Raw genomic sequence first — 576,716 nt, 5'->3', positions numbered from 1 at the left:
ATTAACAGTGCTTCTGCACAAGCCCTGATCCCAAACCATCCTGTTGTGCCTTGCTGGTTGGACAACAGTGTATATTGGCAGATTACCTACAAGGACAGAGGTAATGGGAGAAAATGAGAGAAAAATGCTGAAAGAAATGTTTTTTTTTATTCGTTTTATGGGATGTGGGCGTCGCTGGTGAGGCCAGCATTTATTGCCCATCCCTAATTGCCTTTGTTGAATACAAGTATTCATTAGTGTTGGAAGTGAGATCCTACAGATCTGACAGGCATTGATTTTCCAGTACTATATGGTGAAACAAGAGATAAATTAGGATTAGTAAAACCTGATATGGTTACAGGAGCTGCACTCAGCAGTTCTATAGTCAAACACTGTGACCCTAGGGCTTTACCTAATCTCATATTTACTTTAAACATGTTCTAATTGCTATCAGGCAAAGACTTGAGTGCATTGTAATACAGCACTGAACTAATAAACAGTGTCAGCAATACACGATGAACACATCAAACATGCAGAATCAAATTAGCATGAAAATGGCGATTGGCCAGAAAGTGGAAGAAAGCAACACTCCTAATTTCAGAGGGTCAGTTTGGTCTGAATTGACCTGACCCTGCCTATTGCAGAATCCACACAAACTATTTCTTTTTTGACATAATTTCAGTTCCACTTGGTAAGATAATTTTCCTCTTGTGCCTCCCATCCATGGATCTCTAAGTAGCTGTGAAGTTCTGCACTTTTGGAGATATTCTCCTAAAAACGAGAGCTCTGGTGAGCTGGCGACCAGAGCTCCGACCTTTAAATACTGGTTTGTCATCCAGCAGAGTTCTCACGTCTGATGGGAGTGGCATGACGACCCTTCCCCATCGCCCCCCATTACATCTAGCCCGGTCATCCTAGTAGGGAGCTATGAGTCAGGCTAATGCCCTGTCCACATACAAAGGTGTGGAGATGCCGGTGATGGACTGGGGTTGACAAATGTAAGGAATCTTACAACACCAGGTTATAGTCCAACTGTTTTATTTGAAAATCAAACTTTCAAATCCAAATTTTCACGGTAGCATAGTGGTTATGTTACTGGGCTAGTAATCCAAAGGCCTGGACTAAAATCCAGAGTCATGAGTTCAAATCCCGCCACGGCAGCTGGCGAATTTAAATTCAATTAATTAATTAAATTCAATTAATTAAATAAAAATCTGGAATTAAAATACTAGTATCAGTGATGATGGCCATGAAACTACCGGATTGTCGTAAAAACCCATCTGGTTCACTAATGTCCTTTAGGGAAGGAAACCTGCCGTCCTTACCCGGTCTGGCCTATATGTGACTCCAGACCCACAGCAATGTGGTTGATTCTTAATTGCCCTCTGAAATGGCCTAGCAAGCCACTCAGTTGTAAAATCTCGCGACGAAAAGTCATAATAAGAATAAAACCGGACGGACCACCCGGCATCGGACCACTAGGCACCGGACACGACAACGGCAAAACACCAAGCCCAGTCGACCCTGCAAGGTCCTCCTTACTAACATCTGGGGACTTGTGCCAAAATTGGGAGAGCTGTCCCACAGACGAGTCAAGCAACAGCCTGACATAGCCATACTCACAGAATCATATCTTTCAGCCAACGTCCCAGACTCTTCCATCACCATCCCTGGGTATGTCCTGTCCCACCGGCAGGACAGACCCACCAGAGGTGGCGGTACAGTGATATACAGTCAGGAGGGAGTGGCCCTGGGAGTCCTCAACATTGACTCTGGACCCCATGAAATCTCATGGCATCAGGTCAAACATGGGCAAGGAAACCTCCTGCTGATTACCACCACCGACAACATCCAGGCTTGGGCTGATAAGTGGCAAGTAACATTCGCGCCAGATAAGTGCCAGGCAATGACCATCTCCAACAAGAGAAAGTCTAACCACCTCCCCTTGACATTCAACGGCATTACCATCGCCGAATCCCCCACCATCAACATCCTGGGGGTCACCATTGACCAGAAACTGAACTGGACCAGCCATATAAATACTGTGGCTACGAGAGCAGGTCAGAGGCTGGGTGTTCTGCGGCGAGTGACTCACCTCCTGACTCCCCAAAGCCTTTCCACCATCTACAAGGCACAAGTCAGGAGTGTGATGGAATACTTTCCACTTGCCTGGATGAGTGCAGCTCCAACAACACTCAAGAAGCTCGACACCATCCAAGATAAAGCAGCCAGCTTGATTGGCACCCCATCCATCACCCTAAACATTCACTCCCTTCACCACCGGCGCACAGTGGCTGCAGTGTGTACCATCCACAGGATGCACTGCAGCAACTCGCCAAGGCTTCTTCGACAGCACCTCCCAAACCCGCGACCTCTACCACCTAGAAGGACAAGGGCAGCAGGCACATGGGAACAACACCACCTGCATGTTCCCCTCCAAGTCACACACCATCCCGACTTGGAAATATATCGCCGTTCCTTCATCGTCGCTGGGTCAAAATCCTGGCACTCCCTTCCTAACAGCACTGTGGGAGAACCGTCACCACACGGACTGCAGCGGTTCAAGAAGGCAGCTCACCACCACCTTCTCAAGGGCAATTAGGGATGGGCAATAAATGCTGGCCTAGCCAGCGACGCCCACATCCCGTGAACGAATAAAAAAAAAACATACAAAGGGACTTTGTTACGGTAACAACCCAGAGCACAATCTGCTAGATGTAAAGCAGTGGAAATGGGGTAGCCTCATGTGCCATTTGGCACAGAAGAGAGGAGAAGGAAGAAAGACGAAAAAAACAATTAGAAAGATTTTGGAGTTTGAGTGTCCGGCTTTGTGAGTCCAAGGGTTAGATTATGAGAATTACATAAACTAGGCTTGTATTCACTGAAATATAGAAGGTTGGGGGTGATTTGATTGAGGTTTTTAGGATTTTGAAAGGAATTGATAGGGTAGATAGAGAGAAACTTTTTCTGCTGGTGGGGGAGTCTAGGACAATGGAACATAACCTTAAAATCAGAACCAGGCCGTTCAGGAGAGAAGTTAGGAAACACTTCTTCATGCAAAGGGTGGTAGAAGTGTGGAGCTCTCTCCCACAAAGAGCAGTAGATGCTCGCTCAATTAATAATTTTAAATCTGAGATCGATAGATTTTTGCTAGCCAAGGGTATTAAGAGATATGGAGCCAAGGCAGGTGGATGGAGTTAGGATACAGGTCAGCCATGATCTCATTGAATGGCAGAACAGGCTCAAGGGGCTGAATGGCCTATTCCTGTTCCTATGTTCCGATGTACCCAATCCGCTACGGAAGGTAGTACTATCAATAAAATATTTAGTAGGAGGAGCAATTTTCCTGGGTCCCCCAATTTAGACAACACGCAAACAATTCATGCAAACCTCCTACTCATTTTTCTATTTATGCAATACAATCAAGAAAGAATCTTCAGCAACCATGAGAGAGCCTAAGCCTATCCTCGGGGGAATAGAGAGTCCCACATCAGAATTATATACGTTGTGAGCAAAGGATGATCAAACTGAAATGCGTCTGTACACAAGTGGAAAACTTTGCGTATGAAGATGGACAAAAGCAAGGTTAGAGCATAGAGAGGAGGAAAAGGCAGAGATAGAGTGTTGAGATTTGAGGCAGATTGTCCAAATCCTTCTCAGGAGAGGATGGTCATGGATATAAATAAAAATTGAGATAAAAAGGCGGTTAAATGGATTACTAATGGATTTGTGGCACTCTGCCCCTTATAGATCTGTGTAGATGGGAGAGGGGAGGCAGTTAATCCAAAGTACATCGTGAATTGCATCCTGAAGACGCCTTGTTACCAGAAGTGCTGGTAGTTGGCTCTCATCCACTGCCAGTCAGAATCTCCCCAAGAACCTGCAACAAAAGGGCAACGGCACTTGGGGGCCTAAGAACAGTGGAGGAATTCAAAACGATCCTTTTAGGTGCATTATATTATACGTTGTGCATTGACTGTGGTATAAAGTGTGAATAGTGGGGAGGGAAGATGAGTGGTCTGTCAGCACCCTACATCAGGGGTACTGACTCACTGTCTCACCAAGCGCACAGGAACCGTTATGTGTCTGTGAATCATTCACAATATTAATATCAGCCAGTCCCCCGTGAGGGATTGAGGGGAGAGGTGTTCTTATTCCATTTGGAGCCTGAGGGTGGGAGATACTTTGGAAGATACATCCATCCGAGTTGTCACCTAGTTCCCAGCAATTCAGAGGTCAGAGTGCTTTTCCTATAATGTACTGAAACAATACCTTCTGGAATTTTCATTTCACTACCCTGTCGGTCTTTATTTAACCTTTTATTTGTTATTTTGTAATGTTCTACATTGTGATATAGTTGGTTTTACAGTATTTAATTGTCACATGGTGCATTACTTTATCAATGTACATTAATATTGAGAGTTAGCCTTGGCTCACTGGTAGCTCTCTTGCCTCTGGGTCAGAAGGCAAGCCTCATTCTAGGACTCAAGCACACACTCCAATGCAGTACCAAGGAAGTGCTGCACTGTCGGAGGTGCCGTCTTTAAATGAGACGTTAAACCAAGGTCTCGTCTGCCCTATCAGATAGATGGAAAAGATCCCATGGCACAATCTGAAGAAGAGCAGGGGAGTTCTCCCCATGTCCTGGCCAATATTTATCCCGCAACGAACACCACTAAAAACAGATAAACTGGTTTTTCACCTCATTGCTGTTTGTGGGACCTTGCTGTGCACAAATTGGCTGCCCCGTTAGCCTACAAAACAACCGTGACTCCACTTCAAAAGTACTTCATTGGGTGTGAAGCACTTTGGAACATCGTAAGGATGTGAAAGTTTCTATATAAATGCAAGTTCTTTCTTCTTTCTTTACTTGTCAATAGTGAGATTAATGGGAAGGATCACTTTAGATGTATCAGGGTATGAGTGACTGGATCTTAGTATTGGTAACAGAGTATGGCAGGGGAGGACGAGGCAGAGAATGAAATCAGAGAAAGGAGGTAAATGGAATCAAAAGAATTGGGTGCGTTTTATTTGCCTTGTTGGAGTTTTCTATATCCATAACATACCAAATTGCAATGTAGTGCACACTCCTTATTTGGGCATTGCTATTCTCTGATACACAGTCACACCTGCTGATGCACACTCTTACCACTAGTTGGAGCTTCAGTAGCCCTGCAAGCTGCCGATCCCCATATCTCTACCTACAGCATCACAAATGCACTCTCAGGGGATTCACTTTATCCTGACTTTCAGTAGGAGTTAGTAATTGCAATTGATGTTGAATATTGTGGTGCTTAATATAGAAGTCAACACACTCCATTCGCAACCCCTCAGATAATGAAGCAGTCCGCGCCCGCCTGCAGCAAGACCTGGACAACATCCAGGCTTGGGCTCATAAGTGGCAAGTAACATTTGTGCCAGACAAGTGCCAGGCAATGACCATCTCCAACAAGAGAGAGTCTAACCACCTCCCCTTGACAGTCAACGGCATTACCATCGCCGAATCCCCCACCATCAACATCCTGGGGGTCACCATTGACCAGAAACTTAACTGGACCAGCCATATAAATACTGTGGCTACAAGAGCAGGTCAGAGGCTGGGTATTCTGCGGCGAGTGACTCACCTCCTGACTCCCCAAAGCTTTTCCACCATCTACAAGGCACAAGTCAGGAGTGTGATGGAATACTCTCCACTTGCCTGGATGAGTGCAGCTCCAACAACACTCAAGAAGCTCGACAGCATCCAGGACCCATCCATCTCACACACCATCCTGACTTGGAAATATATCGTCGTTCCTTCATCGTCGCTGGGTCAAAATCCTGGAACTCCCGACCTAACAGCACCATGGTTCAAAAAGGCAGCTCACCACCACCTTCTCAAGGGCAATTAGGGATGGGCAATAAATGCCGGCCTCTTCAGCGACGCCCACATCCCATGAAAATTTTTTTTAAAACTATAACATAAGAAGGGGGTTAAGCATATCAGTGTGTGTATTTTACTGTATTTTGTATTCATACTCTTTCAATTATAAGCAAAAATGTATTAAATTGTTCAGGGATCCCATTCACTATCGCACAGTATTAATGAGCTCTCATTCTCTATCACACAATATTAGTGAGACCTCATTCACTATCACACAGTATTAGTGAGTCCTCATTCACTATCGCACAGTATTAGTGAGCTCCCATTCACTATCACACTGTATTACTGAGTCCTCATTCACTATCGCACAGTATTAGTGAGCTCCCATTCACTATAACACTGTATTAGTGAGTCCTCATTCACTATCGCACAGTGTTAGTGAGCTCCCATTCACTATCACACTGTATTAGTGAGTCCTCATTCACTATCGCACAGTATTAGTGAGCCCTCATTCACTATCGCACAGTATTAGTGAGCCCTCATTCACTATCACACAGTATTAGTGAGCCCTCATTCTCTGTCACACAGTATTAGTGAGCCCTCGTTCACTATCATACAGTATTTGTGAGCCCTCATTCTCTATCACACAGTATTAATGAGTTCTCATTCACCATCACTCACATTTTAGTTCTTATTCACTAACACTATTATTGAGCCTTCATTCATTATTACTCACAGTATTAGTCCTCATTCATTATTACTCACAGTAGTAGTCCTCATTCACTATTACTCACAGTATTTCTGAGTTCTCCTTCAGCAACAAGAACAACAACTTTATATAAAGTAGAAAGCCGTCCGAAGGTGCTTCACAGGAGTGTAATCAGATGAAAATTGACACCAAGCTAAATAAGGAGATATTAGTAAGACTGACTAAAGCTTGGTCATAGAGGTAGGTTTTTAGGAGGGTTTTAAAGGAGGAAACAGATTCAATAATAACTTTCAAAAGGGAATTAGATAAATACTTGAAGGGAAAAGATTTACAGGGCTATGGGGAAAGAGCAGGGGAATGGGACTTATTGGATAGCTCTTTCAAAGAGCCAGCACAGGCACGATGGGCTGAACGGTCTCCTCCTGTGCTGTACCTACTATGATATTATGATTTAAACAGGGTCTCTACGCACTACAGCAAACAGTCTATTTACCCAGCAGAGTCTATTTAGACAGAGTCTCTGTGCACTACAGCAAACAGAATCTATTTACTCAGCAAACAGAATCTATTTAAAAAGAGTCTCTATGAACTGCAACAAACAGAACTCAAGACCGAAACGACAGAAAAGTCTCCCGATAAAAGCAGGATTATTTCTCCAGCAAAATGCAGTGAGTGGAGGATAGTTACATAATACAAATTATATGGAAGGATTTTCGGATGGAGTTATGTTTAAGTGTTGTGTTTTAAAACAAAGTGAATTTGCACAAGTTTAAAAAGGAAAGGCCACAGGCTGTTGGGATTTGGAAACTGTGGCCCTGAAACTCCGCGGGATGTTTTGCTGGTCTCCCACTGTTACTTTGACAGGAGACCGGTGGAACCCCCTCAGAAATGGTGCAGATCCAGTTACACCAGGTCTCCGCTGTCTCTGGGAGCTTTTCTGATTGCCTTGTAAGAGGAGCCAATGATGAGCTGAAGACAGGGCCTGGGGTAGGGCTCCCTAAAGTGGAGTTCCTGTTCTCGGCCTCAGTTTGGACTCTGGTATGTCCAGTCCAATGAGGTGTCCTGGCCTACACAAGGGTGCATGTTGGCCCCATTGGTCAGTGTCCAGGCCTAGCAAGCAGCCAGGACATCCGAATTATAACAATAATCAGCCACCTTACTCAGGGGCTGACTGCAGCAGCTATGGTGTTAGAACATATGAACATAAGAAATAGGAGCAGGAGTAGGCCATCCGGCTCCTCGAGCCTGCTCCGCCATTCAACAAGATCATGGCTGATCGTCTACCTCAACGCCATTTTCCTGCACCATCCCCATATCCCTTGATGCCTTTAATATCTAGAAATCTATCGATCTCTGTTTTGAATGTACTCAATGACTGAGCCTCCACAGCCCACTGCGGTAGAGAATTCCAAAGATTCGCCACCCTCTGAGTGAAGAAATTTCTCCTCATCTCACCCCTAAATGGCCTACCCCTTATTCTGAGACTGTGATCCCTGGTTCTAGATTCCCCAGCCAGGGGAAACATTCTCCCTGCATCTACCCTGTCGAGCCCTGTAAGAATTTTGTATGTTTCAATGAGATCACCTCTCATTCTTCTAAACTCTAGAGAATACAGGCCTAGTCTAAATGGTAAAAAGTTAAAAACAGTGGATGTCCAAAGGGACTTAGGGGTTCAGGTACATAGATCATTGAAGTGTCATGAACAGGTGCAGAAAATAATCAAGACGGCTAATGGAATGCTGGCCTTTATATCTAGAGGACTAGAGTACAAGGGGGCAGAAGTTATGCTGCAGCTATACAAAACCCTGGTTAGACCGCACCTGGAGTATTGTGAGCAGTTCTGGGCACCGCACTTTCGGAAGGACATATTGGCCTTGGAGGGAGTGCAGCGTAGGTTTACTGGAATGATACCCAGACTTCAAGGGTTAAGTTACGAGGAGAGGTTACACAAATTGGGGTTGTATTCTCTAGAGTTTCGAAGGTTAAGGGGTGATCTGATCGAAGTTTATAAGATATTAAGGGGAACAGATAGGGTGGATAGAGAGAAACTATTTCTGCTGGTTGGGGATTTTAGGAGTAGGGGGCACAGTCTAAAAATTAGAGCCAGACCTTTCAGGAGCGAGATTAGAAAACATTTCTACACACAAAGGGTGGTAGAAGTTTGGAACTCTCTTCCGCAAACGGCAATTGATACTTGCTCAATTGCTAAATTTAAATCTGAGATAGATAGCTTTTTGGCAACCAAAGGTATTAAGGGATATGGGCCAAAGGCAGGTATATGGAGTTAGATCACAGATCAGCCATGATCTCATCAAATAGCGGAGCAGGCACAAGGGGCTGAATGGCCTACTGCTGTTCCTATGTTCCTAGTCTACTCAATCTCTCCTCATACGACAATCCCGCCATTCCAGGAATCAGTCTGGTGAACCTTTGTTGCACTCCATCTATGGCAAGTATATCCTTTCTTAGGTAAGGAGACCAAAATTGCACACAATACTCCAGGTGTAGTCTCACCTAGGCCCTATATAATTGCAGTAAGACATCTTTACTCCTGTACTCAAATCCTCTTGTAATAAAGGCCAACATACCACTTGCCTTCCTAATTGCTTGCTGCACCTGCATGTTAGCTTTCAGTGACTCATGTACAAGGACACCCAGGTCCCTTTGAAAATCAACATTTCCCAATCTCTTACCATTTAAAAAATACACTGCATTTCTGTTTTTCCTACCAAAGTGGATAACTTCACATTTTTCCACATTATATTCCATCTGCCATGTTCTTGCTCATTCACTTAGCCTGTTTATATTCCCTTGAAGCCTCTTTGCATCCTCCTCACAACTCTCATTCCCACCCAGTTTTGTGTCATCAGCAAACTTGGAAATATTACATTTGGTCCCCTCATCCAAATCATTGATATAGATTGTGAATAGCTGGGGCCCAAGCACCGATCCCTGCGATACCCCACTAGTCACAGTCTGCCAACCGAAAAAGACCCGTTTATTCCTACTCTCTGATTTCTGTCTATTAACCAATTCTCAATCCATGCCAGTATATTACTCCCAATTCCACGTGCTCTAACTTTGTTCACCAACCTCCTGTGTGGGACCTTATCGAAAGCCTTCTGAAAATCCAAATACACCACATCCACTGGTTCCCCCTTATCTATTCTACTAGTTACATCCTCAAAGAACTCCAATAGGTTTGTCAAACATGATTTTCTTTTCATAAATCCATGTTGACTCTGCCAAATCCTATTATTATTTTCTAAGTGTCCTGTTATCACATCCTTTATAATAGATTCTAGCATTTTCCCTACTGCTGATGTCAGGCTAACAGGTCTGTAGTTCCCTCTTTTCTCTCTCCCTCCTTTCTTAAATAGTGGGGTTACATTTGCTACCCTCCAATCTGCAGGAACCATTCCAGAATCTATAGAATTTTGGTCGATGACAACCAATGCATCCACTATCTCTATAGCCACCTCTTTCAAAACCCTGGGATGTAGATCATCAGGTCCTTGGGATTTATCGACTTTCAGTCCCATTAATTTCACTAGTACTATTTTTTTACTAATACTAATTTCTTTCAGTTCCTCATTCTCGCCAGACCCTTGGTTCTCTAATATTTCTGGGAGGTTTTTTGCGTCTTCTTCCGTGAAGACAGACACAAAGTATTTGTTAGATTGGGAGGGGGGGGGTGGGGTAGCTGCTGGGGCTGGGCGGGTGGGCAGGCGGCTGAATTTCTGATGAGATGGGGCACATGGGTGCCAGAGGTGAGCCCAAAGTGGCACTTCTGCCCACCTGCCTCATGCAAATGTGGCACCCTATAGTGGGGTCAGTGCTGGAGGGCACAGTTGGGCATGATCCTCCCATAGCTGCTGGGATCACCATCCATGGAATTTCAAAGCCTGTGTTATTAAAGCCAGATATGGAAGATATTACCCATAGTGGTAGGGGACAATAGGAGAGTCGTTCTCCCATCGCAGGCCCTCCCAGCAAACATTCACACCTTCTGGGGTTGGAACATCCTTTCCTGTTGCACTTTGCATGAAGCTAGTTTCAAGGGGGAAGTGTGGGTAACAGGCTTTGATTAGCAGCTCTTTTGGCCAACCCCTAGATAGGGGGAGGGGTCAGGAGCCAAACCCTGGCTCCCTGTGGGACAAGAAACTGGAGAACAAAGATCCACAGGTCCAGAGGTCAGACTGTCAGGTCTGGAAAAGGCACTGGTAAAAAAATCTCAGGACTCCATGCAATAGACTGACACTCCAGTGCAGTACTGAGGGAGTGCTGCGCTGTTGGAGGTGCCATGTTTTGGATGAGACGTTAAACCGAGGCCCCGTCTGCCCTCTCAGGTAAAAGATCCCATGGCACTATTCGAAGAGCAGGGGAATTCTCCCCAGTGTCCTGGCCAATATTTAGCTCTCAACCAACATCACTAAAAAACAGATTATCTGATCATTTATCACATTGCTGTTTGTGGGATCTTGCTGTGCACAAAATTGGCTGCCGCGTTTCCTACATAACAACAGTGACTGCACTTCAAAAGTACTTCATTGGTTGTAAGATGCTTTGGGACGTCCTGATGTCGTGACAGGCGCTATATAAATGTAAGTTTTTTATTTATTGGCCTTGGTCTTGTCACATTAAGATATTGAACTTTCAAAATCCTAAAGGCTTGAAGAAAGCCAATCATTTCCGGTTGGTCTTCCCCACACTGAGGAGGAGCCAGTGATATAAAAACTAGGGAATATCGACCTGGACCTCAGGATATGCCTGTTTAAGGCAATTGGAAACTGTGGCCTTAAAGGAAGGGGCGAAGTTACGTACAGCTCCCCCTTAGCAGCAGAATACTATATTGGCAGGGCACCTGTCCATATTAAACTGCTCGTCCTGCCACTTACCACGAGCAACGCCACGGGGGGGGGGGGTCAGCTTGGTCCTAGACGGGCCGAGTAACCCCTCCAGATCAATGTTTACTAACCGTGGGCCGGCCTCACATGCCCTCCCCCCTAGGGTTAAGTTCCATGCAGATTGGTTGAAGTACTCTCCGCGCATCTGGAGCCTGGTGCAGTGTATTCTTGGCAATGGACCTCACAGCTGTAGCACTGGGGACAGATGTGTTGAGTTACCCGGCAGTGGAGGAGTTTAGATCCTTCCTTCTATTGACAGGGATGACGCTGGGGTTATTACAGAGCGCCGTGGCTATAACTCCTGGGCGCTCCCAGCATCGGCACTCGCTACAGTCCAGCCCCAAGATCTGACCAGGGCTGCAGAGGGAAGAGAAATTAACAGGAGCTGAAACTGACACCTCCGTGAAATTGACCAACTCCGGGACACCGAGGGAGACGGGAGCCAAGGAAAGGGCTCAGGTGTTAGAGGGAAACAGAGTCGGGATGAAGGGAATTGGATGGAACCTCGCGTGTGTTGAGTTTTAAAGCGAAACTTCAACTGTGCTGGAGCCTGTGAAAGAGACCCCCCCCCCTCACTACTTGAGCCTGTGAAAGAGACTCCCCCCCCCACTACTTGGAGCCTGTGAAAGAGACCCCCCCCTCCCACTACTTGGAGCCTGTGAAAGAGACTCCCCCCCCCTCCCACTACTTGAGCCTGTGAAAGAGACCCCCCCTCCCACTACTTGAGCCTGTGAAAGAGACCCCCCCCCCCCACTACTTGGAGCCTGTGAAAGAGACCCCCCCCTCCCACTACTTGAGCCTGTGAAAGAGACCCCCCCCCTCCCACTACTTGGAGCCCGTGAAAGAGACTCCCCCCCCCCCCCACTTGGAGCCGCTCCTGAACATGACTTTTACCCGGTGATGGCTCCTGTCATCCCGTGTGGTTTAATCTTCAGACTGCTGCTGCCTCTCTGTCTCCTGACGGGTAAGAGTTAATCTTTTTCTGAATCCAAAAGCAAGAATGCAGCCAGTATAGAGTGAAACTTACACATTTCAATGTCCGAGAATTAATCGCTCGGTTAAATCCCTGAGACCAAAGTTAGACCGTTAATATTTTGAGTGACTTGTTGCTAGCTTTCTCTGCCTCCTCCTTGGATATGTCCTGAAGCAGAGGCTGAGATGAGCTCCATGATGGGTGTGAGCATACCGCGGGTTTGGGCAATCGGGTACAGCAAGGGTGCTCGACCCCTGAACCCTGGCAGTCCAGCCCATGAGCCCAGGCGTCTCCATCTTATTTATGTTTGTAATTGTTATTCGCCGGTTTGTCCTGTTTGTATTTAATGGACCTGGAGGTTTGGAAAGGGGCTGGTCATTGGTGGATAAACCTTCTTGAACCGCTGCAGTCCGTGTGGTGACGGTTCTCCCACTGTGCTGTTGGGAAGGGAGTTCCAGGATTTTGACCCAGCGACGATGAAGGAACGGCGATATATTTCCAAGTTGGGATGGTGTGTAACTTGGAGGGGAACGTGCAGGTGGTGTTGTTCCCATGTATCCGCTGGCCTTGTCCTTCTAGGTAGTGGAGGTCACGGGTTTGGGAGGTGCTGTCGAAGAAGCCTCGAAGAAAAAAGGGTGAAGGTGTGCTGTTTGACTAATGTTGCTGAATGGCTTTGGTGGCCTGAAGTAGCACGCACTATGAGCTTGATAAATATTAACACCTGTGATGTATTTGTATATTTGTTATCTTTAATATAAGATTAGAAGGGGAATTGAATGGAACCTTGCCTGTGTTGAGTTTTAAAGTGAAACTTCAACTGTGCTGGAGCCTGTGAAAGAGACTCCCCCACCTCCGCTTACTGCTGCAGTGCAGAGTGAGAAAAGGCCATTCAGCGGATGAAGCCCATTGATCCACAGCCCATGTACGATTACTCTAACGTGGGCTTACCCCCACTTCATTCTGCATCCTTGAGAGCATGTTGGGCTCTGGTCTTTTGATTTTTTTGCAAGCAAATGCTGGAAACAGTATTGTATGACATTAAACACGACAGAAAAGACACCCAGCAGCTCTGGCTCTTCTCGCTCCCTAAACCGATAGGAAAGGTTTACCAAAGACTCGTTTGTGAAGACTGTTGGTTGGCAGAAGGCCCAAGTCTATTTGGGTGGCAATCAGGGACACTAAGGAAATGAATTAATTGGGAATTAGAAGGGCCAAAGTGGCAGAATTAGTCTCCTCTTCCTCCCCCCCCCCCCAACCAAAAATGGTTTTGGTAAACACTTCCTGATGAAGATAATACCCCTTTTTCTGATCACTCTGTTATCAAAGTTCCTCCTTCCTCCTCCTTAGAGACTTTAGCTTTGTGCTGGGGTACGGTTGAGACCAGTGCCAGATGCCCTTGTCCCAAATGGCCATTTCCCCTGTATAAGCCTAGACAGGGAACACTGGTGGGCTGTTCAACAGCTGAGCCTGATCCTCATCTCACTTGACGTCCAAACCTATCTCTTTGACCTTGCCTATGGTCACTTCTCCTACCTTTCCTTCAATGAACGCTCGCCATCAGTTTTTATCTCTCCTGTGAGCCATTTTCTATGTTGAAAGTGCTGCACAAAGGCAATTTCTTTATTGGTGGGATCGCCACGCCGTCAGAATCAAAGTGGAATTATTTGAACCGATGAAGAGTGATTTAGGAAAAGTTGGGGTTTGGGGGGGCAACAATTTATGGGTGAGTTTAATTACCGGGTGGCGTGATAGTGGTCATCTTTCAAAAGGATGCGCTACATTTCTGGAGTTATTACACAAGCTGTTAAGAGTGACCACAGAAGAGGCCTTACTTGGCCTCGTATCTATTAGTAAGTCTGGACTGGCAGAGAATTTGGACCCAGAGGGACAATGGAGTACCAGTGAGCGTAATGTCACTGGAGCCGATATTACGAAGAAAGAGATTAAAAATGGAATGTCCCCAGAACACAGGAACACCGAACCGAAGGCCATGAGGGTACAAAGGGAAGTAAAGAAATATTGCTGGAGGAGAAACCGTGAATAAGCAATGGTTTTCAGGATGTGCTGGTGATTTGCACCACATTGCAATAGAATTACTCATACCTAAACACTAAATGGGAAGTTTAATGGCCCAGTGATACTGGAGTTTTTGGGTTGAGGTGACATAGTTATCATGTTGCATCAATGCAAAAACTGTGGTGAATTAAGGAGTGAAGGTGTCTCTACAGCCTGCACATTTCACTTTGGTAAGTAGTATGAAAATAGCTCGAGGAGATTTCACACCAGCTGCAACCAGACAGAAGAGAACAGTTTTAAACTCCATTTACCACAAGCAAAGAATTGAGCGTGAGGTCAGCTTTTTGTTGAGGCTGAAGATTTAAACAACATTTGAACGTCATCTGAGCTATGTGTGTCTGTGTGTCTCGGTAGGGGAGCTGTTCTTCTATGTGCCTGTGTGCCTTTTACACGGATGATACCAGAACTGAGGGATTTTAATTATCAGGAATGACTGAGCAGGTTGGGGCTCTTTTCTCTAGAAAAGAGAAGGCTGAGGGGTGACCTGATAGATGTCTTTAAAATTCTGTAGGGGTCTGGTAGGGTAGACGTAGAGAAGATGTTTCCACTTGTGGGGGAGACCAGAATTAGGGGCCATAAATATAAGATAGTCACTAATAAATCCAATAGGGAATTCAGGAGAAACTTCTTTACCCAGAGAGTGGTGAGAATGTGGAACTCGCTACCACAAGGAATAGTTGAGGCAAATAACATAGCTGAATTTAAGGGGAAACTAGATAAACACATGAGGGAGAAAGGAAAAGAAGGATAGGGTTAGATGAAGAGGGGTGGGAGGAAGTTTGTGTGGAGCGTAAATGCCAGCACAGACCAGTTGGGCCGAATGACCTGTTTCTGTGTTGTAGACTCTATGTAACAAAATCCAATGGCCTATTTTTAATGCACACTGAAGTGAGTGCCTTGCAGAAACCTTGAAGTATTTTCATGCTTTTCTTATTTTCAGTGTTACAATGTTAAATTTTCATCTGATATAATTTGGTCACTCGTTGGGGACCAGTATCGGTATAATGGGCCTTTTTCACTAAATAGGTTGTGATGAGTCTCTCTTAATCTGGTTACTAGCTACAGGAATGATGCCCTGATCTTTCTCCATGGTTCTATCTTTCTTTTAAACCTAATCTACTGGGACCTGCCTTGTTCAGCTGCTTCAGGTCTGTGGCTTGTTTCAGGTTATTGACTCTCTGTGAGTGTTAATTTACAAAGCACAATACTCCAAGTGTGGTCTAGCCAAGGTTCTACACGTTTAACATAGCTTCTCTGATTTTCAATTCTAGCCCTCTAGAACTGAACCCCAGTGCTTGATTTACTTTTTCATGGCTTTATTAACCTGTGTTGCTACTTTTAGTGATTTGTGTATCTGTACCCCCAGATCCCTTTGTTCCTCTACCCCATTTCGACGTTTATTGTCCAAGCAATATCTGGCCTCCTTATTCTTCCTACCAAAATGCACCACCTCACACTTATCTATATTGAAATTCATTTGCCAATTACACGCCCATTCTGCAAGTTTATTAATGTCTTCTTGCATTTTGATGCATTCTTCCTTTGTATTAACAACACTCCCAATTTGGTGTCGTTCGCAAATTTTGAAATTGTACTTCTGATTCCCAAATCCAAATTGTTAATGTAAATTGTGAACAACGGTGGTCCCAGCACTGATCCCTGTGGAACACCACTTCCCACCTTTTGCCAGTCTGAGTAACTACCTTTAACCCCTACTCTCTGTTTTGTGTTTTGTAGCCAGCTTGCTATCCATTCTGCTACCTGTCCCCTGACTCCACATGCTCTGACCTTGGTCATGAGTCTACAATGTGGTACCTTATCGAAGGCCTTTTCAAAATCCGAATATATTATGTCTAATGCATTACCCTTGTCTACTCTTTCCCTTCTGAAATCCGTGTTGACTACTCTTTATTATATTTTCATTTTCTAGATGTTTTTCTGTTACATCTTTGAGTAAAGATTCCATTCTCTTTCCTACCACCAATGTTAAGCTAACTGGTATATAGTTCCCTGGACTTGTTTTATCTCCTTTTAAAATATTGGAATCACGTCAGCTGGCGGCCAGTCCTCTGGCACTATTCCCTTTTCTAATGAATTTTTCTATATATGTAATAGTGCCTCTGCTACCTCCTCCCTAATTTATTTTAATATTCGGGGACGCAATCCATCTGGACCAGAGGTTTTATCCTCTCTAAGTTTGATTAGTTTATCAATTATCTCCCCCCTTTCTATCTTCAGTGTTTTTATATCTTTTTCCATCTCTTTTTCTAATGTCATGCCCACCTTGATAGTTTCTCTGGTAAATACTGAGGCAAAGTAATTATTCAATATTTCTGCCATTTGGCTGTCATTACCTGTAAGTTTATCGTGTGTATCCCTTAGTGGCCCTATCCCTATCCTGATTTTTCTTGTGTAATTTATGTGTCTGTAGAATACTTTATTATTTCTTTTTATATTCCTTGATAATTTAATTTCAGAGCTCCTCTTTGCTTTCCTAATTGTTTTTTTTTACTTCTTTCCTAACCTCTTCGTATTCCCTTTTGTCATCCTCTCCTTTATTGTCCATGTACTTAGAGTATGCCTTTTTCTTTACTTTTAATTTTACCCTTATCTCTTTATTCATCCATGGTGTTTCATTATTGGCTAGTCTGTTCTTGTTTTTTAGAGGAATATATTTCTCCTGAACTCTGTTGATCACCGTTTTAAATATTTCCCACTGCTGTTCTATCTCTTTGTCTGTTAAAGTTTTTTCCCAGTTTACCTTCCCTAGTTCCATTCTTATCCCCTCAAAGTTAGCTTTTTTCCAATCTATTGCTTTGGTCTTTGTCTTATGTTTTTCTCAATCATTATTTTAAACCTTATTATGTTATGATCACTATTGCCTTGATGTTCCCCTACACTTCTCTTATCTGAACTGGTTAATTTGCCATTACTGGATCCACCAGTGATTCCTCTCTTGTTGGGCTTCTCACATACAGGGTGAGAAAGGAGTCCTGCACACACTGTAAAACTCCATTCCCTTTTCTCCTTTCCCTACCTCCTCTTGCCAGTTTATTTGAAATCTCCCATGATTATTATTCGATGTTTTTTACTCATTTCATAAATTTGCCTACATATTTTATCCTCCACTTCCCTTCCACTATTAGGTGGTCTGTGGAATATCCCTATTAATATGATTGATCACTTCTTATTCTTGTCTCAATCCATGTGGATTCTGTTTCTATGTTAATGTTACTTATGTCCCTTTTTTCTATTCCTTACCTTGGTCTGACCTTTACTCTCATTTCCGATTACTCTTTTCTTCAGACTTATATTATTTTCACCAAATCCCTCCCCCCATCTTACTAGTTTAAAGTCCTATCCACAGCCCTATTTATCCTTTCCACTCGGACTCTGGTCCCATTCCGGTTCAGGTGGAGCCCATCCCAGCGGTACAGCTCCTTCCTGTCCCAGTACTACTGCCAGTGTCCCATGAAATGGAACCCCTCCTTCCCACACCAGTCTTTCAGCCACACATTCACCTGTTTATTGGGTAGTAATCCCGAGATTACCACCCATGAGATCCTGTTTCTTAATTTAGTTTTTAACTTCTGATGTTCTCTTAGCAGGACCTCCTCCCTTTTCTTCCCTATGTCATTGGACCACAACAATTGGATCTTACCCCCTCCTTTTCCAAGTTCCTCTCCAGTTGCTCCGAGATATCCTTTACCCTTGCATCAGGTAGGCAACACACCCTCCTGGACTCTCGACTGCGACTGCAGAGGTCGCGATCTATCCCTCTAATTATCAAATCTCCTATGATTACAACCTTTCTATTCTGCTCATCCTCCCACCACCGCCACCCCTGGACTGCCTCCTGCTCCACGAGGCCATGGTTCGCATTTTAACTGTCCTCCCTGCAGCCTTCATCCTTATCCTTGCAGATAGCAAGCACATTGTACCTGTTGGACAGGACCAGTGTTTGCGGGACCTCCTTCTCGACCCCGCCTTGGTTCTCCTTACCCCACTGAGCTGTGTGTCGGAGTGTCTCTAACTCGCACTCCACCTCAAAGACTCTGAGCCGGAGTGTCTCAAGGCAGAAACATTTACTGCAGCTGTGGCAATCCAGGACAGTCTCGCTGTCCACAAACTCCCATACAGTGCACACCTGACACACAACCTGCACGGCTATTTCTAGATTTTATATATTTATTTATTTGTTTGTATTAATTTAATTCTAGAACTAATAGAAACACTTAAGGTCCAGATTGTATTTAGTAGATGGATTTTAGCTTAATTTTAAATTAATTAGAAATTAATTATTCTGAATATTTATTTATTTAACTATTTACTTATGTTTTATAGTTTAAAGTAGAGCGTGTAAAGTAAATTAAAGATTTAATTTCCTCGGGTTTTGCCGCTCCCCCCTCTGTGCTGACTATGATGTCACCTTTTGAGATTTTTCCCTGGGTTTGTTTAACTGCTTCAGTTTCCCCTCTTTAACAGTTTGTTTAGCTTTAAGGCTTTTCAACAGTTCAGCTAACACTAACACACTAACTACTAAAAATACTAACCACAAAAACAATATCTACTAAAAACACAAACCAATAAACTAAATACTTACACTGACCAACCCTCGGCACTCCTCTGTGACGTCATTTTTAAACATTTTTCTGATTTTTTTGATTCCTCTCTCACCGCTCTCACTCTATGTTCTGTGTCTCCTCTCTCACCGCTCTCACTCTGTGTTCTGTGTCCCCTCTCTCACCGCTCTCACTCTGTGTTCTGTGTCTCCTCTCTCACCGCTCTCACTCTGTGTTCTGTGTCCCCTCTCTCACCGCTCTCACTCTGTGTTCTGTGTCTCCTCTCTCACCGCTCTCACTCTGTGTTCCGTGTGTCTCCTCTCTCACCGCTCTCACTCTGTGTTCCGTGTGTCCTCTCTCACCGCTCTCACTCTGTGTTCTGTGTCTCCTCTCTCACCGCTCTCACTCTGTGTTCTGTGTCTCCTCTCTCACCGCTCTCACTCTGTGTTCTGTGTCTCCTCTCTCACCGCTCTCACTCTGTGTTCTGTGTCTCCTCTCTCACCGCTCCCACTCTGTGTCCTGTGTCTCCTCTCTCACCGCCCTCACTCTAAGTTCTGTGTCTCCTCTCTCACCGCTCTCACTCTGTGTTCTGTGTCTCCTCTCTCACCGCTCTCACTCTGTGTTCTGTGTCTCCTCTCTCACCGCTCTCACTCAATGTTCTGTGTCTCCTCTCTCACCGCTCTCACTCTGTGTTCTGTGTCTCCTCTCTCACCGCTCTCACTCTGTGTTCTGTGTCTCCTCCCTCACCGCTCCCACTCTGTGTTCTGTGTCTCCTCTCTCACCGCTCTCACTCTGTGTTCTGTGTCCCCTCTCTCACCGCTCTCACTCTGTGGTCTCCTCTCTCACCGCTCTCACTCTATGTTCTGTGTCTCCTCTCTCACCGCTCTCACTCTGTGTTCTGTGTCCCCTCTCTCACCGATCTCACTCTATGTTCTGTGTCTCCTCTCTCACCGCTCTCACTCTATGTTCTGTGTCTCCTCTCTCACCGCTCTCACTCGATGTTCTGTGTCTCCTCTCTCACCGCTCTCACTCTATGTTCTGTGCCCCCTCTCTCTCCGCTCTCACTCTGTGTTCTGTGTCTCCTCTCTCACCGCTCTCACTCTGTGTTCTGTGTCTCCTCTCTCACCGCTCTCACTCTATGTTCTGTGTCTCCTCTCTCACCGCTCTCACTCTATGTTCTGTGTCTCCTCTCTCACCGCTCTCACTCTATGTTCTGTGTCTCCTCTCTCACCGCTCTCACTCTGTGTTCTGTGTCTCCTCTCTCACTGCTCTCACTCTTTGTTCTGTGTCTCCTCTCTCACCGCTCTCACTCTATGTTCTGTGTCTCCTCTCTCACCGCTCTCACTCTGTGTTCTGTGTCCCCTCTCTCACCGCTCTCACTCTATGTTCTGTGTCTCCTCTCTCACCGCTCCCACTCTGTGTTCTGTGTCCCCTCTCTCACCGCTCTCACTCTATGTTCTGTGCCCCCTCTCTCTCCGCTCTCACTCTGTGTTCTGTGTCTCCTCTCTCACCGCTCCTGCTCTGTGTTCTGTGTCTCCTCTCTCACCGCTCTCACTCTGTGGTCTCCTCTCTCACCGCTCTCACTCTATGTTCTGTGTCTCCTCTCTCACCGCTCTCACTCTGTGTTCTGTGTCTCCTCTCTCACCGCTCTCACTCTATGTTCTGTGTCTCCTCTCTCACCGCTCTCACTCTGTGTTCTGTGTCCCCTCTCTCACCGCTCTCACTCTGTGTCCTGTGTCTCCTCTCTCACCGCTCTCACTCTGTGTTCTGTGTCCCCTCTCTCACCGCTCTCACTCTGTGTCCTGTGTCTCCTCTCTCACCGCTCTCACTCTGTGTCCTGTGTCTCCTCTCTCACTGCTCTCACTCTGTGTTCTGTGTCTCCTCTCTCACCGCTCTCACTCTATGTTCTGTGTCTCCTCTCTCACCGCTCTCACTCTATGTTCTGTGTCTCCTCTCTCACCGCTCTCACTCTGTGTCCTGTGTCTCCTCTCTCACCGCTCTCACTCTGTGTTCTGTGTCTCCTCTCTCACCGCTCTCACTCTGTGTTCTGTGTCTCCTCTGTCACCGCTCTCACTCTGTGTCCTGTGTCTCCTCTCTCACCGCTCTCACTCTGTGTTCTGTGTCTCCTCTCTCACCGCTCCCACTCTGTGTCCTGTGTCTCCTCTCTCACCGCTCTCACTCTGTGGTCTCCTCTCTCACCGCTCTCACTCTGTGTTCTGTGTCTCCTCTCTCACCGCTCTCACTCTGTGGTCTCCTCTCTCACCGCTCTCACTCTATGTTCTGTGTCTCCTCTCTCACCGCTCTCACTCTATGTTCTGTGTCTCCTCTCTCACCGCTCTCACTCTATGTTCTGTGTCTCCTCTCTCACCGCTCTCGCTCTGTGTTCTGTGTCCCCTCTCTCACCGCTCTCACTCTGTGTTCTGTGTCTCCTCTCTCACCGCTCTCACTCTATGTTCTGTGTCTCCTCTCTCACCGCTCTCGCTCTATGTTCTGTGTCTCCTCTCTCACCGCTCTCACTCTGTGTTCTGTGTCCCCTCTCTCACCGCTCTCACTCTGTGTTCTGTGTCCCCTCTCTCACCGCTCTCACTCTATGTTCTGTGTCCCCTCTCTCACCGCTCTCACTCTGTGTTCTGTGTCCCCTCTCTCACCGCTCTCACTCTATGTTCTGTGTCCCCTCTCTCACCGCTCTCACTCTATGTTCTGTGTCTCCTCTCTCACCGCTCTCACTCTATGTTCTGTGTCTCCTCTCTCACCGCTCTCACTCTATGTTCTGTGTCTCCTCTCTCACCGCTCTCGCTCTGTGTTCTGTGTCCCCTCTCTCACCGCTCTCACTCTATGTTCTGTGTCCCCTCTCTCACCGCTCCTATTTCCTGGCCCAAAATCTTAGAATTCCCTACCTAGCACCATCAGCACACGGACTGCAGCGATTCAAGAAGACGGCCCACCACCACCTTCTCAGGGAAACTAGGGATCAGCAATAAATGCAGCTTTCTCAGCGTTGCTCACTCCCCAAGAACAAATAAGTATCTTTCCTATCCTAATTTTAGTTAATTTTTAAAACAAAAGTTGAATTTTGCAGCAAGCAGAAAGCTTTTAATTATCTCACCTGTGTTTTGTTAACAGAAACTAAAAAACATTCCAATTACTGACTCCTATGAAACAGAGAGGGGGGCAGAGTGTCCTTTCACATCCAAATTTGATTTATTTCTTACAAATGCAAGTAAGTTGAATTTTGAAAGCAAAAGCAAACCTCATTGAGGAAAATGGATAGAAGGAGAATGTTGGAGGGGAATGGGAGGAGAGAAATTGGTTGAGGGAGATTGTGTGGGATATGCAGCTTCTCACCACCAGGGAAGAGACTGGGAATGGACGTAAGGTTAAAGGTGAGATGCGATGGTGGGGAAGGGGTGGAAACAGGGATTGATTGAGTATTTCAAAGTGGAAGGGGTAGGATGTGGAGGGGGTCGTGGAACGGTGAAAGGGTTGGGGAGGCAATGTGAGTGAGGGGTTCACTGAAAGCATGAGTGATGAGAGAAGGGATGAGAAGTGAGCTACATTTTCCCTCCGACCCTCTATGGGACAATAACGGATTGTTATATTGCCTCAGAGCTCCCGGAAAACATCCACACCTAATATTGTTGGGATGATCCCATTGATTTGAGCACAGTTGTGAGGTTAATCATTCAACGTAGTCTGCTGATAGAAAGGCCAAGGAAGTTTACTGTAAGACTAGTGCTGACCAAGCCCGTGTCAGTCTTGGTCTGTTTCAATACTAAGATGGACTAAAGACAAGTGTCTTCACCCCACTAACTGAGGCAAGGTTTATGACTTTTCGTTGAATTTTGCAAAACTGAAACTCAGACAAAGGACCTATACATCCTGATATTACCAGAAGGCTTGCATGGAGCTCATTGCTTGCACAGCTGAGTCTAGACAATACCTCTGAGTAATGCGCTATGGGTCTTGCTAGAAGAAGACTAATGAGCAGGAAGATCCTTGAACAGCAATTGGAGCCGGGTGCCCAGTGAGTACATCATGACCACAGTGTTCTGGACATGACCTGAGCATTTGGAGTCCCAAACTAATTAACATCTGGCAATCATAGTTTCCGATGGAAGACTGCCCAATTGAATAACACTTGGAGAGAGTCCATTTGACAACAACAACAGCAACTTGCATTTATATACAAACTTTAACGTAGAAAAATATCTGAAGATGCTTCACCCAGAGGCACAATCAAACAAATTGACGCAGAGCCAAAGAAGGAAATATTAGGAGGGTGACCAAAAGCTTGATCAAAGAGGTGAGTTTTAAGGAGGGCCTTAAAGCAGCAGAGGGAGGTGGAGAGGCAGAGGGGTTTAGGGAGGGAATTCCAGAATATGGGGCTTAAATGTCTGAAGGTATGACTGCCAATGATGAAGTAAAGGGAGGGGGATACACACGAGGCCTGAGTCAGAGAAAGAGTTCGGAGAATGGATTGTAGGAGGTTAGAGAGATAGGGAGGGTCAAGGCCAGAACGGGATTTAAACACAAGAATGAACATTTTATATTGGAGGCGTTTGAGGACCTGGAGCCAACGTAGGTCAGTGAAGAAAGGGGATGTGGGTGAGCGGGACTTGATGCGGGATAGGATGTGGGCAGCACAGTTTTTGAATGAGCTGAAGTTTACAGAGGATGGACAATGGGAGGCCAGCCAGGGGAGCATTAGGATTAGTTGAGTCTGAAGGTGACAAAGAAATGGATGAAGGTTTCAGCATCAGATGGGCTGATGCGGGCAATCTCACAAAGGTGGAAGTGGGCAGTCTTTGTGATGGAGAGCATACAGGGTTGCAAACTCAGCTCAGGGTCAAATAGGACGCTGAGGTTAGGAACAGCCTGGTTCAGCCTGAGACAGTGGCTGGGGAGGGGGATGGAATCAGTGGCGGTGAGTTCGGAGTTTGTGGCGAGGGCCAAAGGCGCAATGGCATTGTTTATCTGGAGGAAATGGTAGCCTATTTTTCTTTCTTTCTCTCCTCTCTCTCTCTCTCTCTCTCTCTTTCCTTCCCCTTCCCCCTTTCCTTCCCCTTCCCCCTTTCCTTCCCCTTCCCCTTTTCCTTCCCCTTCCCCCTTTCCTTCCCCTTCCCCCTTTCCTTCCCCTTCCTCCTTTCCTTCCCCTTCCCCCTTTCCTTCCCCTTTCCCCTTTCCTTCCCCTTCCCCCTTTCCTTCCCCTTCCCCCTTTCCTTCCCCTTCCCCCTTTCCTTCCCCTTCCCCCTTTCCTTCCCCTTTCCCCTTTCCTCCCTCTTTCCCCTTTCACTCCCCTTTCCTTCCCCTCTTCCCTCCCCTTTCCTCCCCCTCCCCCCTCCTCCCTCTGCACTGAACATTGATGTTAATAACTTTCCTCTATTATGCATTTTCCTCTTTACAGATTGATTGACTTTTGGGCTCTAGATGCTCTATTAGAGCACAATGTGGGCAGGTGGTCCTGTACACATGGCGTTTACCTGTTTTGCTCTTTTCTCTTGACGGACCCACTCTGCTTTACCAGGATTTTTTAATTTTATCTCACACTTGTTGCATTTGCAGGTATTTTTCTCACCATTTGACTTTGCGTGGTGTCCTCTCCCATATCTTATCACCTTCTTAACCATTTGCTTTTTCTCTTTATGTCTCCCCCTCACTTCTCCGATCTTTTATGACATTAACGTTCTCGTGCTAAGCAATTTTCAAGTCATTCAACATTATTAAATTCTCTCAGTGATTGGCTACTTGTTGATTCTCTCCAGATTTCCCTCCGCTCGATTTCTCTCTCTCTTTCTCTTTCATATCTTCAGTTAACTATTCTTCTCTCCTAAGAGGCAGAATTATGCTACAGTGTATTTTCAGCATTTCCTGTTCATGTATTATTTAATGTTTATGAAGGGGTTTGGATGCATCCTCCTTGTTCATAAGCACCTTTTTTCTTGTTCTGATGGTAAGCCATCTAAAATCAGACTTGGGTTAATCTTTAAATGGACAAAGCTATTAGGCCCATACAGCGGAAAGGATACTGATACCCTTAGTTCAGGGTTGCTGACAGGCTTCTTAATTCTCAGTCCCTTTAATATTGATTTTCCTTAGCTCTTTAAATGGAATGTTTTTGTTGGAAGTGTAATAGCCGATCTCCTGTGGAGTCACTCGCAGGTAGCCTGGCGTCTGGAGTATGGGTGTGATATTTAGCTGCTAACCAGGCCTGTCCCTTTATACCTGCTGCTCAATTACTACCCGTGTGAATGCGGGTAATTGTAGCTGCTTGTGAATTACGAATCAGTAAATTTCTTGTAAATTTAAGGCTCCCGGTCAACGATTGGCTTCCTTTTTTTAAAAATACTGTTTCACATCTTTAACTTCCTGTCCTGCAAAGCATTAAATTTAAAATCTTCCACCTCATCTTTAAATCACTGCACCTACCCTATCTCTGCAATCTCCTCCAGCCGTATACTCCCCCCGAACATTCTGTTCCCATGACTCCCACCATTAGTACAAAGCCTTCAGCTGCTTCTTCCCTGCTCTGTGGAACTCCATTCTTAAGTCTCTCTGCCTCTCCACCCCCTTCCACTTGAATAACCTCCTCAAACCCCATCTCTAAAACCAAGCCATCAGTCGCGCCTCCAAATCTCTCCATTCCTGGATCCATCTCCGTTTTTGTTCCGTATTTCTGTGAAGCGCCCTGCGATTTACATTAAAGGCTCTATATAAATTCAAGTTATTGTGATATCTGGGGCATGATTTTAGCCTTGAAAAACGGGTGGTTTGGGGGCTGGGGGGCAGTAAGAATTGCAAAAATCTAAAACCGGCCCCCATCCCGCCCATTTCCGGTTTGAACGGAGGTGGGACGAGAGGTGGGCGACCAACCCGCTCTTAGGAGGCGGGTCAGTCATTAAAAGCTTTCAAGGAGGCTGCAGGCCACCTTTTTAACAGATTTTTTGATTTAAGCCCCTGGGATCTGGGATTCCCAGGCCTTCTCCTTCACACCACATGCAGGGAGGTGAGAAGGCCCGAAACTGCAGGTAAGTGCCTTTATAGCAGAGCTCGTGGGCCCGGAGGAGCAGGAGTGCTTCCCCCAGGCCCAACAAGCCTACCCGCAGCGACTCCCACCTCCCTCCACCACCCCCCGACGACCCCTGACCGCCCTCCACGATCTCTGACCTCTGACCGCGCCCCCACGATCTCTGACCTCTGACCGCCCCCCCACGATCTCTGACCTCTGACCGCCCCCCCACGATCTCTGACCTCTGACCGCCCCCACACGATCTCTGACCTCTGACCGCCCCCACGATCTCTGACCTCTGACCGCCCCCCACGATCTCTGACCTCTGACCGCCCCCCCACGATCTCTGACCTCTGACTGCCCCCACGATATCTGACCTCTGACCGCCCCCCCACGATCTCTGACCTCTGACCGCCCCCCACGATCTCTGACCTCTGACCGCCCCCCACGATCTCTGACCTTTGACCGCCCCCCCACGATCTCTGACCTCTGACCCCCCCACGATCTCTGACCTCTGACCGCCCCCCACGATCTCTGACCTCTAACCGCCCCCACGATCTCTGACCTCTGACCGCCCCCATGATCTCTGACCTCTGACCGCCCCCGATCTCTGACCTCTGACCGCCCCCCCACTATCTCTGACCTCTAACCGCCCCCCCACTATCTCTGACCTCTGACCGCCCCCCCACGATCTCTGACCTCTGACCGCCCCCCCACGATCTCTGACCTCTGACGGCCCCCCCACGATCTCTGACCTCTGACGGCCCCCCACGATCTCTGACCTCTGACCGCCCCCATGATCTCTGACCTCTGACCGCCCCCACCATCTCTGACCTCTGACCGCCCCCCACGATCTCTGACCTCTGACCGCCCCCCACGATCTCTGACCTCTGACGGCCCCCCCACGATCTCTGACCTCTGACCGCCCCCTAAGTTCTCCGACCTCCCCCAACCCGCCACGGTCTCCGACCTCGCCCCCCCACCCATCCGCCACGGTCTCTGACCTCCCCCCCCCCCCCCCCACGGTCTCTGACCTCCCCCCCCCACGATCTCTGACCTCCCCTCCCCCCCACGATCTCCGACCTCCCCCCCCACGATCTCCGACCTCCCACCCCCCCCCCCAACCCCCAGCCATGATCTCCGACCTCCTCCCCCCGCCACGATCTCCGACCTGGCCCCCGGTGACCCTCGATTTCCCACCCCTCCCCAATCACTCCCTATCCCGACTCCTGACCCCGACCCCACTCTGGCGATCGCCAACACCCCCCTGATTGACAGGCTGGTCTGTCAGGCGGGAAACCATCAAAAAAAATAAAAGATGTCCTTGCATCAAAATTGTAATGATGTCCAGGAAACCCACACTTCCTGGTCTCCCGTCAAGAAATCCCCCCCACCCGCCGTATTCCCGGTTCGGAGTTAAAATTTAGGCCCTGGAGTATGACAGACATGAATTAGGCGCGGGCGTGTGTCTGTGTCTGTGTGTCTGTGTCTGTGTGTCTGTGTCTGTGTGTCTGTGTCTGTGTCTGTGTGTCTGTGTGTGTCTGTGTGTCTGTGTGTGTGTCTGTGTGTCTGTGTCTGTGTGTGTGTCTGTGTGTCTGTGTCTGTGTGTGTCTGTGTCTGTGTGTGTGTGTGTGTGTGTGTGTGTAAAACGTTTTGTGTAAGGCATTTCCTCTAAGTTCTACACTTCTGGTAACAATTTTTCATTCATGCTATTTCTGTCACATTAATGCTTGTTATTGATGTTACTTATCTCTAAGTCCTCCACATTTACTCTCCAAGGTCGGTGGCACTGTTGCCTGCTTACCTTTTGGGGTCTCATATATGCATCAGCTACCCGAGGAATTTGAAATCAAGTCCTCATTGGGTGCACAAGGATTGAGTGTCCACTCATCTCCTGTATTTCCAGTGAACTTGGACTAAAGGAAATGAAAACAATGGCGGTGTCAATAACGAGTGGCCAATCACAATGGGCAGCAAGTTGAAAATCTGCTCCTTGTGTCTCCACTTTCTCTGAGTTGCTGTGTCGCAGAACTTGAAATGGGTGTTGTACGATTTGCTACTATTAATAAGTGGAGAAGGTATGACCAAGTTGGAATTATTAATAACTCAGTTTGATTTGCATTGTATCTGTGACAGATATGACTGGACTGGACAGATTCTTTGCACATCATCCATTACCTGGAACAAGTCTGACTGACTTGCAGTGTGTACTCGTGTGGTACAGTATCAGTGATAATGAGAGTAACCAAATTGCACCTATGCCTCCTACTAAAATACTGAATCGCTGTATATCTATTCCCATAATAAACAGAATTAATTGCTACTTGTTAAGTTAGTCAGCTTGTTACAAGCCTAACACAAAGTTACTGCTGTAGTCACTTGCATTTTCTGTGTATCTTTGACTTGTTATGTAGCCAAACTTGTAATGATGAGTAACTCACCGTCTCTCTTGCATAAGGCTGATCTAAAGAAAGAACTTGCATTTATATAGCACCTTTCACCACCCCAGACAATGAAGTATTTTTGAAGTGTAGTCACTGTTGTACTGTAGGAAACGTGGCAGCCAATTTGCACACAGCAAGGTCCCACAAACAGCGATGTGGTAATGACCAGATAATCTGTTTTAATGATGTTGGTTGAGGGATAAATATTGGCCAGGACACCGGGGAGAACTCCCCTGCTCTTCTTCCAATAGTGTCATCCGATCTTTTACATCCACCTGAGAGGGCAGTTGAGTCCTTGGTTTAATGTCTAATCCCAAAGACGGCACCTCCGGCAGTGCAGCATTCCCTCTGTGCTGTACTAGAGTATCAGCCTAGATTTTAGTGCTCACAATAGTTTGCCCACAAAAAGGGGTCCTGGAACCATACCTGAAAACTGCAGATCCAATAGCCTGGTCTCAATAATTGAAAAACTAATGAAGTCAATAATTAGATATAAAATGAATGAGTAGCTGTATCAAAATAGCCTAATAAACAGCGGTCAATGTGGCTTTAAATAGAGTCAATCTCGCCTGACTAAACCCCCACCCCCCCCCCAGACTTTTTTTGAAGATGTGACATCCCAAATTGCCAGAGGGAGCCATGTAACATAGTAAAGCGCATCTTCCACGACCACTTCACCTGATTAGGACTCGATGTGGGGCTGGTGCAGATAGAAAACTGGGGGGCAGAGCCCATCAACCAGCTGTTCACCAGCGCTAGGAAATTTTCCAGTGGATGTGATGGTGGCCGTTGACTACATCTGCCCAAATACGGGCGGGTGTATTCAAAGTAAGCAGTAATGATGGGAATATGTCATACGTTGTATTTTCCATCATTATCGCTAGAGCAACATTGGATGCATGGGACACCAGACTGTTACTGTCTTCCAGCATTGCCATAGCGACTTATCCTGAGACTATGCCCCCTAGTTCTAGACTCTCTAGCCAGGGGAAACAGCCTCTCAGCATCTACCCTGTCAAATGGAGTTGAGGTGCAGATCAGCCATGATCTAATTGAATGGCAGAACAAGCTCGAGGGGCTGAATGGCCTACTGTTCCTTGTGTCCCAATGAATACAACAAGTTAGAACCAATTTGAAGCAACACTTTGATTTGCAGTGCTGGAATAAGAAGGCCTTGGAGCAGTGGAGAGCTCCTTCAGCCTGGTGAATGTGAGCGCACCTCGCAGTTCATTCTGAATAAACACGCAGTCACACAGAAATAGAAATGTTTGCAAGACAAATTGGTGAAAGAATTTATCATTCGCTGCACCTTTTCCTCCTATAATTGTTTTCTTCCCTCCTATATTTTCAGCTATTTCCTTCCGGTACAATGGACTCTCGGTGGCCTATCTCATCTTCCTCCTCCTCTTGCCGTTATTCTCTGAGCCTACGACCATCACAATGCAAGGTAAGAGTCCCTCATGATGCTATTGTTGATCTAGAGAGCTGGACCTGTTTCTGGCTGGGGCCAGCTGGAGATCACCTCATACGAGAGTTAGCTGCTACACGACATTAATCAGGACCAGAGTGATCTCCTGGACTAGTTTCGATCACCTCAGGGAGGAATTTTCCAGATTTTTTTTTCCCAAATTGGCCTGGGTTTTTATCTGGTTTTTCGCCCCTCCCTCCAGGAGATCACATGGCTTTCGGGTGGGGTGGGGAGTGTATATATTGTGATACACAAGGCATCGCAGATGTGTGGGACAGGCTGGATGGATCAGAGGGTCTTTTCCTGTCTGTCATTATTCTTATGTTGATGATCTCTCTCCCTTTGCTCATTTTCAATGGACTTTTGGCAGCAGAATTGTTCATTGTGATCATTGAGTCAATGATTGAGGAGAGATTTGTCTGTTCAAATCAAGTCAGATCTCTCTCAATCACTGACTGCATGATCACATATGGACTGGCATTTCTCTGTGTTCCATTCCAACCAAATGTCTTAACATCAGCTGCCTGTTTTGACTGTGCTGAAGCTCTCGGTGTGACACTGAATCCCTGCGTCAGCCTCAATATGTTAAACTTATGCTGGGGTTTGTTATTTGTGACCCATTTGATGACTGTTACTAAGTGTGGAAGTGATGGCAGTGATGGCTGGCCTTGCTTGGACACCTCCATGGACCTTAACCCCAATCACCTAAGAGTGCTGCACCATTGTGACACTTTGCCTTTCCCACACCAGCGAATTCACAGCATAAAACTTCCTTTCATTTGGCACAAATTGGTAATCCCACTCAATTTTTTTTTGCCAGGAAATATGTGACCTTCTGATAGGATGGGAAAGCAGGTCATTCATAAAGTTGAACATTAGGAGTAATTCTGTGACCCCACACTCCCAATGGGGAGCTGCATGTGCAGGGAGCATGGGTTAGAAAGTCTGGACTAGGGTTTTGCAGCCTTGTCTCTAACCTTCGCTGTCCACTGAGATCGCGGGGTCACACAGCTGGCCCTATTGTGTTCCTTGGGCACTGTGACCATCTAGTCTGTAACCAAAGCCTCCATGATAACATGCAAGGCCACAGATTTATTGTCTTCATAGGAAAAATGAGCAGAATTGGGCAATCATAAATCCACAAAGCACCAATAAGCCAATTACAGCATTCTCTGTAATAAAATGGAATATGAGTTATTAGGGACAATTTAACCAAACAGTGCTCCAGGTGGGGGAGCCTCGCCAGTTGGGAGCACCTAGTGGGAATTAAGGTGCATTCAGTCAGAATATCGTGGGAAGCAGCCCTTCCCCCCCGCCTTAGCCCCCACACAGTCTGCCCCCCTGGTGTGTGAGCCTGCAATGTGATTTTGTAAAATCTCCCTGATTCAGTTACGACAAAACCCTAATTATAGGTGGATGGAGTCATGGAATTCCATCCCCAAAAAACACCGGAAGGAAAACTCTGAATCCCATTCCACAGGAACAGAATTTGATTCATTCAGTCGCCCTCAATCAGTGGCCCTCATGGGTCTCCTGCTTCTCCATCAGAACTTCCGCACAAACCCCGGAAAATCAGCGTAACCAACCCCGCAGAAGTTCACTCCCATGAGAAATAACGCCGTCTTAACCACACACGCCGTTATTAATGCGCAAATCGGTCAGCAGGGTCAGGGGATGAAGAGATACGTTGTGAATCTCCAGAATTTGGGGGTCGATTTACGCTGTTCCACCGTTTGCTTCCCACAAACGGCATCTCGCCCTCAACCTCCCCGTTACTTTTAAGAACTTTCTGGATTTGCACATTAATTGCCCATTAAACTCGCTGTAGAGAGTTAAGGCTGGTGATTAAGAACATAAGTATCCTTTAAACGACATTACAATTGTTAGTTCAATGCCAATCAACCTCTCTGGCCCACAAAGGGAACAGTTTAAACTGTGGAATCTCATTCCTTCAGGTGGTAAATTGTTCTTGGAGATTTTAAACATTTTAAATTTAAATTTTTTTTTCTTTTTTCTCTTTCTCTTAATCCAATCTTTCTTTGCCCTCTTTATTTTTCTTTCTGTACCTGATTTGACTCTAATTCATCCCTTTTCGCCGTCATTCCTCTGTTTCTTTCTCAATCCTTAAATCTAATTGGTTAAGGAGGTAGACTGTTGGTCCCACCGTTCACTAAGGTTCCAGGTCCCCGTTGCTCTCACTGTTCACTAAGGTTCCAGGTCCCCGTTGCTCTCACTGTTCACTAAGGTTCCAGGTCCCCGTTGCTCTCACCGTTCACTAAGGTTCCAGGTCCCCGTTGCTCTCACTGTTCACTAAGGTTCCAGGTCCCCGTTGCTCTCACTGTTCACTAAGGTTCCAGGTCCCCGTTGCTCTCACTGTTCACTAAGGTTCCAGGTCCCCGTTGCTCTCACTGTTCACTAAGGTTCCAGGTCCCCGTTGCTCTCACTGTTCACTAAGGTTCCAGGTCCCCGTTGCTCTCACTGTTCACTAAGGTTCCAGGTCCCCGTTGCTCTCACTGTTCGCTAAGGTTCCAGGTCCCCGTTGCTCTCACTGTTCCCTTATCAGCTCGCACTTCCAGCAAGTTATGGCTCAAAACATTTTGGGCTGGAGGGTGCAGGAAAAAGTGTAACAAACGGCCTATGCCACGAGATGCCCCCCCCAGCAAGATTTTGCCCATTATTTTTGTATCGTTACTGTACGATGATTTACTGGAGTCCAGTAGTATAGCAGCTTGATAGTGATGTTTTGTTACCCAGTGTATAAAATTAATAGCGGTGCCTTGTGACACAGGGAAACGTTTATGAACTGATTATTGACGTCTTGAATAAAATATTTCTTATTATTCCAACAACCTTTTTATTAAAGGCATATTATTTATTTATAGAGGGACGTTGTCCATGTTATTAAGAGACGAAGCAATTAGACTTGATCTGTTACAGGTTTATTAAACTGTTTATTACATTTTACAGTGACATGCTATATCAATTAATATCACTCCAGTTGCTCAAGGATCTTGTCAAACTCCTGAAGGACTGGAGGAGCGCTCTCTGTGCAATGTATTCCTTTACACGTTGAATTTGGAAGCAAAGAACCTGATGCTTTCTTTGCTTTAGATGCGCTTCCCCTCCCAAGGAGACCTGTTCCTGTGGATCTCTGCTCAGGCCCGCCATTGACTCAGTGAGACGGTTCAGGAGGGTCATTGAGGAAGACCAATACCTGCTGATTCATGCAGAAATAGAAATGAATGAAGCATTCTGAAGTGTGTGTCAGCTACCCCAGGACCACACTGTCAGAGCAGTTTTGGGTGACACTGCCAACTGATGCATCCCATCTGAGTCTTACCTTTGTGTTTGTCTGTTGTATGTTGGTGTGTCTGCTCTCTATGGGAAAGGTTTCCTCTCTCTACTAGGTGTAGTGAAATTGTAAGCATGTTTATAAAGATTTCACTAATCCCAGGGTATGGAGGAAATCTTCCCCTTGTATCATATTTCTACTTTTCCTTCTGCTGAGTATCTGTCTCCATTTCTTAACCTTCCATATCCACCTCCTTTCTGTGCTAGCTATTGTCCCTCTCCGTGTGTCTCTCTCCTTTCTGTACTGGCTCTGTGTTCTCCACTCTCTGGCTGCCATTAGAGATTTTTTAAATGTTAGTGGATCTCCCATAGAGCTGCTCATAGTATGTCCGAGTATATGTTGTTTTATAAGAACAGCATTGGACTATGTACTACAGAATGTATTATCCTGCTGCTAAAGTGCAGCTGTGTGTAAGTTGTTGTCTCTAGGGCGACAAGGCGCCATTGCTGTGCCTTCCTTGGGTCAGTTAGAGGATAATTGCTGTTTAGCAGATCATCAGACCAAATAGTGACCAGCCTGATGGTCTTTCCATTTTAGATGTCACGCTTAAAGTTGATTCGGAGTCAAATAGACCGTGTTCTGGGGACGTTTTTCTGTAGATTGGATGTGGTCAGCTCTCTTTCTCTTTTTTTTCTTATCTTTTTAAAAAATAAATGTGACTGGGAAGTTTTCATCTTTGATACCTGAAGTGTACAGGGCATTTCATATAAAATTGCATTTTTTAAAACATTGTTTAAAGAAAACATTTAAATTATGAAGTTTTTATATATTTTTTTAAAAATCTAAAATAAAATATTATAAAATTACGAAGAAGTATTAGAAAAAAAATGTAGCCCATCATATAGAATTACATTGAAATTACAACATGGACAACATGGAACCCGGCCGTTTGGCCCAACCATTAACCTCCACATGACCCTAATCCCATGTTCCCTTTTTCCTTCAACCACCTGACTAACCTATTCTTTAAATGTTGACGTGGGTTGGGAATTTCCTGGGAGCCGCTCCCACTCCACCGGTGTAACTTGGCTGGAAGTGCGACAGAGACCCCGTTTACCTACAATGAGCGAGCTTTTTGCTGCACTTCTGGCAAAGTAACAGCAGTGGAGTGGGAGCAGCTCCGAGAGCATTCCACAGCCAAGGTCTCTGCTTCAATCACTAACTCCGGTGGTACATTCCACACCCTCGCAACCCCCGTGCAAAGTTTCTCCTGTTCTCTGTCCTAAATCTCTTACACTTAAGATCTTATCTCTATGCCCTCTCGTGTTTGACTCCTCAACCACTGGAAAAAGTCTGTTTCCATCTACTCTGTCCCATCCCCTTATAATTTTAAACACTAATCAGAAATCCCAGAATCTCTTCTGTTCTAATTGAAACCATCCCAATTTCTCCTCTTTCTTCCTGTTTCTTCATTGATGTCAGCCGTGATTCAGTGGTAGCACTGTCGCTTCTGAGTCAGAAGGACTGTGGGTCCATTTCCCACTCCAGAGATTTGACCACAAAATCTAGGCTGACACTCCAGTGCAGTACTGAGGGAGTGCTGCACTGTCGGAGGTGCCGTCTTTCAGATGAGACGTAAAACCAAGGCCCCATCTGCCCTCTCAGGTAGTTGGAAAAGATCTCATGGCACTATTCGAAGAAGAGCAGGGGAGTTCTCCCCGGTGTCCTGGCCAATATTTATCCCTTAACCAACATCACTGAAAACAGATTATCTGGTCATTAGCTCATTGCTGTTTGTGGGATCTTGCTGTGCACAAATTGGCTGCCACATTTTCCTTCATTACAACAGTGACTACACTTCATTGCACTTTATTGTCTGTAAAGTGCTTTAGGAGGTCCTGAGGAGGTGAAAGGCACTATATAAATGCAAATCTGCCTTTCTTTGTCCAAATGTAGTGATTGTGCACAAAGTCCATAATAATACATAAATGACAATTCAACATCCAATTAATTACTCTGCTTATTTCTTCATAATGTATCACCTGTATTTCTCACAGAGGGAGGAGGAGCCAATCACCCTCCAAGTAAATCTGATGAACAGTATTGTCCTCTGGATTATGAGTCCAGTAATACAACCGTACCATAAAAGGGGAGGACTGGAGAAACCTATGGAGCCCCATTTAAACGCAGCAATTATTCTTTTGTGACGGCCGTTAATAAATTATTGGGGGTTTCATTGCCTCTAACACTTGCCTACTTGCATGTCATAGCGGAAAACTAATATTCCCGAATCTTTTCTACAGCGTGTATAACTAAAATAAGCATTTTGAATGTTAAAAAAGAAACTTTTAGTATTTATTCGATATTTAACATTTAAGAGCTTTCTGGAAATGGGATTTCCTGGGGCCTCACTCAGTCAGGCTGTTTTTTGTTATGTCACTCAATAGAAGCTTAAATCTGCTCTAAGAATATTGCTGATTGTTCAAAGGTTGCTTGTTTTCAGATACTGAGCTTTAAAGGACTTACTGAGCAGTGAATCATACAAATAAATTGATCTTTAATCCACATTGAACACTGGGCCGAAACTGGTTTCAGGTGGGTAGAAGCATCGGGCCAGATTTCTGAGCTTGGAAGCCAGTAATTTCAGGAACCAGACAAGGTTGAATTTGGAGACAGGCCTGTTAGTTAGCTCACACTATTTGACGCATACATGTCAACCAAGAGTGTTCCCCACTGATAGAGACTTGGTCCGACTGTATCTGGAGACTGTGTTCAGTTTTGGGCACCGCATCTCAGGAAGGATATATTGGCCTTGGAGGGGGTGCAGCGCAGATTCACCAGACTGATACCAGGGCTAAAAGGGTTAAATTCTGAGGACAGGTTACATAGACTAGGCTTGTATTCCCTTGAGTTCAGAAGATTGAGGGGTGATCTGATCAAGGTCTTTAAAATGTTAAAAGGATTCGATAGGGTACTTATAAAATCATAGAAGGTTACAGCACAGAAGGAGGCCTTTCGGCCCATCGAGTCCGCACCGGCTCTGTGCATGAGCAATCCAGCTAGTCCCACAGCCCCGCCCAATCCCCGTAACTTAAAGAAAATCTATTTCCTCTGGTGGGGGAATCAAGAACGAGGGGCTATAATCTTAAAATTAGAACTCGGCCATTTAGGAGAGAAATCAGGAAGCACTCTTTCATACACAGGGTACTAGAAATCTAGAACTCTTTCCCCCCAAAAAGGCTGTAGATGCTGGGGGTGAATTGAAGTTTACCAGACTGAGGTTGATAGATATTTGTTAGGTATGGGTATCAAGGGATATGCAGCAAAGGCCGATAAATGGAGTTGAGATACAGATCAGCCATGATCTAATTGAATGGTGGAACAGGCTCGAGGTGCATACTTCTGAACCGATGCTGTTATGGGGAGTGCTTTGGGGGCCCAGTCAGCATCTCAATGTTTGTTGACAGAAATCACTGCAGCCAGGACCCCATCACCCGAGTCACATTCCTCCTGAGTCTGGTGGATAATGCACTGGAACAGATCCCCATCTCCGAGTGCCACGCCCAACACGAATGGATAGAATTGCAGCCTCTGTATACTGCAACTGGGAACGACTGTTGTTGTGAGCTCCTGTCCACAGTACCCGGGCCGTATTCCCAGCCACTAGCACTGAGAGCAGCGGGGAAATGCACAAGGGAGCAATGCTAGTGCATTAGCCACGGAACTCTGGTGGGGAGGAGATTGGATGGCAGTGAAACGGGGGTATGACAGAGAGAGGGGGGAGTGAATGGCAATGAAAAGGGGAATTTGATGGCAATCAAGGTAAATCGATACCAATAGAAGGAAGAATGAAGGGGAGAGGAAAGGGGACAGAAGCTGGGAACAGCGCTTTGGTGTGGGGCTGGAAGGAGAGTGCCAGCATTTGCTGAGAAGGGGTGGGGGGCGGTCAGAGAGAGTACAATCCTGAGCTGGTGGGGAGGGTGCAAAGAATATCAGCCTGAGTTGTTGGGGAGGGGTGGAGGTGGGGGGAGGCGGTGGGGGAGGGTGCGGAGAAACTCTGTATGAGCTCTGGGGGAGGGAAGAGTGCAAGGTTCAATAGGTGGAGTTAGACAAATTCCAGTTAAGCAGGTTGGAGGGAGAAAAGAGTTACCAATATGAACTGGGAAGGTTTAAAGAGGAGAGTGTCTCTGTGAAAGAGTGGGGAGATGGATGGGGTACAGTGTGTGTGAAAGAGTGGGGAGAGGGATGGGGTACAGTGTGTGTGAAAGAGTGGGGAGAGGGATGGGGTACAGTGTCTGTAAAAGAGTGGGGAGATGGATGGGGTACAGTGTGTGTAAAAGAGTGGGGAGATGGATGGGGTACAGTGTGTGTGAAAGAGTGGGGAGATTGATGGGGTACAGTGTGTGTGAAAGAGTGGGGAGATGGATGGGGTACAGTGTCTCTGTGAAAGAGTGGGGAGATGGATGGGGTACAGTGTGTGTGAAAGAGTGGGGAGATGGATGGGGTACAGTGTGTGTGAAAGAGTGGGGAGATTGATGGGGTACAGTGTGTGTGAAAGAGTGGGGAGATGGATGGGGTACAGTGTCTCTGTGAAAGAGTGGGGAGATGGATGGGGTACAGTGTCTGTAAAAGAGTGGGGAGATGGATGGGGTACAGTGTGTGTAAAAGAGTGGGGAGATGGATGGGGTACAGTGTGTGTGAAAGAGTGGGGAGATGGATGGGGTACAGTGTGTGTGAAAGAGTGGGGAGATTGATGGGGTACAGTGTGTGTGAAAGAGTGGGGAGATTGATGGGGTACAGTGTGTGTGAAAGAGTGGGGAGATGGATGGGGGACAGTGTGTGTGAAAGAGTGGGGAGATTGATGGGGTACAGTGTGTGTGAAAGAGTGGGGAGATGGATGGGGTACAGTGTGTGTGAAAGAGTGGGGAGATGGATGGGGTACAGTGTGTGAAAGAGTGGGGAGATTGATGGGGTACAGTGTGTGTGAAAGGGTGGGGAGATGGATGGGGGACAGTGTGTGTGAAAGGGTGGGGAGATGGATGGGGTACAGTGTGTGTGAAAGGGTGGGGAGATGGATGGGGTACAGTGTGTGTGAAAGAGTGGGGAGATGGATGGGGTACAGTGTGTGTGAAAGAGTGGGGAGATGGATGGGGTACAGCGTGTGTGTGAAAGAGTGGGGAGATGGATGGGGTACAGTGTGTGTGAAAGAGTGGGGAGATGGATGGGGTACAGTGTGTGTGAAAGAGTGGGGAGATGGATGGGGTACAGTGTGTGTGTGAAAGAGTGGGGAGATTGATGGGGTACAGTGTGTGTGAAAGAGTGGGGAGATTGATGGGGTACAGTGTGTGTAAAAGAGTGGGGAGATGGATGGGGTACAGTGTGTGTGAAAGAGTGGGGAGATGGATGGGGTACAGTGTGTAAAAGAGTGGGGAGATTGATGGGGTACAGTGTGTGTGAAAGAGTGGGGAGATTGATGGGGTACAGTGTGTGTGAAAGAGTGGGGAGATGGATGGGGTACAGTGTCTGTAAAAGAGTGGGGAGATGGATGGGGTACAGTGTGTGTAAAAGAGTGGGGAGATGGATGGGGGACAGTGTGTGTGAAAGAGTGGGGAGATGGATGGGGTACAGTGTGTGTGAAAGAGTGGGGAGATGGATGGGGTACAGTGTGTGTGAAAGAGTGGGGAGATGGATGGGGGACAGTGTGTGTGAAAGAGTGGGGAGATTGATGGGGTACAGTGTGTGTGAAAGAGTGGGGAGATGGATGGGGTACAGTGTGTGTGAAAGAGTGGGGAGATGGATGGGGTACAGTGTGTGTGAAAGAGTGGGGAGATGGATGGGGTACAGTGTGTGTGAAAGAGTGGGGAGATGGATGGGGTACAGTGTGTGTGAAAGGGTGGGGAGATGGATGGGGTACAGTGTGTGTGAAAGAGTGGGGAGATGGATGGGGAACAGTGTGTGTGAAAGAGTGGGGAGATGGATGGGGTACAGTGTGTGTGAAAGGGTGGGGAGATGGATGGGGTACAGTGCGTGTGAAAGGGTGGGGAGATGGATGGGGTACAGTGTGTGTGAAAGAGTGGGGAGATGGATGGGGTACAGTGTGTGTGAAAGGGTGGGAGATGGATGGGGTACAGTGTGTGTGAAAGGGTGGGGAGATGGATGGGGTACAGTGTGTGTGAAAGGGTGGGGAGATGGATGGGGTACAGTGCGTGTGAAAGGGTGGGGAGATGGATGGGGTACAGTGTGTGTGAAAGGGTGGGGAGATGGATGGGGTACAGTGCGTGTGAAAGAGTGGGGAGATGGATGGGGTACAGTGTGTGTGAAAGAGTGGGGAGATGGATGGGGGACAGTGTGTGTGAAAGAGTGGGGAGATGGATGGGGTACAGTGCGTGTATGAAAGAGTGGGGAGATGGATGGGGGACAGTGTGTGTGAAAGAGTGGGGAGATGGATGGGGTACAGTGTGTGTGAAAGAGTGGGGAGATGGATGGGGTACAGTGCGTGTGAAAGAGTGGGGAGATGGATGGGGTACAGTGTGTGTGAATGAGTGGGGAGATGGATGGGTACAGTGTGTGTGAAAGAGTGGGGAGATGGATGGGGTACAGTGTGTGTGAAAGAGTGGGGAGATGGATGGGGTACAGTGTGTGTGAAAGAGTGGGGAGATGGATGGGGTACAGTGTGTGTGAAAGAGTGGGGAGATGGATGGGGTACAGTGTGTGTGTGAAAGAGTGGGGAGATGGATGGGGTACAGTGCGTGTGAAAGAGTGGGGAGATGGATGGGGTTCAGTGTGTGTGAAAGAGTGGGGAGATGGATGGGTACAGTGTGTGTGAAAGAGTGGGGAGATGGATGGGGTACAGTGTGTGTGAAAGAGTGGGGAGATGGATGGGGTACAGTGTGTGTGTGAAAGAGTGGGGAGATGGATGGGGTACAGTGCGTGTGAAAGAGTGGGGAGATGGATGGGGTACAGTGTGTGTGAAAGAGTGGGGAGATGGATGGGCACAGTGTGTGTGAAAGAGTGGGGAGATGGATGGGGTACAGTGCGTGTGAAAGAGTGGGGAGATGGATGGGGTACAGTGTGTGTGTGAAAGAGTGGGGAGATGGATGGGGTACAGTGTGTGTGAAAGAGTGGGGAGATGGATGGGGACAGTGTGTGTGAAAGAGTGGGGAGATGGATGGGGTACAGTGCGTGTGAAAGAGTGGGGAGATGGATGGGGTACAGTGTGTGTGAAAGAGTGGGGAGATGGATGGGATACAGTGTGTGTGAAAGAGTGGGGAGATGGATGGGGGACAGTGTGTGTGAAAGAGTGGGGAGATGGATGGGGGACAGTGTGTGTGAAAGAGTGGGGAGATGGATGGGATACAGTGTGTGTGAAAGAGTGGGGAGATGGATGGGGGACAGTGTGTGTGAAAGAGTGGGGAGATGGATGGGGGACAGTGTGTGTGAAAGAGTGGGGAGTTGGATGGGGGACAGTGTGTGTGAAAGAGTGGGGAGATGGATGGGGGACAGTGTGTGTGAAAGAGTGGGGAGATGGATGGGGTACAGTGTGTGTGAAAGAGTGGGGAGATGGATGGGGTACAGTGTGTGTGAAAGGGTGGGGAGATGGATGGGGTACAGTGTGTGTGAAAGGGTGGGGAGATGGATGGGGTACAGTGTGTGTGAAAGGGTGGGGAGATCGATGTGGTACAGTGTGTGTGAAAGAGTGGGGAGATCGATGGGGTACAGTGTGTGTGAAAGAGTGGGGAGATGGATGGGGTACAGTGTGTGTGAAAGAGTGGGGAGATGGATGGGGTACAGTGTGTGTGAAAGAGTGGGGAGATGGATGTGGTACAGTGTGTGTGAAAGAGTGGGGAGATCGATGGGGTACAGTGTGTGTGAAAGAGTGGGGAGATGGATGGGGTACAGTGTGTGTGAAAGAGTGGGGAGATGGATGGGGTACAGTGTGTGTGAAAGAGTGGGGAGATGGATGGGGTACAGTGTGTGTGAAAGGGTGGGGAGATGGATGGGGTACAGTGTGTGTGAAAGAGTGGGGAGATGGATGGGGTACAGTGTGTGTGAAAGAGTGGGGAGATGGATGGGGTACAGTGTGTGTGAAAGGGTGGGGAGATCGATGTGGTACAGTGTGTGTGAAAGAGTGGGGAGATGGATGTGGTACAGTGTGTGTGAAAGAGTGGGGAGATGGATGGGGTACAGTGTGTGTGAAAGAGTGGGGAGATGGATGGGGTACAGTGTGTGTATGAAAGAATGGGGAGATGGATGGGGTACAGTGTGTGTGAAAGAGTGGGGAGATGGATGGGGTACAGTGTGTGTGAAAGAGTGGGGAGATGGATGGGGTACAGTGTGTGTGAAAGGGTGGGGAGATCGATGTGGTACAGTGTGTGTGAAAGAGTGGGGAGATGGATGTGGTACAGTGTGTGTGAAAGAGTGGGGAGATGGATGGGGTACAGTGTGTGTAAAAGAGTGGGGAGATGAATGGGGTACAGTGTGTGTAAAAGAGTGGGGAGATGGATGGGGTACAGTGTGTGTATGAAAGAGTGGGGAGATGGATGGGGTACAGTGTGTGTGAAAGGGTGGGGAGATGGATGGGGTACAGTGTGTGTGAAAGAGTGGGGAGTTGGATGGGGTACAGTGTCTGTAAGAAAGAGTGGGGAGTTGGATGGGGTACAGTGTCTGTAAGAAAGAGTGGGGAGTTGGATGGGGTACAGTGTCTGTAAGAAAGAGTGGGGAGATGGATGGGGTACAGTGTCTGTAAGAAAGAGTGGGGAGATTGATGGGGTACAGTATGTGTGAAAGAGTGGGGAGATGGATGGGGTAGAGTGCGTGTGAAAGAGTGGGGAGATGGAAGGGGTACAGTGCGTGTGAAAGAGTGGGGAGATGGAAGGGGTACAGTGCGTGTGAAAGAGTGGGGAGATGGATGGGGTACAGTGTGTGTGAAAGAGTGGGGAGATGGAAGGGGTACAGTGCGTGTGAAAGAGTGGGGAGATGGATGGGGTACAGTGTGTGTGAAAGGGTGGGGAGATGGAAGGGGTACAGTGCGTGTGAAAGAGTGGGGAGATGGATGGGGTACAGTGTGTGTGAAAGGGTGGGGAGATGGATGGGGTACAGTGTGTGTGAAAGGGTGGGGAGATGGAAGGGGTACAGTCTGTATGAAAGAATGGGGTGATGGATGGGGTACATTGTCTGTAAGAAGGAGTGGGGAGATTGTTGGGGTACAGTATGTCTGAAAGAGTGGGGAGATGGATGGGGTACAGTGTGTGTGAAAGAGTGGGGAGATGGATGGGGTACAGTGCGTGCATGAAAGAGTGGGGAGATGGATGGGGTACAGTGTGTGTGAAACAGTGGGGAGATGGATGGGGTACAGTGCGTGTGAAAGAGTGGGGAGATGGATGGGGTACAGTGCATGTGAAAGAGTGGCGAGATGGATGGGGTACAGTGCATGTAAAAGAGTGGGGAGATGGATGGGGTACAGTGTCTGTGTGAAAGAGTGGGGAGATGGATGGGGTACAGTGTGTGTGAAAGAGTGGGGAGATGGATGGGGTACAGTGCGTGTGAAAGAGTGGGGAGATGGATGGGGTACAGTGTGTGTGAAAGAGTGGGGAGATGGATGGGGTACAGTGTGTGTGAAAGAGTGGGGAGATGGATGGGGTACAGTGCGTGCATGAAAGAGTGGGGATATGGATGGGGTACAGTGTGTGCAAAAGAGTGGGGAGATGGATGGGGTACAGTGTGTGTGAAAGAGTGGGGAGATGGATGGGGTACAGTGTGTGTGAAAGAGTGGGGAGATGGATGGGGTAAAGTGTGTGTGAATGAGTGGGGAGATGGATGGGGTACAGTGCGTGTGAAAGAGTGGGGAGATGGATGGGGTACAGTGTGTATGAAAGAATGGGGAGATGGATGGGGTACAGTGTGTGTGAAACAGTGGGTAGATGGATGGGGTACAGTGTGTATGAAAGAGTGGGGAGATTGTTGGGGTACAGTGTGTGTGAAAGAGTGGGGAGATGGATGGGGTACAGTGCGTGTATGAAAGAGTGGGGAGATTGTTGGGGTACAGTGTGTGTGAAAGAGTGGGGAGATGGATGGGGTACAGTGTGTGTGAAAGAGTGGGGAGATGGATGGGGTACAGTGTGTGTGAAAGAGTGGGGAGATGGATGGGGTACAGTGTGTGTGAATGAGTGGGGAGATGGATGGGGTACAGTGCGTGTGAAAGAGTGGGGAGATGGATGGGGTACAGTGTGTATGAAAGAATGGGGAGATGGATGGGGTACAGTGTGTGTGAAACAGTGGGGAGATGGATGGGGTACAGTGCGTGTATGAAAGAGTGGGGAGATTGTTGGGGTACAGTGTGTGTGAAAGAGTGGGGAGATGGATGGGGTACAGTGTGTGTGAAACAGTGGGGAGATGGATGGGGTACAGTGTGTATGAAAGAGTGGGGAGATGGATGGGGTACAGTGTGTGTGAAAGAGTGGGGAGATGGATGGGGTACAGTGTGTGTAAAAGAGTGGGGAGATGGATGGGGTACAGTGTGTATGAAAGAATGGGGATATGGATGGGGTACAGTGCGTGTATGAAAGAGTGGGGAGATGGATGGGGTACAGTGCGTGTGAAAGAGTGGGGATATGGATGGGGTACAGTGTGTGTAAAAGAGTGGGGAGATGGATGGGGTACAGTGTGTATGAAAGAATGGGGATATGGATGGGGTACAGTGCGTGTATGAAAGAGTGGGGAGATGGATGGGGTACAGTGTGTGTGAAAGAGTGGGGAGATGGATGGGGTACAGTGCGTGTGAAAGAGTGGGGAGATGGATGGGGTACAGTGTCTCTGTGAAAGAGTGGGGAGATGGATGGGGTACAGTGTCTCTGTGAAAGAGTGGGGAGATGGATGGGGTACAGTGTGTGTGAAAGAGTGGGGAGATGGATGGGGTACAGTGTGTGTGAAAGAGTGGGGAGATGGATGGGGTACAGTGCGTGCATGAAAGAGTGGGGATATGGATGGGGTACAGTGTGTGCAAAAGAGTGGGGAGATGGATGGGGTACAGTGTGTGTGAAAGAGTGGGGAGATGGATGGTGTACAGTGTGTGTGAAAGAGTGGGGAGATGGATGGGGTACAGTGTGTGTGTGAAAGAGTGGGGAGATGGATGGGGTACAGTGTGTATGAAAGGGTGGGGAGATGGATGGGGTACAGTGTGTGTGAAAGGGTGGGGAGATGGATGGTGTACAGTGTGTGTGAAGGGGTGGGGAGATGGATGGGGTACAGTGTGTGTGAAAGGGTGGGGAGATGGATGGGGTACAGAGTGTATGAAAGGGTGGGGAGATGGATGGGGTACAGTGTGTGTGAAAGGGTGGGGAGATGGATGGGGTACAGTGTGTGTGAAAGAGTGGGGAGATGGATGGGGTACAGTGTGTGTGAAAGGGTGGGGAGATGGATGGGGTACAGTGTGTGTGAAAGGGTGGGGAGATGGATGGGGTACAGTGTGTGTGAAGGGGTGGGGAGATGGATGGGGTACAGTGTGTGTGAAAGGGTGGGGAGATGGATGGGGTACAGTGTGTATGAAAGGGTGGGGAGTTGGATGGGGTACAGTGTGTGTATGAAAGAGTGGGGAGTTGGATGGGGTACAGTGCGTGTGAAAGGGTGGGGAGATTGATGGGGTACAGTGCGTGTGAAAGGGTGGGGAGATTGATGGGATACAGTGCGTGTGAAAGGGTGGGGAGATGGATGGGGTACAGTGTGTGTGAAAGAGTGGGGAGATGGATGGGGTACAGTGTGTGTGAAAGAGTGGGGAGATGGATGGGGTACAGTGTGTGTGAAAGAGTGGGGAGATGGATGGGGTACAGTGTGTGTGAAAGAGTGGGGAGATGGATGGGGTACAGTGTGTGTGAAAGAGTGGGGAGATGGATGGGGTACAGTGTGTGTGAAAGAGTGGGGAGATGGATGGGGTACAGTGCGTGTGAAAGAGTGGGGAGATGGATGTGGTACAGTGTGTGTGTGAAAGAGTGGGGAGATGGATGGGGTACAGTGCGTGTGAAAGGGTGGGGAGATGGATGGGGTACAGTGTGTGTGAAAGAGTGGGGAGATGGATGGGGTACAGTGTGTGTGAAAGAGTGGGGAGATGGATGGGGTACAGTGTGTGTGAAAGAGTGGGGAGATGGATGGGGTACAGTGTGTGTGAAAGAGTGGGGAGATGGATGGGGTACAGTGTGTGTGAAAGAGTGGGGAGATGGATGGGGTACAGTGTGTGTGAAAGAGTGGGGAGATGGATGGGGGACAGTGCGTGTGAAAGAGTGGGGAGATGGATGGGTACAGTGTGTGTGAAAGAGTGGGGAGATGGATGGGGTACAGTGTGTGTGTGAAAGAGTGGGGAGATGGATGGGGTACAGTGTGTGTGAAAGAGTGGGGAGATGGATGGGGTACAGTGCGTGTGAAAGAGTGGGGAGATGGATGGGGTACAGTGCGTGTGAAAGAGTGGGGAAATGGATGGGGTACAGTGCGTGTGAAAGAGTGGGGAGATGGATGGGGTACAGTGCGTGTGAAAGAGTGGGGAGATGGATGGGGTACAGTGCGTGTGAAAGAGTGGGGAGATGGATGGGGTACAGTGTGTGTGAAAGAGTGGGGAGATGGATGGGGTACAGTGTGTGTGAAAGAGTGGGGAGATGGATGGGGTACAGTGTGTGTGAAAGAGTGGGGAGATGGATGGGGTACAGTGTGTGTGAAAGAGTGGGGAGATGGATGGGGTACAGTGTGTGTGAAAGAGTGGGGAGATGGATGGGGTACAGTGTGTGTGAAAGAGTGGGGAGATGGATGGGGTACAGTGTGTGTGAAAGAGTGGGGAGATGGATGGGGTACAGTGTGTGTGAAAGGGTGGGGAGATGGATGGGGTACAGTGTGTGTGAAAGAGTGGGGAGATGGATGGGGTACAGTTTGTGTGAAAGAGTGGAGAGATGGATGCGGTACAGTGTGTGAGAAAGAGTGGGGAGATAGATGGGGTACAGTGTGTGTGAAAGAGTGGGGAGATGGATGGGGTACAGTGTGTGTGAAAGAGTGGGGAGATGGATGGGGGTACAGTGTGTGTGAAAGAGTGGGGAGATGGATGGGGTACAGTGCGTGTGAAAGGGTGGGGAGATGGATGGGGTACAGTGCGTGTGAAAGGGTGGGGAGATGGATGGGGAACAGTGTGTGTGAAAGGGTGGGGAGATGGATGGGGTACAGTGCGTGTGAAAGGGTGGGGAGATGGATGGGGTACAGTGTGTGTGAAAGGGTGGGGAGATGGATGGGGTACAGTGTGTGTGAAAGGGTGGGGAGATTGATGGGGTACAGTGTGTGTGAAAGAGTGGGGAGATTGATGGGGTACAGTGTGTGTGAAAGAGTGGGGAGATTGATGGGGTACAGTGCGTGTGAAAGGGTGGGGAGATGGATGGGGTACAGTGTGTGTGAAAGAGTGGGGAGATTGATGGGGTACAGTGCGTGTGAAAGGGTGGGGAGATGGATGGGGTACAGTGTGTGTGAAAGGGTGGGGAGATGGATGGGGTACAGTGTGTGTGAAAGAGTGGGGAGATGGATGGGGTACAGTGTGTGTGAAAGGGTGGGGAGATGGATGGGGTACAGTGTGTGTGAAAGAGTGGGGAGATGGATGGGGTACAGTGTGTGTGAAAGAGTGGGGAGATTGATGGGGTACAGTGCGTGTGAAAGGGTGGGGAGAGGGATGGGGTACAGTGTGTGTGTGAAAGTGTGGGGATATGGATGGGGTACAGTGCGTGTGAAAGGGTGGGGAGATGGATGGGGTACAGTGCGTGTAAAAGGGTGGGGAGATGGATGGGGTACACTGTGTGTGAAAGAGTGGGGAGATTGATGGAGTACAGTGTGTGTGAAAGAGTGGGGAGATGGATGGGGTACAGTGTGTGTGAAAGAGTGGGGAGATGGATGGGGTACAGTGTGTGTGAAAGGGTGGGGAGATGAATGGGGTACAGTGTGTGTGAAAGAGTGGGGAGATGGATGGGGTACAGTGCGTGTATGAAAGAGTGGGGAGATGGATGGGGTACAGTGTGTGTGAAAGGGTGGGGAGATGGATGGGGTACAGTGTGTGTGAAAGAGTGGGGAGGTTGATGGGGTACAGTGTGTGTGAAAGAGTGGGGAGATGGATGGGGTACAGTGCGTGTGAAAGGGTGGGGAGATGGATGGGGTACAGTGCGTGTAAAAGGGTGGGGAGATGGATGGGGTACACTGTGTGTGAAAGAGTGGGGAGATTGATGGAGTACAGTGTGTGTGAAAGAGTGGGGAGATGGATGGGGTACAGTGTGTGTGAAAGAGTGGGGAGATGGATGGGGTACAGTGTGTGTGAAAGGGTGGGGAGATGAATGGGGTACAGTGTGTGTGAAAGAGTCGGGAGATGGATGGGGTACAGTGCGTGTATGAAAGAGTGGGGAGATGGATGGGGTACAGTGTGTGTGAAAGGGTGGGGAGATGGATGGGGTACAGTGTGTGTGAAAGAGTGGGGAGATTGATGGGGTACAGTGTGTGTGAAAGAGTGGGGAGATGGATGGGGTACAGTGTGTGTGAAAGGGTGGGGAGATGGAAGGGGTACAGTGCGTGTGAAAGAGTGGGGAGATTGATGGGGTACAGTGTGTGTGAAAGAGTGGGGAGATGGATGGGGTACAGTGTCTGTAAGAAAGAGTGGGGAGTTGGATGGGGTACAGTGTCTGTAAGAAAGAGTGGGGAGATTGATGGTGTACAGTATGTGTGAAAGAGTGGGGAGTTGGATGGGGTACAGTGTCTGTAAGAAAGAGTGGGGAGATGGATGGGGTACAGTGCGTGTGAAAGAGTGGGGAGATGGATGGGGTACAGTGTGTGAGAAAGAGTGGGGAGATTGATGGTGTACAGTGCGTGTATGAAAGAGTGGGGAGATGGATGGGGGACAGTGCGTGTGAAAGAGTGGGGAGATGGATGGGGTACAGTGTGTGTGAAAGGGTGGGGAGATGGAAGGGGTACAGTGCGTGTGAAAGAGTGGGGAGATGGATGGGGTACAGTGTGTTTGAAAGGGTGGGGAGATGGAAGGGGTACAGTGTGTGTGAAAGGGTGGGGAGATGGAAGGGGTACAGTGTGTGTGAATGAGCGGGGAGATGGATGGGGTACAGTGTGTATGAAAGAATGGGGTGATGGATGGGGTACATTGTCTGTAAGAAGGAGTGGGGAGATTGTTGGGGTACAGTATGTCTGAAAGAGTGGGGAGATGGATGGGGTACAGTGTGTGTGAAACAGTGGGGAGATGGATGGGGTACAGTGCGTGTGAAAGAGTGGGGAGATGGATGGGGTACAGTGCGTGTGAAAGAGTGGGGAGATGGATGGGGTACAGTGCGTGTGAAAGAGTGGGGAGATGGATGGGGTACAGTGCGTGTGAAAGAGTGGGGAGATGGATGGGGTACAGTGTGTGTGAAAGAGTGGGGAGATGGATGGGGTACAGTGCGTGTGAAAGAGTGGGGAGATTGATGGGGTACAGTGCGTGTGAAAGAGTGGGGAGATGGATGGGGTACAGTGTGTGTGAAAGAGTGGGGAGATGGATGGGGTACAGTGTGTGTGAAAGAGTGGGGAGATGGATGGGGTACAGTGCGTGCATGAAAGAGTGGGGAGATGGATGGGGTACAGTGCATGTGAAAGAGTGGGGATATGGATGGGGTACAGTGTGTGTAAAAGAGTGGGGAGATGGATGGGGTACAGTGTGTGTAAAAGAGTGGGGAGATGGATGGGGTACAGTGTGTATGAAAGAGTGGGGAGATGGATGGGGTACAGTGTCTCTGTGAAAGAGTGGGGAGATGGATGGGGTACAGTGTGTGTGAAAGAGTGGGGAGATGGATGGGGTACAGTGTGTGTGAAAGAGTGGGGAGATGGATGGGGTACAGTGTGTGTGAAAGAGTGGGGAGATGGATGGGGTACAGTGTGTGTGAAAGAGTGGGGAGATAGATGGGGTACAGTGTGTGTGAAAGAGTGGGGAGATGGATGGGGTAAAGTGTGTGTGAATGAGTGGGGAGATGGATGGGGTACAGTGTGTATGAAAGAATGGGGAGATGGATGGGGTACAGTGTCTGTAAGAAAGAGTGGGGAGATTGTTGGGGTACAGTATGTCTGAAAGAGTGGGGAGATGGATGGGGTACAGTGTGTGTGAAAGAGTGGGGAGATGGATGGGGTACAGTGTGTGTATGAAAGAGTGGGGAGATGGATGGGGTACAGTGTGTGTGAAAGAGTGGGGAGATGGATGGGGTACAGTGTGTGTGAAACAGTGGGGAGTAGATGGGGTACAGTGTGTGTATGAAAGAGTGGGGAGATGGATGGGGTACAGTGTGTGTGAAAGAGTGGGGAGATGGATGGGGTACAGTGCGTGTGAAAGAGTGGGGAGATGGAAGGGTTACAGTGTCTCTGTGAAAGGGTGCGGAGATGGATGGGGTACAGTGCGTGTGAAAGAGTGGGGAGATGGAAGGGTTACAGTGCGTGTGAAAGAGTGGGGAGATGGATGGGGTACAGTGCGTGTGAAAGAGTGGGGAGATGGATGGGGTACAGTGCGTGTGAAAGAGTGGGGAGATGGATGGGGTACAGTGCGTGTGAAAGAGTGGGGAGATGGATGGGGTACAGTGCGTGTGAAAGAGTGGGGAGATGGATGGGGTACAGTGTGTGTGAAAGAGTGGGGAGATGGATGGGGTACAGTGCGTGTATGAAAGAGTGGGGAGATGGATGGGGTACAGTGCGTGTATGAAAGAGTGGGGAGATGGATGGGGTACAGTGTGTATGAAAGAGTGGGGAGATGGATGGGGTACAGTGTGTGTGAAAGAGTGGGGAGATGGATGGGGTACAGTGCGTGTGTGAAAGAGTGGGGAGATGGATGGGGTACTGTGTGTGTGAAAGGGTGGGGAGATGGATGGGGTACAGTGTGTGTGAAAGAGTGGGGAGATGGATGGGGTACAGTGTGTGTGAAAGAGTGGGGAGATGGATGGGGTACAGTGTGTGTGAAAGAGTGGGGAGATGGATGGGGTACAGTGTGTGTGAAAGAGTGGGGAGATGGATGGGGTACAGTGTGTGAGAAAGAGTGGGGAGATGGATGGGGTACAGTGCGTGTATGAAAGAGTGGGGAGATTGATGGGGTACAGTGTGTGTGAAAGAATGGGGAGATGGATGGGGTACAGTGTCTGTAAGAAAGAGTGGGGAGATGGATGGGGTACAGTGCGTGTGAAAGAGTGGGGAGATAGATGGGGTACAGTGTGTGTGTGAATGAGTGGGGAGAAGGATGGGGTACAGTGTCTCTGTGAAAGAGTGGGGAGATGGATGGGGTACAGTGTGTGTGAAAGAGTGGGGAGATGGATGGGGTACAGTGTGTGTGAAAGAATGGGGAGATGGATGGGGTACAGTGTGTGTGAAAGAATGGGGAGATGGATGGGGTACAGTGTGTGTGAAAGAGTGGGGAGATAGATGGGGTACAGTGTGTGTGTGAATGAGTGGGGAGATGGATGGGGTACAGTGCGTGTGAAAGAGTGGGGAGATAGATGGGGTACAGTGCGTGTGAAAGAGTGGGGAGATGGATGGGGTACAGTGTGTGTGAAAGAGTGGGGAGATGGATGGGGTACAGTGCGTGTGAAAGGGTGGGGAGATGGATGGGGTACAGTGTCTGTAAGAAAGAGTGGGGAGATTGATGGGGAACAGTGTGTGTGAAAGAGTGGGGAGATGGATGGGGTACAGTGCGTGTGAAAGAGTGGGGAGATGGATGGGGTACAGTGTGTGTATGAAAGAGTGGGGAGATGGATGGGGTACAGTGCGTGTATGAAAGAGTGGGGAGATGGATGGGGTACAGTGTGTGTGAAAGAGTGGGGAGATGGATGGGGTACAGTGCGTGTGAAAGAGTGGGGAGATGGATGGGGTACAGTGTGTGTATGAAAGAGTGGGGAGATGGATGGGGTACAGTGCGTGTATGAAAGAGTGGGGAGATGGATGGGGTACAGTGTGTGTGAAAGAGTGGGGAGATGGATGGGGTGCAGTGTGTGTGAAAGAGTGGGGAGATGGATGGGGTACAGTGCGTGTATGAAAGAGTGGGGTGATGGATGGGGTACAGTGTGTGTGAAAGAGTGGGGAGATGGATGGGGGACAGTGTGTGTGAAAGGGTGTGGAGATGGATGGGGTGCAGTGTGTGTGAAAGAGTGGGGAGATGGATGGGGTACAGTGTGTGTGAAAGGGTGTGGAGATGGATGGGGTACAGTGTGTGTGAAAGGGTGGGGAGATGGATGGGGTACAGTGTGTGTGAAAGGGTGTGGAGATGGATGGGGTACAGTGTGTGTGAAAGAGTGGGGAGATGGATGGGGTACAGTGTGTGTGAAAGGGTGTGGAGATGGATGGGGTACAGTGTGTGTGAAAGAGTGGGGAGATGGATGGGGTACAGTGTGTGTGAAAGGGTGTGGAGATGGATGGGGTACAGTGTGTGTGAAAGGGTGGGGAGATGGATGGGGTACAGTGTGTGTGAAAGGGTGTGGAGATGGATGGGGTACAGTGTGTGTGAAAGAGTGGGGAGATGGATGGGGTACAGTGTGTATGAAAGAGTGGGGAGATGGATGGGGTACAGTGCGTGTGAAAGAGTGGGGAGATTGATGGGGTACAGTGTGTGTGAAAGAGTGGGGAGATGGATGGGGTACAGTGTGTGTGAAAGAGTGGGGAGATGGATGGGGTACAGCGTGTATGAAAGAGTGGGGAGATGGATGGGGTACAGTGTGTGTGAAAGGGTGTGGAGATGGATGGGGTACAGTGTGTGTGAAAGAGTGGGGAGATGGATGGGGTACAGTGTGTGTGAAAGAGTGGGGAGATGGATGGGGTACAGTGTGTGTGTGAATGAGTGGGGAGATGGATGGGGTACAGTGTGTGTGAAAGAGTGGGGAGATGGATGGGGTACAGTGTGTGTGAAAGAGTGGGGAGATGGATGGGGTACAGTGTGTGTGTGAATGAGTGGGGAGATGGATGGGGTACAGTGTGTGTGAAAGAGTGGGGAGAGGGATGGGGTACAGTGTGTGTGTGAATGAGTGGGGAGATGGATGGGGTACAGTGTGTGTGAAAGAGTGGGGAGATGGATGGGGTCCAGTGTGTGTGAAAGAGTGGGGAGATGGATGGGGTACAGTGTGTGTGAAAGAGTGGGGAGATGGATGGGGTACAGTGTGTGTGTGAAAGAGTGGGGAGATGGATGGGGTACAGTGTGTGTGAAAGAGTGGGGAGATGGATGGGGTCCAGTGTGTGTGAAAGAGTGGGGAGATGGATGGGGTACAGTGTGTGTGAAAGAGTGGGGAGATGGATGGGGTACAGTGTGTGTGTGAAAGAGTGGGGAGATGGATGGGGTACAGTGTGTGTGAAAGAGTGGGGAGATGGATGGGGTACAGTGCGTGTGAAAGAGTGGGGAGATGGATGGGGTACAGTGTGTGTGAAAGAGTGGGGAGATGGATGGGGTACAGTGCGTGTATGAAAGAGTGGGGAGATGGATGGGGTACAGTGTGTGTGAAAGGGTGGGGAGATGGATGGGGTACAGTGCGTGTGAAAGAGTGGGGAGATGGATGGGGTACAGTGCGTGTATGAAAGAGTGGGGAGATGGATGGGGTACAGTGTGTGTGAAAGGGTGGGGAGATGGATGGGGTACAGTGTCTGTAAGAAAGAGTGGGGAGATGGATGGGGTAAAGTGTGTATGAAAGAATGGGGAGATGGATGGGGTACAGTGTCTGTAAGAAAGAGGAGGGAGATTGTTGGGGTACAGTATGTCTGAAAGAGTGGGGAGATGGATGGGGTACAGTGTGTGTGAAAGAGTGGGGAGATGGATGGGGTACAGTGTGTGTGAAAGAGTGGGGAGATGGATGGGGTACAGTGCGTGTATGAAAGAGTGGGGAGATGGATGGGGTACAGTGTGTGAGAAAGAGTGGGGAGATGGATGGGGTACAGTGTGTGTGAAACAGTGGGGAGATGGATGGGCTACAGTGTGTGTGTGAAAGAGTGGGGAGATGGATGGGGTACATTGTGTGTATGAAAGAGTGGGGAGATGGATGGGGTACAGTGTGTGTGAAAGGGTGGGGAGATGGATGGGGTACAGTGTGTGTGAAAGGGTGGGGAGATGGATGGGGTACAGTGTGTGTGAAAGAGTGGGGAGATGGATGGTGTACAGTGTGTGTGAAAGAGTGGGGAGATGGATGGGGTACAGTGCGTGTATGAAAGAGTGGGGAGATGGATGGGGTACAGTGTTTGTGAAACAGTGGGGAGATGGATGGGCTACAGTGTGTGTGTGAAAGAGTGGGGAGATGGATGGGGTACAGTGTGTGTGAAAGGGTGGGGAGATGGATGGGGTACAGTGTGTGTGAAAGGGTGGGGAGATGGATGGGGTGCAGTGTGTGTGAAAGAGTGGGGAGATGGATGGGGTACAGTGTGTGTGAAAGAGTGGGGAGATGGATGGGGTACAGTGTGTGTGAAAGAGTGGGGAGATGGATGGGGTACAGTGTGTGTGTAAGAGTGGGGAGATGGATGGGGTACAGTGCGTGTGAAAGAGTGGGGAGATGGATGGGGTACAGTGTGTGTGAAAGAGTGGGGAGATGGATGGGGTACAGTGTGTGTGAAAGGGTGGGGAGATGGATGGGGTACAGTGTGTGTGAAGGGGTGGGGAGATGGATGGGGTACAGTGTGTGTGAAGGGGTGGGGAGATGGATGGGGTACAGTGCGTGTGAAAGAGTGGGGAGATGGATGGGGTACAGTGTGTGTGAAAGAGTGGGGAGATGGATGGGGTACAGTGTGTGTGAAAGAGTGGGGAGATGGATGGGGTACAGTGTGTGTGAAAGAGTGGGGAGATGGATGGGGTACAGTGTGTGTGAAAGAGTGGGGAGATGGATGGGGTACAGTGCGTGTGAAAGAGTGGGGAGATGGATGGGGTACAGTGTGTGTGAAAGAGTGGGGAGATGGATGGGGTACAGTGTGTGTGAAAGAGTGGGGAGATGGATGGGGTACAGTGTGTGTGAAAGAGTGGGGAGATGGATGGGGTACAGTGCGTGTGAAAGAGTGGGGAGATGGATGGGGTACAGTGTGTGTGAAAGAGTGGGGAGATGGATGGGGTACAGTGTGTGTGAAAGAGTGGGGAGATGGATGGGGTACAGTGCATGTGAAAGAGTGGGGAGATGGATGGGGTACAGTGTGTGTGAAAGAGTGGGGAGATGGGTGGGGTACAGTGTGTGTGAAAGGGTGGGGAGATGGATGGGGTACAGTGTGTGTGAAGGGGTGGGGAGATGGATGGGGTACAGTGTGTGTGAAAGAGTGGGGAGATGGATGGGGTACAGTGCGTGTATGAAAGAGTGGGGAGTTGGATGGGGTACAGTGTGTGTGTAAGATTGGGGAGGTGGATGGGGTACAGTGTCTGTAAGAAATAGTGGGGAGATGGATGGGGTACAGTGTGTGTGCAAGATTGGGGAGATGGATGGGGTACAGTGTCTGTAAGAAAGAGTGGGGAGATTGATGGGGTACAGTGCGTGTATGAAAGAGTGGGGAGATGGATGGGGTACAGTATGTCTGAAAGAGTGGGGAGTTGGATGGGGTGCAGTGTGTGTGAAAGAGTGGGGAGATGGATGGTGTGCAGTGTATGAGAAAGAGTCGGGAGATGGATGGGGTACAGTGTGTTTGAAAGAGTGGGGAGATGGATGGGGTACAGTGTGTTTGAAAGAGTGGGGAGATGGATGGGGTACAGTGTGTGAGAAAGAGTGGGGAGATGGATGGTGTGCAGTGTATGAGAAAGAGTGGGGAGATGGATGGGGTACAGTGTGTTTGAAAGAGTGGGGAGATGGATGGGGTACAGTGCGTGTGAAAGAGTGGGGAGATGGATGGGGTACAGTGTGTGTGAAAGAGTGGGGAGATGGATGGGGTACAGTGTCTGTAAGAAAGAGTGGGGTGATGGATGGGGTACAGTGCGTGTGAAAGAGTGGGGAGATGGATGGGGTACAGTGTGTGTGAAAGAGTGGGGAGATGGGGGGGGTACAGTGTGTGTGAAAGGGTGGGGAGATGGATGGGGTACACTGTGTGTGAAAGGGTGGGGAGATTGATGGGGTACAGTATGTGTGAAAGAGTGGGGAGTTGGATGGGGTACAGTGTGTGTGAAAAGGTGGGGAGATCGATGGGGTACAGTGCGTGTATGAAAGAGTGGGGAGATGGATGGGGTACAGTGCGTGTATGAAAGAGTGGGGAGATGGATGGGGTACAGTGTGTGTGAAGGGGTGGGGAGATGGATGGGGTACAGTGTCTCTGTGAAAGAGTGGGGAGATGGATGGGGTACAGTGTCTGTAAGAAAGAGTGGGGAGATGGATGGGGTACAGTGCGTGTATGAAAGAGTGGGGAGATGGATGGGGTACAGTGTCTGTAAGAAAGAGTGGGGAGATGGATGGGGTACAGTGTGTGTGAAAGAGTGGGGAGATGGATGGGGTACAGTCCGTGTATGAAAGAGTGGGGAGATGGATGGGGTACAGTGTCTGTAAGAAAGAGTGGGGAGATGGATGGGGTACAGTGTGTGTGAAAGAGTGGGGAGATGGATGGGGTACAGTGTGTGTGAAAGAGTGGGGAGATGGATGGGGTACAGTGCGTGTATGAAAGAGTGGGGAGATGGATGGGGTACAGTGTGTGTGAAAGAGTGGGGAGATGGATGGGGTACAGTGCGTGTGAAAGAGTGGGGAGATGGATGGGGTACAGTGTGTGTGAAAGAGTGGGGAGATGGATGGGGTACAGTGTGTGTGAAAGAGTGGGGAGATGGATGGGGTACAGTGCGTGTATGAAAGAGTGGGGAGATGGATGGGGTACAGTGTGTGTGAAAGGGTGTGGAGATGGATGGGGTACAGTGTGTTTGAAAGAGTGGGGAGATGGATGGGGTACAGTGTGTGTGAAAGGGTGTGGAGATGGATGGGGTACAGTGTGTGTGAAAGAGTGGGGAGATGGATGGGGTACAGTGTGTGTGAAAGGGTGTGGAGATGGATGGGGTACAGTGTGTGTGAAAGGGTGGGGAGATGGATGGGGTACAGTGTGTGTGAAAGGGTGTGGAGATGGATGGGGTACAGTGTGTGTGAAAGAGTGGGGAGATGGATGGGGTACAGTGTGTGTGAAAGGGTGTGGAGATGGATGGGGTACAGTGTGTGTGAAAGAGTGGGGAGATGGATGGGGTACAGTGTGTGTGAAAGGGTGTGGAGATGGATGGGGTACAGTGTGTGTGAAAGGGTGGGGAGATGGATGGGGTACAGTGTGTGTGAAAGGGTGTGGAGATGGATGGGGTACAGTGTGTGTGAAAGAGTGGGGAGATGGATGGGGTACAGTGTGTATGAAAGAGTGGGGAGATGGATGGGGTACAGTGCGTGTGAAAGAGTGGGGAGATTGATGGGGTACAGTGTGTGTGAAAGAGTGGGGAGATGGATGGGGTACAGTGTGTGTGAAAGAGTGGGGAGATGGATGGGGTACAGCGTGTATGAAAGAGTGGGGAGATGGATGGGGTACAGTGTGTGTGAAAGGGTGTGGAGATGGATGGGGTACAGTGCGTGTGAAAGAGTGGGGAGATGGATGGGTTACAGTGTGTGTGTGAAAGAGTGGGGAGATGGATGGGGTACAGTGTGTGTGTGAAAGAGTGGGGAGATGGATGGGGTACAGTGCGTGTGAAAGAGTGGGGAGATGGATGGGGTACAGTGCGTGTGAAAGAGTGGGGAGATGGATGGGGTACAGTGCGTGTATGAAAGAGTGGGGAGATGGATGGGGTACAGTGTGTGTGAAAGAGTGGGGAGATGGATGGGTTACAGTGTCTGTAAGAAAGAGTGGGGAGATGGATGGGGTACAGTGTCTGTAAGAAAGAGGAGGGAGATTGTTGGGGTACAGTATGTCTGAAAGAGTGGGGAGATGGATGGGGTACAGTGTGTGTGAAAGAGTGGGGAGATGGATGGGGTACAGTGTGTGTGAAAGAGTGGGGAGATGGATGGGGTACAGTGCGTGTATGAAAGAGTGGGGAGATGGATGGGGTACAGTGTGTGTGAAAGGGTGTGGAGATGGATGGGGTACAGTGTGTTTGAAAGAGTGGGGAGATGGATGGGGTACAGTGTGTGTGAAAGGGTGTGGAGATGGATGGGGTACAGTGTGTGTGAAAGAGTGGGGAGATGGATGGGGTACAGTGTGTGTGAAAGGGTGTGGAGATGGATGGGGTACAGTGTGTGTGAAAGGGTGGGGAGATGGATGGGGTACAGTGTGTGTGAAAGGGTGTGGAGATGGATGGGGTACAGTGTGTGTGAAAGAGTGGGGAGATGGATGGGGTACAGTGTGTGTGAAAGGGTGTGGAGATGGATGGGGTACAGTGTGTGTGAAAGAGTGGGGAGATGGATGGGGTACAGTGTGTGTGAAAGGGTGTGGAGATGGATGGGGTACAGTGTGTGTGAAAGGGTGGGGAGATGGATGGGGTACAGTGTGTGTGAAAGGGTGTGGAGATGGATGGGGTACAGTGTGTGTGAAAGAGTGGGGAGATGGATGGGGTACAGTGTGTATGAAAGAGTGGGGAGATGGATGGGGTACAGTGCGTGTGAAAGAGTGGGGAGATTGATGGGGTACAGTGTGTGTGAAATAGTGGGGAGATGGATGGGGTACAGTGTGTGTGAAAGAGTGGGGAGATGGATGGGGTACAGCGTGTATGAAAGAGTGGGGAGATGGATGGGGTACAGTGTGCGTGAAAGGGTGTGGAGATGGATGGGGTACAGTGCGTGTGAAAGAGTGGGGAGATGGATGGGTTACAGTGTGTGTGTGAATGAGTGGGGAGATGGATGGGGTACAGTGTGTGTGAAAGAGTGGGGAGATGGATGGGGTACAGTGTGTGTGAAAGAGTGGGGAGATGGATGGGGTACAGTGTGTGTGAAAGAGTGGGGAGATGGATGGGGTACAGTGTGTGTGAAAGAGTGGGGAGATGGATGGGGTACAGTGTGTGAGAAAGAGTGGGGAGATGGATGGGGTACAGTGTGTGTGAAAGAGTGGGGAGATGGATGGGTTACAGTGTGTGTGTGAATGAGTGGGGAGATGGATGGGGTACAGTGTGTGTGAAAGAGTGGGGAGATGGATGGGGTCCAGTGTGTGTGAAAGAGTGGGGAGATGGATGGGGTACAGTGTGTGTGTGAAAGAGTGGGGAGATGGATGGGGTACAGTGTGTGTGAAAGAGTGGGGAGATGGATGGGGTACAGTGTGTGTGAAAGAGTGGGGAGATGGATGGGGTACAGTGTGTGTGTGAAAGAGTGGGGAGATGGATGGGGTACAGTGCGTGTGAAAGAGTGGGGAGATGGATGGGGTACAGTGCGTGTGAAAGAGTGGGGAGATGGATGGGGTACAGTGCGTGTATGAAAGAGTGGGGAGATGGATGGGGTACAGTGTGTGTGAAAGAGTGGGGAGATGGATGGGTTACAGTGTCTGTAAGAAAGAGTGGGGAGATGGATGGGGTAAAGTGTGTATGAAAGAATGGGGAGATGGATGGGGTACAGTGTCTGTAAGAAAGAGGAGGGAGATTGTTGGGGGACAGTATGTCTGAAAGAGTGGGGAGATGGATGGGGTACAGTGTGTGTGAAAGAGTGGGGAGATGGATGGGGTACAGTGTGTGTGAAAGAGTGGGGAGATGGATGGGGTACAGTGCGTGTATGAAAGACTGGGGAGATGGATGGGGTACAGTGTGTGAGAAAGAGTGGGGAGATGGATGGGGTACAGTGTGTGTGAAACAGTGGGGAGATGGATGGGCTACAGTGTGTGTGTGAAAGAGTGGGGAGATGGATGGGGTACAGTGCGTGTATGAAAGAGTGGGGAGATGGATGGGGTACAGTGTGTGTGAAACAGTGGGGAGATGGATGGGCTACAGTGTGTGTGTGAAAGAGTGGGGAGATGGATGGGCTACAGTGCGTGTATGAAAGAGTGGGGAGATGGATGCGGTACAGTGTGTGTGAAACAGTGGGGAGATGGATGGGCTACAGTGTGTGTGTGAAAGAGTGGGGAGATGGATGGGGTACAGTGTGTGTATGAAAGAGTGGGGAGATGGATGGGGTACAGTGTGTGTGAAAGGGTGGGGAGATGGATGGGGTACAGTGTGTGTGAAAGAGTGGGGAGATGGATGGGGTACAGTGTGTGTGAAAGAGTGGGGAGATGGATGGGGTACAGTGTGTGTGTAAGAGTGGGGAGATGGATGGGGTACAGTGCGTGTGAAAGAGTGGGGAGATGGATGGGGTACAGTGTGTGTGAAAGAGTGGGGAGATGGATGGGGTACAGTGTGTGTGAAAGAGTGGGGAGATGGATGGGGTACAGTGTGTGTGAAAGAGTGGGGAGATGGATGGGGTACAGTGTGTGTGTAAGAGTGGGGAGATGGATGGGGTACAGTGCGTGTGAAAGAGTGGGGAGATGGATGGGGTACAGTGTGTGTGAAAGAGTGGGGAGATGGATGGGGTACAGTGTGTGTGAAAGGGTGGGGAGATGGATGGGGTACAGTGTGTGTGAAGGGGTGGGGAGATGGATGGGGTACAGTGTGTGTGAAGGGGTGGGGAGATGGATGGGGTACAGTGCGTGTGAAAGAGTGGGGAGATGGATGGGGTACAGTGCGTGTGAAAGAGTGGGGAGATGGATGGGGTACAGTGTGTGTGAAAGAGTGGGGAGATGGATGGGGTACAGTGTGTGTGAAAGAGTGGGGAGATGGATGGGGTACATTGTGTGTGAAAGAGTGGGGAGATGGATGGGGTACAGTGTGTGTGAAAGAGTGGGGAGATGGATGGGGTACAGTGCGTGTGAAAGAGTGGGGAGATGGATGGGGTACAGTGTGTGTGAAAGAGTGGGGAGATGGATGGGGTACAGTGTGTGTGAAAGAGTGGGGAGATGGATGGGGTACAGTGTGTGTGAAAGAGTGGGGAGATGGATGGGGTACAGTGCGTGTGAAAGAGTGGGGAGATGGATGGGGGACAGTGTGTGTGAAAGAGTGGGGAGATGGATGGGGTACAGTGTGTGTGAAAGAGTGGGGAGATGGATGGGGTACAGTGCATGTGAAAGAGTGGGGAGATGGATGGGGTACAGTGTGTGTGAAAGAGTGGGGAGATGGGTGGGGTACAGTGTGTGTGAAAGGGTGGGGAGATGGATGGGGTACAGTGTGTGTGAAGGGGTGGGGAGATGGATGGGGTACAGTGTGTGTGAAAGAGTGGGGAGATGGATGGGGTACAGTGCGTGTATGAAAGAGTGGGGAGTTGGATGGGGTACAGTGTGTGTGTAAGATTGGGGAGGTGGATGGGGTACAGTGTCTGTAAGAAATAGTGGGGAGATGGATGGGGTACAGTGTGTGTGTAAGATTGGGGAGATGGATGGGGTACAGTGTCTGTAAGAAAGAGTGGGGAGATTGATGGGGTACAGTGCGTGTATGAAAGAGTGGGGAGATGGATGGGGTACAGTATGTCTGAAAGAGTGGGGAGTTGGATGGGGTACAGTGTGTTTGAAAGAGTGGGGAGATGGATGGGGTACAGTGCGTGTGAAAGAGTGGGGAGATGGATGGGGTACAGTGTGTGTGAAAGAGTGGGTAGATGGATGGGGTACAGTGTGTGAGAAAGAGTGGGGAGATGGATGGTGTGCAGTGTATGAGAAAGAGTGGGGAGATGGATGGGGTACAGTGTGTTTGAAAGAGTGGGGAGATGGATGGGGTACAGTGCGTGTGAAAGAGTGGGGAGATGGATGGGTTACAGTGTCTGTAAGAAAGAGTGGGGAGATGAATGGGGTAAAGTGTGTATGAAAGAATGGGGAGATGGATGGGGTACAGTGTCTGTAAGAAAGAGGAGGGAGATTGTTGGGGTACAGTATGTCTGAAAGAGTGGGGAGATGGATGGGGTACAGTGTGTGTGAAAGAGTGGGGAGATGGATGGGGTACAGTGTGTGTGAAAGAGTGGGGAGATGGATGGGGTACAGTGCGTGTATGAAAGAGTGGGGAGATGGATGGGGTACAGTGTGTGAGAAAGAGTGGGGAGATGGATTGGGTACAGTGTGTGTGAAACAGTGGGGAGATGGATGGGCTACAGTGTGTGTGTGAAAGAGTGGGGAGATGGATGGGGTACAGTGCGTGTATGAAAGAGTGGGGAGATGGATGGGGTACAGTGTGTGTGAAACAGTGGGGAGATGGATGGGCTACAGTGTGTGTGTGAAAGAGTGGGGAGATGGATGGGCTACAGTGCGTGTATGAAAGAGTGGGGAGATGGATGGGGTACAGTGTGTGTGAAAGGGTGTGGAGATGGATGGGGTACAGTGTGTGTGAAAGAGTGGGGAGATGGATGGGGTACAGTGTGTGTGAAAGGGTGTGGAGATGGATGGGGTACAGTGTGTGTGAAAGGGTGGGGAGATGGATGGGGTACAGTGTGTGTGAAAGAGTGGGGAGATGGATGGGGTACAGTGTGTGTGAAAGAGTGGGGAGATGGATGGGGTACAGTGTGTGTGAAAGGGTGTGGAGATGGATGGGGTACAGTGTGTGTGAAAGAGTGGGGAGATGGATGGGGTACAGTGTGTGTGAAAGGGTGTGGAGATGGATGGGGTGCAGTGTGTGTGAAAGGGTGGGGAGATGGATGGGGTACAGTGTGTGTGAAAGGGTGTGGAGATGGATGGGGTACAGTGTGTGTGAAAGAGTGGGGAGATGGATGGGGTACAGTGTGTATGAAAGAGTGGGGAGATGGATGGGGTACAGTGCGTGTGAAAGAGTGGGGAGATTGATGGGGTACAGTGTGTGTGAAAGAGTGGGGAGATGGATGGGGTACAGTGTGTGTGAAAGAGTGGGGAGATGGATGGGGTACAGCGTGTATGAAAGAGTGGGGAGATGGATGGGGTACAGTGTGTGTGAAAGGGTGTGGAGATGGATGGGGTACAGTGCGTGTGAAAGAGTGGGGAGATGGATGGGTTACAGTGTGTGTGTGAATGAGTGGGGAGATGGATGGGGTACAGTGTGTGTGAAAGAGTGGGGAGATGGATGGGCTACAGTGTGTGTGAAAGAGTGGGGAGATGGATGGGGTACAGTGTGTGTGAAAGGGTGGGGAGATGGATGGGGTACAGTGTGTGTGTGAAAGAGTGGGGAGATGGATGGGGTCCAGTGTGTGTGAAAGAGTGGGGAGATGGATGGGGTACAGTGTGTGTGTGAAAGAGTGGGGAGATGGATGGGGTACAGTGTGTGTGAAAGAGTGGGGAGATGGATGGGGTACAGTGTGTGTGAAAGAGTGGGGAGATGGATGGGGTACAGTGTGTGTGTGAAAGAGTGGGGAGATGGATGGGGGACAGTGCGTGTGAAAGAGTGGGGAGATGGATGGGGTACAGTGCATGTGAAAGAGTGGGGAGATGGATGGGGTACAGTGCGTGTATGAAAGAGTGGGGAGATGGATGGGGTACAGTGTGTGTGAAAGAGTGGGGAGATGGATGGGTTACAGTGTCTGTAAGAAAGAGTGGGGAGATGGATGGGGTACAGTGTCTGTAAGAAAGAGGAGGGAGATTGTTGGGGTACAGTATGTCTGAAAGAGTGGGGAGATGGATGGGGTACAGTGTCTGTAAGAAAGAGTGGGGAGATGGATGGGGTACAGTGTCTGTAAGAAAGAGGAGGGAGATTGTTGGGGTACAGTATGTCTGAAAGAGTGGGGAGATGGATGGGGTACAGTGCGTGTATGAAAGAGTGGGGAGATGGATGGGGTACAGTGTGTGAGAAAGAGTGGGGAGATGGATGGGGTACAGTGTGTGTGAAACAGTGGGGAGATGGATGGGCTACAGTGTGTGTGTGAAAGAGTGGGGAGATGGATGGGGTACAGTGCGTGTATGAAAGAGTGGGGAGATGGATGGGGTACAGTGTGTGTGAAACAGTGGGGAGATGGATGGGCTACAGTGTGTGTGTGAAAGAGTGGGGAGATGGATGGGCTACAGTGCGTGTATGAAAGAGTGGGGAGATGGATGCGGTACAGTGTGTGTGAAACAGTGGGGAGATGGATGGGCTACAGTGTGTGTGTGAAAGAGTGGGGAGATGGATGGGGTACAGTGTGTGTATGAAAGAGTGGGGAGATGGATGGGGTACAGTGTGTGTGAAAGGGTGGGGAGATGGATGGGGTACAGTGTGTGTGAAAGAGTGGGGAGATGGATGGGGTACAGTGTGTGTGAAAGAGTGGGGAGATGGATGGGGTACAGTGTGTGTGTAAGAGTGGGGAGATAGATGGGGTACAGTGCGTGTGAAAGAGTGGGGAGATGGATGGGGTACAGTGTGTGTGAAAGAGTGGGGAGATGGATGGGGTACAGTGTGTGTGAAAGAGTGGGGAGATGGATGGGGTACAGTGTGTGTGAAAGAGTGGGGAGATGGATGGGGTACAGTGTGTGTGTAAGAGTGGGGAGATGGATGGGGTACAGTGCGTGTGAAAGAGTGGGGAGATGGATGGGGTACAGTGTGTGTGAAAGAGTGGGGAGATGGATGGGGTACAGTGTGTGTGAAAGGGTGGGGAGATGGATGGGGTACAGTGTGTGTGAAGGGGTGGGGAGATGGATGGGGTACAGTGTGTGTGAAGGGGTGGGGAGATGGATGGGGTACAGTGCGTGTGAAAGAGTGGGGAGATGGATGGGGTACAGTGCGTGTGAAAGAGTGGGGAGATGGATGGGGTACAGTGTGTGTGAAAGAGTGGGGAGATGGATGGGGTACAGTGTGTGTGAAAGAGTGGGGAGATGGATGGGGTACAGTGTGTGTGAAAGAGTGGGGAGATGGATGGGGTACAGTGTGTGTGAAAGAGTGGGGAGATGGATGGGGTACAGTGCGTGTGAAAGAGTGGGGAGATGGATGGGGTACAGTGTGTGTGAAAGAGTGGGGAGATGGATGGGGTACAGTGTGTGTGAAAGAGTGGGGAGATGGATGGGGTACAGTGTGTGTGAAAGAGTGGGGAGATGGATGGGGTACAGTGCGTGTGAAAGAGTGGGGAGATGGATGGGGGACAGTGTGTGTGAAAGAGTGGGGAGATGGATGGGGTACAGTGTGTGTGAAAGAGTGGGGAGATGGATGGGGTACAGTGCATGTGAAAGAGTGGGGAGATGGATGGGGTACAGTGTGTGTGAAAGAGTGGGGAGATGGGTGGGGTACAGTGTGTGTGAAAGGGTGGGGAGATGGATGGGGTACAGTGTGTGTGAAGGGGTGGGGAGATGGATGGGGTACAGTGTGTGTGAAAGAGTGGGGAGATGGATGGGGTACAGTGCGTGTATGAAAGAGTGGGGAGTTGGATGGGGTACAGTGTGTGTGTAAGATTGGGGAGGTGGATGGGGTACAGTGTCTGTAAGAAATAGTGGGGAGATGGATGGGGTACAGTGTGTGTGTAAGATTGGGGAGATGGATGGGGTATAGTGTCTGTAAGAAAGAGTGGGGAGATTGATGGGGTACAGTGCGTGTATGAAAGAGTGGGGAGATGGATGGGGTACAGTATGTCTGAAAGAGTGGGGAGTTGGATGGGGTGCAGTGTGTGTGAAAGAGTGGGGGGATGGATGGGGTACAGTGTGTGTGAAAGAGTGGGGAGATGGATGGGGTACAGTGCGTGTGAAAGAGTGGGGAGATGGATGGTGTGCAGTGTATGAGAAAGAGTGGGGAGATGGATGGGGTACAGTGTGTTTGAAAGAGTGGGGAGATGGATGGGGTACAGTGCGTGTGAAAGAGTGGGGAGATGGATGGGTTACAGTGTCTGTAAGAAAGAGTGGGGAGATGGATGGGGTAAAGTGTGTATGAAAGAATGGGGAGATGGATGGGGTACAGTGTCTGTAAGAAAGAGGAGGGAGATTGTTGGGGTACAGTATGTCTGAAAGAGTGGGGAGATGGATGGGGTACAGTGTGTGTGAAAGAGTGGGGAGATGGATGGGGTACAGTGTGTGTGAAAGAGTGGGGAGATGGATGGGGTACAGTGCATGTATGAAAGAGTGGGGAGATGGATGGGGTACAGTGTGTGAGAAAGAGTGGGGAGATGGATGGGGTACAGTGTGTGTGAAACAGTGGGGAGATGGATGGGCTACAGTGTGTGTGTGAAAGAGTGGGGAGATGGATGGGGTACAGTGCGTGTATGAAAGAGTGGGGAGATGGATGGGGTACAGTGTGTGTGAAACAGTGGGGAGATGGATGGGCTACAGTGTGTGTGTGAAAGAGTGGGGAGATGGATGGGCTACAGTGCGTGTATGAAAGAGTGGGGAGATGGATGGGGTACAGTGTGTGTGAAACAGTGGGGAGATGGATGGGCTACAGTGTGTGTGTGAAAGAGTGGGGAGATGGATGGGGTACAGTGTGTGTATGAAAGAGTGGGGAGATGGATGGGGTACAGTGTGTGTGAAAGGGTGGGGAGATGGATGGGGTACAGTGTGTGTGAAAGAGTGGGGAGATGGATGGGGTACAGTGTGTGTGAAAGAGTGGGGAGATGGATGGGGTACAGTGTGTGTGTAAGAGTGGGGAGATGGATGGGGTACAGTGCGTGTGAAAGAGTGGGGAGATGGATGGGGTACAGTGTGTGTGAAAGAGTGGGGAGATGGATGGGGTACAGTGTGTGTGAAAGAGTGGGGAGATGGATGGGGTACAGTGTGTGTGAAAGAGTGGGGAGATGGATGGGGTACAGTGTGTGTGTAAGAGTGGGGAGATGGATGGGGTACAGTGCGTGTGAAAGAGTGGGGAGATGGATGGGGTACAGTGTGTGTGAAAGAGTGGGGAGATGGATGGGGTACAGTGTGTGTGAAAGGGTGGGGAGATGGATGGGGTACAGTGTGTGTGAAGGGGTGGGGAGATGGATGGGGTACAGTGTGTGTGAAGGGGTGGGGAGATGGATGGGGTACAGTGCGTGTGAAAGAGTGGGGAGATGGATGGGGTACAGTGCGTGTGAAAGAGTGGGGAGATGGATGGGGTACAGTGTGTGTGAAAGAGTGGGGAGATGGATGGGGTACAGTGTGTGTGAAAGAGTGGGGAGATGGATGGGGTACAGTGTGTGTGAAAGAGTGGGGAGATGGATGGGGTACAGTGTGTGTGAAAGAGTGGGGAGATGGATGGGGTACAGTGCGTGTGAAAGAGTGGGGAGATGGATGGGGTACAGTGTGTGTGAAAGAGTGGGGAGATGGATGGGGTACAGTGTGTGTGAAAGAGTGGGGAGATGGATGGGGTACAGTGTGTGTGAAAGAGTGGGGAGATGGATGGGGTACAGTGCGTGTGAAAGAGTGGGGAGATGGATGGGGTACAGTGTGTGTGAAAGAGTGGGGAGATGGATGGGGTACAGTGTGTGTGAAAGAGTGGGGAGATGGATGGGGTACAGTGCATGTGAAAGAGTGGGGAGATGGATGGGGTACAGTGTGTGTGAAAGAGTGGGGAGATGGGTGGGGTACAGTGTGTGTGAAGGGGTGGGGAGATGGATGGGGTACAGTGTGTGTGAAGGGGTGGGGAGATGGATGGGGTACAGTGTGTGGGAAAGAGTGGGGAGATGGATGGGGTACAGTGCGTGTATGAAAGAGTGGGGAGTTGGATGGGGTACAGTGTGTGTGTAAGATTGGGGAGGTGGATGGGGTACAGTGTCTGTAAGAAATAGTGGGGAGATGGATGGGGTACAGTGTGTGTGTAAGATTGGGGAGATGGATGGGGTACAGTGTCTGTAAGAAAGAGTGGGGAGATTGATGGGATACAGTGTGTGTATGAAAGAGTGGGGAGATGGATGGGGTACAGTATGTCTGAAAGAGTGGGGAGTTGGATGGGGTGCAGTGTGTGTGAAAGAGTGGGGGGATGGATGGGGTACAGTGTGTGTGAAAGAGTGGGGAGATGGATGGTGTGCAGTGTATGAGAAAGAGTGGGGAGATGGATGGGGTACAGTGCGTGTGAAAGAGTGGGGAGATGGATGGGGTACAGTGTGTGTGAAAGAGTGGGGAGATGGATGGGGTACAGTGCGTGTGAAAGAGTGGGGAGATGGATGGGGTACAGTGTGTGTGAAAGAGTGGGGAGATGGATGGGGTACAGTGTATTTGAAAGAGTGGGGAGATGGATGGGGTACAGTGCGTGTGAAAGAGTGGGGAGATGGATGGGGTACAGTGTGTGTGAAAGAGTGGGGAGATGGATGGGGTACAGTGTGTGAGAAAGAGTGGGGAGATGGATGGTGTGCAGTGTATGAGAAAGAGTGGGGAGATGGATGGGGTACAGTGTGTTTGAAAGAGTGGGGAGATGGATGGGGTACAGTGCGTGTGAAAGAGTGGGGAGATGGATGGGGTACAGTGTGTGTGAAAGAGTGGGGAGATGGATGGGGTACAGTGTCTGTAAGAAAGAGTGGGGTGATGGATGGGGTACAGTGTGTGTGAAGGGGTGGGGAGATGGGGGGGTACAGTGTGTGTGAAAGGGTGGGGAGATTGATGGGGTACAGTATGTGTGAAAGAGTGGGGAGTTGGATGGGGTACAGTGTGTGTGAAAAGGTGGGGAGATCGATGGGGTACAGTGCGTGTATGAAAGAGTGGGGAGATGGATGGGGTACAGTGCGTGTATGAAAGAGTGGGGAGATGGATGGGGTACAGTGTGTGTGAAGGGGTGGGGAGATGGATGGGGTACAGTGTCTCTGTGAAAGAGTGGGGAGATGGATGGGGTACAGTGTCTGTAAGAAAGAGTGGGGAGATGGATGGGGTACAGTGCGTGTCTGAAAGAGTGGGGAGATGGATGGGGTAAAGTGTGTGAGAAAGAGTGGGGAGATGGATGGGGTACAGTGCGTGTATGAAAGAGTGGGGAGATGGATGGGGTACAGTGTCTGTAAGAAAGAGTGGGGAGATGGATGGGGTACAGTGTGTGTGAAAGAGTGGGGAGATGGATGGGGTACAGTGTGTGTGAAAGAGTGGGGAGATGGATGGGGTACAGTGTGTGTGAAAGAGTGGGGAGATGGATGGGGTACAGTGTGTGAGAAAGAGTGGGGAGATGGATGGGGTACAGTGCGTGTGAAAGAGTGGGGAGATGGATGGGGTACAGTGCGTGTGAAAGAGTGGGGAGATGGATGGGGTACAGTGCGTGTGAAAGAGTGGGGAGATGGATGGGGTACAGTGTGTGTGAAAGAGTGGGGAGATGGATGGGGTACAGTGCGTTTGAAAGAGTGGGGAGATGGATGGGGTACAGTGCGTGTATGAAAGAGTGGGGAGATGGATGGGGTACAGTGCGTGTATGAAAGAGTGGGGAGATGGATGGGGTACAGTGTCTGTAAGAAAGAGTGGGGAGATGGATGGGGTACAGTGTGTATGAAAGAGTGGGGAGATGGATGGGGTGCAGTGTGTGAGAAAGAGTGGGGAGATGGATGGGGTACAGTGTGTGTGAAAGAGTGGGGAGATGGATGGGGTTCAGTGCGTGTGAAAGAGTGGGGAGATGGATGGGGTACAGTGTGTGTGAAAGAGTGGGGAGATGGATGGGGTACAGTGCGTTTGAAAGAGTGGGGAGATGGATGGGGTACAGTGTGTGTGAAAGAGTGGGGAGATGGATGGGGTACAGTGCGTTTGAAAGAGTGGGGAGATGGATGGGGTACAGTGTGTGTGAAAGAGTGGGGAGATGGATGGTGTACAGTGTGTGTGAAAGAGTGGGGAGATGGATGGGGTACAGTGTGTGTGAAAGAGTGGGGAGATGGATGGGGTACAGTGCGTTTGAAAGAGTGGGGAGATGGATGGGGTACAGTGCGTGTATGAAAGAGTGGGGAGATGGATGGGGTACAGTGCGTGTATGAAAGAGTGGGGAGATGGATGGGGTACAGTGTGTGTGAAAGAGTGGGGAGATGGATGGGGTACAGTGTGTGTGAAAGAGTGGGGAGATGGATGGGGTACAGTGCGTGTGTGAAAGAGTGGGGAGATGGATGGGGTACAGTGCGTGTGAAAGAGTGGGGAGATGGATGGGGTACAGTGTGTGTGAAAGAGTGGGGAGATGGATGGGGTACAGTGCGTGTGAAAGAGTGGGGAGATGGATGGGGTACAGTGCGTGTGAAAGAGTGGGGAGATGGATGGGGTACAGTGTGTGTAAAAGAGTGGGGAGATGGATGGGGTACAGTGCGTTTGAAAGAGTGGGGAGATGGATGGGGTACAGTGCTTGTCTGAATGAGTGGGGAGATGGATGGGGTACAGTGTGTGTGTGAAAGAGTGGGGAGATGGATGGGGTACAGTGTGTGTGAAAGAGTGGAGAGATGGATGGGGTACAGTGTGTGTGAAAGAGTGGGGAGATGGATGGGGTACAGTGCGTGTGAAAGAGTGGAGAGATGGATGGGGTACATTGTGTGTGAAAGAGTGGGGAGATGGATGGGGTACAGTGTGTGTGAAAGAGTGGAGAGATGGATGGGGTACAGTGTGTGTGAAAGAGTGGGGAGATGGATGGGGTACAGTGCGTGTGAAAGAGTGGAGAGATGGATGGGGTACAGTGTGTGTGAAAGAGTGGGGAGATGGATGTGGTACAGTGTGTGTGAAAGAGTGGAGAGATGGATGGGGTACAGTGTGTGTGAAAGAGTGGAGAGATGGATGGGGTACAGTGTGTGTGAAAGAGTGGGGAGATGGATGGGGTACAGTGCGTGTGAAAGAGTGGAGAGATGGATGGGGTACAGTGCGTGTGAAAGAGTGGGGAGATGGATGGGGTACAGTGCGTGTGAAAGAGTGGGGAGACGGATGGGGTACAGTGTGTTTGAAAGAGTGGGGAGATGGATGGGGTACAGTGCGTGTGAAAGAGTGGGGAGATGGATGGGGTACAGTGTGTGTGAAAGAGTGGGGAGATGGATGGGGTACAGTATGTGTGAAAGAGTGGGGAGATGCATCGGGTACAGTGTGTGTGAAAGAGTGGGGAGATGGATGGGGTACAGTGTGTGTGAAAGAGTGGGGAGATGGATGGGGTACAGTGTGTGTGAAAGGGTGGGGAGATGGATGGGGTAAAGTGCGTGTATGAAAGAGTGGGGAGATGGTTGGGGTACAGTGTCTCTGTGAAAGAGTGGGGAGATGGATGGGTACAGTGTGTGTGTAAGATTGGGGAGATGGATGGGGTACAGTGTCTGTAAGAAAGAGTGGGGAGATGGATGGGGTACAGTGCGTGTATGAAAGAGAGGGGAGATGGATGGTGTACAGTGCGTGTATGAAAGAGTGGGGAGATGGATGGGGTACAGTGTGTGTGAAGGGGTGGGGAGATGGATGGGGTACAGTGTGTGTGAAAGAGTGGGGAGATGGATGGGGTACAGTGTCTCTGTGAAAGAGTGGGGAGATGGATGGGTACAGTGTGTGTGTAAGATTGGGGAGATGGATGGGGTACAGTGTCTGTAAGAAAGAGTGGGGAGATGGATGGGGTACAGTGTCTTTAAGAAAGAGTGGGGAGATTGATGGGGTACATTGTGTGAAAGAGTGGGGAGATGGATGGGGTACAGTGTGTGTGAAAGAGTGGGGAGATGGATGGGGTACAGTGTGTGTGAAAGAGTGGGGAGATGGATGGGGTACAGTGTGTGTGAAAGAGTGGGGAGATGGATGGGGTACAGTGTGTGTGAAAGAGTGGGGAGATGGATGGGGTACAGTGTCTGTAAGAAAGAGTGGGGAGATGGATGGGGTACAGTGTGTGTGAAAGAGCAGGGAGATGGATGGGGTACAGTGTGTGTGAAAGGGTGGGGAGATGGATGGGGTACAGTGTGTGTGAAAGAGTGGGGAGATGGATGGGGTACAGTGTGTGTGAAAGAGTGGGGAGATGGATGGGGTACACTGTGTGTGAAAGGGTGGGGAGATTGATGGGGTACAGTTTGTGTGAAAGAGTGGGGAGTTGGATGGGGTGCAGTGTGTGTGAAAGGGTGGGGAGTTGGATGGGGTACAGTGTGTGTGAAAGGGTGGGGAGATGGATGGGGTACAGTGTGTGTGAAAAGGTGGGGAGATGGATGGGGTACAGTGCGTGTGAGAGTGGGGAGATGGATGGGGTACAGTGTGTGTGAAGGGGTGGGGAGATTGATGGGGTACAGTATGTGTGAAAGAGTGGGGAGTTGGATGGGGTACAGTGTGTGTGAAAGAGTGGGGAGATGGATGGGGTACAGTGCGTGTGAAAGAGTGGGGAGATGGATGGGGTACAGTGTGTGTGAAAAGGTTGGGAGATGGATGGGGTACAGTGCGTGTGAAAGAGTGGGGAGATGGATGGGGTACAGTGTGTGTGAAAGGGTGGGGAGATGGATGGGGTACAATGTGTGAAAAGGTGGGGAGATGGATGGGGTACAGTGCGTGTGAAAGAGTGGGGAGATGGATGGGGTACAGTGTGTGTGAAGGGATGGGGAGATTGATGGGGTACAGTATGTGTGAAAGAGTGGGGAGATGGATGGGGTACAGTGTGTGTGAAAGAGTGGGGAGATGGATGGGGTACAGTGTGTGAAAAGGTGGGGAGATGGATGGGGTACAGTGCGTGTGAAAGAGTGGGGAGATGGATGGGGTACAGTGTGTGTGAAGGGATGGGGAGATTGATGGGGTACAGTATGTGTGAAAGAGTGGGGAGATGGATGGGGTACAGTGTGTGTGAAAGAGTGGGGAGATGGATGGGGTACAGTGTGTGTAAGAAAGAGTGGGGAGATGGATGGGGTACAGTATGTGTGAAAGAGTGGGGAGTTGGATGGGGTACAGTGTGTGTGAAAGAGTGGGGAGATGGATGGGGTACAGTGTGTGTGAAAGAGTGGGGAGATGGATGGGGTACAGTGTGTGTGAAAGAGTGGGGAGATGGATGGGGTACAGTGTGTGTGAAAGGGTGGGGAGATGGATGGGGTACAGTGTCTGTAAGAAAGAGTGGGGAGATGGATGGGGTACAGTGTGTGTGAAAGGGTGGGGAGATGGATGGGGTACAGTGTGTGTGAAAGAGTGGGGAGATGGATGGGGTACAGTGTGTGTGAAAGGGTGGGGAGATGGATGGGGTACAGTGTGTGTGAAAGAGTGGGGAGATGGATGGGGTACAGTGTGTGTGAAAGAGTGGGGAGATGGATGGGGTACACTGTGTGTGAAAGGGTGGGGAGATTGATGGGGTACAGTATGTGTGAAAGAGTGGGGAGTTGGATGGGGTACAGTGTGTGTGAAGGGGTGGGGAGATTGATGGGGTACAGTGTCTCTGAAAGAGTGGGGAGATTTTTTTTTATTCGTTCATGGGATGTGGGCGTCGCTGGCGAGGCCGGCATATATTGCCCATCCCTAATTGCCCTTGAGAAGGTGGTGGTGAGCCGCCTTCTTGAACCGCTGCAGTCCGTGTGGTGACGGTTCTCCCACAGTGCTGTTAGGAAGGGAGTTCCAGGATTTTGACCCAGCGACGATGAAGGAACGACGATATATTTCCAAGTCGGGATGGTGTGTGACTTGGAGGGAAACGTGCAGGTGGTGTTGTTCCCACGTGCCTGCTGGTCTTCTCCTTCTAGGTGGTAGAGGTCGCGGGTTTCGGAGGTGCTGTCGAAGCAGCCTTGGCGAGTTGCTGCAGTGCATCCTGTGGATGGTACACACTGCAGCCACAGTGCGCCGATGGTGAAGGGAGTGAATGTTTAGGGTGGTGGATGGGGTGCCAATCAAGCGGGCTGCTTTATCCTGGATGGTGTTGAGCTTCTTGAGTGTTGTTGGAGCTGCACTCATCCAGGCAAGTGGAGAGTATTCCATCACACTCCAGACTTGTGCCTTGTCGATGGTGGAAAGGCTTTGGGGAGTCTGGAGGTTAGTCACTCGCCGCAGAATACCCAGCCTCTGACCTGCTCTTGTCGCCACAGTATTTATGGATGGGATACAGTTGTCTGTATGAAAGAGTGGGGAGATGCATGAGGTACAGTGTCTCTATGAAAGGGTGGGGAGAAGGATGGGTTCCAGTGTCTCTGTGAAAGAGTGGGGAGATGGATGGGGTACAGTGCGTGTGAAAGAGTGGGTAGATGAATGGGGTACAGTGTGTGTGAAAGAGTGGGGAGATGGATGGAGTACAGTGTGTGTGAAAGGGTGGGGAGATGGATGGGGTACAGTGTGTATGAAAGAGTGGGGAGATGGATGGGGTACAGTGCGTGTGAAAGAGTGGGGAGATGGATGGGGTACAGTATGTGTGAAAGGGTGGGGAGATGGATGGGGTACAGTGTGTGTGAAAGAGTGGGGAGATGGATGGGGTACAGTGTGTGTGAAAGGGTGTGGAGATGGATGGAGTACAGTGTGTGTGAAAGGGTGGGGAGATGGATGGGGTACAGTGTGTGTGAAAGGGTGGGGAGATGGATGGGGTACAGTGTGTGTGAAAGGGTGGGGAGATGGATGGGGTACAGTGTGTGTGAAAGGGTGTGGAGATGGATGGAGTACAGTGTGTGTGAAAGGGTGGGGAGATGGATGGAGTACAGTGTGTGTGAAAGAGTGGGGAGATGGATGGGGTACAGTGTGTGTGAAAGAGTGGGGAGATGGATGGGGTACAGTGTGTGTGAAAGAGTGGGGAGATGGATGGGGTACAGTGTGTGTGAAAGAGTGGGGAGATGGATGGAGTACAGTGTGTGTGAAAGAGTGGGGAGATGGATGGGGTACAGTGTGTGTGAAAGAGTGGGGAGATGGATGGGGTACAGTGTGTGTGAAAGGGTGGGGAGATGGATGGGGTACAGTGTGTGTGAAAGGGTGTGGAGATGGATGGAGTACAGTGTGTGTGAAAGGGTGTGGAGATGGATGGAGTACAGTGTGTGTGAAAGGGTGTGGAGATGGATGGAGTACAGTGTGTATGAAAGAGTGGGGAGATGGATGGGGTACAGTGTGTGTGAAAGGGTGGGGAGATGGATGGGGTACAGTGTGTGTGAAAGAGTGGGGAGATGGATGGGGTACAGTGTGTGTGAAAGAGTGGGGAGATGGATGGGGTACAGTGTGTGTGAAAGAGTGGGTAGATGGATCGGTTGTGTTTGTTGGACGGGATCCAGTGTCTCCATTAACTCGAGCGGTGAGAGTTGGATGTTGGAGATTGACTTTGCGTAAGGAGTGAGCTGTTGAAAATCCAGTTCTTACTTTGCTTTTTCCTTTTTTTAATATTAAAAATCTATTAAATATGAAGTAAAAATCGCTCACAATGAACCAGAATGCATCATTTTTGATGTAATTCAAATGTTTCGAGGAGCCCATACCCCAGGTCCCCGCTAGAAGTCAATCACCAGTTTTGTTCCCTCTGCGATTTGCTTTCCCTTTCGGCCTTTCATGTGCTGTTTTATTATCTCCAATATGAGTAAAGAAATGATGTGTATTCCCCGACTTAAACTACACAGCCCTTTTTCATTCATCGGGACCACTCTTGATTTGTCAGCATTAGTTTTTGGTGCCATTGATCAAGTTTTGCTGGTTTTCTGGGCCGGGATGTATGTTGACAGCTGTTTCAAAGTGAGTTTCTTTTTCCTTTTATGCTCAATAGTTAGGAGCACTGCCCAGTGTAAAAGAGACTCGCATTTCTATAGCGCCTTTCATGTCCTCAGGACGTCCCAAAGCGCTTCGCAGCCAATGAAATAATTTTGAAGTGTAGTAACTCTTATAATGAAGGGAAACACGGCAGCCATTTTCTGCACTGCAAATTCCCACAAACAGCAGTGTGAAAATGACCAGATCAACTATTTCCTTGATGTTGGTTGAGGGATAAATATTGGCCAGGACATAGGAGAACTCCCCTTACTCTTCTTCAAATAGTTCCATGGGATCTTTTACATCCACCTGAGAGTGCAGACAGAGCCTCAGTTTAACATCTCATCCAAAAGACACCACCTCCAACTGTGCAGCACTCCCTCTATAGTTCACTGGGGGTGCCAGCTTGCATTATGAACTCAAGTCTCTGGAGTGGGGGTGGAACCCACAACCTTCTGACTCCAAGGCAACTGAGCCAAGGCTAGAACCTAAGATCTCACCCCAGTAATACCAGGTCCTGAATCCCTGGCCCCATTCCCAAAGCTCTTAGGTCCTAGGGCAACCCCCAATGCTGATGTCCGTCCCCGCTTAATACTATAAGGCATAACACTCCCTAAAAAACCTCTAGGCCCATGAGAAATGACACGAGAGATCTGCTAGCCATTAATACCAATCTTGCGTTAGCATGTGTCTGCTTTAGGTGTAACAGTTGATATGTCGTACTCTAGACTTTACATGCCAGATCACACTTCATTACAGATGCAAAAATAACCTCAAGAAGAAATCCAATCATTGACCTGGTGCCTGGAATTTACAAGTTGTTACAACTACGCCCTGACTGACCGCAGCAATTTATAAGGAGCTTCAATTGCCTGGATTGGCTTATTTAGAGCAATGGCCTCAAAGGCAAAGGCCAGATTAGCGTTAAGCATCATAGTGTGGTCCAGACCCCTGATTGCCCTTGAGCAACGTCACAGGAGATCTGCTAATATGTGATCGGGTTTTAACTATAAGATACTGATGGATCAACTGAGAATTCATGTTGGCAAATGGAAGGAAGTGTTGAACGTTTTGATATATCAAAAGAGCAAAAGAAACCAACCTTTTTTAAAAAAATGTTCCTCACACCAAAAGTTTTTAATAATTTATTGGGGGGGAGGCTTTGGTGTGTGGACTCATGCAGCTAACTCTTCATCTTCATCTTGGGACTGTGAATAAAGAGCATTTGCTGATCAGACAGAGGCTGGGATTTCCTCCTTTATCTGTACTGGTGTTAAGGTGGCCATTGGCGGCATGGAGGTTTGCACACGCAGAAAAGCCATTTTCCTGATATGAACCCCACTCCACGAATCACCATCTCCACGACAGGCGCTGCCTCATTATGGCGAGCAGAATGAGGGCGAGATGGTCTTTCTGTAAGAAACTCCTTCCTCATCACCCAGCCTCCTGATGGAGTGACTGGCTTCAAGCTGCCAGGCCATCTTTAGTGCGAGGTCAACTGTTTTAGATGTGGGATGGGAAGGTGTGTGACAAATGACCACAACTGGGGACTCAGGAACAACCCTCCAAGTAGCTGCAGCTGAAGAGTCCACACATCTACTTACATAGAATGTACAGCACAGAAACAGGCCATTCGGCCCAACAGGTCCTGGTCGATGTTTATGCTCCACACAAGCCTCCTCCCTCCCTACTTTATCTAACCCTATCAGCATATCCTCCTAATCCATTCTCCCTCATGTGTTTATCAAGCTTCCTCTTAAATGCATCTATACTAGTCACCTCAACTACTCCATAAGAACATAAGAAATAGGAGCAGGAGTGGGCCATACGGACCCTTGAACCTGCTCCGCCATTCAATAAGATCATGGCTGATCTTCAACCTCAACTCCACTTTCCTGCCCAATCCCCATATCCCTGGATTCCCTTAGAGTCCAAAAATCTATCGATCTCAGCCTTGAATATACTCAACGACTGAGCATCCACAGCCCTCTGGGGTAGAGAATTCCAAAGATTCATATCCCTCTGAGTGAAGAAATTTCTCCTCATCTCGATCTTAAATGGCTGACCCCATATCCTGAGACTATGTCCTCTAGTTCTAGACTCTCCAGCCAGGGGAAACAGCAAATCAGCATCTACCCTGTGAAGCCCTCTCAGAATCTTATATATTTCAATGAGAACACCTCTCATTCTTCTAAACTTCAGAGAGTGTAGGCCCATCTACTCCATCTCTCCTCATAGGACAACTCTCTCATCCCAGGAATCAATCTAGTAAACCTTCATTGCACCGCCTCTAAGGCAAGTATATCCTTCCGTAGATAAGTAGACCAAAACTGTACACAGTACTCCAGGTGAGGGCTCACCAAAGCCCTGTACAGTTGCAGCGAGACTTCCTTACTCTTGTACTCCAACCGCTTCCTTATTGCTTGTCGTACCTGCATGTTAACTTTCTGTGTGTCTTGTACAAGGACACCCAAATCCCTCTGCACACCAACATTTAATAGTTTCTCACCATTTAAGAAATATTCTGTTTTTCTATTTTTCCTAGTAGCAAGTTCCACACTCTCTGGGTAAAGAAGTTTCTCCTGAATTCCCTATTGGATTTATTAGTGGCTATCTTATATTTACCGCCCTTAGCTCTGGTCCGCCCTGCAAATGGAAACATCTTCTCTAAGTCGACCCTATCAAACCCTTTCATAATCTTAAAGGCCTCTATCAGGTCACCTCTCAGTCTTCTCTTTTCCACAGAAAAAAGCCCCAGCCGGCTCAATCTTTCCTGATAGGTAGAACCTCTTAGTTCTGGTATCATCCTAATAACTCTTTTTTGCACCTTCTCCAGTGCCTCTATATCCTTTTTATAATATGGAGACCAGAACTGTTCACAGTACTCCAAGTATGGTCTAACCAAGGATCCATACAAGTTTAACATAACTTCTCTGCTTTTCAATTTTATCCGTTTAGAAATTATCCTCAGTACTTGGTTTGCTTTTTTTTATGGCCTTGTTAACCTCAGCTCCTCCACTCTTTTAGGCTCTTATTATCCAAGAAGTATGTGGCCCCCTTATTCTTCCTATCAAAATGTAATACATCACACTTACCTATATTGAAATTCATTTGCTAATTACATGCCAATTCTGCAAGTTTTCCTGTATTTTGTCGCAGTACTCCTCAGTATTGACTACACCCCCAAATTTGGTGTCATCCACAAATTTTGAAATTGTACTTCTGATTCCCAAGTCCAAATTGTTAATGTAAATAGTGAACAACAGTGGTCCCAGCACTGATCCTTGTGGAACATCGCTTCCCACCTTTTGCTAGTCTGAGTAACTACCTTTAATCCCTACTCTCCACTTACTGTTTTGTAGCCAACTTGCTATCCAGTCTGCTATTTGTCACCTGACTCCACATGCTCTGACCTTAGTCATGAGTCTACTATGCTGTACCTTGTTGAAGGTCTTTTGAAAATCCAAATATATTACATCTACTACATTACCCTTGTTTACTCTTTCTGTTACTTCTTCAAAGAATTCAATAAGGTTGGTCAAGCATGACCTTCCCTTTTGAAATCCATGTTGACCATTCTTTGTTATATTTTTGGTTTCCAAATGTTTTTCTATTACATCTTTGAGTAAGGATTCCATTATCTTTCCTACCACCAACGTTAAGTTAATTGGCCTATAGTTCCCTGGACTTCTTCTATCTCCCATTTTTAAATACAGGAATCACATTAGCTGTCCGCCAGTCCTCTGGCACTATTCCCTTTTCTAATGATTTTTTATATATATGTAATAGTGCCTCTGCTCTCTCTTCCCTAACTTCTTTTAATAAGAAGCAATGCGGAAGCATTCCATCCAGACCAGGGGTTTTATCCTCTCTAAGTTTGATTAGTTTATCAATTATCTCCCCCCTTTCTACCTTAAATGTCTTTATATCTTTCTTGGTTGCATCTTCTGATGCCATGCCCACCATATTAGTCTCCCTGGTAAATACTGAGGCAAAGTAATTATTTAATATTTCTGCTATTTCGCTGTCATTACCTGTGAGTTTATCTTGTGTATCCCTTAGTGACCCTATCCTTATCCCGATTTTCTTTCGTTATTTATGTGTCTGTAGAATACTTTACTATTTCTTTTTATATTCCTTGATAATTTAATTTTGTAGTTCCTCTTTACCTTCCTAATTGTTTATTTAACTTCTTTCCTAAATTTTTCATATTCCCTTTTGTCATCCTTTCCTTTATTGTCTTTGTACTTAAAGTATGCCTTTTCCTTTAGTTTCAATTTTGCCCTTATATTTTTTTTATCTATCCAAGGTGTATGGCGTATCGTAGTTTGTTCTTGCTTTTTAGTGCAATATATTTCTCCTGGGCATTATTGATCATTGTTTTAAATGTTTCTCACTGCTGTCCTATTTCTTTGTTTGTCAGTAAATTTTTCCAGCTTCTTTTCCCTAGTTCCATTCTCATCCCCTGAAAATCAGCTTTTTTCCAATTTACTACTTTGGTCTTTATCTTACTTATGTCCTTCTCAATAAGATCTTAAACCTTATTATATTATGATCGCTATTGCCTAGATGTTCCCCAATGCTTACTTCTCTTACCTGTTCTGGATCATTTCCCATTACTAGATCCAGCAGTGCTTCCTCTCTTGGGCTTTTTACCTCTTGGGTAAGAGAAGAGTCCTACACACCTTGTAAAATCTCCAGTCCCTGTACCCCTTTATCTATCTCTTCTTACCAGTTTATTTGGGGATAGTTAAAATCTCCCATGATTATTATTCCATGTCCTTTACTCATGTCACATACTTGCTTACATATTTTTTCCTCCACCTCCTTTCCACTATTAGGTGGTCTGTAGTATACCCCTATTAGTGATCGATCCCTTCTCATCTTTTATTTCAATCCATATGGAATCTGTTTCTATCCTTTTCTTAGTTATGTCCCCTTTTTCTACTGCCATTGTGTTATCTCTAATTAGTACAGCTACTCCACCCCCTTCCTTCCCTATCCTTTCTGATTATATTATAACCTGCAATATTTAATTGCCAGTCCTGTTCTTTATATAGTCATGTTTCAGTTATTCCAACTACATCCTCGCTACAGATTATTGCCTCCAGTCACCCTGTTTTATTTTGGACACTGTGTACGTTGCTGTACAGGCATTTTAATTCATCTTTAATCATTCCTTTTACTTTATTTTTAACAGTCCTTTTATACTTCTGTTTCATAACTGTATTTTTTCCTTGACCTGGTCTGATCTTTACACTCATCTCCTGCTTCTTTTATCTTTAAGCTTTCGTTATTGCTACCAGATCTCTCCCCGCATCTTACTAGTTTAAAGCTTTGTTCACAGCCCTATTTATCCTTTCTGCTAGGACTCTGGTCCCATTTCAGATCAGGTGGAGCCCATCCCAGCGGTACAGCTCCTTCCTGTCCCTGTACTGGTGCCAGTGTCCCATGAAATGGAACCCCTCCTTCCCACACCATTCTTTCAGCCACGCATTCACCGTCCTGATCTGCCTATCCCTTTGTCAATTAGCACGTTGCTCGGGGAGTAAACCTGAGACTAACACCCATGAGGTCCTGATTTTTAACTTTGTTCCTAGCTTCTGATATTCCCTTGGCAGGACCTCCTCCTTGTTATTCCTTATGTCATTGGTGCCAACATTGACCATGACAACTGGATCGTCCCCCTCCCTTTCCAAGTTCCTCTCTAATTGCTCTAAGATGTCCTTTACCCTTGGACCAGATAGGCAACACACCCTCCTGGACTCATGGTCGCAACTGCAGAGGACGCTGTCTATTCTCCTAATTATCGAATCCCCTATGACTACAACCTTTGTATTCTGATCTCCCCCCCAACCTTGGACTGCCTCATGCTCCACGTGCCATGGTTAGCATTCTGGGCATCTTCCCTGAAGCCTTCACCCTTATCCTCACAGGCATTTAGTACTTCGAACCTGTTGGATAGGACCAGTGTCTGCGGGACCTCCTTCTCTACCTCCCCCTGCCTTATGTGTCGGAGTGTCTCTAACTCATACTCCAGCACAAAGATTCTTAGCTGGAGTGTCTCGAGCCAGAGACATTTACAGCAGATGTGGCAATCTGGGACAGTCTCACTGTCCACAAACTCCCATATATTACAGTCCCAACACACAGCCTGTACTGCCATTTCTAGTTTTTTTAAATTTAATCAGTAGTTTACTTTTAGGACTAATAGAATCACTTGAGATCTAGATTATAATTAGTAAATGGATTTAGTTTGATTTCAAAATAAATAGTAATTACATAATCTTTAAAATTTTATGTATTTTTTATTTAAGTCTTAAAAGTTTTATAAGTTGATAGATTAGTTTGCAATCCCTTGGTTTAAATTGCTTAGCACCTCCTTCCCCCTCTGCACCTAATTCCCACACTCACCACAATTCCCAGTTGAAAGTCGTCATTCTGTTAGCACATCACTGGGTTAGAGGTTCACTCGCAGTCTTTACCAACCTCTGTGCTGAAGCTCATTGGCAAATGGCTGCTGATTTCATGCTGGTCTACTATGAGGACTCAATGCTGACCCAAGGCTACTGAATGACTGAATCGTGTGTGATGTCTACCTAAGCCCCATGACACTTCAGACATTTTTAACATTTTTGACATACAGGGCTCAATTTTAAAAGCCAAGTCCGGGTACGTTGGGGGCAGGGGGGGGGGCGGGGGCAAAGAAAATCGGAGCAATCTGGAGCAGGAACGAATCGTGGCTCCAACCTGTCGACTTCCGCACTTGACCCAGAGTCAGGCCGGTGGGACGATATTTAAAGCAGCAAATGTACTGCATTGAGTTACTTACAGTAGTTTATTTTTTGCCTTTTGGGCAGTTAAAACGATTTTGAACTTACCTGGGCAGCTTTCCCACAGCTTTCGATTCATGCCTGGTGAAACCAGGGCTGGATTGGTGAAAAATAGACTAAATAAATAAAATAAAATTACATTCACATTGTAAAAAAAACAAATAAACATACCTTCCAAAGATGTCACCTGCACCCTCCTCAGATGTCCAATGTCTTACCCCCCCTCCGATCTTTGTCTCTCCCCCTCCAATGACCGATTTCTCCCCTCTCCCCTCCGATCTTTGTCTCTCCCCACGATCTCTCTCCCAACAGCCTGTTGGCTCGGGACTGCAGTAACCTGAGATTCCCCAGCTGCTGATACACACAGGCAGGAACGACTTTTGAACTAAAGTAACCTGAGCTCAGTCCTGGCCTCAGCTGCCTGGAACCGGTTTGAATTAAACCAAGTTTTGTGAAAGACAAAGGAAATGTGATAAGACACAAGTCCTTATTTAGGAAAGGAGTAATGAGGTAATGCTACCTAAGTCCTTGGGACAGAGCCAATGAGAAGAAGACCCAAGCAAAAGCGATTAGGCCTAAACCAAAGGGAGAGAGACAGCACAGCCTGAAGAGATAAGATTCGGAATAAGAATGAAGGATCTGGGGCGTGGAGCCAGAGCAAAGACTCCGGAGACCAACCATCGCAGAAGTGGAAGACCCTACGTCAGGGACGTAGAGACGACGTCGAAAGAGAGGGAGAACGGAACGCCTGGCCAGCGTCAGCTCTCCTTTTCGGGTATTATCCTTTATATTCTGTGACCACTCAGGGAATGTCAGAGAAACCTAGTGGGTGTGCGTTTAGATCTTAGTTTGGGTATAAGACTGTATAACCTGGTGTAAACTGCATGTCTATATCTAACCAGACGTATAAGCTATATGTATATGATCTAACGGCGTGAATAAAGTGAATTGAGAGTTAAGAGAGAATTGACTCTTCTCCTCTGTGTACTAAGCCAGTAACCATAACCGGTGACCTCCGGTCAACAGGCCAATGAGATCTCTCTCTCTCTCTCTCTCTTCTCCCACCGCCCCCCCCCCCCCTCCCACCCCAGGATGTGCAGCTTCTGTTGGCAGCTAGCTTGTCAATCAGGCTGGCTGCTGAGTGCCAAACCCGGAAGAGGCTTTAATTGGCCTCATTAGGGTTGCAATCATCACAACCACCTACTTCCCTTCTGGGTTTGGCGCCTGCAAATCACCCCCCCGCCTGCCTTTCAAAATTGAGCCCGTAGTTTATCTCCTTACTTTATAGTTTTGTATTTTGAATGTTCCCCCCCCCAGTCTTTATTGTACGACTTGTGCACTTATAAATAAATAAATCATCCTCTTCTTACTCACTGGTAAGGCATTCGCCCGCTGTAACCTGAATGGCATCGATAGCACCCTCTTCTCACTCTGCATCACTCACTCTGACCGGCTTTTTGTGGTCCCATTCCCCAACAGCCAGGCTGGGTTTCCCTCCTCTTACAATGTGAAGGCTTTTAAACCCGAGCTTGGCATCGCCAAGCCACCACTCCTTGATTTATCTCATCTTTTCTTCGACTCTTTGCATCCTTGGTCCTTCACCTGGGGTTCTCAATCAATTCCACTTCTTGGTGCGGGGGGGGGGGGGGTAATTTTAATCTAATCTGCCCGGTGGGAAGCTGAGGGTCACAACAATCTCTTGCTGAGAGGGTTCGGTTAAAATGGCCCCCTTCCCCCCACTGCCCTTATTTCCACTCCAGGTTATGGAGCAGTTTTCAGTGTTCTCTTTCCTGAAGCCAATCTCGGTGCCGTTCCTGAAGAGGTTCTCCAAGCCGGTTTCACCCTCGCCTCTCCGCCTGTGAGTCAGAAGGCCATGGGTCCCACTCCACAATCTTGCACACAAAATCTAGGCTGGCACTTCAGTGTAGTGACGAGGGAGAGCTGCACTGATGGAGGTACCGTCTTTCGGATGAGAAGTTAAACCGAGGCTCCGTCTGCCCCCCTAGGTAGATATAAATGATCCCATGGCACTATTTTGAAGGAGAGCAGGGGAGTTCTCCCTGGTGTCCTGGCCAATTTTTATCCTTCAACCAACATCACTAAAAACAGATTATCTGGTCATTATCGCATTTCTTTTTGTGGGATCTTGCTGTGCACAAATTGGCTGCCGCATTTCCTACATTACAACAGTGACTACACTTCAAAAGTACTTCATTGGCTGCAAAGTGTTTTGGGACATCCTGAGGTCATGAAAGGCATGATATAAATACAAGTTCTTGCTTTCCTTCCTTCCTTGCAGTTCAATGTCTGAAACCCCAGTCAGCGTCACTCCCCCGTTGGATCGTCAGATAGAGAACACCCGAAACGACACCTCACTGATGATGTTCCTTCTGTTTCAGGGCACACTGGGCGTCTACTCAAAGCCTTGTCTGTCACCAGCTTCATCTTCTTGCTGCTGCAGCTGGGATTTCAAGTGGCATTCTATTACGTACAGAACAACGGTAAGACAGTCATGTGCTGTTGCAGTGACACAGGCTGAAGCAGTCTTGTTTATACGTAGGAGTTACAGCACAGAAAAAGGCCATTCGGCCCAACCAGTCCGTGTTGGCGTTTACCCTTCACGTGAGCAAATAGTTCTAATCACATTCACCCGCCCCGTTCCCTGTCACATCAACCCCTTTTCCTTCATCCACCTCTCCAATCTCATCTTCAATGTTGACACAGTTTCTGCCTCAACCACTAACCCTGGAAGTGAATTCCACAGCCTCACAACTCTCTGTGTGAAGAAGTATCTCCTGCCCTCAGTTCTAAATCTCTTACATTTAATCTTGTATCTATGGCCCCTCGCTCTAGACCCTCAACAGCTGTAAACAGTTTGCTTCTATCTCCCCTGTCCCATCCTGTCATAATTTTAAACACTTATCTCAGATCTCCATGTTCTAATGAAATAAGTCCCAATGTTTCAAATCTTTCTTTGTATTTATATTTCCCCAAACCAGGCAGCATCCTCGTGAATCTGCGTTGTCCCCTCCCTAAAGCTTCAATAACCTACAGTGTGGAGCCCAAACTGCACACAGCACACTAACGGAGGTCTGATTAAGATTTTATATAGATTCATCGTTCTATACCTTGTGATAAAACTTGGCATTGCATTCACTTTTTTTCAAAGTCTTATCAACCTGAGGTGTTGCCTTTAATGACCTGTGAACTTATACTCCCAAGTTAAGGGAGTCACATTGTCGCAGAGACACAGGCTAAGACAGTCACATAGGCCCCAATATTTAGGGGAGGCAGGAAGGGTGCGAGTGAGGCCGGAAACGGCCGAGAAACCCGGCAAGGCCGGGGATGCAGAGGTCCTGCCGAATTTAATGGCAAGACCTCATTATCATTCATTTCTTCCGTTTCCTGCCTGGCAGCCAGCCAGATTGACAGCCTGGGAAAACCAGGAGGCCGCAGCCGGTGATCCTTGGGTATGGTCGCCGGCAATTGGGAAGAAGGAGGATCGGCATTCAGGCTCCTGGGGGGGAGATAGGTTGGCCATGATCGCAGCAGGAGGGAGAGAGGTCAGTCATGATCGAGGCATGGGGGAGAGAGGTTGGCTGTGATCGCGGTGGGGGGAGAGAGGTCGAGCCGTGATCGCGGTGGGGGGAGAGAGGTCGGGCCGTGATCGCGGTGGGGGGAGAGAGGTCGGGCCGTGATCAAGGCATGGGGGAGAGAGGTCGAGCCGTGATCGCGGGGGGGGGGGAGAGAGAGGTAGGGCCGTGATCGCGGTGGGGGGAGAGAGGTCAGCCGTGATCGAGGCATGGGGGAGAGAGGTCAGTCATGATTGAGGCATGGGGGAGAGAGGTCAGTCATGATTGAGGCATGGGGGAGAGAGGTCAGTTATGATCGAGGCATGGGGGAGAGAGGTTGGCTGTGATCGCGGTGGGGGGAGAGAGGTCGGGCCGTGATCGCGGTGGGGGGAGAGAGGTCGGCCGTGATCGCGGTGGGGGGAGAGAGGTCGGGCCGTGATCGCGGTGGGGGGAGAGAGGTCGGCCGTGATCGCGGTGGTGGGGGAGAGGTCGGGCCGTGATCGCGGTGGGGGGAGAGAGGTCGGCCGTGATCGCGGTGGTGGGGGAGAGGTCGGGCCGTGATCGCGGTGGGGGGGGAGAGAGGTCGGGCCGTGATCGCGGTGGGGGGGGAGAGAGGTCGGGCCGTGATCGTGGTGGGGGGAGAGAGGTCGGGCTGTGATCGCGGTGGGGGGAGAGAGGTCGGCCGTGATCGCGGTGGTGGGGGAGAGGTCGGGCCGTGATCGCGGTGGGGGGGGAGAGAGGTCGGGCCGTGATCGCGGTGGGGGGAGAGAGGTTGGCTGTGATCGCGGTGGGGGGGGAGAGGTCGGGCCGTGATCGCGGTGGGGGGGGAGAGGTCGGGCCGTGATCGCGGTGGGGGGAGAGAGGTCGGGCCGTGATCGCGGTGGGGGGAGAGAGGTCGGGCCGTGATCGCGGTGGGGGGAGAGAGGTCGGGCCGTGATCGCGGTGGGGGGGGAGAGGTCGGGCCGTGATCGCGGTGGGGGGGGAGAGAGGTCGGGCCGTGATCGCGGTGGGGGGAGAGAGGTTGGCTGTGATCGCGGTGGGGGGGGAGAGGTCGGGCCGTGATCGCGGTGGGGGGGGAGAGGTCGGGCCGTGATCGCGGGGGGGGGGGAGAGAGGTCGGGCTCTGATCGTGGTGGGGGGGAGAGAGGTCGGGCCGTGATCGCGGTGGGGGGAGAGAGGTCGGGCCGTGATCGCGGGGGGGGGGGAGAGAGGTCGGGCCGTGATCGCGGTGGGGGGAGAGAGGTCGGGCCCTGATCGCGGGGGGGGGGGAGAGAGGTCGGGCCGTGATCGCGGGGGGGGGGAGAGAGGTCGGGCCGTGATCGCGGCGGGGGGAGAGAGGTCGGCCCTGATTGCGGGGTGGGAGAGAGGTCGGGCCGTGATCGCGGTGGGGGGAGAGAGGTCGGGCTCTGATCGCGGTGGGGGGAGAGAGGTCAGCTGTGATCGCGGTGGGGGGAGAGAGGTCGGGCTCTGATCGCGGTGGGGGGGGAGAGGTCAGCTCTGATCGCGGTGGGGGGAGAGAGGTCGGCCCTGATCGCGGTGGGGGGAGAGAGGTCGGGCCGTGATCGCGGTGGGGGGAGAGAGGTCGGGCTCTGATCGCGGCGGGGGGAGAGAGGTCGGCCCTGATCGCGGTGGGGGGAGAGAGGTCGGGCTCTGATCGCGGCGGGGGGAGAGAGGTCGGCCGTGATCGCGGTGGGGGGAGAGAGGTCGGGCTCTGATCGCGGTGGGGGGAGAGAGGTCAGCTGTGATCGCGGTGGGGGGAGAGAGGTCGGCCCTGATCGCGGGGGGGGGGAGAGAGGTCGGGCCGTGATCGCGGGGGGGGGGAGAGAGGTCGGCCCTGATCGCGGGGGGGGGGAGAGAGGTCAGCCGTGATCGCGGCGGGGGGAGAGAGGTCGGCCCTGATTGCGGGGTGGGAGAGAGGTCGGGCCCTGATCGCGGCGGGGGGAGAGAGGTCGGCCGTGATCGCGGTGTGGGGAGAGAGGTCGGCCCTGATCGCGGTGGGGGGAGAGAGGTCGGGCCGTGATCGCGGGGGGGGGGAGAGAGGTCGGGCTCTGATCGCGGTGGGGGGGGAGAGGTCGGCCCTGATCGCGGTGGGGGGAGAGAGGTCGGCTCTGATCGCGGTGGGGGAGAGAGGTCGGGCCGTGATCGCGGGGGGGGGGAGAGAGGTCGGGCCGTGATCGCGGGGGGGGGGAGAGAGGTCGGCTCTGATCGCGGTGGGGGGAGAGAGGTCGGGCCGTGATCGCGGTGGGGGGAGAGAGGTCGGGCCGTGATCGCGGTGGGGGGAGAGAGGTCGGCTCTGATCGCGGGGGGGGGGAGAGAGGTCGGGCCGTGATCGCGGTGGGGGGAGAGAGGTCGGGCCGTGATCGCGGTGGGGGGAGAGAGGTCGGGCCGTGATCGCGGGGGGGGGGAGAGAGGTCGGGCCGTGATCGCGGTGGGGGGAGAGAGGTCGGCCCTGATCGCGGTGGGGGGAGAGAGGTCGGGCCGTGATCGCGGGGGGGGGGAGAGAGGTCGGGCCGTGATCGCGGTGGGGGGAGAGAGGTCGGGCCGTGATCGCGGTGGGGGGAGAGAGGTCGGGCCGTGATCGCGGGGGGGGGGGAGAGGTCGGGCCCTGATCGCGGTGGTGGGGGGGAGAGGTCGGGCCGTGATCGCGGTGGGGGGAGAGAGGTCGGGCCGTGATCGCGGTGGGGGGAGAGAGGTCGGGCCGTGATCGCGGGGGGGGGGAGAGAGGTCGGGCCGTGATCGCGGTGGGGGGAGAGAGGTCGGGCCGTGATCGCGGTGGGGGGAGAGAGGTCGGCCCTGATCGCGGTGGGGGGAGAGAGGTCGGGCCGTGATCGCGGTGGGGGGAGAGAGGTCGGGCCGTGATCGCGGTGGGGGGGGAGAGGTCGGCCCTGATCGCGGTGGGGGGAGAGAGGTCGGGCTCTGATCGCGGTGGGGGGGGAGAGGTCGGGCTCTGATCGCGGTGGGGGGGGAGAGGTCGGGCTCTGATCGCGGTGGGGGAGAGAGGTCGGGCCGTGATCGCGGTGGGGGGAGAGAGGTCGGGCTCTGATCGCGGTGGGGGGGGAGAGGTCGGGCTCTGATCGCGGTGGGGGGGGAGAGGTCGGCCCTGATCGCGGTGGGGGAGAGAGGTCGGGCCGTGATCGCGGTGGGGGAGAGAGGTCGGGCCGTGATCGCGGTGGGGGAGAGAGGTCGGCTCTGATCGCGGTGGGGGGAGAGAGGTCGGGCCGTGATCGCGGTGGGGGGAGAGAGGTCGGGCTCTGATCGTGGTGGGGGGGAGAGAGGTCGGCCCTGATCGCGGTGGGGGGAGAGAGGTCGGGCCGTGATCGCGGTGGGGGGAGAGAGGTCGGGCCCTGATCGCGGTGGGGGGAGAGAGGTCGGGCCGTGATCGCGGTGGGGGGAGAGAGGTCGGGCCCTGATCGCGGTGGGGGGAGAGAGGTCGGGCCGTGATCGCGGTGGGGGGGGAGAGGTCGGGCCGTGATCGCGGTGGGGGGAGAGAGGTCGGGCCGTGATCGCGGTGGGGGGAGAGAGGTCGGGCCGTGATCGTGGTGGGGGGAGAGAGGTCGGGCCGTGATCGCGGTGGGGGGAGAGAGGTCGGCCCTGATCGCGGTGGGGGGAGAGAGGTCGGGCCGTGATCGCGGTGGGGGGAGAGAGGTCGGCTCTGATCGCGGTGGGGGGAGAGAGGTCGGGCTCTGATCGCGGTGGGGGGAGAGAGGTCGGGCTCTGATCGCGGCGGGGGGAGAGAGGTCGGGCCGTGATCGCGGTGGGGGGAGAGAGGTCGGCCCTGATCGCGGTGGGGGGAGAGAGGTCGGGCCGTGATCGCGGTGGGGGGAGAGAGGTCGGGCCCTGATCGCGACGGGGGGAGAGAGGTCGGCTCTGATCGCGGTGGGGGGAGAGAGGTCGGCTCTGATCGCGGTGGGGGGAGAGAGGTCGGGCCGTGATCGCGACGGGGGGAGAGAGGTCGGCCCTGATCGTGGTGGGGGGAGAGAGGTCGGGCCCTGATCGCGGTGGGGGGAGAGAGGTCGGGCCGTGATCGCGGTGGGGGGAGAGAGGTCGGGCCCTGATCGCGGGGGGGGGAGAGAGGTCGGGCCCTGATCGCGGTGGGGGGAGAGAGGTCGGCCGTGATCGCGGTGGGGGGAGAGAGGTCGGGCCGTGATCGTGGTGGGGGGAGAGAGGTCGGCCCTGATCGCGGTGGTGGGGGAGAGAGGTCGGGCCGTGATCGCGGTGGGGGGAGAGAGGTCGGGCCTTCATTGCAGTGGGGGGGCAACCCACCTGTGGGAGCCCGATTTAAATATGTTAATGGAATGTCCCGCCTCTCCACGGCGGGTCACTCAGACGCCATGAAACCCGCTGTCGTTAAAAACAGCAACGGGCGTGCACGAGGCAGGTTGGGGTTGCATTCCCCGTTTTTCCATCTTAAACCTCTCCTGCCCATTGTGGGGGCGGGGGGTTAATATCAAGGCCATAGTGTTTCAGGGGCTCTGGGTAAGGCAGTCACATGCAACGTCCAAGGGTAAGGCAAGTGCTGTCAGTGATACAGAGTCATAGTATTGCCAGATCTCACCGAGAACTTGCTCCTCGTTCGAGGTTTACTCCTGGATAGGAATCCAATGCAGAGAACGCCCTGTTGTAGAATGTGTACCCCCTTTTACCATCTTCACACTGGTGTAGCCCAGATTGGTGTTTGCTTCCTGTTCTACATGTTGACTTCTCATGTACAACATGCAGTGATAGAGGGCAGCAGCTGATGTGGTTTCTGAAGATTGTCTGAACCACTTGGTGGAATTCCTGTAAAGTACTCATTGTGCAGAGCAATGGCCTTGCCCTTGGTCACTGCCTGTTGTTGACGTACCCGGTATAGTTTGTTCAGTATTATCACTCCTGGCTCAGTGTGTCTGGTTGTATTTATGCTCTCCTTGTTTCAAGTCTGATCCTTAGTCCCCAAAATCAAACCTTGCTTCAAGTTAGACCTGCAGGACTGACTAACAGGAAAAGGAGTCGCGCGGTGAGCCTGAAACCTCAACCTTATCCGAAGGATCTGGAAATCACAGCTTCATGATACGGGATTCAAAGCTGTCATTCTTCATGCTCAGGTTGTGTTTGGTAATCAGCAGAACGGAGTTATAAAACCACTGACCGTTAAACAATTTGCTGTCGTCTTCCTACAGGCACAGATTGGGAGAGTGCGCTCTGGCACATAGGAATAGTCAGGTAAGTGGTGGCAGTGAGTTGGGAAATTAGAACTTGTGATGCAGAATTAATGGTTCTTTCATTATACAGCCGTAAATGTGCCTCATGGGACCATCCTATGCTCTGTTGAACGTCCAGAATTCACACAGTGACCTTGTGAACACTATTTGATATTGCTACATATTGCAACACCATTGTGGAAACCAAACATTAATGTGTGTTTGATATGATAATTATTATTGCCCATCCACCATCTCTACCTCCCCCCCTTACCACAATTATATTTTCTCAATTAGTCACAAACTGAATTAAAATTTGATATAACTAATGACTTATATCAGCCCTCAGTCCCATCCTAATGCTGTGAATAACTGTGACATATACTAAGACCCACTGTTAGCCCAGTGCAGTGAATAACAGGTACACTCCCATCTCTACTGCCATCATCGCTGGGTCAAAATCCTGGAACTCCCTACCTAACAGCACAGTGGGAGAACCTTCACCACACGGACTGCAGCGGTTCAAGAAGGCAGCTCACCACCACCTTCTCAAGGGCAATTAGGGATGGGCAATAAATGCCAGCCTTGCCAGCGACGCCCACATCCAATGAACGAATAAAAAAAAGTCTGGGGCAGTAACAGACACTCCATCACCCACTGCCAGTCTGGGACAGTAACTGTGAGACACTCCATCACCCACTGCCAGTCTGGGACAGTAACTGTGAGACACTCCATCACCCACTGCCAGTCTGGGGCAGTAACAGACACTCCATCACCCACTGCCAGTCTGGGACAGTAACTGTGAGACACTCCATCACCCACTGCCAGTCTGGGACAGTAACTGTGAGACACTCCATCACCCACTGCCAGTCTGGGACAGTAACTGTGAGACACTCCATCACCCACTGCCAGTCTGGGACAGTAACTGTGAGACACTCCATCACCCACTGCCAGTCTGGGACAGTAACTGTGAGACACTCCATCACCCACTGCCAGTCTGGGACAGTAACTGTGAGACACTCCATCACCCACTGCCAGTCTGGGACAGTAACTGTGAGACACTCCATCACCCACTGCCAGTCTGGGACAGTAACTGTGAGACACTCCATCACCCACTGCCAGTCTGGGACAGTAACTGTGAGACACTCCATCACCCACTGCCAGTCTGGGACAGTAACTGTGAGACACTCCATCACCCACTGCCAGTCTGGGACAGTAACTGTGAGACACTCCATCACCCACTGCCAGTCTGGGACAGTAACTGTGAGACACTCCATCACCCACTGCCAGTCTGGGACAGTAACTGTGAGACACTCCATCACCCACTGCCAGTCTGGGACAGTAACTGTGAGACACTCCATCACCCACTGCCAGTCTGGGACAGTAACTGTGAGACACTCCATCACCCACTGCCAGTCTGGGACAGTAACTGTGAGACACTCCATCACCCACTGCCAGTCTGGGGCAGTAACAGACACTCCATCACCCACTGCCAGTCTGGGACAGTAACTGTGAGACACTCCATCACCCACTGCCAGTCTAGGGCAGGAATTTGTTCATATCCATTTGCAATTTTTAAAAGTAATTTTCGGGTTCTCTATTTCTTTCAGGTTGAATGAAGCCGATGTTGGAAATGCCATTCGGCTGGTTTTCCCAGATGTGGGAATGTTCATTGGAAGCTTGGCTGCTTTCATCATATGTAGGAAACTGGTGATCGATGCAGGTACACACAAGGCAGCCCAGGATCGTGCATGGAATGTGACTCAGAACGAGGGAGAGGTAAGGAGGAAACCTGCTTCTCACAATCTTCAGTCTAACTGTCTTAAAGTCACGGCCCATCATTGGCAGATAGTGGTAGTGTGCAGAAGATCAGTGTAGGTGGAGGCAGAGAGCTAGGTGCAAACGCTAAATCTAAACCTTTTTTGATACCAGTTGACCTGTGGTTTGTTTTTAAATGAAAATTGATTGGCCGTATCAGTTGACACCTCTACCCCTTACTAATTAGCCTCCATTAATCGGTATAAATGCATGGGCTGCTTTTAAGTCTAGCCCCAGGCTTGTGGGGGCCTAGTCATTAGACTTCCCTATGGTTGAGTGTTAGTTGAACATATATATTTTCATAGTTGAGTTCACTTCAACTTTCAGATAAAACTTATAAACTTTGAGAGCTCACTTCACTTTTCAATAGGAACAGGAGTAGGCTGTTCAGCCCCTCGGGCCTGTTCCGCCAATCAATGGCTGATCTGTACCTCAACTCCATTTACCCGCCTTTGCTCTATATCCCTTTATGCTCTTACCTGATTTCACTCCTAAATGACCTGGCTCTAATTTTAAAATTCTACCCTCTTGTTCTGGATTCCCCCACCAGAGGAAATAGTTTCTCCGTATCTACCCTATTGAATCCCTTTATCATTTTAAACATCTCAATTGGATCAACAAAAAGAGCTTGCATTTATATAGCTCCTTTAACATAGTAAAACATCCCAAGGCACTTCATAGGAGCATTATCAGACAAAATTTGACACCGAGCCACATAGATATTAGGATAGGTCAAAGCTTGGTTGAAGAGGTAGGTTTTATGGAGCGTCTTAACGGAGGAGATAGGTAGAGAGGTCGAGAGGTTTAGGGATGGAATTTCAAAACTTAGGGTTTGAACACAAGAATGAGAATTTTAAATTCAAGGCATTGCCGGACTGGGAGCCAATGTAGGTCAGCGAGCACAGGGGTGATGGGTGAACGAGACTTGGTGTGAGTTAGGATACGGGCAGCAGAGTTCCAATGACCTGAAGTTTACAGAGGGTGGAAGTTGGGAGGCCGGGCAGGAGAGCATTGGAATAGTCGAGTCTGGAGGTAACAAAGGCATCACCCCTCAACCTTCTAAACCCAAGAGAATACAAGACAAGTTTATGCCACCTGTTCTCATAAGTTAACCCTTTAAGCCCTGATATCATTCTGGTGAATCTGTGCTGTACCTGTTCAATTAAGTTGGAAAATTCCAACAAGATCATGTTTATCCATGAAATAGCTTCTTACCAGCATGTTTAACTTTGACCTTCTCCGCTACTCAGGAAGAGGTTGAAGAAACAGAGTCTGAAGAAGAATCCGACTGCGAGTCGGACTCTGAGGAAGAGGAGGAAGAAGCATCGCCAGAAGATAAAGCAGAAAATGAAAAAAGCTTCGCTCAGAAACTGGCTTTATTGATGGTGGGAATTAAAGAGACGGTTGGAGATCTGATCATGATGGCGGGGAAAGCCGTTGTAACTATTCTGCTATGTTTTGCAGGTCTGTATCTTTCAGTTACTGAATACACACACACTTCTGAAATATATTTAAAAAGAATGGTTACCATTCCAAAAGCAACATTAAAAACAAAAACACAATGTGGTGAGAGTGCTGCGAGTCCCTGCTCTTAATTTTTGCACTTTTCTAGTGTGTGCTGTGTCTTCATGCTCTGGGTTCTCACTTCAAAGAAAAAAAGAAAGCCTTGCATTTATATAGCACCTTTCACGACCTTGGGACATCCCAAAGCACTTTACAGCGAATTAAATATTTTTGAAGTGTAGTCACTGTTGTAATGTAGGAAACGCAGCTGCCAATTTCAGCACAGCAAGGTCCCACAAACAGCAATGTGATAATGATCAATTCATCTGTTTTAGTGATGTTGATTGAGAGATTGGCCAGGACACCGGGGAGAATTCTCCTGCTTTTCTTAGAAACAGTGCCATGGGATCTTTTACGTCCACCTGAGAGCGTAGACTTGGTGTAATATCTCATCTGAAAGACGGCACTTGCCGACAGTGCTGCTCTCCCTCAGTACTGCATTGCAGTGTTGGTCTAAATTATGTGCTCAAGCCCCTAGAGTGGGGCTTGAACCAACAATCTTCTAGTCTCAGAGGCAAGAGTGCTACTGTTGAGCCACAGTTGACAACCCTTGCTTAATGTGTGTCCGTAGAGGGTAGATTGCCATGTGCCAGGGTGTTTCATCAAAAACCAGTGTAACTCGAGGAAAATCTTCCTTACTGATTCATCTACATAATAGCGAAGGATAGCCAGGGCCTGCAGAAGTGGTGTGTCTGGCCAGTTAGGCAACAATGTGCAGAATATGTGCTCAAGTCTCTGGAGCTGGGCTTGAACATACAACCTTCTAACTCTGAAGCAAGAGGGCTACCCACTGAGCCAAGGCTGACACTTAAATGCAAGCCCTCACTTTACCATTCAGGGCCCTTTTAAGTGATCTCCTGCCTGAGCTGTCCACCCCTAGCAACCGGGGATGCCATGTTTCTTGGGCATGGATTAGACTTGGCGTCCTGCGTTCCTGCTCACCGGGAAATTGCATGCAGAATGTCCCTACCCCCATTGTAATCGTCAAATGAAGCTCCTTCCTGCTTTAGACAGGAGTTTCCACTGCCCGCCTCAGGCCTGGCTGGGAAATTGAGCAGAGTTCCGCCCAATTTTGAGGTCAGTTATGACCCATCTGCATCCACTTTCAGGGTGCAACAGGCATCAAAATTGCCCCCACTGTCTTGCGGTGAAGAAATGAGTCAGGGTCTAGAACTAAGTGTCCACTAAATAGATGGTGTTTGGAAGTTCCTTTGAAAGTATGAGAACTGACTGCGTGCGAGTCCTGTAGTTCCTTCCAGCTGTCTGACGGACTCTGTCCTCCAGGTATTGTGCACCCATCCCTCATCTCTGCGGTCTACTTCTTCACGTTCCTGGGGTTATGCTCCTGGTGGGCCTGTGGTCGAGTCTTCAGCCTGCTCTTCTTCAAACGTTTGTGTCTATTGATGGCTTTCTTCAGTGGAGGACATCTGACTGTGATCTATCTCTATCAGTTACCTCTCTTCCAGGGGCTGCTTCCACCTGATGATATTTGTATGAGGTAGGGTTGCAATATTTGGAGAGAAAATTCTTCCCCATTGATTCTGTTAAGTGTTTCGTAATAACCATGCAACAAAAAGAAACTTTTACCAGTTGATGTGTGAGGAGAAAGAGGCCTGTATTTGGGTTTTGGATGGATCCTAAGTTGCCTAGAATGTTCAAGAGTTTTTTCTCAAGTGTGTTCATTGTGAGCCTGCGGTGGGCTAGTGTGTGGAGCTCTACAACTCCCTTCAGACTGTCCCTAGTTTAGGGCAGGCTTTTCCCCTTTTGTTACCAAGTTTGGATGTAGGGATGGCATATGTCACTGCTGTATTGTAGGGAAATGCAGCAGCCAAATTGCCCACAGCACAATCTTGAACCCACAACCTTCTGACTCAGAGGTAAGAGTGATACTTAGATGCCAGCGATCATTATGAGAGACTGACTAATGCTGGAAAGGTCCCAGTAGATTGGAATCAAGCTAACGTAATACCCATATTCAAGAAAAAAGACAAACCTAATCTGGGAACTGCAGACCCATTGGTCTAACAACAATACTTGGTAAAATAATAGCATCTTGAGGGGCACCTGTATTAAAATAATTCAATCAATAACAGCCATCATAGCTGCAGAAGGGCAATATCACGCTGAAGGAGACCCTTAACTTTTTTGAGGAAATGGAATCCATAATGGGCATTGGAAAAACCATGGGGTGTGGTGAACTTAGATTTCCAAGAGGCTTTTGATAAAGTTCCCCATGAAAGGCTGTTACTGAAACTGAAAGCAGTGGGAATTCGAGGCAAAACCTGAATAAAGTGTTGGCCAAAGGAAAGAAAATGGTGGGTATTTGTTAGGGGAGTGATGTCAACATGGGGCAACATCACAGGGATCAGTGCTGGGGCTCACACTACCTCAGGGATCAGTGCTGGGCCCCCCACTATCACTGGGATCAGTGCTGGGCCCCCCACTATCACTGGGATCAGTGCTGGGCCCCCCACTATCACAGGGATCAGTGCTGGGCCCCCCACTATCACAGGGATCAGTGCTGGGCCCCCCACTATCACAGGGATCAGTGCTGGGCCCCCCACTATCACAGGGATCAGTGCTGGGCCCCCCACTATCACGGGGATCAGTGCTGGGCCCCCCACTATCACGGGGATCAGTGCTGGGCCCCCCACTATCACGGGGATCAGTGCTGGGCCCCCCACTATCACGGGGATCAGTGCTGGGCCCCCCACTATCACGGGGATCAGTGCTGGGCCCCCCACTATCACGGGGATCAGTGCTGGGCCCCCCACTATCACGGGGATCAGTGCTGGGCCCCCCACTATCACGGGGATCAATGCTGGGCCCCCCACTATCACGGGGGTCAGTGCTGGGCCCCCCACTATCACGGGGATCAGTGCTGGGCCCCCCACTATCACGGGGATCAGTGCTGGGCCCCCCACTATCACGGGGATCAGTGCTGGGCCCCCCACTATCACGGGGATCAGTGCTGGGCCCCCCACTATCACGGGGATCAGTGCTGGGCCCCCCACTATCACGGGGATCAGTGCTGGGCCCCCCACTATCACAGGGATCAGTGCTGGGCCCCACACTGTCCCTAATCTATTTTTGATAACTTGGATTAACCATCCCAATGCAAGATAGTCAGATATTAAACCAGATATCAGGCAAGTCGTAAGAAGTGACCAGGGATGGAGAAAAGTAGTTAGATACAATCTGCAGTCGAGCAAATGAAATTTGGGACAGATAAGTACAAATGGAAAAATAGAAGTCATGGCTGTTCTTTCAATGGTTTATAAATAGTTACAGTGAAGTCAAAAGGGAACTAGGGGTGATGGTAGAGTTGACATTTCATGGGATCGATTTCATCTCCACCGAATGGGTCCACCTGCACTTTACAGAACCGGCCCTGTTTCCATTTCTTGGAAATCAGTGGAATGAAAATGGGACAGGTTCTGTAAAGGGCGGGCGATCCGCTCCTCTAGGTGACTGCCCGGGTGGTGAATATTAAAATGTAACCTACATGTCAAATGCAGCAATAAACAGTGAACCAATTGCTGAATTAAATTGCTAGGTCTGTTGAGCATAAGTTGGAAGATATCAAGTTAAAGCTGTGCAGTGCCGGGTCAGACTGCACCTGGACTATGGTGTGTAGTTTTGGTCAACGATACACAAGGGAAACGTTCAAACCCAGGAGGCCATGCAGAGAAGAGCCTCGGATGGGTTTGGATGGGTACATGGGACTGGGATGTTATAGCTATTACTGAAACATGGCTAAGGGAGGGGCAGGACTGGCAGCTCAATGTTCCAGGGTACAGATGCTATAGGAAAGATAGAGCAGGAGGTAAGAGAGGAGGGGGAGTTGCGTTCTTGATTAGGGAGAACATCACGGCAGTAGTGAGAGGGGATATATCCGAGGGTTCGCCCACTGAGTCTATATGGGTAGAACTGAAAAATAAGAAGGGAGAGATCACTTTGATAGGATTGTACTACAGACCCCCAAATAGTCAACGGGAAATTGAGGAGCAAATATGTAAGGAGATTACAGACAGCTGCAAGAAAAATAGGGTGGTAATAGTAGGGGACTTTAACTTTCCCAACATTGACTGGGACAGCCATAGCATTAGGGGCTTGGATGGAGAGAAATTTGTTGAGTGTATTCAGGAGGAATTTCTCATTCAGTACGTGGATGGCCCGACTAGAGAGGGGGCAAAACTTGACCTCCTCTTGGGAAATAAGGAAGGGCAGGTGACAGAAGTGTTAGTGAGGGATCACTTTGGGACCAGTGATCATAATTCCATTAGTTTTAAGATAGCTATGGAGAATGATAGGTCTGGCCCAAAAGTTAAAATTCTAAATTGGGGAAAGGCCAATTTTGATGGTATTAGACAGGAACTTTCAGAAGTTGATTGGGAGAGTCTGTTGGCAGGCAAAGGTACGTCTGGTAAGTGGGAGGCTTTCAAAAGTGTGTTAACCAGGGTTCAGGGTAAGCACGTTCCTTATAAAGTGAAGGGCAAGGCTGGTAGAAGTAGGGAACCTTGGATGACTCGGGAGATTGTGGCCCTAGTCAAAAAGAAGAAGGAGGCATATGACATGCATAGACTGCTGGGATCAAGTGGATCCCTTGAAGAGTATAGAGATTGCCGGAGTAGAGTTAAGAGAGAAATCAGGAGGGCAAAAAGGGGACATGAGATTGCTTTGGCAGATAAGGCAAAGGAGAATCCAAAGAGCTTCTACAAATACATAAAGGGCAAAAGAGTAACTAGGGAGAGAGTAGGGCCTCTTAAAGATCAACAAGGTCATCTATGTGCGGAACCACAAGAGATGGGTGAGATCCTAAATGAATATTTCACATCGGTATTTACGGTTGAGAAAGGCATGGATGTTAGGGAACTTGGGGAAATAAATAGTGATGTCTTGAGGAGTGTACATATTACAGAGAGGGAGGTGCTGGAAGTCTTAATGCACATCAAGGTAGATAAATCTCCGGGACCTGATGAAATGTATCCCAGGACGTTATGGGAGGTTAGGGAGGAAATTGCGGGTCCCCTAGCAGAGATATTTGAATCATCGACAGCTACAGGTGAGGTGCCTGAAGATTGGAGGGTAGCAAATGTTGTGCCTTTGTTTAAGAAGGGCGGCAGGGAAAAGCCTGGGAACTACAGACCGGTGAGCCTGACATCTGTAGTGGGTAAGTTGTTAGAGGGTATTCTGAGAGACAGGATCTACAGGCATTTGGAGAGGCAGGGACTGATTAGGAACAGTCAGCATGGTATTGTGAGAGGAAAATCATGTCTCACGAATTTGATTGAGTTTTTTGAAGGGGTAACCAAGAAGATAGATGAGGGCTGTGCAGTAGACGTGGTCTACATGGACTTTAGCAAAGCCTTTGACAGGGTACCGCATGGTAGGTTGTTACATAAGGTTAAATCTCACGGGATCCAAGGTGAGGTAGCCAATTGGATACAAAATTGGATTGACGACAGAAGACAGAGGGTGGTTGTAGAGGGTTGTTTTTCAAACTGGAGGCCTGTGACCAGCGGTGTGCCTCAGGGATCGGTGCTGGGTCCGCTGTTATTTGTTATTTATATTAATGATTTGGATGAGAATTTAGGAGGCATGGTTAGTAAGTTTGCAGATGACACCAAGATTGGTGGCATTGTGGACAGTGAAGAAGGTCATCTAGGATTGCAACGGGATCTTGATAAATTGGGCCAGTGGGCCGATGAATGGCAGATGGAGTTTAATTTAGATAAATGTGAGGTGATGCATTTTGGTAGATCGAATCGGGCCAGGACCTACTCTGTTAATGGTAGGGCGTTGGGGAGAGTTATAGAACAAAGAGATCTTGGAGTACAGGTTCATAGCTCCTTGAAAGTGGAGTCACAGGTGGATAGGGTGGTGAAGAAGGCATTCAGCATGCTTGGTTTCATTGGTCAGAACATTGAATACAGGAGTTGGGATGTCTTGTTGAAGTTGTACAAGACATTAGTAAGGCCACACTTGGAATACTGTGTACAGTTCTGGTCACCCTATTATAGAAAGGATATTATTAAACTAGAAAGAGTGCAGAAAAGATTTACTAGGATGCTACCGGGACTTGATGGTTTGACTTATAGGGAGAGGTTGGATAGACTGAGACTTTTTTCCCTGGAGAGTAGGATGTTTAGGGGTGATCTTCTAGAAGTCTATAAAATAATGAGGGGCATAGATAAGGTAGATAGTCAAAATCTTTTCCCAAAGGTAGGGGAGTCTATAACGAGGGGGCATAGATTTAAGGGGAGAGATACAAAAGGGTCCAGAGGGGCAATTTTTTCACTCAAAGGGTGGTGAGTGTCTGGAACGAGCTGCCAGAGGCAGTAGTAGAGGCGGGTACAATTTTGTCTTTTAAAAAGCATTTGGACAGTTACATGGGTAAGATGGGTATAAAGGGATATGGGCCAAGTGCAGGCAATTGGGACTAGCTTAGTGGTATAAACTGGGCGACATGGACATGTTGGGCCGAAGAGCCTGTTTCCATGTTGTAAACTTCTATGATTCTATGATTCCATGAAGTTGATCCCTGACATCAAAGGATTGACTGGAGAAACTGGATCTCTTCGACCTTGAAAGGCGGTGACTTCCAGAAATATACAAGACATTAAAGAGGTTAGATGAGGTTAACCCTGGACACTAGAGCAAGGGAGCACAGGTTAAGAACAGTGAAAGATGTCAAGTGGAATTTGTCATGCAAAGAGTGATCAACATTTGGAATGGGAGGTGAAAACATCTCAAGAGGCTCCTCATTTTATGTAACTTTCTGCTTGGTTTGCCCAGGCAGCTGAGTATTCAGAAGGTTGAGGGGTAATCTAATCGAGGTCTTTAAAATGATTAAGGAATTCGATAGGGTAGATAGAGAGAAACTATTTCCTCTAGTGGGAGAATCCAAAACAAGGAAGGTATACAGTGGTGTCCCCAGGGGTTGGTACTCGGACCGTTGCTTTTTTTGATATATATTAATGACTTGGACTTGGGTGTACAGGGCACAATTTCAAAATTTGCAGATGACACAAAACTTGGAAGTGTAGTAAACAGTGAGGAAGATAGCGATAGACTTCAAGAGGACATAAACAGGCTGGTGACACATGGCAGATGAAATTTAATGCAGAGAATTGCAAAGTGATACATTTTGGCAGGAAGAACGAGGACAGGGAATATAAACTAAATGGTACAATCCTAAAGGACATGCAGAAACAGAGAGACCTAAGGGTATATGTGCACAAATCTTTGCAGGTTGAGAAAACAGTTTTAAAAAAGCATACGGGATCCTGGGCTTTATAAATAGAGGCTTACAGTACAAAAGCAAGGAAGTTATGTTGAACCTTTATAAAACACTGGTTCGGCCACATCTTTAGTATTGTGTCTAATTCTGGGCACCGCACTTTAGGAAGGATGTGAAGGCCTTAGAGAGGGTGCAGAAAAGATTTACTAGAATGGTTCCAGGGTGAGGGACTTCAGTTACATGGAGAGACTGGAGAAGCTGGAGTTGTTCCTCTTAGAGCAGAGAAGGTTAAGAGGAGATTTGATAGAAGTGTTCAAAATCATGAAGGGTTTAGATAAAGTAAATAAAAAGAAACTCTTCCCATTGGTGGAAGGGTCAAGACCAGAGGACACCAATTTAAGGTGATTGGCAAAAGAACCAAAGGCGACATGAGGGGAAACTTTTTTACGCAGCAAGTAGTTATGATCTGGAATGCGCTGCCTGAAAGGGTGGTGGAAGCAGATTCAATCGTGGCTTTCAAAAAGGAATTGGATAAATACTTGAAGGGAAAAAATTTGCAGGGCAACAGGGAAAGAGTGGGGGAATGGGACTAACTGGATTGCTCTTACAAAGAGCCGGCATGGGCTCGATGGGCCAAATAGCCTCCTTCTGTGCTGTAACCATTCCATGATTCAAGGATCTTAAAATTAGAGCCAGGCCGTTCAGGAGCAAAATCAGGGCAGTGGAAATCTGTGGATGGGGGTGGGGGGGGGGGGAGGGGTCAGTTGGAGCTTTCAAGACTGAAATTGATGGATTTTCATTGGGTGAGGGTATCAAGGGATATGGAGCAAAAGGCGGATAAATGGAGTTGAGGGACAGATCAGCCATGTTCTAAGAATGGCGGAATGGGCTCGAGGGGCTGAATGGCTTCCTCCTGTTCCTATATTGAAAGGGTTCTAGTGAATGGTCAATTAATGTAATTAATTTCCCCTTTTTCTTGACCCAGGTTGGTTGGTATGACGGCAGTGATCAACACCAACATGACGGAACCATGGCAACTGCTGACCCACCATGGGCTGCACTGGCCCGTCCTTCTGAACCCCATCGTGCTCCTTGTTCTGTACTACACCGTAGCAACATTAATTCGACAGCTGCTCCTCAGCGAGTCAGGGGTAAGGGCAACCGCAGTGCTTCGTGATTTCGGCCATGCCGTTGATGTAACACGCCCCCTCTCCCTGGCTGTGTGAGTTTATTTATTTTAACGGATGGTACTTTTCATCCATTTATTGGGACACAGAATTGAGCCGTGTGCATCACGATGCTCAAAATGGCGGTGCTGTTGACATAATGGGCATGATTTTATCCCCGAGCCGGGAACCCAGCCCGTCCCTAGATACTCGCATGGGGAACCCAGAAGCCAAATGAGTGCGTCGCAATCTGCCATCGCAACTCAACTGAAGGTGAGTATTTGTGGTTCCGGCTTTCCCATGTGCCAGGCGGCCAGATTGACAGGCTGGCTGCCTGTCAGGAGGGAAAGGAGCCACGAGTCGGAGAGGGGGGCGGGAGAGAGAGATCGTGGGCTCTGGAACAAATCAGGGAGGTGGGAGAAGGTGGACCACATTGGGTGGGCCTTGGAGACGATCGGGGGGGGCCCAGAATCCGGGATGGGGGGAGGGGGACAGGGGTTCCAGCATTGGGGGGGGTCATTAGCTGATCCCAGGGGCCCTGTCGCACCAGGTGAGCTTGTTGGGCCTGGATGAAGCACCCCTGCTCCTCCGGGCCCACAAGCAGTGCAATAAAGGCACTCACCTCATGGACCCGGCCCTTCCTGCCTACTTTCACCTGACAGGAATCAGAAGCAATGGGAAAGCTGAACAGGGAAGGTTAAATTCATTTGACATTTCTAATACACAAAGAAATAAGTGCCTCAACTATTGCAATGAGATACATTGCCCCCTTTAAGTATCGGCCCGCCGGCTTTTAGTGGGGACGGGACTTCTAGGTTTCCGTTGCGCGGGCGCATCCTAACATGCCTGGGTTAAACCCAGAAGTGAGACGTCGGAGCCAGTTTGTGGTCCCACCCCAAAAATCAACTATTTTTACTGCCCACCCACCCCCAACCCACCCGTTCTTGGGGGTTAAAATTGCCCCCAATGAGAGCGCAGTAATTTTTGTTCCAATGTAGTTGCCACAGTTACGGTGACTGTTCTGAGTTATGTAGGAAATTTGGTTCAACATCTCTAATAGCAATTTATGGGTCTCTTTTCCCAATTTGCTGCTCTCTCTTTTTCCAGAAAGAGTTGGGTCTTCCTGTGGCTTTGAGGAGTAATTTAACTCGAGCGCACCCTCACCACAGGACTTTGCAGAACGGATATCAGGGATTCGGGATTCAGACAATTCCCAGTCTGGATGATTTTCCACTCACTGAAAGTCCCACGATGGGAGGGCAAACTTGGACAATTACTCCGTGCTTCCTTGGGCCACCCTCCCCCCACCCCAATTTCTCAACCAATTGGACATTCATCATGTATCAACTTAGACAATGAGCGCCCAGAAGGGGTAATCAGTGGCAGGAGGGGTGGCTGAATTCCCACCGCCGCACCAAGCCCAGGGGTTGTAATTGTACTACTCCCTTGCTGAGATTGACTTTCCCAACACAGACTCAACGCAAGGGTTAAACTTGGGACCTTCCCGTCTCTATGGCGCTGTACCACACTAGGCAGTGTAATTACCAACTGGGCCAAGAAAGACCAGTGATTTTAGTGCCTTTTCAAATTATAATTTCACAAGGAAAGTTTCTTTAAGTCTTCCAAAGTAATATTCACACCAGAAGACTATTGTTGACTCCTTTATATAACAGTTCAGATTAGACACAGTAAATACATGTTTATTTATAATACGGAAGGTTTTCTGTGTAAATGTCCTATTGTCTAACAGGCTGATCTTCCAAAGATGGAACTTGACTCCGTGGAAAACTTGTCCGAACATATCGACGACGAAGCAAACTTACAGATTGTCGAAAGTGACAGGAAAAAGGTCGAAGCAAAACAGCAATGTCCAAATGTAAATCATTCAGTTAACCTGGAATTTTAATAGTGACCAAAAGCAAATGGACTTCATCCCTCTGTATTGATCTGAAATTTTTCAGAGCTATAGGGGACTAGCAAGACAACAATCTTCACCCACTGCTGTCCCAGGGACATTTATATATTGTGACTAGTAACACACTGGGATTAGGGTCTCTATATATTGGGCTGCACAGCGCCCATTTTGTAGGCATTACGCAGCCTCCTAAGGACCCACAATGGCGTCCTAAATGTGCGCGTACACTTCTAGTGTGATGTGCTCTGGACGCCATCTTGGTAAAGGCGTTCATGCATGCACAGATAGTGAATGCCGGCAGCATGTAAAGTAGGGAGATTATGCGGTAGATCAGTGTACAACACTGATTTAAAGGGACAGATGTGATTTTAGAACTCAACGCTCCAGCCAACGCGCTGTCTTAACCTCGCACAGCTGAACAGGTCATAAACAGCATGGAGGACCCCCCCACCAGCGCTATAGAAAGGGATCATGCAGGAGTTACAGGTTAGTTGCTGGATTATTGCTTCTGGCTGCTGATGCATTTGTACCTATTTTTGGAGGTCTCCTATACTTGAATACTAGGACGAGGGGACATAACCTAAAAATTAGAGCCAGGACTTGCAGGAGTGAAGTTAGGAAACACTTCTACGTGTAGAGGGTGGTAGAGTTTTGGAACTCTCTTCTGCAAATAGCAGCTGATGCTAGCTCAATTGTTAATTTTAAATTATGAGTTTGATAGATTTTTGTTAACCAAAGGTATTAAGGGATATGGGGCTAAGGCGGGTATATGGAGTTAGGTCACAGATCAACCATTGAATGGCGGAACAGGCTCGAGGGGTTAAGTGGCCTAATCCTATATTCCTATAATAAAGTTTCAGGACTCTACAGGGAGTGGGCTGACTAGCTGACAGGCAACAGCAAGGGCACTGGCAGAGTGACAGGGTGGGACAGGAATGCAGTCACCCAGAGAGAGGACAGCAGGTTAATGTTCCATGGAGCCACTGTCACTTGCTGCCTCCTGTTATGCGCCACCTTCTCCTGCAAGAAAGTGGGATGTGTGTCGGTGAGTGTCCTGCAAGATGTTTGGGTGATGTGCCTGCCATGGTTGAATAGCTGTCAGTGTGTGTGACCTGTGAATTGTGGTGTGTGGCTTGCAACAGTGGCAACGTGTGAGGGTGAGAGGAAGCATCTGATTGGAAGAGTTGAGTACTGATTGAAAGAGTTTATTGGTATGTGGGTGATGCGGGGTGTAGTGCATGGAGCAGTTGGTAGGAGATGCCACTTGACAGTTGACCTCACTCACCTTGACCACTCGTGTCAAAGCATTGAACTTCTTCCTGCACTGCATCCATGTTCGTGGTGCTATGCGCCTGGCATTGACTTCATCCCCCACTGCCTCCCACTGCCTTTTGGCCGTATGTCTGGAGGGCCTCTTGCCACCCTCCCCCCTGCAGATATAAGATGCCCCTCCTTCTGTCCACCTCTTGCACCAAGGCCTCTAGTGCATCATCAGAGAACCTTGATGCACGCACTCTCGCAGGCCAGGTACAAACTCGAACTGGCAGATTGTGAGGTCTGGCCTGCAGATTGGAGGTTGTGGGATTTAGCGGTGCGCAACCTTTATTCAATGTTTTAAAATAACTCAACAGTTTGTAAACATAGGGACAGAACATGCATCTGTGTTTTACGTGTGCGATGTCTGGTCTCCGTTCAGACTCCGTGCGGACCCTATCTTATATTTTGCAAAGAAGAGGTGCAGGCTGCCTTTAAGCGGTGCGAGCCACTCGCGTTATCGGGGCCCCCTGCTGGTGAGTAGCTACTCAACAGCGTAGATAGACCTGGCTGGTCGCAGCAATCAGGTAAATCCCCAGACAGCACGAATGTTACGTACTGCCTGCATGTCAACGTCCCAGTGAGGGTTAATCACACACCATGCACCCAGTTTCGGGGGTATCCAATAGAACACCCATTGCGACTAGTAACACACTAGGATTAGGGTCTCTGTATAGTGTGACTAGTAACATACAGGGATTTGGGTCTCTATATACTGTGACCAGTAACAGACTGGGATTTTTTTTATTCATTCATGGGATGTGGGCGTCTCTGGCAAGGCCAGCATTTATTGCCCATCCCTAATTGCCCTTGAGAAGGTGGTGGTGAGCCGCCTTCTTGAACCACTGCAGTCCGTGTGGTGAAGGTTCTCCCACAGAGCTGTTAGGAAGGGAGTTCCAGGATTTTGATCCAGCGACGATGAAGGAACGGCGATATATTTCCAAGTCGGGATGGTGTGTAACTTGGAGGGGAACGTGCAGGTGGTGTTGTTCCCATGTGCCTGCTGCTCTTGTCCTTCCAGGTGGCAGAGGTCACGGGTTTGGGAGGTGCTGTTGAAGAAGCCTTGGTGAGTTGCTGCGGTGCATCCTGTGGATGGTACACACTGCAGCCACAGTGCGCTGGTGGTGAAGGGAGAGAATGTTTAGGGTTGTGGATGGGATGCCAATCAAGTGGGCTGCTTTGTCCTGGATGGTGTCGAGCTTCTTGAGTGTTGTTGGAGTTGCACTCATCCAGGAAAGTGGAGAGTATTCCATCACACTCCTGGCTTGTGCCTTGTAGATGGTGGAAAGGCTTTGGGGAGTCAGGAGGTGAGTCATTCGCTGCAGAATACCCTCTGACCTGCTCTTGTAGCCACAGTATTTATGTGGCTGGTTCAGTTAAGTTTCTGGTCAATGGTGACCCCCAGGATGTTGATGGTGGGGGATTCGGCGATGGTACTGCCGTTGAATGTCAAGGGGAGGTGATTAGACTCTCTCTTGTTGGAGATGGTCATTGCCTGGCACCTCATTTTTAGGTACGCCTGGTGCTGCTCCTGGCATGCTCTTCTACACTCCTCATTGAACCAGGGTTGATCCCCTGGCTTGTTGGTAATGGTAGAGTGAGGAATATGCTGGGCCATGAGGTTACAGATTGTGCTGGAATATAATTCTGCTGCTGCTGATGGCCCACAGCGCCTCATGGGTGCCCAGTTTTGAGCTGCTAGATCTGTTCTGAATCTATCCCATTTAGCACGGTGATAGTGCCACACAACACGTTGGATGGTGTCCTCAGTGCGAAGAAGGGACTTCGTCTCCACGAGGACTGTGCGGTGGTCACTCCTACCAATACTGTCATGGACAGATGCATCTGCGACAGGTAGATTCGTGAGGACGAGGTCAAGTAGGTTTTTCCCTCGAGTTGGTTCACTCACCACCTGCAGCAGGCCCAGTCTAGCAGCTATGTCCTTCAGGACTCGGTCAGTTCGGTCAGTAGTGGTGCTCCCGAGCCACTCTTGGTCTCTGTATATTGTGACTAGTAACACACAGGGTTTAAGGTCTCTGTACATTGTGACTAGTAACAGGTATATTGTGCTCTGTAATACACAGGGATGTTGTTTCAGTGCATTGTTCCTTGACTTTAATATTTTCCCTGATTGCAGCAGCCATTGATTTACCCAGTAAGCGACCATACAATGGAGTTGGCTGTTCCTTTCTATAAGCCCCAGGGGAACAATAACTGTCTGCCAGCACAGATGTACCGCTCCCCAGTGTACACTCAGCACTCCTCCGACTCTGGTAAGATTCCTAATACTACATAAAATGTGGGTAAGTGGCAGGAAATGTATTGGGAAATAGTGCAGTAATGGTTATTGCTGTGTTGTACTGGTACTCCCAGCCCCTCCTCTGGTCCGTGAGCTGTTTGTGAACGGTGGAACAGATCTCGCAGCTCACCGGGAACATGGAATGAGGCCTGGCCTTGAAAGTGGCTCTGGCCTCACGCCAAGGACCTTGGGCACCGCGTGCCTCCCGGCCATTGCCCGTGGGTTAAAATCGACCCTCATTACTCTTGGGTCTCAATTTGCTTTCAATACAATTAATGACATTGTTGGAGGAGGCAGTGATATAAAGGGCAACTGAATGCTTGAAGTCTGAAATAAAAACCGAACATGCTGGAAATTATCAGCAGGGTCCTCGGTGTCTGAGAGGAGTCACAATTTAACGTTTCGGGGAGACTACCAGACCCGTTACCAATCCACCTGAAACGTTTCATCTGTCCTCCCCTTTCAGATACTGACTGACCCACTGTACATTTCCAGCATTTTTATCGAAGTAATTTTTCCCCAAGAGAAGTTGGTGATAAGAAAAGGACTTTTGTCTCAACAAATCTCATCTTTCTGCTACATTAACTCTCCCATCGAAGCCCCTCCCTCTGGTACATTAACTCTCCCATCAAAGCCCCTCCCTCTGGTACATTAACTCTCCCATCAAAGCCCCTCCCTCTGGTACATTAACTCTCCCATTGAAGCCCCTCCCTCTGGTACATTAACTCTCCCATTGAAGCCCCTCCCTCTGGTACATTAACTCTCCCATTGAAGCCCCTCCCTCTGCTACATTAACTCTCCCATTGAAGCCCCTCCCTCTGCTACATTAACTCTCCCATTGAAGCCCCTCCCTCTGGTACATTAACTCTCCCATTGAAGCCCCTCCCTCTGGTACATTAACTCTCCCATTGAAGCCCCTCCCTCTGGTACATTAACTCTCCCATTGAAGCCCCTCACTCTGCTACATTAACTCTCCCATTGAAGCCCCTCCCTCTGCTACATTAACTCGCCCATTGAAGCCCCTCCCTCTGGTACATTAACTCTCCCATCAAAGCCCCTCCCTCTGGTACATTAACTCTCCCATTGAAGCCCCTCCCTCTGCTACATTAACTCTCCCATCAAAGCCCCTCCCTCTGTACATTAACTCTCCCATCAAAGCCCCTCCCTCTGCTACATTAACTCTCCCATTGAAGCCCCTCCCTCTGTACATTAACTCTCCCATCAAAGCCCCTCCCTCTGGTACATTAACTCTCCCATTGAAGCCCCTCCCTCTGGTACATTAACTCTCCCATTGAAGCCCCTCCCTCTGTTACATTAACTCTCCCATTGAAGCCCCTCCCTCTGGTACATTAACCCTCCCATCAAAGCCCCTCCCTCTGGTACATTAACTCTCCCATTGAAGCCCCTCCCTCTGCTACATTAACTCTCCCATTGAAGCCCCTCCCTCTGGTACATTAACTCTCCCATTGAAGCCCCTCCCTCTGTACATTAACTCTCTCATTGAAGCCCCTCCCTCTGTACATTAACTCTCCCATTGAAGCCCCTCCCTCTGTACATTAACTCTCCCATTGAAGCCCCTCCCTCTGTACATTAACTCGCCCATTGAAGCCCCTCCCTCTGGTACATTAACTCTCCCATCGAAGCCCCTCCCTCTGGTACATTAACTCTCCCATTGAAGCCCCTCCCTCTGTACATTAACTCTCCCATTGAAGCCCCTCCCTCTGGTACATTAACTCTCCCATTGAAGCCCCTCCCTCTGGTACATTAACTCTCCCATTGAAGCCCCTCCCTCTGGTACATTAACTCTCCCATTGAAGCCCCTCCCTCTGCTACATTAACTCTCCCATTGAAGCCCCTCCCTCTGGTACATTAACTCTCCCATCATGGCATCTAACTGTACTTTGATTATTTATACTATTTGCCTCTTTTACCTGCCTGACAGATTATGTCAAACATTTCTCACTCTGAATAAATAAGATTGTCCTGATAACCTGTTTGAAATTTGCCTTCACTAATTTAAATTCATGTCCTCTGGTTTACTTTGAAGTGATATTCTAGGTCTACTGGATATGTACCTCAGCCAAGTGTCGATTATTTAAATACTTTGATGAAGGCCTTCCTTTACTGCCTTTTCCTGTACCGTACAGCTTAAATTTATCTGACCTTTCCGCATTGCTTAATCCCGTGACACTTGGGGTCAGTCCTATTGCTCTTCCCTACACCCTCTCAATGCTCCCTGCCTTGTTTCAGGACAGTAGTCATCTCTCTTTTGTTCCTTCCCCTGCAGAAGCATACACGGAGCCGGAGCCTATGGAGGGAGATACTGGGAAACCGCCCAGCAGCCTGGCAATCATTGGCCACTTCATCATGCAGCAGAGCTATGCCAGTGCACTCATATTCATGATGGTAAGGGTGAAGGCGGAACTTCCTTTTAGCTCTTTGCTGGTGCTACTTGTATTATCTCACTGAGACCTCCAGAATAAATCTCAGTGAGACATCTGCGCATCACATCACAAGGAAACTCTCAATTTATTGCCACAATTTGGGAAACAAACTCTATGTCATGGAAACCACACACATCACCGTGAAATGTCCTGGCAATAGCAGGAACATCTTCATTAAAACAGTTGTGTGGTTGGTACAAGGTATCAGTATCGATAAACTCGATATCCCGGCAAGGACACGATGGGCCAAATGGCCTCCTTCTGTGCCGTAACTTTCTATGATTCTGTGATTCAAGCTAATGGACTGTTTTTGTCACATAGCCTGAATACTAATGTCACTTTAGCATCTTTTTTTAACATCTGAAAGATTCTTAAAATTTTGTTGAAAGATTGTTGGAGTTTCAAAATTGTGAGATGTGACCTCAATGCACGTTGTGAGATTGAATATCTCTGTGGAAAGAACGTAAAGATTGTTAGAATAGGAGACAATCATTAGGCACACCCTTTGTCACAAATCAATCCCACCTGCCCACCTTCCTGATATATCCCTCAATCCCACCTTCTCACTATATCCCTCTGCCCACTTGTCCACCTTCTCGCTATATCCCTCTACCCCACCTGCCCACCTTCTCACTATATCCCTCTACCCCACCTGCCCACCTTCTCACTATATCCCTCTACCCCACCTGCCCACCTTCTCACTATATCCCTCTACCCCACCTGCCCACCTTCTCACTATATTACTCTACCCCACCTGCCCACCTTCTCACTATATCCCTCTACCCCACCTGCCCACCTTCTCACTATATCCCTCTACCCCACCTGCCCACCTTCTCACTATATCCCTCTACCCCACCTGCCCACCTTCTCACTATATCCCTCTACCCCACCTGCCCACCTTCTCACTATATCCCTCTACCCCACCTGCCCACCTTCTCACTATATTACTCTACCCCACCCACCCATCTTCTCACTATATCCTTCTACCCACTTGTCCACCTTCTCACTATATTACTCTACCCCACTTGTCCAGCTTCTCACTATATCCCTCTACCCCACTTGTCCACCTTCTCACTATATCCCTCTACCCCACCCACCCATCTTCTCACTATATCCCTCTACCCCACTTGTCCACCTTCTCACTATATCCCTCTACCCCACCTGTCCACCTTCTCACTATATCCCTCTACCCCACCTGTCCACCTTCTCACTATATCCCTCTACCCCACTTGTCCACCTTCTCACTATATCCCTCTGCCCACTTGTCCACCTTCTCGCTATATCCCTCTACCCCACCTGCCCACCTTCTCACTATATCCCTCTACCCCACCTGCCCACCTTCTCACTATATCCCTCTACCCCACCTGCCCACCTTCTCACTATATCCCTCTACCCCACCTGCCCACCTTCTCACTATATTACTCTACCCCACCTGCCCACCTTCTCACTATATCCCTCTACCCCACCTGCCCACCTTCTCACTATATCCCTCTACCCCACCTGCCCACCTTCTCACTATATCCCTCTACCCCACCTGCCCACCTTCTCACTATATTACTCTACCCCACCTGCCCACCTTCTCACTATATCCCTCTACCCCACCTGCCCACCTTCTCACTATATCCCTCTACCCCACCTGCCCACCTTCTCACTATATCCCTCTACCCCACCCACCCACCTTCTCACTATATCCTTCTACCCACTTGTCCACCTTCTCACTATATCCCTCTACCCCACCTGCCCACCTTCTCACTATATTACTCTACCCCACCTGCCCACCTTCTCACTATATCCCTCTACCCCACCTGCCCACCTTCTCACTATATCCCTCTACCCCACCTGCCCACCTTCTCACTATATCCCTCTACCCCACCCACCCACCTTCTCACTATATCCTTCTACCCACTTGTCCACCTTCTCACTATATTACTCTACCCCACTTGTCCAGCTTCTCACTATATCCCTCTACCCCACTTGTCCACCTTCTCACTATATCCCTCTACCCCACCCACTCATCTTCTCACTATATCCCTCTACCCCACTTGTCCACCTTCTCACTATATCCTTCTACCCACTTGTCCACCTTCTCGCTATATCCCTCTACCCCACCTGTCCACCTTCTCACTATATCCCTCTACCCCACTTGTCCACCTTCTCACTATATCCCTCTACCCCACCTGCCCACCTTCTCACTATATCCCTCTACCCCACCCACCCACCTTCTCACTATATCCCTCTACCCCACCTGCCCACCTTCTCACTATATCCCTCTACCCCACCTGTCCACCTTCTCACTATATCCCTCTACCCCACCTGCCCACCTTCTCACTATATCCCTCTACCCCACCTGTCCACCTTCTCACTATATCCCTCTACCCCACTTGTCCACCTTCTCACTATATCCCTCTACCCCACCTGTCCACCTTCTCACTATATCCCTCTACCCCACTTGTCCAGCTTCTCACTATATCCCTCTACCCCACTTGTCCAGCTTCTCACTATATCCCTCTACCCCACCCACCCACCTTCTCACTATATCCTTCTACCCACTTGTCCACCTTCTCACTATATTACTCTACCCCACTTGTCCAGCTTCTCACTATATCCCTCTACCCCACTTGTCCACCTTCTCACTATATCCCTCTACCCCACCTACCCACCTTCTCACTATATCCCTCTACCCCACCCGCCCACCTTCTCACTATATCCCTCTACCCCACCTGCCCACCTTCTCACTATATCCCTCTACCCCACCCGCCCACCTTCTCACTATATCCCTCTACCCCACCTGCCCACCTTCTCACTATATCCCTCTACCCCACCCGCCCACCTTCTCACTATATCCCTCTACCCCACCCACCCACCTTCTCACTATATCCCTCTACCCCACCTGCCCACCTTCTCACTATATCCCTCTACCCCACCCGCCCACCTTCTCACTATATCCCTCTACCCCACCCACCCACCTTCTCACTATATCCCTCTACCCCACCTGCCCACCTTCTCACTATATCCCTCTACCCCACCTACCCACCTTCTCACTATATCCCTCTACCCCACCCACCTACCTTCTCACTATATTACTCTACCCCACTTGTCCAGCTTCTCACTATATCCCTCTACCCCACTTGTCCACCTTCTCACTATATCCCTCTACCCCACCTACCCACCTTCTCACTATATCCCTCTACCCCACCCACCCACCTTCTCACTATATCCCTCTACCCCACTTGTCCACCTTCTCACTATATCCCTCTACCCCACCTGTCCACCTTCTCACTATATCCCTCTACCCCACTTGTCCAGCTTCTCACTATATCCCTCTACCCCACTTGTCCACCTTCTCACTATATTACTCTACCCCACTTGTCCAGCTTCTCACTATATCCCTCTACCCCACTTGTCCACCTTCTCACTATATCCCTCTACCCCACCTACCCACCTTCTCACTATATCCCTCTACCCCACCCGCCCACCTTCTCACTATATCCCTCTACCCCACCTGCCCACCTTCTCACTATATCCCTCTACCCCACCCGCCCACCTTCTCACTATATCCCTCTACCCCACCTGCCCACCTTCTCACTATATCCCTCTACCCCACCCGCCCACCTTCTCACTATATCCCTCTACCCCACCTGCCCACCTTCTCACTATATCCCTCTACCCCACCCGCCCACCTTCTCACTATATCCCTCTACCCCACCCACCCACCTTCTCACTATATCCTTCTACCCACTTGTCCACCTTCTCACTATATCCCTCTACCCCACCCGCCCACCTTCTCACTATATCCCTCTACCCCACCTGCCCACCTTCTCACTATATCCCTCTACCCCACTTGTCCAGCTTCTCACTATATCCCTCTACCCCACTTGTCCACCTTCTCACTATATCCCTCTACCCCACCTACCCACCTTCTCACTATATCCCTCTACCCCACCCACCTACCTTCTCACTATATTACTCTACCCCACTTGTCCAGCTTCTCACTATATCCCTCTACCCCACTTGTCCACCTTCTCACTATATCCCTCTACCCCACCTACCCACCTTCTCACTATATCCCTCTACCCCACCTACCCACCTTCTCACTATATCCTTCTACCCACTTGTCCACCTTCTCACTATATTACTCTACCCCACTTGTCCAGCTTCTCACTATATCCCTCTACCCCACTTGTCCACCTTCTCACTATATCCCTCTACCCCACCCGCCCACCTTCTCACTATATCCCTCTACCCCACCCACCTACCTTCTTACTATATCCCTCTACCCCACCCACCTACCTTCTTACTATATCCCTCAATCATTTCTCTCTCCAACAATGTATCCAATAGGTCTCTTGACCACTTTTATACTGTTGGCTTCAATACCTTTCCTTAATAATTTAATTCACAAATCTGTTACCCTTTGGTTAAAAAAATCCCACTTGACTTTTTCCTTCTAACCTCTTCATTTTTTAACTTGTGTCCCTCGTGTTTGAATCCTTCACCACTTTGAACACTTTAGTTAGATTAATTTTGCTAATTGCCTTCATAGTCTTGAAACCTCATTATATCACCTTCAGTCACCTTAGAACCTCCTCTTTTTCCAAAGAGAACAAGCCCAGCTTCATGAACCTTTCCTCAAAACTTAAATCTCTGATTCCTGGGATCATTTTGTTGCTTTACTAAGGCAGCGATAAAATAGATGTTTTGGTCCTCTGCTAGAGGCCCCTTGATGTAGAGGGGGCTTTGCCACTTATCGATAATTCTCCTTCTCCTCCTCAGGTCTGGAGCATTACTTACAACAGCTGGCTGACCTTTGCCCTTTTGATCTGGTCCTGCGTGATTTGGATGCTGCGTGACCGCCAGCGGTGGGCAAAGCTGAGCTCTCCCTTTCTGGTGGTTTATGGCAACTTGCTGATAACCCAACAGTTCTTTACAGGCCTGCAGCTCAGTGAGGCTGAGCTCTTCCCTGGAGTGTCCAACGCTGTGCTGATCGATTTTGACCTGAAGCGTTCAAACACAGCGTGCGTGCATCTGGTTGCCAAGGTTTGCATGGAGCATGGCGAACAATAACCTTGTTAATCATTGAATTCATTGTAACAGCATGCGTGATCAAAGTTGAATAATGCAAGTCAGAGGTTCCCAAACTGGGAGGGGCGCAACAATGTTATTGGAGGGTGGTGGGGGTTGGTGGTGTGGAGGGGCATGTGGAGAATGCTGGGCGTAATGGGCAGAAAACAGAGAGTATATGATTAATGGATGTTTTTTGGACTGGAGGGCTGTAAACGATGGTGACCCCCACGAGTCAATGTTGGGACCATTGCTCTTCTCAATGTTTATAAATGATCTGGACTTTGGTATAGGGATACAATATCAGGATCTACAGACAACACAAAAGTATGGAGCATAATTAACAGTGAAGAGGTCCAAAAGTCCTCTTTTTGGGATACAGAATATGAGTAATTTGAGACATGATCATGTGGTAAATGTAACGAGCTTGGGAGGAACAGGTTCTAATGATGTGATTGGGCTTCATTTTAAAATCCAAAAATGTAAGGGAGCAGCTTTAAAACAGTGACAAAACTGTTGAAGTATTCAAGGTCACCGATAATTTCCACGGCAACATTAATTATGCGAAAATACTGTTTCTTAGAACGAGGGGAGCGTGCATGGGACATAAAGCTCAGGAAAAAATAGTTTGTCAATCCCCGATTCAAAGTGGAAGAGAGTCCAAGAGAGTCTGACCAGACGCTTCCAATCCCTGCCTGGGAAAGAAAGGTTAAAGGGCATCGGTTGTTTGGGTGGAAATGCTTGTAATACAGATCCTCGTCAACAATCTCACTACATCTTTCCCATTCAGCCTCACACGCACCAATAACCGTCAGTTTTGAGTAAGAGCCTTGCCTTTGCTTAGCGACGTGTTCTGCTTATTACAGTTGGGGTAGGGAATCGTCCATTGACATCATCAGTTGGTTGGCTTGTAGTCTTGATTGGCAGCCCTCATTCTCTTCTGAATCCAATCACTGCCCAGTTTTACTGTGTTGCCTGGAAACTGAACATTTCCCTTTCAAGGATCCAAAATGGGCCCAAATCATTTTTAAAAAATACAGGATGGAGTGAGAAGGTGGTGGATTGGGATTGTGCTGGATTTGACTGTGGGCTTAAATTGCTGATATTTGGAGTGCACAGGTACATATTCCATGTTACAGATTATCTACACGTTCACCTTCTGGCTCTTACTACGTCAGCACTTGACCGAGAAAGAGGAAATGAGAAAACGGCCGCAGGTGTCGCTCAGTGAGGTCAGCGTTCAGGGGACAGGTAAGAAAGCCTCGTCCCTCACCAATGTGGCCAGACACGTGGTCAATGTTAGCTCATAAATTCTTTCAGTGCTGCTACTTCTCTCTTTCCTCTGTTTGTGTTTGTCGATGCTGGGGTATCTAGAATAAAAGCGGACATGTGACTCTGCTGCAGTCATCACTTTAGTAAAATTATCCATATCAGTTGCATCTTTTAATCTAATTAGAATCATAGACTCTTACAGCACAGAAGGAGGCCATCGTGCCTGTGCCGACTCTTTGAAAGAGCTGTCCAATTAGTCCCACTCCTCTGCTCTTTCCCCATAGCTCTGTAAATTTTCCCTTTTCAAGTATTTGTCCAATTCCCTGTTGAAAATTATTATTGAATCTGCTTCCACCACCCTTTCAGGCAGAGCATTCCAGATCATAACAACTCGCTGCGTTAAAAAAAGTTCTCCTCATCTCCCCTGCCCCCCGGTTCTTTTGCTAGTTATCATAAATATGTGCCCTCTGGTTAACAATCCACCCAGCACTGGAAATAATTTCACCTTATTTACTCTATCAAAACGTCTCATAATTTTGAACACCTCTATTAAATCTTCCCTTAACCTTCTCTGCTCTAAGGAGAACAATCCCAGCTTCTCCAGTCTCTCCATACAACTGAAGTCCCACATCCCTGGTACCATTCTAGTAGATCTCCTCTGCGCCCTCTCCAAGGCCTAAGTTTATCATAGACCTTTTTTTAAAGTCTCGTTTTAATTTTACTTTCTCTGCTCATCCAAGGAACTCCAGCTTTTGCTGCAACCCCTTAACTTCCTGTGGGAAGTAACGGAACATTTAGATAAGCATAATTTAATAGGACAAAGTCAGCATGGCTTTATGAAGGGGAAGTCATGTCTGACAAATTTGCTTGAGTTCTTCGAGGATATAACGTATAGGGTGGATAAAGGGGAACCAGTGGACATAGTGTATTTAGACTTCCAGAAGGCATTCGACAAGGTGCCACATAAAAGATTATTACTTAAGATAAAAAATCACGGGATTGGGGGTAATATTCTGGCATGGGTGGAGGATTGGTTATCGAACAGGAAGCAGAGAGTTGGGATAAATGGTTCATTTTCGGACTGGCAACCAGTAACCAGTGGTGTTCCACAGGGGTCGGTGCTGGGTCCCCAACTCTTCACAATCTATATTAACGATTTGGAGGAGGGGACCGAGTGCAACATATCAAAATTTGCAGATGATACAAAGATGGGAGGGAAAGTAGAGAGTGAGGAGGACATAAAAAACCTGCAAGGGGATATAGACAGGCTGGGTGAGTGGGCGGAGATTTGGCAGATGCAATATAATATTGGAAAATGTGAGGTTATGCACTTTGGCAGGAAAAATCAGAGAGCAAGTTATTTTCTTAATGGCGAGAGACTGGAAAGTACTGCAGTACAAAGGGATCTGGGGGTCCTAGTGCAAGAAAATCAAAAAGTTGGTATGCAGGTGCAGCAGGTGATCAAGAAAGCCAACGGAATGTTGGCTTTTATTGCTAGGGGGATAGAATATAAAAACAAGGAGGTATTGCTGCAGTTATATAAGGTATTGGTGAGACCGCACCTGGAATACTGCATACAGTTTTGGTCTCCATACTTAAGAAAAGACATACTTGCTCTCGAGGCAGTACAAAGAAGGTTCACTCGGTTAATCCCGGGGATGAGGGGGCGGACATATGAGGAGAGGTTGAGTAGATTGGGACTCTACTCATTGGAGTTCAGAAGAATGAGAGGCGATCTTATTGAAACATATAAGATTGTGAAGGGTCTTGATCGGGTGGATGCAGTAAGGATGTTCCCAAAGATGGGTGAAACTAGAACTAGGGGGCATAATCTTAGAATAAGGGGCTGCTCTTTCAAAACTGAGATGAGGAGAAACTTCTTCACTCAGAGGGTGGTAGGTCTGTGGAATTTGCTGCCCCAGGAAGCTGTGGAAGCTACATCATTAGATAAATTTAAAACAGAAATAGACAGTTTCCTAGAAGTAAAGGGAATTAGGGGTTATGGGGAGCGGGCAGGAAATTGGACATGAAGCTGAGTTCGGATCGGTCAATGCCCTGTGGGTGGCGGAGAGGGCCCAGGGGCTATGTGGCCGGGTCCTGCTCCGACTTCTTGTGTTCTTTAGATTTGTGGTTGGGATCAGATCAGCCATGATCTTATTGAATGGCGGAGCAGGCTCGAGGGGCCGATTGGCCTACTCCTGCTCCAATTTCTTATGTTCTTATGTTCTTATGTTTGGCCTGTATCCTAATCGTCTCCTCTTTGAACGTTGTTTATGCATTGTCTTACTTGCCAGTTTTTTCTTTCCAGTTTAACTGGGTTAGTTCCCTTCCTCGTTCACTGAAATGTGACACTTTCCCTGTACCTTTATCGTTCACTGTTCCTCGTCCCGTTCAATTATTATAGCGACAGACGCTAAGCTGGGATAAGACTCACGGAGACATGTAACATGTTGGCTCGTTAGGCTGCATTCAATAGCCAAGTATCTTCAATCAATTAGTTACCATGTTCTCGAAGTTATAATCACCCACTCCCCTGCAACCAGTGGTCAAGGTGGATTGGGCTAAAGCTGAGAGCTGTAGAAAACTGAATCCCAAACCCCCATTGCCTGTCTCCTGATTCCAGGAGTTGCCATCTTCAGGAAAGAAGAGAAAATTGAAGGAGAGAAAAATAAAAATCATAGAATCATAGACAGGTTACAGCACGGAAGGAGGTTATTCGGCCCATCGAGTCCGTGCTGGCTGTAGCAATCCAGCTAGTCCCACTCCCCCACCTTATCCCCGTAGCCCTGCAAATTTTCTCCTTTCGAATACTTATCCTGTTCCCTTTTGAAGGCCATGATAATCTGCCTCCACCACCCCCTCTGGCAGTGCATTCCAGATCCTAACCACTCGCTGTGGAAAGAAGTTTTTCCTCATGTCACCTTTTGGTTTTTTTGACAATCACCTTAAATCTGTCCTCTGGTTCTTGACCCTTCCGCCATTGGGAACAGTTTCTCTCTATCTAATCTGTCTGGACCCCTCATGATTTTGAATACCTCTATCAAATCTCCTCGTAATAGTCTCTGTTCCAAGGAGAACAACGCCAGCTTCTCCAGTCTATCCACGTAACTAAGGTCCCTCATCCCTGGAATCATTCTAGTAAATCTCTTCTGCACTTTCTCTTAGGCCTTCATATCTTTCCTAAAGTATGCTGCCCTGAACTGGACACAATACTCCAGTTGTGGCCGAATCAGTGTTTTAAAAAGGTTCAACATGACTTTCTTGCTTTTACAAACATAGAAAATAGGAGCAGGAGTAGGCCATTCAGCCCTTCGAGCCTGCTCCGCCATTCAATATGATCATGGCTGATCATCTATCTCAATACCATATTCCCGCTCTCTCCCCATACCCATTGATGCCTTTTGTGTCTAGAAATCTATCGAGCTCCTTCTTAAATCTATTCAGTGACTTGGCCTCCACAGCCTTCTGTGGTTGGGAATTCCACAGGTTCACCACCCTCTGAGTGAAGAAATTTCTCCTCATCTCAATCCTAAATGTCCTACCCCATATCCTGAGACTCTGACCCCTCATTCTAGACCCCCCCCCCCACCAGCCAGGGTAAACATCCTCCCTGCATCCAGTCTGACTAGCCCTGTCTAACCCTTTTGTACTCTATGTCTCTATTTATAAAGCCCAGGATCCCGTACGCTTTTTTAACCCCTTTCTCAATCTGCCCTGCCACCTTCAATGATTTGTGCACATATACCCCCAGGTCTCTATGTTCATGTACCCCTTTTAAAATTGTGCCCTCTAGTTTATATTGCCTCTCCTCATTCTTCCTACCGAAATGTATCACCTCGCATATTTCAGCATTAAATTTCACCTACCATGTGCCTGTCCATTCCACCAGCCTGGGGATGAGGGGGCGGACATATGAGGAGAGGTTGAGTAGATTGGGACTCTACTCATTGGAGTTCAGAAGAATGAGAGGCGATCTTATTGAAACATATAAGATTGTGAAGGGTCTTGATCGGGTGGATGCAGTAAGGATGTTCCCAAAGATGGGTGAAACTAGAACTAGGGGGCATAATCTTAGAATAAGGGGCTGCTCTTTCAAAACTGAGATGAGGAGAAACTTCTTCACTCAGAGGGTGGTAGGTCTGTGGAATTTGCTGCCCCAGGAAGCTGTGGAAGCTACATCATTAGATAAATTTAAAACAGAAATAGACAGTTTCCTAGAAGTAAAGGGAATTAGGGGTTATGGGGAGCGGGCAGGAAATTGGACATGAAGCTGAGTTCGGATCGGTCAATGCCCTGTGGGTGGCGGAGAGGGCCCAGGGGCTATGTGGCCGGGTCCTGCTCCGACTTCTTGTGTTCTTTAGATTTGTGGTTGGGATCAGATCAGCCATGATCTTATTGAATGGCGGAGCAGGCTCGAGGGGCCGATTGGCCTACTCCTGCTCCAATTTCTTATGTTCTTATGTTCTTATGTTCTATATTCTCTTGAAATCTATCACTATCCTCCTCCTGTTCACTACACTTTCAAGTTTTGTGTCATCTGCAAATTTTGAAATTGTGCCCTGTACACCCAAGTCCAAGCCATTAACATATATCAAGAAAAGCAATGTCCCAGCACTGACCCCTAGGGAACACCTCTGTACGCCTCCCTCCAGTCCGAAAACAACCGTTCACCACTACTCTCTGTTTCCTGTTACTTAGCCAATTCTGTATCCATGCCACTACTGCCCCTTGTATTCCATGGGCTTCAATCTTGATGACAAGCCTAATATGTGGCACTTTATCAAACGCCTTTTGAAAATCCATATACACCACATTAATTGCATTGCCCTCATCGACTCTCTCTGTTACCTCATCAAAAAACTCTATCAAGTTAGTTAAACACGATTTGCATTTAACAAATCCATGCTGGCTTTCCCTAATCAATCCACACTTGTCCAAGTAACTGCTAATTCCGTCCCGGATTATCATTTCTAAAAGTTTCCCCACCACCGAGGTTAAACTGACTGGCCAATAGCTGCTGGATTTATCCTTACACCCTTTTTTGAATAAGGGTGTAACATTTGCAATTCTCCAGTCCTCTGGCACCACCTTCATATCTAAGCAACAGCACACATGTAAAGAAACAGAGGGGTTGATGTAGGAACGTTAAGAACAGGAGGAGACCATTCAGCCCCTTGGGCCTGCTCCACCATTTAGTTAGATTATGGTTGATCTGTATATCAACTCCTCTTGCCTTTCCTCCACACCCCTTGATACCTTTACCTAACAAAACTCTATCGATCTCTGTCCTGAAAGCTCCAATTGACCCCCAGCATCCACAGCCTTTTGGGGCGCGAGTGTTTGAGATTTCTGCTACCCTTTGTGTGAAAATTTCAGTATTGAAGTGAAGCAAAACCGCTGACAGTTAACACGCCATCTTTCTGTTTGTCTTTCTCCTTGTGTCTACAGAGGGTGCACAGAAGGAAGGGGAACTGATGACAATGATTGGCTGTGTTGTTAAGGGATTATTGATAAAATACTGGATCTATTTCTGCGCAGCCATGTTTTTCATCGTTAGTTTCAATGGCAGAGTCGTGATCTATAAAATTCTCTACATCATGCTGTTTCTCTTCTGTGTGGCACTCTATCAGGTAGGTACACGCTCTGTATGTGTACTGAGCATGCACAGGACAAGGATAACAACTCACCCCAGTCACTATGTTGGTGGCATGAGACATAGGGACTATTCCCAGCTCAGTCATTATACCCAATAGGATCAAACACAGGGCTCATTCCTAGCCCAGTTACTGTACCTATTGGGATCAGTAGAGATACAGTCAGTAACACAGGGCGCTGGGAGAGGAGGGATTACTGAGGGAGTGTGAGGGAGCTGGATTAACATCAGTAGAGATACAGTCAGTAACACAGGGTGCTGGGGGAGAGGGGTTACTGAGGGACAGTGTGAGGGAGCTGGATTAACATTAGTAGAGATAATGTCAGTTACACAGGGCGCTGGGAGAGGAGGGGTTACTGAGTGAAGGAAAGGATTAACATCAGTAGAGATACAGTCAGTAACACAGGACGCTGGGAGAGGGTTTACTGAGGGACAGTGTGAGGGAGCTGGATTAACATCAGTAGAGATACAGTCAGTAACACAGGGCACTGGGGGTGGGGTTACTTGAGCCCTGTGAGAAGTGACTCTGAAATCCCCACTCAACACTCGCTGCAGTTTATTCCCTCTTGTGTTTACAGGTACATTACGACTGGTGGCGCCAAATCCTGAGGTATTTCTGGATCACTGTTGTGTCCTATTCAATGCTGGTGCTCATTGCTATCTACACCTATCAATTTAAGACAGTCTCTGGGCTCTTTCAGCAGATAATGGGAATGTCCGAGGACAGGTACAGTGCTGACCCACCTTTTCCCACTTTGCACCTATTTCCCCTTTTCCTACAATTGTAGTTTCCCTCGAACAAGTGCTTAGGAATAACCACTTGTATTCTACTTAGTATCTTACACACCTCTAAAGGTTCCCACCCCTCTCACTTATCTCCTCTCAAGGCTAATGGGTCCGAGTTTTTCTAACCTTTCATCATAACTTACTCCCCATCCCTGCACAGTCTCCAGGCTTCGGAGGTGCCTTGGTGGCCAGTACTGAATCAATCACTCAAGGTGCAGCCTGACCAACACCAGGGGAGTGTCGCGGTTATACTATCGGGGTAGGTCTTTCTCTTCACCGCCTGGGTGATAATCCGCTGGATTTCCTGTCCGTCACAGAACCCGCCCAATACACGTCCCATTGATTTCATCGGGTGGGTTTTACGAGCGGGCGATTCACTCTCTCAAATTACCACCCAGGAGATGGAGACAAAAATCTACCCCATTCTATTCATGATTGTGGGAGGTCTAGTTTATTACGTGGAAAGAACAAGTGTTTATATAGTGCCTTTCACAAACTCAGGGCATCCCAAAACACTTTACAGCCAATGAGGTACTTTTGAAGTGTGGTCACTGGGAACTTACCGTTCTGTTCTGTGTTTCTAGTTTGAAAGACCTGGGCCTGGAGCAGTACGACACTGCGGAGCTGTTTGCTCGAATCTTGCTCCCTTCGTCCTTCCTCCTGGCCTGCATCCTCCAGCTCCATTACTTCCACCATCATTTCCTCAGCCTTACTGATTGGAGGCAAGTCACTCCCAGGCAAGATAGCCTCATCTACAGGTACTACATCCCTTCAGACCTTGAAATGTTCATAGAATCAGAGAATGATACATCACAGAAGGAGGTCATTCAGCCCATCGTGCCTGTGCTGGCTCTTTGAAAGAGCTATCCTATTAGTCCCATTCCCCGCCCTTTCCCCATAGTCTTTCAAATTTTTTCTAATTCCCTTTTGAAAGTTATTATTGAGTCTGCTTCCACCACCTTTTCAGGCAGCGCATTCCAGGTCATAACAACTCGCAGCATAAAAACATTTTTCCTCATCTCCCCTCTGATTCTTTTGCCAATTACCTTGATTCTTTGTCCTCTGGTTACCGACCCTTCTGCAACTGGAAGATGTTTCTCCTTATTTACTCTATCAAAACCCTTCATGATTTTAAACACCTCTATTAAATCTCCCCTTAACCTTCTCTGCTCCAAGGAGAACAATCCCAGCTTCTCCAGTCTCTCCACATAACTGAAGTCCCTCATCCCTGGTGTTGTAGAAGGTGAACAATTGGAAATCCAATACTTGACGTTAAGTAATATGTAAAGGTGGTTGGAGTGGTTAAGAAGCAGCAGTGTGGGTGTCAAAGGAGCTGGGACATGTGTGTTAAAAAAATATTTTCACTTCACAGTCAAAATGATCAACGGGTCACAGCCCATTTCATGGAGCTGCACTAACACAATGCACCAAGTCTACTGATTTGTTGGGGGGGGAATGTGTGTGTTACTTATGGGTTTATCCATATGCTTGTTTCATACTTTTCCTTGTCTATTGTTGATTTGGTGTCTCTACTCTCCTCTTGCAGTGGTCTCAAAGTAGAAGGCCGTGTTACTGTGCTCTCCCACAGGTCAGTGCATCGATCTGTTGCTGCAATCTGGTTTTATTTTCTCCTTGTTCTACGGCCACGTCATGATGTTCCGCTGGGTTGGGTCACCATTCTGGATCAGGTGATGCTGGTGAGAGAATTCACCCACCCCTCCCCGCCACAAACATAATCCAAGCCAGAGTGAGTGATGTTCAGCCTCCGCCTAAGGGTGGGAAAAGTAACCCGCAGTCTACATGCCCTTCCTGGAGGCTTATCGATCGCTGCAAACTTCACCCTTTCACTGAAGATTTAAGGAACTAATATATTAGCACTTCAAAGCTATTACAGTGAAGCTCACTTAAATCCGTCCCCCTCAAATTCTCAGTGGTCTCCCACTCCATCTGCTCCCCCTGCTGTAATAGCTTCCTCCGCATCCTCTAACCAGCAAATCATAAGCTCGATGGTACTTGGCGATCACCCAGCCTGGCTGCGCACAGTCAGATCTGGCTGTACCATCTCAAGCTGTGCTGTTGCTCCGACTCTTTGCCCAAAACCATTTACCACACCAAGGTCATCCTGGAGAAACCACACCAAATAACAATCCATCTACTCAGTCCTCTGTCCCCCACACCCCTCAGCCTCACATCGGACTCAATACGAGGAGCTCATGGACTCCATCGTGTCCAAAAGATCTGCATAGATCTCTGGCTCCTCAACTCCCGCCTTTTCCTTCGTTTCCCAGCTCTCCCTCCTGCCCTTCACTTGACCAATCCCCCACCCACCCAGCCATTTCTCCTTGTCTCCCTTTCAACCCTCAACATCCTCATCTCATCCATGAAGCCTACCACTTGCTCCCTTGATACTATCCCATCCCAACCACCCAATGTCACATCCTCAACCCCCTCACATCATCAGTCTTGCTGACCCATCATCAACCTGTGTCTTTCCGCTGGCATTTTCCCCACCTCCTTCATGACCACTATTATCATTCACTTCTCCATTCTCTCCAATCACTGCCCTAGCTCCAATCTTCCTTTTCTTTACAAAGACTTGGGTTGCATTGTTTCCTTCCAACTGCACTCCAGCCTCTCCCCGCACTCTTTTTTTTTTGTTTGAGGCTTTCCAATCTGATTTCTGCCACACACAGCAGAGACTGCACTGGTCAAAGTCACCGACTGAGGTTCTCTGTCTCTCCTCATCCGTTTCAGTCTCTCTGTTGCTTTCGATACTGTTGACCATTCTCTCCTCCTCCAATGTGTGTCCTTTGCAGTCCTGGTCCTTGTAACTACGCTGTTCTGGTTCTGCTGAGACATGTCACAACGCAGTCACTACTTCACCTCCAGCTGCTTCTCCACTTCCTGTCCACAAGATCACCTTCCATCTCCCTCAGTGATCCATTCTTAATTATATAGCATCTATAGCGCAGTAAAAGGCCATTCGGCCCAACTGGCCTGTGCCGGTGTTTATACACCAGCCTCCTCCCACTCTAAATACCACCCCCACCCTGCTCCTGGAATCCCTCTATTCCCTTCTTCCTCATGTATGCATTAAGCCTCTCTTTAAATGTGTTAGTGCTTCAACCTGTCCATGTAGCAGCAAGTTCCCCATTCTCACACCTCTCTGTGTAAAAAGGTTCCTTCCACTTTTCCTCCTAGTCAGAGGGGAGAGCCCTGATTTTAACCTGGGGCGAGAGTTGAGCGTGCGACTTGCCGCTAATCCTCAGCGTGAGGCCCGGGGGCCATTCTACATCCCGGTCCTTGTTCACATAGTCCGGGCCCGACCCCTGCCTGAACCTGGTGGGAATGACGCCGGTTAGCCGGATGGGAGTGGGGCGAGAGAGGCAGGAGGCCGCCACCAGGGACCCACAAGAACAGTTCCCAGCAGCCAGGTAAGCGGACCGGGAGGGCTTGCGGTCGAGGGGGAGGCCCGGGGCGGGAGAGGCCTGGAGTTCCCTTACCTGGGCTTCGTTTAACCATGGATCCACTTCGCGGCAGCTTCCACAGGTTCGGTCAGCACTGTGCGTGACCCCACACGGCCTGGGGTTAAAATCGAGTCACGGTCCGAATGACCTCATCAGACCCCCCGACTTTTACGTTGTAATGAGGCCCTCGTCTGCCGAGGGCGAGGGCCTCACAAACTGACCGAAACCTGCCTGATAAAATGTCGGGGAGCGAGAATTCGGCGTGTACATAGTGAGTACTACATTGCCCTGATTTAACCCCCTGCTCACCCCATTCATTCTGGGCGCAGTGGGGCAGGGTGTAAAATCAGGCCTGAGACATTCAGGATGTCTAGTGACTACTGGATGGGGCTTTGTAGCAGTGAGTTTCTTCCTCCTCAGCGTTAATGCATTTAACCTTTTTAACAGTATTGTTTGGGGTGCCTTTTTTTCCTTTCTCACTAATGAAACTAAATAAATCAATAGTACTCTGGCCATTAACCTTCAACTGAAAGCAGTTTTCATACAGTGTTGAAGACAACCATTTTGTGCACAGGAGGATCCCAAAAGTAGCAATAAGATTATTCATTATTGTATTTTTGAGTGGTATTGGTCCTAGCTCCTCTTCAAATAGTACCCAGTATCCACATAGTATCCACATTCACATAAGCAGACTCCTCATTTAAGATCTCATCCAGAGGACAGCATCTTTGACAATGCTGCACTCCCTCAGAACATCTCTAAACCTTAAATTATCTCAAGGCCCCGGAGGAGGTCTCATACCCACAATCTCCTGCCTCACCGATACTGACTCAGACAAACTGACACCAGCAACAACAAACACTGAATTTAAATGTTAATCTGTCATTTTTTATTTTACAGCATTAAAGTTGGTATTGAGAAGCTGTGCAGGAGGTGAGTTCTATTAACACACTGCTGTGTTATTATGAAATATGCATTTTTTATGTTATTACAATAGAAACCAATAGATGTCAGGCTGAGGAAAAAAATGTCAAATGAAACTGTTTTGAATGATTTGATTGATTCACTCTCTCCTTACCGGCCATTTCAGATTGGTTGTCTTCATAATTGTCGGAGTCTAATTGAAACTATTTATTTGTTCTTCATTAGCACCAATCAAGTCCTTTTAATCTTATCAGTATTAGCCCCGAAAATCTATTTCTCAATACTGGAGATGCCATTCACCTTTTAAGCTGTCAGCCGTGGCTCAGTGGGTAGGGTGCTCACCTCTGAGTCAGAAGATTGTGGGTCCATAGTCTCACTCCAGAGACTTGAGCCGATGATCCAGGCTGATACTCAGTGCAGTATTGAAGGCAATAAGACATAAAACCAAGACCCCACCTGCCCTCTTGGGTGGACATAAAAGATCCCAAGGCACTTCTTGAACATTGATGAAGGTATTCAGAGACAATTCTATAAAGTGTTATTATGAAATATGCATTTTTTATGTTATTACATTAGAAACCAGTAGATGTCAGGCTGAGGAAAAAAATGTCAAATGAAACTATTTTGAATGATTTGATTGATTCACTCTCTCATTACTGGCCATTTCGGATTGGTTGTCTTCATAATTCCTTAGTTTCTCATTGGTAGTTTTCTTGCCACTTTGCTTTGCTTCTGATTGATATTGTTCTGATTTGTTGCCATTTTTGAAACCTTAAAATAAGAACATAAGAAATAGGAGCAGGAGTGGGCCATTCGGCCCCTCGAACCTGCTCCTCCATTCAGTAAGATCATGGCTGATCTTCGACCTCAACTCCACTTTCACGCCCGATCCCCATATCCCTTGATTCACTTAGAGTTCAAAAATCTATCGATCTCAGTCTTGAATATACTCAATGACTTAGCACCCACAGTCCTCTGGGGTAGAGAATTCCAAAGATTCACAACCCTCTGAGTGAAGAAATTCCTCCTCATCTCAGTCATAAATGGCCGACCCGTTATCCTGCGACTATGCCCCCTAGTTCTAGACTCTCCAGCCATGGGAAACAGCCTCTCAGCATCTACCCCATCAAGCCCCCTCAGAATCTTATATGCTTCAATGAGATCACCTCTCACTCTTCTACACTTCAGAGAGTATAGGCCCATTTAATCAATCTCATCATAGGTCAGCCCTCTCATTCCTGGGATCAATCTAGTTTGGCGGACATAAAATGAGTGCGGACGTACCAATTCTATAATATTAGTAAATAGATAGAAATTACATTTGCATCCTGCAGAAGACGCTGGTCCTGGAGATGAATTCTGTCACTAATTTGGTAAACTCCAGGCTGAGGTCAACAAGTTAGAACATGTGTTGCTTAAACAGTGATGTGAACAGGAATAACGGTAGGCCCCGTGGCCTGGTAAAGGAGTGGTAACTTCTCAATTTTATTGGAACCCAACTCAAGACACACACAAGCTGTTTTGTTTTGACAGATCGAGTAAACACAGTGATAAGGTTAGAAGCAGCAGCACTGACACCTTAGAGAAGCTCAACTTTGAAGACAAGGAGCCATGTTTGGAGCAGGAGGAGGAGCCTGATATGAAAGGTAATGCTCAGCTCCCTGCGATTGGCAAATATGACCTGGACATTGCAGTCAAATCTAGACAAACTTCCACCTTCTCTTTCATTGCTGCCGCTGTTATAGGAAACTAGGTGACTGGGATTGCATTACAAGGTTGCAACGTAACAAGGGATTCTGATGAATTCTTGAACGAGACAGGGCCCTGGGTTTAACGTCTTCGAAAGGTGGCACCTCCGACACTGCTGCACTCCCTCAGTATTGCACTGGAGTGTCAGCTTGGATTATGTGCTCAAGACTCTGGAGCAGGATTTGAACTCATGACCGTCTGACTCAGATGCGCGAGTGCTGCCCACTGAGCCGAGGCCGACACCGAAAAATCAGCCAGGATCCCTATTCCTGATCACTATCCAGTGATTCCTGCTAGAAAGTGCAGATGTGTGTGAGCACAGGAATGGGCTTGGCTATGATGTTTCCCACAATTGATTAGCCTGCCAGCACCGACTGACTGATCTCGAGGAGAATGGGAGAAAAATGGACGAAGAAAAAGGATGATATGGGTTTCAGAAAATAGGGAGGTATGGAGAGCAGTGGTAGGTGGGAATGTAAGAAAGGAAAGGTTAAGGAAGCTGGGCTTCTTTCCTTTTGGGGGTGCGGGGGGGTGCGGGGAAAGGAATCCTTGAGGTGACCTAATTGAAGCTTTAAGATTATGAAGGGGACTGATGACGTTAATCCGGGTAAATTGTTCACTGCCAGGAGATATGTTAAGAAGACGGGAATACAAAGGGAAGTGGGTAGAACTCTTTTACACAGAGTAATAGACTTGTAAAATAAGTTAACAAAGAAGGACACTGAAGTGAACGGTGTAATTGGGTTCTACAGACAATTAGGCATGTTTTTAAATAGAAGGGATTGAGGGATATAATGAAAGGTGAGAGGGGATTGAGGGATATAATGAATGGTGAGAGGGGATTAAGGGATATAGTGAATGGTGAGAGGGGATTGAGGGATATAGTGAATGGTGAGAGGGGATTGAGGGATATAGTGAATGGTGAGAAGGGATTGAGGGATATAATGAATGGTGGGAGGGGATTGGGGGATATAATGAATGGTGAGAGGGGATTGAGGGATATATTGAATGGTGAGAGGGGATTGAGGGATATAGTGAATGGTGAGAGGGGATTGAGGGATATAGTGAATGGTGAGAGGGGATTGAGGGATATAATGAATGGTGGGAGGGGATTGAGGGATATCGTGAATGGTGAGAGGGGATTGAGGGATATAGTGAATGGTGAGAGGGGATTGAGGGATATAATGAATGGTGAGAGGGGATTGAGGGATATAATGAATGGTGAGAGGGGATTGAGGGATATAATGAATGGTGGGAGGGGATTGAGGGAAATAATGAATGGTGAGAAGGGATTGAGGGATATAGTGAATGGTGAGAAGGGATTGAGGGATATAGTGACTGGTGAGAAGGGATTGAGGGATATAATGAATGGTGAGAAGGGATTGAGGGATATCGTGAATGGTGAGAAGGGATTGAGGGATATAATGAATGGTGAGAGGGGATTGTGGGAAATAATGAATGGTGAGAAGGGATTGAGGGATATAGTGACTGGTGAGAAGGGATTGAGGGATATAATGAATGGTGAGAGGGGATTGAGGGATATAATGAATGGTGAGAGGGGATTGAGGGATATAGTGAATGGTGAGAAGGGATTGAGGGATATAATGAATGATGAGAGGGGATTGAGGGATATAATGAATGGTGAGAAGGGATTGAGGGATATAATGAATGGTGAGAAGGGATTGAGGGATATAGTGAATGGTGAGAAGGGATTGAGGGATATAGTGAATGGTGAGTGGGGATTGAGGGATATAGTGAATGGTGAGAGGGGATTGAGGGATATAGTGAATGGTGAGAGGGGATTGAGGGATATAGTGAATGGTGAGAGGGGATTGAGGGATATAATGAATGGTGGGAGGGGATTGGGGGATATAATGAATGGTGAGAGGGGATTGAGGGATATAGTGAATGGTGAGAGGGGATTGAGGGATAGAGTGAATGGTGAGAGGGGATTGAGGGATATAGTGAATGGTGAGAGGAGATTGAGGGATATAATGAATGGTGGGAGGGGATTGAGGGATATCGTGAATGGTGAGAGGGGATTGAGGGATATAGTGAATGGTGAGAGGGGATTGAGGGATATAATGAATGGTGAGAGGGGATTGAGGGATATAATGAATGGTGAGAGGGGATTGAGGGATATAATGAATGGTGAGAGGGGATTGAGGGATATAATGAATGGTGGGAGGGGATTGAGGGAAATAATGAATGGTGAGAGGGGATTGAGGGATATAGTGAATGGTGAGAAGGGATTGAGGGATATAGTGACTGGTGAGAAGGGATTGAGGGATATAATGAATGGTGAGAAGGGATTGAGGGATATCGTGAATGGTGAGAGGGGATTGAGGGATATAATGAATGGTGAGAGGGGATTGTGGGAAATAATGAATGGTGAGAAGGGATTGAGGGATATAGTGACTGGTGAGAAGGGATTGAGGGATATAATGAATGGTGAGAGGGGATTGAGGGATATAATGAATGGTGAGAGGGGATTGTGGGAAATAATGAATGGTGAGAGGGGATTGAGGGATATAGTGAATGGTGAGAAGGGATTGAGGGATATAGTGAATGGTGAGAGGGGATTGAGGGATATAATGAATGGTGAGAGGGGATTGAGGGATATAGTGAATGGTGAGAAGGGATTGAGGGATATCGTGAATGGTGAGAGGGGATTGAGGGATATAATGAATGGTGAGACGGGATTGAGGGATATAATGAATGGTGAGACGGGATTGAGGGATATAATGAATGGTGAGAGGGGATTGAGGGATATAGTGAATGGTGAGAGGGGATTGAGGGATATAGTGAATGGTGAGAGGGGATTGAGGGATATAGTGAATGGTGAGAGGGGATTGAGGGATATAATGAATGGTGGGAGGGGATTGGGGGATATAGTGAATGGTGAGAGGGGATTGAGGGATATAGTGAATGGTGAGAAGGGATTGAGGGATATAGTGAATGGTGAGAAGGGATTGAGGGATATAATGAATGGTGAGAAGGGATTGAGGGATATAATGAATGGTGAGAGGGGATTGAGGGATATAATGAATGATGAGAGGGGATTGAGGGATATAGTGAATGGTGAGAAGGGATTGAGGGATACCTTGAATGGTGAGATGGGTTTGAGGGATATAGTGAATGGTGAGAGGGAATTGAGGGATATAGTGAATGGTGAGAGGGGATTGAGGGATATAGTGAATGGTGAGAAGGGATTGAGGGATATAGTGAATGGTGAGAGGGAATTGAGGGATATAGTGAATGGTGAGAGGGGATTGAGGGATATAGTGAATGGTGAGAATGGATTGAGGGATATAATGAATGGTGAGAGGGAATTGGGGGATATAATGAATGGTGAGAGGGGATTGAGGGATATAATGAATGGTGAGAGGGGATTGGGGGATATAATGAATGGTGAGAGGGGATTGAGGGATATAATGAATGGTGAGAGGGGATTGGGGGATATAATGAATGGTGAGAGGGGATTGAGGGATATAGTGAATGGTGAGAGGGGATTGAGGGATATAATGAATGGTGAGAGGGGATTGAGGGATATAGTGAATGGTGAGAGGGGATTGGGGGATATAATGAATGGTGAGAGGGGATTGAGGGATATAGTGAATGGTGAGAGGGGATTGAGGGATATGGTGAATGGTGAGAGGGGATTGAGGGATATGGTGAATGGTGAGAGGGGATTGAGGGATATAATGAATGGTGAGAGGGGATTGAGGGATATAGTGAATGGTGAGAAGGGATTGAGGGATATAATTAATGGTGAGAGGGGATTGAGGGATATAATGAATGGTGAGAAGGGATTGAGGGATATAATGAATGGTGAGTAGGGATTGAGGGATATAGTGAATGGTGAGAAGGGATTGAGGGATATAGTGAATGGTGGGAGTGGATTGAGGGATATAATGAATGGTGAGAAGGGATTGAGGGATATAGTGAATGGTGAGAAGGGATTGAGGGATATAGTGAATGGTGAGAAGGGATTGAGGGATATAGTGAATGGTGAGAAGGGATTGAGGGATATAGTGAATGGTGAGAAGCGATTGAGGGATATAGTGAATGGTGAGAAGGGATTGAGGGATATAATGAATGGTGAGAAGGGATTGAGGGATATAATTAATGGTGAGAGGGGATTGAGGGATATAATGAATGGTGAGAAGGGATTGAGGGATATAATGAATGGTGAGTAGGGATTGAGGGATATAGTGAATGGTGAGAAGGGATTGAGGGATATAGTGAATGGTGAGAAGGGATTGAGGGATATAATTAATGGTGAGAGGGGATTGAGGGATATAATGAATGGTGAGAAGGGATTGAGGGATATAATGAATGGTGAGTAGGGATTGAGGGATATAGTGAATGGTGAGAAGGGATTGAGGGATATAGTGAATGGTGGGAGTGGATTGAGGGATATAGTGAATGGTGAGAAGGGATTGAGGGATATAGTGAATGGTGAGAAGGGATTGAGGGATATAGTGAATGGTGAGAAGGGATTGAGGGATATAGTGAATGGTGAGAAGGGATTGAGGGATATAGTGAATGGTGAGAAGGGATTGAGGGATATAGTGAATGGTGAGAAGGGATTGAGGGATATAGTGAATGGTGAGAAGGGATTGAGGGATATAATGAATGGTGAGAAGGGATTGGGGAATATCGTGAGGCCTCAACAGTTTGAGTTCAGATTAATCGAAAAGGAATGGGCTTGTCGAATCAAATGGTCTTTTGTTAAAAATGCCTGTATTATTTTTTATATACACCTACATGTATCTATCTCACTCTCCCCTTGCCTCTATGTATATATTTCTGACTCCATGCCCATTTCAGCTGATCAGCTGGGGGCAGGTTGTCGGCAGGAGGAGGTTGACATGTACCCTGGACCGTGTAGTGGATGGAGTATATGGTTGGAGAGGGGATTAGGACAGCTCACTGTCTTGTCGTTAGTCCCTGGCCTAGTGGATGGTGTGGTACTTGGCCATACAGATCAGAGCGTGCCACATTCGGTCCCTGGTCTGCACTGACTGAGCTGATCTCATTAGAGGCACTACTACAACTGGCCTCAATGCTCTGTGTGAGGGAGAGGAAATATCAGTCAGGGCCCCTGCCCCCGATCACTCTCCAGTGGTTCCGACTGGAAAATGCACCTGTGCGGACGTTGGGTGAGTCTCGGCCGTGACATGGAGGAACAGTCTGCCAATTATCACTGCCTAAGCTCACACAAGAAGAATGGCCAATCGGGGGAGGTAATGGCAAGATCCCTGTAGGACCAGATCCCAGCATTTTAGTCGGCACCTTCAGGAGAGACGAGGGAAAGGAGGCACATAGTGCTGTTCACCTGGGAAATTCTGAGAATTTTCTGCTGTTCCCTTTCACTGCAGGATATCCGAGTCCCTGGAGCATGGTGGTTGACAGATTGACTGCCCTTTTCTTGCGGTTCCTGGATATGACTCATCGAGCCCAAGTCTTGGTTTGGAGACTCCTGGAACTGCACATCATCAAGATAGTCTCTTCCTTCATTATCTGGATCACGCTAAAAGAGGTGAGAATCTTAACGCATACAAGTGCTACATATAGGAAGGAAAAATAGACGACACACATACTCCCATGAATGGTATTGAAATAGGTTGGAGCTGAAAGAGATATAGGAATCTTAGCAGACTCAACACCAAACATGTCCAACCAATACAGAGCAGCAATCAACAAAGCCAATAGAATGTTGAACTACAATAGCCAAAACAGTAGAAGATAAGTCGGAGGAAGTAACAATCAAACTGTACAGGGCTCGGGTCAGACTGCACCTTGACTACTGCACCCATTTCTGGTTGCCAAGAAATAATAGAGACATTTAAGTGCTGGAGGCCGTGCAAGGAACCACGAATTGATCCCCCCCCCAGTGCCAGGGGCCTGAGGAATGAGGAAAGACTGGAGAAACTTGAGCTCTTCAGGCCTGAAGGGAGGCTGAGGTGATCTTAGAGGTTTATAAAGTTGATAAGGGTTGAGAAGAAGTTAATCCGGAATATTAATTTAAATTAAATTGCAGGAGTAGAACACAGGTTCAAACTAGTAAAAGGCCATTTTAGGACCGATAGCAGGAAATTCTTCTTCACACACAGAGTGATCAACACGTGGAATAAGCTTCCAGATAGAGCAATGGAAGCAAAAACCCTGGAATCATTTAAGAAACAATTGGATGCTACAATGGGAGGGATAGTAGCATCTCTCTGGATGAATCGAGATGGGCCGAATGGCTTTCCTCGTCTATAATTATTTTGTGAGGCGACCAGTGATAGAGCTGGCTGAGGAACAGTTGCACCAGAGAAGGATTTAGGAACATAGGAAAAGGAGATGGCCATTTAGCCCCTCAAGCCTGTTCTACCATTCAATGAGATCATGTCTGATTTGTGACCTAACTCCATATACCGCCTTAGCCCCATATCTCTTAATACCTTTGGTTAACAAAAATTTATCAATTTTAGATTTAAAATTAACAATTGAGCTAGCATCAACTGCCTTTTGTTCCAAACAAAAACGAGTTCCAAACTTCTACCACCCTTTGCTTGTAGAAGTGTTTTCTAACTTCACTGCTAAAAGTCCTGGCTCTAATTTTTAGGCTATGTCCCCTAGTCCTAGACTCTCCAACCAGCGGAAGTCGTTTCTCTCTATCTACCCTATCAGTTCCCCTTAATATCTTGAAAACTTCAATCAAATCACCCCGTAATCTTCTAAATTCCAGGGAATACAACCCTAGTTTGTGTAATCTCTGCTCGTAATTTAACCCTTGGAGTCCAGGTATCATTCTAGTAAATCTGCGCTGCACTCCCTCCAAGGCCAATATATCCCTCCTAAGCTGTAGTGCCCAGAATCGAACACAGTACTCCAGGTGTGGTCTAACCAGGGCTTTGTATAGCTATAGCATAACTTCTACCCCTTGTATTCTAGTCCTCTAGATATAAAGGCCAGCATTCCATTCACCTTTTTGATTATTTTCTGTACCTGTCCATGACATTTTAGTGATTTAGATACGTGGACCCCTAAGTCTCTTTGGACCGCCACTGTTTTGAGCTTTTCACTATTTAGATAGCACTCTGATCTAACCTTTTTAGTTCTAAAATGGATGTTCTCACACTTGCCTACATTGAAATCTATTTGCCACCGTTTTGCTACTTAATTTATTAATATCTCTCTGTAATTTTATGCTTCCGTCTAATTCTTCAGTGAGGAACCCGTTTATTGGAACATCAACATGTAAACCTGTCTGTCCAGCCTGTGTATCCAGGCCGGAGAGCAGGATATAAAAAGTGTGGAGTAGAATTTCCGCATGGATTCCCCAATCTCCCACCATAACCTCGGCGGAAACCCTGGAGAAATGGGATACATGACCATCGGGGGGGGGGTTTCTGTTGATCTCCCGCTGGAGTTATAGTGGGAGATCGGGGAACTTCTGCAGGAAATTCCAGGCGTCCGTATTCTGACAACTGGAGGCCAGAGTGGATCGAAGATCTGAAATTTAATCTGTAACTGGCAATGATTGACAGCTCCTGAATCAAAACCTCTCCAGGTAGAGCAAATTGTAAAGACCTGTTGGGCTTTGGGCTGCTCCACACCATTCTCCATCCATCTCTATATATTAAAAACCTTACATCTGCACATATTTCCTGTCCACATTTATATTGGAAATTGCCGCACTGTAATTACACCCTCTTCCCAGTGGAGGCACTGAGTGTAGTTACTGAGTGAGAAGTTTACTGAGGCAGTTTCCATTATAGGTTTGGACACAGGAATTTATAGTGGAAATATTAAAATAAGAATGTATGACTTTATGCATGCTCTGATCTCGTTAACCCCTGCCTCTAACATAAGTACATTGGATCTTGACTCCCCACTTGCAATGTCATGGGAAAGCAACTAGTGAAAGTTAAGAACACTGCATCAACTGAAAACTACTTTACGAAATCCCGTTAAAATAGATGCTAGACTTGGACCAAAGATGTTCTTTGGTACGCCTAGTTCTATTTCATTTAATCTTCTATGATTAATTTTGCATGTTGTCTCGGGATGTGGTCTGATACTCAATACATGCTATAATACAAGGCTCAGCTCTTACAAGTACATACAATGAGGCTAATATTCAGTGTTATACATTGGTGTGGGGTGCTCAATAACAGGACAAGCACCATTACAAGGACATCCTCCTCGCACATTTTAGCCCTCTGGTTCCAGTCCGCCACTGAAGCCATGACTGGTCTATCTATCCCTCCCAATCCCAACACCGTGCATATTTGGCCTGCTGCTGTCAAGGCAAGACCCCGGCCACTCACAGGCCTGCACAGGCCTTGACCGTGGCAGTAAGAAGCTGCATTCCCATTGTTGTAGGAATATATGAGCAGGAGGAGGCCATTCAGCCCCTCGGGCCTGTTCCAACGTTCAGTTAGATCATGGCTGATCTGTACCTCAACTCCATTTACCCGCCTTTGCTCCATATCCCTTGATATCCTTACCCAACAAAAATCTATCGATCTCAGCCTTGAAAGCTTCAGTTGACCCCCAACATCCACGGCCTTTTGGGGAGAGAGTTCCAGATTTCTACTACCCTTTGTGTGAAAAAGTGCTTCCTGATTTCTCTCCTAAATGGCCTGGCTCTAATTTTAAGATTATATCCCCTTGTTCTGGATTTCCCCACTAGAGGAAATAGTTTCTTTGTATCTACGCTATCGAATCCATTTAACAATTTAAACCCCTCAATCAGATAACCCCTCAATCTTATATACTCAAGGGAATACAAGACAAGTTTAAGTAACATGTCCTCATAATTTAACTCTCATTCTGGTGAATCCACACTGCACCCCCTCCAAGGCCAATATATCCTTCCTGAGGTGTTGTGACCAAGACTGAACGCAGTACTCTAAATAGGGTCTGACCGAAGGTCTATAAAACTGAAATGGCTGTGGCCAGACCCAACACCTCTTCACTATAAACATAGAGTCAAATCATATTTGGGATGTTTGCCAGTTGGAGCAGGTAATGTAAAAGCTACTATGGAATACACTAGGAGATATGGAGCCCCTCCTTATGACCCAATCTCCCAATTACCCAATCCCCCACATTTAGACTGCCCTAGGGATGGCTGCTGAAGAGACAGGCCTGTCTACGCCTTACAAGGACATCTGGTTTGATACAAAATCACATACATTTAGGGATTAGGGCCTCAGATATTCAACTGTTTCCCAATAAGTGACCAAAAACATTTAGTTCATTGTGGACTACCTGCTGAAGTTAAGTGTGCCTGAATCTTTTGCAGGTCTCTTTGATGAATTACGTTTTCCTCATCCTCTGGGTGTTTGCACTGCCCTATTCCTCATTCCGTCCATTGGCATCTAGCATTTCTACAGTGTGGGCCTGTGTCATGATTGTCTGTAAAATGATGTACCAACTAAAGGTTGTCAAGTTATCCAAGTATTCTGCAAACTGCACTCTGGTAAGCAGTGGCGTGGTCCTGTGTTCCTCTGCTGAGGTCCTGTGTTCCTCTGCTGAGGTCCTGTATTCCTCTGCTGTGGTCCTGTGTTCCTCTTAGTACTGTATTCCCACGTATCTCTCTATGTTGTAGTCCTGTGTTTCTCTCTGTGTTGTCGTCCTGTGTTTCTCTCTGTGTTGTCGTCCTGTGTTTCTCTCTGTGTTGTCATCAACAACCGTTTGCATTTTTGTAGTACCTTTAATGTAATAAATTGTCCACAGTGGTGGGGCAGACAATAAAACAAGTTGAGAGAGTTGACCAAGCACTCAGTCAAAAAGGTAAGTTTTGAGCAGGTCTCTTAAGGACAGGAAGGGGTAGTGAGATGGAGGGATTTAGGGTGGGAGGTACAGAAAGTAGGGCAAGATTGCACCAATGATGAACAAGTGGAGGACTGAAGGATACAGCCTGAGGTATGGGGCTGGAGAAGGTTCCAGAGCTAGAAAGGGATGAGGCAATGTAAGGAATTTGAATTTGGTGCTTTGGGGGACAGGGAGCAAAAGGAGGTTGACAAGGAAGGGAGGGCAGGACTAAGGGAGGGACAGGAAGTGGGCAGAGTATTGGCCAAGTTGGAATTTGTGTAAAGTGGAGCTGGGGAGGCCCGTGAGGAGGCATTGGAAATATTGTATCTTGTGTTAATGATGTTAGAATGGCTTCATTCATTCAAGCCCCGTATCAGGTGGCTTAACTGAGCAGCCAATGTAGCTGCAAGAGAACCCACATCCAGGTAGCAGGTGTGATTGGCAGCTCAGCTAACCAATCACTGACATGGGGAGCTGGGGGTTGGTCAGAGGCAGAGTCTTTGCTTCTTGTCTGGTTGGAAAAGCAGTTAGTCTGAAGCAAGTTTGGATTGGAAAAGTCAAGGGAACAGAGAACACTCTCTTCCTAAGATTAGACCGTGAATTTGGTAAATACTGACTTGTAAAGTGAAGCTAGGCATATATCAGGAGCTGAATTTGAATAATTTAACATTTTTGATGTTGTGAGAAACAATAGTAATCAAATTGAATTTAATTAAAACTATATTCTGTTCCTTCATATTTAAAATAAATCGATTTGCTGGTTTAAAGTTGTTCTCGAGTGTTTATCAGTCCACCTTCTAGATGATGAAAGAAATGCACTTGGGGATATGTGCAAGATTATAGTATCCAGTTCACATGACGAGGATTTCATTGTTACAGCCCTATGTCACACTATTGTATAACTAGATATTGGGTGGTAAAAGTAAACTCCTGGTCATAGAGGACACTGGGTCCACTTATTGGAGTGACTGTGCTGCTGAATCTGAGAGAAAATTCGGAGCCTACTTGAAATTTGTAACGGACACTAATGGTCAATGGCAAATGAAGAAAAGGAGGAGAACAAGGATGGAACCATGGGGGGCTCTGAAGTAGTCATGCAAGGGTGGGAAGAGAAGGTGTTGCTGGAGATGTGATGCTTATATTGAGATAGATAGGAGTGCATCCAGGTGAGGGCAGTTCACTCGCATATAACCCCTTGCATCTCAACCCTCCCTCCCATCTGACCTTTTCCTCCAATTTCATCCTTTCCTCCCTCCCACTCATCTCATACATTCCTCCCTCCTTCCCTCCCTCCCAACTCACTCTTCCCTCCCATCTCACTCTTCCCTCCCTCTCTGCCACCTCATCTTTCTTTTCCCTCCCCTTTCCTTCGATTCCTTCCCTCCCCTTTCCTCCAACCCCTCCCCTCCCATTCCATCTAACCCCCTCCATCAGCACTCCCTCACCTCTAAGCCCCACCCCTCCCCTCATATTTAACATAATGAAGTGTTCTATTTCCAATCCTGTCATCCCACACACTAACTGTGTATTTCAATATTTGTGTTCTATTTTATTCGCCTCTCAGAATGGAACCGAGGAGCTGGCGTCCTCATCCATCCTGTACGCTGGGCCCATTGACCCTGCGTATTGGTATGGAGCATTGAAAAAGTGTGAAGATGATGTCTTGCCCTGTCTGAAGGTACAATACCTCATCATTTTTAAAAGGCGCAGGGAACGTGTAGGGGGAGTATTTAGGGGTCAAAATACTCCCCCATTGTATATATTGGAATCAACACATTCCCATGGATAATATTCATTCTCCTCATCTTCTGATTGCTCTGTGGAGTCACCAATAGGAAGAGTCCTTCTAATGACTTCCAGTGAAAAGAAATGTGGCCATCTCTTCAGGCTGAACTGTCAACCCGTACCTTCCGAGCCCCAGCAGACATGCCACCGGTGGGGTGTGAGGTATGTCTACCAGATGCCGTTGTCTGCCTGAGAGAACAGATGTGGAACCTGCTCAAGCTTCTACCACCACTGGCCACCAGGAGGTGCCTGGGAGAAGTTTGGGAGGCCCCTCTGATTCTCCCTCCAAAAGTGGCAACTTGCTGGGGAATCTCTGGCTCAAACCAGCATCCTTGTACTCCACACCATACCCTACAGCATGGTAATAGCCAAACCCTCGCTCTCAGACAAGCAATGGTGTGCAACCTAGCAGGGTTGAGACTGTGTGCGTGTAACTCTAAAACAAGTTTTTAAAAAAAGAAATAATTATGAAATTAGGGGGAAAAGGATTTTATTTTTCAGGGTAGCTGCACTGAACATATCTTTAGAACTAGTAGACTCCCGTGTTCAGTAGGTCAGATAATGTACTATTTATAAAAACAAAGAACTTGCATTTATATAGCATCTTTCACAACCTCAGGACATCCCAAAGTGCTTAACAGCCGAAGACATACTTTTGAAGTGTAGTCACTGTTGTAATGTAGGAAACGCAGCAGCCAAATTGCACACAGCAATGAGATAATGACCAGATGTTGATTGAGGGATAAATATTGGTCAGGACACCAGGAGAAATCCCCTGCTCTTCTTCAAAATAGTGCCATGGGGTCTTTTACATCCACCTAAGAAGGCAGATGGAGCCTCGGTTTAAAGTCTCATATGAATGATGGCATTCATATGAGACTTTATATGAAGCACTCCCTCAGTACTGCACTGGAGTGTCGGGCTATATTTTGTGCTCAAGTCTCTGGAGTGAGACTTGAACCCACAACCTTCTGACTCTGACTGCTATTACTGAGCCACGGCTGACACTTAACACAGGTGTGTTATACCATCTAAGGCGGAACGTATTATTCTGCTGCTAAGGTGGGGCAGTGTCCTTCTAATGCCACAAACCGGCAAACCCTGAGGTCAGTTAGAAGGTTTTATTTCTCAGTAGATTGGCAGATGCTGGTAAATCCCCAGCTCCTGGGAATTAAATATGCCAGGGTATTTAACAATCAGGAAGGACAGGCAGGAAGGAAGGGGAGGTGGGGTGACTATGTTAATAAAGGAAGGAATCACTGTAATACAGAGAAATGATATTAGGACAAAGGATCAGGATAATGAAACAGTTTGGGTAGAGATAAGGGGAAAAAAACACTGGTGGGTGTAATATATAGGCCTCCTAATAGTTGCAACTCTGCTGGAAGAAGTATTAATCAGGAAATTATGGGGGATTTTAACTATCATATTAACTGGACAAATCAAATTAGGCAGGGCAGCCTTGAGGAAGAGTTTATTGAGTGTATTAGGGATGGATATCTTGAGCAGTATGTAACTGATGCTACAAGGGGGCAAGCAACCTTGGACCTGGTCCTGTGTAATGAGCCAGGATTAATTAATAATGTCCTAGTTAAGGATCCCCTTGGAATGAGTGACCATAACATGGTTACATTCCATATCCAATTAGAGGGTGAGAAGGTTGGTTCTCAAACAAGCATACTGAGCTTGAATAAAGGAGACTATGATGGTATGAGAGCGGAATTGATTAAAGTGGACTGGGAAAATAGATTAAAGGGTAAGACGGTACATGAGCAGTGGTGTTCATTTAAGGAGTTATTTTACAACTTTCAAAAAAAATATTTTCCACTGAGGAAAAAAGGGTGTAAAAGAAATGACAGCCATCCGTGGCTATGTAAAGAAATTAAGGATAGTATCCGACTAAAAACAAGGATATATAAGGTAGCCAAACTTAGTGGGAGGATAGAAGATTGGGAAGTCTTCAAAAGACAGCAAAAAGTAACTAAAGGATTGATTAAGAAAGGGAAGATAGATTATGAAAATAAATTAGCAAAAAATATAAAAACAGATAGCAAGGGTTTCTACAGTTATATAAAAAGAAAAAGGGTGGCTAAGGCAAACATAGGTCCCTTAGAGGATGAGACCGGGAAATTAATGGTGGGAAACATGGAGATGGCAAAAATGCTGAACAAATATTTAGTTTCAGTCTTTACGGTAGAGGACACTAAGAATATCCCAACACTGGACAAACAGGGGGCTCTAGGGGGGAGGAGCTAAATATGATTAAAATCACTAAGGAATTGGTACTCAGTGAATTAATGGGACTCAAGGCGGATAAATCCCCTGGACCTGATGGCTTACATCCTAGGGTCTTGAGGGAAGTGGCAGTAGGGATTGTGGATGCTTTGGTAATAATTTTCCAAAATTCTCTGGACTCGGCAAAGGTCCCGGCAGATTGGAAAACTGCTAATATAACATCCTTATTTAAAAAGGGTAGTAGGCAGAAGGCTGGAAATTATAGACTAGTTAGCCTAACATCTGTGGTGGGTAAAATTTTGGAGTCTATTATTAAGGAGACAGTAGCGGAACATTTGGATAAACATAATTTAATAGGACAAAGTCAGCATGGTTTTATGAAGGGGAAGTCATGTCTGACAAATTTGCTTGAGTTCTTTGAGGACATAACGTACAGGGTGGATAAAGGGGAACCAGTGGACGTAGTGTATTTAGACTTCCAGAAGGCATTCGACAAGGTGCCACATAAAAGATTATTGCTCAAGATAAAGAATCACTGGATTGGGGGTAATATTCTGGCATGGGTGGAGGATTGGTTATCTAACAGGAAGCAGGGAGCAAGTTATTATCTTAGTGGCGAGAAACTGGAAAGTACTGCAGTACAAAGGGATCTGGGGGTCCTAGTGCAAGAAAATCAAAAAGTTAGTATGCAGGTGCAGCAGGTGATCAAGAAGGCCAACGGAATGTTGGTATTTATTGCTAGGGGGATATAATATAAAAACAGGGAGGTATTGCTGCAGTTATATAAGGTATTGGTGAGACCGCACCTGGAATACTGCAAACAGTTTTGGTGTCCATACTTAAGAAAAGACATACTTGCTCTCGGGGCAGTACAAAGAAGGTTCACTCGGTTAATCCCGGGGATGAGGGGGCGGACATATGAGGAGAGGTTGAGTAGATTGGGACTCTACTCATTGGAGTTCAGAAGAATGAGAGGCGATCTTATTGAAACATATAAGATTGTGAAGGGGCTTGATCGGGTGGATGCGGTAAGGATGTTCCCAAGGATGGGTGAAACTAGAACTAGGGGGCATAATCTTAGAATAAGGAGCTGCTCTTTCAAAACTGAGATGAGGAGAAACTTCTTCACTCAGAGGGTGGTAGGTCTGTGGAATTTGCTGCCCCAGGAAGCTGTGGAAGCTACATCATTAAATAAATTTAAAACAGAAATAGACAGTTTCCGAGAAGTAAAGGGAATTAGGGGTTACGGGGAGTGGGCAGGAAATTGGACATGAATTTAGATTTGAGGTTAGGATCAGATCAGCCATGATCTTATTGAATGGTGGAGCAGGCTCGAGGGGCCGATTGGCCTACTCCTGCTCCTGCTCCTATTTCTTATGTTCTTATGTTCCTCTCCAAGGACAGAAAAACTAGCAGGAAACGATTGGCTTTCTTCCTCTTTTTACATTTTTTTTTAAAGGTGGCTTTGCATCACTGACAACTTATGAAGCCTGGAATGTGATGGCCTTAAAACTTTTATCTCTGTGTATGCAAAATCACAAGTCCAGTGATTCCGTCACACTCCAGGCGGGCGAACTTCTGCTGTGGTTCTTCTAGTCGTCTGTGTAATTTTGATGGCAGGGCTATGAAAACTTCAGGAACAACGGCATCTTTGTGGGATTTCAGCTGCTCTTCCATCAAAGTCGAAGCAGGAGAATCCCTGGGGAAATTGCCCCCACCCTCCCAGGTCTACACTGCTACAGCAGGTTGGCCGTAGAAAGAATACACATGTATGACTAAAATGCCAATTGCAGCTCTTGGAAGTACGGCGATCATGTCACGCACCGCTATGGATGCAAAAAGCCAGTGTTTGACGATTGGGCTGATTGAATTCCCTCCACTGTTGTCGGCTCTGAACTAGCCTGGCCGCTTTAGGCATCTGTATCCCTTTCTGTGACAAGTCACTCTTGACATTGTCTATCCAAGGCTTCCCTGGTCTCTCTGCTCCTTGTTCCGTGCATCTCTGTGTGCAGGGCCAAGAAAGGTGTTCTAGACATTTCCATTCTTGAAATGTGCCCAAACCATCCCAGTCGTCTTTCTTGGGTCTTCTGTATAAGTGTTGTTTCTTGTCCAAGCCGTGTTCTTATTATATCAATTGTAAACAATTTTACAACACCAAGTTATAGTCCAGCAATTTTATTTTAAATTCACAAGCTTTCGGAGGCTTCCTCCTTCCTCAGGTGAACGTTTGTTGGAACATCGTTCACCTGAGGAAGGAGGAAGCCTCCGAAAGCTTGTGAATTTAAAATAAAATTGCTGGACTATAACTTGGTGTTGTAAAATTGTTTACAATTGTCAACCCCAGTCCATCACCGGCATCTCCACATCCTTATTATATCACTCTTTGAATCCTGGAAACTCCCAGTATTCCTCTCAGTCAACTCATCTCTGCTGTTAGTATTAACTAGATGGAAATAGTTTTGTAATTAATGCTATGTACTATGATGTAGAGACTATCTCAGAGAAGAGCTGATGAGCAAAACAACCTTTTATCTATAAACCTCCATTAAACGCATTGCATTTTGTTCTGTGTAGAGCCATCTTATCATCCTGGGTTTGCTGGCATTCGAAGTGACTGTTTATCGCCACCAACAGTATTACAGACTTCACAATGGGCTCAAGACGCCTTTAACAGGAACCCTGCTTGACAACATCACACGGCAGCATTTCGACGATGGACTGCTGAACTGTATCAAATACTTCATCAACTTCTTCTTCTACAAGTTTGGGCTGGAGGTACAGTTAACTTGTGAGAGGACTTCATTTCCTGAAGATTCCGTTCCTCTTTATTTGACGTCGTTAGAGAATTTAGATCAACGTGTTTTCCATTTGTTGCCATATTATATCAATTGCACTGACACAAAGTCAAGAAAAAATATACAGTAGCGTAATAGTTTTGTTACTGGACGAGTAATCCAGAGAACTGGAGTTCAAATCCAACCTGGTGGTTTCAGAATTTGAAATCAGTTTTAAAAAAATCTGGAAATCAAAAGCTGGTCTCAGTAAAAGTGACCATGAGGCTGTCGGATTGTCTTAAAAACCCAACTGGTTCACTAACATCCTTTAGGGAAGGAAACCTGCTGTCCTTACCCGGTCTGGCCTAGATGTGACTCCAGTTTCTCACCAACGTGGATGACTCTTGACTGAAGTGGTCTAGCGATCCACTCAGTTGTATCAAACAGCTACTGTGGTTCAAGAAGAAGGCCCACCACCACCTTCTCACGGCACCCAGGGATGGCCAATAAATGCCGACTTTGCCAGCGACACCCACATCCCAGAGTTGCAAAATCTAGTCGAAGTTTGTGACAGATGTGGTGAGAGAGAGTTAAATAAGTTTCCACCGGATAATCAGCAGTCACAAGAATATTCAGCATGAAAGTGGGTGTTGGGGAAATCTTTACTGGCCGAACACCTTCAGCGAGAGGTTGGGAGGGAATTCTCCTCAGTGATCCCACCCGAAATCGGCCAGGACCACGGTGGAGAATGAGGGAAAATTTGGGCAGGGAGGCTGACCATCGCCTCAATACCCTGACCGGGATATCCCTCCCCCACCCCCTCTGGGACCGCAGCTGGTCACACCTTTCCTGCCCACCCATATGCAAATGGCGGTGGCGGACAGGGCCAAGCTCCCCAGCTGATTTCCCTCCTGTCTGCCCACTTATGGTCACTTTTTGGAGCTGCCTTGAGGAAATAAAGAAAGAACTTGCATTTATTTATTGCCTTTCACAACCTCAGGATGACCCAAAGCGCTTTACAGCCAATTAAGTGTTTTTGAAGCGTAGTCACTGTTGTAATGTAGGAAACGCAGCAGACAATTTTCACACAGCAAGGTCCCACAAACAGCAACGTGATATTGACCAGATAATCTGTTTCACTAAGTGTTGGTTGAGGCATCAGTGGATACTGGGAGAACTCCCTTGCTCATCTAATAGTGCCATTGAATCTTTCACATCCACCCGAGAGGACAGACAGGGCCTTGGTCTAATGCCTCAACTGAACTATGGCACCTCTGACAGTGCAGCACTCCCTCAGTGCTGCACTGGAGCGTCAGCCTGGATTATGGTGCTCAAGTCTCAGGAGTGGGGCTTGAATCTATGAGTTTCTGACTGGAGGTGAGATTGATACCACTGAGCAACGGTGGTGATTGGCCCCAGGAAGTGATGGCAAAGGCCCTGAGCTACCCAGCTGTAAGGATAGGGCCTTATAGCAGTTTCCACCTCCTCCATTTCTGGCCCAAAAGTTGCTTGCTGAATACTTGGATCTTCGGCAAGGCTTTCAGTGGGAGCCTTGATTCCAATCTCCAACATGTGAGCCCCTTTAAGGCCCCTCGGCACCTCTTCTGGTGCTGCAGCACCATCCCTGTCATTTTCCAACATCACACTGGCAGGCTCCCTCTTGATGGCGGGAATCCCACCAGGAGCCTACTGTGCATATGGAATGAACCTCCACCCAGGAAAATGGCATGCCATACCAGAACTCTGTAAAGAGATAATATCAGCAATTACTGTGGCAAATTTCTTCAAGATGTTGAGGTACTTCCTCATCTGGGAGGATGATCTCCTAAGCACTCGACACAGTATTCTCCTGCTCTGTCACCTCTTCTCCATGGAGTAGTTTGGGCATATACTATACCAGCTGTATGTGGCTAATTGGAAATCCAGATGTGGCTAATTGCATTTCTGATTAGTAAATAAAACGGTATAATAGACACTATCATTGGGCGTGTGATCTCAATACTCATTCACACGATGTATGCAAATGAACTTTAACCTTTTTGTACCTTTGTTAGTGAAATGGTAAAATAAAAGGCAGAATGTGTGAGTGTTTTTTGATTGGAGAGTGATATTTCCTCGGTTACTGAATGGTGGTAGATGTTTGTTAATTAAATATACACTCCTGAAGTACATTTACCTGGATTGTGTGTTCCCTGTTCTACGGGATAGATTAAGCAGATGTTATGGCGTAGGTTGGGCAGATGTTATGGCGTAGGTTGGGCAGCTGTTATGGCGTAGGTTGGGCAGCTGTTATGGCGTAGGTTGGGCAGCTGTTATGGCGTAGGTTGGGCAGCTGTTATGGTGTAGGTTGGGCAGATGTTATGGTGTAGGTTGGGCAGCTGTTATGGTGTAGGTTGGGCAGATGTTATGGTGTAGGTTGGGCATATATTATGGGATAGATTGAACATTTGCTGTCGGATAGGTTGGGCATATATTATGGGATAGATTGGGCAGGTGCTACGGTGTAGATTGGACAGGAATTATTGGGTAGATGCAGTGGGGTGGATTGGGCAGATTGGTTGCTTTGTAGAATGCATATAAAGCAGCACAAGGTGGATTGGTGGGACAGTATTGAAAATGTGATCGGCTGAAAGGTGGATGTGGAGCCAAGGAGTGGATAGAGGTAACATTCCGTCTCCAGTTTTTACAGCCAACTATATAAATCAGCACTGGCATGTAACCCTTATTGAGATGGGTTTGGTCTTAAAAAAAAGCATGAATTAGTGCCAGACTTAGAGTCCAATGAAACCTCAGCTTGATGGTACAAGCAGATCAAAGGCGATGAACAATACATCAGAATCCAGCGTGATACTGACAGCATATCCTGGGAGCCAATTTTTTTAATAAGTCTCAGGAATCTACATCAATGAGAATAATTTGACAGCAAATGCTGATAGGGTTAGATGAAGTAGGGTGGGAGGAGGCTCGTGTGGAGTATAAACACCGGCATAGACCTGTTGGGCCGAATGGCCTGTTTCTGTGCTGTACATTCTATGTAAGGATGTTACAGGTCAATGCAAAACGCAGTGCCAACATGTGAAAGGCCTCAGGATGTTAACAATTTGTTCCTTGTTTCTCAGGTCTGCTTCATGGCGGCCATCAACCTCATTGGTCAGCGTATGGACTTGTACTCAGCGATCCACGCCTTGTGGCTGACGGGCGTTCTCTACCGACGCCGGAGAAAGGCTATCGCTGAGATCTGGCCCAAATATTGCTGCTCGATCGCCTGTATGATTCCGTTCCAGTACTTGCTATGTATCGGGATCCCTCCTTCTCTCTGCAAAGGTGCGTTCTCAAACTGCCCGAGTAAACCTGCTGTAAATTGACAAATTATTTAGACATCACTGGGGAACTTCTCTCCAGTCACTGTGTGTAGGGAGATTGGAAAGAAATTGTAAATTAATTCAATGCCAATGCTCCCTGCCGTGCATCCTGTTCACATTTACGTTCCTGTTTAACTCTGTGGAGCTGATATTGCGAAGGCCACTCCTGTTGTGCTGAAGTGCACTGGGCACTGGCTCCTCATGTTATGGGATGCAGAGGCCTGAGGCCTATCATGCACCCAGTGTGCCCCTCGTACAGCCTGAGGTGGTGCCAGCACTAACTGTGTGCAAAGCCCACAGAGGGCCCCAGATGTATTCAGATGAGGTCTGAGTCACATGGTACCTGCTAATAATAGCTCTGTTCTTACAATAGGGCACACCACCTAACCAACCTTCTGTTCCACCTCTGGGCCCCAAAAGGCTGATTCTTTCCATGCTCCTCGTACCAAAATCTCACCCCTGCAAACTCAGTGCCTTCCCAGCACATCCCTTGCTATGTGCTGGGAGCAACATTTTAATATTATAATGAGATAACTTTGCACTCGAGCACACATGCACCAGTGGTAATCCCAGCATTGTGCAGTCAGGAACCTATTATTAGCTCCAGTCTTACAATATTCAACGGTCTGCTTTTGAAAACAGTCTGAGAGCGGCATCCTTCCTTCATGTGTGATATCCTTTACAGATTATCCTTGGAGGTCCAGCGTCGGTCTGAGCTCCAATCTCATTAAGTGGCTCTATCTGCCAGACTTCATAAAGAGACCCAATCCAATGTTCCTGATCTGTAAGTAATCAATTCACAACAGAAAGAGTCTAATATAGTCAGACAGCAGTTAGGCTCAAACATATTGGGATTTGTAATTCTGACAAGATATCGAAATTCACATTTCTCATCTTCAAATCGCAAACTAGGTTCAAAGGTGAGTTTGAGGGTCAAATTACAATTTTGATCCTGATTAGGATTCAAATCCAGATTCATGGTTGGGTTTTAAAGTCAGATTCTTGTTGAGATTTGGATTCAGATTCCATTTGGGATTTGAGTTGGGGTTTTGGTTGGGATTTGGTTCAGAATGTGTGGAAATTGGGTTCACATTCTGGTTGGGATTTAGGTTCAGTTTTGGTTGGAATTCCTTTGCATTCCAGTTGATAAGTGGATTATGATTTCTGGAATTCCCTTCCTAAATTCCATTCACCTCTCCACTTCCCACTCCTCCTTTAAGACCCTCCTTAAAACTCTATCTTTGGCTTGGCATCCATATTTTTCTGATTATTTCTCGGGACATTCTTCTACATTAAAAGTGCTATATAAATGAAAGTTGTTGAGTGCTTGTTGATAGAATGTAAGTTTGGACAACGTTTTGTAGTTGGGTTCCGAATCTGACTGAGGTTTGGGATTGAATTCCAGAATTGGACTCAGAATATGGTTCGGAATTAGGTTCAGATTCTGTTTGGAATTTGCATTGGATTCTGATTGAGGTTTGCATTAATTTTCTAGTTGGGATTTGGTTTTGTGTTCGGGTTTGGGGTTAGATCCCAATTGGGATTTGGCTCAGATTCTGGTTGAGATTTAGTCCAAAAGTAGTTGAGATTTGATTTTAGATGTTGGTTGAGGATTGGATTTAGATTCCAGTTGGGATTTAGATTCAGGTTTCGGTTGGGATTTTTGTTTGTATTCCATTTGGATTTATATTCAGATTCTTGTTGTTTTAGGTTAAGATTCTGGTTGAGATTTGAGTTCAGATTTCATTTGAAACCTGGATTCAGATTCCAGTTGGATTTTATTTTTGGTTGCTTGGAATTTGGAATTCCAATTGGGTTTTGGGTTCAGATTCCTGTTGGGATGTAGTTTGAGATTTTGTTTGATATTTGAATTCAGATTCTAGTTGGTATTTGATTCAGAATGTGGTTGAGGTTTGGATTTCAATTCCAACTGTCATTTGGATTCAGATTCCAGTTGAAATTGGGTTTGGAATTTAAATTCAAATTCTGGTTTAATTTGGGTTCAGATTTGGATTATGATTTAGTTTCATATTTTGGTTGGGATTCATTCTGGTTGCAGTATTGGTTTAAAATCCTGGCCGAGATTTGTGTTGGGATTCCGGTTTGGATTCCGGTTTGGATTCTGGTTGGAATTTAGGTTCGGATTCCGGTTGGGATTTGGATTCAGTTTCTGGTTCGGATTTGTGCAACTTTCTGGTTGCAATTTGTGTTTGGGTTGAAGTAATCTAGGCTGACACTCCAGTGCAGCACTGAGGGAGTGCTGCACTGTCAGAGGTATCGTCTTTTGGATGAGATGTTAAACCTCTCGGGGGCATAAAAGATCCCATGGCACTTTTCAAAGAGCAGGGGAGTTCTCCCTGATGTCCTGGCCAATAATTATCCGTGAACTAACATCACTAAACAGATGATCTGGTCATTATTTCATTGCTGTTTGTGTGAGCTTGCCATGTGCAAATTGACTGCTGTGTTTCCTACATTATAACAGTGACTAAACTGAAAAAGCATTTAATTGGGTGTAAAGCGCTTTGGGACGTCCTGAGATCGTGAGAGGCGCTATATAAATGCAAGTTCTTTCTTACCCTCAAATTTCCTGTTAATTGTCCAAGATGCTTCCTCTGAAGACTGAGCCCAGCCCCTTATAATGGTCATCAGTTCAGTTCCTGTATAATCATTGCATTGAGAATGACAGTGTCATTCCCTTGGCAAGTACGTCATTGAGTTTTTTTCCTGATTTACTCCCAGATGACTTCATGTTGCTGTTGTATGCATCGATGCAGTGGCAAGTGTTTGAAGATGAGAACAAGGCAGCAATACGGATGATTGCGGGAGACAACGTTGAAATCAGCCGCAGCCTTGATTCAGCCACCATTAGTCAGTATATTCCTGTGCCCAACTTCCTTCACTGCAGGTGAGTTATTCCCCCAAAGCCTCCGACACTTCCATTAGTCATTCCAGTCTAAACTAGAGAATCGGGACTGCCAACTGACCCAAGGTTACCAGCGGAAATTTAATTGCTTCTGCTTAAAGTAGTACAGTACCAGACACCCCAGTACTGGACTTGGTGCAATTCTACCCCAGTTACAATTCCACTCCCCTCCCCTCCCTTTGGTACACCACACTGCCCACAAGCTCTCAGATGTAAGGTCACTCAGAATATCTCCTCCATGAATGGAAATCTGTGTTTTGTGAAGAGAACAGCAGCTAACTGGGGAACAATTATCAAGAGTCTTCCACCCAAGGAGGACTCATTTGGGTGACATGCCCATTGTGTCAACCCGGCTGCCGGCCAATGTGATAATTATATGGGCTGTGAGAATGTTTTCCCCTCTGTGAAGATTTTCACGTGGTATCTCACACTAGTGCAGAACAGGAATTGTGGATTTGCATCAGTAAGGGAGTGCTGGTGGCATATATGTGTGGATTGTATTTTCTTGTTGTTTCTCTGATTTATTACAGTTTAACTATCTTTTGTGGATTTGTTTTTCTTCCAGGTCTTACTTAGACATGTTGAAAGTGGTTGTTTTCAGCTACTTGTTCTGGTTTGTGCTTTGTCTCATCTTCATCACTGGGACAAGCAGGATCAACATCTTCTGCATGGGTTACCTGGTGGCCTGTTTCTACTTCCTGCTCTTCGGAGGACAGCTACTCCTGAAATCTGTCAAGCTCATCCTCAGGCACTGGGACTGCCTGATCGGCTACACTATACTGGTGATTGTGACAAAGAATGTATTCTCGGTATGTCCATTCGCTCTACGTGACCTTACCATCCCGGCATGGACCAACCCTGACCCAAGAGGCACTGACTATATTCAGGAGACAACCCATCTTGAGTCGGTTATCTTGAGGCACTGGTCCAATTTTTAAAAATTAATTCTCGGGATGTGGGCGTCGCTGGCATGATCGGCATTTATCGCCCATCCCTAATTGCCCTTGGGAAGGTGGTGGTGAGCCGCCTTCTTGAACCCCTGCAGTCCGTGTGGTGATGGTGCTCCCACAGTGCTGTTAGGGAGGGAGTTCCAGGATTTTGGCCCAGTGTTGATGAAGGAACGGCGATATATGCCCACGTGAGGGCGGTGTGTGACTTAGAGGAGAACGTGCAGGTGGTGTTGTTCCCGTGCACCTGCTGCCTTTGTCCTTCTAAGTGGTAGAGGTTGCGGGTTTGAGAGGTCAGAGTCAAATGATATCATAGGGTAAATTTCTGCCTTCACCACATGGGCAGTAATTGGCAGAGCGGATCACCCGCCCAGTGTAGAACTCTCACAATTTTCATCCCATTGATTTCTCTGCCAGATTACTGCCCGGGCAGTGAAGATGAAAATTTACCCCCATGAGTCCCACAATTGGACCGTTGTCTTGTAACTCTCAATACTTTCCTGTTATTGGTTCCAATCTGTCAAAGGTTCCAAATTTCCTTCTAGTAATTCCAGAGGCTTTGAGGTCAGGGAACTTTCCCTCAGGAGACTAAATGGATGACAGTCGATAACATGGTAGATTGTACGTAGACTATGGAAGACTGTGGACTTGCAAAGTCTCTAACAGTGTAGATTGCACATGGTGTGTGGAAGGAGATAAATGAGTGGGGCAGAATCCATTTCCAATCTAAATGTAGCGAGCGCCTCTCCAGCAATGATTTCTCTTCCCCTCCCTGCACTGACACCTCCAGAGTCCCCCGAGGATCTATCCCTGACCATCCCCCCATCATCTTCCTCATTAACATCATCTGGTGGTAAAGGGTGAGCTTTCACGTTTATGCCGATGATGTCAGCTGTACCTCTCCAGAACCTCCCTTAACTGCCCAAGCACTTTCAGTCAGCTTGTCCTGTATCCAGTCTTGGATGAGTTACAACCTTTCCAGCTCAACATCAGGAAGATCAAAGCCATCGTATTCAGCCCCAACGATAAACTCCATTACCTTGCCTACCTCCTCCTCCTCAACCCCCCAGGAAATAGTGAATAACAATGCAGAAGCGAAACAAGATAGGGGAGTGGGCGGATTGGTGACAAGTTCCGGTCAATGTAAATAAATGTGAAGTAGCTCACTTTGGGCAGTAAAATGGAAATACCCTAAACGGGGATCGTAGGGCGTGGTGAAAAGATCTTTGAGAGAATGGTTACAAGTGGAAAAACCTATAACCAGGGCAAATGTGACTCTGGGTTTAATAAGGGGGCATTGAAACACAAGGAAGTGATGATGAGTCTGTACAGGGTATTGGTTGGGCTACAGTTTTGTGCAGGACTGTGTGCAGTTTTGAGCACTCTGTTATAGAAAGAGGCATGGAACAGGTGGAATGTAGATTTAGGATGAGGGGGGTATGGTTATGATAAGAAAGCTTAAAAAAACAAGAACTGTATTCACTGGAGCAGCGAGGGTTAAGGTTTTAAAAGGGATTCAGAGGGTGAGTAGTGAAAGGCTATTTTCACTGGCTAGTGAACCAGTAACAAGGGGGCATAGTTTTAGGATTAGCACTCTGCGCACAGCTCTGGTCTCCATATTACAAAAAGGATCTGGAGGCACTGGAGAAGGTGCAAAAAAGATTTCCAAGGATGATACCAGAACTGAGAGGTTATACCTATCAGCAAAGACTGAACAAGCTGGGGCTCTTTTCTACTGAAAAGAGAAGACTGAGGGGTGACCTGATAGAGGTCTTTAAGATTATGAAAGGGTTTGATAGGGTAGACAGAGAGAAGATGTTTCCACTTGTGGGGGAGACCAAAACTAGGAACCATAAATATAAGATGGTCACTAATATAGAGGCACTGGAGAAGGTACAAAAAAGATTTACAAGGATGATGCTAACATTTTCTATGTTTCTAACTGCGAGGTTATACCCATCAGGAAAGATTGAACGGGCTAGGGCTCTTTTCTCTAGAAAAAGAAGGCTGAGGGGGTGACCCAATAGAGGTCTTTAAGATTATGAAAGGATTATGAAAGAGAAGATGTTTCCACTTGTGGGGGAGACCAGAATTAGGGGCCATAAATATAAGATAGTCACTAATAAATCTGATAGGGAATTCAGGAAAAACTTCTTTACCCAGAGAGTGGTTAGAATGTGGAACATGAGATGAGATTTAAGGAGGAATTAAATACTTACATAAGAAAAAAATAAAACTTGTGTGAAAGATTGGGGCAATGCAATTAGAATAGATTTCTCACATCTGGAGCTGGCACTGGTACTGGCACCGTGGGGCGAATGGCCTCCATCTATCATGAATTTTCTATAATGAGCAGGTCACATTCACATGACAGGCTGTATAATTAACCAAGAGCATTTGCTGAACCAGGTGAATCAAGAATGTACACTTAACCTTAACCAACAATGTACACTTTATCTTAACCAAGAATGTACACTTAACCAACAATGTACACTTTATCTTAACCAAGAATGTACACTTAACTAACAATGTACACTTAACCTTAACCAAGAATGTACACTTAACCAACAATGTACACTTAATCTTAACCAAGAATGCACTCTCAACCAAGAATGTACACTTAACCAGTAGTATACACTTAACCAGCAGTATATGCATAATATGGAGTGTCCCCTGAACTAGTTGTATACATTTAACCAGCAGTATATGCTTCATGTGGAGTGTCCCCTGAACCAGTTGTATACATTTAACCAGCAGTATATGCTTCATGTGGAGTGTCCCCTGAACCAGTTGTACACATTTAACCAGCAGTATATGCTTCATGTGGAGTGTCCCCTGAACCAGTTGTACACATTTAACCAGCGGTATATGCTTCATGTGGAGTGTCCCCTGAACCCGTTGTACACATTTAACCAGCAGTAGTATGCATGTATTTCTGTTTGCTGCCTCCTGGGCGCTGGTTCTCACGTTGTTGACTTGCTGTTTTTGTACGAGAGGGAAGAAGCCTCAGGGTGACATTCAACAAAGAGCAGTAAGCACTGGGGTGCTGTTTCTGACACTCTCATCCAGTGCAAGGAATGGCTGTTACTGTTGCAACTTTGATGACAAATTAACCAGTGTTGTAATTGCTCCCCGACAGATCGGCTCCTGTGTCTACCTGAAGAGATTACTCGAGAAGAACTGCTGGGTGGTGCAGACGTTCGGCATGGCCTGTACCATCATGGAGTACGACCTGCGTGAGTAGATAACTGTTTGATCCATCACTCTGAAAAGTTAGAAATAAGGAGATTCCCAGTGTAGGGATGCAGGAAGAACCCCTCCACTGCCTCTGATTTGTCACACTGCTTGTCCAACATCCAGTATTGGATGATCAGAAATTTCCTTCAATTAAATATTGGGAAGACCTAAGTCATTGTCTTCGGTCCCTGCCACAAATTCCGTTCCCTAGCTACTGACTCCATCCCTCTCCCTGGCCACTGCCTGAAGCTGAACCAGACCGTTCGCAACCTCAGAGTCCTATTTGACCCTGAGCTGAGCTTCCAACCCCATATCCTCTCCATCACCTAGATCGCCTACTTCCACCTCCGTAACATTGTCCGTCTCTGCCCCTGCCTTAGCTCATCTGTTGAAACCCTTGTCCATGCCTTTGTTACCTCCAGACTCAACTATTCCAATGCTCTTCTGGCTGGCCTTCCACCTTGCACCCTCCGTAAACTTGAACTCATCCAAAACTCTGCTGCCCGTATCCTAACTTGCACCAAGTCCCGTTCACCCATCACCCCTGTGCTCGTTGACCTACATTGGCTTCCAGTCTGGCAATGCCTTCATTTTAAAATTCTCATTCTTGTTTTCAAATCCCTCCATGGCCTTGCCCCTCCCTATCTGTGTAACCTCCTCCAACCCTACAACCCTCCGGGAACTCTGCGCTCCTCCAATTCTGGCCTCTTGCGTACTCCCGATTTTAATTGCTCCACCATTGGCGGCCGTGCCTTCAGCTTCCTAGGTCCTAAGCTCTGGAATTCCCTCCTTAACCTCTCCACCTCTCTCTCCTCCTTTAAGATGCTCCTTAAAACCTACCTCTTTGACCAAGCTTTTGGTCACCTGTCCTAATATCTCCTTATGTGGCTTGGTGTCAAATTTTCTTTGATAATTGCTCCTGGAGGCCCCAGGTTCCACCCTTAGTCTGTACTGAGTTAGCTAACAGGAGAGATTGTAGAATTGGCCTCAGCATCCCTTGGGCTGAGGAAAATGAGCCAAGTTTCTTGCTCTTGATCGCTATCCAGAGACCTCCACTGGAAAGTCCAGGCACGTGGACATCAGGGGAGGGCAGGATTGGATTAACTGTGATGCCTTCACAGTCAAATAGGGTGGCAAGATTCACTGTGGGGTACAGGAGGGCATCTGGGATCTGTGGAACTGTAGCCCAACAAGAGTTGAGGCCTTCAGGAGAGGAGAGAAGTAAAATAAAGTAATTGAATGTATTAAATTGACCTGGGAAGTCATTAATTTTTGTCAATTCAATCATGGGTCACAGTGATTGGATAATATCCATCATGATAGACAGACACCTCACCAGTCCTTGTTGGATCCAAGACAGCAAGATATTTATAGAGCATATAGCACCTTTTGGAGATTTAAACTACACAAATGATGGGAAAACTATGAATCGGTTGCTTGGCTTTGCCCTATGTCTTTGTTTCTGTTTGATCCCTGGACTTACACACATTATCGAGATATTAGGTGGGTAAAGGCATAAGGTGGGCAAGTGACTTGGGGATCAGTCGAAAAGGGTGCAGACTTGTTGGGCCTATTGGCTGGTTCTAAAATGTCCCGGGTTCCTCGGTTTGGTAAATAGTTGGCTACAAATGCCTTCAACCTCCCCGACCTAGGGAGGGGAAAATAAAATCACCCCAGGACCGTGCTCCTGATCACTATCCAGTGATTCCTGCTAGAAAGTGTAAGTGTGTGATGCCCACCTTGTTAAATAGCCTGCCAGCTCACACTGTCGAGGCGCACTCATGGAAAAATGGCCAACTGACAAGGCATTGGAAGGTGGGCGGTGCCCATTGAACCTAGGGTTTCCAACTCTGGTTCGACACATCCCAGAAGGTGTCATCACCTCCCGCCTCCAACCGCCCCACCCCCCACACTCCTGCCATTGGTCGCCCAACACGTCCATCCTTGCAGAGCCCCGCCCCATACTCCTACCATTGGTCGCCCAACATGTCCATCCTCGCAGAGCCCCGCCCCATACTCCTACCATTGGTCGCCCAACATGTCCATCCTCGCGGAGCACTGCCTTTCCATGGCCAATTGGAAAGCGAATAGACTTTTCATTATCTGATTGGATGATTCTTGACTGTCGGTCAAACAGCCTTTTTTTCCCCATGTCCAATATTTTTATAACTGGTAAACACAATTTTTTCATGCCCCTACGATTTTTCCCCTGGGTTTGCTTGCAGCAGATTCCTGGAGATTAGTCTTTGCAACCCCAGTTGAACCACACCCAGCACAAGGGAGCCCCTTCAGGTGAGGAGGGTAGAAAACTGGCAGGAAGAAAACGTAATTAAAACGCTGCTGGCCAGCACTCAACTGTTGCGCTCAGATTCCTAATAAAGTTTTACCAAGTTTCCGTCTGTGTTTTCAGCAAATACTGACCACCTGCATGAAAGCTGCGAGGTCCCGAATAAGCAGGCAGGCATTATGTGGGACAGCACCTGCTTCCTCTTCCTGATAGCCCAGAGGAGAGTCTTTCTGAGTTACTACTTCCTGTATGTAGTGGCTGATCTGAAGGCTTCAAAACTGCTGGCAGCAAGGTAAGAATGGGTCCTTCGAGCTGAAAACCCATTAACATTGATTCTAGCTAATCCATTTCATCATGGCATCCTGCATGCGCTTTCGCACTGTGGGAATCTCACTGTTCAGCTCCCACAGTGGTGCAGTTGGTGAACTTGCTCTCGAGTGTGCTGTTAAGCCACACAGATTAGGAGCATCCCAGTTTCAATTCCTGCTCTGTGCTGAGTTAGGTGGTCTTAGTTGGGGTGGCAGCTAGTGTTCTACAATTGGTCTCAGTGCCCCTGCTGAGGGGTGGGGGGTTAATCATCCAGGGTTGGATCTCCTGAGCAGCTTCGTGTAGCGTTTGCTAGAAAGTCCATGAGTGTTTATATTGGGTGAGGTGAGGAATGGACTCAACTACTCTTTGAATACTGCCATGAGATCTTAAACATCCACACAAACACACAATTTAATGTTTAAGTAGAAGGCCGGCAACTCCGACAGTGCAGCGCTCCCTCAGTACTGACCCTCCGACAGTGCAGCGCTCCCTCAGTACTGCACTGGAGTGTCAGCCTGGATTATGTACTCAAGTCCTGGGTTGGGCTTGAACCCACGACCTGCTGACTCAAGGCAAACTACGCCAAATGGGGTTTAATTAGACATTAAACTTTCTGTCCCGGTGGATTCTTTAGGATTACATGACACAATTCGATGAAGATCAGGAAACTCTCCCAATGTCCTCGTCAGCATTCCTCCCTAAACCAGCAACATCAAAAACAGAATAATGGTTATTCATAGAATCATAGAAAGTTACGGCACAGAAGGAGGCCATTCAGCCCATCATGCCCATGCCGGCCGAAAAAGAGTTATCCAGCTTAATCCCACTTTCCAGCACTTGGTCCGTAGCCCTGTAGGTTACGGCACTTCAGGTGCACATCCAAGTACTTTTTAAATGAGTTGAGGGTTTCTGCCTCTACCACCCTTTCAGGCAGTGAGTTCCAGACCCCCACCACCCTCTGGGTGAAAATATTTCTCCTCAGCTCCCCTCGAAACCTTCCATCAATTACTTTAAATCTATGCCCCCTGGTCACTGACCCCTCTGCTAAGGAAATAGGTCCTCTCTATCCACTCTATCTAGTCCCGTCATAATTGTATACACCTCAATTAAATCTCCCCTCAGCCTCCTTTGTTCCAAAGAAAACAACCCCAGCCTATCCAATCTTTTCTCGTAGCTAAAATTCTCCAGCCCTGGCAACATCCTCATAAATCTCCTCTGTATCGTCTCTAATGCAATCACATCTTTTCTGTAATGTGGTGACCAGAACTGTACGCAGTACTCAAGCTGTGGCCTAACCAATGTTTTATACAGTTCTAGCATAACTTCCCTGCTCTTATATTCTATGCCTCGGCTAATAAAGGAAAGTATCCCATATGCCTTTTTAACCACCTTATCTACCTGTCCTGCTACCTTCAGGGATCTGTGGACATGCACTCCAAGGTCCCTTTGTTCCTCTACACCTCTCAGTATCCTCCCATTTATTGTGTATTCCCTTGCCTTGTTTGCCCTCCCCAAATGCATTACCTCACAATTCTCTGGATTAAATTCCATTTGCCACTTTTCTGCCCACCTGATCAGTCCATTGATATCTTCCTGCAGTCTACAGCTTTCCTCCTCACTATCAACCACACGGCCAATTTTTGTATCATCTGCAAACTTCTTGATCAAACCCCCCACATTCAAGTCCAAATCATTGCTATATACCACAAAAAGCAAGGATGCAAGTACTGAACCCTGTGAAACCCCACTGGAAACAGCCTTCCAGTCACAAAAACACCCGTCAACCATTACCCTTTGCTTCCTGCCACTGACCCAATTTTGGACACAACTAGCCACTTTCCCTTGAATCCCATAAGCTTTTACTTTTTTGACTAGTCTGCCATGTGGGACCTTGTCAAAAGCCTTGCTAAAATCCATGTACACTATATCAAATGCGATACCCTCCTAAACCCTCCTTGTTACCATCTCAAAAAATTCAATCAAGTTAGTCAAACACTACTGTCCTTGATTAACCCGTGCTTTCTAAATGACGATTTATGATGTCTCTCAGAATCGATTCCAATAATTTGCCCACCACCGAGGGCCTGACTGGCCTATAATTACTCAGTCTATCTCTTTCTCCCTTTTCAAACAATGGTACAACGTTAGCAGTCTTCCAATCCTCCGGCAGCATGCCTGTGGCCAGGGAGGGTCAGAAAATGATGCTCAGAGCCTCCATCAGTTCCTCCCTTGCTTCTCTTAACAGCCTGGGATACATTTCATCCGGGCCTGGCGATTTATCTACTTTCAAAGATGCTAATCCCCTTAATACTTCCTCTCTCACGATGTTTATCCCATCCAATATTTCACACTCCTCTTCCTTAACTACAATCTCTGCATCATCCCCTCTTTTTTGTGAAGACAGATGCAAAGTATTCATTAAGAACCATACCCACATCTTCCGCCTCCACACATAGGTTACCTTTTTGGTCTCTAATAGGCCCTACACTTATCCTCTTACTCTTTAAATATTTATAAAACATTTTTGGGTTTTCTTTAATTTTACTTGCCAGTATTTTTTCATGCCCTCTTTGCTTTCCTAATTTCTCTTTTAATTTCACCCCTGCACTTTCTATGCTCCTCTAGGCTTTCTGTAGTATTGAGCTCTTGGTGTCTGACATAAGCTTCCCTCTTTTGCCTTATCTTACCCTGTATGCTCCTTGTCATCCGGGGGGCTCTAGATTTGTCAGTCCCACCCTTATTCTTTGTGGGAACATGTTTACTCTGAACCCCTTGAATCTCCCCCTTGAACGCCTCCCACTGCTCTGACACTGATTTACCTTCAAGTAACTGTTTCCAGTCCACTTTTGCTAAATCACTTCTCAGCTTAGTAAAATTGGGCTTTCCCCAATTGTGAACTTTTACTCCTGTTCTATCTTTGTCCTTTTCCACAACTATGCTAAATCTAACTGAATTATGATCACTACTACCAAAATACTCTCCCACTGATGCTCCTTCCACCTGCCCAACTTCATTCCCTAAAACTAAATCCAGAACTGCCCCCTCTCTTGTTGGGCTTGCTATGTACTGGCTAAAAAAGTTCTCCTGTATGCAATTTAAGAATCCTGCGCCCTCTATACCTTTTACACTGTTTGTATCCCAGTTAATATTAGGGTAGTTGAAATCCCCTACTATTACTGTCGTATTGTTTTTGCACTTCTCAGAAATTTGCCTACATATTTGCTCTTCTATCTCCCTCTGACTGTTTGGGGGTCTATAGTACACTCCCAGCAGTGGGACTGCCCTTTTTTGTTCTCATCATTCGTCTCATCATTGTTTGTGGGATCTTCCTGTGCACAATAAAAATGTCATGTTTCCCCCAATAAGAACAGATCAAATAAAGCCCTGAGAGATATGATTGGGTGATATATAAATGTGAAGCACTGAGAAAAGTGATGATAAAATCATAGAATCTTACAGCGCAGAAGGAGGCCATTTGGCCCATCATGCCTATGCCGGCTTTTTGAAAGAGCTGTCCAATTTAGTCCTATATCCCAATTTTTTCTCCATCATCCTGCACATTATTTTTCTTCAAGTACGTGTCTAATTACCTTTTGAAAGTTCCTATGGAATCTGCTTCCACCACCCTTTCAGGTAGTGCGTTCCGGATCTTAACAACCCTCTGTGTGATAAAATTTCTTTTGCCAGTTATCTTAACTCAATCACCTCTTGTTACTGACCCACTTTCCAGAGGAAACAGTTTCTCCCTATTTGTTCTATCAAAACCCCTCATTATTTTGAATACCTCTATAAGGTCTCTCCTTAACCTTCTCTGCTCTAAGGAGAACAACCCCAGCTTCTCCAATCTCTCCACATAACTGAAGTCCCTTATCCCTGGTATCATCCTGGCAAACCTCCTCTGTACCCTTTCCAAGGCCTTGACATCCTTCCTAAAGTAAGGTGCCCAGAATTGTACACAATACTCCAGCTGAGGCCTAACCAGTGATTTGTAAAGGTTTAGTATGGCTTCCTTGTTTTTGTATTCAATGCCCCTATTTACAAAGCCAAGTATCCCATACACTTTCTTAACCGCCTTATCAACTTGCCCTGTCACCTTCAAAGATTTGTGAATATGCACCCCAGGTCCCTCTGCTCTTGCACCCCCTCAAAATAGCACCATTTAGATTATACTGCCCCTCCATGTTGTTCCTCCCAAAATGCATCACTTCACACTTATCCACATTAAATTGCATCTGCCATGTTTCTGCCCATTTCCCCAGTCTGTCTATGTCCTCCTGAAGTCTCCTACAATCCTCCTCACTACTTACTACGTTGCCAAGTTTTGTATCAACTGGAAACTTCAAAACTGTACTCCCTATACACAAGTCCAGATCATTTATTTATAACAAGAAAAGCAATGGTCGTAATACCGACCCCTGGGGGACCCCACTGCATATTTCTCTCCAGTCAGAAAAACATCTGTTCACCACTACTCTCTGCCTCCTGTCCCTTAGCCAATTACGTACCCAAGTTACCACCGTCCCTTTAACACCATCTGCTTCTATTTTCTGAATAAGTCTGTTATGTGGCACTTTATCAAATGCCTTTTGGAAGTCCATATATACAACATCTACTGCATTACTCTCATCAACCCTCTCCGTTACTTCATTAAAGAACTCAATCAGGTTAGTCAGACACGATTTGCCTTTAACAAATCCATGCTGGCTGTCCCTTATTAACCCATGCTTCTCCAAGTGAGAATTAATTTTGTCCTTGACAATGGGCTCTAGTAATTTTTCCACCAATGACGTTAGGCTGATTGGCAGGTTAGTTACTAGTTTTATCCCTCTCCCCTTTTTTGAACAGGGGTGTAACATTTGCAATCCTTCAGTCCTCTGGCACCACTCCCATATCCAAGGAGGATTGAAAGATTGCGGTCAGAGCTTCTGCTATCTCCACCCTTGCTTCCCTCAGCAACCTATGATGCCTCCCATCTGGACCAGGTGGCTTGTTAACTTTGAGTGATACCAACCTATTTAGCACCTCCTTTCTATCTATTTTTATCCTATCCAATATCTCTACTACCTTCTCCTCTATAATGAAATTAACTTCATCCTCTTTTTTTGTGAAGACAGATGCAAAGTCCTCATTCAGTACCTCAGTCATGCCCTCTGCCTCCACAAGATTTCCTTTTTTGTCCCTAATCGGCCCCACTATTCCTTTAACTATCCTTTTTTTTATGTTTATAAAAGTTTTTTGGGTTCCTTTTTATGTTACCAGTTAATCTTTTCTCATACGCTGTCTTTACCCTTCTTATATCCCTCTTCAATATCTCCCTGCACTCTCTGTATTCTGCCTGGTTTTCTACAGTATTCTGTACCTAACGTTTGTTATAAACCTCCTTTTTCTGTTTTATTTTAACCTCTATTTCCTTTGTCATCCAGGGAGCTCTATCTTTGGATGCCCTTTCTTTCCTCTGCATGGGAATATGCTTGGTCTGTACCTGAACTATCTCTGCCTTGAAGGCCTGCCATTGCTCATTTACTGTTTTCCTGGCCAATCTTTGTTTTCAGCCCACCAGTAATAGATCCCTTCTCAAATCATTGAAATTGACTCTCTTCCAGTTGGGTATTTTCACCTTTTGATTTTTTTTATCCCTTTCCATAACTACTTTAAACCTAATTAGATTATGATCACTATTACCCAGATGTTCTCCCACTGAAACATACTCCACTAGCCCTACTTCATTCCCAGGACAAAGCAGCCCGCTTGATTGGCACCCCATCCACCACCCTAAACATTCACTCCCTTCACCACCGGTGCACAGTGGCTGCAGTGTGTGCCATCCACAGGATGCACTGCAGCAACTCACCAAGGCTTCTTCGACAGCACCTCCCACGACCTCTACCACCTAGAAGGACAAGGGCAGCAGGCACATGGGAACAACACCACCTGCACGTTCCCCTCCAAGTCACACACCATCCCGACTTGGAAATATATCGCCGTTCCTTCATTGTCGCTGGGTCAAAATCCTGGAACTCCCTTCCTAACAGCACTGTGGGAGAACCGTCACCACACGGACTGCAGCGGTTCAAGAAGGCGGCTCACCACCACCTTCTCAAGGGCAATTAGGGATGGGCAATAAATGCCGGCCTTACTAGCAATGCCCACATCCCATGAACATTTTTTTTAAAAATCCTTCCTCATTGGTCTAGAAACATACTGATTTTTTAAAAAGTCCGCCTGTACACATTTTAGGAATTCTTCACCTTTACACTTTTTTCCCCAGTCTATATTCGGGTAATTGAAGTCCCCTACTATTACTGGTCTATTATTTATGCATTTCACTGATCAGGTGATCTATAAATGTGAAGCGCTGAGATGTGATCAGGTGATCTATAAATATGATTCTTTTGTTTGCACAGAGGAGCTGAGTTATTTGAAGCTAAAATTAAGAAGGGAGTCACGGCGAGACTGGAGAAAGAGAGGCTATCCATGGAGATGCTGAAGAAACAGTAAGTTTAATATTTCCAATGTAGGCTGTACTCACACCAAGGGGAAATGGTCAATGCACCTAAAATTCTACAGTTCCGTACTCCTAAAGATTCAACCCAAATTTCCCTACAGAGCAAGTTCCCAATGTTACTAATGATTCCCCACAGAATTATTTACCAATGATAACCATGCTGTCAGGCAAAGCTACCCAGTAGACGCTATACTGATGGAATGAAGCCAAACAGGAGGATAGGCCCTTGGGCTTATTTCCTGCACATCCTGCCCAGTACCATTAAGAGTCATCTGGGGGGAAGATACCTGGGAACTTGTAGAAATAAACAGGTACCTGGGAGTGTGCAGAGAATGTCATGTACCTGGGAGTGTGCAGACAATGTCATGTACCTGGGAGTGTGCAGACAATGTCATGTACCTGGGAGTGTTCAGACAATGTCATGTACCTGGGAGTGTTCAGACAATGTCATGTACCTGGGAGTGTGCAGACAATGTCATGTACCTGGGAGTGTGCAGACAATGTCATGTACCTGGGAGTGTGCAGACAATGTTCATGTACCTGGGAGTGTGCAGACAATGTTCATGTACCTGGGAGTGTGCAGACAATGTTCATGTACCTGGGAGTGTGCAGACAATGTTCATGTACCTGGGAGTGTGCAGACAATGTTCATGTACCTGGGAGTGTGCAGACAATGTTCATGTACCTGGGAGTGTGCAGACAATGTTCATGTATCTGGGAGTGTGCAGACAATGCTCATGTATCTGGGAGTGTGTGCAGACTGTGGGGTACGTGGGGGTGTGTTATACTCATTTTTTTCTGATAGTAACACAGTTTGCGGAGCTGATGGTTTGATGAACAGTTTGTTGGTTCCCGTTCTGCTCGTACTTGTAGAAATGAGAAGGCTGAGGCGTGACCTAATAGACGTCTTTCAAATTCTGAATGAGTTTGATAGGGTAGACATTGAGAAGATTTTTCCACTTGTGGTGGAGACCAATATTAGGGGCAATAAATATAAGATAGTCTCTAATAAATCCAATAGGCAATTCAGGAGAAACTTCTTCACTCAAATAGTGGTAAGAATGTGGAACTCGCTACCATAAAGAGTAGTTGAGGCAAATAGCATAGATGCATTTAAGGGGAAGCTGGAGGGAGAAAGGAATAGAAAGAGATGCTGATAGGGTTTGATGAAGAGGGGTGGGAGGAAACTTGGGTGGAGCATAAACGCCAGCATAGACCAGTTGGGCTGAATGGCCTGTTTCTGTGCTGTAGATTCTATGACATTCTATGTAAAAGAGTTGCTCTGATTCTAAGTGCTGCTTTGCCCTCACTTATTGACTGGGGTATCTGTGCAGTTTCAATTTTATTGCTGCAGCTACAGTGAGATGGGAGATGGCCCCTGTATATAACTTGGAGATCAGGAGCTCAGACTGAAGTGACCTCTGGCAGGGGAGAGTTACTCACAGATTAGCATACTCCACCCTACAAAAAAGGAGAGGGAATTTTTTCCTATTTTCTCTGAATTTTTTTTTCTTTTTGTTTTCCCCCTCAACATAAGGATGGAACGGATCAGGGCTAAACAGGAGAAATACAAACGATCAGAAACACCCGTGCCACGCACAATCAATCAGTTAAAACCAGAGAATCAGGGAGAGCATTCAGGTATGTTTTGTTTCTTATGAAGAGTATTTCAAGGCAAGCAGTCGACTGTCAGTGGTTACAGATGGTACCAGCTCCTCCCCTCCCGATATGGAAACTACTCTGGCCTGTCTGGAGGAGTCGGCCTGTCACCAGAGGCTGGGATTCTTCCCGCTTGGCTCCAAATAACCTTGAGAGCCAATGAAGCGGGTGATGCTGCTGGAGAAACAGCGGGAGGGTCTGTTTCTGGTAGGCTCTGAGGTATTAAACTCCAGCAGTACCCCTGCACAAACCTAGGATTCCCTTCACCTTGGCCCTTGCCAACTCCATCCCAAACTCTCTGGACCAGTAAAAGAAAGACTTGCATTTATATAGTGCCTTTCATGACCTCAGGACGTCCGAAAGCACTTTACAGCCAACAAAGTACTTTTTGAAGTGTAGTCACTGTCGTAATGTAGGAAACACAGCAGCCAATTTGCGCACAGCAAGATCCCACAAACAGCAATATAATGACCAGATAATCTATTTTTAGGTGTTTGTTAAGGGCTAAATATTGGTCAAGACACCAGGGAGAACTCCCCTGCTCTTCAAAAGAGTAATGTGGAATCTTTTACGTCCACCTGAGAGAGTAGACGGAGCCTCAGTTTAATGCCTCATCCAAAAGGCAGCACCTCCAACACTGACTCAGTGCTGCACTGGAGTGTTGGTATAGATTATGTGCTCAAGTCTCTGGAGTGGGGCTTGAACTCATGACCTTCTGACTCAGAGGTGGGAGTGCTACCAACTGAGCCACAGCGGATACTTTAAGTGAGAGAGTGCATGCACGGCATATTTGGTAGACAGAAACTCTACCTTGTTGCAATTTATCAGTAGCTTTCTTTTGCTGTGATGACTTTCCCAAGTGTTTCGGTCATCAGGCTTGTTGAAAACCGAAAGAAGGATGAAAACATTTTTTTCCGGAAAGTGAAAGATCAGTGCTGGCTAGGAGTTGTGTTCATCAAGGCCCTGGCGACTCTAGAAAGTGTGATGAATGGTTGTTGGGAATTGGAAGGGGCTGATTTTTCTCTCCCACCCCCAGTCAGCAGAGTGGTGAGCCCTGTCTGCTGAGGGAAGGCTGCAGCCTAATTTCCCGGCTTGGGCCATTATCACCGCCTAGGCAACTGTCCTGATACGGGGCTGTCCTCTGGCTGGGCCTTGTGCCTGGGAGACTGGTGGAAACAGGGGGGCAGCTGCAGTCCTCTCCTGCATCGGGGTGTTCCAGAAGGCCCGAAGGCTTAAAGCTCATCCTGTTGTAAGACTCGTCCTTCGGGCATGTTTCTGGGACCCCCTCCTCCGCCAGCTTCTTGGGGCACCCCACTTTTGGTGGGCCCACAGATGCACACAGAGGAAAGTGAGGCACAGGGCCTGGGAATGCCCCATATTTAAATGCCATTACTGGACCTGTTGCTATTGTAGGGTAGACCCAGTAAGGCCCAGTGAGCAAATGGTCAGAAGTTCTGGGTCATTTTGATGGTAGGGCGCATTGTGGCATGAGTGGATGGGGGAAGAAAGTTTTTGGAGCCTAATTTGTGAGTCGATTTTCTGAATTATTTAATAGTGTTTTGTTTAATGTTTATTTGTAGCGGAATGGAGGTAGAACCGATGGGGCTTCTCAAAGGAGTTTGGAGAAACAATTTCAAAGCATTTGATTGGTTTTTTTTAAGACTGGGGATTTTTGGAGAAATAGTCACGCAAGTGATTACTTTAATTGGTTGGCTCAAATTTCACAGCAATCAGCATTTTTTGACATCTTCCTAGATGTAAAAAAAATAGATTTATATGTGAGGCAATCTAGATTAAAAGCTGACGGGCAGAGCATTGATTGATCAAGCCTACCCAGAGTTTGATAAGCAGTTCAAACAGAGTTCATCAATATCATTGAAATCTTGTATCTGACACACTTCAAGCAGTCAAAAGTATTGAGGAAAAAGGGGGGTGGGGTGAAGCCAGTCATTTCCTGCTGGTTTCTTCTGACCTTGATGACCTGCTCTCTTTCCAAGAGCAGGAGCTAAGGAATTTACAAGCATATCTTCCAGTCTACAGAAGCTTCCCTCAATGATTACCCTCTTGCTGACCTCAGGATATGCCCTATTTAGACCACTTCCCCACAAGGGGAGTAGCCTTAAAGGGACAGGCCAGGTTACACACTGCTCCATCTTTTCAAAAAATTAATTCTCAGGATGTGAGCGTCGCTGACAAGACCAACATTTATTGCCCATCTCTAGTTGCCCTTGAGAAGGTGGTGAGCCGCCTTCTTCTTGAACCGCTGCAGTCCGTGAAGGTGCTCCCACAATGCTATTCGGTAGGGAGTCCCAGGATTTTGACTCAGCGACAATGAAGGACTGGCCGATATATGTCCAAGTCGGGATGGTGTGTGACTTGGAAGGGGAACTTGGAGGTGGTGTTGTTCCCATGGCCTGCTGCCCTTGTCCTTCTGGGTGGTGGAGGTCATGGATTTGTGGCAACTAAACATCACAACCATGCTCCAGATCCCAGACTAATGTCATGGGAGCTCAGCCAGTATAACTCGTACAATTGTTGGGGGTGAGGGGGGGACTCTAATGACACTCTGCATTAAATTGTTAATCCATGTGTTTCTGGAATGTAATTCTCCACAGGCGATGACAAAGGCGAAGATGACAAGAAGAAGTGGTGGCAGCCCTGGGTAACTCATTCCACAAGTAGGTTCTGTTGGTTCTAGGGAGAAAGGGTCCGTCCTTTAATCCAACCAACTGGATATTAAACTTTCACACCACAAATGTATCTTCGCAGAATATGCATCCTGTTTGGCCAACCTCTGTATGTACAAGGATCTCGTAGGATGCTTAACACCCATGTATCAATGCAATCAGCGGCAATGGATGGTGTTTGTTTCTGATTTAGAAACTGTAAAGGACCAGGAAGCTCTTGTTCTTGGCTTGGACAATGGAAGAAACTATAACTGAACCGTAATAATAGGCCCTGCAATAAAATTGAGGGAATTAAGAATGGCTGGCCAACTGAAGACTCAACCTACGGTCTTGTTCTGGTGGCTGACTCCAATATGGAGCCAGCATCAACATAGGTGTGATGGGCCAAATGGCCTCCCTCCATTCTGAAGCTTTTATCATTTTATAAATCACATGGGTTAGGGCCTGGGAATGGCAGATAATACTAATCATTATTCTCAGTCTTAGGTGCATGTATAATAGTTCCTGTTCAGTACGCCCTGTGATACCTGTAGCTGAGCTCTGTTAGCAGTTCTAGCTGTTAGGTTGATATTTACACATTGACCGTGTACCGTACAAACCACTCAAGCCCTGTGTTTTCTTTCCTGTGCAGTGGTTCGCAGTGGGAATTACTACCTATTCGACACTGACAGTGAGGATGACACTAAAGAGGAAACTGAATTAGTTAAAGATGAAACGAAAAAATCCTCAGCATTCCAGGTGTGTAAGGATGAGGGGGCGGACCTATGAGGAGAGGTTGAGTAGATTGGGACTCTACTCATTGGAGTTCAGAAAAATGAGAGGTGATCTTATTGAAACATATAAGATTGTGAAGGGGCTTGATCGGGTGGATGCAGTGAGGATGTTCCCAAGGATGGGTGAAACTAGAACTAGGGGGCATAATCTTAGAATAAGGGGCTGCTCTTTCAAAACTGAGATGAGGAGAAACTTCTTCACTCAGAGGGTGGTAGGTCTGTGGAATTTGCTGCCCCAAGAAGCTGTGGAAGCTACATCATTAAATAAATTTAAAACAGAAATAGACAGTTTCCTAGAAGTAAAGGGAATTAGGGGTTACGGGGAACGGGCAGGAAATTGGACATGAATTCAGATTTGAGGTTAGGATCAGATCAGCCATGATCTTATTGAATGGCGGAGCAGGCTCGAAGGGCCGATTGGCCTACTCCTGCTCCTATTTCTTATGTTCTTATGTAAGTAATGAAAGCCACAAGCTGACACCCCATTCCTACTGCTCTAGCACTGCATTCCTGATAACTACAGATCCATTACTGTTCACAGACCCAATGATAGCTATAGATTCATTACAGTACACTGACCCACTGATAACTACAGATCCGTTACAGTACACTGACCCACTGATCACTACAGATCCATTACAATACACTGACTCACTGATCGCTACAGATCCATTACAGTACACTGACCCACTGATCACTACAGATCCATTACAGTACACTGACTCACTGATCACTACAGATCCATTACAGTACACTGACTCACTGATCACTACAGATCCATTACAATACACTGACTCACTGGTCGCTACAGATTAGTTACAGTACACTGACCCACTGATCACTACAGATCCATTACAATACACTGACTCACTGATCGCTACAGATCCATTACAGTACACTGACCCACTGATAGCTACAGATCCATTACAGTACAATGACCCACTGATAGAGACAGAGCCATTACAGTAGAGATTGGAAGGTTTTAGAAATCAGCAGTCGATGACCAAGAAATTGATAGAGGGAGAAAATAGAACATGAGAGTAAATAGCAAGAAATATAAAAACAGATTGTAAGAGCTTCTACAAGTATGTTAAAAAGGAAGAGAGTAGCGAAAGTAAACATGAGTCCCTTAGAGGCAGAGACAGGAGAAATTTTAATGGGGAATAAGGAAATGGCAGAGACAGAAAACAAATATTTTGTATCTGTCTTCACAGTAGAAGACACAAAAAACATTCCTGAAATAATGAGGAACAAAGGGTCGAATGAGAATTAAGATTAGTTTTTTTAAAAAGTACTGGAGAAATTATTGGGATTAAAAGCCAACAAACCCTTGGACCTGAAGGACTACGTCCTAGGGTTTTAAAAAAGGTGGATGCTTTGGTTTTGTTCTTCAAGAATTCCCTAGATTCTAGAACGGTCCCCGTGGATTGGAAGGTAACAAATGTAATCCCGCAATTCAAGAAAGGGAGAGAAAAAACACAACTACAGGTCAGTTAATCTGACATCAGTAATAGGGAAAATTGTGAAATCTATTATGAAGGAAGTGGTAATAGGGCACTTAGAAAATCATAATATGATTAGGCAGAGTCAACACAGAAGGGAAATCATGTCTGACAAATCTATTAGAGTTTTTTGAGGGTGTAACTGGCAGGGTAGACAAGGGGAACCAGTGGATGTAGTATATTTGTATTTTCAAAAGCCATTCGATAAGGTGCCACATAAGAGGTTGTTACACAAGATTAGGGCTCATGTGACTAGGGGTAATATAGTAGCATGGATTGGAGTTTGGTTAACGGACAGAAAACAGGGAGTAGGAATAAACGGGTCATTTTCGGGTTGGAGGCTAACTAGTGGGGTGCCGCAAGGATCAGTGCTTGGGCCTCAGCCGTTCAGAGACTATATCAATGACTTAGATGAGGGGACCGGTGTAATGTATCCAAGTTTGCTGACAATACAAAACTAGATGGGAAAGTAAGCTGTGAATAGGACACAGTGTCTGTAAAGGGATATTAACAGGTTAAGCGAGTGGGCAAGAGGTGGCAGATGGAGTATAATGTGGGGAAATGTGAGGTTATTCACTTTGGTAGGAAGAATAGAAAAGCAGAATATTTTTTTAAAAAGTGAGAGACTAAGAAATGCTGGTATTCAGAGAAATTTGGGTGTCCTTGTACACGCATCACAGAAAGTTAACATGCAGGTACAGCAAGCAATTGGGAAGGCAAATGGTATGTTAGCCTTTATTGCAAGGGGGATGGAGTATAAGAGTAAGGAGGTCTTGCTGCAAATATATAGGACTCTGGTGAGACCGCACCTGGAGTACTGTGTACAGTTTTGGTCTTCCTAACTAAGGAAGGATATACTTGCCTTAGAGGGAATGCAACGAAGGTTCACTAGATTTCTGGAATGGGAGGATTGTCCTATGAAGAGAAGTTGAGTAGAATGGGCTGAAATTCTCTGGAGTTGAGAAGAGAGGAAACCTCATTGAAATGTATAACAGACTAGTCAAGCAACAGCCTGACATAGCCATACTCACAGAATCATACCTTCAGCCAACGTCCCAGACTCTTCCATCACCATCCCTGGGTATGTCCTGTCCCACCGGCAGGACAGACCCACCAGAGGTAGCGGTACAGTGATATACAGTCAGGAGGGAGTGGCCCTGGGAGTCCTCAACATTGACTCTGGACCCCATGAAATCTCATGGCATCAGGTCAAACATGGGCAAGGAAACCTCCTGCTGATTACCACCTACCGTCCTCCTTCAGCTGATGAATCAGTCCTCCTCCATGTTGAACACCACTTGGAGGAAGCACTGAGGGTAGCAAGGGCACAGAATATACTCTTGGTGGGGGACTTCAATGTCCATCACCAAGAGTGGCTCAGTAGCCACTCTTGGTGAGGGGCACAGATAGGATGGATACTAAGGAGCTTTTTCTCTTCGTTGAGGGTTCTATAACAAGGGGACATAGATTCAAGGTAAAAGGCAGGAGGTTTAGAGGGGATTTGAGAAAGAACTTTTTCACCCAGAGGGTGGTTGGAGTCTGGAACTCACTGCCTGAAAGGGTTGTGGAGGCAGGAACCCTCACAACATTCAAGAAGCATTTGGATGAGCACTTGAAATGCCATAGCATACAAGGCTACGGACCAAATGCTGGAATATGGGATTAGAGTAGACAGGGCTGATGGCCGGCGCGGACACGATGGGCCGAAGGGCCTCTATCCGTGCTGTATGACTCTATGACTCTATAACTGACCGAGCTGGCCAAGTCCTGAAGGACATAGCTGCCAGACTGGGCCTGCAGCAGGTGGTGAGCGAAGCAACACGAGGGAAAAACTTACTTGACCTCGTCCTCACCAATCTACCTATCGCAAATGCATCTGTCCATGACAATATTGGTAGGAGTGACCACCGCACAGTCCTCGTGGAGATGAAGTCCCGTCTTCGCACTGAGGACACCATCCAACGTGTTGTGTGGCACTATCACCGTACTAAATGGGACAGATTCAGAATAGGTCTAGCAGCACAAAACTGGGCATCCATGAGGCACTGTGGGCCATCAGCAGCAGCAGAATTGTATTCCAGCACAATCTGTAACCTCATAGCCTGGCATATTCCTCACTCTACCATTACCAACAAGCCAGGGGATCAACCCTGGTTCAATGAGGAGTGTAGAAGAGCATGCCAGGAGTAGCACCAGGCATACCTAAAAATAAGGTGCCAACCTGGTGAAGCTACAACTCAGGACTACATGCATGCTAAACAGCGGAAGCAACATGCTATAGACAGAGCTAAGCGATTCCACAACCAACGGATCAGATCAAAGCTCTGCAGTCCTGCCACATCCAGTCGTGAATGGTGGTGGACAATTAAACAACTAACGGGAGGAGGAGGTTCTATAAACATCCCCATCCTCAATGATGGCGGAGTCCAGCACGTGATTGCAAAAGACAAGGCTGAAGCGTTTGCAACCATCTTCAGCCAGAAGTGCCGAGTGGATGATCCATCTCGGCCTCCTCCCGATATCCCCACCATCACAGAAGCCAGTCTTCAGCCAATTCGATTCACTCCACGTGATATCAAGAAACAGCTGAGTGCACTGGATACAGCAAAGGCTATGGGCCCTGACAACATCCCGGCTGTAGTGCTGAAGACTTGTGCTCCAGAACTAGCTGCGTCTCTAGCCAAGCTGTTCCAGTACAGCTACAACACTGGCATCTACTCGACACTGTGGAAAATTACCCAGGTATGTCCTGTCCACAAAAAGCAGGACAAATCTATTCCGGCCAATTACCGCCCCATCAGTGTATTCTCAATCATCAGCAAAGTGATGGAAGGTGTCGTCGGCAATGCTATCAAGCGGCATTTACTCACCAATAACCTGCTCACCGATGCTCAGTTTGGGTTCTGCCAGGACCACTCGGCTCCAGACCTCATTACAGCCTTGTTCCAAACATGGACAAAAGAGCTGAATTCCAGAGGTGAGGTGAGAGTGACTGCCCTTGACATCAAAGCAGCATTTGACCAAGTGTGGCACCAAGGAGCCCTAGTAAAATTGAAGTAATTGGGAATCAGGGGGAAAACTCTCCAGTGGCTGGAGTCATACCTAGCACAAAGGAAGATGTAAGTGGTTGTTGAAGGCCAATCATCTCCGCCCCAGGACATTGCTGCAGGAGTTCCTCAGGACAGTGTTCTAGGCCCAACCATCTTCAGCTGCTTCATCAATGACCTTCCCTCCATCATAAGGTCAGAAATGGGGATGTTCGCCGATGATTGCACAGTGTTCAGTTCCATTCACAACCCCTCAGATAATGAAGCAGTCCATGCCCTCATGCAGCAAGACCTGGACAACATCCAGGCTTGGGCAGATAAGTGGCAAGTAACATTCGCGCCAGACAAGTGCCAGGCAATGATCATCTCCAACAAGAGAGAGTCTAACCACCTCCCCTTGACATTCAACGGCATTACCATTGCCGAATCCCCCACCATCAACATCCTGGGGGTCACCATTGACCAGAAACTTAACTGGACCAGCCATATAAATACTGTGGCTGAAAGAGCAGGTCAGAGGCTGGGTATTCTGCGGCGAGTGACTCACCTCCTGACTCCCCAAAGCCTTTCCACCATCTACAAGGCACAAGTCAGGAGTGTGATGGAATACTCTCCACTTGCCTGGATGAGTGCAGCTCCAACAACACTCAAGAAGCTCGACACCATCCAGGACAAAGCAGCCCGCTTGATTGGCACCCCATCCACTAAACATTCACTCCCTTCACCATCGGCACACTGTGGCTGCAGTGTGTACCAGCCACAGGATGCATTGCAGCAACTCGCCAAGGCTTCTTCAACAGCACCTCCCAAACCCATGACCTCTACCACCTAGAAGGACAAGGGCAGCAGGCACATGGGAACAACACCACCTGCACGTTTCCCTCCAAGTCACACACCATCCCGACTTGGAAATATATCGCCGTTCCTTCATCGTCACTGGGTCAAAATCCTGGAACTCCCTTCCTAACAGCACTGTGGGAGAACCTTCACCACACGGTCTGCAGCGGTTCAAGAAGGCGGCTCACCACCACCTTCTCAAGGGCAATTCGGGATGGGCAATAAATGCTGGCCTCGCCAGCGACGCCCACATGCCATGAATGAATAATAATAAAAGAAGATTCTGAGGGGGCTTGATAGGGTAGGTGCTGAGAGGCTGTTTCCCCTGACTGGAGAGTCTAGAACTAGGGTTCATAGTCTCAAGATAAGGAGTCGGCCTTTTAGGACCGAGATGAGAAAAAATTACTTCACTCAGAGGGTTGTGAATCTTTGGAATTCCCTTCCCCATAGGGCTGTGGATGCTCAGTTGAGTATATTCAAGTTTAAGATCAATAGATTTATGGACAGTAAGGGAATCAAGGGATTTGGGGATGGGACGGGAAAGTGGAGTTGAGGTAGAAGATCAGCCATGATCGGATTGAATGGTGGAGCAGGCTCGAGGAGCCGTATGGCCCACTCCTGCTCCTATTCCTATTTCTTATGTTCTTAATACACTGACCCACTGATCACTACAGATCCATTACAGTACACTGACCCACCGATCACTACAGATCCATTACAGTACACTGACCCACCGATCACTACAGATCCATTACAGTACACTGACCCACCGATCACTACAGATCCATTACAGTACACTGACCCACTGATCACTACAGATCCATTACAGTACACTGACCCACTGATCACTACAGATTCATTACAGTACACTGACCCACTGATCACTACAGATCTATTATAGTACACTGACCCACTGAATGATACAGATGCATTACAGTACACTGACCCACTGATTGCTACAGATCCATTACAGTAAACTGACCCATGGACAGATACAGATTCTTTCAGGAAGCCTTCAAAACAGAATCAAAGTCCGAGTGTGAGTTAATCTGAACACTGATCTGCACATAGCTCCGAACTGCCCCAATGTTGCACTTAACTTGTTCATCTCACAATCAACCCCAGGACAAAGAAAAGGCAAGGAACCCAGGACTGAAATTGGGGATGATCACAATGCCCCGTTCTATGCTCTCAGCCCAGACACCGTAGAATCTACATAAAGTGAGTCCCATCTGAAATCACCTGGAGGAACTGCAACCCAATGATCTTGTGTAAAGTATGGTCTGTGTAGCTTGCATGTGGTTTATAGAAGGAGCAGATTTAATGGGCCAAATGGCCTCTTCCTGTTTCTGCCTGCTCATGTTCTTGATCCCTGAACGGGCCAGGAATAACCTGTCTGATTAACCGTTTCCTTCCAGTTTGCTTACATGGCCTTAGTTAAAGACTCAAAAGCAGCGGTGAAGGGAAGACACAAGGAGCTGAGGCAGGTAAAGAAAGCACAGAGAAAAAAGGAAAAGATGAAGCAAAGGATGCAGCAAGGTAATCGTTCCTTTGGAACTACTCCAGTTACACTGGGGCCCTGAGGGTAGTGGGCACTGTTCAATTACCAGGAACAGTTAATACACCAAATCCCAACCGAGATATCAACACCTGCGTTGAGAATTAACACAGTGCACGCTTCTGGGGTGACAACTATTAGAGGAGAGGTAAATGTATGTGTTCTCACTGAAAATTTACTCTTCAAATCAATAGAGTTCACAACTGAATGTCAGAGATTTATTGAGTGTACAGAAATTAAACATACATTTAACAGCAGTACTTACGATAAAAGCCTAGCGGATTTAGTCAGAGGACACCTTACAGTTCCAAGCTCAGTTTACAGGCTGCAGACCCTCCAATCTCAAGTATCTGTTCCAACACCCACTTTTTATACCTTTCTCTTACCCCTTCTACATGACGATCCACGTGTTTCTGTATTACATAATACAACTCCATATAAGGTGAATTTTAATGAGCTTCGCCCCTTATCAATAACTTCAATTTTAACGAGATATTTTTCCGTAGACCGGTACAACTCCTCTGCTTTGTTATCTTATCGATAGTAGAATAAAACAAGAGTGAAACTAAGTGAAACTCCTAATTATAAATCTGTACCATTTCATGCCAATCTCCTGCTTCTGACAAGGATGATGTAGTCGCAGATGTCGTCTTAAGCAGAATTTTTTTAATTTCAAAATATACTTTTTCATAAAGTTTAAAGATACATACAGTTCGATGTAAAAAAAAACCAAAATTCCAAGCAATACAGTTCAGACCATTACAATGCAGATCGTACACACAGTGATCCCATTAATACAATTCAAAACACAGTACATATCTCCTAATACAGTCTGTACAATACAAGGTGGGATGGCCTTACATGGTGGCCTTTTCCCATAGAGCCTTTCCATAGGTCTAACCTTGCTTCAGTGTGTCCCGCAGCACGTACCCCTGGACCTTGGAATGTGCCAGTCGGCAACTCTCGGTTGTGGACAGCTCCTTCAGCTGGAAGACCAGCAGGTTTCGGGCAGACCAAAGGGCTTCCTTCACCGAGTCGATGGTCTTGTTATCAACTAATTAAAGTTCTCTGCAGTATGTCTTTTAATTAGGTTTATTGTCTAAACTGACCATTGCTTTAAGGTCAGTCTTAGTTCTACAGTTCAATGGTCACTGCATTTATACTTCCTAACTTAACAAGCAAAAGCTAAAGGTTACTATTACTACAATATAAAGAGAAACCAATAGTAGTATATCATTAGCGGACTTCAGGACAGTCTGATTAACCCTTTCCTTACACCCTTATTTACATCACAACTCTGCCTCCTCATTTACATTATGGTAATGATTTCTCATTGATATTACAGCACTGGCTATTCATTTACATTCCAGTATCTCCCCTTATTTACATCAAAGCACTCCTTATTTATGTTACTGTACTGCCTACACACTTACATTACAACATTGCCCACACAGTTACATCAATGCAGAGTTATTTACATTACAACACTGTTTCCTCAGTCACAATCCCCTTAACGCTGCCCTCTGTCCCCGACAACACGGGTCTCGAGAGCACATTGTTTGTACTGTAGCTGTTCATACTTGTCTCTTCCAGTGAGGTACCAGGCAGTGTCTGCACAATACAGCCCCTCAACCATTCATTTCAAACAAATTCTGTTTTCTCCCCTTCTATCCTGGACTGTTCTCTTAACTTACCAAATGGCTAATCTTCATGAGCGAGTCTTAGACAGTGAATGTTAGCAGACTATTCGACCATGGAAAACTTCGCAACCGAGCCTGACCCTGATCCTTTCCTCACCTGTCATCTGCGCAACACATTTTCCAGCAGGGCTCACTGGATTGTGATGGCGAGCAGGCTCCCCGGCTGATTTGTTATTTACATTCCCTAGCCCAGGGCACAGACATCAACTGTAGCCCTGCTCCCACTACCCCATTACTGAGATCAGCAACACGGCATTGGATCCAAGATCAAACCTGGCACGTTACCAGCCGGTGGCGCTCAGTCCCACACCTGGAGGTGCTTTTCGCATTGAGCCACTGAGGAAACTGTGCTGTAACGTAAATCAGGAGACCGTGCACCAATGCAAGTGAGCAGGCAGTACAGTAACAAATATAAGGAGGCAGAATTGTGATGTATTTGAAGGAGTAGTGCTTTGATGTAAATTATGGGGAATTTTCTTTTGAATAACTTTGCACGTATGTTTTAAATAAGAGAGCTGATCAAATGATCTGAAAAGACCAGAGGCTGTCACAGTATTTCTGAATTTCAGACGTTAGCAGAGCTGACTCCAGTGAAGATGAACAGGAGGCCTCGATTGATCAGGAAGGTGGTCCCCAGGAGCTAGGTCAGTGACACCCATTTGTCAATTTCACATCACGCAGAACTTAACAAATAAAGATTTCTTACTAAAATATCATAAAGCCCTAAACAAATATAGCACACATTTATCAATCAGCAGAACTTGTAAATACTTTTAGAAAACTAACACTGATGCAGGTGGAAGACAACCTGTTTAATGGGACAATAGACATACTCACACTCCCAGATCTTGTTTAATGAGACAATAGACAGACTCTCACTCCCAGCCCCTGTTTAATGGGACCAATCGACAGACTCTCACTCCCAGCCCCTGTTTAATGGGACCAATCGACAGACTCTCACTCCCAGCCCCTGTTTAATGGGACCAATCGACAGACTCTCACTCCCAGCCCCTGTTTAATGGGACCAATCGACAGACTCTCACTCCCAGCCCCTGTTTAATGGGACGACGATGGACAGACTCTCACTCCCAGCCCCTGTTCAATGGGACTACGATAGACAGACTCTCACTCCCAGCCCCTGTTTAATGGGACCAATAGATGGACTCTCACTCCCAGCCCCTGTTTAATGGGACCAATCGACAGACTCTCACTCCCAGCCCTTGTTTAATGGGACCAATAGACAGACTCTCACTCCCAGCCCCTGTTTAATGGGACCAATCGACAGACTCTCACTCCCAGCCCCTGTTTAATGGGACTATGATGGACAGACTCTCACTCCCAGCCCCTGTTTAATGGGACTACAATGGACAGACTCTCACTCCCAGCCCCTGTTTAATGGGACTACGATGGACAGACTCTTACTCCCAGCCCCTGATTAATGGGACTACAATGGACAGACTCTCACTCCCAGCGCCTGATTAATGGGACTACAATGGACAGACTCTCACTCCCAGCCCCTGTTTAATGGGACTACAATGGGAAGGCAGCAGAACAAAATCCAGGCCCCACTGAACATATGAAGTGGGTGAAGGGCGTTTAATTATCAACTGTAAAAGGTGGTGCTGCCTGTGCATGGAATGGGTTCAATTGCCTGCTCTCCACAGCATTGGTGTATCATACGTGTGAGCCTCACACACGTGTTGGAGCAGCGGGCGGGGTTAAAGTCGCTCTGTCCTCTTGCAAAGCAACTTCCCGAATTTGGAAAGAGTAACAATCTCATTACGACACCCAGTGATGACTTTGCACAAAAATAATGGGTCCCAGAATCCCAAAGCGAAAGACAAAGCCGTTTAATCTATCGAATATTGGGCTTCGTATGTTAATGAGATAGTTGGATAACTGAACTGGTTTCAGTCTTGGAATCCTAGAACCATACAGCACAAAAAGAGGCCATTTAGCCCATCGTGCCTGCGCTGCCTCTTTGAAAGAGCTATCCAATTAGTCCCACTCCACCATAGCCCTGCAATTTTTTCCTTTTCAAGTATATACCCAATTCCCTTTTGAAAGTTACTATTGAATCTGCTTCCACCACCCTTTCAGGCAGTGCATTCCAGATCATAATAACTTGCTGTGTAAAAATATTTCTCCTCATCTCTACCCTGGTTCTTTTGCCAATTATCTTAATCTGTGTCCTTTGGTTACCAACCCTTCTGCCAGTGGAAATGGTTTCTCCTTATTTACTCTATCAAAGCCCATCATGATTTTGAACACCTCTATTAAATCTTCCCTTAACCTTCTCTGCTGTAAGGAGAACAACCCCAGCTTCTCCAGTCTCTCCACATAACTTAAGCCTTTCATCCTGGTGCCATTCTAGTAAATCACCTCTACACCCTCTTCGAGGCTTTGATATCCTTCCTAAAGTGTGGCGCCCTGAATTGGACATAATACTCCAGCTGAGGCCTAACAAGTGTTTTATAAATGTTTAGCATAACTTCCTTGCTTTTGTACTCTGTGCCTCTACTTATAAAGCCCAGGATGTTGTCTGCCTTTTTAACAGCCTTATCAACTTGTCCTGCCACCTTCAAAGATTTGTGTATCTGAATCCCCAGATTTCTCTGTTCCTGCACCCCCTTTAAAATTGTACCATTTAGTTTATATTGCTTCTCCTCATTCTTCCTTCTAAAATGCATCACTTCACACCTCTCTGCATTAAATTTTATCTGCCATGTGTCCATTTCACCAGTCTGTCTATGTTCTCCTGAACTCTATTACTATCCTCCTCTACGTTTCCAAGTTTTGTGCCATTTGAAATTATGCCCCCGTATCCAAGTCCGGGTTATTAATATATATTACAGCCTTGAGGGGGCACTGTGAGACTCCCAGCGATACCTCTGCTCCGCTACCGAGATTTCCTCGTTTCTCACACGTTACTGTCTCTTCTCTTCCTGTGCAGATAATCTCATCAAGCGAGGTGTCAATATCCTGATCTTCACCTGGATGTTTGTCCAAGCACTGCTCGATGGGCTGATTGAGGTGCTTAACTCCATCTCCAAAGATTACATCGACATCTCCACTGTGCTGAGGATTGAGAAGTCCATTTTAAGAAGAGAATCAAAGCAGGTGTTCAGATTCATTCACTTTCAATGTGTCTATCTTAACATCAGCAAACCCTTTTAGATTTAAGGCGGTTAGGTATCTATTCAGTAATATCTGTCGCCAGGACAGGATGGCCTTTTGTTTTGTATATGTGACCCAGGTCTGCACTTTGGTTCAAAAGGGGAACACTTGATTTGTTTGGGGAACAAAACAATCCAAGTGAACACTGCTCTTTAATAAGAGGGGTCTTTCAAGCCAACCTACCTGATAATTATTGGTAACATTGAATTGTAACTACCCAGCTGGTAATTATCAGCAGCCATTGAGTCACACTGAAACAATACAGAGACGGCATGTCCTCCAAATGTGAATCACCATTCAAATCCCAATTTGCATTAATGGTAAACACCTGCCTCAACACTGTCACAAGATCCTGCCCAATGTGTCTAAAGTTACTCTGGTAATGTCGTGACTGTTACTGGACTACTAATCCAGATAACATGGGCGTCATTTTACCACCCGCTATCGGGTGCGTTCCTGGCGGGGGGGGGCACCGAAAATCGGAGAATCCCGGCGCAGTACCGGAGCCCGCCCCCAACCCGCCCACTTCCGGGTTCCCCACTGACGTGCCGGCGTGCGCGCGCAGCCCCCGCTGGTGGGAATCCCACAGGCAATTAAAGCCAGCGGGGTTCCACTTGAAGGTATTTATTTAGGTATTTCAGGTCATTAACTGACCTGATTAAAGGATTATGTGGGATTTTAGAGCAAACTGGGACTGTTTCCCACACTGGGGGAAACACTCCCAGGTCAAAGGGACATGTTGCAGCTATCAGCCTGTGGCAGCTGCAAAGGTCCATTTGACAGGTTGGGGGGGAGACCCTCACCCATTGCAGGAGGCCACTCTGTCACTTGGGACAAAGTTTGGCCTCCACCACCCTCCTCCTGACAGTCAAAGTCACCAACTTGCACACTTACCCCGGGGTCCAGAGACATGTACCTACCTTGCGGACCCCCTCAGATGTATATCTTGCGGATGGGGGCCGCCGTAGCTGCAGTCATGACCACCTCAGAGGGCGAACAGCATCACCAGCCTCGCCGGCCACGCCGTCCACCTCTGACACGTGGAGCTCCACAACACAATGCTGTGACACATCCACCTGTACAGCAGGAGGGAGGGCTACCGCAGAGAGAGATGCGTCGCAGAGGGCACTACCCTCGCCACAGGGTCCACAGACCGAGGCTCAGCTTCCTGGTCCTCTCTGAGCAGCAGTGTACACGGAGGCTCAGAGTCACTCGACATGTAGTCGTGGATATCTGCAGCCTCCTTCATGCCGAGCTGCTCCTGGTTGGCCCGAGCACCATCCTCTTACCTGTCGCTGTCAAAGTCACCACTGCCCTCAACAACTTCTCCTCCGCATCCTTCCAGGGTGCCACCGGGGACATCGCCGATGTCTCTCGGTCATCTACTCAAAAGAGCCCTGCAAATACACCTACACCCACTCTGCAGTGACACAATGGGTGGCATCAGTTGTGGGTCTTCATTGTGATCCTCAGGAGCGGGCATTATTGCACAAACCGGACAGGATTCGCGAAGACATGGCAGTAGTGGTGCCAATATAATATGTAATGTGCGTTGGTCAGAAATTCAATATAAGTAACACCCATGACAAACCCTCAAACACCCTTGTGCATCCCCTTCATGCTCACGACACGTTTGTCTTACGCTGCCTACTGCACATATGTGATGCAGGCCCTGTGGCTGCAGCACAGGTAGTGGCAGGTTGAGTGAGGCTGGCCGTGAAAGAGATGCATGAGAGGGTGAGTATGAGATAGAGCCATGAGATTGTATGAGGATTGGGTTGAGTGGTAGTGGCGGGATGAATACTGGCGAGGTGAGTAAGTGCAGGTAAGATGAGGATGAGGTTTGAGTGGGTGTGAGGGGTGATGTGACAGAGTAGTGTTGGTAGTGCTGAAGGAGATGTGGGGTGGGGGCAGTGATGTGGCAGACGGAGTGTAGGGGAATGAGTACGTGTACTCACTTTGGCTGACCTACTGAGGTCATTGGAGCACCTCCTGCACTGTATGCAGGTGCGCGATATGTTGGTGGTGCAGGTGACCTCCTCTGCCACCTCGAGCCAGGCCTTCCTGGAGGCAGAGGCAGGCCGCTTCCTCCCGCCCGCCGGGGGGAAGATCTCTGTCCTCCCCCTCCTCCTCACCCCATGTATTGATACCTGGAGTGAGGCATCATTAAACTGGGAGCAGCCTTCCCCCTGGGCTGCTCCATGCTGTAATTTTTGCTATTTGTTGCAGCATCTGTCAGTGGAGGACTGCCCCTTTAAATAGAGCGCCTCCAGCTGACAGATCTTACTGCGCATGCGCAGCCCGCCCGACGCACAGATCAGCAGTGGGGAACCCGGAGGAGCAGGTAAGTGGATCCAATTAGTGGATTGGATGCTACAATCGCGCGGGAAACTGACTAATTTCACCAGGCGCGTTACCCACGCGCCCGATAGCCCCCCCGCCGAGAACCCGCAGCTCTGCTAACATCGGGCCCATAGAGTACGAATCCATGGCAGTTTGAGAATTTGAATTTAGTTTTAAAAATCTGGGGGAAAAAAAGCTGGTCTCAGTAAAAGTGACCATGAAGCTGTGTCGGATTGTCGTAAAAACCCAACTGGTTCATCAATGTCCTTTAAGGAACTGCTGTCCTTACCTGGTTTGGCCTAGCCTACACTACAACAGTGACTACACTTCAAAAGTACTTCATTGATTGTAAAGCGCTTAGGGACATCCTGAGATCATGAGAGGCGCTATATAAATGGAAGTCCTTTCTTTCTTTCATATGTGACTCCAGTCCCAAACCAACGTGAAGGACTCTTTTCCGCGACCGGTGGGCACCGCAGGGGCTGGAGTACATCCTGGACCGACATAATAAAATTTTAATTTGACACTTATTTTTGGTTTTTTGGTTTTTCTGCACATGAACACACCCTAAACCCCCCTCCCCACCACCGCCACATACACTTCTTATAAAAGGGGGGCCTAAAACACAAGGAAAAAAAGGGGAAAAAAAGTGAAAAAAAATGTGAAGGACTCTTAACTGCCCTCTGAAGTTGCCTAGCAAGCCACTCAGTTGTCTCAAACAGGACAACTAAGAATGGGCAATAATAGCTGGCCCTGCCAGCAATGCCCACAACCCACGAATGAACAAAAAGATAGTTGTCACATCTGCAGGCAGAACATATTAGGAGGGGTGACCAAAAGCTTGATCGAAGAAGTGGATTTTAAGGATGATCTTAAAGGAGAAGAGGGGAAGGGGTTATTGTAGTATATAAAACACTGGACATTCATGGATTTTCAAAGTATTTTTTCTACACAATGTAATCAAATCTCTCCTTTTCACTTAGGGAAAGCTTCCAGACCAGGATAGCATCTATCGTTTTTACAACGCCAAACTGAAAAGTCAAGCTTCCTGCAGCTCTGATGGAGATGTAATGAAAGATGGGGCAACAGAAGGAAAGAGAGCAACAGGGTCGGGCTTCCAAAAAATGGCCAGTGCTGACTCCATGTTGTCCAGAGACAGCAGTGTGTCCAGGTAATACACTTAATGTGGTAGAAATTAAACGTAGTCCAATGTTGGACTTCTGGGTTGCAGCAGACAGACGTTGCTGCATAAATTCTGATCTGCCCTTCATCGCTATGTTAAATATGATGTGTGGTATTTACTGAACAAACCAGCAGTACAACATTAGCTTAGGCTGCACTGATTCCTATCTTTATTGTATTGACGGCTTGTCCAGCCTGGACACCTGTGGGACCCGATTGGAATCTGAACTGATGGTTGGTCACCTGAACACACCTACACAACACATTATGTAGAGGTCGGGTTGGGTGTGGTAAATGTGACAAACATGGGAATTTCTGTCTCTATTTTATTGGGTTTTAGATAGTGAAAGTCAAAGTAAATCCAATGTTAAATAATATATATCAGCTGTGTCTCTGAGATGCAAATTCTTGTTGGGCTACCCACAATATACTCATCCAAAACTCCATATTCTGACTTGCAACAAGTCCCGTTCACCCATCACCCCTGTGCTCGTTGCATTGGTTTCCGACTCACCAAGACCTCGCATTTAAAATTCTCATCCTTGTGTTCAAATCCCTCAATTGCCTCGCCCTTCCCTATCTTTTTTTTAATCGTTCATGGGATGTGGGCGTCGCTGGCGAGGCCGGCATTCATTGCCCATCCTCAATTGCCCTTGAGAAGGTGGTGGTGAGCTGCCTTCTTGAACCGCTGCAGTCCGTGTGGTGAAGGTTCTCCCACAGTGCTGTTAGGAAGGGAGTTCCAGGATTTTGACCCAGCGACGATGAAGGAACGGCGATATATTTCCAAGTCAGGATGGTGTGTGACTTGGAGGGGAACGTGCAGGTGGTGTTGTTCCCATGTACCTACTGCTCTTGTCCTTCTAGGTGGTAGAGGTCGTGGGTTTGGGAGGTGCTGTCGAAGAAGCCTTGGCGAGTTGCTGCAATGCATCCTGTGGATGGTACACACTGCAGCCACTGTGCGCCAGTGGTGAAAGGAGTGAATGTTTAGGGTGGTGGATGGGGTGCCAATCAAGCGGGTTGCTTTGTCCTGGATGGTGTCGAGCTTCTTGAGTGTTGTTGGGGCTGCACTCATCCAGGCAAGTGGAGAGTAATCCATCACACTCCTGACTTGTGCCTTGTAGATGGTGGAAAGGCTTTGGGGAATCAGGAGCTGAGTCACTCTCCGCAGAATGCCCAGCCTCAGACCTGCTCTTGTAGCCACGGTATTTATATGGCTGGTCCAGTTAAATTTCTGGTCAATGGTGGCCCCCAGGATGTTGATGGTGGAGGATTCGGCGATGGTAATGCCGTTGAATGTCAAGGGGAGGTGGTTAGACTCTCTCTTGTTGGAGATGGTCATTGCCTGGCACTTGCCTAGCTCGAATGCTACTTGCCACTTTTGAGCCCAAGCCTGGATCTTGTCCAGGTCTTGCTGCATGCGGGCTCGGACTGCTTCATTATCTGAGGAGTTGCGAATGGAACTGAACACTGCAATCATCTGCGAACATCCCCATTTCTGACCTTATGATGGAGGGAAGGTCATTGATGAAGGAGCAGAAGATTGTTGGGCCTAGGACACTGCCTTGAGGAACTCCTGCAGCAATGTCCTGGGGCTGAGATGATTGGCGTCCAACAACCACTACCATCTTCCTTTGTGCTAGGTACGACTCCAGCCACTGGAGAGTTTTCCCCCTGCTTCCCATTGACTTCAATTTTACTAGGGCTCCTTGGTGCCACACTCGGTCAAATGCTGCCTTGATGTCAAGGGCAGTCACTCTCACCTCACCTCTGGAATTCAGCTCTTTTGTCCAGGTTTGGACCAAGGCTGTAATGAGATCTGGAGCCGAGTGGTCCTGGCGGAACCCAAACTGAGCATCGGTGAGCAGGTTATTGGTGAGTAAGTGCCGCTTGATAGCACTGTCGACGACACCTTCCATCACTTTGCTGATGATTGAGAGTAGACTTATGGGGTGGTAACTGGCCGGATTGGATTTGTCTTGTAACCTCCTCCAAACCTACAACCCTCCGCGATCTTTATGCTCCTCCAATTCTAGCCTCTAGTGCATCTCCCACTTCCTTCACCCCACCATTGGCGGTCGTGCCGTCAGCTGTCTAGGCCCTAAGCTCAGGAATCCCCTCTCTAAACCTTTCTTTCTCTCCACCCCTCTCTTCCTTTAATGCACTCCTTAAAACCTACCTCTTTGACCAAGCTTTAGTCTCCTTCTTTGGCTCGGTGTCAATTTATATCTGATTTTGCTCCTGTGAAGCGCCTTGGGACGTTTTACTACATTAAAGGCACTATATAAATGCAAGTGGTTGTTTGTTTTCATGAGCCCTTTATAAGAATTCCTTCTGCTGGTAGTCCTCTGTTGTTAGGTGTCAAGAGCCAGTCGATCTCGATGAACGTGGAGACCGGTGGGAGGAGACCTGATTCCCAAACCATCAACTCATTGGGCTAGCTGTATGTTAGACTTTCCCTTGTCCATAGACTTTCTATGAGGTTTCACACAGCAAGTTGCTGTCAATCAAACATCCATTCAGCACGGCCCCCTCTACAGGGCATCAGGGACCAATGTGAACAGGGTAAGCAATCGTGTGTCTCCTTAACCAATCAGATTGAAGAATTGTTATTGAGCAGCCCAGTCTGAACCAGGAAGTGTAAGTTAGAATAGTGAATTCAATATCAAATCAGGTACAGAAAGTGAAATAAAGAGAGGGAAAGAAAGATTGAATTAAGAGAGAGAAATAAAAGAGGCAGAAAGAAAAAGTTTTAAAAAATGTATTTAATTTTTAAAAAAATCTCCAACAATAATTAAAAGCTGAAAGAATGAGACTCTTTGCTTGTAAAAGTTAATTTTCAATGCCAGAGAGGTTGTTTGGCAGTAATTAAGATTTACCACGCTGTTAAAAAGGTGTTTAGACTGAAATGGAGAAGCTCTAACTTTTTGTGATGCGTTTAGTCCGTCTGTATGATGTCAGTGCAGGAATTTCAAATTGATTCGTTCCATTCATTTGAACAGGGAGCCAGGCGGTGAGATGCTGTTTGCACGGAGCTTACGGAGGAGCAAAGTATCAAAGACAGCAACTTCTGGATTTTTGCATTTAGCTGTGCATGTGCACTCGCTGCCCGATTTGTGCAAGTAACGGTGAGCACTGTTAGCCTCACCGTTATCTTTACAGAAAAATCCAGCCCATTGTATGCTGTGATGCAAGTCTGCTCAGATCCTGTTTGTTAATGGCAATCTTCAAAGAGTCTACTTCGACTTATAACCCACGGACCCTCTCAAAGTCTCCAGCCCTCTATTCGCCTCTGTATCTGAAAAGCACGATGGGAACAGGAGTAGGCCATTCAGCCCCTCGAGCCTGCTCCATCATTCAGTTAGATCATGGCTGATCTGTACCTAAACTCCATTTACCTGCCTTTGCTCCATATCCCTTGATACCCTCATCTAACAAAAATATATCGATCTCAGTCTTGAAAGCTCCAATTGTTCCCCTGGATCCACAGCCTTTTAGGGGGAGAGAGTTCCAAATTTCTACTTCCCTTTGTGTGAAAAAGTGCTTCTTGATTTCCCTAAATTGCCTAGCTCTAATTTTAAGATTGTGTCCCCTCATTCTTGATTCACCCGCCAGAGGAAATAGTTTCTCTATCTACCCCATCAAATCCTTTCAACATTTTAAACACCTATAAAGTATTTATTACACATGGACCCTCAGAGTCTTCAGTCTCTGATCTGAAAGGTTCAATGGAGACTCCATAAGAAATAAGCTTCCATATTTACCGTCAGAGACAGTTGGGTTGATGATGCAACTCGGGGCACCCGCAGCACTGCTGTATATTGGGTACCAGTGCCCCACGTTAAGGGGGCTTAGCTTTGCTAATCACCCAGTGTGCCCATAATAGGGTAATAGGTGTTCACGTCAGTTACTTATAGGAAGATGTTGCTGTTATTTTTTGATTTTGATCTGTGGATTTTCCCTTTGTGTTTCCCCAGTTGTAGCACTGAAGTCACCATATTGTACTCAGGACAGATGACCATCGACTATGTAGATGTTGAGGAGCCTGCCTCTGTGATTCCAAAGCCCATCAATCGCATTAAGTGGAGACTGCGTAAGATGCCCAACACTGACATGTCCTCCTCACTGGAGAGTGAGCTTTCAAGGTAAAAAGTACAGTGCTCTACCACGTGATGGAGCTCTCTTGGTATGGCAGTGTTTGTGCTGTGGTTAGTGGCTGGTCAGTTATTGTTGTACCTCATTTTGTTTTGCATGTTTTTTGTAGCTTTCTAACACAACAATTTGTAAAGCTGGATGGAAAGTTGCTGTTCATACCAATTCATTAGTGTTCATTCTAGAATAACAGAGAAACCCATCAATTCGTTAGTGCCCATTCTAGAATAATAGTGAAATACACCAATTCATTGGTGCCCATTCTAGAATAATAGTGAAATACACCAATTCATTGGTGCCCGTTCTAGAATAATAGTGAATACACCAATTCATTGGTGCCCATTCTAGAATAATGGTGAAATACACCAATTCATTGCTGCCCATTCTAGAATAATGGTGAAATACACCAATTCATTGCTGCCCATTCTAGAATAATGGTGAAATACACCAATTCATTGGTGCCCATTCTAGAATAATGGTGAAATACACCAATTCATTGGTGCCCATTCTAGAATAATGGTGAAATACACCAATTCATTGCTGCCCATTCTAGAATAATGGTGAAATACACCATTCATTGGTGCCCATTCTAGAATAATGGTGAAATACACCAATTCATTGGTGCCCATTCTAGTATAATAGTGAAATACACCAATTCATTGGTGCCCATTCTAGAATAATGGTGAAATACACCAATTCATTGGTGCCCATTCTAGAATAATGGTGAAATACACCAATTCATTGGTGCCCATTCTAGTATAATAGTGAATACACCAATTCATTGGTGCCCATTCTAGAATAATGGTGAAATACACCAATTCATTGGTGCCCATTCTAGTATAATAGTGAAATACACCAATTCATTGGTGCCCATTCTAGAATAATGGTGAAATACACCAATTCATTGGTGCCCATTCTAGTATAATAGTGAAATACACCAATTCATTGGTGCCCATTCTAGAATAATGGTGAAATACACCAATTCATTGGTGCCCATTCTAGAATAATGGTGAAATACACCAATTCATTGGTGCCCATTCTAGAATAACAATGATGCATAACAACACATGGGTGCCCGTTCTAGAGCAGTGATGCTCATTCACGATCTCTACATTTTAAAACAGAGCATAAAGCACTAAAATATTGCGACTCAAAGGGAAGGGATACCCTGGGGACAAATACATTTTACAGTGAAAAACATGCTGGCAAAAATCCAATTTGACGGATTTTCAAAAGCCACAGTTTTAATTGCACAGAGCTCCGGCAGATTGGGCCCCCTCAGTGCCCGGCTGCTCCATGACGTCACTGGCATGGGAACGTTCCAGAATGGCTCCACTGGAGACAATGGCTGTTACAACTTTGAACCCTCTTACCACCAACCCTGGGATATCACACCGATCTCTGCCCATTCTGTGTCCCCAGATGATCGCAGTAGGGTTTTCTCAGTTATTGCAGCTGGCACTGTGTCTGCTGGTGTTGTTTTGGGAGGAGGGAGGGGGGGCAAACACCATGACAACCTGATGCAGTCCAGCAGGGTGGGAGAAGAGACCTCAGAAATCCCCATCCAAGGTAAGGAAATTGGCTTTGCTGTCTTCTTTTCACCATAAAAGGGCAGAACCTATAAAAATGTCATCCAACAGTAAGACTTCAATGCAAAAGAAAGAAACGACTCGCATTTCTATAGCGCCTTTCACAACCTCAGGATGTTCCAAAGCGCTTTACAGCCAATGAAGTACTTTTGAAGTGTAGTCACTGTTGTAATGTAGGAAACGCGGCGACCAATTTGTGCACAGCAAGATCCCACAAACAGAAATGTGTTAATGAGCAGATAATCTGATTTAGTGATGTTAGTTGAGGGATAAATATTGGCCAGGACAATGTGGGATCTTTTGTAGGGTTTAATTGAGCAACAGTTGGGTTCAGACAAATGCCTTTAAAACACTCGGGAGAGATCCTCCTCAGGTCCTCTTTGTAGACCAGAAGTGACAGCAGACGGTCAGTACATCCGCCCAAACGTGAATGGGTAATACAGAAGTGAGGTACGCGTGACATATACCCCATTATTTGCACCAAACCAACACTGATTTTAACTTGGTCCGCCGGACATAAACGAGGTGGTAGTGGTTCTAAAATTGGAGTGCTGCACTAACCGCCCTGTTCCTGCACCAATCCCATTCGCCAGGCTGCCATTTTGCCTGGGGCCTTTACAAGGCTGGAGCCTCATTAAATTCTGCAAATCACGGTTCTTTGACGTACGTAGAACCCCAATTTTGAGGTTCAAACAGCCGTGCACACGCCGGTATTTTTGTACTGGGCGGTGAGCAGCCTAACCAGTGTTCCTTAAAGGGACCGCTAGAGGCCCCTCACAAATCAGCCCAGGGCAATTTTTTTTTTGATGTGGGACAGGAGGAGCAGCAAAGCTACAAAAAACTACAAAACAATTCCGGGACGCTGCCAGCCAGTCCAAGGCACCACCCCACCGGGATCACCCACCTCAGTGTGGGAGCCCGCCGATCTCACCACCCCCCTCCCCTCCCAGAACCGCTGAACTGCAGCTGGAACACAAGTGGAATGGAAGTAGGCCCAGATTGCCTGGGGATCAGTCAGCCAGGCTATCCCGTTATAGGTGCTTGAGGCCATCGCAGCGATTCCCCCCCTTCCCCTAGTGATTTCTTCTTCCCCGACCCGACCCCCCCCCCCCCCGATCTCTCCTGAGATGGACTCCCTAATACAGGTGGGAATCCCACCAGGAGTCACCAAAATTCTTTTAATGAGCCTGACCCCGGGAAAGCAGCCAGGTCAGGGGTGCAAGTTCAGGGTGAGCAGAAACCCCACCCCATTAATGTTGCACTGCCTCAGGGCCAGGGCCGGGGAGGGGGATGGCCAGGGCCGGGGCCCTGAGCTTTGTAATGTTAGAGTGAACACTTCAGAAAATAATTAGTAAATAATTCTAGTTGTCCACTTCCTGTTCAATTATTGCACCACTTTTAATCTTTAGTCTTCTAGTTCCCTTCTCATCACTTTTACTGAGACAATGTTTCAGGATTGTGCTTGATCTTCTTTGGTACATTCATCTCGAGAAAAAAATAACAAAGAATTTGCATTTATATAGCGCCTTTCACAACCTCAGGACATCCCAAAGGCTTCATAGCCAATTAAGTGCTTTTGAAGTGTCATCACTGTTGTAACGTAAGAAATGCGGCAGCCAATTTGTGCGCTGCAAGGTTCCACAAACAGCAATGTGATAATGCCCAGATCATCTGTTTTAGTGATGTTGGTTGAGGGATAAATATTGGCCAGGACACCGGGGAGAACTCCCCTGTTTTTCTTCTATAGTGTTATGGGATTTTTATATCCACCTGAGAGGTTTAACGCCTCATCCAAAAGACGGGCACCTCCAACGTGTTCCCTCCGTGCTGCACTGAAGTGTCAGTCTGGATTATGTGCTCAAGTCCTGGAGTGGGACTTGAACCCACAACCTGCTGACAGAGGCAGGAATGCCACCCACTGAACCAAGGCTGACATCAAGGGCTCCCTTTGCACTTCTAATCCCCTTTATAGCCTATTTCAGTACCTTCCCTTTTTCCCCCCTACAGGATTTGATTGTATCTTTAATGGAATAGGCAGTTGTCTGACTCTTTCATAAAACCTGTTCCTGTTTCTAGTACACCGACCCAGTGTACCATGTTAAGTTCATGGTCAGGAACAACGGAAACCATAGAGGAAGATGAAGAGGTTGCTGAAGACATTATAACGCCACAATCCCAAAAATCTGACCACCCACCTGCCTACAATACAGTAACAGACAGCTACAATGGTGTAAGCCTCTCCATGGAGGACCTGTACATGGAACCTAATGAGCAGATGTCGAAGACTGACCAGTTAACTCCTCTCACCTGTGAGAGTCGTCTCCTAACAGCAAGTGATTTACTCCTCAACAAGTGAGAAACAGCTCTCTTATCGATTACTAGTCGATCTCCCACGGGGCGCCACGGCCACACCAAGTGGAGTTAAGGGGCAGGGGGATAATTGGACCTACGCAGGTGAGGGGTTATAGGGAGGGGTTTGAAGGCAGATGGGAGGGGAGAGATTAGAGAGATGGGGAAGAGGAAGCGAGGGGAAGAAGATAATGGAGGGGTAGGTGTTGGGTAAGAGGAGAAGGATGGGGTTAATGGATGGAGAAGAGGAGGAAGATGGGGTGAGGGAAGGGGAAGAGGAAGAAGAGCAGTGGGAGACATTCAAAGGGGTGATTCAAGGGGTTCAGGGTAAACATGTTCCCACAAAGAAAAAGGAAGGGGCTGCCAAATCTAGAGCCCCCTGGATGTCAAGAAGCACTCAGGGTAAGATAAGGCAGAAAAAGAAAGCCTATGATAGACACCGGGAACTCAATACTATGGAAAGCCTCGAGGAGTATACAAAGTGCAGGGGTGAAGTTAAAAAGAAAATTGGGAAAGCAAAGAGAGGGCATGAAAAAATATCAGCAGGTAAAATCAAAGAAAACCCAAAGATGTTTTATAAATACATTAAGAGCAAGAGGATAACTAAGGAAAGAGTAGGGCCTATTAGAGACCAAAAAGGTAAACTATGTGTGGAGGTGGACGATGTGAGTATGGTTTTTAATGAATACTTTGCATCTGTCTTCACAAAGGAGAGGGATGATACAGGGATTGAAGTTAAGGAGGAGGAGTGTGAAATATTGGATGGGATAAACATAGTGAGGGAGGAAGTATTAAGGGGATTAGCATCTTTGACACTGGATAAATCACCAGGGCCAGATGAAATGTATCCCAGGCTGTTAAAAGAAGCCAGGGAAGAAATAGCGGAGGCTTTAACAATCATTTTCCAAACTTCACTGGATACAGGTGTGGTGCCAAAGGATTCGAGGACTGCTAACGTTGTACCATTGTTTAAAAAGGGAGCGAAGGATAGACCGAGTAATTACAGGCCAGTCAGCCTAACCTCGGTGGTGGGCAAATTATTTGAATCAATTCTGAGGGACAGGATAAACTGTCACTTAGAAAGGCATGGACTAATCAAGGACAGTCAGCATGGATTTGTTAAGGGGAGATCATGTCTGACTAACTTGATTGAATTTTTCGAGGCGGTGACAAGGAGGATCGATGAGGGTAACGCAATTGATGTAGTCTACATGGATTTTAGCAAGGCTTTTGACAAGGTCCCACATGGCAGTTGGTCAAAAAAGTAAAGAACCATGGGATCCAAGGGAATGTGGCAAATTGGACCCAAAATTGGCTCAGTGGCAGGAAGCAAAGGGTAATGGTTGACGGGTGTTTTGCGACTGGAAGGCTGTTTCCAGTGGAGTGCCTCAGGGCTCGGTACTAGGTCCTTTGCTTTTTGTGGTATACATTAACGATTTGGACTTAAACGTAGGGGGCATGATTAAGAAATTTGCGGTTGACACAAAGATAGGTCATGTGGTTGATAGTGAGGGGGAAAGCTGTAGACTGCAGGAAGATATCAATGGACTGATCAGATGGGCAGAAAAGTGGCAAATGGAGTTCAATCCGGAGAAGTGTGAGGTAATGCATTTGGGGAGAGCAAACAAGGCAAGGGAATACAGAATAAATGGGAGGATACTGAGAGGTGTAGAAGAAGTGAGGAACAGTGTGGTTACCTATATATGAATCACTTGGTAGGTGCCAAATACATTGTCTGCATAGCTGTATAATAAGCCATATATTTAAACAACAAGGGTGCTAATCCTGGTTGTTGACACAAGACTTTGTCTAATTATTAAGTGTCTCTTTCAGGGAAATATTTGTATTTATAACTTGATTTCAGTTTTATATCTCCAAAATCTCATGTCCATAGATCCCTGAAGGTAGCAGGACAGGTAGATAAGGTGGTTAAGAAGGCATATGGAATGCTTTCCTTTATTAGCCGAGGCATAGAATATAAAAGCAGGGATGTTACGCTGGAACTGTATAAAACACTAGTTAGGCCGCAGCTTGAGTACTGCGCACAGTTCTGGTCACCACATTACAGGAAGGAAGTAATTGAATTAGAGAGGGTGCAGAGGAGATTTACGAGGATGTTGCCAGGACTGGAGAATTTTAGCTATGATGACAGATTGGATAGGCCGGGGTTGTTTTCCTTGGAACAGAGGAGGCTGAGGGGTGATTTGATTGAGGTGTACAAAATTATGAGGGGCCTAGATAGAGTGGATAGGACGGACCTATTTCCATTAGCGGAGGGATCAATAACCAGAGGGCATAGATTTAAAGTGATTGGTAGAAGGATTAGAGCGGAAATGAGGAAAAGTGTTTTCACCCAGAGGGTGATGGGGGTCTGGAACTCACTGCCTGAGAGGGTGGGAGAGGCAGAAACCTTCAACTCATTTAAAAAAAATACCTGGATGTGCACCTGAAGAGCCGTGACCTACAGGGCTACAGACCAAATGCGGGAAAGTGGGATTAGGCTGGGTGGCTCGTTTCTCAGCGGGCACGAACACGATGGGCTGAATGGGCTCCTTCTGTGCCGTAAATTTTCTATGATTCTATGATTCTAAGATGGGGATAGGGAAGAGGAGGAAGGTGGGGTAGGGGATGGGGAAGAGTAGGGCGTTTTAGGATAGGTTTTAGTAAGTTTGTGATGTATTTTGAATGACAATTACACTGCAGACATATTTTCATCTTGTGGAGTTATGCATGGGACTGATTGCTGAAGTCCTCATGTCAGATCTGCCAGTCAGTCATCAACTTCATCTTCCCCATTGAAAAGAGGCTCCATCAGCCTGGGTCATGAATCATGCTGTTCTAACTAAAGAGGGCTGGGATTCACATCATGTTCTGAAGCACTGATCTTTTAGATATGGTGAGTGAACATCCAAGCCAGCCTATTTTGACCACACATCCTCACTCCCTGTCCAGAAGCAGATAATATATACAGGAGTATAATTAAAAATATCACTTCAGTTCCCGCTTCCTGTCAACTTTTCCACTATAAATTCTCATGTCCACGCTTACAATGGAAACTGCTTCTGTAAACTTGTCATGTTGTAATTACCCTGGAGGTGCTAGAGTGCCATCATTGGCAGAAGGGTGTAATTCCAGTGTGACATATTTACAGAGGCAGTTCCCATTGTAAATGTGGATATAGGAATTTACAGTGGAAATATAAATATAAGGGCAGAATGGATGTCTAAGTTAGCTCTGTGCTCTCTGGGTGATTTATGTCCCATCCTTTGACCTCACTCTTTAACCCCACTTCACTTGAAGACTATACTTGGCCTGTACAACCTGTGTGCAATGGAGATTGACCAGGGTTTGATATGGATAATTACACTGAATGACATCCAAATAGATGTCCTGTATTTTACTCATACCCAAGTCAGTAAGTCCAACATCTTTTGTTGCTAAACTAACTTCCTATCCTGTTTCAGGATGTTTTATGACACTGAACTGGAGGAGTCGGACAGATTCTACAGTAGTTTGCCTCACCTGCTGAAGCTGCTGTTTGCCTTGTACACCACCATGATGTCCCAGTCGGACATGTTGTGCTACTTTGTGATGATCCTCAACCACATGATCTCCGCCTCGGTGCTGACCTTGGTACTGCCCATTCTTGTCTTCCTCTGGGCAATGCTTTCGGTGCCAAGGCCCAAGAAGCGGTTCTGGATGTTGGCTATCCTGTACACTGAGGTATGTCCGCACAGGAGAGAGCGAGCAAACACTTGAAACATTGGGCACTTCTTTAGTTTATTTGCTGTACATGTGTTCACTAATGGAGAGAGCCTCACTGTTGTGTAGTGTAGCAGAAGATCCAGACCTACGAGCAGATTTACTGCCTATCAAAATGTGTGTTGAAGCATGCCAAAAATCAAAACAGACAGTGCGCAGTATTTACTTGGCAAGTGCAATCCAAAACAGTGCAATCGGTAGAGTGGGAACACAGACAACCCTTTCATGGGCATTGAACATCCTAATGTAAGATTATTGTACCCATGTACTTTGCACCCATCACAATGCTAACATGTGCGTGCAGGTATATGCCAAATGGACTGCCCGAGTGTTAAGTGCCTTCTTGCACGGCTAGCAATCCTTTCAATCAGTATGAGCCTCCCCACAATCCCCACTTAAGTTGCAGCAACAGTATTTCATTGCCCAGAAGCTCCCTCAGGCTCTGCAGTTTTAACCAACCTCCATCCGTTCGATACCCAACAAGGTCTCTAATCAGCGAACACTTTGGGTGAGGATAGAAATAACATTTAAGCCAACAAGATTTTTGTTGGATAATGGTATGGAGCAAAGACGGGTAAATGGAATTGATTTTGGAGTTCAGCCATGAATGGCGGATCTAACTCAGGGCGACCAAAGGGGGCTGAAGGTCTACTCCTGTGTCTATTTTGGCCAACCCCAAACCATAGTTTCCCCTTTCCGATGTCCTTTCCACAGTTTCCCACACCCATTTGTGCATTGTCCAGGTTCCACAGACACACATTTATCATTCACTGTCTGGCTGACGCTGCAGGGCAACCAGGCATGCAGATTGGATATTTCACTGGATAACCCTGTTGAAGTGAGCTGGAGAGCTGAAATGGCTCTTTTATCTGCGAGAATGGGCTAATTGCACCTGTTTTTTCCTCACATCCCTTCTTCCCTAACGGGAATCCAAGAGACGAGATCTCTTCACCACACATGGCTTCTTTTCATCACGGGCCTAATCCTCTTAGCACCCCCTACAGACTGTCTACCCCAGGCCCTCTCCATGGGTCATTTGGTGGAGCTTTATTTGACAGTACCTATCCAATTGGTGAGTGGTGTTCAATGTTATTCGAGTGTGCAGTCGTGCTCTGGTTCCTATGACTCCACTCTGCACTACCAATTCCATGTTCCTCCACAATCTGGCTAACATTCCACATCATCATTTTTCAAACAATAAATGGTGTCATTCTTGGATCCATGCCTGATTTGTCCAATAAGGATTCTACCGCGGTTCCTCATGGGTACAAAAACCTCCAGCCCTATCCGTGTCGGTAACCCTTCATTCTGCCCGGGTGTACCAATTTCCTTCAATTGTTTACTCTCCAGAGCTTAATTTTAACTGTTCAAATCAAATACTCAACAGGTTTTACTTGCTCCAATGCCTGCCCTCTTTGCCCAAGTTAATCATAAGGGTATCAAGGGCTATGGAGCAGAGGCAGGTTAATGGAGTTGAGGTCAAAATCCTGGAACTCCCTTCCTACCAGCACTGTGGGAGAACCTTCACCACACGGACTGCAGCGGTTCAAGAAGGCGGCTCACCACCACCTTCTCAAGGGCAATTAGGGATGGGCAATAAATGCCGGCCTCGCCAGCGATGCCCACATCCCATGAACGAATAAAAAAAGGTACAGATCAGCCATGATCTAATTGAATGGCGGAACAGGCTCAAGGGGCTGAATGGCCTAGTCTGTTCCTAATGTTTCTATATGCAGACAATGCATGATGGGATAGCACCTCTGAGACCTGGGTTGGAATTCAGCTCAACCCAATAAGATTTAAGCCTGCTCTCCCTGACTGCTGTGACGATGGCAGCACAAAAGTCCCCATTGCAGTCGCACAAATGGGCAATTTCACTTAGGCAGGCAATAGGAATGGCTGGTGAAGGAAACAGAAATGTGACACCAGTGCAGTGGAAGGCACTCTTCTGAAGTTGGGGTCAAGGTTACTTTGCTGGGGCAAATTGGTGCCAACTGTACAGTGTATGTGGCCAGGCTCTACTTGATCCAACGGGTTGACATATTGATGACATCCATAAAGAGTCCATGCCACCCATTGTACATTTGTGTATTTCATGAAGCTAAACATGAGGTAAACCTGCCTCTACCAATATCCTTCCCCATTGATATACTGACCTCTTCGCACCAGTATGCTGAAAATGCCAACCCAGCAACAATACGCCAGGTGTGTAATGTAACTCTGGCATTGTCTCACATTGATTCCTTTACCCTTGCTGCTATTTTTATTGACTGACTGTTACGTATATGGAGAGAGTTAATGTCATTTATTATTGTATAGAGTGTGTTATTGCCCCATACTCTTATATACAATACATCACTCTTCCTCACTACATCACTCTTCCTCACTACTATGTAGAGAGTGCTACTGTCCTTTACTCTTAACCATAGTCTGTCACTGACCATTACCCCTGTACAGAGTGTGTTACTGACCATTACCCCTGTACAGAGTGTGTAACTGACCATTACCCCTGTGCAGAGTGTGTAACTAACCATTACCCCTGTACAGAGCGTGTAACTGACCATTACCCCTGTGCAGAGTGTGTAACTGACCATTACCCCTGTGCAGAGTGTGTAACTGACCATTACCCCTGTGCAGAGTGTGTAACTGACCATTACCCCTGTGCAGTGTGTAACTGACCATTACCCCTGTGCAGTCTGTAACTGACCATTACCCCTGTGCAGTGTGTGTAACTGACCATTACCCCTGTACAGAGCGTGTAACTGACCATTACCCCTGTGCAGTGTGTAACTGACCATTACCCCTGTGCAGTCTGTAACTGACCATTACCCCTGTGCAGAGCATGTAACTGACCATTACCCTTGTATAGAGCGTGTAACTGACCATTACCCCTGTGCAGAGTGTGTAACTAACCATTACCCCTGTGCAGAGTGTGTAACTAACCATTACCCCTGTGCAGTGTGTAACTGACCATTACCCCTGTGCAGTCTGTCACTGACCATTACCCCGTGCAGAGCATGTAACTGACCATTACCCTTGTATAGAGCATGTTACTGACCATTACCCCTGTGCAGAGTGTGTAACTGACCATTACCCCTGTGCAGAGTGTGTAACTGACCATTACCCCGTGCAGAGCATGTAACTGACCATTACCCCTGTACAGAGCGTGTTACTGACCATTACCCCTGTGCAGAGTGCGTAACTGACCATTACCCCTGTGCAGAGTGTGTAACTGACCATTACCCCGTGCAGAGCATGTAACTGACCATTACCCCTGTACAGAGCGTGTTACTGACCATTACCCCTGTACAGAGCGTGTTACTGACCATTACCCCTGTGCAGAGTGTGTAACTGACCATTACCCCTGTGCAGAGTGTGTAACTGACCATTACCCCTGTGCAGAGTGTGTAACTGACCATTACCCCTGTGCAGAGTGTGTAACTGACCATTACCCCTGTGCAGAGTGTGTAACTGACCATTACCCCTGTGCAGAGTGTGTAACTGACCATTACCCCTGTGCAGAGTGTGTAACTGACCATTACCCCTGTGCAGAGTGTGTAACTGACCATTACCCCTGTGCAGAGTGTGTAACTGACCATTACCCCGTGCAGAGCATGTAACTGACCATTACCCCTGTACAGAGCGTGTTACTGACCATTACCCCTGTACAGAGCGTGTTACTGACCATTACCCCTGTGCAGAGTGTGTAACTGACCATTACCCCTGTGCAGAGTGTGTAACTGACCATTACCCCTGTGCAGAGTGTGTAACTGACCATTACCCCTGTGCAGAGTGTGTAACTGACCATTACCCCTGTGCAGAGTGTGTAACTGACCATTACCCCTGTGCAGAGTGTGTAACTGACCATTACCCCTGTGCAGAGTGTGTAACTGACCATTACCCCTGTGCAGAGTGTGTAACTGACCATTACCCCTGTGCAGAGTGTGTAACTGACCATTACCCCTGTGCAGAGTGTGTAACTGACCATTACCCCTGTGCAGAGTGTGTAACTGACCATTACCCCTGTGCAGTGTGTAACTGACCATTACTCCGTGCAGAGCATGTAACTGACCATTACCCCTGTACAGAGCGTGTTACTGGCCCGTTGCCCCTGTGCAGAGTGCGTAACTGACCATTACCCCTGTGCAGAGTGCGTAACTGACCATTACCCCTGTGCAGAGTGTGTAACTGACCATTACCCCTGTGCAGAGTGTGTAACTGACCATTACCCCTGTACAGAGCGTGTAACTGACCATTACCCCTGTGCAGAGCGTGTAACTGACCATTACCCCTGTGCAGAGTGTGTAACTGACCATTACCCCTGTGCAGAGTGTGTAACTGACCATTACCCCTGTGCAGAGTGTGTAACTGACCATTACCCCTGTGCAGAGTGTGTAACTGACCATTACCCCTGTGCAGAGTGTGTAACTGACCATTACCCCTGTGCAGTGTGTAACTGACCATTACCCCGTGCAGAGCGTGTAACTGACCATTACCCCTGTGCAGAGTGTGTAACTGACCATTACTCCGTGCAGAGCATGTAACTGACCATTACCCCTGTACAGAGCGTGTTACTGGCCCGTTGCCCCTGTGCAGAGTGCGTAACTGACCATTACCCCTGTGCAGAGTGCGTAACTGACCATTACCCCTGTGCAGAGTGTGTAACTGACCATTACCCCTGTGCAGAGTGTGTAACTGACCATTACCCCTGTACAGAGCGTGTAACTGACCATTACCCCTGTGCAGAGCGTGTAACTGACCATTACCCCTGTGCAGAGTGTGTAACTGACCATTACCCCTGTGCAGAGTGTGTAACTGACCATTACCCCTGTGCAGAGTGTGTAACTGACCATTACCCCTGTGCAGAGTGTGTAACTGACCATTACCCCTGTGCAGTGTGTAACTGACCATTACCCCGTGCAGAGCGTGTAACTGACCATTACCCCTGTGCAGAGTGTGTAACTGACCATTACCCCGTGCAGAGCATGTAACTGACCATTACCCCTGTGCAGAGCGTGTTACTGGCCCGTTGCCCCTGTGCAGAGCGTGTTACTGGCCCGTTGCCCCTGTGCAGAGCGTATTACTGGCCCGTTGCCCCTGTGCAGAGCGTGTTACTGGCCCGTTGCTCCTGTACAGAGCGTGTTACTGGCCCTCCCTTGAGTATTTCACTGTTCCTTACTCCTGTTCCCATACAGATCACTGTTGTCGTGAAGTACTGCTTTCAATTTGGATTCTTCCCTTGGACCAGCACCTCCTATCGAGTGTTTTATTTCGATCGGCCTTTCTATCTTCCCAACATCATTGGCATTGAGAAAAAGGATGGCTATGTGCACTATGATCTTATCCAGTTGCTGGCTCTGTTCCTGCACAGGTCAGTCCTGAAGGTAATTGTGCAGGACCATTGAATCTATTCATTTATTGGAACATCGATTTAACTATTATCTAAAAGTCTTGTAACTTGCACACCTCTGTCACAATCGAAGTATCACATTTGTCGTGTCGCACTCTGCCACACTCGAAGGTCGCACTCTGCCACACTCGAAGGTCACACTCTATCACATGTACAAGGCAAATCTCCGTGAACCCTGCCCGAGGTCCCAGATTCCAAGATCACAAGGGTCTTGATGAAGGAGGGGACTTTCCCAGACACTCTGTGCCGCCCGATACGGGCTGACGCCTCTGACATTGGTGGCTATGACAGGAGATAGGCTTTTTATTCCATCGTGCCTGTGCGGCTCTTTGAAAGAGCTGTCCAATTACTCCCACTCCCTCTCTGTTTCCCCATAGCCCTGCAAATCCCCATAGTCTTCGTGCTGTGGCTTCCAGGCTTTTCTGGAAAGTGCTTGTGTTTGGAGACCAGGATGGACTCTAGTTGTGCTGACCCCCTGTGCTTGAATAGACTGTTGACACTCAGTATCAAGGCTCGCACGTGAAGAATGGCCATTTAGGTAAGGTACCTCAGCAAGAGCCAACACTTTCTGGGGTGACGAGGATGGGAATAGATAAACGGGAAAGTACAGAGAAAAGATTCCTAGTCAGTAGGAAATTTCTGATCATACCCGGTAAGACGGACTGTTACCAAGGACAGGATGGTCTTTCTCTCCATTTGTTGATGTTTGATTAACATTGCTTCCAAATCTCCCACGTCCTGTGACAGTGCCACGGCCTGTGGGATTCCCACGATGCGGAGGAGAGGCATTTTGAGAAGGAGCAGAAACAAAGCAAGGATCAGAAACTGGGCGAGGCGAAGGAGGACAATGCCCACACCTACACGGAGATCATGCAAACCATCAACTTACAGGGCACGGCACAGTCTCCTGGGGGGAAGCAAGTTTGCAGACGATCCTCAGGACGGCTGGTTAGAAAAGGTAAGAGAATGAGAGTGGGTAAAAGGAGTGAAGAATCAAACCAGGAACGCTCAGCAAATTCAATTTTATACTGGACTCACACTGACACAGCTATACACTGACAATACACCCAGATACATCAAACATACGCACACACCCAGACCTGTGCATACAGCCCCGTGCCCCCAGACACAGCCCCGCGCCCCCAGACACAGCCCCGCGCCCCCAGACACAGCCCCGCGCCCCCAGACACAGCCCCGCGCCCCCAGACACAGCCCACAAGATGGAGCATGGTGCTCCCCCAGTGTCCTGGCCAACATTCATCCCTCAACCAACACCATATAAACAAATTCACTGGTCACTTATCGCAATTGCTATCTGTGGGATCTTGCTGTACGCAAATCGGCTACCGCATTTCCCTACATTACAACAGTAACTACATTTCAAAAGCAATTCAGTAGCTGTGACTTTTTTTGGGATGTCCTGATGATGTCAAAAGGCACTAAATAAAACACGTTCCGTCTCCCATTCTTTCTTTACCCACTTTATCCCTGTGTGCTGATTGTTCCAGGATTTGTTCACTCACTGCTTCCTCGGGGTGGGGGAGGCGGTCACGGGGTGGGGTGCACAGACAGGGCACCAGTGGACAAGAAGATTTTGGTGGGGTGAGGAGTAGCTTTTGTTTAAACAAAAACACTTTCCCGAGCCGCCTGCAGCGGTCCTTTTAAGGATCACCGGGTAGGCCACTCAACGCCAGGTACCAATAGGTGGGTCGTACACGGCACACGCTCTGCCCACTGGCACTGACAAATTACGTCAGTGTCTTATACCCATCGTAGGACCCCAATTAGCATATTGGAATGAGGCGTCCGCCCGACACAGGCAGCTGATGGGCCACCCGTGTGGAGGCCTGTAGAAAATGGCGGTGGGTTGGAATGGAGTGGTAATTACATCACCGCGGTTTCCGAGCACTTCCGGCTCTCTCCCCGTCCAGCGGAGCGACTTAAAACCAGCCTCATCTGTCGGGTGGTATTGTCAAGAAAGGGCTATTTTCATTTTCTTTTTTGAATAAGCAATGTTTTTAGTTTCGTACTTGCTGAAGAATGCTGTTAGTCCATCACACTTGGCGATGAAGCTCGGGTCCAGCACTGTACTATGGCTTATCTGGAGGTAGATGAGGGGAAACGGCCACGAGCCCCCTTGGCAGCTGCTGATATCTTTCACCTGGGCCTCTCCTGAGCCACAAACCACCTGTTTCCCTATCACAGGGTATGAATCTCCCCTCCCCTTGATCGAACACCTGCTCCATTCCACCTCCAATAAAAAGGGAAGACTCCCGGTTAATCCAGCACCACCTCCTATTCCTGCGGCATCACTCTTTATACCCTTTCTTGTCTTCCTCCACCTACTGCTTGGCACCGTTATGCCACCCTCTCAACCATCTCCCTCTGAGGCAGGCAGCAGAGCAGCCCACACTGTTGCTTGGGGCACTACTGCCATCCCAGCCATGGCACGGCAGCACAAATTCATTCACCGAAGATGGGAGCTTTAAGTAAACATGAAGACCACCACTATGCAAGTCACAGGAACATAAGAACAGGAGTAGGCCATTCAGCCCTTTGAGCCTATTTTGTCATTCAATTAGATCATGGGTGACTTGTATCTTAATTCCATCCACCTGCCTTACAATCATAGAATCATAAAATGGTTGCAGCACAGAAGGAGGCCATTCGGCTCATCGAGCCCATGCCGGCTCTTTGTCAGAGCAATCCAATTAGTCCCATTTCCCCCCTCTTTCCCTGTAGCCCTGCAATTTTTTTCCCTTCAAGTATTTATCCAATTTTTTTTTGAAAGCCACAATTGAATCTGCTTCCAGCACCCTTTCAGGCAGCGCATTCCAGATCATTAGAACATAAGAAATAGATGCAGGAGTCGGCCATTCGGCCCCTCGAGCCTGATCCGCCAATCAATAAGATAATGGCTGATCTTTGACCTCAACTCCACTTCCCGCACTATCCCCACATCCCTTGATTTCCCTAGAGTCCAAAAATCTCTTGATCTCAGCCTTGAATATACTCAATGACTGAGCATCCTCAGCCCTCTGGTAGAGAATTCCAAAGATTCACAACCCTCTGAGTGAAGACATTTCTCCTCATCTCAGTCTTAAATGGTCGACCCCTTACCCTGAGGCTATGATCCCTAGTTCTAGACTGTACAGCCAGGGGAAACAACCTCTCAGCATCTACCCTGTCAAGCCCCCTCAGAATCTTGTATGTTTCAATGTGATCACCTCTCATTCTTCTAAACTCCAGAGAGTATAGGTCCATTGTACTCAATCTCTTGTCGGACAGCCCTCTGATCCCAGGAATCAATCTAGTGAACCTTTGTTGTACCGCCTCTAAGGCAAATATATCTTTCCTTAGATAAGGAGACCAAAACTGTACATAGTACTCTCACCAAAGCCCTGTACAATTGTAGCAATACTTCCTTCCCATTGTACTCCAACCCCCATGCAATAAAGGCCAATATGCCATTTGCCTTCCTAATTGATTGCTCTACTTGCATGCTAACTTTCTGTGTTTCTTGTACGAGGACACCCAAATCACTTTGATCACCAATATTTAATAGTTTATCCCTACTCTCTGTTTTCTGTCCGTTAACCAATCCTCTATCTATGCTAATATATTACCCCCAACCCCATGAGTCCTTATCTTGTGTATCAACCTTTAATGTGACACCTTATCGAATGCCTTTTGAAAATCCAAATATACTACATCCACTGGTTCCCCTTTATCTACCCTGCTAGTTACACCCTCAAAAAACTAACACATTTGTCAAACACGACTCGCTGTGTAAAAATGTTTTTCCTCATGTCGCCTTTGGTTCTTTTGCCAATCACCTTAAATCTATGATTTCTGGTTCTCGACCCTTCCGCCAATGGGAACAGTTTCTCGTTATTTACTTTATCTAAACCCTTCATGGTTTTGAACATATCTATTAAATCTTCTCTCAACCTTCTCTGCTCTGAGGAGAACAATCCCAACTTCTCCAGTCTATCCGCGTAACTGAAGTCCTTCATCCCTGGAACCATTCTAGTAAACCTTTTCTGCACCCTCTCTAAGGCCTTGACATCCTTCCTAAAGTGCGGTGCCCAGAATTGGACACAATACTCCAGTTGTGGCCGAACCAGTGTTTTATAAAGGTTCAATATAACTTCCTTGCTTTTGTACTCTATGCCTCTATTTATAAAGCCCAGGATCCTGTATGCTTTTTTAACCACTTTCTCAACCTGTCCTGCTACTTTTAAAGATTTGTGTACATATACCCCCAGGTCTCTCTGTTCCTGCAACCCCTTTAGAATTGTACCATTTAATTTATATTGTCTTTCCTCATTCTTCCTGCCAAAACATATCACTTCACACTTCTCTGCCTTGGTTTTGTAACCCCTAATACCGATGCCTATTAAAAATCTATCAATCTCAGTTTTGAAAATTTTAATTGACCCCCAGCCTCAACAGCTTTTGGGGTAGAGAGTTCCAGATTTCCACTCCCCTTTGTGTGAAGAAGTGCTTCCTGACATCACCCCTGAACAGCCTGGCTCTAATTTTAAGATTATGCCCCCTTGTTCTGGACTCTCCCACCAGAGGAAATAGTTTTTCTATCTACCCCATCATATCCTTTAATTGTCTTAAACACCTCAATTAGATCACCCCTTAATCTTCTATACTCCAGAGAATACAGAGAAGGCTAGTCCGTGCAACTAATTCACAGCTTCTAGCACACATACATTAATTTAAGAACTTACCATTCATCTTCAGCAGGTGTCCAGATTGAAATCCTGCCCCATTATCTTAAAAAAAAATCAAATTCCTTTTGGCTGTCCCATGTGGCTTTAACTGCACCTGCCCCTTTAATAGTGCTGGTGCCTTTAAGACCTAGGCAGCTCCCAGACTTTTTTTTTCCTGACTGGTCCTACACCCATTTGTGCTCCCAGTGTACGCTTACTCCACTGTAGGGTTCCAGAGGAAGTATGGATACCAAAGTTGTCAGTGTAACAGAGCACACTTCTGGTGTGCTCCCGACTGACTCCCGGACAACACGTGCGGAGGAGGAAAGGTCTTGTTAACTCAGGGTTTCTACAGTGAGGAGCATGCTGTAGAGAGTGGGCTTGATATGGGTTCTCTATTGGCGATGTGTAATATTAGATGCTTAATATTAATGAGGAGTGCAGTCTTTCACAGTGCTGTGATATGAGGCGCAGTAGTGTTATAGTGAGACAGAGCTATATCAGACCATGCTAGTGAGCAGGGTGGGATGTGAGAGGGTTAAACTAAGGCATGTGTTACATCAGAGAGCAATCGCACTGAGGATGTGGTCAGACCCCATCTAGGGTAGTGCATTCTGTTCTGGGCACTGCACCTCAGGAATGATGTATTGGCCTTGGAGGGGGTGCAGTGCAGATTTACCAGAATGATGCCAGGGTTTAAAGGGTTAAATTATGAGACCAGGTTGCATAATCTTGGCTTGTATTCCCTTGCGTTTAGAAGATTGAGGGTTGACCTTATGGAGGTACTTAAAATGTAAAATGGATTTGATAGGGTAGATATTATTTCCTCTGGTGGGAGAATGCAGAACAAGGCAACAGAATCTTAAAATTAGAGTTAGGCCTTTTAGGAGGGAAATCAGGAAGCACTTTTTCCACACAAAGGGTAGTAGAAATTTGGCTGTAGATGCTGGGACAGTTGGAGCTTTCAAGACTGAGACTGATAGATTTTTGTTGGGTAAAGGATTCAAGGGATATGGAGGTAAATGGAGGTAAATGGAGTTGAGGAACAGATCAGCCATGATCTAATTGAATGGAGGAACAGGCTCGAGGGGCTGAATGGCCTCCTCCTGTTGCTATGTTTCTATGTGGAATGGGAGAGTGGTGGTGAACAAATTTTCGGAGTATTAATTTCTGGCTCTTGTGGAATGGAATCACTCTGACTGTCTGTTGCCTTTCTCTTCAGACACAAAAAAAGCTTCAAAGAGAGCCAAAAAGAAGAAAAGGGAATCACCAAAGGCCAACAAGCGATTAAAAGAGACCATCAAGGAGCAGCTAAAGGAGAAGACAAGCACAGCGAGAAGATACATCACTGTCCTGTAAGGAGCTCCCGCCTTTCTCCAACGTGAAGTGTAGTTGGACACCCTGCACTTCTATCTATAGCTCCAAATATTCTTACACCCTTGGGCTAACGGGTGGGAGGTCTTTTCAACACAAGGAAACCAGAACATTACCAAGAAACTTGGGGCTGAGTTTTAATAAAGTGTTTTTATTTATTTGTTAAGTGGAGTTCTCCCCTGATCAAGGCAGTCTGAGGGTTTAATGTCCTCTGGCCACTGTTTCTGGCACACCAGATAAGGCACTTAAATAAATTCCTGTTTCAACAATGTTTAAAATAGAAACAGCACACAGAATAAATGAAACCCACGGATCTCTCAGATAGCAACAGTTTATAAATATTTCTCAACCAGGTGTTCTCTCTTTGTGGGGGGTGGGGTGGGAGGATGATAACATGATGATTTGGGCCAGCATGGTGATAGGAGACAATATAGTGACTGAAGAAAATTACTTTGGAGACAACATGACATTAAGAGCAACTTGGCAATTTTGGGGGGTGGTGGGGGGGGGATCAAGCCAATGGGGGAGTAACAAGGCAATGGGGGGAGTAACATGGTGATTGGGGGAGAGTAATAAGACAATGGGGGGAGTAATATGGCGATGGGGAGAGTAACATGGTGATTGAGAGGAGAGTAACAAGACAATGGGGGAGTAACAAGACAATGGGGGGAGTAACAAGACAATGGGGGGAGTAACATGGTGATTGGGGGAGAGTAATAAGACAATGGGGGGAGTAATATGGCGATGGGGAGAGTAACATGGTGATTGGGGGAGAGTAATAAGACAATGGGGGAGTAACAAGACAATGGGGGGAGTAACATGGTGATTGGGGGAGAGTAACAAGACAATGGGGGAGTAACAAGACAATGGGGGGAGTAACATGGTGATTGGGGGAGAGTAATAAGACAATGGGGGGAGTAATATGGTGATGGGGAGAGTAATATGGCGATGGGGGGAGTAACAAGACAATGGGGGGAGTTACATGGTGATTGGGGGAGAGTAATAAGACAATGGGGGGAGTAACATGGCGATGGGGGGAGTAACATGGTGATGGCAGACAGTATTACGTGAGGAAATCACTCAGCCTGTGTCGACAGTCCTTGTTTCCAATGACCCTCTAAAACACAATAAGTGCAGACAGAAAGTACAAATTATTTTACGGAGAAAATATTAACATCTGCAACCTAATTGAGATGCACAGGTTGTTGTAGTGAAGAATTATTACTTTGATAAAACAGGAGGGTTGGAATCTTGCCACTTTTGTCTGTTTATCATGGGGGTTAAAAAGTGAAAGTTTTTGAGTTTGGATTATCAAGTGATTATTGATGTGACTAAATTGAACTGAATTCTCAATGATACCAAAGGCTTTTGTTGCTCAATAAAAACATTTATTAAAATTGAGAATCCCGGGTGAATGATAACGATTTAAAGGTGAAAGAAAGAAAAAGATGAGATAATTCAGGGAGCAGTCAATAGACAGACTGGGCTTGGGTTTTCAAAGCTTGTAGATTGTAAGATGAGGAGCAGCGTGAGAGAGCTGAGGAGTTCTCCAGTTTTGAGGACCTGGGAACGAATGAGTAAAGAGTAGAAGACAAGAGCGATGAGACTTGATTTTGGAATAAGTTGGCAGCTCGTACAGTCGTGCTGATTCACTATAAATGTTGAAAAGGGAGCTGGACGTGTTCCTGGAGGAGGCTGATATAGCTGTGAACAAAAGGTAAGTGGCATGTTGGGTTTTGTAACTTATGGTCACTTGGCATCTCCTGGAGCTCGTTTTTAATCACCTTCGGAGATCGGAGAGGAATTTCCCACAGTTTGTCTCGGGTTTTCTTAATCTGTTTCTTTTTGCCTCTCCCAGGACATTACACGGCTGGGTGGGGGTACTGAGGGTTATGATGCTTGGTCGCAGCGTGACTGTGTGGGAAAGGCTCGATGGACCAGCTGGCCTTTTTCTGTCCTTCCTTTTCATATTTTGATATGTAACACTGTGTGGGTTCAGGGAGGAGTAAGTGTGTGCAGGGCAGTGTATTTGCAGCTTAGGACGAACAAAGGATCGCTGATCTTAGTGGCATTAGTAAAATGGACATCGGTACAACCTCTCTCAAAGGATTGGCATTTATGTGAAACATTCATTGCAATGTCTTGTTTTCTTGTGTCCTACAGAGCTCTTCAGATCTATCTGCCTATTCGGCAATTCTTCTACAACATCATCCATCCCGAGTATAATGCAGTGTGTGATGTCTACGCACTAATGTTCCTGATCGACGTCATTAACTTTATCGTCATCATATTTGGATATTGGGCATTTGGAGTAAGTGAAGGACTCTGCTCTTACAGCTGAACTTATTGGCTCAAATCTGCAGTCACAGAGAGAGCAGCATTGATGTCTTTGGGACACATTTGAGCTGTGTACTGGGGACTGGAGTTACGTGGGGTACTGCATCCAACCCAATCGTGGCCCAAAGTGACCTTTAATTCAAGCAGTTTCAGTTTCTTCACGGAATGGAACACTGCTCCTTTGGGTTCACGTTGAAGGTAACGGTTAAACGAGTGACTCCGATCTGTGACTGAACCCAGGAAAAGGATCAGTATTTTTTTAAACAATTAATTAGTCTTCATCACTACCTCCTCCGTGAAGCCCTGGAGATCTCCTCCACAGATCATCTGTGGGGGATGGATGACGGGGGAAGAGGGAGGGGTAACACCATGTCTGTGTCACAAAATGGAGACCCCTCTTTGCTAATGTTGTACAGACCAGACGTGGCTGGGTTGTCCGATTTGGCAGTTCTCTGGTGAACTAATATTCCACTGAGGATTCCTGGAAATGAAGATTTTAAAAAAGTATCAGATCATGGAGGGATTCCCCCCATGAGTAATAGTACTTACTATCGAGTTATCGACCCCTCTAATTACCCATCAGGTGCCAATCTAGGAACATAGGAACAGAAGTAGGCCATTCAGCCCCTCGAGCCTGTACTGCCATTCAATCATGGCTGATCTGTACCTCAACTCCATTTACCTGCCTTTGGTCAATATCCCTTTATACCCTTGCCCAACAAAAGTCCAGTTTATTTTGCTCAATAAATTTGTTAATTAATTAATCTAAATCAAGTTTGTGATGCTCTGCCATAGAATCAATCCAATTTACAGAAAGGTTTTCTGTTTGTTATCGGACTCACTATCCGAAGTTTACCTAGACTTCGGGGCTAATGAAGAGACTCTTGAGACCATAAGGAACTAAGAATCACTTATGAGAGGGATTCGAAATACAGAGTATCTAGAATATGGAAAAATATTCAATCACATTCACAGGCCATGGAATAAATATTGTACCAGGTTAGGACCCCGATGTGCTTTCTATTGTGTCTGGATGAATATGTGCACCATGTCATTCACAGAAACCTTCACCACTTGTGTCCGTTAATTATGGTCAGACATCATGAATGGGATGAAAATAACCCTGATCTAGTTGTTGGGTTTAAAGAACAGTCATGTGTCCTTTCCCTAATATAAGCTCGAGGACCAGGAAACACTGAAATGCCTGATTAATACCTTTATTGATCAAGATGTGGAGATGCCGGTGATGGACTGGGGTGGACAAATGTAAGGAATCTTACAACACCAGGTTATAGTCCAACAAATTTATTTTAAAATCACAAGCTTTCAGAGATTATCTCCTTCGTCAGATGAATGAATGAAAAGGTTCTCAAATCGCATATCTTATACTATGTTGGGACAGCATCACACCAATCAAAAGGTGTCGTTGTTATTCAAACAGGCCAGTCACGGAGAACAGCACGTCCCAGTACACTAGATATACATTGTGTCTATTACACAGGCAGGCAGAAAGAAACTCAAAATGGCAGAGAGAGAGAGAGAGAGAATTTTTAAAAACATATAATTTTTTTCCCCCTTTTTGCTGGTGGGGTTACGTGTGGCGTGACATGAACCCAAGATCCCGGTTGAGGCCGTCCTCATGGGTGCGGAACTTGGCTATCAACTTCTGCTCGACGATTTTGCGTTGTCGTGTGTCTCGAAGGCCGCCTTGGAGAACGCTTACCCGAAGATCGGTGGCTGAATGTCCTTGGCTGCTAAAGTGTTCCCCGACTGGGAGGGAACCCTCCTGTTTGGCGATTGTTGCGCGGTGTCCATTCATCCGTTGTCGCAGCGTCTGCATGGTCTCGCCAATGTACCATGCTCCGGGGCATCCTTTCCTGCAACGTATGAGGTAAACAACGTTGGCCGAGTCACAGGAGTATGAACCATGTACCTGGTGGGTGGTGTCCTCTCGTGTGATGGTGGTATCCGTGTCGATGATCTGGCATGTCTTGCAGAGGTTGCCGTGGCAGGGTTGTGTGGTGTCGTGGACGCTGTTCTCCTGAAAACTGGGTAACTTGCTGCGAACGATGGTCTGTTTGAGGTTGGGTGGCTGTTTAAAGGCGAGCAGTGGAGGCGTGGGGATGGCCTTAGCGAGGTGTTCGTCGTCATCGATGACATGTTGAAGGCTGCAGAGAACATGGTGTAGTTTCTCCGCTCCAGGGAAGTACTGGACGACGAAGGGTACTCTGTTGGTTGCGTCCCGTGTTTGTCTTCTGAGGAGGTCTATGCGATTCTTTGCTGTGGCCCGTCGGAACTGTCGATCGACAAGTCGAGCGTCATATCCCGTTCTTACGAGGGCGTCTTTCAGCGTCTGTAGGTGTCCATCGCGTTCCTCCTCGTCTGAGCAGATCCTGTGTATTCGTAGGGCCTGTCCATAGGGGATGGCCTCTTTGACGTGGTTGGGGTGGAAGCTGGAAAAGTGGAGCATCGTGAGGTTGTCCATGGGCTTGCGGTAGAGTGAGGTGCTGAGGTGCCCGTCTTTGATGGAGATTTGTGTGTCCAAGAAAGAAACCGATTCTGAGGAGTAGTCCATGGTGAGTTTGATGGTGGGATGGAACTTGTTGATGTTATCGTGTAGTCTCTTCAGTGATTCTTCGCCGTGGGTCCATAGGAAGAAAATGTCGTCGATGTATCTGGTGTATAGCGTTGGTTGGAGGTCCTGTGCAGTGAAGAAGTCCTGCTCGAACTTGTGCATGAAAATGTTGGCGTATTGGGGTGCGAATTTGGTCCCCATGGCTGTTCCGTGTGTTTGGGTAAAGAACTGGTTATCGAAGGTGAAGACATTGTGATCCAGGATGAAGCGGATGAGTTGTAGGATGATCCAGAACAGCAGACAGAGGGATCCACGGTACAGCAACCGAAGAGGAAAGAGTCAAACTGGACTCCTCCGGAGGGTCGCTACCCTCAGCTTGACATGTATGCCCAAGCTGTCAGGAAATCCGTCAATGCCAGATTCATCAGGCGCACTCAGAAGACAGTCCAGAATGTCACCCGAGCACAACGCAACGCCATCAACGCTCTCAAGACCAACCGCAACATCGTCATCAAACCAGCGGACAAAGGAGGAGCCATTGTCATACAGAACAGAACGGACTATTGCAAAGAAGCATACCGACAACTGGACAACCAGGAACACTACAGACGGTTACCCGCAGATCCGACCAAAGAACACACCCACCAGCTCAACAAACTGATCAAGACCTTCGATCCAGACCTTCAAAGCATCCTACGCACTCTCATCCCACGTACTCCCCGCGTGGGAGACTTCTACTGCCTCCCAAAGATACACAAAGCCAACACACCCGGACGTCCTATCGTATCAGGCAACGGAACCCTGTGTGAGAACCTCTCTGGATACGTCGAGGGCATCCTGAAACCCATCGTACAGGGAACCCCCAGCTTCTGTCGCGACACTACAGACTTCCTACAAAAACTCAGCACCCACGGACGAGTTGAACCAGGAACACTTCTCACCACGATGGACGTCTCGGCACTCTACACCAGTATCCCCCACGATGACGGCATCGCTGCAACAGCCTCAGTACTCAACACCAACAACAGCCAATCTCCAGACGCCATCCTACAACTCATCCGCTTCATCCTGGATCACAATGTCTTCACCTTCGATAACCAGTTCTTTACCCAAACACACGGAACAGCCATGGGGACCAAATTCGCACCCCAATACGCCAACATTTTCATGCACAAGTTCGAGCAGGACTTCTTCACTGCACAGGACCTCCAACCAACGCTATACACCAGATACATCGACGACATTTTCTTCCTATGGACCCACGGCGAAGAATCACTGAAGAGACTACACGATAACATCAACAAGTTCCATCCCACCATCAAACTCACCATGGACTACTCCTCAGAATCGGTTTCTTTCTTGGACACACAAATCTCCATCAAAGACGGGCACCTCAGCACCTCACTCTACCGCAAGCCCACGGACAACCTCACGATGCTCCACTTTTCCAGCTTCCACCCCAACCACGTCAAAGAGGCCATCCCCTATGGACAGGCCCTACGAATACACAGGATCTGCTCAGACGAGGAGGAACGCGATGGACACCTACAGACGCTGAAAGACGCCCTCGTAAGAACGGGATATGACGCTCGACTTGTCGATCGACAGTTCCGACGGGCCACAGCAAAGAATCGCATAGACCTCCTCAGAAGACAAACACGGGACGCAACCAACAGAGTACCCTTCGTCGTCCAGTACTTCCCTGGAGCGGAGAAACTACACCATGTTCTCTGCAGCCTTCAACATGTCATCGATGACGACGAACACCTCGCTAAGGCCATCCCCACGCCTCCACTGCTCGCCTTTAAACAGCCACCCAACCTCAAACAGACCATCGTTCGCAGCAAGTTACCCAGTTTTCAGGAGAACAGCGTCCACGACACCACACAACCCTGCCACGGCAACCTCTGCAAGACATGCCAGATCATCGACACGGATACCACCATCACACGAGAGGACACCACCCACCAGGTACATGGTTCATACTCCTGTGACTCGGCCAACGTTGTTTACCTCATACGTTGCAGGAAAGGATGCCCCGGAGCATGGTACATTGGCGAGACCATGCAGACGCTGCGACAACGGATGAACGGACACCGCGCAACAATCGCCAAACAGGAGGGTTCCCTCCCAGTCGGGGAACACTTTAGCAGTCAAGGACATTCAGCCACCGATCTTCGGGTAAGCGTTCTCCAAGGCGGCCTTCGAGACACACGACAACGCAAAATCGTCGAGCAGAAGTTGATAGCCAAGTTCCGCACCCATGAGGATGGTCTCAACCGGGATCTTGGGTTCATGTCACGCTACACGTAACCCCACCAGCAAAAAGGGGGAAAAAAATTATATGTTTTTTAAAATTCTCTCTCTCTCTCTCTCTGCCATTTTGAGTTTCTTTCTGCCTGCCTGTGTAATAGACACAATGTATATCTAGTGTACTGGGACGTGCTGTTCTCCGTGACTGGCCCGTTTCAATAACAACGACACCTTTTGATTGGTGTGATGCTGTCCCAACATAGTATAAGATATGCGATTTGAGAACCTTTTCATTCATTCATCTGACGAAGGAGATAATCTCTGAAAGCTTGTGATTTTAAAATAAATTTGTTGGACTATAACCTGGTGTTGTAAGATTCCTTACATTTATTGATCAAAACATTGATATAATCCATTACATGCAGTGTCCATGAGATTGGTACTGAGAAATACTCACGAGCAACAAACTCACTGGGTCCTGTAAGCATGTTGTCTTGACTGCTCATGCTAGGCTAAGCAGACTAGCTAAAAGTCCCTAAGGGCTCTGGTGCACTGTACCTTTATAGGATTAATTATGTCTCCCAAACGTGACATTACTATGTAAGCATGTTCCATCTATGTGCAGTTAGTATGAGTGCATTTGCCTGATCCATCACTACTCCAAGTGATGTTACTATTCCCTTCCCCCAAGTGCAAATGCGTAAAGCTACTATCCTCTGTTCATTCTTCTCTCTGCAGAAGTGACCACAGCAGTCAGACATGGCATTTATTTACCTATCATAGAATCTTACAGCACAGGAGGCCATTTGGCCCATCATGCGTGTGCTGGCTCTTTAAAAGAGCTGTCCAATTTAGTCCCATCTTTTTCCCCATAACCCTGCAAATTAGTCCTCTTCAGGTACATGTCCAATTGCCTTTTGAAATTTCCTATGGAATCTGCGTCCACCACACTTTCAGGTAGTGCGTTCCAGATATTAACAACCTTCTAGGACCATAGGAACATAGAAACAGGAGTAGGCCATTCAGCCCCTCGTGTCTGCTCCGCCATTTGATAAGATCATGGCTGATCTGTGATCTAACTCCATATACCTGCCTTTGGCCCATATCCTTTAATACCTTTGGTTGCCAAAAAGCTATCTATCAGATTTAAATTTAGCAATTGAGCTAGCATCAATTCTGTGTGAAAAAATTTCTCCTCATATCCCCTCTGGTTCTTTTGCCAATTATTTTAAATTTATGACCTTTGGTTACCAACCCACTTGCCAGAGGAAACAGTTTTTCCCTATTTGCCCTATCAAAACCCCTCATTATTTTGAATACCTCTATAAGGTCTCCCCTTAACCTTCTCTGCTCTAAGGAGAACAATCCCAGCTTCTCCAATCTCTCCACATAACTGAAGTCCCTTATCCCTGGTATCATCCTGGCAAACCTCCTCTGTACCCTTTCCAAGGCCTTGACATCCTTCCTAAAGTAAGGTGCCCAGAATTGTACACAATACTCCAGCTGAGGCCTAACCAGTGATTTATAAAGGTTTAGTATGACTTCCTTATTTTTGTATTCAATGCCCCTATTTACAAAGCCAAGTATCCCATACACTTTCTTAACCACCTTATCAACTATCTCCCTTCTATGTTTATTACAGGGAAATCTATTCATCCTTCTGCACCCAGACTAGCTGGCACCATTCCTGCTCGTTAATATTCCTTTCTCACACCTTCCCCCCCAGTCCGGTACTGAACCCTACTTTCCTCAGCACTCAGTGTCCTTCTCATTAACCCTTACAACTTGCGGCTATTCTACCGAGTATATCTATTCTTCCACTAGTGGGTTCTGTCCGCGGGTCGGGAGGATTGATAAGATCACCATCCCTCAGCTTTAACTGTTGTGCCGATTTCTTTGCTTCTACAGAAACACACGGCTGCGGCCGACATCACAGAATCCATCTCTGAGGACCAGGTGCCCCAGGCGTTCCTTGTGATGCTCCTGATTCAATTTGCCACCATGGTGGTTGACCGTGCCCTCTACCTCAGGAAGACCGTCTTGGGGAAGGTTGTCTTTCAGGTTGTCCTGGTGCTCGGGATCCATTTCTGGATGTTCTTTATCCTCCCTGGGGTGACTGAGAGGTGACGTAGACCTTTACAAGGCACTGTAAAGACCTGCTCCGTTGTAATTGGTTAAAGAGAGGCGTGTTTTTCCTTGTATGCATCTACACTAACTGACTGCCGTACATACGTTTGGTCACTTGTGGAATGGTAAAAGGAGTTGTCATTGAATGGTCAGCCTCAAGCTGCACAGGGCATGCTCCAACTCCGAGTGATAGGATGTGGAGACATGAAGTCTCATTCTCAGCCCGGCTGCCTAAGTGAGACCTGAGCAGAGGTCGAGAGCTGGAAGGGAAAGAGTCAACGCAGACTGTTCTCCTGCGGCAGGTCTGACCACTCAGTTTTCTGTTCAGTCTGGGAATGACATGTAACGTAGGAGGACTCAAAGAAAGTGCTCTTGTTTAGTGTTGTAGTCCTTTCACACAACAGCTCAAGGGAGACGTCCCTTTTCCCACCACCCGCTTAGGAATGTTGATGCTAATTTGGTAACTGTTCATCTGAGAAGGTTTCTTTAGTTCTCTTTCTTTACTTTCTTTACTCACTATGTTAGCCTCTGATTTACTCCTTGTTTAATCTCTCCCCTCTCTGATCAACCTGGAACACCCTTCTTGTGGTTCAGAGGGCAGCAGATCTGTTTCCAGCTCACATACAAGCAGGCACCAGAGTGATCCAATGGTGGCCTGACCTCCGGTGGAGGTCCAGCGGTGACCTGACCTCTGGCGGAGATCCAGGGGTGATCTGACCTCTGGCAGAGGTCTTGGGGAGACCTGTCCTCTGGCGGAGCTCCAAGGAGACCTGACCTCTGGCGGAGGTCCAGCGGTGACCTGACCTCTGGCGGAGGTCCAGCAGTGACCTGACCTCTGGCGGAGGTCCGAGGAGACCTGACCTCTGGCGGAGGTCCAGCGGTGACCTGACCTCTGGCGGAGGTCCGAGGTGACCTGACCTCTGGCGGAGATCCAGGGGTGATCTGACCTCTGGCAGAGGTCTTGGGGAGACCTGACCTCTGGCGGAGCTCCGAGGAGACCTGACCTCTGGCGGAGGTCCAGCGGTGACCTGACCTCTGGCGGAGGTCCAGCGGTGACCTGACCTCTGGCGGAGGTCCAGCGGTGACCTGACCTCTGGCGGAGGTCCGAGGAGACCTGACCTCTGGCGGAGGTCCAGCGGTGACCTGACCTCTGGCGGAGGTCCAGCGGTGACCTGACCTCTGGCGGAGGTCCAGCGGTGACCTGACCTCTGGCGGAGGTCCGAGGAGACCTGACCTCTGGCAGAGGTCCAGCGGTGACCTGACCTCTGGCAGAGGTCCAGCGGTGACCTGACCTCTGGCGGAGGTCCGAGGAGACCTGACCTCTGGCGGAGGTCCAGCAGAGATCTGATCTCTGGTGGAGGTCCAGGGGTGACCTGATCTCTGGCGGAGATCCAGGGGTGATCTGACCTCTGTCGGAGGTCCAACGGCGACTTGACTTCGCACTTCATGCTTTATGCTCTAAGTATTTGTTCATTTAGATACTTTCCCTGTACAAGGAAATTTCAGGCTAAATGTATAAGATGTGAAGGGAGGTTTTTGAGTGTGTATTGGGTATGAGATAGATACCCACTGCTTTACACTTTCTAAAAGCCTCTCTAATTTCTAATTGCAGGAGGTTTAACCAAAACCCAGTTGCTCAGCTTTGGTACTTCGTTAAGTGTGTTTACTTCGGCCTGTCGGCATATCAGATCAAATGTGGCTACCCAAACAGAGTGCTCGGCAACTTCCTAACAAAGAGCTACAACTACCTCAACCTCTTCCTCTTTCAAGGGTAAGTAAAGGACCAGAGCTGTGGTACAGATGAGGCAGGAAGAGAGTAATAATGGACTTATTTTAACAGATGTGAGGGATCATTGTAATACAAACTAAAGCTGAATGTCAAAACAAACCCTGGATTACTAGTCCAGTAATGTAACCGCTACACTACCGTACCCTAGGTGATTAGCATACTTATTGAGTGTGCCAATCACTCTGCACACACAATGATGCTCGTTGATGAAGATTATACTGCAAGATTGTATAGAAATACAGAAAATACTTTGCCAAAACAGCAGATCAGATTGAATGGTAATAATGAATGACCACTGCATCATATTGGATAACTGAAAAAAGCAAACTGAAGGAGTCAAATCAGTGCCCATGATTTCCTTGATCACAAAAGGAGGCTGAAAAATCCAGTCACCCATCAAACACTTTGCCCTGGCATGGGACCTTCACCTGGCACCATTGATGTGAGCCACTGACACTATAGATGGCATAATAATGTTCTGGAAACCTGGTCTGCTCTTTGTTCCTGGCTGAAAGGGCCCTAGCTAGAGATCATGTTTGACATAAGGATAGAGCAGTGGGCCACCTGGACCCAGAGACTGGCTTAGGAAGTTATAATGTTATCTAAGTCACAATATAGATTCAGCCATATGGGTATCAAATGCTTGTTAACTAGATCAGCGTGACACAGCACACCAGACAGTTATCTCAACTCTGTGTCCTATGGGCATCCCATTGTCCAAACAGAAACTGGCTCATTCACTAGTTGGCTGCTTTGATCAGGAGATCATCCACATTGTGTTGTGCCTACTATTTCACCAGCCTTGGATAAGAGCCTTCGATATCGGCAAGGCAGAGACTTGGAGATCCACAGAATCAAACCCACCAACAGGAGGGGGCCATTAATAGTGATGGAGGCAGGAACCCTACCTGATGTTGTCATCCCCTAATCTAGTGGCACCAAGACCAATTGTATTAGACCCCCAACACCACCCCAGATAACATCAACGAACTCAGCACAGATCAAAGCTGGGTCTGATGCCTCAGTATCGCACCACAGTGTGTTTACCCACTGAGTCATCAACATTTACTGTTAATATCAAAAATCATATAAGATTTAACTATTGGTCATAAGTATGTAATTTCAATATGAGGTACTTTCTGTAGAAGAATGAAATGATGTTTGCAAGTACTGCTAGTGTTACAGATGAATGCAGGTGAGTACAGATAGGTAACACTGAATCAAGGGCTTCAGTTTAAGTGTGTGATTGAGACAGACAAAAGCATAAAGGTGGAGGTTTTGTTCTAGTAACGATTATTTCAGTCCAGTTTCTGGATGTTCTGCAACTTGTACAAGCTGAAAGGACGTGCCCTCTACAAACATCTGTACCACTTAAATAGGGGCGTTTCTGAACCCGACCTGACATACTCCAGAGTCTAGGTATTAACCATCTTCCTTGGATGGTTACAGATTCCGTTTGGTTCCCTTTCTGATGGAGTTGAGAGCAGTGATGGACTGGGTTTGGACAGACACCACACTCAGCATCTCCAGCTGGATTTGTTTAGAGGACATTTACGCCAACATCTTCATCCTGAAATGCTGGAATGAGTCGGAGAAGGTGAGCAGCAGGTTGCCTGATGTTGGGAAAAGACTACCTAGTTTTCAGATTCTCTCATTTTATTTGAGTTTGGAATGATTTACAATGAAGTCCAGTCCCTTTTCAGTGCTTAAATTGACACTTCTCTATTCCTCTTTAGAAAAGATCACAGGACAGTGATATTGCAGGGAGTGAGGGTGTAGAGATCGGCCAATTGGGAATAGGCTGGAAACAACTGGTAGACAGTAACATAGAAGTTACAACACAGAAATAGGTAATTCAGCCCAACCAGTCCATGTCCGTGTTTAACCTCCACACGAACAAATAGTTCCAATCACATTCACCCGCCCTGTTCCCATATCACATCAACCCTTTTTCCTTCATCCACCTCTCCAAACTCATCTTGATAGTTTCTGCCTAAACCACTAACCCTGGAAGTGAATTCCACAGCCTCATAACTCTGTGTGAAGAAGTATCTCCTGCTCTCTGTCCTAAATCTACTACATTTAATCTTGTATCTATGGCCCCTTGCTCTAGACCCTCAACTACTGGAAACACTCTCTATCTTCCCTGTTCTTAGATATTTTGTCAAAATTCTATTAGATAAAGAATGTTTCTCCTCTTCCTTCACTGTATCTCCCACTGTTGTACCGTGGTCTCCTGTTTAGGTCCCAGTGTCTGTCTCACTGTGTTGTACCGTGGTCTCCTGTTTAGGTCCCAGTGTCTGTCTCACTGTGTTGTACCGTGTCTCCTGTTTAGGTCCCAGTGTCTGTCTCACTGTGTTGTATTGTGTCTCCTGTTTAGGTCCCAGTGTCTGTCTCACTGTGTTGTATTGTGTCTCCTGTTTAGGTCCCAGTGTCTGTCTCACTGTGTTGTATTGTGTCTCCTGTTTAGGTCCCAGTGTCTGTCTCACTGTGTTGTATTGTGTCTCCTGTTTAGGTCCCAGTGTCTGTCTCACTGTGTTGTATTGTGTCTCCTGTTTAGGTCCCAGTGTCTGTCTCACTGTGTTGTACTGTGTCTCCTGTTTAGGTCCCAGTGTCTGTCTCACTGTGTTGTACCGTGTCTCCTGTTTAGGTCCCAGTGTCTGTCTCACTGTGTTGTACTGTGTCTCCTGTTTAGGTCCCAGAGTGGAAGCCCAGTTTCTGTCCCACTGTGTTTCCATTAATCAGAGCTCAGATCCTGAATATGAAATGCTCTTCTAGTTTTGGGACTGAGAGTGGTGATTCTCACAGCTGAATGTGTGACAACCCAGAAGATATCAGAAGTCGAGCGTCACTTACGTCAGGCATTTGAGTTCAGTCCTGCCCAGACACCTGTAACGCTGCTGCTTGTTTAGTTCATATTCTGGGAGACCAGTCCCTGAACTTAGACTACTAAATCCCAGTCTCTCATCCCAGTGTCAGAACCCTAAGGCCTGATTTTAACCTAACCCGCCCTGCATCCAACCTGATTCCGTCAGTTTCCCACTGGGTGGGTTCATTTAAAATGACCTCCCTCGTTTCTACGATTCTCTCGCTGGGTTAAGAGTTCAACGGTGTGAACACTGGATACTGACTCGTGTGCGTCAGTCTGGTAATGAGCGATGGGAGAAGATGGAGCTCTGCGATGGGTACAGTTGTAAGTTTTACAACTTAGTGCTTCCATCCCCCGGCAGAGCTTCACGCGACGAGAGCGCACGTTGGGAATTTGAGCACGGAGGTAAGCATGCTCGGTCCTCTGCTGTAGGATCTTCCATCCGCGAATTAACAAGCTGTGAATGGACCTCGCTGACCTCCAGGCCTGAATTCCCGATTTGTGCTCCCATTGCGAGTTCTGAGAATGGGGGAAGAAAGTCTTAACTCCTGAATCCATCCCAGAGAGCAAAGTCCGCGTTACAGTTAAATTCTGCAGTCTGGGTTTGAAGACAACTTCAAAAAACCAGGGTTCAGATCTCCCCCCTTCATCCCCCAGCATTAGATTGGGGCTCCTGTGGGTCACCACACAAAAACTCTCTCTTACACAGGCTGCTCGTATGTAAACACCCTCCTAAAGGTGCCCGTGGTTCTTCCCCTCAGAGATACCCTCAGGCGGCCGGCCAGAAGAAGAACATGTTGGTGAAGTATGGGATAGGAGGTCTCATCATCTTCACATTGATCTGTATCGTATGGTTCCCGCTGCTCTTCATGTCATTGGTCAAATCTGTAGGCGGAGTGACCAATCAGCCCTTGGACGTCTCCATCAAGCTCAGTATTGGTGGATATGAGGTAAAAAGCAACTCAACGTGGACTTGTATAGAACCTTTGAAATAATAAAGAAAGAAAGACTCGCATTTATCCAGCGCCTTTCACAACCTCAGGACGTCCCAAAGCGCTTTACAGCTAATGAAGTACTTTTTGAAGAGCAGTCACTGTCGTAATGTAGGAATCGCGGCAGCCAATTTGCGTACAGCAAGATCCCAGAAACAGCAATGTGATAATGACCAAATAATCTGTTCCAGTGATGTTAGTTGAGGGATAAATATTGGCCAGGACACCAGGGAGAACTCCCATGCTCTTCTTCGAAATGGTGCCATGGGATCTTTTACTTCCACCTGAGAGGGCAGACGGGGCCTCGGTTTAACATCTCATCCAAAAGACGGCACCTCTGACAGTGCAGCACTCGAGTGTCAGCCTAGATTATGTGCTCAAGTCTGAATGGGTGCCCCAATGTGTTTCACACACACAGTGTGGAAACCGAGTGGGAACTGGCAGCAGACTTTGGGAAGAGGACTGTTCTGTGGGGGGACAAATATGGCCAAGTCAGAGGGTTTTGGGATGTGATGGCTTATGACTGTATCACCACTGAAGGAACAGGCGGAGAGGAAGGTGCAGAGTAGACCAGAGAAGAGCAAGGAGCTAGGGCTGGAGGCAGAGGTGGAGGTAGAGGCCTCAGAGGTAAGGGTGAGGATTTAGAGTGAATGCACTGGGAGATGAGGAAGTTGAAGGTGGCAAAAAGAGGTGTGATGGGTGTGCAGGACTTGGTCAGGATCAGTCACAGGCTGTGGGGTTCTGGTTAGTAGGTTGGAGTGCAGTAAAGTGTGTGTTAAGAGGAGTTGAGCTTGGAGCTGACAAATGTATGGATACAAATTAATCGATATCTTCCAGGCTGATAGTTCAGGTGCCACACTGAGAAATTCAACAAGGTCACAAGAGGAGGTTTGAATGAAAATGACCCTTCAGCCCATTTGATATCCCTATCAGGGAAACCATTGGTAATAACATACGTTGGAAAGCCCATTAATAAGATCTAACGGCTGTAGAGCACAGTGGCACTGCCGGAGCTGAGATCATTGATCAGTGTGTTCTGCCTTTAAGGAATTCAAGTGAGATGAGAGCTGTCGTGTACCACTAGTGAAGATCGCAGGTGCAGGGACTTGGAGCCCTGATGTGGGGTCAATAAGATTCGTGACCACGTGCACAGATACTCACTCGCACGTCTCACACACACACACACACACACACACATCAGCAAGGACACACGTTCAAAAGCACACACACACACACACACACACACACACACACGGAAGTGCACCTGCACACTTACATCCACACACACTTGCACACACTTATGTCCACATCCACACACTCTCACACATGTCCACATACACACATGTCCACACATCCACACACTTGCGTACACACATACATATACACACTGGTACACACGTACACAGACACACAAATCCCCCCAACCCTTGCCAATCTCAGTCGTACCATTCTGGGGAGGCACTCAACACAGCCATTTGCCACAGGGCGTCACTCGTACAGTCCTGGCAGCCAGTTTGAGGCACTGCCGCACTGGTGACGAATTGCCCCCTCTCCTCGTCAGTAAAGGGGTGTAGTCTGGGTGAACTTTGAGAGATAGTGAAGGGGACTTCAAAATAAACAGTCTCCCCTTCATAAAAATTTGAATTAAAGTTACTCCTTCTTTGACCAGAGCCTGATTATTCAAAAATAACTGTTTTCTATTGGAAAATTAGCTAAAATATATTCTTTCTGACCCTATTTGATGCTGCTTAGCCGCATTGCCCCTGACGGTTTGTGTTGTATTTTTGAGGAGTTGGATGGGGGAGCATGGGACATTTTTATCACATATTAAAATGATAGGTGGCCTAGACAATTGCCTGAAAAATGTAGATTATAAAATAGACAGCCTCTTTCTTTAACGTTTTTAAAATTCCCCTCCTTGTTTTCAAATCCCTCCATGGCCTCGCCCCTCCCTATCTCTGTAACAACCTCCAGCCCTACAACCCTCCGAGATCTCTGCGCTCCTCCAGTACAGCCTCTTGTACATCCCTGATTTTCATCGCTCCACCATTGGCGGCCGTGCCTTCAGCTGCCTAGGCCCTAAACTCTGGAATTCCCTCCCTAAACCCCTCCGCCTCTCTACCTCTCTCTCCTCCTTTAAGGCGCTCCTTAAAACCTACCTCTTTGACCGAGCTTTTGGTCACCTGTCCTAAAATCTCCTTATTTGACTCGGTGTCAAATTTTGTTTGATAATCGCTCCTATGAAGTGCTTTGGGATGTTTTACTACGTTAAAGGCGCTATATAAATGCAAGTTGATGTTATTACAACGTGTATTTTCTAAAATCTTGATTTTTATTCGTGCAGCCCTTGTTTACAATGAGCGCGCAGCAGCAGAACCTCAGGCCATTTTCCACCGCGGCGTACAACGATCTCACCAGTCAGTACACCTTCTATCCGGTGAGTCCCACAGGGTCACCTGGCAATTGGCTCCTATGTGAAAACGGAACCAGTGTGGAACCCACTCCGAACAATTGGAGAAAGGCAGGGGGTGGAATGGGTGAAGGAGGCAGAGAACGGGAATGTGATGGGTGAAGGAGGCAGAGAACGGGAATGTGATGGGTGAGGGAGATAGAGAACGGGAATGTGATGGGTGAAGGAGGCAGAGAACGGGAATGTGATGGGTGAAGGAGGCAGAGAACGGGAATGTGATGGGTGAGAGAGATAGAGAACGGGAATGTGATGGGTGAAGGAGGCAGAGAACGGGAATGGGATGGGTGAGGGAGATAGAGATCGGGAATGGGATGGGTGAAGGAGGCAGAGAACGGGAATGTGATGGGTGAGGGAGATAGAGAACGGGAATGGGATGGGTGAAGGAGGCAGAGAACGGGAATGTGATGGGTGAGGGAGATAGAGAACGGGAATGTGATGGGTGAGGGAGATAGAGAACGGGAATGGGATGGGTGAAGGAGGCAGAGAACGGGAATGTGATGGGTGAGGGAGATAGAGAACGGGAATGTGATGGGTGAGGGAGATAGAGAACGGGAATGTGATGGGTGAGGGAGATAGAGAACGGGAATGGGATGGGTGAGGGAGACAGAGAATGGGAATGGGATGGGTGAGGGAGATAGAGAACAGGAATGGGATGGGTGAAGGAGGCAGAGAACGGGAATGGGATGGGTGAAGGAGGCAGAGAACGGGAATGTGATGGGTGAGGGAGATAGAGAACGGGAATGTGATGGGTGAGGGAGATAGAGAACGGGAATGGGATGGGTGAAGGAGGCAGAGAACGGGAATGGGATGGGTGAGGGAGACAGAGAATGGGAATGGGATGGGTGAGGGAGATAGAGAACGGGAATGTGATGGGTGAGGGAGATAGAGAACGGGAATGGGATGGGTGAAGGAGGCAGAGAACGGGAATGTGATGGGTGAGGGAGATAGAGAACGGGAATGTGATGGGTGAGGGAGATAGAGAACGGGAATGTGATGGGTGAGGGAGATAGAGAACGGGAATGGGATGGGTGAGGGAGACAGAGAATGGGAATGGGATGGGTGAGGGAGATAGAGAACGGGAATGGGATGGGTGAAGGAGGCAGAGAACGGGAATGGGATGGGTGAAGGAGGCAGAGAACGGGAATGTGATGGGTGAGGGAGATAGAGAACGGGAATGTGATGGGTGAGGGAGACAGAGAACGGGAATGGGATGGGTGAAGGAGGCAGAGAACGGGAATGTGATGGGTGAGGGAGATAGAGAACGGGAATGTGATGGGTGAGGGAGATAGAGAACGGGAATGTGATGGGTGAGGGAGATAGAGAACGGGAATGTGATGGGTGAGGGAGATAGAGAACGGAAATGGGATGGGTGAGGGAGACAGAGAATGGGAATGGGATGGGTGAGGGAGATAGAGAACGGGAATTGGATGGGTGAGGGAGACAGAGAATGGGATGGGTGAGGGAGACAGAGAATGGGAATGGGATGGGTGAAGGAGGCAGAGAACGGGAATGTGATGGGTGAGGGAGATAGAGAACGGGAATGGGATGGGTGAGGGAGACAGAGAATGGGATGGGTGAGGGAGACAGAGAATGGGAATGGGATGGGTGAGGGAGACAGAGAACGGGAATGTGATGGGTGAGGGAGATAGAGAACGGGAATGGGATGGGTGAGGGAGATAGAGAACGGGAATGGGATGGGTGAAGGAGGCAGAGAACGGGAATGTGATGGGTGAGGGAGATAGAGAACGGGAATGGGATGGGTGAGGGAGACAGAGAATGGGATGGGTGAGGGAGACAGGGAACGGGAATGGGATGGGTGAGGGAGACAGAGAATGGGAATGGGATGGGTGAGAGAGACAGGGAACGGGAATGGGATGGGTGAGGGAGACAGAGAACGGGAATGGGATGGGTGAGGGAGATAGAGAACGGGAATGGGATGAGTGAGGGAGATAGAGAACGGGAATGGGATGGGTGAAGGAGGCAGAGAACGGGAATGTGATGGGTGAGGGAGATAGAGAACGGGAATGGGATGGGTGAGGGAGACAGAGAATGGGATGGGTGAGGGAGACAGAGAATGGGAATGGGATGGGTGAGGGAGACAGAGAACGGGAATGTGATGGGTGAGGGAGATAGACAACGGAAATGGGATGGGTGAGGGAGATAGAGAACGGGAATGGGATGGGTGAAGGAGGCAGAGAATGGGAATGTGATGGGTGAGGGAGATAGAGAACGGGAATGGGATGGGTGAGGGAGACAGAGAATGGGATGGGTGAGGGAGACAGGGAACGGGAATGGGATGGGTGAGGGAGACAGAGAATGGGAATGGGATGGGTGAGAGAGACAGGGAACGGGAATGGGATGGGTGAGGGAGATAGAGAACGGGAATGGGATGGGTGAGGGAGACAGAGAATGGGATGGGTGAGGGAGACAGAGAACGGGAATGGGATAGGTGAGGGAGACAGAGAATGGGAATGGGATGGGTGAGGGAGACAGAGAATGGAAATGGGATGGGTGAGGGAGACAGGGAACGGGAATGGGATGGGTGAGGGAGACAGAGAACGGGAATGGGATGGGTGAGAGAGACAGGGAACGGGAATGGGATGGGTGAGGGAGACAGAGAACGGGAATGGGATGGGTGAGGGAGACAGAGAATGGGATGGGTGAGGGAGACAGGGAACGGGAATGGGATGGGTGAGGGAGACAGAGAACGGGAATGGGATGGGTGAGGGAGACAGAGAATGGGATGGGTGAGGGAGACAGGGAACGGGAATGGGATGGGTGAGGGAGACAGAGAATGGGATGGGTGAGGGAGATAGAGAATGGGATGGGTGAGGGAGACAGAGAATGTGATGGGTGAGGGAGATAGAGAACGGGAATGTGATGGGTGAGGGAGACAGAGAATGGGATGGGTGAGGGAGACAGAGAATGGGATGGGTGAGGGAGACAGAGAACGGGAATGTGATGGGTGAGGGAGATAGAGAACGGGAATGGGATGGGTGAGGGAGATAGAGAACGGGAATGGGATGGGTGAAGGAGGCAGAGAACGGGAATGTGATGGGTGAGGGAGATAGAGAACGGGAATGGGATGGGTGAGGGAGACAGAGAATGGGATGGGTGAGGGAGACAGGGAACGGGAATGGGATGGGTGAGGGAGACAGAGAATGGGAATGGGATGGGTGAGAGAGACAGGGAACGGGAATGGGATGGGTGAGGGAGACAGAGAACAGGAATGGGATGGGTGAGGGAGATAGAGAACGGGAATGGGATGGGTGAGGGAGACAGAGAATGGGATGGGTGAGGGAGACCGAGAACGGGAATGGGATAGGTGAGGGAGACAGAGAATGGGAATGGGATGGGTGAGGGAGACAGAGAATGGAAATGGGATGGGTGAGGGAGACAGGGAACGGGAATGGGATGGGTGAGGGAGACAGAGAATGGGAATGGGATAGGTGAGGGAGACAGAGAATGGGAATGGGATGGGTGAGGGAGACAGAGAATGGAAATGGGATGGGTGAGGGAGACAGGGAATGGGAATGGGATGGGTGAGGGAGACAGAGAACGGGAATGGGATGGGTGAGAGAGACAGGGAACGGGAATGGGATGGGTGAGGGAGACAGAGAACGGGAATGGGATGGGTGAGGGAGACAGAGAATGGGATGGGTGTGGGAGACTGGGAACGGGAATGGGATGGGTGAGGGAGACAGGGAACGGGAATGGGATGGGTGAGGGAGACAGAGAATGGGAATGGGATGGGTGAGAGAGACAGGGAACGGGAATGGGATGGGTGACGGAGACAGAGAATGGGAATGGGATGGGTGAGGGAGACAGAGAACGGGAATGTGATGGGTGAGGGAGATAGAGAACGGGAATGGGATGGGTGAGGGAGACAGAGAATGGGATGGGTGAGGGAGACAGAGAACGGGAATGGGATAGGTGAGGGAGACAGAGAATGGGAATGGGATGGGTGAGGGAGACAGAGAATAGAAATGGGATGGGTGAGGGAGACAGGGAACGGGAATGGGATGGGTGAGGGAGACAGAGAACGGGAATGGGATGGGTGAGAGAGACAGGGAACGGGAATGGGATGGGTGAGGGAGGCAGAGAACGGGAATGGGATGGGTGAGGGAGACAGAGAATGGGATGGGTGAGGGAGACAGGGAACGGGAATGGGATGGGTGAGGGAGACAGAGAACGGGAATGGGATGGGTGAGGGAGACAGAGAATGGGATGGGTGAGGGAGACAGGGAACGGGAATGGGATGGGTGAGGGAGACAGAGAATGGGAATGGGATGGGTGAGAGAGACAGGGAACGGGAATGGGATGGGTGAGGGAGACAGAGAACGGGAATGGGATGGGTGAGGGAGACAGAGAACGGGAATGGGATGGGTGAGGGAGACAGAGAACGGGAATGTGATGGGTGAGGGAGATAGAGAACGGGAATGGGATGGGTGAGGGAGACAGAGAATGGGATGGGTGAGGGAGACAGAGAACGGGAATGGGATAGGTGAGGGAGACAGAGAATGGGATGGGTGAGGGAGACAGGGAACGGGAATGGGATGGGTGAGGGAGACAGAGAATGGGAATGGGATGGGTGAGAGAGACAGGGAACGGGAATGGGATGGGTGAGGGAGACAGAGAACGGGAATGGGATGGGTGAGGGAGACAGAGAACGGGAATGGGATGGGTGAGGGAGACAGAGAACGGGAATGTGATGGGTGAGGGAGACAGAGAATGGGAATGGGATGGGTGAGGGAGACAGAGAACGGGAATGGGATGGGTGAGGGAGACAGAGAATGGGATGGGTGAGGGAGATAGGGAACGGGAATGGGATGGGTGAGGGAGACAGAGAATGGGAATGGGATGGGTGAGGGAGACAGAGAACGGGAATGGGATGGGTGAGGGAGACAGAGAACGGGAATGGGATGGGTGAGGGAGACAGAGAACGGGAATGGGATGGATGTGGTAAGCAGCTTGTTAATTCCTTAGTTGCTCTGCGTCAATACGATAAAGTCTGATGTCAATGCGTGTGGTACCATACTGATTACGGTATTGGACCAGCAATCCATAGGTTGCGAGTTCAAATCCCAACATGGCAAGTTATGAAATGTCATTCAATAAATCTGGTAATTTGTGGGACTGGCACCCAAAATAAATGAAAAAAAGACTTACATTTATACAGCGCCTTTCATGACCTCAGGACTTCTCAAAGCGCTTTACAGCCAATGAAGTACTTTTGAAGTGTAGTCACTGTTGTAATGTAGGAAACACAGCAACCAATTTGCTCACAGCAAGATCCCACAAACAACAATGTGATAATGATCAGATAATATGTTTTAGTGATATTGATTAGCATTAAATATTGGTCAGTCCAGTTCTGGGCATTGCACTTTAGGAAAGATGTGAAGGCCTTAGAGAGGGTGCAGAAGAGATTTACTAGAATGATTCCAGTGATGAGGAACTTTAGTTGCGTGGATAGACTGGAGAAGCTGGGGTTGTTTTCCTTGGACAGAGAAGGTTGCGAGGAGATTTGATAGAGATATTCAAAATCATGAAAGGTCTAGACAGAGTAGATAGAGAGAAACTTCCCATTGGCGGAAGGGTCAAGAACCAGAGGACATAGATTTAAGGTGATTGGCAAAAGAACCAAAGGTGACATGAGGAAAAATTATTTTATACAGCGAGTGGTTAGGATCTGGAATGCACTGCCCGAGGGGGTGGAGGAAGCAGATTCAATCATGGCCTTGAAAAGGAAACTGAATAAGTACTTGAAAGGAAAAAATTTTCAGGGCTACAGAGATAGGGCAGGGGAATGGGACTGGCTAGATTGCTCTCACATAGAACGATACCAGAACCCCACTCCAACGTATTGCAGCCATCATCTCCCACCACAGCCTCACGGTGACTATTTTATATAACGTATAACATTTCTGCATCGAGGAGCTGTTTGATGACCCTACCACCAGTGAAACTAAATGTCAGTTGGGTTGCCAACTCAGGTTGGACGTATTCCTGGAGATTTCATCACATGACCTCCAACAGCCTTTTTCCCCTCTCCAATACTTTTATAACAAACAAATGAAAGTGTTCAAGGAAAATGAAACAAACACACAATTTGTTTAAATCCCACTGTGATTTTTCTCCTGGGTTGCTCGCAGCAGTGTCCAGGAGATTAATCTTCAATTCCTGGAGGGTCGCCAACCCCAAATGTCAACCCAATGGGAACGGTATCTAAAGGAAAAAAAGCCAGTCTCCCTGTATATTGGAAAAGGTTACAGGGATGCTGACTATATATCCTGGCCTGCTACTCAATGTGCCATTGTAGAGGGGAAACATGAAACAGGTGGCAACAACCTACAGTGAAGCCCCTGCTCCTACAGGGCCTACAGGAAGCAAGTTTAACACTGAGCCCAGCTCAACAGCAGTGGTAATTATAAATTCTGAGGGGTCTGGGTGGTGCTGTGGGTCAGCAGACTGACCATCCACCTCTGGACATGGCTTTGAATCTACACCAGGCTGACCTTACCATCTCACGTAGCCTCTCCACTCCCATTGTGTCAATCACAGATAAGGCCATCTCTGATCACTTCCCACATCGCCCTTCCTGCTCCCAACTTCACTTCCTTCTGTGTCCACCCTGGAAAAAACTCTCCCCTAGGTCACTTACAACGGCACCTTCAGTTCCCAACTGATTAACCTTTGGCCCTCCGTTCACCACAACATTTCTGCATCTGTTCAGTCACACCCTCACCTCCGCCGTTGATGCCCTTGTCCCCATTAAAACCATTACTCTCTCTCATCTTGGTATGGCCCTCATCTCTGCTCCCTTAAATCCAATTCAAATCAAGATTTGAACATTTGTGGCGGACAACTGGTTTAGCCATTCATCGCCAGATCTGGCTGGACTACATAAAGCACTATCGGGTCCTCCTCTCCTCTGCCAAAACTGCTCACTATTCCAGGTTCATCCTGGAATGCAAAGGTAAACCTCGGCTTCTCTTCTCCACTACAAACCATCTTCTTGAACCCCTCTCCCTGCCCCCTCCACTCTTCCCTCCAACAAGTGTGAGCTCATGGAATTCTTTGTTACTAAGATTGAGACCATTCATTCAGCTGCCTCAGCCGCTTCCCAAAGATTCCCCTAAGGTTCCCCCTGCCCTAGTCCTGAACTCGCATCTTTCTCTCGTTTCTCTCCTATTTCCCCTCATGCCCTCTCCGAGCTCATCTTGACCATTAGACCCACCTCCTGCTCCCTCGACCTTATTCCCACTAAACTGCTGACCTCCCAACTTCCCTCCCTGGCCCCCATGTTAGCTGATATTGTTAACGGTTCCCTCTCCTCAGGCACTGTCCCACTTTCCTTCAAATCTGCTGTCATCACCCCCTCCTTGAAAAACTCACCCTTGACCCCTCTGTCTTTGCAAACTACCACCCCATCTCCAACCTCCCTTTCCTCTCCAAAGTCCTTGAACATGTCGCCTCCCAAATCCGTGCCCATCTTTCCTGCAACACCACTTTTGAATCCCTCCAATCAGGTTTCCGCCCCTGCCACAGTACTGAAACGGGCCTTATCAAAATCACAAATGACACCCTATGTTACTGTGATTGTGGTAAACTCTCCCTCCTCATCCTTCTCGACCTGTCTGCAGCCCTTTGACACGGTTGATCACACCATCCTCCTCCATCGTCCAGCTGGGTGGGACTGCGCTCGCCTGGTTCCATTCTTATCTATCCAGTCGGAGCCAGAGAATCTCCTGAAATGGCTTCTCTTCCCCCTCCCACGCTGTTACCTCTGCAGTCCCCCAAGGATCTATCCTTGGCCCCCTCCTATTTCTCATCTACATGCTGCCCCTCGGCGACTTCATGCGAAAACACGACGTCAGGTTCCACATGTTCACTGACGACACCCAGCTCTACCTCACCACCACCTCCCTCGACCCCTCCACTGTCTCTCATTTGTCACGCTGATTGTCCAACATTGAGTATTGGGATGAGCAGAAATTTCCTCCAACTAAATGTTGGAAAGACCGAAGCCATTGTCTTCGGTCCCCGCCACAAACCCCATTCCCTCGCCACCGACTCCATCCCTCTCCCTGGCCACTGTCTGAGGCTGAACCAGACTGTTTGCACCTTGGCATCACATTTGACCCTGAGCTGAGCTTCTGCCCCCATATCCGCTCCATCACCAAGACCACCTACTTCCAGCTCCGTAACATCACCCGTCTCCGCTTGTGTCAGCTCATCTGCTAATGAAACCCTCATCCATGCCTTTGTTACCTCTAGACTCGACTATTCCAATGCTCTCCTGGCCAGCCTCCCATCTCCCACCCTCCATAAACTTGAGCTCATCCAAAACTCTACTGCCCTTATCCTAACTTGCACTAAGTCCCGTTCACCCATCACCCCTGTGCTCGTTGACCTACATTGGCTCCCGGTCCGGGAACACCTCAATTTTAAAATTCTTATCCTTTTTTCAAATCTCTCCATGGCTTTGCCCCTCCCTATCTCTATAACCTCCTCCAGCCCTACAACCCTCCAAGAGGATATGGGCCAAAGGCAGGTATATGGAGTTAGATCACAGATCAGCCATGATCTTATCAAATGGCAGAGCAGACACGAGGGGCTGAATGGCCTACTCCTGTTCCTATGTTCCTATGAGATCTCTGCACTCCTCCAATTCTGGCCTGTTGTGCAGCCCCAATTTTCTTCGCTCTACCATTGGCGGCCTTGCCTTCAGCTGCCTAGGCCCTTAACCTCTCCACCTCTCTAACTCTCTCTACTTCTTTAAGACACTCCTTAAAACCTACCTCTTTGACCAAGCTTTCGGTCACCTGTCCTAATATCTCCTTATGTGGCTCGGTGTCAAATTTTGTTTCATAATCGCTCCTGTGTGAAGCACCTTGGGACGTTTTACTATGTTAAAAAAGCAAACCAAGCACTGGGGTTAATTTCTAGAGGGATAGAATTGAAAAGCAGAGAAGTTATGTTAAACTTGTATAGAACCTTAGTTTGACCACACTTGGAGTACTGTGAACAGTTCTGGTCTTCATATTATAAAAATGATATAGAGGCACTGGAGAAGGCGCAAAAAAGATTCACAAGGATGATACCAGAACTGAGAGGTTATATCTATCAGGAAGGATTGAACAGGCTGGGGCTCTTCTCTCTAGAAAACAGAAGACTGATGGGTGACCTGATAGAGGTCTTTAAGATTATGAAAGGGTTTGATGGGGTAGATGTAGAGAAAATGTTTCCACTTGCCGGGGAGACCAGGACTAGGGGCCATAAATATAAGATAGCCACTAATAAATCCAATAGGGAATTCAGGAGAAACTTCTTTACCCAGAGAGTGGTTAGAATGTGGAGCTCACTACCACAAGGAGTAGTTGGGGCGACTAGCATAGATACATTTAGGGGGAAGCTGGATAAACACATGAGGGAGAAAGGAATAGAAGGATATGTTGATAGGGTTAGATGAAGAGGGCTGGGTGCAGCCGGTGTGGAGTATAAACAATGGCATGGACCTGTTGGGCCGAATGGCCTGTTTTGTGCTGTACATTCTATATAATTCTATGTAAAGGTGCTATATAAATGTAAGTTGTTATTAATAGCAGAATTCATTAGGGGGCAGTGTAGAAGGAATTTTACTTATTGATAGGCCTTAATGCTCAGCTCGACAGCCCCATTGGAGGATGCCTGTTAGGAAATAGGAATTGGCGGGGGGGAGGGGGTTGGTGTGATGACAGATGGACATAATGGAGCTGGACGAGATCAATTTTTGAAGGTATTATAAAATCATTCCGAGTTTAACACAGTTTTCCATTTCCATAGTCTGCTATGCAATTTTTAGTTAACTACATGCCCGAAGACATAATGGTGGCTCACATAAAGAGTGACGCTAACTTGCTGTGGAGCATCAGTCCGGCCAGTCTCAAGGCGATGAAGGAGGAAATCACCAACTCTTCACGGATTCACATACATCTCCACTGGACTATCCTGAGGTACAGCGTGTAACACGGAGCAAACGTCACACGGGAATGTCGGGTGAAGGTTGCACCACAGGCACTGCCACACACTGGCATCTGATTCCAGCAAAACAGAACGAGTCATCAAAATGAACTTCTGAAGGGAAAGAAAATAAATTGTCCGACCCCTTGTTTGTGATTTAACCCCCTTCCCGTAGTGAAGGGAAATAAGAGGAGTCACCCTGGACCACTGTTACTTAAAGACCAGTTACAGAGCAGCATTTGCTGACAGTGGGAACAAGGTCACCCCCTGGACACAAAAATGCCAACAAGTTTGCACTAAATCTTCCTCACCAAGGCCACAGAATGGCCGGTTTAGGAAACAGAAACCCAGTGCAGTAGGGGGCGCTCTTCTGAGGTTGCAGCTGAAAAGGGAGCTTAACTCTGTATCTAACCTGTGCTGCACCTAACCCATGCTGGAGTGTTTGATGGGACAGTGTAGAGGGAGCTTTACTCTGTATCTAACCCCTGCTGCACCTAACCCATGCTGGAGTGTTTGATGGGACAGTGTAGAGGGAGCTTTACTCTGTATCTAACCCCTGCTGCACCTAACCCATGCTGGAGTGTTTGATGGGACAGTGTAGAGGCAGCTTTACTCTGTATCTAACCTGTGCTGCACCTAACCCATGCTGGAGTGTTTGATGGGACAGTGTAGAGGGAGCTTTACTCTGTATCTAACCCCTGCTGCACCTAACCCATGCTGGAGTGTTTGATGGGACAGTGTAGAGGCAGCTTTACTCTGTATCTAATCCCTGCTGCACCTAACCCATGCTGGAGTGTTTGATGGGACAGTGTAGAGGGAGCTTTACTCTGTATCTAACCCCTGCTGCACCTAACCCATGCTGGAGTGTTTGATGGGACAGTGTAGAGGCAGCTTTACTCTGTATCTAATCCCTGCTGCACCTAACCCATGCTGGAGCGTTTGATGGGACAGTGTAGAGGGAGCTTTATTCTGTATCTAACCTGTGCTATACCTGCCCTGGGGGTATTTGATGGGACAGTGTAGAGGCAGCTTTACTCTGTATCTAACCCCTGCTGCACCTAATCTATGCTGGAGTGTTTGATGGGACAGTGTAGAGGGAGCTTTACTCTGTATCTAACCCGTCCTTGGAGTGTTTGATGGGACAGTGTAGAGGGAGCTTTACTCTGTATCTAACCCGTCCTTGGAGTGTTTGATGGGACAGTGTAGAGGGAGCTTTACTCTGTATCTAACCCGTCCTTGGAGTGTTTGATGGGACAGTGTAGAGGGAGCTTTACTCTGTATCTAACCCATCCTTGGAGTGTTTGGGATAGTATAGAGTGAGGTATGTTCTGTGTCTAACTCATGCTTTTCCTATATAAGGATATCCAGTAAATACACAGAGCACAGATAAAGGATAGCTCATCACAAATCATAACTAGATATTTGTTCTTCCTGTATTTACCTTGTGTATACAATTTTTGTGATTTCAAACACAGAACTATAACGCATGTGGACAGTACGATTTCCGTTGTGTTTGCTCAGGATGTGGAACTCCACAACTGAGTGGCCCCATGTAGTAGGAATTGTTTCTGATTGGTTTGCCTTAGTGCCCGGTTGACATTGCCCTTGCAAATCCGTTCGCTCCTGATTCCTGGTTCTCATGCTCCTGCAGGAATGCTTCTCTGTTGGTGAATCCCGAAACTTTCGGTAAACACACAGTGATCTGCACAGACAAAGAAGTCAGAAAGGAACTGGTTCAGCTGTTGGAAGGGACTCGTGTGAGGCCGGTGTATGTTGCATGTGTTTTTTTGCCCCAGTCACTATAATGTTTTCATGGCAAACCCATCTCAAAGTAAATTATTTCTGTTCTGTCTGTGTTTTTCTCTCTCTCTCTTTCTTTCCCCTCCCTCTCTGTCTCCTTTTGTCTCTGTCTCCCTCTATCTGTCACTACATGTCTTCTGTCTCTTTTCTGTCTTTCTGTCTCTCCCTCTCTGTCTCTCTGACTCACTCTCTTTCTCACTCCCTTTCTCTCTGTCTCTCACGCCTTTTCCATCTGTCTCTCTCTCCCTTTCTCTCTCTCTCTCCCTTCCTGACTGTCTGTCTCACTCCCTTTCCGTCTCTCACTCCCTTTCCGTCTCTCGCTCCCTTTCTATCTCTCCCTCTCTCTCTTTCTATCTGTCTCTCTCCATTTCTGTATCTCTCTCACTCTCTTTCTGTCTCTCTCTCACACTTTCTATCTGTCTCTCTCTCTCATTTGCTGTCTGTCTCTCTCTCTCTTCCCCCTTTGTCTCTCTCCCTTTCTGTCTGACTCTCACTCTCTCCCTTTCTTATCTCATTGAAACATAAAATTCTGACAGGGCTAGACAGATTGGATGTAGGGAGGATGTTTCCCCTGGCTGGGGGGGTCCAAAACGAGGGGTCACAGTCTCAGGATACAGGGTAGGACATTTAGGACTGAGATGAGGAGAAATTTCTTCACTCAGAGGGTGGTGAACCTGTGGAATTCTCTACCACAGAAGGCTGTGGAGGCCAAGTCTCTGAATATATTTAAGAAGGAGCTAGATAGATTTCTAGACGCAAAAGGCATCAAGGGGTACGGGGAGAGAGCAGGAATATGGTATTGAGATAGAGGATCAGCCATGATCATACTGAATGGCGGAGCAGGCTTGAAGGGCCGAATGGCCTACTCCTGCTCCTATTTTCTACGTTTCTATGTTTCTGTCTCTCTCTCCCTTTTTCTATCTCTCTCCCTGTCTGCCTCTCCCACGCCCTGTGTCTCTATCACACCAGGCAAGGACCATCTCCAACAAGAGAGAGTTTAACCACCTCCCCTTGACATTCAACGGCATTACCATCGCCGAATCCCCCACCATCAACATCTTGGGGGTCACCATTGAGACTTAACTGGACCAGCCACATAAATACTGTGGCTACAAGAGCAGGTCAGAGGGTGGGTATTCTGCGGCAAGTGACTCACCTCCTGACTCCCCAAAGCCTTTCCACCATTTATGAGGCACAAGTCAGGAGTGTGATGGAATACTCTCCACTTGCCTGGATGAGTGCAGCTCCAACAACACTCAAGAAGCTCAACACCATCCAGGACAAAGCAGCCCGCTTGATTGGCACCCCATCCACCACCCTAAACATTCACTCCCTTCACCACCGGCGCACTGTGGCTGCAGTGTGTACCATCCACAGGATGCACTGCAGCAACTCACCAAGGCTTCTTCGACAGCATCTCCCAAACCCACGACCTCTACCACCTAGAAGGACAAGGGCAGCAGGCACATGGGAACAACGCCACCTGCAAGTTCCCCTCCAAGTCACACACCATCCCAACTTGGAAATATATCGCCGTTCCTTCATCGTCGCTGGGTCAAAATCCTGGAACTCCCTCCCTAAAAGCACTGTGGGAGAACCTTCACCACACGGACTGCAGCAGTTCAAGAAGGCGGCTCACCACCAACTTCTCAAGGGCAATTAAGGATGGGCAATAAATGCTGGCCTCACCAGCGACGCCCACATCCCATGAACGAATTTTTAAAAAGTGCCCTGTGTGTCTCTCCCACTCCCGGTCTGTTGCTCTCTCTCACTCCCTGTCTGTCTGTCGCTCTCTCTCACTCCCCGTCTTTCTGTCTGTCTCTCTCTCTCCCCATCTGACTCTCTCGCTCGCTCCCCGTCTATCTCTCTCTTTCTCTCGCTCCCCATCTGTCTCTCTCTCTCTCACACTCCCCGTCTGTTTGTCTGTCTTTCTCTCACTCCCCATCTGTCTCTCTCTCTCTCTCTCTCTCTCAGTCCCTGCCTGCCTGTCTCTCTCTCTCTCTTTCTCTTTGTGTTTCTCTATCCTAAGGATATTTCAGTGCACTCTGTGCTCTCTCTAGGATGTTATGATGGACTTGGAGCTCAATTTCCAATAGCTAAGCAGAATTTTTGCACATTAAATCAGCTACCAGTATTGCCTGACTTGGTTTTATGTATCTGATGGGCTTCCACTCACTGAAACCCCCGAGGGCAGGAGATTGGGTGGGATCAAGGTTCAAGTACAGAGGTTGGTTTTACTGATGTTGAAAGCTCACAAACATCTCCAACAATATGATCACAAAACATTGAACAAATTTCCAGACCCGTTTGGGGTCCAAAACTGGACTAGTGCCACCATTGCCGGCTAATTTTCAGACTGCTTTTTAACCAGCTCCTTGAGCCCTAGGCCGAGCCTGAGGCCTACACTTTTTAGTTTTGCCACAATCCTCGTTTTATTCTTCTTCAAAAAACCGACATTGATTATTAGGAATGACAAACATTCTCTCTCATTTTAGGGTAATTGAGGGATTGTACCCAAAATACATTCGAGCAACACATGGGCCTGAAGCCAAGCCAGCTTCTCGGCTGCGAGTAGGTGAGTAAAGATACCCGACAGTTAACTCGGGATCCTCCCCAGTGAACTCTAAGCCTATTGCGGGTGGGGGGGTGTGTAGGGGATGGTCGAGGAGTCCAGATTATACACAGATGAACCTGCCCGCTGCGGCACTGCCCGGCCAGTCGTTGCACTGTGGCCACTTCCCAGGGTGCAGCTCACCAAGTGTGAAGCACTTTTGAAACCCTCTTCCACTCGCCAATGCATATTACAGGTTCCCCCACTTCATGTTAGACCCCCACTCCCCTCGCCCCACCATTGGTGGCCGTGCCTTCAGCTGCCTAGGCCCTAAGCTCTGGAATTCCCTCCCTAAACCTCTCCACCTCTCTACCTCTCTCTCCTCCTTTAAGACGCTCCTTAAAACCTACCTCCTTGACCAAACTTTAGGTCACCTGTCCGAATATCTCATGTGGCTCGGTGTCAATTTTTGTCTGATAATTGCTCCTGTGAAGTGCCTTGGGATGTTCCTTAGCTAAAGGTGCTATATAAATGCAAGTTGTTGTTACATTTTAAAACCATTTTTATGCTCAGTTGTTAAATATTTTTAACTGTACCATCTCCCCAGTTCATCCTGGTTGATATCTTTATTTTTGCTCGATACGTTCCCCCCACCCACCCCTACTCCTCCCCAGTGGGAGTGACAGGCTGTGCACCCTCATGATTTGTACTGAATCATTCTCATGGACATAGAGGTAATTAAGGACTGAACAGGAACTTCAAAAATTGGAAAGATAGAGGAGACTCAGGTTCAAATCCAGGCCAGACTGAGGGGAAGGAAATTCTCTGCTCTTTGCTGGTTGTAAGGGCCCTATACAACATGAATTTGGGTATCAATGCCATGCAAATCTGCTGCTAACTTGGCACTAAATTCACATGAACGCAAGGGATGGCCAGTGTAAGAAATGGAACAACTCCTATGCCAGTGCAGTAGGAGGCGCTCTTGTGAGGATGGAGCTGAGCTGTGTTGTTAGGTCAGTGTAGAGGGATCTCAACCAGGCACCAGGTCCCTGAAATGGAAAGTGTTCCTTTATTCATCACTAACCTAAATGAGCAAAGACACAGATTGCTGTTTAAAAAAAACTTGCATTTATATAGCACCTTTCATGACCTCAAGATGTCCTAAAGTGCTTTACAGCCAATTATGTACCTTTTGAAGTACAGTCACTGTTGTAATTTAGGAAACACAACAGCCAATTTGTGCACAGCAAGATCTCACAAACAGCAATGAGATAATGACCAGATAATATGTTTTAATGATGTTGGTTGAGGTATAAATATTGGCCAGGTCACCGTGGAGAACTCCCCTGCTCTTCTTTGAAATATTGCTGGGGGATCTTTTGCATCCACCTGAGAGGGCAGTCAAGGCCTCGGTTTAACGTCTCATCTGAAAAAACGGCACCTCTGACAGTGCAGCACTCCCTCAGTACTGTACTGAGTGTCAGCCTGGATTATGTGTTCAAGTCTCTGGAGTGGAGCTTGAGCCCACAACCTTCATGATTTAGAGGCGAGAGTGCTACCCACTGAGCGACAGATAACATTAAAGAGAACATGTTGACATGCAGGAGTTGCGCCAACAAGCAGTCCCGCACTGGTTAAAGATGGAGAAGTGTGTGAGTGTCGTCTTGCATGTGTTTTGCTTCCACAACAGATACAGATGTTTCCAAAAGTGACAAGGGCAGCCTGGCCTTCTACAGGAACATCTCGCTACAGCTGGAGGAGGAACCAGGGCTGGGCATCACATCACACGGCAAGGTCAAGTGGTGGAACGTCAAGGAGTGGAACCCCCAGTGTGCCAGCCCGAGCTGCAACAACGTAGAGCTCATCATCTTCAATGACAAAGTCAGCCCCTCAAGTCTGGGATTCCTCACTGGATATGGGTAAAGATGTCTTCTGTTATATACCTGTAATTCTACACTCGCGGGGTGATTCCGGGAGCCATGTTCCTGGGCAGTGCGGGTCTGCGATAACTGCCCGGTTCCACAAGCCGCAGCTGAGCATGGAATCACCCGTTATTTATTACAGAACAGAGCAGACAATACACAAGGGGCATTTAATTCTGATGTAAAGCAATTTGGTTTGAATGTCCAGATGTCGGGGGGAGGGGTAGGGTGCAGGGAAGGAGCGGAGGCAAAAACTCACCTTCCCTTCCCTTCCACCTTCCACTCTCTGTCCCGCAGTGAGTACCCTATCTCAGTCAGGTTGTCTGGGGAAGATGCGCAGTAGCAAATGCTTCACTGTCCCTTGCTGATCCCACAGAACTGCTGGAAGCCATTTAGATGGTGCTAGGGAGTCTGAGGCACAACACAGGGGAATGTAGCAGGGTGGGAGACCACCTGAAACTAAAGAATGAATCCGCAGCCTGTCAAACGCAGCCCGAATGGAACAACTCATTGTCTCCAATCCTTCCATGGTGATCAGACAGTAACATGATTATGTTGCACTGCCTGTCTCTCTGCTTGTGCTGTACCTGGATATTAGTGCAACATAGGAATTAGCTCACTGCCATCGATGAAGCCTACAGGTGCCAGTGAATTGTTAGGCCTTTACTGAGTGGTGCAAGACTGTATTTGCACCATCATCATGAACAGATACCGGTTGCCTTTAAAACACTAGTGGATCTCCTGCTCACGGGTAGTGTGGAAAATGGTTGTGGTGTTTTGTTGCTAACCTAGACTCTTCCTTTAAAACCCCGGTCTCACGGGAATCCAGGTCAATTAGGGGTCTGCAAATTTCAGCCTCGAGGTTAATGACTGACTTTCTTTTCCTTTTTTTTTAAATGACTGTGCCTCTGGTGTGTGATAGATGCACGCTACATGCAAGATTTTTGTTTAATACTAGCAAATCTCCTGTGGCAATGCTCACGGCGAGTTAAAGGATACAGTATCAATAACACTTCCTGTGTTACACTTACTTCCTGTAACAACTCCCCTATCACACTTGGTGTTCGCACCAAATATGTGACAGGAAGTGGGTGTGACACAGGAAGTGCATACCATGTGCAAAACTTTTAATATGTTACCAGCAAATGTCCCATTGTGTTGTCAGGGTGAGTTAGAGGATTTGTTGTGTTTTAACAATAGAGGCGCTTATCATTCATCAGGGCCATTGAATTAAACTGACTGAATAATTCAAATTATTAAGTGGTGTTCTGGAATTTTTACAAGTGCTTCGAGGATTGAATTCCATGACTGTCGAACACTCTGAAAACTGTGAACGGGAGGCCTTTATTACATAGCTTCCTTTAATTAAGATGAAACACTGGAAGGTATGTAAGATGTACCAGCTGGCAGTTGGTATTTAGCAGTACTGAGGATGGTGATAGGGTCTAACTGCATGAGGGTGCGATCCTGTAACACGGAGAGGGGAATGACAGATCCCTTGCTGATCCCACAGTGAAGGCAGAAACCCGACACATCAGCAGTTCGGGGGGGGTGCTAGAAAATGGGGTGGAACCCAGTTCCACTGGAAGTCCGCCCCATTTCTTCAGCTTAGCCATTTTTGGGTAGGGGAAGGAGAGGCTATGTTATCCCCCACGCCCTATGGCAAGGGGTGGGGGGGGGGGGGCGGTGAGTGGGATGTCTCGAGACCACCCTGGATATTCTGCCCTTGAAAGGCCTCGGGGAACTCTCACCAGCAGTGGCAGGGAGTGTAATTAGAGTGTGGCGAATTTACAGAGGCAAGTTCCATGAGATGTGGACATAGGAATTTATAATGGTAAAAAAGTGACAGGAAATGCAGGCAGACATAACATTTGTGATGTAGTAGATGCTCAATAACGCTGCCAATGACTGTCTTGAGAAGTTGTGAACAACATTCCCAACAATGTTACAGATACGGTCAGTAACACAGGGTCTGACAAGGAAGCTGGATTATCCTCAGTAGAGATTCAGTTGGTAACGGCACTGCCCACTCTGTAACTGAGATTTGCGGATTTAATAATGTCCCAGAGTTGGTCTTTGTTGAAGTTTAATATTGTGATTTTTCTCTTTGCTCCCCCTCCCTCACACACTCTCCGCCTCCCTGTCTCCCACTCGCTCTCCCCCCTCCCTCTCCCTCTCCCAGTATCGTTGGCCTGTACCTGTCTGTAGTGCTGGTCATCGGGAAGTTTGTTCGCGAGTTCTTCAACGGCATCTCTCGCTCCATCATGTTCGAGGAGCTGCCCAACCCCGATCGAATCTTGAAGCTGTGCACCGATATCTTCCTGGTGCGTGAGACGGGGGAGCTGGAACTGGAAGAGCAGCTCTTTGCCAAACTCATCTTCCTTTACCGGTCTCCTGAGACCATGATCAAGTGGACTCGCGAGAAGCAGGAGTGACTGATCCAGGTCGGAACCCTATTATTGGGAAACAAAACTTTCTTTTCATACAGAAACGGACCTCTCCCTTCAACATTAACCTCAGACAGCCCCGGGATCATTAACCTCAGACAGCCCCGGGATCATTAACCTCAGACAGCCCCGGGATCATTAACCTCAGACAGCCCCGGGATCCTTCAAGCTCTTTTTTTACAGCACCCTTAACGAGAAAGAAAATATGCATGTTTATTAGTTCGATTGCATTGGATTTAAACTTTCTACTCAAGTATGTACCTCAGTGGGCCAATGCCTTGTACTAAATGGGCAGAAACTAGCCCCAGAATTAATGGTCAACTCACTCATCGCTGAAAAGTCAGTAACTGGAGGAGGAATGCAGAGTAACTCCTCGCTCCCTCCCCCTGATGTGCGGGCTCTCAGTTGGCTCACTAACATCCGCTTCCAGTATCTAACGCCGCTCAGAAATAAAATCAGGAAACGTTGCAAACGCACAAATCCCTGAGCAGCTGCTGAGATTAATGGTTTGGGGGCAGATCGGGTACCACTTCCAGCATTTTAATCTTCCCTCCTACATTCAAGAATCTAAGATTTATGAGCAACTGGAGCATTCGCTATAGGTCACTCGAGCCTCGTTACTACCCAACACTGGCACCTTGCGATTTGTGGTGTGTTGAATGTAAAATCGTAGGAACACAGCAAGTGTCAGTGAAGGAAAAGCTCGACCTTCTTTGGCAAAGGAGCTTGACAATTGCTCTCCCTGCCCCTCCCCACCGAGTCACGGGTTCAAATACTCCCAACTTCTCTGGGAGAAACTGAGTTTTGCTCACGTTATATTTGGTGGATAATAACACCATGGGGAAGGGCGGCTGAATTGCTGCAGGAGTTCCCGCAAATCGCCCGCCATAACTTTGGCAGAAGGTCCGTAGAAACAAGACTTTCCTGTCATAACTGAGCACATTTAAAGTAACGGCCAATGCGCTGTGGAGATCTGCAATAGCTGTCCTCTCACCAGTGGCAGCCGGAGACACTATGATTCTTTCCCCTTACTAGTGTCTGTCCAGAGAGCCTGCCCAACACCAGTGGTTTGTCCTGGAGGTGTGTCCCAGTCTTTCAGGCTAGTCAAAGGACAGCTGACGTTCAACCACCTGCCGCTTTTACAGACTTGCCACCTTGTACTCCCAACAGAAAAATGGACTGTGTGCTTTTTGTTTTACAGAGGATAAAGTTAGAAACACTATCAGCACCCACTTGTATTTCTGTGAACTGAATAAATCGGGCACGTTACGTGACTCATTTTAATGCTGGGTTCGGTGTCATCTTCTGTGCTGTGCTTACTGCAGGATCTTTGACTTTCCACAGACTGTTAGAAAGAGCAATGTGGGGATGGGATGAGTCCTGAGTGGGCACGGTCCACAGCACTAAACTTCCTTTAATGTGCCCATATCGTGCCAGTCTTGGAGAAATCTCAGGATGGCTGGTGTTGGAAAGGGGAAAATATCAGTGTGACAAGAGGTACATAGTTGGTATAGTGTAGAGGGAGTTTTACTCTGTATCTAACCCGTGCTGTACCTGCCCTGGGAGTGTTTGATGGGACAGTGTAGAGGGAGTTTTACTCTGTATCTAACCCGTGCTGTACCTGCCCTGGGAGTGTTTGAGTGACTGTACCTTGCTTTAAGGCACAGGTAATATCAAGCTAATTTCCTTGCATCTATTTATTGATTGCTATGGTAACCAGGCTGTTCCACATTCCAGAAAATGTGACGTAGGGTTTTTTTTGGAGGGTTAATGGGGATACTCTTAGTAACAATGATACACACCAAACACAGAATAAAATGGGCAGGTTGACAATGGGAACTTGTGCAAAATGGTTTTAATAAGATCAGCCATTTCAATCTGCTCAATACATTCAGTCAAACGGAGAATGTCCTATAAAACAATGAAATCATTTGGTACAGCAATTCTCAGCTTCATTGCAGTGTAGGGTCTCGGTACAACAGTGGCTGTGTCCCCACTCTCCTGGTTCTTTGATGGCAATGTTCCTCCAAATAGATTTCACTCTACTATTATTATTTTATTTTAAATGCTGACAAAAAGGGGGCAGTGTTTATGCAAATTAAATACACTTTGGACAGACTTGGCCTCACACGATGTATTAAAACTTGTATCTGATGTAACGGCAGGACTTCAGTGATACTTCAGCATGAGGATTGAGCCTCCAGCCAATGCCACTTACAAGCTACAGGTTCCCTCACGGTGACAAGCCAACAGTCCCTCGAGGAGAGTGGGGCACACACTGAGGCATGAGACCCATTATACCTGGATTGTTCGACTGTCGATTGATTGATTCATTACATCAGTGACGTGACCGTGCGCACAGCTTCGCTCCTCCTTACACCAGCCGCCTCCGCTTGGACAGGCTCCCGTCACCTTTGCTCGGCTCTTGATGAGGGTCCGCGCCGGCGCCCAGCGGAGACACCAGCTTCAGCATGGTGTCTTTGGAAGCACGGCCGAACAGAGCCAGCAGGAAGGCCACGCCAAACCCAGTCGCTCGCTCGCCCTAAACACAGAAAATAATCAGGTAGTCAATCCTCTACACCAGTTACAATTCAATAATTGGCCAGCGACATATCTCAGGATTTTAACAACCTTTGCAGCTTCACATTTCCTTAACTAAGAATTAGCCCCACAGCATCAGGCAACAATAGAAATTATGGAGCTTGAAATGTTGCAGGATTTAAAGTGGACAGGATAGCACAGTGACTGGACACTGGACCTATCATCTCCAGAATCTGGTTTGAATCCATCCGCACTGATGGATCGAAGTCTCCATTCCCCGTTGGCTTTAGGACCCTACGTAAAATGAGGGCACATGCTACTTTTAATGTGCCAATTTCATCCCAGTCTCACTGAGAAATCTCAGGGTGGCTGGTCTAAGAAAGGGAAAAACGTCGCACTGATAAAGCATGGGTTGGGACAGTGTAGAGGGAGCTTTACTCTGTATCTAACCCATGCTGTACCTGCCCTGGGAGTGTTTGATGGGACAGTGTAGAGGGAGCTTTACTCTGTATCTAACCCATGCTGTACCTGCCCTGAGAGTGTTTGATGGGACAGTGTAGAGGGAGCTTTACTCTGTATCTAACCTGTGCTGTACCTGCCCTGGGAGTGTTTGATGGGACAGTGTAGAGGGAGCTTTACTCTGTATCTAACCCGTGCTGTACCTGCCCTGGGAGTGTTTGATGGGACAGTGTAGAGGGAGCTTTACTCTGTATCTAACCCATGCTGTACCTGCCCTGGGAGTGTTTGATGGGACAGTGTAGAGGGAGCTTTACTCTGTATCTAACCCATGCTGTACCTGCCCTGGGAGTGTTTGATGGGACAGTGTAGAGGGAGCTTTACTCTGTATCTAACCTGTGCTGTACCTGCCCTGGGAGTGTTTGATGGGACAGTGTAGAGGGAGCTTTACTCTGTATCTAACCCGTGCTGTACCTGCCCTGGGAGTGTTTGATGGGACAGTGTAGAGGGAGCTTTACTCTGTATCTAACCCGTGCTGTACCTGCCCTGGGAGTGTTTGATGGGACAGTGTAGAGGGAGCTTTACTCTGTATCTAACCCGTGCTGTACCTGCCCTGGGAGTGTTTGATGGGACAGTGTAGAGGGAGCTTTACTCTGTATCTAACCCGTGCTGTACCTGCCCTGGGAGTGTTTGATGGGACAGTGTAGAGGGAGCTTTACTCTGTATCTAACCCGTGCTGTACCTGCCCTGGGAGTGTTTGATGGGACAGTGTAGAGGGAGCTTTACTCTGTATCTAACCCGTGCTGTACCTGCCCTGGGAGTGTTTGATGGGACAGTGTAGAGGGAGCTTTACTCTGTATCTAACCCGTGCTGTACCTGCCCTGGGAGTGTTTGATGGGACAGTGTAGAGGGAGCTTTACTCTGTATCTAACCCGTGCTGTACCTGCCCTTGGAGTGTTTGATGGGACAGTGTTGAGGGAGCTTTACTCTGTATCTAACCCGTGCTGTACCTGCCCTGGGAGTGTTTGATGGGACAGTGTAGAGGGAGCTTTACTCTGTATCTAACCCGTGCTGTACCTGCCCTGGGAGTGTTTGATGGGGCAGAGTAGAGGGAGCTTTACTCTGTATCTAACCCGTGCTGTACCTGCCCTGGGAGTGTTTGATGGGACAGTGTAGAGGGAGCTTTACTCTGTATCTAACCCGTGCTGTACCTGCCCTGGGAGTGTTTGATGGGACAGTGTAGAGGGAGCTTTACAACGTATCTAACCCGTGCTGTACCTGCCCTGGGAGTGTTTGATGCTGTCACTGGATTCCAAAAATGGAACATGTTCCACTCCCAACAAAACCCCTCACCTTGACAGACACAAAGATTTACAGGAATGAATAAACACCCTTTTCACAGAAGTTTGATTTTAGAAGTCAAGTGGGCAGTGAGTCAGAGGGAAAGAGGGAAAGAAAACAAGCAGCCTACATGCACACAGAGAGAAAGCAAGATAGTGAACGAGACGCAGAAACCAAGTAGGAGACAGAGAGAACAAAAAGATGCAAACATGACATGGAAAAGGAGCAAAATACTAAATAATTTACAGAGAAAGAGCACTGATTATGAAGATAAATTGCTGCATGGGCATGATTTAAAACAGCAAGAAATATTTATGTTTGCAAATCATAGTGAGAACAACAGTGCTGAAAACAAGAACTAAATCGGTCAGAGGAAACACATCACATTCCCAGCAGGTAGGTTATTAGTTGTATTAATTATAGAAATTAAAAAGCACCAAATTGTTTTAGTTCCATCACTCTCCCACTGACCTACAAACAAAGACCATTAATATTGGGAGAGGTGGTGGGCTGTAGACTAACACAGCGCTCACCCACTCTCCATTCAGCAGCTTCTGTGTTCATGTCCCAGGACTCATAGTAGAACATTAACTAACTAAACTCCCTGGTTAAACTTCACCTGGTTAATCTCCACGAGCTATTTTTACTGAGCAGGTGATGCTGTTAGCGATTTGCCGCTGGTTCATACGTTAAATTATTTGCTAATTACAAATCTAGACAGAGTAGATAGAGAGAAACTGTTCCCATTGGCGGAAGGGTCAAGGACCAGAGGACATAGATTTAAGGTGATTGGCAAAAGAACCAAAGGTGACACGAGGAAAAACTTATTTTTTTACACAGTGAGTGGTTAGGATCTGGAATGCACTGCCTGAGGGGGTAGTGGAGGCAGATTCAATCTGGATAAGTACTTGAAAGGAAAAAAATTGCAGGACTATGGGGATAGGGCAGGGGAGTGGGACTAGCTGGATTGCTCTTGCATAGAGCTGATGTGTGGACTCGATGGGCCGAACGGCCTCCTTCCATGCTGTAACTTTTCTATGATTCTACAAACAGTAGAGTCTTCAGCCCCCTCCCCCCCATCTTCCCTCAAGTTCCCCCATCTTCACGCACAGCCTCAAATTCTTCCCTCCCCCCCATACTCACTGTCTGCTTCCCCCCTCCCCACAAATACAACTCTCCCCACTCCACTCCCACACATTCAAACTTCCCCCATTCCTGAAATGCATAAATTCTCCTCCTACCCCACCCTCTCCCCTACACACAAACCTTCCCCACCTCACCCTCTACTCTACCCCACCCCATCCCATCCTCTCCCCTAAACACACATTCTCCCCATCCCTTCCCACACACACCCAAACTCCCCCCACTCTTAACACTAAGTGTAACTAAAGCTGTCTCATGTACTCACTGCATGTACGGGGGAAGCAATGTCCACATGGACCCACACTCCAGGCCAATCGAATCCAATGTGGGCACCGACAAAGAGACCGGCACAGGAACTTTGAGCATTGTCACGATCCTGAAAAAGAGAGAGAGTAAAATGAACTCAAAACCCAGGGACAGAGTCCATCACTCTGCCTTTTCTCCCCTTACTGCTTAGTGCCAGCACCCGACTCCCTCTGGCCAGGAGAATGGGGCAGCCTGATCCATCTCCCCCAAATTTCTCCACAAGCACACAGTGTAAATTCAAGTCAACAGTGCATCCGCCTTGATGCCGCCTCTCATCAAAGAGGTTCAGGTAAGTGGGACTGAATGTTTGGAGACCAATGCTCGGACTGCAGATGAAGCCAGCTTCAATCCACACACCAGTTCCAATCAGACCGGCAGGAAATCATTGGCTGTCGGGTTTCCCACATTACAATAGTGACTACACTTCAAAAGAACTTCACTGGCTGTAAAGCATTTTGGGACATTCTGAGGTAGTGAAAGGCACTAAATAAATACAAGTTCTTTCCTTTCTCTTTTTTTAAGGCCCAGCGCAGAGCACTTCCCTCAAACATCTGACATCAGAAGTAACACCGAGGGGGAATGAAGAGCCCAATCCCACTGTCTCCCACTCAGTGAGCACACAGTCCCGACCAGCCCGTTAAACCGAGGGGGAATGAGGCGCCTGATCCCACTGCCTTCCACTCAGTGAGCACACAGTCCCCACTAGCCCGTTAAACCGAGGGGGAATGAGGCGCCTGATCCCACTGCCTTCCACTCAGTGAGCACACAGTCCCCACTAGCCCGTTAAACCGAGGGGGAATGAGGAGCCCGATCCCACTGCCTCCCACTCAGTGAGCACACAGTCCCCACTAGCCCGTTAAACCGAGGGGGAATGAGGAGCCCGATCCCACTGCCTCCCACTCAGTGAGCACACAGTCCCGACCAGCCCGTTAAACCGAGGGGGAATGAGGAGCCCGATCCCACTGCCTTCCACTCAGTGAGCACACAGTCCCGACCAGCCCGTTAAACCGAGGGGGAATGAGGAGCCCGATCCCACTGCCTCCCACTCAGTGAGCACACAGTCCCGACCAGCCCGTTATACCGAGGGGGAATGAGGAGCCCGATCCCACTGCCTCCCACTCAGTGAGCACACAGTCCCCACTAGCCCGTTAAACCGAGGGGGAATGAGGCGCCTGATCCCACTGCCTCCCACTCAGTGAGCACACAGTCCCGACCAGCCCGTTAAACCGAGGGGGAATTAGGAGCCCGATCCCACTGCCTTCCACTCAGTGAGCACACAGTCCCCACTAGCCCGTTAAACCGAGGGGGAATGAGGAGCCCGATCCCACTGCCTCCCACTCAGTGAGCACACAGTCCCCACCAGCCTGTTAAACCGAGGGGGAATGAGGAGCCCGATCCCACTGCCTCCCACTCAGTGAGCACACAGTCCCCACCAGCCCATTACACCGAGGGGGAATGAGGAGCCCGATCCCACTGCCTCCCACTAGGTGAGCACACAGTCCCCACCAGCCCATTACACCGAGGGGGAACGAGGAGCCCGATCCCACTGCCTCCCACTCAGTGAGCACACAGTCCCCACCAGCCCATTACACCGAGGGGGAATTAGGAGCCCGATCCCACTGCCTCCCACTAGGTGAGCACACTGTCTCCACCAGCCCATTATTTACTTACAGCAACGGAGTTCTTCATATCAGCCATGGCGGAGGTGAACTCACTGAAGTGGAGTTCAGGGCAGTAGACAAGAGGATGGACGAGGTCTCCACTACTCCGACCAGCCTTAACACAGGCCATCTCCCACTCTTCAGTGTTGCACAAGACGGCAGCATGGTATTTCCCTGTACATATACCCTGCATGGAAAGGAGGAATTCCCATTACACCAAAACAGACAGCACCAGTCCCCAGTACATCAAATATCCTGACTCTGCCACTATCTAATATACCACAGGCATCATCTCCTGAACACAGCACACGTACCATCTCAATGGGAGGAGTTTTTTGATCAACTTCAATTAGACAGCAGACAACTCAAATAAAACAATTGAACTTAAATTATTTATTTTCTAAAAGCCTCCATCACTTCCACACATATCATAGGGTGCTGCACTGCATCAGAACACAATCCTGAACAATTACATTTCAACAAATTGTTCCCCAATGGGTATGTGTACTGTGTGGAACTGCACTGGTCACACAGGGGTGGGGGTGGCTGAGTGGAGGTGGGTGGGTGGGTGAGTGGGTGGGGGTGGGTGGAGGTGAGTGAGTGAGTGGGTGGGGGTGGGTGGAGGTGAGTGGGTGGGTGGGGGTGGGTGGAGGTGAGTGAGTGAGTGAGTGGGTGGGGGTGGGTGGAGGTGAGTGAGTGGGTGGGGGTGGGTGGGGGTGGGTGGAGGTGAGTGAGTGAGTGGGTGGGGGTGGGTGGAGGTGAGTGAGTGGGTGGGGGTGGGTGGAGGTGAGTGAGTGAGTGAGTGAGTGAGTGAGTGAGTGGAGGTGAGTGAGTGAGTGAGTGAGTGAGTGAGTGAGTGAGTGAGTGAGTGAGTGAGTGAGTGAGTGAGTGAGTGAGTGAGTGAGTGAGTGAGGGGAACAGTACTGGATCACACAGACTAGAAGGTCACCAATTTGTTCCCTGGTCTGCGGTGAGTTAGCTAAACTCCAGCAGACAGTGTTGAGACCCCTCCACTGTGTGCAGCATCTCTGGGCTTGGAAGGGACAAAAAAAAAACTGGCCAGGGTTCCCATGCCTGATCCCCATGCACTATGCTGAAAGTGGGTGGGCATGGCCAGACTCGGCAGTGACACTCCCCACATTCGAACAGCCCAACAATACGCACTCCCCTGGTTGATGTACAAAGAATAGAAGTTGCACAAAGAACTGTGGAACTGTACCCTAGCAAGCGTCACTGTTCTCACGAGGGACAGGGACTGGAGAGAATTTGAGGGAAAACTGGGGGATGGGGGGGTGGCAAGAGGGGACGAGAAACTTTTTCAGTCTCCACGAGTTACATCCATTGTCACTGCCAGATAACTGCTAAGAACAACCAGGGACAAGGGTCTCTGGGCTCTACCGGTGAAATCAGGATCCTGAGGCAAACAAACCTCCTATCCATATCCCCCCCTCCTCTTTCCCCCTCCCCAGCCATGCACCCACTAGTTTGTGTATACCTGGGCTCCAGTCAGTGTAGCCATATCGAGGATGATGTCTGCCCCCAGATCCTTAGAGGCGTAAGCTACGCCATCTGCCAGCACCAAGCGGCCCTCAGCATCAGTATTATTAATCTCAACTGTCCTGTAAGAAGAGAACACAATCAATTAACAAAACACAGTATGAGAGGGCTCATTAGATATAGTATTAGAATGGTTCAGGTGAGAAGTGTGCCCACATTACAGGTGAGCAGTACATACAGCAGTACAGGTGAGAGGTGCATCCATATTATAGATGAGGAATACACTCACATTACAGCTGAGCGGTGCACCCATATTACAGGCGAGAGGTACACACAGCATTACAGGTGAGAGGTGCACCCATATTACAGGCGAGAGGTACACACAGCATTACAGGTAAGCGGTGCAGCCGCAATACAAGTGATTGTTGCGCCCACAATACAGGTGAATAGTACATGCAGCATTACTGGTAGGCACTCTTTACAGGTCAGCAATACAGCTGGAGACACAGCGTGATAAACTCTTCAACTTGCTTGAACAAAAACCCACTCTGCACACTAGGCTGTACCACAGCAAGCACCAATCACACTAAAACTACTGTGCACACAACTGCCACCTGACTCCGCCTGTAAAGTAACAATATAAGCGCACCATTTGTTGCAGTAATGACATGCATGTGACATTTTCCTGCAGCCGTCCTGCAGGGATTGTCCCCTCCCCTCCCCTCCCCTCGGCCCTGGGTCTCCAGTGAAATGTAATGGTGGGTGGATGGATAAAATTATAGGTCCTGTCTGTCCAAACCTGGGTTGTATCCAGAGGAGAGATAGGGAGACCTACAATTAGGTAGCATCTTTCATAGGCTCAGGACATCCCAAAGCGCTTCACAGCCAATCAGTACTGTTTTATAAGCAAACACAGCAAGATCCCACAAATAGCAATGAGATAAATCACTTGATGTGGTGCGATTCGTTGAGGGGTCATTGGGTGAACTCTGTTGTTCTTTGAGAAAGAGCTCCCAAAGTGCTATTGGACCTTTAACGTCCATCTGAACAGGTAGGTGGGGCCTTGGTTTAAAGTCTCATCTGAAAAACAGCATCTCTAACAATGTAGCACTCCCTCAGTACTGCAATCAAGTGTCATCCTGGATTATGTGCTCAAGTCCTGAAGTGGGACTTGAACCTATGACTGTCTCAAGAGGTGAGAGTATTACCATTGAGCCAAGCTAACACCAAGAGGGAGCATTTTCAGCTGTGTAACACCAGGAAGAAACACAGATAGTTTCAGATCTGCACTGGTGATGGGAGCAATTAAAGGTGAGTAATTAAGAACATACAAGTGTATCGCACATTGAAGTGTACTGATTTGTCCTGTAGCTTATAAGTACCAAGTCACGAAACAAGCCCAGTGCTGACGCCACTGCTCACTGTGTAAATAAACATACATTCTACAATTTCTTTTAAGTTATGTAACTACCATTAACCAGTAACATATGAGGCAAATTTACTCAAATACAAAGACATTAGAGATCCCTCCTCGTACAGGATTTTCCCCCATTGAGTCACTGCATCCCAGAACATAAGAAATAGGAGCAGGAGTAGGCCATACGGCCCCTCAAGCCTGCTCCTCCATTCAATAAGATCATGGCTGATCTTTGGCCTCAACTCCACTTTCCCACCCGATCACCATATCTCTTGATTTGCCTAGTGTCCAAAAAATTTACCCATCTCAGCCTTGAATGTACTTAATGACTCAGCATCCACAGCCCTCTGGGGTAGAGAATTCCAAATTTTCACAACCCTCTGAGTGAAGAAATTCCTCATCTCAGTCTTGAATGGCCGACCCCTTATCCTGCGACTATGCCCCCTAGTTCTAGACTCTCCAGCCAGGGGAAACAATCTCTCAGCATCTACCCTGTCAAGCCCCCTTAGAATCTTATACGTTTCAATGAGATCACCTCTCATTCTTCTAAACTCCAGAGAGTATAGGGCCATTCTACTCAATCTCTCGTCATAGGACAACCCTCTCATCCCAGGAGTCAATCTAGTAAACCTTCGTTGCATCGCCTCTAAGGCAAGTATATCCTTCCTTAGATAAGGAGACCAAAACTGTATGCAGTACTCCAGGTGAGGTCTCACCAAAGCCCTGTACAATTGTAGTAAGACTTCCTTACTCTTGTACTCCAAACCCCTTGCAATAAAAGCCAACATACCATTTGCCTTCCTAATTGCTTGCTGTACCTGCATGCTAACTTTCTGTGTTCCTTGTATGAGGACACCCAAGTTTCTCTGAACACCAACGTTTAATAGTTTCTCACCATTTAAAAAATATTCTGTATTTCTATTCGCCACATTATACTCCATCCTCAACCTTCTTGCCCACTCACTTAACCTGTCAATATCCCTTTGCAGACTCTTTTTGACCTCCTTACAGCTTACTTTCCCACCTAGCTTTGTATCATCACCAAACTTGGATATATTACACTTGGTCCCTTCATCTAAGTCATTAATATAGATTGTAAATAGCTGAGGCCCAAGCTCTGATCCTTGTGGCACCCCACTGGTTACAGCCTGCCAACCTGAGTGAGCCTCGCCCGCTCTGCCCCAGGGTCTTTCCATCCATAATCCAGGCTGGCATACTGGACTGGACTACTGTCCTTCAAATGTGACGGCCATTGCCTGTTTCTGTGATTGAGGTGGATGTTAAAGATCCCATGTTACTACTGGAGGAGCAAGCTCTTCCAAAGCCTTGACCAACATTTCTCCCTCAACCAATACCATTAAAACAAACTAACGTCATTTATCTCACTGCTGTTTACCTATAAGACAGTCACTGCATTGCGAAAAATTGATCTATCATATGGAAGCAGCTTGGGAAGTTTCTAGAGAGCGTGATGAATTGCTATCTACACACGAGTTTTTCTTTTTCTGCCCTGGGTGTTTCCTATATTCCCATTAGGACATACATTTTCCAACATCCCTTGAAAATTGCCTAAAAAACTCATAAAATACTTCAAACAAGTGCACATTTTTACTGCAGTGAACCCATCTGCACTGCTGAAGGTTCACACTGTATAGTCTGCACAGCCTTACTTTCCAGAGTACATCTGATGAATATCGTCAGGTCTCGTCGCTCTGGGTCCAACGGCATTCTCGGCCAGGCAGAACACGGCATGCAGATTGTCCTTAAAACCCTGAAACACAAACAGGACATAGCCATAACTACACCGCACACTGCAAATGTGTTTCTGATACCTGTGCTGGCAGCAGAGAAAGTTATCCCAATTGAAAGCAGCTCCTCATGGCCACCGGAGACCAGGAAAGAGCAGACGCTGAGGTCTATGAAAGAAGGTAAACCTATAATAAGGTGACTTCAGTCAACCTAATATGTTAGGAAAACCCAATTGATTGACAGGAAGAGTTGGTATATGCTCTTGGTATAAACTTTTAAAAAGTACCTGGACCTGCACCTAAAGTGCTGTAAGCTGCAGGGCTACGGACCGGGTGCCGGAAGGTGGGATTAGAATGGGCACCTGGTTGTTCTTTGAGCCGGCGCGGACACGATGGGCCGAATGGCCCCCTTCTGCGCTGTATCTTTACTATGGTTCTACAGTTCTATGCGAAGTACAATTGCTTCATGACCCAAAGCATTAGAAATAAAATGCTGTAACTGGAGGCTACTGTGGCAATAGGGAACTATGATGTAGTTGAAATCAGAAGTAGTTGAGAGCAGAATAGAAAGGTTGTAGTCATAAGGGATTTGATAATTATGGGGATAGATAGCGTCCTCTGCAGTCGCGACCACGAGTCTAGGAGGGTGTGTTGCCTACCTGATGAAAGGGTAAAGGATATTTTTTTTTTTTATTCGTTCATGGAATGTGGGCGTCGCTGGCGAGACCAGCATTTATTGCCCATCCCTAATTGCCCTTGAGAAGGTGGTGGTGAGCCGCCGCCTTGAACCGCTGCAGTCCGTGTGGTGAAGGTTCTCCCACAGTGCTGTTAGGAAGGGAGTTCTAGGATTTTGACCCAGCGACAATGAAGGAACAGCGATATATTTCCAAGTCGGGATGGTGTGTGACTTGGAGGGGAACGTGCAGGTGGTGTTGCTCCCATGTACCTGCTGCTCTTGTCATTTTAGGTGGTAGAGGTCGCGGGTTTGGGAGGTGCTGTCGAAGAAGCCTTGGTGAGTTGCTGCAGTGCATCCTGTGGATGGTACACACTGCAGCCACTGTGCGCCGGTGGTGAAGGGAGTGAATATTTAGGGTGGTGGATGGGGTGCCAATCAAGCTGGCTGCTTTGTCCTGGATGGTGTCGAGCTTCTTGAGTGTTGTTGGAGCTGCACTCATCCAGGCAAGTGGAGAGTATTCCATCACACTCCTGACTTGTGCCTTGTAGATGGTGGAAAGGCTTTGGGGAGTCAGGGGGTGAGTCACTCGCCACAGAATACCCAGCCTCTGACCTGTTCTTGTAGCCACAGTATTTATGTGGCTGGTCCAGTTAAGTTTCTGGTCAAAGGTGACCCCCAGGATGTTGATGGTGGGGGATTTGGCGATGGTAATGCCGTTGAATATCAAGGGGAGGTGGTTAGACTCTCTCTTGTTGGAGACGGTCATTGCCTGGCACTTGTCTGGCACGAATGTCACCTGCCACTTATCAGCCCAAGCCTGGATGTTGTCCAGGTCTTGCTGCATGCGGGCACGGACTGCTTCATTATCTTGCAGCAACTGGAGAGGAACTTGGAACGGGAGGAGCAGGATCCAGTTGTCGAGGTCCATATCGAGACCAATGACATAGGGAATATCAGGGGCTAGGAACTAAATTAAAAAACAGGACCTCACGGGTGGTAATCTCGGGATTAGTACCCAAGCCACGTGCTAATTGGCATAGGAATAAACAGATCAGGAAGATGAATGCAGAAAGGATAAATAGGTCTGTCGATAGAACTTTAAACTGGTAAGACAGGGGAGGGATCTGGTGACGACAACATAAGTCTGAGAAAAAAGAAATAGGAAATGAGAGTAAAGGTCAGACCAAGGTAAGGAATAAGGTTAACATAAACGGTCAGGAACTGATACAGTTATAAAACATATGTATAAAATAACTGTTAAAAATAAAGTGAAGGGGACAATTAATAAAAATGAATTAAATTGCCTGCATAGCAATAATTCGTAGCATGGAGCCAGATGTAGTAGGGATAACTGAAACATGTTACATGCTACATAAAGAACAGAACTGGCAACTAAATATTACAGGGTCTGATGTATTTAGAAAGGATAGTGAAGGAAGAAGTGGGGGTGGGGTAGCTGTAATAATTAGAGACAACATAATGGCAGTAGAAAAAAGGAACTTAACTATCATTAAGATAGAAACAGAATCCATATGGATTAAGATAAAAGATAAGGGATCGATCACACTACAGACAACCTAATAGTGGAAGGGAAGTAGAGGAAAAGATATGTAAGCAAATTTATGATATAGAATAATAATCATGGGAAATTTCAACTACCCCCAAATAAACTGGCAAAAGGGAATGTGATTTTTACAGTGTACAGGACTCCTTTCTTATCCAGAATGTGAGAAGCCCAACAAGAGAGGATTCACTGCTGGACCCAGTAATGTGAAATGAACCAGTACAGATAAGAGAAGTAAGCATAAGGGAACATCAAGGCAATAGTGATCACAACATAATAAGGATTAAGATAAAGATTAAGAAAGACATAAGTAAGACAAAGACCAAAGTAATAGATTGGAAAAAAGCTAATTTTGAGGGGATGAGAATGTAACCAGGGAAGGTAAACTGGAAAAGAAGACAGAATAGACAAAGAGATAGAACAGCAGTGGAAAATATTTTAAAAAGTGATCAATAGAGTTCAGGAGAAATATATTCTGCTAAAAAACAAGAACAACTAGCCAGTAATGTAATACCACGAATGAAGAAAGAGATAAGGGTAAAATTGAAATTAAAGTAAAAGGCATACTCTAAGTAAATAGACAATAAAGGAGAGGATGACAAAAGGGAATACAAAGAGGTCAGGAAAGAAGTAAAAAAAAATTAGGAAAGCAAAGAGGAACTACAAAATTAAATTATCAAGGAATATAAAAAGAAATAATAAAGTATTCTATAGAAGCACAAATAACAAAAGAAAAATCAGGATAGGGATAGGGCCACTAAGGGATGCACACGATAAACTCACAGGTAATGACAGTGAAATGGCAGAAATATTAAATAATTACTTTGCCTCTGTATTTACCTTGGTGGGCATGGCATTAGAAGAAGAGATCAAAACAGATATAAAGATATTTAAGATAGAAAGGGGGGAAATAATTGATAAACTAATCAAACTTAGAGAGGATAATACTAGAACTGTGAGATTATACTCATCAGGAAAGATTGAACGGGCTAGGGCTCTTTTCTCTAGAAAAAGAAGGCTGAGGGGTGACCCAATAGAGGTCTTTAAGATTATGAAAGGATTATGAAAGAGAAGATGTTTCCACTTGTGGGAAAGACCAAAACTAGGGGCCATAAATATAAGACAGTCACTAATAAATCTGATAGGGAATTCAGGAAAAACTTCTTTACCAAGCAAGTGGTTAGAATGTAGAACTTGCAACCACAAGGAATAGTTGAGGCGAATAGCATAAATGCATTTAAGGGGAAGCTAGATAAACACATGGGGAGAGGGGAATAGAAGGGTATGCTGATAGGTTTACATGAAGAGGGGCGGGAGGAGGCTCATGTGGAGCATAAACACCAGCTTGGACTTTTCTGTGCTGTACATCCTATGTAATTTAGATCCCTCCCAATTCTGGGTTCAGTAACTCCTGTGAGCCAGTTGCTGCTCTCATAAAATTAAGGAAAAATACTTCAGGAAAAAAAGGTCAGTATCACTATCACTATCCCTCTCCCCCCACAAGATGAGCAGAAAAACAGAAGTAAATATTGAAGAATGTGAAAAGTTAGTTACAATTCGTTGAAACAGTTTGATTTTAAGAAAGCACATTGATGGCGGTATCCCCACTTTAAGAAAAGCTTTATGGGATTAGTCGATTTAAAAAGTGACGAGCAGCCAGAAGCAAAACCTTCTACCAGCAGCGTGAAACTTCCCCAGGGCCGCTGAAGGAAAATAGAACAAGTGCAACAACTAGGGATCTTCTTCATTGTATCCATACCCCAAAGGTGTGAAGCTGAAACCCCATACAAAAGGTAGGTACAGCATAAAATTATCAGGGTGACCTCCTGGACTAGTTTCGATCGCCTGAGGGGGGTCGGAGAGGAATTTCCCAGATTTCTTACCCCAAATTGGCCTGGGTTTCTAATCTGTTTTTTTGTCTCTCCCAGGAGATCACATGGATTTTGGGTGGGGTGGGGAGTGTATATATTGTGATACACAAAGTATCACAGTTGTGTGTGACAGGCTGGATAGACCAGAGGGTCTTTTCCTGTCAGTCATTATTCGTATGAGTCTAAACCGGTTGTGAAGGCTCAAACTGACTCCGAAGTGGAGCAAGGCAAGTCTCTCTCCTCAGAGTCTCATTCAGCTTTCTTTCAGTGTCAGGGCGAGACCCGACTCTGGTTCCAGGCTGCAGTGGTGCAAAGTGAAATTGCTTTGCACTGACACTACAGTTGTACTGTAAATGGAACTCTAGCTCTCTGCCACAGAATACAACAAATAGGCCAACTGGCTAGTCACTGCGCCAGTCAACCCTGTGTGATGAGAACATCCCTGTAAACATGTTGGAAGACCAGTCCTCCTTTCTGTGGGGCACAGGCTTTGATTCCTTCACATTACTACGGTGTGGCAGACCTGCACACTGTAAAGTTCACAGGGAATCTCAACAGGAACAATTATCCGCAACATTACCAGCCTCTGCAACCATTCTTTTTAATGCATTGGCCATAAACAAATACAGCATCAAAAATAGTACGCTCTGGCGCACTTACTTGCTTCACGGTGGCCTTGAAAGCCCCAAGAATAGCCGCTGCTCCTCCACAATCTCTCTTCATTCCTGGCATGGTGGTCTACAAAAGAATATATATAATAAAAATCTTACATCTGTGCACACCGCCTGCTCCTAGGTCCACATTTAGAATGGAAACTGCCTATGTAAACTTGTCATGATATAATTGTACCCTCCCCCCTCAATAGAAGTGCTGCAGTCCACCACTGGCAGACGGGTGCAACAGCAGGTAGATATGCAGGTACACATACAACACGGAAACAGGCCAATCGGCCCAACCAGCCCATGTCAGCATTTACCTTCCATGCAAAAAAATTGTCCTAATCACATTTAACCACCCTGTTCCCAGATCTCTTTAGCCCCTTTTCCTTTGTCATCCTACTTAATCTAATCTTGAACGTTGACATAATTTCTGCCTCGATCACTAACACTGGAAGTAAAATCCACAGTCTCATAACTGTGTAAAGAAGTTTCTCTTGCTCTGGTGGCAATGCGACACCTGCTTAGAGGATGCAATTTCAGTGTGACAAGTTTACATGGGCAGTTTCCATTATAAATTATAGGAATTTACAATGGAAGTATCAACAGACAGAATGCACAACTTGTCCAATTGTAGCCTGCCCTCTAATCCCTAACCTGAAGGCTACATTTGATCTCGACTCCCTGTATCCAATACCACAGAAGACCAACTAGTATTTTTTTATCCTTTCCAGGGTAATGAGAGAACAATTTTTCAGCCATTTATGTGCTTTGTCAGGCAAGAACATTGCCATGATTTATAACTATAGCCTATTTCACTCTAGCCAACAGGAGCTAGCTACAAAAGGCAAGATAGAAGCTGCCTTAACTGCAATGGGTGAGTTCTGTCAGCTCCTACCTAGGGCTCATGGCAGCAGACTCCATCTTGGGAATAATGAATGGGGGACAGACAGCAATCAAAGTCCTACTGTGTACAAACATTGTCAGCAGCACTGAGTCCAGACTGGCCTGCTTATACAGCTGTAACAAACAGCATGGCAGCAGGAAGAGGGGGGAATTATGGAAAGGAGACAGCTGCATCTCACCTCACCTGGGAAATGGTTTGAAGGGCAATTTACAAACCAGATATTTCTAGAACCCAGAACTAGTGCTGGGGGTTGCCGTGCTTTATATACAAAAGCTTAAAGTCTGCATGTGGTTTTGGGACCTTTTACATGTTCGGATTTACCAAGAAAAAAAGACATTCATTTATATAGCGCCTTTCACAACCTCAGGGCGTCCCAAAGTGCTTTACAGCTAATTAAGTACTTTTTGAAGTGTAGTCATTGTTCTAATGTAGGAAATGCGGCAGCCAATTTGCAAGGTCCCACAAACAGCAATGTGATAATGACCAGATAATCTGTTTTAATGATGTTGGTTGAGGGATAAAAATCGGTCAGGATACCAGGGAGTACCCCCCTGCTCTTCTTCGAAATAGTGCCATGGGATCTTTTACATCCACCTGAGGGGGTAGACAGGGCCTTGATTTAATGTCTCATCCGAAAGTCGGCGTTTCCAACAGTGCAGCACTCCCTCAGTACTGCACTAGAGTGTCAGCCTAGATTTTGTGCTCAATTCTCTGGAGTGAGACTTGAACCCACAACCTGCTGACTCAGAGGCGAGAGTGCTACCACTGAGCCACGGCTGACAACTCATATGATATGGGAGAGAGGGGCAAAGCAACACCCAACGCAGAAAACAAGTGTCAGAAATATCAGCCAATCATTAGGGAGCCTTAATCGGGCTGTCGCTCACTGAGTCCATATGGGTAGAACTGAAAAATAAGAAGGGAGAGATCACTTTGATAGGATTGTACTACAGACCCCCAAATAGTCAACGGGAAATTGAGGAGCAAATATGTAAGGAGATTACAGACAGCTGCAAGAAAAATAGGGTGGTAATAGTAGGGGACTTTAACTTTCCCAACATTGACTGGGACAGCCATAGCATTAGGGGCTTGGATGGAGAGAAATTTGTTGAGTGTATTCAGGAGGAATTTCTCATTCAGTATGTGGATGGCCCGACTAGAGAGGGGGCAAAACTTGACCTCCTCTTGGGAAATAAGGAAGGGCAGGTGACAGAAGTGTTAGTGAGGGATCACTTTGGGACCAGTGATCATAATTCCATTAGTTTTAAGATAGCTATGGAGAAGGATAGGTCTGGCCCAAAAGTTAAAATTCTAAATTGGGGAAAGGCCAATTTTGATGGTATTAGACAGGAACTTTCAGAAGTTGATTGGGAGAGTCTGTTGGCAGGCAAAGGGACGTCTGGTAAGTGGGAGGCTTTCAAAAGTGTGTTAACCAGGGTTCAGGGTAAGCACATTCCTTATAAAGTGAAGGGCAAGGCTGGTAGAAGTAGGGAACCTTGGATGACTCGGGAGATTGAGGCACTCGTCAAAAAGAAGAAGGAGGCATATGACATGCATAGGCAGCTGGGATCAAGTGGATCCCTTGAAGAGTATAGAGATTGCCGGAGTAGAGTTAAGAGAGAAATCAGGAGGGCAAAAAGGGGATATGAGATTGCTTTGGCAGATCAGGCAAAGGTGAATCCAAAGAGCTTCTACAAATACATAAAGGGCAAAAGGGTAACTAGGGAGAGAGTAGGGCCTCTTAAGGATCAACAAGGTCATCTATGTGCGGAACCACAAGATATGGGTGAGATCCTGAATGAATATTTCACATCGGTATTTACGGTTGAGAAAGGCATGGATGTTAGGGAACTTGGGGAAATAAATAGTGATGTCTTGAGGAGTGTACATATTACAGAGAGGGAGGTGCTGGAAGTCTTAACGCGCATCAAGGTAGATAAATCTCCGGGACCTGATGAAATGTATCCCAGGACGTTAAGGGAGGTTAGGGAGGAAATTGCGGGTCCCCTAGCAGAGATATTTGAATCATCCACCGCTACAGGTGAGGTGCCTGAAGATTGGAGGGTAGCAAATGTTGTGCCTTTGTTTAAGAAGGGCGGCAGGGAAAAGCCTGGGAACTACAGACCAGTGAGCCTGACATCTGTAGTGGGTAAGTTGTTAGAGGGTATTCTGAGGGACAGGATCTACAGGCATTTGGAGAGGCAGGGACTAATTAGGAACAGTCAGCATGGTTTTGTGAGAGGAAAATCATGTCTCACGAATTTGATTGAGTTTTTTGAAGGGGTAACCAAGAAGATAGATGAGGGCTGTGCAGTAGACGTGGTCTACATGGACTTCAGCAAAGCATTTGACAAGGTACCGCATGGTAGGTTGTTACATAAGGTTAAATCTCATGGGATCCAAGGTGAGGTAGCCAATTGGATACAAAATTGGCTTGACGACAGAAGACAGAGGGTGGTTGTCGAGGGTTGTTTTTCAAACTGGATGCCTGTGTCCAGCGGTGTGCCTCAGGGATCGGTGCTGGGTCCGCTGTTATTTGTTATTTATATTAATGATTTGGATGAGAATTTAGGAGGCATGGTTAGTAAGTTTGCAGATGACACCAAGATTGGTGGCATTGTGGACAGTGAAGAAGGTTATCTAGGATTGCAACGGGATCTTGATAAATTGGGCCAGTGGGCCGATGAATGGCAGATGGAGTTTAATTTAGATAAATGTGAGGTGATGCATTTTGGTAGATCGAATCGGGCCAGGACCTACTCCGTTAATGGTAGGGCGTTGGGGAGAGTTATAGAACAAAGAGATCTAGGAGTACAGATTCATAGCTCCTTGAAAGTGGAGTCACAGGTGGATAGGGTGGTGAAGAAGGCATTCAGCATGCTTGGTTTCATTGGTCAGAACATTGAATGCAGGAGTTGGGATGTCTTGTTGAAGTTGTACAGGGCATTGGTGAGGCCACACTTGGAGTACTGTGTACAGTTCTGGTCACCCTATTATAGAAAGGATATTATTAAACTAGAAAGAGTGCAGAAAAGATTTACTAGGATGCTACCGGGACTTGATGGTTTGACTTACAGGGAGAGGTTAGACAGACTGGGACTTTTTTCCCTGGAGAGTAGGAGGTTAAGGGGTGATCTTATAGAAGTCTATAAAATAATGAGGGGCATAGATAAGGTCGATAGTCAAAATCTTTTCCCAAAGGTAGGGGAGTCTATAACGAGGGGGCACAGATTTAAGGTGAGAGGGGAGAGATACAAAAGGATCCAGAGGGGCAATTTTTTCACTCAAAGGGTGGTGAGTGTCTGGAACGAGCTGCCAGAGGCAGTAGTCGAGGCGGGTACAATTTTGTCTTTTAAAAAGCATTTGGACAGTTACATGGGGAAGATGGGTATCGAGGGATATGGGCCAAGTGCAGGCAATTGGGACTAGCTTAGTGGTATAAACTGGGCGACATGGACATGTTGGGCCGAAGGGCCTGTTTCCATGTTGTAACTTCTATGATTCTATGATTCTATGAATGCCTGTTAAGTGGAGCTCCTCTCAAGAGCCGATCCTCATACTAAAGAAACAACTGGGAGATCCACCACACTGGCTCTCGAGACCGGAAAAGACCCATTTCTACTGCTCCTGGGGATCCCAAACCACAGAAGTACCAGCTGGACGGTCGATACCGAGCGTTAGACTTGTATACGAGAAAGTGTGATCAGCAGTGGACAGGATGCTCATCGTACATCTCAACAGACAGAGTGGGAAGCACTGGACCGAATCCCAGCAGGTCCCTCACGTCAGGAGACTTGACAGGCCGCCAGAGCTACTTTCCGACTTGTAGCGTGGTTAATTTGACATCGATGAAATATCTAAACCATAATCATTTTCTCTACCTCCAACGTCTCAAATTTCATAACCCTAAAACACCAACAAATCAGAGCTCTGTAACATTGAGAAGTGATGAAAAACTACCAGAAATATTGGCCGATCTGGTCACCTAACAGTTTCCCAACAAACATTATGTTGTCATTTGTCTTCCCACAAACTCAAACATCCAGAAATAAAGGCTTAAAAATAAGGCTGCTAACGTAAGAATGTAAAAGAAAATCTTGTTTCACAATAACATGATTAACTTTACCTATAAAACTGGGTTTTTGGGTATACCCCAAAAAGTACAATCATTAATGTTTTTACTCAGACGCCTCGATCCCTCTGAAAAGCCTGGGCTTGAAGTTACTATTTTCCCCCGAGCAATCAGACCATCAGCTGAAGGAAGTGCCCAACTGCATCTGTGCCTGCAATTTTGTGTGTGCAGAATTCCCCAGTGTACATTAGAAAGATTCTCTCAGGGTACAACTTGAAGCTGCAACTTATGCTGCATGGGGATTTCTGAATTTCCTTTTCCGAATGATTTGAAAAAAAAATGGGAGAATAAATTTTAAAAGCTGTTTTCAGGGAAAGTTTCACTATCAATTATTTAATTTTTACTCTAGACAGTGGTGAGGTAATTATGGCATCTGTGCTTCATATTCTTTACACTGAGAATTCAAAAAAATGCTTGTTTATAATAAAACAATTCTCAGTGCAAAAGTTGAATCACATCTTTGCTCTGACTGTAACATTATTTCAATTCGTTTTTTTCAAATGAGTTGAAAATAAGCTGGAAAATGAATTTAAGAAGCTTTCTGAGGTACAGTTTCAGATGGTGATTCTGAGCACATAACATTTATGCCAGACAAGTGCCAGGCAATGACCATCTCCAACAAGAGAGAGTCTAACCACCTCCCCTTGACATTCAACGGCATTACTGTCACCGAATCCCCCACATTCAACATCCTGGGGGTCACAATTGCCAGAAACTTAACTGGACCAGCCACATAAATACTGTGGCCACAAGAGCAGGTCAGAGGCTGGGTATTCTGCGGCGAGTGACTCACCTCCTGACACCCCAAAGCCTCCCAGCTCTGTTCAGCCAGCCTCCCAGCTGTGCTCATCCACTATACCACCCAGTCTCCCAGCTGTGCTCACCCACAAGTCAGGAGTGTGATGGAATACTCTCCACTTGCCTGGATGAGTGCAGCTCCAACAACACTCAAGAAGCTCAACATCATCCAGGACAAACCAGCCCGCTTGATTGGCATCCCATCCACCATCCTAAACATTCACTCCCTTCACCACCGGCGCACCGTGGCTGCAGTGTGTACCATCTACAGGATGCATTGCAGCAACTCGCCAAGGCTTCTTCGGCAGCACCTCCCAAACCCGTGACCTCTACCACCTAGAAGGACAAGGACAGCAGGCACATGGGAACAACACCACCTGCACGTTCCCCTCCAAGTCACACACCATCCTGACTTGGAAATATATCGCCGTTCCTTCGTCATCACTGGGTCAAAATCCTGGAACTCCCTTCCTAACAGCACTGTGGGAGAACCTTCACCACATGGACTGCAGCGGTTCAAGAAGGCGGCTCACCACCACCTTCTCAAGGGCAATTAGGGATGGGCAATAAATGCCGGCCTCGCCAGCGACGCCCACATCCCATGAACGAATAAAAAAAAAGCACATCAGTGGTGGTGGTTGGCGGGGAGGGGGGCGGTGCAGCTTGTGAAGGGGATCTTCTTGTTCCAAGGCTTCCTTCCTCCTAGGCTTGCCAGCTCAGAGGACGTAGTTCTGGAATTTGACAGCACTATTTTTTAGTAGCACGGGAGGGAGTCCGGAGGTTCTGCAGCATTGACGAAATGGTCCTGGAATTTAGAACACGGGGAGGTGGGTTGCAGAGACTGGAACAGGAGGGAGTCCTATGGTTCGGCAGCATTGTGGAGAGGGAACCAAGGGGTTGATAGAACAGGGATGACAGAATGCAAGGTCTGGCAATATTGGTATAGAAGGAAAGAATATGGGGAAAAGTCTGTAAGAGATCTCCCCAGACTATGAAGTAAATGATTTTTCATTTGTTCTTGGAAAATAAATATATTTTCAGAGACTGATAAATAAAATGTTTTAAATTTCCAACATTGGCTCCCCAGTTCCTCTCAGATTGAGGCTGTCACATAATCCTGAATTGGGACACTCTGTGCTTATAGACTGATGCCCAGTGGAAACTGTCCAAACTTAATTCTCATCAGATCTTTTATAGCTGACAGAGAGAAGACAATTTTATCCCCTTACTCATGACTGCATTCACACCCTAATCCCAAAGTTGAATAATATTCTATCAACCCACATTTCAAGTGAGCCTCAGCCTCTCTTATAGTCTATTTTGGTAGAGAATGAGCACAGGATACAACTAGATGCAGGATTGCTGAACAGTGCTGAGTCAGGGGCAGTTTTGTGCATTTGGGCTCATGCCCACTCGAAACTGCTTCCACAATGATTTTAGGAATGTTGCTGGATCCCAAGGTGGGAATTCTAAGCCTCTGTGACTTGATAACTAGACACAGTTCCATAACTGGTCGCACTGAGGTTCCTACCTTGCCTTTAATGCTCAGGCCTCCTGTATCATACACAATGCCTTTGCCGACCCAGGCGATGGTCTGTGTAGCGCCCTCTGGCGAATAGCTAAGAACTGCAAGTGCAGGCGGATATACTGCTGCCTTCCCAACGCCATATATACCTAGAAATGGTGAAACAGAAGCGATAAGATCCAGGTAACCAAAGGTCTACAGTAATAGGGCGTGCCATGATGCTCACTGAAAATTAAACAGCATTCACTGTGCTCGAGGCTGTTCTGCTCCTCCCTAGTATCGGCGGCACATGTTGTGAAACACTGCATTCTTTACCACTGTTCACAGCTCAATAAAGACACACAGTACAGAGATGAGGAAATGAAAACCTACCTCCGAATCCTTGTTCCTTCAGCTCCTCGCCCCGGATAATGGTAGGGACAATTCCCAGTGCATTCCCAACCATTTTAATTTCCTGTAAAATGAAATATCCATTGGAGTCAATAAAATTCCAATAACAGGTTCTGTTAATGGCCCAGAAGGTAAATGGATTGCCAGTATGGAATTGAGACATGCAGACCAGAGGGCCCACCGTTCAGCTGCTGGTCCGTGCTGAGCTAACTGATCTCAGTCAGAGCAGCAATAGGGCCTTAAAACCCCAGACTAGGGAGAGAAAAATTAGGCAGCGTGAACACAGGCTGGAGACTGGGTGATATAGTGGGTGAACACAGAATGGAGACTGGGTGATATAGTGGGTGAACACAGAATGGAGACTGGGTGATATAGTGGGTGAACACAGAATGGAGACTGGGTGATATAGTGGGTGAACACAGAATGGAGACTGGGTGATATATTGGGTGAACAGAGATTGGAGACTGGATGATATAGTGGGTGAACAGAGATTGGAGACTGGGTGATATAGTGGGTGAACACAAAATGGAGACTGGGTGATATAGTGGGTGAACAGAGATTGGAGACTGGGTGATATAGTGGGTGAACAGAGATTGGAGACTGGGTGATATAGTGGGTGAACAGAGATTGGAGACTGGGTGATATAGTGGGTGAACAGAGATTGGAGACTGGGTGATATAGTGGGTGAACAGAGATTGGAGACTGGGTGATATAGTGGGTGAACAGAGATTGGAGACTGGGTGATATAGTGGGTGAACAGAGATTGGAGACTGGGTGATATAGTGGGTGAACAGAGATTGGAGACTGGGTGATATAGTGGGTGAACACAGAATGGAGACTGGGTGATATAGTGGGAGAACACAGAATGGAGACTGGGTGATATATTGGGTGAACACAGAATGGAGACTGGGTGATATAGTGGGTGAACACAGAATGGAGACTGGGTGATATAGTGGGTGAACACAGAATGGAGACTGGGTGATATAGTGGGTGAACACAGAATGGAGACTGGGTGATATAGTGGGTGAACACAGAATGGAGACTGGGTGATATATTGGGTGAACACAGAATGGAGACTGGGTGATATAGTGGGTGAACACAGAATGGAGACTGGGTGATTTAGTGGGTGAACACAGAATGGAGACTGGGTGATATATTGGGTGAACAGAGATTGGAGACTGGGTGATATAGTGGGTGAACAGAGATTGGAGACTGGGTGATATAGTGGGTGAACACAAAATGGAGACTGGGTGATATAGTGGGTGAACAGAGATTGGAGACTGGGTGATATAGTGGGTGAACAGAGATTGGAGACTGGGTGATATAGTGGGTGAACAGAGATTGGAGACTGGGTGATATAGTGGGTGAACAGAGATTGGAGACTGGGTGATATAGTGGGTGAACAGAGATTGGAGACTGGGTGATATAGTGGGTGAACACAGAATGGAGACTGGGTGATATAGTGGGAGAACACAGAATGGAGACTGGGTGATATAGTGGGTGAACAGATTGGAGACTGGGTGGTATAGTGGGTGAACAGATTGGAGACTGGGTGATACAGTGGGTGAACACAGAATGGAGACTGGGTGATATAGTGGGTGAACACAGATTGGAGACTGGGTGATATAGTGGGTGAACACAGATTGGAGACTGGGTGATATAGTGGGTGAACAGAGATTGGAGACTGGGTGATATAGTGGGTGAACACAGAATGGTGACTGGGTGATATAGTGGGTGAACACAGAATGGAGACTGGGTGATATATTGGGTGAACACAGAATGGAGACTGGGTGATATAGTGGGTGAACACAGAATGGAGACTGGGTGATATAGTGGGTGAACACAGAATGGAGACTGGGTGATACAGTGGGTGAACACAGAATGGAGACTGGGTGATATAGTGGGTGAACACAGAATGGAGACTGGGTGATATAGTGGGTGAACAGAGACTGGAGACTAGGTGATATAGTGGGTGAACAGAGACTGGAAACAGGGTGGTATAGTGGGTGAACAGAGATTGGAGACTGGGTGATATAGTGGGTGAACAGAGATTGGAGACTGGGTGATATAGTGGGTGAACACAGGCTGGAGACTGGGTGATATAGTGGGTGAACAGAGATTGGAGACTGGATGATATAGTGGGTGAACACAGGCTGGAGACTGGGTGATATAGTGGGTGGACAGAGATTGGAGACTGGGTGATATAGTGGGTGAACAGAGACTGGAAACAGGGTGATATAGTGGGTGAACACAGAATGGAGACTGGGTGATATAGTGGGTGAACAGAGATTGGAGACTGGGTGATATAGTGGGTGAACAGAGATTGGAGACTGGGTGATATAGTGGGTGAACAGAGACTGGAAACAGGGTGATATAGTGGGTGAACACAGAATGGAGACTGGGTGATATAATGGGTGAAGAGGGACTGGAGACTGGGTGATATAGTGGGTGAACAGAGACTGGAAACAGGGTGATATAGTGGGTGAACACAGAATGGAGACTGGGTGATATAGTGGGTGAACAGAGATTGGAGACTGGATGATATAATGGGTGAAGAGGGACTGGAGACTGGGTGATATAGTGGGTGAACAGAGACTGGAAACAGGGTGATATAGTGGGTGAACAGAGACTGGAAACAGGGTGATATAGTGGGTGAACACAGAATGGAGACTGGGTGATATAGTGGGTGAACAGAGATTGGAGACTGGATGATATAGTGGGTGAACACAGATTGGAGCCTGTGGGAGTGGGAATGCTGAGGAACCCAGCTGCTCCAATGGAATATTCTTCCATTTCTTTCAGTATCAAGCACCCTCAGCTCATGTATAACATGATGCAGAGTAAAGCTCCCTTACATGTGTTCATGCCTCACCACTTAGTCTTAGAACATCACTCCCTACCACAAATGTGAGAATTATTTCATTTCCCACACCAGCTGTCCTGTGGCTGCCTGAGTGAGAATGACCATTCAGTGTTGTCGTCCTGCACTCACAGGAGTATGGACTGAGGCTGCCCAAACTGATGCTAAGTAGGACTCTGGCACCAGAGACATGACTTGTGTCCAGTTGGTCTCAGCTTCACAACCCAGATCCAAAAGTTGAAAGTGGAATATGCACCAACCCTCCCAGCTAGCTCTGTTCACCCACTCTACCACCCAGTCTCCCAGCTCTGTTCACCCACTCTACCACCCAGTCTCCCAGCTCTGTTCACCCACTCTACCACCCAGTCTCCCAGCTCTGTTCACCCACTCTACCACCCAGTCTCCCAGCTCTGTTCACCCACTCTACCACCCAGTCTCCCAGCTCTGTTCACCCACTCTACCACCCAGTCTCCCAGCTGTGCTCACCCACTCTACCACCCAGTCTCCCAGCTCTGTTCACCCACTCTACCACCCAGTCTCCCAGCTCTGTTCACCCACTCTACCACCCAGTCTCCCAGCTCTGTTCACCCACTCTACCACCCAGTCTCCCAGCTGTGCTCACCCACTCTACCACCCAGTCTCCCAGCTGTGCTCACCCACTCTACCACCCAGTCTCCCAGATGGTGCGCACCCACAGCACCCCCTCCAGCTCCCCAAGCCATTAGTATAAATGCTTTCCATCTTGAATAGTACTTCGATTCATGATCTGGGCATTTTCCATCAGAGAAATTTCACAGCAGTGGCTTTCCATAAATTCCACCGATTATAAAAGTTGAAAAAGATTCAGGAAAAGAAAAAGTTGAAAGAAGAGGGAAAAAGAACAGGAAGGTCGTAGGATACGCCATTTGGATGCACCAGCCAACCTACCCTGAAGAAGAAAAGGTCGAGGACCTGCTGTTTGACTGATGCTGCTGAGTGGCTTTGGTTGCCTGCTATTCATTGAAGTAGCACGCATTACGAGCTTGGCAAATATTAACACCTGTGACGTATTTATATATTTGTTATATTTAATGCAAGATGTTTGACCTTATAGGTTGAGAGGACCGCAGGCACTGTACCATGGATTGCTGGAATATCAGGTAACAATGAACGAGGGGGCAATACTTCACAATAACCAAGCTCATCATCCAAACACAACCTTTAACCCCTTCATCTGCATTACCCCCATGTTGGCAACATCACAGAATCAAAGAATGAACACCTGGAAACTAGTACTGCCTGCTCAGTGGGTCCTATGGTCAGTTAAAATCTACACTGTAGCAGTCGGCATGGGTGTCACCAGTTAACAAAAACTGTTCTGGATGTGCATGAAACAGGCCCGCACCACAAGTGATTAAACACTGAGCTTCTGTTGTCTGACTTTCAATGACCAAAATGAACCCTGGTCACTCCCGCTCAAGCTGCATTGTCCGAGGCCCAATAGGTCTTTAGTCCAGGCGCAGTTCTTCAACCACAACTTCGAAAACAAACTGAGGAACGGACACCAGAATTAAACCTTGGCCACTCACCTCGAGAAAGGTATCGGTGTTCATTTCATTGCAGGGTGTATCCACGATGCGAGCTGCCAGCCGGATCCCATCAGCAGCACTCGCTAGGCACTGTGAACAAAAGAGAGAATGTACAGAAATCAGCAACCTTCATCTTCCCAAAGCAGCGTCCTGCGGCCTCGGACCTGTGCACTTACTGTTCATACTCTCACCCCTGGGAAATATACACTGGTTATATCAGTGCTGTGGAGACTCACCATTTCAGGCTGTCCTTTCACCCCACAGAGGTGCACACTGACATTGGCTGTGGGAGTGCCTGGGAGATGATCCTCAAGGAAACCTGGGTACCAGGAGTCTTAATAGCTACTACTAGGGGCATGGCCGGCGCAAGGGATTGGAACTACTGCGCATGTGGACGATAAACACCAACACGGACCGGCTGGGCTGAGTGACCCGTGTTGTAAAGTCACTATAAACAGTAACAGGAATACAAGGCACTTCTGTCTGGTCCCTCTCCTCACAGAAAGGAGGGGTAATATTCACTGGTAACATCAATGAAAACCAGCTGCTGTCAACAAATATTTGGTTATTTGATAAAACTGAAGTGAGCAAGCAAACTACAGGGTTTAAACCTATGAGATAGTGTAAAGTACAGGTTCTAGAGAATGGGATAATATAAAGTGCAGTTTCTACATCATGTAATATAAAGTACAGGTTCTAGATCCATATGAGGCAAGAGTGCGACCACTGAGCCACAGCGGACACTGAATTAGTGGCTGAAGCAGTCAACATGTCAACGTTTAAGAATAGGTTAGGTGGTTGAAGGAAAGGGGAATAAAGGGATATGAGAACAAAGTGGGCACACAGGGTTAAGGCTACTGCTCGTGCAGATGACGAACACCAACGTAGACTAGTTGGATCAAACGGCCTGTTTTGGTGTTTTAATTTCTATGTAATTAACTGTTCTAAAACCTTCACATTCACAGCACAAAGTTCAGCAGGGAGGTTTCCTGATTAATTACCTCGAGTGTTGTTGCTTCAATCGGGCCATTGTTCTGTCCGACGAGTAGGAACTCCACCGTCACCACACGTTTGTCCGTGCGCCTCGAGGCACTGGATCGGCGGGAAAAGAGCGGGAACGCCCTTGCAATCGCACAAGCAGAAGCAAAAACGTCAGAGCGCTCACAGACCATCTGAAAGAGAGGAGCAAACCGAGTCAACACTAAGTCCCGAGTCTTCATTCTCTTCTCTTGATCGTTTTATAGTTCTTCCACCCCCTCCCCATAGCACATACCATTCAAGACCGAGTGTGCACACAGCCGACCTCTGCCCAGGCCATTCTGTTATCAGCCGTAGATTCACGCTACAGCAGTGAACATTCTCAAGTCAACGTCCACTGACTTCTCTCCTTCCTCTGGAATGGATTGTGGGAAAATCTTGGGAATAAGTCCACAGTCCACCCTCTGATGGAGCCATTCGTCCAACATTGAGACATGTTTGGACACTAAGGGAATCAAGGGATATGGGGATAGAGCAGGAAAGAGGAGTTGAGGCAGAAGATCAGCCATGATCTGATTGAATGATGGAGCAGGCTCAAGGGACCGTATGGCCTACTCTTGCTCCTATTCCTATTCCTTATGTTCTTAAAGAGCTCTCAATTTCATCCTCCCCCCTACAGTGTTAATAGAGATACAGTGGTCCGGGAGTGAACAAGCAGTGGCTAAATGGCACAGTCTCAAACCCTGATACAGGACCTGCCTACACCCTAAAAATTTCAACCAAGCTCTGTAGATATCAGCAGGATCTTCAGTAGCCATGGGTCCCACCAGAAGAGTTCCCATCTGGCACAAAAAGAACTAGTGAAAAATAACAGGAACTCTCTGGCAGAAGTGAAATGTATGACAGCAATAAAGAAAGAACTGCACAAATAATAATAAGAATAATTTAGTTGCCTCAAAAGACATAAACAATTTGCTGTTATATTGCACCTTTAACATTCAAAATGTCCTAAGGCACTTTATAAAATGATAACAGGAGGAATGGATCGCTAAGCCAGGGGACAGAGTTTAGGAGGGGTGACTGAAGTCTTGGAGAAAAAGATGAGTTTTGAGAAGGTTCTTAAAGGAGGAGAGAGAAGTAGAGAGGCAGAGAGATTTAGGGAGGGAGTTGCAGACATCAAGGCCTAAGTAATGAGGTTCTACCACCAATAAAAGAACTTGCATTGATACAGCACCTTTCACGACCTCAGGACGTCCCAAAGCGTTTACAGCCAATTGAGTATTTTTGTAGCGTAGTCACTGTTGTAATGTAGGAAACATGGCAGCCAAATTGCACACACAAAGCTCCCACAATCAGCAATGTAATAATGACCAGATCATCTGCTTTTGGTAGCGTTGGTTGAGGGATAAATGTTGGCCAGGACACCAGGAATATTTCCCTGCTCTTTTTCGAATAGTGCCAGGGGATTTTTTATGTCCATTGAGAGCGCCGGTAGGGCCTCAGTTTAATGTCTGATCTGAAAGACGACACCGCCGACAGTACTGCACTGGGATGGCAGCCCCGATTATATGTAAAGGAGCTCTCTGCGCCATGCCGGAGAGACTAGATGAAGTCCCAGCCTAGTATCCTCTCCACCAGACTGCACAAGAAGGTGGTTTCCAGGCGGCTACAGACAGGTTCTGTGAACAAAGGGAAAACTGATTCTGTAGGACGTCTGTGGGACAACACAAACCTGTGATGGTACTTACTGCTGATTAGCTTCTTTTTCGGTTCTACAACTCTTAGTGGGTTGGTGTTAAACACTCTCGTGTCAGTGTGACTGTTATCAATGGAAGGGGGTGGTGTAAGTGGGTTAACATACAAGGGTTGTTAATTCACTGACCCTGCAGTCCCAGTGGAGATAGGGCTTTAACACAGTAGCCCTGACTCTCCAACCCATGCACCTCGCTGGAGTAAAGGCCTGGTGAATCAGCCCTGTTGTTTACTCAGCTCTTGAACCTAAGTGAAAATCCAACCCACACCGATGTGATAAGAGTGCTGACTGAAATGTGTTTGACAGTCTTCAGTCAGATCCTTGTGGGAAAGAAGCCACAGTGAGGGTCTGCCCAGGTAAAAACACAAATTACCAGGCTCACCCAGGAACAGTATATAGACGGTTTGTGTGAGATAAGGAAATTCAACACTCATGCAGTAGGGATCCCCTTTCAGAGGGTGGTGGGGGGGAGAAAGCAGTGTAGAGGAAGCTTTACTCTTCACTTATCCCATATTATACCTCAGCTGGGAGTGCTTGTACTAATAAGGGATGCCAAAACAGTCCCAGTTTAGGATCAAAAAGGGTTTTGCTAACGCACAGAGTGAGGGAGCACGGAGTAGCAGCTGTCGAAGGAGTCTGGTTTTGACAGAGTCTATAATTGGGAATTTGGTGAGTGAGGGGAGTCGGTGCAGTAAGGGGTGAGGTGCATTTGATTAGTCAGCAGAGCGGAGAGGAGCGTGCCGAGAGCGGACAGGCGCGTACCGAGAGTGTGAGGAGCGGACCAAGAGCGGGCCGGGAGCGGAGAGGAGCGTGCCGAGAGCGGACAGGCGCGTACCGAGAGTGGAGAGGAGCGGGCCGGGAGCGGAGGGGAGCGCGCCGAGAGCGGACAGGCGCGTACCGAGAGTGTGAGGAGCGGACCGGGAGCGGAGGGGAGCGTGCCGAGAGCGGAGAAGAGCGGGCCGAGAGTGGAGAGGAGCGTGCCGAGAGCGGACAGGCGCGTACCGAGAGTGGAGAGGAGCGGAGAAGAGCGGGCCGGGAGCGGAGGGGAGCGCGCCGAGAGCGGACAGGCGCGTACCGAGAGTGGAGAGGAGCGGGCCGGGAGCGGAGGGGAGCGCGCCGAGAGCGGACAGGCGCGTACCGAGAGTGTGAGGAGCGGACCGGGAGCGGAGGGGAGCGCGCCGAGAGCGGACAGGCGCGTACCGAGAGTGGAGAGGAGCGGGCCGGGAGCGGAGGGGAGCGCGCCGAGAGCGGACAGGCGCGTACCGAGAGTGTGAGGAGCGGACCAAGAGCGGAGAAGAGCGGGCCGAGAGCGGAGAGGAGCGTGCCGAGAGTGTGAGGAGCGGACCAAGAGCGGAGAAGAGCGGGCCGGGAGCGGAGAGGAGCGTGCCGAGAGCGGAGAGGAGCGGACCAAGAGCGGGCCGGGAGCGGACAGGCGCGTACCGAGAGTGTGAGGAGCGGACCAAGAGCGGAGAAGAGCGGGCCGAGAGCGGAGAGGAGCGTGCCGAGAGTGTGAGGAGCGGACCAAGAGCGGAGAAGAGCGGGCCGGGAGCGGAGAGGAGCGTGCCGAGAGCGGAGAGGAGCGGACCAAGAGCGGGCCGGGAGCGGAGAGGAGCGTGCCGAGAGTGTGAGGAGCGGACCAAGAGCGGAGAAGAGCGGGCCGGGAGCGGAGAGGAGCGTGCCGAGAGCGGAGAGGAGCGGACCAAGAGCGGGCCGGGAGCGGAGAGGAGCGTGCCGAGAGCGGACAGGCGCGTACCGAGAGTGTGAGGAGCGGACCAAGAGCGGGCCGGGAGCGGAGAGGAGCGTGCCGAGAGCGGACAGGCGCGTACCGAGAGTGTGAGGAGCGGACCAAGAGCGGGTCACAGCAACAACAAAACAAAACTGCAGTGTGACGTCAGAGGTAAGGCAGGTAGGTGGTTGGTGGTGAGTATCTCTTCTGTTTTCTTCTTTCTTAGGACTGTGGGCTAAGAAACTTATCGCATAAAACTAATTTTTTTTTTTAAAAACTAAACTTAATTTAATAAATTAAACAAGGCCAGTACTTGGTTCAACCTAAAAATAATCTGATTGGCATTGTAGTAATCAATTAAATAAATAAAATAGTTATGACAGGGCAGGAGATGTGTTGCAGCTGCAATATATGGGAGCTACTGGACAGTTTTGTCCAGGGCGACTACTTCTGCGGTAAGTGTCTGCAGCTCGAGGAACTTCGGCTCTGAGTTGAGGAGCTGGAGTCCGAGCTGCAGACATTGCGAGGCATCAGGGAGGGAGAAAGTTACCTGGGCACTTTGATCCAGGAGGCAGTCACGCCCCTTAGACTAAATACTGTAGAATTGGCACGTGGTCAGGGACAGGAGGGTGTGACTGTGAGTGAGGCGGGTACGGGGATCCAGGAGGGAGCATTGCAGGAGCCTCAGCCTGTGCACTTGTCCAATAGATACGAGGTTCTTGCAGCCCTCGTGGACGAGTGCAGGGACTGCAGGGAGGATGAGCAAACTGGCCACGGCACCGTGGTTCAGCGGGCCATTCAAGTGGGGGGAGTAAAAAGGAATGTGGTTGTAGTAGGCGACAGTATAGTTAGAGGGATAGACACTGTTCTCTGCAGCCAAGAGCGAGAGTCCCGAAGGCTGTGTTGCCTACCCGATACCAGGGTTAAGGACATCTCCTCAGGGCTGGAGAGAAACTTGGAGTTGGAGGGGGAGGATCCAGTTGTCGTGGTCCACGTAGGTACCAACGACATAGGTAGGACTAAGAAAGAGGTTCTGCTGAGGGAGTTTGAGTAGCTAGGGACTAAATTAAAAAGCAGAACCACAAAGGTGATAATCTCCGGATTATTACCTGAGCCACGAGCAAATTGGCACAGGGTAAATCAGATTAAAGAGATGAATGCATAGCTCAAAGATTGGTGTGGGAGAAGTGGGTTTCAATTCATGGGGCACTGGCACCAGTACTGGGGAAAGAGGGAGCTGTTCCGTTGGGACGGGCTTCACCTGAACCATGCTGGGACCAGTGTTCTGGCAAACTGAATAACTAGGGCGGTAGAGAAGGCTTTAAACTAAATGGGGGGGGGGGCTCAGGTGGGGCGAAGTTTAGATTGATAAGGGGAAAAGACAAGGAAGTAGTACAGGAAAGTGATGGGGGTAATGATAAACAGAGTGTGTCAGAAAGGGATAGAGCGTACAAACATTAGAGTGCACTAGCAAATGGGGCCGGGGTAGGAAAGAATGGTAAAATGATAAAATTAAAGGTTCTTTATCTGAATGCGCGCAGCATTCGTAATAAGATAGATGAATTGACAGCACAAATAGAAACAAATGGGTATGATCTCGTGGCCATTACAGAGACGTGGTTGCAAGGTGACCAAGGTTGGGAGCTAAATATTCAGGGTTATTTAACATTTCGGAAGGATAGGAAAAAAGGTAAAGGTAGCTCTGTTCATAAAGGATGAAATTGGTATAATAGTGAGAAATGATCTTGGCTCAGAAGATCAAGATGTCGAATCAATTTGGGTGGTGGTAAGAAATAGCAAGGGAAAGAAATCACTGATGGGAGTAGTATATAGGCCCCCTGTCAGTAACTACACTATTGGGCAAAATATAAATCAGGAAATAAGGGGGGCTTGTAAAAAAGTAATGCAATAACCATGGGCGATTTTAACTTTCACATAGATTGGACAAATCAAATTGGCAAAAACAGCCCGGAGGAGGAGTTCATAGAGTGTATTAGGGACTGTTTCTTAGACCAATACGTCGGGGAACCAACCAGGGAACAGGCCATTTTGGATCTGGTAATGGGTAATGGAACAGGATTAATTAATGATCTCAAAGTAAAGGATCCCTCGGGAAGCAGTGATCGTAACATGATAGAATTTCATATCCAGTTTGAGAGCGAGGATCTTGGGTCTGAAACTATTGTATTAAACTTAAATAAGGTCAATTATAAAGGAATGAGGGTGGAATTGGCTAAAGTGGACTGGGTAAACAGATTAGATGGTATGATGGTGGATAAGCAGTGGAAAACATTTAAAAAGATATTTTATGACTCGCAACAAAAATATATCCCTGTGAGGAGGAAAGACTCCACAAAAAGGGTGAACCAACCATGGATAACTAAGGAAGTCAAGGATGGTATCAGGTTAAAAGAAAAAGCATACAACATGGCAAAGATTACTGCTAAGCCCGAAGATTAGGAAAACTTTAAAAACCAACAAAGGATGACTAAAAGAATAATAAAGAGGAAGAAAATAAATTATGAGAGTAAATTAACAAGAAATATAAAAACTGACAGTAAAAGCTTCTTCAAGTATATAAAAAGGAAGAGGGTAGCTAAAGTAAACATTGGTCCCTTAGAGGATGAGACTGGGGAAATAATAATGGAAAACAAGGAAATGGCAGAGGAATTGAACAGTTATACACTAATAACATACCAATAACAGTAGAAAATCAAGGTACAAAGGGGAGGGAGGAACTAAAAACAATCACTATCACTAGAAAAAAATTACTAGGTAAACTAATGGGTCTAAAGGCTGACAAGTCCCCTGGACCTGATGGCTTGCATCCGAGGGTCTTAAAGGAAGTGGCTACAGAGATAGTGGATGCATTGGTTGTAATCTTCCAAAATTCACTAGATTCGGGAAAGGTCCCAACGGTTTGGAAAACCGCAAACGTAACACCCCCATTTAAGAAGGGAGTGAGACAGAAAGCAGGTAACTATAAACCGGTTAGCCTAACAACTGTCATTGGGAAAATGCTAGAATCCATTATTAAGGAAGTAGTAGAAGGACATTTGGAGACTCATAATACAATCAAGGAGAGTCAACATGGTTTTATGAAGGGGAAATCATGTCTGACAAATTTATTAGAGTTCTTTGAGGAAATAACGGGCAGGGTGAACATAAGAAATAGGAGCAGGAGTAGGCCAATCGGCCCCTCGAGCCTGCTACACCATTCAATAAGATCATGGCTGATCTGATCCTAACCTCAAATCTAAATTCATGTCCAATTTCCTGCCCGCTCCCCGTAACCCCTAATTCCCTTTACTTCTAGGAAACTGTCTATTTCTGTTTTAAATTTATTTAATGATGTAGCCTCCACAGCTTCCTGGGGCAGCAAATGCCACAGACCTACTACCCTCTGAGTGAAGAAGTTTCTCCTCATCTCAGTTTTGAAAGAGCAGCTCCTTATTCTAAGATTATGCCCCCTAGTTCTAGTTTCACCCATCCTTGGGAACATCCTTACCGCATCCACCCGATCAAGCCCCTTCACAATCTTATATGTTTCAATAAGATCGCATCTCATTCTTCTGAACTCCAATGACTAGAGTCCCAATCTACTCAACCTCTCCTCATACGTCCGCCCCCTCATCCCCGGGATTAACCGAGTGAACCTTCTTTGTACTGCCTCGAGAGCAAGTATGTCTTCTCTTAAGTATGGACACCAAAACTGTATGCAGTATTCCAGGTGCGGTCTCACCAATACCTTATATAACTGCAGCAATACCTCCCTGTTTTTATATTCTATCCCCCTAGCAATAAAAGGCAACATTCCGTTGGCCTTCTTGGTCACCTGCTGCACCTGCATACTAACTTTTTGATTTTCTTGCACTAAGACCCCCAGATCCCTTTGTACTGCAGTACTTTCCAGTTTCTCGCCATTATGATAATAACTTGCTTTCTGATTTTTCCTGCCAAAGTGCATAACCTCACATTTTCCAATATTGTATTGCATCTGCCAAATCTCCGCCCACTCACCCAGCCTGTCTATATCCCCTTGTAGGTTTTTTATGTCCTCCTCACTCTCTACTTTCCCTCCCATCTTTGTATCATCTGCAAACTTTGATATGTTACACTTGGTCCCCTCCTCCAAATCGTTAATATAGATTGTAAAGAGTTGGGGACCCAGTACCGACCCCTGCGGAACGCCACTGGCTACTGGTTGCCAGTCCGAGAATGAACCATTTATCCCAACTCTCTGCTTCCTGTTAGATAACCAATCCTCCACCCATGCCAGAATATTACCCCCAATCCAATGATTCTTTATCTTGAGCAATAATCTTTTATGTGGCACCTTGTCGAATGCCTTCTGGAAGTCTAAATACACTATGTCCACTGGTTCCCCTTTATCCACCCTGTACGTTATGTCCTCAAAGAACTCAAGCAAATTTGTCAGACATGACTTCCCCTTCGTAAAGCCATGCTGACTTTGTCCTATTAAATTATGTTTATCCAAATGTTCCGCTACTGTCTCCTTAATAATAGACTCCAAAATTTTACCCACCACAGGGTGGATAAAGGGGAACCAATGGATGCAGTATATTTGGATTTCCAAAAGGCATTCGATAAGGTGCCACATAAAAGATTACAACGCAAGATAAGAGCTCATGTGTTGGGGTAATATACTGGCATGGATAGAGGATTGGCTAACTAACAAAGAGTCGGGATAAAAGGGTCATTTTCAAAATGGCAATCTGTAACTAGTGGAGTGCCGCAGGGCTCAGTGCTGGGGCCTCAACTATTTACAATATATATCAATGACTTGGATGAAGGAACAGAGTGTATTGTGGCCAAATTTGCTGATGATACAAAGATAGGTGGAAAAGCAAGTTGCGATGAGGACACAAAGTGTCTGCAAAGGGATATTGACAGGTTAAGCAAATGGGCAAAAATTTGGCAGATGGAATATAATGTGGGAAAATGTGAAGTCATCCACTTTGGGAGGAAAAATAAAAAAGCAAAATATTATTTGAATGGAGAAATACTACAAAATGCTGCGGTACAGAGGGATCTGGGTGTCCTCGTACATGAAACACAAAAAGTCAACATACAGGTGCAGCAGGTAATCTGGAAGGCAAACGGAATATTGGCCTTTATTTCTAGGGGGATGGAGTATAAAAGCAGGGAAGTCATGCTACAGTTGTACAGGGTGCCGGTGAGACCACACCTGGAGTACTGCGTACAGTTCTGGTACCCTTATTTAAGGCATTGGAGGCAGTTCAGAGAAGGTTCACTAGGTTGATTCTGGGTATGGAAGGGTTGTCTTATGAGGAAAGATTGAACAAGTTGGGTCTATACTCATTGGAGTTTAGAAGAATGAGAGGAGATCTTACTGAAACAAGATTCTGAGAGGACTCGATAGGGTAGATGGCATAGTCTCAGAATAAGGGATCGCCCATTTAAGACGGAAATGAGGAGGAATTTCTTCTCCCAGAGGATCATGAATCTTTGGAATTCTTTACCCCTAAAAGCTGTGGAGGCTGAGTCATTGAATACATTCAAGGCTGAGTTAGACAAATTTTTGATCAGCGAGGGAGTCAAAGGATATGGGGAAAGGGCGGGAAAGTGGAATTGAGGTAAAAATCAGATCAGCCATGATCTCATTAAATGGCGGAGCAGGCTCGAAGGGCCGAATGGCCTACTCCTGCTCCTATCTCATATGGTCTTATGGTCACTCTCAGCTTGACAAGTATAACATTCAGCAAGGAAATATATTTGGTATCTGTGAACTGCAATTACCCAATTTTCACAAAGACTTGCAATTAAATAGCACCAAAAAGCTCTCTCAGAAACATCCCAAAGTGCTTCACAATCAATTGCTTTGAAGTGCAGTGACTATTATGTAGTTGAAGGTGGCAGCCATTTTGCACACAGCAGGAACCCACAAACAGCAAAGAGATGAATGGCCAGTGAATCTGCTTTTGGTGGCATTGGGTGAGGAAGGAATGTTGGTGAAGACACCGGGAGATCTCCCTGTGCTTCTTCCAATCGTGCCCATAGGACTGAAGAAGTAGCCTTCTCATCCGAAGGATCTGCAGACAGGCCTTCAGTGGGACGCAAACTCTTAGCTTCTTGTTTTCAGTTCTCACGCTCCTCTCCAGGATAGCTGAGGTCACATTACAGAGAAGCATAGAAATATTGTTAAATGTGACTCTCCCACATCATTTATTATAAAACTCACCAAGAGCACAAGGCTCTTTGATTAGTTTAAAACAAGACTTTAAACTAAGTTACCTTTCTTCTAAAATTTCCAAATTTCTACAGCTCCTGAAAGCCCCGGCTCCTGCTGGGATACAGTTCCATAGGCACCAGCAGCCTTCAGGTACCTCACTCAAGTGGCCATTTGTCATGTTTGAGCTTGTATATTCGACTGTGTACGGCATCACAGGCAAACCCAAGACATTTTTCTATGAGTGATCAGGAGCATTAACCAGGGTTCATTTTCTCCCCCTATCCCCAAGGGTGTTGAGGCCAGGTGAAGCATCCCAAATACATATTGGGTGAGATCAGTTAAACTAGCACAGAGCATGGATCAGCAAGTGAGAAGAGGATCAGGTGCAGATGTAATGCCACCCCTACTGCGTCAACACTCACTGTCCAGGCTCATGCCCGGCACGGTACCGGAGGGCTGGGAAAGAAAGAGAGAAGCACAAGAGCGAGTGCACGCCTGAGATTGAGAGAGAGGTCACACGACAGTGAGAGAGTGCACGTGAGAGCGAGCACAATCGTAAGCAGGAGAAAAAGAGCAAGAAAGAGAGTGGGAGACAAAGAGACACATGCAGAGAACGAGAGCACAAGAGCAAGAGTGCGCGAGAAACAGAGATACTGGGAACAAAGAGAGAGATCTGGGCACAAAGAGAGAAATTAGTGAAGAAACATGAAAGCACAGATCAGAAGCACGCAGATACCAGTGGTAACAGACACCAGCGGTAACAGGCATCTGTCGTTCCCAGACCATTGTTAAGGAAGATCATTCAAAAAAAGAGGCCCAATTGAGAGAAATTAGGTGGGTGGGCACAGAAATTCAGGAGAAGATCAGTGGACACAATGGGGATAATCATTAGAGACAAAGAAACCCAGAGAGAAAAACAGGGATACTGCAGCGGAGAGAGAGACAGGTAAACATGAGAGAGAGAGAGAGATGCACACAAAGATCAAGGGCTCAGAGAACTCACCAGAACTACTTTATAAAACGTCTTGTGTCCAGCATGTACTCATCATACTCCAGGCATTACACTATGCTACAGATGCAAAACAATTTTTAAAAAAAGAAATACGGTCATTGATGTGGAGCCTGAAATTTATGATCAGTCACAAATGCCTATTTGTGACATCAACTGTTCACAATCAGCTACAATTACCTTGATTTGCCTATTAAAAGCAGTGGCCTTAAGAGGACAGGCTGGGTTATCACGAGTAGAAAAAACAGCAGGAAATGACTGGCTATTTTAAAAATAGTTCTGTAACTTTAAAGTGTGAAGGGCACAAGCCAGTTAGGATAATATTTCAGGAAACAATTTTTCTCAGTGAGAGGGCCCTCTTTCACCATCCCTGTGCAGTGTTTTCAGAGAGCAGTACTTACCACAATGCAGCGGTTGGCTCCTCCAGGTAGACAGCTTCGAACCAGACGGGTGATGAACTGCGCTGCCGATGGGCTGTTGTGGCGACTGACTCGGGAGGGCACGGCAGCAACCGTGGCATAAGTCAGGTACAGGGGGCAGCTATCTGTGGGGTTGGGGACAAGAGTGCCCAGTGCCGTCTGCCAAGCCTGCAGAAGGGAAAGAAGGAAAGAAAGAAAGTAAGTACTCGCATTTATATAGCGCCTTTCACAACCTCAGGACATCAAAAAACACTTTACAGCCAATGAAGTATTTTTGAAGTGTAGTCACTGTTGTAATGTAGGAAATGCAGCAGCTAATTTGTACACAGCAAGGTCCCACAAACAGCAATGTGATAAATGACCAGATAATCTGTTTTTTTTAGCGGTGTTAGCTGAGAGATAAATATTGGCCAGGACACCGGGGAGAACTCACCTGCTCTTCTTCGAAACAGTGCTGTGGGATCTTTATGTCCACCGGAGGGCAGACGGGGCCTTGGTTTAACGTCTCATCTGAAAGAAAGCAACTCCCACAGTGCAGCGCTCCCCCAGTACTGCACTGGAGTGTCAGCCTGGATTATGTGCCCAAGTCTCTGGAGCGGGACTTGAACCCACAACCTTCTGACTCAGAGGCGAGAGTGCTACCCACTGAGCCACGGCGTCAAGCAATCAAACACTCCAGTATTACAGGTTACTCACCTGCACAGCGATTGAAATGAGTCAAATCAGATGGATTCAACCTCCAGAAGATCATCAATGCGAACGTCCCAGAAGTACAGGTAGCTGTTCCACGAGAACCCGTGAGGGGACGTGACTTCATCGGGTTTGACTTGTTCCAAACTCTGTGCGGGCTACCAGAATGATTGAGGGGATAGAGGGACTGGATTGTGACAGGTGATTATGTAAATTGTGCATGTTCTCACCAGAATAGAGAAGGTTGAGAGGTGATCTAATTGCTATTTTTATGATTCTAAAGGGATTATATAGTGTAGACCATGACAAGCTGTATCACCTTATTCAGAACAATAGAATCAAAGGACACGGCCTGCATTTGAAGGGGGTTAAATTCAAACCTAATCTGTGGAAACATTATTTCAGTGAGTGAGTGGTCAATATATGGAGCAGGCTCCCTAGGGAGACGGTGGAAGTAGATAGCGTTGATTCAATCAAATGCAAATTAGATAGATTTCTTTCAAAAAATGACACTGTACATGAGTAACTTGAGGGATGATTTGTGGGTAAGTGTAGTATGCTTGAGAGGAAAAGGTGACTTTGGACCTAAGGTTCCCAAAGCTCTCCATCACTACGAGTTTTCCCTGCCTCCTGCCTTGGTCTGTTTTTTTTTTATTCATTCATGCGATGTGGGTGTCACTGGCAAGGCCAGCATTTATTGCCCATGCCTAATTGCCCTTGATAAGGTGGTGGTGAACCGCTGCAGTCCGTAGTGGGGTTGCGCAACTGAGGGCAGTTAAGAATCAACCACATTGCTGTGAGTCACATATAGGCCAGACCAGGTAAGGACGGCAGGTTTCCTTCCCTAAAGGGCATTAGTGAACCAGGTGGGTTTTACGACAATGCAAAAGTTTCATGACCACCATTACGGATAATAACTTTATATTCCAGATTTTTATTTAATTAACTGAACTTAAATTCCACAGCTACCGTGGCAGGATTTTAACTCATGTCTCTGGATTAACTAGACCAGTAATATAACCACTATGCTACCTGATGTAGTCCAGTTGATAGAGATTGACTGCTATGATGAGTCAACAACTCCATTATCGTTGAATCATGCAACTCCCAGGATGGTAAAAGGTGAACTAGATGGACCTTGGCCTTTCTTCATCCAGCAATTCCAATGTACAGTGCTATTAGGATTTGATAAGTGTAATGGTGGGTGTGTCAAATGTTTGTACTTTGTCCACTTGAACTGTGAATAACATCCAGCAGCACAACTCCAACAGTGGTCAGGTGGAATGCATGAAGACAGGAAACTCACACACAAACCCTGCATAATCTTTGAGCCTGCCTCTGTAACCTTCACTTTGTTCAACTGTATAGATTGACGTGCTATTAATATTTTAGTGCTAGGAGCAGGGTCAAACTGACAATGGTAAAGAAGCAGCCTCAAAAGCCAAGAGCACAGGGTCGGAGAGGCAATGAATCCTGATCAACTCCTAGAGAGATGGGCTAGGTTATAGGTAGCAAGTGGGAACGGAACAAAGACCAGGGCATCGCTGGCCTGCAGATGTGGGAGCATCAGGTCATGGGCAGTGTGGAGTTAGGAATTTCTGAAGGAGGATGTAACAACTGAGCTAAATGTTCCAGGGATGGGGGAGATCTGGGAACATTCCCTATACTCCCAAAAAATTCATTTTATTTTGTTTATTTCCCAGCATGTTGGAGTAGATTTTTTATACGGCAGACTTGACTAATCTGTGTAAAATCACTTGATATGACATCCTTTTAAATGTACAAGCAGCCATGGATCACCTGCATTTTCAAGCGGGTCTGTTTCTATCTCACCCCAGACACTGGTGTATTGCGTAAATCTAACGAAGGGTGTTGCTGTTCTCTGGATTTACTGTCGCCAGCTCCGTAACTTTTAGCCGTGGTTCTAATGTCAGACGGTTGTGTGCCTCAGTATTTACAGGAAGGTCCCTGGGTGTGCCTCAGTATTTACAGGGGGGTCCCTGGGTGTGTCTCAGTATTTACAGGGGGGTCCCTGGGTGTGCCTCAGTATTTACAGGGGGGTCCCTGGGTGTGCCTCAGTATTTACAGGGGGGTCTCTGGGTGTGCCTCAGTATTTACAGGGGGGTCCCTGGGTGTGCCTCAGTATTTACAGGGGGGTCCCTGGGTGTGCCTCAGTATTTACAGGGGGGTCTCTGGGTGTGCCTCAGTATTTACAGGGGGGTCCCTGGGTGTGTCTCAGTATTTACAGGGGGGTCCCTGGGTGTGTCTCAGTATTTACAGGGGGGTCCCTGGGTGTGCCTCAGTATTTACAGGGGGGTCCCTGGGTGTGCCTCAGTATTTACAGGGGGGTCCCTGGGTGTGCCTCAGTATTTACAGGGGGGTCTCTGGGTGTGCCTCAGTATTTACAGGGGGGTCCCTGGGTGTGCCTCAGTATTTACAGGGGGGTCCCTGGGTGTGCCTCAGTATTTACAGGGGGGTCCCTGGGTGTGCCTCAGTATTTACAGGAAGGTCCCTGGGTGTGCCTCAGTATTTACAGGGGGGGGGGGGTCCCTGGGTGTGCCTCAGTATTTACAGGAAGGTCCCTGGGTGTGCCTCAGTATATACAGGGGGGTCCCTGGGTGTGTCTCAGTATTTACAGGGGGGTCCCTGGGTGTGCCTCAGTATTTACAGGGGGGTCTCTGGGTGTGCCTCAGTATTTACAGGGGGGTCCCTGGGTGTGCCTCAGTATTTACAGGGGGGGTCCCTGGGTGTGCCTCAGTATTTACAGGGGGGTCTCTGGGTGTGCCTCAGTATTTACAGGGGGGTCCCTGGGTGTGCCTCAGTATTTACAGGGGGGTCCCTGGGTGTGCCTCAGTATTTACAGGGGGGTCCCTGGGTGTGCCTCAGTATTTACAGGAAGGTCCCTGGGTGTGCCTCAGTATTTACAGGGGGGTCCCTGGGTGTGCCTCAGTATTTACAGGGGGGTCCCTGGGTGTGCCTCAGTATTTACAGGGGGGGGGGGTCCCTGGGTGTGCCTCAGTATTTACAGGGGGGTCCCTGGGTGTGCCTCAGTAATTACAGGGGGGTCTCTGGGTGTGCCTCAGTATTTACAGGGGGGTCCCTGGGTGTGCCTCAGTATTTACAGGGGGGTCCCTGGGTGTGCCTCAGTATTTACAGGGGGGTCCCTGGGTGTGCCTCAGTATTTACAGGGGGGTCTCTGGGTGTGCCTCAGTATTTACAGGGGGGTCCCTGGGTGTGCCTCAGTATTTACAGGGGGGGTCCCTGGGTGTGCCTCAGTATTTACAGGGGGGTCTCTGGGTGTGCCTCAGTATTTACAGGGGGGTCCCTGGGTGTGCCTCAGTATTTACAGGGGGGTCCCTGGGTGTGCCTCAGTATTTACAGGGGGGTCCCTGGGTGTGCCTCAGTATTTACAGGAAGGTCCCTGGGTGTGCCTCAGTATTTACAGGGGGGTCCCTGGGTGTGCCTCAGTATTTACAGGGGGGTCCCTGGGTGTGCCTCAGTATTTACAGGGGGGGGGGGGTCCCTGGGTGTGCCTCAGTATTTACAGGGGGGTCCCTGGGTGTGCCTCAGTATTTACAGGGGGGTCCCTGGGTGTGCCTCAGTATTTACAGGAAGGTCCCTGGGTGTGCCTCAGTATTTACAGGGGGGTCCCTGGGTGTGCCTCAGTATTTACAGGGGGGTCCCTGGGTGTGCCTCAGTATTTACAGGGGGGGGGTCCCTGGGTGTGCCTCAGTATTTACAGGGGGGTCCCTGGGTGTGCCTCAGTATTTACAGGGGGGTCCCTGGGTGTGCCTCAGTAATTACAGGGGGGTCTCTGGGTGTGCCTCAGTATTTACAGGGGGGTCCCTGGGTGTGCCTCAGTATTTACAGGGGGGTCCCTGGGTGTGCCTCAGTATTTACAGGGGGGTCCCTGGGTGTGCCTCAGTATTTACAGGGGGGTCTCTGGGTGTGCCTCAGTATTTACAGGGGGGTCCCTGGGTGTGCCTCAGTATTTACAGGGGGGGTCCCTGGGTGTGCCTCAGTATTTACAGGGGGGTCTCTGGGTGTGCCTCAGTATTTACAGGGGGGTCCCTGGGTGTGCCTCAGTATTTACAGGGGGGTCCCTGGGTGTGCCTCAGTATTTACAGGAAGGTCCCTGGGTGTGCCTCAGTATTTACAGGGGGGTCCCTGGGTGTGCCTCAGTATTTACAGGGGGGTCCCTGGGTGTGCCTCAGTATTTACAGGGGGGGGGGGTCCCTGGGTGTGCCTCAGTATTTACAGGGGGGTCCCTGGGTGTGCCTCAGTAATTACAGGGGGGTCTCTGGGTGTGCCTCAGTATTTACAGGGGGGTCCCTGGGTGTGCCTCAGTATTTACAGGGGGGTCCCTGGGTGTGCCTCAGTATTTACAGGGGGGTCCCTGGGTGTGCCTCAGTATTTACAGGGGGGTCCCTGGGTGTGCCTCAGTATTTACAGGGGGGTCCCTGGGTGTGCCTCAGTATTTACAGGGGGGTCCCTGGGTGTGCCTCAGTATTTACAGGGGGGTCCCTGGGTGTGTCTCAGTATTTACAGGGGGGTCTCTGGGTGTGTCTCAGTATTTACAGGGGGGTCTCTGGGTGTGCCTCAGTATTTACAGGGGGGTCCCTGGGTGTGTCTCAGTATTTACAGGGGGGTCCCTGGGTGTGTCTCAGTATTTACAGGGGGGTCTCTGGGTGTGTCTCAGTATTTACAGGGGGGTCTCTGGGTGTGTCTCAGTATTTACAGGGGGGTCTCTGGGTGTGCCTCAGTATTTACAGGGGGGTCCCTGGGTGTGTGTCTGTATTTACTTGGCTCTGGTTCAATAATGTCACTAACTAACTGCACGTTACCTGGGGCCAGGTCGGGCCGGTCACATTTACCAGAATCACATTCAAGGATAAAGTCCAACTGCTACAGACAGCTCCCCGTCCCCGCTCCCCGCGCTCCCCGTCCCCGCGCTCCCTGTCCCCGGCCCCGCTCCCTCGCTCCCCGGCCCCGCTCCCTCTATCTCCTTCTCCCTGTCCCCGCTCCCTGTCCCCGGCCCCGCTCCCTCTATCTCCTTCTCCATGTCCCCGCTCCCTGTCCCCGCTCCCGCTCCCTCTATCTCCTTCTCCCTGTCCCCGGCCCCGCTCCCTCGCTCCCCGTCCCCGCTCCCTCGCTCGCTGTCCCCGGCCCCGCTCCCCTCGCTCCCTGTCCCCGGCCCCGCTCCCTCTATCTCCTTCTCCCTGTCCCCGGCCCCGCTCCCCTCGCTCCCTGTCCCCGCTCCCCTCGCTCCCTGTCCCCGGCCCCGCTCCCTCTATCTCCTTCTCCCTGTCCCCGGCCCCGCTCCCTGTCCCCGGCCCCCGTCCCCTCGCTCCCTGTCCCCGGCCCCGCTATCTCCCTCTCCCCGCTCCCTCTATCTCCTTCTCCCTGTCCCCGGCCCCGCTCCCTGTCCCCGCTCCTTGACCCCTCGGCTCTCACCTCCTCCGTCACCTGGGGCAGCAGTTTGCCGCTGATCTCCGCCCAGCGCAGTTTCTGCAGGTTGGGCAGCTGCCCCACGATCAGCAGCGGCCGGCTGGGCGGCTCCGAATCCCCGGACCCAGCGCGGAACCGCAGCTCCACGCCCGCCATCTTACCCAGCCTGGGCTCTCGGTCCGCTCCCCTCTCGGCCCCCCCGTCACACAAACCGCGCTAAAAGGTTCCGGGTACAAGAGCACAGTTCAGCTCCCTCAGACTGAACCTAGACCCAGAATAATACAAAAAGAGACCAGTTTCTATCCTGGGCTGTAAGTGACTATTTGGAACTACAGCTAGGCTATTACAACATGAATACCAAACCCATTGAAACTAGTTGGATTTAGAAAGATGCGAAGTTTTAGCACTGAGGAATTTCTGTTAATATACATCATTAAAAATCCTAAAGCTCCTCTGTGGTCTTTGTGATTTCTAGGATTGTATCTCAGCAAACTAGACACAAAAATAAAACGAAATACTGACCATGAATTTCATGTGAGCGCTGTCAGTAGGATTAAGCTGAATTTATTCTAATTTTTTTTGTAGTCTTCAAAGTGAGCATCTAAGTGTTGGAGAATGAAACACTTTCCTATGTTTCACATTCAAGGGTAAATCCTCAAAGGCAGCAGGCATGATTCAGGAAATCCGACAGTGGGAGCACGCATGGTGCATTTGGGCAATTTTGGGGGCAAAAAAAGAGTCTTCTAGACTTGTATGCACTGACCTCTTTTAATTCCACATTTATTTAAATGCAGGCCCTCGCCTTGATTTCTGACCGTGGGCACAGCCTGTTGCTCACTCAGTTGAATGAATCTGGTGTGTTCAAGAAGCTAAGTAGATTTCATGGTCATGCAAAAAAAATCTTTATATTTTATGCTAAATATTGCTGCAGTTCTGCCCTATGCTTTAGGTGTTTCTGTTGGGATGTCTCGTTATTTTTGTATTTTGTTTTTTTTTGGTGGTTGTAATTCTTGGTTGCTGCGAGCATTTCGATTGCATCTTAGAGATGGCGGTTCCTTGTCAGTTTCCAAACAAGCCTGATGCTTCAGGTGAGGAAATAAAGTTCATAATTCAGGTGCACTGGTACCTCAGGCATAGGGTCGCCAACTCTGGTTGGACATATTCCGGGAGATTTCATCACATGACCTCCAACCGCCCCACCCTCTCACTCCCACCATTGGTCGACCAACACGTCCATCTCACAAAGCCCCACCTTCCCTCAGCCAATCGGAAAGCAAACAGACTCTTCCTTACCCCAGTGGATGATTCTTCACTCTCAACCAAAAAGGCTTCATCCCCCTCCTCTTATCTGCAATATTTTTATAACTAATAAACAAAAGTGTTGGAAGAAAATGGAAAAAAAAACAAAATTTAATACCCCCAGGTTGCTCACAGGAGTATCCTGGAGATTAATCTTCAATTCCTGGAGACTCCAGGTCAATCCTGGAGGGTTGGTAACCCTATTCGGTGGTCTATCTGCAGTGATGCACTACTCTGGGATCCCTTCCACGGGTACCTGGAAATATCAAAGGAAGCCTATGTTTTACCACCTCTGGTATTTCTTTATTAATGCTGGCTGAATGAGAGAAATTCAGTTCAACTTACCTCAGCTGGATCAGGTGGAGAGATAAACAGTCCTGCCATTGTCAAAAGACTGCCCACGTTGTTCCTCAGACTCCTTGCTGCTTAAGACATCGTTCAATTCAGCCAGCATGGCACACGAACAGGCTCTGAGCATTCTTCTTCACAAAAACATTCCAAGCAATTGCTGACCTATGAGCGACTGCAGATCAGAGATGGAGAAATGCAGGCGCCTTTTGCCTTTTGTGTCAGGATAGCCGGGGAGTGTTTGCAGTGCCCCTAGTCACAGGCCAAAGCATAGGCCCCAGCCTGGGGTAGTGACTTTGTTTGACAGCTCTTGCGGAGGCAGAGACCTCCAAGTGCAGAATTATATTGGCGACCTGCAGTCGCCTTCGATCAATCTGTGAATTTATGTTTTTAAAGTCTGTAATGGGTCCAGGGAGTTTACAGTGACAGTTGTTTAGAGTCTCTATTTAGAAAGTGATTAGCATCTATTATTTTTGAATATTCAGAGCATATACATCTCACTGTGCTATATTGTTTTCTGTTCACTCGTCTATCTTATGTAAATAAAACCTCTCATTGATCCAAAGCTTGCGTCCCAATTTTGATCAGAGTGTACGCCCAGTCCACTATTGGAAGAGAAGTATCATGCGACAGTAGCTAATACACAAAGGGTTCTCTGTTACGATCCCTAGGGCAGAAAAGGGTGCACTCCGGGTCATACAGATTGCGAGATCTGCTTACAGTAGTGGCCAATGATGCTCAACCTGAGAAACTGTCTGAAGGAATAACACCAAAACATGACAAGGTGCAATAGTAAGAGCACAGTTACCTTTACCTTCCTCCTGATACCAGCAAATATTTTCTTCCTTTGCAGCCAGGTGCAACTCGTGACAGCACAGAGAAGGTTAGTGACCTACTTTAATGCTACTTGCATCTGTACTTTTACTGAGGGGAGGTCTTCAGACCAAAATATGTACATTTGGTACTTATCCTGCAGCAGGACCACTAATTCTACAGCAGGACAGCAAGCAGTGCTGCTCACATGTCATTGTAAATAATTAATCCACTTTTCTGTCTCCATCACAACTCGCCTTTTAATAGCGAGCTGCAGCCCTTTAAGAGCTGCTTCCTCACCGAATTTTCTGATCCCAACAAGTGTGTTGCGGGCCAAGCTTTTCCTGAGCCTGAGCCTTCCCTCAAATTAGAGGGAAGGATTCCCACGAGAACACTGGGCCAGACTAAGCCTTGTGTTTTAGTTGCAGACAAGCCCAAACTTTGGCCAGTTCAACCTCATTTTTACCACGATCAAAAAATTGGACCTTCGATGTCAGAGCTCATACAACTCTGCTAAAGCAGATGTTCAATCTGTAGATCTGCAACCCTGGTAATCTGGCCCTCAAAGCCCAGGCAACGCAGTCCTGTTTGTGTTTGAATTTCATGGGCTGGAGATTTGGAAAGGGCTGATCTTAGTGCTGTTGCCTCGTTGGTAGATAAATCCAAAATTGGAAAGATTAGTATTAGCAACTTAAGATATGCAAATAATTGGGAACGTGGAATTAAACTTTATGGGATTGGTCCCATGGTAACACTCTCGCCTCTGAGTCAGAAGGTAATACTTTCAAGCCCATGCCAGAGACTTGAGCCCATAAACTAGGCTGGCATATCAGTGCAGTACTGTGGGAGTGCTGCATTGTTGGAAGCGGCTGTTTTTCAGGTGAGTCGTTAAACCGAGGCCCAGTCTGCCCTCTCAGGTAGACGTAAAAGATCCCCTGGCTCTATTCGAAGAGGAGCAGGGAGTTCTCCCACTGTCCAGGTAAACATTTATCCCTCAACCAACATTACCAAAAAAAGATTATCTGGTCATTCATCTCAATGCTGTCAGTGAGACCTTGCTGCACTTTTGCTTGCATAATAACTGTACTTAAAAAGTAATTCATCGGCTGTGAAGTACTTTTAAGTGACCCAAGGATATGAAAGGTGCTATATAAATGCAAGTTCTTTCAGTCTAATGCGTGGCCCCCAAGGTTCCATGGTTTGTACCGATGCGGCCCACAAAGACAAAAGCTTGGACGTCCTGACCTAGAGCACATTTTGGACATTAGTTAAGTTTTCCGACATTACTTTTACGACACATCGTCAACCTGAGAAGAGCACCCCCTATTGCACTGAAGTGGCGTTGTTACATTTAACACCAGCCAGCCTGGACCTAGATTGCCAACTCATGCTAAATTACAGGCGTTTTACACATTGAACCCGTGAGCACTGGGAGCTGGATTGAGACTGCCTCTCAAACTCAACATCTTTAGGCACACAGTTTGGTATTTTTCCTCCATACCAACAACTTCCTTTAAAGTAGGATGCAGTGTATACCTCAGTCGCGGAGATCTGTGTTTGCCACTGGTGCTACGCTGCGATTAGCCAACGGGAGACGGGATTCAAATGGGAGTAGATCAGGTTCTCTCTCTCATTTCTCCTCAACCCCCAAGCTATGTCTGTTGTACATACAGGCATATGAAAATGACGGGCAGGAAAAGACCAGCTGGTCCATCGAGCCTGTCTCACACTCATGATGGCTGGAGCATCATGACCAGACCCTTCTTACCCCGGCAGCCATGTAATCTCATAGGAGAGGCAAACAACTAGAAAAGGCCAGGGCCAATAAGTAGAGAAAAAAAAACTAGAAAATTCCTCTCAAACCCCCCCCGCCCCCACCATCCACCCACCCCAGGTGATTGAGCATGGACTGATTTCAATGTGCAGTGTCCGTCGTTAAAAAAATACAGTGGCTGAAGTTTTAAAATTCCTTTTTATTATTATACGTAGCTTACACAAAAAAAAACGAGCAAAAGTATACACAAACTACACGTGTTTCAATTTGAAGTCAGATCCCCACAGTGTACAAATATAAATACACAGATTATGTACAGTACACACTGTATAACAATGGGCACCAGGCAATGTATTCCATCTGTGAGATAACACCACTAATACAGCTGCCTTCTACAGAGATGCTACAAAAAGAGTTTGCTCTACCATGATGGGAATACAACTTCGCTATCCAGGAGTCTGCGCTCAGGGCACAGCACCAGCTACAGATGGAGGTTTCCCTTCTTACCCAGTGTGTGCTGCACACGTACAGAAATAAGACAGTGAGCTATACATGGGACAGACCCAACTGAACCATCTGCGGTTAGTTGGTGCACATATTCTGATGTGTGATCTCATGTCTGTGCCCAGGGGCTAACAAATAAACCGAAGCCGTTAAAATTCCCCACGTCACAGACATTTCAATCCACCTCCCACGCACAAAAAAAAACCAATTAAAGCAGAGGCTGAGCGTGTAGTCATTTTCCTACTGCACAGCCTGCGCACAGGAACAGGAACACCACCGCGTTCTTTACAACCTGTCTGAAACATTAGTAATGCTGGGTGGGTTCATCGACACACAGCACAAGGCAGCGCAGACCCTACATTGAAACAGACCGCTAACCAGAACCGTGACCCACGAAGGAATGAATTCATATTATTTTACAATATATTTAAATACAATCTGTTCAGTCGAGTCACATTTTTTAAGATAAAAAGAGTTTCCGCACCAAAATAAAATTTCCACCCTGATCTCACTTCTTGCCACTATGGATCGGGTCAGGAGCTGCAGATACTGGGCCAGTGAGCAGTGTTGTGAAAGGTGCAACATTCAAAAGCCATATTGCTCTCACTGGTGTACACTGGCCAACAGCTGAAGAACAGGCCTGGAGAAGTGATGTGTGCTGAAAGGGCCATTGGCAGTAGGGACCGACAGTTTAAAGGTCATCTGACGAGGAGCAGCCAGCTTCTCTCGTAACTGCCGGCCTGTTAAGGAGTCTGGCACTTTTTCTGTTCCCTTTATCAGATATTTTTAAGTTTGTGTGTGATTCTTAGCTTCACGTAAGCAGCTGCGACACAGTGCAGTGAAAAGGCAGATGAAAATCTGCACTAGTTATATGGTGTCACAATAGCGCTGACTAAACTAGATCGGCCTAACCACAATCAAACGGTTTTATTTCCTTCCTGCTTACTAGTACACAATAGTCTGTACACACTTGTAGAAGAGCAGTGGAGCCATTCTGCTGAGTACTGGTACACATAAGATGTACAGGTCCACTCGATATTCATTCTGCTACAAAACCGACTTTCTACCATTAGCTGCATCAAGTAATTTTGCAAGTAAATTCACCAATCCTGTGCTCACAGAGATCACAGGTTGGAGAATCAGCACTGCAACCCAATCTCCGATCCACGCTCCCTGCAGGAATTGGGAAATTTACCTATTGAGGTAACAGAATTTCTACAGGGCAGGTTATCACACACACAAAGACAAACACACGGACACAGAGGCCAGACACACACACACACACACACACACACACACACACAAATAAGGAGCAGGTCAACCCAATCCTCCCACACACCACATGCAATTCCTTCTTTTGTGTTTAAGCAAAACCATATAATCTTGGGGAAAGTTTCAACAAAATGTCTCCCGCAGGTAAATCCAGAACACTGGTCCAACCTTACGTCCTGTTTCACATCCTCAACGGGAGCCATCCTTCCTAGGACATTTCCGAGATCTCAGGCGTTGCAGGAACCACCTTTATTCCATGGGGTGTCTGTCATTTTATTCTATATTTATCCCTATAACCTTCAGTCACATTCCTAATCAGCTCGTTAAATTTAGCTTCGCCCTCTGGCTCTGAGCACTGGACCCAAATTAGCCTGCAGGTATAATGCAACCAGTGTCAGAATAGTATCCATGGAGTGCAATGTGCAGCTGACACCGCCTACTGTGAGCTGCATGGTTAGCCATAAAGGAGCTCTACACATGTGTGCTTATTAAAACATGCGTCAAAAATACCATGTTGTCTTAAAGCAACAATTAAGAGTTGCTATAACTAATTTAAGATAGGTTGACTGGAGATAAGGAGATATCTGACTAGTGAAGCCCCTGGGTGCCATCTGCATTAGTGCCCAAGCAATATTGGCCAGTTATACAGCTTATTGGCTCAAACGTCAAACAGATTTATCACTGTCAAAACACACTTAGGTGGTCAATATTGTTCCAGCCCAGTCAAAGAACCACTACAAGTGATATCCATAGAAACACTTACCCTTAATTTCGTCACTTTCATGGGTGTCACCTCTTCCTTTTTGCCACTTTCCAATGTATCACATCGGACACAAGAACATGAAGTCTGGGCTCATCAAACCCATTCCATGTAGAAGACCATGGATAATTACTCCATCATGGACACTTTCCCACCATTCAGGATCTTCCACTGAATCCAACTATTTTCAATATACAGTTGGGGCTATTTGTCAGGCTATCTAACGCCAGCATTCAAATAAGGTATGAGATTGAGTACCTTGTTCCATCAATTACTGTCCAACACATTGGGACTGTAACTTAAAAAAAAATTAATTCTTGGGATGTGGGTGCCACCGGCAAGGCCGACATTTATTGCCCATCCCTAGCTGCCCTTGAGAAGGTGGTGGCGGGCTGCCTTCTTGAACCACTGCAGTCCGTTTGGTGAAGGTTCTCCCACAGTGCTGTTAGGGAGGGAGTTCCAGGATTTTGACCCAGTGATGATGAAGGAATGGCGATATACGTCCAAGTGAGGATTGTGTGAGACTTGGAGATGGTGTTGTTCCCATGCACCTGCTGCCCTTGTCCTTCTAGGTGGTGGAGGTCACGGGTTTGGGAGGTGCTGTCGAAGAAGCCTTGGCTAGTTGCTGCAGTGCATCTTGGAAATGGTACACACTGCAGCCATGGTACGCCGGTGGTGGAGGGAGTGGATGTTTAAGGTGATGGATGAACTGCCAATCAAGCTGGCTGCTTTGTCCTGGATGGTGTCGAGCTTCTTGAGTGTTGTTGGAGCCGCACTCATCCAGGCAAGTGGAGAGTATTCCATCACACTCCTGACTTGTACCTTGTAGGTGGTGGAGAGGCTTTGGGGAGTCAGGAGCTGAGTACCCAGTCTCTGACCTGCTCCAGTAGCCATAGCATTTATATGGCTGATCCAGTTGAGTTTCTGGTCAATGGCGACACTGACTACTGCGACAATAACAGTTGAGGTCGATCCACCTCAAACTCCATAGATAAGTCAGAAAGCATGAAGCTGAACTACAGTTGGTCCTTATCCTTGTCCTGTGAATCTGGGCAGTCCTAGAACATGACGCTTTGTTAAAGGAGCCTCACATTTTACATGTACAATTATTGTTCTGATCTACTGACGGAAGAAAAACAAACAGCGATTCACAATTCCAGAACATTAAATCTACAAAAGGTCCTGTTGACCACAGGGGAAGATTTACTCTGGACACCGAGGTAGCCAGTTTATAATTTAGCTGTACCTAGCCCAGAGAGGAATCCTTTATTTCAAATGTTTCCAGACAACGGGACACTTGGGACAGCCAGAGTATTGCAGCAATATAGATTTACTGAAATCTAAATCATCATTCAAACCACTCACATCTACTTTAAACAGGACTGTTTCACTCTCTGAAATAAAAAAAGAAAATGCTGGAAACACTCAGCAGGTCAGGCAGCTTCTGTGGAGAGAGAAAAACAGTGTTAACATTTCAGGTCGATGACCTTTCATCAGACATCGACCTGAAGCATTAACTCTGTTTCTCTCTCCAACAGATGTTGCCTGACCTGCTAAGTGTTTCCAGCATTTGCTGTTTTTATTTCAGATTTCCAGCATCCGCAGTGTTTTGCTTTTACTGCAGTCTCTACTGACAGAAGAAAAACAAACAGCGATTCACAATTCCAGAACATTAAATCTACACAAGGTCCTGTTGACCACAGGGGAAGATTTACTAGGATGCTACCGGGACTTGATGGTTTGACTTATAGGGAGAGGTTGGATAGATTGAGACTTTTTTCCCTGGAGAGTAGGAGGTTTAGGGGTGATCTTATAGAAGTCTATAAAATAATGAGGGGCATAGATAAGGTAGAGTGTCAAAATCTTTTCCCAAAGGTAGGGGAGTCTATAACGAGGGGGCATAGATTTAAGGTGAGAGGGGAGAGATACAAAAGGGTCCAGAGGGGAAATTTTTTCACTCAAAGGGTGGTGAGTGTCTGGAACGAGCTGCCAGAGGCAGTAGTAGAGGCGGGTACAATTTTGTCTTTTAAAAAGCATTTGGACAGTTACATGGGTAAGATGGGTATAGAGGGATATGGGCCAAGTGCAGGCAATTGGGACTAGCTTAGTGGTATATTGGGCGACATGGACATGTTGGGCCGAAGGTCCCGTTTCCATGTTGTAAACTTCTATGATTCTATGATTCTACCTCGCTCAGTCCTGTACCCCTCTATAAAACATCTGAACCCAGTCACTTTTCTTCCATTTCCTTTACACTTCATATAGAATTACATCAAAATTACAACACTTAAATAGGCAGACCGTGTTGGTGTTTATCCTCCACATGCGCAGTATCCTAATCCCACGTGTCCACTGTGTTCCCACATCCCTTTATTCTCCTTTCCTTCAACCGTCTATCTACTTCATTCTTAAATATTGACATGGTCTTTCCTTCAATCACTAACTCTGGTAGTGCATTCCACAGCCACACAACCCTCTGCTCTCTGTATTAAATCTCTTACGTTCAACTGTATATCTATGTTTTTTTATCTAGATCCTTCAACCACTGGAAACAGTCCGTTTCTATCAACTTTGCAACCCTTCATAATTTTAAACACCTCAATCAAATCAACCCTCAATTTCCTCTGTTTTAACGAAAATGACTACACTCTATTTGTTTACAGTGATCTGTCTAACACCACAATCTTCGCCCCCACCCCCACCCCCAACCCCATTTGATATATTTGGCTAACAATTAAGGAGCAGCTTCCAATTATGACTCAGACAACATTCAGCAAATGGAAGTTGAGGTATCCCTTGGGCTCAGCAACCACAGAGTAATCAAGTTCAACGTGATCTGGGATTCAGAAATACCACGGACTAGAAGCTGGGCTAGCTTCAAAAGAAATGAGGGGAACAAGCACATTGATTGCAGGTGTTGTTCAACAGCACTTCAGCAAAGGACAACTGGAATGTCTTTAGAGGCATAATGCTGAAGATGCAGGATTAATGCATATCTGGATTCAGCCAGCACAGACTAAACAACTGTGGCCCGAACTGGATTAACAAATTAATCCATGATAATAAATCCAAATAAGGAGGAAAAAAGAAATGTAGGAATCCTGCAGGGAAAAAGGTGAAGGGATTCACTGAGGCAAACACAGGAAACACATTAAAAGAGGGGCAAAGAGAAATCTGGACAAAACCATATCTGCAGATGCAAAAATAATAAGAATTTCCTTCAGTACTTTAACAATGCAAGGACAGTCATAGAAGGGGTTAGAACCAAAGATGCAAACAGGCTCAAAACAGAGGATGAAAATTAAATATTCTGAATGACAACTTCCTCCATGTATTCATGAGAGAAAACATCGCCAACACAACCTCCCTAGAGGTAACGCAAGAATTAACACCTGATATGAATGAGATGGAAGCCCTAAACGGCCCGAACACGGCTCAAACCAAATAAATCCCTGGGGCAGGACGGTTTTTAATCTCGGATTACTAAAAGCAACCAGGGAGGAGATTTGTGAGGCTGACAATCCTTATGAGGAAGTCACGGAACAATGGAGAGGTGCCAGTAGATTGGAGTTATGTCAGTGGGGTGGGAAAGAGGAGAAAAGTACTGTGAGGGATCCTACAGGAATCAGTATTAGAATCACTACTGTTTCTAAATTGCTTGATCGACTCGGATTCAGAAACACAATACAAATTGGTCAAATTTGCAGACAATATCAAGAGGGAGGGGCAGAAGATTCGGAGAAAGCAGCTCAGAAATTACTGAATGAGCTGGACAAAATTTGTAAGTGGGCAGAACATTAGCAGATGAATGTAATGCAAACAAGATAGGAAGGAAACACGGGCTAAGGATGAAGTTAAGAGACCTAGGAGGCTTAGGCTCGATGCTCAACATGTCCAACCTTAGCACAGCAGCAATCATAGGATGTTGAACTACAATAGCCAAAACAGTAGAGTACAAGTTGTGATCAAACTGTTCAGTTCTCTGGTCAGGCCACACTTTTGAGTACTGAGTCCAGTTCTGATCACTGAGTCACAAGAGAGACATTCAAGCTTTGGAGGCGGTACAGAGAAGAGCCATGAGGCTGATCCTCAGTGCCTACCCTCCGAGTTATGAGGAAAGATGAGAGAAACTTAGACTTTTCAGTCTTGAAAGAAAGCATGCAAGAGGTCTCACTGAGGCAAACAAGATAGTAAATGGTGTGGAAAAGGCTAATCCAGAATACAACTTTAAATTAAACAGTGGGAGTGAAACAAAGGGCACAGTTCCAAACTATTAAAAGGCAAATTTAGGACAGATATCAGGAAGTTCTTTCTCACACAAAGAGCAAACTATACATGGAATAGACTTCCGACTGATTTTGTTCTCCCTACTCCATGAACATAGAGGCAACTTGAAGCTCCTTACCCCAGTTGAGATCAGGTAACTCAGCACTGACTGAGATATGAAAGATTGAGCCTTCTTAGTTAGCGTGGCTCAGCTGAATAAAAGCATAACAGCCATGAGGGGCAGCTAACAGCTCACTTACTCTTAAAGGTGTTGTTGCAATACCGTTGAAGGGCACCGATAGTGCGACCTTGTTGTCCTTCAATACACAAACACGTAGAGCCATCAATTATTGACACTGTTTGTAGTTAAGCTGTCAACTCCTGTGTTAGATCATTACTTATCCAACAAGACACAGAAGTCAGTCAGGCTCCATCCCACAAGTACATAAAATGGCAGTTCTTTGCAGAAGGCACTGGTATGAGTTGCACAGGAGTGACATCCACGCCATTAACACAAAAAGGCCATTTCACCTACCAGTTACTCAGTTTGCCTGTGGACCCCACTGGTCCAGCTGGAAGGAGATGGGTAGGCCGGAGTGCTCTGGGACTCAGACCACTGCACAGTCATTGCGAATGCTATGGTTCCAGAACTGCCCTTGAGAAGGTGGTGTTGGACCTTCTTCTTGAACCGCTGCAGTCCGTGTGGTGAAGGTGCACCCACAGTGTTGTTAGGGAGGGAGTTCCAGGATTTCGACCCAGTGACGATGAAGGAATGGCGATATATGTCCAAGTCAGGATGGTGTGTGACTCAGAGGGGAACTTGGAGGTGATGGTGTTCCCATGCACCTGCTGCCCTTGTCCTTCTAGGTGGTAGAGGTCACAGGTTTGGGAGGTGCAGTCCCTTACTGGCCCATAGATCAGTGAGTGTTAGATGAGTAAATAGGATACAATGAATCCCATCTCGAAGTCCTGTTAGGAGCTAATAGTTGCTCTTTAAGCTAACTGCAAATTAAAAGAATGTGAGCCCTCTGGAGAAACTGGTTTAATAACATCATCCAGGGGAATGAGTGAAAGAGAAACTACCCAATACCATCCGAGGAAGATTTCCATAAAATAATCTTGGAGTGGGGGTTGCTGCTTTAACGTGATTGGAAGAGTGATCGGGAGGTGTGGGAGGAGACTGCCTTAAATCACCATGAACGAAATCACCACCATGAATGAAATCACCACCTTAATGAAAAAGTATTTGTCAAATTTCATTTGGGACGGAAGGGCCTTGCATCACTTTCACTGCCATGTGGTGCATTCTGTCCGCATAGCGAGGTCAAGTCAGAAGGTTGTGGTCTCAAGCCCCATTACGGTCTTGAGTGCATACTAAAACCAAGCTGACTTTTCACTACACCACCAAAGGAGTGCTGCAATGTCAGAGGTACAGTCTTTCGGGTGAGACATTAAACTTAAGTCGTCTACCTATTCAAGTGCACATAAAAGAACCCATGGCCCCTTTTTGAAGGCACTCCTGGCCAACGTTCCTCCCTCAATCACACCATTCATTAACTACTTATTCAGCTCATTAGCTATTTTTTGGAATTTGCTGTGCATAAATTGGCTGCCATGTCTGCCTGTAAAACAAAAGCGATGGCACTTCAAAAATAATTAATTGACCGTGAGGCGTTTTGGGTGTCCTCAGGGCATGAAAAAAATAATTTGCATTTCTATAGCACCTTTCACCACCTCAGGACTGCCCAAAGCACTTTACAGCCAATTAAGTACTTTTGAATTGTAGTCACTGTTGTAATGTAGGACACGCAGCAGCCAATTTGCACACAGTAAAATCCCACAAACAGCAATGTGATTATGACCAGATAATTTGTTTTCTTAGCGATTGTTGGTTCAGGGGTAAATACTGGCCAGGTGAACTCCCCTGTTCTTCTTCGAATCGTGCCATGGGATCTTTTAGGTCCACCCGAGAGGGCAGACGAGGCCTCGGTTTGACGCCTCAGACGGTACATGAATGCAAGACTCTTCCTCATTCCAATGTACACCACTGTGTGTAAGAGACACGGCAGTGCATCCCCACTGTAATATGCCAGCATGTTGCGTTTGTAAATGGAGGGGAAAGTTTGCAAACACACTGAATGAAGTCAGTATTCCTTTAAATGAGCCTTGCCATGAAAGGTCGGATCCAGGACTAGCTTGCTCACCCTTGGTTAGACCACTCTCAGCTGCCGTGTTTACTTCGCCCCCTCCTACAAGAGCCCAAAGTTGCTCCGTTACTCTGTGTTCACTGCAACCTCATTATACTCCTGAATGCTGTTACCTAACAGTGTAAAACAGAAACCCAACAGTTACAAAGCATTGCCATAAACACAGTTTATTTTTAATTGACATTATCATTCAGAGGACATAAAACAGGCTTGGAGTTACTGTGTCCAAGAGCACAACCTGAATTAACAGACACCATTGTAAATGCAGCTCCCTTCAGAAAACAGGTTGCTATAAACAGCTTTCACAATTCTGTTACGGACACTACATTCAGCTCATTTCCATTACCTGGAAACGCGACCACGTGCGTTAAGAACTCCAGATTATTACTACCACAGTCGGACCTACTGTGTAAGGGAGCCACAACAGGGAGCGACGGCATACAATCTTTCACAAGCAAGGTACAATGGCTCTCCCACCTCGAGATAAAGAAGTGTTCCACACTGCTTATTCCATTTATATTATAGATAAAAATTAAGAAAAACCATAAATTATTCAGGTGTGTCGAAACCGTTAAACACTAAAGGAAGTTAAGCTGCTACACGATCACAAAGATGCAGCAGTAAAAATAATTTTTAATGCAGAGTGCAGAACAGTAGAGATGTTGTGCACCAACTCTTAATACTTGCTTTATCCTCCTACATATTGGTAGAATAAATATAAGTTCCTGATTAAATCAAATCTCTCCACCAAGTCCCAATATTCACGTGACTTGATTAGTAATGGGACTGCCACAATATGAGTCCTGTCACACACGTATGCACACATACATACCCACACTGACTCAATCATCTGATTATAAAGAGCTTTACGCTCATTCTGAGCCACTCCACAGATCACAGAACAAAATCCGATGTCTAGTTTTAGCCAGCCAAGCTGCACATTGTTTAACCTTCACTCCCACTGAAAGAGGCCCAGGGAAGTTGAGAGGTCTCTCACCATTACACAGAGTCTATGTGTCCGAGTGAAAGTGACTAGGTTTAGAAAGTAAACATAATTTTGTCGTGTTTTCCAGGGTAGCGTCCAGCTAGCTCCGTTTCCATCACCCCTGATCTTTATTTTAAACGTAGATATTTTCTGTCCTAGCCATGATTTTCTTCCAGTTACTCTTTCTCATCCTTTCAATCCCATTCTTACTTTGGTCATTCAACCACTAACTGCAGCCAAGAGTGCAGTCCCTGGTACAGCTCTCGAGCCACCCTCCAGCAGAGAGACAGTGCCGTCTCCACAACTCGCCCTGCCACTTCCTCTTTCCTCCTTCGGCTTGGCGCCTCCTGGCAGGTGGACAGTCGACCCTGGCAGACCGTGGGCAGAGACTCCCACTGCACCGTTCTGTATTGATATGCTTTGCAGGAGAAGAACTCACCCTACCCACCCACCCCACCCCCCCTCCCCTCCCCTCCCAAAATCACAGATTGCTGCGCATTCAAACACACAGAGTAGGCCAAGCGGAGAGAAGTACAATAAAGCTGGACAACACGTACAACTCAGAGAAATATTTGCTCATCAAGTCCTAAATGTTTCGTTTCCGACAGTCACTATCGGTCACAGCCGTAAATACAAAGCTTGGTTATAAGTGATTCCCTCCTAAAAAGAAGCGCATTACGCAGCACCAGAGTTGGCTGCAACGAATACGTTGGTGCACAGAAAGGAAAGGAATGCAGGGGAACCCGCTCTGCTCAAGGCAAACTAGAGGCGCCCTAGTCCACACCCTGCTCCACGCAATTGAGATGCTGACAAAGGTCCTTGTAGTGTTGAACCTGTCGCTTAATGATGGATCGGTTGGGCACAGACCACTGGTACATCAACAGCTGGAGACGGAAAGCGGAAAGAAGCAAATCTGAGTACTGCTCACGGCAACACAAGAGAGCACACCTTCAGCCCCCCCACTGCACACACTCAATTTACAACACAGCAATCACAATATATTCCTGATTTTCTGTAGTGAAGCAATTCAGGGGATCTGATCCTGTTCCCTAGTTTTCCCCCCCACAGACATTATTTCATCACCAACCCCAGTGAATTTTCCTCGCAGCTCCCACCGCAGGAGAGTTCCTGCCGATCACCTCGATTTGACTCCTATTAGCACGATAATGAGAACCACTAGAATCACAAACAGGATCAGAATGACCAGCATCTTCCGATTCTTCTTTTGGTATTGCTCTGCCTGAAAAAATTAAAAACAGCACTGTTTATTTTTTTTTTAAAAACTTGCATTAATACAGCACCTTTCACATCCTCAAAATGCCCCACGGGGCTTTTGAAGTACTTCTGAAGTGTGGTCACTGTTGTAATGTAGGGAAAGGCAGCAGCCAATTTAGGCACAGCACGATCGCACAAACAGCAATGAGATAAATGATCTGATAATGTGTGTTGATAGCTGAAGGATAAATGTTGGCGTGGAATCTTTTACATCCACCTGAGAGGGCAGACAGGGTCTCGGCTTAACGTCTCATCCTGAAAGTTGGCACCTCCGACATGCACTCGTTCAATGGGGACTGTGTCTCACCTGGACAATACACGAGATGGTTTGTGCAGCTGCTGTGGTAATCAGAGAGAATGGCCTCCATCACCAATGTCTCTCAATTTAATCAGATTCTTTAAGTCAAACGTTAATGCATTGTGAAATTCAACCGTTTTATCCACCCTTTCCTCCAATTTACATATATCACATTCAGCCACCCCCCAACCCCTCCTCCCGTCCCCAAACCAACATCAACTGAGCGATGACCACATGTTTTTGGAGTCTCTGCAAACACTTTGACCCAAGTCATGATCAAACTGGGGTCCTGGCCTGACAGCGAGCCATGAGGTCATCAGATTCTGCACCCGTTGACTCCCTCCCACGTGACTCTGTTGCAGACAAAAACGGACTCGGTTCGGAAAGCATTCTTTTCCTTTGGGGATCGGACATTGGCTTTTGAAGGTAGGACACGGGGGTCAATATTTGCAGGAGACCCCCAGGTGTATCAATAGCTGCTGGAGGTCTCGGGGAACGTCCAGTGTTTGTGGGAGGTCTCGGGGAACGTCCAGTGTTTGTGGGAGGTCTCGGGGAACGTCCAGTGTTTGTGGGAGGTCTCGGGGAACGTCCAGTGTTTGTGGGAGGTCTCGGGGAACGTCCAGTGTTTGTGTGAGGTCTCGGGGAACGTCCAGTGTTTGTGGGAGGTCTCGGGGAACGTCCAGTGTTTGTGGGAGGTCTCGGGGAACGTCCAGTGTTTGTGGGAGGTCTCGGGGAACGTCCAGTGTTTGTGGGAGGTCTCGGGGAACGTCCAGTGTTTGTGGGAGGTCTCTGGATCAGGACCCTGCTCTCCTCTGCCAAAACTGCTCACTATTCCAGGATCATCCTGGAATGAAAAGATACCCCAGCTTCTCGTCTCCACTACAAACGGTCTTCTTAAACCCCTCTCCCCTGCCTCTTCCACCCTCACCTCCAAAAGTGCAAGGAGCTCATGGATTTCTTTGTCACTAAAATTGAGACCATCTGTTCAGCTACCTCTGCCACTTCCCTCCCTTCCCCTAGCCCGTGAAGCCAAATTTCCTCTACAATTCCCCCCTGCCCAAGCCATGAACTCGCATCTTTCTCTAGTTTCTCTATCTCCTCTTATGCCCTCTCTGAGCTCATCTTGACCATGAGACCCACCTCCTGCTCCCTCGACCCTATTCCCACCAAACTGATGACCACTCAACTTCCCTTCCTGGCCTCCATGTTAGCTGATATTGTTAACAGTTCCCTCCCCTCCCCTTCAAATCTACCATCCACCCCTCCTCAAAAAAATCCACCCTTCGACCCTCTGTCCTTGCAAGCTACCGTCCCATCTCCAACCTCCCTTTCTTCTCCAAAGTCCTTGAACATGTTGTCGCCTCACAAATCCGTGCCCGTCTTTCCCCCAATTCCATGTTTGAATCCCTCCAATCAGGTTTCCGCCTCTGCCACAGTCCTGAAACAGCCCTTATCAAAGTCACACATGACATCCTATTTGACTGTGACGATGGTTATCTATCCCTCCTCATCCTTCTCGACCTGTCTGCAGCCTTCAATACGGTTGACCACACCATCCTCCTCCAACGCCTCTCCTCCGTCGTCCAGCTGGGTGGGACTGCATTCGCCTGGTTCCATCCATATCTATCCAGTCGGAGCTAAAGAATCTCCTGCAATGGCTTCTCATCCCACTCCCGCACCATTACCTCTGGAGTCCCCCAGGGATCTATCCTTGGCCCCCTCCCATTTCTCATCTACATGTGGGCCCTCAGCGACACCATCCGAAAACACGTCAGGTTCCACATGTACACTGACAACACCCAGCTCTACCTCACCCCCACCTCCCTTGACCTCTTCACGGTCTCTGATTTGTCATACTGCTTGTCCGACATCCATTACTAGATGAGCAAAAATTTCCTCCAATTAAATATTGGGCAGACCGAAGCCGTTATCTTCAGTCTCCGCCACAAACTCTGTTTCCCTAGTCACTGTCTCCATCCCTCTCTCTGGCCACGACCTGAGGCTAAACCAGACCGTTCGCAACCTTGGCGTCCTATCTGAACCTGAGATGAGCTTCTGACCACATATCCGCTCCATCACCTACTTCCACCTCCATAATATCGCCCGTCTCCACCCCTGCCTCAGCCCATCTGCTACTGAAACCCTCATCCTCTAGACTCATCTATTCCAGTGCTCTCCTGGCCAGCCTCCCTTCTTCCACCCTCCATAAACTTGAGCTCATTCAAAATTCTGCTGCCCGTATCCTAACTCGCACCAAGTCCTGTTCACCCATCACTCCTGTGCTCACTGACCTACATTAGCTCCCAATCCAGTAACGCTTCGGTTTTAAAATTTTCATTCTAGTTGTCAAATCCCTCCATGGCCTCACCCCTCCCCGTCTCTGTAACCTCCTCAAGCCCTACAACCCTCCAAGGTCTCTGCGCTCCTCCAATTCTGGCCTCTTGCGCATCCCCGATTTTAATCGCTCCACCATTGGCGGCCGTGCCTTCAGCTGCCTAGGCCATGAGCTCTGGAATTCCCTCCATAAACCTCTCCACCTCTCTCTCCTCCTTTAAGAGACACTCCTTAAAACCTATCTCTTTGACCAAGCTTTTGGTCACCTGTCCTAATATGTCACGTGGGTCAGTCAAATTTAGTTTGATAATCGCTCCTGTGAAGCGCCTTGGGACGTTTTACTGCGTTAAAGGCACTATGTAAATCCAAGTTGTTATTGTTATTTGCAGTGGTTCCCCAGGGGTGGCAATATTTGCAGGAGGCCCCCGGCATTGTGTTTGAAGGGTTTCCTCACACAGAAAAATTTGAAAACCACTGGCATAAATTATAATTATGATGGAAAATCTGACTCGACAAATCCTCCAGATGTGGTGCTGATGAAGCTCGAGGTCTACAGAAGAACCCACCACGAGCACTCACAAAACAATCAGAGAAAACCTCAGCAGACATAGGATAGAAGGAGGCCATTCAGCCCCTTGAACCTGTTCCACCATTCAATTAGATTATGGTTGATCTGTACCTCAACTCTATTTACCTTTCACCCATATTCCTTAATACCCTTACCTAATAAAAATCTGTCGATCTCAGCCTTGAAAGCTTCAATTGGCCCTCAGAATTCAGAGCCTTTTGTTGGGGTTGGCGGGGGGGGGGGGGTAGGAGTTCCAGATTTCCACTGCCCTTTGTGTGAAAGGTGCTTCCTGATTTCACTCCTAAATGGCCTGGGTCTAATTTTAACATTGTGTCCCCTTGTTCTGGATTCCTCCACCAGAGGAAACAGTTTCCCTGTGTCTATCCTATCGAATCTCTTAATCATTTTAAACACCTCAATTAGATCACCCCTCAATCTTCTAAACTCAAGGTAATACAAGCCAGGTTTATGCCACCTGTCCTCATAACTTAACCCTTTAAGCCTCAACCAAATGGCATTTCCCATTTAGTAAATTGAAATTTGAATAAATTATGCACCCTCAAAAGAATTGTAGAAAATATAGCAGAGCATGCTATAGACAGAGCTAAGCGATTCCACAACCGAAGGATCAGATCAAAGCTCTGCAGTCCTGCCACATCCAGTCCTGAATGGTGGTGGACAATTAAACAACTAACGGGAGGAGGAGGCTCTGTGAACACCCCCATCCTCAATGATGGCAGAGTCCAGCAGGTGAATGCAAAAGACAAGGCTGAAGTTTTTGCAACCATGTACAGCCAGAAGTGCCAAGTGAATGATCCATCTCGGCCTCCTCCCGATACCCACACCATCACAGAAGTCAGTCTTCAGCCAATTCGATTCACTTCACTTGATATAAAGAGTGCACTGGATACAACAAAAGCTATGGGCCCCGATAACATCCCGGCTGTAGTGCTGAAGACTTGTGCACCAGAACTAGCCGCGCCTCTAGCCAAGCTGTTCCAGTACAGCTACAACACTGGCATCTACCCGACAATGTGGAAAATATGTCCTGTCCACAAAAAGCAGGACAAATCCAATCCGGCCAATTACCGCCCCATCAGTCTACTCTCAATCATCAGCAAAGTGATGGAAGGTGTCGTCGACAGTACTATCAAGCGGCACTTACTCACCAATGCTCAGTTTGGGTTCTGCCAGGACCACTCGGCTCCAGACCTCATTACAACCTTGGTCCAAACATGGACAAAAGAGCTGAATTCCAGAGGTGAGGTGAGAGTGACTGCCCTTCACATCAAGGCAGCATTTGACCAAGTGTGGCGACAAGGAAAACTCTCCAGTGGCTGGAGTCATACCTAGCACAAAGGAAGATGGTAGTGGTTGTTGGAGGCCAATCATCTCAGCCCCAGGACATTGTTGCAGGAGTTCCTCAGGGCAGTGTCCTAGGCCCAACCATCTTCAGCTGCTTCATCAATGAACTTCCATCCATCATAAGGTCAGAAATGGGTTCCATTCGCAACCACTCAAATAATGAAGCAGTCCGTGCCCGCATGCAGCAAGACCTGGACATCATCCAGGCTTGGGCTGATAAATAGCAAGTAACATTCGCACCAGACAAGTGCCGGGCAATGGCCATTTCCAACAAGAGAGAGTCTAACTACCTCCCCTTGACATTCAACGGCATCAACATCCTGGGGGTCACCATTGACCAGAAACTTAACTGGACCAGCCACATAAATACTGTGGCCACAAGAGCAGGTCAGAGGCTGGGTATTCTGTGGCAAGTGACTCACCTCCTGACTCCCCAAAGCCTTTCCACCATCTACAAGACACAAGTCAGGACTGTGATGGAATACTCTCCACTTGCCTGGACGAGTGCAGCTCCAACAACACTCAAGAAGCTCGACACCATCCAGGACAAAGCAGCCTGCTTGATTGGTACCCCATCCACCACCCTAACATTCACTCCCTTCACCACCGGCGCACCGTGTCTGCAGTGTGTACCATCTACAGGATGCACTGCAGCAACTCGCCAAGGCTTCTTCGACAGCACCTCCCAAACCCGCGACCTCTACCACCTAGGACAAGGGCAGCAGGCACATGGGAACACCACCACCTGCATGTTCCTATCCAAGTCACACACCATTCCGACTTGGAAATATGTTGCCGTTCCTTCATCGTCGCTGGGTCAAAATCCTGGAACTCCCTACTTAACAGCACTGTGGGAGAACCTTCAGCACACGGACTGCAGCGGTTCAAGAAGGCAGCTCACCACCACCTTCTCAAGGGCAATAAGGGATCGGCAGTAAATGCTGGCCTTGCCAGCGACGCCCACATCCCATGAACGAATTTTTAAAAAAGGCCACCATTCAACCCGTTGTGCCAGTGTCAATGGAGCCATCTACTCTAATCCCATTTCCTCCTTTCTTTCCCTGTACCTTTTAATACATTTCTTCTTGAAGAGTTTTTCTAATTCCCCTCTTAATGTCAATCGACTCAGTTTCACTAGCAACTTGTGGTAACGTATTCTTAAAATGTTATGCATGAAACTATTTCTGCTAACCTTCCAATTTAAGTTTTAAATTTATGCCCCCTTGCTTATGATTCACTGACCAGTGGAAATAATCTTCTATTATTTACTTCCTAAAACCCTTGCATAATTTTGAACACTGTTAGATTCCCTTTAATCTTTTCTGCTCCAGCGAATAAGCCTGAGTCTCTCTCATCCCGAATACCATCCTATAATTATAGACTAATAGTTCAATATAAGTTGCTCAGTTTGATGCATAGCAACACTGACACACATTGCAGAAACCACCTGAACTGCAGTCATAGCCATAACCAAAGCCACTGATTTATGGAAGAATGGATGGGAATGTGGAATCCGATCCCCAGAACATCCTGGAATCCCATGTAATAGAGAAATATTCTGTCACCTTAAATTAGTGGCCAGCCATAATAATAACAGAAACTGTACAAGCAGATTGGTGTGACATATTTTGTGCAATAGGTTCATTACATTCACTGTAGGGAGCTGTGTATAACTCATTGGACAAATAACTCTTGCACAAACGGTCGCTGCTGAGAGGGTCTTACCTTCTGTAACTGCTGCAAGCCCTCTTCTGTTTTAACAGAGGCTTGTTCGACATTGTAATCAATTCGGTCCAAAATGGTCCCCTGAAAATGAACACAAAGAGTGAGGTAGCCGCACTGTTAGTGAAATGCTCGTCGCCATACTAAAGAAATCCCTCCCCTTTACCGAGCCCCTTGCACCAAAAATGTGGCTGAACTGCTCCACTGCAGTGGGGACTTGTGCAGCAGAGCTGGCTGCATACCAGCTCTCAAACTGCAACGTGTAGAAAAAGTGGGAATGGGGAATGAGTAGGTGCTTGGAGCAAGAGAACGTTTATCTGCAGAACTGCTGATTTTGGCAGCAGTGTGTGTTGCCGCTGCCGCTTTGCTCAGTGGCACTGTTAAATTGGACTTCCTGACGTCAGAGCGGGCCAATTGAGGTGGCTTGCCTTCTTCAACAACAACTTGCATTTATACAGCGCCTTTAACGTAGTAAAATGTCCCAAGGCGCTTCACAGTAATTTGACACCAAGCCATATAAGGAGATATTAGGACAGGTGACCAAAAGAGCATCAAAGAGGTAGGTTTTAAGGAGCTTCTTAAAGGAGGAGAGGTAGAGGCGAAGAGATTTAGGGAGGGAATTCCAGAACTTAGGGCCTAGGCAGCCGAAGGCACGGCCGCCAATGGTGGAGCGATTAAAATCAGGGATGCGCAAGAGGCCAGAATTGAAGGAGTGCAGATATCTCGGAGGGTTGTCGGGCTGGAGGAGGTTACAGAGATAGGGAGGAGCGAGACCATGGAGTGATTTGAAAACAAGGACGAGAATTTTAAAATCAAGGCGTTCCCAGAATGGGAGCCAACGTAGGTCAGCGAGCACAGGGGTAATGGGGGAACGGGACTTGGTGAGAGTTAGGATATGGGGAAAAGTCCGATCTCTGCTCACTGCCTCTCCCCTATGGAGAATCGGTGGCATATAAAGTAAGGAAATTTGTTTGATATGGAGGGGGGAAAAATGCTGGAGTGAACTGAAAACTGAAAAGAAGAGGTTAAACTGATGCTCATGCACATGGCTCCTTCCTACTGGTAGCGCAAAACGGATCTGAATTTTACATGTTAACACTTCTCCAAAACCAACCCACCTGTTCCACTATCATGGTGGCCAGCTCTCTGAAGATTTCATTCAAGTCGGAGATTGACTGCACAATTTGTCGGATCTCCCTCTCTCGTTCTTCTACCATTAGAGTGTTCTCTTCCACCAGCAGCAATTGATCGTTCGTAAAACCCTGTGTGAGCAACAGAAAGAATATAAGCTCAGCTGACAAGCATACACATACAGGGTATAACGGGACTGTCTTCCAATTTACACACACAGGGTATAACGGGACTGTCTTCCAATTTACACACACAGGGTATAACGGGACTGTCTTCCAATTTACACACACAGGGTATAACGGGACTGTCCTCCAAATGACACACACAGGGTATAACAGGACTGTCTTCCAAATTAAACACACAGGGTACAACGGGACTGTCTTCCAAATTACACACACATGGTATAACGGGACTGTCTTCCAATTTACACACACAGGGTATAACGGGACTGTCTTCCAATTTACACACACAGGGTATAACGGGACTGTCCTCCAATTTACACAGACAGGATATAACGGGACTGTCTTCCAATTTACACAGACAGGGTATAACGGGACTGTCCTCCAATTTACACACACAGGGTATAACGGGACAGTCTTCCAATTTACACACACACGGGATAACGGGACTGTCTTCCAATTTGCACACACAGGGTATAACGGGACTGTCTTCCAATTTACACACACAGGGTAAAACGGGACTGTCCTCCAATTTACACACACACGGGATAACGGGACTGTCTTCCAATTTACACACACAGGGTATAACGGGACTGTCCTCCAATTTACACACACAGGGTATAACGGGACAGTCTTCCAATTTACACACACAGGGTATAACGGGACTGTCTTCCAATTTACACTGACAGGGTATAACGGGACTGTCTTCCAATTTACACACACAGGGTATAACGGGACTGTCTTCCAATTTACACACACAGGAAAAAACAGGACTGTCTTCCAATTTACACACACAGGGTATAACGGGACTGTCTTCCAATTTACACAGACAGGATATAACGGGACTGTCTTCCAATTTACACAGACAGGGTATAACGGGACTGTCTTCCAATTGACACACACAGGATATAACGGGACTGTCTTCCAAATTACACACACAGGGTATAACGGGACTGTCTTCCAATTTACACAGACAGGATATAACGGGACTGTCTTCCAAATTACACACACAGGGTATAACGGGACTGTCTTCCAATTGACACACACAGGATATAACGGGACTGTCTTCCAAATTACACACACAGGGTATAACGGGACTGTCTTCCAATTTACACACACAGGGCATAACGGGACTGTCTTCCAATTTACACACACAGGATATAACGGGACTGTCTTCCAATTTACACACACAGGGTATAACGGGACTGTCTTCCAATTTACACACACAGGGTATAACGGGACTGTCTTCCAATTTACACACACAGGATATAACGGGACTGTCTTCCAATTTACACACACAGGATACAACGGGACTGTCTTCCAATTTACACAGACAGGGTATAACGGGACTGTCTTCCAAATTACACACACAGGATATAACGGGACAGTCCTCCAAATTACACACACAGGGTATAACGGGACAGTCTTCCAATTTACACAGACAGGGTATAACGGGACTGTCTTCCAAATTACACAGACAGGGTATAACGGGACTGTCTTCCAAATTACACACACAGGGTATAACGGAACTGTCTTCCAATTTACACAGACAGGGTATAACGGGACTGTCTTCCAATTTACACACACAGGGTATAACGGGACTGTCCTCCAATTTACACACACAGGGTATAACGGGACTGTCTTCCAATTTACACACACACGGTATAACGGGACTGTCCTCCAATTTACACACACACGGTATAACGGGACTGTCTTCCAATTTACACAGAGGATATAACGGGACTGTCTTCCAATTTACACACACAGGATATAACGGGACTGTCTTCCAATTTACACACGCAGGGTATAAGGGGACAGTCCTCCAATTTGCACAGACAGGATATAACGGGACTGTCTTCCAATTTACACACACAGGGTATAACGGGACTGTCTTCCAATTTACACAGACAGGGTATAACGGGACTGTCTTCCAATTTACACACACAGGGTATAACAGGACTGTCTTCCAATTTACACAGAGGATATAACGGGACTGTCTTCCAATTTACACACACAGGGTATAACGGGAATGTCTTCCAATTTACACAGACAGGGTATAACGGGACTGTCTTCCAATTTACACAGAGGATATAACGGGACTGTCTTCCAATTTACACACACAGGATATAACGGGACTGTCTTCCAATTTACACACGCAGGGTATAAGGGGACAGTCCTCCAATTTGCACAGACAGGATATAACGGGTCTGTCTTCCAATTTACACAGACAGGGTATAACGGGACTGTCTTCCAAATTACACACACAGGGTACAACGGGACTGTCTTCCAAATTACACACACAGGGTACAACGGGACTGTCTTCCAAATTACACACACAGGGTACAACGGGACTGTCTTCCAAATTACACACACAGGGTATAACGGGACTGTCTTCCAAATTACACGCACAGGGTATAACGGGACTGTCTTCCAATTTACACACACAGGGTATAAGGGGACAGTCCTCCAATTTGCACAGACAGGATATAACGGGACTGTCTTCCAATTTACACACACAGGGTATAACGGGACTGTCTTCCAATTTACACAGACAGCGTATAACGGGACTGTCTTCCAATTTACACACACAGGGTATAACAGGACTGTCTTCCAATTTACACAGACAGGGTATAACGGGAATGTCTTCCAATTTACACAGACAGGGTATAACGGGACTGTCTTCCAATTTACACAGAGGATATAACGGGACAGTCCTCCAATTTGCACAGACAGGATATAACGGGACTGTCTTCCAATTTACACACACAGGGTATAACGGGACTGTCTTCCAATTTACACAGACAGGGTATAACGGGACTGTCTTCCAATTTACACACACAGGGTATAACGGGAATGTCTTCCAATTTACACAGACAGGGTATAACGGGACTGTCTTCCAATTTACACACACAGGGTATAACAGGACTGTCTTCCAATTTACACAGAGGATATAACGGGACTGTCTTACAATTTACACACACAGGATATAACGGGACTGTCTTCCAATTTACACACGCAGGGTATAAGGGGACAGTCCTCCAATTTGCACAGACAGGATATAACGGGTCTGTCTTCCAATTTACACAGACAGGGTATAACGGGACTGTCTTCCAAATTACACACACAGGGTACAACGGGACTGTCTTCCAAATTACACACACAGGGTATAACGGGACTGTCTTCCAAATTACACAGACAGGGTATAACGGGACAGTCTTCCAAATTACACACACAGGGTACAACGGGACTGTCTTCCAAATTACACACACAGGGTATAACGGGACTGTCTTCCAAATTACACGCACAGGGTATAACGGGACAGTCTTCCAATTTACACACACAGGGTATAACGGGACTGTCTTCCAAATTACACTGACAGGGTATAACGGGACTGTCTTCCAAATTACACAGACAGGGTATAACGGGACTGTCTTCCAAATTACACAGACAGGGTATAACGGGACTGTCTTCCAATTTACACAGACAGGGTATAACGGGACTGTCTTCCAATTAACACACACAGGATATAACGGGACTGCCTTCCAATTTACACCGACAGGGTATAACGGGACTGTCTTCCAATTTACACAGACAGGGTATAACGGGACTGTCTTCCAAATTACACAGACAGGGTATAACGGGACTGTCTTCCAATTTACACAGACAGGGTATAACGGGACTGTCTTCCAAATTACACAGACAGGGTATAACGGGACTGTCTTCCAATTTACACACACAGGATATAACGGGACTGTCCTCCAATTTACACACACAGGATATAACGGGACTGTCTTCCAATTTACACACACAGGGTATAACGGGACTGTCTTCCAATTTACACACACAGGGCATAACGGGACTGTCTTCCAATTTACACACACAGGATATAACGGGACTGTCTTCCAATTTACACACACAGGGTATAACGGGACTGTCTTCCAATTTACACACACAGGGTATAACGGGACTGTCTTCCAATTTACACACACAGGGTATAACGGGACTGTCTTCCAATTTACACACACAGGGTATAACGGGACTGTCTTCCAATTTACACACACAGGATATAACGGGACTGTCTTCCAATTTACACACACAGGGTATAACGGGACTGTCTTCCAATTTACACACACAGGATATAACGGGACTGTCTTCCAATTTACACAGACAGGGTATAACGGGACTGTCTTCCAAATTACACAGACAGGGTACAACGGGACTGTCTTCCAATTTACACACACAGGGTATAACGGGACTGTCCTCCAATTTACACACACAGGGTATAACGGGACTGTCTTCCAATTTACACACACACGGTATAACGGGACTGTCCTCCAATTTACACAGACAGGGTATAACGGGACTGTCTTCCAATTTACACACACACGGTATAACGGGACTGTCCTCCAATTTACACAGACAGGGTATAACGGGACTGTCTTCCAATTTACACACGCAGGGTATAAGGGGACCGTCCTCCAATTTGCACAGACAGGATATAACGGGACTGTCTTCCAATTTACACAGAGGATATAACGGGACTGTCTTCCAATTTACACACACAGGGTATAACGGGAATGTCTTCCAATTTACACAGACAGGGTATAACGGGACTGTCTTCCAATTTACACACACAGGATATAACGGGACTGTCTTCCAATTTACACACGCAGGGTATAAGGGGACAGTCCTCCAATTTGCACAGACAGGATATAACGGGTCTGTCTTCCAATTTACACAGACAGGGTATAACGGGACTGTCTTCCAAATTACACACACAGGGTATAACGGAACTGTCTTCCAATTTACACAGACAGGGTATAACGGGTCTGTCTTCCAATTTACACAGACAGGATATAACGGGACTGTCTTCCAAATTACACACACAGGGTATAACGGGACAGTCTTCCAATTTACACACACAGGGTATAACGGGACTGTGTTCCAAATTACACACACAGGGTACAACGGGACTGTCTTCCAAATGACACACACAGGGTACAACGGGACTTTCTTCCAAATTACACAGACAGGGTATAACGGGACTGTCTTCCAAATTACACACACAGGGTATAACGGGACTGTCTTCCAAATTACACGCACAGGGTATAACGGGACTGTCTTCCAATTTACACACACAGGGTATAAGGGGACAGTCCTCCAATTTGCACAGACAGGATATAACGGGACTGTCTTCCAATTTACACACACAGGGTATAACGGGACTGTCTTCCAATTTACACAGACAGGGTATAACGGGACTGTCTTCCAATTTACACACACAGGGTATAACGGGTCTGTCTTCCAATTTACACAGACAGGGTATAACGGGACTGTCTTCCAAATTACACACACAGGGTATAACGGGACTGTGTTCCAAATTACACACACAGGGTACAACGGGACTGTCTTCCAAATTACACACACAGGGTACAACGGGACTGTCTTCCAAATTACACACACAGGGTATAACGGGACTGTCTTCCAAATTACACACACAGGGTACAACGGGACTGTCTTCCAATTTACACACACAGGGTATAACGGGACTGTCTTCCAATTTACACACACAGGGTATAACGGGACTGTCTTCCAATTTACACAGACAGGGTATAACGGGACTGTCTTCCAAATTACACAGACAGGGTACAACGGGACTGTCTTCCAATTTACACACACAGGGTATAACGGGACTGTCCTCCAATTTACACACACAGGGTATAACGGGACTGTCTTCCAATTTACACACACACGGTATAACGGGACTGTCCTCCAATTTACACAGACAGGGTATAACGGGACTGTCTTCCAATTTACACACACACGGTATAACGGGACTGTCCTCCAATTTACACAGACAGGGTATAACGGGACTGTCTTCCAATTTACACACGCAGGGTATAAGGGGACCGTCCTCCAATTTGCACAGACAGGATATAACGGGACTGTCTTCCAATTTACACAGAGGATATAACGGGACTGTCTTCCAATTTACACACACAGGGTATAACGGGAATGTCTTCCAATTTACACAGACAGGGTATAACGGGACTGTCTTCCAATTTACACACACAGGATATAACGGGACTGTCTTCCAATTTACACACGCAGGGTATAAGGGGACAGTCCTCCAATTTGCACAGACAGGATATAACGGGTCTGTCTTCCAATTTACACAGACAGGGTATAACGGGACTGTCTTCCAAATTACACACACAGGGTATAACGGAACTGTCTTCCAATTTACACAGACAGGGTATAACGGGTCTGTCTTCCAATTTACACAGACAGGATATAACGGGACTGTCTTCCAAATTACACACACAGGGTATAACGGGACAGTCTTCCAATTTACACACACAGGGTATAACGGGACTGTGTTCCAAATTACACACACAGGGTACAACGGGACTGTCTTCCAAATTACACACACAGGGTACAACGGGACTTTCTTCCAAATTACACAGACAGGGTATAACGGGACTGTCTTCCAAATTACACACACAGGGTATAACGGGACTGTCTTCCAAATTACACGCACAGGGTATAACGGGACTGTCTTCCAATTTACACACACAGGGTATAAGGGGACAGTCCTCCAATTTGCACAGACAGGATATAACGGGACTGTCTTCCAATTTACACACACAGGGTATAACGGGACTGTCTTCCAATTTACACAGACAGGGTATAACGGGACTGTCTTCCAATTTACACACACAGGGTATAACGGGTCTGTCTTCCAATTTACACAGACAGGGTATAACGGGACTGTCTTCCAAATTACACACACAGGGTATAACGGGACTGTGTTCCAAATTACACACACAGGGTACAACGGGACTGTCTTCCAAATTACACACACAGGGTACAACGGGACTGTCTTCCAAATTACACACACAGGGTATAACGGGACTGTCTTCCAAATTACACACACAGGGTACAACGGGACTGTCTTCCAATTTACACACACAGGGTATAACGGGACTGTCTTCCAATTTACACACACAGGGTATAACGGGACTGTCTTCCAATTTACACAGACAGGGTATAACGGGACTGTCTTCCAAATTACACTGACAGGGTATAACGGGACTGTCTTCCAATTTACACAGACAGGGTATAACGGGACTGTCTTCCAAATTACACAGACAGGGTATAACGGGACTGTCTTCCAAATTACACAGACAGGGTATAACGGGACTGTCTTCCAATTTACACAGACAGGGTATAACGGGACTGTCTTCCAATTTACACACACAGGATATAACGGGACTGTCTTCCAATTTACACAGACAGGGTATAACGGGACTGTCTTCCAATTTACACACACAGGATATAACGGGACTGTCTTCCAATTTACACAGACAGGGTATAACGGGACTGTCTTCCAATTTACACACACAGGATATAACGGGACTGTCCTCCAATTTACACACACAGGGTATAACGGGACTGTCTTCCAATTTACACACACAGGGTATAACGGGACTGTCTTCCAATTTACACACACAGGGCATAACGGGACTGTCTTCCAATTTACACACACAGGATATAACGGGACTGTCTTCCAATTTACACAGACAGGATATAACGGAACTGTCTTCCAATTTACACACACAGGGTATAACGGGACTGTCTTCCAATTTACACACACAGGGTATAACGGGACTGTCTTCCAATTTACACACACAGGGTATAACGGGACTGTCTTCCAATTTACACACACAGGGTATAACGGGACTGTCTTCCAATTTACACACACAGGATATAACGGGACTGTCTTCCAATTTACACACACAGGATATAACGGGACTGTCTTCCAATTTACACACACAGGATATAACGGGACTGTCTTCCAATTTACACAGACAGGGTATAACGGGACTGTCTTCCAAATTACACAGACAGGGTATAACGGGACTGTCTTCCAAATTGCACACACAGGATATCACGGGACAGTCCTCCAAATTGCACACACAGGGTATAACGGGACTGTCTTCCAATTTACACAGACAGGGTATAACGGGACTGTCTTCCAATTTACACAGACAGGGTATAACGGGACTGTCTTCCAATTTACACACACAGGGTATAACGGGACTGTCCTCCAATTTACACACACAGGGTATAACGGGACTGTCTTCCAATTTACACACACACGGTATAACGGGACTGTCCTCCAATTTGCACACACAGGGTATAACGGGACTGTCTTCCAATTTACACAGAGGATATAACGGGACTGTCTTCCAATTTACACACACAGGATATAACGGGACTGTCTTCCAATTTACACACGCAGGGTATAAGGGGACAGTCCTCCAATTTGCACAGACAGGATATAACGGGACTGTCTTCCAATTTACACACACAGGGTATAACGGGACTGTCTTCCAATTTACACAGACAGGGTATAACGGGACTGTCTTCCAATTTACACACACAGGGTACAACAGGACTGTCTTCCAATTTACACAGAGGATATAACGGGACTGTCTTCCAATTTACACACACAGGGTATAACGGGAATGTCTTCCAATTTACACAGACAGGGTATAACGGGACTGTCTTCCAATTTACACACACAGGGTATAACAGGACTGTCTTCCAATTTACACAGAGGATATAACGGGACTGTCTTCCAATTTACACACACAGGATATAACGGGACTGTCTTCCAATTTACACACGCAGGGTATAAGGGGACAGTCCTCCAATTTGCACAGACAGGATATAACGGGTCTGTCTTCCAATTTACACAGACAGGGTATAACGGGACTGTCTTCCAAATTACACACACAGGGTATAACGGGACTGTGTTCCAAATTACACACACAGGGTACAACGGGACTGTCTTCCAAATTACACACACAGGGTACAACGGGACTGTCTTCCAAATTACACACACAGGGTACAACGGGACTGTCTTCCAAATTACACACACAGGGTATAACGGGACTGTCTTCCAAATTACACGCACAGGGTATAACGGGACTGTCTTCCAATTTACACACACAGGGTATAAGGGGACAGTCCTCCAATTTGCACAGACAGGATATAACGGGACTGTCTTCCAATTTACACACACAGGGTATAAGGGGACAGTCCTCCAATTTGCACAGACAGGATATAACGGGACTGTCTTCCAATTTACACACACAGGGTATAACGGGACTGTCTTCCAATTTACACAGACAGGGTATAACGGGACTGTCTTCCAATTTACACACACAGGGTATAACGGGACTGTCTTCCAATTTACACAGACAGGGTATAACGGGACTGTCTTCCAATTTACACACACAGGGTACAACGGGACTGTCTTCCAAATTACACACACAGGGTACAACGGGACTTTCTTCCAAATTACACAGACAGGGTATAACGGGACTGTCTTCCAAATTACACACACAGGGTATAACGGGACTGTCTTCCAAATTACACGCACAGGGTATAACGGGACTGTCTTCCAATTTACACACACAGGGTATAAGGGGACAGTCCTCCAATTTGCACAGACAGGATATAACGGGACTGTCTTCCAATTTACACACACAGGGTATAACGGGACTGTCTTCCAATTTACACAGACAGGGTATAACGGGACTGTCTTCCAATTTACACACACAGGGTATAACAGGACTGTCTTCCAATTTACACAGAGGATATAACGGGACAGTCCTCCAATTTACACACACAGGATATAACGGGACTGTCTTCCAATTTACACAGACAGGGTATAACGGGACTGTCTTCCAAATTACACACACAGGGTATAACGGGACTGTGTTCCAAATTACACACACAGGGTACAACGGGACTGTCTTCCAAATTACACACACAGGGTACAACGGGACTGTCTTCCAAATTACACACACAGGGTATAACGGGACTGTCTTCCAAATTACACACACAGGGTCCAACGGGACTGTCTTCCAATTTACACACACAGGGTATAACGGGACAGTCTTCCAATTTACACAGACAGGGTATAACGGGACTGTCTTCCAAATTACACTGACAGGGTATAACGGGACTGTCTTCCAATTTACACAGACAGGGTATAACGGGACTGTCTTCCAAATTACACAGACAGGGTATAACGGGACTGTCTTCCAAATTACACAGACAGGGTATAACGGGACTGTCTTCCAATTTACACACACAGGGTATAACGGGACTGTCTTCCAATTTACACAGACAGGGTATAACGGGACTGTCTTCCAATTTACACACACAGGGTACAACAGGACTGTCTTCCAATTTACACAGAGGATATAACGGGACTGTCTTCCAATTTACACACACAGGGTATAACGGGAATGTCTTCCAATTTACACAGACAGGGTATAACGGGACTGTCTTCCAATTTACACACACAGGGTATAACAGGACTGTCTTCCAATTTACACAGAGGATATAACGGGACTGTCTTCCAATTTACACACACAGGATATAACGGGACTGTCTTCCAATTTACACACGCAGGGTATAAGGGGACAGTCCTCCAATTTGCACAGACAGGATATAACGGGTCTGTCTTCCAATTTACACAGACAGGGTATAACGGGACTGTCTTCCAAATTACACACACAGGGTATAACGGGACTGTGTTCCAAATTACACACACAGGGTACAACGGGACTGTCTTCCAAATTACACACACAGGGTACAACGGGACTGTCTTCCAAATTACACACACAGGGTACAACGGGACTGTCTTCCAAATTACACACACAGGGTATAACGGGACTGTCTTCCAAATTACACGCACAGGGTATAACGGGACTGTCTTCCAATTTACACACACAGGGTATAAGGGGACAGTCCTCCAATTTGCACAGACAGGATATAACGGGACTGTCTTCCAATTTACACACACAGGGTATAAGGGGACAGTCCTCCAATTTGCACAGACAGGATATAACGGGACTGTCTTCCAATTTACACACACAGGGTATAACGGGACTGTCTTCCAATTTACACAGACAGGGTATAACGGGACTGTCTTCCAATTTACACACACAGGGTATAACGGGACTGTCTTCCAATTTACACAGACAGGGTATAACGGGACTGTCTTCCAATTTACACACACAGGGTACAACGGGACTGTCTTCCAAATTACACACACAGGGTACAACGGGACTTTCTTCCAAATTACACAGACAGGGTATAACGGGACTGTCTTCCAAATTACACACACAGGGTATAACGGGACTGTCTTCCAAATTACACGCACAGGGTATAACGGGACTGTCTTCCAATTTACACACACAGGGTATAAGGGGACAGTCCTCCAATTTGCACAGACAGGATATAACGGGACTGTCTTCCAATTTACACACACAGGGTATAACGGGACTGTCTTCCAATTTACACAGACAGGGTATAACGGGACTGTCTTCCAATTTACACACACAGGGTATAACAGGACTGTCTTCCAATTTACACAGAGGATATAACGGGACAGTCCTCCAATTTGCACAGACAGGATATAACGGGTCTGTCTTCCAATTTACACAGACAGGGTATAACGGGACTGTCTTCCAAATTACACACACAGGGTATAACGGGACTGTGTTCCAAATTACACACACAGGGTACAACGGGACTGTCTTCCAAATTACACACACAGGGTATAACGGGACTGTCTTCCAAATTACACACACAGGGTACAACGGGACTGTCTTCCAATTTACACACACAGGGTATAACGGGACAGTCTTCCAATTTACACAGACAGGGTATAACGGGACTGTCTTCCAAATTACACTGACAGGGTATAACGGGACTGTCTTCCAATTTACACAGACAGGGTATAACGGGACTGTCTTCCAAATTACACAGACAGGGTATAACGGGACTGTCTTCCAAATTACACAGACAGGGTATAACGGGACTGTCTTCCAATTTACACAGACAGGGTATAACGGGACTGTCTTCCAATTTACACAGACAGGATATAACGGGACTGTCTTCCAATTTACACAGACAGGGTATAACGGGACTGTCTTCCAATTTACACACACAGGATATAACGGGACTGTCCTCCAATTTACACACACAGGGTATAACGGGACTGTCTTCCAATTTACACACACAGGGTATAACGGGACTGTCTTCCAATTTACACACACAGGGCATAACGGGACTGTCTTCCAATTTACACACACAGGATATAACGGGACTGTCTTCCAATTTACACAGACAGGATATAACGGAACTGTCTTCCAATTTACACACACAGGGTATAACGGGACTGTCTTCCAATTTACACACACAGGGTATAACGGGACTGTCTTCCAATTTACACACACAGGATATAACGGGACTGTCTTCCAATTTACACACACAGGGTATAACGGGACTGTCTTCCAATTTACACACACAGGGTATAACGGGACTGTCTTCCAATTTACACACACAGGATATAACGGGACTGTCTTCCAATTTACACACACAGGATATAACGGGACTGTCTTCCAATTTACACACACAGGATATAACGGGACTGTCTTCCAATTTACACAGACAGGGTATAACGGGACTGTCTTCCAAATTACACAGACAGGGTATAACGGGACTGTCTTCCAAATTGCACACACAGGATATCACGGGACAGTCCTCCAAATTACACACACAGGGTATAACGGGACAGTCTTCCAATTTACACAGACAGGGTATAACGGGACTGTCTTCCAATTTACACAGACAGGGTATAACGGGACTGTCTTCCAAATTACACACACAGGGTATAACGGAACTGTCTTCCAATTTACACAGACAGGGTATAACGGGACTGTCTTCCAATTTACACACACAGGGTATAACGGGACTGTCCTCCAATTTACACACACAGGGTATAACGGGACTGTCTTCCAATTTACACACACACGGTATAACGGGACTGTCCTCCAATTTGCACACACAGGGTATAACGGGACTGTCTTCCAATTTACACAGAGGATATAACGGGACTGTCTTCCAATTTACACACACAGGATATAACGGGACTGTCTTCCAATTTACACACGCAGGGTATAAGGGGACAGTCCTCCAATTTGCACAGACAGGATATAACGGGACTGTCTTCCAATTTACACACACAGGGTATAACGGGACTGTCTTCCAATTTACACAGACAGGGTATAACGGGACTGTCTTCCAATTTACACACACAGGGTACAACAGGACTGTCTTCCAATTTACACAGAGGATATAACGGGACTGTCTTCCAATTTACACAGACAGGGTATAACGGGACTGTCTTCCAATTTACACACACAGGGTATAACAGGACTGTCTTCCAATTTACACAGAGGATATAACGGGACTGTCTTCCAATTTACACACACAGGATATAACGGGACTGTCTTCCAATTTACACACGCAGGGTATAAGGGGACAGTCCTCCAATTTGCACAGACAGGATATAACGGGTCTGTCTTCCAATTTACACAGACAGGGTATAACGGGACTGTCTTCCAAATTACACACACAGGGTATAACGGGACTGTGTTCCAAATTACACACACAGGGTACAACGGGACTGTCTTCCAAATTACACACACAGGGGACAACGGGACTGTCTTCCAAATTACACACACAGGGTACAACGGGACTGTCTTCCAAATTACACACACAGGGTATAACGGGACTGTCTTCCAAATTACACGCACAGGGTATAACGGGACTGTCTTCCAATTTACACACACAGGGTATAAGGGGACAGTCCTCCAATTTGCACAGACAGGATATAACGGGACTGTCTTCCAATTTACACACACAGGGTATAAGGGGACAGTCCTCCAATTTGCACAGACAGGATATAACGGGACTGTCTTCCAATTTACACACACAGGGTATAACGGGACTGTCTTCCAATTTACACAGACAGGGTATAACGGGACTGTCTTCCAATTTACACACACAGGGTATAACGGGACTGTCTTCCAATTTACACAGACAGGGTATAACGGGACTGTCTTCCAATTTACACACACAGGGTATAACAGGACTGTCTTCCAATTTACACACACAGGGTATAACGGGACTGTCTTCCAATTTACACACACAGGGTAAAACGGGACTGTCTTCCAATTTACACACACAGGGTATAACGGGACTGTTTTCCAAATTGCACACACAGGATATAACGGGACAGTCCTCCAAATTACACACACAGGGTATAACGGGACAGTCTTCCAATTTGCACACACAGGGTATAACGGGACTGTCTTCCAAATTACACAGACAGGGTATAACGGGACTGTCTTCCAAATTACACAGACAGGGTATAACGGGACTGTCTTCCAAATTACACACACAGGGTATAACGGAACTGTCTTCCAATTTACACAGACAGGGTATAACGGGACTGTCTTCCAATTTACACACACAGGGTATAACGGGACTGTCTTCCAAATTACACAGACAGGGTATAACGGGACTGTCTTCCAAATTACACAGACAGGGTATAACGGAACTGTCTTCCAAATTACACAGACAGGGTATAACGGGACTGTCTTCCAATTTACACACACAGGATATAACGGGACTGTCTTCCAATTTACACACGCAGGGAAAAGGGGACAGTCCTCCAATTTGCACAGACAGGATATAACGGGACTGTCTTCCAATTTACACACACAGGGTATAACGGGACTGTCTTCCAATTTACACAGACAGGGTATAACGGGACTGTCTTCCAATTTACACACACAGGGTACAACAGGACTGTCTTCCAATTTACACAGAGGATATAACGGGACTGTCTTCCAATTTACACACACAGGGTATAACGGGACTGTCTTCCAATTTACACAGACAGGGTATAACGGGACTGTCTTCCAATTTACACACACAGGGTATAACAGGACTGTCTTCCAATTTACACAGAGGATATAACGGGACTGTCTTCCAATTTACACACACAGGATATAACGGGACTGTCTTCCAATTTACACACGCAGGGTATAAGGGGACAGTCCTCCAATTTGCACAGACAGGATATAACGGGTCTGTCTTCCAATTTACACAGACAGGGTATAACGGGACTGTCTTCCAAATTACACACACAGGGTATAACGGGACTGTGTTCCAAATTACACACACAGGGTACAACGGGACTGTCTTCCAAATTACACACACAGGGTACAACGGGACTGTCTTCCAAATTACACACACAGGGTATAACGGGACTGTCTTCCAAATTACACACACAGGGTATAACGGGACTGTCTTCCAAATTACACAGACAGGGTATAACGGGACTGTCTTCCAATTTACACACACAGGGTATAACGGGACTGTCTTCCAATTTACACAGACAGGGTATAACGGGACTGTCTTCCAATTTACACACACAGGATATAACGGGACTGTCTTCCAATTTGCACACACAGGGTATAACGGGACTGTCTTCCAATTTACACAGACAGGGTATAACGGGACTGTCTTCCAATTTACACACACAGGATATAACGGGACTGTCTTCCAATTTACACACACAGGGTATTACGGGACAGTCTTCCAATTTACACAGACAGGGTACAACGGGACTGCCTTCCAAATTACACACACAGGGTACAACGGGACTGTCTTCCAAATTACACACACAGGGTATAACGGGACTGTCTTCCAACTTACACACACAGGGTATAACGGGACTGTCTTCCAATTTACACACACAGGGTATTACGGGACAGTCTTCCAATTTACACAGACAGGGTACAACGGGACTGCCTTCCAAATTACACACACAGGGTACAACGGGACTGTCTTCCAAATTACACACACAGGGTATAACGGGACTGTCTTCCAACTTACACACACAGGGTATAACGGGACGGTCTTCCAATTTACACACACAGGGTATAACGGGACTGTCTTCCAATTTCCACACACAGGGTTTTCACGGGAGTCTTCCAATTTACACACACAGGGTATAACGGGACTGTCTTCCAATTTACACACAGGATATAACGGGACTGTCTTCCAATTTACACACACAGGATATAACGGGACTGTCTTCCAATTTACACACGCAGGGTATAAGGGGACAGTCCTCCAATTTACACACACAGGGTATAACGGGTCTGTCTTCCAATTTACACAGACAGGGTATAACGGGACTGTCTTCCAAATTACACACACAGGGTATAACGGGACTGTGTTCCAAATTACACACACAGGGTACAACGGGACTGTCTTCCAAATTACACACACAGGGTACAACGGGACTGTCTTCCAAATTACACACACAGGGTATAACGGGACTGTCTTCCAAATTACACACACAGGGTATAACGGGACTGTCTTCCAAATTACACACACAGGGTATAACGGGACAGTCTTCCAATTTACACAGACAGGGTATAACGGGACTGTCTTCCAAATTACACAGACAGGGTATAACGGGACTGTCTTCCAAATTACACAGACAGGGTATAACGGGACTGTCTTCCAATTTGCACACACAGGGTATAACGGGACGGTCTTCCAATTTACACACACAGGGTATAACGGGACTGTCTTCCAATTTACACACACAGGGTTTTCACGGGAGTCTTCCAATTTACACACACAGGGTATAACGGGACTGTCTTCCAATTTACACACACAGGGTATAACGGGAGTCTTCCAATTGACACACACAGGGTATAACGGGACAGTCTTCCAATTTACACAGACAGGGTATAACGGGACTGTCTTCCAATTTACACAGACAGGGTATAACGGGACTGTCTTCCAAATTACACAGACAGGGTATAACGGGACTGTCTTCCAATTTACACAGACAGGGTATAACGGGACTGTCTTCCAAATTACACACACAGGGTATAACGGGACTGTCTTCCAATTTACACAGACAGGGTATGACGGGACTGTCTTCCAAATTACACAGACAGGGTATAACGGGACTGTCTTCCAATTTACACAGACAGGGTATAACGGGACTGTCTTCCAAATTACACACACAGGGTATAACGGGACTGTCTTCCAATTTACACACACAGGGTATAACGGGACTGTCTTCCAATTTACACAGACAGGATATAACGGGACTGTCTTCCAATTTACACAGACAGGGTATAACGGGTCTGTCTTCCAATTTACACAGACAGGGTATAACGGGACTGTCTTCCAATTTACACACACAGGGTATAACGGGACAGTCTTCCAATTTGCACAGACAGGGTATAACGGGACTGTCTTCCAAATTACACACACAGGGTATAACGGGACTGTCTTCCAAATTACACACACAGGGTATAACGGGACTGTCTTCCAATTTACACTGACAGGGTATAACGGGACTGTCTTCCAAATTACACAGACAGGGTATAACGGGACTGTCTTCCAAATTACACAGACAGGGTATAACGGGACTGTCTTCCAAATTACACATACAGGGTATAACGGGACTGTCTTCCAATTTGCACACACAGGGTATAACGGGACTGTCTTCCAATTTGCACAGACAGGGTATAACGGGACTGTCTTCCAAATTACACACACAGGGTATAACGGGACTGTCCTCCAATTTACACACACAGGGTATAACGGGACTGTCTTCCAATTTACACAGACAGGGTATAACGGGACTGTCTTCCAATTTACACACACAGGGTATAACGGGACTGTCTTCCAATTTACACAGACAGGGTATAACGGGACTGTCTTCCAATTTACACACACAGGATATAACGGGACTGTCTTCCAATTTGCACACACAGGGTTTAACGGGACTGTCTTCCAATTTACACAGACAGGGTATAACGGGACTGTCTTCCAATTTACACACACAGGATATAACGGGACTGTCTTCCAATTTACACACACAGGGTATAACGGGACAGTCTTCCAATTTACACAGACAGGGTATAACGGGACAGTCTTCCAAATTACACACACAGGGTATAACGGGACTGTCTTCCAATTTACACACACAGGGTATAACGGGACAGTCTTCCAATTTACACAGACAGGATATAACGGGACTGTCTTCCAATTTACACAGACAGGGTATAACGGGACTGTCTTCCAAATTACACACACAGGGTATAACGGGACTGTCTTCCAATTTACACACACAGGGTATAACGGGACAGTCTTCCAATTTGCACAGACAGGGTATAACGGGACTGTCTTCCAAATTACACACACAGGGTATAACGGGACTGTCTTCCAAATTACACACACAGGGTATAACGGGACTGTCTTCCAATTTACACTGACAGGGTATAACGGGACTGTCTTCCAAATTACACAGACAGGGTATAACGGGACTGTCTTCCAAATTACACAGACAGGGTATAACGGGACTGTCTTCCAAATTACACATACAGGGTATAACGGGACTGTCTTCCAATTTGCACACACAGGGTATAACGGGACTGTCTTCCAATTTGCACAGACAGGGTATAACGGGACTGTCTTCCAAATTACACACACAGGGTATAACGGGACTGTCCTCCAATTTACACACACAGGGTATAACGGGACTGTCTTCCAATTTACACAGACAGGGTATAACGGGACTGTCTTCCAATTTACACACACAGGGTATAACGGGACTGTCTTCCAATTTACACAGACAGGGTATAACGGGACTGTCTTCCAATTTACACACACAGGATATAACGGGACTGTCTTCCAATTTGCACACACAGGGTTTAACGGGACTGTCTTCCAATTTACACAGACAGGGTATAACGGGACTGTCTTCCAATTTACACACACAGGATATAACGGGACTGTCTTCCAATTTACACACACAGGGTATAACGGGACAGTCTTCCAATTTACACAGACAGGGTATAACGGGACAGTCTTCCAAATTACACACACAGGGTATAACGGGACTGTCTTCCAATTTACACACACAGGGTATAACGGGACAGTCTTCCAATTTACACAGACAGGATATAACGGGACTGTCTTCCAATTTACACAGACAGGGTATAACGGGACTGTCTTCCAAATTACACACACAGGGTATAACGGGACTGTCTTCCAAATTACACACACAGGGTATAACGGGACTGTCTTCCAAATTACACACACAGGGTATAACGGGAGTCTTCCAATTTACACACACAGGGTATAACAGGACAGTCTTCCAATTTACACACGCAGGGTTTTCACGGGAGTCTTCCAATTTACATACACAGGGTATAACGGGACTGTCTTCCAATTTACACACACAGGGTATAACGGGACAGTCTTCCAATTTACACACACAGGGTATAACGGGAGTCTTCCAATTGACACACACAGGGTATAACGGGACTGTCTTCCAAATTACACAGACAGGGTATAACGGGACAGTCTTCCAATTTACACAGACAGGGTATAACGGGACTGTCTTCCAATTTACACAGACAGGGTATGACGGGACTGTCTTCCAAATTACGCAGACAGGGTATAACGGGACTGCCTTCCAAATTACACAGACAGGGTATAACGGGACAGTCTTCCAATTTACACAGACAGGGTATAACGGGACTGTCTTCCAATTTACACAGACAGGGTATAACGGGACTGTCCTCCAAATTACACACACAGGGTATAACGGGACTGTCTTCCAAATTACACACACAGGGTATAACGGGACTGTCTTCCAATTTACACACACAGGGTATAACGGGACTGTCTTCCAATTTACACAGACAGGGTATAACGGGACTGTCTTCCAAATCACACAGACAGGGTATAACGGGACTGTCTTCCAAATTACACATACAGGGTATAACGGGACTGTCTTCCAATTTGCACACACAGGGTATAACGGGACTGTCTTCCAATTTACACACACAGGGTATGACGGGACTGTCTTCCAAATTACACACACAGGATATAACGGGACAGTCTTCCAATTTACACAGACAGGGTATAACGGGACTGTATTCCAAATTACACAGACAGGGTATAACGGGACAGTCTTCCAAATTGCACTGACAGGGTATAACGGTACTGTCTTCCAAATTACACACACAGGGTATAACGGGACTGTCTTCCAAATTACACACACAGGGTATAACGGGACTGTCTTCCAATTTACACAGACAGGGTATGACGGGACTGTCTTCCAAATTACACAGACAGGGTATAACGGGACTGTCTTCCAATTTACACAGACAGGGTATAACGGGACTGTCTTCCAAATTACACAGACAGGGTATAACGGGACTGTCTTCCAAATTACACACACAGGGTATAACGGGACTGTCTTCCAATTTACACAGACAGGGTATAACGGGACTGTCTTCCAAATTACACACACAGGGTATAACGGGACTGTCTTCCAAATTACACACACAGGGTATAACGGGACTGTGTTCCAATTTACACACACAGGGTATAACGGGACTGTCTTCCAATTTACACCGACAGGATATAACGGGACTGTCTTCCAATTTACACAGACAGGGTATAACGGGACTGTCTTCCAATTTACACAGACAGGGTATAACGGGACTGTCTTCCAATTTACACACACAGGGTATAACGGGACTGTCTTCCAAATTACACAGACAGGGTATCACGGGACTGTCTTCCAAATTACACAGACAGGGTATAACGGGACTGTCTTCCAAATTACACAGACAGGGTATAACGGGACTGTCTTCCAAATTACACAGACAGGGTATAACGGGACTGTCTTCCAAATTACACAGACAGGGTATAACGGGACTGTCTTCCAAATTACACAGAAAGGGTATAACGGGACTGTCTTCCAAATTACACACACAGGGTATAACGGGACTGTCTTCCAATTTGCACACACAGGGTATAACGGGACTGTCTTCCAATTTGCACAGACAGGGTATAACGGGACTGTCTTCCAATTTACACACACAGGGTATAACGGGACTGTCTTCCAAATTACACACACAGGGTATAACGGGACTGTCTTCCAATTTACACACACAGGGTATAACGGGACTGTCCTCCAATTTACACACACAGGGTATAACGGGACTGTCTTCCAAATTACACACACAGGGTATAACGGGACTGTCTTCCAATTTACACACACAGGGTATAACGGGAGTCTTCCAATTTACACACACAGGGTATAACGGGACTGTCTTCCAATTTACACACACAGGGTATAACGGGACTGTCTTCCAAATTACACAGACAGGGTATAACGGGACTGTCTTCCAAATTACACACACAGGGTATAACGGGACTGTCTTCCAAATTACACAGACAGGGTATAACGGGACAGTCTTCCAAATTACACAGACAGGGTATAACGGTACTGTCTTCCAAATTACACAGACAGGGTATAACGGGACTGTCTTCCAATTTACACACACAGGATATAACGGGACTGTCTTCCAATTTACACACACAGGATATAACGGGACTGTCTTCCAATTTACACAGACAGGGTATAACGGGACTGTCTTCCAATTTACACACACAGGGTATAACGTTAACAATTTTACAACACCAAGTTATAGTCCAGCAATTTTATTTTAAATTCACAAGCTTTCGGAGGCTTCCTCCTTCGTCAGGTGAACGATGTTTTTTTTTTATTTTTTTTTTCACATCGTTCACCTGACGAAGGAGGAAGCCTCCGAAAGCTTGTGAATTTAAAATAAAATTGCTGGACTATAACTTGGTGTTGTAAAATTGTTTACAATTGTCAACCCCAGTCCATCACCGGCATCTCCACATCAGGGTATAACGGGACTGTCTTCCAATTTACACAGACAGGGTATCACGGGACTGTCTTCCAATTTGCACACACAGGATATAACGGGACTGTCTTCCAATTTACACACACGGGTATAACGGGACTGTCTTCCAATTTGCACAGACAGGGTATAACGGGACTGTCTTCCAATTTACACGCACAGGATATAACGGGACTGTCTTCCAATTTACACACACAGGGTATAACGGGACAGTCTTCCAATTTACACAGACAGGGTATAACGGGACTGTCTTCCAAATTACACACAGTCCCGTTATACCCTGTGTGTGTAATTTGGAAGACAGTCCCGTTATATCCTGTGTGTGTAATTTGGAAGACAGTCCCGTTATACCCTGTCTGTGTAAATTGGAAGACTGTCCCGTTATATCCTGTGTGTGTAAATTGGAAGACAGTCCCGTTATATCCTGTGTGTGTAAATTGGAAGACAGTCCCGTTATACCCTGTGTCTTCCAAATTACACAGACAGGGTATAACGGGACTGTCTTCCAATTTACACAGACAGGGTATAACGGGACTGTCTTCCAAATTACACAGACAGGGTATAACGGGACTGTCTTCCAAATTACACAGACAGGGTATAACGGGACTGTCTTCCAAATTACACACACAGGATATAACGGTACAGTCTTCCAAATTACACAGACAGGGTATAACGGGACAGTCTTCCAAATTACACAGACAGGGTATAACGGGACAGTCTTCCAAATTACACAGACAGGGTATAACGGGACTGTCTTCCAAATTACACAGACAGGGTATAACGGGACTGTCCTCCAAATTATACACACACACACACACACACATCCAAATCATACATTTACACACACACACAGGGTATAACGGGACTGTCTTCCAATTTACACACACAGGATATAACGGGACTGTCTTCCAATTTACACACACAGGGTATAACGGGACAGTCTTCCAATTTACACAGACAGGATATAACGGGACTGTCTTCCAATTTACACAGACAGGGTATAACGGGACTGTCTTCCAATTTACACAGACAGGGTATAACGGGACTGTCTTCCAAATTACACACACAGGGTACAACGGGACTGTCTTCCAACTTACACACACAGGGTACAACGGGACTGTCTTCCAATTTACACACACAGGGTATAACGGGACTGTCTTCCAAATTACACAGACAGGGTATAACGGGACTGTCTTCCAAATTACACACACAGGATATAACGGTACAGTCTTCCAAATTACACAGACAGGGTATAACGGGACAGTCTTCCAAATTACACAGACAGGGTATAACGGGACTGTCTTCCAATTTACACACACAGGGTATAACGGGACTGTCTTCCAAATTACACAGACAGGGTATAACGGGACTGTCTTCCAAATTACACATACAGGGTATAACGGGACTGTCTTCCAAATTACACATACAGGGTATAACGGGACTGTCTTCCAAATTACACAGACAGGGTATAACGGGACTGTCTTCCAAATTACACAGACAGGGTACAACGGGACTGTCTTCCAAATTGCACACACAGGATATAACGGTCCAGTCTTCCAAATTACACAGACAGGGTATAACGGGACAGTCTTCCAAATTACACAGACAGGGTATAACGGGACTGTCTTCCAAATTACACACACAGGGTATAACGGGACTGTCTTCCAAATTACACACACAGGGTATAACGGGACTGTCTTCCAATTTACACAGACAGGGTATAACGGGACTGTCTTCCAATTTACACAGACAGGGTATAACGGGACTGTCTTCCAATTTACACACACAGGGTATAACGGGACTGTCTTCCAATTTACACACACAGGGTATAACGGGACTGTCTTCCAAATTACACACACAGGGTATAACGGGACTGTCTTCCAAATTACACAGACAGGGTATGACGGGACTGTCTTCCAAATTACACACACAGGATATAACGGGACAGTCTTCCAATTTACACAGACAGGGTATAACGGGACTGTCTTCCAAATTACACAGACAGGGTATAACGGGACAGTCTTCCAAATTACACAGACAGGGTATAACGGGACTGTCTTCCAAATTACACACACAGGGTATAACGGGACTGTCTTCCAAATTACACACACAGGGTATAACGGGACTGTCTTCCAATTTACACACACAGGATATAACGGGACTGTCTTCCAATTTACACAGACAGGATATAACGGGACTGTCTTCCAATTTACACAGACAGGGTATAACGGGACTGTCTTCCAATTTACACACACAGGATATAACGGGACTGTCTTCCAATTTACACACACGGGTATAACGGGACTGTCTTCCAATTTGCACAGACAGGGTATAACGGGACTGTCTTCCAATTTACACACACAGGATATAACGGGACTGTCTTCCAATTTACACACACAGGGTATAACGGGACAGTCTTCCAATTTACACAGACAGGGTATAACGGGACTGTCTTCCAAATTACACACAGTCCCGTTATACCCTGTGTGTGTAATTTGGAAGACAGTCCCGTTATACCCTGTCTGTGTAAATTGGAAGACTGTCCCGTTATATCCTGTGTGTGTAAATTGGAAGACAGTCCCGTTATATCCTGTGTCTTCCAAATTACACAGACAGGGTATAACGGGACTGTCTTCCAATTTACACAGACAGGGTATAACGGGACTGTCTTCCAAATTACACACACAGGGTATAACGGGACTGTCTTCCAAATTACACAGACAGGGTATAACGGGACTGTCTTCCAAATTACACACACAGGATATAACGGTACAGTCTTCCAAATTACACAGACAGGGTATAACGGGACAGTCTTCCAAATTCCACAGACAGGGTATAACGGGACTGTCTTCCAATTTACACACACAGGGTATAACGGGACTGTCTTCCAAATTACACAGACAGGGTATAACGGGACAGTCTTCCAATTTACACAGACAGGGTATAACGGGACTGTCTTCCAATTTGCACACACAGGATATAACGGGACTGTCTTCCAATTTACACACACGGGTATAACGGGACTGTCTTCCAATTTGCACAGACAGGGTATAACGGGACTGTCTTCCAATTTACACACACAGGGTATAACGGGACAGTCTTCCAATTTACACAGACAGGGTATAACGGGACTGTCTTCCAAATTACACACAGTCCCGTTATACCCTGTGTGTGTAATTTGGAAGACAGTCCCGTTATACCCTGTCTGTGTAAATTGGAAGACTGTCCCGTTATATCCTGTGTGTGTAAATTGGAAGACAGTCCCGTTATATCCTGTGTCTTCCAAATTACACAGACAGGGTATAACGGGACTGTCTTCCAATTTACACAGACAGGGTATAACGGGACTGTCTTCCAAATTACACACACAGGGTATAACGGGACTGTCTTCCAAATTACACAGACAGGGTATAACGGGACTGTCTTCCAAATTACACACACAGGATATAACGGTACAGTCTTCCAAATTACACAGACAGGGTATAACGGGACAGTCTTCCAAATTCCACAGACAGGGTATAACGGGACTGTCTTCCAATTTACACACACAGGGTATAACGGGACTGTCTTCCAAATTACACAGACAGGGTATAACGGGACAGTCTTCCAATTTACACAGACAGGGTATAACGGGACTGTCTTCCAAATTACACAGACAGGGTATAACGGGACTGTCTTCCAAATTACACATACAGGGTATAACGGGACTGTCTTCCAATTTGCACACACAGGGTATAACGGGACTGTCTTCCAAATTACACAGACAGGGTATAACGGGACTGTCTTCCAAATTACACACACAGGGTATAACGGGACAGTCTTCCAATTTACACACACAGGGTATAACGGGACTGTCTTCCAAATTACACACACAGGGTATAACGGGACTGTCTTCCAAATTACACACACAGGGTACAACGGGACTGCCTTCCAAATTACACACACAGGGTATAACGGGACTGTCTTCCAAATTACACACACAGGGTACAACGGGACTGCCTTCCAAATTACACACACAGGGTACAACGGGACTGTCTTCCAAATTACACACACAGGGTATAACGGGACTGTCTTCCAACTTACACACACAGGGTATAACGGGACTGTCTTCCAATTTACACACACAGGGTACAACGGGACTGTCTTCCAATTTACACACACAGGGTATAACGGGACTGTCTTCCAATTTACACACACAGGGTATAACGTTAACAATTTTACAACACCAAGTTATAGTCCAGCAATTTTATTTTAAATTCACAAGCTTTCGGAGGCTTCCTCCTTCGTCAGGTGAACGATGTTTTTTTTTCACATCGTTCACCTGACGAAGGAGGAAGCCTCCGAAAGCTTGTGAATTTAAAATAAAATTGCTGGACTATAACTTGGTGTTGTAAAATTGTTTACAATTGTCAACCCCAGTCCATCACCGGCATCTCCACATCAGGGTATAACGGGACTGTCTTCCAATTTACACAGACAGGGTATCACGGGACTGTCTTCCAATTTGCACACACAGGATATAACGGGACTGTCTTCCAATTTACACACACGGGTATAACGGGACTGTCTTCCAATTTGCACAGACAGGGTATAACGGGACTGTCTTCCAATTTACACCCACAGGATATAACGGGACTGTCTTCCAATTTACACACACAGGGTATAACGGGACAGTCTTCCAATTTACACAGACAGGGTATAACGGGACTGTCTTCCAAATTACACACAGTCCCGTTATACCCTGTGTGTGTAATTTGGAAGACAGTCCCGTTATACCCTGTCTGTGTAAATTGGAAGACTGTCCCGTTATATCCTGTGTGTGTAAATTGGAAGACAGTCCCGTTATATCCTGTGTGTGTAAATTGGAAGACAGTCCCGTTATACCCTGTGTCTTCCAAATTACACAGACAGGGTATAACGGGACTGTCTTCCAATTTACACAGACAGGGTATAACGGGACTGTCTTCCAAATTACACACACAGGGTATAACGGGACTGTCTTCCAAATTACACACACAGGATATAACGGTACAGTCTTCCAAATTACACAGACAGGGTATCACGGGACAGTCTTCCAAATTCCACAGACAGGGTATAACGGGACTGTCTTCCAATTTACACACACAGGGTATAACGGGACTGTCTTCCAAATTACACAGACAGGGTATAACGGGACAGTCTTCCAATTTACACAGACAGGGTATAACGGGACTGTCTTCCAAATTACACAGACAGGGTATAACGGGACTGTCTTCCAAATTACACAGACAGGGTATAACGGGACTGTCTTCCAATTTGCACACACAGGGTATAACGGGACTGTCTTCCAATTTGCACACACAGGGTATAACGGGACTGTCTTCCAAATTACACAGACAGGGTATAACGGGACTGTCTTCCAAATTACACACACAGGGTATAACGGGACAGTCTTCCAATTTACACACACAGGGTATAACGGGACTGTCTTCCAAATTACACACACAGGGTATAACGGGACTGTCTTCCAAATTACACACACAGGGTACAACGGGACTGCCTTCCAAATTACACACACAGGGTATAACGGGACTGTCTTCCAAATTACACACACAGGGTACAACGGGACTGCCTTCCAAATTACACACACAGGGTACAACGGGACTGTCTTCCAAATTACACACACAGGGTATAACGGGACTGTCTTCCAACTTACACACACAGGGTATAACGGGACTGTCTTCCAACTTACACACACAGGGTATAACGGGACTGTCTTCCAAATTACACACACAGGATATAACGGTACAGTCTTCCAAATTACACAGACAGGGTATAACGGGACAGTCTTCCAAATTACACAGACAGGGTATAACGGGACTGTCTTCCAATTTACACACACAGGGTATAACGGGACTGTCTTCCAAATTACACAGACAGGGTATAACGGGACAGTCTTCCAATTTACACAGACAGGGTATAACGGGACTGTCTTCCAAATTACACAGACAGGGTATAACGGGACTGTCCTCCAAATTACACACACAGGGTATAACGGGACTGTCTTCCAATTTACACACACAGGGTATAACGGGAGTCTTCCAATTTACACACACAGGGTATAACGGGACAGTCTTCCAATTTACACACACAGGGTATAACGGGACAGTCTTCCAATTTACACACACAGGGTATAACGGGACTGTCTTCCAATTTACACACACAGGGTTTCACGGGAGTCTTCCAATTTACACAGACAGGGTATAACGGGACTGTGTTCCAATTTACACAGACAGGGTATAATGGGACTGTCTTCCAATTTACACAGACAGGGTATAACGGGACTGTCTTCCAAATTACACACACAGGGTATAACGGGACTGTCTTCCAAATTGCACAGACAGGGTATGACGGGACTGTCTTCCAAATTACACACACAGGATATAACGGGACAGTCTTCCAATTTACACAGACAGGGTATAACGGGACTGTCTTCCAAATTACACAGACAGGGTATAACGGGACAGTCTTCCAATTTACACAGACAGGGTATAACGGGACTGTCTTCCAAATTACACAGACAGGGTATAACGGGACTGTCTTCCAATTTACACAGACAGGGTATAACGGGACTGTCTTCCAATTTGCACACACAGGGTATAACGGGACTGTCTTCCAATTTGCACACACAGGGTATAACGGGACTGTCTTCCAATTTACACACACAGGGTATAACGGGACTGTCTTCCAAATTACACAGACAGGGTCTAACGGGACTGTCTTCCAAATTACACACACAGGATATAACGGGACTGTCTTCCAAATTACACACACAGGGTATAACGGGACAGTCTTCCAATTTACACAGACAGGGTATAACGGGACTGTCTTCCAAATTACACACACAGGGTATAACGGGACTGTCTTCCAAATTACACACACAGGGTACAACGGGACTGCCTTCCAAATTACACACACAGGGTATAACGGGACTGTCTTCCAAATTACACACACAGGGTACAACGGGACTGTCTTCCAAATTACACACACAGGGTACAACGGGACTGCCTTCCAAATTACACACACAGGGTACAACGGGACTGTCTTCCAAATTACACACACAGGGTATAACGGGACTGTCTTCCAACTTACACACACAGGGTATAACGGGACTGTCTTCCAACTTACACACACAGGGTATAACGGGACTGTCTTCCAAATTACACACACAGGATATAACGGTACAGTCTTCCAAATTACACAGACAGGGTATAACGGGACAGTCTTCCAAATTACACAGACAGGGTATAACGGGACTGTCTTCCAATTTACACACACAGGGTATAACGGGACTGTCTTCCAAATTACACAGACAGGATATAACGGGACTGTCTTCCAAATTACACAGACAGGGTATAACGGGACTGTCTTCCAAATTACACATACAGGGTATAACGGGACTGTCTTCCAATTTGCACACACAGGGTATAACGGGACTGTCTTCCAATTTGCACACACAGGGTATAACGGGACTGTCTTCCAATTTACACACACAGGGGATAACGGGACTGTCTTCCAAATTACACAGACAGGGTATAACGGGACTGTCTTCCAATTTACACACACAGGGTATAACGGGACTGTCTTCCAATTTGCACACACAGGGTATAACGGGACTGTCTTCCAATTTGCACACACAGGGTATAACGGGACTGTCTTCCAATTTGCACACACAGGGTATAACGGGACTGTCTTCCAATTTGCACACACAGGGTATAACGGGACTGTCTTCCAAATTACACAGACAGGGTATTACGGGACTGTCTTCCAAATTACACATACAGGGTATAACGGGACTGTCTTCCAATTTGCACACACAGGGTATAACGGGACTGTCTTCCAATTTGCACACACAGGGTATAACGGGACTGTCTTCCAATTTACACATACAGGGTATAACGGGACTGTCTTCCAATTTGCACACACAGGGTATAACGGGACTGTCTTCCAATTTACACACACAGGGTACAACGGGACTGCCTTCCAAATTACACACACAGGGTATAACGGGACTGTCTTCCAAATTACACACACAGGGTACAACGGGACTGCCTTCCAAATTACACACACAGGGTACAACGGGACTGTCTTCCAATTTACACACACAGGGTATAACGGGACTGTCTTCCAAATTACACACACAGGATATAACGGTACAGTCTTCCAAATTACACAGACAGGGTATAACGGGACAGTCTTCCAAATTACACAGACAGGGTATAACGGGACTGTCTTCCAATTTACACACACAGGGTATAACGGGACTGTCTTCCAAATTACACAGACAGGGTATAACGGGACAGTCTTCCAATTTACACAGACAGGGTATAACGGGACTGTCTTCCAAATTACACAGACAGGGTATAACGGGACTGTCCTCCAAATTACACACACAGGGTATAACGGGACTGTCTTCCAATTTACACACACAGGGTATAACGGGAGTCTTCCAATTTACACACACAGGGTATAACGGGACTGTCTTCCAATTTACACACACAGGGTTTCACGGGAGTCTTCCAATTTACACAGACAGGGTATAACGGGACTGTGTTCCAATTTACACAGACAGGGTATAATGGGACTGTCTTCCAATTTACACAGACAGGGTATAACGGGACTGTCTTCCAAATTACACAGACAGGGTATAACGGGACTGTCTTCCAAATTGCACAGACAGGGTATGACGGGACTGTCTTCCAAATTACACACACAGGATATAACGGGACAGTCTTCCAATTTACACAGACAGGGTATAACGGGACTGTCTTCCAAATTACACAGACAGGGTATAACGGGACAGTCTTCCAATTTACACAGACAGGGTATAACGGGACTGTCTTCCAAATTACACAGACAGGGTATAACGGGACTGTCTTCCAAATTACACAGACAGGGTATAACGGGACTGTCTTCCAAATTACACATACAGGGTATAACGGGACTGTCTTCCAATTTGCACACACAGGGTATAACGGGACTGTCTTCCAATTTGCACACACAGGGTATAACGGGACTGTCTTCCAATTTACACACACAGGGTATAACGGGACTGTCTTCCAATTTGCACACACAGGGTATAACGGGACTGTCTTCCAATTTACACACACAGGGTATAACGGGACTGTCTTCCAAATTACACAGACAGGGTATAACGGGACTGTCTTCCAAATTACACACACAGGATATAACGGGACTGTCTTCCAAATTACACACACAGGGTATAACGGGACAGTCTTCCAATTTACACAGACAGGGTATAACGGGACTGTCTTCCAAATTACACACACAGGGTATAACGGGACTGTCTTCCAAATTACACACACAGGGTACAACGGGACTGCCTTCCAAATTACACACACAGGGTATAACGGGACTGTCTTCCAAATTACACACACAGGGTACAACGGGACTGCCTTCCAAATTACACACACAGGGTACAACGGGACTGTCTTCCAAATTACACACACAGGGTATAACGGGACTGTCTTCCAACTTACACACACAGGGTATAACGGGACTGTCTTCCAACTTACACACACAGGGTATAACGGGACTGTCTTCCAAATTACACACACAGGATATAACGGTACAGTCTTCCAAATTACACACACAGGGTAGAACGGGACTGTCTTCCAAATTACACAGACAGGGTATAACGGGACTGTCTTCCAATTTACACACACAGGGTATAACGGGACTGTCTTCCAATTTACACACACAGGGTATAACGGGACTGTCCTCCAAATTACACACACAGGGTATAACGGGACTGTCTTCCAATTTACACACACAGGGTATAACGGGACTGTCTTCCAATTTACACACACAGGGTATAACGGGACTGTCTTCCAATTTACACACACAGGGTATAACGGGACTGTCTTCCAATTTACACACACAGGGTAGAACGGGACTGTCTTCCAAATTACACAGACAGGGTATAACGGGACTGTCTTCCAATTTACACACACAGGGTATAACGGGACTGTCTTCCAAATTACACAGACAGGGTATAACGGGACTGTCCTCCAAATTACACACACAGGGTATAACGGGACTGTCTTCCAATTTACACACACAGGGTATAACGGGAGTCTTCCAATTTACACACACAGGGTATAACGGGACTGTCTTCCAATTTACACACACAGGGTTTCACGGGAGTCTTCCAATTTACACAGACAGGGTATAACGGGACTGTGTTCCAATTTACACAGACAGGGTATAATGGGACTGTCTTCCAATTTACACAGACAGGGTATAACGGGACTGTCTTCCAAATTACACAGACAGGGTATAACGGGACTCTCTTCCAAATTACACACACAGGATATAACGGGACAGTCTTCCAATTTACACAGACAGGGTATAACGGGACTGTCTTCCAAATTACACAGACAGGGTATAACGGGACAGTCTTCCAATTTACACAGACAGGGTATAACGGGACAGTCTTCCAATTTACACAGACAGGGTATAACGGGACTGTCTTCCAAATTACACAGACAGGGTATAACGGGACTGTCTTCCAAATTACACATACAGGGTATAACGGGACTGTCTTCCAATTTGCACACACAGGGTATAACGGGACTGTCTTCCAAATTACACATACAGGGTATAACGGGACTGTCTTCCAATTTGCACACACAGGGTATAACGGGACTGTCTTCCAATTTACACACACAGGGTATAACGGGACTGTCTTCCAATTTCCACACACAGGGTATAACGGGACAGTCTTCCAAATTACACAGACAGGGTATAACGGGACAGTCTTCCAAATTACACAGACAGGGTATAACGGGACTGTCTTCCAAATTACACACACAGGATATAACGGGACTGTCTTCCAAATTACACACACAGGGTATAACGGGACTGTCTTCCAATTTACACAGACAGGGTATAACGGGACTGTCTTCCAAATTACACACACAGGGTATAACGGGACTGTCTTCCAAATTACACACACAGGGTACAACGGGACTGCCTTCCAAATTACACACACAGGGTACAACGGGACTGTCTTCCAAATTACACACACAGGGTATAACGGGACTGTCTTCCAACTTACACACACAGGGTATAACGGGACTGTCTTCCAACTTACACACACAGGGTATAACGGGACTGTCTTCCAAATTACACACACAGGATATAACGGTACAGTCTTCCAAATTACACAGACAGGGTATAACGGGACTGTCTTCCAATTTACACACACAGGGTATAACGGGACTGTCTTCCAAATTACACAGACAGGGTATAACGGGACTGTCCTCCAAATTACACACACAGGGCACAACGGGACTGTCCTCCAAATTATACACACACACACACACACATCCAAATCATACATTTACACGCACACACAGGGTTCAACAGGACTGTTTTCCAAACACACTCGGTGCAACGGGATCATCTTCCAAATTACACACACACACACAGGGTACAGCAGGACTGCCTTCCAAATTACACACTTACTTACTCACACACATGCGCATGCGGTACAGTGTAATTATCTTCCAAATTATACACTGAGTACAACGGGACTATCTTCCAAATTTTACACACACACACACACACGGTACAACCCAACTATCTTCCAAATTACACACACGGTACAACCCAACTATCTTCCAAATTACACACAGGGTACAACAGGACCATCCACACACACACATGCACAAAAACAAAAAAGATTCTTCCAGAAGTTAGCATTTTTAGTCATAAAGTTCATTCTATCCAATTGAACATTCAAATCAAATCCTAGAATCCGCTTCTAGTAAAACACTAGCTTTGTACCCTGACTGTATCCAAAACCATAAATGATGGTTAGAATCCAACAACCAGCAGAGAATACGTCCTCTTCAAGCAAAGTTCCCATAAAAGTGGAGCATGCTACGCCTTGGGCCTTCATTTTGAGGATTTACGGTTTTTATAAACTTGACAGATGCCTTGAACACACAGAACGTTACACACTGCACCTGAATGACCAGAACAATAATAATATGCCTCACACCAACAAAAAAGCATATCTAGTTAGATGCAAACAACGCTAACTAACCGTTAGTACATCGAGCTGCTTTTATACTACGTCAGACCAGTACGAGCACCTCCAGGTACGTTGGCTGGGATTTGCTGAAGCCTGCTGCCGGAAGGATAGGAATTTCACCGAGTCTTACCAGCGGCCAGACTTCACAAACCCAGCAGGTTTATTTTCGGGTTGCAGCCAGTTGCGTGAGCCCTGCATATTGGGAACAGACGGTGCCGGGTCTCACACAGCATAAAAGCAACTTTTCAACCTTTATTAAAACTCAACTGTTACACGGACCCTTGTTACACAGCTCTCTGTCTGAGGATCTTTTTTAAAAATTCATTCTCGGGAAGTGGGCATGGCTGGCAAAGCCGGCATTTATTGCCCATCCCTAGCTGCCCTGAATTGAGTGACTTGCTAGGTCACTAAGCTTAGTGGGGCCGAATAACACAAGTATGTTTGATCGGTATCTCTGCAGCACTATCCCAGTGATCAGTATGCCCACCTTGTCATAAAGGCTATTGTCTTCACCATCATCCATTAGTGGCACCGACGTGTCAAAAAAGTGTTTGGACCTTTCCTCTCGATTCTTCAAACCTGTGACAAAACAAAAAATCCTGTAAATGGAAGGGAGAAAACCTGGGAAATATAAATAAAACATGGAATCTTTATGGTCCATTCACTGATTCAGGACAGGGTCACATTTTGCAGGGTTAAAATAAAACAGGAAAAGTTCCAGTACTCTCTTGCAACCTCCTCCATTATCACCTTAAGGTGCTGAATCTTGCTGGGCTAAGGATACTAGCAGCCTGCAATTCCTCACCCAAGTAAAACATAAGGACATAAGAAAAAATAAGAAATAGGAGCAGGAGTAGGCCATACGGCCCCTCGAGCCTGCTCTGCCATTCAATAAGATCATGGCTGATCTTCGACCTCAACTCCACTTTCCCGCCCAATCCCCATATCCCTTGACTCCCCTAGAGCCAAAAATCTATCTATCTCAGCCTTGAATATACTCAACGACTCAGCAAAACACAGCCCTCCGGGGTAGAGAATTCCAAAAATTCACAACCCTCCGAGTGACGAAATTCCTCCTCATCTCAGTCCTAAATGGCTGACCCCTTATCCTGAGACTATGACCCCCTAGTTCTAGACTCTCCAGCCAGGGAAACAGCCTCTCAGCATCTACCCTGTCAAGCCCTCTCAGAATCTTATACGTTTCAATGAGATCACCTCTCATTCTTCTAAACTCCAGAGAATATAGGCCCATTCTACTCAATCTCTCCTCATAAGAGAACCCTCTCATTCCAAGAATCAATCTAGTGAACCTTTGTTGCACAGCCTCTAAGGCAAGTATTATCCTTCCTTAGATAAGGAGGCCAAAACTGTACACAGTGCTCCTTAGTCATTCTCCATGTGTACGGTTGAACAGTGAATGCCGGAAAGCTATTCTACCAAGGAATGCATCACAGCCAAGCCAAATCCCGTCTTTGCCTGTCATTCTCACACATGTACACTTTACAGAGGGGTTGCCGGACAGCGATGAGGAGTGCAAACCCTGGCCGATTTCCCACCCCCTCCCTAGCGGAGGGTGCTGAGGAATTAGGGGTTTTCAACATGAAGGTAAATCTGCAGGCACACATCACTTTACACCAGGTGATGAGGGTTTATCTCAGGGACACCAAGTTTGTATGTGCACATTTGTTAAAACATAGCAACTGTTACACAGCTTACAACACACTACATATATTGTCCCTGAAGAATCATTTCAAAATCCCCAAGTATGTATGTGGGATCTGTGGTCTCATAAATAGAGGCACGAGTATAACAGCAATGAAGTTAAGCTAAACCTTTATAAATCACTGATTAGGCCTCAGCTGGAGTATTGTGTCCAATTCTGAGCACCACACTTTAGGAAGGATGTCAAGGCCTTGGAGAGGGTATAGATTTAAGATAATTGGCAAAAGAACCAGAGGGGAGAGGAGGAGAAATTTTTTTTACACTGCGAGTTGTAATGATCTGGAATGCACTGCCTGAAAGGGTGGTGGAAGCAGATTCAATAATAACTTTCAAAAGGATATATACTTGAAAAGGAAAAGTTTGCAGGGCTATGGGAAAAGAGCGGGGAAGTGGGACTAATTGGATAGCTCTTTCAAAGAGCCAACACAGGCATGATGGGCCGAATAGCTTCCTTCCGTGCTATAAGATTCTATACAAGAACGACTTTTATGCCAAAGCAGACTTAGTACTTACAGTAGCATTGTTCCTGCTTGTCAACTGCTAGAGCTAACTTAATTAACCTCAGCCAGCTTTCAAATTGGTGAAGACCTTTGGCCCTGCCCCCATACATGAGGCATTACTAATCAATACAAACCCCTTCACTGTCCTAGACAATACTGCTCGTACCCTTACAGAACAGGTGACCAACGGCACTCAAACAATAACATTTGGACCAGAGTGTTTCCCCGACCATGGCTGCTTACGTTTGAGATAGCTGGACTGGGCGTGTCGAAAGTTGGTCGACAGATCTTGAAGAGCTTGTGCTAGAGAGGACACAACGTTTCGAAGGACCCGTTCTTCCTGCTCTGTGCAGCTGCGCCATTTGTTCTGCAAGCTCTGCACTGATCGCTGACACCTGTGGAACATCTGAAGATAAAAGTGAAGCAGTAACAGAAAGGTTAGGGCATCCAATCCACCTCCCAGCACAGCATTAAGTGACTTAAACCTGGGAAAGTTTACCGTCGTACAGAAACACGTCTATTGTGTGAATGTAGAATAGACTTGCTTTAACTAATCCTTGGCTGCCTTATTCAAGAATGAGCCTGTACCTAAAGGGTAAGAATTTAACCATGCGTGTTTGATATACATGTGCACACTGTACTTTAGCACACCTCTCTGGGCCTCAATTTCTGCAGGGGCTGTCAGCTGTAACTTTGGCAAGAGCTGCAGAATCCCTGGAAAAACGGCGTAAATACTGTTTTTGCGGTGTTTCTGCAGCCAAAGTTACGGCAAACAAACCCCGGCGGAAATTTATCCTCTCCCGTGTCACCTCCTGCTTTTAGCATTGATGTTCTGCCTCTGGAAAAGTTATACGCCTGTCACTGTTAAGAGTGCTGGTAATTGAGACAGCAAGCTGTAGTGGGCTTGGCAGGATTGTCTAGCAATACAGATATGTGCAGCAGTAGTACATAAGGAGCACGACTACTGTAAAAATGAAATGAGTCACATACACACAAACAATTTAAACTGGGAATGGGCACACTTGGTCAACCGAAGCCAGCTGGTGAAGTTCCTGTAGAAGTCGGCAGTGTTGAAGCAGAGTTCATACATTCTTTTAAAAGGGAGTTACATAGCTGCTTGACAAATAGGCATGTTAAAAGGTATGGGGAGTGAACAGAAGAGTGGGATTAGACTAGGTGGCTCAAATGGAGAAGAACATTAGGGCAGACGTGATAGGCCGAGTGGCATGGAACATTCTAGGATTGGTTACTGATTAAAGCGGAGGCCATATCATACTCTATTTCCTCCCCCTCCTGACCCCCGGGGTGTCTCCCCCCCCATTAATGCTGCCTTGGTGCAGAGGTTTTCCAGACCTGTGTTATTTCCTGTGTGGTGATTTCTATAGCATGCTCCTCCTCACTGCTATCGTCCAGTGTCGGCCGGTTCAGGTACTTGTCGTGTAAACTGGCCAGCTCCTTCATCTTCTGTTTTATTCTGGTGATGTCAAACTGAATCTGAAAGGAAACAGAGAGAATAAAAACATGTCAACATCTCAATCTGCAACACACTTCACCAAACAGGGAGTCTCCCCAATCCCTGACACACCCCTCCAGACATGCACTGATCTGAACCCCTCCAATCAGGTTTCCGCCCCTACCACAGTACTGAAACGGCTCTTATCAAAATCACAAATGACATCCTATGTGACTGTGACCGTGGTAAACTATCCCTCCTCATCCTTCTCGACCTGTCTGCAGCCTTTGAAATGGTTGACCGCACCATCCTCCTCCAACGCCTCTCCTCCGTCGTCCAGCAGGGAGGGACTGTGCTCGCCTGGTTCCATTCTTATCTATCCAGTCGGAGCCAGAGAATCTCCTGCAATGACTTCTCTTCCCACCCCTGCACCGTTGCCTCTGGAGTCCCCCAAGGATCTATCCTTGGCCCCTCCTATTTCTCATCTACATGGTGCCCCTCAGCAACATCATCCGGAAAAACATCATATTCTACATGTACACTGACGACACCCAGCTCTACCTCACCACCACCTCCCTCGACCTCTCCACTACCTCTGATTTGTCACGCTGCTTGTCCTACATGGCAGAGACTTCCTCCAATTAAATATTGGGAAGACCAAAGCCATTGTCTTCGGCCCCCACCACAAACCCTGTTCCCTAGCCACCGACTACATTCCTTTCCCTGGCTACTGCCTGAGGCTGAACCAGACTGTTCGCAACCTCGGTGTCCAATTTGATCCTGAGCTGAGCTTCCAACCACATATCCTCTCCACCATCAAGAATGCCTACTTCCATCTCCGTAACATCACCCATCTCCACCCCGCCTCAGCTCATCTGCTGCTGAAACAGTCATCCATGCCTTTGTCTCCTCTAGACTTGACTATTCCAATACTCTCCTGGCTGGCTGCCCATCTTCTACCCTCCATAAACTTTAGCTCATCCAAAGCTCCGCTTCCCATTATCCTAACTTGCACCAAGTCTCGCTCACCCATCACCCCTGTGCTCACTGACCTGTATTGGCTCCCAGTTCAGCAACGTCTCAAATTTAAAATTCTCATCAGAGTTCAAACCCCTCCATGGCCTCTCCCCTCCCTAACTCTGTAACCTCCACCAGCCCTACAACCCTCTGAGAACTCTGCGAATTCCCCAATCTGGCCTCTTACACATCCCCGATTTCCTTCGCCCCTCCATTCGCGGCTGTGCCTTCAGCTGCCTAGGCCCTAAGCTCTGGAATTCCCTCCATAAACCTCTCCGCCTCTCAATGTTCATTTAAGACGCTCCTTAAAACCTACCTCTTTTACCTTCCCTAATATCTCATTACGTGGCTCGATATCAAATTTTGTCTGCTAACACTCCTGTGAAGCGCCTTGGGACGTTTTACTACATTAAAGGTGCTATATAAATGCAGGTTGTTGTTGTTGATTAGACAGTCTCCCAAACCCCGACAGACCCCTCCCCTGACACACGCACTGATTACAGGGAGTCTCACCATTCCCCGGCTGAATATAGGAAGCTCTCTTTCCTTCACCCTTCCAACAGACATTGATTTTAGGAAGCCTTCCACTCCCTTACAGAGAGACCCTCCTCCGAGACCCATAGTTGATTATAGGGTGCCCCCAGACACCCATTGATTACAAGGTCCCTGAATATTCACTATCTATCATACTTACATTACCCCGAATGCCCCTCTAACTTTCCCAGTATAACCCCAACCCTGCAGAGGCTGCATCACCCGGCGATGAACTGGTCACTTACTTGCTCCACTCCGTCCACCCATTTCGGAGGCAGTCTCTTGGTGATGCCAATTGCAGCTTCTGGATCCAGGCTGATCCCAGACACCAAGGCCATGCGATCATCGGCAATCTGTCAACAAGGCACACACACAGTCAGTGCCCTCCTACAACACAGCAGGCAAACACCAACAACGCTTTCTGACTGCACATCTTGCACGTTACTGCCCGATACTCAGAGGTACCAGCCCGTGTGGAATTATTACTTAGGTCTTTTAATGTGGTCAATTATCTTCTGATGGAAAAATTAATTTAACATAATTTATGGTTCCTGCACACAGAACGCTCCATGCTTTGCAATGGATTTTCCAAAGCACAGACTCTCTGATGTGTAATCTTTTCTTGTTACTATACCAGCTTTCATCAGCTGATATACAGTCCCCTACTTCCAAGGTCAACGGAGAGTGGAAGAAAACGGAAAATATCGGAGACAAAATAAATCGCAGGAGACATGGAGCCCAGACAAGCTTCAGGCACCACAGTTTGGGCAGGTTCTGCCACAGTGTTTCAACTGCACCTATTTACAAAGGAAAGTGTCTGCTACAGCTCCCTAAATGTACATTCTGAGAATCTGTCGAATTCCAGAGAGTTAAATCACAGTTGGTTGGGTGGATGGGAGATGGGTTGGTTGATGGCACACTTAAAGGTAAGTCGTTACATTAGGAAACAACTGGGGTGTCGTTCCTTAACTTATCTCCAATTACATTTCAATTCAGTGACATAATCACACCAAGTATGGATCGGCCAAACCCTTGGAACATTGTCACCCATTTCCCCCCTCCTCCATGGACACTCTAGCACTGTCAGCACTTCCCAGTGGAACAGCTCAAAATGGTGCCCCCAACCCCCAGAAACCCCGAGGCTGTGATCCCCGCCCCCCCATATCCACTGGAGATGGAATGTGATATCTGTTTCACTGCAGTCGCAGTCCCACAGACACCTGCCCATTCAGTCCATGAAACTCATCCCTAACTAACTCTCCCAGTTTAGACTCCAACTACATTGTGAACGCTCCTAACTATTCCAAACATGTTTTTATTCTTTGAGTAAAGAAGTTCTTAATATTAATTTTAGCTTCCACTAATTAATCTTTGGTCCTACCTTCCTGACCAAAGTTAAAGTAATATTCTAGATTTACATTCTCTATACCATTTAATACAATTTAGATCATCCCCATAACCCCCACCCAACCTCCTCCCGTCCAGGCTAGAGAGATTAAGCTCTTGTCTTTCTTCAACGCTCAACTCCTTTTACACTGGGGATCAGTCCTTCTCTGCACCCTTTCCAATGTCTGTATATGTTCTTTTTGTAGCATGGTGAGCAGAACTGAACACAAGTGTGGACACACCAGCACACTGTAGAGCTGTAAAGGCACCCCCAGAGACTCCATCTCCACTCGACTGGTCCAGTGAAATATCCCAGTGTTCCCAGACACCGAGAGTGAAGGGTCCACCATCCCCCCTACAGCTTCCATTCTGAGGCTCCCTCTACCAAGTTAATCCCACTCACTGTATATTTCTGCTCAAGCACCACCCTCTCCACAAGGGACAATATAAAAATTCCATTAAAATATTCAACACCCTCTTTACAGTCTGGGACACACTGCAGCACAGAAGGCTACACAGTGAGGTTTCTCTTAATGAAGGAGCCACCAGCAAGTCCAAACAAGTTGTATCAGGGGCACTGCAACACACAAAGTTAATCCTAGAAAAGAAACAGTAAAAGGCTGGTAAAGTTTCAGGAAGAAGGAACTCTCCCGGTTCTAGCGTTCAGGCACCATCTCTCAGATAGTCAAATATGGGTCACTGATATTAGAGAACATCATCTGCCAGGGGCTGTTCTAGTCACGCCAATAACTTGTATTTATCTACCATTCCGCATTTAGAAGAACCTCTTGGCGCAACTTACTCGGGGTGGGGGGGGGGGGGGCGGGGGGGGAAGAATATGGGGAAAGGCAGGGGAGCCAAAGCAAAGTTAAAGCGGGTGGTTTTAGGAGCTTCCTGAAAGAGGTTTCTGAAGGGAGCGAGGGAAATGACAGTGTGGGGAGAAGGTCCGAAAGAAAGGGGTACTGACACTGATCGGCCTCAGATGGTGGAGTGGAGAGAGCAGGCACCGAGCAGTAATCTAAAGTCAGAGTAAGAGAGGATACAGGTCGCATTGGACAAGATCACCGGAAAAAGATGCAGCGAGACCATGAAGGGATTTGAAAATGAGGGCAAGGATGTGGAAGCTGACATACTAGGGGGGCAGGGTGCCTGCGGAACATAGCAAGAGCAGGGGTGATGGGTGTGTGGGACTTCGAACAGGACAGGACCCTGGCTGCAGAATTCTGCAGTGAATGGAGTGGGGGGATGCTCCCTGGGGCAGCATTCAAGAAATCAGAACTTGCAACGATGAGAGTACGGACGTGGGTTTCAACAGCAGAGGGCACAGGTAAGCAAATTTTAGACACAAAGAAGTGTTGGTAACTGACCAGATGCAAGCTAACATTGCCAGCTCAGGGTCAAGCAGAACACAGAGGGTGCATACCAAGCATGAGTACATCATATAAAATAGATCAAACCATGTTGTTGGATACGAGACAACATTGGGCAGCTTCTGTGTATAAACATAGTAAACTCCCATTAGTGTTGATCCAACGGAGATCTCTCATTTGGTGTATGCCTGTGGGGTGGGGTAATGTTTCATATCAAAGACCATTAGCGGCAGAGGTGGGATTTTTAATACCTTGAAATCCAGGAGTAAATATCTCCAAGCCATTTAGGAATTCCTGTTAAGTGTGAATTTTGAGCACAAGATTAAACTGGGCGTCAGCACCAAAAGCCTCGCCCTTAGCAGTTTATGAATGATAAATTGGACAGTACCTCATCCAACTCCTGCAGCGATTGGTAGCATCCATCAAACCCCAGCCAACCAGGGAGACCAGAACAGAGGAAACAGACACAGGTGGTCAGATCAGACAGCAAGAAAAAAAACACACAGCAGACAGTAAATTAACAGAGACCAGCACCCCAGTAAGGACTGTAACCATGTGTCAATGCAGTTGCACCAGGCCCAATGGAAAGAACAGCCAGCTCACTTTATCTAGAGAAAACAAAACTATACTGCACAATGACATCCAGGGACTTTCCTTATTCCCGTCTTATTTATAATGCAGAGGGGGGAGGATGGAGCACTTCTACTGAGGTTAGATTAATTAAACTATGTGTACAGGTGATGTAATTGAGGGATCTGGCTGAGGGGTTTACTGAGACTGGGGTAAGCCAGCTGAATTCATCTGCAGAATGAAAGCTGGACTAAGAACTTAATAATTTATCATAATATGTTAGCCTCAATAGCTCCTCATAGATAGACTCACTGATAGCAGTAGCATTTGCTGCTTGAAAAGACTTACATTTATATAGCACCTTGTCACATCTCTCAGAAACATCCCAAAATTCTTCACCGGCAGTAAATTACTTTTGAAATGCAGTTTCCATCATATGGGCAAATGCAGTAGCCATCTTGCGAACAGCAACATCCCACATACAGTACAAGATAAATGACCCATTTAATCTACTTTTTTAAGGAGTTGGTTGGAGAGGAATGTTAACCGTGACACCAGAAGAACTCCCCTGCTCTTTGTCAAAATAGTGCCGAGGGATCTTCAACATCCACCTGAACAGGCAGACGTTTAACAGCTCATCTGAAAGATAGCACCTCTGACAGTGCAGCATTCCTACAGCACTGCACTGAAGTGTTAGCCTAGATTACGTGCTTATGTGCTGGAGTGGGGATGTTAAGCGTTCAAGAGTTTTGTTTTTTTTCAAACGGAGAGGTTTTCTGGTTATGGTTGTTTAATCTTGCACAAAGATCCAGGCTCTCTTTGCCAGAATGTTAATATATAGTTTCCAAATGGGACTCTCTCAAATGATGTGATTAGAAGCTTACAGTTAGTGACACTGTACCTGTACCAATCAGCACAGTTCACCGTCACTTTTGGCAGGCTGCTCTCTTCATGAACTTTACACTCTGTGCACGGAGGGTTTGGCAGCTGTAGATTAGGTTTATCAGATTTGGTTATCTCCTAAACATCTGCACCTTGGTACATCATCTGCAGACATGTGGAGAAATATATTCCTCTAAAAAGCAAGAACAAACTAGCCAATAATGAAACACCATGGATGACTGAAGAGATATGGATAAAATTGAAACTAAAGGAAAAGGCATACGCTAAGTACATAGACAATAAAGGAAAGGATGACAAAAGGGAATACGAAGAGGTTAGGAAAGAAGTCAAATAAACGATTAGGGAAGCAAAGGGAAACTACGAGATTAAATTATCAAGGAATATAAAAAGAAATAATAAAGTATTCTACAGACACATAAATAACAAAAGGAAAATCAGGATAGGGATAGGGCCACTAAGGGATGCACAAGACAAACTCACAGGTAATAACAGCGCAATGGCAGAAATATTGAATGGTTACTTTGCCTCAGTATTTACCAGAGAGAACATAAGAAATAGGAGCAGGAGTAGGCCATACGGCCCCTCGAGCCTGTTCTGCCATTCAATAAGATCATGGTGAATCTTTGATCTCAGCTCCACTTTCCTCTATTCCCATATCCCTTGATTCCCTTAGTGTCCAAATATCCATCAATCTCAGCCTTGAATATACTCAACGACTGAGCATCCAATGCCCTCTGGGGTTGAGAATTCCAAAGATTCACAACCCTCTGAGTGTAGAAATTCCTCTTCATCTCAGTTCTAAATGGCCAAATCCTTATCCTGAGACTATGCCCCCTAGTTCTAGAGTCTCTAGCCAGGAGAAACAACCTCTCAGCATCTACCCTGTGAAGCCCTCTCAGAATCTTATGTGTCTCAATGAGATCACCTCTCATTCTTCTAAACTCCAGAGAATATAGGCCCATTCTACTCAATCTCTCCTCATAGGACAACCCTTTCATCCCAGGAATCAAGGCAGCATTTGACCAAGTGTGGCACCAAGGAGCCCTAGTAAAATTGAAGTCAATGGGAATCAGGGGGAAAACTCTCCAGTGGCTGGAGTCATACCTAGCACAAAGGGACATGGTAGTGGTTGTTGGAGGCCAATCATCTCAGCCCCAGGACATTGCTGCAGGAGTTCCTCAGGGCAGTGTCCTAGGCCCAACCATCTTCAGCTGCTTCATCAATGACCTTCCCTCCGTCATAAGGTCAGAAATGGGGATGTTCGCTGACGATTGCACAGTGTTCAGTTCCATTTGCAAACCCTCAGATAATGAAGCAGTCCGTACCTGCACGCAGCAAGACCTGGACAACATACAGGCTTGGGCTGATAAGTGGCGAGTAACATTCACGCCAGACAAGTGCCAGGCAATGACCATCTCCAATGAGAGAATCTAACCACCTCCCCTTGACATTCAATGGCATTACCATCGCCAAATCCCCCATCAACATCCTGGGGGTCACCATTGACCAGAAACTTAACTGGACCAGCCATATAAATACTGTGGCTGCAACAGCAGGTCAGAGGCTGGGTATTCTGCGGCGAGTGACTCACCTCCTGACTCCCCAAAGCCTTTCCACCATCTACAAGGCACAAGTCAGGAGTGTGATGGAATACTCTCCACTTGCCTGGATGAGTCCAGCTCCAACAACACTCAAGAAGCTCAACACCATCCAGGACAAAGCAGCCCGCTTGATTGGCACCTCATCCACAGGATGCACTGCAGCAACTCGCCAAGGCTTCTTCGACAGCACCTCCCAAACCCACGACCTCTACCACCTAGGAGGACAAGTGCAGCAGGCACATGGGAACACCACCACCACCTGCACGTTCCCCTCCAAGTCACACACCATCCTGACTTGGAAATATATCGCCGTTCCTTCATCGTCGCTGGGTCAAAATCCTGGAGCTCCCGACCTAACAGCACTGTGGGAGAACCTTCACCACATGGACTGCAGGGGTTCAAGAAGGCGGCTCACCACCACCAGAAGGGAAATGCATGCTTGACCAACCTTATTGAATTCTTTGAAGAAGTAACAGAAAGAGTAGATAAGGGTAATGCAGTAGATGTAATATATTTGGATTTTCAAAAGGCTTTCGATAAGGTACCGCATAGTAGACTCATGACCAAGGTCAGAGTATATGGAGTCAGGGGACAGTTAGCAGAATGAATAGCAAGTTGGCTACAAAACAAGAAACAGAGAGTAAGGGTTAAAGGTAGCTACTCAGACTGGCAAAAGGTGGGAAGTGGTGTTCCACAAGGATCGGTGCTGGGACCACTGTTGTTCATAATTTACATAAATGATTTGGATTCAGGAATCAGAAGTACAATTTCAAAATTTGCAGAGGACACCAAATTGGGGGTGTAGTCAATACAAAGGAAGAATGCATCAAAATGCAAGAAGACATTAATAAACTTGCAGAACGGCCATGTAATTGGCAAATGAATTTCAATATAGATAAGTGTGAGGTGGTACATTTTGGTAGGAAGAATAAGGAGGCCAGATATTGCTTGGACAATAAGAGTCTAAACGGGATAAAGGAGCAGAGGGGTAAGGGGGTACAGATACACAAATCACTAAAAGTAGCAACGCAGATTAATAAGTCCATAAAAAAGGCAAATCAAGCACTAGGATTAATTTCTAGAGGGATAGAATTGAAAAGCAAAGAAGTTATGTTAAACTTGTATAGAACTGCAGTTATTTTTGTTAACCAAAGGTATTACAGGATATTCGGGCTACAGTGGGTATATGGAGTTAGGTCACAGATCAGCCATGATCTCATTGAATGGCGGAACAGGCTTGAGGGGCTAAATGGCCTACGCCTGTTCCTATGACCACACTTGGAGTATTTGGCACAGTTCTGGTCTCCATATTATAAAAAAAATATAGATGCATTGGAGAGGGTGCAAAAAAGATTCACAATGATGATACCAGAACTGAGAAGATATACTTACCACGAAAGGATGAACAGGCAGGGACTCTTCTCTAGAAAAAGAGAAGGCTGAGGGGTGACCTGATAGAGGTCTTTAAGATAATGAAAGGTTTGATAGGGTAGACAGAGAGAATATCTTTCCATTTTTGCGGGAGTCCAAAACTAAAGGTCATAAATATAAAACTGTCACTAATAAATCCAATAGGGAATTCAGGAGAAACCTCTTTACCCAGAGAGTGATTAGAATGTTGAACGCGCCATCACAAGGAGTATTTGAGGCAAATAACAGATACATTTAAGGGGAAGCTGGATAAACGCATTGGGGAAAAAGGAATAGAAAGGTATCCTGATAGGGTGAGATGAAGTAGGGAGGAAGGAGGCTCATGTGGAGCACAAATACCGGCACAGACCAGTTGGGCCGAATGGCCTGTTTCTGTGCTGTAGTTTCGATGTAACTTCCAGAGAAGCACCAATGATATCCAGCTCTACCTCTCCACCAGCTCTCTTAACCCCTCCGCTGCCTCTGTGCTGTCAGACTGCTTGCCCAACATCCAATCTTGGATGAACCACAATTTCCTCCAGCTAAATATCAGGAAGACCAAAGCCATCGTCTTCAGCTCCCACAACAGTTCCTACGTTCCTATCCCAGACTCCAGGCACTGTCTCAGGCTGAACCAAACTGTTGGCAGCCTCCCTGACCTATTTGACCACGAACTGAGTTTCCGACTCCAGATCCACCTCTACCTCACCCTTTTGCTACTAAAACCCTCATTGATACCTCTCAACCTCCACCCTCTAAACTTCAGCACATACAAAGCTCTGCCGATTTTTCCACTTGTGGGGAGTCCAAAACTAGGGGTCATAAATATAAAATTGTTATTAATAAATCCAATAAGGAATTTAGGAAAACTTTTTTATCCAGAGAGTGGTGAGAATGTGGAACTTGCTACCACAAGGAGTGGTTGAGGCAAATAGCATAGATGCATTTAAGGGGAAGCTAGATAAACAAACAAGGGAGAAAGGAATAGAAGGATATGCTGATGGGGTTTGATGAACTAGGGAGGGAGAATGCTCATGTGGAGCACAAACACCGGCATGGGCAAGTTGGGCTGAATGGCCTGTTTCTGTGCTGTAAATTCTATGCAATTCTATGTTGCTCATGGCCTACATCACACATAGTCCCATCACTGCTGTCCTTGTTGAACCTACATTGGCTCCAGGTCCCCAATCCCTCTAATTCTGATCCTTGTGTTTAAATCCCTTTATAGCCTCGACCCTCCCTATATCTGTAACCTCCTGTATCCCTACAACCCCTGACCCGAACTCTACCTTCCTCTGACCCTGGCCTCATGCAACCCACACCCCTTCTCCCCACAATTGGCAGCTGTGCCTTCAGCCCCACAATCTGTAATTCCCTCCCTAAGCTCCTCCAACTTTCCATCACCCTTTCCTCCTTTAAAACCCTCCTTAAAACCCACTTTTGAACAAGCTTTTGGTCACCCCTCCTTACTTATCTCCTTCTTTGGCTCAGAGGACATTTTGTTGATTGCACCTCGTGATGCGCATTCAGACGCCTTTCAGTGTTAAAGGTGCTATATAAGTGCAACCTGTTTCTTCAATATTTTAAATGTACAATAATGTTCCTCAGATACACCTCTCAACACTGTCCAGAAACCCTCCCCCCTCCTCAAAACTCCAGTGGAAAATTATTTTGGAAGTAAACCTGCAGTTTCATCTAAAAAGAGAAAGGCTATCAATTTGTAACTGATTGACGCAAGGTCTCTAATTATATCACTAGCATTCTATAACAAACGGCATTGTGACACTCTGCAACACCCCCCAGGATCAGCCTTGGCTCAGTGGTAGAACTCTCGTCCCTGAATAAGAAGGCCGAGGTTCAAGCACTCCATCCGGAAACGTGAGCACGTAATCTAAGCTGACACTCCAGTGCAATACTGAAGGAGTGCTGCGCTGTCGGAGGTGCTGTCTTTCGGATGAGACGTTAAACCGAGGCCCTGTCTGCCCTCTCAGGTGGACGTAAAAGATCCCACGGCATTATTCAAAGAAGAGCAGGAGCGTTTTCCCTCAACCAACATCATTAAAAACTGGTTAATTATCACATTGCTGTTTGTGGGACTTTGTTGTGCACAAATTGGCTGCTGTATTTCCTACATTATAGCAGTGACTACACTTCAAAAGGACTTCACTGACAGCAAAGTGCTTTGGGACATCCTGTGGTTGTGAAAGGCGCTATAAAAATTTCTTTGATGTTCTTTTTATTTTTTCTCAGATGCTTTGTAACAGAATGCTGCATACTAATGCAAGAGAAATAAAGTAAACAGACAATGTCAGATTCAGACTACTTAAACAGAACTCTGTACAATACACATTTCCATGAAACAGTCTTGGCATCCATGCAAACAGGAACATGCACAGCACATAGTCACAGTCCTTCTCTTAATTAAATGGTGAAGGCAGAGGAGGGGGGGGAAGAAGAGTCAAATTTTAAAGCAGACAACATAAGGATACGTCCCATCTTCCTCATGGTAACTGGATCACCATTCGCCACAGCGAGATCCTGCGATCAATTGGTTATTGCATTTTGATTGGCTAACACAAGCAGCCTTTGAGGACTGTCCTCTATTAGCATCTCAGAGACTTTTATTTTCCCCCTGCTCATCGGATCTTGATGCTGCAGAATGGAAAAACTTCCTGTACCCAGCATCAAGCATTCCCAGTCAATCACAGCACAGGTTAAAGGCAGCGTAAAGCTCCCTCTACACTGCCCCAATGTGCCTTAGCCCAGACCCTAGAACTGTGCCCTTTACCACAGTTACACACTAGCCATCCCATGGCCTCTCTAAACGAGGTGGGCAATTTAGCTGTAGTTTGTGCTGTGTGGCCACGCCCATTAGGAAATAGATTGAGACTGTTCTAAGCACATTTCACATAAGAGCATATCTATTCACCAGAGGGAACTTTCAGATCATTAGTCTGGGGTAGACTGAGTTTATGTCACAGATATAGAAGGCCAGTGTCTAGACCCACTGACAGCACTCGGGGTTTCTCCTAAAATCTGCCACAAGTGCGCACATGCCTCTCAGACCACTGTTGATTTTGACCAGGACCAATGTTCCGCAACTACAATCCCCAAAGGGTTAATATGCATTGTGCAATATACTGTGTGTGGCACTGAGGTCGTCTACAGCGCAGTGATTAAACACTAGCACCAACACAGCATATTCCACAATGTACAGTGATTAAACACCAGCACCAACACACACACAGCATATTCCACAATGTACAGTGATTAAACACCAGCACCAACACACACACAGCATATTCCACAATGTACAGTGATTAAACCCAGCAGAGACAACAGTGATAATTCCTTTTAAATCTCTCCCTGCTAATTTTAAACACATTAAAGCAGGAGAATGTATTTCAGAGCGTATGATAAATATTACAGTCATAAGCAAGAAAAAAGCATCAGTAACAAATTGCCCCCTTTACATTACACTTTTTTTTCCCTGAATAATTTAAGAAGAGGTTAACAGCAACCTGGGACGGCACCGGGAGTTCATAGGGTCAGATCAGGTCAGCAGGGGTTACTGAATAATCATTGACAGCAAACACCCTGCTTAACTTTTCCTCTTCTGAATCCAAAAGACACATCACCAATTTTAGCATTCCCTATATTATTGCTCTGTTGTGTCACTTCAATACTCAACAAATTTACAATTATTTGCTAAGTTGGCATTGGCTAATTTCCACTGCTGGCTATTAACATCACTCATATAGCAGGTTCACAGGACAGGGTCCACGGACCAACAGGAAAGGTTCTGGGCAGGGTGCGCGGGTCAGCGGCACAGGTTCTGGGCAGGGTGCGCGGGTCAGCGGCACAGGTTCTGGGCTGGGTGCGCGGGTCAGCGGCACAGGTTCTGGGCAGGGTGCGCGGGTCAGCGGCACAGGTTCTGGGCAGGGTGCGCGGGTCAGCGGCACAGGTTCTGGGCAGGGTGCGCGGGTCAGCGGCACAGGTTCTGGGCAGGGTGCGCGGGTCAGCGGCACAGGTTCTGGGCAGGGTGCGCGGGTCAGCGGCACAGGTTCTGGGCAGGGTGCGCGGGTCAGCGGCACAGGTTCTGGGCAGGGTGCGCGGGTCAGCGGCACAGGTTCTGGGCAGGGTGCGCGGGTCAGCGGCACAGGTTCTGGGCAGGGTGCGCGGGTCAGCGGCACAGGTTCTGGGCAGGGTGCGCGGGTCAGCGGCACAGGTTCTGGGCAGGGTGCGCGGGTCAGCGGCACAGGTTCTGGGCAGGGTGCGCGGGTCAGCGGCACAGGTTCTGGGCAGGGTGCGCGGGTCAGCGGCACAGGTTCTGGGCAGGGTGCGCGGGTCAGCGGCACAGGTTCTGGGCAGGGTGCGCGGGTCAGCGGCACAGGTTCTGGGCAGGGTGCGCGGGTCAGCGGCACAGGTTCTGGGCAGGGTGCGCGGGTCAGCGGCACAGGTTCTGGGCAGGGTGCGCGGGTCAGCGGCACAGGTTCTGGGCAGGGTGCGCGGGTCAGCGGCACAGGTTCTGGGCAGGGTGCGCGGGTCAGCGGCACAGGTTCTGGGCAGGGTGCGCGGGTCAGCGGCACAGGTTCTGGGCAGGGTGCGCGGGTCAGCGGCACAGGTTCTGGGCAGGGTGCGCGGGTCAGCGGCACAGGTTCTGGGCAGGGTGCGCGGGTCAGCGGCACAGGTTCTGGGCAGGGTGCGCGGGTCAGCGGCACAGGTTCTGGGCAGGGTGCGCGGGTCAGCGGCACAGGTTCTGGGCAGGGTGCGCGGGTCAGCGGCACAGGTTCTGGGCAGGGTGCGCGGGTCAGCGGCACAGGTTCTGGGCAGGGTGCGCGGGTCAGCGGCACAGGTTCTGGGCAGGGTGCGCGGGTCAGCGGCACAGGTTCTGGGCAGGGTGCGCGGGTCAGCGGCACAGGTTCTGGGCAGGGTGCGCGGGTCAGCGGCACAGGTTCTGGGCAGGGTGCGCGGGTCAGCGGCACAGGTTCTGGGCAGGGTGCGCGGGTCAGCGGCACAGGTTCTGGGCAGGGTGCGCGGGTCAGCGGCACAGGTTCTGGGCAGGGTGCGCGGGTCAGCGGCACAGGTTCTGGGCAGGGTGCGCGGGTCAGCGGCACAGGTTCTGGGCAGGGTGCGCGGGTCAGCGGCACAGGTTCTGGGCAGGGTGCGCGGGTCAGCGGCACAGGTTCTGGGCAGGGTGCGCGGGTCAGCGGCACAGGTTCTGGGCAGGGTGCGCGGGTCAGCGGCACAGGTTCTGGGCAGGGTGCGCGGGTCAGCGGCACAGGTTCTGGGCAGGGTGCGCGGGTCAGCGGCACAGGTTCTGGGCAGGGTGCGCGGGTCAGCGGCACAGGTTCTGGGCAGGGTGCGCGGGTCAGCGGCACAGGTTCTGGGCAGGGTGCGCGGGTCAGCGGCACAGGTTCTGGGCAGGGTGCGCGGGTCAGCGGCACAGGTTCTGGGCAGGGTGCGCGGGTCAGCGGCACAGGTTCTGGGCAGGGTGCGCGGGTCAGCGGCACAGGTTCTGGGCAGGGTGCGCGGGTCAGCGGCACAGGTTCTGGGCAGGGTGCGCGGGTCAGCGGCACAGGTTCTGGGCAGGGTGCGCGGGTCAGCGGCGCAGGTTCTGGGCAGGGTGCGCGGGTCAGCGGCACAGGTTCTGGGCAGGGTGCGCGGGTCAGCGGCGCAGGTTCTGGGCAGGGTGCGCGGGTCAGCGGCACAGGTTCTGGGCAGGGTGCGCGGGTCAGCGGCACAGGTTCTGGGCAGGGTGCGCGGGTCAGCGGCACAGGTTCTGGGCAGGGTGCGCGGGTCAGCGGCACAGGTTCTGGGCAGGGTGCGCGGGTCAGCGGCACAGGTTCTGGGCAGGGTGCGCGGGTCAGCGGCACAGGTTCTGGGCAGGGTGCGCGGGTCAGCGGCACAGGTTCTGGGCAGGGTGCGCGGGTCAGCGGCACAGGTTCCAATGGCTAATGGCATGGGTTTCAAGCCAGGTTCCTGGCCTGAGCTCAATGCTGCACTGACATTTGTTTGCAGAGAAGGCAGAAAAATACTGATATCAGTTTTCACAAATAAAAGTGGGGATATTATATCAAACACTGAGCTAATTTATAACAAATATTATTCTGCATTATTCACAAGGCTGCTGTCACTCTCAGCTATAAACCAAACCAGCTTTTAAAAAGTTGTTGCAGTCAGCAGGCAGCATGGAGAATCAAAAGACAATTAATGGAATGGCAATTAATGCAACAGAATTTTAAATACCGTTTCTAAAAGATCCTGCACCATCACCTCAAATAATTCATTCAACAAGTAGCCTGGTGAGAACTGCCTTTTAGTTTTGATGAGAAGCAACACATCAACCCTACAGCTCTAATCCTTTCATTTCCTTCCTGCTGCCTCAAACCTTTTGAGTTATGTTGCAACCTTTCTCTATTACAGTGATTAACTCTTAGTCTGCAACAGGAGGAAAATTTGACTCCTTTTTATGAGATTTGTTCCCAGGCTTCTCCCAATGACCTAGTAGCTAGATCATTGGGAGAAGCCTGGGCAGGGTTCACAGGTCAGCGGCACAGGCTCTGGGCAGGGTTCATAGCTGGTGTTGTACGACAGCATGGGATAGTCCCAGGTTCGATCCCTTCCCCTTCGCCCGCACACCCAAAGTCAGTTTGCACTGTGACCGAATTCCAGCTGGGATACCAGTTGAGGCGCTGCAATTATCAGTGACCCTGAGCCAGAGATGAGGACAAAAAAAAATAATCAGCCACGGTTCCCACTCCTCAGTGAACCGACAACAACCCTAACAGAAACGAAGGTGTTAGCCGTGGCCCGATGGGTAGCACTCTTGCCTGTGAATCAGAAGGTTGTGGGTTCGAGTCCCATTCCAGAGGCTTAAGCACAAAATCTAAGCTGACATTCCAGTGCAGTACTGAGGGAGTGCTGCACCGTCGAAGGTATTAAACTGAGGCCCCGTCTACCCTCTGAGGTGGACATAAAAGATTCCATGACACCATTTCAAAGAAGAGTAGGGGAGGTCTCCCCGGTGTCCTGGCCAATATTTATCCTTCAACCAGCATCACTAAAACAGGTTATCTGATCATTATCACATTGCTGTTTGTGGGACCTTGCTGTGTGCAAATTGGCAGCTGAGTTTCCTACATTACAACAGTGACTATACTTCAAAAGTACTTTATTGGCTGCAAAGCACTTTGTGACGTCCTGAAAGGCACGATGTAAATGCAAGTTCTTTCTTTCTTTCTTTAAGGCCAACCTCAGGGGAGACCCAGTAGAACAATATATCTGGCACTGGTAAAGCCAGCATGAGACCTGTGCATTCTTAAAAGGATTGGCTACACTACAGCTTTGAAACAATGAGAGCTGACGGGTCTATAGCGGTTATCCCCCCATCAGGCCTCAGATTTCTCGTTCCTTTTGAAGTTAAGCAAAGAAACATCAAATTTCGCCTTGAGCTATCGAGACAGTAGTGCCAACTAGCATCCATAACTATTCTATTCCAAAGCTTATCCCGAACAATTCAACCTGCAGAAAGTCAGCTTCTAATTCAATGATTGCACTAAGAGATGGTGAACTGGCAATCTGTTTATCCAAGCTCCACTTATCTGAACTTGGGTGGATCATTCTCTTGCACTGCATCAGTTTCCATGCAGTATTAACATGTGTTCACTATCTGACTTAAGTCACTTATCGTCAACTGTTCAGGTACACAGTGCCCACTGCAAATGTTCATCTACTTCCAATGTCAACAGTTTGGGTATTCCTACTACCCTGGCCATCAAGCATAACTCCAGCCTCAGGCTGATGCCAATCTGGCTCAAACACCAAGCATAATCCCAATCCTGGGGGAACCTGACTCGAGGCTGATGCCAAACTGGCTCCAACACTAACCATAATCCCAATCCTGGGGGAATCCTAACTCTGGGCTGATGCTAAACTGGCTCCAACACTAACCATAATCCCAATCCTGGGGGAATCCTAACTCTGGGCTGATGCTAAACTGGCTCCAACACTAACCATAATCCCAATCCTGGGGGAATCCTAACTCTGGGCTGATGCTAAACTGGCTCTAACACTAACCATAATCCCAATCCTGGGGGAATCCTAACTCTGGGCTGATGCCAAACTGGCTCTAACACTAACCATAATCCCAATCCTGGGGGAATCCTAACTCTGGGCTGATGCCAAACTGGCTCTAACACTAACCATAATCCCAATCCTGGGGGAATCCTAACTCTGGGCTGATGCTAAACTGGCTCTAACACTAACCATAATCCCAATCCTGGGGGAACCTGACTCTAGGCTGATGCCAAACTGGCTCCAACACTAACCATAATCCCAATCCTGGGGGAATCCTAACTCTGGGCTGATGCTAAACTGGCTCTAACACTAACCATAATCCCAATCCTGGGGGAATCCTAACTCTGGGCTGATACCAAACTGGGCTCCAATGCCAGGCCCTCGAGCATAACTCCAATTCTTGGTAGTTTAGCCAAAAGGCAGGAGTACAGTCACACATCGCAAGAGACCATACAGATCACAAATTGGCAATGCCTCTGAAGTTGCCCTTTGTTCTCTGTAATATGGAAAACTGATTAAACTACTTAGCTACTAACCCTCAATTTATATCAACTGTGCACTCCCCATTAGCGACCCACCATATTAAATAACTGCAAATCAAATGTGCCTTCAGCACCACTGATAACCTCCTCCATAGTTCAAACAACTTCTGAGCAGGCGCAGTATGTTTCCAAATTCAGTGCTCTCCCCTGCAGAGATTTCAGTACATTTTCTCTTCACTCTCTTGCCCAGTATCTTCATCACATCAACAGAGTATTATCCAGCCCCTCATTTTATTCTGCACTGGAAATCAAGCAGTCACACAAACAGTGTCGTCGAACCAACTACAAATGTACCAGTTTAATGGTTCACAGCAAAGAGTGACACATACACTGGCTACTCCACCTAAACCAACTGTTTCAGCACCCCAGAAAATTTAGGTTATCAGAAACATTTCATTTATCGTTTAATACCATATTTATGAGTAAATTTAACAGTAAGATAACTTTAGATATTAAAGCCACCAGTGGATGTCCTGTAGCATTGCTGGGGTCTAGAGTATGGTTTCAGTGTTAACCTGGGGTCTGTCCCTTGAAGGTTCTATGGGAGTTTAGGTGATTGCAGTTACTTGCTCAGGTCCGTAATTGCTTGTTAATTTTAGGCTGCCTGTGTGGCTTGGAGAGGAAACACACTTAGCTGCTTTTACAAAGCCTTGAGTGGGGAGCTTCCAGCACTAGTTTCCACACGCCGAAGACAAACCACAATGTGGAGCCAGAAGCTACCCATCTCACCATTGTAAAAACACCTTTAAACTGCTTCAAATGAAGATTTTTCAAAACAAATGTCTACAAACAATGCTGTTTCTGGCTGTGTTTATATTTATATATAATAATCCCAGTCCCCTGACCCTGTGTTTATATTTATTTATAATCCCAGTCCCCTGACCCCATGTATATATTTATATTCATATATAATCCCAGTGCCCTGATCATATATAATTATATTTATTGAAATAATCAGAGCCTTGACCCTGTATATAATTATATTTATATATAATAATCAGAGCCTTGACACTGTGTTTAATTATATTTATATATAATAATCAGAGCCTTGACACTGTGTTTAATTATATTTATATATAATAATCCCAGTGCCCTGACTCTCTGTATATTATATTTATATAATAATCAGTGCCCTGACTCTCTGTATATTATATTTATATAATAATCAGTGCCCTGACTCTCTGTATATTATATTTATATAATATTCAGTGCCCTGACTCTCTCTATATTATATTTATATAATAATCAGAGCCTTGACCCTGTATATAATTATATTTATATAATCCCAGTGCCCTGACTCTCTCTATATTATATTTATATAATAATCAGAGCCTGGACCCTGTGTATAATTATTTATGTATAATCAGAGCCCAACTCTCTATATAATTGTATATATAATAATCCAGTGCCCTGATCCTGTATATAATTATTTATAAAGACAATATTTATATTTAAACTGATATTCAGCAGTCCCCGAGGCCCGGCCCGAGTTGCTGTTCCTCTGCCCTCCCCCCGGTAGTAGACGAGCACTCGGACTGGGACTCACCGCAGCGCCGCGGCTCCGGCCCAGGGCCTGTCCCGGCTTATTACTCACTTGCTCCGCCAGCAGATGCCGGCTCTGGGCCGCTCGGTTCCGCATCAGCACAAACGCGTCCGTCAGGCTCCGGGTCGCCATGGTAGCCACGGGAGGCCGCAGCCTGGGCCTCACTTTACTCACGGGCCCCCGTTCCGTCACCGCCTCCCCCCTCCTGGGGAAGAGAAAGAATGAAGCACCCGGGGACACTTCAGAGGACCGCGTGCCACCTCCTAAACAAACCGACAGCAACTTCGGCCCAAGCAAAGGGGCCGGGCGACACCGTCAGTGCCCCCCCGCCCAGTGCAGCCACTTTGCTCTTAATCTCACTATGCTGCGGCTCAGTGGGTAGCACTCTGAGTGAGGAGGTCATGGGTTCAAGTCCCACTCCAGAGATATGAGCACATAATCGAGGCAGATACTCCAGTGCAGCACTGAGGGAGTGCTGCACTGTCGGAGGGTCAGTACTGAGGGAGCGCCGCACTGTCGGAGGGTCAGTACTGAGGGAGCGCCGCACTGTCGGAGGGTCAGTACTGAGGGAGCGCCGCACTGTCGGAGGGTCAGTGCTGAGGGAGCGCCGCACTGTCGGAGGGTCAGTACTGAGGGTGAGCCGCACTGTCGGAGGGTCAGTACTGAGGGAGCGCCGCACTGTCGGAGGGTCAGTGCTGAGGGAGCGCCGCACTGTCGGAGGGTCAGTACTGAGGGTGAGCCGCACTGTCGGAGGGTCAGTGCTGAGGGAGCGCCGCACTGTCGGAGGGTCAGTACTGAGGGTGAGCCGCACTGTCGGAGGGTCAGTGCTGAGGGAGCGCCGCACTGTCGGAGGGTCAGTGCTGAGGGAGCGCCGCACTGTCGGAGGGTCAGTACTGAGGGTGAGCCGCACTGTCGGAGGGTCAGTACTGAGGGAGCGCCGCACCGTCGGAGGGTCAGTACTGAGGGAGTGCTGCACTGTCTGAGGGTCAGTACTGAGGGTGAGCCGCACTGTCGGAGGGTCAGTGCTGAGGGAGCGCCGCACTGTCGGAGGGTCAGTACTGAGGGAGCGCTGCACTGTCGGAGGGTCAGTACTGAGGGAGCGCCGCACCGTCGGAGGGTCAGTACTGAGGGAGCGCCGCACTGTCGGAGGGTCAGGACTGAGGGAGCGCCGCACTGTCGGAGGGTCAGTACTGAGGGAGTGCTGCACTGTCGGAGGGTCAATGCTGAGGGAGTGCTGCACTGTCGGAGGGTCAGTGCTGAGGGAGCGCCGCACTGTCGGAGGGTCAGTGCTGAGGGAGCGCCGCACTGTCGGAGGGTCAGTACTGAGGGAGTGCCGCACTGTCGGAGGGTCAGTGTTGAGGGAGCGCTGCACTGTCGGAGGGACAGTACTGAGGGAGCGCCGCACTGTCGGAGGGTCAGTGCTGAGGGAGCGCCGCACCGTCGGAGGGTCAGTGCTGAGGGAGCGCCGCACTGTCGGAGGGTCAGTACTGAGGGAGCGCCGCACTGTCGGAGGGTCAGTACTGAGGGAGCGCTGCACTGTCGGAGGGTCAGTACTGAGGGAGCGCTGCACTATCCGAGGGTCAGTACTGAGGGAGCGCTGCACTATCCGAGGGTCAGTACTGAGGGAGTGCTGCACTATCCGAGGGTCAGTACTGAGGGAGTGCTGCACTGTCTGAGGGTCAGTACTGAGGGAGCGCTGCACTGTCCGAGGGTCAGTACTGAGGGAGCGCTGCACTGTCGGAGGGTCAGTACTGAGGGAGCGCCGCACTGTCGGAGGGTCAGTACTGAGGGAGCGCCGCACTGTCGGAGGGTCAGTGCTGAGGGAGCGCCGCTCTGTCTGAGGGTCAGTGCTGAGGGAGCGCCGCACTGTCGGAGGGTCAGTACTGAGGGAGCGCCGCACTGTCGGAGGGTCAGTACTGAGGGAGCGCTGCACTGTCGGAGGGTCAGTACTGAGGGAGCGCTGCACTATCCGAGGGTCAGTACTGAGGGAGCGCTGCACTATCCGAGGGTCAGTACTGAGGGAGCGCTGCACTATCCGAGGGTCAGTACTGAGGGAGAGCTGCACTGTCCGAGGGTCAGTACTGAGGGAGCGCTGCACTGTCGGAGGGTCAGTACTGAGGGAGCGCCGCACTGTCGGAGGGTCAGTACTGAGGGAGCGCCGCACTGTCGGAGGGTCAGTACTGAGGGAGCGCCGCTCTGTCTGAGGGTCAGTGCTGAGGGAGCGCCGCACTGTCGGAGGGTCAGTACTGAGGGAGCTCCGCACTGTCGGAGGGTCAGTACTGAGGGAGTGCCGCACTGTCGGAGGGTCAGTACTGAGGGAGCGCCGCACTGTCAGAGGGTCAGTACTGAGGGAGCGCCGCACTGTCGGAGTGTCAGTACTGAGGGAGTGCTGCACTGTTGGAGGGTCAGTACTGAGGGAGCTCCGCACTATCGGAGGGTCAGTACTGAGGGAGCGCTGCACTGTCGGAGGGTCAGTACTGAGGGAGTGCTGCACTATCCGAGGGTCAGTACTGAGGGAGTGCTGCACTATCCGAGGGTCAGTACTGAGGGAGTGCTGCACTGTCTGAGGGTCAGTACTGAGGGAGCGCTGCACTATCCGAGGGTCAGTACTGAGGGAGCGCTGCACTGTCGGAGGGTCAGTACTGAGGGAGCGCTGCACTGTCGGAGGGTCAGTACTGAGGGAGCGCTGCACTATCCGAGGGTCAGTACTGAGGGAGCGCCGCACTGTCGGAGGGTCAGTACTGAGGGAGCGCTGCACTGTCGGAGGGTCAGTACTGAGGGAGCGCTGCACTGTCGGAGGGTCAGTACTGAGGGAGCGCTGCACTGTCGGAGGGTCAGTACTGAGGGAGTGCGGCACTGTCGGAGGGTCAGTACTGAGGGAGCGCCGCACTGTCGGAGGGACAGTACTGAGGGAGCGCCGCACTGTCGGAGGGACAGTACTGAGGGAGCGCTGCACTATCCGAGGGTCAGTACTGAGGGAGTGCTGCACTGTCGGAGGGACAGTACTGAGGGAGCGCTGCACTGTCGGAGGGACAGTCCTGAGGGAGCGCTGCACTGTCGGAGGGTCAGTACTGAGGGAGTGCTGCACTGTCGGAGGGTCAGTACTGAGGGAGCGCCGCACTGTCGGAGGGTCAGTACTGAGGGAGCGCCGCACTGTCGGAGGGACAGTACTGAGGGAGCGCTGCACTATCCAAGGGTCAGTACTGAGGGAGTGCTGCACTGTCGGAGGGACAGTACTGAGGGAGTGCTGCACTGTCGGAGGGACAGTACTGAGGGAGTGCTGCACTGTCGGAGGGACAGTACTGAGGGAGGGCTGCACTGTCGGAGGGTCAGTACTGAGGGAGTGCTGCACTGTCGGAGGGACAGTACTGAGGGAGCGCTGCACTGTCCGAGGGTCAGTACTGAGGGAGCGCTGCACTATCCGAGGGTCAGTACTGAGGGAGTGCTGCACTGTCGGAGGGACAGTACTGAGGGAGCGCTGTACTGTCGGAGGGTCAGTACTGAGGGAGTGCTGCACTGTCGGAGGGTCAGTATTGAGGGAGTGCTGCACTGTCGGAGGGACAGTACTGAGGGAGCGCTGCACTGTCAGAGGGTCAGAACTGAGGGAGTGCTGCACTGTCGGAGGGACAGTACTGAGGGAGCACTGCACTGTCCGAGGGTCAGTACTGAGGGAGCACTGCACTGTCCGAGGGTCAGTACTGAGGGAGCGCTGCACTGTCGGAGGGTCAGTACTGAGGGAGCGCCGCACTGTCGGAGGGACAGTACTGAGGGAGCGCCGCACTGTCGGAGGGTCAGTACTGAGGAAGCGCCGCACTGTCGGAGGGTCAGTACTGAGGGAGCGCCGCACTGTCGGAGGGTCAGTACTGAGGGAGTGTTGCACTGTAGGAGGGTCAGTACTGAGGGAGTGCTGCACTGTCGGAGGGTCAGTATTGAGGGAGTGCTGCACTGTCGGAGGGACAGTACTGAGGGAGCGCTGCACTGTCAGAGGGTCAGTACTGAGGGAGTGCTGCACTGTCGGAGGGTCAGTATTGAGGGAGTGCTGCACTGTCGGAGGGACAGTACTGAGGGAGCGCTGCACTGTCAGAGGGTCAGTACTGAGGGAGTGCTGCACTGTCGGAGGGACAGTACTGAGGGAGCACTGCACTGTCCGAGGGTCAGTACTGAGGGAGCGCTGCACTGTCGGAGGGTCAGTACTGAGGGAGTGCTGCACTGTCCGAGGGTCAGTACTGAGGGAGCGCTGCACTGTCGGAGGGTCAGTACTGAGGGAGCGCCGCACTGTCGGAGGGTCAGTACTGAGGGAGCGCCGCACTGTCGGAGGGTCAGTACTGAGGGAGCGCCGCTCTGTCTGAGGGTCAGTGCTGAGGGAGCGCCGCACTGTCGGAGGGTCAGTACTGAGGGAGCTCCGCACTGTCGGAGGGTCAGTACTGAGGGAGCGCCGCACTGTCAGAGGGTCAGTACTGAGGGAGCGCCGCACTGTCGGAGTGTCAGTACTGAGGGAGTGCTGCACTGTTGGAGGGTCAGTACTGAGGGAGCTCCGCACTATCGGAGGGTCAGTACTGAGGGAGCGCTGCACTATCCAAGGGTCAGTACTGAGGGAGTGCTGCACTGTCGGAGGGACAGTACTGAGGGAGTGCTGCACTGTCGGAGGGACAGTACTGAGGGAGGGCTGCACTGTCGGAGGGTCAGTACTGAGGGAGTGCTGCACTGTCGGAGGGACAGTACTGAGGGAGCGCTGCACTGTCCGAGGGTCAGTACTGAGGGAGCGCTGCACTATCCGAGGGTCAGTACTGAGGGAGTGCTGCACTGTCGGAGGGACAGTACTGAGGGAGCGCTGTACTGTCGGAGGGTCAGTACTGAGGGAGTGCTGCACTGTCGGAGGGTCAGTATTGAGGGAGTGCTGCACTGTCGGAGGGACAGTACTGAGGGAGCGCTGCACTGTCAGAGGGTCAGAACTGAGGGAGTGCTGCACTGTCGGAGGGACAGTACTGAGGGAGCACTGCACTGTCCGAGGGTCAGTACTGAGGGAGCACTGCACTGTCCGAGGGTCAGTACTGAGGGAGCGCTGCACTGTCGGAGGGTCAGTACTGAGGGAGCGCCGCACTGTCGGAGGGACAGTACTGAGGGAGCGCCGCACTGTCGGAGGGTCAGTACTGAGGAAGCGCCGCACTGTCGGAGGGTCAGTACTGAGGGAGCGCCGCACTGTCGGAGGGTCAGTACTGAGGGAGTGTTGCACTGTTGGAGGGTCAGTACTGAGGGAGTGCTGCACTGTCGGAGGGTCAGTATTGAGGGAGTGCTGCACTGTCGGAGGGACAGTACTGAGGGAGCGCTGCACTGTCAGAGGGTCAGTACTGAGGGAGTGCTGCACTGTCGGAGGGTCAGTATTGAGGGAGTGCTGCACTGTCGGAGGGACAGTACTGAGGGAGCGCTGCACTGTCAGAGGGTCAGTACTGAGGGAGTGCTGCACTGTCGGAGGGACAGTACTGAGGGAGCACTGCACTGTCCGAGGGTCAGTACTGAGGGAGCGCTGCACTGTCGGAGGGTCAGTACTGAGGGAGTGCTGCACTGTCGGAGGGTCGGTATTGAGGGAGTGCTGCACTGTCGGAGGGACAGTACTGAGGGAGTGTTGCACTGTCGGAGGGTCAGTACTGAGGGAGTGCTGCACTGTCGGAGGGTCAGTATTGAGGGAGTGCTGCACTGTCGGAGGGACAGTACTGAGGGAGCGCTGCACTGTCAGAGGGTCAGTACTGAGGGAGTGCTGCACTGTCGGAGGGACAGTACTGAGGGAGCACTGCACTGTCCGAGGGTCAGTACTGAGGGAGCGCTGCACTGTCGGAGGGTCAGTACTGAGGGAGCGCCGCACTGTCGGAGGGACAGTACTGAGGGAGCGCCGCACTGTCGGAGGGTCAGTACTGAGGAAGCGCCGCACTGTCGGAGGGTCAGTACTGAGGGAGCGCCGCACTGTCGGAGGGTCAGTACTGAGGGAGCGCCGCACTGTCGGAGGGTCAGTACTGAGGGAGTGTTGCACTGTTGGAGGGTCAGTACTGAGGGAGCGCTGCACTGTCGGAGGGTCAGGACTGAGGGAGTGCCGCACTGTCGGAGGGTCAGTACTGAGGGAGTGCTGCACTGTCGGAGGGTCAGTACTGAGGGAGTGCTGCACTGTCGGAGGGTCAGGACTGAGGGTGTGCTGCACTGTCGGAGGTGCCGTCTTTCAGATTAGACGTTAAATCAAGGCCCCTTCTACCCTCTCAGGTTGATGTAAAAGATCCCATGGCACTATTCGAAGAAGAGCAGGGGCGTTCCCTCCTGTGTCCTGCCTGATATCTATTTCTCAACCAACATCACTAAAAAAACAGATTATCTGGTCATTATCACATTGCTGTTTGTGGGACCTTACTGTGCACAAATTGGCTGCTGTGTTTCCTACATTACAACAGTGACTACACGTCATTGGCTGGGAAGTGTTTTGGGACATCCTGGGATCGTGAAAGGTGCTATATAAATGCAAATCCTTCCTTCTTATTAAATATTTAAAGTATTTCATGAATTTAATTAAAAATGCACAACTTCCATATATATAGCACTTTTAACATTAAAAATATCTTATGGCATTTCACAGCTAGTTTTTACAAAACCGATGCCATGCCTGGAAGTAAGAGGTTAGCAGGGGTGACCCTCCAGCCGGTTGAAGAAATGGGTCTGAGGAAAGAATGGAAAGAGAGGTGGAGATATTTAAGGAGGGGGGTACACATAATATAACCCAGGTGGCTGATGGCTGTGGCAAGGGAGAGAGGATTGCACAAGAGGCCAGAGTCAGAGGACCAGAGTATTTGTTGAGGGGATATATGGCTGGAGGAGAATGTAGAGAGAGTGTGGGGCCAAAACATGAAGGGATTTAAAGATGAGGACGAGGAAACCCCCTGTAAGTCAGAAAGTACAGGGTTCTGGGTGAGCGGGACGCACAGTGGGATGGGAAAGGCGTAGTAGAGCTTCAGCCATTTATTGAGACTGGCGGATGGGAGGCATGCAAAGAGAGTGGTTGAGTAGTCGAATCTGGAAGCAACAAAGACACTGATAAGGGTTTCAGAAGTGAAGGGGCAGTCTTTGCGATGGATAGGACATGGGATTTGCTCAGGATAGAACAGGAGACCAAGATTGTGAATAGTCTGGCTACATTCGGATCGGTAGGAATGGAACCATGTGAGGGCAATCGCTTTAAGGTGGGTAGTGAAGGAGAGGAATTGAAGCAGGATGACACGGTCAACTGTGTCGAATGCTGTGAAGAGGCTGAGGAGAACAAGGAGGGATAACCTGCCATGATCTCACAAAGTGGGATAGAAGTTCCTTTGACCCCTTTTCCCTACCAAGTTTCCACAAGATCATCTGATTTTCAGCAGAGTAACCTTGAATTTCTACAATGTGTTCTCAGCAACAAAATTCTCATTTAAAAAAAAGAATTCAACTTTTTTGACTGGGTGTCAGCCATGTCTCAGTGGGTAGCACTCTCGCCTCTGAGTCAGTAGGTTGTGAGTTTAAGCCCCACTCCAGTGACTTGAGCAAATGATCTAGCACTGAGGGAATGCTGCACTGATATAGGTGTCGTCTTTCGAATGAGACATTAAACCAAGGGCCCCGTTGCTCTCTCAGAAGACGTAAAAGATCCCATGACGCTACCTTGAAGAAGAGCAGCGGAGTTCTCCCAGTGCCCTGGTCAACATTTATCCCTCAACCGACATCACTAAAACAGATTATCTGGTCATTTATTATATTGCTGTTTGTGGGATCTTGCTGTGCGCAAATTGGTTGCCACGTTACCTACATTACAACAGTGACTACACTTCAAAAGTACTTCATTGGCTGTAAAGTCCTGAGGTCATGAAAGGCGCTATAGAAATGCAAGTCTTTTCTTTCTTTTCACACCCACACCACTGCAGAACAACATTGGATTGGCTTCATCTCTGAAATGATCTCTGCCCCTGATGGGAACGACTTGACTCCACTTGGCTTCTCTTTACAGTGATCAGGCTGAGATCAGGAATTTATTATATGGCAAAACTATGGGTACACACTGGAGACTGGACACCGTGCCCTGTATCTGCTTACTTTTTAATGCATGAATCTTCTGTAAAATAACAAGTCAAGCTCCATCCTAGTAAATCCTGCTTTTGTACATCCTGTGATTTCTTTCAGTTATTTTTGTTGTGACGACAGCTCGTAAATTACAATATTTTTAACAGCTTTTTTCACAACCCAGTGTAAACTCAAGAGATTTTAACTGCTGAGCATTGACTCTGGAGCATGTGATTAATATCTCCTTTTAGGTGTCAAATTTTGTTTGATAATCGCTCCTGTGAAGCGCCTTGGGACATTTTACTACGTTAAAGGTGCTATATAAATGCAAGTTATTGTTGTAGATGTTGTTGGTTACTGAGACTGGACGCTCGTATTCTCAGAGGGTTTGTAAGAAACGTGGATGAAGAAAAATCAGTTCAGTTCTTCTATCCTTATGCAGCCCCATACCCAATTGTCTCGACATGGACTCCACCCAATTCACTTAACCTCCTAAGGGAATCTCACTGACTCCAAGGGTAATCAAGTTAAACTTCACAAGACGGATCCACCCTCACATCCTACACCATCCAATTCAGAGGTTCCCCAGGCTGATATTTATATTGTGTGAGGAACTTGGATCATTGTGTTTCACTGTCTATCATTTGTGATAGACATTCTATCATTTATTTTCCATCATCCCTTTTGTCATTTAATCACTCCTGCCCTCTACCCTATCACAGATCTTCCCTTTTGTTCTTTCCTCCCCTCCCTCCCCGACTTTCCCTCGCTCTGTACTCGCTTAAAAACTTTAACTCTCTTAACATCTTCCAGTCCCGATGAAAGGTCTTTGACCTGAAATGTTAACTCTTTCTTTCTCCACAGATGCTGCCTCACTTGCTGAGCTTTTCCAGCATTTTCTGTTTTTATTTCAGATTTCCAGCATCCGCAGTATTTTGCTTTTGTTCTATCATTTCTATCTGTAGCCAACCCACAAATGTAAACTCTGGAGTGAGAAAAGGCCATTCAGCCCATCAAGTCCGCTCCATGCAGAGCCCAAGTACGACTATTCTATCATGAACTTCCTTTCACACCATCACTGGATGTAATTTTAGAGTGCAATCTGAGATTGTACTTTAGATTGTAATGTATATTACAATCTGAATTGTACTGTAAGATTGTAATTTTGAATGTAATGTTAACGTGTAATGTGAGATTGTAACGTCGAATTACAATATGCATTGAAATGTTAGACTGCAATGTTGGATTGTAATGTAAACTGCACTGCTAGTTTGTAATGTTCATTGTAGTATTAGGGTACGGTAGCATAGTGGTTATGTTACTGGACTAGTAATCCAGAGTCATGAGTTCAAATCCCGCCACGGCAGCTGGCGAATTTAATTAAATAAAAATCTGGAATTAAAATACTAGTATCAGTAATGATGGCCATGAAACTACCGGATTGTCGTAAAAACCCATCTGGTTCACGAATGTCCTTCAGGGAAGGAAACCTGCCGTCCTTACCCGGTCTGGCTTATATGTGACTCCACAGCAATGTGGTTGATTCTTAATTGCCCTCTGAAATGGCCTAGCAAGCCACTCAGTTGTAAAATCTCGCTACGAAAAGTCATAATAAGAATAAAACCGGATGGACCACCAGGCACCGGACACGACAATGGCAAACCAAGCCCAGTCAACCCTGCAAGGTTCTCCTTACTAACATCGGGGGACTTGTGCCAAAATTGGGAGAGCTGTCCCACAGACTAGTCAAGCAACAGCCTGACATAGCCTTACTCACAGAATCATACCTTTCAGCCAATGTCCCAGACTCTTCCATCACCATCCCTGGGTATGTCCTGTCCCACTGGCAAGACAGGCCCACCAGAGGTGGCGGTACAGTGATATACAGTCAGGAGGGAGTGGCCCTGGGAGTCCTCAACATTGACTCTGGACCCCATGAAATCTCATGGTATCAGGTCAAACATGGACAAGGAAACCTCCTGCTGATTACCACCTACCGTCCTCCCTCAGCTGATGAATCAGTCCTCCTCCATGTTGAGGAAGCACTGAGGGTAGCAAGGGCACAAAATGTACTCTGGGTGGGGGACTTCAATGTCCATAGAATCATAGAAGTTTACAACATGGAAACAGGCCCTTCGGCCCAACATGTCCATGTCGCCCAGTTTATACCACTAAGCTAGTCCCAATTGCCTGCACTTGGCCCATATCCCTCTATACCCATCTTACCCATGTAACTGTCCAAATGCTTTTTAAAAGACAAAATTGTACCCGCCTCTACTACTGCCTCTGGCAGCTCATTCCAGACACTCACCACCCTTTGAGTGAAAAAATTTCCCCTCTGGACCCTTTTGTATCTCTCCCCTCTCACCTTAAATCTATGCCCCCTCGTTATAGACTCCCCTACCTTTGGGAAAAGATTTTGACTATCTACCTTATCTATGCCCCTCATTATTTTATAGACTTCTAGAAGATCACCCCTAAACCTCCTACTCTCCAGGGAAAAAAGTCCCAGTCTATCTAACCTCTCCCTATAAGTCAAACCATCAAGTCCCGGTAGCATCCTAGTAAATCTTTTCTGCACTCTTTCTAGTTTAATAATATCCTTTCTATAATAGGGTGACCAGAACTGTACACAGTATTCCAAGTGTGGCCTTACTAATGTCTTGTACAACTTCAACAAGACATCCCAACTCCTGTATTCAATGTTCTGACCAATGAAACCAAGCATGCCGAATGCCTTCTTCACCACCCTATCCACCTGTGACTCCACTTTCAAGGAGCTATGAACCTGTACTCCTAGATCTCTTTGTTCTATAACTCTCCCCAACGCCCTACCATTAACGGAGTCGGTCCTGGTCTGATTCGATCTACCAAAATGCATCACTTCACATTTATCTAAATTAAACTCCATCTGCCATTCATCGGCCCACTGGCCCAATTTATCAAGATCCCGTTGCAATCCTAGATAACCTTCTTCACTGTCCACAATGCCACCAATCTTGGTGTCATCTGCAAACTTACTAACCATTCCTCCTAAATTCTCATCCAAATCATTAAATAAATAACAAATAACAGCGGACCCTAACAAATAACAGCGGACCCAGGAGTGGCTCGGTAGCACCACTACTGACCGAGCTGGCCAAGTCCTGAAGGACATAGCTGCTAGACTGGGCCTGCGGCAGGTGGTGAGCGAACCAACACGAGGGAAAATCTTACTTGACCTCGTCCTCACTAATCTACCTGTCACAAATGCATCTGTCCATGACAGTATTGGTAGGAGTGACCACCGCACAGTCCTCGTGGAGATGAAGTCCCATCTTCGCACTGAGGACACCATCCAACGTGTTGTGTGGCACTACCACCGTGCTAAATGGGATAGATTCAGAACAGATCTAGCAACTCAAAACTAGGCATCCATGAGGCGCTGTGGGCCATCAGCAGCAGCAGAATTGTATTCCAGTACAATCTGTAACCTCATGGCCTGGCATATTCCTCACTCTACCATTACCAACAAGCCAAGGGATCAACCCTGGTTCAATGAGGAGTGTAGAAGAGCATGCCAGAAGCAGCACCAGGCGTACCTAAAAATGAGGTGCCAACCTGGTGAAGCTACAATTGAGGACTACATGCATGCTAAACAGCGGAAGCAACATGCTATAGACAGAGCTAAGCGATTCCATAACCAACGGATCAGATCAAAGCTCTGCAGTCCTGCCACATCCAGTCGTGAATGGTGTTGGACAATTAAACAACTAACAGGAGGAGGAGGCTCTGCAAACATCCTCATCCTCAATGCTGGCGGAGTCCAGCAAGTGAGTGCAAAAGACAAGGCTGAAGCGTTTGCAACCATCTTCAGCCAGAAGTGCCGAGTGGATGATCCATCTCGGCCTCCTCCCGATATCCCCACCATCACAGAAGCCAGTCTTCAGCCAATTCAATTCACTCCATGTGATATCAAGAAATGGCTGAGTGCACTAGATACAGCAAAGGCTATGGGCCCCGACAACATCCCAGCTGTAGTGCTGAAGACTTGTGCTCCAGAACTAGCTGCGCCTCTAGCCAAGCTGTTCCAGTACAGCTACAACACTGGCATCTACCCGACAATGTGGAAAATTGCCCAGGTATGTCCTGTCCACAAAAAGCAGGACAAATCCAACCCGGCCAATTACCGCCCCATCAGCCTACTCTCAATCATCAGCAAAGTGATGGAAGGTGTCGTCGACAGTGCTATCAAGCGGCACTTACTCACCAATAACCTGCTCACCAATGCTCAGTTTGGGTTCCACCAGGACCACTCGGCTCCAGACCTCATTACGGCCTTGGTCCAAACCTGGACAAAAGAGCTGAATTCCAGAGGTGAGGTGAGAGTGACTGCCCTTGACATCAAGGCAGCATTTGACCGAGTGTGGCACCAAGGAGCCATAGTAAAATTGAAGTCAATGGGAATCAGGGGGAAAACTCTCCAGTGGCTGGTGTCATACCTAGCACAAAGGAAGATGGTAGTGGTTGTTGGAGGCCAATCATCTCAGCCCCAGGACATTGCTGCAGGAGTTCCTCAGGGCAGTGTCCTAGGCCCAACCATCTTCAGCTGCTTCATCAATGACCTTCCCTCCATCATAAGGTCAGAAATGGGGATGTTCGCTGATGATTGCACAGTGTTCAGTTCCATTTGCAACCCCTCAAATAATGAAGCAGTCTGCGCCAGCATGCAGCAAGACCTGGACAACTTCCAGGCTTGGGCTGATAAGTGGCAAGTAACATTCGCGCCAGATAAGTGCCAGGCAATGACCATCTCCAACAAGAGAGAGTCTAACCACCTCCCCTTGACATTCAACAGCATTACCATCGCCGAATCCCCCACCATCAACATCCTGGGGGTCACCATTGACCAGAAACTTAACTGGACCAACCATATAAATACTGTGGCTACGAGAACAGGTCGGAGGCTGGGTATTCTGCAGCGAGTGACTCACCTCCTGACTCCACAAAGCCTTTCCACCATCTACAAGGCACAAGTCAGGAGTGTGATGGAATATTCTCCACTTGCTTGGATGAGTGCAGCTCCAACAACACTCAAGAAGCTCGACATCATCCAGGACAAAGCAGCCCGCTTGATTGGCACCCCATCCACCACCCTAAACATTCACTCCCTTCACCACCGGCGCACTGTGGCTGCAGTGTGTACCATCCACAGGATGCACTGCAGCAACTCGCTAAGGCTTCTTCGACAGCACCTCCCAAACCAGCGACCTCTACCACCTAGAAGGACAAGGGCAGCAGGCACATGGGAACAACACCACCTGCACGTTCCCCTCCAAGTCACACACCATCCAGACGTGGAAATATATCGCCGTTCCCTCATCGTCGCTGGGTCAAAATCCTGGAACTCCCTAACAGCACTGTGGGAGAACCGTCACCACACGGACTGCAGCGGTTCAAGAAGGCGGCTCACCACCACCTTCTCAAGGGCAATTAGGGATGGGCAATAAATGCCGGCCTCGCCAGTGACGCCCACATCCCGTGAACGAATAAAAAAAAAAGATTGTAACCCTAAATAACAATGCCTATTATAATGTTAATTTGTAATTTTGGATTGTAATGTTAGATTGCTATCCTGGAGATTTTGCTCGATTACCTGCGGACTCTGGGAATAGATTCTCTTCTCAGAAATGGTATTTGTGATATTCAGCTCTCTGGTCACATTGAACAAATATGTTGGCCCGGTGTTTTGAGCTGTGTTTTTGGCATTCCAGAATTTCTGAGGTTTGAACTTGCAGTCCAGCAGAGGGCAGTAGAACCAGTGAGATGCCACTGCTATGGAGGTTTGCCACTCGATCGAGTCCAAAACTGGGCTGGGGACATCACCCTTTTTCAGTTCAAAAAACAATACTTCTAGGAAGATTAATGACAAGTAATTCCCTCTGATTTGAATAAAATTAAGAATTATCATGGCTTTAAATTTCATGCCAAATGTGGGAAGGCAGCACCCAAATGTCACATTTAGAAAGGAGGAACGCGATGGACACCTACAGACGCTGAAAGACGCCCTAGTAAGAACGGGATATGATGCTCGACTCATCGATCGACAGTTCCGACGGGCCACAGCGAAAAATCGCGTAGACCTCCTCAGAAGACTAACACGGGACGCAATCAACAGAGTACCCTTCGTCGTCCAGTACTTCCCCGGAGCGGAGAAACTACGCCATGTTCTCCGCAGCCTTCAACATGTCATCAATGATGACGAACACCTCGCTATGGCCATCCCCACACCTCCACTACTCGCCTTTAAACAGCCACCCAACCTCAAACAGACCATCGTTCGCAGCAAATTACCCAGCCTTCAGGAGAACAGCGTCCACGACACCACACAACCCTGCCACGGTAACCTCTGCAAGACATGCCAGATCATCGACACAGATACCACCATCACACGAGAGGACACCACCCACCAGGTACACGGTTCATACTCCTGTGACTCGGCCAACGTTGTCTACCTCATACGTTGCAGGAAAGGATGCCCCAGAGCATGGTACATTGGCGAGACCATGCAGACGCTGCGACAACGGATGAACGGACACCGCGCAACAATCGCCAGACAGGAGGGTTCCCTCCCAGTCGGGGAACACTTCAGCAGTCATGGACATTCATCCACCGACCTTCGGGTAAGCGTTCTCCAAGGCGGCCTTCGAGACACACGACAACGCAAAATCGTTGAGCAGAAATTGATAGCCAAGTTCCGCACCCATGAGGACGGCCTCAACCGGGATCTTGGGTTCATGTCACACTACACGTTACCCCACCAGCGAACAAATGTTATCTGTTTTTAATATAACGGGTCATTGACTGTCTTCCTTATCTCTCTCTCTTTTTTTTGTTTTTGGGGGTTTGTATATTCGGTGGCCTTTTAGGTGACACCTTTCTGTCTGCTCACTGTGATTGCCTTGGCAACGGGCAGTAATCACCAGGCATTGTTCTGTGATTTTAAAATGCGAAGGATTCGAAAATGTTATTTCCACACCATTCACCTGAGGAAGGAGGAAGCCTCCGAAAGCTTGTGGGATTAAAAATAAAATTGTTGGACTATAACTTGGTGTTGTAAAATTGTTTACATTTAGAAAGGATGAGGGAGATCAGTGGCTGGACTTTCTTTGTCTTTTCTTTAAGTTAATTTTGCATCTGGAACAAGTATGCCATCTATATTGTGACAACCAGAGTGTGGCAGGACCACACTAAGCACAAGGCTTTTACATATAGACCAGCAGATATCCATTGGTGTTGCTCAATGTGAGTCAGAGGCAAGGGGAGTTATTGGGGTGTGGGGTGGTTACTGGGGTGTGTATTTATTGAGGTGTGGGTTATTGGGGTGTGGAGTTACTGGGGTGTGGGGTGACTGGGGTGTGGGGTTATTGGGGTGTGGAGTTATTGGAGTGTGGGGTTACTGGGGTGTGGGGTTATTGGGGTGTGGGGTTAGTGGGGTGTGGGGTTATTGGGGTGTGGGGTTATTGGGGTGTGGGGTTAGTGGGGTGTGGGGTTAGTGGGATGTGTATTTATTGAGGTGTGGGTTATTGGGGTGTGGGGTTATTGGGGTGTGGGGTTATTGGGGTGTGGAGTTATTGGGGTGTGAGGTTAGTGGGGTGTGGGGTTATTGGGGTGTGGGGTTAGTGGGGTGTGGGGTTATTGGGGTGTGGGGTTAGTGGGGTGTGGGGTTAGTGGGGTGTGGGGTTATTGGGGTGTGGGGTTATTAGGGTGTGGGGTTATTGGGGTGTGGAGTTACTGGGGTGTGGGGTGACTGGGGTGTGGAGTTATTGGGGTGTGGGGTTACTGGGGTGTGGGGTTAGTGGGGTGTGGGGTTAGTGGGGTGTGTATTTATTGGTGTGTGGGGTTATTAGGGTGTGGAGTTATTGGAGTGTGGAGTTATTGGGGTGTGGGGTTATTGGGGTGTGGGGTTATTGGGGTGTGGGGTTATTGGGGTGTGGGGTTATTGGGGTGTGGGGTTATTGGGGTGTGGGGTGTGGGGTTAGTGGGGTGTGGGGTGTGGGGTTATTGGGGTGTGGGGTTATTGGGGTGTGGAGTTATTGGAGTGTGGGGTTAGTGGGGTGTGGAGTTATTAGGGTGTGGGGTTAGTGGGCTGTGGGGTTAGTGGGGTGTGGGGTGTGGGGTTAGTGGGGTGTGTATTTATTGGGGTGTGGGGTTATTGGGGTGTGGAGTTATTGGGGTGTGGGGTTATTGGGGTGTGGAGTTATTGGGGTGTGGGGTTATTGGGGTGTGTGGTTAGTGGGGTGTGGGGTTATTGGGGTGTGGGATTAGTGGGGTGTGGGGTTAGTGGGGTGTGGAGTTATTGGGGTGTGGGGTTATTGGGGTGTGGGGTTAGTGGGGTGTGGGGTTATTCGGGTGTGGGGTTAGTGGGGTGTGGGGTTATTCGGGTGTGGGGTTAGTGGGGTGTGGGGTTATTGGGGTGTGTATTTATTGAGGTGTGGGGTTATTGGGGTGTGGGGTTATTGGGGTGTGGAGTTATTGGGGTGTGGGGTTAGTGGGGTGTGGGGTTAGTGGGGTGTGGGGTTATTCGGGTGTGGGGTTAGTGGGGTGTGGGGTTATTGGGGTGTGGGGTTCGTGGGGTGTGGGGTTAGTGGGGTGTGGGGTTATTGGGGTGTGGGGTTAGTGGGGTGTGGGGTTACTGGAGTGTGGGGTTAGTGGGGTGTGGGGTTAGTGGGGTGTGGGGTTATTGGGGTGTGGGGTTATTGGGGTGTGGGGTTACTGGGGTGTAGGGTTAGTGGGGTGTGGAGTTATTGGGGTGTGGGGTTAGTGGGGTGTGGGGTTAGTGGGGTGTGGGGTTATTGGGGTGTGGGGTTATTGGGGTGTGGGGTTATTGGGGTGTGGGGTTATTGGGGTGTGGGGTTATTGGGGTGTGTATTTATTGGGGTGTGGGGTTATTGGGGTGTGGGGTTATTGGGGTGTGGAGTTAGTGGGGTGTGGGGTTACTGGAGTGTGGGGTTAGTGGGGTGTGGGGTTATTGGGGTGTGGGGTTATTGGGGTGTGGGGTTAGTGGGGTGTGTATTTATTGGGGTGTGTATTTATTGGGGTGTGGGGTTATTGGGGTGTGGAGTTATTGGGGTGTGGAGTTATTGGGGTGTGGGGTTAGTGGGGTGTGGGGTAATTGGGGTGTGGGGTTAGTGGGGTGTGGGGTTAGTGGGGTGTGGGGTTAGTGGGGTGTGGAGTTATTGTGGCGTGGGGTTATTGGGGTTATTGGGGTGTGGGGTTACTGGGGTGTGGGGTTATTGGGGTGTGGGGTTATTGGGGTGTGGGGTTAGTGGGGTGTGGGGTTATTGGGGTGTGGGGTTATTGGGGTGTGGGGTTACTGGGGTGTGGGGTTATTGGGGTTATTGGGGTGTGGGGTTATTGGGGTGTGGGGTTATTGGGGTGTGGGGTTATTGGGGTGTGGGGTTATTGGGGTGTGGGGTTACTGGGGTGTGGGGTTACTGGGGTGTGGGGTTAGTGGGGTGTGGGGTTAGTGGGGTGTGGGGTTAGTGGGGTGTGGGGTTAGTGGGGTGTGGGGTTACTGGGGTGTGGGGTTATTGGGGTTATTGGGGTGTGGGGTTATTGGGGTGTGGAGTTATTGGGGTGTGGAGTTATTGGGGTGTGGGGCTAGTGGGGTGTGGGGCTAGTGGGGTGTGGGGTTACTGGGGTGTGGGGTTATTGGGGTTATTGGGGTGTGGGGTTATTGGGGTGTGGGGTTATTGGGGTTATTGGGGTGTGGGGTTATTGGGGCGTGGGGTTATTGGGGTGTGGAGTTATTGGGGTTATTGGGGTGTGGGATTACTGGGGCGTGGGGTTAGTGGGGTGTGGGGTTAGTGGGGTGTGTATTTATTGGGGTGTGGGGTTATTGGGGTGTGGGGTTATTGGGGCGTGGGGTTATTGGGGTGTGGGGTTATTGGGGTGTGGGGTTATTGGGGTGTGGAGTTATTGGGGTGTGGAGTTATTGGGGCGTGGGATTACTGGGGTGTGGGGTTATTGGGGTGTGGGGTTATTGGGGTGTGGGGTTATTGGGGTGTGGGGTTATTGGGGTGTGGAGTTATTGGGGTGTGGGGTTATTGGGGTGTGGGGTTACTGGGGTGTGGGGTTACTGGGGTGTGGGGTTATTGGGGTGTGGAGTTATTGGGGTGTGGAGTTATTGGGGTGTGGGGTTATTGGGGTGTGGGGTTATTGGGGTGTGGAGTTATTGGGGTGTGGGGTTACTGGGGTGTGGGGTTATTGGGGTGTGGAGTTATTGGGGTGTGGGGTTATTGGGGTGTGGGGTTACTGGGGTGTGGAGTTATTGGGGTGTGGAGTTATTGGGGTGTGGGGTTATTGGGGTGTGGGGTTACTGGGGTGTGGGGTTATTGGGGTGTGGGGTTACTGGGGCATGGGGTTATTGGGGCATGGGGTTATTGGGGTGTGGGGTTACTGGGGTGTGGGGTTACTGGGGTGTGGGGTTACTGGGGCATGGGGTTATTGGGGAAAAATGCTCTTCAGCCGTGATAGAATCTGGAACGAAATGTGTTAGAATTCTCCCCAAAAACAGTGAAGTAAGTGTTTTTTGACTGGTTGCTGGAAAATATTTAAAAATGTATTTTACCAATTGCCCATAGGCTTATAAATAAATAAATACTTGAGTTATGTAAATAAATAAATCTCTTCATGTAATAAGGGTGTAGCTCTTTACTGTCCATCTGTTTAGGGTGTGGCTTTTAAAAGCAGCGGCCAAAACTTTATAAAGCTTTAGTTTCACCTCGTTCCCTATTCATATCGTTCCTTCTTTACCAAATATTTCCACAACACTTAATGAATTGAAGCAGCCGTAGCTAAAACATTTATAAATTCCAGCCTTTTGTTCAGAACCACCTTCCAGACTTGAATAATGATACACTCCTTCTAGAACTTGCTACTTGTTTATGTGAAAAGCTGTTTTTGCATTCTCAGTGTAAATAAATAAAAGGCAGCAGCTGTAGCCATTTGGAATACATTACATAATATAAACATAAGAACATAAGAAAAAGGAGCAGGAGTGGGCCATACGGCCCCTCCAGCCTACTTCACCATTCAATAAGATCATGGCTGATCTTTTACCTCAACTCCACTTTCCTGCCCAATACACATATCCCTTGATTCCCTTAGAGTCCAAAAATCTATCGATCTCAGTCTTGAATATACTCAACGACTGAGCATCCACAGCCCTCTGGGGTGGAGAATTCCAAAGATTCACAACCATCTGAGTGAAGAAATCCCTTCTCATCTCGATCCTAAATGGCCGATCCCTTATCTTGAGACTATGCCCCCGAGTTCTAGACTCTCCAGCCAGGGGAAACAGCCTCTCAGCATCTACCCTGTCAAGCCCTCTAAGAATTTTATACGTTTCAATGAGATCACCTCTCATTCTTCTAAACTCCAGAGAATATCGGCCCATTCTACTCAATCTCTCCTCATAGGATAATCTATTGGTGCTCTTAGATATCCCATGGCATTGCTCATGGTAAGTTGGATGTAAGCGGGAAAACTCTCCAGTGGCTGGAGTCATACCTAGCACAAAGGAAGATGGTAGTGGTTGTTGGAGGCCAATCATCTCAGCCCCAGGACATTGCTGCATGAGTTCCTCAAGGCAGTGCCCTAGGCCCAACCATCTTCAGCTGCTTCATCAATGACCTTCCCTCCATCATAAGGTCAGAAATGGGGATGTTCGCTGATGATTGCACAGTGTTCAGTTCCATTCGCAACCCCTCAGATAATGAAGCAGTCCGTGCCCGCATGCAGCAAGACCTGGACAACATCCAGGCTTGGGCTGATAACTGGCAAGTAACATTCGCGCCAGATAAGTGCCAGGCAATGACCATCTCCAACAAGAGAAAGTCTAACCACCTCCCCTTGACATTCAACAGCATTGCCATCGCGGAATCCCCCACCATCAACATCCTGGGGGTCACCATTGACCAGAAACTTAACTGGACCAGTCATATAAATACTGTGGCTACAAGAGCAGGTCAGAGGCTGGGTATTCTGCGGTGAGTGACTCACCTCCTGACTCCCCAAAGCCTTTCCACCATCTACAAGGCACAAGTCAGGAGTGTGATGGAATACTCTCCACTTGCCTGGATGAGTGCAGCTCCAACAACACTCAAGAAGCTCGACATCATCCAGGACAAAGCAGCCCGCTTGATTGGCACCCCATCCACCACCCTAAACATTCACTCCCTTCGCCACCGGCGCACTGTGGCTGCAGTGTGTAACATCCACAGGATGCTCTGCAGCAACTCACCAAGGCTTCTTCGACAGCACCTCCCAAACCCACGACCTCTACCACCTAGAAGGACAAGGGCAGCAGGCACATGGGAACAACACCATCTGCATGTTCCCCTCCAAGTCACACACCATCCTGACTTGGAAATATATCGCCGTTCCTTCATCGTCGCTGGGTCAAAATCCTGGAACTCCCTACCTAACAGCACTGTGGGAGAACCTTCACCACACGGACTGCAGTGGTTCAAGAAGGCGGCTCACCACCACCTTCTCAAGGGCAATTAGTGATGGGCAATAAATGCTGGCCTCACCAGCGCCCCCACATCCCATAAGGACAGCCGTGTTATACCATATAACACACTATGAACGAATCTCATGAACGAATAAAAAAAAACTATATATTATTTTGCAGCGACAATGGAGCTGTCTGCCTTTAAAGGCACAAAACAAAATTGTTGTTAAATAAACATGGAGTGACTTTTCCCTTTTTTAAAAGATTGTATCGCATCTTTAACAAAGTGTGATGTCTGGAGTGTGACAGACAATCAGTGGACACATTTTATAGCTAGATGAATAAATATAGATTGACTCATTTTATTAAACAACCGAGGAGGAACTCTCTCAGCTCGCTTTTGTGCATTTGGCTGTCTCCTTGTGAAGTTAATAAGGGGAAGCTAGATAAACACATGAGGGAGAAGGAATAGAAGGATACAATGATAGGGTGAGATGAAGAGGAGTGGGAGGAGGCTGGTGTGGAGCATAAACACCGATACAGACCAGTTGGGCCAAATGGCCTGTTTCTGTGCTGGTAATTCTATGTAATTCTATGTAATAAGGGGGTGGCCAATCCACTGCTGCCAATTTACCCCCTGGTGATGAAAGTTAAAACCTACCCCAGGGGCTGAATCTCCGGAGAGAATTTCCCCACTCATTCTGTGGAAGAGCCGCAGAAACCCCGGGAAAAACGGCGTTGGTGGATTTTTCGGGGCCTAGTTGTTTTTTGAAACCTTGGAACTGGAGCCAGCACCGGGCATAACGATCCCTTGGGACTGAAAGCTTCTCCCCACTCCACACTTCTTCTTACAGCCACCTCACTCACTGGGCTCCACTGTCTCTAGTCAGTCCTTTTCTTGACCATTTAACGATCACAGGATAGAGTCACAGAACGTTACAATACAAGATTAGGCCATTTGGCCCAGCAAATCTTGGCAGGGCGGAGGGGGTTTCCCCCCACATGAGTCACCTATCGAATCCACCCTCCTGCTCACTTCTCATACCCTTTCATAATCATTTTCCCAGCATCTGATTCCCTTTAACAAAATAATAATTAAACTGTGACAGGGAATCCTACTGTCCAACCACCTTCTGTGCACAGGAATTTTTTCTCACCTCCCCTTAATTCTTCTCGTGATGATCTTAAACTTGAGCCCTCTCGTTACCAACTTGCCGAGTAGTGGAAATATTCTCTCACTATTTACCTTATCATAACCCTTCATATTCTTGAAGGTGTCTATCAGTCCTTTGGGACTGAAAGCCCTCCCCTCCAGACCTCTTCTGACAGACCTGTTCACATCCACCTCATTCTATTTTGGACAGTTACATGGGTAAGATGGGTATAGAGGGATATGGGCCAAGTGCAGGCAATTGGGACTAGCTTAGTGGTATAAACTGGGCAACATGGACATGTTGGGCCGAAGGGCCTGTTTCCATGTTGTAACTTCTATGATTCTATGATTCTCCGAGCCCCACTGCCTCTATCTGTTGTTTGTCAATCCTTTTCTTGACCATTTAGTTATCATAGAATAGAATCACAGCTCATCACTGATGAGGAGGAAGGGGCGGGGCAAGGGGCTGGGACTCCCTACGCTGCTAGTTCCACTCACATGCCCTTCTGCCACCCAGCGTATGTTTGGAGGACAGTCCACCCAGTCAGAATTTTAAAATTCTCATCTTTGTTTTCAAATCCCTCCATGGCCTTGCTCCTCTCCTCATAATTTAGCCATATATTCAGTTTGCCGATGTCACAAAGATTGGTGGTATAGGAAGTAGTGTAGACAGGAGCATAAAAATTACATTAAGAGACATTATACATTAAGTGAGTGGACAAAACTGCAGCACGTGGACTTCAACACAGGTGAATGTGAGGTCATCCATTTTGGATAAAAAAAGGGATCGATCCGAGTATTTTTTGAAATGGTGAAAAGCTAGGAACAGTGGAGGTCCAAAGAGATTATGGGGTCCATGTACACAGATCACTAAAATCTAATGGTCAGGTACAAAAAATAATCAAAAAGGCTAATGGAATGTTAGCCTTTATATCTAGAGGACTAGAATATAAAGGGGAGGAAGTTTTGCTACAGCTGTACAAAGCCCTGGTTAGAGCACATCTGGAGTACTGTGTACGGTTCAGGGTACCACACCTTAGAAAGGATATAATGGCCTTGGAAGGAGTGCAGCGTGGATTTACCAGAATGTTACCAGGGCTCCAAGGATTAAATTATGAGGAGAGATTACATAAACTAGGCTTTTATTCCCTGGAATATAGAAGGCTAAGGGGTGATTTGATTGAGGTTTTTATGATTTTGAAAGGAATTGATAGGGTAAATAGAGAGAAACTTTTTCCGCTGGTGGGGGAGTCTAGGACAATGGAGCATAACCTTAAAATCAGTGTTAGGAGAGAAGTTAGGAAACACTTCTTCACACAAAGGGTGGTGGAAGTTTGGAGCTCTCTCCCACAAAGAGCAGTAGATGCTAGCTCAATTAATAATTTTAAAGCTGTGATTGATAACCAAGGGTATTAGGGACATGGAGCCAAGGCGGGGAAATGGAATTAAGATACAGATCAACCATGATCTGAATGGCGGAATAGGCTCGAGGGGTGGAATGTCCTAGTCCTATTCCTATGTTCCCTCCCTATCTCTGTAACCTCCTCCAGCCCTACAACCCTTCGAGATCTCTGCGCTCCTCCAATTCTTGCCTCTTATGCATCCCCGATTTCCTTCTCTCCACCATTGGCGGCCTTGCCTTCAACTGTCTGGGCCCAAAGTTCTGGAATTCCCTCCCTAAACCTCTCTACCTCGCTTTCCTCTTTTAAAAAGCCGCTTAAAACCTACCTGTTTGACCAAGCTTTTGGTCACCTATCCTAATATCTCCTTATGTGGCTCGGTGTCAGATATTGTCTGATTATGCTCCTGTGAAGCGCCTTGGGACATTTTACTATGTTGAAGGTGCTATAATAATGCAAGCTTCTGATCATCACTAGTCAATAGGAACACAGACTCAACGGTAACAAATCAGATCATTGACCGTAACCGTTCAAAGCAATTCTTCTGTCTGATGCCACAGGCCTCAGTGACATTATGACTGAAGAAATATTCAAATTGGTGTGGTAAGAACCAGCTGCTTTTATCTGCAGGCCTGCTGGAATATTTCGCCAAAGAATAACAAAAACAAGAGAGATCTTGGACTGTAATTGCTACAATGCATTTACTCCCACCAGAGGGCCATCTAGTGTTCAGTTAATAATGTGCAAGTACCAAAGGGCAACAGTCCAACCATCCATGGCAGAAGCTAATGCGGACCACCTCACCCATTGTAGAACCCGCCCGATATCATTCCATTAAACTCGGAGGGGTCCTATAACAGCCGGCAATCTGTTGCACCAGATTACTTGCGATGCAGATGGAAATTTACCCCCCAGGGTGTTTCCCCGGCATCTTCTCCTTTTATTTCAGAATTCTAGCCTTTCTTTGCAACCTCTCAGTGCCAAAGCATGTTGCTTGTTGTTGTTGTTGTTGTTGTTGTTGTTGTTGTTAATCCCCAAGGGACGATCCAAGGATATCTGAGCTCTCCCAGATATCGAGATACAAATCAAACGCCACCTGTGCTCTCTCACATGCTACAGGATGAAAGGATTTGCACGGTCGGGCAACACACCGCGAGAGGAGGAGGGGGAGTTGGCGGGCAGCTGCCTGCCTCTACCCCACCTTGCGATCCAACCTGGCCCTTTGTTGTGGTCGGGAGCAAATAAGCAGATATCGAGAAGCCTCTTGTCGGCGAGATCAAAGGGAGCCAGAAGGGGAGGTGGAAAGGATCTGCTTCTTGACGATCCGCTCACCCGTTGCAGGTCAGCAGCATGCCACACACAGTTCACCGGGTGCATTACCCAGATTTATCTGCTGCTTTGCATCCTGCAATAGATAACCAAAGAAAAACAACATTAAGATCTTTTCTCCTTTGTCCTGCTCGAGGGACAAGAACAACCAGGAAACGTTTTACACACTTGAGGGAGAAAAAAATCAAACGCTTGCATTTGACCCGATGAAACACAATCGCGTTTTCGTGAATCTGGTCCCTGGGATTATGAAGTGGGCTATTAGGGGACAGTGGCTTTGTGTGGTTGAAGTTAGCAGATACGGCAACCAATTTATTTTAAACGTTTTTCAAATAGCGGAGAGAGAGGAATTTCAGGCACCCGCAGCAAGCTGTCGTCCAATAATAACCCAGGGCCTAAGGTGAGGCCCTTCCTGTATATTCAGAGGGTGCAAACCCCACTCTGAGCCCTGATGGCTCGGTAGATAAAGGCACTGCTCAGTATAGCACTGAGATACACAGACAAGAAGGTCCCAGGTCAGATTCCCAGGGGTGCTCCAGTAAGGGTAAGGTTTCAGCCGTGGCACGATGGGTAGCACTCTCACCTCGGAGTTAGAAGGTTGTGGGTTTAAGTCCCACTCTGAGGGGTTTGAGCACAAAATCTAGGCTGACACTCCCAGTGCAATATTGAGGGAATGCTGCATTGTCAGAGGTACTGTCTTTCTGATGCAATGTTAAACTGAGGCCTTGTTTGCCCTCTCAGGTTCATGTAAAAGATTTGTAATGGCACTATTTCAAAGAAGAACAGGGGAGTCCTCCCTGGTGTCCTGGCCAATATTTATTACTCAACCAACATCACTAAAAAGGGAACAGATTATTGGGCCATTATCACATTGCTGTTTGTGGGACCTTGCTGTGAGCAAATTGGTTTCCTACATTACAACAGTGATTACACTTCAAAAAGTACCTAATTGGCTGTAAAGCATTTTGGGACGTCCAGAGGTCATGAAAGGTGCGATATAAATGCAATTTCTATTATTCTTTTCAACAATGATAATTGACTTACATCACCATGGTAATGGTGAGTTGTAAACTCTTACACCCATGATGTGATTGAAGTGCCCCTATCACCTGGTCCCACACTGAGTTCAGTCAGCATTTCTAGTGGAACTGGTTTCTACATTATGACAGGAAGAGACAAGTCTTTGTTGCACACCTTGATAAACAAAGCCTCAAAAGCAGATGTTATGTCCCTAGATGTAATATGATTAGAGTGTGATAATCAACCATTCACTGAACCTACCCAATCAATCAGACACTGGTGCAACAGGACTAACTGAGGCTTGGATGCAACCCAAGAGCATGTGATTGTAACTGAAAACAGGGTGTTGTTTTAAGTTGAGGCAATAGAAGGTGTGGCTTGGTGGAAGTAACATTTGCACCGTACAAGTGCCAGGCAATGACCATCTCCAAAAAGGGAGAGCGTAACCACCTCCCCTTGACATTCAACGGCATTACCATCGCCGAATCCCCCATCAACATCCTGGGGGTCACCATTGACCAGAAACTGAACTGGACCAGCCACTTAAATGCCTTTTAGAGCAGGTCAGAGGCTGGGTATTCTGCGGCAAGTGACTCACCTCCTGACTCCCCAAAGCCTTTCCACCATCGACAAGGCACAAGTCAGGAGTGTGATGGAATACTCTCCACTTGCCTGGACGAGTGCAGCTCCAACAACACTCAAGAAGCTCGACATCATCCTGGAAAAACTTATCCATTTGATCGGTACCTCATCCACTAGTTTAAACATTCACTCCCTTCACCACCGGCGCACAGTGGGCTGCAGTGTGTACCATCCACAGGATGCACTGCAGCAACTCGCCAAAGATTCTTTGACAGCACCTCCCAAACCCGCGACCTCTACCACCTAGAAGGACAAGGGCAGCAGGTGCATGGGAACAACACCACCTGCACGTTCCCCTCCAAGTCACACACCATCCCAACTTGGAAATGTATCGCCGTTCCTTCATCGTCGCTGGGTCAAAATCCTGGAACTCCCTCCCTAACGGCACTGTGGGAGAACCTTCACCACACGGACTGCAATGGTTCAAGAAGGGGGCTCACCACCACCTTCTCAAGGGCAATTAGGGATGGGCAATAAATGCTGGCCTCACCAGCGATGCCCACAATCCAAGATTGAGAAAAAAAAGCCCAGAAAGGCTAATGTTCTCTTTAACTTCTTATTGCTATCCTCTCAAACTCACTCTCTCATTAAACTTAAGTACATCTGCCCAGCAGCAGCACGGCACTCAATACTTCGCAGAACCATTTAAACCAGGCATGTTGATAACACATGTTCCTTTTTTCTTTGTTCAGGGACCTCCTAAGATGATGTACCCGCCACCAGAGATGAGCAGAAAGCAGATCCATGTCACGAGCCATGCAGGCACCAGCTCAGATACATCTGCCTTGGGAATCAGATAGAGAGAGTTAGGAAAAAGAAAAAGATGAAGCAGTAAAATATATCAGAAAAGGATCTCCTTCCCCGTGTTGAGAAATATATATTTATACAGCACCTTTAACGACCTCAGAATGTCCCAAAATGCTTCACAGCCAATTAATTACTTTTGAAGTGTGGTCACTGTTGTAATGTAGGAAACGCGGCAGCTAATTTGCGCACAGCAAGATCCCACACACAGCAATGTGATATTGACCAGATCATCTGTTCTTTTACTAATATTGATTGACACCAGGGAGAACTCCCTTGCTCTTCTTCAAAAAGTGCCATGGGATCTTTTACATCCAACTGAGAGGGCTGATGGGGCTTCGGTTTAATGTCTCATCCAAAAGATGGCACCTCCAACAGTGCAGCACTCCCTCAGTACCGCACCGAAGGGTCATCCTAGATTTTGTACTCAAGTCTCTGGAGTGGGACTTGAACCTAAGACCTTCTGCCTCAGAAGATGAGAGGGCGACCCATTGAGCCACTGCTGAATGACCTAGCACAAACAAGGAGCACATTGAGGTGACAGGGGAGGGGCAGCAACAGGGTGAAGGGAGGGCCTGGCTCATGGATTTGTACCTTACAGAGCCTGTTTATAGAAAAGAGACCATTAATGAGCAGAAGCACTTCATGCAGTCCATTGAGATTGTTCAGTTGGTATGTCAGATGTGCAGCACTGGCATACGTGTAGTCATGAAACTTGAAGTCCATAGAGCGAGGAGCAACTGAAAGGGAGCCCACCAAGGACACAGGTCCAAAGTGAAGATACAGTATCCCTTACGAACACTGTGACTGTAGATTCCAGTTTACAGGAGGCTCTCACATCTGGCTTGGAGAAACTAGAGAGATCGACTTGATCTTCCTTCTCCTCCTACTCCTTCTTCTCCTCCTCCCCTTCCTTCCCTCAGTCCATCTCCTTCTTCTTCTCCTGCCCTCTCCTCCTCCTCCTCTCCTCCTCCCTCTCCTCATTCTCCATCTCCTCTTTCTCCTCCTCCTCCTCCTTCTCTGCCAAGGCTTCAAGCTGAATGATTTCTCTTTTCTGGGTGGATAAAATTTAGAAATATGTAGCAGTCGCAGACAATTTTTGACACTTTGACAAGTCTATAGAGCAATACTCCTACCCCCCTGATCAGTCCAAACATTAGCAACACTGCTTCAGCATGACAATTGTATGATCCACCAGAATTCAGGGTGGGACACGGAATCCATTGTACCTGCATCCCACTTCTGTTTGAGGTTTCTCATTAGCTGGGGCTGCAGTGGGGATCCTTGGTCCCATAGCAGCCAACTGTCCAGTCCGCCTGCTCCTTCAAATAGTGCGCTAGCAGAGTGCGGTGTCGGGTGTCGTGCATTAACTGTAATTAATCTGTTGTGTTGTTGTGGTTTGACACCTCCTGCACATTAATGGAATGAAAGCCTTTCCTATTCATACACGCCATGGGGTAGTTACCGGGAACCTTGATGGCTGCATGAGCGTCATCAATGAGGCCCTACAATTTGGAAATCCTGACCCCTCAATAAAAGTGCTGCTGGCTCCTTTCCATTGGGGAAAGTAATGAAAGTGTTTCCTTGGCAAACAAGGCTCCTGTGCCTTTTCCTGTTTATCGGTGGATTGAAAACTGACTAATGTGCCAAATGTCACCAGCGGTGATTTGGAAGGATCCGGTGGCATAAAGATTTAAGGCTGTGGTAACCATCACAGCAACGGGCAGGGGTGGCCTGGTGCCAGGCCTTGTTGGGAAACCAGGCTTGAGCAGATGACAGCCTCCCTCGTGAAACACAAATGGCTGGGGGCTGCTCGCCTCAAAATATACCCAAGTATGTGCGCCTAGGCTCCAGGGATGAGGCTGAGTAGGTGCCAGACACCTGGGGTGCGAGCTCATGTTCCCTCTGCCTGAACTCCTCTCCCTTCTCCAGGTCCACCGTTGCCATTGGAAAGCCCCATGCTGAGCACTGCACCAGCAACTGCCACCAACAGTGCAGTGGGCGAAGGGGTCTGCAAAGGAGAATTTCGCAGTGTAAACGTGCAGCAGCAGTAAGTAATACACCAAGGATAATGCAGAAACAGCAGTCCAAAGGAGCAAGACAAAAGGAGAACTTGCAACACTGCAGTAAACTGGTACTCACTCGTTTTAAGAATCAAACTTCTGAAAGCCACAACCACTTAAAGGTTGGACAGTGTTGAAAGAATGGTCAGGTGAGAGACAACATGGAAATTGGCATAGAGTCCATTTGTATTAACTTCAGGGCTCAAAATGAGGCTCTTGCACCCAGGCCTCCAAACTTCAATAGAGTTTAATATCAGTGGGCACGGTAGTGTAGTGGTTATATTACTGGACTAGTAACCCAGAGGCCACTTGGGATGGGCAATAAATGCCGGCCTTGTCAGCAATGCCGACATCCCAAGAATGAATAAAATAAACAATTCAGCGCCCACAAAACCAGGAATTCACAGGGGCACTCTCGGCGGTGCATGGGTACAGTCTGCCAGTTCACCAACGCAGAATCAGCCCCCCAATATTAACCGCTGGATGAAGACAACTTCTGTACATGTGTGTAACAAGTTCTGTAAACTCTTAAATGAACTCCTAGCAGGTTTAGAAAGTGTCCTTGGGGATTTCATGGGATCACGCGGGCACTTTTAATACCCTAATATCTCCTTCTCTGGCTTCAATTTCCGTGAAGCGCTTGGGATGTTTTCATACATTAAAGGTGCTATATAAATGCAAGTTGTTGTTGCTGTTGAATTGACACTGCGCTGGGTCTACACTCCACGCAGATCAAACCCAAGCAATGTGATACTAGGTCCGTTTAGAGGAGTCTCACTACAATTCTCTCTGGAGTCATAGAATCATACAGCATTGAAGGAGGCCATTCAGCTCATCGTGTCAGTGCCGGCTCTGAAACAGCTATTCAATTAGTCCCACTCCCCTGCACTTACCCTAAAGCCCTGCAAATTTTTCCTTTTCAAGTATTTATCCAATTCCCTCTTGAAACTTACTATTGAATCTGCTTCCACCGCCCTTTCAGGTAGTACATTCCAGATCAAAACAACTCACTGCGGAAAAAAGAATTCTCCTCATCTCCTCTCTGGTTCTTTTGCCAATTAAATCTCCTCCAAGGCCCCATTTGCCCCCTCAGGGTGGACATAAAAGATCCCACGGCATTATTCGAAGATGAGCAGGGGAGTTCTGCCGGTGTCCTGGGCAATATTGATCCCTCAATCAACAGCATTAAAAAGCAGATAATCTGCTCATTTATCTCATTGCTGTTTGTGGGATCTTGCTGTGCTGAAATTGGCTGCTGCATTTCCGACATTACAACAGTGACCAACTTCAAAAGTACTTCATTGGCTGTAAACGCTTTGGGACGTCCTGAGTTCGTGAAAGGCAGTATATTAATGCAAGTTCTTAGAGGAGACAGTTTCTCCTTATTTACTCTATCAAAACACAGGAAGGAAGGAACATAGGAAAAGGAGTAGGCCATTCATCCACTCGAGCCTGTCCCACCATTCAATTAGATCGTGGCTGATCTGAATCTTAACTCTGTCTACCCACCTTGGTTTTTTAACCCTTAATACCATCGCCTAACAAAAATCTATCAATCTCAGTTTTGAAATTTTTAATTGACCCCCAGCCTCAACAGCTTTATGGGGGGGTGGGGGGATCCAGATTTCTACTACTCTTTGTGTGAAGAACTGCTTCCTGACATCACCCCTGAACGGCCTAGCTCTTATCTTAAGGTTATGCCCCTTGTTCTGGACTCCCCCACCAGAGGAAATAGTTTCTCTCCTTTAATCATCTTAAATACCTCAATTAGATTACCTTAATCTTCTATACTCAAGGGAATACAAGCTTAGTCTACGCAATCTGCTCTCATAATTTAACCCTTTTAGCCCTGGTTTCATTCTGGTGAATCTGCACTGCACCCCCTCCAAGGCCAATATATCCTTCCTGAGATGTAGTGCCCAGAACTGAACGCAGTCTCAAGATGGGGTTCTGACCAGAGCTCTGTACAACTGTAACATAATTTCCACCCCTTTGTATTCCAGCCCTCTTCAGATAAAAGCCAACATTCCATTAGCCTTTTTAATTATTTTTTGTACCTTTCCACTGGCTTTTAGTGATTTCTGTACTTGGATCCCTAAATCTATCTGCTCCTCCACAGTCCCATGCTTCTCATCATTTTTTTTTATTCGTTCATGGGATGTGGGCATCGCTGGCGAGGCCGGCATTTATTGCCCATCCCTAATTGCCCTTGAGAAGGTGGTGGTGAGCCGCCTTCTTGAACCGCTGCAGTCCGTGTGGTGAAGGTTCTCCCACAGTGCTGTTAGGTAGGGAGTTCCAGGATTTTGATCCAGCGATGATGAAGGAACAGCGATGTATTTCCAAGTCGGGATGGTGTGTGACTTGGAGGGGAACATGCAGGTGGTGTTGTTCCCATGTGCCTGCTGCCCTTGTCCTTCTAGGTGGTAGAGGTCGCGGGTTTGGGAGGTGCTGTCGAAGAAGCCTTGGTGAGTTGCTGCAGTGCACCCTGTGGATGGTACACACTGCAGCCACGGTGCCCTGGTGGTGAAGGGAGTGAATGTTTAGGGCGGTGGATGGGGTGCCAATCAAGCAGGCTGCTTTGTCCTAGATGGTGTTGAGCTTCTTGAGTGTTGTTGAAGCTGCACTCATCCAGGCAAGTGGAAAGTATTCCATCACACTCCTGACTTGTGTCTTGTAGATGGTGGAAAGGCTTTGGGGAGTCAGGAGGTGAGTCACTCGCCGCAGAATACCCAGCCTCTGACCTGCTCTTGCAGCCGCAGTATTTATGTGGCTGGTCCAGTTAAGTTTCTGGTCAACGGTGACCCCATTTATAAAATCTATCTTTCTTAGGTCCAAAGTGGATGACCTAATTGAACTCCATCTGTAACAGTTTTGCCCACTCACTTAATCTATCAATGTCCCTTTGCAACTTTCTGCTTCCCATCTACACTATTTACTGTGCCACCTAACTTAGTGTCATCAGCAATCTTAGATATATATCTCTCTATTTTTCATCCACATCATTTATAAATATAGTGAAAAGCTATGGCCCCAGTACAGATCCCTGGGGGACACCACTAGTCACATCCTGGGCATTATCCCTACTCTCTGTCTCCCACCTCCTAACCAATTCCCTATCCAAGTCAATAGGATGCCTCCAATGTGCTCTCATTTTTGTTAAAAGTCTCTTATATAGAACCTTGTCTAATGCCTTCTGGCAGTCCATATAAATAACATCCATAGACACTCCCTTATCTACCACTTTAGTTACCGCCTCAAACAATTCAGCTAGGTTCATTAGACATGACTTACCCGTTACAAATCCACACTGGCTCTCTCTGATCAGTTCATGTTTATCCAAATGCTCAGTCACTCTGTCCCTAATAACTAGCAACTTAGTAGATTCTAGTAACTTCCCACAACAGACATTAGACTAATAGGCCTATCATTTCCCAGTTTATCTCTCTTACCCTTCTTAAATAGTAGAGTGACATTGGCAATTTTACAATCCAAGGGGACAATTCCAGAATTTTGAACACCTCTATTAAATCTCGAATTTTGAATGACCTCACACTTTAAATCTTCCCTTAACCTTCTCTGCTCTAAGGAGAACAACTCCAGCTTCTCCAGTCTCTCCACATAACTGAAGTCCCTCACCCCTGGTACCACTCTGGTAAATCTCCTGTGCACCCTCTCCAACACAAGTCAGGGCTTTGAACTCCGGGTTCGTACTACAATTTTAGCATAGCGAGGCTAAAGGCGGAGTGTAAAGGCATCTTTAACTGTTGGTTACACAGGGAACCAGTCAGTGTGGGCTTCAGGTCAGGCTGCTAAACAGGGTGCTGCCTGTTTGGAATCCGAAATGTAGCTATTGCTCTGAGACTACTAGTGGCTATGGTAAATATGCAGCACAAGATGGGAGTTTTGGGCTCTGGGTCAAATAACAGCATAGCTGTTTTTAGATTATTAGAGGTTCATTTTACATAGAATTACATAGAATCTTACAGCACAGAAAGAGGCCATTCGGCCCAACAGGTCAATGCTGGGTGTTTCTGCTCCACACGAAACTCCTCCCATCCCTCTTCATCTAACCTCATCAGCTTCTATTCCTTTCTCCCTTATGTGTTTATCTAGCTTCCCCTTAAATGCATCTATGCGAGTCGCCTCAACTATTCCTTGTGGTAACGAGTTCCACATTCTAACCACTCTCTGGGTAAAGAAGCTTCTCCTGAATTCCCTATTGGATTTATTAGTGACTATCTTATATTTATGGCCCCTAGTATTCGACTCTCCACAAGTGAAATCAACTTATCTACGTTTACCCTATCAAATAATACCTTTGTAATTTTAAAGAACTCTATCAGGATCCCTCTCAGTTTTCTCCTTTTAATCACCAGTAGATTATATGCCAGTCACTTGGATTTCTTGGAGCGGAGGAGTGCCGAGCTTTGTGGGAAGACTGCTTGCTTTTCTTGGAGGATTACGGCTGAACTACAGCTGTTAATATCTCAGAGTTTGATCCAGGGGAACAATCCCACAGCAAAGTTTTACTTATGGTGGACGGAGGGAGACCAATCTTTCGGTGTTGGTGATAATCCTCTGTTATGCTGCAGTTGCGGTTTTGAATTTCCAGCTGTCACCGGAGCTATCGTCAGGAATTTTCCTGGATCATGAGTCCGGAATTCCTGTGTCTGAACCCAGCTGGGAGCTCAGATTTACCACAGAGTATGTATTTTTATTCATTTCAGTGCCTGGCTCCACAATCTTCATTAACGCAAGTGTTAGCCCTGGCTCAGTGGGTAGCACTCTCGCCTCTGAGTCAGCAGGTTGAGGGTTCAAGTCCCACTCCAGAGACTTGAGCACAAAATCTAGCTGACAATCCAGTGCAGTACTGAGGGAGTGCTGCACTGTCAGAGGTGCCGTCTTTCATATGAGACATTAAGCTGAGGCTCCATTTGCCCTCTCAGGTGGACATAAAAGATCCCATGACACTATTTTGAAGACAAGCAGGGGTATCCTGGCCAATATTTATCCCTCAACCAAATCGCTAATAGAGATTGAAAGCAAAATACTGCGGATGCTGGAAATCTGAAATAAAAACAGAAAATGCTGGAAGTAGTCAGCAGGTCAGGCAGCACCTGTGGAGAGTTTTCAGGTCAAAGGCCTTTCATCAGAACTGATTGCTAAAACAGATTCATTATCTCATTGCTGATTGTGGGATCTTGCTGTGCGTAAATTATCTGCCGTGTTTCCCACATTACAACAGTGACTACACTTCAAAAATACTTCATTGGCTGTAAAGTGCTTTGGGATATCCTGAGGTCGTGAAAGGCAAGTCCTTTCATTCTTCTTACTTCAGTCTCACTGCTGATATTGGTGGCAATTCAGAGGCACATTTTGCTCTGATTTAAAGATCAACTGGGTGTCATTCTTAGAGAGGAATGAGGCTGGGCAGGCCGCATGTGCGTTAATTTAATTGGGTGGACAATCAGATGGACTCCATTAGGGGTATGCGACCCTCAGAGCCCAATCTTACAAGGTGTACTGTGCCCCAATGATCCTCTTTAACCAAGTACGATAAGAGGGACGTCTGCTTGTCTTCTGTGGGCCTCAGAGGAATGTCGCACATTGACCAATACACAGAACAAGATGGTCTGGAGATCCGTAAATACTTGTGGGGAGGGTCTCCAACAAGAGGAGTTCCTTTTTGATTCCAAACAATGTTGAGTGCAGATTCACTAGAGTGATACCAGGGTTTAAAGGGTTAAATTATGAGGCCAGGTTGCATAGGCTAGGCTTGTATTCCCTTGAGTATAGAAGATTAAGGGGTGATCTAATTGAGGTGTTTAAGATGTTTAAGAGGAGTAGATAGAGAGAAACTCTTTCCTCTGGTGGGGGAGCCCAGAACAAGGATTTATTGTGCATGCTTGTTAACTCCTGATTTTGTTGTTCAAGGATGATAGATTGTGTACTTGTGTACTGAGGGAGTGCTGCACTGTTGGAGGTGCCGTCTTTCAGATTGGACATTAAGCTGAGGCCCTCTCAGGTGGAAGTAAAAGATCTTATGGCGTTATTAGGAACAAGAGAAAGGGAGTTCTCCCCAGTGTCCCAGCCAATATTCCACCCTTAAATAAAACCACCAGGTAAAAATTGACTGGTTATTGCTGTTTGTGGGATCTTGCTGTGTGCAAATTGACTGCCTTGTTTGCCTACAAAACAACAGTGACCACTCTTCAAAAGTACTTCATGGCTGTGACGCTCTTCAGGACGTCCTGAGGACGAGAAAGGCGCTATAAATATGCAAGTCCGTTCTTTTGTACAACATTCGTTCAGCAGGCTACTCAAGGGAGCGGAAAGATCGATAACAGGGCCCTGCGCTTAGTGGCCATTTAAAGAATGGCAACACCTTGCATTTCTCTTGGCCTCGTTACTTACGGAGAGATGTCATTGGGGTTCCTTACAAGGCGGGTGGGCATCGAGCCAGTTTGGGTGGGGTGAAGAAGAGGGCAAAAGCACAGTTGAAGAAGAGAGTCTTAAGGAGAGGAGGGGAGGGGGAAAGAGGTGGCAAAGCGGAACTCCTCAAATCTTCTCAAGGAAGCCCTGCGCTCCCCATTCCCCATTATGCAAACCCATCACATCCTTATCACTCAATTCTGAAGCAGAGCCATGGAGCCTCCACTCTGCAATGCACAGGATCCACATTTATGGCGTGTGAAGCTCGTAGACTATGATCAGAATCCTTTGAGTATCTGAAGCCCAATGGACTGAGGCCAGTAATTTAAAGATAGTTCTCAGAGACCCAGTGCTTGGACTCCAGCCTGTTCACTGCACAGGTGCAGGGTAGAAAGATCCACAACACTCCGTGCACTGAGTTCTAAACTCTGTTGTAAACAAACCCGCTTCCAAAATCACTGAAGGGGAGATTGTGACTGGGCTATCTCTTAGCCTTGCAATTATGCTCAGTCGCTTTCTTTCCCCCCAGACCTACTCCAAGACTTGATCACAGAATCAAGGCTGACACTTCATAGGAACAGCAGTAGGCCATTCAGCCCCTCGAGCCCGTTCCGCCATTCAATTAGACCATGGTTGATCTGTATCTTAACTCCATCTACCCGCCTTGGTTCCGACACCCTTAATACCTTTGCCTAGCAAAAACGTATCAATTTCAGTTTTGAAATTTTCAATTGACCCCCAGGCTCAACAGCTTTTTGGTTCCAGATTTCCACTCCCCTTTGTGTGAAGAAGTGCTTCCTGACATCACCCCGAAAGGCCTGGCTCTAATTTTAAGATTATGCCCCCTTGTTCTGGATTCCCCCACCAGAGGAAATAGTTTCTCTCTATCTACCCTATTGAATCCTTTAATCATCTTAAACACTGCATTCAGTGCAGCCGCAAGGGAGCGTCAGATTATCAGCCCAACTGATCGTTATCACCCCCAGACAGGCTGGGTTGGATTCTCCCTTTCCTGCCCCTATAGGGTTGAGGCCCTGATTCCATCATGACCCCAGTCCAGTTTCCTGGGTCGGGGATCATTAGGCAGTTGTGACAGGGTTCCCACCAGCAAGTGGAGAGCCCACCAGTGGCCCCCAGGAAATTGGAGGAGGTGCTGGGTCAGGACCTAAAGGGACCGCAGTGCCCGCAGATTGCTCTGGTTTCTGTAGGCCTCAACCACGGCAGGTGTCTGAGCTGAATTGGAGGGAGGGGAGGCTACTGCAAAGCCCTCTCCCTCCATTCTTGCAGCTCGAGACTTTCCCACCGTTGCACCAGGCCTAGTACTGGGCTTCATCTTGTGGTCCCAAGGAGTTAGGAGGGGTAGTTGGTGTGTATCTCTCTTTGTTGGTTGTATTGTAGCTGGGACAGGTAGTTTGTGTGTATCTCCCTTTGTTCGTTGTATTTTAGACGGGAGGGGTGTTTGTGTGTATCTCTCGCTGTTGGTTGTATTCTAGACAGGAGGGGTGTTTGTGTGTATCTCTCTTTGTTGGTTGTATTCTAGACAGGAGGGGTGTTTGTGTGTATCTCTCGCTGTTGTTGTATTCTAGACAGGAGGGGTGTTTGTGTGTATCTCTCGCTGTTGGTTGTATTCTAGACAGGAGGGGTGTTTGTGTGTATCTCTCTTTGTTGGTTGGTAACAAATACAGTTCTAGAACATAAGTGGAAAACGACTGTTAAAATCAAAATGAGAGGAACAATTATAAAAACAAATTAAATATCCTTTACAGCAATGTGCACAGCATCTGAAACAAAACTGTGGAACTGGAGGCAATAATTCATAGCGAGGAGCTGGATGTAGTAGGGATAATTGAAACATGATTACATAAAGAACAGGACTGGCAGTTAAATATTGCAGGATATAATATGTTTAGAATGGATGGGGAAGGAAGGGGGGGTGGGGTAGCTGTACTAATGAGAGACAACATAATGGCAATAGGAAAAAGGGACATAAGTAACATTGAGATAGAAACAGAATCCATATGGATTGAAACAAGGATAAGAAGGGATCGATCACGTTAATAGGGAGGATGAAATATGTAGGCAAATCTATAAAATGAGTAAAAAACAAATAATAATCATGGGAGATTTCAATTACCCCCAAATAAACTGGCATGAAGAGGTAGGGAAAGGAGAAAAGGGAAGGGAGTTTTACAGTGTGTACAGGACTCCTTTCTTATCCAGTATGTGAGAAACCCAACAAGAGAGGAATCACTGCTGGATCTAGTAATGGGAAATGAAGCAGAGCAGATAAAAGAAGTAAGCATAAGGGAACAGCTAGGTAATAGCGATCATAACATAATAAGTTTCAAAATAATGGGCCGGAAATTGATCCAACCAGCGTGGCAAAGTCCGCAGCAGCCCCTACAAATAAAATGAATGAATTAACTTCCATGGCGTAGAATTGCTTGAATTAAGAGGCTGGAAGTAAATCGCAAGATCAGGCCAGCCTTGGACAGTGTGGGCTGCTGCGCATAGCAAATGGCTGTGAGAATGGAAGCCCCGCCCACAAGCAGACAAGGAAAACTCATTCATTTAAAGTGACATTCTCTAGATTAGTGTAAATAGAAATGTAACATACCTTATTATAAAAAGCCAAGCAAATGGTTTCATTTACTGAAACTTACAGAAGTTAAAAGTAAAAAGAAAAGTTTTTTAATTTTTAATTTTTTTATTTCTTTTTAATAATGAAAAAATATTCAAATAAGAATAATTTGACAATCCACATTTTTAAAATTTAATTTTTTGTTGTTCCGCAGTCATTAACCGTCACTGCGCTTTCAAAAAGTAGTGTAGGGCTGGTATTTTCCAGCGTACATGTAAGTGGTGAAACTATCTTCACTCGAGCTGGGCAGATGGGTAAGTTTACGAATGTTTCTTCATTGTGTTTGCTGGTAGAGTAGGTGGCCCTTTAATTCATAACTGTCACACCATCTGTGAACCAATGGGAGCAAGTTTGCGATTTCAGGGTTTTACTGCACATGTGCGCATTCCATTGATTCGCCGGTGGTCGGAGAGGACGCCATTGCAATACAACGTCCTTGGGTGAGTAATTTGTGGCCCTATGATTGAGAAAGACATAGGTAAGACAACGACCAAAGTAATAGACTGGAAAAAAGCTAATTTTGAGGGGATGAGAATGGAACTAGGGGAGGTAAACTGGAAAAAAAATTGGACAAAGAAGTAGAATAGCAGTGGGAAATATTTAAAACGGTGATCAGTAGAGTTCAGGAGAAATATATTCCTCTAAAAAACAAGAACAAACTAGTCAGTAATGACACACCATGGATGAATAAAGAAATAACGGAAAAATTGAAACTAAAGAAAAAGGCATACACTAAGTTCAGAGACAACAAAGGAGAGGATGACAAAAGGGAATACAAAAAGTTTAGGAAAGAAGTCAAAAAAACAATTAGGAAAGCAAAAAGGAACTACGAGATTAAATTATCAAGGGATATAAAAAGAAACAGTAAAGTATTTTACAGACACATAAATAACAAAAGAAAAATCAGGATAGGGATAGGACCACTAAGGAATGCACAAGATTAACTCACAGGTAATGACAGTGAAATGGCCGAAATATTAAATAGTTACTTTGCCTCAGTATTTACCAGAGAGATGGGCAGGACATTAGAGGAAGAGATCGAAAAAGGTATTAAAATATTTAAGATAGAAAGGGGGGAGTTAATTGAAAAACTAATCAAACTAAGGGAGGATGAGACCCTGGTCCGGATGGATTTTATCACGAATATTAAAAAGTTAGGGAGAAGATATCAGAGGCACTATTACATATATATAAAAATTCACTAGAAAAGGGAATAGTGCCAGAGCAGTGGTGGACAGCTAATGTTATTCCTATATTTAAAAAGGGAGATAGAACCAGTCCAGGGAACTATAGACCAGTTATCTTATCGTCGGTGGTAGGAAAGATAATGGAATCTTTACTCAAGGATGTAATTTTTTTTTATTCGTTCATGGGATGTGGGTGTTGCTGGCGAGGCCAGCATTTATTGCCCATCCCTAATTGCCCTTGAGAAGGTGGTGGTGAGCCGCCTTCTTGAATCGCTGCAAACAACAATAGAAAGACATCTAGAGAACGAAAATATGGTAAAGCATGGAATTCAAAAGGGAAGGTCATGCTTGACCAACCTTATTGAATTCTTTGAAGAAGTAACAGAAAGAGTAGACAAGGGTAATGTAGTAGATGTAATATATTTGGATTTCCAAAAGGTCTTCGATAAGGTACCGCATTGTAGACTCATCACTAAAGTCAGAGCATGTGGAATCATGGGATAGCAGAATGGAAAGTAAGCTGGCTACAAAACAGAAAAGAGAGAGTAGGGGTTAAAGGTAGTTACGCAGACTGGCAAAAGGTGGGAAATGGTGTTTCACAGGGATTGGTACTGGGACCACTGTTGTTCACAATTTACATTAACAATTTGGATTCAGGAATCGGAAATCTCAAAATTTGCGAACGACACCAAATTGGGGGTGTAGTTAATACAAAGGAAGAATGTGACAAAGTACAAGAGGACATTGCAGAATGGGCGTGTAATTGGCAACTGAATTTAAATATAGATAAGTGTGAGGTGATACATTTCGGTAGGAAGAATAAGGAGGCCACATACTGCTTGGATAATAAGAATCTGAATGGGGTAGAGGAGCAGGTTAATAAGGCCATAGAAAAAGCAAATCAAGCACGAGGATCATTTCTAGATGGATAAAATTGAAAAGCAGAGAAGTTATGTTAAACTTGTATAGAACCTTGGTTAGACCACACTTGGAGTATTGTGCACAGTTCTGGTCTCCATATTATGAAAAAGGATAGAGGCATTGGAGAAGGTGCAAAGAAGATTCACAAGGATGATACCAGAACTGAGAGGATATACTTATCAGGAAAGGACAAACAGGCTGGGGCTCTTTTCTCTAGAAAAGAGAAGGCTGAAGGGTGACCTGATAGAAGTCTTTAAGATAATGAAAGGGTTTGATAGGGTAGACGTAGAGAAAATGTTTCCACTTGTGGGGGAGTCCAAAACTAGAGGTCATAAATATAAGATAGTCACTAATAAACCCAATAGGGAATTCAGGAGAAACTGTTTTACCCAAAGAGTGGTAAGAATGTGGAACTCGCTACCACAAGGAGTAGTTGAGGCAAATAGCATAGATGAATTTAAGGGGAAGCTAGATAAACACATGGGGGAGAAAGGAATAGAAAGGTATCCTTATAGGGTGAGATGAAGTAGAGAGGGAGGAAGCTTGTATGGAGCATAAACGCCGGCATAGACCAGTTGGGCCGAATGGCCTATTTCTGTGCTGCAGTTTCAATGTAACTCGATGTATAGTAGCTGGTAGTTTGTGTTTATCTCTCTGTTGGTTGTATTGTAGTTATGAGGGGTAATTTGTGTGTATCTCTGTTGGTTGTATTGGAGCTGAGAGGGGGGTAGTTTGTGTGTATCTCTCTTCACCAGTTGTATTGTAGCTGAGAGGGGGGTAGTTTGTGTGTGTAGCTCTGTTGATTGTATTGTAGCTGAGAGGGGAGTAGTTTGTGTGTATCTCTCTTCACCAGTTGTATTGTAGCTGAGAGGCGTAGTCTGTGTGTATCTCTCTGTTGGTTGTATTGGAGCTGAGAGGGGGGTAGTTTGTGTGTATCTCTCTGTTGGTTGTATTGTAGCTGAGAGGGGGGTAGTTTGTGTGTATCTCTCTGTTGATTGTATTGGAGCTGAGAGGGGTAGTCTGTGTGTATCTCTCTGTTGATTGTATTGGAGCTGAGAGGGGTAGTCTGTGTGTATCTCTCTGTTGGTTGTATTGTAGCTGAGAGGGGTAGTTTGTGTGTATCTCTCTTCACCAGTTGTATTGGAGCTGAGAGGGGGGTAGTTTGTGTGTATCTCTCTGTTGGTTGTATTGGAGCTGAGAGGGGTAGTTTGTGTGTATCTCTCTGTTGGTTGTATTGTAGCTGAGAGGGGTAGTTTGTGTGTATCTCTCTGTTGGTTGTATTGTAGCTGAGAGAGGTAGTCTGTGTGTATCTCTCTGTTGGTTGTATTGTAGCTGAGAGGGGTAGTTTGTGTGTATCTCTCTGTTGGTTGTATTGGAGCTGAGAGGGGTAGTTTGTGTGTATCTCTCTGTTGGTTGTATTGTAGCTGAGAGGGGTAGTTTGTGTGTATCTCTCTGTTGGTTGTATTGTAGCTGAGAGGGGTAGTTTGTGTGTATATCTCTGTTGGTTGTATTGTAGCTGAGAGGGGTAGTTTGTGTGTATCTCTCTGTTGGTTGTATTGGAGCTGAGAGGGGTAGTTTGTGTGTATCTCTCTGTTGGTTGTATTGTAGCTGAGAGGGGTAGTTTGTGTGTATCTCTCTGTTGGTTGTATTGTAGCTGAGAGGGGGGTAGTTTGTGTGTATCTCTCTGTTGGTTGTATTGTAGCTGAGAGGGGGGTAGTTTGTGTGTATCTCTCTGTTGGTTGTATTGTAGCTGAGAGGGGGGTAGTTTGTGTGTATCTCTCTGTTGGTTGTATTGTAGCTGAGAGGGGTAGTTTGTGTGTATCTCTCTGTTGGTTGTATTGTAGCTGAGAGGGGTAGTTTGTGTGTATCTCTCTGTTGGTTGTATTGTAGCTGAGAGGGGGGTAGTTTGTGTGTATCTCTCTGTTGGTTGTATTGTAGCTGAGAGGGGTAGTCTGTGTGTATCTCTCTGTTGGTTGTATTGTAGCTGAGAGGGGTAGTTTGTGTGTATCTCTCTGTTGGTTGTATTGTAGCTGAGAGGGGGGTAGTTTGTGTGTATCTCTCTGTTGGTTGTATTGTAGCTGAGAGGGGTAGTTTGTGTGTATCTCTCTGTTGGTTGTATTGTAGCTGAGAGGGGGGTAGTTTGTGTGTATCTCTCTGTTGGTTGTATTGCAGCTGAGAGGGGGGTAGTTTGTGTGTATCTCTCTGTTGGTTGTATTGTAGCTGAGAGGAGGGTAGTTTGTGTGTATCTCTCTGTTGGTTGTATTGTAGCTGAGAGGGGTAGTCTGTGTGTATCTCTCTGTTGGTTGTATTGTAGCTGAGAGGGGTAGTTTGTGTGTATCTCTCTGTTGGTTGTATTGTAGCTGAGAGGGGTAGTCTGTGTGTATCTCTCTGTTGGTTGTATTGTAGCTGAGAGGGGTAGTTTGTGTGTATCTCTCTGTTGGTTGTATTGTAGCTGAGAGGGGGGTAGTTTGTGTGTATCTCTCTGTTGGTTGTATTGTAGCTGAGAGGGGGGTAGTTTGTGTGTATCTCTCTGTTGGTTGTATTGTAGCTGAGAGGGGGGTAGTTTGTGTGTATCTCTCTGTTGGTTGTATTGTAGCTGAGAGGGGATAGTTTGTGTGTATCTCTCTGTTGGTTGTATTGTAGCTGAGGTGTGTAGTTTGTGTGTATCTCTCTTCACCAGTTGTATTGGAGCTGAGAGGGGGGTAGTTTGTGTGTATCTCTCTGTTGGTTGTATTGGAGCTGAGAGGGGTAGTTTGTGTGTATCTCTCTGTTGGTTGTATTGTAGCTGAGAGGGGTAGTTTGTGTGTATCTCTCTGTTGGTTGTATTGTAGCTGAGAGGGGTAGTTTGTGTGTATCTCTCTGTTGGTTGTATTGTAGCTGAGAGGGGTAGTTTGTGTGTATCTCTCTGTTGGTTGTATTGTAGCTGAGAGGGGGGTAGTTTGTGTGTATCTCTCTGTTGGTTGTATTGTAGCTGAGAGGGGGGTAGTTTGTGTGTATCTCTCTGTTGGTTGTATTGTAGCTGAGAGGGGTGTATTTTGTGTGTATCTCTCTGTTGGTTGTATTGTAGCTGAGAGGGGTAGTCTGTGTGTATCTCTCTGTTGGTTGTATTGTAGCTGAGAGGGGTAGTTTGTGTGTATCTCTCTGTTGGTTGTATTGTAGCTGAGAGGGGTAGTCTGTGTGTATCTCTCTGTTGGTTGTATTGTAGCTGAGAGGGGTAGTTTGTGTGTATCTCTCTGTTGGTTGTATTGTAGCTGAGAGGGGGGTAGTTTGTGTGTATCTCTCTGTTGGTTGTATTGTAGCTGAGAGGGGTAGTTTGTGTGTATCTCTCTGTTGGTTGTATTGTAGCTGAGAGGGGTAGTTTGTGTGTATCTCTCTGTTGGTTGTATTGTAGCTGAGAGGGGGGTCGTTTGTGTGTATCTCTCTGTTGGTTGTATTGTAGCTGAGAGGGGGGTAGTTTGTGTGTATCTCTCTGTTGGTTGTATTGTAGCTGAGAGGGGTGTATTTTGTGTGTATCTCTCTGTTGGTTGTATTGTAGCTGAGAGGGGTAGTCTGTGTGTATCTCTCTGTTGGTTGTATTGTAGCTGAGAGGGGTAGTTTGTGTGTATCTCTCTGTTGGTTGTATTGTAGCTGAGAGGGGTAGTCTGTGTGTATCTCTCTGTTGGTTGTATTGTAGCTGAGAGGGGTAGTTTGTGTGTATCTCTCTGTTGGTTGTATTGTAGCTGAGAGGGGGGTAGTTTGTGTGTATCTCTCTGTTGGTTGTATTGTAGCTGAGAGGGGGGTAGTTTGTGTGTATCTCTCTGTTGGTTGTATTGTAGCTGAGAGGGGGGTAGTTTGTGTGTATCTCTCTGTTGGTTGTATTGTAGCTGAGAGGGGATAGTTTGTGTGTATCTCTCTGTTGGTTGTATTGTAGCTGAGGTGTGTAGTTTGTGTGTATCTCTCTTCACCAGTTGTATTGGAGCTGAGAGGGGGGTAGTTTGTGTGTATCTCTCTGTTGGTTGTATTGGAGCTGAGAGGGGTAGTTTGTGTGTATCTCTCTGTTGGTTGTATTGTAGCTGAGAGGGGTAGTTTGTGTGTATCTCTCTGTTGGTTGTATTGTAGCTGAGAGGGGTAGTTTGTGTGTATCTCTCTGTTGGTTGTATTGTAGCTGAGAGGGGTAGTTTGTGTGTATCTCTCTGTTGGTTGTATTGTAGCTGAGAGGGGGGTAGTTTGTGTGTATCTCTCTGTTGGTTGTATTGTAGCTGAGAGGGGGGTAGTTTGTGTGTATCTCTCTGTTGGTTGTATTGTAGCTGAGAGGAGGGTAGTCTGTGTGTATCTCTCTGTTGGTTGTATTGTAGCTGAGAGGGGTAGTTTGTGTGTATCTCTCTGTTGGTTGTATTGTAGCTGAGAGGGGGGTAGTTTGTGTGTATCTCTCTGTTGGTTGTATTGTAGCTGAGAGGAGGGTAGTCTGTGTGTATCTCTCTGTTGGTTGTATTGTAGCTGAGAGGGGGGTAGTTTGTGTGTATCTCTCTGTTGGTTGTATTGTAGCTGAGAGGGGGGTAGTTTGTGTGTATCTCTCTGTTGGTTGTATTGTAGCTGAGAGGAGGGTAGTCTGTGTGTATCTCTCTGTTGGTTGTATTGTAGCTGAGAGGGGTAGTTTGTGTGTATCTCTCTGTTGGTTGTATTGTAGCTGAGAGGGGGGTAGTTTGTGTGTATCTCTCTGTTGGTTGTATTGTAGCTGAGAGGAGGGTAGTCTGTGTGTATCTCTCTGTTGGTTGTATTGTAGCTGAGAGGGGTAGTTTGTGTGTATCTCTCTGTTGGTTGTATTGTAGCTGAGAGGGGTAGTCTGTGTGTATCTCTCTGTTGGTTGTATTGTAGCTGAGAGGGGTAGTTTGTGTGTATCTCTCTGTTGGTTGTATTGTAGCTGAGAGGGGTAGTCTGTGTGTATCTCTCTGTTGGTTGTATTGTAGCTGAGAGGGGGGTAGTTTGTGTGTATCTCTCTGTTGGTTGTATTGTAGCTGAGAGGGGGGATAGTTTGTGTGTATCTCTCTGTTGGTTGTATTGTAGCTGAGAGGGGGTAGTTTGTGTGTATCTCTCTGTTGGTTGTATTGTAGCTGAGAGGGGATAGTTTGTGTGTATCTCTCTGTTGGTTGTATTGTAGCTGAGGTGTGTAGTTTGTGTGTATCTCTCTTCACCAGTTGTATTGGAGCTGAGAGGGGGGTAGTTTGTGTGTATCTCTCTGTTGGTTGTATTGGAGCTGAGAGGGGTAGTTTGTGTGTATCTCTCTGTTGGTTGTATTGTAGCTGAGAGGGGTAGTTTGTGTGTATCTCTCTGTTGGTTGTATTGTAGCTGAGAGGGGTAGTTTGTGTGTATCTCTCTGTTGGTTGTATTGTAGCTGAGAGGGGGGTAGTTTGTGTGTATCTCTCTGTTGGTTGTATTGTAGCTGAGAGGGGGGTAGTTTGTGTGTATCTCTCTGTTGGTTGTATTGTAGCTGAGAGGGGATAGTTTGTGTGTATCTCTCTGTTGGTTGTATTGGAGCTGAGAGGGGTAGTTTGTGTGTATCTCTCTTCACCAGTTGTATTGGAGCTGAGAGGGGGGTAGTTTGTGTGTATCTCTCTGTTGGTTGTATTGGAGCTGAGAGGGGGGTAGTTTGTGTGTATCTCTCTGTTGGTTGTATTGTAGCTGAGAGGGGGGTAGTTTGTGTGTATCTCTCTGTTGATTGTATTGGAGCTGAGAGGGGTAGTCTGTGTGTATCTCTCTGTTGGTTGTATTGTAGCTGAGAGGGGTAGTTTGTGTGTATCTCTCTGTTGGTTGTATTGCAGCTGAGAGGGGTAGTTTGTGTGTATCTCTCTGTTGGTTGTATTGTAGCTGAGAGGGGTAGTTTGTGTGTATCTCTCTGTTGGTTGTATTGTAGCTGAGAGGGGTAGTTTGTGTGTATCTCTCTGTTGGTTGTATTGCAGCTGAGAGGGGTAGTTTGTGTGTATCTCTCTGTTGGTTGTATTGTAGCTGAGAGGGGTAGTTTGTGTGTATCTCTCTGTTGGTTGTATTGTAGCTGAGAGAGGTAGTCTGTGTGTATCTCTCTGTTGGTTGTATTGTAGCTGAGAGGGGTAGTTTGTGTGTATCTCTCTGTTGGTTGTATTGGAGCTGAGAGGGGGGTAGTTTGTGTGTATCTCTCTGTTGGTTGTATTGTAGCTGAGAGGGGGGTAGTTTGTGTGTATCTCTCTGTTGGTTGTATTGTAGCTGAGAGGGGATAGTTTGTGTGTATCTCTCTGTTGGTTGTATTGTAGCTGAGGTGTGTAGTTTGTGTGTATCTCTCTTCACCAGTTGTATTGGAGCTGAGAGGGGGGTAGTTTGTGTGTATCTCTCTGTTGGTTGTATTGGAGCTGAGAGGGGTTGTTTGTGTGTATCTCTCTGTTGGTTGTATTGTAGCTGAGAGGGGTAGTTTGTGTGTATCTCTCTGTTGGTTGTATTGTAGCTGAGAGGGGTAGTTTGTGTGTATCTCTCTGTTGGTTGTATTGTAGCTGAGAGGGGTAGTTTGTGTGTATCTCTCTGTTGGTTGTATTGTAGCTGAGAGGGGGGTAGTTTGTGTGTATCTCTCTGTTGGTTGTATTGTAGCTGAGAGGGGGGTAGTTTGTGTATATCTCTCTGTTGGTTGTATTGTAGCTGAGAGGGGTGTATTTTGTGTGTATCTCTCTGTTGGTTGTATTGCAGCTGAGAGGGGGGTAGTTTGTGTGTATCTCTCTGTTGGTTGTATTGTAGCTGAGAGGGGTAGTCTGTGTGTATCTCTCTGTTGGTTGTATTGTAGCTGAGAGGGGTAGTTTGTGTGTATCTCTCTGTTGGTTGTATTGTAGCTGAGAGGGGTAGTCTGTGTGTATCTCTCTGTTGGTTGTATTGTAGCTGAGAGGGGTAGTTTGTGTGTATATCTCTGTTGGTTGTATTGTAGCTGAGAGGGGGGTAGTTTGTGTGTATCTCTCTGTTGGTTGTATTGTAGCTGAGAGGGGGGATAGTTTGTGTGTATCTCTCTGTTGGTTGTATTGTAGCTGAGAGGGGGGTAGTTTGTGTGTATCTCTCTGTTGGTTGTATTGTAGCTGAGAGGGGATAGTTTGTGTGTATCTCTCTGTTGGTTGTATTGTAGCTGAGGTGTGTAGTTTGTGTGTATCTCTCTTCACCAGTTGTATTGGAGCTGAGAGGGGGGTAGTTTGTGTGTATCTCTCTGTTGGTTGTATTGGAGCTGAGAGGGGTAGTTTGTGTGTATCTCTCTGTTGGTTGTATTGTAGCTGAGAGGGGTAGTTTGTGTGTATCTCTCTGTTGGTTGTATTGTAGCTGAGAGGGGTAGTTTGTGTGTATCTCTCTGTTGGTTGTATTGTAGCTGAGAGGGGGGTAGTTTGTGTGTATCTCTCTGTTGGTTGTATTGTAGCTGAGAGGGGATAGTTTGTGTGTATCTCTCTGTTGGTTGTATTGTAGCTGAGGTGTGTAGTTTGTGTGTATCTCTCTTCACCAGTTGTATTGTAGCTGAGAGGGGGGTAGTTTGTGTGTATCTCTCTGTTGGTTGTATTGTAGCTGAGAGGGGATAGTTTGTGTGTATCTCTCTGTTGGTTGTATTGGAGCTGAGAGGGGTAGTTTGTGTGTATCTCTCTTCACCAGTTGTATTGGAGCTGAGAGGGGGGTAGTTTGTGTGTATCTCTCTGTTGGTTGTATTGCAGCTGAGAGGGGGGTAGTTTGTGTGTATCTCTCTGTTGGTTGTATTGTAGCTGAGAGGGGGGTAGTTTGTTTGTATCTCTCTGTTGGTTGTATTGTAGCTGAGAGGGGTAGTTTGTGTGTATCTCTCTGTTGGTTGTATTGTAGCTGAGAGGGGTAGTCTGTGTGTATCTCTCTGTTGGTTGTATTGTAGCTGAGAGGGGTAGTTTGTGTGTATCTCTCTGTTGGTTGTATTGTAGCTGAGAGGGGAGTAGTTTGTGTGTATCTCTCTGTTGGTTGTATTGTAGCTGAGAGGGGGGTAGTTTGTGTGTATCTCTCTGTTGGTTGTATTGTAGCTGAGAGGGGTAGTTTGTGTGTATCTCTCTGTTGGTTGTATTGTAGCTGAGAGGGGGGTAGTTTGTGTGTATCTCTCTGTTGGTTGTATTGTAGCTGAGAGGGGGGTAGTTTGTGTGTATCTCTCTGTTGGTTGTATTGTAGCTGAGAGGGGTAGTTTGTGTGTATCTCTCTGTTGGTTGTATTGTAGCTGAGAGGGGTAGTCTGTGTGTATCTCTCTGTTGGTTGTATTGTAGCTGAGAGGGGTAGTTTGTGTGTATCTCTCCGTTGGTTGTATTGTAGCTGAGAGGGGTAGTTTGTGTGTATCTCTCTGTTGGTTGTATTGTAGCTGAGAGGGGTAGTCTGTGTGTATCTCTCTGTTGGTTGTATTGTAGCTGAGGTGTGTAGTTTGTGTGTATCTCTCTTCACCAGTTGTATTGGAGCTGAGAGGGGGGTAGTTTGTGTCTATCTCTCTGTTGGTTGTATTGTAGCTGAGAGGGGGGTAGTTTGTGTGTATCTCTCTTCACCAGTTGTATTGTAGCTGAGAGGGGGGTAGTTTGTGTGTATCTCTCTGTTGGTTGTATTGTAGCTGAGAGGCGTAGTCTGTGTGTATCTCTCTTCACCAGTTGTATTGGAGCTGGGAAGTGTCGGATGATCCAGCAAATTCTAGGCCCTCTGAAGTGAAAAGCTGAAACCTCAATCACTCAGTGCCAGTTTGAGCAGAGCTGGCTGACTGTCACTAGTAATTCCATGTGCCCTTCGGTCAGGAACCAAACGGTTGAAGTGTCTGGGAGTGGGAGAACCTGAAGCAATCATCATGTGGTCCATCAATGCAGCGTAACTCCCTACACAGTTCCTTTACCCCCCATAGGACACATTCTCCAACTGCTTGGAGCTGATGCCCTGTGTACAATCCTGCTGACAGAACAATCTCTCCCTTCCCTAAACTGCCAAGGTATCTGACTCCCTTATCAGTGGTGTTAATGGACCTGCAGGTTAACCTCTGCCAAAGCCTGCAGCTATATCCAAGCTCATCGAAACCCCTTCACTTTATCACCCACACCTGTTAGTAGTTCTGATAGGAAGGCTGTGATGTTACCTGCAGATAAGATAACAGAGATTGAGGAAATAATTCTTATTACTGCTAGCTGCAGTTAATTGCCTCCGTCAGCACTCCATTTATCTACATGTTTAGACACACAATCAGCTCCTGCGTGAAGAACAGACACATTTTTAGGAGGTGTAATATTTAAAAGACACTCAGAGAGGCGGCGGGCAGTTCATGGAGCTCACCCATCACTTCAACCTCAAGACCTGCATTTCCCTCCCATTGGTGGGTGGCCAGCGGAGTGTGAATACCACCCATGTGATTCTGCCACTAACCCGCTGTACCCTCCTCACAGGCCCCTTACTAGCTGTGCAGGGTGGGTTTGGAGCAGTAGTACACAGAATTTACAGCACAGAAACAGGCCATTCGGCCCAGCTGGTCTATGCTGATGTTTATGCTCCACACGAGCCTCCTCCCACCCTACTTCATCTAACCCCACCAGCATACCCTTCTATTTCTATATCGTTCATGTGTTTATCTAGCTTCCCCTTAAATGTATCTATGCGAGCCGCCTCAACTACTCCTTGTGGTAGTGACTTCCACGTTCTAACAGCTCTCTGGGTAAAGAAGTATGGCTCCTGATTTGATCAAGAAAGAAAAACCTGGCATTTCTATAGCGCCTTTTACAAACTCAGGATGTCTCAAAGCGCTTTACAGCCAATGAAGAACATTTTTGAAGTCTAGTCACTGTTATAATGTAGGGAAACGGGACAGCTAATTTACATACAGCAAGGTCCCACAAACAGCAACGAGATAATGAGCAGGTAATCTGTTTTAGTGATGTTGGTTGAAGGATTAATATTGGCCAGGACACTGGGGAGAACTCCCCTGCCTTTCTTTGAAATAGCGCCATGGGATCTTTTACATCCTCCAGCCCCACAACTCTCCGAGATCTCTGCACTCCTCCAATTCTGGCCTCTTGCTCTTCCCCAATTTCCATCGTGCCACCATTGGCGGCCGTGCCTTCAGCTGCTCAGGCCCTGGAATTCCCTCCCTAAACCTCTCCGCCTCTCTACCTCTCTCTCCTCCTTTAAGACGCTGCTTCCTAATATCTCCTTAAGAGGCTCAGTGTCAGATTTTGTCTGATGATCGCTCCTGTGAAGCGCCTTGGGACGTTTTACTATGTTAAAGGCGCTATATAAATGCCTGTTGTTGTTGTTGATGATGATGATGATGATGATGATGATGATGATGATGATGATGATGATGATGATGAGGCGGCGGCTTTCACACCTAAACTAAGGCGATTATAGAATCATAGAAAGGTTACAGCACGGAAGGAGGCCATTCGGCCCATTGTCACATTGATTGACAAAAGTGCTTGAGCCCTAGCACCTGATGAGGTGAAGATAACTCTGAAACATCACTCAGACTAAAGCAAAACACTGCGGATGCTGGAAATCTGAAATAACAACAGAAAACGCTGGAAACGCTTAGCAGGTCAGGCAGCCTCTGTGGGGAGAGAAACAGAGTTAACGTTTCAGGCCGGTGATCGTTCATCAGAACAGACGCTGCCTGACCCGCTGAGTGTTTCCAACATTTTCTAGAGGATTTTCACATCTAGACAAAAACATTTGTAAAACGGGCTTAACACATTGATTGGCAGAAAGGGGTTTAATACATGGGCTTTAGCAAGGCAGTACAGCACTTAAATGAATAAATGCAGACTTTTGCAATTCATTTAAACCTTTATTCATTTAACAGTTATTCATTTAAAAGGGTCAGCTATCATTGGAAAAGATTGAAAAGGGATTTGTGATGGAGATTTTATTCTCTTGAATGTTTAATTCTTTTATCAGTTAATCATTGAAATGTTCGACTGTAATACAAACCAAAACTCTCATTACGAGACAATCCAAAAGCTGTGCCAAACACAAACCCAGCTGACTGACTGAGTTGTTTATCCAGCTTCCCATACGGCCATCACTGTCTGTAGCTCCAGATTCTGTGCGAGTTAACAAAGGCCTTTGATTGAAGACTGCTTCACGTCCAAAACCATGTCAAGCTCCAGAGATAAGGTGGGGACACAGATTGCTCGGTATCACAGAGCACAGAATTACTTCATACACTCTCCATTGATAACAGTAAATCTCAGGAATTAGTGCAAATTCCATTGCAGTAGCGGAACGAGCTGAGATGGGAGGGATAGTGCCCGCAGGTTTTACAACAGAGGGAGAATATTATACTTTTGATTTCAAAGCACTGCCCCAATTTATATTAAAGAATATAGACACTAAAATATTTCTTGACAATTTTAGTTGCGTTAATGTGAGACACCCCACACACATTTATAGCATTTGCATAGAGTTACAAAGAATTTACAGCACAGAAACAGGCCATTTGGCCCAACTGGTCTATGCCGAGGTTTATGCTCCACATGAGCCTCCTCCCACCCTACTTCATCTAACCCCATCAGCATATCCTTCTAGTCCTTTCTCCCCCATGTACTTGTCTAGCTTCCCCTTAAAAGCATCTATGTTATTCGTCCCAACTACTCCTTGTGGTAGCAAGTTCCACATTCTAACCACTCTCTGGGTAAAGAAGTTTCTCCTGAATTCTTTATTGGATTTGTTAGTGACTGTCTCATATTTGTGTCCTCCAGTCTTGGACTTCCCGCATTTGCGCCATACAAGTGCCAGGCAATGACCTTCTCCAGCAAGATAGAGCATAATCACCTCCCCATGACATTCAACGGCATTACCGTTGCCGAATCCCCCACCATCAATATCTCGGGGGTCGCCATTGACCAGAAACTCAACTGGACCAGTCACATAAATGCCGTGGCTACTAGAGCAAGTCAGAGACTCGATATTCTGTGGCAAGTGACTCACCTCCTGGCTCTCCAAATCCTCTCCACCACCTACGAGGCACAAGTCAGGAGTGTGATGGAATACTCTCCACTTGCCCGGATGAGTGCAGCTCCAACAACACTCAAGAAGCTTGACACCATCCAGGACAAAGCAGCCCACTTGATTGGCACCCCATCCACCACCCTAAACATTCACTCCCTTCACCACCGGCGCACTGTGGCTGCAGTGTGTACCATCCACAGGATGCACTGCAGCAACTCGCCAAGGCTTCTTCGACAGCACCTCCCAAACCCGCGATCTCCACCTCCTAGAAGGACAAGGGCAGCAGGAACACCATCACCTCCAAGTTCCCCTCCAAGTCACACACCGTCCTGACTCGGGAAATATATCGCTGTTCCGACTAGGGATGGGCAATAAATGCCAGCCTTGCTAGCAACGCCCTCATCCCATGAATGAATGAATAAAACTCCTCAGTCTGGCTTTGCTCAAATTAATGGAGGCCACGACGTTCGTGACCCAGAGATCCTGGGATCCAGAGTAGCCTGATCCCGGGAACCCACTCCAGCGTACCCCCTCCCCTCTCAATGGCCCTCACCAGAGTAGGCCCAAGATGGCTCCAGTTGCAGGGGGTTGGGGGGGATTTTTTAAAACATCAACAAATATTTTTGTAAACAAAATACCGCAGATGCTGGAAATCAGAAAAGAAAAACAGGAAAAAGCTGGAAATGCTCAGCGGAACGGACAGTCAGCATTTCAAACGGTTGGCCCTTCCTGAAGGCTAGGAAGTGTTTCCGCGGAATCTACCTGACCTGCTGAGTGTTTCCAGCAAATATTTTTGTATTTTTTTTGTATGAAAGTATCTTGAGCAAAAAGTACAAAATTACTTCCTCTGCAGATTTCCTTTCCCCTTGGATTTCCCTTCTCAGCGTAAACTGGAGTTTCGTTATCATTTGTAATTTAAGGAATTCTACGTGATTACCTATAAAATCATTATTTACCAACAAGCTCCTTCATCTCCAATGTGCCTTCACCCGCCATTGAACTTGGAACAATTTACCTGGAGGGGGTGAGGTTAAAGCATTTAGGCCTCTGTTGCTATGGGAACAGGAGTGTTATTTAGCTGTGTTTATGTGAGATTTGTGTCTCTGCACATGAAAGGAAGTACTTCACAAAAGCACAAACCAAAATAAAACCTTAATGTGAAGCTTGAAAGAAAGAGGAGAATGTTCTCCTGAGATCAAAGATTGCTTTAGAGATCTACAAACTGGTGAGAAAGTGTGGCAGTCTGTAAAGGTAATTCCAGCTGGCTGCCTTTATGTCCAGGGCCTAGGGCGGCCAACCCCCCAGGTTTGTCCTGGAGTTCTCCAGGAAATCAAGATTAATTTCCTGGACACTCCCAGGAGGAAAATCACAGGGGCATTAAAAAACTGGTGTTTTAAACTATTTTTTTGAACACTTTAGTTTATTAATTATAAAAGATAAAAAAGAAAGACTTGCATTTATTTAGCGCCTCTTATGACTTAAGGATGTCCCAAAGCACTTCACGGCCAATGATGTACTTTTGAAGTGTAGTTACTGTTGTAATGTAGGAAACACAGCCAGCCAATTGATGCACAGCAAGATCCCACAAACTGCAATGTGATAATAAAGAAAGGAGTTGTATTTATACAGCACCTTTCACAATCTCAGAATGTCCCAATGCGCTCTACAGCCAATGGAGTGTAGTTACTGTTGTAATGACGAGATCATCTGTTTTAGTGATGTTGTTTGAGGGATAATTATTGGCCAGGACACTAGGGGGAACTCTCCTGCTCTTCTTCGAAATAGTGCCATGGGATCTTTTACATCCACCTGTGAGGGCAGTAGGGCTTCGGTTTAACATCTCATCCAAAAAATACAGCACCTCTGACAGTGTAGCACTCCCTCAGCACTGCACTGGAGTATCAGCCTGGATTTTGTGTTCAAGTCTCTGGAGTTGGAGCTTGAACCCATGACCTTCTGACTCTGGGGCAAGAGAGCTACCAATGAGCCAAGGCCGACTTCAATCAAAGGAAAGTGAATCGGGCAGGGTGTAAAAGGGCTGCTGATTCACTTGGGCTCGACACCAATTTCACCGCCACTGTGTTGAACCATCTCCAGTTCTCTTGGTTTTTATTCCTTTATGAAGCCAACATGGATTTGTAGTTCCATGGTCACCTTTTCTGTTCTTTAAGGATCCATTTTTTCCATGTTTTTACCGCAGCCCCAAAGAACATCTCTTATAAATAAATACTTATCCAGTGTTCCCTCTTGTGAAGTATCTCCATGCACCTGGATAGTTGCCACTGGCGAAATCCATCAGAGAGTTGCTCAGTGGGTCATACATTTCCATCTTTTACAGTCCTTGTACTGAAGATGTCTATATTCTGGGACCTGAGGTCATTTGTAACGGTCAAGATTAATTAAAAATTTAATTCTCAGGATGTGGGGGTCGCTGGCGAGGCCAGCATTTACTACCCATCCCTAGTTGCCCTTGAGAAGGTGTTGGGCCTTCTTCTTGAACCACTCCAGTCCGTGTGGTGAAGGTTCTCCCTCGGTGCTGTTAGGGAGGGAGTTCCAGGATTTTGACCCAGTGATGATGAAGGAACGGTGATATATGTCCAAGTCAGAATGGTTTTTTATTCAAAAAATATACTTTATTCATAAAATTTGCAGCAGTACATACAATACAGTTGTCATATCACATTCCAAACGTACACAATATCGATTATACAATTTGCAGGTTACATCAAGTACAGTTCAATGAACACATTGGACATAATTACAATTCATGACACTCTAGGGGGCCTCATTGCATTACACTCAATACAGATTATTGATAACAGGTACGTTACAGAGTCTTTACAGGTTCATTACAGATTCATTACAGTTACATTACATCAATTTGAATTTTACATTCTGCCCAAGGGGATTTTTCCCTGATTGCAGCCCCTCGGTATACAATGGCAGGAAGGCTCTAAATGGTTGCCTTTCCCCACAGAGCCTTTGCGGCGGCCGCACCCATCCTCAGTGTGTCCCTGAGCACGTAGTCCTGGACCTTGGAATGTGCCAGGCTGCAACACTCGGTCGAGGACAGCTCCTTGTACTGGAAGACCAGCAGGTTTCGGGCAGACCAAAGGGCGTCTTTCACCGAGTTGATGGTCTTCCAGCAGCAGCCGATGTCCGTCTCAGTGTGCGTCCCCGGAACAGCCCATGGAGCACAGAGTCCTGTGTTACAGAACTGCTCAGGACGAACCTGAACAGATACCACTGCATCTCTCTCCAGACCTTCTTTGCAAAGGCACATTCCAGAAGGAGATGGGTGACGGTCTCGTCTCCACCGCAGCCTCCTCGGGGACAGCGCGCGGTGGTGCTGAGAGTCCGGGAGTGCATGAAGGATCTGACGGGAAGGGCCCTTCTCACCACCAGCCAAGCAAGGTCTTGATGCTTGTTTGAAAGCTCTGGCGATGAGGCGTTCTGCCAAATGATCAGAATGGTGTGTGACTTGGAGGGGAACTTAGAGGTGATGGTGTTCCCATGCATCTGCTGCCCTTGAGGTTTGACCTGGAGTGAAATACTTACCCTTCTATGTGACTGTGGAATGCTGCGTAAGTTCATCATTAACAACTTTTGACAAGATCTTAACAAGCAAGAAATAACTTTGCACTGACTTTTGCCGACCCATTCCTGAAACCTCTGATCAGCTGTGAACACAATGGATTAGATATCTCACTTGGCCGGCAGCGCAAGACGGCAATGGTCAATCGGCAGCCCGGGTTCATTTCCATTGAAGTAACGGTAAAGAGAATAGGGCGGGTGTAAAACGGACTACCGGTCAAGACCCATTTACACCCCAATGGTCCGTCAGCCCCTCCATCACTATCCGTCATCTTTTACTAACATGCAACAACAACTTGCATTTATACAGCATCTTTAACATAGTAAAACGTCCCAAAGTACTTCACAGGAGCAATTATCAAACAAATTTGACACCAAGCCACATAAGGAGATATTAGGATAACAAGGTATGTTTTAGCAGTGTCTTAAAGGAGGAGAGAGAAGTAGAGAGGCGGAGAGGTTTAGGGAGGGAATTCCAGAGCTTAGGGTCTAGGCAGCCGAAGGCACGGCCGCCAATGGTGGGGCGAAGGGAGTGTGGATACATAAGAGGCCTATACTTTTTTCATCAAAAGAATCAAATGGCAGAAAGCATGAGCTTGTATATAAAGCGTACGTGTTGTTGTCGGGCTGTTAGTGGGAGTACAGGAGCGATGTGCTTTACTTTCTGACTGTTAGTGGGAATGACAGGTGCTGACAAGCAGCGAGTGTCTCCGCCCCTCTCCCCTCAGATCTGGACATTGTGATTGCTCTCAGTACATTCACAGGGCTGGAGTTTAGTGCCTGCATTCCCACTTCAGAAAAAACAGGCAGAGTTCTTTAAAGAGTCTTTCATTTTTAAACATTACACCCTGCAGATTTTCCTCTTGTTATCTTTTGTTTGATGTGGATCCTGCGACTGCATAATGTTGGGTCATTAACGGAGAGCTCGAACGCTCCATCTTCGAAGCTTCTTTTCCGAGTCTCATTCTTTACTTGCTGTGCACTGAGACCTGAGTCTGGTTCATTTCCATCGCTGGGAGTTTTACAGACTTGGGACCTGTTTCACTTCAAGAATTAGACATGCTTTTGGTGAGGTTTTCAAAGCTGAACCTGAGTGTGTGGATCACAGTGACATTATCTGGTGAGTCACTGACTGCTGTAACATTCAGATAAATATAACATATAGAGAGAGAGAGACAGAGAGAGAGACAGAAACAAGGAAAGACAGATAGAGAGAGACAGAGGGACAGAGACAGAGAGGGAGAGACAGAGAGAGACAGACAGAGAGGGAGAGACAGAGAGAGAAAGAGAAAGACAGAGTGAAAGACACAGAGAAAGGAGAGACAGAGAGAGAGAATAGACAGAGAGAAGATAGACAGAGACAGTGAGAGACAGAGAGGATAGGCAGAGAGTGGGTGACAGAGTGAGAGAGACAGAGACAGAAAGAGAGTGAGAGACAGAGAGAGAGACAGAGAGAGGGAGCAGAGTCGGACAGAGAGGGGCAGAGAGAGAGAAGAGACAAAAAAAGACAGAGAGAAAGATAGAGGGAGCAGAGACGGACAGAGAGGGATAGAGAGAGAGAGAGAAGAGACAAAAAGAGACAGAGAAAAAGATAGAGGGAGCAGAGAGGGACGGAGAGAGGGAGAGGAAGCTAAAAAGTGCCAATAGATAATTGGCTCACTGCCACTTCATCTCGCTGTTGTTCGTGGGATCTTGCTGGCTGACCTTTCCGTTCACTATTGTAAGGACAGTGAGCTCTGGCTGGGATCAGCTAACTCAGCGTAGAGCAGGGGATCAAAGCCGAGCATCTTCTGTGTCTTTTGTCTTAGTGACCTGTTCTCATCCCGTGAGGCGCACTGAGCCCTGATGGGGGTAACAACACTCGAAGTCTAACTGAGAAAAGTGCACCCTGAAGATGAGGGATGGTCAGAGGGCGAGGTCAAGGACAGTGATCAACACCTCCCACCAGCTCTTCAGTCTCACACGTAAACTCAAACAATGAGGGGCAGGCGGCTATTCGACCACGGACGGCATCACACCTGACCCTGATCCTGGCCTATTTCAAGTAAGGGGGTCACTAGATAATGATCGGGAGAGGGAGCCCAGGCCGACTCTTCCCTTCCCTAACCCGGGCACTGAGGCCAATTACTGCCCCAGCTTATATCAGCAAAACTAACAGGGGCCAGGGATTGACACTGGGACCTTCTCGCACTGTGTGGTCATCTACTTGCTGGGTAATATTAACAGGGGGGAGGGGGGAGCAATCATTTATTCTTCAAATTCACAAAAGTCAGACATGTGGGGTTACAAGTGGGCAGGAAATTGGACATGAATTTAGATTTGAGGTTAGGATCAGATCAGCCATGATCTTATTAAATGGCGGAGCAGGCTCGAGGGGCCGATTGGCCTACTCCTGCTCCTATATCTTATATACTTATGGATGGTGTCTGGCTCGTTGACCAGTGAAATCTTAAAAGCTCTGGGCCACTCACAGGAAAGAAAGAAAGACTTGCATTTATATAGCACCTTTCATGACCTCAGGACATTCCAAAGTGCTTTACAGGCAATGAAGTACTTTTTGAAGTGCAGTCACTGTTGTAATGTGGGGAGCCTGGCAGCCAATTTGTGCACAGTAAGATCCCACAAAAAGAAATGAGATAATGACCAGATAATCCGTTTTTGATGTTGGCCAGGATACTGGGGGGATCTCCCCTGCTCTTCTCCAAATTAGTGCCGTGGGATCTTTTACATCCACATCTCATCTGAAACACGGCACGTCTGACCGTGCAGCACTCCCTCAGCACTGTACTGAGTGTCAACCTAGATTTTTGGGCTCAAGTCTCTGGAGTGAGGCTTGAACCCACCACCTTCATGACTCAGCCATAGTCATACAGAACAGAACGGACTATTGCAAAGAAGCATACCGACAACTGGACAACCAGGAACACTACAGACGGTTACCCGCAGATCCGACCAAAGAACACACCCACCAGCTCAACAAACTGATCAAGACCTTCGATCCAGACCTTCAAAACATCCTACGCACTCTCATCCCACGTACTCCCCGCGTGGGAGACTTCTACTGCCTCCCAAAGATACACAAAGCCAACACACCCGGACGTCCCATCGTATCAGGCAACGGAACCCTGTGTGAGAACCTCTCTGGATACATCGAGGGCATCCTGAAACCCATCGTACAGGGAACCCCCAGCTTCTGTCGCGACACTACAGACTTCCTACAAAAACTCAGTACCCACGGACCAGTTGAACCAGGAACACTTCTCACCACGATGGACGTCTCGGCACTATACACCAGTATCCCCCACGATGACGGCATCGCTGCGACAGCATCAATACTCAACACCAACAACAGCCAATCTCCGGAAGCCATCCTACAACTCATCCGCTTCATCCTGGATCACAATGTCTTCACCTTCGATAACCAGTTCTTTACCCAAACACACGGAACAGCCATGGGGACCAAATTCGCACCCCAATACGCCAACATTTTCATGCACAAGTTCGAGCACGACTTCTTCACTGCACAGGACCTCCAACCAACACTATACACCAGATACATCGACGACATTTTCTTTCTATGGACCCACGGCAAGGAATCACTAAAGAGACTACACGATAACATCAACAAGTTCCATCCCACCATCAAGCTCACCATGGACTACTCCTCAGAATCGGTTTCTTTCTTGGACACACGAATCTCCATCAAAGACGGGCACCTCAGCACCTCACTCTACCACAAGCCCACGGACAACCTCACGATGCTCCACTTTTCCAGCTTCCACCCTAACCACGTCAAAGAGGCCATCCCCTATGGACAGGCCCTGCGAATACACAGGGTCTGCTCAGACGAGGAGGAACGCGATGGACACCTACAGACGCTGAAAGACGCCCTAGTAAGAACGGGATATGACGCTCGACTCATCGATCGACAGTTCCGACGGGCCACAGCAAAAAATCGCATAGACCTCCTCAGGAGACTAACACGGGACGCAACCAACAGAGTACCCTTTGTCGTCCAGTACTTCCCCGGAGCGGAGAAACTACGCCATGTTCTCCGCAGCCTTCAACATGTCATCAATGATGACGAACACCTCGCTATGGCCATCCCCACACCTCCACTACTCGCCTTTAAACATCCACCCAACCTCAAACAGACCATCGTTCGCAGCAAATTACCCAGCTTTCAAGAGAACAGCGTCCACGACGCCACACAACCCTGCCACGGTAACCTCTGCAAGACATGCCAGATCATCGACACAGATACCACCATCACACGAGAGGACACCACCCACCAGGTGCATGGTTCATACTCCTGTGACTCGGCCAACGTTGTCTACCTCATACGTTGCAGGAAAGGATGCCCCAGAGCATGGTACATTGGCGAGACCATGCAGACGCTGCGACAACGGATGAACGGACACCGCGCAACAATCGCCAAACAGGAGGGTTCCCTCCCAGTCGGGGAACACTTCAGCAGTCATGGACATTCATCCACCGACCTTCGGGTAAGCGTACTCCAAGGCGGCCTTCGAGACACACGACAACGCAAAATCGTCGAGCAGAAATTGATAGCCAAGTTCCGCACCCATGAGGACGGCCTCAACCGTGATCTTGGGTTCATGTCACGCTACACGTTACCCCACCAGCGAACAAATGTTATCTGTTTTTAATATAATGGGTCATTTGCTGGCTCTCTCTGCCTTCCGGATGTTTCTGCCTCTCTCTGTTTTTCTTCTCTGTTTTTTTTCCCTGTTTGTTTTTTTGTTGAATGTGTATTCGGGGGTTCTGCAGGTGACACCTCTCTGTCTGAACACGGTGATTGCCTTGGCAACGGGCAGTTGCAGGGGCAGTCTGTAAACACCATGAATTGTTCTATATGTATAAATGCGTAGGCTTCAAGGAGCTCCTGAACATTTACCTGAGGAAGGAGGAAGTCTCCGAAAGCTTGTGAATTTAAAATAAAATTGCTGGACTATAACTTGGTGTTGTAAAATTGTTTACAATTCATGACTCAGAGGTGAGAGTGCTACCCACTGAGCCACGGTGAGGAAACCCCACTGCAGCTCTCAGCAGGTTTCTTTTCTTTATTCCCAGGGATGGTCAGTGGTGAATCAGCGAGGCTCCACTCAGAGAGGCTGCACTGGGAACCTCCGTGCCAGCACCAACTGCGCCACCCACAGGATGGAGCCAGGATTACAGCTGTCATTCCTCCCAGGCTGGAGGGGCAGTGGGTCTCCACAGGGTAAGAGAAACACCAGCTGGGAAAGGGGGGATGGGAGAGTGTACACAGGGACCTGATGATACCATTGCATCTGTTGCATTGTAAGAATCACACTGCACTAGATAAACTCCTCCATATTGTGCACACTTCTTTTAATCTCCAATTAGCTGGTTTGCGGTGACATTTCCTAAGCAAACTGCTCCCAAATGTATTTGTAGCTGATAAAAAGGTACCGTATTTTTGTGCTGATAATGTATAGATGGGACTGAATCACTCTGTATTTTTATAGTAAATGTATCCCATATCTAGTGTGAGGTGCGGGGCTGTTACTGAGTGACGTGTGGGACTGTCCCAGTGTGACGTGTGGGACTGTCACTGAGTGACGTGTGGGACTGTCCCAGTGTGACGTGTGGGACTGTCACTGAGTGACGTGTGGGACTGTCCCAGTGTGACGTGTGGGACTGTCACTGAGTGACGTGTGGGACTGTCCCAGTGTGACGTGTGGGACTGTCACTGAGTGACGTGTGGGACTGTCACTGAGTGACGTGTGGGACTGTCCCAGTGTGACGTGTGGGACTGTCCCAGTGTGACGTGCGGGGCCGTCCCAGTGTGACGTGTGGGACTGTCACTGAGTGACGTGCGGGACTGTCACTGAGTGACGTGCGGGACTGTCACTGAGTGACGTGCGGGACTGTCACTGAGTGACGTGCGGGACTGTCACTGAGTGACGTGCGGGACTGTCACTGAGTGACGTGCGGGACTGTCACTGAGTGACGTGTGGGACTGTCCCAGTGTGACGTGCGGGACCGTCACTGAGTGACGTGCGGGACCGTCACTGAGTGACGTGCGGGACCGTCACTGAGTGACGTGTGGGACCGTCCCAGTGTGACGTGTGGGACTGTCCCAGTGTGACGTGTGGGACTGTCACTGAGTGACGTGTGGGACTGTCACTGAGTGACGTGTGGGACTGTCACTGAGTGACGTGTGGGACTGTCCCAGTGTGACGTGTGGGACTGTCACTGAGTGACGTGCGGGACTGTCACTGAGTGACGTGCGGGACTGTCCCAGTGTGACGTGTGGGACTGTCCCAGTGTGACGTGTGGGACTGTCACTGAGTGACGTGCGGGACTGTCACAGTGTGACGTGTGGGACTGTCACTGAGTGACGTGCGGGACTGTCACTGAGTGACGTGCGGGACTGTCCCAGTGTGACGTGTGGGACTGTCCCAGTGTGAGGTGCGGGACTGTCCCAGTGTGACGTGTGGGACTGTCCCAGTGTGACGTGTGGGACTGTCACTGAGTGACGTGCGGGACTGTCACAGTGTGACGTGTGGGACTGTCACAGTGTGACGTGTGGGACTGTCACAGTGTGACGTGTGGGACTGTCCCAGTGTGACGTGTGGGACTGTCCCAGTGTGACGTGTGGGACTGTCACTGAGTGACGTGCGGGACTGTCACAGTGTGACGTGCGGGACTGTCCCAGTGTGACGTGCGGGACTGTCACAGTGTGACGTGTGGGACTGTCACTGAGTGACGTGTGGGACTGTCACTGAGTGACGTGTGGGACTGTCACAGTGTGACGTGTGGGACTGTCCCAGTGTGACGTGTGGGACTGTCACTGAGTGACGTGTGGGACTGTCACTGAGTGACGTGTGGGACTGTCACTGAGTGACGTGTGGGACTGTCACTGAGTGACGTGCGGGACTGTCACTGAGTGACGTGTGGGACTGTCCCAGTGTGACGTGCGGGACTGTCCCAGTGTGACGTGTGGGACTGTCCCAGTGTGACGTGTGGGACTGTCCCAGTGTGACGTGTGGGACTGTCCCAGTGTGAGGTGCGGGACTGTCCCAGTGTGACGTGTGGGACTGTCCCAGTGTGACGTGCGGGACTGTCCCAGTGTGACGTGCGGGACTGTCCCAGTGTGAGGTGCGGGACTGTCCCAGTGTGAGGTGCGGGACTGTCCCAGTGTGACGTGCGGGACTGTCCCAGTGTGACGTGCGGGACTGTCACTGAGTGACGTGTGGGACTGTCCCAGTGTGAGGTGCGGGACTGTCCCAGTGTGACGTGCGGGACCGTCACTGAGTGACGTGCGGGACTGTAACTGAGTGACGTGTGGGACTGTCCCAGTGTGACGTGCGGGACTGTCACTGAGTGACGTGCGGGACTGTCCCAGTGTGACGTGTGGGACTGTCACTGAGTGACGTGTGGGACTGTCCCAGTGTGACGTGCGGGACTGTCCCAGTGTGACGTGTGGGACTGTCCCAGTGTGACGTGTGGGACTGTCCCAGTGTGAGGTGCGGGACTGTCACAGTGTGACGTGCGGGACCGTCACTGAGTGACGTGCGGGACTGTAACTGAGTGACGTGTGGGACTGTCCCAGTGTGACGTGCGGGACTGTCCCAGTGTGACGTGTGGGACTGTCCCAGTGTGACGTGTGGGACTGTCCCAGTGTGAGGTGCGGGACTGTCACAGTGTGACGTGTGGGACTGTCCCAGTGTGACGTGCGGGACTGTCCCAGTGTGAGGTGGGGGACTGTCCCAGTGTGACGTGCGGGACTGTCACTGAGTGACGTGCGGGACTGTCCCAGTGTGACGTGTGGGACTGTCCCAGTGTGACGTGTGGGACTGTCCCAGTGTGACGTGCGGGACCGTCACTGAGTGACGTGCGGGACTGTCACTGAGTGACGTGTGGGACTGTCCCAGTGTGACGTGCGGGACTGTCACTGAGTGACGTGTGGGACTGTCACTGAGTGACGTGCGGGACTGTCCCAGTGTGACGTGCGGGACCGTCACTGAGTGACGTGCGGGACTGTCCCAGTGTGACGTGCGGGACCGTCACTGAGTGACGTGCGGGACTGTCCCAGTGTGACGTGCGGGACTGTCCCAGTGTGACGTGCGGGACCGTCACTGAGTGACGTGCGGGACTGTCCCAGTGTGACGTGTGGGACTGTCACAGTGTGACGTGTGGGACTGTCCCAGTGTGACGTGTGGGACTGTCCCAGTGTGACGTGTGGGACTGTCCCAGTGTGACGTGTGGGACTGTCCCAGTGTGACGTGTGGGACTGTCCCAGTGTGACGTGTGGGACTGTCCCAGTGTGAGGTGCGGGACTGTCCCAGTGTGAGGTGCGGGACTGTCCCAGTGTGACAGGGCCTAGGCAACTGAAGGCACGGCCGCCAGTGGAGAAACGAAGGAAGTGGAGGATGCGCAAGAGGCCAGAATTTGAGGAGCGCAGAGGTCTCGGAGGGTTGTGGGGCTGGAGGAGGTCACAGAGATAGGGAGCAGCAAGGCCATGGAGGGATTTGAAAACAAGGATCAGAATTTTAAAATCGAGGCATTTCCGGATGAGGAGTCAGTGTAGGTCAGCGAGCACAGTGGGTGATGGGTGAACGGGACCTGGTGTGAGTCAGGATACAGGCATGTGATTCTATTTGTTCTCCCTCTCCGAGGTGTGAGGTGCGTCCCGGACCTGAATTCATCACCAGATCCTACATCTTCTATCTGAACGGGACATTTAAAGCCTACCAGTTCTACTACGCTGACCATCAGTGCACGAGTCCAACCTACACCCTCGTAATCAAAGGCAAGATCCGGCTGCGCCAGGCCTCCTGGGTCACCCGCGGAGCCACCGAGGCCGACTACCGCCTGCACCAAGTGGGCATCGCCTTCCACGACGGGCAGGCCATGGCGGCCATCTTGGAGAGGGCGAACCGCTCGTGCGGCGAGATAGGCCGCTTCGGGAGAGCGCGGACGCCGGGAACAACCTACGGGATCCTGAACGGCAGGACTGGGCGCGAGTGCGTGGCCGGCCTCGGGTTCGCCATGCATGAGCTGGGCCTGGTTCGGGTGGAGAAGCAGGTCCGCCGGTGGGAGCAGGAGGTCCAGGAGCTCTTCCTGGGAGACATTCACACGGACTGGGCTCAGAGGACCCGTCACCGGCCCACTGGATATCAGCGGCCTCTGCAGGCAGCTTTGGTGAGTGTGTGCAACATTTCAACAACATAGGAGTTACATAGAATCTTACAGCACAGAAACAGGCCATTCGGCCCAACAGGTCCATGCTGGTGTTACGGTCCACACGAGCCTCCTCCCTCCCCACTTCATCTAACCCTGTCAGCATATCCTTCTATTCCTTTCTCCCTCATGTGTTTATCCAACTGCCCCTTAAATGTATCTATGCTAGTCGCCTCAACTACCCCTTGTGGTAGCGAGTTCCACATTCTAACCACTCTCTGAGCAAAGAAGTTTCTCCTGGATTTATTCGTGACTAGCTTATATTTATGGCCCTTAGTTTTGGTCTCTCCCACAAGTGGAAACATCTTCTCTACGTCTACTCTATGAAACTCTTAATAATATTAAAGACCTCTATCAGGTCACCTCTCAGCCTTCTCTTTTCTAGAGAAAAGAGCCTCAGCCTGTTCAGTCTTTTGCTGGATGGAAATCGACCAAGGTCCATCTAACTCGCCTTCTACCATCCTGGGAATCGCATGATACAACGATAATGGAGTTGTCGACTAGTCATAGCAATCAATCTCTATCAATTAGTCTACAACAGACCCAGACATGAGGCAAGGAAAACCCCAGTGATGGAGAGCATAGGTCTAAAGTCACCTGTTCCTCCCAAGCACATTACACTTACCACGTGTCATGTCATTACCACAACAAGAACTTGCATTGATTTCGTGCCTCTAACATGGTCCTGTTCACACATGCATATCTCAGTCAGTCCTGGGATACCTAGTCCTGTTCACACATGCCTATCTCAGTCAGTCCAGGGATACCCAGTCCTGTTCACACATTGTTATCTCAGCCTGTCCTGGGATACCCAGTCCTGTTCGTACGTTGTACCTCAGTCAGTCCTGGGATACCCAGTCCTGTTCACACATGCCTATCTCAGTCTGCCCTGGGATACCTGTTCACACATTCCTATCTCAGCCTGTCCTGGGATACCCAGTCCTGTTCACACATGCCTATCTCAGTCTGCCCTGGGATACCTGTTCACACATTCCTATCTCAGCCTGTCCTGGGATACCCAGTCCTGTTCACACATGCCTATCTCAGTCTGCCCTGGGATACCTGTTCACACATTCCTATCTCAGCCTGTCCTGGGATATCCAGTCCTGTTCACACATTCCTATCTCAGTCTGCCCTGGGCTACCCAGTCATGTTCACACATTGTTATCTCAGTCATTTAGAAGTACCCTTTGAGTACTGAAGTTGGATCTGTTGAGTAGGGGAGGGGTTAATATGGACTCAGAAGAGGAGCAACTGAGGAGTTCCTTCAGATTGTACTGCACCAGGGCTCTTCTAGGTAAGGGCTATTACAGCTCTCATTTTCTAAAGGAGAGCCTCCTTCACCCACCTTCAGCATTTCGTCTGCTGGAGAATCTTGGCAGTCTGGTGCATCTCTGTGTGGCACTGGCAGAGAGCTGAGAGTCGCTGGTTCTCTCCAGAGAGGAGACGGCGTGAGTCACGTGGAGACTAAATAGAGGAATCAAGGGGGAATTAGAAAAACCTTCAAAAAAAGAGCAAGTTGGAGAATCTGGGTGATGCAGTGGGTTATTCCCATCGCCTCACAATTGGCGGCCATGCCTTCGGCTGCCTAGGCCCTAAGCTCTGGAATTCCCTCCCTAAACCTCTCTACCTCTCTTTGCTCCTTTAAGATGCTCCTTAAAACCTACCACAGCGATCAATCACGTCCTAATATCGCCTTATGTGACTCGTCAATTTTTTCTGTCTGATTACGCTCCTGTGAAGCGCCTTGGGACATTTTACTATGTTAAAGGTGCGATATAAATGCAAGATGTTGTTGTAGATACTAACTTTTACTCTGGATATGGGTTCGGATTAATCCCAGACTGACAGATCAAAGTCTCCAAAAACCATGGCAGTTTACTGCACAGAAGGTGGCCATTCAGTCTATCATGTCTGTGTCTAACCCTGTACCTGCCCTGAGAGTGTTTGATGGGACTGTGTAGAGGGAGCTTTACTCTGTGTCTAACCCATGCTGTACCTGCCCTGAGAGTGTTTGATGGGACAGTGTAGAGGGAGCTTTACTCTGTGTCTAACCCATGCTGTACCTGCCCTGGGAGTGTTTGATGGGACAGTGTAGAGGGAGCTTTACTCTGTGTCTAACCCATGCTGTACCTGCCCTGAGAGTGTTTGATGGGACAGTGTAGAGGGAGCTTTACTCTGTGTCTAACCCATGCTGTACCTGCCCTGAGAGTGTTTGATGGGACAGTGTAGAGGGAGCTTTACTCTGTGTCTAACCCGTGCTGTACCTGCCCTGAGAAATTTACATATATATAAAATTATATAGAATTACATTGATATATATAGATACATATAGAATTACATATATATAGAATTACACACATTTACATAGATATATACAGAATTATATAGAATTACATAGAATTACATAGATACATGTAGAATTATATAGAATTACACACATTTATATAATTACATTGCTACATTTATAGAATTACATAGATATACATCAAATTACATAGATATATACATAGAAATACATATATAGAGAGAATTACATAGATTCACACACATATATATAAATATAGATTTACATGGGTCTATATAGCATTACATCGATATATATAGAATTACCTAGATTTACATTTAATTACATAGATATACATAGAAATATATAGATATGTATAGAATTAAATAGATTTACATAGATATATATATAGAATTACATGGATATACATAGAATTACATAGATGTGCATGGAACTATGTAGAATTACATAGATATATATAGAGAGAGAATTACATAGATTATATATATATATAGAATTATATAGACATATATAGAATTATATAGATATATATATAGAATTACATAGAATTTACAGAATAGAAACAGGCCATTCGGCCTAACTGGTCTGTGCCGGTGTTTTGCTCCACACGAGCCTCCTCCCACCCTACTTCATCTAACACTATCAGCATATTGCTTTCTCCCTCATGTGTTTCCCCTTAAATGCATCGATGCTATTCGCCTCAACCACCCCTTGTGGTAACGAGTTCCACATTCTAATCACTCGAAGAGTAAAGAAGTTTCTCCTGAATTCCCTATTGGATTTATTAGTGACTATGCATTCGACACAATTATCCATGTCACATTGCTTCAATTCTTCTCCTCCACTATCCACCTCTCAGCCCTCACATGGTTCCATTCCTACCTACTTATATTTATGGCCCCTAGTTCTGGTCTCCCCCACAAGTGGAAACATCTTCTCTACTTCTACCCTCTCAAACCCTTTCATAATCTTAAAGACCTCTAATGTCACCCCTCAGTCTTCTCTTTTCTAGAAAAAAGAGCCCCAGCCTGTTCAATCTTTCCTGATATGTAGAACCTCTCAGTTCTGGTATCATCCTAGTAAATCGTTTTTGCACCTTCTCCAATGCCTCTATATCCTTTTTATAATATGGAGACCAGAACTGTGCAGTACTCCAAGTGTGGTCTAACCAAAGTTCTATACAAGTTTAACATAACTTCTCTGCTTTTCAATGTTATCCCTCTAGAGATGAACCCCAGTGCTTGGTTTGCTTTTTTTATGGCCTTGTTAACCTGCGTCGCTACTTTTAGTGATTTGTGTTCCAATCCCCTCAGGAACGGCCCTCACCTCAATGAGCACAAAAACAATTTGCAATACTGAGAGGGTGAACTGTGACCAATCTGAGATACTCTGAAGGATTGAGCTCTCTTTTGTTTGTACCAGTCGGGTTTACTGATGGAGGTTCTCTCCCCTTTCTCCTCTACAGCGTCACCAGCACCCGTGTGCGGCCTGCGGGATCATCTACCGGGCTGATGAGCGGCGCCCACCCATCCTGCCCGCCCAGCCGGAGGTCCCTGTGCTCCTGGGTGGGCAGTGGGCAAGCCGGGGGTGCGAGGGGCGCCCGGCCGTCCTCTTCCTCACCAGGTACCTCGCGTTCCGCGGCCGCACCTGGGAGGGTCGCTACGCGCATTTCTCCGACCCGGCCTGCAGGCAGCCTACATTTCTGGTCCATGCCTGGGGTGACTACAGCGAGGGCACTCCCTCCGCCCGGGTGGGCGGGGGCACCGACTTCGCCTTCACGGTGACCCGGGCGCAGGTGACGGCCCTGGATGTGGCCACGGCCTCGCTGCTGAACATCTCCGCCGGAGGCTCCTGCGGAGAGGCCGGCTCGTGGTTGGTGGGGCTGGAGCAGGACGTCACTCACACCAATGGCTGCCTGGCGCTGGGCATCCAGCTCCCTCACACCGAGTACCAGCTGGTCAGGATTGAGTCGGACCCGGGCAGGCGTCGCCTGCTGTTCCTCGGGGAGCGGCCCACTGACGGAACAAGTCCCGGCGCTCCTGGCAAACGGGCCACTTCCTACCAGGCTCCCCTGCTCCAGTGCTCCGGGGAGGCCCAAGGGACCACCATGCAGATGAGGCAGTACCATCGGGGAGAGCCTCGGAGCCACGGAACGTGGCAAAGCCCCTGGACCGTGGGGCTGGGGTTACTGATGGCTTTTGCAGAGCTGTTCCTGAACTAAACCGAAACAGGCTCCGGACACGAAGCAAGGCCTCATTACACGACGGCTGCTGCAGACATTTCACCAGGTCCCTTTTCTCAACATTTCTCTGCTCTTATTCCCACACCGAGACTAACTGGAAAATAAACAATCCACATTTTGTGAGGTTTCATATTCTCAGTTCAATTTTTGTCAAAACTAAGGTTGAAAACATTAAATTGGAACAGATTCACTGAACGTGCCATTGTACCCTGTCCCATTTATAAATGTCAGGATATCTTCTCCCCTGTGAGGGTCCAGACCAGGTGATCTGATGCCAGGCCCACCATGCTGCTCTGTGCCAGCCATCAACGAGTGAGAGTGAGCTGGAGATGACCCGGAACTGATTCGATCCCTTGCTGGGGTGGTGGGAGCAGTTTTCCTCTGCATTCCTGTAAAAACGTGGCTGAAATGAGGAACTCGGTGATGTGAGGATTACAATCGCCAGGTTTAGCCCTTAATAGCACTGTGCATTGGTGCTGCACACACTGGGCGATCACCTGACTGTTCCTGCCTGGTATTGATCAGGTGATGGTGAATATCTGTTATTGATCAGGTGATGGTGAATATCTGTTATTGATCAGGTGATGGTGAATATCTGTTATCAGTCAACTGTATATATCTGTTATTGAGATGCTGCTGTACTGGGACTGTCCTTACACAGTACAGCAATGATCAATACCTGTGTGGTACATCTGTCCCTAATGCTATACAGCAGTTTTCATTAAATAAACTTTTGACTCAGATTTTAATGGTGCTATGGACTGTTTATGTGCTCAGACCTACACCGGTAGGGGATGTGAAGGGCCGAGACCACAGCTAACACCCCTGTATCACTGGCCCACAGCTAACACTCCTATAACACTGGCCCACTGCTAGCACCCCTATAACACTGGCCCACTGCTAGCACCCCTATAACACTGGCCCACTGCTAACACCCTTATAACACTGGCCCACAGCTAACACCCCTGTATCACTGGCCCACAGCTAACACTCCAATAACACTGGCCCACAGCTAACACTCCAATAACACTGGCCCACAGCTAACACTCCAATAACACTGGCCCACTGCTAACACCCTTGTAACACTGGCCCACAGCTAACACCCCTGTATCACTGGCCCACTGCTAACACCCTTATAACACTGGCCCACAGCTAACACTCCTATAACACTGGCCCACAGCTAACACTCCAATAACACTGGCCCACAGCTAACACTCCAACAACACTGGCCCACAGCTAACACTCCAATAACACTGGCCCACAGCTAACACCCCTGTACCACTGGCCCACAGCTAACACCCCTGTACCACTGGCCCACAGCTAACACCCTTATAACACTGGCCCACAGCTAACACCCCGACAACACTGGCCCACAGCTAACACCCCTATTACACTGGCCCACTGCTAACACTCCAATAATACTGGCCCACTGCTAGCACCCCAACAACACTGGCCCACTGCTAGAACCCTTATTACACTGGCCCACAGCTAACATCCCGACAACACTGGCCCACTGCTAACACTCCTACAACACTGGCCCACAGCTAGCACCCCTACAACACTGGCCCACAGCTAACACTCCTATAACACTGGCACACTGCTAGCACCCCTATAACACTGGCCCACAGCTAGCACCCCTACAACACTGGCCCACAGCTAACACTCCTATAACACTGGCACACTGCTAGCACCCCTATAACACTGGCCCACAGCGAACACCCCTACAACACTGGCCCACAGCTAACACTCCTACAACACTGGCCCACAGCGAACACCCTTACAACACTGGCCCACAGCTAACACTCCTACAACACTGGCCCACATCTAACACGCCGACAACACTGGCCCACTGCTAACACCCCTATAACACTGGCCCACAGCTAACACCCCTACAACACTGGCTCACAGCTAACACTCCTATAACACTGGCCCACATCTAACACCCCTACAACACTGGCCCACAGCTAACACCCCTAAAACACTGGCCCACAGCTAACACCCCTACAACACTGGCCCACTGCTAGAACCCTTATTACACTGGCCCACAGCTAACACCCCGACAACACTGGCCCACAGCTAACACCTTATAAAACTGGCCCACTGCTAGCACCCCTATAACACTGGCCCACAGCTAACACCCCTATAACACTGGCCCACAGCTAACACTCCTATAACACTGGCCCACTGCTAACACCCCTATAACACTGGCCCACTGCTAGCACCCCTATAACACTGGCCCACAGCTAACACCCTTATAAAACTGGCTCACAGCTAACACTCCTATAACACTGGCCCACTGCTAACACCCTTCTAACACTGGCTCACAGCTAACACTCCTATAACACTGGCCCACTGCTAACACCCCTATAACACTGGCTCACAGCTAACACCCCTACAACACTGGCCCACAGTTAACACCCCTACAACACTGGCCCACAGCTAACACCCCTATAACACTAGCCCACTGCTAGCACCCCTTTAACACTGGCCCACTGCTAACACCCCTACAACACTGGCCCGCAGCTAACACCCCTACAACACTGGCCCACAGCTAACACTCCTATAACACTGGCCCACTGCTAGCACCCCTATAACACTGGCCCACAGCTAACACCCCTACAACACTGGCCCACTGCTAGCACCCCTATAACACTGGCCCACAGCTAACACCCCTACAACACTGGCCCACTGCTAGCACCCCTATAACACTGGCCCACTGCTAACACTCCTATAACACTGGCCCACTGCTAGCACCCCTATAACACTGGCCCACAGCTAACACTCCTATAACACTGGCCCACTGCTAACACCCCTATAACACTGGCCCACAGCTAACACTCCTATAACACTGGCCCACTGCTAGCACCCCTATAACACTGGCCCACTGCTAACACCCTTATAACACTGGCCCACAGCTAACACTCCTATAACACTGGCCCACTGCTAGCACCCCTATTACACTGGCCCACTGCTAGCACTCTTATAACACTGGCCCACTGCTAGCACCCCTATAACACTGGCCCACTGCTAACACCCTTATAACACTGGCCCACAGCTAACACCCCTACAACACTGGCCCACAGCTAACACTCCGATAACACTGGCCCACAGCTAACACCTTATAACACTGGCCCACTGCTAGCACCCCTATAACACTGGCCCACAGCTAGCACCCCTACAACACTGGCCCACAGCTAACACTCCTATAACACTGGCACACTGCTAGCACCCCTATAACACTGGCCCACAGCGAACACCCCTACAACACTGGCCCACAGCTAACACTCCTACAACACTGGCCCACAGCGAACACCCTTACAACACTGGCCCACAGCTAACACTCCTACAACACTGGCCCACATCTAACACGCCGACAACACTGGCCCACTGCTAACACCCCTATAACACTGGCCCACAGCTAACACCCCTACAACACTGGCTCACAGCTAACACTCCTATAACACTGGCCCACATCTAACACCCCTACAACACTGGCCCACAGCTAACACCCCTAAAACACTGGCCCACAGCTAACACCCCTACAACACTGGCCCACTGCTAGAACCCTTATTACACTGGCCCACAGCTAACACCCCGACAACACTGGCCCACAGCTAACACCTTATAAAACTGGCCCACTGCTAGCACCCCTATAACACTGGCCCACAGCTAACACCCCTATAACACTGGCCCACAGCTAACACTCCTATAACACTGGCCCACTGCTAACACCCCTATAACACTGGCCCACTGCTAGCACCCCTATAACACTGGCCCACAGCTAACACCCTTATAAAACTGGCTCACAGCTAACACTCCTATAACACTGGCCCACTGCTAACACCCTTCTAACACTGGCTCACAGCTAACACTCCTATAACACTGGCCCACTGCTAACACCCCTATAACACTGGCTCACAGCTAACACCCCTACAACACTGGCCCACAGTTAACACCCCTACAACACTGGCCCACAGCTAACACCCCTATAACACTAGCCCACTGCTAGCACCCCTTTAACACTGGCCCACTGCTAACACCCCTACAACACTGGCCCGCAGCTAACACCCCTACAACACTGGCCCACAGCTAACACTCCTATAACACTGGCCCACTGCTAGCACCCCTATAACACTGGCCCACAGCTAACACCCCTACAACACTGGCCCACTGCTAGCACCCCTATAACACTGGCCCACAGCTAACACCCCTACAACACTGGCCCACTGCTAGCACCCCTATAACACTGGCCCACTGCTAACACTCCTATAACACTGGCCCACTGCTAGCAGCCCTATAACACTGGCCCACAGCTAACACTCCTATAACACTGGCCCACTGCTAACACCCCTATAACACTGGCCCACAGCTAACACTCCTATAACACTGGCCCACTGCTAGCACCCCTATAACACTGGCCCACTGCTAACACCCTTATAACACTGGCCCACAGCTAACACTCCTATAACACTGGCCCACTGCTAGCACCCCTATTACACTGGCACACTGCTAGCACTCCTATAACACTGGCCCACTGCTAACACCCCTATAACACTGGCCCACTGCTAACACCCCTATAACACTGGCCCACTGCTAGCACCCCTATAACACTGGCCCACTGCTAACACCCTTATAACACTGGCCCACAGCTAACACCCCTACAACACTGGCCCACAGCTAACACTCCGATAACACTGGCCCACAGCTAACACCTTATAACACTGGCCCACTGCTAGCACCCCTATAACACTGGCCCACTGCTAGCACCCCTATAACACTGGCCCACTGCTAGCACCCCTATAACACTGGCCCACTGCTAGCACCCCTATAACACTGGCCCACTACTAGCACCCCTATAACACTGGCCCACTGCTAGCACCCCTATAATACTGGCCCACTGCTAGCACCCCTATAACACTGGCCCACTGCTAACACCCCTATAACACTGGCCCACTGCTAGCACCCCTATAACACTGGCCCACTGCTAACACCCTTATAACACTGGCCCACAGCTAACACCCCTACAACACTGGCCCACAGCTAACACTCCGATAACACTGGCCCACAGCTAACACCTTATAACACTGGCCCACTGCTAGCACCCCTATAACACTGGCCCACTGCTAGCACCCCTATAATACTGGCCCACTGCTAGCACCCCTATAACACTGGCCCACTGCTAGCACCCCTATAACTCTGGCCCACTGCTAGCACCCCTATAACACTGGCCCACTGCTAGCACCCCTATAATACTGGCCCACTGCTAGCACCCCTATAACACTGGCCCACAGCTAACACCCCTATAACACTGGCCCACAGCTAACACCTTATAACACTGGCCCACAGCTAACACCTTATAACACTGGCCCACAGCTAACACCTTATAACACTGGCCCACTGCTAGCACCCCCACAACACTGGCCCACTGCTAGCACTCCTATAATACTGGCCCACTGCTAGCACCCCTATAACACTGGCCCACTGCTAGCACCCCTATAACACTGGCCCACTGCTAGCACCCCTATAATACTGGCCCACTGCTAGCACCCCTATAACACTGGCCCACAGCTAACACCCTATAACACTGGCCCACTGCTAGCACCCCTATAACACTGGCCCACTGCTAGCACCCCTATAACACTGGCCCACTGCTAGCACCCCTATAACACTGGCCCACTGCTAGCACCCAGATAACACTGGCCCACTGCTAGCACCCCTATAATACTGGCCCACTGCTAGCACCCCTATAACACTGGCCCACAGCTAACACCCTATAACACTGGCCCACTGCTAGCACCCCTATAACACTGGCCCACTGCTAGCACCCCTATAACACTGGCCCACTGCTAACACCCCTATAACACTGGCCCACAGGTTACACCCCTATAACACTGGCCCACTGCTAACACCCCTATAACACTGGCCCACTGCTAACACCCCTACAACACTGGCCCACAGGTAACACCCCTATAACACTGGCCCACAGCTAACACCCCTATAACACTGGCCCACTGCTAGCACCCCTTTAACACTGGCCCACTGCTAACACCCCTACAACACTGGCCCGCAGCTAACACCCCTACAACACTGGCCCACTGCTAGCACCCCTATAACACTGGCCCACAGCTAACACCCTATAACACTGGCCCACTGCTAGCACCCCTATAACACTGGCCCACTGCTAGCACCCCTATAACACTGGCCCACTGCTAACACCCCTATAACACTGGCCCACAGGTTACACCCCTATAACACTGGCCCACTGCTAACACCCCTATAACACTGGCCCACTGCTAACACCCCTACAACACTGGCCCACAGGTAACACCCCTATAACACTGGCCCACAGCTAACACCCCTATAACACTGGCCCACTGCTAACACCCCTATAACACTGGCCCACTGCTAACACCCCTACAACACTGGCCCACAGCTAACACCCCTATAACACTGGCCCACTGCTAACACCCTGACAACACTGGCCCACAGCTAACACCCCTATAACACTGGCCCACTGCTAACACCCTGACAACACTGGCCCACAGCTAACACCCCTATTACACTGGCCCACAGCTAACACCCCTATAACACTGGCCCACTGCTAGCACCCCTATAACACTGGCCCACTGCTAGCACCCCTATAACACTGGCCCACTGCTAGCACCCCTATAATACTGGCCCACTGCTAGCACCCCTATAACACTGGCCCACTGCTAACACCCCTATAACACTGGCCCACTGCTAACACCCTTATAACACTGGCCCACAGCTAACACTCCGATAACACTGGCCCACAGCTAACACCTTATAACACTGGCCCACTGCTAGCACCCCTATAACACTGGCCCACTGCTAGCACCCCTATAATACTGGCCCACTGCTAGCACCCCTATAACACTGGCCCACTGCTAGCACCCCTATAACACTGGCCCACTGCTAGCACCCCTATAACACTGGCCCACTGCTAGCACCCCTATAATACTGGCCCACTGCTAGCACCCCTATAACACTGGCCCACAGCTAACACCTTATAACACTGGCCCACTGCTAGCACCCCTATAACACTGGCCCACTGCTAGCACCCCTATAACACTGGCCCACTGCTAGCACCCCTATAATACTGGCCCACTGCTAGCACCCCTATAACACTGGCCCACAGCTAACACCTTATAACACTGGCCCACTGCTAGCACCCCTATAACACTGGCCCACAGCTAACACCTTATAACACTGGCCCACTGCTAGCACCCCTATAACACTGGCCCACAGCTAACACCTTATAACACTGGCCCACTGCTAGTACGCCTATAACACTGGCCCACTGCTAGCACCCCTATAACACTGGCCCACAGCTAACACCTTATAACACTGGCCCACTGCTAGCACCCCAATAACACTGGCCCACTGCTAGCACCCCTATAACACTGGCCCACAGCTAACACCTTATAACACTGGCCCACTACTAGCACCCCAATAACACTGGCCCACTGCTAGCACCCCAATAACACTGGCCCACAGCTAACACTCCTATTACACTGGCCCACAGCTAACACTCCTATAATACTGGCCCACTGCTAGCACCCCTATAACACTGGCCCACAGCTAACACCTTATAACACTGGCCAACTGCTAGCACCCCTATAGCACTGGCCCACTGCTAGCACCCCTATAACACTGGCCCACAGCTAACACCCCTACAACACTGGCCCACAGCTATCACTTTATAACACTGGCCCACTGCTAGCACCCCTATAACACTGGCCCACTGCTAGCACCCCTATAATACTGGCCCACTGCTAGCACCCCTATAACACTGGCCCACTGCGAGCACCCCTATAACTCTGGCCCACTGCTAGCACCCCTATAACACTGGCCCACTGCTAGCACCCCTATAATACTGGCCCACTGCTAGCACCCCTATAACACTGGCCCACAGCTAACACCCCTATAACACTGGCCCACAGCTAACACCTTATAACACTGGCCCACAGCTAACACCTTATAACACTGGCCCACAGCTAACACCTTATAACACTGGCCCACTGCTAGCACCCCCACAACACTGGCCCACTGCTAGCACTCCTATAATACTGGCCCACTGCTAGCACCCCTATAACACTGGCCCACTGCTAGCACCCCTATAACACTGGCCCACTGCTAGCACCCCTATAATACTGGCCCACTGCTCGCACCCCTATAACACTGGCCCACAGCTAACACCCTATAACACTGGCCCACTGCTAGCACCCCTATAACACTGGCCCACTGCTAGCACCCCTATAACACTGGCCCACTGCTAGCACCCCTATAACACTGGCCCACTGCTAGCACCCAGATAACACTGGCCCACTGCTAGCACCCCTATAATACTGGCCCACTGCTAGCACCCCTATAACACTGGCCCACAGCTAACACCCTATAACACTGGCCCACTGCTAGCACCCCTATAACACTGGCCCACTGCTAGCACCCCTATAACACTGGCCCACTGCTAACACCCCTATAACACTGGCCCACAGGTTACACCCCTATAACACTGGCCCACTGCTAACACCCCTATAACACTGGCCCACTGCTAACACCCCTACAACACTGGCCCACAGGTAACACCCCTATAACACTGGCCCACAGCTAACACCCCTATAACACTGGCCCACTGCTAGCACCCCTTTAACACTGGCCCACTGCTAACACCCCTACAACACTGGCCCGCAGCTAACACCCCTACAACACTGGCCCACTGCTAGCACCCCTATAACACTGGCCCACAGCTAACACCCTATAACTCTGGCCCACTGCTAGCACCCCTATAACACTGGCCCACTGCTAGCACCCCTATAACACTGGCCCACTGCTAACACCCCTATAACACTGGCCCACAGGTTACACCCCTATAACACTGGCCCACTGCTAACACCCCTATAACACTGGCCCACTGCTAACACCCCTACAACACTGGCCCACAGGTAACACCCCTATAACACTGGCCCACAGCTAACACCCCTATAACACTGGCCCACTGCTAACACCCCTATAACACTGGCCCACTGCTAACACCCCTACAACACTGGCCCACAGCTAACACCCCTATAACACTGGCCCACTGCTAACACCCTGACAACACTGGCCCACAGCTAACACCCCTATAACACTGGCCCACTGCTAACACCCTGACAACACTGGCCCACAGCTAACACCCCTATTACACTGGCCCACAGCTAACACCCCTATAACACTGGCCCACTGCTAGCACCCCTATAACACTGGCCCACTGCTAGCACCCCTATAACACTGGCCCACTGCTAGCACCCCTATAATACTGGCCCACTGCTAGCACCCCTATAACACTGGCCCACTGCTAACACCCCTATAACACTGGCCCACTGCTAACACCCTTATAACACTGGCCCACAGCTAACACTCCGATAACACTGGCCCACAGCTAACACCTTATAACACTGGCCCACTGCTAGCACCCCTATAACACTGGCCCACTGCTAGCACCCCTATAATACTGGCCCACTGCTAGCACCCCTATAACACTGGCCCACTGCTAGCACCCCTATAACACTGGCCCACTGCTAGCACCCCTATAACACTGGCCCACTGCTAGCACCCCTATAATACTGGCCCACTGCTAGCACCCCTATAACACTGGCCCACAGCTAACACCTTATAACACTGGCCCACTGCTAGCACCCCTATAACACTGGCCCACTGCTAGCACCCCTATAACACTGGCCCACTGCTAGCACCCCTATAATACTGGCCCACTGCTAGCACCCCTATAACACTGGCCCACAGCTAACACCTTATAACACTGGCCCACTGCTAGCACCCCTATAACACTGGCCCACAGCTAACACCTTATAACACTGGCCCACTGCTAGCACCCCTATAACACTGGCCCACAGCTAACACCTTATAACACTGGCCCACTGCTAGTACGCCTATAACACTGGCCCACTGCTAGCACCCCTATAACACTGGCCCACAGCTAACACCTTATAACACTGGCCCACTGCTAGCACCCCAATAACACTGGCCCACTGCTAGCACCCCTATAACACTGGCCCACAGCTAACACCTTATAACACTGGCCCACTACTAGCACCCCAATAACACTGGCCCACTGCTAGCACCCCAATAACACTGGCCCACAGCTAACACTCCTATTACACTGGCCCACAGCTAACACTCCTATAATACTGGCCCACTGCTAGCACCCCTATAACACTGGCCCACAGCTAACACCTTATAACACTGGCCAACTGCTAGCACCCCTATAACACTGGCCCACTGCTAGCACCCCTATAACACTGGCCCACAGCTAACACCCCTACAACACTGGCCCACAGCTATCACTTTATAACACTGGCCCACTGCTAGCACCCCTATAACACTGGCCCACTGCTAGCACCCCTATAACACTGGCCCACAGCTAACACCCTATAACACTGGCCCACAGCTAACACCTTATAACACTGGCCCACTGCTAGCACCCCTATAACACTGGCCCACTGCTAGCACCCCTATAACACTGGCCCACTGCTAGCACCCCTATAACACTGGCCCACAGCTAACACCCTATAACACTGGCCCACTGCTAGCACCCCTATAACACTGGCCCACTGCTAGTACCCCTATAACACTGGCCCACTGCTAGCACCCCTATAACACTGGCCCACAGCTAACACCCTATAACACTGGCCCACTGCTAGCACCCCTATAACACTGGCCCACAGCTAACACCTTATAACACTGGCCCACTGCTAGCACCCCCACAACACTGGCCCACTGCTAGCACTCCTATAATACTGGCCCACTGCTAGCACCCCTATAACACTGGCCCACTGCTAGCACCCCTATAACACTGGCCCACTGCTAGCACCCCTATAATACTGGCCCACTGCTAGCACCCCTATAACACTGGCCCACAGCTAACACCCTATAACACTGGCCCACTGCTAGCACCCCTATAACATTGGCCCACTGCTAGCACCCCTATAACACTGGCCCACTGCTAGCACCCCTATAACACTGGCCCACTGCTAGCACCCCTATAACACTGGCCCACTGCTAGCACCCCTATAATACTGGCCCACTGCTAGCACCCCTATAACACTGGCCCACAGCTAACACCCTATAACACTGGCCCACTGCTAGCACCCCTATAACACTGGCCCACTGCTAGCACCCCTATAACACTGGCCCACTGCTAACACCCCTATAACACTGGCCCACAGGTTACACCCCTATAACACTGGCCCACTGCTAACACCCCTATAACACTGGCCCACTGCTAACATCCCTACAACACTGGCCCACAGGTAACACCCCTATAACACTGGCCCACAGCTAACACCCCTATAACACTGGCCCACTGCTAACACCCCTATAACACTGGCCCACTGCTAACACCCCTACAACACTGGCCCACAGCTAACACCCCTATAACACTGGCCCACAGCTAACACCCCTATAACACTGGCCCACTGCTAACACCCCTATAACACTGGCCCACTGCTAACACCCCTACAACACTGGCCCACAGGTAACACCCCTATAACACTGGCCCACAGCTAACACCCCTATAACACTGGCCCACTGCTAACACCCCTATAACACTGGCCCACTGCTAACACCCCTACAACACTGGCCCACAGCTACCACCCCTATAACACTGGCCCACTGCTAACACCCTGACAACACTGGCCCACAGCTAACACCCCTATAACACTGGCCCACTGCTAACACCCTGACAACACTGGCCCACAGCTAACACCCCTATTACACTGGCCCACAGCTAACACCCCTATAACACTGGCCCACTGTAATTGGTTCCTACACCGACTGGGCAAAGATGTGAATGTGGAAATAATCTTGTTGCTCAGTGATAGTGATCACAGTGGGAATGGAGATTGAATTCAGCAATCTGACTGACTGAGGCAACGTGCATTTGGGATCCCAGAGGTGACCTGGTTCTGTGGCAAGAGGCTCTGTTTAGAAAATTAGCTGTTCTCCCATCGCAGTTGCTCACAGGGGTGTGAGAGCAGGAGTATTATAGGAACAGGGGTATTATAGGACCGAGGGTGTTGTCGGAACAGGGGTGTTATAGGAACAGGGGTATTATAGGAACAGGGGTATTATAGGAACAGGGGTATTATAGGACCGAGGGTGTTATAGGAACAGGGGTATTATAGGAACAGGGGTATTATAGGACCGAGGGTGTTATAGGAACAGGGGTGTTATAGGAACAGGGGTGTTATAGGAACAGGGGTGTTATAGGAACAGGGGTATTATAGGACTGAGGGTGTTATAGGAACAGGGGTATTATAGGACTGAGGGTGTTATAGGAACAGGGGTATTATAGGACCGAGGGTGTTATAGGAACAGGGGTGTTATAGGAACAGGGGTATTATAGGACTGAGGGTGTTATAGGAACAGGGGTGTTATAGGAACAGGGGTATTATAGGAACAGGGGTATTATAGGACCGAGGGTGTTATAGGAACAGGGGTGTTATAGGAACAGGGGTGTTATAGGAACAGGGGTATTATAGGAACAGGGGTATTATAGGACCGAGGGTGTTATAGGAACAGGGGTATTATAGGAACAGGGGTATTATAGGAACAGGGGTATTATAGGACCGAGGGTGTTATAGGAACAGGGGTATTATAGGAACAGGGGTATTATAGGAACAGGGGTATTATAGGACCGAGGGTGTTATAGGAACAGGGGTATTATAGGAACAGGGGTATTATAGGAACAGGGGTATTATAGGAACAGGGGTATTATAGGACCGAGGGTGTTATAGGAACAGGGGTATTATAGGAACAGGGGTATTATAGGAACAGGGGTATTATAGGAACAGGGGTATTATAGGACCGAGGGTGTTATAGGAACAGGGGTATTATAGGAACAGGGGTATTATAGGAACAGGGGTATTATAGGACCGAGGGTGTTATAGGAACAGGGGTATTATAGGAACAGGGGTATTATAGGAACAGGGGTATTATAGGACCGAGGGTATTATAGGTACAGGGATGTTAGAGGAACATGGTGGTTACACCAACTGATGGTGCCAGGGACACTGAGTTATCAACACTGGAGTCGCTCTGGGATCTAAAAGCATTGGAAGGAGGGGGGCTGGGGTTTTTTTGATACTAGGATTGGGGCTCAGGGATTGGCAGTATTTTGTGGGAGGTCCCATGGTGTGGGACCACTGGGGCGGGGGGAGGGGTTTCCCTGGTGTGGGACCACTGGGGCGGGGGGAGGGGTTTCCCATGGTGTGGGACCACTGGGTGGGGGGAGGGGTTTCCCTGGTGTGGGACCACTGGGTGGGGGGAGGGGTTTCCCTGGTGTGGGACCACTGGGGCGGGGGGAGGTGTTTCCCATGGTGTGGGACCACTGGGGCGGGGGGAGGGGTTTCCCATGGTGTGGGACCACTGGGGCAGGGGGAGGGGTTTCCCTGGTGTGGGACCACTGGGGTGGGGGGAGGGGTTTCCCATGGTGTGGGACCACTGGGGCAGGGGGAGGGGTTTCCCTGGTGTGGGACCACTGGGGTGGGGGGAGGGGTTTCCCATGGTGTGGGACCACTGGGGCGGGGGGAGGGGTTTCCCATGGTGTGGGAGCACTGGGGCGGGGGGAGGGGTTTCCCATGGTGTGGGACCACTGGGGCGGGGGGAGGGGTTTCCCATGGTGTGGGAGCACTGGTGGCGGTGGGGGGGGTTCCTAGCATGGGAGCACTGGTGGGGGTCCCATGGTGTGGGAGCACTGGGGCAGTTTCCCTGGCATGGGAGCACTGGTGAGGGTCCCATAGTATGGGAGCACTGGGTGGGGTGGGGAACCCATGGACTGGGAGCACTGTGGGGGGAGGTTCCCATGGTCAGGAAGCACGGGGTGGGTCCCATGGTCTGTGAGCACTGGATGGGGGGGTTCCCTTGATGTGTGAGCACTGGGTGGGGGGTCGCATGTTGTGGGAGCACTGGGGGGTGGTCCCATGATCAGGGAGCACTGGGGGGGTCCCAAGGTGTGGGAGCACTGGGTGAGGGTCCTATGGTGTGGGAGCATTGGGTGGGGGGTCCCATGGTGTGGGAGCACTGGCGGGGGGGGGGTCCCATGGTGTGGGAGCACTGGGTGAGGGTCCTATGGTGTGGGAGCACTGGGTGGGGAGGTCCCATGGTGTGGGAGCACTGGGTGGGGGGGTCGCATGTTGAGGGAGCACTGGGGGGTGGTCCCATGATCAGGGAGCACTGGGAGGGTCCCATGGTGTGGGGGCACTGGGTGAGGGTCCTATGGTGTGGGAGCACTGGGTGGGGAGGTCCCATGGTGTGGGAGCACTGGCGGGGAGGGGTCCCATTGTGTGGGAACACTGGTTGGGGGGGGGTCCCATGATGTGGGAGCACTGGGTGAGGGTCCCATGGTGTGGGAGCACTGGGGGGGGTGTCCCATGGTGTGGGAACACTGGTTGGGGGGGGGGTCCCATGGTGTGGGAACACTGGTTGGGGGGGGGGGGTCCCATGGTGTGGGAGCACTGGGTGGGGAGGTCCCATGGTGTGGGAGCACTGGCGGGGAGGGGTCCCATTGTGTGGGAACACTGGTTGGGGGGGGGTCCCATGATGTGGGAGCACTGGGTGAGGGTCCCATGGTGTGGGAGCACTGGGGGGGGTGTCCCATGGTGTGGGAACACTGGTTGGGGGGGGGGTCCCATGGTGTGGGAACACTGGTTGGGGGGGGGGGGTCCCATGGTGTGGGAGCACTGGGTGGGGAGGTCCCATGGTGTGGGAACACTGGTTGGGGGGGGGTCCCATGGTGTGGGAGCACTGGGTGGGGAGGTCCCATGGTGTGGGAGCACGGGTTGGGGGGGTCCCATGGTGTGGGAACACTGGTTGGGGGGGGGTCCCATGGTGAGGGAGCACTGGTTGGGGGGGGGTCCCATGGTGAGGGAGCACTGGTTGGGGAGGTCCCATGGTGTGGGAGCACAGGGGGGTCCCATGGTGTGGGAGCACTGGGGGGGTCCCATGGGTGTGGGAGCACTGGGTGGGGGGTCCCATGGGTGTGGGAGCACTGGGTAGGGGAAAGGATACATGATTGCAGGAACATTTAAGAAGGAGTTTCTGGAAACACTGGGGTAGGTTCTGGGATAACTGGGAGATGGATCTGGGAGTATTGGGGGTAATTCCAGGATCAGGGAATGTGCTGTAGAGGTTTGTCAGCACTGACAGTGAGCCCCAGGATCTGGGAGGGGACGGAGTCTGTGGGGAGGGGGGCGGGGGGGCAGGTCCATCAACACTGGGGAAGGAGTTTCAGAACGTGGGGGGTACAGAATCTGGCCATATTGAGGGGAGCAGGTGCTAGCAGCCTTGTGGTGAAGATGGGTCCTGGAGAATGGGACCCAAACTGCCCTTGGCTCCTTTCGATCCATCAGGCCCATCCCCACACCCACACCATGGCCCCACCTGCCTGCCTCCCACTGATCCAATTGCGTTCTTAGGTACCCACTCCAACACTTTCCCTATTGTCAGCCGGTTCCTGACTTTACATTGATGCCTTAATGGGGTTAAAGGTAATTTTTTTCTGCTTTTTAAAAGTCATGGATAGAAAATCAGGGGCTGGGTTGTGAATTTTCAGGAAATGCTCCCCCACCCCGGAGTGTGCTGGGACACGAGATGGAAAATTTACCCTTTAGTGGACCATTATAGAATTTGCCAACTCACATAGTCTTTAATAAACATAATTTTCCAATAAACAAATATTACGTCATTGTAACCTCAAACATTCACCATTTGAGTAATTGCCAAGCTTTAAATACAAAAACATTTCTTTAAACCTCAAGAATGTTTCTGAAGAGAGAGAGATTTTTAAAACTGAATCTTCAACACCAATAAAGAGGTGACTGACCGCGAAAGGAGAGCATGTTCACGGGTGTTGCTAATCACGGCCGCTGTCTGTCTGTGAGCAGGTCACAATAGAAAAGGTCATTTATAAAGAATTTCCTTGGGAAAAAAAAAGTTGTGGGATTCTATCGCCAGCTTGTTTGAAAAATTATGGGGAAGAGCGAAGAATGGTGATGGAAATGTGGAGAGATGTGTAACGGGCAGCTGATCTGATATCTCCCGTTTTACACTTTCACCTAAAGTCAAAAATACCCAGACTTCCCCATTCAGGACTGTGTTTCAGTTCAGTATTTTGTTATTCTCTATTGTTTCTTAAGGGGGACTATCAGGGCTCAGACAGTTGTTCAATATTCTTCATTATGTTATGGGATCTGCCTCCCATATTCACACAGATGATTAGAGGCAAGTACAGCCACAATAGCCTAGTACTGTTCAATTTACCCTCCCCTCCCCTGATGGTGTTGACTCATGCTCGGTTACAGTTCCACAGGCACTGGTTGATATCTCACCGAGCTGCTATTCCACTTTACCAAGGGGCACAATGGTCACAGCCCAGCCCTCATCTGACATTCACATACACAGTTTCCAGCGAGGGTCAGTGGGTAGTGATCAGGAGCAGGAACCCTGGTCCCTATCCCCAAGCTGAGCCCCCTCCTGAGTTCGGCACACTCAACACAGGCTGAGGATTGAAGCTGGGATATTCTGGCCCACCTGATTCAGGCCCACTTCAGGTGCTGCACTTGCAATCGAACTATTAGGAGACTTGGACCAGGTCATTAATAACAACAGCTTGCATTTATATAGCGCCTTTAACACAGTAAAAACGTCCCAAGGCGCTTCACAGGAGTGTAGGAGAGACGGAGAGGTTTAGGGAGGGAATTCCAGAGCTTAGGTCCTAGGCAGCTGAAGGCACGGCCACCAATGGTGGGGTGATTAAAATCAGGGATGCGCAAGAGGCAAGATTTGGAGGAGCGCAGAGATCTCGGTGTGTTGTAGGGCTGGAGGAGGTTACAGAGATAGGGAGGGGCGAGGCCATGGAGGGATTTGAAAACAAGGATGAGAATTTTAAAATCGAGGTGTTGCTGGACCGGGAGCCAATGTAGGTCAACGAGCACAGGGGGTGATGGGGGACCAGGACTTGGTGCGAGTTAGGATACGGGCAGCAGAGCTTTGGATGAGCTCGAGTCTGCGGAGGGTGGAAGATGGGAGGCCGGCCAGGAGAGTGTTGGAATAGTTAAAATGCAAGTGAAATTAAACACAGTGATGGGACCAGTGTCGGTGCCTCTCACAACTCCAGCTGCAACTACGATGGCCGCTGTGTTGAGCTGTAGCTTTTGCCCAGTCTGCGACGGCCATCCCTGAGCTACCAGCACGGAGAGGGAACAGAAGCAGCGAGCGAGGCTGATTCAGTGTCTTCAGGTGAGGAACATGGGGAGAAACGATTGTCGATTTCTGTTTCTGTGCACAAACCCACTGTCTGCAGTTCTTTGCTGGGAGTCTGCTGCCTGTTCTAAAAAGCTAAGAGCACCATTCAATTCAACAGTGCTCATCTTCCACCCTAATCCCAGTGTCACAGGCCTGTTAGCGGGATATGTAGACAGGGTCGAATTTCACGTGAAGACGGGCTCTCTTAAACTCTACACTTAACAGACCTTTAACTGTCTGGTGTTGAGATGATTAACTGCAAAGTTAATGCTGTTCCTACAAAACTAACAGCAAGCCCTGTAATTAGATCTGACGGGAGATGTGTCCAGGTGCCAGCAGAGGGGGCTGTGACTCACGGCAGTGCTTTGTGCTAGGACGGATGTTCCTGCTGGGAGTGGTGAGGGAAGTGTCAGTCCTTCTGCAGTACAGATCTGCACAATTAGTGTGACTTCTGTCAGAAAGAAATGATTCAGAGTCTTAAAGGGGCAGCATCTCCTTCCCCGGGAGACACATTCAGGAGCAGCCTGTTTCAAAATTCGGTTTTAAACTTGCAATATAGACTCCCATCAGCCATGACTGAGAGGGTAGCACTCTCGCCTGTGAGACAGCAGGGTGTGGATTTGAGTCCCACTCCAGAGACTGGAGCACAAAAGCTATGCTGACACTCCAATGCAGTACTGAGGGAGCACTGCACTACCTTTCAGGTGAGATGTTAAACCGAGGTCCCGTCTGCCCACTCAGGTGGACGTAAAAGATCCCACAGCACTATCTGAAGACGAGCAGGGGAGTTCTCCCCACTGTCCTGGCCAATATTTATCCCTCAACTAACATCACGAAGATAGATTATCTGCTCATTTATCTCATTGCTGTTTGTGGGATCTTGCTGTGCGCAAAATATCTGCCACATTTCTAAGGTTACAACAGTGACGACACTTCACAAAATATTTCATTGGCTGTAAAACACTTTGGGAAGTCCTGGGGTCATGAAAGGCACGATGAGAATGCAAGTTTTTCTTTCTTACTCAAGCTCACAGTGTGACAGATGCAGTATCCCTGGGGTTGTCAGTATTATAATTTCTCCTGGCTTCAATCAGCAGTTTGATTAAACGTTAAAGAGAAAGATCCAATGGAAAAAAAGCACTGAGACAGTAAAAGTGAAATATAAAATGCGGGTGGCTAACTGCAAGGCCCCACCCCAGCATAAAAATCTTTCTCCGAACATCACAAGTCGGGATCTTTCCCTTCAGTTCGATCGTTGATGTCTGGAGAAATTTTCTGGATTCAGCCTAATATAGATATCCTGAAAGAATTGGTATTTATATCGTGCCTTTTTACAATGAAGTACTTTTGAAGTGTAGTCACTGTTGTAATGTAGGAAATGCGGCAGCCAATTTGCACACAGCAAGATCCCACAAACAGCAATGTGGTAACGACCAGATAATCTTTTTAATTTTAGATGAGGGATAAATATTGGCCAGGACACCGAGAGAACTCCCCTGCTATTCTTCGAATTGTGCCCTGTGATCTTTTACGTCCACCTGAGAGGGCAAACGGGGCCTCGATTTAACTACTCATCCGAAAGACGGCATCTCCGACAGTGCAGCACTCCCTCAGTACTACATTGGAGTGTCAGCTTAGATTATATGCTCAAGTCTCTGGAGTGGGACTTGAACTCACAACCTTCTGACCTAGCAAGAGTGCTACCCACTGAGCCACAGCTGAATTTCAGCCTTGTGAACGCATCCGATGGGAGCTTGCCTGTTTTTTTGGGGGGGGGGGGGCAAGGTGACAAATTACATGTGTTGCATGATTTAAATGACTGCAGCAGCTTAAAGGGCCAAGCATCATTAGGAGCCATTTTTTGGTTGCCAAGTAGGATTGAGAATTGAGGCACCATGTCTGAGAGGGCTCTGCAGGGAGCATACAGCTCAGTTCTCAGGGGCATCAGTGGTAGGGCCGCTGGTCCAAATAAGGAAGGGGAGGGAGGCCCTGTATAGGATGGAGAGGAGAAAGGTACTCAAGGTAAGTGTGGAGAAGGAGTGTATGGAGCTGACTATGGCAGTAAGTGCCACTTCCCTGACCCTATCGTGCTGAAACTCAGTGCTACAACAAGTTTAATGATCTGACCAATTCAGGCAAGCAAGTTAAGAGTCAGCCATACCTTCCAAGAATAAACTATTCTAAGCGTGTTTGCTACTTACAACCACCTGCCGCTCACTATGTTGAGGGGCTTCAAGAGCTGATCATTAATGTCCAGGAGGTTTTGTGCTTCCCTTTCCACCCCAGCCTTTACCAAGTGTTCTTTCACTCCAGAATGATACCGGGACTTAAAGGGTCAAATTATGAGGACCGGATGCATAAACTTGCCTTGTATTCCCTTGAGTTTAGAAGATTGACGGGTGATCTAATCAAGGTATTTAAAATGATGAAAGGATTCGATAAGGTAGATAGAGAGAAACTATTTCCCCCAAAACAACTTGCATTTATATAGCACCTTTAACGTAGTAAAACGTCCCAAGGCGCTTCACAGGAGCGATTATCAAACAAAATTTGACACCGAGCCACATAAGCAGATATTAGGACAGGTGACTAAATGGTGGTCAAAAAGGTAGGTTTTAAAGAGTGTCTTAAAGGAAGAGAGAGAGGCGGAGAGGTTTAGGGAGGGAATTCCAGAGCTTAGGGCCTAGGCAGCTGAAGGCATGGCCATCAATGGAGGAGCGATTAAAATCGGGGATGTGCAAGAGGCCAGAATTGGAGGAGCGCAGAGATTTTGGAGGGTTGTAGGACTGGAGGAGGTTACGGAGATAGGGAGGGGCGAGGCCATGGAGGGATTTGAAAACAAGGATCAGAATTTTTAAATCGAGGTGTTCGCGGACCGGGAGCCAATGTAGGTCAGCGAGCAACGCCTCGATTTTAAAATTCTCATCCTCGTTTTCCAATCCCTCCCTATCTCTGTAACATCTTCCAGCTTTACAACCCTTCAAGATCTCTGCACATCCCCGATTTTCATTGTTCCATTGGTGGCCGTGCCTTCAGCTGTCTAGGCCCTAACTCAGGAATTCCCTCCCTAAACCTCTCCGCCCCTCTACCTCACTCTCCTTTTAAGACGTTCCTTAAAACCTACCTCTTTCACCAAGCTTTTGGTCACCTGTCCTAATATCTCCTTATGTGGCTCGGTGTCAAATTTTGTTTGATAATTGCTCCTGTGAAGCGCCTTGGGACGTTTTACTACGTTAGGAGCGTTATATAAATGCAAATTGTTAATGTGATACACTTGGAAGACTTGACTTCTGTTCAAACAAACAATTACCTTTCTTAACCTTCTAACCTTCAAACTCTCCCTTGGCTTTTGAAGACCTTTCTGTGGGTGGCCTTAAATACCTTAGTTATCAGTAAGAAAATCCAACTTGTGGGGCATGAGCAATAAAAATGACCATCTCCCTCACACGGAACCTTCTTCAAGGTGTCACTCAACTGTAGACACACAGTGGATTTCAATCAGTTTGACAAACGTCCCATAGAATATTTGACTTTCAGTCTACCTGTCCTGATAATCTCCAATCCTCTTCTGAACCAAATAATTACTCAGCTCCTTTTTGAAATTGACCCATTAACTGCTTCTGTTGGGAGTCTGCTCCACCAATCCACTCGGTTGGGGAAAAATATTTCTTTGAATGTCTATCGAGGTTGGTTATTTCTGAAATCTGGTTGAAGTCTAACGCCCTGCTTATCATAGTCATTGTTTCTCTGCATTCAAAATGTTCTCTTCAAAGCTTGAAGCATCAAGTCCCAGAATCATCCTGTTCACTCCTGTACAGCACGTCCTTTTCATAGTCCTGGAAATTTCAGCACAGGAAGAGGCCATTTAGCCCATCGTGCCTAAACTAGCTCTACACTGAAACTATCTACTCTAATTCGTTTCCCCGCTCTCCTCGGTCACCTTTAGCATTTTTCTTCAAGTGTTCATCTAATTCAGCCTCAGTAGTCACTTGCGGTGATGCACTGCACTTTGAAGGATTGGTCTCTAAAACTACATACAGTATTCAAGACTGTGACTGACAAGTGATCGATAACGGGCAAGAATAACTTGTTTCAACTGGCAGTCAGATGCCCTTGAAATGCTCTTTTGATTAACTTTGTTGTTTCACAGAGGCCAGAATTCTTCAGTGAATGATCAGTAATTGCACCCAGATCCTTTTCCCATCTTTGCTAATGGGCACTCCCTCATGCGGATGTTTGCTGTTTCCTGTTCCATTATGCATTACGTTTTATCTGCTAAAAACCGTCTGATCAGACCCTATCACTCGCAAGTCAGATTCATATTAAATTGTTTTTAATTTGCTGAGCCTCTGATCAGGGTTTATGCACAGGATATATGATGGTGAGCAGAGGCTCAACACTTTCAAAGTAGAGATGCCAGGCCTGTCAGCCGTGGCTCAGTGGGTAGCACCCTCGCCTCTGAGTTATAAAATCGCAGGTTCAAGCCTCACTCCAAAGACAAAATCAAAATCCAGGCTGACATTTCAGTGCTGAGGTGCCGTTGTTCGGATGACACATTACATCGAACCCTCTCAGGTGGTCGTAAAAGATCCCATGACACTATTTCAAAGACGAGTTCTCCTCGGTATCCAGGGCCAATATTTATCCCTCAACCAACATCACTAAAAACAGATAATCTGGTCATTATCACATTGCTGCCTGTGGGATCTTGCTGTGCTCAAATTGGCTGCGGCATTTCCTACATTACAACAGTGACTACACTTCAAAAAAAAGTACTTAATTGGCTGTAAAGCACTTTGGGACATCCTGAGGCTGTGAAAGGCATTGTATAACTGAAAAAATATCAGCTCCGTAAACAGCTACTCACCGTCTAGGGTTTTTATCCAGCACAGGTACGCACCAGAGCCTCTGCCACACAAACAAATCAAGCAAAGCAGTATATACAAGGTTGCTGGTGAAGATATTATTCTTACAAGGAGCCGTTATGGGCTGGATGGGCTGAATGGCAGCATCCTGTGCTGTAACCATTCTATGATTCTATTACACTGTTTCTGAATACTTGGCATTAGGAACACAGGAACAGGATGAGGCCATTCAGCACCCCCAGCCTGTTCTGCCATTCAATTAGATCATGGCTGATCTATACTTCAACTTCATTTACCTGCCTTGGTTTCATATCCCAAATACCCTTATCCAACAAAAACCTATCAATCTCAGTTTAGAAATTTTCACCCCCAGCCTCAACAGGTTTTTTTTTGGCGGGGGGGGGTTCCAGATTTCTACTATCCTCTGTGTGAAGATGTGCTTCCTGACATCACACCTGAATGCCCTGGCTCTAATTTTAAGATTATGCCCCCTTGTTCTGGACTCTCTCACCAGAGGAAATAGTCTCTCTCTATCTATCCTGCCAAATCCTTTAACTATATTAAACACCTCAATTAGATCACCCCTTAATTTTCTATACCCAAAGGAATACAAGCCGTGTCTATGCAACCTGTTCTCATAATTTAACCCTTTTAGCCCCAGTATCAGTCTGGTGAATCTGTGCTCCACCTCCTCCAAGGCCAATATATCCTTCCTGAGGTGCGGTGCCCAGAACTGAACACATTAATTCTATACCCTACACATAAGAACACAAGAAATAGGAGCAGGAGTAGGCCATACGGCCCCTCGAGCCTGCTCCGCCATTCAATAAGATCATGGTTGATCTTCGACCTCAACTCCACTTTCCCGCCCGATCCCCATATCCCTTGATTCCCCTAGAGTCCAAAAACCTATCGATCTCAGTCCTGAATATACTCAATGACTGAGCATCCTCAGCCCTCTGGGGTGGAGAATTCCAGAGATTCATGACCTTCTGAGTGAAGAAAGTTTTCCTCATCTCAGTCCTAAATGGCCAACCCCTTATCTTGAGACTATGACCCCTAGTTCTAGACTCTACAGCCAGGGGAAAAGTCTCTCAGAATCTACCCTGTCAAGCCCTCTAAAAAATTTTGTATGTTTCAATGAGATCACCTCTCATTCTTCTAAACTCCAGAGGGAATAAAAGCCCATTCTACTTAATCTCTCCTCATAAGACAACCCTCTCATCCCAGGAATCAATCTAGTGAACCTTTGTTGCACCCCCTCTAAGGCAAGTATATCCTTCTTTACAAAGACCAAAACGGCACAGTACTCCAGGTGTGGTCTCACCAGAGCCCTATTCAATTGCAGCAAGACCACCTTGCTCTTATACTCCAACCCCCTTGCAATAAAGGCTAACATACCATTTGCCTTCCTAATTGCTTGCTGTACCTGCATGTTAACTTTGGTGATTCGTGTACAAGGACACCCAAATCCCTCTGAATACCAACATTTCTTACGTCTCTCACCTTTTAATGGGAGAAAACCTGGTGTTTGTGGGGGGGGGGGGGGGGGGGGAAAGAGGAGGAGAGCAGGAGAGTGTACACTGCAGGTATGCAGATTAAAGTCCCCTTGTACGTCAGTTTGTAAAGGTATTTGGAACCAAACTGTACAAACTAGAAGGTCTTAGCTTCAATCCTGCTCAGGACTGAGTTAGCTGAATTCAGATGTGGCACCAGTAGGGACACAATTGGTCTCAAGAACCCAGGCTATGGCGAACTGGCCAAGGTTCCTCTTGATCACTATTCACCTAACCCAGTTTTCATCTGTGTTCAGATGAAAACAGGATTGGAGTCTGTTGTGATGCTCCCTAAAGTTAAATAGCCATTTGGGTGAAGTATTGGAGGGCTGTTGGAAACTACAGAACTGTATCCGAGGAAGAGCCAGCATCTTTAAGAGGGGAGGGGAGAAAATTTGGGTGAGGGAGAAGGGGAAAGCAGATTAAAGAATTCAGTCTTAAAATAGATCCAGGATATACACCAATCATCAGAACATTAACTGGACTGCTCCTTCAGTAAAGATTTTGTTGCAATCATCTCAACTCACTGAGTGTATAGGAGGGAAGCTTTAACTTAGTGGTAAGCATTCCCACCTCTGAGTCAAAGGTGCAGTGTTCGAACCCCACTCCAGACTGTCCCGGCTTTGAATTCTGGGTTGGTATCCAGCAGGAGTAGGTGGCCCCTCCCTCATCAGAAAGGCTGTGGGAGCCCATAAAACCCCCATCGTATAGGACTAACCACCCCTATCGGCTGCTCTATAGATGGTTACAGCCACGGAAGGAGTGTTCACATCGCGGCCTGTCAGACTGTGAATTAGCCTGTGAATCCTTGCACTGCTCTCACTGTTCTCCAAGGTAAGAGTGTAAAGATACAACAACTGGGTTTATTATACGGATATCAAATTATTAAAGGATTTCAATACTGTAAAGCTATTGTCACAGATTTCAGCAGAGTAATGGTGGTGATGTGAAATGATCAAACCACTAGTGGGTCTCCCAGTCTCTGATCTGGAGCATGGCTGTGATGCCTAGCTGCTCAGGCAGCTGCAATTCCCTAAATAATTTGCCTGTTTAGACCACTTAATGAGTAACTGCACATGCCTGTAAATTTCAGGCTCCAGGTCAAAAAATTTCATTTAAAAAGAATGTTTTGTATATGGTGTGTGACGGATGTGCAGAAAATCACCTCACAACACTCCTTGGGTGGTGTCTGGACTGAACATTTTGAGTGGTAGATTACCAGGGTGAAGTACTGGTGGATATAGGGCTGCAACTGGAGGTGGGAGCAACTCGATGTGATGAATTAACAGAATTACACAGGAAGCATATTAGCTTTTGATATTCCGATATGCTAGATACACGCAGTGACAACACTGTGATCTACTGTGCTGTATCATTACTGATTGAAATATCTGACCGCAGTCAGGTGCAGTGAGTATTCAACCTCTCGAGGAACAGTTGCTGACAGAACCTCCAGATACAACCAAAAGAATTCCAAAAAATGAGATTGAGCAAAATCAATTAAATTTGGGGCTTTATTAAGATGCTACATAGCCAAACAGGATTGGTCATTACGGCATAGACTATTTAACTACTAATATTCATTGTATTCTCTCTGATAAACAGTTAATTATATACAAAATAGTTGCCCGACTGCTGTACTCCAATGTTGGATGATCAAAGCTGATAGTACACATCTAATTTCACTGTAGTGCCTAAGGCATATGTGGGGACGACTATCCCACAATGCAGTTCTCAGCAGCAATGGTCTTCAGTCAGTCCACCTAGCTCCCAAACGTGGGTTGAGCAAATAGCAGGTAACAGTACTTGACTTTAGTTACTTGTATTAAGTGTGAAATGGAATACAGGAAGTCCTTTATTATTTGTCAAATATAAGCATGGGACAACACCTTAAAGAATAAATGGATCTAGCCATTATTTTTTTTTGTTGTGTTTTCTTTCTAAACCCTGACATGGGCCACTTTGAAAGACTGCATCGACAGAAACTATTCAACACTTTTGCCTGTCGGGGAGGAGGAAAGGGCTCTCTTTAAAATATTACATGGAGTTGGTAGTCCCTCCTTCCCAGCTGCCCAGTCCAGTTGTACACACTGGATGGTAGAGGCAGCACCAGCATTCGTACAGTGTACTTAAAAGAGGTAATCCTGCGACAGGTACCATAATCTAACATGATTAAAATGACACTTAGAATATGCCGTCACCACATCGAAATGTCTTGTTCTCCTCATCCCCCCCTGCCCAATAGTCTGTGAGCTCTCTGTGCGTGTAACTTACTGTACAACTTTATAATTAACACAAGGTTTCTCCCGATTATCTTACTGTACTTGTTGTGCAAAGGGGTAACTGAAAGGCTAGAACCTGTGAGATGCTGTACATTAAAGTGTTTTTTTTTGTATTTTAATTTTTGATCATGAAATCATTTCTACCCCATGATATGGCAGATCAAACAAAAAACAACCCAAGCTAATAGATCACCAGCATGCTGCCTCTCTCTACAACACCAGCTTTCCTATAATTGTCCCCAGGATAAAGAACAGGATAACCATGGCGACCATCCGAGTGGCAGGTCCTTCTTCTTTGATCATAGCGCTCCTGGATGGTATAGGATTACCCGCCTGAGGCACCCTCCTCATTCGCAGACCGTCATCCTCCTGCAATACAAGAAAAGATTCAACAGATTCTTTAATGACTGCTTTGTGTTAATTATAGAATCATAGAAAGTTACGGCACAGGAGGCCGCCATTCGGCCCATCGTGTTTGTGCCAGCCGAAAAAGAGCTATCCAGCTTAATCCAACTTTCCAGCACTTGGTCCGTAGCCCTGTAGGTTACGGCACTTCAAGTGCACATCCAAGTACTTTTTAAAATGAGTTCAGGATTTCTGCCTCTACCACCCTTTCAGGCAGTGAGTTCCAGATCCCCAAGACCCTCTGGGTGAAAATATTTCTCCTCAGCTCCCCTCGAATCCTTCCATCAATTACTTAAAATCTATGCCCCCTGGTCACGGACCCCTCTGCTAAGGGAAATAGGTCCTCCATATCCACTCTTTCTAGGCCCCTCATAATCTTATATACCTCAATTAAATCTCCCCTCAGCCTCCTTTGTTCCAAAGAAAACAACCCCTGTCTATCCAATCTCTCCTCATAGCTAAAATTCTCCAGCTCTGGCAACATCCTCATAAATCTCCTCTCTAATGCAATCACATCTTTCCTGTAATGTGGTGACCAGAACTGTACGCAGTACTCAAGCTGTGGCCCAACCAATGTTTTCTTCAGTTCCAGCATAACCCCTCTGCTCTTATATTCTATACCTCGGCTAATAAAGGAAAGTATCCCGTATGCCTTTTTAACCACCTTATCTACCTGTCCTGCTATCTTCAGGGATCTGTGGACATGCACTCCAAGGTCCCTCACTTCCTCTACACCTCTCAGTATCCTCCCATTTATTGTGTATTCCCTTGCCTTGTTTGCCCTCCCTAAATGCATTACCTCACACTTCTCTGGATTGAATTCCATTTACCACTTTCCTGCCCACCTGAGAGTCCATTGATATCTTCCTGCAGTCTACAGTAACCACACAGCCAATTTCTGTATCATCTGCAAACTTCTTGATCAAGCCCCCCACATTCAAGTCCAAATCATGAATATATACCAGAAGAGGCAAGGGACTTAGTATTGAGCCTTGCGGGACCCCACTGGAAACAGCCTTTCAGTCGCAAAAACACCCGTCAACCATTACTCTTTGCTTCCTGCCACTGAGCCAATTTTGGATCCAACTAGCCACTTTCCCTTGGATTCGATGGGCTTTTACTTTTTTGACCAGTCAGCCATGTGGAACCTTGTCAAAAGCCTTGCTAAAATCCACGTAAACTACATCAAACGTGCTACCCTTATCCACCCTCCTTGTTGCCTCCTCAAAAAATTCAATTAAGTTAGTCAGACACAACTTCCCCTAACAAATCCATGCTGCAATTATGGTGAGGAAATGCAAGAGCTCAGGAATGGAATACTTTACAGTTCAAGCATGGGGCAGGTATAGCACGGGATAGAGGCAGAGTAAAGCTCCCTCTACACTGCCCCATTAAATACACCCAGGGCAGGAACAGCATGGATTAGATAGCACAAAGCTCCATCTACACTGCCCCATCAAACACGCCCAGGGCAGGTACAGCACAGGTTAGATATAGAGTAAAGCTCCCTATTCTCTGCCACTGCTCCAACCTAAGAGGGCCCTTAATGCACCAGCGAGACATTTTTTTCATTTCCCATTGGAGCCCCCTGTGTCCTTCATTGGGTGAATGATAATTTTGGGACATTTACCCACTGTGAGCTAATGTTCCCTCAGTATGGATCGAGACGGCCAAACTCATTCCACATGTAGCAGCACATAGGAGGCTTTCACCCCATGTCTTGGTTGGATTCAGGCCCAAGTTCCAGTAATAAGTAGGCTAGTGCCGTAACCTACTGCAACACTCAATCCCTTAATTATCTTTGCTTCCTCCCCTTCCCCTCCTCGGCACCCAGCAAGTTGCCGAGCTAAGATATGGCATCCAGCTGCAAATTCAGAAGACTTGTTTACCCAAGTTCAGAGACATGCTGATCACGTTGTATACGATTTGTTAAATGGGCCTTTTCCACTATACTTTTGGGACAGCCTGCAACAGCCTCGCCTGAAAGCACCCTGTGCTGTCACCATGTCAACTGCCAGCTGCTTGCATCCTGCATGTTTAGGGAGCCGCTTATAGGAGATTTCATTCAAACCACCTCAGACATAATTAGCAATTGCGTCGCTAGACATCCAATCTTATAATTGGGACCCCCACCCCCTCACCACACTTGGATGGAGATATGTCTGGTCGAGCTCTTCACAATAGTGTCAGTCGTGGGTCAGTTGATAGCACCCTCGCCTCGGAGTCAGAAGGTTGTGGGTTCAAGTCCCACTCCAGAAACTTGAGCACAAAATCTCAGCTGACACTCCAGTACAGTACTGGGGGAATGCTGCACCTTCGGAGGTACCGTCTTTCATATGAGATGTTAAATCGAGGCCCCGTCTGCCCTCTCAGGTGGACATAAAAGATCCCATGCACTATCTCGAAGAAAAGCAAGAGAGTTCTCCATGGTGTCCTGGTCAATATTTATCCCTCATCATTAAAATAGACTATCTGGTCATTATTACATTGCTGTTTGTGGGATCTTGCTGTGCACACTTTGGCTGTCATATTTTAGGACATCGTGAAAGGCATTATATAAATGCAAGTTCTTTTTTCGTTCAGAAAATAGTAGAGGCAGTAGTAGAGGCGGGTACAATTTTGTCTTTTAAAAAGCATTTGGACAGTTACATGGGTAAGATGGGTATAGAGGGATATGGGCCAAGTGCAGGCAATTGGGACTAGCTTAGTGGTATAAACTGGGCGACATGGACATGTTGGGCCGAAGGGCCTGTTTCCATGTTGTAAACTTCTATGATTCTATTCTATAAAGTCTCACCTTTAACTGTTTGTTCTCCTCACGAAGTCTCTGAACCTCTGACTTAAGTGACCTGCAGTCGTCCATCACTTTTTTCATATCTGAATCATCCAAGGAAGAGCTGGTTGATTTTGACATCATGGCGGCGTCTGTTTTCAGTGAAGTGGAAGTGACTTTATTTATCTCCAGCTCATGCTGCAGAAAGTGGTTAAGAAAAGCTTATTAAAAAAAAATGCCGCCTTCTAATTTAAACCCCTCTAAAATTATCTGGATTAGAATTAAAATGGTGTCAGTTCTGTTATATTAGTGACATAGGAGAAGGAAGTCAGATATCCCAGGTGTCAATTCTGTTATAAGTTAGTGACAGAGAAGAGGGGGGTGATTGCGCTCATTATCAGTTTGTATTCGTGGTCGCACTCTCAGCACTGAGGGAGTAGGTCGTGGACTCAAGCCCTGCTGCAGGACTTGAACACACGATCTTGGCCGACACTCGAATGCAGAGGGAGAGCTGCGTTGTTAGAGGTGCCGTCATCTAGTTGAGATGTTAAACTGAGAATTCAGGTGGATGCAATAGATCTCGTAGCAGGGGAGTTCTCCTGGTGTCATGGTCAATATTTACTCCTTAACCAACACCATCAAAAACAATTCAATTGGTCATTTGTCTCGTATGTTTATGGGACCTTTGCTGTGCTCAAATTGACTGCTGTGTCTGCCTATGAAACTGCACTCAAAATAATATTTCACTGGCGGTGTAGCACTTTGGGATGTCATGAGAATGTGAAAGGTGTTATATAAATGTAAGATCTTTCTTTCTTCCATTGAGGTGAAGGATGGAAAGCTCAGTTTCCTCCTAGCCTAGGCATCAGACCGTCCCAGGACAAGCACTCAATATTCAGGATTCCGAGCTCCCCTCTACTAGCCTAACAATGTACATAAGACTACTACAGCACTGCCACTTCCCACCCAGCCACCCTGTGGCCTCTTAGAACGGGGAGGGGGTGAGGTGAAGCGGTCAGAGACTGGACAATGCCCAGAGGCTGGACAATGCCCTGAGACTGGACAATGCCCTGAGACTGGACAATGCCCTGAGACTGGACAATGCCCTGAGAATGCTTGTTTCACTGAGGCCCTCAAACAGTTTATTTCTTCTGTCTGGGTTTGAGTTGAACTCAGGTCCCAGAGATGAAAGGAGTGTGTTGCATTACATTCTTGCAGTGTCTATGGACACATCGGTTTATAGGGATTTCAGGGTACTGTGATTGGTGTAACATTCCAATACAAACGACGCAATCAGCGGCCAAGGCCACTGAAAAATAGTCAAAAACTGGAGCAATTTCCCCTGAAGCCGGAGGGATCCTGTGGGGAATGTTCCCCACTCTTCACACACTTTCTCACTGCCCATTATGTAATGAAGTCCCATGAGGCACTAAAAACAAAGGTAGAGATAAATAAATATGAAAATTTAGAGTTCTGGAACTCCAATAAAAACAGGACGTCTGGAAAAGGAGAGCAAGAGCCATTAAAATCTGAAGGAGGAACGACAGGCTATCGTTTGGACTGGGGGCTTTCTCCAGGCCGTTATTAGGCGCTGACTGACCTGTGCTGTCTTTCCAGCATTTGCTGCTTTTACTTTGAATGAAACAAAGTTTAAAAAAGTGTGTACATATAGTAGAACTGTCAGAAGTGCAGTGAAAAGACCGGAAAACGAAGGTGAACGGTGGGTGGAATTTTTTTGTTGTTGTCTTGGCTGATGACAATCACAGAGCTTTTAGCTTGGAAGGGCACACTCCCTGTTTAGGTTTCAGGTAGGTCACATGCTTTATGGATATCACTATGGACCACTAAAACTTCATTTTTGTGAGTCTTCGCATACACAGCCGTGCACACAACCACTCATTTAGTACACAAGGTATCTGGCATGAACCTTGAACAGAGAGTACTTGTTCACATGCACGGACACATTACGTCAAGGGTAGGGATGCCATGATAGAGATGTTTGTCATTACGATTAATGTTGCAAGAACAAACCTAATGTGTCGATAATTACAATATACAAAATCTCCAAAATCTTGTACTTCTCCTGATCAAGGGTTTTATGTACCGTAATATATTGACATATAACACCGAGGGAGGGGGTTGAGATGTCAGAACTGGCCAGCTGTAGCAGTTCTTTTGTTCCTGGTTTGTAACACACTGCAGAGTTTATTATTTATCTACATGGAGTGATGGGATTCCTCACATACGGCAGAGTATATTATACATCACCGACTCTGAGGGGAGAGGGCCACTATCAGGAATGCTGCAACATAGAGTGATGGGATTTGTGGTCAGTACCTGTGATATTCCCACTGTGGGCAGCTTCAACGTGGAAGCCAGGCATTTCACCACGGGGAAAGAAAAGAATATGACAGGACCAGTAACTGCATTTAACCACGGCCCTTTCAGTCGTGGTGTGGAAGCTGGGATAGCCTCTCTCCTAATAGCATTCTCTTACTTTCTGTTCCTGGAGAGCAAGAAATGGAGAAGGATTTCCAGATTGATCGATATCCCATAGGATGCCAATGGAGGCCCAGAGGCACGTGAATCAGCAAAGTCTGCCAAGGGTTATAGGTGAAGGGGACGTGGGCAGGAAACGTCCCCCAGACTGTACAGAGAGCCCCACTAATAAATACAAATATCACAAGGAGTTTATATCATCCCATCCTTTTTAAACCAGGATAGGCATACAGGAGAAAAGAGATGTTATAGGCAGCTCTTCTAATGGATTGACACCATGTGAAAGGCAGTGGTACTGGATCATGTGATATGAGTAGCAGCAGTACTGGGACTGATGTCACAGTGCATCACAGGGGTACGTTACAGGGGAACATCACAGCCCGTGTACATTTTGTATCATGGCATCACTACTCCTGAGAACTGGTTAGGACAAACCGATCAATTCAAAACAACATTAATCTCATAACCTTGAAAGTTTACATCAGTTTCCTTACAATTCTCTTTTTGTGTACTGGACGCCACTGGAACATTAAGAGAAAACGGCGTAGAGTTAAACATTCAATAGAACAGCACCTCCCATCTTTTAAAATTCCATGACAATAAATATCGCTCACGGCCGTCTCCCCACCCCCCCAACTGATACTATACGGGTGTAGTGCTTTTTAAGTTGCGAGTGTGTGAGAAAGAAGCAAACCACAGGGTCAGTTCCAGACAGGAGTTTTCCTTTCACGTTTTAGGTGAATTAATGGCACTTTTGATAGACTTTTCATAGAATCGTAGTGCACAGGAGGCGGCCATTCGGCCCATCGTGCCTGCTCTTTGAAAGAGCTATCCAATTAGTCCCACTCCCTGCTCTTTCCCCATAGCCCTGCAAACTTTCCTTTTCAAATAATTTTGTTCAGAGATTTCTGCCCACTGCAGTGCTGCAAAATTCTCCCGAATCTCAGACACTACAACTTATCTCTTCCGTTCTTGCCCATTTACTATGCTCCTCTTCTCAAGCTGCTGACTGGAGCTGGGGTCGGGTTTCACAGCCGCCAGCAGCCCTTCAGTATGTGGGGGCCAGGGGTGATGACAGGCTATTTGACCCAGAGCATCACAGCAGAGCCGGATCCTATCCTCACCCGATGCGCACACACGTGCACTTTCCTTTTGGGGTGCAATCAGGTGCTAGGATACTGGCTGATTTTTCCGATCTCTAGCCCAGGGGTGCTGAGGTCAATTGTAGCACCCCAAGTGCTGCTCCAGCTGAGATCAGGTAACTCAGCACAGATTGTGGGTTGAACCTGGGGCCTCTTGGTTTGTACGACTCAGTACCACACCACACTGTGCTCATCAGGCGTTCTGGAAGACGATTTCTCAAGAGTGTAGGTCCAATCTTGGCTCCGAACTGTTCAACGATAGATTGCGTTGATACACAGCTTAATGTAGAGAGCACAGCCACGTACGAATCGCAGCTTGTAGGCCAAAGCTGTGCCACTATGGTTTCTAGCACAAGACGGGCTCCCAAATTAGAGAATACAACAGCTGAGTTCAGTTTAGGACAGACTGCAGGACAGGACTCAAGGTGTCAAAAGTTACAAGTCTAGTTCCCTTCTACAACAGTTGGTAGAAACCCGTACATACTAAATTCTAGATATTAATGGTTTGCCGCAGTTTTCACGAAATCCATCAGTCCTAAACTTTACCGAAGAAAAACCATGCAGCAAATTAAATAATACATTTAAAAAAAATAATTGTGGGTGAGTCCAAAACTAGGGGCCATAAATATAAGATAGTCACTAATAAATCCAATAAAGTATTCAGGAGAAACTTCTTTACTCAGAGAGTGGTTAGAATGTGGAACTCGCTACCACAAGGATTGGTTGAGGCAAATAGCATAGATGCATTTAAGGGGAAGCTAGATAAACACGAGAGAGAAAGGAATGGAAAGATATGTTGATAGGGTTAGATGAAGTAGGGTGGGAGGAGGCTTGTGTGGAGGATAAACATCAGCACGGACCTGTTGGGCCGAATGGCCTATTTCTGTGCTATAAATTCTACATAATATGTAATTAGGCCAGGTTGGAGATACTGCTGATTGCAGTTCAATCAGGTGTTGTGTTGTACCCAACGCCACCATTTTCTGACACGAAGGGTAAGGGTAGGTGTTGATAACATAAAGTGACTATTCTTTGTAATGAGACCTTGTGACCCTCACATGAAACAACAATTCGATTCACGTGGGTGAGCAGGCCCTGCCCCATTATCAGGGTGCGTTTCATGAATTAGACAGGCTGGTTTCAAAGGCTATGCTGGAGAACCTATTCGCAAATGCGACGGTTCTGTGAAATTACTATTCATTAAGTTATTTACTGTGAAATATGTGTGCTTTTTAGGTGACTGACCTTTCTGACCCCCTAGTGTAAGAGTTTTATCAATGAGATGGTAGTCTGGCTAATCTGCCCCACTAAACATTGGCAGGTTTCAAGAGATAATGTGACGTTTGCTGCAGGTTTTTTTATTTGGTCACTCGTTATCTTGCGTGTATGGCAATTCCTTGGCATTCACTCCCCTGCCTCTAAGCAGGCAAACAACCTCTACCTAATCCATGCTCCACACGGTTCTCAGGGAAGCCACTAAGTAGATGCTTGGGGAGTGGGCCTGGCCTTCACCTTTCTCTTCCACCGTGGACAGCTTCTCCTCAGCCTGTCCCCTTCAATCAATTAGATGTCATTAACGGCCAATGCTCCCCATGAGTATGTAGATAAATGAACACATTTATTAGCTTACGACCACTGTTGCAGCTCATTTCCGATGTGCAAAGGGGGAACCAGAACGGAAGCCTGAACAATGGAAATATGCTTATTCATCATTCTGAAAATCTTCAGCCTCAATATTTAATGGCGTTTCTTTTCAAAATGAAATAATGCGTTATAAATACTTAAACAGTCCCGAAGATACATTTAGTAAAGTGATTCAAATTTATACCGGAACTCAGGCACGTGAAGTGTCGGGTTTCTGCACTGGCAATAGCAGAGATCGAAGTTACAATGAATCCACAGGAACGTTCAATTATTACCAAATACGTCATCGTAAAGACCCACCCGAGCCAGGTGCCTGAGGCCAGTTTCCAGTACTCGTATTCCACCGGTAACCAAGGTGGTTAAAGATGGGCAAGTGGGCAGTAGGAGTAACACTGAGGCCAGCAGGAAACGCGTGACAACTGACGAAGGCAGACTGTGCTCGCGGCAATGCTCAGATTCGATAGTTTAGCTGTGCCAACATTATGATGGCCAGCAGTGTGTTGTCTGTGAAAGTTCACACACTCACTCGGTTCTGTATGCATTTGAGTTTTCTGCCGGTTCCTTGTAGCCTCAACGTTCAAAGCAACTCCTGTCAAAATTAGACTGAGCTATGTCTCAGTTAAATATCCAATTGCCCCAAACATAAAATGCCCTCTCCCCACTTTCTAACTTCTTCAGATGCCCACTGCTGTAACAAAGATGCCACAGTCAAAATCATTTGTGTGATCAGCAGGTGCTGTACATCCTCCCCGATCCCCTCAATGGGAAAATCACCAGGGCTGTTTGTCATCTCCTCCCTGCCCCCTTCCCCAGACAAAGCACTTTTAAACTTACCGTTTTCTCATTCTCGGAGGGCAGCTCAAAGACACACCGCAGCTTGGAGTCCATTAAATCATCTGGCTTCGCATCTTTCCACTGTAAAGAATCAAGAGTAAACGCATCAAGCACTTAATCACATTTCCAATCCCTTGTAGACTGGGGCACTAAGGAGAGCAGCTGCTGCTAATCCATTCCTCACGTAGGAGGTCTGCTTCACTAGGAAATAGGAAATGTGGAGAGTTTCACACAACTCAGCGTGGTGTTCAGTGGGGGCCCAGCCTGGCGTTGCCACAGATGGCATCGGCCTGCACCTGCCGACATCCGTTTTCAGCTTAGTCAATTGTCAGCTGTACACGGCTGCCCAGGCTTTCCAGCTTGCAAGCCAGAAATTCTCAAATACAAAGGGCAGCTAGCTCAAGACCAGCATACACAGAAGCATGAATATGGATTGCAGTATTTTACTCAAGCTGTACCACTCATATGTGACAGAAATTCACATATAAACCCCAATACAAGCAAACTTTGGAAAACGCAGTAACGTAATGGAAGTTACCAATTCTTAATGTCACTGGCGACACTGTCAGTAGTAGGCTGCACTGGTCCTGCTCCTTTGTAATGGAGAAATCCATCCAATTACATGCAGTTTTGCTTATATGAAACGTTGTTTATCACAGCTTATACAGTTCAAACGCTTTCCCTACAGGGGGCTGCAACCGAACAGGTTTAAGGCCATGCAGCACTGCAATGAAGCGATGCTGCAATTCTCTGTACCAAGGAGCAGCATAATGCAGACCTGCAACTTCACACAGGGGCTCTGTTTAACTGGAGCTTCAGGAAGGAGAGACAACGAGCAGCTGCTCCTCCACAGGAGCAAGGATAAGTCAGAGAGTATGAGGCTCTCAGATTCCTCATGCACTTCCTAATTGAGGGGCGGCGGCGGGGGCGAGCCGGGAGCGGGGGCGCGGCGGGGGCGAGCCGGGCTGTGAGCCAGGCGGCGGCAAGCGAGCCAGGGGGTGGGTCGGAGGAGGGCGGGGAGCCAGGCGGGGTGGGGGGGGGGGGGGGGGGGGGGGGGGAGAGCCGGGGCGGGGAAGGGTAGGCGGGAACGGGTGTTGGAAGGCCTGGGTAGGGGGAGGTGGAAGTGCGGATCGGAGAGGGGAAGGTCGGAGTGGAGAGGAAGGGGAGTAAGGAATGGGGCAGAGTGGGGAAATATGGGAGATGGCAATTCAGCATTTCGTCATTTGTTTAATGCTCACATACAAATGAATGACACCAAAGTGGTACAGGGAACGGAAGTCAGATCTGTGCCTTAATAATGAGATCTGCAGACATGTTCTGCTGATTAGACCCTCTGTCAGAACAGGGTACTGTTGGCTCTCCTCTTAGAAAAGCTAGGGAGGGGGAAATCAGCCAGTGACCCGTGTTGGAAATTCCTGGTCCACGGTCACCAACTGAAAACAGGATCGAGCTCAGCTGTGTTGCCCTCATGGTTGAATAGACAGATTACACTCAATGCTTTAGCTCACAGTTGGCAGGTGTACTAAAATGCGTCTGGTATCGGTCGCACTGTGCACTAGCAAGAGTTCGGACCATCAAGACATGAAGGGAAAAAGTGGACGGGAAGAAGTGGGATTTTTTTTTAAAAAAGCTTAGCATAAATTTTCAACTGTAAGGGCTTCCTGTTGGTACGAAATCTGCTTTTTGGGGGAGACATCTATCCAACTTGTGCTGCTTTAGAGTCACCCTTGGCCAGAATTTAGTTGTGCTCTTTTGAGTAACCATGAACTCCAATGTTGTAACAACCAAAACAAAGTACTGTAAACACAGGCGTGATTAAATACCCACACCCATTACACTGACTCCACAGCATGCAGTTGGCATTCACTTCCACTGAATAACGTCAGAGGCAGAAAAGTTCACTGAAGTGGCAGTGTCCTGTTCAACATGCTTCATGGGGATTCACCAAGTCATCCCCTGAACCTCAACAGCTGCCTTGGAACTTGCTCTTTCCCACCCTTTGGATATCTATCTGGTCTTGCATCTAGTGCACACCTGTCACACTTCATTACAGATGAAAAACCATCTTAAAAGGCGACAAAGAAAGCCAGTCACTTAGCACTGGATTCTTCTGACCCAGCGCCTGGTATTCACAATTTTTCCACTCTGCACAATTCCCTCACGGAACAACGAACCTCTTCACTGCTATCTTAAAGGGACATGGTTCCACCGTAGCGGAAATAATATTGTGCATTACATGGTGTCTCACTTCTGTCCTTATAAAACAGCACAATTTATCATGAGTAACACCGTGCTAATATATATATATATATAAAATATCACCTAGCCAACAGTATTTTGAACTTTGGGGAATGCCAAAGTCTTCAATCGTACTTCGTTGAGGTGTATAGTTAATACTTAAATTATCTGTTTCCCTCCCCATGCAGTTGACTCATCTCGAAGCAATGTCAGCTGTGGAACTGAATCTAAAACCATTAACTTGTATATACATTATACAATCAGTGGATTGGAGGTTTTGGACTTGTACACTCGGGACAATAATGGCCAGTGCTTTAACTCTCATTTACTTCTGACGCGCCAACAATTCTTAATGCATTCGCCTCCAGGAATACCTAATATAAAACATTGGGATAAAGATGAGGCATGTCATTGCTGGGGAACTTTTAAAAATTGTTGGCACTCAGTGTCTGCATCAAGCACTCCCAAGTCAGGTGTCATGCAGGTTAAACGAGAAGTAAAGTCCCTCCCCCACACTGCCTCAAGAATGTTTCTCAGCCACAATCTCAGACGAACATCTCTTACTGCACTAATGTGACATTTCAGCCACTCTTGTAGCCGTGCTAAGCAAGACTGTTCTTATCTTGCAGATGACACTAAGTTAGGGACATATATGTTCTACAGATGGAAGCAGGAAGTTACAAAGAGACATAGACAGACTAAGTGAGTGGGCAAAACTTTGGCAGATGGAGTTCAATGTTAGGAAATGTGAGGTCATCCACTTTGGATCCAAGAAAGTCGGAATATTTTCTTAATGATGAGAGACTAAGAACTGTGGAGGAGGAAAGGGATGTGGGTGTCCAGGTACACAAATCCCTAAAGACTAGTGCACAGGTCCAAAAATTAATCAAAAAGGCCAATGGAATGTTGGCCATTATCTCAAGGGGGCTGAAATATAAAAGTGAGGAAGTGATGCTTCAGTTGTACAGAGCTCTGGTTAGTCCTCATCGGAGTACTGCATTCAGTTCTGGGCACGCACCTCAAGAAGGATATATTGGCCTTGGAGGGGGTACAGTGCAGATTCACTAGAATGATAGCAGCGCTAAGAGTTAAATTATAAGGACAGATTGCATAAACTTGGCTTACATTCCCCCTTGAGTTTAAAAGATTGAGGGACGATCTAATTAAGGTGTTTAAAATGATAAAAGGAATCGTTAGGGTGGTTACAGAGAAATTATTTCCTCTCGGGGGAGGGGGCATAATCTTAAAATTAGAGTTAGGATATTCAGGTGTGAAATTAGGAAACACTTTTTTTTACACAAAGGGTAGTGGAAATTGGAATGCTCGCCCCCAAAAGGCTGTGAATGCTGGGACAATTGAAGCTTTTCAGACTGAGATCACCATACAGTCCCTGAAAAGACATCTAAAGACACAGTGTAGTAATAAAAGCCGGGTACATACTACTGCTTCCATGTCCTGGTAGTCCCCTGGAGCAAACATCGACTGAACCATAAATTTGTGTTTGCTTTTCTCATTGGGGTCATAGTCAAATGGTTGCAGCATCACTGAAAAGAAAAGGAACACTTATTAGAAGACAGGTGTGCACTCTTCCAATTACTGTAGTTACTCTCCCCTACACTACTCCACTACAGCTACCCTGTTAGCAGCAAGTTCGCCTCACGAGCAAATATGACCCATGTCCCGGCCTTTCTGCTGCTCAATTCTGTGGGACTAGATTCCCATTAAGGGGTCATGTTAGAAGTTCCTTAAAGGTAAACCTAACCTTAAAAGGTGCAATATTTTGACTAGCTGAACATTTGTGTCAAACACCAGTTTATAGGAACACAGAAGGAAAGTGATTGACAGGTGGATTCCCACACATTCCATACAATTTTTTTTAATGCAAGCGGGAGAGGGAGAAGGACTAGGGAGAGACAAAATAAATCAAAATCTCAGCATGTCAGGATCTAGTTGGTTACCTGGGCTCAGTAGTTGAACAACTGCAGGCTTCTGATACCGTTCCACAGCCACAAGTCTGGATACATACAAACACGACTCCCTAAGCATCAATATTTGTTGGGGGGAACTCTACATTCAAACCCTTCAACAACAACAACTACTTGCATTTATATAGCGCCTTTAACGTAGTAAAACATCCCAAGGCGCTTCACAGGAGCAATTATCAAACAAAATTTGAACAGAGCCACATAAGGAGATATTAAGGCAGGTGACCAAAAGCTTAGTTGAAGAGTTAGGTTTAAAGGAGCATCTTAAAGGAGGAGCGAGAGGTAGAGAGGTGGAGGTTTAGGGAGGGAATTCCATTGCTTAGGGCCTAGACAGCTGAAGGCACAGCCACCAATGGTGGAGCGATTAAAATCGGGGATACGCAAGAAGCAAGAATTGGCAGAGCACAAAGATCTTGGAGGATTGTAGGCACTGTTCCGTCTAAGCTGCGTGCGTGGGCGGCTGCGCAGCAGCTTGTTATGTGTTGCGCACGTCATCGTTCCTTCCGGGCACCAAAGCAGTGCTCTCTGGTGGAGATGCTGCTGGGGTGACTTCAGCTACCAATCACTTTGCAGCAAGGGCGGGAGTTAAAGTTAGGTTGGACGGGAGCGATGTACTGCGATGTCGGCATCTAGTGCGGGTCAGTAGTACAGCTGCTCAGAGACCGGTCTCCACAAATAGTATACTGTCTGATGGATGGATATATTATATAAATATATACATCTATTTTTTTCATTGGACAAATAGTGTAAATGTATATATATTAAAGAAAGTGTAACAGTTTATATATAGAAGTGTAAAAGTTTATATATGTTATATAAAAAGGTACTAATTTGACAAAAATAGTGTAAAAGTTTATATACATTTATATATATTGGATTAAATAGTGTAAACTATATATATTTATTTATATTTATTCATTCGACAAGTAGTGTAAAAGTATATATACATACATACACACACATTTCCATCCCTTCATGATATAGCTGATTTGAGTTTCCAATCAGAAAACTTCAGCACATGAGGATTCGGTAAAGATTCAGTGAGGAGATGCATTCAATTAAATGAAAGTTTTTCACCTCTAGTGCGAATTATGGAGAACTGTTACTTTAGTCTAAAGACAAACATACTTAAGGCACTGATAGCAAATAACACTGGAGGGAGTCTACAATTAGTGCAATTAACAGTTTTTGTCACCATCCTATTTGACATTAGCTTCTGAAGTAAACTACAAATGAACCCAAATTACCTGCCATATTGTAATAACAGTTTATCAATTTCCATATTTACAAATTAAGTAATTCTGACACAGATCATGTAATACTGTTATTAAAGATCCTTCTACAATTGTGCTAAAATATACTTTCCAATCACATTGGTACATTGTAATCAAAACAATGAAGTTGATTTAAATTGTTTTATACAACTGCTATCCAAAAGCCCTTAGTTGCCCCAAGGATTGTCTCTCTTTTAATCTTTGTCCGTTGCCTCCCTCAATTCAGGTTCTTCATGACCAAACTGCTCCCTGCCTTACACAGAGGCAGCCAGAACTAATGAGACCTGCAAGGTGTACAATTGGAATGCAATAATTTTTTAAACCCTGCTGAGGATTCAATGGTGGAGGAGTGGGAGAGAGCTTTAATTAAACTGTTCTCTATCCCCAAATTCACACTGACTGATTTGACAGCTGTTTTGTATTTGACTCAATTTTAAAATTCTGATCGCACTCGATTTATTTCTGTTTGAATCAGTCATTAAGCTGATTCAACAAAAAGCTGATTGGAACCGTTCCCATCAGATAATTTTTAATAAAATATAACGAGACTGGTCTGCTCAATCCTCAGTGCAACTTAAGAAACCCATTTCATAAATTATATAAATTTATCAGCCAATATAACATTAAATTGTTACAATTATCTATTATTTTGTACATTTGTTATATACCCTGAATAATGTTTTCTAAAAAGATGTTCTATTCAAAGTTGTGATTTTTTTTTACGGTGGCGCACACAGCCTTTATATTGGTGCACAAACCCAAATTCATTCCGCACGTGGCCGAAAAAAATTAGAGGGAACATTGGTTGTAGGGCTGGAGGAGGTCACAGAGATAGGGAGGGGCGAGGCCATGAAGGGATTTGAAAACAAGGATGAGAATTTTAAAATCGAGGTATTCCCGGACCGGGAGCCAATGTAGGTCAGCGAGCACAGGGGAGATGGGTAAACGGAACTTGGTGCGAGTTAGGACACAGTTAGCAGAGTTTTGGAAGAGCTCAAGTTTATGGAGGGTGGAAGATGGGAGGCCGGCCAGGAGAGCACTGGAATTATCAAGTTTAGAGGTAACAAAGGCATGGATGAGGGTTTCAGCAGCAGATGAGCTGAGGCAGGGGTGGAGATGGACAATGTTACAGAGGTGGAAGTAGGCGGTCTTGGTGATGGAGCAGATATGCAGTCGGAAGCTCATCTCAGGATCAAACAGGACGCCAAGGTTGCGAACAGTCTGGTTCAGCCTCAGACAGTGGCCAGGGAGAGAGATGGAGTCAGTGGCAGGGGCCAAAGACAATGGCTTTGGTCTTCCTAATATTTAGTTGAAGGAAATTTCTCCTCATCCAGTAATGGATGTTGGACAAGCAGTGTGACAAATGAGAGACAGTGGAGGAATGAAATTGAGGTTCCAGGGTAGTGACTGATGGTTTGCATAACATAAATCACCACCACAAATGAGAGTTATGTCACAAACAATACAAGTGATTTATTCCTCAAAGTCCCTCGCAAGTGTTCTTTTCTACAATATAAGTGATGTTTTGCTGATTAGAATGATTTATTTTCCACTAGCTTGCTGCTTTTTCAGGCATGATCCCATTTACATGTGGAGTGAAGCATGTGGTGAAGCCACAAAGTGCGTCATCAAGTCTGAGATGTGAGTGACATAAGCAGCTTCTAAAAGATGATGTGGCCATGTGCTTTTCGACAAAAACATTCTGCGGGCTGTTCGGGGGATGTTTAAAACACTGCGTTGGACTCCATAACTATGATATAAATAATACTAACTGCCTGCACCAAAAACACACAACCTGCCAACATGTTTCTTACCAGACCGACTCTTTCCAGGAGAATCTCCAATGCGTGGCTTGAAGTGGTAACAGGTTCCTTACCAAGAACACAAACTTCAAGGATTTTAACAAAATATATAGATAACAAAAAGTGTTTTTCATTAATGCCATGATAAAATACCAAGCTGTGAGGGGCCAGTGGAATGTGGAACGCCAGGAGAGTGTGGAGTTTAACCTCAGCAGGAGGTGCAGTTGACCTAAAATTATACTTTCTGGGTTAAACCATGATGTTTTTGTGTACGATTTTATTAAACTTTTAAGAGAAACCAGTTTCATTTAGTATGATGGGGGGGGGGGGGGGGAAGCTGAAGCCTGGAATGTGCAGCACCTGGTGATGTGGGAGACCCTAGAGGCTTCAAATGTCTGGGATGACCACACGTTGCAGGAAGCTTGCACTCAAGCTCAAGGCTTCGGAGTCTGAGGATGCAGTTGGCGACACTCCGTCACAATTGGGAATCTTAAAGATTCCTGGAAAGTGGTTACCCAATAGGCAAAGCCAGTTCGTGAGGAAGGGGAGTGGGTGAGCAAGAAGTGTAGACAGGTGGCAGTGCAGGGATCTCTCGACAGAACTGACAAACAGGCATTGAGTACCGAATACCTGCGATACTGACAACAACCTCGGTCAAAACCATGGCACTGTGAAGCAAGAATGGGGACTTAAGTGCAGATATGCAGTCACGGATTTCACAGTTGGGGAATAGACAGGTGTTCTTGTGGTTGCAACTGAGAGTTCCAAATGGTGTGTTGCCTCCCAGATGTTAGTGTAAAGGATATCACGGACCGAATGCACAAGATGTTGGAGAGGGAAGGGCAACAGCCAGAAGTTATGGTTCTGATGGGAACTCACTTGAGTGTCAGCCTGGCTTATGTGCTTGGGTCTATGGAGTGGGACTTGAACCCACAACCTTCTGACTCTGAGGTGAGTGTGCTACCAACTGAGTCAAGGCTAACACTTCAAAATATTTGAAAAGTAAAAGAATGGTTAAAGAGAGGGTAGGACTGCTCAGGAATAGGAGAGGGGGGAGCGGGAGTCTAATTACAGAGATGAATGTATGGTGGAGATACTAAATAAATAAATATCTTGCATCAGTTTTTTTTACAAATGATAATGGAAGTGAGAGTGATGGTGTATTAGAGGAGAATATGGAACAACTGTTGGAGATAACTACAGAAAAGGAATTAGCTCTGCAAAAATTAGCAGAACCCCAGATGGATAAATTAATACTTATAACACCTCGCTAACTCCTAAAACTTGCCTCTGACTGCGTTCAGTCATTTCCCCTAACTTCATTCCTACTTCATACCTATAAAGCGCCTCTGGCTGTTTCAGTGCATGAAGTGTGCTATTTAAATGTAAGTTATGGAAACTATAAACAGGATACTCCAATTAATTTTACAGCCAGGTAGACCGTCAATTAAACAAAAGAAATGGGTTAACTTCATGGGAACATCCAGGCATGGAAATTCCACACACTTGCTAATTCCTCCATTGGGAAAGATCTCCTCTGGTTGCCATTTGTAGCAAAATAGAACACTTCCTTTATACTCACAGTTTAGATTTCACTACACAGAGCAAAGGAAACCACCCACACATTTGCCCTAACATAATACTGCTAGCAGCTCCAAAGTCAGTACAAAGTACAAGAGGAACAGCCTCGACAGGTCCCACGTTGGATAGATTCTGGTGCAGTCGGTGGTAGATATAATAGTCTTGGGATATAAAATAAAGACATCAATCTAAATATGTGAAGTACTGAAACGCTGTGATCGGGTTAATTGGATGCCTGCACCTATATGTGTCTGCGTTCGGTACCACATGGCACTCCCATGACCCAAAGCGCTGGCTGCCCAGCACTGTGATCAGCTGGCAGTGAAAATAGCATTTTTTCCTCCTGAGGCTCTAAATTCTGGATTTAATGTACCGTGGCCATGAAGCTTATTCTGTGCCATGTAATGAACCGTTCTGTTGTTTTAAATAAGAACATTCATCCCTCAGCAAACACGTTTAAGCTGCCTCGTATGCGAGAATAGTAGTGGTAAACTATTGTTGAGTCTAACATCAAAAAATAGAAACAAAAAGAACTTTGGTCTACCAGGTTAGGGAATATAGCAGAACATGCCTCCCAGAGATCGTTAAACCATCTCCCATATCTGAGAACAAGGACTGTAAGTTTCTCAAAGGCCAAGCTGACATGCTTCCTGGGGCCCAGGGCAGCGTGGAGAACGAACCAGGGACTGGAGTCCTCAGCCAGGCAGTTCCAGTGCCTTTATCATAGCCTTAGGGTATGTTACAATTAATGAGCATTTATTGTTGGTGTACAACATACTGCACCACAACCTGTGCAACAAGTAGCCAGCCTCATCAAAAGGAAATGGAAGGTCCTTTAATATGGGCAAGAGTAGGAAACCTTGTTAGATGTGGGAGTGATGTCAGGTAGGAGGGTTGATAGAAGACAACTGGATATCTTAGCTCCTCCTTTTGACTACATGGAGTAGTTTCACCTACACTATGTATCTAGAGGCCCAGCCTAGTTAGGTGCCAGAGTCCCAGAACAAGGATGCCCCTTGGTGTCTAGATTTGAAATTTAGTGTGCATATGTTTTGAGAAGATGTTCAAAACAATATGCAAGGAGATGGGAATTCAGTTGATATTTTTCAAAAGAGAAATAATAAAGGAGTAGGTAATGAGGCAGCTCGATTCTCCTGCAAGTAGTGAGGTGACATTCCTTATGCCCCCTTAGTACTCTAGGATTGCTTCCAATGGGAGAAACACAGTATAAAGGAGAAGCTCTTGCTGTTGGAAATGGTAAGATGCTCCTGGAGCAGGACTTTCCTATCACTGACCGAAAGTGACAGGAGCAGCAAATATAAAATATGTGCGCTTAAAGTATTTAACGCAGCCACTGTTTTGGGTTTGACTGCAGGAGGTTAGCTTCTCGGCCATTTAGCACCATTGGCCTGTATTGACCTCCTTCAGAAGTCTGTCATGTTAGCGTGTCCCAGACAGACTGGCAGTCACAAATGCACACGGGACAGTGTTGAAGCCCTGATCTTGCACCCAGTTCAACTGCACATTCATGAATTTTCTGCATGCAAGGCTCCCCGGTTTTCTAAATCCATCCTGCAGTATAAACGGTACAGATTCAGTGCAGCAGAAACCAGTATGACCAAACTGCTCCAATGGAAGTCACTCAACAACTTGCGTTTATGTAGCGCCTCTAATGTGGAAAACATCAAGGCGCTTCACAAAGGCATACCGAAAAAAATGGCGCTATGCTAAAGAAGGAAATTAGAAAAAGTGAACAAAAGCTTGGTTGCGTATCACCGATTTTAATCGCTCCACCAATGGCAGCTGTGCCTCCAGCTGCCTAGGCCCTAAGCTCTAGAATTCCTAAACCTCTCCACCTCTCTATCTCTCTCTCCTCCTTTAAGATGCTCCTTAAAACCTACCTTTGACCAAGCTTATGGTCACCTGTCCTAATGCACCCTGTGCGACCGTGGGATATTTTACAGCGCGCTATGTTTTAACGGCACTATATAAATGCAAATTGTTGTTGTTGTTGTTGTTAATAATAAAGTGGTGGGTTTTAAGGAGAGTCTTAAAGTAGGAGAGGGAGGTGGAGAGGCTTAAGGAGGGAACTCTTGAGGATGGGGATGAGGCGGCTGAAAGAATGGCCACCAATTGCAAGCCAAAGGGGCCGGGGAAGTAATGCACGTAGGCCACACTCGGAGGAAAAGAGGGTTTGTTGCGGGGGAGGGGCCGGGCCATGAAAGGATTTAAACACAATGATAAGAATTTTAAATTTGAGGCAGAGGGACCAGGAATGAACGTGGGTCGGCGAGGACTGGTGTCATGGGTGAGCAAGATTTGATGCAGGACAAAATACAGGCAGCTGTTTTGGATGAATTGAATTTAAAGGAGGATCGAGGATGGGAATCTGGCCAGGAGAGCATTGGAACAGTCTGGAGCTGACAAAGGCATAGATGTGGGTTTCAGCAGCAGATGGACTGAGGTGGGGTAGAGGCGGGCGGTGCCATGGAGGCGGAAGTAGGTGGTCTTTGTGATGGAGATAAAATGGGTTCGGAAGCTCAACTTGGGGTTGTGTAGGAGGCTGAGGTTGCAAACAGTTTGGTTCAGCCTGAAGCAGGGTGGGGGGTTGGAGTCAGTGGTGAGAGAACAGAGTGTCAGTAATATAGCAAGGTTTGAGACAACAAGCCAAGCAGTATTGGGAAGGAAGGGGAACATTTCGCAATAACTCCCTCCCTGACGCCAAGGCTGAAAGGTTTGGTGTGCCTGTTGGATACTCGCCCTGCTCCCACAGGAGGGTCCCACCACCATCCCCCCCCACCTCCCCAGCCCGGCTCCTTTCTGTTCCTTATTGTGCAAATGTTACAAGTGTAGGTTTACGGTTTGAAGAGTCATGCAAAGCTTTATGCATATGTTATCATCCTAAAAGTATGCAATTTGGAGCTTCGATACCGTATTTGAATTTGTATCTCTTGTACATTTGTAATTGTTCAACAAAAGTTGAAGTTAACTTACAAAAAACCCGCCCTGTCACTCGGAACGGGAGAGGCATCCTGTCGCTTTCCCACTGGCTCTGAGGAACAATGCACAAACCGGAACCGTGCAGAGTTATTTTAAAGCTTATCCTACTTGAAGAGTCAGTTTAGGTTTCTTGGGTCACGATCACCCCCCAAAAGTCACTGAAGTTCTGGGCAATGGTCGAACCAAGAAACCTCAGAGTCTTGGGACGTTTTACTACATTAAAGGTGCTATATAAATGCAAGTTGTTGTTGCTGTAAACAAATGTTCCTGTAGATAAAGCTGAGAGTTGTGTGGTTTAAGACACAAATCTTCATACAGGCAGGGCTGAGACCCCTCTTCAGTGTCTGGCCTGACACTGCTCCACCTGGCCAGTGTGGAAGTGCAGATTATAACTAGGAATAGGATTTCTGCTTATGCCCACCTAAGAGAGCAGGGATCTTCGGAATTAAAAGTCTCAGAGGACAAGGACCTAAAGAGCATGCCTTGTAACTCAGAATCGTACAGCACAGGAGGTGGCCATTTGGTCCATCGTGCCTGTACCGGCTCTTAGAAACAGCTATTGAATTAGTCCCACTCCCCTGCTCTTTCCCCAAAGCCCTGTAAATTTTTCCCCTTCAAGTATTTATCCAATTCCCTTTTGAAAATTATTATTGAATCTGCTTCCACCACCCTTTCAGGCAGTGCATTCCAGATCATAACAACTGGCTGCGTAAAAGAATCTCTCCTCATGTCGCCTCTGTTTTTTCTCCCCAATTATCTTAAATCTGTATCCTTTGGTTATTGAGTCTTCTGCCACTGGAAACAGTTTCTCGTTATTTACACTATCAAAACCCTTCTTCATGATTTTGAACACCTCTATTAAACCTTCTTAACCTTCTCTGCTCTAAGGAGAACAACCTCAGCTTCTCTAATCTCCCCATGTAACTGAAGCCCCTCATACCTAATACCGCTCTAGTAAATCTCCTCTGCACCCTAAGGCCTTGACATTCTTCCTAAAGTGTGGTGCCCAGAATTGGACACAATATTCCAGCTGGGGCCTAACCTTCCTTGCTTTTGTACTCTTATGCTTCTGTTTATAAAGCAAAGGATCCTGTATGCTTTTTTAACAGCCATCTCAACTTGTCCTGGCACCTTCATTTGTGTACCTACATCCCCAGGTCTCTCTATTCCTGAACCCCCTTTAAAATTTAGTACCATTTAGTTTATATTGCCTCTCCTCATTCTTCCTACCAAAATGAATCACTTCACAATTCTCTGCGTTAAATTTCATCTGCCATGTGTCTACCCATTCCACCAGTCTATGTCCTTATGAAGTCTATTACTATCCCCCTCACTGTTTACTACAATTCCAAGTTTTGTGTCATCTGCAAGCTTTGAAATTATGCACTGTATACCCAAGTCCAAGTCATTAATATATATCAAATAGAGCAGTGGTCCCAACACCTACCCTTGAGAAACACCACTGTATACTTCCCTTCAGTCTGAAAAACAACCGTTCACCATTACTCTCTGCTTTCTGTCCCTTAGCCAATTTCATATCCACGCTGCCACCGTCCCCTTAATCCCATGGGCTTCAATTTTGCCAGTAAGTCTATTATGTGGTACTTTATCAAACACCTTTTGAAAGTTCATATACATAACATCAACCATACTTCTTCAACCCTCTCCGTAACTTCAAAGAACTGTAAATGTACAAAATCACAATTGTTAATAACATTTTATTTCACTTAATTATTGTCCTCATTGGGTAAAGTTATTGTGCGAGAGGGTGAAATTATTGCTCGAATGCCGAGAGTGTTAGTCAGTAGTCTGAATTAAAGTCCGTTCATTAGTTGCACCAAACCTATTAATGAATGCTCAGAATCGGGAAAGAAAACATAATTTTAACCAAAATTCCTTATTTGAAAGACTTCCACCATCTCAATCAGGCTGTACTGCCAAGTCCATTCACAGGCACGATTCCAGTGACCTGACTTGCTTGATTCATCTCACTTTACACAAACTATCACCCTGGGCTCCCACAGAGTCACCACATGGATTTCTAATACTGGGGACATCCGACTGGCACAGATCTTTCCAGCATAGAACGACTAACCTCAAACAATCACCAGCCTCGGGTAAACTGTACGCATGAGCTTATGAAATGAGTATTAAACCGGGTACAAGTAAAGGTATGCGCAGCCCCTGCAGAAGTGGACAATACATTATCAACCAGCAATGACAATTGGTTGATACAACCCTCAGTGACAAAAAGAAATTCCTGCATCCAGCAAATTACAAACCCCGAGATTGGGATAAATATGCACGCCCTATCATCTAAGTTCTTTCTACTTGCTTGTCAGGCACACCATGTATAACTGAGAGAGGAGGGAACCTACACCTCCCCAGCCTCTGATCCACTTGCTGGAAGGTGCTCATGAATGAAACAGGGATGACTCTCCTACAGATTTTATAGCTTCATAGAAATTACACAGGAGGCCATTCAACCCATTGTATCTGTTCTTAAAAAAAGCCATGCTTAGCTACAGGGAACAGACTGGTATAGGTTGAGAGTGGGAATGCAGCATGACTGGGATTGGGGGAATGAAACGGTGAAATCATGGGTGCAATTCTATTTCCCACCCCACACAATGACGTTCTTACCAAACGCACAGCCTGTAACCGTGCATTTAAGGCCGCGACTAGACAAGAATAGCACCAAATTACCCACAAGCAACAAACAGAGTCTCTGTTGCTCATAGCAAGAGCTGCAAGTAACGCTAGCGAAGGAAGAAAAAGCAGAGATTAGGTGGTATCGAAGGGCATGAGGAAGGAATCATCAGCCTGGAATGCCCTCCCAACTGGCGTCAGAATACGTAAGCAAGGCAGACAAATGTTCCAAATTAAACCACCATTTCAACAAAAAAAATCCCCCAATTACACTCTTGTGTGAATTATTCTGCCACTTCAATGTCAGTCAGATGTCCTTCGATGAACATCACTGCAGTAATGCTCCCAAATATCATTAACATCTGTGGCCTCTTCACCGGTGTGGTTATAGTGCAATAGTGTGGAGAGAAAGCTATAATTCAATCAAGGTTCTGCTGCACCTCATCATCCTTAACTGAATTACAGCCTTGTTACTGCTCACACAGCACCTATCATTCAGTGTTAACTGGTGGATCTGCTGTCCTTCAGTGAAAAATATAAAAACAAAATTAGGACGTTATAAAAATTGATCCCATTGTGAAAATATTGCTCATTTTCCCCTGTCGCTCCATACCGTTTCTTACTGGCTCTTGGGATTTTTTTCCCCCTCGCGATTTTATACTTCCTTGATTTTATTCAACCTTTCTTGAATGCTTCATATTTTTGTATTTCAGTACATTTTACTTTGTCTCCCTTGTTTCTTTTTCCTGTTGTTCCTGGGTCACGGATTAAGCATTGCTTAAAGCTACTTATGATTCTCATAATGAAGTGGTAACAGTGAGGGAGGAAGAACAGGACCATGGAAGGGACAAAGACTCAGGAGCAATCCTGAGTGCGAGAGGGAGTAGCAGGAGTAGTGTAGGAAGGAGCAGTAATGAATGGCAGAGGCAACAGTGGAACTTCCACTGACTGGGAGAGGGAGCAGCGAGCGATGAGCAAGTGGGATCATTGCAGAGGGGGATAGACAGTGTGCGCAGCGGAAGCAGCATTGAGTTGCAGCAATGAGCAAAGAAGGGGAGCAGCAGTAGCTGCATCGAGCTGCAGAGGAGGGAAATGACACTGACATGGGAACAGCAGCAGGACCCAAGGCTGCGGAGTGGGCTGGAAGCAGACCCAGGGACTGGGCCTGACTGTGGGCTGAGACAGGGGACAAGGCCAAAGTCAAGTCACGCTCTCTGCTGTGTATATGCAGCAGGGTGAACGCACATACTCCCACACGGCCTGCATTTACCAACAATAGTCTGGAGCCCCGTCAGTCAAATGCATAAACAATCAGGTCAGTCAGTGCTTAGGAGCAGCCAATGAAATTGACAGAAAGTGACACGCACAGAAGTCACATGATTACGATTGGCCAATGAGATTGCATAAAATAGTCAACATTTGTACGGTTACATGATCTGGAGTGGCCAATGAGATCCCTACAAAGCACTAATTGGAAAGGTTATGAACATTATTGGTGAACGTGATTGCTCAAAATGGACACCCAAATCTATTTAATGTTATACTAGTACAGCCAACGATACTGTTTGTGCTAGATCAGATGATGCACTGTTTAATGATGAGGGAAGCATCATGGTATAATGTATGTTTCTGCTTCTGGTGGAGGTGTGTTTAAGTTGGCCTGCCCCTTCATGGTTGGAAAGTCTAAAGGTTATATGTAGATTCAGCCTGAGGTCAGTCAGCGTTTTAATTGTTAGTGAGGGAACTTTGCAATGTAGAATCAGCTTCAGACGAAAGCTCAGAAGCACCCAGCATTTTAAGACTTCTGCATCAGTGACGTCTGCACGCATTAGACATACTGTTTTTACCGGACAGATATACTTGCTCAAACTAGGTACTGTACCCCCTGCTAACTGCATCAGTGTGCATGAGTCACCATAGATCTGTTACAACTAATTGCCAAGGAACATAAGAACATAAGAAATAGGAGCAGGAGTAGGCCAATTGGCCCCTCGAGCCTGCTCCGCCATTCAATAAGATCATGGCTGATCTGATCCCAACCACAAATCTAAATTCATGTCCAATTTCCTGCCCGCTCCCCGTAACCCCTAATTCCCTTTACTTCTAGGAAACTGTCTATTTCTGTTTTAAATTTATTCAATGATGTAGCTTCCACAGCTTCCTGGGGCAGCAAATGCCACAGACCTACCACCCTCTGAGTGAAGAAGTTTCTCCTCATCTCAGTTTTGAAAGAGCAGCCCCTTATTCTAAGATTATGCTCCCTAGTTCTAGTTTCACCCATCCTTGGAAACATCCTCACCACATCCACCCGATCAAGCCCCTTCACAATCTTATATGTTTCAATAAGATCGCCTCTCATTCTTCTGAACTCCAATGAGTAGAGTCCCAATCTACTCAACCTCTCCTCATATGTCCGCCCCCTCACCCCTGGGATTAACTGAGTGAACCTTCTTTGTACTGCCTCGAGAGCAACTATGTCTTTTCTTAAGTATGGACACCAAAACTGTATGCAGTATTCCAGGTGCGGTCTCACCAATACCTTATATAACTGCAGCAATACCTCCCTGTTTTTATATTCTATCCCCCTAGCAATAAACGCCAACATTCCGTTGGCCCTCTTGATCACCTGCATATTCACTTTTTGATTTTCTTGCACTAAGACCCCCAGATCCCTTTGCACTGCAGTACTTTCCAGTTTCTCACCATTAAGATAATAACTTACTCTCTGATTTTTCCTGCCAAAGTGCATAACCTCACATTTTCCAATATTGTATTGCATCTGCCAAATCTCCGCCCACTCACCCAGCCTGTCTATATCCCCTTGTAGGTTTTTTATGTCCTCCTCACTCTCTACTTTCCCTCCCATCTTTGTATCATCTGCAAACTTTGATATGTTACACTCGGTCCCCTCCTCCAAATCGTTAATATGGATTGTAAAGAGTTGGGGACCCAGCACCGACCCCTAAGGAACACCACTGGCTACTGGTTGCCAGTCCGAGAATGAACCATTTATCCCAACTCTCTGCTTCCTGTTAGATAACCAATCCTCCACCCATGCCAGAATATTACCCCCAATCCAGTGATTCTTTATCTTGAGCAATAATCTTTTATGTGGCACCTTGTCGAATGCCTTCTGGAAGTCTAAATACACTACGTCCACTGGTTCCCCTTTATCCACCCTGTACGTTATGTCCTCAAAGAACTCAAGCAAATTTATCAGACATGACTTCCCCTTCGTAAAGCCATGCTGACTTTGTCCTATTAAATTATGTTTATCCAAATGTTCCGTTACTGTCTCCTTAATAATAGACTCCAAAATTTTACCCACCACAGATGTTAGGCTAACTGGTCTATAATTTCCAGCCTTCTGCCTACTACCCTTTTTAAATAAGGGTGTTAACATTAGCAGTTTTCCAATCTGCCGGGACCAGTGGTCACTCATTCCAAGAGGATGAAGCTGAATATCAATTGATATTGTCCCTGATGTCACTCCTCTAAACAGCCAGCGTTACTGAGCGGAATGCTTGAACACTATTTTTAAAAAGTCCAACATTATTGACTGAAGAAAATAAAAATTACATCAAATTTGATCCTTATTCTTTTCAACTAGTTGGCTTTTAAACTAGATTCCAATGGCAAGACATTCACACCAAGGAATTTTAAAAGTTCTATTTACTTGCTTGCAAGAGAATAAGTTGATGTCAAGCAGAATCTGATCTCTACGCTTTCTATTATAACCATCAGATCTCCCATTGTGTTTCTCGCAGGTAGTCTGCAGTGTGCTGCACGATTGTGATGTTCAGCTGCTCACCTGGCCTGTCCCTTTAAGGCCACTACTCAAGTACTCTTTCTGAGGAAATGGTATAAACAGGCAAACCCAGGTAATCACGGCTGTTTCTAAAGTGGCAACTAACCACTTATAAATTTCCAGGTCCAGGTTGGAAGATTCCATTATGAAATGACTGGTTTCTTTCTTTTTTTTTGAAGACTGCATCGGCAATTTGTGACCACTGTATTGTATAGATAACTTGTGACCTATGACAGTGTACTGACTGCACGTAGTACCCAGATGCAATGGGAGAAAATGGGAAGGGATTTAGTGACCAGAATTCGATATAATGCAAAGTCCCAGGTCTCAGAATTGCAGCCGGGTTGGGAACAGACGATTGATTGGGAGGCTGAATATTGCAGCAAAACCAGAACATATTATCGCCAATACTAATATGGCTATCTATTAATGGAAATTTTAATACTGGCTTCTCTCTCCATTTTATGGTGTTTTCTCTCCCCTCTGCTCCCTGCGCTACGCACCATCACACAAACAAGCAGCTTTCTATCTCTGCTGAGCCAGATCCAGCCTGGGTAGATGTGCAGGACCGCCTCTGGGTACCTTGCCAGCCTGGCTTCCCTCCCGGTGAGGAAGCCTCTGGTGAATGAGTTGACAACTGCATTTTGGAACACAAGCCTGATATTCAGGTCGTGGTCACACATTGAGGAGCGCAGGCTGATAGCAAACCCTCCGTCTGCCAAAAATGGAACCCAATTTCCCAGTTTTCGCTCAACAATTCAAAAAATAAAAAAAAGTTCTCCCAGATAACTTCATATTGAATTTGAGAGTGATGTAGTTAAGTCCGAAACTAGGGTCTTAAATTTAAACAAAGCCAATTACATAGGTATGAGGGGCGAGTTGGCTAAGGTAGATTAGGAAATTAGATTAAAAGATATGACGGTAGATAAGCAATGCTGAACATTTAAAGAAATAATTCATAATTCTCAACGAATATACATTCTCTTAGGAATAAAAGCTCCACGGGAAAAGTGATCCAACCATGGCTAACTAGAGAAGGTAAGGATAGTATTAGATTAAAAGAAGAGGCTTTCAATGTTGCCAAAAAGAGTAGTAAGCCTGAGGATTGGGAGGGTTTCAGAGATCAGCAAAGGATGACCAAGAAATTGATAGAGGGAGAAAATTGAATATGAGAGCAAACTAGCAAGAAATATAAAAACAGAATGTAAGAGCTTCTACAAGTATATAAAAAGGAAGAGATTAGTAGAAGTAAACATGGGTCCCTTAAAGGCAGTGACAGTAGAAATTATAATGGGGAATAAGGAAATGGCAGAGACGTAAAACAAATATTTTATATCTTTCTTCACAGTAGGGACAAAAAAATACCGGAAATAGTGAGGAACTAAGGATCTAATGAGAGCGAGGAACTTAAAGTAATTAAGATTAGTAAAGAAAAAGTACTGGAGAAATTAATGGGACTAAAAGCCAACAAATCCCCTGAACTTGATGGCTTACATCCTAGGGTTCTAAAAGAAGTGGCTGCAGAGATAGTAGATCTTCCAGGATTCCCTAGATTCTAGAACGGTTCCCAGTGGATTAGAAGGTAGCAAATGTAACCCCGCAATACAAGAAAGGAGGGAGAGAGAAAACAGAACTATAAGCCAGTTAGCCTGACATCAGTAATAGGGAAAATGCTAGAATCTATTATTAATGACGTAGTAACAGAGGACTTAGAAAATCATAATATAATTAGGCAGAGTGAACACGGTTTTATGAAAGGGAAATCGTGTTTGACAAATCAATCAGAATTTTTTGAGGGTGTAACTAGCAGGATAGATAAGGGGGATCCAGTGGATGTAGTATATTTGGATTTTCAAAAGGTATTTGATAAGGTGCCACACAAGAGGTTGTTACACAAGATTTGGGCTGACTGGATCGGGCGCAATATATTAGCATGGATTGAGGATTAGTTAACAGAGAGTAGGGATAAACATGTCATTTTTGGGTTGGCAGGTTGTAACTAGTGCTTGGGCCTCAGCTATTTACAACCTATATCAATGACTTAGATGAGAGGACTGAGTGTAATGTATCCAAGTTTGCTGACGATACAAAGCTAGGTAGGAAAGTAAGCTGTGAAAAGGACGCAATGGGGCTGTAAATGGATATAGACAGGTTAAGTGAGTGGGCAAGAAGGTGGCAGATGGAATATCATGTGGAGCAATGTGAAATTATCCACTTTGGTAGGAAGAATAGAAAAGCAGAATTTTTTAAAATGCGAGAGACTAAGAAATGTTGGTATTCAGAGGGATTTGGGTATCCTTGTACACGAGTCACAAAAAGTTAACATGCAGGTACAGCAAGCAATTAGGAAGGCAAATGGTATGTTAGCCTTTATTACAAGGGGGTTGGAGTATAAAAGTAAGGCGATCTTGCTGCAATTATATAAGGCTCTGGTGAGACCACACTTGGAATACTGTGTACAGTTTGTCTCCTTAACTAAGGAAGGATATACCTGCCTTAGAGGGGGTGCAAAGAAGGTTCACTGGATTGATTTCTTGGATGAGAGGGTTGTCTTATGAGGAGAGATGGAGTAGAATGGGCCTATATTCACTGGAGTTTAGAAGAATGAGAGGGGATCTCACTGAAACCTATAAAATTCTTGGAGGGCTTGACAGGGTAGATGTTGAGAGTCTGTTTCCCCTGGCTGGAGAGTCCAGAACTAGGGGCCATAGTCTCAAGAAAAGGGGTCGGCCATTTTGGACCATGAAGAGGAAAAATTTCTTCACTGAGGGTTACGAATCTTTGAAATTCTCTATCCTAGAGTGGATACTCAGTCGTTGAGCATATTCAAGACTGTGATCAATAGATTTATGGACACTAAAGGAACCAAGGGTTATGGGGATAGGGCAGGAAAGTGGAGTTGAGGTCGATGAATGGTGGAGCAGGCTCGAGGGGCCGTATGGCCTGCACCTATTTCTTATGTTCTTATCATACTCCGTCTTGCAGCAAAAGAACATGCAGAACGACACAATCTGTTACTTCTACCCATTAGTCACTAAATTATATTTGCACATCTGAAGAACAAAAGGTTGGTTAACCATTCATTCATTTCTCATTATCACCAAACGACGCTCTTGGAGAACACACTCTGCTACTATTACTATCTCCAGAATTGGGTTGCACCCTGGTTCTTCATACCTTAACCCGACTCAGAATCATAGAAAATTTACAGCACAGAAGGAGGTCATTCGGCCCATCGTGTCCGCGCCGACTGAGAAACGAGCCACCCAGCCTAATCCCACTTTCCCGCATTTGGTCCGTAGCCCTGCAGGTCACCGCTCTTCAGGTGCACATCCAGGTATTTTTTTTTTTAATGAGTTGAGGGTTTCTGCCTCTACCACCCTCTCAGGCAGTGAGTTCCAGACCCCCACCACCCTCTGGGTGAAAAATATTTTCCTCATTTCCGCTCTAATCCTTCTACCAATCACTTTAAATCTATGCCCTCTGGCTATTGATCCCTCCGCTAAGGGAAATAGGTCCTTCCTATCCACTCTATCTAGGCCCCTCATAATTTTGTATACATCAATCAAATCACCCCTCAGCCTCCTCTGTTCCAAGGAAAACAACCCCAGCCTATCCAATCTGTCATCATAGCTAAAATTCTCCAGTCCTGGCAACATCCTTGTAAATCTCCTCTGCACCCTCTCTAGTGCAATTACATCCTTCCTGTAATGTGGTGACCAGAACTGTGCGCAGTACTCAAGCTGCGGCCTAACTAGTGTTTTATACAGTTCCAGCATAACATCCCTGCTTTTATATTCTATTGTAAACAATTTTACAACACCAAGTTATAGTCCAGCAATTTTATTTTAAATTCACAAGCTTTCGGAGACTTCCTCCTTCCTCAGGTAAATGTTCAGGAGCTCCTCGAAGCCTACGCATTTATACATATAGAACAATACATGGTGTTTACAGAATGCCCCTGCAACTGCCCGTTGCCAAGGCAATCACCGTGTTCAGACAGAGAGGTGTCACCTGCAGAACCCCCGAATACACATTCAACAAAAAAACAAACAGGAAAAAAAAGAGAGAGGCAGAAACATCCGGAAGGCAGAGAAAGCCAGCAAATGACCCATTATATTAAAAACAGATAACATTTGTTCGCTGGTGGGGTAACGTGTAGCGTGACATGAACCCAAGATCCCGGTTGAGGCCGTCCTCATGGGTGCGGAACTTGGCTATCAATTTCTGCTCGACGATTTTGCGTTGTCGTGTGTCTCGAAGGCCGCCTTGGAGTACGCTTACCCGAAGGTCGGTGGATGAATGTCCATGACTGCTGAAGTGTTCCCCGACTGGGATGGAACCCTCCTGTTTGGCGATTGTTGCGCGGTGTCCGTTCATCCGTTGTCGCAGCGTCTGCATGGTCTCGCCAATGTACCATGCTCTGGGGCATCCTTTCCTGCAACGTATGAGGTAGACAACGTTGGCCGAGTCACAGGAGTATGAACCATGCACCTGGTGGGTGGTGTCCTCTCGTGTGATGGTGGTATCTGTGTCGATGATCTGGCATGTCTTGCAGAGGTTACCGTGGCAGGGTTGTGTGGTGTCGTGGACACTGTTCTCTTGAAAGCTAGGTAATTTGCTGCGAACGATGGTCTGTTTGAGGTTGGGTGGCTGTTTAAAGGCGAGTAGTGGAGGTGTGGGGATGGCCATAGCGAGGTGTTTGTCCTCATTGATGACATGTTGAAGGCTGCGGAGAACATGGCGTAGTTTCTCCGCTCCGGGGAAGTACTGGACGACAAAGGGTACTCTGTTGGTTGCGTCCCGTGTTAGTCTCCTGAGGAGGTCTATGCGATTTTTTGCTGTGGCCCGTCGGAACTGTCGATCGATGAGTCGAGCGTCATATCCCGTTCTTACTAGGGCGTCTTTCAGCGTCTGTAGGTGTCCATCGCGTTCCTCCTCGTCTGAGCAGACCCTGTGTATTCGCAGAGAGGCCATCCCCTATGGACAGGCCCTGCGAATTACCTAGCTTTCAAGAGAACAGTGTCCACGACACCACACAACCCTGCCACGGTAACCTCTGCAAGACATGCCAGATCATCGACACAGATACCACCATCACACGAGAGGACACCACCCACCAGGTGCATGGTTCATACTCCTGTGACTCGGCCAACGTTGTCTACCTCATACGTTGCAGGAAAGGATGCCCCAGAGCATGGTACATTGGCGAGACCATGCAGACGCTGCGACAACGGATGAACGGACACCGCGCAACAATCGCCAAACAGGAGGGTTCCCTCCCAGTCGGGGAACACTTCAGCAGTCATGGACATTCATCCACCGACCTTCGGGTAAGCGTACTCCAAGGCGGCCTTCGAGACACACGACAACGCAAAATCGTCGAGCAGAAATTGATAGCCAAGTTCCGCACCCATGAGGACGGCCTCAACCGGGATCTTGGGTTCATGTCACGCTACACGTTACCCCACCAGCGAACAAATGTTATCTGTTTTTAATATAATGGGTCATTTGCTGGCTTTCTCTGCCTTCCGGATGTTTCTGCCTCTCTCTTTTTTTTCCTGTTTGTTTTTTTGTTGAATGTGTATTCGGGGGTTCTGCAGGTGACACCTCTCTGTCTGAACACGGTGATTGCCTTGGCAACGGGCAGTTGCAGGGGCATTCTGTAAACACCATGTATTGTTCTATATGTATAAATGCGTAGGCTTCGAGGAGCTCCTGAACATTTATATTCTATGTCTCGGCTAATAAAGGAAAGCATTCCATATGCCTTCTTAACCACCTTATCTACCTGTTCTGCTGCCTTCAGGGATCTATGGACATGCACTCCAAGGTCCCTCACTTCCTCTACACCTCTCAGTATCCTCCCATTTATTCTGTATTCCCTTGCCTTGTTTGCTCTCCCTAAATGCATTACCTCACACTTCTCCGGAATGAACTCCATTTGCCACTTTTCTGCCCATCTGACCAGTCCATTGATATCTTTCTGCAGTCTACAGCTTTCCTCCTCGCGATCAACCACATGGCCTATCTTTGTGTCATCCTTAAATTTCTTAGTCATGCCCTCTACGTTTCAGTCCAAATCGTTAATGTATGCCACAAAAAGCAAAGGACCTAGTACCGAGCCCTGCGGCACCCCATTGGAAACAGCCTTCCAGTCACAAAAACACCCGTCGACCATTACCCTTTGCTTCCTGCCACTGAGCCAATTTTGGATCCAATTTGCCACATTCCCTTGGATCCCATGGGCCTTTACTTTTTTGACCAATCTGCCATGTGGGACCTTGTCAAAAGCCTTGCTAAAATCCATGTAGACGACATCAATTACACTCCCCTCGTCACTTCCTCGAAAAATTCAGACGCGACCTCCCCTTAACAAATCCATGCTGACTGTCCTTGATTAGTCCGTGCCTTTCTAAGTGACAGTTTATCCTGTCCCTCAGAATTGATTCCAATAATTTGCCCACCACCGAGGGTAGGCTGACTGGCCTGTAATACTTGGTCTACCCTTCGCTCCCTTTTTAAAGAACGGTACAACGTTAGCTGTCCTCCAATCCTCCGACACTACGCCTGTATCCAGTGAAGTTTGGAAAATGATTGTTAAAGGTTCCTTGGCTTCTTTTAACAGCCTGGGATACATTTCATCTGGACCTGGTGATTTATCCACTTTCAAAGATGCTAATCCCCTTAATACTTCCTCCCTCACTATGTTTATCCCATCCAATATTTCACACTCCTCCTTAACTTCAATCCCTGTATCATCCCTCTCCTTTGTGGAGACAGATGCAAAGTATTCATCAAGAGCCATACCCACATCTTCCGCCTCCACACATAGTTTACCTTTTTGGTCTCTAATAGGCCCTACTCTTTCCTTAGTTATCCTCTTACACCTTAGTTTTAAATTGAACTTTAGGCAATCCTAACCACCGAGTATAGCCTGTACGTTCATGATAAAATGGATTGTTTTGACTGAGCCCTACAGTTCACTCACACTGAAGCATTTGCCTTTCAATGCTCCAGCTCAGTCCCATTCACCTTTCATCCACTATCAACTGGAAGTTACATCAACGCTCATTTGCAACAGGCAGGCTTTTTTTATTCATTCATGGGATGTGGGCATCGCTGGCAAGGCCAGCATTTATTGCCCATCCCTAATTGCCCTTGAGAAAGTGGTGGTGAGCTGCCTTCTTGAACCGCTGCAGTCCGTGTGGTGAAGGTTCTCCCACAGTGCTGTTAGATAGGGAGTTCCAGGATTTTGACCCAGCGACAATGAAGGAATGACGATATATTTCCAAGTTGGGATGGTGCGTACTTGGAGGGGAACGTGAAGGTGGTGTTGTTCCCATGTACCTGCTGCCCTTCTCTTTCCAGGTGGTAGAGGTAGAGGTTTGGGAGGTGCTGTCGAAGAAGCCTTGGCGAGTTGATGCAGTAGATGGTACACACTGCAGCCACGGTGCGCCGGTGGTGAAAGGAGTGAACGTTTAGGGTGGTGGATGGGGTGCCAATGAAGTGGGCTGCTTTGTCCTGGATGGTGTCGAGCTTCTTGAGTGTTGTTGGAGCTGCACTCATCCAGGCAAGTGGAGAGTATTCCATCACACTCCTGACTTGTGCCTTGTAGATGCTGGAAAAGCTTTGGGGAGTCAGGAGGAGAGTCACACGCCACAGAATACCCAGCCTCTGACCTGCTCTTGTAGCCACAGTATTTATGTGGGTGGTCCAGTTATGTTTCAGGTCAACGGTGACCCCCAAGATGTTGATGGGGGGGGGGGATTCGGCGATGGTAATGCCGTTGAATGTCAAGGGGAAGTGGTTACTCTCTCTTGTTGGAGATGGTCATTGCCTGGCACTTGTCTGGCATGAATGTTACTTGCCACTTATCAGCCCAAGCCTGGATGTTGTCCAGGTCTTGCTGCACACAGACACGGATTGCTTCATTATCTGAGGGGTTGCGAATGGAACTGAACACTGTGCAATCATCAGCAAACATCCCCGTTTCTGACCTTATGATGGAGGGAAGGTCATTGATGAAGCAGCTGAAGATGGTTGGGCCTAGGACACTGCCCTGAGGAACGCGTGCAGCAATGTCCTGCGGCGAGATGATTGGCCTCCAACAACCACTACCATCTTCCTTTGTGCTAGGTATGACTCCAGCCACTGGAGAGTTTTCCTCCTGATTCCCTTCAATTTTACTAGGGTTCCGTGGTGCCACACTCTGTCAAATGCTGCCTTGATGTCAAGGGCAGTCACTCTCACCTCAAAGGCTCCAGTTAAGGAACCTCAATTATCACTTTGTTAATGATACAGTCCAATTACTTGCACAAATTACTTGCACTGCATGGAATGTTGCTGAGCCATATTGATGCAGGGTTCAGCCCCTGGCCTGTGCTGGGCTGGCTGATTCACGCAGGCCAGCAATGGGGATTAGTACAATTGGCAGGAGCAATCTCCATAGGGCAATGAAGAGGAAAATTTGGTTTCACGGCTGATCCCTGCTGGAAACGTGCTTACGTGGATTCAAGGAGAGCACACGTGGTCTTAGCAATAATAGCCCCCAAGGTCAAATAGCCATTAATCACTTACATTCCAAGCTCACCATGGTCACTCGGTCGAGGCAACTGAGACGCCATGTTTAGGGAATGGGAAAAAAGGGGATGGAGTAGAATGGGAACACTTTCAATACAATGAGCAATGTGAACTTATTTCCCTACACACTGCCTTGCAAGGTTACTTGGGCAGAGCCCATCCAATCTACACAGCATTCGATGTTTTTGATCCTGGGAAGACAATGAAGGAGTTAAAGCTGATGGGGGTTGGGATGGTTACTCACAGGATCTTCCACAGTAATAGATCCCAGATGAGTAGCATACATGACTGAGCCTGCTTCTCCAATTAAGTAGAGGGTGGTTTTGCCAACCAGCGTAGCAATGAAATTGCATGAAAACAAAAATGGTAAAAAAGCAGAATCCACCAACTAAATTATTGCACAAAGGGAGAGATGTGTGAAAGACTGTCAGATTTCAGAGTGTTCATCTATATTTGTATCACAGTATTGCACACTTTTTATTTTAAGAATTGCGCATCGACCTTCCCCGCTCTGGGCAGCCCATCCTTCAGGGACAGGGACAAATTTGTCCAAGCGTCAGCCAGGACTACCTTTCAAACGCCTCATAGCAATAGGCTATAGAGTGGCATCGGAAGAGACTTGGGAACAGGTCAAGGAATCATGGATGTGGTCAGGGGTTCACCAAAGGAAATCGCTCTGCATGTCATCAAGCGAGCTTATCCTCATTAGCTGAGCACACAGCTTGGTGTCATTAATGTTATACTACACCTCCTGTCCTCGCCACTTATGAACAGCGAGAACAAATCCTTACAAAACCCCTCGAGACATTACTCCCCAGCCAGAGCTTTTTTCCATTGACCGTCATCGTTTTACGTTCTATTGCTAAGCCAGTTTTCAACACAACTGGCTAATTTGCCATCAGTTCCATGAGTCATCTTCCTCTTTGTAATCATTATAAATAGAAGTTTAACCAAATGCCATCTGAAAATCTAAGTAGACTGTCTTCATCAACCAATTGTTAGTATATTGATGAGGCACAAATTGTGGCTTCTAAATCCGTATCAATATTCCTTCTGGCCTCTGCATTTTTTACATTGATAGAAAACTACATAATGTTCTTCAGCCATTTCCCTGTTACATACATCAATACCTGCCCTGTTCTGAATATTGGGATAACTGTAGCTTTTTAAGTGCCAGCTCGTAGCACTTTTGCCTCAGAGGCAGAAGATTATGGGTCCAAGCCCCACAATGGACATGGGCATTTGGAATCACAGGTTGTCATAGCATAGAAACAGGCCGTTCAGTCCATCAAGTCTACACTGGTGTCTTTCTCATGAGCCACCTCCTCTAATCCCACCCTCCTACTCACTCCCTATAACTTTTAATATTTCTCCTTTTCAAGCAGATATGTAACTCCCTTCTAAAAGAGTTTGTGGACTCTGCTTTAGCATTGCTGACTTTTGATGGAGCTTTGCCAGTTGCCTGTGGCCAATTCCTGCCTGGAACAGAAATCGGAGCACTGAAATCAATTCAGGACATCTGTTCTGAACAAAACTGAACCAACATTCCTGGTAAGAGGCCATATGTATCTGCCGCCATCCTGCAAATAAAGCCCCCTGCCCTAAATGTCCAGCTGTTTTGCTTCTTCCCTGGAGGACAAGGTGCTTTTCCCAGAATAAGGGACTCGCTGCACCTTTCATCTGGATCGACAAAGCAATGGATGTCGGCTGGTGTCTTAGAAACAAACTCCTTGAACAGCCTGGGGCACTCAACAAAGACTTATCCAACCATCCAGATTTCCCAGACACAATTTCTGTTGCAGACCATAAGGGATAAGCGCAGAACTGTAGCTAACTCAGTCAAAGCCCCAGGTCTCCCTCCTTCCAACAGTACTGAAGTATCATGCTAACCTCGGCTAGCACTCCAACATTGTACTAAGGGACTGCTGCTTTGTCAAAGGTTCTGCCATTTGGATGAAATGTTAAACTGAGGCCCTGGCTGCCCACTGTGGTGGTGATATACAGTCAGGAGGGAGTGGCCCTGGGAGTCCTCAACATTGACTCTGGACCCCATGAAATCTCATGGCATCAGGTCAAACATGGGCAAGGAAACCTCCTGCTGATTACCACCTACCGCCCTCCCTCAGCTGATGAATCAGTCCTCCTCCAGGTTGAACACCACTTTGGAGGAAGCACAGAGGGTAGCAAGGGCACAGAATGTACTCTGGGTGGGGGACTTCAATGTCCATCACCAAGAGTGGCTCGGTAGCACCACTACTGACTGAGCTGGCCGAGTCCTGAAGGACATAGCTGCTGGACGGGCCTGCGGCAGGTGGTGAGCGAACCAACACGAGGGAAAAACTTACTTGACCTCGTCCTCACCAATCTACCTGTCGCAGATGCATCTGTCCACGACAGTATTGGTAGGAGTGACCACCGCACAGTCCTCGTGGAGATGAAGTCCCGCCTTCGCACTGAGGACACCATCCAACGTGTTGTGTGGCACTACCACCGTGCTAAATGGGATAGATTCAGGACAGATCTAGCAGCTCAAAACTGGGCATCCATGAGGCACTGTGGGCCATCAGCAGCAGCAGAATTGTATTCCAGCACAATCTGTAACCTCATGGCCCGGCATATTCCTCACTCTTCCATTACCAACAAGCCAGGGGATCAACCCTGGTTCAATGAGGAGTGTAGAAGAGCATGCCAGGAGCAGCACCAGGCGTACCTAAAAATGAGGTGCCAATCTGGTGAAGCTACAACTCAGGACTACATGCATGTTAAACAACAGAAGCAACATGCTATAGACAGAGCTAAGCGATTCCACAACCAACGGATCAGATCAAAGCTCTGCAGTCCTGCCACATCCAGTCGTGAATGGTGGTGGATAATTAAACAACTAACGGGGGGAGAAGGCTCCGTAAACATCCCCATCCTCAACGATGGCAGAGTCCAGCACGTGAGTGCAAAAGACAAGGCTGAAGCGTTTGCAACCGTCTTCAGCCAGAAGTGCCGAGTGGATGATCCATCTCGGCCGCCTCCCAATATCCCACCATCACAGAAGCCAGTCTTCAGCCAATTCGATTCACTCCACGTGATATCAAGAAACGGCTGAGTGCACTGGATACAGCAAAGGCTATGGGTCCCGACAACATCCCAGCTGTAGTGTTGAAGACTTGTGCTCCAGAACTAGCTGCGCCTCTAGCCAAGCTGTTCCAGTACAGCTACAACACTGGCATCTACCCGACAATGTGGAAAATTGCCCAGGTGTGTCCTGTCCACAAAAAGCAGGACAAATCCAATCCGGCCAATTACCGCCCCATCAGTCTACTCTCCATCATCAGCAAAGTGATGGAAGGTGTCGTCGTCAGTGCTATCAAGCGGCACTTACTCACCAATAACCTGCTCACCGATGCTCAGTTTGGGTTCCGCCAGGACCACTCGGCGCCAGACCTCATTACAGCCTTGGTCCAAACATGGACAAAAGAGCTGAATTCCAGAGGTGAGGTACGAGTGACTGCCCTTGACATCAAGGCAGCATTTGACCGAGTGTGGCACCAAGGAGCCCTAGTAAAATTGAAGTCAATGGGAATCAGGGGGAAAACTCTCCAGTGGCTGGAGTCGTACCTAGCACAAAGGAAGATGGTAGTGGTTGTTGGTGGCCAATCATCTCAGCCCCAGGACACTGCTGCAGGAGTTCCTCAGGGCAGTGTCCTTGGCCCAACCATCTTCAGCTGCTTCATCAATGACCTTCCCTCCATCATAAGGTCAGAAATGGGGATGTTCGCTGATGATTGCACAGTGTTCAGTTCCATTCGCAACTCCTCAGATAATGAAGCAGTCTGAGCCCACATGCAGCAAGACCTGGACAACATCCAGGCTTGGGCTCAAAAGTGGCAAGTAACATTCGCGCTTGGCAAGTGCCAGGCAATGACCATCTCCAACAAGAGAGAGTCCAACCACCTCCCCATGACATTCAACGGCATTACCATCGCCAAATCCCCCACAATCAACATCCTGGGGGTCACCATTGAACAGAAACTTAACTGGACCAGCCATATAAATACTGTGGCTACAAGAGCAGGTCAGAGGCTGGGTATTCTGTGGCGAGTGACTCACCTCCTGACTCCCCAAAGCCTTTCCACCATCCACAAGGCACAAGTCAGGAGTGTGATGGAATACGCTCCACTTGCCTGGATGAGTGCAGCTCCAACAACACTCAAGAAGCTTGACACCATCCAGGACAAAGCAGCCCGCTTGATTGGCACCCCATCCACTACCCTAAACATTCACTCCCTTCTCCACCGGCGCACAGTGGCTGCAGTGTGTACCATCCACAGGATGCACTGCTGCAACTCACGAAGGCTTCTTCGACAGCACCTCCCAAACCCGCGACCTCTACCACCTAAAAGGACAAGAGCAACAGGTACATGGGAACAACACCACCTGCACATTCCCCTCCAAGTCACACACCACCCCGACTTGGAAATATATCGCCGTTCCTTCATCGTCGCTGGGTCAAAATCCTGGAACTCCCTTCCTAACAGCACTGTGGGAGAACCTTCACCACACGGACTTCAGCGGTTCAAGAAGGCGGCTCACCACCACCTTCTCAAGGGCAATTAGGGATGGGCAATAAATGCCGGCCTTGCCAGCGACGCCCACATCCCATGAACGAATAAAAAAAAATTAGACATTAAAGATCCCATGGCACCCAAGAGGGGCAGGGGATTCTCCCAGTGCCCTGACCAACACTCCTCCCTCAAATCAATATTACCAAAAACAGATCAAAACATTTTTACCAGTTGAGATCTTGCTGCGCACAAAATGGCTGCCAAAACCCGGCCAACATTCCCTCTCCTAACCGGTATCATGACCCCATGCAAAGTGCACGGTACAGACACAGGGTGAGGACAGGATTCACCTGGGCTCCGCTCTCTCCCCATGTCCAAGTTGCCTCTTGACACTCAATGAATGGCATTACACATGAAGAAGGGACACTTAGGAGAGGTACCAAGGGCTGCCAGGATCTGTGAACTGTACACCAGCAGCACAGGTGGTGGAGAAAAGTAGCTGGGAAAATGAAGAAACGCTTAGCTTCTCATTAAGTACTTATAGTTCCTTCATATTTTATGTGTTGTGCTGCACAGTCATTGCATATACATGCAATACTACAACAATTTGCATTTACATCTTTAACATGGCAAAACATTTCAATATGCTTTACAGAATAGGAAAAAGGACCAAGACACAATCATTGAGGAAGAGTTGGGGAAAGGGGTGACTGAAGCTTCGTCCAAGAGATGAGACTTTTCGAAGTGGAAATGGATTTAGGGAGAGCGTTCGAGAGAGTAAGGCAGAGAGATTTAGGGAGAGAGTAGAGTGGAGGGATTTCGGAAGGGAATTTCAGAGACTAGGTTCAGCCACCAACAGAGAGGCAAAGGGAGGAAAGAGTAGGACAGAATTGGAGAACCAAAGGGTGTGGGAGGGGATGTGAGGGTGGAGGAGGTTGCAGAGGTAGGGTGGGGTGAGGCCACGGAGCGAGTTGAATATGAGGACAAGGATTTTAAATTCAATTAATATCGAGACAGCTAGTGCAGAATAGGGTCACGTACAAGTGGGTGAGGACAGCAAGGAGAGCATTGGGGAAATAGACCCGAAAGATGATGAACGCATACATAAGGATTTTGGCTGCAATGGGGTTGAGATGTAGCCAAATGTAGGCGATGTTGCAGATTTAGAAAAACCATCTTCATGATAGACAGGATATGGAATTGGAAGTACAGAGCTCATGTTGGCAGCCAAAAAGCACGTCTTCGATCTTTCCAATGTTCAATTGGAAGAAAATTTGGCTCATCCATGACTATGTCCAACAGCAGAGGTGTTTATGGAGTCACATAGAGCTAAGTGATGTCAGGATGCATATGGAAGTTGACCATATGGCTGCAGATTACATCACCAAGGGATGTATGTAAAGGAGAACAAGGATAGATCCTTGAGGAACTCTCAAAGTAACTTTGTGGGACCAGAAAGAAAAAGCATTGCTGTAAATGCATTGCCTATGCTGGGAGATGTAGGAGTTGAACCAGGCAAGGGCACTTTGATGAAGCATGACAGTGGAGGAGAGGCAGTGAAGGAGGATTGTATGATCAACCTCGTTGAATGCAGTGGATGAGTCAGGAAGAACAATGAGGGATAATGTACCGTGGTCGCAATCACGGAGATTGTTATCTGTGACTTTGACCAGTCTCAGTATTGTGAAGAGGGAAGAAACTGGCCTGAAAGGATTTGATCGGGGAGTTGTGGGAGATCGAAATGGAGTGGGAGGTGACATTCAAGGACGTTGAGGAGAAGCGGAGGATAGAGATGGGGCAGCAGTTGGAGTCAAACATGGATTTTTCTGAGCAGAGGGGTGATGACAGCTGCTTTGAAAGGGAGGGGAACAGCAACTGAGCAAGGGGAGCTATTAACACTGTCGGCAAGCACAGAAGCCAGGAAAAGTAGCTGAGTGGTTCGGAATTGGATGTAGAGGGAATCGAGCAGGAGAGGGCCTTATGGGAGAGATAAGCTTAATGTGGGGAGAAGGGGAAGATGGGAGAGAAGGTGCAATGTGATTGGGCTTCGGGAGAATGAGGAACTGGGTTGTGATCAGCAGGAGTTGGAAGATGAGGAGGAGGTACCACCAGTGGCATCTAACCAAATAACCTCAATCTCAGAGATGAAGAAAGCCACAAGTTCATTGCACTTGATGTTGGAGCAGAAGGGCGAGGGAAAGGAAAGATGGTTGGAAAGAGGGTGTGCTGTGGCTTGTCCTTACCCTCCTGGAGGAGGAGGATTTGGTTAAGGAGATGGAAGCACAGCAGTGTTCAACATGACCAAGCCAGATCTGGCAGTGAATGACAACCAGTCATACACCAGATGTGCTAGAGATGGTGCCCCTTGGACTTGAGGGAGTGATGGTGGGAACTGTACCAAGGGGAACAGAAGTGAGAGACGTTGAGTGACTTGGTGGGAATGAGGGTATCAAAGGCAGAGATGGGGAAGCTAGTCTAGTGAGATCTACTCATTCATAAAACAAAGACCATACTTGGTGCAGCACTATAATCCTCTTTCACCAAATCAGCTGAAGTTCGCACACACTCAAGCCTTTCTTTGTGACCGATAATAATTCTGTGCTGGAACTTTACAGATTATAAGTGTCAAATATACAAACTTTTCCTGCAGTACAAGGCGTGGGTATAAATAAAGCAGAAATAAATATCCATTGTAGATTCATCTATCTCAGCACAAACACTGAGTATTTCCTGCAGTCTTGGGCCCTGCACGCATGTTTTCCAGTCAATTTTTTCTTCCTCTCCTGAAGGTGCTGACTTTTGCTGGGGTGCAGTTCTACGGGCACTGGTTGGCCTCTGGTACCTCACCCAAGTGGCTGTCCTTCATGTGCACTCCTAGGCAAAGAGTGCTGGCAGGGTTATCGCCAGTGAAGGACATTACAATCGAGCCAGATACTGTCCTCACCTGACATTCATGCATGCACAAGCCTTCCAGCAGAAGCTACTGGACAGCAAACAGGAACAGGGACCCTGGCAGTGCTTTCCCCTCCCTAGTCCAGTACTGGGACACTGGTGCCAACAGCAGCACCCCCGACTGCTGTCCTGGCTGATAAAAGCCAATTTAGTACTACGTGGAAATCGAACCTGTAGTTTATGTGGCTCAATACCACACCAGGCAGTGCCTGTAGACAGTAGGCCACTGATTGTGCAGTGGAGAGAAAGGCTGAGAGCTGGCTCTGTTCGAGATGTCTTCCAGTGCTGGAAACAATTAGCCGTGAATACCAGCCCTTCCTTCACTCACACTGGTACTGAGTTGACTAATCGAGTTTGAATGACAAACCCACCATGTATCTGTTCATTCTTCCCTCCCCTTTCAATACAAGGAAGGCTATTGTCTACCTTCAAACATATGATGCAGCTTTACTAATCATTGGATCAGCTATAAAAATAGATCAAAGATCAAAACAGGATGCAGAACAGCCTTTGAAAGTACAGTAGAGTACATTGCAAACAGCTCCAGTAGACCACATTTACAGGATATTCTGAGTCTCAGTGTGTAGTGTAAAAGCCCCTAAATCTAGCTAGACAGCTTCCTCTCAAATAGAAATTTTAAAAAGCAATTTTCTCCACACCTGGCTGCATCACTGGAATGACTGTAGTAAAGTGCCACCAATAAACAGTGCTCTTTGGCATTTAAACCAGCTTAGTTGTCAACTTTGGCTCAGTGGTAGCATTCCCGCTTCTGAGTCATAAGGTTGTGGGTTCAAGACCCACTCCAGAGATTTGAGCACATGATCCAGGCTGACACTCCAGTGCAGTACTGAGGGAGTGCCGCATTGTCGCAGGTGCCATCTCTCCGTACCCTCTCGGGTGGACTTAAAAGGTCCCGTGGCATTATTCGAAGAGCAGGTTAGTTCGCCTTGGTGTCCTGGCCAATATTTATCGTTCAACCAACATCACTTATCTGGTCATTATCACTTTGCTGTGCACAAATTGGCTGCTGCGTTTCCTACATTACAACACTTCAAAAGTACTTCATTGGCTGTAAAACGATTTTGGACGTCTTGAGGTTGTGAAAGTCGCAATATAAATGCAAGTTCTTTCTTTCTTACTTCATTAGTAAGAGAAATAATATTACATCAAATCAAACTGTGACAGGAAGATGAAGGGTTGCAAGATGAAACTGGTAAAAGACAAATTAGGACTGATATCAGAAAGCTGTTTCACACAAACACGTGGAATGGACTTCAGGGTAGGCTATAGGAGGCAAAGACCCTGGAATTACAGGAAATACTTGGATACTCTATTGGGGCATTGAAGGTTCTCTCTGGATGGTTGCTAGGCCTAATGAATGAAAAAAATTTGATAGTGTCTTTTTCATCCTCAGAACTTCCCAAAGCACTTCACAGCCAATGAAATACTTCTGAAGTGAGATGATTAGTCATTTGATCTGTTTTGATGTTGGTTGAGGGAGGAATGCAGGGAAATTGGGAGAAGATCGATACACTTCTTCGAATAGTGCCATGGCTTCTTTTATATCCACCTGAACCATCAGATGGGGCCTCAATTTAGCGTCGCAATTGAAAATCCACACATCTGAAAATGCAGCTTTCCCTCAGTGTCGCACTGGAGTGCACGCAAGTGGAGCTTGAACCCACAACCTTTTGACTCAGAGGTGAGAGTGCTACCACTGAGCCACACTCAATGGCTTTCCTCATCGATGGGAAAGCTAGTAGCAGCTGGGTTTTCCTGCATTCAACTGGAGGAGGGGACGAACATCTTCCAATCCCAAACTGACATCTTTGAATCGGACAAAGCTATAAGCAAAGGGATTGCCTACTCACACGATCTTGATCAGTACTTGTCCTTGCATCCAATCCGTTTCCAAACTGTGTTGCTGAGCCCAGCTTTCTATTCGCTCTCACAAATTGTATTTGGGTCAAGCAGAAGAGTGAGTTTGCTCAGAGGACAGCACTAGCGAGTTCCATTTTGGTGGCATTGGCCCTTTTACATTACAGCTCCTCTGTGCAGAGCCTCCCACTCCCGGTTTCTATGGAGCTTTCACCAAAAATTAAATTTCTGCAGTGCAGCCGATGGGAAGGTGCGGGTCTCCTTCCATCAGATGCACTGCCCCCTAGGAACGTTAGAGACCGATGGTCCATACAAACATGCATCGGGTTTGCCTTTGGATTAGGGAACTGGTCCCGTGCTCCTATGGGTAGAGTAACTGAGTCTCTGCACTCCACAGGGCAACCAGCGCCTGACTGTAAAGGTAAAAAGAGGGAAAGTGATATAGGAGTTCACTCTCTCTAGGCAGCGTAAAAACAACCGAACACATAGGCATCGTGACTCAAGCACACAAACAAAACGCCCACTGGCTTGGAGTGGCAGGATTAGTCAGAGAGTTCCGAATTAGCTTCACCATGAAATCTATCCCAGAGGTGGCGACACTTAGTGTCACTGTGAAACTAGATCATTCAGTTTGCAGTGTGCCAAATGGGAATGCATGCTAGGGTTGTTCGGTTTCAGGAATTCAAAGTATGGCTGCTATAAACATGCTAACTTTTCTCAGTCATCTTCCTATTGCTTTGTTTTGATTAGATCCAGGTCCTGAAACACAGCATTACTGAAATGAACATTCCACAGGCAATTTCATCTTGTGATTGACAGGACACCGCGACTGGATTCTCAAGTCAAAGGCCTCCCTGCACAAAAGGTTCAATGCATCACACACTCAGGAGGGAAAGGAACAGAACTAGCTAACACACTATCGACGCAGCAGCCCACTCTCACTAATCCAATTCACAGAATTACATTTACACAAAATAAAGTACAGCAAGCTGACCTTGGATGACATTTAGCTCCGTGTTAACAAGAAGCCGCACTGTAAGGTAAATGAGGTGGCACTGCTGCCTGTGAAGACACCAACTACCTAAAGGGATGGTTTTCACCTGCACCGGCCAGGGCAGCAATATAAACGTGTCGTCCAGAACAGCAGGTAGCCAACCTTTCCAAGCTGCCAGCCGACCAAGCGATTTGGCCTACTCTGCAGGCCTGCGTTGCAGTTTCTTACCCGCTCACTGAGAACGGTTCAACTTAGAAACAATTGTAAACGAACAAACCTCCATATGTACATGTTTGTCTGTTGCTCTGGTAGCGTGGAGCCCATCCTACAACAAAAATGGGGCAGACTCCACAGCACTGGGGGCATTTATAGAGAGGGGGCAGTCTCCACAGCACTAAGGGTATTTATAGAGAGGGGGCAGTCTCCACAGCACTGGGGGCATTTATAGAGAGGGGGCAGTCTCCACAGCACTGGGGATATTTATAGAGAGGGGGCAGTCTCCACAGCACTGGGGGCATTTATAGAGAGGGGGCAGACTCCACAGCACTGGGGGCATTTATAGAGAGGGGCAGACTCCACAGCACTAGGCGTATTTATAAGAGAGGGGGCAGTCTGCACAGCACTGGGGGCATTTATAGAGAGGGGGCAGACTCCATAGCACTAGGGATATTTATAGAGAGGGGGCAGTCTCCACAGCACATGGGGTATCCAGCACTGGGGATATTTATAGAGAGGGGGCAGACTCCACAGCACTAGGGATATTTATGGAGAGGGGGCAGTCTCCACAGCACTGGTGGGAGGGGTTATAGAGATACTTCCTTAAACAATGTTGAAAAAAACATTGTACTACTGAACTCCCATAACAACCAAATGTCAAAATGCTGTATTCATGAGGAAATGCAGACATATTAACTTCATTTCCAGAATGGGACACAAGAGCAGAGTTCTTCAGCAAATTGGTGGTGCCCAAATGAGCAGGAAATGTGATTTTAATGTGCATCGACTGTTCCACACACTGCCAACAACATATATCAACAGGGAGCAGGAAACTGTGAGCCTGAGAAAAGGGAGCGGGAGAGCAGGATCATGTAAGAGGGGAGCAGGAGACCAGTAGATTAAGAGAGGGGACAGGGAGAGAAAGGAAGGGCCAGCCGCATACTGAGAGAGGAGAGGGGCAGACCAAGGGCCTGAGAAAGAGGAGACCAACAGAGGCCTGGGAGGAGGGTGAGCCTGGTGAGCGACACTGGACGAGTCTAGAATAGGTGAGATGCCTGGTAAGTGTGCTGCTGAGAGGGCGTTACAGAACCATCCCCCCATCACAACTTGCGTATAAGATGGCTCCATATTTTCAACTCTAATAATTTAAAAGTCTAGTTTTATACGCAAGGAGGTTCTTCCAAAAATGTAACTGCAATTTAAAAAAAAATAACTTCATAGAAGCTTATGAGAGGTGAGATATTCAAAAGTTAAAAACTGTACAATGGCAAACGTACAACTAACAATATGTCACTGTTCAGAAATGTAAATAATTGTGATGAGGTTGTTGGACACGTTCTCCTCTCGTTTGGCAGAACAGCCAATCTTTGGGAGGCAGAGACTGCTACACGCAGGAATCAAGGGCAGATTCAGAAGGACGAACAAGGAGCAGCTTCAGTGCTGAGGGCCCAGCTCAGACAGGCAGGCACCAGGTTGGAAGGGGCACGATGGGATAGAGAGACTGAATGGAAAAGCAGAGAAGGGAAAAAAAAAGAAAAGCAATCAAAAGGAAATAGGTGGGGAAAAATGGAAAAGGAGCTGAACAGCATTGTTTTTCCATCTATTGGAGCCGTCTGGAGGCGGTCTGTGGTTTCTGTGCAAATCCAGATGTCTTGCAGATTGTTGAAGTCGCACAGTTAACATGGTTTGAGAAACATGCCACAGATATTCACTTCTTGAAAGCCCCTTTAAATAATCAGGGCCTGTTCCTATTGCAGGAGTGACCAGATGCAAGGGGGACGCAATAGTGGAAGTATTTAAGCCACTCTACCCTCTGTGAGGTAAAGTGGGGATTCACAACACAGGGCGGTTTCTCTGCAGGGTTCAGTATCCCAACGTGTCACTCAAAGGGAACAAATTCCAGCTCAGATTTTAACAAAAAAACTGCACTACAACAGGAGCCCCCAAGTTTGTTTGTCTTTGAGACACTCACAGATGCGTATCATGTAGTCTCAGGGCTGCAGAAGGAGTTTAAATCCACGTTTCCGTTAATTTGCCAATAGCGAGATCTTGGTATACTGATTGAGGATTTATCCGCCCCAATGCTGCATCGTTAGGAACAGCCCTTTCCAAACCTCCAGCCCGTAAGATTCAAATGGGACAAAGCAATGAATAAGAAACAAGTGTGAAGATGACAAGAGTTGCCTGGGCATCGTGGGCTGGATTGGTAGGCTCGGGGGTCACCCATGGCCCACAGTTTGGACACCCCTGCAGTACAGGGCCATGTAGGAATTTATCCAACAATTAGGAATGACACTTATCAAAATGCTTTCTGCAGTACGGCAGAAATATTTGTGCAATACTTGCGCTGCTCTTAATTCATCATCGATTCACTCCCGCCACCATCAGTGATGGGCCTGTGGCCATTACTTCATCTCATTGTGCTGCAGCTCAATATGGTTTCTTTGGACACACATTTTCCACTCAGGGACACTCAAAAGCTGTCAAGGGCTGGGACTTCAAGTTTTTGTTTCCATATCTTCACACTTCTAACAGTGTGAGCAGTGGAAGGGTTCACAGGCTGTGAAGTGAACGCTCCTTCCATGGCCGTAACCATCTCTATACCAGCTAATAGGGAGGTTAGTCCTATATGATGGGAGGGTTTTATGGGCTCCCACAACTCATCCAATGAGTGGGGGGGAGGGCGGGCCACCAGAGCTCCAGACAGTCCCGGCGAGTGGAGACCAGAGCTCAGGCTCTGGTTGACATCCAGTGACCGGTGGATATGGGTACCAATCGTTGTGGGAGCCCATAAAACGCTCCCGTTGTATAGGAGTAACCACCCCATCAGCTGGTATAAAAATGGTTACGGCCATGGAAGGAGCGTTCACATCGCGGCCTGTCAGATGGTCACGGCCATGGAATGAGCGTTCACATCGCGGCCTGTCAGATGGTTACGGCCATGGAATGAGCGTTCACATCGCGGCCTGTCAGATGGTCACGGCCATGGAATGAGCGTTCACATCGCGGCCTGTCAGATGGTCACGGCCATGGAATGAGCGTTCACATCGCGGCCTGTCAGATGGTCACGGCCATGGAATGAGCGTTCACATCGCGGCCTGTCAGATGGTCACGGCCATGGAATGAGCGTTCACATCGCGGCCTGTCAGATGGTCACGGCCATGGAATGAGCGTTCACATCACGGCCTGTCAGATGGTCACGGCCATGGAATGAGCGTTCACATCGCGGCCTGTCAGATGGTCACGGCCATGGAATGAGCGTTCACATCGCGGCCTGTCAGATGGTCACGGCCATGGAATGAGCGTTCACATCGCGGCCTGTCAGATGGTCACGGCCATGGAATGAGCGTTCACATCGCGGCCTGTCAGATGGTTACGGCCATGGAATGAGCGTTCACATCGCGGCCTGTCAGATGGTTACGGCCATGGAATGAGCGTTCACATCGCGGCCTGTCAGATGGTCACGGCCATGGAAGGAACGTTCACATCGCGGCCTGTCAGATGGTCACGGCCATGGAATGAGCGTTCACATCGCGGCCTGTCAGATGGTCACGGCCATGGAATGAGCGTTCACATCGCGGCCTGTCAGATGGTCACGGCCATGGAAGGAACGTTCACATCGCGGCCTGTCAGATGGTCACGGCCATGGAATGAGCGTTCACATCGCGGCCTGTCAGATGGTCACGGCCATGGAATGAGCGTTCACATCGCGGCCTGTCAGATGGTTACGGCCATGGAATGAGCGTTCACATCACGGCCTGTCAGATGGTCACGGCCATGGAATGAGCGTTCACATCACGGCCTGTCAGATGGTCACGGCCATGGAATGAGCGTTCACATCGCGGCCTGTCAGATGGTCACGGCCATGGAATGAGCGTTCACATCGCGGCCTGTCAGATGGTTACGGCCATGGAATGAGCGTTCACATCGCGGCCTGTCAGATGGTTACGGCCATGGAATGAGCGTTCACATCGCGGCCTGTCAGATGGTCACGGCCATGGAATGAGCGTTCACATCACGGCCTGTCAGATGGTTACGGCCATGGAATGAGCGTTCACATCGCGGCCTGTCAGATGGTCACGGCCATGGAATGAGCGTTCACATCGCGGCCTGTCAGATGGTCACGGCCATGGAATGAACGTTCACATCGCGGCCTGTCAGATGGTTACGGCCATGGAATGAGCGTTCACATCGCGGCCTGTCAGATGGTTACGGCCATGGAATGAGCGTTCACATCGCGGCCTGTCAGATGGTCACGGCCATGGAATGAGCGTTCACATCGCGGCCTGCGAACCCTTCCATTACTCACACTGTTCTCCAAGGGGAGAAATTGAAGATACTGGATTTCTTTTTAAACTGTAAATTGAATGGGCAGACCACAAATTTTAAATAGTCCTACTCTACAAATGCAATATGAGAAATATAAAAGCTACACAGCCAGGTCTTGGTTACATGACCTGCTTACACCCGGTCTCCATTTCCCTGTCTCTAGATTGCTGTAATAAACCAAGTATCAGGTTGGACAAAGATTGATGGTGCATGTTACATTGGTGTCCTTTGTGATCTTTTTATCCTAGATTATTTTGGCTCCTGTATCTTAGATCACTCTTTGGGCAATCCCCAAATCTTCAAGTATGTCTGTCCTTGTTGTGAAATCCAAGTAAGCAGTCAGTAATGTGCCGAGGTAAACAAATAGCAACACCGGCCCGTAATTGCCCTTAGCTCCTGGATTATTTTATGCTTCCAATCTCACTTCAGTCTTCAAAAGTAGGGCAACAACACATCAGAAAGTTTAAAATACAAATAATAAACAAGCAGTTTCTCCTGCCTTTCAGGAATATCAAACCATTTCTTTTGAGATTTTCAAACTGACTCTCTGTTTCTAAGATTTCAATACTGTCCCTCTGATGGGATTTTCCAACTGCCAATTCCTCTCTTTATAGCCCATCAAAGTGTCACTGGGACTTTATGGTTTTATATTCAAATTCAAAAAGGAACAGTCAGTCAAGTACAAACTGAACCAATCACAAAGTCAATGTGTATTTGAAAATGAAGCCGGTTACCAGGGAGACTAACAAAAAACTTCACAACATTGGATCAGGATAGGCTTAGGACAAGACTGGCTTTAGCTGGCTGTTAAACTGCCGACGTACAATGATGTAAGTTTAACGGGGCAGAAAACAAAATTTAGACAAATATACATCAACTTTGTCACACTGCAACTTTCTTTAATAAAAAAAAGTGGACTTTCTATGGCAATGCTCATGATCTCTGATGATATATCATTTTATAGTGATGGTGGGAGAGGGGGTTACCATTTAACGTATAATAATTTATTCTAATGTCAAAGTGCAATTGTGTTCAAGGAGCATGACCCTTTAAGGCCACGAGCCCAATTCCTGTAAGTAAACCTGGACTGAGGTCAATCGGAGTTTCATTGTTGGTTTGCGAGGCAAGTCTGCAGATTGAAGGTGCTCAGCAGTATCGGGCTGCAGCTGAAACACCTGTACAGCAGGGAAACATCTATGCTCCAACCAATCCAACTTTTCTCACCCCTGTCCCCTGAAAAAAGTGTTATACTGAAACAAGGCCCTCCAAATATATTAATAATGAAAAGTAGACAAGGTAAACCTTCATAAATCACCAATTTGACCTCAGTATTGTCTCTAATTCTGGGCACTACACTTTAGGAAAGATATCAAGGTCTTGGAAAGGGTGCAGAGGAGATTTACCAGAATAGTAGCAGGGATGAGGGACTTTGATTATGCAGAGAAGTTGGGATTGTTCTTACAGCAAAGAAGTTTAAGAGAAGATTTAATAGAGATGTTCAAAATTATGTGGGGTTTTGATAGGGAGAAACTGTTTCCATTGGTAGGAGGGTCGGTAACCAGAGGACACAGACTTAAGATAATTGGCAAAAAAGCCAGAGGGCAGATAAAGAGAAATTTACTCAGCGAGTTATGATGATCTGGAATGCATTGCCTGAAAGGGTGGCATAAGTGAATTGGATATGTACTTAAATAGGAAATATTTGCAGGGCTATGAGAAAAGAGCAGGAGTGTGGGACTAATTGTTAGCTCTTTCAGAGAGCATGATGGACAGAATGGCCTCCTTCTGTGCTGGATAATTCTGAGTCTAGACCACCATTAAATTGTATGAAATAGCAATTGCCAGCATGATAGGCTAAATGGCTTCCTATTGTATCAAAATTTCAGTGTTGGGGGGGAGAGAGGGGGGGAAGCGGAGAGATGGAGGAGGGGAGAGCGGGAAGGCAGGAAGAGGAAGGAAAATCACACATAGTTCCTGTTCACTATTCAGTAACCTGTGCTGGTAAATGTGTGTATGAATGCTGGGTAAGGAACAGGATCAGGCTTGGCTACGAAGTCCCCACTCACTCTGGTCACACTCGAGGAGGTGGCATCCAGTGCCTGCAGAATCTAACCCCAGGATGAAAAGGGAAGAAAATGGCATGACTTGAAGGCAGACGACTGTTATTTTATCACAAATAAATAGTCCCCACTGAAACAGTGAACATCATGGCAAATTGAATATTTTCACTCCTGACTCTCAAAACTACGATATAAAACCAGTACAGCGAAAGTCCTAAACACTGCAGTGATTTTACAACATTAATTCCAAGTTCAAGTTAAGGAGTTTCATCGCTACAAATGCAAAACATGAGAAATAGGTCAAAGGGTAAACAAAGTGTTCTGGAGGAGCATCGCCATGTGCATTACACCAAAGAGCTGGCATGTGGAAACCTTTACACCACAAGATATCAGAGCTGGAGAAAATCACCATTCCTTGGGCTTCCTCGGCAACAATCTCAATATTGCTACACTACAGATTCATGTCGACGATTGGCCCAACAAAGCAATATTCCCTTCCCACCTCCCATGTTCGTAGAATTAACAGCACAGAAACAGGCCATTCGGCCCTACTGGTCTATGCCAATGTTTATGTTCCACACGAGCCTCCTCCCACCCCATCTGCATATCCTTCTATTCTTTTCTCCCTCCTGTGTTATGTTCATACATAAGTAGGGTTAGGTAGCCTAGTGGAGAAGCAAAGTGGTGTCCTAGCTTTGTCACATGAACCACATGCAGTCCTTTATGAATTCCATCTGGAAATTTGGAAATGCCTGTTCTTAAATCTGTTGCATTATTGGTGGATAAATGCCAATTCAGAACACTCAGATGTTGAGATATATGCAAACTGATGTAAAAACAGATTTAAATTTCATATGTGGCCCCCAAAGTTCCACGTTACACACCTAAGCGGCCCACAAAGACAAAAGGCTTGGAGTCTCCTGACATGACAGATTGATTTATGGGCACGGTAGCGTAGTGGGTCTGGTACTGGACTAGCAACCCTGAGATGCTGGGGTCAAATGCCACTGTGGCAAATTGTGTAATATGTGGGCTGGCACCAGAAAAAAAATTGTTGCTAAAAACACAGGGAAGGAAACTTGCCAGCTTTATCAGGTCTCGCCTAAACGTGACGCCCAGTCCCACATTGCGTGGTTAACCCATGATGCCCACTGAAGCAGCCCAGCAAACCCCGAGTTGTTCAGGGCAGCCAGGGATGGGCAGCAAATGCAGCCTTGCTTGTGTCGCCCACAACCCAATAACAGTATATACATGCTACTCCCTTCAACCCATCATGCTCCCCGTCTTACCTAGCCTGTTCGGGATGGGAGGAAGGAATAGACGTCACTGAAGAGACGCCAAGTGCTACAGTGCAGAGGAACACAGAGACAAAATCAGCCTGCTAGGGACCTGAAGTTGCTATAGCAACTGTGATAACTTTGCAGTCATGCATATTCAGCTGTATCCCTTTATGTGCAGCCTCTTTATAAAATAGTGGTACTTCTAGAGCCACTCTTCAAATGCCACACACTGTCTCATGCAAATTTCTAATCACAAATCAGACTGAATTTTGAGGCCCAAATTGCCACGTCTTGGGCACTGCCTGCAGCCTACAAACCAAAGGTTGAACACCACTTTGCAAATGGTTACACATGGGGTTAAAAAAAAGTGCTAAGCAACAAAGGCAGTCATTTTGAATGTTGAGAAATACTCTCCAGGAACAACAATCACCAGAGGAACAACAATCACCAGAGCCACAATGTCCCCAGCCTCCTTAATGATCATTCCGCACAAAAAAAAAGTGCTCTGATCTCCAGTCTGAAAAGCAATTAAATCGCTGAATCAACTCACTCGATGTTTATTAATTAGACTTTATAGGCTTAAAAGAACGCATTCACCATAATACATTTTGCATTACATGGTACAACACTCCTCTCCTTATAAACAACAAACACGCCAAGAACAATGCCATGGGAAACTCAAGTTTAAATACAGTCTTGTGTCTAGTACACGTTCGTCACATTCTGTTGCAAACCAAACATTGCATCCTGGGTTCTGACCAGGCCTCAGAGTGAGGAACTTAAAGTAATAAATATCAGTAGAGAAAAACTACTTGAGAAACTAATGGGACTAAAAGCTGATAAATCCCCTGGACCTGATGACATACATCCAAGGGTTTTAAAAAGAGGTGGCTGCAGAGATAGTGGATGCATTGGTTATGATCTTCCAAAATTTCCTAGATTCTAGAACGGTCCCAGTGGATTGGAAGGTAGCAAATGTGACCCCGCTATTCAAGAAAGGAGGGACACAGAAAACAAGGAACTACAGGCCAATTAGCCTGAAAACAGTCGTCGGGAAAATGCTGGAATCCATTATTAAGGAAGTGGTAACAGGGCACTTAGAAAATCATAATATGATTAGGCAGAGTCAACATGGTTTTATGAAAGGGAAATCGTGTTTGACAAATTTATTTGAATTTTTTGAGGATGTAACTAGCAGGGTAGATAAAGATTCACCCTAAACATTCACTTCCTTCACCACCGGCGCACTGTGGCTGCAGTGTGCACCATCCACATGATGCACTGCAGCAACTCGCCAAGGCTCCTTTGACAGCACCTCCCAAACCCGTGACCTCTACCACCTAGAAGGACAAGAGCAGCAGGCATATGGGAACAACACCACCTGCACGTTCCCCTCCAAGTCACACACCATCCCGACTTGGAAATATATCACCGTTCCTTCATCGTTGCTGGGTCAAAATCCTGGAACTCCCTTCCTAACAGCACTGTGGGAGAACCTTCACCACACAGACTGCAGCAGTTCAAGAAGGTGGCTCACCACCACCTTCTCAAGGGCAATTAGGGATGGGCAATAAATGCCGGCCTCGCCAGCGACGCCCCCATCCTATGAATGAATTAAAAAAAAGGGGAACCAGTGGATGTAGTATACTTGGATTTTCAAAAGGCATTCGATAAGGTGCCACATAAAAGGCTGTTACACAAGATAAGGGCTCATGGGGTTGGGGGGTAACATATTAGCATGGATAGAGGATTGGTTAACAGACAGAAAACAGAGAGTAGGGATAAACAAATCATTTACAGGTTGGCAGTCTGTAACTAGTGGAGTGCCACAAGGATCAGTGCTTGGGCCTCAGCTATTTACAATCTATATTAACGACTTAGATGAAGGGACCGAGTGTAATATATCCAAGTTTGCTGACGATATAAAGCTAGGTGGAAAGTAAACTTTGAGGACACAGAGTCTGTAAAGGGGTATAGGCAGGTTAAGTGAGTGAGCAAGAAGGTGGCAGATGGAGTATAATGTGGGGAAATGTGAGGTTATTCACTTTGGTAGGAAGAATAAAAAATGTTCTGTTTTTTTAAATGGTGAGAAACTGTTAGATGTTGGTGTTCAGAGAGACTTGGGTGTCCTCATACAAGGAACACAAAAAGTTAGTATGCAGGTACAGCAAGCAATTAGGAAAGCAAATGGAACAGTGGCTTTTATTGCAAGGGGGTTGGAGTACAAAAGTAAGGAAGTCTTACTACAATTGTACAGGGCTTTGGTGAGACCTCACCTGGAGTATTGTGTACAGTTTTGGTCTCCTTATCTAAGGAAGAATGTACTTGCCTTAGAGGCGGTGTAGCGAAGGTTCACTAGATTAATTCCTGGGATGAGAGGGTTGTCCTATGAGGAGAGGTTGAGTAGACTGGACCTATACTCTCTGGAGTTTAGAAGAATGAGAGGTGATCTCATTGAAACATATAAGATTATGAGAGGGCTTGACAGGGTAGGTGCTGAGAGGTTGTTTCTCATGGCTGGAGAGTCTAGAACTAGGGGGCATAGTCGCAGAATAAGGGATCGGCCATTTAAGGCTGAGAGGAGGAGGAATTTCTTCACTCAGAGGGATGCGAATCTTTGGAATTCTCTACCCCAGAGGGCTGTGGATGCTTGAATATATTCAAGGCTGAGATAGTCAGATTTCTGGACTCTAGGGAAATCAAGGGATATGGGGACCGGGCAGGTAAGTGGAGTTGTGGTCGAGGATTGGCCATGATCTGATTGAATGGCGGAGCAGGCTCGAGGGGCCATGTGGCCTACTCCTTCTCCTATTTCTTATGTTCTTATGTCCTGGCGCCTGAAATTAACACAGAATTTACTCATCGATAACTCACCATATAAATTTATAAGCAGTTACAAGTGGTCATAAAGGGACAGACCAGGACCAACAGCTAAACAGCACCAAAGGAGATCCAGTAGCATAACAACCACTCTGCCCAACATGCTTTAATGTGCCTTTTGTAAGATTCATTTTAACTCACTACATTAAATTACTTCCACCAGAATGACTGACCTATAACCACCCCGAGTGAACATAGTACAAAAACTTCACAGAGCGACCATTACATTTTAGTGAGTTCTTAGTGACATTATTGCAGCACAGTAACTGTTGCAACATGGGCAGCAGTCCGAGTTAAACCGTACCGGTAAACTGAGTGTATGCAGGATAAGCTGTTCACTTCTGGCATATAACAGAGTAGTGACAGGGGGTAGTTAGTCCGATATTGGGAAGTGAGTACGGAATTGCAGTCATTTGGGGGTCAAAGACACAGAGTCTGAAGAGATAAAAGTGGACCCACAGCCACATCCTTCACCACCTCCAGATTCAAGGGCTCCAACCAAAAACTGCTGAGCCAGTAGACAGCTGGACCCGTAACTAAGAGGCTTGCAAGGTAATTTCAAAGGACAAAGAGTCCACCACACTGTGTGGACCAAGTACGGGTGGCTGGTTCCCTTATCCGAAGGACGTCAGTGAACCAGTTGGATTTTTATGACAAATAGCCCACAAATAATCAAAATTATTGATCTGAAGGCACGGCCTCTAGACTGTTGGTTGAGTATCACAACCACTACACTACCATATGTACACTTTTAATATTAGACCCTTGCTTCAATATTGCAAATACATTCTTCCATAAAAAGAAATTTACGGTTTAATAGGGTTGGATTGAATTGAAGTGATTCATAAAGCAGTGCAATACTACTGAATGCAGTATAGTGCAGGCTAATGAAATGCTGTTAAGTTGGCCAGAGAAGGGATGTGTAAATAGAGGATCTTTGCATGAAGAAGTAAAAGGAGGAAACGGTATCTGTGTGCGTGTGAAGTAACAAAGTCATAGTCAGAACAACGCACAGATGTCCTTCAAGTTATAGTGGAGCAAGGCCAGGTTGCAAATGTAATAAACAAATAAAGTATAAACATAACTAAGATAGCCGCAGCTCGTTAGAACAGACCTAGGAAGAAGGAAGCTCTGAAGACGTAATGTGTTATCTCTGATCTCCGGATCGGCTAACTGTACTCCATCTGTATTTGTGCTGTGGAGTTAATAAAGTCTTAAAGATAATCTGTTGTGAGCCTGATTATCTGGTCTCCAATACCGTAAGACTCCATCGTTAGATTCAACAATAGATTTTTTTTTAAAACAGGGTCCCAAATCTTTAGCCATCACACTTCCATCCAACTGTCAACAGATTTTTGACTCACTAGCACTTTATTCCTGTTACTGTGCACTAATATAAAAAACATTTTCTGCGGTGATGGCATGGTTTGCCTTTGAGTGGTTATAACTTCCATTTGGTGGGGGTCCCCAGGAGTGTGTCGGTCTTTGCAGGGGGCCCCCGGGAGTGTGTCGGTCTTTGCAGGGGGCCCCCGGGAGTGTGTCGGTCTTTGCAGGGGGCCCCCGGGAGTGTGTCGGTCTTTGCAGGGGGCCCCCGGGAGTGTGTCGGTCTTTGCAGGGGGCCCCCGGGAGTGTGTCGGTCTTTGCAGGGGGCCCCCGGGAGTGTGTCGGTCTTTGCAGGGGGCCCCCGGGAGTGTGTCGGTCTTTGCAGGGGGCCCCCGGGAGTGTGTCGGTCTTTGCAGGGGGCCCCCGGGAGTGTGTCGGTCTTTGCAGGGGGCCCCCGGGAGTGTGTCGGTATTTGCAGGGGGCCCCCGGGAGTGTGTCGGTATTTGCAGGGGGTCCCCGGGAGTGTGTCGGTATTTGCAGGGGGTCCCCGGGAGTGTGTCGGTATTTGCAGGGGGTCCCCGGGAGTGTGTCGGTATTTGCAGGGGGTCCCCGGGAGTGTGTCGTTATTTGCAGGGGGTCCCCGGGAGTGTGTCGTTATTTGCAGGGGGTCCCCGGGAGTGTGTCGGTATTTGCAGGGGGTCCCCGGGAGTGTGTCGGTATTTGCAGGGGGTCCCCGGGATTGTGTCGGTATTTGCAGGGGGTCCCCGGGGGTGTGTCGGTATTTGCAGGGGGTCCCCGGGAGTGTGTCGGTATTTGCAGGGGGTCCCCGGGAGTGTGTCGGTATTTGCAGGGGGTCCCCGGGAGTGTGTCGGTATTTGCAGGGGGTCCCCGGGAGTGTGTCGGTATTTGCAGGGGGTCCCCGGGAGTGTGTCGGTATTTGCAGGGGTCCCCGGGAGTGTGTCGGTATTTGCAGGGGGTCCCCGGGAGTGTGTCGGTATTTGCAGGGGGTCCCCGGGAGTGTGTCGGTATTTGCAGGGGGTCCCCGGGAGTGTGTCGGTATTTGCAGGGGGTCCCCGGGAGTGTGTCGGTATTTGCAGGGGGTCCCCTGGATTGCGTCAGTATTTGCTGGTGTCAGTTTTCAAAGGGGTTCCCCAGAGTGTGTGCCCTTACAAAGAACAGTATGCAAACCACCAGGATATAAAATATATCAATGTTTCATCTGCTTTCGCAGTTATATACGTGCATTGCACACTGTGGAAGTCAAACTGAACAAATTAGTTTATATTATGAACAGAGTATCAAACCAAAAAAAGGTTTATGTAAAACATTGACCTAAACAAACTGTAGCCAAAATCACATCAAACCCCACAAAGGTACTGGAATAAAGAATGGAGTTACGTGTCTATAAACATACAACAGTAAGAAATTAGACACTGTTTGCAAATGTTTCATGAAAGTAGAGTTGCACATAATATATATGCGATGAATGTTTACAACATGCTTCAAACACTCCAAGAGCTGAACAAGGTTCCATTGCGGATCACATTATGTGGTGTCACATCAGGAAAACTTTAGCTTCTGGTTCCACGACCTCTGTCTAATACCAGTACATTCCAATTACTCCTTGGCTGAACCAAAAACACCGGAATGATTTTTCTTTTCCTCACTCTCCCCATGCCTCCCCCGACATTCAACACAAGGCCCTTCTTCCATCTTTTTAACCCATCAGCACTGGAGTCATGTCACGCAGAATCTGAGTTAAGACACCTAGGGCAACTGGCCAAGAAAGGTTAGGCATCTGCAACCAAAGTCCCAGTATAGAACTGCAGCATGTCGTACCTGATACATTGATTGAAGTCCCTGCATCAATAACTCCGCTGTTAGGCCTCACACAATACCTACGCGGGGCTGTAGTCTTCACTTTAAAACATACATTTTTATCTGAAGGATTACTTAGTTTCAGGTTTGTAGTGACAACATCTGTGAAAGGACCTGTAATGAAAAAAAAATTGTTAAAACATTTTAATCATTTTTCGCAGTGTTGTCACTCAATTTATTTATTGTTCTAGCAGATTCCCCGTGGCGCTGCTCACAGATAGTCTCGGGTCTGGAGTGTGATTGTGATGCTCTCTTCTACCTGGCCATCCCTTTAAGGCCACTGCTCCAGATAAACAAATCTAGGTAATTGTATCTACTTAGAAACTATGGAGGTTAATGAGCGGGTAGCTGCAACTGCTTATAAATTTCAGGTTCCAGGTCTCTTAACGGATTTTCCCTTTCTTATGATTGTTTTGTATCTGTAACTAAGTATGACATTTGGACATGTTGTTAGGCCCAAGACTTTTTATATGTAAAGTTGAAGACTGGCACCCATATACTAAAGGAAGGGGGCAGGAGGATGCAGGTGGTGAGGGATACAAAGAAGTGACCGGACATGGTCCACAGCTCAAGATCGTCTGCCCCCCTCCACATCCATCTCTCATTCAGATTAATAGACCACTTAATAGAGAATACAATTGTCAGTGAAGCCGACCACATAACCAAGAGTAACGAACAATAGTTTGGGTTCGAAAAAGTAGCCAGAATTAGTACACTCGGCTGTCAGCTTCACTCCAGACACCCATCTCAGCAATGAAACTGGACAACATGACTGCAATTAATAAAGGCTCATCATCAAGTGGTTTTTCCCAATGAATAACTAACATCCTAATTTTTCTCATTGATGAATGTTTTGTTAAATGTGTGCTGAGGACCTCATTCAAGTGACTAAACTCTGCAGTGTAAGGTATCAGAAAACATCTTCACACGAAGGTTGATAAATATCTGTAATAATCTCCCCATCAGGTTACATAGACACACAGACTTTATGGGCATTCAAAATGCCAGTGGATACTTGACTAGAAGGCTGAAGGTACTGGAGGGAGGTGGTATGAGATGGCCTACTTGCATCCTTGACTTTCCTTATGCTCACATAATGTAGGGTACCCAGATACACAATCTTAAAAAAGAAACTGGTAGGGGCAAACCAGCAGTGCCACTCACAGTACCAACACAGAGTGAGAAAGACGCACAACTGCACTTGTTATCCCCCAGAGTCTTCGAGAATGGACTTAGCCGAGGAGGATAATTTCCCCACAGGAAGGAGGAAAATTAAATCAATCTGAGGATGACTAAACGCCTAATTATGTCCTAGCAGCAAACTATAAAACAGCACAGCAAAGCGCTAACACCCAGTTGCCTGCCTCCCATTATGGAGGGAATTAAGCACAATTCAGGAAAATATAAAAAGCAAATCATGCTTTTTTTTAAAAAAAAGATGGGGTCGTAGATGCTGCAAGTACTAATCAAACTTACCTAACCCACAGTGTCGATTTATCCTATAACTTTAGCATCATTGTAGAGCATTAAATCTGTAATCAGGGCCCGATCCAACTTTGGAAAGAAGCAGAGTGTGGGGGGTAGATTCAGATTGTTTCAGTTTGACACCAGTGTGGTATCAAACTTGGTTTTGAAGAGCTGAATGGGTCCACTACATCCCCGGGCACTCTTTACACCTACCGACATTAATTTCAATGTTTAGAGAGTGAAGAAGCACACCTCTTCAAGCTAAGTATTGAAATTTAACCTGCTGGGAAGAGTCTGACACATCTGCATGCACCGAGCTCTCTTTTGGACAGGGCAATTGCAGCGACAGCCAGGCTGCGTAAATAGGGTAAAAAAACTAAATACTGCAAATGCTGGAAATCTGAAACAAGGACAAAAAAATGCTGGAAACATACAGGTCAGTCCGCATCTCTGTCAAGAGTACAGAGGAGTTTATGTATCGGTGTGTGGAAACATTAACTTGTCTGTTCTCTTCACAGATGTTGACTGACCTGCTGTGTGCTTCCAGATTGTTCTATTTTCATTTCAGTGTAAATAGGGTACTATCTACCTGGAACCGCACTGCATCTAGCAGTCGGAGACAGCATACGTTCAGCCTTATAGATAGCAAAACAAGAGCTTCAGTTGTAAAATTTCCACCACAAACTACAGGTGAGAAGACCTCACCGAGGACTGGTACTTGATAACACACCCCCTCAATACAGTCATCTTTTCACTTCCATCTTCAGTTGTGTAACATGCGGGGATCCAAAAAGCAGTGGATGCCATCATTTGTAACAAGGTCTTAGCTTCATAACTTAGTGAGCTTCAGAGCAGAGTGTCACTGAACAAAGCTCCACATGAAGGTCAATGGATGGCTGGGTCTAAGAGGTTATGAAGCCAAGAAGTAGTGTGCGTGGCATGTAAACCCCGTAACTGGGGGATGCCATACAATTAATCAATTCCCCTCTGACATACTTTTGTTTGTACAATTATATTTAGAAGCCAGATGGTCTGGTATCACAATACGGTACAAAGGTGTGCAGATGCTTCATTATTAGCAAGAGATTTCTCTGATGTCAGTCAAAGTATCTTTCCGAAAATAAGGGCACACACTTATTACTCAATACATTTTTTTCTCCCCCTCGAAGGTGCCACGTCCACGATACGTATACACGCATGCGTATGCATCTGTACAACTTTCAGTAGTGGTTACTAGTTACTGAGCAAGAGTGGGAGCTTTGGCCAAGCCCAGGTGCACTGAAACCTACCGGAGCCTCAACAAGTGCTCCTGCTGAGATCAGGTAATTTAGCAGAGCCTGGTGAACCTGCTAGTCTATATAGCTCAGCTACACACTGCCTTCACCAACCCAAGCATTCGGGGAGTCATACTCAATGAGTGTAGAACTCTGACGAAGTAAATATGTGAGTGGAGCTATGTTTATACAGTTAGTTCTCAGTAGGGCAACTCTACCAGTGTAATTCTTTTTCATTTCTGTCCTTAAGAATTAACGCTCCTTGTGATTAGCACTGAGTGCAGTTGAGTGGGGACGGCAGAACTCTATGTCTGCTCATTCAAACGCATACACAGAGCTCTGCTCAACAGCCTTGGACGCTTGTGAGATGGTCAAATCTTTCAATCGTCAGAATTGAAGGATGGTTACAGTCGTCGCCTACGGTTTACAGAGCACCAGCTGCAGCGCTAAAATCTTCAAAGAACCACTGTTTCCAAGTCCAGCCAAACACCACCACAGTCTTGTACTGCAGCGCAATTCTCTATCGCCTGGATGGACAGGCGAAGAGTTCCCCATCAACTCTGGCCCAACCAGACTGCCGGATCAAGTACACATGCCGACTGGTTATCTGGTGGTAACTTGAAACCAACTCCTGTGGAGGATTCTCAGTGCCTCTGATGGCACTGGCACATTTGTACTTTGACAGTACGCTTGCTTTGTATGGAAAAGAGGGCATTAATTGGGCATTGAGTGGCTACATTCTGAATATTAGCATAGATCCTGATTTATAGAGATTACGTGCATACTAAACAAGGCAACATGCACTCATACCAGCATAGCTAGTCAACGTACCAGACTCTTTCATCACCATCCCTGGGTATGTCCTGTCCCACCGGCAGGACAGACCCACCAGAGGTGGCAGTACAGTGATATACAGTCAGGAGGGAGTGGCCCTGGGAGTCCTCAACATTGACTCTGGACCCCATGAAATCTCATGGCATCAGGTCAAACATGGGCAAGGAAACCTCCTGCTGATTACCACCTACCGTCCTCCCTCAGCTGATGAATCAGTCCTCCTCCATGTTGAGCACCGCTTGGAGGAAGCACTGAGGGTAGCAAGGGCACAAAATGTACTCTGGGTGGGGGACTTCAATGTCCATCACCAAGAGTGGCTCGGTAGCACCACTACTGACCGAGCTGGCCGAGTCCTGAAGGACATAGCTGCCAGACTGGGCCTGCGGCAGGTGGTGAGCGAACCAACACGAGGGAAAAACTTACTTGACCTCGTCCTCACCAATCTACCTGTCGCAAATGCATCTGTCCATGACAGTATTGATAGGAATGACCACCGCACAGTCCTTGTGGAGATGAAGTCCCGTCTTCGCACTGAGGACACCATCCAACGTGTTGTGTGGCACTATCACCGTGCTAAATGGGATAGATTCAGAACAGATCTAGCAGCACAAAACTGGCCATCCATGAGGCACTGTGGGCCATGGATGGCAGCAGAATTGTATTCCAGCACAATCTGTAACCTCATGGCCCGGCATATTCCTCACTCTTCCATTACCAACAAGCCAGGGGATCAACCCTGGTTCAATGAGGAGCAGCATCAGGCGTACCTAAAAATGAGGTGCCAACCTGGTGAAGCTTTAACTCAGGACTACATGCATGCTTAACTGCGGAAGCAACATGCTATAGACAGAGCTAAGCGATTCCACAACGAAAGGATCAGATCAAAGCTCTGCAGTCCTGCCACATCCAGTCGTGAATGGTGGTGGACAATTAAACAACTAACGGGAGGAGGAGGCTCTGCAAACATCCCCATCTTCAACGATGGCGGAGTCCAGCACGTGAGTGTAAAAGACAAGTCTGAAGCATTTGCAACCGTCTTCAGCCAGAAGTGCCAAGTGGATGATCCATCTCGGCCTCCTCCCGATATCCTCACCATCACAGATGCCAGCCTTCAGCCAATTCGATTCACTCCACGTGATATCAAGAAACGGCTGAGTGCACTGGATACAGCATCCCAGCTGTAGTGCTGAAAACTTGTGCTCCAGAACTAGCTGCGCCTCTAGCCAAGCTGTTCCAGTACAGCTACGACACTGGCATCTACCCGACAATGTGGAAAATTGCCCAGGTATGTCCTGTCCACAAAAAGCAGGACAAATCCAATCCAGCCAATTACCGACCCATCAGTCTACTCTCAATCATCAGCAAAGTGATGGAAGGTGTCGTCGACAGTGCTATCAAGCGGCACTTACTCACCAATGACCTGCTCACCAATGCTCAGTTTGGGTTCCGCCAGGACCACTCGGCTCCAGACCTCGTTGCAGCCTTGGTCCAAACATGGACAAAAGAGCTGAATTCCAGAGGTGAGGTGAGAATGACTGCCCTTGACATCAAGGCAGCATTTGACAGAGTGGCATCAAGGAGCCCTAGTAAAATTGAAGTCAATGGGAATCAGGGGAAAACTCTCCAGTGGCTGGAGTCATACCTAGCACAAAGGAAGATGGTAGTGGTTGTTGGAGGCCAATCATCTCAGCCCCTGGGCATTGCTGCAAGAGTTCCTCAAGGCAGAGTCCTAGGCCCAACCATCTTCAGCTGCTTCATCAATGACCTTCCCTCCATCATAAGGTCAGAAATGGGGATGTTCGCTGATGATTGCACAGTGTTCAGTTCCATTCGCAACCCCTCAAATAATGAAGCAGTCCGAGCCCGCATGCAGCAAGACCTGGACAACATCCAGGCTTGGGCTCATAAGTGGCAAGTAACATTTGCGCCAGGTAAGTGCCAGGCAATGACCATCTCCAACAAGAGAGAGTCTAACCACCTCCCCTTGACATTCAACGGCACTACCATCGCCGAATCCCCCACCATCAACACCCTGGGGGTCACCACTGATCAGAAACTTAACTGGACCAACGATATAAATACCGTGGCTACAAGAGCAGGTCAGAGACTGGGTATTCTGTGGCGAGTGACTCACCTCCTGACTCCCCAAAGCCTTTCCACCATCTACAAGGCACAAGTCAGGATTGTGATGGAATACTCTCCACTTGCTTGGATGAGTGCAGCTCCAACAACACTCAAGAAGCTCAATACCATCCAGGACAAAGCAGCCCGCTTGATTGGCACCACATCCACCACCCTAAACATTCACTCCCTTCACCACCGGCGCACAGTGGCTGCAGTGTGTACCATCTACATGATGCACTGCAGCAACTCACCAAGGCTTCTTCAACAGCACCTCCCAAACTCGTGACCTCTACTACTTAGAAGGACAAGAGCAGCAGGCACATGGGAACAACACCACCACCTGCACGTTCCCCTCCAAGTCACACACCATCCCGACTTGGAAATATATCGCCGTTCCTTCATCATCGCTGGGTCAAAATCCTGGAACTCTCTTCCTAACAGCACTGTGGGAGAACCGTCACCACACGGACTGCAGCGGTTCAAGAAGGCGGCTCACCACCACCTTCTCAAGGGAAATTAGGGATGGGCAATAAATGCCGGCCTCGCCAGCGACGCCCACATCCCATGAACGAATAATAAAAAAAAAGTTTAGAAATTAGATTACTAGTCAGATGCTTTGGTGACTCATTGCAAAGCAACTAGTGAGAGATTTTAGCCAGGATCTTTTCTCATTGTTGCTGCAATTCAATGGCCCATTAAATTGTACAAATGCAACTGAACACAAATCACTAAGGAATCCAGTCAAACCCTATACACTTGTGGCAGCTGCCTGAACGCCTGCAACGTTCCCTTAGAAGTACGGGGCACTGATTGGAATATGCTGGTATGTCAGAGTTCCACACCGGCTTCCTTCAACTCCTGGCTCAAGCTCAGCAGTGAACCCTTTCAAAACAGAAGAGGGCTTTAGAAGCACTAAAGGATCAAAAGCAGGGCTGCAGTCACATTGGGGCATTATCCTGGTGATATTAAGGGACACAGCCGTTGTTCTGTGAGAAAGTCTTGGTACAAGGGGCAGAGAGAGCTGTGTTTTAATTTATTTAAAACTGTACAGGGTTGTTTTCTTTTGCTGTACATGCACACATGCCAAGCGAGCAAACAAACACTCCGGAAATACCGACAGCAATGCAAATTGAGGCTCCACTGAAAATGTATTGGGGGGAAAGACAACAGTATGGGTGCTGGCTGGTGAAACAGTCAATGCTAAAATATACATATAATTCAGCAAAAAGAGAGGCTTATACAGAGTCTACTTAATATAAATGATCACACATGGGTTACTGTTTTACAGGTCCTTCACCATAAAATTACTTTTATCCAATTACAGCTCAGTAGAAATTTTTATTTACTGTGAAAAAATGATTAGACTGAATACTGTAAGCAATGCTGCCACTAGACTGGTAGAATGTGTTACCGCTTTTAATTCAGCACTTCTAATTGCCCCCAGTGACAGGCCTGATCTCAACAGTCCTTCCCCTCAGTTCTGTTGAAAGAACACTGAACTGAAATGTTAACTATGTTTCTCTCTCCACAGATGCTGCCTGATCAGCTGAGTGTTTTACAGAATTTTCTGATTTTATTTCAGTACTTTACCTTAGTGTTGTTTCACTCAAATTGCTCTCTCCAGACACAACCCATGTGTGGAAGGACACAGCACAATAACTGTGCTGCTGGCTGTTTTTCTACTATTCAAGTGGACGCAGTATGAACATTTCACACATCCATTAGAAATCCTAGTGGCAACACTGGTAAAGCATACATGTAACATCCAGTTGCAGACTTTTTGAGTCAGTGGGTGAAAACATTCTGTTTCACATTGATCTCCAAGGATAGTGTTGTCACTAGCCACATGTGGCTAATTGGGAATCCAGATGCGGTTAATTGCATTTCTTGATTAATTTAAAAATGAGTAATATGCACCGTCGTTGGGCATGTGATCTCAACACTCATTCACGTGGCGTATGCATGTGAACTTTAACCTTTTTGTGCGTTTGATAGTAAAATAAAAAGCAGAATGTGTGAGTGTTTTTTGATCGGAGAGTGATATTTCCTCGGTTACTGAATGGTGGTAGATGTTTGTTAATTAAATATACACTCCTGAAGTACATTTACCTGGATTGTGTGTACTGCGTTTTCCACTAATATTAGTGCATGTGGCTGAAACGGTGTCACCATGGCCACACTGTCACTGGTCAGTGATTTCTATTGAACACTCTCCCAAGGAATTTATTTCACCCTGGAACCTGTGATACAACAGAAATTTATCTAAAGTGTGTTCACATACAACTTGTAGTCTAAGTTGAAGAAATGGGCAGATTCAATGCCATGTGTTGGATTACTTTCAAGCAAGTCACCGCTCGTGGCAATTTATCCTGTGTCTAATTCTGCTTTTAGCAAATTTCTCCCCCATCGGGCCATACATTTTACATTCATTACCCTCTTTCTCTTTCTTCTACAAATCCTTTGCCCTTATTTCTACCTCAGTGTCCTTCAAAACATCTGAACCAAAAACATGGAGCACGACTGACGTGAATCAGTGAATTGAGCCTCAGAAGGAGCGTCACGAGAAAGTGAGCTGTGATACTTCTGGATTTCACTTCTCACAGAGAAAGGTGCCCAATCCCATAATTACAACAGTCGCTAGGCAACAGATTTTTAAAATATATAAATATTATATAAGATAATTTTCATTATTTTTTCCTGGCTCATTTAGGGAATGTCATGTTCTAATTATTTTGCTTTGAAAATTCATTTGGAGAGAATGTTCAAAACAAACATTCGAAACTTGCGTCAGGCAGCGAGCGAGTTTGAGCAGCAAGCAGTTACACTGCCTCCAGCTGTATTGGGACCAAGCCCACCGGAGGATAGCATGCTGTCATCTAGCTTTAGACGGACAGTACAGTACACCCACGATGCATGAAGGAGGGCTGTGGGATACGATTGATATCACTGACCGAAATGGTCACTTATCAGATCAGCACTCCCCTGCCCCCATGAGATGTAAATCATATCCTGAGAGTCATCACAGCTACCCTGTGTAGAAAAAAAAACAAGGGAAATCAAGTATAGGGAAGCTTGGTGTTACAGTGGGTTATACACAGGTATTTCACCTTATGGCCAAGGTTCAAATCCAGCTCAAACTGATGGGTTGGAAGGCTCCTCTCTGTTTGCTGCAAGGATCCTATGGAAACTGAGCGTTGGCGTTCAAATGTCTCAAAATGCTGATCTTCCTAAATATGCCCAAAGCGCAGTGTTGAAAGTGCCTGTCAGGTTTTAGATTGCCCAATGTATTGAAGAAAAAAAAATGCAGTCAAATTTGTGCTTTTTTTCTCCTGACAAGCAGCCCGAAATTTACCTGCACCTGACAATTTGCAAATTTCCCACACCAAACAGCAATTAAACTCTACAAATAAAAAGCAACAAAAAATACAGATCCTGGAAATCCAAAACAAAAGCAGAAAATACTGGGAACGCTCGGGTCAGGCAGCATCTATCAAGAACAACAACAGGTTAACGCTTTGGGTAAAACCCTTCTTGAGAACTGAAAACTGATGGATAAACAAGCCCCTTAGTAAGGCTGAAATAATAGGGCAGGGGAGATGATCCTTTATATCATCGAACAGTTTCCTACTTTTCTATTAAGCACCCACACAGGTCAATCAACCCATTAACCTCCTCTCTGTGACTGGAATATCTGCTGCTTCCCCCCCAACCTTTGTTTAATCGTGTTAAGGAGCTGACCTAACCTTCAGTTATCAGTTCTGATGAGGGGTTATACCTGAAACGGGAATCTTTCTCTTCTCTTGACGATCTGATGTGTATTTCCAGCAATTTCGGTTTTTATTTCAGATCTCCAGCAATTAAACACGGGTTCACTGCAGGCTACGTTCACTTACAGCATTAAACTTCGTGGCCTTAAAAAGACAGACCCACTAAAACATAGATCCACATTAGCAGAACAATGTTGTGCCTTTCATGGCATGACATTTCTATATCCTACAGAAACCGCAAATCGTCCAAGTTTTCTTGAGCATTGGCACAGGAGATTGGCTAGTTTAAAAAAAAGGTTAGATTTTGCAAAGTAAAAGGCTTAAACTCTCCACTTGACTGACTGGGGACTCACTATTGAAACACTAATGATACAAAACAGAAGCACTGTAGCTATAGGTTTCAAATTCATATAACTGTAAAACACTGCCTCCAGTCACCTACACACTCACCAGATGCCCAGGTTGCTCCTCAGAATTGCTTTCTTCCACCTCCAATATGTTCCTCCAGAGGAAGTTTTCAGTATAAAATACATACAAAGTAGGTCTTACTAAATGCAAGTTAAATTCGCACTTCAGATGAGACATTAAAACTCAGATCCTATCTGCCTGTTCCGGTGGTTGAGGTGGATGTTAGAGGTCCCAAGGCACTATTCAAAGAAGAGCAGGGAGTTCTCGGTGTCCTGGCCAATATTCCTCCCTCAATTAATAACAAGAAAAATAGATTAACTGGTCATTCATCTCATTGTGCTTGCAGGGCCTTGCAATTTGCAAAATGGCTGAGTCACCTACATAACAACAGTGACTACACTTCGAAAGTAGTTAATTTTGATGAGACACTTTAGGATGTGTCTGATAGATGTGTTATATAAGCATAAGCTTTTCTTTCTTTGTAAATCGATATTAATGTCTAAAAACCTCAGTTAGAAATCTATAGACACTTTAAACCTTCCATTGCCCTACCACTAGACATTCTTTGCTGAGTGCACAGGAAACCCTGCACAACACCAGGCTCAAACACTGCAGAAGCAGCTTGCTTGCTGAAGAGCAGAAAACCCAGATTTCAAGTTCAGGAAGTTCTACAGCCGCACTGCCCCCACTTTTTTTTTTCATTCTCGGGATGTGGGCATCGCTGGCAAGGCCAGCATTTATTGCCCATTCCTAGTTGCCCTGAGTAGGTGGTGATGGGCCTACTTCCTGAACCACTGTGTATAGTAGTTTGATACAACTGACTGACTTGCTAGGCCACTTCAGAGGGCAGTTAAGAGTCTACCACGTTGGTGCGGAACTGGTGTCACATAGGCCAGACCAGGTAAGGATGGCAGGTCTCCTTCCCTAAAGGACATTAGTGAATCGGTTAGGTGTTTACAACAATCCGACAGGTTCAGTCACTTTTACTGATACCAGCTTTTTATTTCCAGATTTTTCTAAACTGAATTCATATTCTCAAACTGCCATGAAGGGGGATGTTCTCTGGATTATTAGTCCAGGCTTCTCGATTACAAGGCCAGTAACATAACTACTACGTTACCATACTCCCTTGGGAGCAATGAAATATGCTGAAAAGGTGATGCTCACATGCTGTGGTTTGTGGCTATACCTCAGGCCTCACAGCAGCATTAAGATGTTGTTGAGGTTGCATGCAAGGGTTTCACATTAGCAAAACTTTGGGTAAAAAAAAATCCCCTCCTCTTCCCTCCAACGTTCAATAAAAGGCCCCATCGGCAGCTCTCAGTTTACTTTTGCTTTTCCAATTTTCTACTTCCTTGCCTCTCCAAGTTGCTGAGTCATGCTGGGACACCACTGACCCCCTGGTGTTGGCAGCCCTCCTGCACCCCAACTGCGGCAAGTGAGTGTAGGCAAATTATTTGATTGTGGGGTATGGGCGGGATGGGGGAGTTGGGATCACAGCCACGCTTGATCCCATCTTCACCCAACAACCACACGTGGGCACTTTCCTGGAGGAGTCACTGGATAGTGATTAGGAGTGGGAACCCTGGCTGATTTCGTTCCCTCCCTCGTCTAGGAGTGCTGAAGCCGACTGTACTGTGCCAACTCCCAGCCCTGCAACTTCTACCACCAAGAAAGAAGAGTAGCAATGTTATGGGAATACCATCACCTCCAAGTCACACACCATCTTGACTCGGGATATATATCACCATATTTCTTCATGGCTGAGTTAAAACACTGCAATTTCCTACCTAGCACTACCACAAGGACTGCAGTGGTTCACGGAGGAATCCCACCACCACATTCTGAGGGCACTAGGGATGGGCAATAAGTGCAGCCTTGCTAGCACCAGCCACATCTCGTGAATAACTTAGAAAAAACTGTAGCTCTCGGCAAGATTAATCATCTTAGCACAGACTAGAGGTCAAACCTCAGGCCTTCCTGCTCTGTATGGCGCACAAGCACATTCGACAATGCATTAACCCACAGAACCTTTGGAGAGCTACAGTTTAATTGAACATTACACAGTGACTACACTTCAAAAAGTACTTAATTGGCTGCAAAGCGATTTGGGATGTCCTGAGGTCGTGAAAGGCACTATATAAATACATCTTTCTTTCTTATGCTTTCCTTGAGGTCTTTTTATGCTACACAATTTTCCAGCTAGGAATATATACAGAATTTGGTCATTGCCCTGTGCTTGTTTTATTCTCCTTTTGTATATTTTGACCTAAATACCTGTATTTGCAGAATCTTCCGAGCTGAGACTGACTTTGAAACGTTTGCTATGTTTTACTTTACATCACCCTTTTGTAATATTTATTAACGGCCCCCTCTTTGTGACATCAGCAGGATTGCAGTAAAGCAACAGAGGGCGCCTGAATTATCACAGTGGCCACTTGAACTGCCAAAAAATAGCAGAAACATGATAGATCTTGTCCTTCCAAACTTGGGTTTTTGACAGAGAGCATTTAGAGCCGTACAACTCGAGATTAAGGATCACCGGCACTTATTTCGCACCCTTCAGAAAAAACAAAATGTCTCAGAGCACGTCACAAGTAAGAGGAGAAAACACCAATCAGGAAGTAAGGAATTTGGTCTTGGGGGGAAATGGAAGGCATGATCAGAGATAGGCATTCGGGGGCTTTTGATTGAAACAGGAGAGGTAGAAAGGAGGAATGGAATTGGAAGCATTCCAAAGAGCGGAGACATCATGTCTGAAATATTGGCCTTGGACGATGGAACAGAGACCAAGCACTAATCTGGGTTCAGAAGTGCGGGCTTGGACACACTGCTGGAAAAGACAATTAAAATGGGGTGGGTGAAGTTGTCGAGAGCTTTTAAAATCAGGAGGATCTTTAAATCCTCTCTTTGGGACACAATGGAGCTGAACAAAGACCAGGGCATAGGGTGGGGTGGGTGCGATGAATGTGGGGGACTTGGGTGCAGATCACAATTTGGACTGTGGAATTCCGGATGAGCTGAAGTTTGTGAAGTATAGCGGCCAGCAAGGAAAGTATTGCCAAAATCAATCCTCATGGGGAAGACATGAAGGATATTGCAAAGCATTAAAGCGTATTAGCTTGTGTGATTTTTCCTACCAAGTATCAGTACCAAAACACTAAATAGGCCTTCTGACAACACCGCTCTACAAAGACATTTCCTCCCCTTCACAAGCATCTAAAATAAAACAACATTTTCTTTGATTTCTCTGCTATTTCCACTGTAGGAGACGTAGGTTCTACAAGCAGATCAGTTACTTCCTGCCCTCCCGCCGACTGACAAAGTCTGAAATGACACAACACACCACACCCTGACAGATCCATGAAGTACCAGCTACGTATCTGACTGAACAAGCCACAACCCAGACTTACATCCTTCAGCCTCTGAAAGTTATTCTACTTCCTCGTTTGCTCTCGCCCCATGCTCAGGATGTTGGGGTATGGATCCGCCCTGTAGTACTTTGTCCAAGCGGCCACGTGTGTGGGCTTGGACAGTGAGTGAGGGGAAGGCTGTTCTACAGTGGAAAGTATCAGAAAAAAACAGTCTGGTCCTGTCCTCACTTGGTATCCACATAAGCACTTGCCAGCAAAGCTGACTGGATAGGAATGGGAACTCTAGCTCAGCGACAACAAGGCCAATTGGAGCTTCAATTACTGCCCCAGCTGAGATCAAGATAGGACACAGGATGGCCTGGACTGTGTGGTCCAATGTTACAGCAGGCAGTGCCATTCCATACTGAACTATGGGGGGGGAAAGCAGAGCTAAGAAGTCACTGCTCTTCTCTGCAATTAATTTGTCATATTAGCTTTGCTGTCCATTTAAAATCTCATGCTGAATGTTCTGCAGTGCATGTTAACCAGTTACAAGGTACAACACAAAGTGGCAGCACCTGTCCTGCAGTGTCAGCTGTGGCTCAGTGGTAGCACTCTCACATCTGAGTCAGAAGATCGTGGGTTCAAGCCCCACTCCAGAGACTTGAGCATATAATCCAGGCTGACACTTCTGTGCAGTACTGAGGGAGTGCTGCAATGTCAGAGGTGCCGTCTTTCAGATGAGATGTTAAACCGAGGCCCTGGCTATCCTCTCACGTGGACATAAAAGATCCCATGGTACTATTCGAAGAGGAGCAGGGGAGCACTCATTGATGTCTTACCCCATAACCAACACCGAAAACAAATTATCTAGTTATTATCACATTGCTGTTTGTGGGACCTTGCTGTGCACAAATTGGCTGCCGCGTTTCCTACATTACAACAGATACTACACTTCAAAAGTACCTCATTGGCTGTAAAGCATTTTGGGACATCCTGAGGTTGTGAAAGGCAAGTCTGTTTTTCTTCTTTCTAAATGAGCTGTGCAAGATACATTCATGTTTGGAAAGTATGAAACAAAGTGTCACTAAACACAGGTTATAGCTTTAACAACTGCTCGCTCTTGCAAGTTACGACCCACCACTTCACTATGTCCCCTCACCTTTAGAAACGTCGAGTCAAACTTGCTGACTGTGGCGGAAATTACATAGAGCCCTCAGAAACCTCTCCGTCCCCTATCCAGGACCACCCCTCTAAACATGAGCGGTGGGAGAAAAGATAGCACTCACCCTGGAAACCCCCCTTAACTCGACAAGGAGGTCCCACGAGCCCCCGACATACCAGCGATCAGTGCGCCCCTTGCATGCTATATGAGGAAATCCTCACTTATTTTATAATTTCCTTTAAATATACACAGCTATATCACTACCTCAGTTTAATGAATGGCTCTATTTGCTAGCAAATCACCACATGAAAAAATAAATTATTTTAACACAATTTTTATTGAAAATGTTCAATAAAGCTTAACTGTCCCTTAAATAAGGAGAGTTCACAGAGTCCTGAATATTCAAATCAAAACATCACATGTTGCACCACAACCGAAGGCTGCAGTGGTAATCAACCAAGCCAGGGACTGCAGACAGCATTGCAGTTCTGAACCCTTTTTGCAGGTACGTGCTGTTGTTCGAATAGGGCATGAAATAACTCCAGACAAGTAATAACCCCTGAACATCACCTCTTTGTACACTGCAGCCCGGGCAAGCTCTCTGCAACATCAATGCGAACTCCGCTGCTGGGCAGGCAGGGCACTTTCTCATCACCACAAATAAAAACAGCGCAGTCTCAAATTCCTCAGTTGGCAGGTGCTGTCAGTAAGGCAGTGTCACCACTGCACTTGTGTAACGAATGGTGCTTATACATTATAGGGACAAAAAACACACAAACTAATATACTTCTATGTTGTGCCATTTACAACTTGTGTGGTGGAATTAATTTATCACCTCAAATTACTCTATTCACCTAAATTCAGCCACAGTGTTATACAGCTCAAAATGTTCTCTCCAGACACAACCAAAATTCGCAAGAATTGTACTGTTCGTATCCTGGCCAACATTCATCCCAACAAATACTAGCAAAAACATAATTAATTGGTTATATAGCATATTACTGTTTGTGGGACCTTGCTATGTGCAATTTGGCTGCCGCATTTACCGACATAACAATAGTGACTGCATTTCAAAAGGAAAGGCAAAGACTTGCATTTATATAGTGCCTTTCATGGCCTCAGGACGTCCCAAATCACTTTATAGCCAATGAAGTGCTTTTGAAGTGTAGTCACTGTTGTAATGTAGGGAAATGCAGCAGCCAGTTTGTGCACAGCAAGGTCCCACAAACAGCAATGAAATAAATTACCAGATAATCTGTTTTTTTAATGACGTTGGTTGAGAGATGAATATTGGCCAGGACACTGGGGAGAACTCCCCTGCTCTTCTTCGAATAGTGCCATGGGATCTTGTATGTCCACGTGAGAGGACAGCCAAGGCCTTGGTTTAACACTTCATCCAAAAGATGGCACCTCCAACAGTACAGCACTCCCTCAGTATTGCAGTGAAGTGTCAGCCTTGATTTTGTGCTCACCTCTTGAGTGGGGCTTGAAGCCACAACCTTCAGACTCAGAGGCGAGTGCTACCAATGAGCCAAGGCAGACAACGCTGACTGGCTGTAAAGCGCTTTGGGACGTCCTGAGGATGTGAAAGATGCTATATAAATAAAAGTTCTTTCTATTAGATCAGACAAAGTCAACATGGATTTATGAAAGAGAAATCATGTTTGACAAACCTACTGGAGTTTTTTGAGGATGTAACTGGTAGTACAGATAAGGGAGAACCAGTGGGTGTGGTTTATTTGGATTTTCAGAAGGCCTTTGATAAAATTCCAGATAAGAGGTTAGTGAGCAAAAGTAAAGTACGTGGGATTGGTGGTAATCTACTGGCATGGATTGAAAATTGGTTAACAGACAGGAAACAGAGAATAGGAATAAATTGGTCTTTTTCGGGGTGGCAGGGGGTGACTAGTGGGGTACCGCAGGGCTCAGTGCTTGGGCCCCAGCTATTCACAATATATATCAATGATTTGGATGAGGGAACCAAATGTAATATTTCCAAGTTTGCTGGCGACACAAAACTAGGTGGAATCGTGAGTTGTGAGGAGGATGCAAAGAGGTTTCAAAGCGATTTAGACAGAGTGGGCAAATACATGGCAGATGCAGTATAATGTGGATAAATGTGAAGTTATCCACTTCAGAAGGAAAAACAGAAAGGCAGAATATTATTTAAATGGTGATAGATTGGGAAATGTTGATGTACAAAGGGACCTGGGTGTCCTTGTACACCAGTCACTGAAAGCAAACATGCAGGTGCAGCAAGCAGTTAGGAAGGCAAATGGTATGTTGGCCTTCATTGCAAGAGGATTTGAGTACAGGAGAGCAAGGATGTCATACTGCAGTTATACAGGGCGTTGGTGAGACCACACCTGGAGTATTGTGTGCAGTTTTGGTCTCCTTACCTCAGAAAGGATATACTTGCCTTAGAGGGAGTGCAGCGAAGGTTCACCAGACTGATTCCTGGGATGGCAGGACAATCGTTTGAGGAGAGATTGGGTCGACTCAGCCTGATTTACTCGAGTTTAGAAGAATGAGAGGGGTTCTCATTGAAACATATAACATTCTGACAGAGCTAGACAGACTGGATGCAGGGAGGATGTTTCCCCTGGCTGAGGGGTCCAGAACGAGGGGTCACAGTCTCAGAAGACGGGTAGGACATTTAGGACTGAGATGAGGAGAAATTTCTTCACTCAGAAGGTGGTGAACCTGTGGAATTCTTTACCACAGAAGGCTGTGGAGGCCAAGTCACTGAATATATTTAAGAAGGAGCTAGATAGATTTCTAGGCACAAAAGGCATCAAGGGGTATGAGGAGAGAGCGGGAATATGGTATTGAGATAGAAGATCAGCCATGATCATATTGAATGACGGAGCAGGCTCGAAGGGTCGAATGGCCTACTCCTATTTTCTATGGTTCGATTGCTGAGTAATTTTCATAGTTCATTTGGTATGGTAAAATTCACGCACTTACCATTACTTTAAGTGTCAGCTTGGTATCGGCTGGGAATGAAGTACTTTTCAGTTCTACACGTTCTAACACCCCCAGCACACATTCACAGCAGATCCTTGGTGTGGTATTGAGCCATTCCAACTACAAAACCCCAGGCTGGATCCCCAGCCAGTCCTGAAACTAGCTGATCTCATCTAGACCAGCAACAGAGGAAACTATAATTTGACTCTGCGCTAAGTAGGGGGAAGAGATTAGACAGCCAGACTTTCTACTCCTGACTAGAATCCAGTGATCATTACTGGAAAGTCATGCGCCGGTCGAGGACAGGATTGGGCATTGCTGCAATGCACCCTGTGCTCAAATAGCCAGGTGGCACTCACTGTCTGGATTCACACATGAAGAACGGCCACTCAACGGCATCAGAGAGCAACTGGTACTAGTGAAGCAAGGGTGAAACAGTAAGAATATTTATGGGGGGAACCGTAGAGGAAATTACACATGAAATACGAAGTGCAAATGTGCATGTTCTTGGAGACAATAAAAAGCATACGGCAAGTCGTTCATTTTCTCAATGCTGCACTGCCCTTCCTTTACTTTGAGAGTGTGGAGAAGCTTGTTGTATTTCCACAGCCTAATTGAAGTAGGAGCTAAATTTAGCTCCCAAAAGGGTTACAGAAGCTGTTGCGTCCGAACTGAGACCAATTAGCCCCATGTCACGACTCAGTTTCAAGCTGGATTTTTCTTTACCCACCAATAAATCATCAGTTCATAGAATCATACAGCACAGGCGGCCATTCGGCCCATCACGTCTGTGCCGGCTTTTTGAAAGAGCTATCCAATTAGTCCTACTCCCTGCTCTTTCCCCCATAGCCCTGCAAATTTATCCTGTTCAAATATTTATCCAACTCCCTTATGAAAGTTACCCTCTCATTTCACCCCCTGGATTTTTTGCCAATTATCTTAAATCTGTATCCTCTGGTTACCGACCCTGCTGCCAGTGGAAACATTCTCCCTATCACTCAATCAAAACTCCTCATAATTTTGAACATCTCTATTAAATCTCCCCCTTAACCTTCTCTGCTCTAAAGAGAACAATCTCAGCTTCTCCAGTCTCTCAACATAATTGAAGTCCGTCATCCCTGGTACCATTCTGGTAAGTCTCTTCTGCACCCTCTCTAAGGCCTTAACATCCTTCATAAAGTGTGGTGCCCAGAATCAGGACACAATTCTCCAGCTGAGGCCTAACCGGTGATTTATAAAGGTTTACCACAACTGCCTTGCTTTTGTACTCTATAAAGCCAAGGATCCCATTTTTTAAAAAAAAACAGCCGTACCAACTTGCCCTGACACTTTCAAAGATTTGTGTATATTAGCCCCCAGGTCTCCTGCACCCCTTTAACATTGTACCATTTAATTTATTATTGCCTTTCCTCGTTTTACCTTCCAAAATGCTTCTCAGCATTAACTTTCATCCGTCATGTGTCGGCCCATTTCACCAGTCTGTCATTGCCCTCCTGAAGTCTGCTACTATCCTCCTCACTGTTTACTACATTTACAAGTTTTGTGTAATATGCAAATTTTGAAATTATGCACCCTATACCCAAGTCCAGATCATTACTAGATATCAAAAAGAGCAGTGGTCCTAATACTGACCTCTGAGGAACATCACTGAATACTTCCCTCCAGTCTGATAAACAACTGTTCACTTTCTGTTCACTACTTTCTGCCTCTTAACCAATTTTTTATCCACGCAACCACTGCCCCTTTAATCGCATGGGTTTCAATTTTGCTAACAAGTCCATTATGTGGTACTTTATCAGATGCCTTCTGAAAGTCTATTTACATATCAACCCTCTCTGTTACTTCAAAGAACAATCAAGTTTGTCAGACATGATTTGCCTTTAACAAATCCATGTTGGCTGTCATTTATTAACCCTTGTTCTTCCTAGTGAATTAATTTTGTTGCAGATTATGGTTGCGAGAAGTTTCCCTACCACCGATGATAGGTTGACTGGCCTGTAGTTACCGGGTTTCTACCTTTTTTGAACATGAGTACAACAGTTGCAACCCTTCAGTTCTCTGGCACCACTCCCATATACAAGTAGGATTGAAAGATTGTGGCCAAAAGCCTCTGCTAATTCCATCCTTACTTCCCTCAGCAAGCTAAGATGCATCCCACCTGGACCGGGTAACTTTCCTACTTTGAGCACTGCCAACCTTTTAAGTACTTCTATCTATTTTTATCCTACCCAATTTCGACTATCTCCTCCTTTACTGAGACATTGGCAGCATCCTCTTCTTTAGTAAAGGCAGATGTAAAGTACACATTTTACCATGCCCTCTGCCTCTACAAGATGATCTCCTTTTTGGTCCCTAATTGGCCCCACCCTTCCTTTTACTCTTTATATGTTTATAAAATACTTCAGTGTTCCCCCTTTATGTTACCTGTTAACCTTTTCTCATATATTCTAAGATAGAAATGGGGGAGATAATTGATAAACTAATCAAACTTAGAGAGGATAAAACCCCCGGGCTGGATGGATTGCATCCACACATATTAAAAGTAGTTAGGGAAGGGGTAGCAGAGGCACTATTACATATATATAAAAATTCATTAGAAAGGGAATAGTGCCAGAGGGCTGGTGGACAGCTAATGTGATTTCTATATTTAAAAAGGGAGACAGAACAAGTCCAGGGAACTATAGACTGTTAGCTTAACTTCGGTGGTAGGGATGATAATGGAATCCTTACTCAAAGATGTAATAGAAAAACATCTAGAAACCGAAAATATAACAAAAAAAAGTCGGCACAGGTTTCGAAAGGGAAGCTCATGCTTGACCAACCTTACTGAATTCTTTGAAGAGCTAACAGAAAGGATAGACATGGGTAATGCAGTAGATGTAACATATCTGGATTTTCAAAAGGCCTTCCATAAGGTACTGAATAGTAGATTCATGACTAAGGTCAGAGTATGTGGAGTCAGGGGACAAGTAGCAAAATGGACAACAAGCTGGCTATAAAACAGAAAAGAGACAGTAGGGGTTAAAGGTAGTTACTCAGACTGACAAATGGTAGGAAGTGGTGTTCCACAAAGATCGGTGCTGGGACCACAGTTATTCACAATTTACATAAACGATTTGGACCCGGGGATCGGAAATTAGGGGGTATAGTTAATAAATGCAGGAAGACATTAATAAACTTGCAGAGTGGGCGTGTAATTGGCAAATGAATTTCAATATAGGTAAGTGTGATGTATTGCATTTTGGTAGGAAGAATATGGGGGCCACATACTTCTTGGATAATAAGAGTCTAAATGGGGTAGAGGAGCAGAGGGATCTGGGGGTACAGATACACAAATCACTAAAAGTAGCGACACAGGTTAATAAGGCCATTAAAAAAGCAAACTAAGCACTGGGGTTCATGTCTAGAGGGATAACATTGAAAAGCTTGTATAGAACCTTGGTTACACCACACTTGGAGTACTGTGAACAAATCTGATCTCCAAATTATGAAAAGGATATGGAGGCATGAGAGAAGGCACAAAGATGATTTACTAGGATGATACCAGAACGGAGAGGTTCTACCTATCAGGAAAGATTGAGCAGGCTGGTGCTCTTTTCTCTAGAAAAGAGAAGATCTGATAGAGGTCTTTCAGATTATGAAAGGGTTTGAGAGGGTAGATGTAGAGAAGATGTTTCCACTTATGGGGGAGACCAGAACTAGGGGCCAAAAATATAAGACAGTCACTAGTAAATCTAATAGGGAATTCAGGAGAAACTTCTTTACCCAGAGAGTGGTTAGAATGTGGAACTCGCTACCACAAGGAGTTGAGGCAACCAGCATAGATACATTTAAGGGGAAGCTAGATAAACACAAGGGAGAAAGGAAAAGAAGGATATGCTGATAAAGTTAAATGAAGTAGGGAGGGAAGAGGCTCGTGTGGAGCAGAAACAACGGAATGGCCTTGTGCTGTACATTCTATGTAATTCTCTTAGAATCATAGAAAGGTTACTGCACATCGAGTCTTTCAGCCCATCGAGTATGTGCCGGCTCTATGTAAGAGCAATCCAGCTAGTCCCACTCCCCTGCCTTATCCCCGTGGCCCTGCAAATCTTTCCTTTCAAGTACTTATCTAGTTCCCTTTTGAAGGCCATGATTGAATCTGCCTCCTCCACCCCCTCGGGCAGTGCATTCCAGATCCGAACCACTCGCTGTGTAAAAAAGTTTTTCCTCATGTCACCTTTGGTTCTTTTGACAATCACCTTAAATCTATGTCCTCTGGTTCTTGACCCTTCCGCCAATAGGAACAGTTTCTCCCTATCTACTCCATCTAGACCCTTCATGATTTTGAATACCTCTATCAAATCTCCGCTCAACCTTCTCTGTTCCAAGGAGAACAACCCCAGCTTCTCCAGTCTATCCACATAACTAAAGTCCCTCATCCCTGGAATCATTCTAGTAAATCTCTTCTGCACCCTCTCTACGGCCTTCATATCTTTCCTAAAGTGCGGTGCCCAGAACCGGACACAATACTCCAGTTGTGGCCGATCCAGCGTTTTATAAAGGTTCATCATGACGTTCTTGCTTTTGTACTCTATGCCTCTATTCATAAAGCCCAGGATCCTAGGTGCCCTGCCACCTTCAACAATATGTGCACATACACCCCCAGATCTCTCTGATCCTGTACCCCTTTTAGAATTGTGCTCTTTAGTTTATATTGCCTCTCCTCATTCTTCCTACCAAAATGTATCACCTCACATTTTTCTGCGTTAAATTTCATTGCCACGTGGCCGCTCGTGCCACCAGCCTGTCTATATCCTCTTGAAGTCTATCACTATCTCCTCACTGTTCAATACACTTCCAAGTTTTGTGCCATCTGCAAATTTGGAAATTGTGCCCTGTGCACCCAAGTCCAAGTCATTAATATATATCAAGAAAAGCAACGGTCCTAGTTCCGACCCATGGGGAACACTACTGTACACCGCCCTCCAGTCTGAAAAACAGCCATTCACCACTACTCTCTGTTTCCTGTTACTTAGCCAATTTTGTATCCATGCTACTACTGCCCCTTTTTTCCCACAGGCTTCAATCTTTATGACAAGCATATTATGTGGCACTTCGTCAAACGCCTTTTGAAAGTCCATATACACATTAACTGCATTGCCCTCATCGACCCTCTCTGTTACCTCATCAAAAAACTCAATCAAGTTATTTAAACACGATTTGCCTTTAACAAATCCATGCTGGCTTTCCCTAATCAATCCACACTTGTCCAAGTAACTGCTAATTCCGTCCCGGATTATCATTTCTAAAAGTTTCCCCACCACCGAGGTTAAACTGACTGGCCAATAGTTGCTGGGTTTATCCTTACACCCGTTTTTGAATAAGGGTGTAATATTTGCAATTCTTCAGTCCTCTTGCACCACCCCCATATCTAAGGATGTTTAGAAGATTATGGCCAGTACCTCCGTAATTTCAACCCTTACTTCCCATCTGGACCAGGTGACATATCTACTTTGATTACAGCTAGCCTTTCTAGTACCTCCTCTTTATTAATTTTTAGCCCATCCAGTATCTCAACTACATCTTCCTTTACTGAGACTCTGACAGCATCTTCTTCTGTGGTAAAGACAGATGCAAAGTACGTCTTTGCCCCTCTTATTTTCTTTATCGGTTTTCCTCTGCACTTTCTGTATTCTGCTTGATTCTCTACTGTATAATGAACCTGACATTTATCATAAACCTTTTTCCGTTTCATTTTAATCCCAATTTCTTTAGTCATGCAGGGAACTCTAGCTTTGCATGCCCTTCCTTCTCTCCCCCCACCCCCCTCCTCATAGGAATGTGGCTGCAAGTAAGACTGTAATAAAATTAGCCTCTGCAGCTTCAGACTGCTACTCCCTTAACGTGGCTTGCATGCTCAGATTTCAAGTGGTATTTCTCACACTAATCCCCGTTACCCTCTCCATAAAACCCAGTCACATCATGAGGCCAGAAAGATACGGCCATATTATCTGAATCTTCAAACAGAGAAGCAAACGAATGCTGAAAACGCATAGCCGGCCAATTCTGCATCGAAGAGAAATGGCAGGGTAACATTTTGAGTGCCTTTCTTAATCAGATGCTGATTTGCCTCCTGACCGACTGACATTTTCTGCTTTAATTTTAGATTTGCAGTTTATGTGGTTTATAATCTTAATTTTCAGATCAGTTGTTCCTAAGTTCCCCTTTGGTTCTCTAAAATCCGCTGTAAAGAATTAGCATTTATTTAGCCTGGAGTCAGATCCTCGGATGTCCCAACGCAATGGATAACTTTGAAGTGCAGTTACCGTTGCTATGTAGACAAACAATTTGCACACAGCATGATCCCACAAATAACAAATGCATGAATGACCAGTTAATCTGTTTTTAATAATGTTAAGGGATAAATGCTGATCAGGAAACTGATAGAATTCCTTGATCATCTAATTGTAACACGGGTTCTTTGTACCATCTGAGTAGGCAGACAGAGTTTAACATCTCATCCAAAAGACTGCACCTCTGACAATGCAGTATTTACTCAGTACTACACTGAAGTGTCAGCCTAGATTATGTGCTTGAGTCCTGCAGTGGGACTCGAACTCACAACCGTCTGACTCAGAAGCAAGTGCGCTACCCACTGTGCCCAACCGACACTGTAGCTCATCCCACTGAAATGACAGTGAAGACTGATTTTCTAGAAGGTGCGATGCTTAAAATCTCTGCAGTTTAAGCTCTGAGTTTTATGAATGAATTTCAAAAGGATCTGGTCATACTCCTTTACAGTTTTGGCTGATGGCATGAACTCCGAAAAATCTTTTCAAAATCCAAAGAAAAGCTCATTCTACAAATGATGTGAGCAAAACCCACCGACTTCTGTTTGAACCTGTGCTCCCTTGCCCTGTCATGGTTTAACTTTTCTGTACAATAGGAACAAGAGTAGGCCATTTAACCCCTTGAACCTGATCTGCCATTTACTTAGCTCATGGTTGATCTGTACCTCCACTCCATTTACCCAGCTATGATCCATATCCCTTGATACCCTTACCTAATGAAAATCCATATATTTTAGCCTTAAAAGCTGCAATTGTCCCAGAATCTATCATCTTTTGGGCGAGAGTTCCAGATATCCACTACCCTGTGTGTGAAAAAGTGCCTCCTGATTTCATTCCTAGGTGGCCTGGCTCTAATTTTATTATGCCCCCCTGTTCCAGATTCCCTGACCAGAGGAAATAGTTTCTCTTTATCTACCCTATTGAATATCTTATCTTTAGCAGCAATTTGGCTCAATAGTACTACTCTGGCCTCTGAATCACAAGGTTTGGGTTCAAGACCCACTCCAGGATTTCCATACATACATCTAGATTTACCCTTCAGACCAGCCAAGAGAGTGCTGAATTGACGTTAAACCCCGTCTGTCTGCTCAGGTGGATGTAGACGATCCCATGACACTATTCGAAGAGCAGGGGAATTTTCTCCATGTTCTGGTCAACGTTATTCCCTCAACCAACACTACCAAAAACAGCTAGTCATTCTTTGATTTGCTGTGTATAAAATTGGCTGTTACATTTACCTACATAAGTGGCTGCACTTCAAAAGTAGTCCGTTGGTTGTAAAGCACTGTGAGGCGTCCTGAAGACGCAATAAGATCTTTTATATACCTCTGTGAAGTCCCCTCCCCTCCTTTCAGGGTTAAGGAGGCCACGTTTTTCCAGTCTTTTCTCATAGCTCAGCTCTCCGGCAACAGAGATCAGCCACTTGACTCATTTCTGCACCATTTCAAGGGCTTGAAGGTCTCTCTTGCGTCTTAGTGACCAAAATGGGACATGGTACGGAAGGTATGTTTGAACCAGTGCCCTGCACAACTTTAGCATGATATCCTGTGACTTGTACTCTACTGATTTAGCAGTATAGTTCAACATTCTACTGGGTGTGTCAAATTTTTTTTATTCGTTCATGGGATGTGGGCGTCGCTGACAAGGCCAGCATTTATTGCCCATCCCTAATTGCCCTTGAGAAGGTGGTGGTGAGCCGCCTTCTTGAACCGCTGCAGTCCGTTTGGTGAAGGTTCTCCCACAGTGCTGTTAGGAAGGGAGTTCCAGGATTTTGACCCAGCGACGATGAAGGAACGGCGATATATTTCCAAGTCGGGATGGTGTGTGACTTGGAGGGGAATGTGCAGGTGGCGTTGTCCCATATGCCTGCTGCCCTTGTCCTTCTAGGTGGTAGAGGTCGCGAGTTTGGGAGGTGCTGTCGAAGAAGCCTTGGCGAGTTGCTGCAGTGCATCCTGTGGATGGTACACACTGCAGCCACGGTGCGTCGGTGGTGAAGGGAGTGAATGTTTAGGGTGGTGGATGGGGTGCCAATCAAGCAGGCTGCTTTGTCTTGGATGGTATTGAGCTTCTTGAGTGTTGTTGGAGCTGCACTCATCCAGGCAAGTGGAGAGTACTCCATCACATTCCTGACTTGTGCCTTGTAGATGGTGGAAAGGCTTTGGGGAGTCAGGAGGTGAGTCACTCGCCGCAGAATACCCAGCCTCTGACCTGATCTTGTAGCCACAGTATTTATGTGGCTGGTCCAGTTAAGTTTCTGGTCAATGGTGACCCCCAGGATGTTGATGGTGGGGGATTCGGTGATGGTAATGACATTGAATGTCAAAGGGAGTGGTTAGACTCTCTTTTGTTGGAGATGGTCATTGCCTGGAACGAATGTTTTCTTGCCACTTATCAGCCCAAGCCTGGATGTTGTCCAGGTTTTCCTGCATACGGGCATGGAATGCTTCATTATCTGAAGGGTTGCGAATGGAACTGAACGCTGTGCAATCATCAGCGAACATCCCCATTTCTGACCTTATGATGGAGGGAAGGTCATTGATGATGCAGCTGAAGATGGTTGGGCCTAGGACACTGACTTGAGGAACTCCTGCAGCAATGTCCTGGAGCTGAGATGATTGGCCTCCAACAACCACTACCATCTTCCTTTGTGCTAGGTATGATACAGCCACTGGAGAGTTTTCCCCCCGATTCCCATTGACTTCAATTTTACTAGGGCTCCTTGGTGTCACACTCGGTCAAATGCTGCCTTGATGTCGAGGGCAGTCACTCTCACCTCACCTCTGGAATTCAGCTCTTTTGTCCATGTTTGGACCAAGGCTGTAATGAGGTCTGGAGTTGAGTGGTTCTGGTGGAACCCAAACTGAGCGTCGGTGAGCAGGTTATTGGTGAGTAAGTGCCGCATGATAGCACTGTCGACGACACCTTCCATCACTTTGCTGATCATTGAGAGTGGGCTGACGGGGCGATAATTGGCCGGATTGGATTTGTCCTGCTTTTTGTGAACAGGACATACCTGGGCAATTTTCCACATTGTCGGGTAGATGCCAGTGTTGTAGCTGTACTGGAACAGTTTCGCTAGAGGCGCGGCTCATTCTGGAGCACAAGTCTTCAGCACTACTAGTTAAGGATCCCCTTGGAATGAGTGACCATAACATGGTTACATTCCATATCCAATTAGAGGGTGAGAAGGTTGGTTCTCAAACAAGCGTACTGAGCTTGAATAAAGGAGACTATGATGGTATGAGAGCGGAATTGATTAAAGTGGACTGGGAAAATAGATTAAAGGGTAAGACGATACATGAGCAGTAGTGTTCATTTAAGGAGTTATTTTACAACTTTCAAAAAATATATATGCCACTGAGGAAAAAAGGGTGTAAAAGAAATGACAGCCATCCGTGGCTAAGTAAAGAAATTAAGGACAGTATCCGACTAAAAACAAGGACATATATGGTAGCCAAACTTAGTGGGAGGATAGAAGATTGGGAAGTCTTCAAAAGACAGCAAAAAGTAACGAAAGGATTGATTAAGAAAGGGAAGATAGATTATGAAAATAAATTAGCAAAAAATATAAAAACAGATAGCAAGAGATTCTATAGTTATATAAAAAGAAAAAGGGTGGCTAAGGCAAACGTAGGTCCTTTAGAGGATGAGACCGGGAAATTAATGGTGGGAAACATGGAGATGGCAAAAATGCTGAACAAATATTTTGTTTCAGTCTTTACGGTAGAGGACACTAAGAATATCCCAACACTGGACAAACAGGGGGCTCTGGGGGGGGGGGGGGGGGGGGGAGGAGCTAAATACGATTAAAATCACCAAGGAATTGGTACTCAGTAAATTAATGGGACTGAAGGCGGATAAATCCCCTGGACCTGATGGCTTCCATCCTAGGGTCTTGAGGGAAGTGGCAGTGGGGATTGTGGATGCTTTGGTAATAATTTTCCAAAATTCACTGGACTCGGCAAAGGTCCCGGCAGATTGGAAAACTGCTAATGTAACACCCTTATTTAAAAAGGGTAGTAGGCAGAAGGCTGGAAATTATAGACCAGTTAGCCTAACATCTGTGGTGGGTAAAATTTTGGAGTCTATTATTAAGGAGACAATAGCGGAACATTTGGATAAACATAATTTAATAGGACAAAGTCAGCATGGCTTTACGAAGGGGAAGTCATGTCTGACAAATTTGCTTGAGTTCTTTGAGGACATAACGTACAGGGTGGATAAAGGGGAACCAGTGGACGTAGTGTATTTAGACTTCCAGAAGGCATTCGACAAGGTGCCACATAAAAGATTATTGCTCAAGATAAAGAATCACTGGATTGGGGGTAATATTCTGGCATGGGTGGAGGATTGGTTATCTGACAGGAAGCAGAGAGTTGGGATAAATGGTTCATTCTCGGACTGGCAACCAGTGGCCAGTGGTGTTCCGCAGGGGTCGGTGCTGGGTCCCCAACTCTTTACAATCCATATTAACAATTTGGAGGAGGGGACCAAGTGTAACACATCAAAGTTTGCAGATGATACAAAGATGGGAGGGAAAGTAGAGAGTGAGGAGGACATAAAAAACCTACAAGGGGATATAGACAGGCTGGGTGAGTGGGCGGAGATTTGGCAGATGCAATACAATATTGGAAAATGTGAGGTTATGCACTTTGGCAGGAAAAATCAGAGAGCAAGTTATTATCTTAATGGCAAAAGACTGGAAAGTACTGCAGTGCAAAGGGATCTGGGGGTCCTAGTGCAAGAAAATCAAAAAGTTAGTATGCAGGTGCAGCAGGTGATCAAGAAGGCCAATGGAATGTTGGTGTTTATTGCTAGGGGGATAGAATATAAAAACAGGGAGGTATTGCTGCAGTTATATAAGGTATTGGTGAGACCGCACCTGGAATACTGCATACAGTTTTGGTGTCCATACTTAAGAAAAGACATACTTGCTCTCGAGGCAGTACAAAGAAGGTTCACTCGGTTAATCCCGGGGATGAGGGGGCGGACATATGAGGAGAGGTTGAGTAGATTGGGACTCTACTCATTGGAGTTCAGAAGAATGAGAGGCAATCTTATTGAAACATATAAGATTGTGAAGGGGTTTGATCGGGTGGATGTGGTGAGGATGTTCCCAAGGATGGGTGAAACTAGAACTAGGGGGCATAATCTTAGAATAAGGGGTTGCTCCTTCAAAACTGAGATGAGGGGAAACTTCTTCACTCAGAGGGTGGTAGGTCTGTGGAATTTGCTGCCCCAGGAAGCTGTGGAAGCTACATCATTGAATAAATTTAAAACAGAAATAGACAGTTTCCGAGAAGTAAAGGGAATTAGGGGTTACGGGGAGCGGGCAGGAAATTGGACATGAATTTAGATTTGAGGTTGGGATCAGATCAGATCAGCTCCCCGTAACCCCTAATTCCCTTTACTTCTAGGAAACTGTCTATTTCTGTTTTAAATTTATTCAATGATGTAGCTTCCACAGCTTTCTGGGGCAGCAAATTCCACAGACCTACCACCCTCTGAGTGAAGAAGTTTCCCCTCATCTCAGTATTGAAGGATCTTATTAAATGGCGGAGAAGGCTCGAAGGGCCGATTGGCCTACTCCTGCTCCTATTTCTTATGTTCTTATGTACTGCCAGGATGTTGTCGGGGCCCATAGCCTTTGCTGTATCCAGTGAACTCAGATGTTTCTTGATATCATGTAGAGTAAATAGAATTGGCTGAAGACTGGCTCCTGTGAAGGTGGGATATCAGGAGGCCGAGATGGATCATCCACTCGGCACTTCTGGCTGAAGATGGTTGCAAACGCTTCAGCCTAGTCTTTAGCATTCACGTGCTGGACACCGCCGTCATTGAGGATGGGGATGTTTACAGAGCCTCCTCCTCACGTTAGTTATTTAAATGTCCACCACCATTCACGACTGGATGTGACAGGACTGCACAGCTTTGATCTGATGCGTTGGTTGTGGAATCGCTTAGCTCTGTCTATAGCATGTTGCTTCCGCTGTTTAGCATGCATGTAGTCCTGAGTTGTTGCTTCACCAGGTTGGCACCTCATTTTTAGGTACGCCTGATGCTGCTCCTGGCATACTCTTCTACACTCCTCATTGAACCAGGGTTGATCCCCTGGCTTGTTGGTAATGGTAGAGTGGGGAATATGCCAGGCTATGAGGTTACAGATTGTGCTGGAATACAATTCTGCTGCTGCTGATGGCCCACAGTGCCTCATGGATGCCCAGTTTTGAGCTGCTAGATCTGTTCTGAATCTATCCCATTTAGCACGGTGATAGTGCCACACAACACGTTGGATGGTGTCCTCAGTGCGAAGACGGGACTTCACCTCCACGAGGACTGTGCGGTGGTCACTCCTATCAATACGGTCATGGACAGATGCATCTGCGACAGGTAGATTGGTGAGGACGAGGTCAAGTCGGTTTTTCCCTCGTGTTGGTTTGCTCACCACCTGCCACAGGCCCCATCTGGCAGCTATGTCCTTCAGGACTCGGCCAGCAGTGTTGCTACCGAGCCACTCTTGGTGATGGACATTGAAGTCCCCCACCCAGAGTACATTCTGTGCTCTTGATACCCTCAGTGCTTCCTCCAAGTGGTGCTCAACATGGAGGAGGACTGATTCATCAGCTGAGGGAGGACAGTCGGTGGTAATCAGCAGGAGGTTTCCATGCCCACGTTTAACCTGATGCCATGAGATTTCATGGGGTCCGGAGTCAATGTTAAGGACTCCCAGGGCCACTCCCTCCTGACTGTATATCACTGTACCACCACCACTGGTTGGTCTGTCCTGCCGGTAGGACAGGACATACCCAGGGATGGTGATGGAAGAGTCTGGGACGTTGGCTGAAAGGTATGATTCTGAGAGTATGGCTATGTCAGGCTGTTGCTTGACTCGTCTGTGGGACAGCTCTCCCTATTTTGGCACAAGTCCCCAGATGTTTGTGAGGAGGACTTTGCAGGGTCGACTGGGCTTGGTTTGCCTTTGTCATGTCCAGTGCCTAGTGGTCCGATGCCGGGTGGTCCGTTTGGTTTTATTCTTATGATGACTTTTTTCAGCGAGATTTTACAACTGAGTGGCTTGCTAGGCCATTTCAGAGGGCAATTAAGAATCAAATACATTGCTGCTCTACAACTCCTGGATACATAAGCATAGATTCTACGAATCCATAGGTTGTCAAACAATGACCACTCGAAATGAGCCTGCACAGATCATGGTATTCCAAAACTAGCAGTGATTCTGGGATCGATCTGCCATAAGATAAATTAGTTTATCAGTTCATAAGTTTGTGGAATTTGATTCATCTAATTGCAGGATGTGTACCACCATATCTGAGAGGCTGGGATGGACAACCTATCAAAGCACAAGGGCCAGATGTTTCATGGTGACAACGAGCCAAAAGCTTTATAATCTGCTCCCTGATACTTACCATACTGCAAGTATGCCATGCAAGAAATGTTGACTTAGCTCATTGATGTGACTTTTGACATCATTTCTTTCTATTTCATTAATATTTTCTCTATCTCTCATTTCCCCTTCCTATCTTGCTCCCTATTTATCAACCTCAGTCTGTCTTATATTCACAATTCCTTTCTCAGTACCCATCATTGCCTCTCCATCTCGCTATGTCTTTCATTAATCTCTCCTTATTTCCCCCAGTAACTCCTTCTCTCCCTCATTTTTATTGTTCCCTTTCCCCACTCACTTCCTACTCTTACAGTTACCAGCAGCTCCCGGTCCCATAGTCCACTGCAGGCAACAGCACCAAGCTTCTTATCTCCTAAAGAGGCCAGTAGCAATGAAGGATGGTGCCCGCGGTGGTTCAAGCACATTTAAGAGCTGCGATTATATAGTAGCTCCACCATCTCTGATATAGTGACGCATTTAAACTAAAATTAGATGAATCAAATTCAGTAAACTAGTTTATCTTTTGGCAGATTCATCTCACTGCTGGTTGCATAATACTGTGATCTGATGTAATGGTTTCAACTTCAAGAACATTGGAATTTCACCACAAAGATATTTTTTCCATCAGCTGTCAAACGTATGAAATGAGACTTTCCACATAAGAAATTGTACAATCCACATGGGGAACAGGACAATCAACACAGGTAATGGAACGTTCCACACTGGGAATGGGGCATTCCACACGAGGAACTGCCTATTGCACACAAGGAATGGATCATTCGAAACGAGGACTAGGACATACCTCACGGGGCACTATATGTTCCACACAGGGAATTAGATGTTCCACATTAGGACTGAGACTTCCATAATTGTCAGTTTTGACTAACTGAAAATGTTTCCAATGCAACAATGTGCATTGATTATCCAATCTCCCTTGTGACTGATCTGACCATGACTTGATTGCAAAGTCCCACTTTTCCAAGAACATCTCTAATTTCCCAAAAAGACAAACATTTTAGTCTCAATCACTGGAGGTGGGAATTTTATCTTCTCCCCCTCCCCCCCCCCCAAAAAAAAACACCTTTGGATTAATAGGTGCTCTTCAGACATCTGAAGATGCCATGGTCTCCATCTGACACATAATTTTGATTCTAAGTTCTATGTCAATATCTACAGTAGTTTCAGATATTACGCTTTTGTCTTATGTCACGTACAGAATTGTACCTTAAAGGTATTCTTGTAAAATGAGAGAGGGAAAAAGAGACAAAAAGTGGGCTGATGTAGAAAGAGCACAGGAGGTGAAGATGGGGGGGTGGGGGTAGAGAATGGGCCAAATGCAGACAGCGAGAGCAAAAAAAAGTGGACCAAACAGATGTGTGTAGAAAGAGAGAGAGACAGACTTGGAGAGAAAGAGTAAAGGATAAACACAGCTGCTTGGTTTGTATATTGCTACCTAGAAAGCAGAACCTAATGCCAAACTCATTGCTGACAATCAAATTCAATTGTGCACTGGATATTGTAAGATATTTATTGATATTCTCAAGAAAAGAATCAGCTTAAAAGACCCATTTTGCAGAGTTTTAACTAAAACGACCAACCGTTTGAGATTAAAATATTACATTTAATATGCTAAACTCGCTTCAAATATATTAAATCCAACATGAAGGTGTGGGGGAGTGGTTGAGCAGCACATAGATTTAATTAAAAAATACAATAATGGGGAGGGGCACGGAGCTTTACTTTCCACAAAGGTGAATCCCACGATTTGACAGCACATCGAAATAGGAGCAGGAGTCGGCCATAGGGCCCCTCGAGCCTGCTCCGTCATTCAATCAGATCATGGCTAATCTTCGATCTCAACTCCACTTTCCCGCCTGATCCCCATATTCCTTGATTCCCTTCGAGTCCAAGAATCTACCGATCTCAGCCTTGAATATACTCAGCGACTGAGCATCCACAGCCCTCTTGGGTCGAGAATTACAAATATTCACGACCCTCTAAGTGAAGAAATTCCTCCTCATCTCAGTCCTAAATGGCCAACCCCTTATCCTGAGATTACGTCCCCTAGTTCTAGACTCTCCAGCCAGGGGAAACAACCTCTCAGCATCTACCCTGTCTACCCCTCTAAGAATTTTATACGTTTCAATTAGATCACCTCTCATTCTTCTAAACTCCAGAGAGTATAGGCCCATTCTACTCAATCTCTCCTCATAGGACAACCCTCTCATCTCAGGAATCAATCTAGTGAACCTTTGTGGCACCGCCTCTAAGGTAAGTATATCCTTCCTCAGGTAAGGAGACAATAAAACTGTACAGAGTTCTCCAGGAGTGGTCTCACCAAAGCCCTGTACAATTGCAGCAAGACTTCCTTACTCTTGTACTCCAACCCCTTTGCAATAAAGGCCAACATACCACTTGCCTTCCTAATTGTTTGCTATACCTGCATGTTAACTCTGTGTTTCGTGTACAAGGATACCCAAATCCCTCTGAACACCAACATTTAATAGTTTCTCACCATTTTTTTAAAAAATCTATTTTTCTATTCTTCCTACCAAAGTGAATAACCTCACATTTCCCCACATTATACTCCATCTGCCACCTTCTTGCCCACTCACTTAACCTGTCAATGTCCCTTTGCAGACTCTTTGCTTCCTCCTCACTGCTTACTTTCCCACCTAACTTTGTATCGTCAGCAAACTTGGATACATTACACTCAGTCCCTTCACCTAAGTCACTGATATAGATTGTAAATACCTCAGGCCCAAGCATTGATCCCTGCGGCACCCCACTAGTTACAACCTGACAACCCGAAAATGACCCGTTTATTCCTACTGTCTGTTTTCTGTCTGTTAACCAATCCTCAATCCATACTAATATATTACCCCAGTCCCATAAGCCCTAATATTGTGTAACAATGTGTGCCACCTTATCGAATGCCTTTTGAAAATCCAAATATACCACATCCACTGGTTTCCCCTTATCTACCCTGCCAGTTACATCCTCAAAAAACTCTAATAGATTTGTCAAAAATGATTTCCCTTTCATAAAACCTTGTTGACTCTGTCTAATCATATTACAATTTTCTAAGTGCCCCGTTACTACGTCCTTAATAATAGATTCTAGCATTTTCCCTACTACTGATGTCAGATTAACTGGCCTGTAGTTCCCTGTTTTCTCTCTCCCTCCTTTGTGAATAGCGGGGTTACATTTGCTACCTGCCAATCCACAGGACCGTTCTAGAATCTAGGGAATTCTGGAAGATCAAAACCAATGCATCCACTATCACTACAGCCACCTCTTTTAAAACCCTAGGATGTAGGCCATCAGGTCCAGGGGATTTGTCAGCTTTTAGTCCCATTAATTTTTCTAATAATTTTTTACTTTTTCTTTAGTAATCTTAATCACTAAGTCCCTCACTCGCATTAGACCCTTGGTTCCTCACTTTTTCCGGTATGTTTTTTGTGTCGTCTACTGTGAAGACAGATATAAAATAATTGTTTAACGTTGCTGCCATTTTCTTATTCCCCATTATAATTTCTCCCTCTTTATCAATTTCTTGGTTTATCCTTTACTGATTTCTGAAACCCTCCCAATCCTCAGGCTTACTACTCTTTTTGGCAATATTGTAAGCCTCTTCTTTTAATCTAATACTATCCTTAACTTCTCTATTGCATACCCAGCAGTATATGGTTAATAAAATATAACTAATTTAAAATATTTAAGCTTGCGAGATGCCAACTGGGTGCCCCTGCAGGAGTGATCTACCTGTGATCTGCAGCAACGAGCCACGCAATCCAGCCCACAAGCTCAGACAACTAGTTTAGCTTCTTATGCACTGGTTTGTCCTGTTTGAATCTCGTGAACATGAACCCACAACCTTCTGACGCAGAGGCAGGAGTGCTATCAACTGAGCCAAGCTGGCACTTGCCACTAACACCCCTCAGACGCTCCATTACATAAGCTGCACCACAGCTATCATGTAAACTAGAAACGGAATATTTTAATAGACTGGGAGAAACACTGCCCTTTCAACCATGGGACCTGAGTTCAGGTTGATGGGCTGTCAGCTGGCTTTAAAAGTCCATGTGAAAGAAGTTTGGCAGTCCCAAACCAATTCACGGTGAGTGTGGGCCAATAGCATAAAACGGCCCCTGATTCAGCACTAATTTGGTCACAGGATGGTTGGTACAGGAAATGGAAAAATACCACACTGTAGTAGGAAGTGTTCTGAGGCTGGCCCTTAGGCTCGCTATTGGTGCAAGAGTAGAGAGCCTCACCCCCCAGTTAACCTGCACTAGCTCTGACCTGGAGGGGCATGATATCAACAATCGGCACTCAAAGGGGAAACTGTTCCACTTCCTCAACATCCAAGCACAAAATTTCTACATTAAAAAAGTAACTTAATTTTAAACACAAGCACATATTAAATAACAGCCTACTGTGAGTTTCAGCAGTAATTCATACAAAACAACCGATAAATGATGGACAGGAAGGGGTGCACTGGTCCACCCAGCCTGTCCCATACAGTTGAGATGCCTTGTGCACCACAATGCATACGCTTCCCACCCCACCAGAAGCCATGTAATCTCCTGCTGGGTCCAATTCAGTTGGGTAGCTCGGTTCATATGAACTGTACAAGCTTTGCTTTTACACCTGTGATATTATCAGAATTCATGGCACTATCACAGTCATCTACAATCTGACATGAGAGCATAAATTAGCAGCCTCGCATGAGGATGCTCCCGAGGTTAGCACTAGAATATATTGTTGGGGCAGAACAGTGGGAGTTTTACGATGCAGCTGGCTCAGGTCATACCTGAATTTGGAAAGGAGGGTTGAGGAAAGCCAACAAACTACCAACACCAATGGGAGGGCTGAAGAAATTCTTCAACCCTGAGGGGAAAGCCAAGGAAACCTATTGAGTCATCTACCCTAATACCTCAGGCAGTTAACAAATTTTTAGGATTCTAACCACTTGCCTCTGTTGGCAGCATAGGCCTGGAGGTTGATAGTGAGGAGAAAAGCTGTAGACCGCAAGAAGATATCAATGGGCTGGTCAGGTGGGCAGAAAAGTGGCAAATGGAATTCAATCCAGAGAAGTGTGAGGTAATGCATTTGGGGAGGGCAAACAAGGCAAGGGAATACACAATAAATGGGAGGACACAGAGGTGTAGAGGAAGAGGGGCCTTGGAGTGCATGTCCACTGAAAGGGTGGTAGAGGCAGAAACTGTCAACTCACTTAACAAGTACTTGGATGAGCACTTGAAGTGCCATGACCTACAGGGCTACAGACCAAGTGCTGGAAAGTGGGATTAAGCTGGATAGCTCTTTTACAGCAGGCACAGACACGATGGGCCGAATGGCCTCCTCCGGTGCTGTAACTTTCTATGAATTCACTCTTCCAATTGGAATAGAGTAGTGAGTTCAGTTGAAGTCCAAAGCCTGAAGAGGCTCTCGCCCAGTTGGATTATATATGAGAGCTCAGGAAGGGATCCATAACCTGGGCTGCCCCATTTCCCCAGTTGGAATATATATTGGAACTCAGCGAGGGGTCCATCACCTAAAGAGTCTCTACCTCCCAGCTAGACAGTGAGTTAAGGGAGGGGTCCATAGCCTGAAGAGCTCCTCTCTCCTGCTTGGAATAGGTATAGTGAGCTCAGGGAAGGATCCATAGTTTGCAGAGACCTCTATCCTGCTTGGAGGATGTATAGTGAGCTTAGGGAGGGGTCCATAACCTCCAGAGCCCTTCTCTTCTGCTTGGAATCTGTGCAGTGAGCTCAGTGAGGGGTCCATAGCCTGAAGCCCTTCTCTCCTGCTTGGAGCAGGATGCACATTGAGGAATTTGGAGACTAGCAAATCATGTGAAACCTAGAGGCAGCTGAACAGTAACAAGCAGCAATGGAAGAAAAACAAAAATGTTTTAAAAATAAGCTGCTACACAAACTTACTAAAACCAGACCTTAATTTTTCATTTTCTACATCAGAACACCAGTAAGTGGCAGTGGTGATTGTGATTTTTTTTTAAAAATTACTTGGATAAAAGATAAAAACCCAAATTAAAACATAGATCCACTGAAATAATGTGATTCCTATATTTATTTAAAAAGGGAGATAGAATCAATCCAGGAAACTATAGACCAATTAGCTTAATGTCAGTGGTAGGAAAGATAATGGAATCTTTACTCAAAGATGTAATTGAAAAACATCTAGAGAACCTAAATATAATAAAAGAGTCATCAGCATGGATTTCAAAAGGGAAGGTCAAGCTTGACCAACCTTATTGAATTCTTTGAAGAAGCAACAGAAAGGGTAGACAAGGGTAATGTAGTAGATTTAATATATTTGAATTTTCAAAAGGCCTTCGATACCATAGTAGACACATGGCTAAGGTCAGAGCATGTGGAGTCGGGGACAAGAAGCAGAATGGATAGCAAGCTGGCTACAAAAGGTGCGAAGTGGTGTTCCACAAGGATCGGTGTTGGGACCACTGTTCACAATTTACATGAACGATCTGGACTCGGGAATTGGAAGTACAATTTAAAAATTTGCGGACATCACCAAATTTTGGTGGGGGGGGGGGGGGGGGGGGGGATAGTTAATACCGAGGAGGACAAAATACAGAAGACATTAATAAACTTGCAGAACGGGTGTGTAATTGACAAATGAATTTCAATATAGATAAGTGTGAGGTATTATATTTTGGTAGGAAGAATAAGAAGGCCACATACTCCTTGGAAAATAAGAGTCCAAATGGGGTAGAGATGCAGAGGGATCTGGGGGTACAGATACACAAATCACAAAGTAGCGATGCAGGTTATAAAAAAAGCCAAGGGTTTCATTTCTAGAAGGATAGAATTGGAAAGCAGAGAAGCTATGTTAAATTTGCATGGACCTTGGTTAGACCACACTTGGTGGATATTGTGAACAGTTCTGGTCTTCATATTATAAAATGGATATAGAGTCACTAGAGAAGGCACAAAAAAGATTTACTAGGATGATACCAGAACTGAGAGGTTATATCCATCAGGAAAGATTGAACAGGCTGGGGCTCTTTTCTCTAGAAAAGAGAAGACTGAGGGGTGACCTGATAGAGGTCTTTAAGATTATGAAAGGTTTAATAGGTTAGACAGAGAGAAGATGTTTCCACTTGCGAGGGAGACCAGAACTAGGGGCCATAAATATAATAGTCACTAATAAATCCAATAAGCAATTCAGGAGAAACAACTTTACCCAGAGAGTGGTTAGAATGTGGAACTCGCTACCACAAGGGGTAGTTGAGGCAGCTAGCATAGATGCATTTAAGGGGAAGCTAGGTAAACACGAGGGAGAAAGGAATAGAAGGATATGCTGATAAGGTTAGGTGAAGTAGGGACAGAGGAAGCTCGTGTGGAGCATAAACACCGGCACGGACCTGTTGGGCCGAATAACCTGTTTCTGTGCTGTACATCCGTTGAAGTTTAAATACAGATCCGTTGAAGTTAACTTAATATGCAGAGAGTAGGGCACACTATATCTGACAATACCTTCAATACAATAACCCCCATCACACAGTATAAATCCTCGACATACTCAGCCACAGCCATAAGCAGTTTTTCGCAGTGAATAGGAGCCAGATCTGAACACCTAAAATCCTTTTAGTAATCACTTGAAAGGAATTATAACCTGATTTTTTTTTTTTAAATTACTCTTCTCGTGAACCTTTTGCGTGGCACTCCGTGCCTTCTAACTCATCACAAATTTCTTTCTGCTTTAAAATTTGGATTGAATAACCAAGCTAAGCGTCTACAATTCTGACAGTGAGCTCATTGTTAAACTTAAGATGTTCACTGGCATAGTGCCACAGCGATGGTGGTGCTCCAATGTGGTAGGATCAGCAGAGGCCACCCACACACAAGTGCAACCTCAGCCAGGTCAGCTGGGAGATGCAGGAAGCAAGGGCAACGGCAACGGCAACCGGTTGCCATGCTGACACCAATCACTCTCTACAGAGATGCGAGTCAGCACAAGCTTGGAATGGTCCTTGCTGGGGAGGGAGACGGATGGAGGAAAAACAACCTGAAGGGCAGAAAGCCACCTCTGCACATAAACAATAAAAATGAATTGCAAAAGAAAGGTTTAAAAGTAGAAACTCTTCAGCTATTTGAAGGTGCTCATGATAACAGATGTAACTCTGGGCCTGCTGGAATCCACGAGTCAGCAGAGGAGACTCCACAGCATGACTGCAAGGCCCTACAAGACTGCAATAAAGCCTGCCTATTTGACCTCAAAGTTACTGCCAATTCTACACCTCAAGTGGACTGTTCCACCAATGAGATCACAACTCAAACCTCAGCCACTTCGCTGGTAATAGCTGTTCAATCCCTTTCCAGCGGATGAGCTCATTAGGGAAGAGAGGGGCGATAGTTTTACCGATTGTGGTTGAGATATGGTTTCAAAATTGTGACGGCAGTTCCAAGTTTGGGGGGAGTCCTTTCGATAAAACTGCTATGTAGTGGAAGCAGACTCTCTCTCACTGTACAGCAGCAGTTAACCCACATCATAAAAGACCAAATTCAAATTAGGAACCAGTGCACCATCCAGAGTGGCACTAAGGCCTGCTGAACAGAAGACCCCACATTCAGTCCCTAGTCAGTGCTGAGGAGAGGCTCTCAGCCGGGGCAGTGGTTGGAATGCTTCAACTGATTTCAGTGTGCTTTAGGTAATCGAGAGAAAGATTAATTCCTAGGATGAAAAGGTTGTCCTATGAGGAGATGTTGAGTAGAAAGGTGATCTCACTGAAAGATATAAGATTATGAGGGGGCTTGACAGGGTAGATGCTGAGAAATTGTTTCCCCCGGCTGGAGAGTCGAGAACTAGAGGGCATAACCACAGGATAAGGGGTCGGCCATTTAAGACTGAGATGAGGAGGAATTTCTTCACTCAGAGGGTTGTGAATCTTTGGAATTCTCTACCCCAGAGGGCTGTGGATGCTGAGTCATTGAGTATATTCAAGGCTGAAATGGATAGATTTTTGGACTCTAGGGGAATCAAGGGATATGATGATCAGGCAGGAAAGTAGAGTTGAGGTCGAAAATCAGCCATGATTTGATTGAATGGCGGAGCAGGCTCGAGGGGCTGTATGGCCTACTCCTGCTCCTATTTCTTATGTTCTTATAAGTACATTAAGACCAGAGTTTAGCACTGGCCCCAGACCGCCCGCACCCACCGGGGGGCCCCCCCCAAGACCGCCCGCACCCACCGGGGGCCCCCCCAGACCGCCCGCACCCACCGGGGGCCCCCCCAGACCGCCCGCACCCACCGGGGGCCCCCCCAGACCGCCCGCACCCACCGGAGGGCCTCCCCAGACCGCCCGCACCCACCGGAGGGCCTCCCCGGACCGCCCGCACCCACCGGAGGGCCTCCCCGGACCGCCCGCACCCACCGGGGGGCCCCCCCGGACCGCCCGCACCCACCGGGGGGCCCCGCCGGACCGCCCGCACCCACCGGGGGGCCCCCCAGACCGCCCGCACCCACCCACCGGGGGGCCCCCCAGACCGCCCGCACCCACCGGGGGGCCCCCCCAGACCGCCCGCACCCACCGGGGGCCCCCCTAGACCGCCCGCACCCACCGGGGGGCCCCCCCAGACCGCCCGCACCCACCGGGGGGCCCCCCCAGACCGCCCGCACCCACCGGGGGCCCCCCCCAGACCGTTCCCGTTGTCCCAGGCATGATGGTATCTTTAGCGAAAATCACAGTTAAGCCAAGACAGTTCAATATTGTGGGATGTACCTTTCCTGTAATACTCCCAACATCCCCACCACTAGTTACAGCCCAGTAACCACCAACACTTCACCCAAGTGTACAACTCAAAATGCTCTCTCCAGACACTCCAAGTTTGGATAGAAGATCCCTGGCACACAGCTGGGTGTTTTTTTCCCAGTGGACATAAAGTGAGAGTATCACGCTGCCATCGTGACCCTGCACTGAAATGTTAGCGAGAACACTCAGCCATGACAAAGGAGTGATCCGTCAAGGGAAATTTACCCCAGTAAAAAGGAGAAAGATAACGATGAATCCAAGAACCGCTGACTGCTGTTCAAACGTGCTCCTGTACCAAAGTAAAGCTAGCATCGTGACTCCAAGGAGAGTTTAAGATCTACTGCTGCCAATATTTCCAGTCAATTTATGCACAATTTTCTTTTAAGTTTTGCTTTTGTTTAAGGCAGTCGAAACCTAAATGGGCCAGTTGCTGCACACCAGCAGTACTGAGCTATATCGACCCTGGCTACAACCTAAACTCCAGTTACAACTGGCACTGCGAAGGGCTCCGGCTCCTCTCAGCACGTCACAAACTTAAAAGGCATGATTTAATAAATCTGTTCTTTTTAAAATCGAAACTTAAAATTTACAGTAAAATTTGGGGGCAAAATCATGCTCGTCATGGTCAGCCACTAACACTCAGATGTCACACCATGATAAATGACTAGCCTCATCCATGAGCAGCACATTTAATAGGCCAGTGAACATCCTTAGACCACATGCTGTGTCGCTTTTGAACACAAGTTTTTTTTGTGCAGGTTTTTACCAAACTGTCTTCAATGAACACTGTGCATAAAAAAATTTCTATTGGTGGGCCAAGGCCATTGGTCAGATGCTGCTGCCTCCTACAAGCCCTCAATCACAAGACGCTGGGCTTCTGCAATAGCTACAACAGTCTGATGCTTCCTTTGCGGGCTAACATTTTCCTCAATTAACCTTTCACTTTAAGGGCTGCTAACGCATCAACTGTAGCGTTGCAGCGAAGCCATTTGTGTTCCACTGCCGCACTGAAGTTGGTGTGTAAACGTTGATCCGACTCCCCAACCCATGGCGATTCCGAAGTGAAACCCACAGCAGCCCAGAGTTTCAAAACCAGGCTGCAGATTCCTCAGCACAGTGTAAGTAAACATGGTCTCCACACGCCACAGACAACCCAAGCTCCCCATATGATCTAGCAGTCAGGAGTCCAGCGCCTGGAATTTCCTTGGGGGGGGGGGGGGGTTGGCCCAATCGGCAACACGACTTTGGCAGCAGATCGGCGGAGACCCCAACAGGCTGCTTGAACAAGGCTTCCGTCGGTTCTGGTGCCCGATCGGGAGCAGCCGAGGAATGTTCCAGTATAAGCGGCCTGGGGTCGCAAGACTTCTCTTTTCCTCCCACAAGACCGTCAGGTGATCTCTTATTGCCCTTTGCCTTCCTATGATTCCCTTTCAGTTTGCCACGTGCAATGCAAATGCAGCCTAAAAAAGGAACATTCCTATTCTGGCTCCCTTTCTGTTTCTCGAGCAACTGCTCAAGGACCTGTCCTTGACTATATATTTTTTTTAAATACAATATTTTGCTGATGAATCGGTCACAATGAGGGAATTGCCAGTGATGAGCAATCCCTCCTTACTTTATGTGGTGACGTGTAGCACATTTATGAGGCATCAACATTTGGAAAGGGCTCTTGGAATTGCTGCAACAGATTAATCTTCAAAGTTTGAAATCAGTGATGAGGAAGAGGGGAGAACATTTTCTTAAAATCTTTGGAGGGAGTCGGTTTGAGGGGAAAAAAAGCTCTGCACAGCTGTTTGATAAATTTCAACTGCAAACAGAACGTTCGAAAAATCATAATGAAATCTAATTAAGAACCAGTGGAGACAGATCTGAAGAAATTACCCACTTTCCACAGGAGCTCACAAAGGATCACGTGAGTGAATTTTGAAGTGCAGGTCATCACAACGAAGAGTCACGAGGAAATTAAATCCTTGCAGTACTCCTGACCCTGCACATCACTGGCCAGTGGCACTGCTATTCTTTTTAAAACTTGGGGTAAATCAATTTTATCACAAGGAACGTTGCAGATGGGCTGAAAAATCAGGAGCTGTCTCAATGGCTCAGTGAGTTTAGCCAATGAGTTGCTGAGCAATACGTATTCGGTGCTCAAATCCTGGTCTGTGTTGGATTAGATTATCTCTACCAGGGTGGCAGCTGAGGTGCTACAACTGGGCTTGGGGGATGGGGAGAAGAGTGGGATCCGTTCCAGATAGCTACCCAGTAGTCCCTGCTAGAAAGCGTGTGTGTGTGGAAATAAGGCAAGGACAAAGGTCACACTGGGCCATAATGCTTCCTGCAGTTAGACAACCTGTCCACATTAAATGTCAAGATTAACACATGAATAATGGTTACTTGGGCAAGGGACAAGAGAGAATCTATGTCCTTGGAACCATGCCCCAACACTCAAGAAGCTAAACACCATCTAGGGCAAAGCAGTCCCCTTGATCACCACATATTCACTGGCTTAAACATCCAACCCCTCCCACTGACACACCGTGGCTGCAGTGTGTGCTATTTAGAAGATGCACAGCAGCAACTCGCCAAGGTATCTTCGATGGCACTTCAAAAACCCGCGACCTCCGCCACCTAGAACAACGGCAGTAGGTGCATGGGAACACCATCACCTCCAAGTTCCCTTTCAAGTCACACTATCCTGACTTGCACGTATATCGCCGTTCCTTCATCATCACTGGGTCAAAATCCTGGAGCTCCTTCTCTAACAGCACTATGGGAGCACCTTCGCCAAAAGGACTGCAGTGGTTCAAGAAGGCGGCCCATCACCTTCCCAAGGGCAATTAGGGATTGCCAATAAATGCCGGCCTTGCCAGCAACATCGACATCCCAAAAAAATGAATTAAAAAAAAGCATTGGATGTGAGATGAGAAAAGTAGCAGGGGGAAGGAAGCACAATAAATGTCAGTCTACAGATTAATACTGCCTAGAACCACTGCCCAGATTTTAAATGGCACGTCTGAGCATTTTCAAAATCAAGAGACACCAGGGCTCTGAACAAGAAGTTCATCCTCTCCATTAATTATGTCTTATAACATGGGGACATTGTATTTATTGATATTTTCAATTAATTTTCATCAGCAGCAAAGGAACCAAAAGCTCAAGCCACAATCCCATCCCTCCAACTCTATCTGTTGTCCAGTTTTTTGGAGATGAGAAGAGGTAGCAACCTGACGAATATCGAATGTGGACAGTTGTGGAATACATAGCAGACGCCAGCCTTCAAGATCAAAACAACTTCAAATTTCATTTCCAAACTCCCACAATGGCTTTACACGGTGAGCAGTGGAGCCTGACAGACCACGAGGGTCCCAGGTTTGATCCCGGGAGGATATGGCAGGACCATTCAAGAGGGATGTTACAACTCCCTGGATTAAAAGATGAAGAAAATCAGCTAGGGTCATAGGTTTCTTCTGTCTAACGAATACTGACACACTCCTTGGGGAACGCACAGTCCCGACTTCCTAAAGACATCAGCAACTAATGGTACCAGTGCTCTCACTGTAGACAATGTTGCATCTGTGTATACAGCAATAGAATTTATGAGCTAGTGATCAACAAATACAGAACTATAATGGCCTCATGCTCCCACCCCCCCCACACCCTCTCCTGGGGAGCCAGTTTGAAAACCCAGGGCACGGGTTGCCGCTCTTGATCGGGGACCCTTCGGCATGTGTTTGGGTACAGGGCAACAGCAGGACCGGACTTGGGTGATACACCCTGCAGTCACTTGGGTGAGGGTGGTAGGTTGGTGGGGGAGGGGGGTTGGTGGGTTAGGGTTAAGGGATCGGAGTGGGGAAGGGAAGGGGGTCAGAGGTGAGGGTGTCAGTGGGGGGGGGGGGGGGGGGGGGGGGGAGGGCAGGTGGGGATCCATTGGGGGGGAGGGGGCAGGGTGGGTGGGGATCCATGGGGGGCAGGGTGGGTGGGGATCCATGGGGAGAGGAGGCAGGGATCCATTGGGGGAGGGGGCAGGGATCCATTGGGGGGACGGGGCTGGGGGGAGGGTGCAGGGCGGGTGGGGATCCATTGGGGGAGGGGGCAGGGCGGGTGGGGATCCATTGGGGGAGGGGGGCAGGGCGGGTGGGGATCCATTGGGGGAGGGGGCAGGGCGGGTGGGGATCCATTGGGGGAGGGGGCAGGGCGGGTGGGGATCCATTGGGGGAGGGGGGCAGGGCGGGTGGGGATCCATTGGGGGAGGGGGCAGGGCGGGTGGGGATCCATTGAGGGAGGGGGCACGGCGGGTGGGGATCCATTGAGGGAGGGGGCACGGCGGGTGGGGATCCATTGGGGGAGGGGGCAGGGCGGGTGGGGATCCATTGGGGGAGGGGGGCAGGGCGGGTGGGGATCCATTGGGGGGAGGGGCAGGGCGGGTGGGGATCCATTGGGGGGAGGGGGCAGGGCGGGTGGGGATCCATTGGGGGGAGGGGGCAGGGCGGGTGGGGATCCATTGGGGGGAGGGGGCAGGGCGGGTGGGGATCCATTGGGGGAAGGGGGCAGGGCGGGTGGGGATCCATTGGGGGGAGGGGGCAGGGCGGGTGGGGATCCATTGGGGGGAGGGGGCAGGGCGGGTGGGGATCCATTGGGGGGAGGGGGCAGGGCGGGTGGGGATCCATTGGGGGGAGGGGGCAGGGCGGGTGGGGATCCATTGGGGGGAGGGGGCAGGGCGGGTGGGGATCCATTGGGGGGAGGGGGCAGGGCGGGTGGGGATCCATTGGGGGAGGGGGCAGGGCGGGTGGGGATCCATTGGGGGAGGGGGCAGGGCGGGTGGGGATCCATTGGGGGAGGGGGCAGGGCGGGTGGGGATCCATTGGGGGAGGGGGCAGGGCGGGTGGGGATCCATTGGGGGAAGGGGCAGGGCGGGTGGGGATCCATTGGGGGGAGGGGGCAGGGCGGGTGTGGATCCATTGGGGGGAGGGGGCAGGGCGGGTGTGGATCCATTGGGGGGAGGGGGCAGGGCGGGTGTGGATCCATTGGGGGGAGGGGGCAGGGCGGGTGGGGATCCATTGGGGGCAGGGTGGGTGGGGATCCATTGGGGGAGGGCGGGTGGGGATCCATTGGGGGAGGGCGGGTGGGGATCCATTGGGGGAGGGCGGGTGGGGATCCATTGGGAGCAGGGCAGGTGGGGATCCATTGGGGGCAGGGCGGGTGGGGATCCATTGGGGGCAGGGCGGGTGGGGATCCATTGGGGGCAGGGACGGGGGAGGGGGCAAGGGTCCATGGGGGGGGCAGGGCGGGCAAGGGTCCATGGGGGGGGGGGCAGGGCGGGCAAGGGTCCATGGGGGGGGGGCAGGGCGGGCAAGGGTCCATGGGGGGGGGGCAGGGCGGGCAAGGGTCCATGGGGGGGGGGCAGGGCGGGCAAGGGTCCATGGGGGGGGCAGGGCGGGCAAGGGTCCATGGGGGGGGGCAGGGCGGGCAAGGGTCCATGGGGGGGGCAGGGCGGGCAAGGGTCCATGGGGGGGGCAGGGCGGGCAAGGGTCCATGGGGGGGGGCAGGGCGGGCAAGGGTCCATGGGGGGGGGCAGGGCGGGCAAGGGTCCATGGGGGGGGCAGGGCGGGCAAGGGTCCATGGGGGGGGGCAGGGCGGGCAAGGGTCCATGGGGGGGGGCAGGGCGGGCGGGGGTCCATGGGGGGGGGGCAGGGCGGGCGGGGGTCCATGGGGGGGGGGCAGGGCGGGCGGGGGTCCATGGGGGGGGGGGCAGGGCGGGCGGGGGTCCATGGGGGGGGGCAGGGCGGGCGGGGGTCCATGGGGGGGGGGCAGGGCGGGCGGGGGTCCATGGGGGGGGGGGAAGTGCGGGCGGGGGTCCATGGGGGGGGGAAAGGGCGGGCGGGGGTCCATGGGGGGGGGGGAAAGGGCGGGCGGGGGTCCATGGGGGGGGAAAAGGGCGGGCGGGGGTCCATGGGGGGGGCAGGGCGGGCGGGGGTCCATGGGGGGGGGCAGGGCGGGCGGGGGTCCATGGGGGGGGGGGGAAGGGCGGGTGGGGGTCCATGGGGGGGGGGGGAAGGGCGGGTGGGGGTCCATGGGGGGGGGGCAGGGCGGGTGGTGATCGGGCGGGGGGGGGGTGGTGAAGGGGTATCGGGCGGGGGGGGGGGGGGGGGGCGGTGGATGGGTCACTTTCTGTGAAGCCGAAACCCCGCGGTCCCGGGAAGGGCAGAGCTCCAACGTTAACCGGATAGAAACTGTGAGCCAATCTGCCGGCTCTCTCAGAGGCCCAGATCCCGAGGAGGCGCTGTCCCCAGTGCCGGGGCCCCGCTCTCTGATACTGTGATTGCGGGGAGGGGACTGACGCCCGGCCCCACCGCCGCTGTTCTCAGTTTTCCGGCTGCAGTCAAGGCCCTGCAAGCGGCTCCAATCGGCAGTGAGGCTGCGGTCTAGGCTAGGAGCGGAGCGGGCCGGGCCGGGCAAAGCGAGCCGGGAACCCCAAGGCCTCCGTCCCTCGAACCGGTTCCGGGCGGGACTGAGGTACTCGGGAGGCGGCCTTAATCCCCACCCCCCCCCTCCTCACCCACCCGCCCCCGCGGGCTCGATGTTGAAGGGCATCCAAACGCAACCGGCCGCCCCCCTGGGATGATGCTGACAGCCCCCGGGCCGCTGCCCCGATGCTTACCTTTGAATTTGAGCTCGATGGGCGGCTCCAGGACGAGGACCTGCTCGGTGCGGGCCATGGCGGACAGAGAGAGAGGAGAGAGCGGGGGCAAACGGGAGACAGAGAGCGGCGCCTGACGTCACCACCAGCCCCGCACCGCCTCCAGCGGCAGCAGCCCGCACTGCAGGGCGGGCAACCCGGGCCACACTGCACCGCCACAGGACTGGGGCACATTGCAACACACCGCCACAGGACTGGGGCACATTGCAACACACCAACACAGGACTGGAACACATTGCAACACGCCAACGCAGGACTGGGGCACATTGCAACACACCGCCACAGGACTGGAGCACATTGCAACACACCAACACAGGACTGGGGCACATTGCAACACACCGCCACAGGACTGGGGCACATTGCAACACACCAACACAGGACTGGGGCACATTGCAACACACCGCCACAGGACTGGGGCACATTGCAACACACCAACACAGGACTGGGGCACATTGCAACACGCCAACACAGGACTGGGGCACATTGCAACACACCAACACAGGACTGGAGCACATTGCAACACACCAACACAGGACTGGAACACATTGCAACACACCGCCACAGGACTGGGGCACATTGCAACACACCGCCACAGGACTGGGGCACATTGCAACACACCAACACAGGACTGGGGCACATTGCAACACACCAACACAGGACTGGGGCACATTGCAACACACCAACACAGGACTGGGGCACATTGCAACACACCAACACAGGACTGGAGCACATTGCAACACACCAACACAGGACTGGAGCACATTGCAACACACCAACACAGGACTGGAACACATTGCAACACACCAACACAGGACTGGAGCACATTGCAACACACCAACACAGGACTGGAACACATTGCAACACACCAACACAGGACTGGGGCACATTGCAACACACCAACACAGGACTGGGGCACATTGCAACACACCAACACAGGACTGGGGCACATTGCAACACACCAACACAGGACTGGAACGCATTGCAACACACCAACACAGGACTGGGGCACATTGCAATACACCAACACAGGACTGGAACACATTGCAACACACCAACACAGGACTGGAACACATTGCAACACACCAACACTGGACTGGAACACATTGCAACACACCAACACAGGACTGGAGCACATTGCAACACACCAACACAGGACTGGAGCACATTGCAACACACCAACACAGGACTGGAA

General features: G+C 47.3%; 5 protein-coding genes across 11 annotated transcripts; 2 read left to right on the top strand and 3 right to left on the bottom strand.

Annotated features, from left to right (window-relative positions):
- The first annotated feature begins 89,931 nt into the window (after nt 1-89,931).
- si:dkey-11f4.7 (piezo-type mechanosensitive ion channel component 2) lies at nt 89,932-246,312 on the top strand. Of its 3 annotated transcripts, XM_068000708.1 has the most exons (51): nt 89,933-90,234; nt 91,823-91,991; nt 93,281-93,494; nt 94,878-95,091; nt 101,822-101,987; nt 103,753-103,878; nt 107,369-107,504; nt 109,818-109,936; nt 114,748-115,011; nt 116,175-116,286; nt 121,756-121,937; nt 122,539-122,687; nt 123,331-123,504; nt 124,293-124,334; nt 127,114-127,146; nt 128,671-128,783; nt 134,271-134,431; nt 138,191-138,367; nt 140,267-140,380; nt 145,297-145,497; nt 148,616-148,820; nt 149,544-149,642; nt 151,601-151,766; nt 152,350-152,593; nt 155,871-155,967; nt 158,379-158,547; nt 164,969-165,058; nt 166,607-166,710; nt 169,344-169,406; nt 170,047-170,153; nt 176,993-177,113; nt 179,402-179,476; nt 181,786-181,952; nt 185,336-185,523; nt 189,509-189,676; nt 193,349-193,624; nt 197,086-197,344; nt 202,579-202,767; nt 203,541-203,751; nt 208,740-208,872; nt 211,055-211,202; nt 217,965-218,179; nt 219,796-219,954; nt 221,422-221,569; nt 223,603-223,791; nt 226,178-226,270; nt 236,132-236,301; nt 237,960-238,076; nt 240,604-240,683; nt 242,350-242,578; nt 244,764-246,312. In XM_068000708.1, exons 2-51 carry the CDS (start codon nt 91,878-91,880, stop codon nt 245,014-245,016), a joined length of 7,743 nt encoding a protein of 2,580 aa, XP_067856809.1. In that variant the 5' UTR covers nt 89,933-90,234; nt 91,823-91,877; the 3' UTR covers nt 245,017-246,312. The 3 variants fall into 3 exon arrangements, with proteins under 3 accessions (XP_067856811.1, XP_067856810.1, XP_067856809.1); XM_068000710.1 differs by lacking the exon at nt 202,579-202,767 and having other exon boundaries at nt 89,932-90,234; XM_068000709.1 differs by lacking the exon at nt 237,960-238,076 and having other exon boundaries at nt 89,932-90,234.
- A 554-nt stretch (nt 246,313-246,866) lies between these two features.
- Nucleotides 246,867-292,525, bottom strand: npepl1 (aminopeptidase like 1). Its single transcript, XM_068000704.1, has 12 exons — nt 292,329-292,525; nt 286,167-286,352; nt 275,087-275,257; nt 274,086-274,175; nt 269,640-269,721; nt 269,274-269,416; nt 261,910-261,987; nt 257,061-257,161; nt 253,972-254,095; nt 252,487-252,663; nt 250,775-250,885; nt 246,867-247,570 (listed from the first exon to the last, which is right to left on the bottom strand). The coding sequence occupies exons 1-12, from the start codon at nt 292,476-292,478 to the stop codon at nt 247,403-247,405; spliced, it is 1,581 nt and encodes a 526-aa protein (XP_067856805.1). The 5' UTR covers nt 292,479-292,525; the 3' UTR covers nt 246,867-247,402.
- Nucleotides 292,526-296,735: 4,210 nt separating this feature from the next.
- stx16 (syntaxin 16) lies at nt 296,736-372,111 on the bottom strand. Of its 3 annotated transcripts, none has more exons than XM_068000705.1 (8): nt 371,875-372,110; nt 354,713-354,820; nt 352,817-352,957; nt 351,707-351,869; nt 349,729-349,820; nt 315,231-315,374; nt 314,116-314,196; nt 296,736-307,790 (listed from the first exon to the last, which is right to left on the bottom strand). In XM_068000705.1, the coding sequence occupies exons 1-8, from the start codon at nt 372,001-372,003 to the stop codon at nt 307,686-307,688; spliced, it is 963 nt and encodes a 320-aa protein (XP_067856806.1). In that variant the 5' UTR covers nt 372,004-372,110; the 3' UTR covers nt 296,736-307,685. The 3 variants fall into 3 exon arrangements, with proteins under 3 accessions (XP_067856806.1, XP_067856807.1, XP_067856808.1); XM_068000706.1 differs by having other exon boundaries at nt 371,923-372,110; XM_068000707.1 differs by having other exon boundaries at nt 307,765-307,811; nt 371,875-372,111.
- A 55,788-nt stretch (nt 372,112-427,899) lies between these two features.
- LOC137335367 (protein APCDD1-like) lies at nt 427,900-442,093 on the top strand. Of its 2 annotated transcripts, none has more exons than XM_068000702.1 (4): nt 427,900-427,976; nt 432,664-432,811; nt 436,236-436,761; nt 440,574-442,093. In XM_068000702.1, the coding sequence occupies exons 2-4, from the start codon at nt 432,666-432,668 to the stop codon at nt 441,327-441,329; spliced, it is 1,428 nt and encodes a 475-aa protein (XP_067856803.1). In that variant the 5' UTR covers nt 427,900-427,976; nt 432,664-432,665; the 3' UTR covers nt 441,330-442,093. The 2 variants fall into 2 exon arrangements, with proteins under 2 accessions (XP_067856803.1, XP_067856802.1); XM_068000701.1 differs by lacking the exon at nt 427,900-427,976 and adding an exon at nt 428,326-428,689.
- A 24,496-nt stretch (nt 442,094-466,589) lies between these two features.
- On the bottom strand, nt 466,590-575,607 carry vapb (VAMP (vesicle-associated membrane protein)-associated protein B and C). 2 transcript variants are annotated; one of them, XM_068000699.1, is made up of 7 exons: nt 575,486-575,607; nt 527,900-528,052; nt 480,351-480,454; nt 476,673-476,753; nt 473,547-473,573; nt 470,578-470,751; nt 466,590-467,744 (listed from the first exon to the last, which is right to left on the bottom strand). In XM_068000699.1, exons 1-7 carry the CDS (start codon nt 575,541-575,543, stop codon nt 467,586-467,588), a joined length of 756 nt encoding a protein of 251 aa, XP_067856800.1. In that variant the 5' UTR covers nt 575,544-575,607; the 3' UTR covers nt 466,590-467,585. The 2 variants fall into 2 exon arrangements, with proteins under 2 accessions (XP_067856800.1, XP_067856801.1); XM_068000700.1 differs by lacking the exon at nt 473,547-473,573 and having other exon boundaries at nt 575,486-575,605.
- Nucleotides 575,608-576,716: the final 1,109 nt, after the last annotated feature.

Source organism: Heptranchias perlo, chromosome 19 (genome assembly GCF_035084215.1).
Source record: "Heptranchias perlo isolate sHepPer1 chromosome 19, sHepPer1.hap1, whole genome shotgun sequence".
In the NCBI taxonomy this organism is placed as follows: domain Eukaryota; kingdom Metazoa; phylum Chordata; class Chondrichthyes; order Hexanchiformes; family Hexanchidae; genus Heptranchias; species Heptranchias perlo.
This window is presented reverse-complemented; position numbering and strand designations above follow the sequence as displayed.

What these genes read in the sequence shown, in the direction of transcription:
- si:dkey-11f4.7 (XM_068000708.1), top strand. Translation starts at nt 91,878, where the DNA reads ATGTTCATTGGAAGCTTGGCTGCTTTCATCATATGTAGGAAACTGGTG. An exon ending in GTGCACTCATATTCATGATG is followed by an intron (nt 109,937 to 114,747) that starts GTAAGGGTGAAG and finishes TCTCCTCCTCAG; the next exon opens with GTCTGGAGCATTACTTACAA. An exon ending in AAAAATCCTCAGCATTCCAG is followed by an intron (nt 170,154 to 176,992) that starts GTGTGTAAGGAT and finishes GTTTCCTTCCAG; the next exon opens with TTTGCTTACATGGCCTTAGT.
- npepl1 (XM_068000704.1), bottom strand. Translation starts at nt 292,478, where the DNA reads ATGGCGGGCGTGGAGCTGCGGTTCCGCGCTGGGTCCGGGGATTCGGAG. An exon ending in TTGAAGCAACAACACTCGAG is followed by an intron (nt 274,176 to 275,086) that starts GTAATTAATCAG and finishes TTTTGTTCACAG; the next exon opens with TGCCTAGCGAGTGCTGCTGA. An exon ending in GAAGGAACAAGGATTCGGAG is followed by an intron (nt 269,417 to 269,639) that starts GTAGGTTTTCAT and finishes CACCATTTCTAG; the next exon opens with GTATATATGGCGTTGGGAAG.
- stx16 (XM_068000705.1), bottom strand. Translation starts at nt 372,003, where the DNA reads ATGGCGACCCGGAGCCTGACGGACGCGTTTGTGCTGATGCGGAACCGA. An exon ending in CCACACAGGAAATAACACAG is followed by an intron (nt 351,870 to 352,816) that starts GTCTGGAAAACC and finishes TTTTATCTTCAG; the next exon opens with ATGTTCCACAGGTGTCAGCG. An exon ending in ACAATAGCCTTTATGACAAG is followed by an intron (nt 315,375 to 349,728) that starts GTGGGCATACTG and finishes TTGCTCACACAG; the next exon opens with GGTTTTACGAACGATCAATT.
- LOC137335367 (XM_068000701.1), top strand. Translation starts at nt 428,629, where the DNA reads ATGCTTTTGGTGAGGTTTTCAAAGCTGAACCTGAGTGTGTGGATCACA. An exon ending in GATCACAGTGACATTATCTG is followed by an intron (nt 428,690 to 432,663) that starts GTGAGTCACTGA and finishes CTTTATTCCCAG; the next exon opens with GGATGGTCAGTGGTGAATCA. An exon ending in GGGCAGTGGGTCTCCACAGG is followed by an intron (nt 432,812 to 436,235) that starts GTAAGAGAAACA and finishes TCCCTCTCCGAG; the next exon opens with GTGTGAGGTGCGTCCCGGAC.
- vapb (XM_068000699.1), bottom strand. Translation starts at nt 575,543, where the DNA reads ATGGCCCGCACCGAGCAGGTCCTCGTCCTGGAGCCGCCCATCGAGCTC. An exon ending in GACTTCAATCAATGTATCAG is followed by an intron (nt 480,455 to 527,899) that starts GTACGACATGCT and finishes TTTTCTTTTCAG; the next exon opens with TGATGCTGCAACCATTTGAC. An exon ending in AGGAGAACAAACAGTTAAAG is followed by an intron (nt 467,745 to 470,577) that starts GTGAGACTTTAT and finishes CTTGTATTGCAG; the next exon opens with GAGGATGACGGTCTGCGAAT.